At 34.6% G+C, this 489,173-nt stretch overlaps 30 protein-coding genes, 8 long non-coding RNA genes and 1 pseudogene across 104 annotated transcripts; 20 read left to right on the forward strand and 19 right to left on the reverse strand.

The window, feature by feature from the left end:
* Window positions 1-19,768: 19,768 nt before the first annotated feature.
* On the reverse strand, window positions 19,769-37,454 carry LOC117601451 (arylsulfatase B). Of its 3 annotated transcripts, none has more exons than XM_034318175.2 (8): window positions 37,020-37,454; window positions 33,459-33,618; window positions 29,478-29,704; window positions 26,766-27,006; window positions 26,044-26,201; window positions 22,933-23,224; window positions 21,222-21,526; window positions 19,769-20,440 (listed from the first exon to the last, which is right to left on the reverse strand). In XM_034318175.2, the coding sequence occupies exons 1-8, from the start codon at window positions 37,140-37,142 to the stop codon at window positions 20,204-20,206; spliced, it is 1,743 nt and encodes a 580-aa protein (XP_034174066.1). In that variant the 5' UTR covers window positions 37,143-37,454; the 3' UTR covers window positions 19,769-20,203. The 3 variants fall into 3 exon arrangements, with proteins under 3 accessions (XP_034174066.1, XP_034174068.1, XP_034174067.1); XM_034318177.2 differs by lacking the exon at window positions 37,020-37,454 and adding an exon at window positions 35,298-35,448; XM_034318176.2 differs by lacking the exon at window positions 37,020-37,454 and adding an exon at window positions 34,166-34,520.
* An 8,497-nt stretch (window positions 37,455-45,951) lies between these two features.
* LOC117601317 (uncharacterized) lies at window positions 45,952-47,993 on the forward strand. Its single transcript, XM_034317932.2, has 2 exons — window positions 45,952-46,069; window positions 46,134-47,993. Exon 2 carries the CDS (start codon window positions 46,810-46,812, stop codon window positions 47,476-47,478), a length of 669 nt encoding a protein of 222 aa, XP_034173823.1. The 5' UTR covers window positions 45,952-46,069; window positions 46,134-46,809; the 3' UTR covers window positions 47,479-47,993.
* Window positions 47,994-49,059: 1,066 nt separating this feature from the next.
* On the reverse strand, window positions 49,060-53,621 carry PpD3 (protein phosphatase D3). The gene is made up of 8 exons (XM_034318072.2): window positions 52,520-53,621; window positions 51,660-52,049; window positions 51,279-51,565; window positions 50,632-50,737; window positions 50,420-50,562; window positions 50,039-50,346; window positions 49,899-49,980; window positions 49,060-49,827 (listed from the first exon to the last, which is right to left on the reverse strand). Exons 1-8 carry the CDS (start codon window positions 52,611-52,613, stop codon window positions 49,768-49,770), a joined length of 1,470 nt encoding a protein of 489 aa, XP_034173963.1. The 5' UTR covers window positions 52,614-53,621; the 3' UTR covers window positions 49,060-49,767.
* Window positions 53,622-53,912: 291 nt separating this feature from the next.
* Idi (Isopentenyl-diphosphate delta isomerase) lies at window positions 53,913-56,266 on the forward strand. 3 transcript variants are annotated; one of them, XM_034318780.2, is made up of 5 exons: window positions 53,913-54,518; window positions 54,594-54,742; window positions 55,041-55,173; window positions 55,409-55,686; window positions 55,766-56,266. In XM_034318780.2, the coding sequence occupies exons 1-5, from the start codon at window positions 54,455-54,457 to the stop codon at window positions 56,222-56,224; spliced, it is 1,083 nt and encodes a 360-aa protein (XP_034174671.2). In that variant the 5' UTR covers window positions 53,913-54,454; the 3' UTR covers window positions 56,225-56,266. The 3 variants fall into 3 exon arrangements, with proteins under 3 accessions (XP_034174671.2, XP_034174672.2, XP_076544722.1); XM_034318781.2 differs by lacking the exon at window positions 55,041-55,173 and having other exon boundaries at window positions 53,921-54,518; window positions 55,482-55,686; XM_076688607.1 differs by lacking the exon at window positions 53,913-54,518 and having other exon boundaries at window positions 54,525-54,915.
* Window positions 56,267-60,545: 4,279 nt separating this feature from the next.
* Window positions 60,546-153,207, reverse strand: LOC117601670 (cytochrome P450 4V2). Of its 8 annotated transcripts, none has more exons than XM_076688893.1 (10): window positions 152,913-153,206; window positions 145,572-145,664; window positions 140,488-140,589; window positions 69,711-69,908; window positions 66,061-66,246; window positions 64,907-64,976; window positions 64,707-64,833; window positions 64,244-64,480; window positions 63,061-63,223; window positions 60,547-62,978 (listed from the first exon to the last, which is right to left on the reverse strand). In XM_076688893.1, the coding sequence occupies exons 2-10, from the start codon at window positions 145,585-145,587 to the stop codon at window positions 62,581-62,583; spliced, it is 1,497 nt and encodes a 498-aa protein (XP_076545008.1). In that variant the 5' UTR covers window positions 145,588-145,664; window positions 152,913-153,206; the 3' UTR covers window positions 60,547-62,580. The 8 variants fall into 8 exon arrangements, with proteins under 8 accessions (XP_076545011.1, XP_076545010.1, XP_076545009.1 ...); XM_076688892.1 differs by lacking the exon at window positions 152,913-153,206 and adding an exon at window positions 147,731-148,144 and having other exon boundaries at window positions 60,550-62,978; window positions 145,572-145,797; XM_076688891.1 differs by having other exon boundaries at window positions 60,551-62,978; window positions 145,572-145,797; window positions 152,913-153,205.
* Window positions 91,360-93,142, reverse strand: LOC143305407 (uncharacterized). The gene is made up of 3 exons (XR_013062315.1): window positions 92,079-93,142; window positions 91,598-91,886; window positions 91,360-91,497 (listed from the first exon to the last, which is right to left on the reverse strand). It is a non-coding gene; the product is annotated as an uncharacterized LOC143305407 (long non-coding RNA).
* On the forward strand, window positions 104,376-106,041 carry LOC143305406 (uncharacterized; annotated as a pseudogene). Its single transcript, XR_013062314.1, has 2 exons — window positions 104,376-104,493; window positions 104,823-106,041. The product of XR_013062314.1 is annotated as an uncharacterized LOC143305406 (transcript).
* Window positions 153,208-154,019: 812 nt separating the features above from the next.
* Window positions 154,020-157,074, forward strand: LOC117601691 (uncharacterized). The gene is made up of 3 exons (XR_013062257.1): window positions 154,020-155,872; window positions 155,975-156,158; window positions 156,567-157,074. It is a non-coding gene; the product is annotated as an uncharacterized LOC117601691 (long non-coding RNA).
* Window positions 157,075-158,143: 1,069 nt separating this feature from the next.
* Window positions 158,144-160,689, forward strand: LOC117601678 (uncharacterized). Of its 6 annotated transcripts, none has more exons than XM_034318791.2 (7): window positions 158,346-158,481; window positions 158,538-158,687; window positions 158,779-158,952; window positions 159,030-159,131; window positions 159,199-159,469; window positions 159,554-159,640; window positions 159,987-160,689. In XM_034318791.2, exons 2-6 carry the CDS (start codon window positions 158,581-158,583, stop codon window positions 159,560-159,562), a joined length of 663 nt encoding a protein of 220 aa, XP_034174682.1. In that variant the 5' UTR covers window positions 158,346-158,481; window positions 158,538-158,580; the 3' UTR covers window positions 159,563-159,640; window positions 159,987-160,689. The 6 variants fall into 6 exon arrangements, with proteins under 6 accessions (XP_034174683.1, XP_034174682.1, XP_034174681.1 ...); XM_034318790.2 differs by adding an exon at window positions 159,837-159,907 and having other exon boundaries at window positions 158,473-158,687; XM_034318789.2 differs by having other exon boundaries at window positions 158,473-158,687; window positions 159,987-160,197; window positions 160,282-160,689.
* Window positions 160,690-163,691: 3,002 nt separating this feature from the next.
* On the forward strand, window positions 163,692-166,760 carry LOC117601672 (uncharacterized). The gene is made up of 6 exons (XM_034318778.2): window positions 163,692-163,896; window positions 164,268-164,745; window positions 164,857-165,107; window positions 165,186-165,408; window positions 165,482-165,762; window positions 165,836-166,760. Exons 1-6 carry the CDS (start codon window positions 163,870-163,872, stop codon window positions 165,989-165,991), a joined length of 1,416 nt encoding a protein of 471 aa, XP_034174669.2. The 5' UTR covers window positions 163,692-163,869; the 3' UTR covers window positions 165,992-166,760.
* A 1,381-nt stretch (window positions 166,761-168,141) lies between these two features.
* On the reverse strand, window positions 168,142-189,275 carry LOC117601684 (uncharacterized). 8 transcript variants are annotated; one of them, XR_013062321.1, is made up of 6 exons: window positions 184,305-184,831; window positions 183,784-183,900; window positions 181,047-181,166; window positions 180,645-180,983; window positions 180,395-180,576; window positions 168,142-170,178 (listed from the first exon to the last, which is right to left on the reverse strand). It is a non-coding gene; the product is annotated as an uncharacterized LOC117601684 (long non-coding RNA). The 8 variants fall into 8 exon arrangements; XR_004580772.2 differs by having other exon boundaries at window positions 180,395-180,571; window positions 180,645-181,166; XR_004580770.2 differs by having other exon boundaries at window positions 180,645-181,166.
* Window positions 178,200-183,931, forward strand: LOC117601664 (aminopeptidase N-like). Of its 2 annotated transcripts, XM_076688911.1 has the most exons (13): window positions 178,200-178,340; window positions 178,576-179,058; window positions 179,235-179,690; window positions 180,404-180,587; window positions 180,689-180,845; window positions 180,913-180,994; window positions 181,059-181,462; window positions 181,604-181,878; window positions 181,949-182,139; window positions 182,316-182,615; window positions 182,686-182,755; window positions 182,827-182,970; window positions 183,795-183,931. In XM_076688911.1, coding segments are annotated over exons 1-12 (2,730 nt in total). In that variant the 5' UTR covers window positions 178,200-178,338; the 3' UTR covers window positions 182,953-182,970; window positions 183,795-183,931. The 2 variants fall into 2 exon arrangements, with proteins under 2 accessions (XP_076545026.1, XP_034174631.2); XM_034318740.2 differs by lacking the exon at window positions 183,795-183,931 and having other exon boundaries at window positions 182,827-183,477.
* A 2,235-nt stretch (window positions 189,276-191,510) lies between the features above and the next one.
* LOC117601666 (DDB1- and CUL4-associated factor 5) lies at window positions 191,511-195,845 on the reverse strand. Of its 3 annotated transcripts, none has more exons than XM_034318757.2 (7): window positions 195,296-195,845; window positions 194,858-195,038; window positions 194,513-194,782; window positions 194,209-194,435; window positions 193,921-194,135; window positions 193,152-193,422; window positions 191,511-193,072 (listed from the first exon to the last, which is right to left on the reverse strand). In XM_034318757.2, exons 1-7 carry the CDS (start codon window positions 195,489-195,491, stop codon window positions 192,111-192,113), a joined length of 2,322 nt encoding a protein of 773 aa, XP_034174648.2. In that variant the 5' UTR covers window positions 195,492-195,845; the 3' UTR covers window positions 191,511-192,110. The 3 variants fall into 3 exon arrangements, with proteins under 3 accessions (XP_034174648.2, XP_034174649.2, XP_034174647.2); XM_034318758.2 differs by having other exon boundaries at window positions 191,511-193,081; window positions 195,284-195,421; XM_034318756.2 differs by having other exon boundaries at window positions 191,512-193,081.
* Window positions 195,846-200,631: 4,786 nt separating this feature from the next.
* Window positions 200,632-203,762, forward strand: Efr (ER GDP-fucose transporter). The gene is made up of 5 exons (XM_034318786.2): window positions 200,632-201,209; window positions 201,350-201,566; window positions 201,635-201,949; window positions 202,020-202,171; window positions 202,250-203,762. Exons 1-5 carry the CDS (start codon window positions 201,133-201,135, stop codon window positions 202,506-202,508), a joined length of 1,020 nt encoding a protein of 339 aa, XP_034174677.1. The 5' UTR covers window positions 200,632-201,132; the 3' UTR covers window positions 202,509-203,762.
* Window positions 203,763-206,759: 2,997 nt separating this feature from the next.
* On the forward strand, window positions 206,760-207,295 carry LOC143305369 (uncharacterized). Its single transcript, XR_013062251.1, has 3 exons — window positions 206,760-206,872; window positions 207,006-207,062; window positions 207,194-207,295. It is a non-coding gene; the product is annotated as an uncharacterized LOC143305369 (long non-coding RNA).
* An 11,159-nt stretch (window positions 207,296-218,454) lies between these two features.
* Window positions 218,455-270,603, reverse strand: AMPdeam (AMP deaminase). Of its 16 annotated transcripts, none has more exons than XM_034318743.2 (14): window positions 270,462-270,602; window positions 267,191-267,289; window positions 266,861-266,994; window positions 249,888-250,062; window positions 233,918-234,071; window positions 225,978-226,164; window positions 222,112-222,461; window positions 221,478-221,675; window positions 221,106-221,401; window positions 220,891-221,017; window positions 220,534-220,697; window positions 219,659-219,953; window positions 219,469-219,579; window positions 218,456-218,791 (listed from the first exon to the last, which is right to left on the reverse strand). In XM_034318743.2, the coding sequence occupies exons 3-14, from the start codon at window positions 266,988-266,990 to the stop codon at window positions 218,621-218,623; spliced, it is 2,358 nt and encodes a 785-aa protein (XP_034174634.1). In that variant the 5' UTR covers window positions 266,991-266,994; window positions 267,191-267,289; window positions 270,462-270,602; the 3' UTR covers window positions 218,456-218,620. The 16 variants fall into 16 exon arrangements, with proteins under 16 accessions (XP_076544827.1, XP_076544828.1, XP_034174643.1 ...); XM_034318744.2 differs by having other exon boundaries at window positions 266,861-267,083; XM_034318741.2 differs by having other exon boundaries at window positions 270,432-270,570.
* Window positions 224,496-224,776, reverse strand: LOC117601690 (uncharacterized). The gene is made up of 2 exons (XR_004580778.2): window positions 224,658-224,776; window positions 224,496-224,569 (listed from the first exon to the last, which is right to left on the reverse strand). It is a non-coding gene; the product is annotated as an uncharacterized LOC117601690 (long non-coding RNA).
* LOC117601687 (uncharacterized) lies at window positions 224,753-225,039 on the forward strand. The gene is made up of 2 exons (XR_004580776.2): window positions 224,753-224,891; window positions 224,980-225,039. It is a non-coding gene; the product is annotated as an uncharacterized LOC117601687 (long non-coding RNA).
* Window positions 270,604-271,488: 885 nt separating the features above from the next.
* On the forward strand, window positions 271,489-285,044 carry LOC117601685 (uncharacterized). 6 transcript variants are annotated; one of them, XM_076688720.1, is made up of 5 exons: window positions 271,489-271,518; window positions 274,891-275,000; window positions 275,957-276,013; window positions 282,372-282,447; window positions 284,040-284,806. In XM_076688720.1, exons 3-5 carry the CDS (start codon window positions 275,961-275,963, stop codon window positions 284,250-284,252), a joined length of 342 nt encoding a protein of 113 aa, XP_076544835.1. In that variant the 5' UTR covers window positions 271,489-271,518; window positions 274,891-275,000; window positions 275,957-275,960; the 3' UTR covers window positions 284,253-284,806. The 6 variants fall into 6 exon arrangements, 4 of the variants coding, with proteins under 4 accessions (XP_076544835.1, XP_076544834.1, XP_076544833.1 ...); XM_076688719.1 differs by lacking the exons at window positions 271,489-271,518; window positions 274,891-275,000; window positions 275,957-276,013 and adding an exon at window positions 280,252-280,593 and having other exon boundaries at window positions 284,040-284,191; window positions 284,255-284,806; XM_076688721.1 differs by lacking the exons at window positions 271,489-271,518; window positions 274,891-275,000; window positions 275,957-276,013 and adding an exon at window positions 280,260-280,593 and having other exon boundaries at window positions 284,040-284,191; window positions 284,267-284,804.
* Window positions 272,524-294,113, reverse strand: LOC117601663 (uncharacterized). 5 transcript variants are annotated; one of them, XM_034318732.2, is made up of 5 exons: window positions 293,975-294,113; window positions 293,618-293,778; window positions 293,480-293,542; window positions 279,994-280,156; window positions 272,524-275,133 (listed from the first exon to the last, which is right to left on the reverse strand). In XM_034318732.2, exons 2-5 carry the CDS (start codon window positions 293,686-293,688, stop codon window positions 272,536-272,538), a joined length of 2,895 nt encoding a protein of 964 aa, XP_034174623.2. In that variant the 5' UTR covers window positions 293,689-293,778; window positions 293,975-294,113; the 3' UTR covers window positions 272,524-272,535. The 5 variants fall into 5 exon arrangements, with proteins under 5 accessions (XP_034174623.2, XP_034174626.2, XP_034174625.2 ...); XM_034318735.2 differs by lacking the exons at window positions 279,994-280,156; window positions 293,975-294,113 and having other exon boundaries at window positions 293,618-293,647; XM_034318734.2 differs by lacking the exons at window positions 279,994-280,156; window positions 293,480-293,542; window positions 293,618-293,778; window positions 293,975-294,113 and adding an exon at window positions 278,787-278,916.
* LOC117601680 (uncharacterized) lies at window positions 282,516-286,605 on the reverse strand. The gene is made up of 2 exons (XM_034318795.2): window positions 285,036-286,605; window positions 282,516-283,006 (listed from the first exon to the last, which is right to left on the reverse strand). The coding sequence occupies exons 1-2, from the start codon at window positions 285,381-285,383 to the stop codon at window positions 282,653-282,655; spliced, it is 702 nt and encodes a 233-aa protein (XP_034174686.2). The 5' UTR covers window positions 285,384-286,605; the 3' UTR covers window positions 282,516-282,652.
* Window positions 294,050-297,942, forward strand: Kat60 (katanin p60). Of its 4 annotated transcripts, none has more exons than XM_034318764.2 (11): window positions 294,050-294,191; window positions 295,116-295,384; window positions 295,456-295,591; window positions 295,672-295,816; window positions 295,899-295,989; window positions 296,298-296,419; window positions 296,496-296,675; window positions 296,771-296,913; window positions 296,988-297,100; window positions 297,174-297,300; window positions 297,370-297,942. In XM_034318764.2, exons 1-11 carry the CDS (start codon window positions 294,100-294,102, stop codon window positions 297,566-297,568), a joined length of 1,617 nt encoding a protein of 538 aa, XP_034174655.1. In that variant the 5' UTR covers window positions 294,050-294,099; the 3' UTR covers window positions 297,569-297,942. The 4 variants fall into 4 exon arrangements, with proteins under 4 accessions (XP_034174655.1, XP_034174656.1, XP_034174658.1 ...); XM_034318765.2 differs by having other exon boundaries at window positions 295,480-295,591; XM_034318767.2 differs by lacking the exon at window positions 294,050-294,191 and adding an exon at window positions 294,263-294,404.
* On the reverse strand, window positions 295,437-304,071 carry LOC117601683 (RNA-binding motif protein, X-linked 2). Of its 5 annotated transcripts, none has more exons than XM_034318802.2 (6): window positions 302,264-302,417; window positions 301,994-302,072; window positions 301,755-301,907; window positions 300,820-300,949; window positions 300,596-300,719; window positions 295,437-295,578 (listed from the first exon to the last, which is right to left on the reverse strand). In XM_034318802.2, exons 2-5 carry the CDS (start codon window positions 302,005-302,007, stop codon window positions 300,597-300,599), a joined length of 420 nt encoding a protein of 139 aa, XP_034174693.1. In that variant the 5' UTR covers window positions 302,008-302,072; window positions 302,264-302,417; the 3' UTR covers window positions 295,437-295,578; window position 300,596. The 5 variants fall into 5 exon arrangements, with proteins under 5 accessions (XP_034174693.1, XP_034174695.1, XP_034174696.1 ...); XM_034318804.2 differs by lacking the exon at window positions 295,437-295,578 and adding an exon at window positions 296,973-297,094 and having other exon boundaries at window positions 302,264-302,418; XM_034318805.2 differs by lacking the exon at window positions 295,437-295,578 and adding an exon at window positions 297,348-297,485 and having other exon boundaries at window positions 302,264-302,418.
* A 2,080-nt stretch (window positions 304,072-306,151) lies between these two features.
* Window positions 306,152-310,689, reverse strand: LOC117601671 (protein maelstrom homolog). Of its 2 annotated transcripts, none has more exons than XM_034318775.2 (3): window positions 310,412-310,689; window positions 307,471-307,672; window positions 306,152-307,396 (listed from the first exon to the last, which is right to left on the reverse strand). In XM_034318775.2, the coding sequence occupies exons 1-3, from the start codon at window positions 310,550-310,552 to the stop codon at window positions 306,297-306,299; spliced, it is 1,443 nt and encodes a 480-aa protein (XP_034174666.2). In that variant the 5' UTR covers window positions 310,553-310,689; the 3' UTR covers window positions 306,152-306,296. The 2 variants fall into 2 exon arrangements, with proteins under 2 accessions (XP_034174666.2, XP_034174668.2); XM_034318777.2 differs by lacking the exon at window positions 310,412-310,689 and adding an exon at window positions 310,297-310,377.
* Window positions 310,690-312,224: 1,535 nt separating this feature from the next.
* On the forward strand, window positions 312,225-315,939 carry sotv (exostosin glycosyltransferase sotv). 2 transcript variants are annotated; one of them, XM_076688715.1, is made up of 11 exons: window positions 312,225-312,333; window positions 312,928-313,246; window positions 313,321-313,527; window positions 313,589-313,772; window positions 313,840-313,979; window positions 314,041-314,264; window positions 314,339-314,521; window positions 314,604-314,770; window positions 314,848-314,991; window positions 315,414-315,542; window positions 315,612-315,936. In XM_076688715.1, the coding sequence occupies exons 2-11, from the start codon at window positions 313,086-313,088 to the stop codon at window positions 315,831-315,833; spliced, it is 1,761 nt and encodes a 586-aa protein (XP_076544830.1). In that variant the 5' UTR covers window positions 312,225-312,333; window positions 312,928-313,085; the 3' UTR covers window positions 315,834-315,936. The 2 variants fall into 2 exon arrangements, with proteins under 2 accessions (XP_076544830.1, XP_076544829.1); XM_076688714.1 differs by having other exon boundaries at window positions 312,225-313,246; window positions 315,612-315,939.
* A 1,803-nt stretch (window positions 315,940-317,742) lies between these two features.
* Window positions 317,743-320,582, reverse strand: Tasp1 (Taspase 1). 2 transcript variants are annotated; one of them, XM_034318785.2, is made up of 9 exons: window positions 320,444-320,582; window positions 320,092-320,159; window positions 319,746-320,017; window positions 318,859-318,938; window positions 318,691-318,758; window positions 318,505-318,621; window positions 318,223-318,403; window positions 317,963-318,114; window positions 317,743-317,883 (listed from the first exon to the last, which is right to left on the reverse strand). In XM_034318785.2, the coding sequence occupies exons 3-9, from the start codon at window positions 319,955-319,957 to the stop codon at window positions 317,806-317,808; spliced, it is 888 nt and encodes a 295-aa protein (XP_034174676.2). In that variant the 5' UTR covers window positions 319,958-320,017; window positions 320,092-320,159; window positions 320,444-320,582; the 3' UTR covers window positions 317,743-317,805. The 2 variants fall into 2 exon arrangements, with proteins under 2 accessions (XP_034174676.2, XP_034174675.2); XM_034318784.2 differs by lacking the exon at window positions 320,444-320,582 and adding an exon at window positions 320,260-320,400.
* On the forward strand, window positions 320,462-323,364 carry LOC117601668 (sentrin-specific protease 1). 2 transcript variants are annotated; one of them, XM_034318762.2, is made up of 4 exons: window positions 320,467-320,577; window positions 320,975-321,118; window positions 321,233-321,291; window positions 321,396-323,364. In XM_034318762.2, the coding sequence occupies exon 4, from the start codon at window positions 321,500-321,502 to the stop codon at window positions 323,171-323,173; it is 1,674 nt and encodes a 557-aa protein (XP_034174653.2). In that variant the 5' UTR covers window positions 320,467-320,577; window positions 320,975-321,118; window positions 321,233-321,291; window positions 321,396-321,499; the 3' UTR covers window positions 323,174-323,364. The 2 variants fall into 2 exon arrangements, with proteins under 2 accessions (XP_034174654.2, XP_034174653.2); XM_034318763.2 differs by lacking the exon at window positions 320,975-321,118 and having other exon boundaries at window positions 320,462-320,577.
* A 3,217-nt stretch (window positions 323,365-326,581) lies between these two features.
* TBCB (tubulin-binding cofactor B) lies at window positions 326,582-328,693 on the forward strand. The gene is made up of 6 exons (XM_034318794.2): window positions 326,582-327,227; window positions 327,309-327,452; window positions 327,528-327,615; window positions 327,761-327,952; window positions 328,024-328,096; window positions 328,360-328,693. Exons 1-6 carry the CDS (start codon window positions 327,108-327,110, stop codon window positions 328,475-328,477), a joined length of 735 nt encoding a protein of 244 aa, XP_034174685.1. The 5' UTR covers window positions 326,582-327,107; the 3' UTR covers window positions 328,478-328,693.
* Window positions 328,482-331,259, reverse strand: Tango4 (transport and golgi organization 4). The gene is made up of 10 exons (XM_034318779.2): window positions 330,646-331,259; window positions 330,384-330,490; window positions 330,194-330,318; window positions 329,845-330,122; window positions 329,612-329,761; window positions 329,343-329,537; window positions 329,150-329,268; window positions 328,906-329,085; window positions 328,688-328,841; window positions 328,482-328,624 (listed from the first exon to the last, which is right to left on the reverse strand). Exons 1-10 carry the CDS (start codon window positions 330,646-330,648, stop codon window positions 328,565-328,567), a joined length of 1,371 nt encoding a protein of 456 aa, XP_034174670.1. The 5' UTR covers window positions 330,649-331,259; the 3' UTR covers window positions 328,482-328,564.
* A 1,682-nt stretch (window positions 331,260-332,941) lies between these two features.
* LOC117601422 (histone H4) lies at window positions 332,942-333,563 on the forward strand. The gene has a single exon (XM_034318126.2). It carries the CDS (start codon window positions 333,019-333,021, stop codon window positions 333,328-333,330), a length of 312 nt encoding a protein of 103 aa, XP_034174017.1. The 5' UTR covers window positions 332,942-333,018; the 3' UTR covers window positions 333,331-333,563.
* A 40-nt stretch (window positions 333,564-333,603) lies between these two features.
* LOC117601421 (histone H3) lies at window positions 333,604-334,785 on the reverse strand. Its single transcript, XM_034318125.2, has one exon. The coding sequence runs from the start codon at window positions 334,730-334,732 to the stop codon at window positions 334,322-334,324; it is 411 nt and encodes a 136-aa protein (XP_034174016.1). The 5' UTR covers window positions 334,733-334,785; the 3' UTR covers window positions 333,604-334,321.
* A 1,819-nt stretch (window positions 334,786-336,604) lies between these two features.
* Window positions 336,605-337,361, reverse strand: LOC117601306 (histone H2A-like). The gene has a single exon (XM_034317917.2). It carries the CDS (start codon window positions 337,320-337,322, stop codon window positions 336,948-336,950), a length of 375 nt encoding a protein of 124 aa, XP_034173808.1. The 5' UTR covers window positions 337,323-337,361; the 3' UTR covers window positions 336,605-336,947.
* Window positions 337,362-337,537: 176 nt separating this feature from the next.
* On the forward strand, window positions 337,538-338,811 carry LOC117601373 (histone H2B). Its single transcript, XM_034318047.2, has one exon. The coding sequence runs from the start codon at window positions 337,584-337,586 to the stop codon at window positions 337,953-337,955; it is 372 nt and encodes a 123-aa protein (XP_034173938.1). The 5' UTR covers window positions 337,538-337,583; the 3' UTR covers window positions 337,956-338,811.
* A 2,370-nt stretch (window positions 338,812-341,181) lies between these two features.
* Window positions 341,182-348,312, reverse strand: LOC117601372 (ADP-ribosylarginine hydrolase CG3568-like). 3 transcript variants are annotated; one of them, XM_034318045.2, is made up of 10 exons: window positions 347,762-348,275; window positions 345,489-345,738; window positions 344,951-345,214; window positions 344,718-344,887; window positions 344,537-344,608; window positions 344,092-344,378; window positions 343,560-343,721; window positions 343,369-343,479; window positions 341,849-342,033; window positions 341,182-341,458 (listed from the first exon to the last, which is right to left on the reverse strand). In XM_034318045.2, the coding sequence occupies exons 2-10, from the start codon at window positions 345,735-345,737 to the stop codon at window positions 341,375-341,377; spliced, it is 1,584 nt and encodes a 527-aa protein (XP_034173936.2). In that variant the 5' UTR covers window position 345,738; window positions 347,762-348,275; the 3' UTR covers window positions 341,182-341,374. The 3 variants fall into 3 exon arrangements, with proteins under 3 accessions (XP_034173936.2, XP_034173937.2, XP_034173935.2); XM_034318046.2 differs by having other exon boundaries at window positions 345,489-345,761; window positions 348,161-348,266; XM_034318044.2 differs by having other exon boundaries at window positions 341,183-341,458; window positions 348,161-348,312.
* Window positions 348,313-363,705: 15,393 nt separating this feature from the next.
* On the reverse strand, window positions 363,706-472,235 carry LOC117601351 (uncharacterized). Of its 2 annotated transcripts, XM_034318002.2 has the most exons (5): window positions 472,094-472,235; window positions 411,874-411,977; window positions 411,545-411,661; window positions 404,787-404,983; window positions 363,706-373,751 (listed from the first exon to the last, which is right to left on the reverse strand). In XM_034318002.2, exons 2-5 carry the CDS (start codon window positions 411,908-411,910, stop codon window positions 372,825-372,827), a joined length of 1,278 nt encoding a protein of 425 aa, XP_034173893.1. In that variant the 5' UTR covers window positions 411,911-411,977; window positions 472,094-472,235; the 3' UTR covers window positions 363,706-372,824. The 2 variants fall into 2 exon arrangements, with proteins under 2 accessions (XP_034173893.1, XP_034173894.1); XM_034318003.2 differs by lacking the exon at window positions 411,545-411,661.
* Window positions 424,810-425,893, forward strand: LOC143305383 (uncharacterized). Its single transcript, XR_013062272.1, has 3 exons — window positions 424,810-425,293; window positions 425,366-425,525; window positions 425,737-425,893. It is a non-coding gene; the product is annotated as an uncharacterized LOC143305383 (long non-coding RNA).
* On the forward strand, window positions 470,744-472,582 carry LOC117601352 (uncharacterized). Of its 2 annotated transcripts, none has more exons than XR_013062246.1 (3): window positions 470,744-470,907; window positions 472,103-472,341; window positions 472,437-472,582. It is a non-coding gene; the product is annotated as an uncharacterized LOC117601352 (long non-coding RNA). The 2 variants fall into 2 exon arrangements; XR_013062247.1 differs by lacking the exon at window positions 470,744-470,907 and adding an exon at window positions 471,716-471,792.
* A 4,925-nt stretch (window positions 472,583-477,507) lies between these two features.
* LOC117601453 (Bardet-Biedl syndrome 1) lies at window positions 477,508-485,395 on the reverse strand. The gene is made up of 17 exons (XM_076688662.1): window positions 484,914-485,395; window positions 484,610-484,784; window positions 484,336-484,545; window positions 483,975-484,270; window positions 483,663-483,912; window positions 483,409-483,588; window positions 481,999-483,328; window positions 481,676-481,847; window positions 481,381-481,594; window positions 481,181-481,308; window positions 480,822-481,105; window positions 480,472-480,743; window positions 480,286-480,414; window positions 480,014-480,219; window positions 479,785-479,942; window positions 479,466-479,708; window positions 477,508-479,374 (listed from the first exon to the last, which is right to left on the reverse strand). The coding sequence occupies exons 1-7, from the start codon at window positions 484,946-484,948 to the stop codon at window positions 482,702-482,704; spliced, it is 1,773 nt and encodes a 590-aa protein (XP_076544777.1). The 5' UTR covers window positions 484,949-485,395; the 3' UTR covers window positions 477,508-479,374; window positions 479,466-479,708; window positions 479,785-479,942; window positions 480,014-480,219; window positions 480,286-480,414; window positions 480,472-480,743; window positions 480,822-481,105; window positions 481,181-481,308; window positions 481,381-481,594; window positions 481,676-481,847; window positions 481,999-482,701.
* A 6-nt stretch (window positions 485,396-485,401) lies between these two features.
* Window positions 485,402-487,763, forward strand: LOC117601454 (uncharacterized). The gene is made up of 7 exons (XM_034318183.2): window positions 485,402-485,926; window positions 486,058-486,148; window positions 486,231-486,354; window positions 486,776-486,910; window positions 486,974-487,165; window positions 487,268-487,426; window positions 487,497-487,763. Exons 1-7 carry the CDS (start codon window positions 485,692-485,694, stop codon window positions 487,701-487,703), a joined length of 1,143 nt encoding a protein of 380 aa, XP_034174074.2. The 5' UTR covers window positions 485,402-485,691; the 3' UTR covers window positions 487,704-487,763.
* The last annotated feature ends 1,410 nt before the right edge of the window (window positions 487,764-489,173 follow it).

Consider the following 489,173-nt stretch of genomic DNA (forward strand, 5'->3'; position numbering starts at 1 on the left):
AGAAGTCTGAAAAAATTCTAATAATAAATTTTTTCAGATTTTTTTATTGCGAACTCTAGGTATGAAAAATCAAAAACGCAAAAAAATCGAAAAATGAAGATTTTGCGTACAAGCTTCCGAGGCACTAGATTTTTACTTTTATGACTATTATCTGTAATTTTTTTATAGATTTTCGATACGGTACGTCGTATTTATAAAAAAATCAAAAACCAATATTTTCGACATATTTCATGGGATAACATGAGAAATACTTTCAATTTCTACATTTCCTTTCTACACTTAGTGTGTTATGTGATTTTTAATATTTGTCCACTGGACGGAGCAACATTGGAATAAGAAGAGTTAAGTTAATATAAATATTCAAAAATGTATATACACCTTTTCTTTTAAATTATTAAAAAACTTGACACTTGTAATAAGCATGAAATAGTTTAATAACAATGTTATATGCATATTATATAAAATATAAAATAGTACAAGTAATCCTAGAACAAAGTTATAGATCCAAAGTTATTTGCATGTATGCTTAATAAAAAGTTATTTTAGAAATATTTTTTAAACGTCATTAAATGATTATTGTTTATTCTTATGTAATTAATAATTTAAAAAAAATGATTTCATGAAACAAAAAAATTGGTCGTTAGTACGGCACCAACCTGCGACAAAAATTTCCCGCGCTTCCACAACCGGACACCTTAACCGTTACACTACCGTCAACGTCGATAAGTTTCTTACTACTTTGAAACAAAATATAAGTATCCATTTTCAATTACTTACATTAACCTAACTCTCTCCATTCAGATCTTACTCTATCTAGTGCCTAAGTGTGTAAAAGAGATGAAAAAAATTGAAAGTATTTCTCATGTTATCTCATAAAATATGCCAAAGGTATTGGTTTTTGATTTTTTTAAGTACGGCGCACCATATTGAAAATCTGAAAAAATTAAGGATAATATATATATATATATATAATTTATTATCTAACTATTGTAAAAGTAAAAATCTAGTGCCTCGAAAGCTTCTATCCAAAATCTCCATTTTTCGACTTTTTTGAGTTTTTGATTTTTCACGGCTAGGATTTGCAATCAAAAAATCTGAAAATATTCACAATTATAAATAAACATGTCTAGAATATTTTAGAATCTTTTCAGATTTTTTAAATACCGTTAAATATGAAAAATATGGCAAAAACCGTTTTTTCTATTTTACCATGTAACAACCCTCCTGGTTGAGATTTGGGGTTGAAATTTGGTGTACAACAGTTCCTTGTGGTAAGCTTTTAATTGGTGCATTGCCGAGTAAAATCGGCTCAGATGCATTTTCGATCATATTATCCTGTCATACCCTTTACATACTGAATGTAGAAAGGATATACCCGAATAAGGTGATCAAAAGTGCCTCTAAACCAAATTAGACTTGCGATGGCTCATTCGATAGTTGATCCCAAAAACAGTCTGTGCCAAATCCAGTCCTGTATCTCATGAAGGGGGTGGGGGGTGGTGGTAATAAACAAAAATGTCAAATTACGTTTTTGTTCAACTTTTTCTATGCTTGTGTACGAAAAGTTCTGAAAAAAAACTGAGACATTTTCATTTATAAGACACATATTATTGATGCTTTGCAGATTTTTAGATTGAAAACCCGGGCTGTAAAAAATCGAAAACTACCCAAAATGCTGAAAACTGGCGATTTTATTTCGAAGGAGTTGCGAATTTCAATTCATATCTTTTTTGTAAATATAAATTATTGATACTATCATTGTCAATTTTTTTTAGATTTTTTGGTCAAGTGTGCCATAGTTGAAAAATCGTGACAAACATCTGTTCTTCATCAAATACATGTGTTATACAATATTCAATGTTTTTATGTACAGTAAAACAGAATAGAACTTAAAGAAGCTAAACGAAACCGAACTAAAAGTGTGTTATGTGCGTTATACTATTCTCAACTAGAAGACTTTTTCGTAGATTCGAGTCCGCTCAAATTCAATTGATTTTTTTTTGTAAAATACATTTTTTTCGATTTTTGACTATATAACAATAATCAATAATATTCAATAATATTTTTAAAATATTTTAATCTGTAATATACATAAGTATTACTTTGGAATACTTTTCATGCTACCGTTCCTCTTGTCATGTATAATAGTTTGTCAATTACGATATTGCTTAATATTTTCTATATTGAATTAACAGATGAAGTTGATTTGCAACTATATTACTTTTAAAAATTTGTAGACAGGTTGTTTTAAAGATACTCATCTTTATCGGTTATGAATGAGCAGTAGCAGCAGCCAAGATAATCCGTAACATCCTCGATGTTTCTTATAGTTTCTTCACTTTTGATTTTCCATAATATAAATTGATCACATGTGTACCCTAAGAGCACATCAAGAACCTTATTATGATTCTTTAACTGCTTTTCTACATAAAAGAAAGAAGTATTGTTTAAGCAAAAACTACACATCAAAAATATTATTGAAACATTTATAAACACATATTGATCATATAACGCACTTTCGATTGGATTTTTTTTTAGTATTTATGAATCCTATTCTGTTTCACTGTACGTAGAAACATTGAATATTCCATAACACACTTATTTGATGAAGAACAGATGTTCTTCACAATTTTTCAACTATGGCCAAAAGCTGATTAAAAAATCTAAAAAAAATTGAGAATAATAGTATCAATAATTTATACTTACCAAAAAGATATGAATTCAGATTTGCGACACCTTCAAACCAAAATCGCCAGTTTTCAGCATTCTGAGTGATTTTCGATCTTTTATAGCCCGAATTTTCAATCTAAAAATCTGCAAAGCTTCACTAATGTGTCACATAAATGAAAATGTCTCAGAGTTTTTTCAGAATTTTTCATACACAAACATAGGAGAAGTTTAACAAAAACGTGATTTTACATTTTACATGGGGGACAGCAGCAATGAGCCACATAAATAACCTAGAGTCGCTGCAATAAAAAATACTGAGAACAATTGTTAAGGGGGTAGACACGGGTAATAGTAGCGCGTTGACATTACCGGCAAAAATGGGCATAAACATGGGTTTACGCGCTTCCGTTATTCGTCCTTGTATGACAACATTTAGGGCTGGGTGAGGGCTTATTCGAAAGAGGAAGGACCAATGCACATGTTTCAGGGGGATTGTCAGAAGCGAGGATTTACGTAAAGACCTGAAAGTACAAATGATCAAGGAAGAAATTAGCAGATATGCAAAAAGATACAAAGAAAGAATTGCAACACATCCAAACTAACTGGCGGCAGAAGCATACAAAATCCTTATAAAAATAAGCCTAAGAAAAAAACATCTCACCGATCTGGTCAAACAAATGTAATAAACAAATTGTAAGATGATATCCCAAGAGAGGTAGCCATCCACGTGCTATGTAGTAATGTGATAGAAAAATTTACCAAATGTCCAGTTGGACAAATTGTAAAACACAATATGCAATATGTATATGTTAAGAAAAAGAAACCATTACAAATATTACTGTAAGTATTTAGGAAGGCCTTATAATAAAAGTTAGTTCAAAATCAGTTAAAAGATTAATTAAAGACGATCAGTATTATTAATATTCATTGTCGAAGTGTATTTGCTCTATAGATTCAATATTTATTAACAATACATTTAGTCTCGAGTTGGCATTGAACGATACATAATTCAAAAAAATCTTGTGCATCTGTTATTTTAATATTATCGACGAAAAAAGCAAGGAAATAAAATTAAGAGCTAGAGAATGAATTTTAAGAAGTGAAATATTTTTCCACGTAAATTTCTTAATGCAAGTGGCATATTTACTCCAAAAGATTTTCAAAATTATTTTCCTACGTCTAATACGTGTTTCAAAGAACTATTGACTATTGTAGGACAAGGTAGCGAGAAGCAAGATACAGTTATGCGGAATGCTGATTCAGTTAAGAAGAGATTGTCATTAACTTCGCGATTATTGCAACATTTTTCTGAATTGTGTAAAACTAACGATAAGATGACGTATAACAAGTACTACATGAACAGTACCATCTGTTTCGTGTAAAAGGAAAGCCGTGTATAAAGGATATCACTTTATGGAAAGGATTAATAGAGTGCTAATAATAACTCTCAGTATTTATTGTCAATACTTTGTCATTGCTAAAAGTATTTCCGTTTTCATTAAACCGCCTCATTAATAATTTAAATATTCAGTACACATTCAGTAATATTGATAGTACACAAGGTTTCTGGTTCAGATTAAATATTTAAAGTATTTTCACTCCTGTTGAAAGTAAGAGAAAATGAGTACCGATGAAAGGTGTTTATATAGTTTCAAAGCGCGTCTTTGGCAATTATAAAAGAAATTCCCCAATGTCAGTTTAAATATCATTTTAAATCATCGTCATTTCTTTTGCATATTAATATCTACATTTTATTATATGAGATTGTGGTGATTTCAAAGTCATTAGTCATTTCAATGTTATGGGTCATTTTAGATTATCGGTCATTTTAGGGTCATAATATCATAGCTTGCTGAATTCAACCTGATGTTAATCACAATGTTGCATTATACCAAAAAATGATAACGGTTTTGAAATGATATTAAACAGGAGTTTTGAATAATTATTTTTAATCACCATCGTTCAGACGTGCTTTCTGAAACCATAGAAACTCATCTCACAAGGGAACATCGGGGACTGATACACTCCGATTTTGATGAAACTTTGCATAAATATTTATTAGACCTGTTTATGAAGATAACTGTAATTCGTTGGTGCCCGTTTTTCACTTTGAGGGAGATATCAACCCTTTTATCCGAATCGCCATTTCTATGTACGTGCTTATAAATCGTAAACAACAAAAGATATCAAAAAATAGTCTATAAAGCTGCGTGTAATTTTTTTTTTTTAAATCATCCTTTTTGCAAAATTGAATTCCCCCTCCCTCTCCGTTTTGAAAAACTTTACTTTTTTAGCGGTCTTACTGAGTTAGCAGTCAATACAGACAGATCAAAAAACTTAAATCAAAAATTCCATCGGAATAATTAAAACAACTATACACTATAATACATCGTTGAGTTCATAATAAATAGGCGCTTTTATTGATTGAAAAAAAGTAAAGTTTTTCAAAACGGAGGGGGAAGGGGAATTCAATTTTGCGAAAAGGATGATTTAAAAAAAAAACTTACACGCAGCTTTATAGACTATTTTTTGATATCTGTTGTTGTTTACGATTTATAAGCACGTATATAGAAATGGCGATTCGGATAAAAGGGTTGATATCTCCCTCAAAGTGAAAAATGGGCACCAACGAATTACAGTTATCTTCATAAACAGGTCTAATAAATATTTATGCAAAGTTTCATAAAAATCGGAGTGTATCAGTCCCTGATGTTCCCTTGTCAGTCCTTTTTACTTCTCTCAACAGCAAGGAAAATAATTTAGATGTTCAACTTAAATAATACATCCTATATATTGATTGTCTGGAGGCCACTTTAGACGCTTTGTGTTTCGTTTGGCATTTTAAATATACAAGGTATCCCAGAAACAGTGATAATCCATTGAAAAAGTTATTACTGAGGTGATTCTGAGCAATTTTTCCCATCTCCAAAATATTGGTTAACACTGTGTTGGAGAGACACTACCCAATTAGAGCGCGAGCTGAACCGCAAGAGTGTTGGCTACCGATCAAGTTCGAACCATGGCCATGAACAAGCGCAACGGCACCATGTCGACATATAAGCAACTGAAAATCGAAATATCAACTTCCAAAGCGCGTATTTCGTTTTCGAACAGCTGACAGCTGAAAAGATCCTGAGTCAGTGTCCGAACAAAGAGAGACGTGATAAGACAAGGATGCAGATCTGCTTAGTGTTAAGGACTACGACCCACTTATGATTATAAAGTACTAGACAAATATGCATCCTTGTCTTTTTACGTGTCTCTGTAGCCGGACACTGCGCCAGGATCTGCTCAGCTGTTCGAAAACGAAATACGCGCTTCGGAAGTTGATATTTCAATTTTCAACTGCTTATATTTCGAAAAGGAAGCCACAGATTGTTCCGATGTGGTATCGCAGCGCTTGTTCATGACCACCGTTCAAACTTAATCAATAGCCAACACTCTTGCGATTTAGCCCGCTCTCTACACACGCTCTAATTGGACAGTGTTTTTCGTTAATAATTCAAAAACGAAGCCTTAACCAACATTTTGGCGAAGGAAAATATTGCTCAAACTCACCTCAGCAATACACCCTTCAAAGGATTTTCATTCTTTTTGGGACACCCTGTTTCAAGATCTAGTATTTTAAATATGCCTAAAGGAATAATTTTTGCCTTGTGCGAATTGAACAAGCTGAGGTGAAAGTAGTAAAGGGATATCTTTCTTCTCATCTTGGTTCCTATTGCACTTCGGTGCTATTTTATCTACGATCAATAAACCTCTGTCAAACATCAATTACATCGTATCTACTCCTTTGATACGAAGTCGTACTTTACAAATTTTCGAGCATATTTGAACTTCAAATTACTTCAAACTTTATTCGTCCCTTAAAAATCTTTTAAGATTATTAAGATTTTCAGGACTTCTCAAGATCTATTGGAACTTTTGGGGCTCAGAACCTATCAAGGTTAAAGATTCATTTATCAAGAGTCTTAAGCGTTCAAGTTTTCCAACATCCTTAAAATATTAGTGTTTCTTATAAATAGAAAATAAGCAAAGTAAAGAATAAATATTTTTTTCTGGCAGTGATTGGACACAAACTATTGAGGAAGAGTGAGAAATATTTGCCTTTTCCCAAAGGATTTATTTTTGAATTTGTATGAGAAATCATAGTCATTCTGTTGGGAGTAACTCATAATTTCCTCTTAAATTAGAATCATAGCTGTTTATGAGATCGTACGTCTCATAGTAGATACTTTTTCAACAATTATTAAAATTATTTCTGCTCCACTTCGGCCCTTTTCTGTTTATTTATAATACTTTATTAATGATAATGTTTCATCTTTTTATGAACATTACGTTTTCATTATTTAACTGGTAATTTCACTGGTAACTTCAAAATATTTTTTAAAAATCGGATTCAACTCTGACACTTTGGATTTTCAATCAGATTTCGTTAGACTTAAAAATTGATGTGCTCAGTATGATGTCTTTTAATGCTAATAAATGAAGCAGTTAGAACAAAGGAGACGTAGATGACATTTTTTGATGTTTTTGAAGTAAGAATACAAATGGTGAGTTAAATTATTAAAAATGTTGTAAAAAAAAATGTCTCTTCCATCACTGGTTTTAAGTACCTCAAATGTAAAGTGCGGTTTAGACGTTACGTTAAAAGTGTGTTTCATTTTTAAACAACATTCTGTTTATTTTTCATAACTTTCTCCTGCATAAGGATTTTTCAAAGGAGTTTCAATCAAACAAATCATGTTATAAAATAATGAAATTTCATGGTAATCAAAAATGAGTATTAATATACAAAATTTACTTATTCCTCAGTTATTCTTTATTATAAAAAAAAAATACGTGCACAAGTAACAAAAATGTATAAAAGTATGATTTAGAGCTTATCGTTTATTGCAAGGCAATGGCTGCTTAGGCAAAATACGTTTATTATAACAACAACAAGAAAAAAAGAAATTATTATACATGTTTTATTTTAATGGATGATTTAGGATAAGTGAATCATGAAAGAATCATTCATATTTTCCTATTTGATGCTTAAAATGACAGTGAAATTGATGTAGTATAGTATATAAAATAAAGAAAGGACGTATTGAAAGTAGTTTATTCGAAAAGGATTGTAACGGACAATGACTTATTTTGTTCAAAAATTTTTAAATTTTTAAATTCCAAAATTTGAAAGTTCTAAAATTAAAAAATTCTAAGATCATCGTAAACATAAGAGAAATAAATATTTTGGTCCAAATGCAATATATAATAGAACTAAAAACAAAAGGTACGATAATGTTTATATCACGCGAAATTAGAAATAAACAATATTAATCTCATGACACTATTACTAAATTTATTACTAAAATTCGAGAAGAAAATTCGAGTTACTTCATTGATGAGAAATATAAACATATAAAATACTAATTACAATTGTTTTTAATTTTTATGTATGTACTATAAACATTTCTTACAATATTACATTATAATAAATATTTATATTATAGTGATAGATTTTATACATAAATCATGAAAAATAAAGTCATTTTAATTGAATTCATATTTCCATGGTTGATTTCCGTGATGCTTAAAATGACGGTTAAATTGGCGCCTCACCATATAAAATGAATAAAACGCGAGTTAAAAGCGGTTTATTCGAGAAGGATTGCAAAGGATGGCAGCTTCTTTCGTTCCAGATTATTTCTTGCCATTATTCGTCGAAGACATCTACCATAAAAAGGGGACAAACAGATATGGCGACAGCTGCTTGGCTATTAAAAGCGACTTAAACCTCAACCCCTCGGTGCGATCGCAAAAGTTACCCCTCATTTCACAGGCTTCCTCGATGTCTACCCCCTTCGTGATTACGTACAAAGTCAACGTGTGCACACAGATGACTTTTTCTTAATAGTTATTACATACAAACTGCTAAATGAACCGTGATGCCAATCCCCCTATTAGACAAGAAGAAAAGAAAAATTAAATCTTAAAACGAAGTTGGAATTTACTTCTCTTCCAGTATCACGATATTTCTATTACATTCTTATAAAATTTTATCATTCTTTAAATAAACTGCGAAAAAATGACTATTAGTATTGATTATGGTTATAGGGTTGAGTTTTGGTTCGTCTACGAATTTATAATTTCGCGAGCTATAACTTGCGCATGTATAAGATCGTAGATTGATTATTCCAATACCATAGAAAATTAATTTCAAATTAAATTGATATCAACGTATTCCATTTGCATAATCTCGATATAATAACGACACCGAAAAAGAAGAGGTTCGTCCTCCGTGAACAACTTTTTCCTAATGCTTTCACTAACGCTCACTTCTTTGATTCAAAACTTTATATTTTTACGATATTATGCGAAGACCTTTTTTATTTACGTATTCAAACGATGCTGATAAACAATTTTGAGATACCAATGAAAGATAAACAATGCTGATTTCATAAATGGTATTCTTTTTATTTGAAGATGAAGTTTTTTCCTTAAATTTTTTTGGTTTTTCCTCATTTTAACCAACTTTCGGTCAAGGCCGGAAGTCGAGTCATTCGTCATTTTGAAGCCTTTTTTATGTTGATTCTAAATATTACATTCATTTTGAGATCTGATATGGTTAGTATTTTCACTTACGATTTTGTCACTTCCAGTCAGAACCGCAAGACCAAAACCCTGAAGCGCACGGTTTCAGACCATGAGAAACATAATAGCGAAAACTGTTTTCATTTATCTCTTACCGTTTTTGCTCCACAGAAAGACAGACAGACCGACAAACGGACGGACGGACAGACAGACAGACAGACAGACAGACAGACAGATAGACGAATGAACACACTGGAAAACCTATAGGAGAGAAACTCCGTTCTGCGTTCTACAAGTGCGTCTTGTAGACTGATAAAGCGCTCTTTACCAGGGAGGGGTGCTTCAATGCCCACAATTTGCACGTGTGGCACGATGAGAATCCGTTTGCAATTCGGACACGAGCAGGACAAGTGCGCTGGTCGATCAACATATGGGCCGGAATTTACGGCGATTTTGTTGTTGGGCCGTACATTCCACCTGATAGATTGGACAGCCCATCGCACAAAGTGTTCTTAGAACATGTTCTTCCCAATCTCTTAGAGGAAATTCCTTTGGAAATTCGGAGTGACATGTTCTACCAATATCATGGTGCACCAGCACATTTCGCCATAAATGTTCGCACCCATTTGGATCAAGCCTTCCAGGACAGTTGGATTGGCCACGGCGATCCTCGTGTGGCCCCCACTATCTTCGAATATGAATCCCCTGGATTTTTTTTCTGAGGATACTTAAAGGTACGTATGCTGTTACAGCTTTTAACTTACTTTATAAATATTTCTTGATACTTACGTACACTTATTCATTATTAACTATTTCAGAACCACGGGTACAGGAACACCATCTCTTCCCCCGAGGAAGTGTAGACGTTTTAGTGGAAGGGAAAGACGGTGAGTCTCCCCGGACGCCCTTAGCTCAGGTCGACGACGGCCAGGTGGCGACGGAATTGGTCTGTTCTCGCTGGCGGTCCCTCGGCATGCGATTCGGATATATGTATATGAGTTCCGAAGAGCGGGGTTATAGGCGTCTGGTGCAGGAATCTTTGGTCGTCAGTCCCACTGGACGAATCTGCCAGACGAATTCCCCCAGACAAAACACGCGCCTTTTTCTGTCCACTACAGAAGTAGTGGCACAAATCCATGCTGCTGCAATAATACTCGCAATGCTGCAGAGTGGCAGCCGCAACATGGCATGTGTTGCAGCAGAAGGGAGGTCAGGTGGAGCCACTTTTAGAATAAGAGAGCGAGAGAGCTGTCTAAAATCGACCCCTTTCGGGGGCCATCATCAATTATTATTAAAACATAGAACGAACTCTACCACAAATGTCGCGGCGGTAACAAGTGAATAGGAATATTTATTATTTACGTGACACAATTGGCTCCTTTCGGGAACAAATAGTGAATAAGAATGTTTAAAAGTAAAAAAAAAATTCTGTAAAAAGTGATAGTGACCGGTGCGGTTGAGTATGTTCAATAAACCCGCCTGGAGAGATGGATGAGCTGTTCTCCGTAACGTGTTCTCTCCTGGTATGATATCAAGGTCGGCACAAATGACCCAGTTACAGCGCAAACCATTTTCATTGCAGCTAAATTATTTACAGACGTATGGGTAAGTTTCATTTACATTCAATCCTTTTTTTATTATTTGCAAACTTATTTTGATTTCCAAATCGTGTATTCCCTTTTTCACATTTTTCTCAAAAATGACTACAAAGTATTTTTTTTTTAATTCCTATCATACAAGGAATAAAAATGTTGGATCAATTCGATTTATTCATTCTACATGAACAACGATTCGCTGTTATTCGCTGTTCACGAGCAACCAATAATTCAATACTATTATTCTTTTCCTTTTTTTATTCATTATTCGATGCAATTGTCGTCCAACGAGTCCTTATTATACTGACGTGGTACCGATGCACTTGATCACGATCACGATTTGCACGCGGAGCATACCCAACACTCTCGCCGTTTAGCCCGCGTTATAGGCGCACTCTGATCCAAGCCTTTATCAACATTTTGGCAAAGGGAAAAGTTGTTTAGAATCACTTCAGCAATCACCCTTCCACGGGATTCGACCTAATTTTGGGACACCCTGTATATTATTTTTCTGTTTGTTGAGCGCCAGCCGCAGCAGTGGCAACTCAAAAACGGAAAGGGGAAGGGGAAGGGGAGTTAGGGGGTTTTACAAAAATGGGTGATACGCGGCTCAACCGCAGCCGAGTGTCACAGGCTTCGCGAGAGAGTACGCAAAGAGGAAGATATAAAGATTGAGAATCTTAGGGGTTGGAAGGCTCGAGGACGTTCAACGCGTTACACAATCGAGGGATTCAAAAGGGGACGTAGGAATTCTTAAGGGAAAACGGGGTTTGGTGTTTTTGGGACGCAATTTACAAAAGTTTTGAAACGCGGAAAGCAGAACGCAGCCGTTACTGCAACGCCAAATTATTATGCGGGAAGACTCACCCAGTTCGACGGTGGATACCTCAGTTCTCTTTCTCTTAATCGTTAGCACACGCTCTCTTGTTAGTCGATTTTTCTCACGTATCGCTCACTATCTAAGTCTCTCAATTAATGATCGCTTCTCGCGGTCTCATCGACGGTGGGCTTTGCGTACGGGGTTTTTGGGGAGGTGGAACGGCCAGGGATTAGGTCACGGTGTCAGATCAGAGGCTGATTGGTGGATGGGTCCGGGTGGACGGGTGATTGGCGAGAAGGATCAGGATCGATAACGAGTCGATAAGGCGGACGACGCGCGACGCACCTCTTCTGGCGAGGGTCCTCTAACCGGGCATAGAGAAGGCCCCACCGGAATGTCGGCTGACTTTTGAAGGCCTCGATCTTGTTGTCCGCGAGATATTCTCTCCGGGGTGCTCCTGGAGAGGGGGCTTCGGCTTGCCGTTCTTCTTGCGGGGAGGGGGTCTATCCCTCTTCCATTTGCGGGGATCTCTGGGTTGCTTCCTGCTGTCGGGTTCTGTTCTTTCGACTCTCTCGATCCCGAGGGTAGGGAATTTTGAGAGGCTAGGGCACCGACAAGATACTGTTAAAGACTGCCATCCCCTGTGTTAATGTTCGGCACGCCAAGTGGACCCAGTGGGCCTGGGGTACGATCGGTAAATAGGAATGATGGATAATGTAGAATAGTGATATTACCCATTGTACCGCCGAAAAAAACTGCTATACCACCAACGAGATGATTTAGCTTTGTCATAGTACAATAATTATCTCGTCGGTGCTGCTTGGAAAACAATTATATTTTATCTTATAATTGGATTACATTCTTATTGTAATAATCGATACTACATAAATATATGAAAAATAAGAATATTTGGTACGTAACATTCTGAAAAAAATAGAAGAATTTAATAAAAAATAATTCGAAAATTACTATTATATTTATAAAATAATGATTCTTAAACCAAAAATATCATTTAACTGTTAACAGAGACTCGTCTCTTAGCAGACTGTTAACAGGTGGGCATTTTTACCTTTTTCACAGGTAGCGGAAGTAGACATTTTTAACAGAGAATGACATACTAGTATTCCCTTATTCTGCCATGTGGTGAACAGAGTCGAACGTCCCAAACGTTTAAAAGCTTGCGTCCTTGCATACCCGCGCTGACACTGGCGCACTCAAGGGGGGCTAAGGGGCTCTAGCATCCCTCAAAGAAAAAGGAAGGAGAACAACAGAAAATTTTCCAAAATCTGTTCCTAATTAAAGTAGTGTTACTGTTTATGTAACATATTAATAACACTGTTTTTTGTATTAAAAATATTTTTATTCGTTCAACTTAGCTCCCTCCAAGAATAAATCCTGAGTGCGTCATTGTCCGCACATACCCCATCATGGCCCATCATTGACTGTCCTTTCTTTTTCAAAGTATTATGGCAAGACTTTATAACAGAAAACAGACCCCGAATATTCTGAAAGGTCGCAGACTGTGTCAAGCAGTGGACAAATTTGTATATACTATTGTGGTAATTTTAAATATTTATTTTTTTGTGGAATACAAATCTAACACTGAAAATACTGCGACTTACATTAGTTACTTTTACAATTTTTGCTATCAATCGCACCGTGTGTTGCTCGACTCACAATCAAACATGGAATAAAGTTAAAAATAAAAAAGTTTTATCGTTGAATTACTATTAGTCACACCGATATTAAGGTTCGGATCATATTACACGGCTTCCTGATCGAGCGTCTCGGTTCGCCTAGGTGGGTCCCCCCAAGTGGAGAGGATAGCGATGTTGCACTTTTCCAGCTTTTACTTACTATTAAATGAAAGATTTTATTGAAATACATTTCTCTTCTTTTCGACACCTGTTACTTATTATATTATTATGATTATTACATTATTATTATTATTGATTATATCCTACAGAACCTATGTAATATTTTTTATTCATTTTTATTTCTAAATGATTTCTAAATGAAATTAGAAGAAAATAATTTGTTTCCTAATTTTTTTTTCTATTCATTATTTTTTCTAAATGAATATTCTTTTACCTTAAACACACATACCTTAAACTTAGAACTAGAGTTCGTCATTTATTAAAAAAATAATTTCCAATGAACTAAAGAGGGTTATTAAGTTACCTCCTTTAAAATATTTTACGTCTTAAAAAGTATCTCCGAAAGGTCTGTAAAACGAACTTAACTCAAATCACCAAAGAAGTAATAATAGCATCGACCAGATAAAATATCATCTCATGTCTCATGATACAGTTCAGCACCGAATCTCGTCGTTAGTAAACTCACTGCTTCTGGTTTTGTTTCTTACTGCGGCCGCAATATATTCTAGAGGGCGTAAGAAAACGTCGAATTTTTTCGCCGCCGCGAACTCCCATAAGGATGGCAGTCTTTAACAGTACATATCTCGTCGGTGGCTATGGTAAGGTTGGGACGGTAAGGAAAGCAGGCCCTCCAAACTCCCGTATTTAATGCTGTAACTAAAATTAGTTCGGCGCAGAAAATCCAGACGGCGCTGATGTCGATACAAACACATAAATGATATCGGTGAGGTACACACACACAAGCACATGGTCCCTATATACGAGTGCATGGTCTTACTTATTCAAAACTTTCAAAAATAAAAATAATGAAAGGGGAAAAATGACAACAATATATGTATAATAAAGAGAATATATTAAATTTTTACAAAAATATAATATATATATATATATATATATATATATATCAATAATAATATACAATTAATCACAATCATACATACAATAAAACACACACTCTGCTCACAGATTATACTTAATATATTAATACCATATTAATGGTTTTATATATTGTATATGTAAACTGAATACTTACAATCTTCTTCTTCTTTTCATTTGCATCCAGATGTCTTGTTGCTCTATTTTAATAGAGGCAGCCTCTTACATACAATATTTATTACAGCCTCAGCAATAAATATTTTTATTAACAATTATTTACATATGCTATAAAAAGTATATAAGAGTTATTACCAAATAAGTTCAGTGTTGGAACTGCTGGTGTTGTTAATCTTTTCCTCATGAAGTATTTTTCTTTTAAGTAGCTGTTACAGATCACCCTGAATTTCAGTTTTCAGGTGAAAGCACCGACTTTGGGTTGTCACATACTTCCACCCACTATGCCATCCTCTTCTTATCCTTTCTCTCTTGGGGGAAGAAGAACATCCTGCTGTTTTCGTTAATACACCCTCTGATGCTACATATTTTCTTCCTCTTTCTTTTAAGACACATTTTAATAATTAAAATTAAATATATTACTAAAACAGCAATGTAAACAGTTAATGCTTTCAGTAACAAATTTAAAAAATTCTGTACTTACTTAATTTCTATCTTCTCCTCCTGTTGCTGCATCTCATCAGCAGAAGTTATTGAAAAACCTACAAACGTAGAAAAAATTTTAAAAAATATCTTTTTAAATAATAATAGTAGCAATAGTAATAATAATAATAGTAATAATTATAATAATGGAATTCACTAACCTGGAAATTCTGTCACCACTGTCACCCACTGTGCGCCATATTTCTTCAGTCTTGTTCAGTCTTTTTAAATTTTGAAACAATTGAAAAACGCGGCGACAAATTTCGCGGGAACATGACGTCACGATATCTTTAGTTGATATGTTAAAATCAGTGATACAAGGTATTGTTACGTCGCGAGCGAGAGAGAGAGACGGCGCGCGACGTGCAAAATAAAAAAAAAACGAAAAATGGAAAACGAGAACGAAAGTTCTACTATGTTTTATTATGTTGGCTGATACGCGGTTGAGAACGGTATTAGCGCTGCCACCAGTCCTAATCGCTCGAGACGATGTTAGATCCTTCGCGATTAGAACAATAAAAGAGTTGATAGATAGATTAATAGTTAATTAAGAATTTAATTGGGTTCGTCAATGCTCTAGTCCCATACGGGCCCCTCGTGCGAATTTGTACGAAGATGGTAGGCGTGTGTTCGGGTTTCGCATTTCTTTTCTTTAATTGGTCCGAGCTGTAGAATTCAAATTTGACGCCACGAGAGGGGGGGCATGAGTGTCAGCGCCACGCTGCAATACGCAGGCGCGGGCAGTGTGGGGGTGGAAAGGACCGTTCGGGACTGGGCCCGACATTGAGACGAGAATCCGTGACCTCTGCACTCGTATTTTTTGGCCTTCGTGCGTTTGATATACTTTTGTGTTCTTTTTGTGTTTTTATTTTGTATTGGGGGCGATCGGTTGACGTGCGCGAGTTTAATCGGGCGTGCGTCCTCTGCGTGTGAAGCACTGAGTGCATTTGGGGCCGTGTGATCACGGTCATTTTTTGTCCCCACTTGGCGGGACGCTTCCTGTGACCAGGAAATGCACTGGGTGCAATCGTAAGCTCGTGTGATCACGACTGTTTGGTTCTCAATTGGGGAACGTCTCCTGTGATCAGGATTGATTTTGTGCGAGGACCGCGACGATTGGCTGCGACGTCGGCGAGGTGCCCTAGGAGTACGGATGGTAAAGAGCTCTTGCGCGCGATAGACATAAGCTTGAATGATCATTCAAATAGTATTTTAATCTCTAGGTTATAGTTTTACTTTCTTATATATATATATTATCGTTTGTTGTTGTATTATTCTTTTATTTGTTGTAGTTTATTTTGCTTGTGGAACCAGGCTTTTTCCCCACTTGAGTCTGGGGTTTTTTACAGCCGGTTTCCTTTAAAGTCATTTTTTTTCTCTTCTATATAATAAAATCAGTTGTCTTCTTTCTTATTCGTTAAAATCTAATATTGCTTGTGTTTCATTTATCCTCGGTGACCACGATCACACCTTGTTTCCTCTTCCCTTAATATTGACATCTGATAATCGGAACAGCGTGAAAATGAAGGAAAAAGGAAGTGGTTTAAAACGTAAATGAATCGAAACAGTTTAGGCGTAACAAAAATATAATCTCAAAAAAAGTAAACGTGACAATAAATGGTTGGTTAACAGAAAATGCGAGCTGTTTGAAATACAAAGGAAAATAAATGCATTGTTAAGAAAGGTTTAGATTATATGAAAGTGAGACTATTGATTATGGAATAATTAATGTTTGATTAAACGATTCGACGATTCGAGCGACGATGTCGTATACAGAACTGAACGCGAACAAAAAGAAAGAACGGTCCCAGAGGGTAAACTACCAGAATCACGGTTTCGTGGGGCCGCCTTCTTTTGTGTGAGAAACGGAATTTTCAAAATATATTAGATATTCGATACCTTATGTCTCTATTGTGAACGGAACGATCTAGAGGGAAACTTTCCAGAATACGCGGTTTCGTAGATCGCCCGTTTTGCCTCGCTACGTCCAGTTTCGTCGTATTAGATAAAAGGAAATGGACAACTTACCAGGAAACAAGATAAAATGATATTTAATAATAACTTTGATAAACGCTTTCTTTGCTGGTATCGTTGAGAAATCTGGAAATCAAAGAAGACGATGAGGAAAACTGTCACTGCACTACGCGTTCGCGATCGGCCTTTATTACGGTGTTACGGAACGATTAATTACGAAACGAGCACAAAAGTATTATAAAGACGACGCGACGCGAAAGGAAAAAAAAGAAAATAATAATTAATTTAGCGGACGGTTTAAAAACAAAAGAGAAAAAATAGATCATTGAAAAGTGTGAAAAGAATTTAACGTATTCGTATGAGTCCTTTACGCGGAAAACGCGAACCGCAATCTCCCGGCACTCTGCCTTTTTCAAGGACTTTACCGGTCAGCTAATTACGACAATTTCACGCGAAAACTATTGCTCGACGCGAACACGGGCTCCCCGTCACGTACCTCACGATTTTTCGACGAAGAGTCATTTGCCTCAGTCTAGCGATCGTGTCTCAGGGTTCGACCCGCGATCAAGGGCCCAAAGTGGGGACATCATTTGGCAAATCGGGGTACGTGACGGAGGGGAAATCCCGCGCGTATTGGGCTAGTTGGCCGCTCTTCCTAGTTCCCTCATCCCTTCCTGGTTTTTCCTTCTACCTTCGTCTAAGGTTGTCCATTTCTTTCTACCCCTCTAACGCTACAACGGATTTCATGCGTCGCAATTCTAAAGTTCTGGAATATTCGAAATCTGTTGCGACTTAATTTATTTGAATTTACTAGTTAAAGAGGCTTTTATCATGATATTTCCGGTATCGAAAGAGGTCTTCATTTTATTAAAAATATTTGGTTTACTAGTTTGAATGACCATTAGTTGAATGTCGTTAGTTATTATTCATACGTTAATTGTACTGTTAATTCTGTTGTTTAGCGGTTTACGCGAGATGCAGCCGGTGTTTTATAATCGTCGACAATTGTGGATACATGCGTGTCGCATTTAGTTAATATTCATTTCGCTCTTATTAGTTATTAACATTCTTATTCGTATCTCGACGATTTATGTATATTCGAACGTTCTACGTTTAACGTTTAACGACGATGTTTATAGACTCGGTCGACCTTTGTCTCGAACATTCGTGAACGATTTCGAACTACAGCGGTTGTCACGCAAACCCTCGCATTCTAATATCATCCAAATAGTTTCATTCCGTTAGATTTCAATTGTTCTGTTCCAAATCACATGCACTCCTCGTGGAAGGACCGGCTGACGCATGCTTTGGAGGTAGGAGAGGTACTTCGTTGCGAAGTAAAACAAAAATCGTATTTCCCTTATTCCGCGCGGTTAAGCTGGGAAACTTCCAAGTGCGTCGCACTGCTTAACCGCGTGGCGAAAGATGTTGATAGTACCTCTCCTTAACCTTAGCGGTTTCGAATTTCTATGTGTTTATTGCTACGCGGTTTCGACAAGGCAATCGTCCCAAGGAAGGTTAACTTCTTATTGTTTGAAAAGAACTAATTATAGCCTCCTTTGTGTGCCTCGCCTGGGATTATCTCCAAGTGCTGCGCACCGACGAGGTACACAAATTCAGTATATTATACGATTAAACTATTCAACACTATCAAAAAGAAAATGAAAATAAATGTTAACCACGGTCGGATTATTGAAAATAATCCGGACGTAACAGTATGCATGTAGAGAAGCGACATCAGCGCCGCCTGGATTTTCTGCGCCGAGTTAAAATTTGCATCAAATTCACAAGAGTGGAGCTTGGAGGGCCTGAAGGAAAGGGAGCGCTTATAACAAGAGGCGACACTCTCAGAAAGAAACTATTGTAGAAAGAGACAAAAAGTGACACAACCCATTCGGTAATCTTCGTTCTCGGTTGTGAACACTCGACCAGTTTGTATGTAGGTTTACGTACATAGCCTATATTGTGGAATATACATAATAATGATATAAAAACGTGTGTAAAAAGAGATAGAAAACTTGACGTTGTATTAAATTTGCAAATATTGTAATGTCCTTTAAATATATTATCCAAAACCTTCCCTGATCTTATTGCATAATTATGTAATTTATGTTTAAATATATTTTCTAATACTAATTTGCGAAGCAACGCGACGATCAGTGTGCTATCTTAAGGACCGTTTAAACTAAATAACTAACTAGCAAGGGAGAGAGATCAGTACTAATAGCTTACCAGAAGGGTTATTTTCCTCTTTTTTATTCCTGAGTACTAGCTTATTCCTTTTGTTAGTTACTTACCTAATCTGAACAGTTTTTTACTCTGGAACAATCGCTAGCCTGCCTTCAACTGCCCTATCCGATCTAGTAAAGAGCACTTCGTTACGCGGTGGTTTCAGTTGATAATCCTCAATTGATGGATAATTCTCCTCCCTTTTCCCGGATTATTTACGGCCGAATTTGGAGACGAACTGGTCTGACAGCCCGTTAACAACCCCAGTAAGTATTTTTGTCCGGCTTCTCAGGCGACGATTACGCCGAACGATATGGCACAGTCCAAATGCTAGCAATTGATGGAGCCGTTGCCAGTGTTATTTATTTATTTTACTAAGGTATTACGTTTATTAATGTTAGTTTTATTAAACCAGGATGTAAGTTTAGCGTTCAAATATCCCATTAAAATATTTTGAAGAATAACATAATCATCAATTACGATATAAGTATAAATTCATTTATTTTTATTAATGTTTCGTTAATTTCATTGTGTGCTCATCAGTTAAATCAAAGTATGACCAGCAATACTTTTGCATTTACTGAGGCAAACAAAACTGGAACTAATTTGTGTTATCTAATAAAGTATCCTTACTGTAAACGGGAACTAAAGCTTAAATTAAGAGATAATATTACCCTACCCTACATTAGATACGAAAATATAAAAAGTAATTAAATGAAATAAAAACAACAATGTAGAATGTTTTGCATAGCATTTCAAATTTCCATAGTAGAAGTTTGCTTTAAATTACTAAAATATTTAATAATGCTTCTCCTATAAATATTATCTAAAATTTTCGAAATACTTGAAATATTTGTTATATAAAGAAATTTTGTCAAATTAGTCAATTAACAATTATATTTGCAATAACTCTAATAAGCATTATACGGTCAAGTGTAGATGCTCAGTAAGGTTGAAATAAAAACTATTAAAATGTGAACACAGTACACTAAATTGCCAACTACGGCTGCGGTGTTAGGAACATATATTGTAGCTCCTGAATTAATCCAAGGTTCCCACGTATTATTTCTCCTCCTTGGATCAGCTAACCAATCAACGGGAAGTTTAATTTGTCGTATCAAAATGTGACCATAATGTTCCAGGTAAAGGTCTAAGTCTCTCGCAATCTGTAAACAGTAATTTCATAAGTTGTACACGATTTATTTCTTACCGCCTTAAAACCAAAATTCATTATTAATAACCACTGCGCGTTGCTGAAAAGAAGTCGCACAAAGTCACACCGAGAAAAAGGGAGAAAGTTCGATCGCTCTATCCGGCTTGGTCAATTTACGATAGAAGTGTGCCAGTTTATTAGTAGATGTGACCGTTTCAACAAATAACAAAAATGCACGAGTCATATTTTTGATTTATACGAAAAGTTTGTGAAAAATGCCCGATGCGAATGTGTTAAGAACACGGTCGTTGATTACGGCGGCCGCGGACAGACATAATGTTCGAAGTTGAAATTTTATAACCTTGACTTTATCGATCCTTATCTACTGTGCAGAGATGAGAAGATGACGGCAGAGGGACAAAGGGAACACTTCGCACGCTCCGCCCTCTCCCCACCTTTGATCCTCGCATTTAAAGTTCATCGCAACGCTGACTTCGTATCATTCCACTTTGTCACGAAGTCTCATTATCCTTTTCTGTCAGGTAGGTGATGCGATTAGTATATGACCGCATCAGCTAATAACGCGCTACCATCTAGGACACATGTGCGTCAGGTGTGACTTACCGACTACCACCAATCCTACCCGCATTCCTTTCGCTTGTCATCTTCTCATCTCTGCACAGTATGTATTCTTACCTAATCCTAATAAACCTTATTTATTCAATGGAATCCTTGCGAATTTTTTCAGTGGCTACAAATATGTTTATTAATATAAAAATTTGCATGTAACTTACTCTAGGATATGCATCGGCAACGTTTTTCATTTCACATGGGTCGTTTACAATATCGAATAAACATTCCGTGACATTACAAGTAGTAAATATATGTCTATGATAATATGTCATATTCGGACGACACTGAACTGTTGCTTCTCGTCGTAATTGCATCATTGTACTTGGTTGTGTCACTGGCCCACCCAAATGGTAAGTAATACTTTGAGAGACAGAACTTTTCAATACAATATCTGTATATGGCGGTGTCCCTATCGTTATTCCAGAGTCTCCATAATACCCATCGTAGTAGCCATTGTCGACAGATCCTTTAAAAAAGCACATTAGATTGACTTCAGAGACATATTCCTCTTTTGGAGAAATAAATAAATTTCTATAATGAAATAATTACCATAATAATGATAGTAATAACAATACTGAATAGTAATTATCAATAATAATAATAATTCAACTCGAGGCTAATTCAGACATAAAACTATTTTTGCGAATATCCCAAAAACGAAGACCGAGCGGCGGTGACATGCATAGAGAAAAATTGTTCAGAAAAGTGACCTTGACAATATATGTATTTCAAGGTCATCGAAATCGGTGAGGAATCGCTAAAGTAAATAATTACCGAATTAAAGAATATATTAATCTTGAAGTAATAATATGTAAGACGTTGGACATTATATTGAAAGCTACAATTAAACAAAGTATGCATTTGATACAGGCGTAACAAATTATTTGTCGTGGAAATTTTTAAGTGGAAATCTATTTATAAAACAATCCTCAAAATTAGCCTTCATCGCGAAGATAAAATTTGTTCTTTCATTGGATCGTGCAATACTCGTTGCAAGAATGAAATGTCTTAAAGAAATCATAGATCGTTACTCGACCATTTCATTAAAACAATGCCATAAAAGTTTCGCCACAGTTAACGTATTTGACACTTTAATGTTCAAATACGATTTCATATTTCTGAAGAATTCAGTAGGTGTACCATCGTGCATAAACCACATTTGTTACCTACATTGGAGGGATAAGAGATCCAATATTTCAGGCAATGTGTTTGAGGAAGCGAAGATATGTAGCCCTTGTCAATCGATTAAAAGAAAAAACAAATGATTCGATCAGTTGATACTAGAGATATATGAGAAAACGGAAATGTCGAAAATTCAATGGTCCAGAGAGCAGGAAAAGAAATCGGATGGGGTCGAATCGAATCTTGAACTATCTCGGGTATCGAGAATATCGAAATTCCTAAGAATGTCGAGCTATTGGCTATTCAGACTCAGCACATGTGCCTCCACGGCTGTGTGGGTGTATACATATGAAATAACGAAATGAAAGCTAAATGGGTCGAAGATCCTCGGCGGCACTTTCTTTGTGTCACGCAGCTGGAGAATCATCCCGTAGGTAATTATTTATTTTAGCGATTCCGATTTACCGATTTCGATGACCTTGAAATATGTTGTCAAGGTCACTGTTCTAAACATTTTTTCTCTATACATGTTACCGCTGTTCAGCCTTCGTTTTTTTCACGTTCTTCACATACAGAAGTCTTAGACATTTGCTAAGAAAATGTCCTATTTTTTAGCAATTAATAACTTTTAAGAAATAACCATCAACGGCTAAAACCTTTTAAAGTTTACTCGAAAGAGCGTCTTTGACAACGCGTGTCAAGGTCAAGCGTTATCTGAACTGTCTCCCCTAATGTAAATAATTACCTTACCTCGTAATAATTTAAATCGGCTATATATCGCTCCTTCAGTCTTTCGAACTTCGTCAATATTTAGCAAAAGTTTATCCCTGCCTCGTCCATGTCCTTCGCTAAGTAGACGCCATTGATCAATACCATCAATTTCGTCCAAATCCTTTAAATCCCCTCCAGCTGCCGAGTAAAGAGTTGGCAACCAATCTGTTACGTGTATTAACTGGTTAGAAATGCGAGCTGCTTTTTGTATTCTCGGTGACCACAACGCAGCAACACTCCTCACACCTCCTTCGTATAAAGTATATTTTGTCTGTAATAAAAAACAACATATATATATGTGTGTGTGTATGTGCGCGTGTGTACACTAACAATGAGTTTCATCGAACTTGTCGCGGCGTGTGACACTAACACATATTCACGCCGGCAGTCAATTGGCTGCAGTCCCTCCTTCGTGTGCCCCTTGCCCATCGGCTCCCCGGCGTGAATATGTGTTACACGCTGCGACAAATTCGATGCAACTCATTGTCAGTGTACAGATGGCACCTGGTATGGTCCCAGCTGCTAACTACAGGGTGCTTCTCTTGCTAGTGTACTCAAAGGAAATGCCGCCACACCAGTTTGAATGGGCCCAAACCCTTTTCTGTCATCGATATCTCGACGGGGGTGCATACTGCAGCTATGTGCGTGAAAATGTGTGTAACAAGAAGGAAAGTCCCATTTGAACGTTTCCTTCTTGTTACACACATTTTCACACATATGTAGGCGTTTAGTGGAGGAGGAGAGAGTTTCGTCTCCCCGGACGCCTTTGCTTTGCGCCGGGAACCGTTAGGTGGCGGCGAGATGACAGTGTTCTCGCTGGCGGTCGCCCGGCATGCAGTTCGAATATATAAAAGTGCCGAATTGCGGTAGATAGGTGTTTAGGGCAGGGATCGTCTGTTGTCAGCCCCGTTGACGAGTCTGACAGACGATCCCGAGACGAGAAACACCTTTTTCCTCCCCTCTTCTACACATACAGCTGCAGTATGCACCACCGTCGAGATACCGATGATAGAAAAGGGCGTGGATCCCATTCATACTGGTGTGACGGCATTGAGTACACTAGCGAGAGAATAATCACCCTGTATAATTCAAGGTATTGTGGATTCTTAGGACCCACCATGGAACGGGCGTTTCAGCGCGTGGCGGGGGAGGCACATGGTTGTGTAATGCAACAAAAGTCTCAGAGCCACTCTCAAACGTCAGAAGGTGGCCGTCGTGGAGTTTTAACGAGTAGAAATCATGCTGCCCCTCCAGCAGGGAGTACTGGTACAGTATTACCTCGAAATAAACTCGCTATCCCCTCTTCTTTGTTTAAAGTCGCCTGCAGAGCGAATCGCTTAATGCCAGAATGAGAAACGAAGTCATCTTCTGTCCTTTTTAAAAAAACAAACTCGCATGTTCGGCCAAATACTTTATAATGTACCGCTCTCGTCCCGGTTCGAGAACAAAGTCAAGCAGAATCGTTCGGGACCGAACAGTTGCTTATTTCGAGGCAATACTTTGATTTCTAAAGATATTATTATTCTTTTTTATTATTACTATTATTGTTTGCTCAATATTAACGTAAATACTGGCAACGTGCTTCAAGTTTGCATCTCTCCAACATGCTTTTGTTTATTAAGAAATAGGGAGGGTTAACGCGAGACACCTGGCGACGTTTAACTATTTCTAAACATGAGTCCGAGTGGATCCTGACGATGAGTCCGCTCGGCGAGGATAAATTTATATTTAAAATGACCGCCTGTTATTCGTGGGGGCAACTTCCGAAAGCCCCCCTCCCGCCCAAAGGGCAGCCAAATTTCGGATTTATAGTAATGGTGGGACGAGAAAAACTAAAATCAAAATTAAAGAATAAAAGCTTTAAAACTTGAAAGTTGAGCGCTGAAGAGCTGGTGGAAGAGTGATGAGTGGGCATTCTAGTTTTGCTGAGGGAGCACGTGAGGAAGCAAAGGACTCTCCGAGGGAGCAGGAGAGCCATTGCGCAGCCTCACTCTCTCCTGTGCATGCGTAGTCTGATTTTCAAGCCGAATGTAAGTATATTTTATATGTATATCTCGAGAACGGTTTATTTGCCGGACTTGAAAATGGTCTCATTCGATTTCTCGTCCCTCAATTACTATAAATCCGAAGTTTGGCTTTCGGAAGTACACCCTCGATCCGTGCAAACAGCCGATTCCAAAACGGAGATTCTAAATTAGCAGACTGATTTCACGCCGACTCTTAACAGTCTACTTTAAAGGAATCCGTGGCAATCTTTATAATGGAAACGTGCCAGGTGACTCTTAAGTTTGATTTGTTTAGACATGTTGTAAAGTAGGTGTAATACTAGTCAGATGCACTCTCCTTTGTGCAATCAGTGAGGATATGTCCATGGTTTTACCGAAAGACTTTGCTAATCGACAGAGCGAGAATGCGTCTTTAGATAGAGTCAAGACATAAGTTCGCGCACCAGAAGAAGGCACAGCTCGGACAAGCTAAACAGTCACAGGGGTAAGAGGAATCGTGTATTTGCACCGTCCCATTTTTTTCTAATAGGTCCACTGCGTAAAGAAATACACGAACGAAACAAAATACGACAGAATGAGACACAGCCATATTCGATATCCCTGTCTTACTTTATCGCATTTAGTTTCGTTCGCGTATTTCGTCATGCAGTGGACCTATTAGAAAAGAACTGGGTGGTGCGAATGCACGATTCCACTTACCCCTGTGACTTTTTCGTTTGCAGGAACTGTGCCTTCTTCTGGGGCGCGGACAGTACGGAGGCATACAGTAGAATGCGTTGGAGCGCGATTCGAATGCTTTGAATATTTTCCTCAATCATCCGTAACTCAAAAACAAAGGAATATAAGACATGTATGTACATCCGTATATTCATTAGGCGTTTTTTAAAAAGTATTTCAGTATATAGATTTATGTGTATGGACATGTATTTATGATTCATCCTGTATATTAATAAGTTTGATTTGTTTAGATTAGATTTAAAATTAAACAGACAAATAAGCATTTTATATAATTGTTTTTAATTTATTTTCAATTAAATGAGGATAGATTTATAACATAATCTAATTAAATATAATATGATCTTACCCCTCTCAAGGGATAGTTTGAGCCCCAATTTCTATATCTACCGACAGATGCAGCTCCATTATCAGTGAGAAATAAAATCAGAGAATCTCTCAACATTCCTTTGTCGCCCAACGCATGAACAATACGTCCAACCGAATCGTCCAATCTAGACACCATTCCTAATACAATAAAAAACAAATTTCACTTTTACTTTTAACGTTACAAAAATAATTTTTTGTATTTACAAACTTCTTGTAATGATAATTACATTAATATTGATATATTTTGAAATATCATTTGATACAATGTGTATAACTGAGGCGAAATTCACAATAATTTTTTGAAAATTAAGAAAAAGTTATATCATTTTTATGCATGAAAATGTTACGTTAAAAAGTCTATTTAATATTAATTAAATCTGTAAATAAAAGAGTGTAAGAAAGTGTCACAATTGCAACGTATTACTCTTACAATTAGTTAAAAAACATTTAAATTTAATTAAATAAACAGTAATAAGAAAGTGTTCAAACTTTTATTCACAAAAAATTGTAAACTCAGGCAATCAAATTATGTAAGTATACACAACACACTCTATCTAACGTGGGTAAATCTAACCGTAACGAATAGGTGGCGAGATTTAAAAATGAAATAGAAACTATAAAGTAAGGGAGATAGATAATATGCAAAATGTAAACTTGGCATGAAAACCTCTAAATGCTTTTATAATTCATTTATTTACATACTGGCATATTTGCGACGATTTGGCTCACGAATGTGTGTAAATTCTCTGTCGTTGTTTTCATTAACAGGTTGTTCCAAAGGAGCGTGGACTGCTAGATGCGATATTTGAAGGTACAATGGTCTAGGCAATTCGTGATTTTCAATAATTTTTATCGCTTCTTCGGTAAACAAATCTGTTGCATATTCGCGATTAATCCCATGAGCTGGATCATCACCGCGATGCAAATCATATCCACTCATATTCTGCAAATATAAATTGATATAAATTATCATGTAAATATATAAGAGATTTTACAAAATTCTACACGTATAGTTATATTAACTTTCGGCCGACCTAGCGCTAAACAGTCACACTCTAGTGAACTTCAGATCTACTTGAATCTTTAGATTATAGAATCATTGTGCGCATGGGCACAAAACCAGCTCAAAGAGCTTCACTCTACAGTAAAAGCTGGATATATGCAACAAAAGTTTGGCTGGATATATGCAACATCGCTATCCCCTCCACTTGGGGGGATCCCCCTAAGCCGAACCGAGCCGCTCGGCGAGGAAACCGTGTACAGTAAAACCTGGATAAATTCAACCAAGATTGGGACCCAGTGGTTGCGTTTACCTAAGCACGGTATCGAATCTCGGATGACACGCGACGACCAGCCAAGCGTGAACGTAGAAAGGGACAGACAGTGGTGGAAAAAGAGAGGTCCGATAATCAAAGGAAAGAGCCGAAACGTATCGGTGTGACTAATACTAATTGAATCAAAAAACTTTTTTATTTTTCACTTTTTTTTAGTGAAACTTTTACTAGCGCATTGGTGAGATTTTTGCGATTAAAGTGGTACCAAACACGAGATAGTTTCAATTATAATTACTTACTAAAATTGATGTTAAAAGTTGGCGAAAAGCAAGAGAGATCGAAATCAAAACCAGTCGCGGTGTTGGCTTTGGTTTCAAAGGTTTCATTTATTCTAGCGAGGTGTCGATTCTGGGCATTTAATGTTTCATTTATTCAAGCGAGGAGTCGATTCCGGGCATTTAATGTTTTATTTATTCAAGCAAGGAGTCGATTCCGGGCATTTAATGTTTCATTTATCCAAGCGAGGTGTCGATTCTGAATCCGTACACATGTTTTCTATTCAGCCGACATGTCGATTCTGTGTCCGTACACGTCTTTTGTATTCAGCCGACATCATTTATATTCAGTCGTGGTGTCAATTCCATGTCGTTTATTCTATTACTATTGTTTATAAATATAATTCAACCTATATCGAGTTTGGTATCATTTTAATCAGAAAAATCTCACAAATGCGTTAGTAAAAGTTTCATTGGGAAAGGTTAAAAATAAAAAGGTTTTATCGTTGAATTAGTATTAGTCACACCAATATTACGGTAGGATCATATTACACGGTTTCCTGGTCGAACGGCTCGGTTCGCCTAGGGGGATCCCCCCAAGTGGAGGGGATAGCAATGTTTCACTTATCCAAGCATTCTTTCGTTGAATTTATCCAGGTTTTACTGTAATATGATCCGACCGTAATATCGGTGTGACACCAAAGATACATCAAACACGCAACATGCAGCATACAACACGTCGCATGTTGTGTACGAACGTAGAATAGGTATCGCGGCACGGTACAAACGATTTGTACGGACGTAGAATCGACACCAGGACTGGATATATGCAACGTTTAAATGCCCAGAATCGACACCTCGGCTGGATATATGCAACGTTTGAAACCCGAGTCGACACCGCAACCGGTTTTCATTTCCAATCCTCCTTTGCTTTTCGCCAACTTTTAACATCAATTTTAGCAAGTAATTATAATTCAAACTATATCATGTTTGGTATCATTTTAATCCGAAAAATTTCACCAATAAAAAAAAGTAAAAGTTTCAGTAAAAAAAATTCAAAAATAAAAAAGTTTTATAGTTGAATTAGTATTAGTCACACCGATACGTTTCGGCTCTTTCCTTTGATCATCGGACCTCTCTCTTTCCACCACTGTCTGTCCTTTTCTACGTTCACGCTTGGCTGCTCGTCGCGTGTAACCCGAGATTAGAACCTCGGCTGGATATATGCAACGTCTGGGTCCCAATGTTTGTTGCATATATCCAGCTTTTACTGTACTCCTTAGCTCTTTCGATGTAGCGGGAAGGCGTTGCAAGGGAAATCGTGCTGCGGTGGCCGAGGTGATAGGAATACGAACGTGTGGCGTTCGACAGAGAACAAGTCCAAAAGTGAAATTTTTTGAAGAATCCAAAGTTCTGATGACAGTTCTATTTGCACCCCGGAGAGTTCTATCGGAAGTTATTATGGCCCAAAGATATAAAATCAAAAACAAACATGTTCTGGCCATTTTTATGGAAATTTGAGGTGCCAGTTTCGAGATTAGACATTGTTTTTTTAATATTTCACGGTCGGAAATATTGCTGAAACCTATCAGGAACTGCAGAACTATTTGAAAACTATAAAATACGATGATTTAAGTAACATTTTTCGCATGATGCGGTGCCACGCGAAGTTGGCACCTCATATTTTCAAAATGCTATTTTTTTAGGTATTTCGCCGGAACTATTTCTGAAACCTATCAGGAACTGTAGAACTATTGCGGATGCAAATAGAACTGTTGCTAAAAGTTTTGTTTGTTGAAAATGAGGTGCTAACTTCACAGACGCGAGTTGAATTAAAATTAAATCGAATGAAAGTTATGTCTTACCTGATCTGAATAGTTGTAATCATAATAAGATATATGACTGTTATAAAAACCTAGAAAAGAATCGAAACCTCTATGTAATGGTGTATACTGAGGTGTATGATACCCCATATGCCATTTTCCAATTAATTTTGTCGTATATCCTAAGCCTCGTAAATGTTCTGGTAAAATTTTTATGTCCAATGGAAGACCACGCGGCTCACCACCGCGAATTCCATCTCCTTGCATTCCTAAATAAATCGATAGTCATCTTTAACATTACATTTTCTATAACTTATGTTCTGTGGGAGTTATCAAATGAAGGCTCTATATCAGCGTTTTTCAAACTTTTCATTTTTAGACCAGTGTTCCTTATCATTTTTTTTCGCAACCATAGGTTGCTAATACATAGCTATGATAAATTCAGAAAGTATTGACGTACCAAATTTTATTGTCATAACTATAATTAAGAATTAAAATATTATTATAATATGTCTTAAAACTGATGTAAATTATATTGAACATTTCTCTCAAAATGGAAATTTTGGTTAGAAATAAGAAAATATATATGTCCTATTTTAGTTCCTCACAAACTATCGTATTTTTATTTACCTTTCGAGGCCATCTGAAACCCATCGTACACGTTTAGAATCTGCTTACAACTATGATAATATATCGCTACTGTGTTCTTGAGAACGAGAAGAAACTGATTTTGAGAGAATAAAACTTATGAACATGTAGAGCGCTAAAACGCTTAATGGCAATGAGTAAATAATGTAAATAATATGAAATAATGCAAATACTACACGACGTATGAACTCTGCGCTCGCTGCATACCGAGCACACCACAGGTTGTTAGAGTTTTGGGACGTGACGTGGGTGCGCAATGATCGTGACACTCGGTAACAAATAATAACATTTATTACTAAGATTATAATTATACGGAGTGTACGTAGTGCTCGTGGCGACTGCTCGGTACCTTCTGCCGTTTTTCGTCAAAGTTGAAAAGGTTGTCCCAGGGAAAATGCGGAAGGGGGCAAAATAACCCTCCAACTTCAAGAAATAGCTTCAAGAAAACGTCCCTTCATTACCCTTGGCAGTTAGCTGTCCTACCAACCGAACCGAGGTTCTTGCAATCGTTACTTTTATTGCCTATCCTCGAGTTCTATAATTCGTTATATAACCTCGAGTTATATAATTTCTAAAAATAATATAAAGCCCCAGAAAATCTTTTCCTAAAACGACACGACAGTCCGCCACAGAGTCATAAAACCCTTGCTTCCGGTCATACGCATTCGTGATTAGACGGACGTAGCTCCTAAATACAAATTGTATAAATACCGGCAAAAATATTCGAGAAAGTATTCCATCAATTCAGCTAAAACTTGCATAGAGCAGCCGAACCTTCGCGGATCAGGCTCTCTCTTCCTCACATGTTCTACCAAACTTTTTTCGGGACGCAGCCAGAGCTTCGCAGATCAAACTCTCCGATCCGCCTTATACATATTTACAACTCGACACGACGCAACGTCTTGAAAAACTCCTAAAGCCGGGTATCCACTTGTATGAAACGCCCGTATCGTATCACCATTTCGTATCGTTTTGAAAAGACACGCGATGCTTCGTTGGTTACCACAGCTTGCTACGAAACGGTCAATTTTTCTTCGTTTCTTGAAAGACATGTTACGGCAATAGGACTGGGCCACTAATAGGGTGGCCAAGAATGAGTTAAGCCGGATATCCACTTGTATCAAATGCTCGTATCGTATCACCGTTGCGTATCCTTTTGAAAAGACACTCATTGCATCGCTGCCTATCACAGCGTGCTACGGCGCTTTAGACGATAAAATTTGTCTAAATTAAATTAGATTAAATTCATAAATAATTTCATCGATTTTGAAATGAATCCAATAATACCGCAAGATTTCAAATAAATTGAAATGCTAATGTATTGAACTTGAAACCCAATTGACGGCACGAAACGCTATGTCAAGTGCAAACGCATGAACCTTTCCTTCGATGCAACGGCAGAGAACCGACAAATTTTTCGGATGGGCCCGTTGCGTATCTCCGTATCAAAGAAACAGCACACAGCACAGCTGTAGTGGCCCAGTCCTATTGCCCAACCGTTTCTTCCAAGAAACGAAGAAATATTAACGGAGCCGTAGCACGCTGTGTCATGCAACGATACAGCGCCTGCCTCTTTAAATGAATACGCAACGGTGATAGGATAAGGGCGTTTAATACAAGTGGATACCTGGCTTTAGAATCCCCTGCAGGGATGATTACTGAACTGATTCTGAACAAGTTCTTCTCTATGGCTCGGCAAAAATGAGGAATTTCTCTAAGATCTAACGTGGTTGATATTTTCACTTGCGGTCAAAAATGGTAAGTCCGGAAGTCCAAAAATAGATTTTCAGAACGGTCTTTCAATGATGATTTCATAAGTGGTATTCTTTTTATTCTAAGACGGAGTATTTTCCTTAAATTTTTTTGGTTTTTCCCCATTTTAACCAACTTTCGGTCCAGGCCGGAAGTCGAATCATCCGTCATTTTGAAGCCTTTTTAATGTTTATTCTGAATATCACATTCATTTTGAGGTCTGATATAGTTAGTATTTTCACTTACAGTTTTGTGTCACTTCCGGTCAGAACCGGCAGTCCAAAACCCTTAAACGCACGGTTTCAGATCATGAGAAACATAATAGCGAAAACCATTTCCGTTTGTATCTTACCGTTTTTGCTCCACAGGGAGACAGACATACGAACACACTAAAAAACCTATAAAAGAGAAACTCCAGTAACTTTTTCTTTTGCCAAATTGTTGATTAAGGTTTCGTTTTTGAATTACTAACAGAAAATACTGTGAAATTAGAGCACGGGCTGAATCGTGAGAGCGTTGGCTGTTGATATCGTTCAAACGGTGATCATGAACAAGCGCGACGATTCTAAATCGGCACAATTTGCTGCTTCGTTTTACAGAACTGAAAATTGAAATATCGATTTCCGAAGCGTGTGTTTCGCTTTCAACAGCTGACAGCTGTGCAGATTCTGGACAAAGAGAGATGCAAAAAGACAAGGATGTGTATCTATCTAGTCCTTTGAAAGCATAAATGTATCGTTGACCTCGAGATTAGGCAGATCCTTGTCTTTTTACGTATCTTTTTGGCCGGACACTGACCTAGTATCGACTCAGCTGACAGCTATTTTGAAAGCAAAACACACGCTTCGGAGGTTGATATTCTAATTTTCAGTTGCTTATATCTCGATAACGAAGCCGCAAATTGTGCGTTTTAAACAAATTCGAAACCGCCAAAATAATGACTTGATTAAATACCTATAATATTTTAGTAATTGATAAAATCGACTATTAAAGTTCGTTTATATCTTTTAGTTCGACTTAATAGACAGAAAACATTGAAAATACTACTATAAATGGTTCTAATTCGATGGCAAAAGTGTGTAATTGGTCATCGGTCGCCTCACGACAGCCGAATTAAACTGTTTGGCCTAACCTAACACAAACGCGATCTAAACCTATGCTAAACCTAGCCCAAACCTACAACTGTGGCATTGACAACATTTGTACGTATACCGAAGTTCACCAGAGTCCATAACTGCGACGCGCAGGTTGGAAGATGGTGGGGGAACGCAGCGAGCTCTCTGCTAATCGCTTTCCACTTCGTTTTGAAGTATCGCCAATCAGGATGAAGATGCGCGCTGGAGAAACGCGAAGAACGAAAACTGGTCTTTTCGCAGTTATGGACTCTGGTGAACTGCGGTATACATATATCGACTTTGAAAAAGTCAAACGAGGTTATATGTCGAGGAACGAATGATTAAAAACGATTACCTTGACAACATATTTCAAGGTCTATCCTCTACTTTTAACCTTAAATTTGTAATAGTTATTTTTAATTATCTTGAGTTTTATAGCGATTCTTCAGTTCTTTTAGCTGATATTTTTGCCTTAAGGAACGAAATAGTTATTTATTGACATACATACCAATTCGTATTGGATAAAGTCCAGTTAAGAAAGCTGATCTAGAAGATGTACTAGACGGTAGAACATAGTGTCTATTTAATATAATCCCATTATAGGCAAGAGCATCGATGTTAGGAGTTGGAATCTGATTTGATCCATGAAAACCAACGTCGTTCCATCCCTACGGAACATCATAATTTGTTTTTATTTATCGTTGTAAACAGTTCATATTTAATATTTAGAAAAAACATTTGTACATACACATAACAAGTATACATACAGGAAATTAAAAATAATTATTTAGTAAAATGCAATATAATAAAAAAAAAGACAAATATCTATATATAATAGTGGGTGATAAAACTATGTATTATCAAAACTTCGAAATTACCACTCATTCAAAGTTTGAACAAAAATGGAAATGAAACTACGCTTATAACGATACATTTCTTATTTCAAAGTATATTGTTATGTTTTTAATAACACATGACCACAACTTGAAATTCTCTGCAAATTAAAATTTAAAAGAAAAATGTAAGTACATATTAATATTTCGTCACGTCACCTTACGTAGCCGTAAGTTTTCTTGTACTCGTATTTCAATAAAAAGTACATTACCGTTCAAAAATTTGAATGTAGTTAAACAGAATCTTAAAAGGATTCTTTTAATATACATAATTAAAATACTATTTACATACTATACTACTATACCATACTACGCTACTTACAATATGTAATAAATTGTTTTTTTTTTACAGATGATAATTTCCTATAAATTAACACAGGATTGTTTGTCTAAAATTTAAAATTTTTAAACGATAACGTAAATACTTAATAGTTAACAAACACCTGATAATAAATCAATATTAGTATAAGTAAACAACAAATACAAGGGATCAGCAGTAGCAAGTCACGCCTACGAATGATTAACCGAAGCACAAATTCATAGTTTGTTATAAATATTATGCGGTTTAATGCTGATTAACCCGTGTACCGAATGCATGTATGTATGTATGTACAGACAACATGGTTAAAATAAAATAAAGCCGATATAACGCCCGTATCACAAGGTCAAGGCAGGCGTCGTACATTAATGACGCTCAACTCGACCAAATCACAGGCGACCATATTGAACCGGCACACGTCGATTTTTCACGATAGGCAGCGTTTAGAGAAATATAAACTTTCCTTTTCTTAAACTGCATGTTTTTGAATAAAACATTTAGATAATGATCATTTGTTTAAATTATAATATATTAAAAATTTGAACTTTTTAATTAAGTTTTGTTACTGAATGGTAATTTACTTTATATACAGGGTGTTTTATAAGTTCTGTCGAAATAGTCGAAAATGGGGGGTTGCTGTGGTGATTCTGAACAATGTTTTCCTTTACCAAAATTTTGATTAAAGCTTCCTTTTTGAATTATTAACGAAAAACACTGGCCAATGATAGTGCTGGCTCTCAACCGCGCTCGGTCCTGGTCGTGAACAAACGCCTTGACACAGCGTGGGTATCAAGGGAAGCGTGCTACTAATTCCACATTGTTCTTAATTTAAGACGATGTAACATTTATCACACGCTTCCTTCGATACCCACGCTGTGCCAATGCGTTTGATCACGACCACGACCGAGCGCGGTTGAGAACCAACGCTTTCGCCTAGAGCGCGCGTTCTCATTGGCCAGTGTTTTTCGTTAATAATTCAAAAACGAAGCTTCAACCAATACTTTGGTAAAGGAAAAAGTTGTTCAGAATCACCCCAGCAACCCCCGATTTTCGGGTGTTCTGTGACATCTTGTATACATACGCTCTTCCTGTTAACAAGTATCAACTTTAATAAGAATTAAGAAGTAAGAACTACCTTGGAATAAGCTTCATCAATTCCTTTACAGTAAATATTTGTAATAAAAGTTAATAATTTTATAGCGACAAATTAATAAATCTGACAAAAAAACCGCACGAACTTTTTCCGTACGCAATACATACATAATTTGTGTTACGACTATCCGATCAGAAAGAAGTTTCGCAGGACGGCACAGGGAAAGAGGGGGTACTACGCGCATATCGACTGACTCCCTAGTTTTACATAAACCTAATTAGTAGATATTACTTCGACTAATCATACATCACAACCGAAAGTAAGGATGTGTGAACTGAGGTGGGGCGCAATTAATCAGATCGCGTTATTCTCACTTCTTGTACTTACGTGCACCCAGTTTGATCACTCATATTATGTGTAGAAAATTTAACACTATGTTATAGTAATTAACATTATAGTTTGAAAGAAGATAAATGTGACATAATTATAGCAAAGAAAATGGCAAGTATAATTTTGTAGTTGCGATGAGTCAGAAGCGCCGTGCATGCTTTCCGTTGATTGTGTGAGTGAACGCATACAGGTCATGGCACAAGGAGTCTGTGCCCTTAGTGCAGAAATGTAGATGATTTTCAAACTACGATAATTATCTTAAATAAGGACAATTTTAATTTGTAACACTTTCGTACAGTAGACTAATCATAACAAATTATGCGAAGCAAACTAGCATAAGTGACGATAAAGAAATATATTGTTTCATTTTATATTCGTCATTTACCACTTTTTTTTCAAATCAAACATTATCTCTTAGAAATAATTGTTTCATTATAAAATTTAGATGTTACATGTACAAAAAGGAATAAACTGATTTAAAAAAATATAAATTAACACTAAAATACTATGTACCTATTATTTATAAAATAATTTATTCTCTAAGAGATCCGATCATACGAAATCGCGTGCTTGGTCGTCAACTTTTTAATACAATGAAATCCTATTGATCCGGATCTCGTTAATATAAATTATGAAACATGCATGTAATGTGCATTTACCACCTTGCATAGGAACAAAATTTTCATATCGCTAATTAATTAATCTTTTACTAATTAGTTAATATGCGGAGTCTACGCCTACTCCAATGCGTACAAGTCGTCGTTCTCTTCATCCTGTTTCTTTGTCACCGTCGTGCCTGACCAGTTTGATACAAAACTGTAACTACATATTATGTACATTCATATCAGCAACAACCAGAAAAACAATCTTAAATAATGTAAATTCATTATAGGTCAGCGAGTACGAATGTGTTAAAATATTAAATTTTAAATATTTTCTGAAATAAATGAATATATAGTTTTTATTTCTAATTTCATAGTAATCCTTTGCTCTACTGATAATTTAAGCAAAAATGAAATAACGATGAAATTTATTACTTTATACATTAGAGAGTAAAGCTGTCCCTAGAAATTACATAATCGCACATTTAACATTGACGAACACGCGATATCGCGTGAGGGGACATTTTACGTTGACAATCAAACACTCGATGTCGCGTGAAAGTTAGCGAACATGTTAATACCTAATTTGTGTAATTTTTGTCAAATGCGAAAGTATTTAAAAACCGTGCCTAGGGCAAATGCCCCGTTTACTCGATTCCAGGAATATCAATGTTAGAAATAATTCGAATATTATGTTTGTTGTAAGCACAGACACATATTACGTATTATCATTAATGATCATTTTTTATTCAAAATTTTATTATAATCTTACCAAATCGTCAGCCATGATTACAATAATATGGGGTGCCGTTTCGTATAGACCAATTGTTCGACCTACACATAACATTAACAGTAACAATAATGTACTGATCCAAATTATAGAACGTTGGCACATCTTTTTTTTTTAAAGAAAAGAAAATTTGATAAAAGAAAGAAAAGTATAACAACACTGAAAAACACTTCCTATTATATTTTCACACTTTTAGGCACAATTCAAAAATGACAACAATTACACATTATGTTTGATGCTTATGACAGAACTCTTGCAGGATGCAGAAGAATGAAGAACAGAAATAAATACGCTTATATAGTCCACCCACGAAGGAACTGTATCATGAATGGAGCATAGGGCAGGGAAGGGAAGGGAAGGGAAGAGAACATACACCAATAATTACGGCAATAAAGAAGGTACATGTTTCAACTCGGTTGCTTCTCAAGTTACTTATTATTCTCTGTACTTATGTAATCATGTAAACTGTTTTTTATTTTGAAAGAATTTTTTGTTCAATTTTAATCTCTTAATAAGCTTTTTAACGCTATCGGTTGTTGACAGAATACCAATTAATAATTTTTGTAGTGTTACAAAATAACTTATAATTGAATTGAAATAATAAAAATTAGTTGTACATCATTTAAGAGAAAATTGAAAGTAAGGGTTGAACCTTTCAATCTTTAGGTACTGTTAAGTTATGAGGTGATAATTCTTATTTGTTTTGTCTGTTGATAGTAGGTTATATCTTGAATAATAATATATGTATAATTAGAAAAAATGAGTTTTGTAAAAGATAAAAAGACCTTATACATATATTTTTAATAAGTTAAAATAGATTAATCCTCGCCCAACGATTGCAGGACCACTTTGACCTAGTTATAAAAAACAAAAGCTTATTTATATAACTTATGGGAAAAGAATATAAATTTCAATTTTAAATATAAATTTTAATTTTCTACTCAATTCAGCTTTCGGACCTGCATTTAATGACCGTTTTCTGAGGGTTAATTGCGTTTCCTGAACATGTGATTGAATAATGTGATTGAATCATAATCTTTATTGTAATTAAAAGAACTTTTCGAAAGCAGAAAGGAAGTAATAGAGAGAGGCGGGGCGTCATGGCTACTGTCAATGTTATTTATTTTGTAAAATAATCTAACAGTCAAAAATGAAAATAACAAACGACGTACAATCCTTAATTTATTTCATTTCAATTTGTTGTTTGTAAATAATCTAAATAATTTTTAGATGATTTTAATGACGATGTAGAAAATATCATTTTTAGCCATTACGCTCCATAAGCGGGATAACATGGCCACTACTACGGGGCGTTATGGTCAGAATAATTTTTTATTATAATTGTTAGTATTTCATAATAATTGAATAATGATCTAACAAGTAGATTTAGTGATATAAATAATAAAAAGTTTTGATAAAGTTTTTTAGTTGTAGAACCTTTCAATACCAGAGCGTTCTTTTAGAGGTTAAGCTTTCACTAGAATCAATGGCCAAACCGCCCCAATTGCAGTGTTCATCACGCCACAAATGCATTTCTTTTTGATACAATTTGGAAAATTGATTAAGTACATACATAATGACAGACGCAAAGTAAAATAGTTCAACATTCTTTTTAACCGATTTCGAAAAGGAGGAGGTTACTTAATTCGATCAGTATTTTTTTTTTTTCAATATGTGTTCACCGATTACTCCAAGATAGATGGACCAATCGGAATGAAACGTTTTGCATCTTGTAGAGTATGTTTCTCGATTGGTCCCGTAAAATACATTTTGCATTTTTTCATTGCTAACGATTTTTATTGCAAAAAACGTACCGTTTCATTTATATGTTCGGCATTTACTCTACTCGGAATGTATCGATCGCAATGAAACCTTTCGCATTTAATAGGAAATATTTCCGCGATGATTCCACTTCCAAAAACTTATGGAATTTGTTATTGTTAATAATTATTGTTATTACAAAATTGTTTGATGTTTGCAGTGTATAGCCATTACTTTGCAAGTAATGAACCGATCGCGATTTTTCAAAATTGTCCCTGGAAGTAGACCTCGTCAGTTTCTTTACCAATTAATTGCTAAACAATTTTTCTTTCCAGTAATTTTCTTTTTTTAAACATAAAATAATATGGTGAACTTGTAGATGAGCTACCCCGCCTCCGATTTTGATGATTTTTAAATATGTTGTAAAATTCGATATTTTAAGCAACTTTTTTCCTCTGAGCTATATGTCGGACTCGATCAGTTTGCGAAATATTCGCGAAAAACTATGAGTACAATTACATTAAATTTCACCTGCGCGTATACGTCTGCGGCTGGGCGTGCGTCGGCAAGCGACACGCGCTTCTCTAGTATTTCTGTCAATAACACCACATGGCCCGACTACCATTCATATGACGGGTGAGCTTAAAATTAAATTTAAATAATTTCAATAATTTGAAATTACTTACCTAAAGGCGGCCGGAATATTAATATAGCATAACCTAACTTAATGGACATGTAAGTAACAGTATTTTATTTTTCTTTTACTTATACTTGGAGGTATACCTAATTGAACATGTAACTAACAGTATTTTATACGTGTAGGTTAGGGTAGGTTAGGTTAGATAATAGTAATATTCCGGCCGCCATCGGGCGGCCGGCCACGCGAGTCGAATATTATAATTTGATTTGTCAGCTCTCCCGTTGTATGATTAGGAGCCGGACCACACGCTGTTGCTTACAGAAACGGTAGGCAAGAGAGCCGGCGCACACATGGCCACGGGCCCATACGTATAGGCAGAATTCGCTGTATTAGTAACAATATTCTTTCGCGAATATCTCAGACCCTAAAAAGGGGTCCGGGATTTTTCGTTTTTCGTGCTTATATAAGAATATTTGAGGCTGGGTGAAGGCTCATTCGAAAGAGGAAGGTTCAATGTAGCGCGCATTGGTCATGATTCAACGAGATTTTGTTAATATCTAATAATATGAGTGTCCAAAGTAGAGCAAAAATACGATAAAATACACCTGCAGAATCCAAGTACTTTTAGGTACACTTTCGAATGAACCCTCACCCAGCCTCAAATAGTCTCATATACTTACGAAAAACGAAAAATCGTGATTGCATTCCCACAGACCAGTTCCGCCATTTTGTGGGTAATACAGAGCAAGTCGCGTAACAAATTTAGTTCAGCTAGTAGTTATAAGGTGGCGTCAAACTAAAAAGGCTGCCGATTTGGAACCGTAGCCAAGATCAGGCGTTAGCTTGGTTACGTCGCTCGAACTGTCTCTGCGAGGGCAAGCGAAAAAGGCAACAGCACTCGAACACTGACAATGAGTGAGACGCATTACAGACGCATTACTTCTCTCATTCTGAATGTTGAGATTGTCCCTTTTCGCTAAGTTTTGACCGACGCCCGCCTGAATTTTCCACAGTGCCCCATAACAAACCTCGCTCAAAGAGGAGGTATAACAAGAGAAGAATATACATACATCCTCTTTGTAATAATTCTGCAAATGTTTACATAAGTTGTTTGTGAGATATTTATTTATTTTAATTATTTGCACTCACTCAGAATATTAACTAATACTTCTTTGTATTTTTTATTAGTTTCGAAAAGCAAAGTTACTGTAGGTTTCTGAAAATACAGGGTGCGTGACGCAATTGGGACGAGTTATATCTTAAATTTGGTAAGAGATGGGAAAAAGCTATTGATGTAAAAGTTGAACTTATGAAAAATATGAGATATCTTACAAAATATTAGTTTTTTAAACATTGTACTGTTAGACATAGGTGTGTTAGCGAAATAGAAGAGAGGGAATAGTAGAGAGGGGAGTGAAGGAGATATAGACAAGCACGGCGGAACGAAGCAATTTTAGTTATGTTAATTATGTTATGATCGCGAGCGAATTACGATTCTATATTTTTGTGTTTTTTGAGAGAAATAAAAGGTCTTGTGTTAAAGAACTTAAATTCTGATCTCGGGAGCCGAGGCACCTCGGTTTATTAGTTCTAATAGTACCATAGTACTTTTTTATACAGAATGTTCCAAGGAGTTGATACGAGTAAAAAAAATATGTAATTCTATTTAAATAAAAAGTGCATCTGCATTGTTTTAGTACATCGTTGCATTCACGAAGAAAATGAAGTCATAGAAAAATAAACATTATCATACCAATCAACTTTTTCATGAACAGCTTTTTCCTATCTCTTACCTATCTCTTTTATGAATTAAAAAACATTTATTTAGAGAAGTTAATAACTTTTTCTAAAAAAATTCTCAGTGCGGAATATTACATGTTTTTCATCTGTGCAACGTGACAGTGAATAAAAATGTTTATTTACATGAACGAAAATTCTGTGAAAGGTGATAGTGACCGTGTGGTTAAGTGGGTTTAATAATCTTGTCTGAAGATCAGCTGTTCTTCGAAAGTTTAGAATCGACACAGTGACCCAGTGAGAATTATCTGCTTTTAGCATAGCAGGTTAATTTAGGAACGAATGGGTAAGTTTCATTTAAATTATTTTTAAATTTTTATTAATTATTCCATTTCAAACATTTTTATTTGTTGTTTAGAATGTTTAGAATTTCCTTTTTTACATAATGACAGGCGACAAGAGATTAGATTCCGTATTTATTTTAAACAACAACTAAAAATGTTCAACCAGTTCAATTTTTTTATTGTGCTGTGCCAATGGGGTGCCGAGCCGTTCGTTCTACGTCAAGCCCCGCTTTCGTAGCCGACGCTGCCGTCCCTGAGCCCGCGCGCTGTACGCGCTCGGATTGGTCAGTGTTTTTGCTTAATAATTCAAAAAAGAAGCTACAAACAACTTATTTGCAAAGGAAGAAGTTGTTCAGAATCACCCCACCTACCCCTTCAGAGGGTGAAAATGCGTTACGGGACACCCTGTATAAGGACGAAAAGTGTAGTCCCGTAAACCCCTGTTTAGGCCCATTTTTGCCGGTAATGTCAACACGCTACTATTACCCGTCTCTACCCCCTTAAGACGCATGCATTCAGTAAAAAAAAATCGAATAAGCACATCCGCTGAACGCAGACGTATGCGATCAACGCACATAGGAAATCCCGTCTTAACCAATAAGAACGGGAAACCACCTTACACTCTTACAAATATTGCTCGTTTCACTAAAGAGTGTGAAATGAAATAATTAAAAGAAAAATACAACCGACTTTGAGGTGCGCTAAAAAGCGTAAAATAATTTGTTTCATTTATATAACTACGTGCCCCCCTAACGGATTCCCACCTTGCCGAAGGTCGGCGTTAACGCCACCTGATTGGGTTAACCCCAAAAGGGATGGCGGAAGCGTCCGAACGGGTGGATGGGGCTTAAGGCCGCAGGTGAGCCCATCCGGTAGGGTGGAACCGCGTGCGGCCGACTAAGAGGAATCCTCCAAGCTAAGATGTGAGAGACCGTGCCGAGAGCTGCATGGCACAAGGGGTGTTGCGTCCCAAACGGTTCCTCCTGGATACCGGACGACCTCCAGGAGTGAACAGTCAAGTCCCGGGCAATCGCGGCTCTGCTCGGGTGATATCGCTTGACCGCGGTACTCATAGGACTCATATGGACACCGATACAAAAAAACTTACACCTGGCGCCGACATGACGCCGGCAAAACTTCTCCAGGGCGTGGCTTCCTTAAGGAGCGAACGACCGGAGGAAAACACCAGCGCCAACACGGGGGTGAGTTGCTCAAAGGAATAGCCCAAAACCCGGGCTCGATATAGCGGCGCAGCGAGACACCGCTATAAGAAACTGAAATTGAGGGAGGAAGGCAAGGAGAAACCAACCCCTACCACAACCTCCTCAGAAAACACTCTCTCCCCCTCCCCCCAGGTAGCAAAACCTACCACCTCAGGAGCCGAGGATAAGGTCAAATCGACTGGGGCACCAAAACGCACTAGGACGGAAAATACCACCTCCAGCCCCTCGGATCACCAAGGCAAGAAGCCCAAGGTCTCTGACCTTGGGTCTTATACACAAGCGACCCGAGGCATAGGCAAGCTAGCGGTGGTACCAAACGCATATCCGAAATTGGGAGCAGAGGTGGCGATCCTGATCAGGAAGCAGATCAGGAAGGAAATTCCCAAGCTACCAGACGACACAAGAGCCTCTTTACGGGCTCATGGGAACGCGACAGGGCGATTATCTTCTGGCGTGCGGATGAACCCACCATTGGCTTAAAAGCCTCGCCTCCGAGCTTAAGATCGAGGGAAACAACCTACGTGTGCTGCCAGCTGAGGCGCTGCTTAAACGCCATCGAGGAGGGTGGTAGTACACGTAGAAGAATCGGGCCTGTCTGCTGAGGAGGCCGTCAAACTCCTCAACATACAAAACAAGGGCCTGAGGATTAAAGAGTGGATTAGTCGCCAGGGGGAGCGAGAGTTGTGGTGCCTCGAGCACGCACTTCGCCTGCCTGGTTGACGATGCCTCGTTCGAAGCCCTCAGGTCCTGCAACCTCTGGCCCTTCTGCAGCTGTAAAGCTGCTCGAAAAGGAACCAAAGGAAGGACCTGAAGGAAACCAAGCAAACAAGGACACCGGACCTGCCAAATAATGGCTTGTTCCGGAGTTCAGATAATGCAGATTAACTTGCATCACAACAAATGTGCCTCGGCGATCCTAGCCAGGAGCATGGCTGTGATGCACACAGGCATAGCACTAATACAAGAGCCATGACTCGCGTACAATGCTATCAGAGGGCTGGGAGGGTGCGGTAATAACTACTACGCACGCTCAGAGGACAAACCTAGGACTTGCATCGTAGTCAAAGGACTAAATGTGACCCTACTACTACAAGTAAGCAACGGAGACATTACAGTCATCTGTCTCAGACTGAACCTAGACAATAGAGGGAACCGAGAGATCTTAGTGGGATCAATTTACATATCCTACGACTCCCCAGACCCACCACCGTAACCTGAAGTTAGAAAACTGACAGAACTGGTAAGAAAAGAAGGACTAGAACTCCTATTGGGTTGCGATACCAATTTCCACCATACCGGTTGAGGCAGTACCAATATCAACCCAAGGGGAGAAAGCCTTCATGAATTCCTCATCAGCACAGAATTGATTGTTTTGAACAGAGAAACTGAGGAACAGAGGAACTGAATGTCTTCATAGACTCTAGAAGACAGGAGGTAATAGACGTCACCCTTAGTTCAGAGGAACTGGTGCACCTGGTGAGAGACCTGAGGGTCTCAAAAGAACCTTCAGGATCCGATCACTGACTCATCCGCCTCTCCCTACAACTAAATATTGCCACTACTTGGGTTCGCAACCCAAAACGCACTGACTGGGATGGATACAGAGCAAATCTTTCTGCTACCATCAAGAACATCCCAACCAGGTTCCACACCAGGGAAGACCTGGAAATATCAGCGCTCTGTTTAGGCAACGCCATCACAGACGTTTATGAATTAAATTGCTCGATAAAACCCAGGACGGGATCGTCTCGAGTACCATGGTGGATCTCTGAGTTAGCCATACTTAAGACTGAGACCGGAAAACGTTTTAATAAGACAAGGAAAACTGGACTTGCTGTACACTGGGACTCTTATAGAAGCTCCCAGAAGGAATATAGCAAAACCATAGTAAAAGCCAAACGAAAAAGCTGGAGAGATTTCTGCGGAAGCATAGAGGAAACCCCAGAGGCCTCCAGGCTATGCAGAATTCTATCCTTAGACCGCCGAGCCCGGCTCAATTGCCTACAACTCCCGAATGGGAAGTTTACCAATAGCGAATCAGACACGCTAAAACACCTCTTGGAAACACACTTTCCGAACTTCCAAGAATCAACCGCTATAACTAACTCCTTCAGCACAAGACCCAGGGACCCCTACAAGCACCGAGACTGGCCCCTAGGAGCCAAAATTGTACAACCCAGGGACATCGAATGGACGATTAAAACTTTTCGCCCATAGAAAGCACCTGGACCAGATGGAATCTTTCCAGCCCTACTACAAGAGAGACTAAACATTTTTATTGGCCCTCTGATGAAAATCCTCCAGGGCCAGCATAGCCCTTAGACACGTCCCTCAAATCTGGAGGAACACCAAACTGGTATTCATACCCAAACCGGGGAGAAACGGACACATCCTGGCAAAGGATTTTAGACCCATCAGCCTCACCTCTTTCATCCTCAAAACGTTGAAAAGGTTGGTTGATCGCTATCTCAGGACAGGCCCGCTAACTCTTCAGCCTCTGGCTTCCTCACAATATACCTATAGGGAGGGAAGATCGACAGACACGGCACCACACCACCTTGTGTGCAAAGTTGAGTCACAGCTTTTGACAACACCTCATATCAAACAATACAAGAAGCCCTAATGCACCATAATACCGCCGAAACTTTGCTGGACTGGATCCAAAGCATGTTAAACGGCAGGAGAGTGACAGTCAGCCACAATGACATCACAGTCCACGGTAGACCTACTCGGGGCTGTCCACAGGGTGGAGTACTATCTCTACTCCTGTGGTGTCTAATAATAGACGAACTCCTAGTAAGCCTACAAAAAGCAGGCCTTCTCATCTTCGGCTACGCTGACGTCGTAGTCGTTTTGATTAGAGGGAGCTTTCTATCCATTCTTAAGAAACGCATGACTGAGACACTTAAGATCATCGTTCAAAGATCGGCTACAATTTTCACCAGAAAATATAAACCAGAACCCATTAATTGTCTAAATCTATGGGGCAAGGATCATCTTCCATATGCTCCTTCGGTAAAATACCTAGGAGTATATCTCGACTCCAAATTCAGTTGGAAGATGCACCTCGACATAAAGAGGAAAAATTTCTACACATCCCTATGGGGTGTGGAGCCCAGAAGGGCTCTAGGAAAACCTGGGGCCTCGAGCCCAGTGTTACGTCCCTGGATGTATATTCAGTTTCGTCTTCCGCTATTCCGCAAAGGTTTCGCTCAAGAAACCGCGATCGTTAGCGTTCCCACCGAGCTCTCGGAACTCGATAGCGAAAACCCTTCGCTAACATTTTTGTTCGCTAGCAACAGGCTCGTCCAACGCCCATCTCCGGAGGTATAAAAGATCAGTGCAACGCGGCCTGCGAGTTCAGTTTGAATTCAGTTTTGCGCCTTTTTAGAATCACGTACGTAACGCTCGATATCAGCGCGTTCATCAGCTCTTCGCCACCCCGGAAGAACATTAGAAGAAGACGTGCTCGGCCGACAGGAACCACGAGTATATAGCCGAGGTCTGATCAGCCAGACCCATAATTAGACCAGCTCTAGGAGTGCATCCTTGTCCCGTGCAGAACCACTACGACGCATCTGCTTCCAAGGTCGAGTCGAAGCCACGCGCCGCGTATTTAGCGTTATACCAATTGGCGACAGTCAACAAACTCGAGACCGTGTGTATGTGTTTTAAATGTAGTAGTCAAGAGCAAGCGAGAAATCATCGAACCACTGAAGACAGCGTCCGATATATAAGAAAAATAAAGTAAAATGTATTATTATACGCACATATACATATATATATAGTTTCTTAAGCTCATATCCTATCCCGTATCCTACCCGTAAGGTTAGGTCAAGGTGTGCTTCAGCGCTTTAACCGGCAGCACCCACAACGCAAATTAGATAAAGAAAACGCTTCGTAAGCGGAGACGTAACATCAGCATCGCCCTATGGATTTACAAAACCATCCTGCTACCGCGGCTAACTTATGCCGCGATAATATGGTGGCCTAACATTAAAAAAGCAAAAACAAGAAGCCTACTCAAAAGCCTCCAGAGAAGTTACCTGAGAGCTATTGTAGGGTCCATGAAAACCACACCAATAGCCGCATTGCAAGTGACTCTAGGGTATGCTCTCCTTGAGCACGTTATAATTAGCGTTGCCAAACTCACAGCGTATAGACTGCACTGCCTGGGGAAATGGAAGAGCTTCAGAACGGGACACACGGCACTGGAACTCTTACACAACCCCCCATTCAGGCTTGTGCAGGATAAAATCCCCAGGACGTACCAACTACAAAGGACCTTCAAGGTCCACATACCAACTAGGGACGACTGGAAGAAACCAGGATTCCCTAGTAACCTGAGCACTAACATCTGGTATACGGATGGCTCAGGAAACAACAACCGCTTTGGGGCAGGTTTCTGTGGCCTGAAGATGGAACACAGAACCAGTCTCTCTATGGGGGCGTTGGTCATGGTCTTCCAGGCCGAGGTCCTAGCGACCTCAGAATGCGCGAAACTACAGACCTCTTTAGGAGTTAAGTATAAAAAGATCTGCATCTGTTCAGATAGCACAGCAGCAATAAATGCCCTTGCAAAGACCAGTACGGAATCTGTCTGGGAAGGCATGCAGGCACTAGCACAACTGAGTAGGTTGAACAAAATCACCTTCATATGGACCCTTGGACACCAAGGTGTACAGGGCAATGAGATAGCTGACGGTCTGGCAAAACTGGGCACCCTTTTATCCTAGGGAAAAAACTCATCAAAGAAGACCTGGAGAGGCAGCACCTGACCTCCTGGAGGGAAGTAACGGGCTGCCGCCAGGCAAAACTCCTGATACAACAACCATCAGCCAGCAGAACAAAGGAACTCCTAGCTATGAATAAAACAAAGATAAAGGCCTGCATAGGGCTCCTTACAGGCCACATGACCCTACGGGCTCATTTACACAATCTCGATCTGACCGAGCAAATAAATTAATAAATAAATCTCCGGCTATGCGGAGAGGAAAAGCAGGACAGCATACAAATGCCGATGTCCTGCTCTAGCTCAGAAAAGATACAAATCCATGAGCAAAATGTTCTTATGTCCCAGTGATTAAGAGAAGGTTAAGATGAGCAGCCTCTACGGCCTGGTGGCTGACGCCGGGCTAGGTCTCATCCAATAACTAACCCAATAAACCAGCGGAATGTCACAAAAAAACTTTTAGATCTAGGTGACTCTAGGGGTTTTATTTCCCCACCCGAATTCTACTACTACTACTACTACTACTACTACTACTACTACTACGTGACAATTTTTAAGAAAACCTCTTGCTGCATTAACAAAATACGCTAAAAAGTATGAAATAATTTCTACTTCATTTATACCAATACCCAACAGCTATTAATAAAACCTATTTAATCGTTAAATAGTATACTAAATACATTTCAACCTTTTCAGAGACGACGCAAAATTAAAAATACCTGAATAAACATGCTGCCAATAACGATTTGATTGGAGTATGGCGAACTTGGTATAATTCGAACTATATTGCGTTCAGTCTCATTTTAATCAGAAAAATCTCACAAATACGTTAGTAAAAGTTTCATTAAGAAAAAGTTAAAAATAAAAAAATTTCATCGTTGAATTAGCATTAGTCACACCAATATTCCAGTTCGGATTATATTACACCGATTCCTCGTCGAGCGTCTTGGTTCGCCAAGGGTGATCCCCCCATGTAAAGAAGTTAGTCACCTTGCATTTATCCAGCCTTTACTATATTTAACACTTCAACTGCCACCCCACTCATATGTAACGCTTCAATTCTCATAGGAGGCCATTACCCATATTTTACTAATCTAATTAAAAATACTTGTATAAGGTATTTTAAATTATAAATAATAGTAACAACTAAATGTGGAAATAGGAAATAAGATTTTTAAAAAATAAAAATACCTACTACCTAACAAATCTTCTAAGTTTATCTTAATTAAATATTATTATTTCTAAGTAAAAGAACTAGTATATAAGTCATAATACTTTAAACATAGTAACTTTAAGATCTGCTTTTGATTTAAATATACTAAACGGAAACTTCTTTATGTCATACTAATTATAAATAAAATTGGTAAAATAGAATTATTTGGGGAGAAATTTTACAGTACACTTATGAAATTATTTTTTAAAGCTGTCAGGTATCTTTTATAATTTCGACGATTTGTTAAAATACATAAGATGTAATTATAAATGTAAGTCGTAAAAATCGGTTTAATTTATTAGAAAAAATGTTCTATCTCATTTAATACAACCTAATTTTTCATTATTTCAAAAAAACAATATACATCTTAAATACATTATAAACATAATTTATTACCAAAAAAAAGAGAGAGAGAAAAGAAACAAAACGTTAGATGAAAGAAATCCTTCCAATCACATTAGATTTGTATAAAAGTAGTCATCACAAATAACGTGACAGACAGTGACTGGCTGGAAAATTGTACTACATAGTGAGGCTAAATCGCATATGTATTAGATATTTTTCATTGTAATCATTGTATTAAATGAACCACCATTATTCATTAAAGAATCAAATGAAAGAATATTCATTGCGTACACCAATATTTGTAACATTTTTACACAAATATAATATAAGTTAATCAATTTGAGATCATTCGAAATTCCGAATCTTTAATGAACAAGGTGGTTTAATCGAGGGTACAAAATAAAAATATGCTCTTCATAGCATTTCATTATAATGAAACACAAATTGCTAATGAGGCATTGTTCTTATCATAGTCAAGAAAATTGTTCACCAGTTGTCGAAACAAGCAAACTTTTTTCATTTTTGTACCCATGAATATTATACCTTCGTTTGATTTATTATGATACAGGGTTTTCTTGTTTCTAAAAAGAATACAGTATTTATTGTTTCGGAGAAGTCTAATGGTTTCTCACCTCCTCCGTTTCAGTATCAAATATATTACGCACACTTTGATTGGGCTACTCGTAATCAATTATTGTTATTTATTTACTTATCAACAGTACCTAAGGTATTCCACTAGCACATGAATTTTAGTAAAGAATTAGCATATGCCATTGGCCTTAGATTTGGATGAGGCTGAAAAAAATTGGTTTTATGATACAATTGTTAAAATACAAACCATTACTTATTATAATTGTATAACATACCACTCCTTCATACGATGTGAAATGGGGTTCCATGTCTTTACCATTAAGTGTGATGAAGGCACCCCGGTTACCCATGGTATCACTAAAAACAACATCCATTAAAAATCACTGAATTCATAAAAGGTATTATGCTTACGTACCAATAATTTGGAGCAGAGAACACAGTAATGCATTTCCCATCATGTCCGATTTCATATCCCTCATTTTTCACTTCGTGGCTTCTTACAATATAATCAAGATTGTTTATAGCAAGGAAATTTTGTGTAACATCAGGTCCAAATTGAACACCAACTCCTCTTTTACTGGGTGCTCTTCCTGGTTGAGGCTGCGGATCCGACCACAATAGTTCACACATTAATCCTTCTTCTGGTGGTTGCCTATTTCTATCAATTTCTCGAATTTCTTTTAATGTGACATCATCTCTTGAAAATAGACCTCCATGCATTACCTATAAAGTGCATTATTATGAAAGTATTTGAATTTAACAGAAGTTTTTATTTCATACAATAATATATACTTACGAGTACTCTGTTGTTAAGACAATGGGCAAGTGGAAGCCAATTGTAAACTTCTGTAAATAATTCTGCCATTTGAGCAGAATATTTTGTTTTTACTTCGCCATCAAATCCATACATCTGATTCATTGTGGCAGATTCATGATTACCTAAACATCACATTTTAGTATAAATATGTATCTCATTTTAATGGTATAGATAAATCAACAGGTACACACCTCTAGACATAAAAAAATGATTTGGATACAACAATTTAAATCCAAACAAGGTGAATATACATTCTACAGAAAATGAACCTCTATCTACAAAATCCCCATTGAATAACTATAATACTGTTAAGATGTATATATTATATCAACTGAAGTGCGTGTATTAGTAATATGCTGAATGAGCCGTTTAAAATAGGCCACTTAAATAACTTGCTTGATTTTAATGATAGTGTTAGTAAAAGTACATAAGTCTGATATTAATAATTATTTTATGACTTCTTCCAAATCTAGCAATAAGGTAGAGGTCCCCCCTCACCCTTCAACAAAAGGTGGATGCCTTCCTTCATTATTCTAAAATTCTAAAATTATAAGATTCTAAAATTCTAAAGTTATAAAATCCTTTCATAAGATCTTATCTTAACAGAGATAAATATTTTGGCCAAAATGCAACATATATATAACTAAAACCAAAACAATAATGTTTAAGGGATCTGACCCACCCCTAAAAAAAAAGACTAGTTACACCAATATGTATTATCAACAAAAACAAGCAATTTATTCGGGCAGCCTGTTTTTGATGGTCTGTCCTGTATTTAGTATTAACACATTAAAAATGCAATGATAAATATATAATATACCCATATTGCAAAGGATACATAAGGATTAGTTTGTGAAGGTAATCCATTTAATTCAAAAATATTAAGTAAATCATAGAACTGCCCATGTATGTCTCCACAAATAGTAAATTTACTGTCATCAGGAATTGTAATATCAATTAAGCTTGGTTGTGCCATAAACCATGCTTTTACATCTAAAAGAATTTTATAAGCATATTTACGATGTAATTTATTTTGTTTTTTGTACCAATTTAATAAGTCTTGCATAAATTGTAAAGTAACTTTTCCATCTTCAAGTTTAGGTCCTACATATTCATCTTCAATTGCTGTAAAATACGTAAAAATAGATTTAATATTTTTTGATAAATAACTCTAATGTATTAGATAATTATTGATCAATTATTAGATATAATGATCTACCCATTTCTTCTAAATTAATCATATCAGCTATATTCTTTTTGTTTTCTTCCACAGAAATTGCTTTCTCGAAAGCTAACATTTTTAATATCTTACAACATTCTGTATATTTAACCATTGCATCTTTATCGTTTGGTCTTGCCTTAGTAACGGTTTTATAATCCTTAAGAGCTAGCTTGAATTTGCCAAGTGACATGTGTGCTGCAGCTCTACGATAATATCCTTTAACATAATTTTTATCTAAATCGATAGCTTTAGAGGCATCTGTAAGTGCATATCCAAAACATTCTGTTTTTAAATACGCAAAACTTCTATTGCCGTAATATACTGCCACTGTAGGATTACACTCTATAGCTTTAGTGTATAATTCTATAGCTTTGGTATAATCTTGATCTAAAACACAATAAAATATATCAGTTATATTTAAATGACATATTATTGAATAAAAACTTTAAAAGACTAATTGTTATTTATTCAATATTTATATTTATTTAATATATTACTTAATATTTATTTGTATTTAACATATAATATAACGATAAAACGTTGATATACAACGTATATTACATATAAATAAATATCATATTCATAAGAAATGGAAATGACTGTTTATAGTATGTATATATCTTCAGAGAAAATAGGACAAATGAAATAATTGCTTTAAATTTTTAATTGATTACTTTACATATCAACGTTTTATTTGATAATTAAATGATCATTTACGTTGTGGAAGTTGGGTTAGTTTTGAATATACACGTGACTAAATGACACTGATCTAATGATGATTATGAATTTTTAGAAATTTTGGAAAGAAATATGAATCACAGGGAAAGAAAGTTAGTGAAAAAATATTGTAAACGCACTTTTGAAATATTCGTTCGCTTCTTCTTTAAATTTTTCCGCTTTTGCCGCATCTTCAGGCGATATTACTCCTGTAATTTCTGCGTTTTCACTCATTTCGCCGTTTTACCAGAAAATTAACGAGTTGACATAAATTGATTTAAAATATATTCGAACGTAGGTAATAAATAACACATTAAGGCAACAATAACTTTTTTATATAATGGTCTTTACTACACTGCACTGAATATCGTGAAACCTATTAAACTACTCCATGATACGATTCGATCGATCGAAGTCGAAAACCAGCGAGAATTATCGATCATTACGATTTTAAGTAATGCGTATTGCTACGTTGTCGCATGAATTTGGCTTTTGACACATTTATATCTAAATAGGGAGGCAATTGATGCGTACATACTTTTAAGTTGTTACATTTCGTAATAATATTTAATGTCATTATATTGCATTATTCAATTTCCAGTGTTATTCTAATACTTTAAGAATACTTTGGATTTTACGAGAGGAACTACCCAAGTGTTACGCTCACTTATTAACGAAACTTTGCCACATTGTAGAGCTCATCGTCCTGAACACGCCCATACCTCATTTTGGGGGCAGACGGCTAATTATTTAAAAGATATTAACGATTAAAACTAGTAAGTATGACAAACTAACAGGGTTGGGAAGTAACTCGTTATTTTTAACGAAGTTACAGTTACAGTTACTTATTTTCGGTAACTCTAACTTGACTTTGTTCTTTTTATTTTTGGTAACTAGTAACTATTTTAATAGTTAGTTTAAAAGTTACTTTATATATATTTCGACACTAGCCGTGCTGAAGTAAAAATGGCAACACCGCGGGAGTCCGGTCTGAATATATCAACACCTACCCTACTCTATCTGCCTCCCGGACTCCCAGACTCTCAGCCAATCAACGTCGTCAGACTCCCGACACTCTCTGGACTTCACATAACCTCTTTGGTTTCGTTCCAATAATTTCGCTTGTTTCAAAGTTTTTATTAACTTATATACACGTTCATCAATTCTTAAATGTTTCAATTTGACCCAAAGATGGTTTCATTTTGCTTCATACCTAAATTTTCTTGAAACCACTGTAAATATTTCAAATATCATGCATCACAACACCAAACTACTGTGAGAGTACACAAAATATATATCACATTTATAACAATTTTATACTACCACATCACTTCTATTTGCCATAGTTGCAACGTTTATATATTGTTTATACATAATTAACACAAAATAGTGTATATTACTACAGCTTTTAATTAAAAAAGACGTTAATTACAATTCCGAGCACAGGACTCTGTTTTTGAAAATAGGACTCCCGATTGTCACGTGAGCGGTGTTGCCACGTTGTTCAGCATGGCTAGTACTAGAGTCGGCTGTGAAATGGTTAGCTCCGCGGTAAAACGCTTGACTCGCAATCTAACTGTCCAAGGTTCCCATAGTTCCTAATTTTTGTTCTTTTTTCTTTTTAATGATAATTTGTTTTTTTTTGAATAACTATTACAACTGAGCTATAATCATTGCATTTATTAATAATTAATTACATGTGCTGCAGTTTTTATAGAATTTAAGTTATTTTTTCTATCCAATACGTACATTAACATCCTTACACACACACGCGCGGGCGTGTAAATATGAATTATAAATTTGCATGTAGTATAAATGAATGTAACTAAATAAATATAATTAAATAAATTGAACTTGTAAAAACAAATAATAACAAATAAACGCGTGTAAATTTCGAATGCGGTAAGGATGTTAATATACGTATTGGATAGAAAAGATAACTTAATTCTATCAAAATTGCAGCACATGTATTAGTTAATTATTAATAAATGCAATGATTATAGCACAGTTGTAATAGTTATTCAAAAAAAGACAAATTATCATTAAAAAGAAAAAAGGAAAAAAAATTGGGAACTATGGACTTGAATCGTGGACAGTTAGAATTGCGAATCAAGCGTTTTACCGTGGAGCTAACCATTTGTATGTATTAGTTTGTCATACTTCTCAATATATGCAGTTACTAGCTTCAATTGTTAATATCTTTTAAACAATTAGCCCTCTGCCCCCAAAATGTGGTGTGGGCGTGTTCAGGACGACTAGCTCTACAAGGTGGCAAAGTTTCATTAATAAGTGAGCGTAACACTTGGGTAGTTCCCCTCGTCAGTTTCGATACGTCATATGGGACATGTTGCCATCGGTGCACAGTATGTACATACTAATTTTCGTTACGGCATAAAATACGGGTGTTTGTTGGGCCTGATATAGAGGGATATGATACATGTACAAATATATATACATATATGTAATTTAACTTGGTACATAATGTTAAATAATAATAACTTGGAATCAAAAACATGTTTTTAGTTTTCATTTATAGGTATAAACTTATTTTTAAATTATCTAATTCTAATTATCGTTCTTTTTTTTTCTATAAACATTCCTTTCGTTTTATGTCAATTATCGATTATACAATATTAATATTTAATGGAAATTTTATTACAGTTTTTAGATTTTACAATGTATAAAGTTCAAAGTATAAAGGCGCTCGATGGCTTTGTAGATATCATTCATATTATATCAAAACATTATTCAAATTGTAAATTTGAAAAAAGACGTCGTGACGTCAAGTTTAAAGGTTAGTGCTGTGAATACCTTTAAAGTATACGATCGTATAAAACTTTCTACAAGAAAAGTTTCTTTACAGTAGAGCGTTTAACATATGTTCAGTTAAATTTGAAATTGCTTTATGATCATTATCTTAGTTAACCTATTATTTGTGTATATACATCATATATTTTAGAAAAAAAATTTGATGTGTAAAGTATTGTATGTGTCAATTTTGAAAAATATTTCTAAACAATTCACTGTAGTGATGGCTGAAATGTTAAAAAAACTATCTTCTGCTGCATGTCACTTAAAATCTACGGTAAAATATGTTGGTAGTACACAAGCAGCTCCGTTGCAGCAAGCTGCTTTAGAAGAACGTTGCATCTTGGTTGATGCATTAGATAAACCTCTTGGTAAAGCAACAAAACGAGACTGTCATACAGTTAATTCTGATGGCCAAGTTCTTCTTCATAGAGCGTTTAGTGTTTTCTTGTTTAATGGAAAAGGAGAATTGTTACTTCAAAAGCGATCTGCCAATAAGGTAAGCATTCTTGATATATACAAAACATATTGTATTTGTGTTAGATTATTAATACCATTATAAATGCTATTGTTCATAGATAACATTTCCAAACCATTACACAAACACGTGTTGTAGTCATCCATTGGCTGAAATTCCTGAAGAAACAGAAGAGCATGAAGCAATTGGAATACGTAGAGCAGCACAAAGAAGACTTAATTATGAATTAGGAATCCCCTTGTCTCAAATTCTTTTATCAGATTTTCTGTATCTAACAAGAATTCATTATCATGCAGTGAATGGATACTGGGGTGAACATGAAATAGATTATGTGCTATTTATGCAGAAGGATAATATTATATTAAATCCAAATTCAGATGAAATTAGTGAACTTCGTTGGGTGTCACAATCTGAAATTAATGACTTTGTGAAAAATCTTAATTCTCCGTTGAGTCCTTGGTTTGAATTAATTCTTAAACATAAATTGCCACTTTGGTGGAATAATTTACACGCACTGGAAAAAATGCAAGATCATAATACGATTCAAAGATTTGTATAACATTTTTATAAACTGAAAATAGATATAATAAAGTTAAATCAAGGTTTTATGTTTAAGTAATATCATTTTTTCAGTATACTAATATTTGTATTACCTAATTGTATACTTCAAAGAAGACTTATGCTGGATTATTATGGAATTAAATATAAAGTTCTTCAGTTAAAATAATAAATTAGATAAGTTGTAAAAGTATAATTTATTTATTAACATAACGAGGTGTAAATACAAAATAAAAAAATTTGTTATCTGAAAAACAATTTTGTAAGTATAAGGTAAAAGGTGAATTAAATATTTTCAACTAATATTGTTTAATAAAATAGCTTTGATGTATAGGTACCAAAGTTACTTTAGAAAATGATCATTATATTTCATTATTCCTTTACATACCTGTTTACATAATTTTATTTGAAATTTATTTATTTGCCATTTTGAGACTTTTTTTTCATTCATTGAACGTATTTATGTTTATATTGTATACAGAAACTATCAACAGCAAATTATAGTAATATGTGTTCACTTTATTGCCATAAGTTCAAAATTAGATTGCAACAATTAGCTAAAATAATAGGTGCTATTTGACTTCAACTCACAAGGAAATATATCGACGTCTTGACATCCTAACTTTTGTTTTAAAATATATATTTCCTGACCGACGGAATCCGGGGTATCATCATTGGATTTCACATCATATATTATTGGTTCCGCACTCGCTTTTAATCTACCACTTGGACAAATTGCAGTTTCCGGAAAATGTCGGCTACATATTCGCAATTTCTTTAATTCTGCATCTGATTCCTCTGCCAGATGATCGTAACCACTATTTACTAACCACATTATTAATTGATTTCTCTTAGTGACAGGTAAACGATAAAATTTGACATTTAATATATTGTCCCTACTTCTCATATCACAATTTTTATAAATACAAGTCTAGCTATGAGTCAATTTCATCGTCATTTTCCTGTCAATTTTAAATAATGAAATAAAATTATTTTCTACTCCACTGTCACTACGCTCTACACTTCTACTGCATACTCGAAAAAAAGTTAATGCAATAAACTTATTTCCTTATTTGTTAAGGATTCGTACTGCTCTACTATCAGTACACTCTATACTTCCCACTTCGTTTTCAAAAAGACGTTCTTGTTTCCACGATGTCGCGAAATACATATGCCATTCTCTATTAAAAATACCTACTTTTACTACCTGTGAAAAAGGTAAAAATGCCCCCACCTGTTAACAGTACGCTAAAGGACGAATCTCTGTTAACAGTTAAATGATATTTTTGGTTTAAGAATCATTATTTTATAAATATAACAGTAATTTTCGAATTATTTTTTATTCAATTCTTCTATTTTTTTCACAATGTCACGTACCAAATATTCTTATTTTTCATATATTTATGTAGTATCGATTATGAAATAACGATTAGAGTGGTTTTATAAATATAACAGTAATTTTCGAATTATTTTTTATTCAGTTGTATTTTTTCAGAATGTTACATATGAAATATTCTTATTTTTCATATATTTATTTAATATCCATTATTACAATAATTGTATTATTATATTATAATAAGAATGTAATCCAATTATAAGGTAAAATATAATTATTGTACTGTGGCAAAGTTAAATCATCTCGTTGGTGGTATAACAGTTTTTTTCGGCGGTACAATGGGTAATATCACTATTCTACATTATTCATCATTCCTATTTACCGATTGTACCCCAGGCCCACTGTGCCCACTTGACGTGCCGAACTTTAACACAGGGGATGGCAGTCTTTAACAGTACCTCGTCGGTGCGGTTGATCGAGAGACGAGGGTGCCACATATGTAAGTACTTACATATTTACATGTATCCAGGGCCGGGCGCGAGGCAGGTTCAGCGCGTTCGCCAGAAACCGGCCTTGTGTTTTGAAAGGCCCCGCGATCTACAAAAACTCGCGGTTGAAACTAATAAAAAATTATCTTGGTAATTATTAAGATTAGGTTACACCTCACCGATTTTAATGAAATTTAAATATATTGTAAAACTCAACATTTTGAACAACTTTTTCTTATACATATAACCGCCGCTCGGCTTTGGTTTTCGAGATATTTTCGAAACACCTGTCGAAACTAACACATTGAATGCTGGCCATCCGTGTGTGTCCGTGACAACGTACGCATTAGTATGGGATCGCCGCTTTTCTACTGTTTCTGCAGGCAACAGCACGGTGACCGATGACCAATATACAGGGTGTTCGATAACAGGTGGGCAAAATTTTAAGGGGTGATTCTAGGAATCAAAATAAGACGAAAATCAAGAATAACGAAATAGTGTTTACGGCTTTGTTTTCCAATAATTAACGTTAAAAAATTCGAATAAAAAGCGCCTGAAATCTGCAATCCGCCCAGCACCGACGACTGAACGTCAGGTCAGCAGGGGAAGGTACAGTCGTAACCAAGAATCGTTGAATAGTAGAAACTTACCTCGTGCTATTCTGTTTCTCGGTACTGCGGCATTCGGCTTCGATTCTTGGTTATGACTGTACCGACCCCTGCTGACCTGACGTTCAGTCGTCGGTGCTGGGCAGGTTGCAGGTTTCAGGCGCTTTTTCAGGCGTTGTCGAACACCCTGTATACCTTGTGTACTTCTGCATGCATGATTTCAATGTATCGTAGCTATAATGGCAGCTGAGAATTTAATATAGCCTAACGGTTAGGCCCTAACCTAACCCACTCCACTCTACCTAATCAGTGAATTAAGTTCGGTTAGGGTAAAGTAATATTCTGATCGCCTAACGGCGACCAGACACACATACTGAGATTCAAAATTATGAAAGTTAGTTAAATTTAATTTTTAAGCCCACCCGTAATACAGTAAAAGCTGGATATATGCAACAAACATTGGGACCCAGACGTTGCATATATCCAGCCGAGGTGTCGAATCTCGGGTTACACGTGACGACCAGCCAAGCGTGAACGTAGAAAGGGACAGACAGTGGTGGAAAAAGAGAGGTCCGATAATCAAAGGAAAGAGCCGAAACGTATCGGTGTGACTAATACTAATTGAATCAAAAAACTTTTTTATTTTTCACTTTTTTTTAGTGAAACTTTTACTAGCGCATTGGTGAGATTTTTGCGATTAAAGTGGTACCAAACACGAGATAATTTCAATTATAATTACTTACTAAAATTGATGTTAAAAGTTGGCGAAAAGCAAGAGAGATCGAAATCAAAACCAGTCGCGGTGTCGGCTTTGGTTTCAAAGGTTTCATTTATTCTAGCGAGGTGTCGATTCTGGGCATTTAATGTTTCATTTATTCAAGCGAGGAGTCGATTCCGGGCATTTAATGTTTTATTTATTCAAGCAAGGAGTCGATTCCGGGCATTTAATGTTTCATATATCCAAGCGAGGTGTCGATTCTGAATCCGTACACATGTTTTCTATTCAGCCAACATGCCGATTCTGTGTCCGTACACGTCTTTTGTATTCAGCCGCCATCATTTATATTCAGTCGTGGTGTCAATTCCATGTCGTTTATTCTATTACTATTGTTTATAAATATAATTCAACCTATATCGAGTTTGGTATCATTTTAATCAGAAAAATCTCACAAATGCGTTAGTAAAAGTTTCATTGAGAAAAGGTTAAAAATAAAAAGGTTTTATCGTTGAATTAGTATTAGTCACACCAATATTACGGTAGGATCATATTACACGGTTTCCTGGTCGAACGGCTCGGTTCGCCTAGGGGGATCCCCCCAAGTGGAGGGGATAGCAATGTTTCACTTATCCAAGCATTCTTTCGTTGAATTTATCCAGGTTTTACTGTAATATGATCCGACCGTAATATCGGTGTGACACCAAAGATACATCAAACACGCAACATGCAACATACAACACGTCGCATGTTGTGTACGAACGTAGAATAGGTATCGCGGCACGGTACAAACGATTTGTACGGACGTAGAATCGACACCAGGACTGGATATATGCAACGTTTAAATGCCCAGAATCGACACCTCGGCTGGATATATGCAACGTTTGAAACCCGAGTCGACACCGCAACCGGTTTTCATTTCCAATCCTCCTTTGCTTTTCGCCAACTTTTAACATCAATTTTAGCAAGTAATTATAATTCAAACTATATCATGTTTGGTATCATTTTAATCCGAAAAATTTCACCAATAAAAAAAAGTAAAAGTTTCAGTAAAAAAAATTCAAAAATAAAAAAGTTTTATAGTTGAATTAGTATTAGTCACACCGATACGTTTCGGCTCTTTCCTTTGATCATCGGACCTCTCTCTTTCCACCAATGTCTGTCCTTTTCTACGTTCACGCTTGGCTGCTCGTCGCGTGTAACCCGAGATTAGACACCTCGGCTGAATATATGCAACGTCTGGATCCCAATGTTTGTTGCATATATCCAGCTTTTACTGTACCATTTTTCTGCTGAAACTTCGAGGGGTGATTTCACCCCCTAAACTTGCGATTGGGCACCTATAAAAAATACGTGTCCCTTATTTTCACCTGCTTAATATATCCACCAAGTTTCATTAAAATCGGGGACTAAAATCTAGAATCTATGTTTCCTTGTTAGTTTATTTCTAACATACATACCTATGAATCATAGGCTATGATTAATGAAAATGAGGAACACTGAAAGTAAATGAAATATAATAAAATATTATTTACTTTTGTTTGATATTCTCTTTATTGTAGTTTCCAATGATTTAGTTAAAATTACCTTAATAGGATGATGTAAAAGATATAAAAATTTAATTTTCCATATTTGGGTAATTTATTCATTCGTTGGTGAATTTGTAGGAAAGCTACTCCCCCTCCGATTTCGATGATTTTTAAATTGTAAAATTCGTCATTTTAAGCAACTTTTTTCCTCTCTGTATTGGACCTTCCTCTTTTTAATGAGCCCTCACCCAGCCCCAATTCTTCTCATATAAGGACGAAAAGTGTATTCCCGTAAACTCCTTTCTAGGACCATTTTTGCCGGTAATGAAAAAAATTTTCGCTGCATTAACCGTGTCTACTTTATGCCTGCTATTTATTTTGAGAGAGAGGAGAAGGTAAGACCATCAGCCGCTTTTGGTCAGCAGGTTAGGTTAGGTTCGTCAAGAGAGTACGGCGATCATACCTAGACGCTTGCAGATAGAAAAGAAAGAAAGACTTCGGTAGGAGAGTTCGGCGATAATACAGGGTGATTCTCTCGCTACGCAAGACAAAAACCGTGCCGCACAATCGAACCCTGCTATTTTTGCAGGTAAAGAGACCCAGGGGCCATTTCGCCGGACCCAAAACTGTTTTGTGTGTGTTTAAGGCTGAGACGAAGACAAGAAACGGAACAGCAAGGGTTCCATTGTGCGGCACGGCTTTTGTCTTGCGTAGCGAGAGAATCACCCTGTATCTGGACGTCTGTCGGCCGAGAGAGTACAGAGCATCTACTGGACGCCTTATATTAATTGTAAAGCGAACTACTCAATTAGTTAGAGAAAAAAATGAATTTTGAAACCTTGTCAATTCTTATCCTTGTGCTCCTTTCTAGTCTTAATAAATTATGTTTGTTCAACAGATTCCTTCACCCTTTAACAAGCTATAGATATAATATAAATTAAATTTCAAGGTTTTGAAATTCAAATAGTAAAACTTCAAAAATTCAGAATTCTGATTTCAAATTCGGTCCAATTTTGAAATTTTAATTTTACAGTTTTCAAAACTCTAAAATCTAAATTGTCAGGTTTCAAAATATATTAAATAAATGCTTACTAGGGATACATTCACACGTGTATTGAGAGCGCTCCTTCTCTTACATCCATGGGCGTCCGCAAGGAGGGGCAATCGGGGCACTGCGCCCCCTTGGATTGAGAGAGAGTCGGATGTCGAATACAGTATTTATTGTCTCCTTCCTTTGAAACTCCGTCTCTTTTTCGCTCGAACTATCTTGTATCTCGAATTGTTCTTGACTCTCCTTTTCTTTCACACGGCTATAGCATACATTCGTTAATCTAGAAGTGATATTTTATATCATGCCCCCCTAAAAAAAATCCTACGAATGCCAATGCTTGCATCGCCATTTTCGCTAGGAAAGTTTGCCATGTTTGGTTCTGTCCTACTATAGGGAACTGGGAAGACTGCATGTGTAAAGAATGCGGGTCTGATGCAGACTTTTGGCTGAAGCGTATTATTGGTCGTAATAGTCGCATCTTTCTACTAATTATTAGGCTCGTGTTAAAATAGTGCCCTTCTGCACAGGATATCAGTGTTTCTCTTGAAATCCCTTATAAAACTTACCTAAGGCGTTTAATTATTCATCTAACTCGAATTGATAAATAAAAGATATTAGGTTCTTTTCATTTTAATATTTCTCTTTAACTTTATTTGAATGCATACTGTGCAATATAATTACATCAAGTTCTTGTTTTCGTGGCGTAATTTTTAATCGAAGTCCATTAGCATTATGTAATACTAATTCACTACTAAAGCGAAGTTGATCTTCGGTATCTAAAGATATCACGTGAAAATTTTTTAATATAAAAAGACTAAGAATTTTGACTATCATTATGGCGTATTTTGAACCTATACAATTACGGGAACCTGCACTAAAAGGAATAAAAGCATAAGGAGGGTATTTTGGTCCATTGGGTAGAAAGCGCTCTGGCCTATAAGTATCTGGTTCGGGAAAATACCGAGGGTCACGGTGAAGCAAAAACGAATTGACAAGTACTGTAGATCCTATTGGAATATCGTGTCCCACTAAAATAAATTTATTATTTTAGAAACATCATGCCTTGAAAATTTTTTAAATTAAAATGAATATATATGCATTTATACTTACAAATAGTAATAGGATGATAGATTTGTCTTGCAATAAGTGGAGCTACCGGGTACACCCTCCAGGTTTCTTTTATACATGCTTCTAACCATGTTAATTTACTTAATACATCTAAGGTTAATTGTTTTGTCTTTGTTACTTCGTAATACTCGTTAAGAACTTTTTCCTGAAACGAAAAATAAATTTATAGTACCGCAAATATCAATTATTTCGTAACTTTAATTTTACATTCAACTTTTTTCATTTTTAGCAGTGATACGTTTTGTGTTAGCTTTTTTTATGATGAATGTTTTATACTGTTACGTTTCGAGCGGAACGTTTTGTAATTTTAGTCAGTTTGTTCATCGGATAAAAATATTGCATATTTTTATTAATTTAGTGTCCCATTGACACGTTCACTGGGACCTGTGAGCTACATACAGGGTGTTTCAGAATTCGCGTTGGTCCAGTGAAGGGGTGGTAGCTGGGGTGATTCTGAACAACATTTTCCTTTGTGAAACTTCGTTTTTGATTTATTAAGGAAAAACACTAGCGAATCAGAGCGCGTATAGCGCGCGGGCTCAGGGAGGGCAGCGTCGGCTATGAAAGCGAGGCTTGACGTAGGTCGCGAACGAACGGTTCGGCACCCCGTTGGTATAGCACAATAAAAAAAAAGAACTGGTTGAACATTTTTAGTCGTTGTTTAGAATGAATATGGAACCTATTCTTATTTGAACCTACGAAAGACATATTTTAAATTTTCATTATAGACTCACATAAAAAAGTTGAAAAATTACCATTTACTATTTTTTTTCACGATTTCAACAAATCGTAATTTTTTAAAACGATGAAAATACATATTTTAGTGAATTAATTTTTATAGCTTCTCAAAAAACCTCAAGTTATTTAGTCCAAATTTAACCGAGGTATTCTATTTTGAACAGTGTCTACTTACTTTAAAATTTAATGTAACAGCAATAATAGTTTTTCGCAAATATTTCGGAAACTAATGCTTTCCGTTGATTATGCGCAGGGAAAAGGTTGTTCAAAATCATGCCTCCGACAACATATTAAAGAATCATTGAAATCATCGTATGTTGATATATTAGGTATGCTCCTTATTTTCTACTCTCATTGTTACGAAAATATTGCGAAATGTCAGACCTTTTATTTTATGAAATTATAATGTAAAGAAAAATTCTAATACCTGGTATTCGGGATGTCGACCGAGTGCATATAATATCCAAGATACGCTGGTCGCTGTAGTATCATGGCCCGCGAACATAAATGTGTTCACTTCATCGCGAATGTCATCATCAGTGAGCACTTTACCATCTTGTGATAATTCTAATAACAAGTCTAGCAGAGCTTGATGTTTATTAGATTGTTCACTACAGTTTCTATATTTTTTAGCTTTCCACTCGGCTTTTCTCTCTGCTATAATCTATCGCATACAATTTAAAAAGTATATAATAGTAATGTGACAGACATTAAATTATTTATTAATTATTATTTAAATTTTTTCTTAACCGTTCGTTTCTCATCAAAGTACAGAAAGCGGCGCTGCATAATAGGAGAGAAATTCTCTTCATCAGCATTCAGATGGTTAAATTATTATTTATACGTACTTTTATATTTAAATAGAATGTAATAAACAAAGTAATACTTACCCTATTAACAAATTCGTGTGTGACACGAAGTGCATGGTTGTATTTTTGACCCCATCTACTTAGCTTAAAAATCGGATCAAAAGACATCCAAACGTTCAAAAATCTTCTTTGCGAGATAGATGCTAGGCTGAAAAAATATGTTGCTCTGATGAAAATTGAAACTATATTAATAAAATTTTAATACATAATAATATAATTACGTATTAATAGCTTGTACATATTCATTTTTGAAATTTGTTTGTGCGTTGACATTGCATCCCATGGAACTATCTGAAACAAATGATTAAAAACCTTTTTTATTTAATCAACGTAAAACAAACAGAATTCATACTTAAATCAAGCATACGTATATTTTTTTATAGTTGCTTATTTGTATAATATATCATAAATGGAACAGGAAAGAATGCAGGAGATGTGCAAGGAAATGATAAGTAGGCTGAGGTTGGGAGAAAAATTATAACAGTGCTTTGAATGCATTGCTGCTCTTTTATGTATTATACAGGATGTCTCATAACTCCTGTAACACCGTGAATGGGAGGATCCTGAGGAGATTCTGAACAACTTTTTCCTTTACCAAAATGTTGGTTGAAGCTTCGCTTTTGAATTATTAACGAAAAACATTGACCAATAAGAGCGCGCGTTCAACCACGAGAGCGTTGACTCTAAACAAATGCATTGGCACAAACGCAGGCCCCATTGTACCGTGCAATTTCCATATAAACAATTTTTCCTATCATCAATAGTTACGAAATAAAACGTCTGTCACACTTTAGCGCGGACACCCTGTATATTATACATATAATAAAGTGCTTTACAGGGTTCAGTTGTAGATCCGATCTAGCGGTGTCAACATAGCGCGCTACGCTAAAGATACACTCTGGCTGCCGCCGCGCCGAAGGGTTGGCAACCTCGTCGAGATGACGCATGCCGGTAGGGAGTACAGGCGTAAAGCGCCTGGTGGATGTAGTCTCTAACCCACCAGTTTGTTCGGCCCAAGAATAAAATTCCTTACGTCAACGAAAAGTCAAATGTTGGGTCTTCCATACTCGATACAATGATTGGCCAAGCATATTTATTCATGAGTATTTAATTTATCTATACCCGGCGCCGCTTGGAGGGTAGTGGCTGCTGGGGAGTGGATATTTATTTAGCGCCGTTGCGTCCTTTAACACCGCCAGTATAAGCAGAAGCTTCGGTACGGCAGAGCGGGTTTTCAACCCCCCAAGGCTCCAAATTGACAATATACTAACTCGGAAGTTGAACTGAAGGGTTCGTAGTAGGGCACAATAGAGATGTATAATAAAGGGTGTTTTCCAAAAAAAGACATACATTATGAAACTGAAAAAAAGCTTACCGCATATTACATCCAATGTCGCTCTTTTAGCGTATGGTACAATGTCAAATGCTGGTTTACCAATTTCTTTCCTGAGACAAGATATTAATACCTCCGCTTCTCTGATAGCTGTCTTTAAATATATTTCCAAAAGACCGCTATGGAAAGTTGGCGTAAGCAATTTTCTTCGAAAGTACCATTTTTCGCCTATAATAAAATACAAACTTCATTTTACCCCACATACATATACGAGTAATATATTTATATAATGTTCATTTTATACATTTCATAGGGAAGAATAGTTTTTATATGGGCATGTTCAATACTGAAGGCGGGTAAGAAGTAGCTCCCTCTGAGCATTACAGTAAAAGCTGAATATATGCAACAAACATTGGGACCCAGACGTTACATATATCCAGTCGAGGTGTCTTATCTCGGGTTACACGCGACGAGCAGCCAAGCGTGAACGTAGAAAAGGACAGACAGTGGTGGAAAAAGAGAGGTCCGATGATCAAAGGAAAGAGCCGAAACGTATCGGTGTGACTAATACTAATTCAACTATAAAACTTTTTTATTTTTGACTTTTCTTTACTGAAACTTTTACTAACGCATTGGTGAAAATTTTTCGGATTAAAATGATACCAAACACGATATAGTTTGAATTATAATTACTTGCTAAAATTGATGTTAAAAGTTGGCGAAAAGCAAAGGAGGATTGGAAATGAAAACCGGTTGCGGTGTCGGCTCGGGTTTCAAACGTTGCATATATCCAGCCGAGGTGTCGATTCCGGGCATTTAAACGTTGCATATATCCAGCCGAGGGGTTGATTCTGGGCATTTAATGTTGCATATATCCAGCCGAGGTGTCGATTCTGGGCATTTAAACGTTGCATATGTCCAGTCTTGGTGTCGATTCTGCGTCCGTACAAATCGTTTGCACCGTGCCGCGATACCTATTCTACGTTCGTACACAACATGCGACGTGTTGCATGTTGCATGTTGCGTGTTTGATGTATCTTTGGTGTACGGCCTGTCTTATACATATGTACAGTTTTATTATTATTTTAATAAATAAATATAATTTAAATCATATCGTGTTTGGTACCATTTTAATCAGAATAATCTCACAAATGCGTTAGTAAAAGTTTCATTAAGAAAAAGTTAAAAATAAAAAAGTTTTATCGTTTAATTAGTATTAGTCACTCCGATATTACGGTCGGATCATATTACACGGTTTCCTCCCCGAGCGGCTCGGTTCGGCTTAGGGGGATCCCCCCAAGTGGAGGGGATAGCGATGTTGCATATATCCAGCCAAACTTTTGTTGCATATATCCAGCTTTTACTGTATAGGTTTCTCTATAATTACAGCAAAGCCAGGATGCTTGTTACGGATAAATAGAAATAATTATGGTATGATCTATTTCGTGTCGAATTCTCTACAACACAATGCAAGCAGCAGAACAAGGATAACATCTGATAAGCATCGAGTCAGAGCAAAACAGAGCGAAAGAAGGTCCTTGCGCGAAGTTAGAGTAGTAAGGGCTTCCTTGGAATTGTAGTAGCACAGACGGAACCACCTTCCACTTGCTTTCGCTTAGCATTTTAGCTGATTCAGACACGGCCAATAATTTAGTCGAGTGGCGAGTAGCTACATACTTACTACTAAACTGTTTAGCGCATAGAAAAGTGTCCGGACTAGTACAGTTGAGCTTTGGAAATCGAGAGTGTAACATATATCAGTGAGAGAGATGAAAAGGCAACGCCATCTTGTGGCACAGTGGCATCAAAAAGTTAATGATGGGGAAAGCCTACTCGACCAGAAAAGTCCAATAAAATTAGCCGGATATATGCAACAAAAGTTTGGCTGGATGCAACATCGCTATCCCCTCCACTTGGGGGGATCCCCCTAAGCCGAACCGAGCCGCTCGGCGAGGAAACCGTGTAATATGATCCGACCGTAATATCGGTGTGACTAATACTAATTGAACGATAAAACTTTTTTATTTTCAACTTTCTCTTAATGAAACTTTTGCTAACGCATTTGTGAGATTTTTCTGATTAAAATGGTACGAAACACGATATGATTTGAATTATATTTATTTATTAAAATAATAATAAAACTGTAATAATAGCAAAGTACTAAACTGGTCGATGACTTCATAAACTTATTGTTGCCACGGTTCAGTTCAGAATATTTCTAAGTAGCGGAACTCTTGACTGCAAATTAGGTGCTTTATGATGTTAGGAACAGCCCGTGATTTCCATGAAACCGGACAGTTTCTTCCTATTGAAAATTAAAGTAATTTACAAGCTAACAGTAATAACAGAATGATAATAGAATAAATAAACAATAATAATAAAATAAACAATATAGAATTGACACCTCGGCTACATATGTATAAGGCAGGCCATACACCAAAGATACATCAAACATGCAGTATGCAACATGCAACACGTCGCATGTTGTGTACGAATGTAGAATAGGTATCGCGGCAGGGTACAAACGATTTGTACGGGCGCAGAATCGACACCAAGACTGGATATATGCAACGTTTAAATGCCCAGAATCGACACCTCGCCTGGATATATGCAACATTAAATGCCCAGAATCGACACCTCGGCTGGATATATGCAACATCTGGGTCCCAATGTTTTACTGTAGTTCCTTTTAGCGGATGTCGTAAAACTATAAATAGATATATCATTTCGACGTAGTTTTTCATTCTATTTACGAATATCATAATCATTTTACCGGAAATGAATATAATAATTTCTTTTAAATTATACTAAGCGACTAATGAGTTTTTTTCAGTTAGAGTCATTAATTTACTAGACGACCGATTTTCATAATTTTGAAAATAATGCAATTGGTTCAAATCGCGAAAAAAATAGTGACCTATTGTGGAACCTACAATGATCACTTTTTGCAACATTTTTATCTGAACTTATAATGAAAATTGAAAAAACGCTGTTAATGGATTTATACCAGCTGTATATGTACATGCTAAAAATTTCATCGAAATCTATAAACGGCATGTTTTTAATTTTTAGTAGAGGCACAGGTAAAAAAATTGTGAAAAAAAACTTTTGTTTTTTACAAAATTCTGACCCATTGTTGGTTTTTCAAAATGATAAAAATACCCCATTATTAGCTCTTTGAGAAAACTCAAATCGTTTAGTCCAATTTAAAAAAAAAACCGGTTCTGTTTTAAATGGTGTGTTAATACTTTTCGGATTCACTGTCACGCGACCTCAATTAGTATGTGTCACCGATTTAGCCAATAGCTCGCTAGAACCGAAAATGCGTGTAAAAATGAGGCGTGTTCCTTCCATTCTGACCAATCAGGTTCGCAGCCTTTTCATGGGACTTCTTGTCATCGGTGGACAGCACAAATGTATTAAATTAAGTTGTACATAGAGGTATGTATTAATGAATAATGAGTTATTAATAAATTGTAAATTTGTAATAATATATAAATTGATAAAGCAATAAATTAAGTCCGTATATGGTCGTAATGAAAAAAAAAAAAAAAAAATAATACGCTATGCTCTCAGACATAAGAAACTTTTGCAAAATTCTGCTTTCATTTAGATGTTTAGAAATGTTTATATTATCTATTAAATGTTGTACATATTTAATTTGTATATTTGAAAGTATGTCATATACTTACCAGTGCTAGTTACTAAACCACTACCAAGCCAGGGTTGTAAATATTTGTACTCCAAACTTTTGTCTATGTGAATACTGCTGCTTAACAATGGTTGTATTGCTTCTGCTTTGTAAAGAAAAATAAAGGGGCGCATGCCTACCCAAACAAGATATATATCTCCCAGTTCTTGACCCCATTTGATCATTTTCTTGAATGCTTCTATAACAGACAAATACATTTTTATAATTTAGTGTATTATTTAAAATGAAAAAAACTTAAAAATTCACTATTATACTTCTGATAAAATTTGAAAGCGTATAAATTGCACTATTTAATCCTTCTGTAACTGGATTATTAAGGAATAAATTGACTCAGGGAGGTAAGTACCATATAATATGAAAGATGCGATATTCTAATATTAAAAATACCAATAAAAAAAAAAGAGTGACACGCAACTAATACGAATATCTCATTAAATGTAATGTTTGCGACTGGAACAATTTTAAATGGGGAGCAATTTTTTAAGACAAATTGTTAAGAAATATTAATATTCCGCGCCAACTTTACTTCGGTCTGCTAACCCCTGTGTTAAAGTGCGGCACGCCAAGTGGGCCCAGTCACCCACCGACAGCAGTGATGCCAGAACCGTGGGACGTGGGACAAATTTTTACCCTCTCCACGACGTCCCACGACGTCCCAGTGACTCCCCTGCCGTTGTTTCATCTAACACAAGCGCGTTGTCTCACGTGTCCGTGTGAGCTCTGCGGGTTTGGCAGAGTCCAGCTGCTCTCGTCATTTCTACGTTATCGGCTCGATGCTCAAGCCGCTAAAGCACGTGGCAGCAGCATCGACGAATCGACAAAATAATATAATTTCGTCCATGGCAATATGGTAGAAATGAGAAACCAGGAGATTCAGTTCGAATCCCGATTCTACGGTTTCAGTTCTGATTCTTAATGCATTAACGTTTTTTTAATACATAAAAATACATTTTTAATACATTAATACTATGAAATACATTAACTTGGGAAGCAGTTAAAAAAAGGAGTTGAACTGCATCTTTCTTTGATATTTTTTTTAATATTTAAGTTTTATATATATACGTATGTATGTACGTACACATGATAAAAGTACGTGATACAGAAGTAATTTCTTCAATTAGATATTACTGTTATTCTAACTATTACAATACGTAAATCCGAAGACATACGAAGAAAATTGGTTAGGTTAAATTGTAAGGATATAAAGAAATTTCAATCTTTAACGATTTGTTAGTTTTATTTCTTATTCCTTACAACTATTATAATTTTATTCTCTGAATGGTCATTACAATGAAAGATGGATTAGATACAATTTGATTCCTCATTTAATTTGTTATATATACCGCAGTTCACCAGAGTCCATAACTGCGACGTGCAGGTAAGAAGATGGTGGGGGAACGCAGCGAGCTCTCTGCTAATCGCTTTCCACTTCGTTTGGGAGTATCGGCAATCAGGGCGAAGATGCGCACTGGAGAAGCGCGAAGAACGAAAACTGGTCTTTTCGCAGTTATGGACTCTGGTGAACTGCGGTATACATATCAGGTTTCTTGCAACTATTGCAACTGGTCCACGCTTATACGATATTGCATATTTTACTTTCCTATAATACAACAAGGAAACAAAACTATAATATAGTGATTACCATAATACAATAGAAAATGTTAAGCTTGCTATAAACCTTATGTTTTTTTTGTGTACTTATGCTGCACTTTCGCTTCGTTGCTTTATAATGACTAATGACTGATTTTTCTTTTGAATGAAACTTCCACTAGCGTATTGAATTATACTTACTTTATATATTTGCATTAGGTTTTAAATAAATAAGTAGATATAATGCAAATTATGTCGTGTTTGGTCTTATTTTAATCAGAAGAACCTTATAATTACATTGGTAAAAGTTTCATTTAGCAAAAATGAAAAATAAAAAATATGTTCTCAAATGTTTTTTTTCGGGCCCTTTAATTCTCGGACTTCTTTCTCTTTCGCTATTTGTCCTTTTCTACGCTCGCCAGCATTCAAGAACTCGCTCGAACTATGTCGTTCTGCTAGCGTCACATTTTCGTTACCCATTCATCGAATATTTGGGTGTAACGCAAAATCAAGAGAGTCCAGTAAAATAACACATTCTATGCTGAAAGAATATACTAAGTTATCTGTCTAAAAAAATTTTAATAAATCTGACAACAGATTTATTTTCGGGCTGCTTTTCTTAAGTAATCAGCATTTTACCAGTCTCCTGTACGGATCATGTGTAGCAGTTTGTAGCAAACTCAACATGTTTTCGATATTACGTCGAATACACAACCGATCGAAAAATATTAAAAATCCAGGATATTTTGTGCCGTTTTTTATATGCTAAAGGCGATTGAAATGAAATAAATGACTAACAATGAATAGTACAGCGGAGTTCACCAGAGTCCATAACTGCGAAAAGACCAATTTTCCTTCTTTCGTGCGCATCTTCGCCCTGATTGGCGGTACTCCCAAACGAAGTAGAAATCGATTAGCGGAGAGCTCGCTGCGTTCCCCCACCAACTTTCAACCTGCGCGTCGCAGTTATGGACTCTGGTGAACTCCGCTATATAATAAAGGTGATCGCTGTTCATTTACTTCCTTTCTACGATGTATTTCTTCCACAAGAGACGGTTTCCTAACAATTTACAGTACAGTAAAACCTGGGTACAGTAAAACCTGGATAAATGCAACCAAGATTGGGACCCAGTGGTTGCATTTATTCAAGCGAGGTGTCGAATCTCGGGTTACACGCGACGACCAGCCAAGCGTGAACGTAGAAAGGGACAGACAGTGGCGGAAAGAGAGAGGTCCGATGATGAAAGGAAAGAGCCGAAACGTATCGGTGTGACTAATACTAATTCAACTATAAAACTTTTTTATTTTTGACTTTTTTTTATTGAAACTTTTACTAACGCATTGGTGAAATTTTTCTCATTAAAATGGTATCAAACACGATATAGTTTCAATTATAATTACTTGCTAAAATTGATGTTAAAGGTCGGCGAAAAGCAACAGAGATCGAAATCAAAACCAGTCGCGGTGTCGGCTCTGGTTTCAAAGGTTTTATTTATCCAGGCAAGGTGGCGATTCTGGGCATTTAATCTTGCATTTATCCAAGCGAGATGTCGATTCTGGGCATTTAATGTTGCATTTATCCAAGCGAGGTGTCAATTCTGGGTATTTAATGTTGCATTTATCCAAGCGAGGTGTCGATTCTGCGTCCGTACACATGTTTTGTATTCAGCCGACATGCCGATTCTCTGTCCGTACACATCTTTTGTATTTAGCCGACATTATTTATATTCAGTCGTGGTGTCAATTCTATGTTGTTTATTCTATTCCTATTGTTTATAAATATAATTCAAACTATATCGTGTTTGGTGTCATTTTAATCAGAAACATCTCACAAATGCGTTAGTAAAAGTTTCATTAGGAAAAAGTTAAAAATAAAAAAGTTTTATCGTTCAATTAGTATTAGTCACGTCGATATTACGGTCGGATCATATTACACGGTTTCCTTGTCGAGCGGCTCGGTTCGCCTAGGGGGATCCCCCCAAGTGGAGGGGATAGCGATGTTGCACTTATCCAAGCATTCTTTCGTTGCATTTATCCAGGTTTTACTGTATATGCGAGACGTCCGATCAAACTTCGACACCACGCTTGGATTGCATATGCAATGTTTTGATTCGATCTCTCTGACTTTTCGTCTACTTTTAACATCAATTTTAGCAAGTAATTATAATTCAAACTATATCGTGTTTGGTATCATTTTAATAAGATAAATCTGGCCAATAGGCTAGTAAAAATTTCATTTAAAAAAAGTCAAAAATAAAAATATTTTATAACTGAATTAGTATTAGTCACACCGATATGTTTCGGCTCTTTCCTTTGATCATTGGACCTCTCTCTCTCCTCCACTGCCTGTCCTTTTCTGCGTTCACGCTTGGCTGGTCGTCGCATCTACATAATTTGAGATTCAACATCTCGGCTGGATATATGCAACGTCTGGTTCCCAATCTCTGTTGCATATATTCCGCTTTTACTGTATATATAAACGTGAGGTCCCTCCATTTATTAGTTCTAATAGTACCATAGTACTTTTTTATGCAGAATGTTTCAAGGAGTTAACACAAATGAAAAAAAATGCAATTCCATTTAACTAAAAGTGGATTTGCATTTTTTGAGTGCATCGGTGCATTCACGGAGAAAATGAAATCACAGAAAAATAAACATTATCATTCCATTGAACTTTTACATAAACAGCTTTTTCCTATCTCTTACCAAATTCAAGATATAACCCGTCCCAATTACATTAATTAAAGAACATTTATTTAAAGAAGTTAATAACTTTCTCTAAAAAAATTCTCAGATTGCACGTTCCTTCGGTTCTTCAGAGTAGGCATATATTTTTCAGCAGCGAGGTGTGCTACGGTGCGCTGTATAAAATCCACGCGTTCGGTCAGTCAGAATTTATCGGATCGGGACAATTCTATCATTTGGGTTGAAAGAAGGATAACACGATCACCGTACATCTCACTCTAAACACGCGCCAATGTTTCGCTTTCGTTCTTCAGGCGTATCGTCGCGATGCCTCTGGCGAGATGAGCGTTTGAATGTGTTTGTAAAAATATGTAAGTACTTGAGGCGCTGTTGCCTTCCTAGATCGTGTTGCGCGCACGCTAGCTGAGAATTAAATCTTTCAAGTTCGTACCAGACCACGCAAGTGGCTCCACCAGGCCCAACGAAAAAACTGCTGTTCCGAATCGGAGAGGTCACGTGCCGTGTCTACCCCCTTAAACGCCACCTTATAACTATTAGCTGAACTAAATTTGTCACGTGACTTGCTCTGTAGTATCCAGATAATGGCGGAACTCGTCTGTGAGAATGCAATCGCGATTTTTCGCTTTTCGTCCTTATATGAGAATATTTGAGGCTGGGTGAGGGCTCATTCGAAAGAGAAAGGTTCAGCGCAGCGCGCTCTGGTCATCGTTTGAGTCACAAAACTCTTTTAGTGACCTAAATATACCTTGGATTCTGCGGATGTATTTTCTCGATTTTTCCTCTACTTTGGACACTCATATTATTAGATATTAACAAAATCACGTTCAATCATGACAGAGCGCGCTGCACTGAACCTTTCTCTTTCGAATGAGCCCTCACCCAGTCTCAAATATTCTCATATAAGGACGAAAAGCGAAAAATCCCGGACTCCTTTTTATGTCCATTTTTGCCGGTAATGTCACCTTGCTGCATTACCCGTGTCTACCCCCTTAACTGATATCAATGATTTTGGCATGCGTGGCCGGCCCCCTTTTGGCAGCCGGAATATTCGTCTGCTCTAACCTAACCTAATTCACTGAAGTTAAAGCTTGAATTAGGTTTGTATAAAAGTTTTATTGATATGTAGAATATACTGGGCTACTGGTCAGTGAAGTAATAACTTTGTTTCGAGGCGCGTCTCAAGATGCTGTCGTTGTGATAGAGATTGGGTATCTTCCAAAACAATCCTTGTGATTATCATTACTATCACATCTTCAGATTCATTTCGTTCTTGTTATGTAGAAAATAAAAGAGACAAAATGATAAATAGAAAAAAAAGGAACTCTAGCCATTGATGTAACTAGAGGGATCAGGGACAATAGTTTCACATAATAAGAATATTAATATACGTTTTGTATTTTATATTTGAATAATTTCTTTACCTGAATAAAGTTTTGTAAACTGAGCAATGTTCTCTTTTTTTTTTACTTATTTCAATAAATTCTGGTAAGAAGAGAGAGGAAATACACCTTAGTCCTTACCTAGTTGCGCCAATGATTATGGGTGCAGAGGTGTGGTTATTATTCTTTAATTCGTCTGTTGACCGGTATAAATGACCTTGTCTGTTCACCACGAGATTGCGGGGTAACAAGTATATAATGAAAAAGAAGGCTTGGTTTTACCGCCATGAAATGCAACCAGACAGTTGGTAACCTTCACATGTTGGGTAAATCGACTTGTCATCGACTTATTTTCACATTGATACAGGAGTATAAAACTTCCCACTTTCTACTTACTTTTGGGCGTAGGGAGTATTCATGCAAATAATGACAGTCCCCGTTAATTCTTTAAGTATGAAAGATACAAAAGATTGTTTGTTATGCAAAACATACTTATTGTAACTTATTGAAAAAAAGGACTTATTTAAAATTTTCCGAAAAATTGCGGTCATTTTACTGATTTTCAGTGCAACAAAATCCTCACAAGCTCGTTAGAATAAGAAATATCTTATATGTTCATAAAAGAAATTTTAAAGGATCATCGTTCAGAATAGCAGGCCCAAAGGTTAAACGCCATCGATACAGTATTGAGTTCATTGTCAGTAGGTTTCCCTAGCAATATAGGGGAAAGAGGCTTTATTGCTTCTTATAATATTCGAAAATTATCACGCATTATGAATAAATACCTATGCACATAAAAATATAAAAAATTTAAATACTGCGAGAATAATTAAATGTGAAAATGATAATGTTTTAAATCCTAATTTTCATGATACATAATATTATTAAGATTAATTTAGAAGAAATTAATATAATTGTCAGTTATTGAATATTGTTAGAATTTAATATTTAAATTAAATTTTAATGTTTCAAAATTCAAATTTCGAAATTCTAAAATTCAAATTTTTAAGCTTCGAATACAGAGCTTAAAAATATTAATAATACAATAAATATAATAATAGCATTAATGCCATTTTTTGTAAAAGAGCTTACAGTTTTCGGTACAAGAACAGCTCAAGAATTACAATATTTTAACTCTAAATATTATTGAAGAGAATACTTGTGTGCTGAGTTTCTAAAGAGAAAAAAAAATAATATTTGATGATTCAAGAATTAAAATTAGTTATTGTTAGAATATGAAAGAAAATTGGTAAAAATTTAATTGAAAACCAAAGTTTTCCAGTTAATTAATCGTTATGGAGTAGGAATAATTTGTAATGTAAATAGTTAATAAATAAATAATTTTTCATAAGTGAACCATTTGATTTTTGTCTAATTCACAAATAGCATTTCTTTTGAAAGGAACAAACTTCAATGCTTATATAAAAATCGCGAATGTTTTTCCAGTGTTGTTTTTCAATAACTTCAAAAGGAAAAAGCAATAGTCCTATCAGTAATAAATCGGCTAAAAATGAAATAAAATAATTTGTCCAGTAATGTTTTTTCAAATAAACTGCATCCAGTAACGTGGTATATAGAAAATATTTTATTTCATTGTAGACAGATATGCCTTGGAGGATTTCTTAAAACTTTCAATTCTACTGGTGATTCTCATAAAAAAAAAAAAAGAAAATCGCTTGTAATTGCATGCACTTACACGTTACCATAATGTTATTTCGAGCCGCGAACGGCCTCGACCTGCTTTTCTTTTTCCGTTTCGTTACGCGTGAGATAATAATAATTATCTTTAGTATTTGATAGGGCCAAGATGGTTGAATCATTTTCTTCTTTCATCGTTTACCCACATTCTCTGGTACACATATGTACGTGCGTGCAGTTCAACCAAGGTAAACTGCTTCCGAAATCCCAAAATTTATCTCTTGTAATTATTTTCTGTTTTCTTAACGAAATGCAAATAAACTGGAAAAATTATTATTTATCTATTAAAAATTTCAATTTTCAATTTCAAGTCTTTGTCTTTTTTGTTTTGTTTTGTTTTTTGTGACAGATTCTTTTCACTGCCGTACAATTCGATGTCGCATGCTGGATACAAAATTTTTTAACATATTCGCGTCAGTAGTACTTAACCACAAAGAGAATTATAAATCACGTGAATTCACGTCGGCCGCTACGAACGAAACAAATGTAATTGATGAAAATCAGGATATAAATGAAAAATAAATTTATACAACTTGATGACAGTTTGTAACATAATCTAAAATAGCTTTAACATGAGTTGACAACCAACGAGCACTCACAGATCAACAATTAAGAGTCTTATTTTTCAAAACTAAATTACTTATTGAAAATTTACTATTACATTTATTAACAGTAATAATATCAATCAGAAACGAAAATTAAAAAAAAAAAATGGCAAATTTGCAAGAATTTGAAACATGATTCTATATTAAAGGAAAATGAAATTATTAATCGTTGGTCTGCGATTACTCGTTGGTTGCTAATTTATGGTAAATTAATCCAGAGGTATAACCCAAACTGTCCAATGGGGGAAAAGGGGGTCAACAATTTTTTTCCTCGTTCTTTATTAGCATTATGATAATGTTAAGTTTAATCTTCTACACTTCTATTTATTCTCGACTGAAATATTTGAAAAATCCTCCGGTATTTATTGAAAAAAAAAAAAATGATTTTCAATTGCTTAATATGGTTTCGGCTGACTCTTGACCCCCCCCCCCCCCCCCTCAACCACCTAATTTGCGTTATTGATTATATCCAATTAATATTAATTTACTGGGAAAGTGAAGATTTCTGCACTTATAATTTTAATAATGTAATTTATCAACATGAAAGTATGCATAGAAATATTGTATTAAAATATTTAGCGTTCATTGGTATAGTTTATCGTTTACCTATCTGTACGTATATCTGGAATTTAACATCAATTTCCAGTGTCATTATTGGTGCACCATTTTGTACGATTATTTGTACAAATTTCTGTAATGTTGAGGTTATCGCCATTTAATGCGAATATAAAAATAAACGTACATTTCGTCAAGTCTGACGGATGCGTTAGCAATATCTCGTACATTTATCTTTTTGGCGAAGTTTGAAGAGAGTGATTAAAAATAAACATAGTATTAAAATAATATAAATATGTGGTAATAAAAGCAATTCTAAAAATATTGATGAAATCTAAGCAGGTGAATTACTTATCTCTGATTCCAAAATATATATTCAATATTCAGTAGAAAAATGTGAAAAGTTTGATGTGTTTGTATTTCTGGATGATTCTCTCTAAAATTAAAATTAAGTAAATGAAAGCGAGATTTACAAAAAACTTTTTCATTTTGTAACACAATATGCTAATAACATATGTTTATAAGATAATTGAATTGGAAATTAATAGTTATAAGTTCGCTTTTTTCTCCTAATAATTCAAATAAGAGAAATGCAAAATGAAAATCAAACAGAATATAGATAATTAGTAGGACTCTTGAATTCTGATCAAAATAGATTGAATAAAAATATTAATATGTTTGATTGCATGCTTGTTTGCCACAAATTGAATAATACAATTGAATTTCTTCTTATACTTGTATTTATCGTTAGTTATACACTTTTACAAGCTCTGTGATATGTTTCTGTAAATTCTGAGTGGTATTAACAAGTGTGTGTGTATTATATACGTAAAAATATCACAGTATTAAATGGAGCAAACTCATTAATTCAAAAGTTTGCAGATGTCGAAAATGTATTACTTTCAAAATATTACTTTCTATTATAAACAAACATACGTGCAAATAGATAGTTAACACAGTCAACGCTAAATATCCGATCACGCAACATCGCGTGCTGGATCATTAACATTTAAACGTTGTGGCACACAGCGACGACTTGCTATACGGAATCAGTAGCAAATATGTTAGATAAATATTTATTTGGGGAAAATTCCGAAATGCCGAAACGGAAAATGACTAACCTAACCTAGGTTAGGGTTAGGGTTAGGGTTAGGTTGGTCATTTTGCGTGGAAATGCGTTCTTATCAAGATAATAGGGGATTTCCGCACTTTTAGAATACCCTGTATATATCGGTTTATTTGCCAGTTCTGAAAATGGTCTCATTCGATTTCTCGTCCCTCAATTACTATAAATCCGAAGTTTGGTTGTCCTGGGGTGATGGGGTCTTTCGGAAGTATACCCATTTATTTATATTATTTTTAATATTAAAGTAACAGTAATAAGAAAAGAAATAAATAATTTGTAATCATAGCAATTTTGAGTATTAATGAATTAGATATCATTTAACTCGTTGCAATGCAATTTAAAAAAAGATCCAAATATTTATTTTAAAAAAACCGGTTTATGAATTGATAAATTAGTCGCCAAGTCTAACAATGAGAAGCAAGTGGATCGCTGTGTACCGTAACGTTTAAGCATTAGCGACTGAGCACACGGTATTGCGTGATCGGCCATTTAGCGTTACCCATCGATTACACGATACATAGTACGTCAACGGCAGCGAATGTGATAATATTATTTGATTAGATAATGGATTATAACACTGGATTTTTCGGATGTGTACATATATATTTTACACAGAACTGAATTTTTTATCTGAATCAGTTTTGATTTGTCAAAAGACATCTTTACACTAGCAATTTTCAACCCTCTGTAACTTGTCAAATAAATAACGAAAAGATAAAATTTAAACTAGAAAATATGAGTGATCTTCACGTAATAATATTTATGTTACTTTACAAGCATTATTATTAATTATAATGACGAAGAGTGATTACGAAATAATAATAACAATTAATTTTTAAATTGATATGAAAGAAAGGAGCGATTAATTAGAGAAGTCTAGAATGAATGTAACAGAAAAAAAAATAGTACACAAAAATATTTATAAAATATTATATAAAAATAGGTATACAAATAAAGAAAGAAATGCATATATATATATACCTAGATGAGAGGCCCATAGAAAGAAAGAGGAATACGAAATTTTAGTATTTTTCCAAAAATTAAAAAACAAACAAAAGAACGTAATATATGTAATATGTTATAACCTTATAGTTTCTCGTATATCGAAATAAAACATTATTTTATTCTGTATTATTTTCAATTTGTGCTTATAATTTTAGATAATATGTACACTATTGTAACACATTTTTCCGAATTTTTTCATTGCACACCACAATTTTGTATAATTATTGTAGAACTTATAGTTAGAAAAGAATTCGAAATTTCTTAAAATTGATATTTTTCTTTTTCCTGCTCTCTCGTCAAATGTGACACGTGTTATTTATCCCATTTTTATATTTAATTGTTATTTTGTCTAGAAGTTTGATATATTAATCGTATATTGCTTACCTTCCGGACTGCAGCATAATTGATACGCATTGCCAATGATAGGAAGCGCAGGAGGATACGGCACTTTCCTCAGAGTATACAAAAACTTTCCTCGTCGCACTAGTAACAGCAAGATGATCGTCATCAAACACATTGACAGAATTAACGTGAGCCAAGATCCTTCCATAACGAATGATATATCTTTTATTCAATATTTTTGCATTCTCTGCATACTTATCAAATTGTGTAATAAATTTCTTGAATTAAAACGATTCACTTCTGTCAGAAAATTGTCTTTTCACTGTAATATAATGTTCTGTTTACAGTAAGAACAGATTTAACTTGGTGAAAAAAAAAAAGAAAAGTTGAAATCTTTTCACGAGAAGTTACAAATTTCCACACAAAGGGTCTGGTTCATTTTGCCAAATAAAGTAGAGATTGCCGCGATGCTGAAATGATCAGAGAGTGAATGGAAAAAGAGTGTGCCCTGTTGAATGACTCCCCCGGTAATGCGGCCCCGTACCAAACAGTCGCCCTTATATACTACTGAATGTTCTCTGGTACTATACCAATGGCTAACTTCTCCACCAATAGACGTAAACACGTGGAATGCGAATACGTTTGCATCGTTTTGCTTCATGATCTTGATATAGCAAATCGATTATTCATTAATTTCATTTCACTTCTCGCATCAGTTTCTTACTAATCTACTTGTCGAAAATATTTTACAAAACATTTGGTAATTAATCTTCTTGCGTGAAAGAGTTTTTGACAGAAATTAAAAAAAAAGCGGAAAAGAAAAGAAAAAGAAAGCAACAGTGTTGTTCGTACAAAAGAACTCGATATCGGAATGGCTCCGTAACCAACGTCAAAACACCGTGTGCGGATCTGTCAAGATAAGAAACAGTAGAAAATGGTCCATTTATTTTCTTCTTTATTATCACTGACGAAACTTTCGTGTTGTATTCTAGAAGTATTATACGACAGAAGGCACGTATATCGACGTTCATGGTAACATTTCTTGGCTTATTCATTTTTATAGACGGATAGCTATCATTTTTTTTCTCTAATAACACGTTTACTACTATTTCTACACATGCAACATATTGGATTGATATAGAGGGAATCACAATAATCGTATTTTACATAAAAAATAAAAATGCTTAAAGAGATTATTTCACGAATTGTGTTACATTCGTTAATTTGAAATGATTATTTATCTTCATATTAGTTAAAATACTACTTGATTTTACAAGTGAGTTCAATACCTAGGTATTTTTCAGAAGGGACTTGAAATATTCATTTCAAATAAATATTTCTCTTATTATTTTCATCAAATTTTACGTAGATATGTATGGACATTTATTTTTTTCTGCAAACTTTTTAAATCTTTTTCTTTCTAAAATAGTAATTATGAAAAATAATATTCGAATATTCAAATAATTATTCCTTAAAAAATGATTATTTCAATTAATAATTGATCTTTAAAAAATGATTATTTCAATTAATAATTCCAATTCGTATGTTTCAAATAAATACTTTCAATATACTTGTATGTATAACTGTCAAATAGAATTGTTGAATCACTTCGGCACGATTCAACAAAACTAAATTATACGACATAAACCGACTCGTAGCGGGAATAAGTTTATGAAGCCATTGACCATTTTTCCTTTCAAAAATATTTTCGCGACGACGACCCAAGTCTACTGCCTTGAGACCAGCATGTTAATCTTCGATTCCGTTATTTTCAACCATCAGTTCTCAGGTCAGAGTGCTTCCTCAGTTTATGGTCTGCTATGGGTTTTTCCGGGGCACGCGAAAATTCCCGCGCGTCACCGTTTACCTAGCAAATTTCGGGGATGACCATCGTTGGCGTGAGGGCGGTCACTATGTAAAACCCTCAACCAATCGCATGGCTCACCCCCTTCCAAATCTTGACTTCATAGGTGAATTCGATGGAAGTTTTCAAACCGAACACCAGAACACGATCAGATTTCAATAAGTAAACACGAACTCTCCAAACACAAACAACTAATAAAGACTTTTCATCATAGCTCGACTCAAGATTCATTTGCAAACGAGCACATTCATCTATTATCAACCAGGTTCAGAACCATTAAATTGGGGCTGAATCAGAGTGGCGTTGGGTGCCCGAATCCACGCAACTCACGCAACAAGAGTAAATCTTCAAATACTTTTTGCTTGAAGTGTACTCAGCTTTGGTTATAAACTGAAAATGCGGCAGAATACCGTAAAAACAAATTAAAGTTAATCAAATATTTCAACTTTAAAAGCGTTTCCATTAAATTTGTAACTTCGATGAAATTCAGGAAAATAATATTATTACGAACAGTATTTGTATATTATTATAAACAGTGTGACAATATTATTCTGGAAAAATAGAAGTATTTTAGAAAGCACACTTTTCGTTTTAATCAAATTGTCTTCTTTCTTTATTCCTTTTCCAGAAATGTGTGAATGTATGAACAGAAAAAAGTCCCTTTCCTTTCTGAAACGTATTTTTAGTACATTACTTATTCATGTGTAAGAAGAAAAGGTATTAAACTCCTACAGTGTTTAATTAAAGGAATTAATAGAAAAACTGCAAGCTATTAAAAACACAAATAATAATTATCAACATTTGATTTTGAAACAGTTTACTGTGTAATCGTAGTTACAACACCATTCAAAAGTTTCGAAGCAATTAGACGAAAGAATAAGTGAGACATTGTTTATTACAGTTAGAATTGTAACTATAACATTATTTGTTAGGTAATATAAATTGTTAGATAAATATTTAAAAAAAGGCATACAAAAAAGCTAATAACAAGTAATGTACGATGGTATATTACCATCGAAAGTATTGAAAATAAATGATGCAGTAGGATGAATTTTTCTTTTATTATCTGAAAATTTATCTTTGATTGTCAATCACTATTATGATCAATAACGATTGATTATAGTCCGTTTATACTTACTACATCTTTTTGTTGAACTAGTAATCTCTTACATATTGCGAGTAGTTAAAACACTTTTTCTAAAATCATATTTTTTTGAGAGAGAAAGAGAGCGAAAAATCGCTCATTAATTAGTGTTAAAAAGTTACATGGGATATCCCCCCCCCCCCAATATATGACTTCGTTTAAAATAAAGATTATGGCTTTGAAACGATCGCAATAGCTTCACGTGTAAAAAAATTAAAGTCGAAAAGTGTTTTGTTTTTTTAAAATACTTCACATTTTTTTATAGTATCGCTATTTTTGATATATCATTGTTATGTTTCATGTTCCTCATTCCGCTGTTGTGCTGACTGATTTACGCTATAATTTAATTATATACTAATTCAAGCTTTACAATTAATTCAATTGCTTATGACTATAATCACGAATGTGATGGAATTGTAATGTAATTGAAGTACAATGTAACTAAATTACAGCTCAGAAAAATATAACAGTGACACTTATTCTGTTCCGATATAAATTTACGAGTAATACCATCATTTCTTTCTGTTTAAAACCTTACGTGAATTTCGAATTACAATGTAATTTAATTACCTTGTAATTATAATTAAAGCAGTAAATCAAATAGAGTCATAGAGTCACTTTGTAATTATGATTCATAAGGTAACTGAATTGTAATTCTGCATAACTCTGCCCCACCATGTAGCAAAGTCTAAAAATAAACATGCTGTATATTTTCATACGTAGCGATTGAATCATTACCGATCATGGGAGTGTATCCATTCGCCAGCGTTGAGACTGTTTTTAGCATATGAATGAACCATGTCCTTGTACTATGTGGTCAGTACAGATCATCTCATCGTCAGTACGTAAGTAGCTCATTTTCCTTTCTTTTTTAAAAATCGCATGTGACTGACAAGATCAGCTACACTGATAAAACTTGTTAGAAAGCATCTGCTGTAAACGTTTCTTTTTCTTTCTTTGTTAAATATTAGAAACGTTCAAAGTTCAACAAACTGAAGAATTCGTTAAATGTAGCTAATTTTATAATTAAAACATAAGAAAAAGTTATTTCATAATTCTGAAAAACGATATTGAAATATTAAAATATTGAAATTTGTAAATATACTTAATTAACAAATAACAAAAAGATGCAATAATAGATAATAAATATTCATATAATTCCAAAAATTTTGTTGTAAACATGAGGATGGAAAATAAAATTATTATTATGGAATATTATTAACCATTCAAAAGATTAATCAAAGTAAAAGATTTCTTAAATACTACCAACATCAAACTTAAAACCACACAAGACTTTTTTTCATATTTTTTGTTTCTCATAAAAGGTACATGATTTATATTTATTATTGACAGAATCGTATAATACACATATTGCACCAATGATAAGATCTGTATCTGTCAAAATAATTAAGTATATTTAGTACGCCTATTTACTTACTTAAGAAAAATAAGAAACAATTTTTCTAAGGGTTTAAATTATGCAATTATAAAAATAATTGAACAACAGTTGAATTATCTTTTTTTCTAGAAACAGTGTTTGTTATTCGTTTCATTGAATTATATTTGATATATTACGTTTGATGTAATAACTTGCCTTCAGATAAATTTTACGTTTTTATTTTTCCACTTAACTTCAACATTTAAAAAAGCAAAAATTGTTAATTTTGCTTAAGAAATTATGAATCAAACAAATTCCTAATGAAAAAATGATTAACTTATTAAGAATCAATGTTGTAATATGTAATTACATTTTATATGTAATTTATTTTTCAGTTATTTTTCATTATTACGTTATATAATAATATAATAATGTGATAAAAACGAATTTCAAGGATTTTGTCACTATTTCTTTTTTCTTTTAGGTAAATGAAATAGTAAACTATTTTTTTTTATTATCAAAGAAATTTTGTTGTATCTACCTTTAATATGTATAGTGAGTTTCTCTAAAGTATCTGTTACTATAATACATTTTCTTATTAATTTAATATTACGTTCGCAACAATTTGTTATATATAAATTATGCTTAGTTCTAACTTCTTCAAAGTGTGATAGTAGGTATTTATCTGCATGAATAGGTACATCGCAGAACTATAGTATACATATGCATGTCTTTAAGTGTGCACACTTATGTACCATCCATCCATCCATCTATCTATCCATCTATCCATCCATCCACCCATCCATCCATCCATCCATCCATCCATCCATCCATTCATCCATCCATCCATCCATACATACCTACATACGTACACATGTAATACGTCTGGTTTCACAAAACCAGCGTGTTCCACGTGCCTGACCTCAGCTTCTGATCTTTAGCAAGTTAACAAACAAGTAACCTTCTGTTACATAATACGTGTTTCCACGTGTAATGTGATCTAGTCGAATCAGGAAAACTGTGATTACTCATACCTGGAAAAGAATTCCTTTATGAAATATCGTTGGAAATCGTCACAGACTACGATTTACATTTTTCTTGCCATTGGCGCCTTCCATTAGGTTGTGCAATACATTGCTTTGGAACGCAGTTTCACATTTCGAGAGAACTGTTCATTCACTTACCATTTATCTAACCATAAACTGTTTTTACGATTTTTTTTTATCATAAATATAACAAGTTATTTGATATTTAGAAGTTCAAATGAAAAATACTAATAATTATTATTTGTCATTTGAACAAATCTAGATGAATAACGGTTGTTTAGCAACCTTTTTTTAATTAATGATATTAGTATTATTAATAAATCATTTGCTGTGCTTCTGTTACGAATCTTTGAATTGTTTGTATCAAAAGAAACAGTGTTTACCAATTTTTATTGTATTCCGGTTTAAAATGGTCTGGCGTATAAAGGTTAATTAACTTTTATTGACTTAACGTATGATTGACGATGAGTTTAATTTACATTTTAATGTTCGCACATCGAACGCAGGATGATTTTGACCTAGTACATATTTTACATATATTCGTATGTGTACTCCCTCAGACGTTTATATACTTTGTTATAAGTAAATATTAGTTTAAATTTTGTGTACAATTACAATGTTATTGTTATGAGTCAAAGTGGTTCTGTATTCGTCATAGAGCATTCGATTTTCAAATAAAACTACAATAGAGATATTTGTTTATCCACTTTATGCAATATTTCCACAAGTAATAAGAACGCAATTTCTTGGTCTGCACTGTGATATATATAGAGTGATATATGTAGAGTTTTAAATCTTTTGTCTTAGGTTCGCTTCCACTTCAAAATATCTTCTTTTCAGACTTATTAATGTTAAATGCCATGATTATGGAAGTAATAAAAATTATTTGCGTATTTCGTTATAAATGTATCATTTTTTATTCATTATTAATTCCTGTATCAATACATATCTAACAGTATGCTGTTAAATTTTAATCCAAAAATTAAATTTTAAATCCATTCTTTTCATAATTGGTTGTCAATTTATGCTTAAAATTACAGATGTGTTCATTTCATGCATAGAAATATAATCATACGAAATTTCATTGAACTTTGCGAAAACTACGTCAATAGATTCCTAGGAGACTTAGGAGACTAGAGGCATGCCTCGAGGCATAGCTGAACACGATGAGATTTTATCTCAAAGATTAGCGATCTTTGTTTCATGTGTATTTAAATGTACACACGTGTACCTAAATAAGTATTCTAATTAAATGTGCATGTGTACTTATAATTTGCGTATACGTGTATTAAGATCACGAACGTTTGATTTTTTAAGTAGGAGCCACTTCACAAAACGATAAATTGCAAACAGTTTCTCAAGATGTATAAGAGAATGTTTAGTTTTTGTTTAATTTTTATTATTTAAAACCTCTTAATTTACTTATATAATAATACATCTTGAAAAGAAAGTTCGGATCACTGCTGATTTTATATATTCTAATTTGTAATTTTCCTAATGTGCTTAACAACTTATAAACATTACACGTGTCCCGTGGGCACGTGTATTTCAATACACCTTCAAAACCACGAACTCCACGTGTCAGAAACCTGAGTTTCGAGGAATGCCCGAAGGCAAGTCTTCTTATAATACGCGACAGCTGCGTACTCGTCTACACGTGCCGGCAAGGTATGATCAATACTATTTTTGCACATTTCGATTGTTTTGTTTCCCAAATGCTGTAGTTTCTTCTTTAAAGCGGTAGACTCCTTGTACCATAAATTGTATATCTGTGCAGTCACACAACAACGAAAACCATGCATGTACACTGACGAGGGGAACTACCCAAGTGTTACACTCACTTATTAATGAAACTTTGCCAGCTTGTAGAGCTCGTCGAGCTGAACACGCCTATACCCCCTTTTGGGGGCAGACGACTAATTGTTTAAAAGATATTAACAATTACAGTTAGTTACTCCTTACATTCTGAAGTATGACAAACTTACACATACAATTCGCAATCTAGAGATCCACGGTTCAAATCCTTGGTTCCCAACATTTTTTTTTTATGATAATTTTTATGTAATAGTTATTCAAAAAGAGACAAATACTTCTCAATGTAAGTAGTAACTAACTTTAATTATTAATATCTTTTAAACAATTAGTCGTCTGCCCACAAAACGGGGTATAGGCGTGCTCAGCTCGACGAGCTCTACAAGCTGGCAAAGTTTCATTAATAAGTGAGTGTAACACTTGGGTAGTTCCCCTTGTCAGTGTACATACATATGTATATATATGCGTGATGCGAGAGAGACACTCGATTTGATAATTTTTGTTTTTCGTCCTAATAATTACATTAAATGAAGTTTTCGCGAGTACAACACAGATCGGTAAACTTCACCACAGGCTGGTCTGGTTCCTTTGAACTTCAATAAACCGTCACCATACGTTAAAAAAAAAAATGGTATTTTTGAAACTGTAAACTTCAGACAAATGCCGATGTAAGCAAACAAGATGGCTAGCGCAGTCACATTTTAGCAAATATTAGACGATTTAATGATTTTCACTGATATCACACCAAACCACTCTTCCCGAAACTATCATAATATGGAAATTCGATTTTTCACAATTTTTCACAACTATGATTTGCATGCAATTTGAAACACAGAATTTGATGGAACAGAACAGTACCATAAAACTTTTATTTAAACAATTTTTTGTATCATCAATAGTTATGGAATAAAGGAATTGTAACACTTTAGCATCTGTGTGTGTGTGTGTGTGCGCGCGCGCGTGCGTGCGTGCGTGCGTGTGTGTGTGCGTGTAAATTTTACAATTCATTTCTCCGACATACCATTTCAAATATTCTATATGTAATTTCGTTATTAAAAAAAATATTGTAAATATGAACAAAAGACTCACACTTGCACACTTCAGTATACATATTGTTTTATTCTCGTAAAAAAACTCGGCTCTAGGGATAAAATTATAATAGATGTGGCAATAGCATGACAGATTTGGTAACTAGGCCTTCTCACTTTTTATTTGTTACTCTGCATAATGACGTTAGGTGTCAAATCGTCAAATGTCCAATTTACCAATTATTTGTTTTTCTAATGCCTGTTTATTTACAACGGCGCTTATTGTTAGATCGATTCGGAGTCTGTGCTCTTAACACGTTCATCTCGGAATAAAAATCGAAAGTTTCCTTGGCGTCCCAGAGAAAATCAAGTGACAAAATGTTGCAGTTTGTAAGCGTTTAGCGAGAAGGGAGGGCGGTGAGTCTTCCTGGACGCTCTTAGCTCGGGTCGGAGACCGACAGATGACGGGATTGTAGTCTGTTCTCGCTGGCGGTCGCCCAACATGCGATTCGGATATATGTATAGGAGTTCTGAAAAGGGGTGTTATAAGAGTTTGAGGCAAGGATCGTCTATCGTCAGCCCCCCCTGACGAGTCTGGCTGGTAGGCCATCCCCGAGATGAGGAAGAGAACGCCTTTTCTCCCCCTAGAAAATTGAACCATAGAACCCTTTTTTAGAATCTTCCAGGTTCTTTCTTAATTTCCCGTATAGCCTCTAAATATTGTTCTTCTAGTCTAGAATTTCATGTTTGAAAAGTGTATTATAATGGTTGGTCAATATTTTGATCGAAACTGCGTGTTGAGCGAGGCAGCTCAAATAATGTCACTAGGACGTCGTCCGGTTTGACTAGTTTGGTATAACTGGTGTGACGTCAACCCAGACTGGATGTGTTACAAAATGTTTCTCATTATGTTGCATAGAAGAAATTTTTCTAAAAATACTTGAAGTAATATTGAAAAGACATCAATTATGAATTGAAAATTTGTAAGATAACTATACAGGGTGTCTCGTTTTAATCTTTACACGCGATTTTCTCGAAAAAAGTGTTTAAACGAAACATACTCTATTCAAAGGGATACATGCAATGGTGGACACTGTTTGTTTTTACATGGAGGCGCCTCCGAGATTTGAAGGTGACCTTTGGTTTTTTAAATGGAAATGTGTTTTTTTTTTACGTTAGACACATAGCTGAGTTCAAGATGAATCCATTGATCTACAATATGTTGACCTTGAAATGTCATTCAAGGTCATTTCAATGGCTTGAAGTTTTCTTACACTCCGCGTACAGAAAATGTTTCTTATCTTCTAAATTCAAAAGGATGACCTTGAACATTAATGCAACACTGGATTCTATCTCTAAATGACAGTTCCACTTGTTCTAAAGTTTGTCTGGTAATTTGTCTGCAAGCATTTACTATTCAAGTGTAAAGATTAAAATGAAACACCCTGTATAATTTATATTCAGAGTTGTTTAAAAGTCTTATAACTTTAATGCCTCTTACATTTTGTTGAAATGGAACAATGGCTAATAAAAAATATGTATTGATCATCTTTCTCTCTCTAAAATTTCATTAAAGTCAGGTGTGTTCGTAACATTCCTCATAAATATTATTAAAATACAACACACTAGATTTATTTAAAATAAACTCATAAGGTTCAGCAATTATTATGTGGTTATCAGGATTTTAGAAATGTGCAAAATTAAAAAAAGAGGCAAATGTGAATAATAGTTTTATTTACGTTTGACAGTAAAGAGAATAAATAATTTCAAATATCATGAAATTATAAGTATATTATGTAGGTATGTAATTAACAGATCTACTCTTCTCAATAGGATCATTATTTTGTATCGAATTTTCCTATAGATTTTCAAATTTAATTATGGTATATAACACAGTGATACAAGAGAGAAGAAGAAGACAATATCATTGCATATTTATGTAGTTATTAAAACGTTATTTTATCAACCAGTATCAAGACTAATTACAGTAGATAATTGGACAGCATATTTATTGCAACGTTAATGACCTATTTTGTAACAGAAAATGGTATAATTATAATTATCATTAACTCGTTATTTACTCATAACCGTGTCCCGCATTTGGTTGACGTTAAAGGCGTTACACAATTATCAATCTTATTTCCAACTGCGTTTAATTTTCATCTACACGTGCAGTAGAATTCCTGATATTAACATACAACCGATAGTATATAATTATCGCGTCGACTTGTTTTACAGTATTCCTTTACGTCAATTATAATTTTAAACGCTTTGATAAATTTTTTAATAATGTTCGATAGTCGTCATTGCAGCAACAAATAGCAATCAATCGATGTTCTTTACAGCTATTTGCGTGCAGAAATCGGCAATCCGCCAATTTACATTGATGAGGTAAATCATGAATATAGGAATCCGTACAGCAACATGCATCGTGCAATAATTTTTCTCCGCAATATGGATAGACCGAGCTATCGCACAAAGGACATCTTCTGAAAGCAAAAATCTCCTTAATGAAACATGCAACGTTATGGTTGGCACTTATGAAATAAGCTAATAAAATATTGACGCTCGTGGTGGAAATGAACACACAATTACTCAGCGTATGAATAAGTTCCCACGGTGAAGTTTAGATTATATTAACAACAGTACGTCAACACTTCTAGATAAAATCTCATTACAATCGCAACACAAGCTTGTTAAATACCGAAAAAGGATTTGAATCACTGCTTTCAATTGGTTGTATACGATAATAAAAATGTAAAAAGAAAGAAAGTGGATGCTGCGTTAGTTGACCATCAGGGGTCGGAAACTCCCCTCTACAAAAAGTCTAGCATTGACTGTAGCGCCATCTACTAACCATCCGTCATGAGTGTACATACTAAAAGTAGACATATACATATATAAGTATACTATATATGCCTCTGATATATATAGTACTTCTCAGATATATATATACATATATAGAATACGAAATTTTGGATAGTCATAAAGTGACTGCTAAAAATCAGAGATTTATGATTTAGCTGATTTCTTATCTTTAAATCATAAATCTGTGATTTAAAGCAGCCACCTGTAGGGATACGATAATAAATTAATAATTACTAATTATTTGGACTCCACCAAAACGGACGCTATGACGCTATGACGCCAAACCACGCCAAATGACGCTAATCAACGCCAATGTAGGCGGCGCTGATTGTCGACGTAGTAGCGCTATCTACGTACTGTCCGTCATCAGGGAACTAAAACTGAAAAGCCAAAAAAATCAGTGGGAGTTTCCGACCCCTGTTGACCATGGATCATGGTGGACAGTACGAGTATTTGAACAACTCTATCGCGTTCTTAAATTTAGTGTTCCGAAATCAGAGTAAACGTTACAAAAAGAAATTAAATGATTTGAAAAAACGATTTTTAGAAAACCTTTTGCTCTATAATAAGATAAGCTCTTGTATTGATTCTTCAATCAAACAAACACTTTATCTTGAATAGAAAGTACTGTGGGAATTTATTTAAGCGCAAGATAACAATAATGCTATCCAACAATTTCTTCAACTTTTCCTTTTTTTAAACATTAGGTTCACGGGACCGGTTGTTTTGACGCATTTCGAATTTCACAAAGAAAATGACAAAAACTTATTACAGTTTCCTCCGACCACTTATGCTAACTTTTATTCAATTAACGAGACAAATACATATCCAAACTCATTTTCTTCTAGGCCTTCTAATTTTGAAAATCTCTATGTGCTATGCCGATCTCTACGGATACACATCAATTTGTCGCAATCGTAAATTGATCTTATATTCTACAGAAGGTTCGACAACAGGTAAGAGATATTTTAAGGGGTGATTCTAGAGATCAAAATAAGACGAAAATCAAGAATGACGGAATAACCTTTCGGGCTTTGTTTTCCAGTAATTAACGTTTAAAAATTCGAGTAAAAAGCGCTTAAAACCTACAATCTGCCCAGCACCGACGACTGAACGTCAGATCAGCAGGGGTGGGTACAGTCTTCACAATATGGGGATATATCATAATATTTTGTTATAATTTTATTATTGTGTTACTTTCCCATTTTCATGGATCGAAAGAAAAGGATGTTAAATATTATACCATTTTTAGGTACAAAATTATGTACTTACCTATTTAAAGGCGATCTATAAGTATTATTAATTGGGAACGTATATTGTTCTATAACATCTTGATTCGTTTCTTCTGTCTTCAGCAATGAAGTAAATAATAGTTCTTGTTCAATCCGACTCACTTCACTATTGGTGACATTACTTTGCTCATCTTGTTTATACACATCAAAAAATACAATGTAAGTTATAAATCATTTCTTATCATATAAAATATACTAATAACACAGGCCTGCGAAATTGAAGTTTTTGAAAAATACAAGAGAAGTTTTCGCTGATTTTTATGTTATTTGGTGTGCTGATTTCGAAAATGACCTCCATTTTTTTCTATCACGTCAGGATTTATTGTAAAATGGATATCGATATTTTTGCTAAAATCCTATTTGAAAAGGAATTCTCGCAAACAATTTTGCATGTACTATCTGGCAACAGTGGTTTTTATCCATTTAAATCTATGTAAAATAAATAAATCGATTCTTGGTGAGGCAAATTGATTTTCCAGCAATCGATTCAGCAATCGAACCAAGATAATGATGAGATAAGGATTCGAGCGACGCTATTAGTAGAGAGGGATTGCGACAGGGAGGTGTCACAGAGGGGTATTCGATAGGTTTTACCACGGTAGAATGATGGTCAGGCAGGGAGGGAAGAAATTTAACGCCGAATAAAATTTTGTATGGTAGTAAATGTTCATAAAAATCCAAGTAAAATTGAATTTTTCAAGAAAACGTGACGTGATAGAAATTTTTCATTATTTTTTTGAAATCAGCACCAAAAAATACATCAAGTTCAGCTATCAATTCCCTTGGATTTTTTTCATCGCAGGCCTGTGTAATTAAAACAATCGAATAAAGTAAATAAGGAACATAGTTACAAAGGTACATACTGAAGTGTAAATCTCCGATTTTTATGAAACTTCGCTATAAATAGTTTTCATAAATTATGTACAGGGTGATTCTCTCGCTAGTGTACTTAAAGGAAACGCCGCCACACCAGTATGAATGGGCCCAAACCTTTTTCTGTCATCGATACCTTGACGGGGGTGCATGCTGCAGCCGTGGGTGTGAAAATGTGTGTAACAAGAAGGAAAGTCTCACGAGAAGGAAACGTTTAAATGGGACTTCTTGTTACTTTGCTAATTAATCAGCTTATACGTGCCACATATTTTTAACCGACTTCGAAAAAGGAGGAGGTTACTCAATTCGATTAGTATATTTTTTATGAAAACTACATTATAGCGAAGTTTCATAAAAATCGGAGATATACACTTTGGTATGTTCCCTTGTGAGGGGGCAGAGCTGTATCACTTCTTACGTACGAGCAATGTGTATTCTCCGCCCAAGTTACCTCCACTATATGATTCATAATGTCCGATGCATCAGAACAGTGTTCTTTTTTATTTTGTGTTTTAGTTTCTTGTTAGTACTCAAACAAACAAAAAACTATCGTGTCTTCGAATCGGAACTTCATAGCGGGGTAACTCATTGTTTGTGAGGAAAAATTTATATGTATAGCTTTGCTATAGGATTACCTAAATGGAACACTACATCTTCAAATTGAAATAAAACACCAGTTACGTATTTAAAATTTGACAGGTTTCATTATCTTCCAGTGAATCCTCGACTTTTTTCACAAGCTAGACTCGTTTCACTTAATTTTCCATTATATAAATAGAGCTGCGTTTCATCATGACTGTTGTGATATTACTTTTAGTTCACTAATCATGTTTGAATTAATAACGTAAATTTTATTAACCAAAAAAGGTCATAAAAAAGTCTAACGGTGACGTTCCGAAAGCTGCAGAAGTGGAGCAGTATACCATTGTGGCGGGAGCCTAGAAACGTAACGGTCACTTAAGGGGGTAGACACGGGTAATAGTAGCGCATTGACTTTACCGGCAAAAATGGGCCTAAACATGGGTTTACGGGATTCGACTTTTCGTCCTTATATGAGAGAATTTCAGGCTGGGTGAGGGCTTATCTGAAAGAGGAAGGTGCAGTACAGTCTTATGAAAAATATGAGATATCTCACGAAATATTAGTTTTTTAAACATTGTACTGTTAGATATAGGTGATAGGTAATAGTGAAGGGGAATAGTAGCGAGGGGAGAGAAGGAGAGAAGGAGCCGAGGTCCCTACATTTATGAGTTCTAGTACTACTTTTTTATACAGAATTTTCCAAGGTGTTGATACGAGTAAAGAAAGAAATGCAATTCTATTTAAACAAAACGTGCATCTGCATTTTTTTAGTGCATCGTTGCATTCACGAAGAAAATGAAGTCATAGAAAAATAAACATTATCATACCATTGAACTTTTACATGAACAGCTTTTTCCTATCTCTTACCAAATTCAAGATATAACCTGTCTCAATGGTGTGACGTATCCTGTATACTTTTATTAATTAAAAAACATTTATTTAAAGAAGCTAATAACTTTTTCTAAAAAAATTCTCAGATTGCACGTTCCTTCAGTTCTTCAGAGTAGGCATATATTTTTCAGCAGCGAGGGGTGCTACGGTGCGCTATATAAAATTCACGCGTTCAGTCAGTCAGAATTTACCAGAGCGGGACAATTCTATCATTTAGGTTGAAAGAAGGATAGCATGATCACCCTACATCTCACTCTAACCACGCGCCAATGTTTCGCTTCCGTTCTTCAGGCGAATCGTCGCGATGCCTCTGGCGAGATGAGCGTTTGAATGTGTTTGTAAAAATACTTGAGGCGCTGTCGCCTTCCTAGATCGTGCACGCTAGCTGAGAATTAAACCTTTCAAGTTCGTAACAGACCACGCAAGTAGCTCCACCAGGCCCAACGAAAAAACTGCTGTAATACCGACCTCTCCGATTTGGTCGGTCGGTATTACAGCAGATTTTTCTGCACAAAAATGGTAATACCAGTAGACATACGGGTGGCCGATGAAAACGAGAGGGCGCTTTTTACTAATTCTGTATTCTATTCTGAATGTAAAAAAAATAGTCAACTGTCGCATTGTACTTGAAAAAATTTAAACACAAAGTTTGTTTGATAGTGCAAATTTATTATACTTTAAATTAATTAAAATATGCTTATGCTACAATATGTTACGTTGTAGTGAGGAACTATAATTGAGAATGAAAAATAAATGATGGGAAATCCCAGAAAAATAAAGTTTCTTAGGTTACATATTTTTTTATATAAAAATACTAAACGGTTAGGTTATGGTTAGATTAGTAAATAAATAGCGAATGAATATTTAAACAAAAAGGGATTAAAATACTACCCAGTAAAGTACAAGCCTTTTTTATTAATAAAATAATACAGTAGAACATGAACTCTATACACTTATAAGATAATTGAAAGCAATTATTGAACAAACATTATGTATACAATTTGGTTGAGACGATTCCGGATCGCTTGTATTATCATGCTGTACACAATTATATTTGTGCATATTAACTAAGTTTGTTCATCTTTTGGCGAAACCGTGCCCACTTAGCTTGACTTCGGTGATCTTACGGGTACCGGTATAGCCTAAGTGGCTAAGGCTACAATAGTATTGTAGCAGCATTAGGGTATTTCTCTTAGTCGGAGTTGGCAGCGCGACTAGCGCGCTACCTAACGACGCCTATACATATATGTATATGGCGTGATCTAGAGAGACGCTCTCTTGTACTTGGCGTCCTTTGAGGGATACAGTTCGACATTAAAAGTTATTGTTACTAAACCGTTGGTGATTATTCTAACTCAGCACCCACATATTGGTGACCTCGACGGGAATTAAGTGCAGAATAAGTAAGACTGTTGTGGGAAGAAATGGCAGAAGAACAAGTTAGTACGATTTTTGTTAAAATTCCACACTTCTGGGCAGAGCAGCCCGCGCTATGGTTCGCGTAAGTGGCAGGGCAGTTTCACGTGGCTGGCATCACGCAGGATGCAACGAAGTTCGGACATGAAGAGACATTTCTTGGATACCAGGTTAGCAAGGACGGAGCGAAGCCACCAGCAGACAGGGTAGCCGCCATTGCGGATTTTGAGAAGCCTACCTTGGTGAAGCAGCTACGAAGGTTCCTGAGAATGGTTAATTTTTACAGGTTTATTCCTGGTGCGGCTGAAGTTTTGGTACTCTTAGAGTTATTGTTAAGTGGTGTTAAAATGGCAATTCTATAATTAAGTAGACTGACTCTGCGGTTAAAGCGTTTGTAGATGTTATAAAAGATCAAGAAGACTGCACATTGACCGAGTTATCAATGTTTGTAAACGAAGCGAATATTTCGGACCTATTGAAATTGGATGTTATAGGTATAAGAGATCCGATCGAGAAGGCTGATCAAATCACAAACGCGCAGAGGGTAAAAGAAAATTTTTCGCGTACAGTCTCTTTAAACAAAAACGGACGTTATACGGTTGATTTGCCCCGGATCGAAGACCACGCACCGCTTGTGTGTAACTTTGAACTAGCAAAAATTAGATTCAGTAGTACAGTCAAAAAGCTAAACAAAGATGGTCTCTTTAATGAATATAATAAAATATTTTTGGAGTGGCTTGATCAGGGCATAATTGAACGTGTGCTAGACGGCGACGCGACGTGAAGAATCCAGCCCGCTATCTACCTCGCCGTCATGTTGTGAAGCCTGAAAGCACTACATACTCCGGTACGGCCAGTGTTTGATGCCTCCGCGAGCGAAAAAGGTTTCCCCTCTCTAAATCAGTGCCTTGAGAAGGGATCAAACCTAATCGAACTAATTCCTGCGACATTATTAAGATTTCGAGAAAATGAGAGCTATGATTGCAGATATTCGTAAGGCTTTTCTTCAAATTGAAGTTAACCCGAGGGATCGCGACTATTTACGGTTCTTATGGTTTTCAGAGGGAAAGCTTATAGTTTTACGACATAAGCACGTGGTATTTGGCCTTACGAGCAGTCCTTTCTTATTAGGGGCAGTTCTAGAATACCATTTTACAGAAACTGCAAAAATGCAAAAACAAGATTTAGCGCCCAAAGATATTATAGATAAATTGGCAAAATCCTTTTACGTGGACAACTGCGTTACAAGTGTCAAATCACAAGTGGAATTAAATTCTTTTATTGAACAGGCAAATCTAATAATGGCCGAGGGTAGTTTCGAATTGCGAGGGTGGGAGTATAGTCACGATTCTTCAGAAAAAGAGACGACACGGGTACTCGGGATTTTATTTAATAAGACTCGCGATACAATATCGATTAACTCTACGACGATTAATGACGATATTAAGGAGATAACAAAACGCACGATTCTCTCAGTCGCACATAAAGTATTCGATCCAATCGGGTTCACAGCACCGCACCGGTCATGATAATTCCCAGGCTGATATTGAAAAAACTGTGGAAATCGGGATACGATTGGGATACACCAGTAAACGAAGAGACGCGTAAAGAATTTTTGAGTTGGCACAAGCAGTTGTCTTACTTAAGCCAAATTGAGATACCGAGAAGTTTCGGTTCAGACGTACTTTCCTTGCACACCTTCTGTGATGCAAGTCAGATGGCATATGCAACGGTAACATTTTTGCGGGTAGAGAACGAGAACCACGTGGCATTGCATTTACTTGCTGCGAAAACGCAAATCGCACCAGACAAAGCGAGCATTCCGCGTCTCGAACTTTTAGCTGCTTGCATAGGTAACCGTCAAACTGAGGACATTTTGCAGGCTCTCAGCTGTAAAGATATACCCGTTTTCTGTTGGTCGGACTCGACTACTGTTTTGATCTGGATAAATCGAGATAGTCAGTGGGGTGTATTTGTCTGGAACCGCGTACGCAAAATCTGTCGTACGTCGGAATCGTGGACATGGAAGTATGTACTGTTCGTTGCTGGTAAGTTGCCTTCCAATCAAATTCGTTGACCTACCTCCTTTTGTACAAAATAATGTTGACGATATATCTGACGAATTGCCAAAGAAAAAGGTTGTAGAATTTAGGTTGTATACCGCAGTTCACCAGAGTCCATAACTGCGAAAAGACCAGTTTTCGTTCTTCGCGCTTCTCCAGTGCGCATCTTCGCCCTGATTGGCGATACTCCCAAACGAAGTGGAAAGCGATTAGCAGAGAGCTCGCTGCGTTCCCCCACCATCTTCCAACCTGCGCGTCGCAGTTATGGACTCTGGTGAACTGCGATATAGATATAATACGTTCCTACATGTATTAAGGCTGATGTAAGATAGTTAACACGCGATATATTTTGTATGCAACTATTTTTGTGGGCAGTATTTGTTTTCAAAAAATCTTTTGTTTCGTGCCATGCCACTGGTAGGCCGGGGGGGGAGGGCGGTATAGCGGCGCTAGGGTATTTTCTCTAGTGGCACATCTTTTTTTATACGTGTAATATTAAAAAAATGAAAAGAAATGCACAATATAATACATATATACATTAATATATACAAAAGAGATAATATTTACTGATAAACATACTTATATACATCAATTATTCTAAGTTACTTTCCTGTTCATCATCTTCTACTTCTTCTTCTTCCTCTTATTCTTTTTCTGCTTCTTCTTCATCTCGTAGAGGTGAACTTATTGACTTCTTAAGAAGCTGTTCTTCGAAGAACTTCAAAGAAAAGTGCAACTATTTATTCGATAAAGTAAAAGAAAGGATTGGTTGTGATGAGCTATCGAAAAAAGCCGCGCAAAATTTGAGACATTTTACGTCACAGTTTAAAACAAAGTGGAATGCTTGTGCCAGAAACTACACGAATTTCTGTGACAAAAATCAATTGTGGTTGGAAAGCAACATCAAATTTCGAACAGACAAAAGTTACAGAAGCGGAAGACCATCGACCGATTTTATTGAAGCAGGTGAAAGATCTAAAAGAAGAAGGACGGAAGAGCTTCGATTAAATTTCAGTTCTGAAGAATTGACATATGCTGCCCAAATGGACCTTAGGAAAGACCATAAGTTAGATGCTGCTAATATCATAAAAGACATTGTGTTTGTATCACCAGAACGCGCAACAGCATACAAAGATGTATGCAGACAATCCACACAGGCAGTAATACTATACACTCATGATAAAGCTTTATCAATTGTAGCAGCAGCAAAACTTACAAAATATCAGTACAGCATTATTAGAGACACAGCTAAACAACATAACAGCCACATTTACCCGAACTATGAATCAATAACTGCAGCTAAGAAAAGGTGTTATCCAGAAAACAGTAATTACCGAGTCACATGCACACGCACCATTACAAAATTTAATGGACCACACTTAGCATCAAACTTAGTGATTTGAATAACATTCATTTCATAGCAAAATGGGGTTGTGACGGGACATCCGGAATTACTGAATATAAGTAAAGATTTGAAGACAGTAGTGTTTTCGACTGCGATATATTTGCATCGTCATTTATACCACTCCAATTAGTTTCCCGTGATATAAATTCGAAGAACAAAATTACATTGTGGCAAAATTATCAACCGTCCTCCCTAATTTTTGCAGGCCGATTCGTCTTTCTTACGTGCATGAAACCACAAGTGTTATAGTGGAAGAAGTAAGAAGTATTGAAAGTGAGATACAAACATTACATCCCACAATAGTTAAAGTGAAAAACATTGACGTGTCAGTGCAATGTAAACTGTTATTTACTATGATATACGGAAAAGTGTGTAATGCAGTGTGTGATAATTCTGCCACACAGAGATGTTTTCTGTGTGGATTAACCAGCAAAGATTGTAATAATATAGACTTAGTAATGCATCAAATTATTAGGAATGAATCAGCATTTCAATTTGGCATATCTCCATTACATGCGTGGATTCGATTTTTTGAATGTTTATTACATTTATCGCATAAGTTAAGTATTTGTCAATGGCAAGCTCATGGAGATGACAATAAGAAAAAGGTGTTAGAAAACAAGAAGAGAATACAGAAATGTTCAGAACTGAAATGGGTTTGATTGTAGACAAATCAAAACCGGGATTTGGTACCACTAACAATGGTAACAGCGTTCGCCGATTTTTTACAAATTCTGCATCTTCTGCAAACATCACAGGATTGGATGAAGAAATAATACAACGTTTTCATGTTATTTTAGCCACTATTTCTAGTACATATCCAATAAAAATAAAAACTTTTAAAATGTATTGATACTCCACAGAAATAGTGACTTTCTATTCTGTATCATCCAAAAGAGGAGTTATTATTGCATATACAATTTTTCCATTGTTGATCCAAAGTTTTAAATAACTAATATCAAGTAGAGTTTGAAAATTTTCGAGAGTCGGTTGAATATGATTATAAATAAGGTGGGTTTTAATGATTTTATCAAATGTTTCCAAAAACTGTTGTGGCTTTACAACCTGTGGATTGATTATTCCTTGTTTACCTAGTATAATCGTGTTGATTAGTTCATCGAGATTTACATGTAATTCGGAAAGGACAAATTCCGTGTGTATAATTAAAGAGCTGATTATTTCTTCGTTTTGTACATTGTCTTGGAGTTCATCAAGTTTTATTTGGATTTGATGGATAGATTGAATATGAGAATCGTCTAATACTTGTTTAATAAGGGCTGATTGATCAGAAACGATGATTTTTAATTTGTTATTCGAGTCAAATAATTTGTCCATGTTTTCGTTAATTAACGTTAAATCGTTTTCATCTACGGTACCGAAAAGAGATTTGGATACTGAACCAACTATATTTAATAAACCTCGTCTATGAATAATTCTTAACGTTAATTTCAATTGAGCAATCATTTTTTATATTGTTACTAGTTCATTTACTAAGTTTTGAATTTCTGTTTTGTACGCGCATTTGCTACAATGGTTTGATAAATTTTTTAATGATTTTGCAATAACTTCAGGTTGTTTTAGTAGGTAGTGTGGATTGATAATAATAGATGTAGATATTTGATTAGTATATAAGTAACAATTGTCGATGTGTTCTAAAAATACAGTCGAATTATTTAAAGGTTTGATATGTAATTTACAGTAGATCGTTCCAATGAAGTAGAACAAGAGTTTTAATCGATTACCGTGTACAGTAAAAGCTGGATATATGCAACAGAAGTTTGGCTGGATATATGCAACATCGCTATCCCCTCCACTTGGGGGGATCCCCCTAAGCCGAACCGAACCGCTCGGCGAGGAAACCGTGTAATATGATCCGACCGTAATATCGGTGTGACTAATACTAATTGAACGATAAAACTTTTTTATTTTTAACTTTTTCTTAATGAAACTTTTACTAACGCATTTGTGAGATTTTTCTGATTAAAATGGTACCAAACACGATATGATTTGAATTATATTTATTTATTAAGATAATAATAAAACTGTACATATATATAAGGAAGGCCGTACACCAAAGATACATCAAACACGCAACATGCGGACACAGAATCGATACCAAGACTGGATATATGCAACGTTTAAATGCCCAGAATCGATACCTCGGCTGGATATATGCAACATTAAATGCCCAGAATCGACACCTCGGCTGGATATATGCAACGTTTAAATGCCCAGTATCGACACCTCGGCTGGATATATGCAACGTTTGAAACCCGAGCCGACACCGCAACCGGTTTTCATTTCCAATCCTCCTTTGCTTTTCGCCAACTTTTAACATCAATTTTAGCAATTAATTATAATTGAAACTATATCGTGTTTGGTACCACTTTAATCACAAAAATCTCACCAATGCGCTAGTACAAGTTTCATTAAAAAAAAGTCAAAAATAACAAAGTTTTTTGATTCAATTAGTATTAGTCACACCGATACGTTTCGGCTCTTTCCTTTGATCATCGGACCTCTCTCTTTCTGCCACTGTCTGTCCTTTTCTACGTTCACGCTTGGCTGGTCGTCGCGTGTAACCCGAGATTCGACACCTCGACTGGATATATGCAACGCCTGGGTCCCAATGTTTGTTGCATATATCCAGCTTTTACTGTATCTTTAATTGTCGATTCTCCGACGGAAAATGAATAGTGTACGTTGGAGGAGAGGCCTGTATTATTTCTGCATGTCCTAACCATTCATGATCGAGTTTATTTCGTTTGTGATCGTTATGTAGAAGAACTCGATCACCTATTTTGAATATAGTCTGTAATTTTATAATTTTTCTGTCCTGATCTCGTTTATAGCGAGCTTTCTTTTTGTTAAGTGTTTTTATTGCCTCAGAAATGTACGTGTCGTGTCGTCTTTTCCAAAGTTTAAATAACTACTCTTTTGTCATCGACAATTGTTGAGGGTAGATTAGCTTTGTGTCAGAATTTTAGTTTGAAGGGTGTATAACCTATCAATTCGTGGACTAAGGTATTGTAACCCATACAAATAAGTTTAAGATTTTCGACCCAATCGTTTTGTTTCTCGGCTGTACATGTACGAATTAAGTCTTTTATCATTCCGTGTGCCTGTTCAAACGTTTCCATAAGCTTACAAACAAAATTCGTTCCTTGATCAGTTAAAATTTGTCTGGGTGCAGAAAATATGTATACATAATGATCCAATAACTCTGAGATAATTGTAGTGGCTTGCTGATCTTTGAGGGGAACTAGGACAAGGTATTTTGTTAATTGATCTTGAATTGATAGGATAAATTGGTTTCCTCTCTTTGTTTTTGTTAATGGGTCAAAAATGTCCATGGCGATTTTAGTATTAGATTCTATAGGTGTATCAGTTATGATAGCTTCTTCCTTTTGCCTAATTCTAACTAGTTTTTCATGTTGACAGGTTTCGCAATTTTTTATAAATTCTGTAACATCTACTTCTAAGTTGGGCCAGTGAAATTATTCTTGAATTCGTTTTATAGTACGATTAATACCTAAGTATCCTACTATTTCATTGTGATTTTCCTTCAGGATTGTTTCTTTTTCTTCCAGGGTGTAATCCCGTGGGGGTTCTGAACCGAATATAATTTTTACGTTTCTAAATTTTGTACTAAGAAATCGTATCATCATTTGAACATAAACCTTTTCTAGTGGTGTTATCTTTTCGTCCCCTATTCCTATCGGGAAAGTAGTTTTATGTCTATTGTCGTTAATTAGTTCAGCTAATTCATTTATCCACGTTTGTTCGTCGTAATCACCTAGTAATTCTTTTGTTGGTTGCAGGGCCGGCGCGAGGCGGGTTCAGCGCGTTCACCGGAACCCGGCCCCGCGGTTTGAAAGGCCCCGCGGTCTACGAAAACTCATCAGACATTTTGCAGGAGCCCTTGTATAGTAGATTGAATATTCGGATGTGTGTGGAAAATGCAATCGCATAATCTTGCACTGACATGAATCTTGAATCGCGTTTCATCTGTTTTAAACAAAGACGCATCAGGCTATCCCATTGTTACCGTCTTCGACGTTAGGTGTTGTACATTTTCAAAACGTTTGATTTCTGGTAAGTATTTGTTTTCAATTACTTTCTCTCTTTTAACTTAAAATCAACCCTAACTGAAATTGCGTCGCAGAAAAAACGTATGGCGCTGATACAAATGAAATCCAATACATATAACTAGTTGAGAATTTGAATTCGTTATTATTAAATTAATTTCGCCCCAAATGTTAAAATTTCGATAAAGTTAGCAATAACATAGAAATGTTTTAACTACATACTAAAAATATATAGTTTATCCTATTTTGCAGTAATTGTTTTTTTTTTTGGCATGCAGTTTTATTCATTTTTGTAACAGACATAAACTTTTATGTACAGAAATATGTTTTTTTAAGAAGCGTTATGGCTAGCAGAGATAGAGATCGTGGAAGGAAATACATAAGTGGGGCTGAAAAACTGAAAAGGAAGAAGCAGCGAGATAGTTATATTAAGCAGCAAACAAACAATATTATGAAATACGTAATTGAAACTACTGGTCATTCAAGACAGCCAAACGAAGATGAAGAACATTTGGCAATGTATCAGATCCCTTTGGAATAAGGAAAGCAACAATTGAATACATCCGTGAAGGAAGAACAAGAAGAAACCAACGAAACTGAAATGGACGAAAATGAAAACAATAGGACAACGAGCGATTGTGAAACTCATCGAGAAGAAGACATTGAAGATATGGAAATTGAAGAACAAAAAGAAGAAAACAGGAATTTCGACACTGAAGATCCTAGCACGTGGCCAATTGAAAGAATACAACAAACAGTAAATTTAATAGTGCAGCATGGTCCTGTAGAAGTTAATCAATTTAACTTCCCTAAGAACAAAAATAAACGGAGTTTTTCTGTAAATATGTTACATTCTTGTTAACATATTTTACAAGAATACTGGCGAATGGGCAAAGGAAAGCACGAAGATGGCTAATTTATTCAAAATCTAAAGATAAGGTGTACTGTTTCGCCTGTAAATTATTTTCAATAACTGATGTTTCATTGGGGACAGATGGATTTTGCGATTAGTCTCATTTATCACAGCGAATCAAAATGCACGAACAATCTGCGGTACATTTACAAGCTATAAACAAGTGGCTTCAGACTGAACAAAATTTTTGCACTGGCAATCTAATTGATAAAGAGTTTGAAAAACTTTTAAAACTTGAAACGGCACGATGCGAACAAGTTTTCCAAAGAATAACTACAATTATTTTATATTTGGCGCAACATAATTTAGCTTTCCGAGGAAGTTCCGATACTTTGGACACACCGCACAATGGTAATTTTTTGGGTTTAATACAGTTAGTTGCAAAATTTGATTCTGTTCTAAATGACCATTTAAACAGAACAGCCAAAAAAGGACATCATTATTTATCTCATTCAATTCAAAATGAATTAATAAGTGCAATGGCAAATAAAGTACAAAGAGTAATTATCGATGCAATAAAAAGAGCAAAATATTATTCCATTTTATTGGATTGTACACCAGATGTAAGCCATCAAGAACAACTATCGCTTGTCCTTCGTTATGTTAACATAACAGATGATGACGTTGATATCGAAGAACATTTTATCAAAGGGTATAGCAGGATAAGATAGTCAAAAGTGCCCTTGAGCCGAATTTGCTTCGCAATGCACCATTCGATAGCATATCCCAAAAAACCATGGTACACCAAGTTTCAACCCTGTACCTCAACCGGGAGGGTAGTTACAGGGTAAGAAAGAAAAAGTAGTTTTTGCCATATTTTCCCTATTAAATGGCATTCAAAAAATCTGAAAAAATTCTAGAATATTCTAGCCATGTTTCTTTATGATTGTGAATTTTCTCAGATTTTTCGGTTGCAAATCCTAGGCGTGAAAAATCAAAAACGCAAAAAAAAGTCGAAAAATAGAGATTTCGGGTAGAAGCTTTCGAGACACTAGATTTTTACTTTTACAGTAGTTAGATATTAGCATGACTGGTGTCCTCAATTTTTTTCAGATTTTTCATTCTGGTGCGTCAAACCGAAAAAAATCAAAAACCGATATTTTCGATATATTTCGTGCGATAACATGAGAAATACTTTCAATTTCTACATTTCCTTTACACACTTAGTGCATTATGTGATTTCGAACATTTTTGCACTGGATGCAGTAAAATCTGAATGGAGAGAGTGAAGTTATTATAAATAATTGAAAATTACGCACCTTATCCTCTAAAATATTAGAAACTTTTTCAACGTCGCCGATGGATAAGTCGGTAAGGTGTCCGACTATGGAACCGCTGGAAACTTTTTGTCACGAGTTCGCGCCCCATGAATGTACAATTCTATTTTTTGTCATGAAACAATTTTTTTTTAAATTATTAATCACATAAGAATACACAATAATCATTTAATAACGTATGAAAATAATTTTGAAATATTTTATTATTAAGTATACATAAAAATCAGTGGTACACAACCGACTCTTTGGCTATATGTACAATTAAGGTAAAATATACATATCTGTATTGATTTCAATATCCATCATAAACCAACAACCACACAACTTTTCAATTAACAAAATATTGGGAGCTATCCGTAATTAGAACAGTACGAAATCAGAAAATCGGTAGTGCACCACTTATTTTTATGTATACTTAATAATAAAATATTTCAAAATTATTTTCATACGTTATTAAATGATTATTGTGTATTCTTATGTGATTAATAATTTAAAAAAAAATTGTTTTATGACAAAAAATAGAATTGTACATTCATGGGGCGCGAACTCGTGACAAAAAAGTTTCCAGCGGTTCCATAGTCGGACACCTTACCGACTTATCCATCGGCGACGTTGAAAAAGTTTCTAATATTTTAGAGGATAAGGTGCGTAATTTTCAATTATTTATAATAACTTCACTCTCTCCATTCAGATTTTACTGCATCCAGTGCAAAAATGTTCGAAATCACATAATGCACTAAGTGTGTAAAGGAAATGTAGAAATTGAAAGTATTTCTCATGTTATCGCACGAAATATGTCGAAAATATCGGTGTTTGATTTTTTTCGGTTTGACGCACCAGAATGAAAAATCTGAAAAAAATTGAGGACACCAGTCATGCTAATATCTAACTACTGTAAAAGTAAAAATCTAGTGTCTCGAAAGCTTCTACCCGAAATCTCTATTTTTCGACTTTTTTTTGCGTTTCTGATTTTTCACGCCTAGGATTTGCAACCGAAAAATCTGAGAAAATTCACAATCATAAAGAAACATGGCTAGAATATTCTAGAATTTTTTTAGATTTTTTGAATGCCATTAAATAGGGAAAATATGGCAAAAACTACTTTTTCTTTCTTACCCTGTAACTACCCTCCCGGTTGAGGTACAGGGTTGAAACTTGGTGTACCATGGTTTTTTGGGATATGCTATCGAATGGTGCATTGCGAAGCAAATTCGGCTCAAGGGCACTTTTGACCATCTTATCCTGCTATACCCTTTGAAATAGTTCACGATACAACAGGAAAAGGACTATCCGAAACAATCATACTTATTCTGGATCAGTTGGGAATAAAAATATCTGACTGTCGCGGACAAGGATATGATAACGGTGCCAATATGAGGGGAATATATCAGGGAGTGCAAGCAAATATATTACGTGAAAATCATAAAGCGTTTTATGTACCATGCGGTAGTCACAACTTGAATTTGTTACTGGGAGATATAGCAAAATCATCAACCCAAGCACTAAATTTTTTTGGTGTTTTACATAAGATTTATACGATATTTGCAGCATCAACATCGCGTTGGGATGTTTTAAAAAAACATGTTGAAAAAGTTACACCTAAACCATTATCAGAAACTAGGTGGGAATGCCGTTTTGATAGTGTAAGGGCTGTTCGCTTTCAAGTTCGCCAATTTCGAAATGCCTTGAACGAAATTGCCAACAACGCATCTGACAATAAATTAAAAATTGAGATTTTGTCTACAGTGCGAAAAATAAATGAGTTTGAATTTATTGCCAGTCTCATCATTTGGTACGAAATATCAAAAATTAATATCGTCAGCAAAGTATTGCAAAATCAAAAGATGCAAATAGATTTGGCCACGAAGCATCTAAAAGGTCTGAACGTACTCCTTGCGGAATACAGAAATGCAGGATTCAGTAAAGCCATGATCGCAGCAAATAAAGTTGCAAAGGAACTAGACATAGCACCAGATTTCAAGTCATCATACAGGGGCAAAAAACGGAAATTATTTGATTACGAAGGACAGGATGAATCATCGACGATCAGCGACGAAGAATACTTCCGTATACATTATTTTTTTTAAATAATAGATACTGCATTAGTATCACTTAAAAGTAGATTTGAATTATATGCAAATCACCAGAATATTTTTGGTTTTCTATATATGAATGAGATTGCGAATTTAGATGACAAATATTTATTAAAATGTTGTCAAGATCTTCACTTACATTTGGAAGGAGATTTCGATGGAATTGAAATGTTTGAAGAGATTAAGATGTTTCGATCGATAACGCAAGCCAATTATTCGGCTCTAGATGTGATGAAATACATTATAAAAAACAATCTTTCGGAAGCATACCCAAATTTATTAATTGTGTTACAAATAATGTTAACTACGCCAGTAACCGTGGCTTCAGCTGAACGTAGTTTCTCGCGGTTAAAACTAATTAAGAATTATCTTCGATCATCGATAAGCCAAGAGCGATTTACCGCTCTGGCTATTCTTTCAATAGAAAACGAAGTAACCAATTCAATCAATTTTGATGACGTAATAAAAGATTTTGCGGCGACAAAGGCGAGGAAAATTATGTAATATTCTTTGTAACATCCTTTGCAGTTATAATAAATAATTACTTATTGTGAAGTTTAAGTATAGGATTTGAATGTGTATTCTGGCCCTGCAAAATTTTGGAACCGGGCCCTGCAAAAGGTCACGCCGGCCCTGGTTGGTTGGCAGAAATGTGGTCGATTAATTTTTTTGTTAGTGGTGCAAGTGTTATGTCTATTTTCCAATTTTCATACTCGTTAAAATAGTCAGGATTTGGGGAAAATTCAGTTGGGATTTCTTCCGTTTCTTTTGGAGATGGTATAGGAAGGTTAGATTCTTGTGAGGTGATGGGGTACAGTCGTGAAAGAGGCGTCTGCGGCGGTATTTTTTTTACCTTTTTTGTCCTCTATGTTGTAATCATACCCTTCAAGTCTCAATCGCCATCTCATGAGTCTAGAAGTGGGATCTTTAACATTTTTTAACCATTTTAGCACTTGGTGATCAGTCTGAATTATGAATTTTCTTCCTAATAGGTATTGTCTAAATCCCTTGGTTGCCCAGACTATTGCGAGTAGCTCTTTCTCGCTTGTATTGTAATTCTTTTCAAGAGGATTTAGTGTTCTGGAGATGTAATAACAAGGATAACCATCTTGGGAGAGAATTGCTCCTAATCCTTCATTTGACACGTCTGTTGTTAGGGTGAATGTTTTATTAAAATCGGGGTATTGTAGTACTTGGGCTTCGCAAAGTCTTTGTTTGAGTGTGTCAAAAGCGAGTTGTTTGTCTATCCAATGCAATGGGACATATTTTTTTATAAAGTCTGTTAGTGATTTTGCGAGTTTTGAAACGTTACGGATAAACTTTCTATAGTATCCGGTTAGTCCAAGAAAAGATTTTATATTTGTCGAATCTTAATTCCCTCTGCCGTTACTACATGACCTAAGTATTCTAGTTCGGGTTTGAGGAATTCACATTTGTTAGGTTGGATTTTGAGTTTAAGATCTTTGAGCCTTTGTAATACGATTGCTAAATTTTGATTATATTCTTGAATTGCCGACCCGAAGATGATAATATCGTCTAAATAAACAAAACAATGTCTCCCTATTAAATCGCGAAGCACCGTGTCCATAATTCTCTGGAATGTTGCTGAAGCATTTTTGAGACCGAATGGCATTCTATTGTAATGGAAATGTGTAAAAAAGGCTGTATACTTTTTAGAGTTTTTGTTCATAGGGATCTGATGGAATCCTGAAAAACGATCTAACGCGCTAAAAAATTTCGCTTTGCCTAGGTGGTCCAGAATTTCATCTATATTAGGTAATGGGTACGCGTCTTGGTCTGTCAATTCATTGAGTTTACGGAAGTCGATTACTATTCTCCATTTACATTTACCCGAGGCATTCAATTTCTTCGAAACTACCCTAACCGGCGCGTTATAGGGAGAGTCTGATGGTCAATGATATTTTTAACTAACATGTCAAAATAAGCAAGACAAGATGGCGGACCAAAAGGAAGCGGTAAACGCACCCGCACCGGTGGCATCCATTAACGCAGCTACTCTACAACGGCTACCGCCGCGCCGTTTTGGAAGGAAGATCCGGCGGCATGGTTCATCACGGTGGAGATGACTTTTGATCTGGCGCGGATAACTAGCGACGATACAAAGTACCTTTATGTGCTGACGAATTTGGATCACACTGTACTACCCTTTGTCATGGACGTACTGGCCTCTCCGCTGGCGCGCGGTAAATATGAGGAAATCAAAAAACGGATCATCGAAGCATTTGATGAATCCCACGAGACCAAATTGAGGAAACTGTTGCGAGGAAGTATGAAATAATTTCTATTTCATTTATACCAATACTCCGCAGCTATTAATAAAACCTATTTAGTCTACTAGTATACTAAATACATTTCAACCTTTTCGGAGGCGGCAGCAGCGCAAAATTAAAAATACCCAAATATACGATGATGCCAATATCGGTTTGATTACGGTATGACAAACTTGGTAATTAATAAGTCGTAAGAAAAAATGCGGAACATTATAGGAACGGCTGGAAACATTTGTAATTGTAACGATTGTATTAGAAGTTGGCAGCCCTTCTGATGTACATGTAGTTAATCCGCAATGGGTATGTTGATTCCCGTTGAATATTGTTAACTTGAAATAATCAAATGGATCATTCGTTAACCGGCGAGTCATAGATTGCCAACCCCTGAACTAAGATCTTCCGAGTAGAACAGAAGTTTTTAATTTTGCACAGTTAGTAATTTTACGCGTGCTCTCATTGGACAGTGTTTTTTGTTAATAATTCAAAAACGACTGACAAAGGAAGAAGTTGTTTAGAATCATCTCCGCAATCATCCCTCCACTGGATTCGACCTAATTCTGGGACACCTTGTATAAATACTATTTGCTGATAGCTACATGTCATTAAACCGACTTATTATCTAATTTTATAGATTTTGAAATTGATCATTGCTATAATTGGTCACTAGTTATTTTTTATTCAGACATGAATGAAACGTTTACGCATTCATTTTTATTAAACCATTTCAATCAAAGAATATTAGAGATTAGATAAGCGTAAGATTTATGTTAAATGATATAAGAATGCATATATATAGCAATTAGTGATTTTCCTCTGTCCAGAAGAACAATCATTTTAATATAAAATTAAAAATTAAGAGATATCAAAATAAAATGTGTGATTGGGATGAAAAGGCAGTATAGTAATAGAAAGAAAACAGTGCATATTGGCTCCTTGTGTTCTTATCTGATCAGGCACGTGTAATAACACAATGAATGTAACGTGCATCATGATACCTACAAACTGCATAGTTCACATTAATATAAATATAAATATAAATACTCACTATATGATTATATACAATTTAATTTTAAATTCTTTAACTATATATGTGTCAGATATATTCGATTGATGTATGACTATAGTTGTTGGGTATTTGTATAAATGAAGTAGAAATTATTTCATACCTTTTAGTGCATTTCGAAGTCGGTTGTATTTTTTGTTAAAAATTATTTTATTTCACACTTTTTAGTGGAACGAGCAGTATTTGTAGGATGCCGTAAGGTGGTTTACTGTTTTTATTGGTTAATTGCAATAACGATAGTTTTCGACGCTAACAAGTTCCATACATTTTTGCAAGTGGGATCATCGCGGAAATATCTCTTATTAAATGCGAAAGATTTCATCGCGATCGGTAAGTACATGCCTTGCAGAGTATACATATGTATATAGAAACAGTAGAGAATCGGCGACTGCATGCTGACTCATACACCGGTAGAGACACGTAGGCATACGTAGAATTCAATGTAGTAGTAACAATAGTTTTTCACAAATATCTCGGAAACTAAAGCTTTCCGTTAATTAAGTATACAGAAAAAGTTGTTCAGAATCATGCCCCCGACAACATATTAAAAGATCATTGAAATCGTCCAACCTTGAGATTAAAAACTTCATGTATTTTGCAATAACAATGAAAAAATGAAAAATTTTTTTTTAATGGGACCAATCGGAAGACATACCCTACAAGATGCAAAAGGTATCGTTCCGATTGGTCCATCCATCTCGGAGTAATCGGTGAACACAAAAAAAAACAAAAAAAAAAATACATACTGATTGAATTGAGTAACCTCCTCCTTTTCGAAGTCGGTTAAAAATATCGCGCGCAACACCGGTCAGTAAGCGAGTGCGCATGAGTGATTAGACAAAGACACAAAGAGCCTTATGTAGCGTTCTCTTTCTATTCCTACAACTGTATATCGCATTCGCTTACACTCTGGCATATATGTAGCTTACACACGCACTCTATACTTTTTTGCTGTGAAATATCATGCCATGTAAAATATCCATATCGATTTTACAAAAAATCCTGACGTGATAGAAAAAATGGGGGTTATTTTCAAAATCAGCACACCAAATAACATAAAAATCAACGAAAACTTCTCTTGTATTTTTCAAAAACTTCAATTTTGCAGGCCTGTGTAATTGAAATGACGAGTAATGAAGGTATCATGTAACATTTTTTCAGAAACTGATTTTTTGATGTAACAATATTCACAATGTAGTGCAATATGTATGTATTTTTTTCATATCTTTATTTTTTTCTATCCTTATGATAACTTTGAATTTTCGAAAGATGATAGCTTTATCTTTTGAAAATTCAAAGAATATTGACTTGATTTTTTTTGTATTTTCAAAGAAAGAAAGCACCTTTCTACTGTCAGTGGAAAGAGATAAGATAAGAATACATATTAAAGTTCCAATTAAAAATATTTAGGTTAACATTATTCCAAATAATTGATTAATTTGTAACATGACACCTTTATCCACTAGTGTCTTTAATTAAATTTTTCGAAAATCATTGATGACAATGGAAAGCAATTTCTAGTTAGGTATTCAACACAATTAAATTTGTTTCAAAATGAAATTAATTGTAAGAAATAGTCCGTACATAAATTGAAGGTTAACTGTACTCACTTAATTCAGCAATAACATAAGGATATAAAATTCCAATGGTACCGAATATTATTGAAGAAACATACATTTTTCGATTGAAATAAAAGTACACTTTTACTAACACTTTCAAATGTCAACAGACTTTCAGAAGAAATTAACTTCTATAAATCCACACACGTGTCTGCTTTCTTGCGAGAGAATTTCAAGCAGCCGATGTAAACCGTTATAAACTGGTCTGAACCATCTCTTTGTAGGCGCTAATCATTCGAAAAAAAAAATAAGTTAGCGTGCAGAAAGTTGAAATTAGCTTTAATTTTATTTTTAATCGTTTGTTAAATTAAATATAATTTAAATATATACGGTAAAAAAATCCTTTCGTACAAAACCCGACAGTGAATAATACATTTTCAAAAATGTAACAAAAATAATAGCTTTCATTTAAAAAAAAATGTATGTATATAGTGTACAGAATTTAAGGACTTCTACATAAAAAGCCCCAAAAGGGTATTTGCTAGTCCTCTAAAGGTTAATGAGAGAAATTTAGAAAGTATCAGATACAATGAATGTTACAAAGAAAAAATATACAAGCATATATAGACCAAAAACTGGTTTGTTATCTCGTGTTTCTTCCAAAAAACCATATGAATGAATTATGTAGCATAGGAAAGGGTATCTAGATTTTTATACATCTTATATTTTCTGAAATTTTAATTTCACCTCAATACTAATATCCATCTTGAAATTTCAGAAAAAAAATAAGATATAAAAATAGTCTGAGTGTATTCATTTGATGCACCCCTTCTAATGCTACATAATTCCCTTAAATCGTTAATTTTTATTGGTTCACCTTGAATACATATATTACATTTATTTGTATATATAGAAAAATAGCAGTTTACAACGAATTATGTATAGCAGACAAAACTGACGATGAGTTTTGAAGATAGCGAAAGAGCTATTAGAAAAGTTAACAGTTACAAAAAGAATTACTAGAGAAAAGTACCAAAGTTGGTCGCCATCACCTATATTAGACTACTTTTTTTTAATGAAGTGCTGCAGACTAGCAATGAGTGAAATCGGATTGTTGGTATGTATTGAGCAGTAGTGAATAGTGCGTTAGTTTTACAAATACTTTTTACTGCAATTTTTTACATGAATTCAGACAAAACTAACTTTTAGGTAACTAATAAAAGAATTTTTTGTATACTGAGTAATCGACTTTAACGGTTACATTAAGAGAGTTATATAACAAAAAATAAATTAGAGGTCTGTCTTTACATTTCTTCCTGCCTTTCTTCTACATTTAAACACATATGGTTAACACAATTATATTTTCCAAAGAGCAGGGACAAAATTTCAGGGGAAAATGAACATAAAAATTGAAGCTATACAAAATTTTATACAAAATTATAGAATAAATTGATTCACAGTAAATTAGATACGAATGTTAATATAATAGTAAATTAAAATTTATAGATTCCATTCAATAATGCAGTCACAATCTCAGTAATGTCAGTATTCATTTATACTGCGTAGGTTATAAGACGAAATTATTTATATACACATAATTCTTACTCTAATTAACTTTTCCTATGACGGTGTCCGATTTTTTGTGGCTTGTAAGCTATCAAGGGTTGAGTTGGCATATAAAACTGCATGAGGATCAGTAGACTGGTATACTAGAATTTTTCACGAGAGAGTACTAGTATGGATGAACGAACTTTGGTCTCGTCTGCGCATGTTGGCTCTGATTGGTTCTGCCACGCTCCGCTACCAAGGTAACGCGCAAGCGCCGTACGGCTGTATGCGTGAGCCACGTTAGACAGGCTGTATATCGGGTGATCAGAAATTTGTGAATTATTCACTACCTCTGTTCTACATATAATAAGCCGTTCCTATATTAGTACATTTTGTCCACCGTGTATATGGCGGATCGCATTGGAAGTAAATCATGGTGGGGTAGCGCTAGTGGTGGGGGAACTTTCTGAGCTCAGTCGAGCTGCGCGGAACACTCGTACTCTCTCGTGAAAAATACTATAGGTGAGGTTAGGACTAGATTAGATTATGTTAGGATCAGATTAATAAAATGTCATTTATGGAAATAAAGTACATATAACTTTGAAGTGAACGTCATTTGCCCACACACTTTGTGTTCAGATTACACATAAAGACCGGTTTTTTGTAGATACATTTAACTCTTCACAATAACAATGAAACTAAAAATAGATAATAATATACCGTGAGTAGGAATAACTTTGGCTCAAAACATATTATTTCTTCAATTTGTTGTTAATTTAATTTAATATTTCACTAGCTATATAATATTTCTTTTTGTATTTAGGATGAATGAAGGATATACGATATTTCAATGGGTCGTGCGCGTTTTTTGTAAATTTGCCAAGATCACAAAACAGTTATCGAAAGTTTAGAACAAAGTTCCCATGATTTAAAAGAATTTTAGTCCTAATGTGATATTTTACTGATATGAATGAATCCTTAGATTAATATTACTGTAAAATCAATAGTCTATTAATTTAAATACATTTTGTTTAAAATTAATAAAATTTATACAATTCACTATATGTATGTACAAGTATACAGCGTGTCCCAGAAAGAGTGATAATCCCTTAGACGGCTGGTTGCTGAGGTGATTCTAAACACCTTTTTCCTTTGTCAAAATGTTGGTTAAGGCTTCATTTTTAAGTTATTGGCAAAAAGCACTGTCCAATTAGAACGCTGTCTGAATCGAGAGAGTTTTGGGTACTGATTACTTTCGAATCGTGCTCATGAACAAACGCGACAACAGCATGTGTCGACATAGCTTGCAGCTTCGTTTTTGAGATATAAGCAATTGAAAATTGGAATATCAACTACCGAAGCGCGTGTTTCACTTTCGAACAGCTGATAGCTGTGCAGGTTCTGGACGGAGACGCGAAAACTGAAAGATGCTGATCTGTTTAGTACTTTAAAACTATAAATTCTTGTCGTTACATGTGTCTCTTAGGCCGGACGCTAACTTGGATATTAGAAAATGGTACCTATTGAAAACGAAGCTACAGATTTTACCGATATAGTATCGCCGTACTTGTTCATGACCACCGTTCGAACGTAATCAGTAGTCAACACTCTCGCAGTTTAGCCCACGCTGTATGCGCGGTCTAGTTAGACAGTGGTTTTCGTTAATAATTTAAAAATGAAGCCTTAACCAACATTTTGGCAAAGAAAAGAAGTTGTTCACAATCACCATACCAATCATCTCTCCACGGGATTCTCACTCTTTCTGGGACACCTTGTATAACTAGAGAACAGTAAATTATATAGTAAAGAATTATACTTAAACTAATGTTACCCAATATCTTGAGGCTATGTTACTTCAAGACATTAAAAGGTTAACAGCAGTTAGTATAAAATAAAAATAACTTTAATTTTCAAAGATAATTATCTCTTGTTTACACATACGAGTATGAACAGATGGACTTATAAAAAGTTACAAACTTCGAGGTTCAGTCGTATATCATAAAACTTGAAACTGGTGTTTGTTTATTAATTAAAAAGTTATTTTAATCATAGATGGAAGCATGAGCTATAAATAGCTGATCGGTATGGACAATTGGTATTATTACTTACCTTTTCGCTTAAAAATCAATCTAATTTCGACTATGAACTAAAGTTACCATCATATAGATAAAATAATCCCAAATTACACTGACAATAATAATATTTAAATAACATCCTACCACATACTAGTTTGTAATGTGTTTATACTGTGTACTAACGAAGGAAAATTTTGGAAAAGTATATTCTGCATAATTTATATTCGCTTTGGTACATTTATCTGTTGCAGTACAAAATGTGGTTTTCGGTATTCCTTATTTTTCGATATAATTGTCATTTTTCTTTTGTAGGTAGATATAAAATTGCAAAGACTAATTCATTAAGTTATTTCACAATTTGATTTCGTTGTCACTGAAGATTGTATAAATATTCATTAATTTTGTATATTCTTTATAAGTCCATGGAAAAATAATTTATGTTTTATGTAAAAACACCCGCTATCAAATGCTAATGATAACATCTGCTATAGGAACAACCTGAGTACTGTTAATATCATCAGGAACTTCGTACTTATGTTTCGTCCTGCGTCATTTGCTAAAGATTTCCCTGCAAAAGAAAATTTAATTATTAATTGGAGAATTACCATAGAATTTTATTTAAAATAGAAATATATAAAATTGTCAATTTAATCATAATAAGTCGTATGGCTCCAATGTGTCTCATAACTCCTGTAACAGCCGGAAAGGGGGGGTTGCTTCTCATCTTTGCACAGTATGTATACTTGATGTCACAAGAGTCCATAACTGCGAAAAGACCAGTTTTCGTTCTTTTCTGCGCATCGTCGCTCTGATTGGCGATATTCCCAGACGAAGTGGACAGCGATTGGCGGAGAGCTCGCGGCGTTCCCCCACCATCTTCCAACCTGCGCGTCTTAGTTATGGACTCTTGTGACATCAAGTATAAGTAAGTAAGTACTGTCCGCGCACCAGAAAAAGGCACAGCTCCTACAAGCTAAAAAGTCACAGGGGTAAGGGGAATCGTGCATTAGCACCGCCCAATTCTTTTCTAATAGGTCCGCTACGTGATGAAATACGCGAACGAAACTAAATGCGACAAAGTAAGACAGGGATATCGAATATCACTGTGTCTCATTTTGTTGTATTTTGTTTCGTAGGGCGCGTAGATCGCGCACTCAAAGCGCTTGGTTGTGATCGTGAACAAACGCATTGGCACAGCGTGGATTATTCATGAATAACGTGCCTGGGCCAATGCGTTTGTTCACGACCACGACCGAGCGCGGTTGAGAGCCAACGCTCTTGTAGTTAAGCGCGCGCTCTCATTGGTCAGTGTTTTTCGTTAATAATTCAAAAACAAAGCTTCAATCAACATTTTGGTAAAGAATCACTCCAGCAACCCTCCATTTCCAAGTGTTACAAAAGTTATGAGACACCCTGTATTTAATTTATAGTATGGTATGGTCATATGTATAGGGTGTCTAAAAAGATTAGGACCAAACTTATACTACGTATTATTGAGGTCAAATCGATGAAAAAAGTTCACGTATACTTATGTCCGAAAATGCTTTATTGGGAAGATATAAGCATTCATAGATTTACGGGCCAAAGTGTTACAATTCGTTGTACAAAATCGTACACGTATTATAATTGTCAATGACAATTATGGTTTACATGTCCCGACCTACTGCCTCTAGATCTCTATCAGTCGTTCTCTCGTCTAAAAAACATTTAGTTGTACACTGAGTTGAATTGAACTTGTCGCAGTGAAGTTGGCTACAAATTCACTAACGCATTCACGCCGCGTCGGTGAGTGAATGCGTGGCCAACTTCACTGCGACAAGTTCAATGCAACTCAGCGTATGTCAGTGTACAAAACATATTCCCTTTACGATTTTACCACTCATCGTCAGTTGGCCTCCTAGGTTATCTGACCTAACACCTCTGGATTTATATTTATGGGGTCACGCAAAAGAGTTGATCTATAAAAATACGATAAAAAATGCATTTACTATTATTTCCAATACATTTTGAATATTTGAAAGAGTTCGGCAATCACTTATTTGACGAATAGAAGCGTGCATTCTTGCAGAGGGAGGAATTTTCAAACATCTCTTATAACTGCCACAATAAACCATAAATATCTTTAAAAGCATGTATCTTTTCAATAAAGCATTTTCGGACATAAGCTTATATGAACTTTTTTCATCTATTTGACCTGAGTAATATGTAATTTAAGTTTGGTCCCAATTGTTTTGGACACCCTGTATGTTATCGGTACTATACCACGTTATCGTCGTATATCATGGTCATTTATGATACATGCAGCGGTAATTATATGACTGTAGCATGGTGTAGGATCTGCAAAAATACTGCATGCTATGGAGTATGTGTAGTCATATACCATGGTATAGTTACCGTGAAGAGAAAAGAGCATTGCTCCGTTCATTTAACTCACTCTTACATTGGCTTTAGTTAGTGGTAGGAGTTTCTCCCTCTACACTTTCTCTTAACGGAAGGAAACCTACGTTGCATGCAAATGTACAACTGCATTTATCTACACATTTGTAGCAGATACGTGTACTTGCTAAGCTCAGCCAAATGAATACAAAATATAAATTAAAATGATCTCAAGTTATTTTAATACGAGGTGATTAATGCTTGGTCCCTATATTCCTAGATCCATGTTGCTAGTTAAATCAATACAGACAACTGAAATTTTTATCAAACGTTGCCAGCTAATTTGCCTTTGCAAATTCTTTGTTTATCATTAGGCAGCGCACACGCAAGGAAGTAGTCATATCAAAACTTGGACAGACGGTATATACAGGGTGTCTTGTTTAAGTTGAATATTTAAATTATTTTCACTGCTATCGAAAATAAGAAAAAAACTGGGAGAAGTTTATATAATTTGAAGGGATGCATTTGGCGAGGATTAAAAAAATGGTTTTGAGATTATTTTGAATGTGATTTTAAGGTCACTGGGTTCGTTTTTATAATGCGACATTGTAGTGGTCATTTTAAGATCATAAGTCATTGCGACGTCATTGGGGTTTATTTTTATTACTGCCAGATATGCATACACCCTAAAACCATATAAACTCCTGTTAGTTTGTTTTTGTTTTTTCAACAGCAGAGAAAATAATTTAAGTGGTGCAGTAAAACCAGACACTTTGTATATAAAGACATATGTGTACAAAATTACGTTGCGTTTTACATTAAATAACTAATTATGAACCCTGTGTCACTGTGAATTTTCATTGTTTTATTTAAATAACTTTTTTTAGACTGTTCGGAAATGGTAGAAAAAGCAACATGAATTAATCAAAAACACAAGTATTATGTTACCAACTAATTATAAGTAATTCTTTTTAATTGGAATTATCTATTGATACCCTTTCAATGCAATGATATTTCAAAATTTGCAGTTTGGTAATTTATATCATTACGGACAATTTTTTCAGAATTTCACAAGAAAAATAATAAATATTTTGCAATCTCATAGGCTTTACATTTATTCCAATTATAGTATATAGGGTTAATTTTGTTTATATCCCATTCAAAGCAGTGTCGATAAAAAAAATAGGAAAATACTACTTACAAGTAGAAGCTAAATAGGAATGACAGCAACATTCCCGTAGCCTTGTGTACTCAGCACAGTCTTTGGCCCGTACTTTACATTCTTCTGGTCCGACGTGACAAGCGTGTTCAACGAAGGGAAACACCTCTAAAACAATAGTTTGATAAATATAAGGTGTTCCAAAAATAATGTACAACCCGAAAACTGTAGATTCTCTACGCGAAAACAAATACAAAATTCCTTTACAATTTTGAAATTTGTAACTTCGTTTTTGACATAAATATAAGCAATTGAAATTGGTAATTATGCAATATACAGGACCCAGCTCCGACGACCTTGATATATGTTGTCAACAACATGACCCTGAGTAATTTTTCTTTATAAATTAATCGGGGGTCATTGTTTATGAAAAAGTTATCAACAAATGAAGTTTAAGCATTATTTTTATTATTAAGCATTATTAAGCATATAAACAAATGAAGCATTATTTACATGGATTTGTAATTTCACGCAATAAGCGAGGACCCTGATTTGAATGTGAAACGAGATCTTTACAATTATAATGTGGTATTATAGAAAAAGTTAATAGATACAAGAAACAAAAATTGTATTTATTCTCCAGTTGCAGACGTACTGTTTTCATCTAGTAGAGGGCTCCACTCAAAAATCTAACCTAACCTAACCCAAAGCCACTGTCTGCATGTACAATGCTTTGCGATCACATTGCAACTACGAATTTAAAGCAAATTGGGTTTGGGTTAGATTAGGTTAGATTTTTTTGAGTTATCAACTCTCTATTCATTCCCTTCCATTAATTACACTACTTGTTAATGGGTATAATTTGAACACAATTTTGCAAATTGCAATTATATGTATATCATGCATATATGTCGAGGGTAAACTTTTTTTCTTATAACAAATAACTTTTTAACAAACAATGAACGACGATTAAGTTATAAAGAAAAGTTACTCAGGGCGACTTCATTGAGCCTGGATCTCAAATTTTTGTTTTGAATCAACTTTAACTTTAAATATTTCAGAATTTATAAAAGATTCCGATTAAATTGTAAGGAAAAGTTACTCAGACTCATGTTCTTGACAACATATGTCAATGTCAAGGTCGTCGGAGCTGGGTCCCCTACACTGCATAATTACCTTGAGATTTAAATGTCCTAATTTAATATTCACAGGGAAGTGCATGTAGAGACGAACATGCATACATAGGTTCTCACTGTCAGCTCAAAAAGGCCGTTGACACTGGTCTTATCGATATTTAACACATTTAGCCCGGGTAACATCATAAGATGCCAAAATACTTAAACCCGAATCCGGGTGACATCATACATATCACGCCTCGCTCAATGCTCAAAGTTTCGGTGAAATGCATCGACTAACCGTTACTTACAGCGGTTGGGTGTAAAATCTTACATTAATCGTACGATAATAGTTTAAGAATTATACGGAGAGTTAAGGATCTATAGCTCAACCATTACAGCTTCCTCCAGGAACGTCTTAAGAGCTGGACAAAGTGCTAGTATCAGTGAATACGTGATAGCTTAATTTTTAACTTCAAATTTATATTCGAAAAACGAAATCGCAAATTGCAAAATGGTAAAGTCTATCCGTTTCTTCATGCACAGTCTGAAATGTTTTGGCTGTACATAACTTTTGAGACATTTTGTATAGGGTAGCAGTTTAACATTAGAACTACCAAACCAGTCAAAATGACTGGTTTCTAGTTTCTTATTTTAATTTATAAATTTTATCGAGGTATTTTTGTTAAAATGAATATTGGCTATCATCGAGATAAAAAATGGATGTATACATATATTAAATTCTGTTTCATGCTTTATTTATTTATGTAAGACTCGGATAAAAAATACAATTTATTGATGAATGTTAGGCTTACAATGGTCGCCACAATACTGCCTTTCCGGCATTCCGGAAGCCACGCCACATTCGGTACGCAATTAAACAAATGACTGTCGAAGGCACTACCGTGCCTATAAAATAATACATAGGGCGACAGAACCCGATTACATTTACTTTTCTACATTATTTTTAACTGAAACATAAGTGTGTATTAAACGTCGGTGGTTCTAGTGTTAAACAAATGAACAAAAGATAATAATAAAGTACTATTGAAAAACATTAAACTTGAATAGATTAAGGTACATAAAATTTAATAAATAAATACCTTTAAGGGGAAACTTACGAAAGGCCTCATCACCCCCGGACAACCAAACTTCGGATTTATAGTAATTGAGGGGTGAGAAATCGAATGAGACCATTTTCAGAACTGGCAAATAAACCGTTCTCGAGATATACAGGGTATTCTAAAAGTGCGGAAACCCCCTATTATCTTGATAAGAACGCATTTCCACGCAAAATGACTAACCTAACCCTAACCCTAACCCTAACCTTAACCTAGGTTAGGTTAGTCATTTTCCGTGAAAATGCGTTCTTATCGAGGTAATAGGGGGTTTCCGAACTTTTAGAATACCCTGTATATCTCGAGAACGGTTTATTTGCCAGTTCTGAAAATGGTCTCATTCGATTTCTCGTCCCTCAATTACTATAAATCCGAAGTTTGGTTGTCCTGGGGTGATGGGGCCTTTCGGAAGTATATCCCAAAATGCTTACGTCACGGATCATCATGTTTCTTTGTACGTTCATCTTAGTTCAAATTTACGAGCTTATGCGTTTTTGTAGACGAAATCTACTTTTTTACAATTTCAAAAAAACAACTCTATACGTCGGTTGCTATAGTCTTCCTAAATATGAATCACAGTTTCACTGCTATTTCGCTAGAGACGCTACTATCACTTCTGATGATCTTCAACGTAAGGTAATGCGTTACGAATGTTCTTCTGCGTTGACTCCAACAGTGTGAATGTAGTGCTAAGTTTAGTGTTTAAGTACATTAAGAAAGAAGGGGTGGCTGATTCATAGTGAAACGCGCATTATGGCAAGAAAAATCGTACTGAAGTGTGAGGAGGAAGCAGCGAAAAGAGAACTTTTGCATGCTATCGACAAGCCACAAATCCATGTCTGTCAATCTAAATGATCGGCAGAATTACGAACGAAAGTTTCTTTGAAAATGAAACTTTGCCATCGCCAGGAAAAAAACAGAAAAAGGCCACTGAAAACAATTGCGACAACAGCTTGTCATACAATGAAAAGTGATTTAAAATACGATTCCCAATTAGTTGTATACAGAGATTAGTAAACGGAGAATGACGGTAAACAGCGTTTCAACTATTAATGTTTCTTACGGTGAATCGAAACAGAAAACCAAAACTGGACCTGGCGCGATAATTCAAAACGCAAGAAATTGTCTACATCTACAATAAAGCACAGCATCCATGGACTTCAATTACACGTCTGTGTCTGCTAAGATGAGAAGGTGGTACTTTGTTACGAGCTCTTTCACAATGGAACAGTAAAAAACAGCACTTTAATTATCTAATCAAGACCTTTCGAAAGAAGACTTCAATTCGTGCAATGAAACGACGTAAAAGCATTTTTATCCGTAACAATACGATGCCCTATGTTACCTCTCCAGTCAACAGAATACTGCTTGAACTTGAATAGGGAATTCCTGTCCTACCCAGCTTACTCTTTTTACAACTGGCCATCGAATTACCATCAGTTTTGGCCGATGTATTACGGCTTTTCTCATGTACAATTTCGAAATGAAAATGAAATTCGTAAATAAAGCCGTAGTTTTGTCGCCTCCGTAACGAGAAACTTTTTCGCGTAGTGAAATTGCTGGCATTTTATGCTAATAAATTTATCTTTTAAAAGTAATGAAAGATTTTGTTTACATAGCTGATAATTTCGCTTGACTATAGTCTGGCCCAATTAACAAAATCACCCTGTATAGTAATTCGGCTAATAGCATTCCACTAACTGTCCCTTCTACTAATGTTTAATTGCTTATGTGATAGCAGCTGATTACCGCCACGGACGTGTAGGTATACGTAGAATTCACTGTAATAGTAGCAACTTTATTTTGCAAATATCTCGAAAACAAAAGCCGAATTGCTTAAAGTTGCTTAGAATCATCGTCCCAACAAAATATTAAAAAATGGGCGAAATCGGTGGGGTAGATGAGATAATTACCAAAATTTAATATAAACATGTCTCCTACTTGACCTTGTTTCAAAGTTATAGCTACTTTTGTGTTTCAATAATCTATGCAAGTGTTCATCTTTATAGAGGGTGTGGCATTTAACAAACATCGCCTCAATAATTCGATTGCTATTAGTGATAGAAAAAAATGTGCCAGACAAAACTTGCTTGGTTTCGAGAGTGGCATAATCTTATGGTAATAGACACGGTAGTTTTTTTATAAGTGGACGCGTAGAGCGCGCGCTCTCATTTTCTCAAAGGAAAATGTTGTTCAGCATCACCTCAGCTACCATCCCTTCTCGGGACCAACGCGAGTTCTGAAACATCCTGCATTCAGTGATTATCTAGCTAAGAGGGCAGTGGTGCTCGCATATCTGCGAATGAAGGGTGCGAGCACAGGGCGTTCCTGATGGAAAATTATACAGAACGGTCCACACAATTGTTACAAGGCATAGCCTTGTTTCTCAGTGCAATTAGAAAAAGATGCCAGAGGAACAGGGTGAATAGTTCAAAAAGTACTACGTTTATAGAATTATATACTACTTTCAGATGCAACGATGCGTACTCAATTAACAAGTACATTACCCGACTAGTCACGCGATATCGCGTGTACGACGGCGAATGTGTTAGTGAACATATGAAAAAACTCCAGAAAATAAAATTACTTTGTTTCAAGAGGCACGTGCAATGGCAGACAAAACTTTTTTTCTGAAGATCACTTTTCCTAATATTTCAGTCGTTGTAAATCTATTTTTCAGAACATTCATTTAAAAATTAGATCAAATAGAAAACGCTGACTGAAAATGGAAAATGTCACTTGATACTTTTTAATTTCAAGGTTGCTTATTGTGTTATAAATTCTGCTTAACTTTCTGAGGCACGGAATTTGAGAACAAATATAATTTTATTCTTATTTCAATTATTAGAGATGTACAATTATATAGAATAAATAAAAAAAAAATATTTTGAAACTGAACTAAATAAGTGAGACCTTATTAACTGAATAACCTCTGTGCTTCAAGTAATTTTAAGTTTTTGAGCTGGTGTAAAAAATTAAGTACTTTTAAACTCATCATCTTTCAAAAATTGATGAATTTAATTAATTTGAAAAATTTAAAAATCTTATGGTTCAGCAAACTAATCGACACGAATTTATGTATTCGACACATGCGGGTGAAGCGTGCAACAATGCAACTCTATTGCTACAATCATTATTATTCAGATAGATAAGCGGTTCTCAACCAGTAGTATATGTATACATGCGTATCCTTGGTGATAGACGGAAAGCATCTGTGTAGTAACTGTATAATTGCAAGCAAAAAGTATTGAAAATACAGTAATTCAAACTGTTATTTAGAGGAGATAATTAATATTTGAAGAATTGTTTTATTTTATGGTTATACATACAAGAATATTGAAAATATTTATTTGAAATGTACAAACTGGTATTATTAATTGAAATAATAATTTTCTTAAGATGTATTAGAAATAATTATTCGAAATAACTTTTCATACTTTTATATTTACATTTTAAATATTATACAAGTAAGTAATTTAAAAAGTGTACAGAAAACTGATAAATGTCAAGAAATATCCACAGTAATCTGACAAAGACAATTTTATTCATATACAAAAATAAACAATGCATTAGGTATAATATTATGAGAGTAATACTTGGTTAAATATTTTATTCCACGTATAATCAAAGAAATATTTATTTGAAACAACCATTTCAAATTCCTCTTGAAAAATATATATTGCATATAGATATTTGTAAAATCAAATAAATGTTATATCTATTTGAAATATTTCTTCCCTGCGTTTATTCGTCTGGCGATAAAATATCTACATATGTATAGTATCAAGAGATTATAGGTACTAATTAAAAATTTAATCAAGTGGATTTATTTTTAGATTTTTACGATTGATAGTTGTAAACAGAATTCTGATAAAAAGCATGCGTCGTATACGGAGAGTGTTTTCCTTGACAGATGTATTGATCCTCTTGTGTGAGTCAGCTAATATATCCACCCCATCTGAACCTTAATATGTATAGGAATAAGAAGAATGGATCGTTACATCATTCGATAATTTTTGAACATGTGGTTATCCTCCCTTTCAACTACATAGCTTTTTACATTTTTATATTTGTTAATAAACTAGGTACATATACGTATAACTGCTCGTGCAGTGAGTAGAGTACATTCTATTGAAATGGTAAAAAATACCACGACAAATTTTGAATAGCGCAAAGAAATATAATAAAATAATTTTTAACAAAAAATACAACCGACTTCGAAATGCACTTAAAAATATGAAATAATTTCTACTTCATTTATACAAATACCCAATAGCTATTAATAAAACCTATTTACTCGTTAAATAGTATACTAAATACATTTCAACCTTTTCGGAGGCGGCGCAAAATTAAAAATACCCGAATATACGATGCTGCCAATAACAATTTGATAGGTTGCCGACGCCTGAACTAGGATCTTCCGAGTAGAAGAAAAGTTTTTAATTTTATGCCGCCTCCGAAAAGGTTGAAATGTATTTAGTATACTATTTAACGAGTAAATAGGTTTTATTAATAGCTGTTGGGTATTTGTATAAATGAAGTAGAAGTATACATATGTACAGTAAAAGTTGGATATGTATATGCAACAGAGATTGGGACCCAGACCAAAGAATAGGTATAATAAGAGGCGACACTCTGAGAGAGAAACTACTTGTAGAGAGCGACAAAGTGGTACAACCCATTTAAAGGTCCATTCGGCAATATTCGTTTTCGGCTGTGAACAGTCGCGAACGCGCGACCAGTTTGTACTGTGGATTTTACGTACATACCCTATTTTGTGGAAACTTCTTTGTCAGAATGCTCCAAAAAGCAAGAGTTTATGGCATTTCAGACCGTCATAAACCAGGAATTCTATTTTATTTCGCACCCATGTAGGTAAAAATATGTATCATTCATGTAGAAATGTGACTGGTTTTATTCATCATTGTAACAATTTTCCTCTAGAATATTTATTAAAGTTATTTATTAGATTAAAAATTTATTATACACTTAAATATAGTAATAGGGATTTTAAAACTTGCATTAAAAAAGATAAGAGACTTCATATTGTATTAAACTTGTAAATATTTTAATGTCTTCAAATATATTATCCGAAATCTTCCCTCATCCTATTGTATAATTGTGTAATTTATGTTCAAATATATTTTCTAATATTATCATTTTATTATATTTCTTACTTTCCCACTTTTCAATTATGTAAAATTAATGTAAATACTTCGATTAATAATATACAGAAAAATGACGATGCAAAAAGATTTCTAGTTATAAAAGATTGTTATGAAAAGAAAGTATTACATCCAATTCATTCAAACTTCCCGCTCGTTGATACAACCCATTTAAAGGGACAGCGAATCATCGACATCAAAGGTACCGTCGGGAGTGTCGCCTCTTGTTATACCTTCTCTTTGTCCAGACGTTGCATATATCCAGCCGAGGTGTCGAATCTTGGGTTACACGCGACAACCAGCCAAGCGTGGACGTAGAAAGAGACAAACAGTGGAGGAAAGAGAGAGGTCCAATGATCAAAGGAAAGAGCCGAAATTTATCGGTGTGACTAAACTAATTCAATCATAAAACTTTTTTATTTTTGACTTTTTTGCTTGGCGAAAAGCAAAAGAGGGTTGGAAATGAAAACCAGCCGCGGTGTCAGTTCTGCTTTCAAACGTTGCATATATCCAGCCGAGGTGTCGATTCTGAGCATTTAAACGTTGCATATATCCAGCCGAGGTGTCGATTATGGGCATTTAATGTTGCATATATCCAGCCGAGGTGTCGATTCTACGTTCGTACACATCATTTAGGCAGACCGTACACCAAAGATGCATCAAACACGCAACATGCAACATGCGACATGTCGTTTTACAGTAAAAGCTGGATATATGCAACAAAAGTTTGGCTGGATATATGCAACATCGCTATCCCCTCCACTTGTGGGGATCCCCCTAAGCCGAACAGACCCGCTCGGCGAGGAAACCGTGTAATATGATCCGACCGTAATATCGGTGTGGCTAATACTAATTGAACGATAAAACTTTTTTATTTTTAACTTTTTCTTAATGAAACTTTTACTAACACATTTGTGAGATTTTTCTGATTAAAATGGTACCAAACACGATATGATTTGAATTACATTTATTTATTAAAATAATAATGAAACTGTACATATGTATAAGGCATGCCGTACACCAAAGATACATCAAACACGCAACATACAACATGCAACACGTCGCATATTGTGTATGAACGGAGAATAGGTATCGCGGCACGGTACAAACGATTTGTACGAACGTAGAATAGGTATCGCGGCACGGTACAAACGATTTGTACGGACGCAGAATCGACACCAAGACTGGATATATGCAACGTTTAAATGCCCAGAATCGACACCTCGGCTGGATATATGGAACATTAAATACCCAGAATCGACACCTCGACTGGATATATGCAACGTCTGGGTCCCAATGTTTGTTGCATATACAGTAAAACTTGGATAAATGCAACGAAAGAATGCTTGGATAAGTGCAACATCGCTATCCCCTCCACTTACGGGGATCCCCCTAGACGAACCGAGCCGCTCGACGAGAAAACCGTGTAATATGATCCGAATGTAATATCGGTGTGACTAATACTAATTGAACGATAAACTTGTTTTATTTTTAACTTTTTCTTAATGAAACTTTTACTAACGCATTTGTGAGATTTTTCTGATTAAAATGACACCAAACATGATATAGTTTGAATTATATTTATAAACAATAGTAATAGAATAAACAACATAGAATTGACATCACGACTGAATATAAATGATGTCGGCTGAATACAAAAGATGTGTACGGACACAGAATCGGCATGTCAGCTGAATACAAAACATGTGTACGGACACAGAATCGGCATGTCGACTGAATACAAAACATGTGTACGGACGCAGAATCGACACCACGCTTGGATAAATACAACATTAAATGCCCAGAATCGACACCTCGCTTGGATAAATGCAACATTAAATGCCCAGAATCGACACCTCGCTTCGATAAATGCAACATTAAATGCCCTGAATCGCCACCTTGCCTGGATAAATGAAACCTTTGAAACCAGAGCCAACACCGCGACTGGTTTTGATTTCGATCTCTGTTGCTTTTCGCCAACATTTAACATCAATTTTAGCAAGTAATTATAATTCAAACTATATCGTGTTTGGTATCATTTTAATAAGAAAAATGTCACCAATCCGCTGGTAAAAGTTTCATTAAAAACAAGTCAAAAATAAAAAAGTTTTATAGTTGAATTAGTATTAGTCACACCGATACGTTTCGGCTCTTTCCTTTCATCATCGGACCTCTCTCTTTCTGCCACTGTCTGTCCCTTTCTACGTTCACGCTTGGCTAGTCGTCGCGTGTAACCCGAGATTCGACACCTCGCTTGGATAAATGCAACCACTGGGTCCCAATCTTGGTTGCATTTATCCAGGTTTTACTGTATCCAGCTTTTACTGTATTTCTTTTTGTGTGGAACTGCGTATTGGTATGCTTTCGTAATTGGTGCTGTCATTTGTTGTTGTTGTTCTAGCTGTAGTCCTTGTTCTTGCTGTCACTGTTACACCTATTGTTGTGGGGTTTGGTTGGAAAGTTTAATGTAGGTATTCTGCAAATGTTGAGGCCTGTTCCGCGAAGTTTCTTGCCCAAGAGCCGTCCGGTTTTCGTATTGCTGGTGTCGGTACTACTGGTCTTTTTAGTCGTTTTGTCACCTTCCATAATGAGTATTTCGAATCTTTGTTTGGTGACAAGTTTGCGAGATATTGGCTGAACTTTCTGTTACGGTATTCCTGTAGCATTTTCTTGACTTCCCTGGCCAGTGCGTTCAGTTGCCTTTTATTTTGTCTTGTTTTGCATTGTTGCCATTGCGATTTAGCTTTTCTTTTTTGTTTTATCTTTTGTAGTATATAATTCGGATACGATAGGCCGGTTTTGCTATTGTCGGTGACAGGAGTGGATGACCAAGCAGCTTCTTGGATTGTTTGCGTTAAGTAGTCTACTGCGTTTTCGATGTGGTCTGGGGTTTTTAGAGGTATACTACAGTTTAATTTCTCGTTGATTATTGCTCTAAAACTCTCCTTGTTTGTGGTATTGTTGTATAGTGTGGGCGTATCTTCTATTTGGAATGGTTATTGTAAATACTTGTTAGAATTTTATTCAGTGATTAATCCCCTTCGACGGTTCTGGGGTAAGTGCCATGCCGTTCCTCATGGTCCTCCTACCAGAAGATGCAAGATCTTCCCCACTCCGTGGCCAGATCCTTCTAGATCAACCTTATCTTTTTACACGTGTCATGCAGCACCGTGACTTCGGGTCTTCGGCCACACGCGCATTCCTTCGAGAATCGGCGATCGAACTCTCTATCGCCGTTCCATAAACAAAACATCCGCGACTCTTAGAATTCGTCGCACCTCAAGTATCAACCACCGCCGGCCCAAGTCCGATGACAGACATATGGCTCGGGGTATCGATAATCTAAAGAATCCTAAGAAATCCTTGAAACTCAGGTCAAAGCCCAAAATGCATTGACCCTGACACGTGTCAACCCTTGAACACGTGCTGACGCTAACACGGCCAAACTGACCTGCTTCACGCTCTCGGGAAGCCAAAACTCAATGAAGAGTTCATAAAACTGTCCAAAAACACAAATCACAGACTAGCTGAAATTCAAACTCGAGGCAGTAACACAACTCCGTGCATTCCACTTACGCCCTGTTGTCTCCGTTACCCCCGATTCCAACGCAAGGCACAACTACCTTACCACACACTTCAATAAAATCATAACGTCCTTTATTCCGTGCAACTCGTGTACCTTTCAAACGCCGTCCTTCGCACTATATCAAGTCCGTGGCCTTACGTCACCCATGATACAGATTTTGTCGAACTCATAGCGTTACTATATTCCGTACACGACATTGACACCTTTCATCCGTTATTTCCACGATGACTACACCCACAAGTGCGTCACCTCCAAATGACACCCGCAAGTGCCACCCGGCAGCATCGGTATTCACTAAAACCGTGCAAAACAGGCGGTACCACCCGCAGGTGTGTACCCCAACACAGACCATACCCACAGGTATACTGCAACAGTGATAAATACTCAAAAGTATTACCACAAATCACTAACGTGCATCAGCTAACCATCGAAGCATCAACCATATACAGACGCCAGAAGGGAAGGCAACATGAGTTATGTAACGAAAGAAAGAAACGGAGTAATACTTTTCATAAATCTATTTTAAAACCACACAAAAAAAAAACGTTAAACAGTTCACATGGAATCATATAATGAAATAATAAACAAAAATAATCAAATTACTATTAACGAACAACATAACGTTTGCATAAAATATAAACCGCTAACATGGCTCATCCGCGCTTTCTTCCTCACTAACTTCTATCTCATTATCTCCCGACCATTCACCTTTCCAAAGACGCAATCGATCCTTGGGTACAGTTTGTAGTTTCCCACTTTCACCCACTATCAAATACCGATCATTTGCCAACGTCTCTGAAATTGTATAAGGTCCAAGAAATTTTATGTCTGTTTTCGCCCTTCTAGAATCCGCTGGCTTCACACATACCGAATCGCCAACTTTAAACACAGCATTTGTCCTGCGTTTCCTATCGAAGCGCACATTCTGTTTTTCGGCATTTTTATTTAATCTTTCCAAGGCTACTGTCCTGTCTTCATTTAAATTAATTTGTTCATTAGTGTCTGGCAGCGACATTTCAGCAGTAGCTGCAACGCCAGCACTCCTCTCTACTCCGAACAGTAACCGACACGGTGAAAAACCCGTAGATTTTTGAACCGTCGTATTTAATGTAAGCATTATTTTCGACAACTTGCTCGGCCAATCCTTACTTTTCCTCAATTCTACCGTGAGCAGGTTTGTAACAGTGGCAACATATCGCTCTGCTTGCCCATTTGCCCTCGGGGCTCCTGTGGCAATATAATGCAATTCTACTCCCTGATTTTTAATGTACTGTTCCAAAGATTTAAAAGTAAAATTCGTACCACGATCTAAAACTACCGTACGAGGTGTACCAAACAATACCAATCGCTCTTTAAACACCTGCAACGTTTCCGACCCGGACAAGGATTTTAGCGGAACAAGCTGTACATACTTTGTAAACGCATCCACTATAACCAAAATATGTTCGTAACCATCTTTCGTTTTTGGAAACGGGCCGACACAATCACAATGGATCGTATCAAAAGGAACGGGCCTCTTTGGTATTGAATATAACTTGCCTTGTTTCGGCCCGGATTGTCGTTTACACATTATACAAACAATACAATGCTCTATATATTTACGAACAAACCTGCGCATTTTCGGGAACCAGTACCTCTGCGCAATACGTTCAAATGTTTTTTCAAAACCTGTGACAATTCTCGTCGTGGTATAGCCGTAACAATCCTAACCGGCTTCCTTTCGGAACAAAACTTCTGTAGACTATCCGACCAGTGTCTCTGAGTATTTTACGACACAATATCCCGTCTCTCAATTCAAAATCCGAAATGACCGTTTCGTTCGCCTCTATTCTCCGAATAAAATTCTGCGTTTCTTCATCGTTTTTCTGCGCGACCGCTAACCAGGGACCCTCACAAATAACGTTCACCCGGTAATCTTTAGGCGGGTTCCTACTTAAATAATCAGCATGTTCGACAAGTTTTCCTTTTCTATATTCTAAATCAAAAGTAAAATCTTGAAGAAACACCCACCAACGGGCTATCCGTGGCAATAAATCCCTTTTGTTTTGCGTGGCCTTAATAGCATTACAATCAGTAATTATTTTAAATTTAATCCCCAGCAGGTACACGCGGAAACTCTTTAAAGCGTTGACAATTGCAAGTGTTTCTAATTCGTACGAATGGTAACGTGATTCCTCCGGAGTGGTACGTCGGCTGAAATATGCCACCACTCGCAACATCCCGTCTACTTTTTGCAAAAGAACAGCACCGTAACCGATTGAACTAGCATCGGTATGTAGTTCTGTCTCCCTATTATGATCAAAAACAACCAACAATGGTTTAGAACTAAGTTTGTGGATCACATAATTTCGAGCCTCATCCTGCTCTTTACCCCAATTCCACGGTACTCCTGATTTTGTTAATCTTGTAATACAAGCCATCCGCGTTGCAAATTCAGGTATGAACTTGCGAAAATAACTTGCTAGGCCCATAAATTGCCTCACTTGTCGTACGTTCGTGGGGGCGGGCGACTCGGTCAAAGCTCTAACCTTCTCTCTACCTGGTCGGATACCTTCAGCAGACACTTCTCTTCCTAAATATTCTAAACTCTCTTGCAAAAATTTACATTTCTTTAGATTTAACGAGAAACCGGCATTGAACAAAGCTTTTAACACCTGATCGAAGGCATTCAAGCCTTCCTCGATAGTCTCCGACGGAATTAGAACGTCGTCTATGTAAACCAAAGCAACATTGTTTCGCAGGTTTCCCAGAGCCTTGTTAATAGCTCGCTGAAAGATTGAGGGAGCATTACACAGACCAAAAGGCATCCTCAGGTATTCAAAATGACCATCAGGTGTCACAAAAGCGGTTTTTTCAATAGAGTTCTCGGAAATCGGAATTTGATGAAACCCCGCGGTCATATCTAAAGTTGTAAAGTAACGACCTTTACCTAGTCGATCTAGCTGATCCTCTATCAGCGGCAGAGGATAGCGATCCTTAACAGTGATACGATTCAGAGCCCGATAATCTACGCAAAGTCTGTCCGCGCCACACTTCTTCTTAACTAATATAATCGGACTAGCGTAAGGTGACACTGATTCGCGTATAATATTGTCCTTTAATAAATCAGCAATAATATCTCTTACCCTTTGTCGTTCAGCAAAAGATAAGCGGTATGGACGATAATTTACCACTTTGTCGTCCTTAACTACAATCTTCATTTCTCCTGTAGTCACCACACGGCTCCCTGGACTCGTAGAGATCATCCCCTCATAACGCTGCAGGATTTCCTTCACAGGCCCTTGCATCTCATCAGGAACTATAGCGATGATACAGCTTTGTCTTCCTGGGTTGACGTCATCCGACGTTCCAGGCATTCGTAGTAACCTGGTACCTCGTTCACTGGTCACCATCCGTAAATCAGGATGCGAGAGTACATTTCTCCCGATAATAACGTCGTGCGGAGAATCACTGTCACGAACAACATATAAGTCTATTTCCAACGACACATCTTCTGTCTGCATCACTACCACTGAGCGTCCTATTGTCGTTGGACTTATTTTGCCGATACCAGACACTGACATAGTGTAAGGCATAATATTGCACCCCACTTTATCAGCAACTGATTGCTTGATTAAGGAACAATCCGCTCCACTGTCCATTAGACAATACACCAATGTATTCTTCAGCAAAACGGGCGTCAAATTATGATCCGTCACCTGACAGACGTTCACCTCAGCGTTTTTATTGCTCTGTGTCCGCTGTTTTGCCCAACACTTGGACTCGTCATGGCCCCTTTTTGAACAAAAGTTACAGGTAGTAACCTTCTTCGGTGCCTCCCTCGGTGCGTTGTTCCCCATCGTCTTTTGTTTTTTCTTTGGACACTCGTACCGCAGATGCCCAACTTCATTACAATCATAACACCGTTTCGCTGGAAGATTACGATGAACCACATCTCTCCGACTAGGTGTTGTATTGTCCTTTTCCTTCTCTCTCTCTTTGCCTTTATCTTTCCTCGTCGGCTTTACAAACTGCGCTACACCACTTAATAAGTCCGCGGTAGTTTCGTAACGCGAGTTTGTTAGCGATTGCCGCACTACAGGGTCCATAATATGCCCGATAATCAAACTTATTAATTCACACGGTTTAAACTCAATACCCGTTTGCACATAATATTTTAGTTTATTGCGCGCGTATTCCGGATAACTGTCAACAGAATCACTGGTGTACGCTACCGCACGAGCTAGTCTTTCGCACAGGCGATCTTCCACCACGAAGACTGCACAAAGGTCTTCCCGGAACTTTACCCACGTGCGAGGATTACCGACCCACTTCTTGTACCATTTCTTGGCAGGTCCCGTTAAAGCGTGGGTCGCAAGACTCAACCGTTGAGTCAAGGGAAGTTTTCCCGTGATTTCCTCCACCATATTACACCATCTGTTCGCATCCTCTCCCAGATCAGTGCCACTAAATTCCGGAATTGCATCTACAGCATCCTTTGGCACCACGACCGAGGTGGACGGTGTCGGTCCCTGCACAATTTTATCCATAAACTGCCGGAAAAGTGTTTCGAATGGGACTGCGACGGAACCATCCGTCATTGTCTTTTCCGCGTTCGTTTCACCAGCGATCACATCGTCTGTTGCACTTTCGCGAGTCATCTTAACCACTAAACTATAACTATAAAAGTATATAAATTGAAAATATATATATAGATCGCGAATCACCGTTCTCTATTCCATATATCCCAGCGGAACTTGCTTTTACGCGAGCACAAGGAAGTACGTTATCCCACTTCTGATGTTAGAATTTTATTCAGTGATTAATCCCCTTCGACGGTTCTGGGGTAAGTGCCATGCCGTTCCTCATGGTCCTCCTACCAGAAGATGCAAGATCTTCCCCACTCCGTGGCCAGATCCTTCTAGATCAACCTTATCTTTTTACACGTGTCATGCAGCACCGTGACTTCGGGTCATCGGCCACACGCGCGTTCCTTCGAGAATCGGCGATCGAACTCTCTATCGCCGTTCCATAAACAAAACATCCGCGACTCTTAGAATTCGTCGCACCTCAAGTATCAACCACCGCCGGCCCAAGTCCGATGACAGACATATGGCTCGGGGTATCGATAATCTAAAGAATCCTAAGAAATCCTTGAAACTCAGGTCAAAGCCCAAAATGCATTGACCCTGACACGTGTCAACCCTTGAACACGTGCTGACGCTAACATACTCTAGTAGTATGGGGGTATGATCGGAGCTCAGTTCCGAGTTTGGCGATATTTTAAAGTACATCCTGCTGATGTTTTTGGTTATAGCAAAGTCTATGAGGTCAGGTGTCTTTTCGAGGGCTGTTGGCTAGTAAGTGGGCTCGCCAGTCGATATTGGTGTTAATGACAGCTTTTCTATGGTGCACAACAGGGTTCTACTCCTGGGTGATGATCTTTTGGATCCCCATTGCCTAGGTTCTCATACTGTTTCATAGTGAGCTTGTGCTTTGGGGGTGAATAGATAGCTGATATATATTTGTATTTCTCCGTTTGTGGTTTCTATTGTTATCGTTGTTGCTTGCAGGTAGTCGTGTTTGGTGTTGCTATGGAGATGGTGTTTAATACTATTTCTTATAATGATAGCGGTACCTCCGTATGCTTTCCCTGATGAATGTTTGGTATCATATATTGTACTATGTGGGATTTTAACGTAGTTTCTTGTTGTAAAGTGAGTTTCTTGTTGTGAACTATCATGAATGTTATTTGCTGGGTTTGTTGCTGCAACAGTGTAGTTTGTGTTGCTAGCATATTGGTTATGAGTTCTGTGTTTTTAATTGATTGGATTAGAAGGTGTTTTATCTCTGAGTATTCTGTTTTATTGAGGTAGTTTGGGTGAGTGGAGGAAATTTGGTTGTGATTTTGTCGGTCTACGTTATGTTCCGCGGTTACTTGCGCATATGTTCTATTGCTTGTGCCCAAGAGTTGGGCATGATTAGATGTGGGAGTTGGTGACGATTTGTATGCTTCGCTGTTTGGCAAAGAATTGTTATTTGTTTTTGTTGGGGTTTGTTCAGTTCTTTTCCTTCACGTGGGGTATAGTTTTAACCGCAGCTGTTTCCGCACTATGCAGCCTTTGTAGTTTGCAGGATGTTTATCTTGGCAATTGCTACACTTTACGTTTTCGATTTTACCTTGCTTTGAACACAATGTCGTTAGTTGATTACCTGCACACTTGACACAGACTGGGGGTCTGTTACAGTAGTTTTTCGTGTAACCGTAAATTTGACAGCGGTGGCATTGCGGTATGTCACGTTTCGATCTTGGCGGTTCGAATCTAATCATAGTGTTTAATAGTTTTTCTATGTTGTATATATCTTTGTTGTTATTGTTTGGTTCGAGTTCTATTATAAAGAGTGGCAGTAATTGCTTGGTATCGTATTTAACTATATTTTGTATTGTTCTGACAGAGTGGTTGTATTGTTTTAATTCTTCTATGATTTTACTCATATTTGATTTTGGGTGAATTCCACCGAGTATTACTTTATAACTACGATCTGTTTTTGTTTGGTAAGCGTAAAAGTTTGCATTTTTGCTTTTTAAAGCGTCCACTATTTTTCTATAAAGTTCTGACGACTTTAACTGAATTTTTATTTGATTGTCTTTTAATTGTTTTAAGATGTAGTTGTTGTTGCCTGCTTGTTGCTCTAGCAACTCCGTTAACATCTCTATAATTTGTGCTTGTATGTATATTGGAGGAGGTTTAGCTGTTTCAGTTCTATTGATGGTGTTGGTTGTGCCGATTGGTGTATTGTCTACTGTCAATACGCTGTACGTATTATCAGTAGGAATTTCTTCTAGCCACGAGTTAGTTTGTGAGTGTGAGCAGAGGTCTATTGCAGGATCTAAAGTACCGATGTATGAGTGGATTTTTCTTTTTTTGCTATTATGAGGATGCTATGGTGCGGATTTAGCCGACTTACTTGTGGTCATTTCATCGTTGTTGGTTGTAGAATTTGATAGGTTTTGCAAGGTGTAACTGTCCCCCAGTTTTGAAATTTTTAACTGTATTGGTGCCATTTCTGGTTCGGTTTCTGTGCTGGTGTGGGTACAATGAGTTGCGTTGATTCTGTCGCGGCGTGTATTCACGCCGGAGAGCCGATGGGCGAGGGGCACGCGAAGGAAGGACTGCAGCCAATCGGCTGCCGGCGTGTGTATGTGTTAGTACCACACGCCGTGACAGAATCAACGCAACTCAATGTACACAGACACGGAATCGCACCAAGACAGCCTAAGCAGCTGCTTTGTGTACACTTAGGTTTGAACTATATTGATATCTAACTATGTTTACAACTCGCGAGCAGTACGAACAAACGTCTTGCCTGTTCAAAAGCATAGCGAAGACTGAATTTATTAACTAAATTTATTTTATGAAACATTTTGACATTGGCACATTTATAGAAATGTCGTTATAGTAATTTCTAAAAAGAATACACAATTGTTTATAAAGTTAATAATGAGTTCAACTTATTTTTATTAAAATATGATATTGACACTTCTTGAACCAAGCCATAGATTTACAAAAGTACGATATTTTCTACAGTTTTTGAAATTCCATGTAGAATGTTATTTTTACATATACTGTACATAAAGATCATTGCAATATTTCGCTAAAAAGAAGAAGAAGAAAAATATTACAATGTTTTATGTTTATATTATAGATAAATCTGGTAGATAGAATTATAGATTTTGTTTTACATAATCTTAAAAACTTTCAACATTATATCATTTTTCTTTGAATAAATTTCTAAAATAAAAGAATATCCTTTATTGTATAAAACTACATTTTTTCAAGATTAAAGAAAATCATGCAACGAAGGATCGCTGTTGCAGTGTTAGAATTTTAAGATAAATCTATTCAGAAGTGTAGAAAATATTAAGTTTTTACACTTAAAGTAGCCAACTGAGAAATGTTATTTTTGAAATTATCCGTTTTTAATTGTAATGCATATGTAGAAATACGACATGTAGCACGCACCAGATTTAAGTGATTTCGATTACATTTTCCGATTCACATTACACGAATTATTATTATTCTGTCGGACGATTCTGCGACTTCCATGACAGTATTGTAGTATTATCGTAGTTTAAACGTTCAATAATGTGTTATACAATTGTATCGCAGCAATATTTTGCGCAGGCAATTCGCCACGCACGAATTCACTACCTTCACGCGATCATCGTTTTTCAGTAGATTTCTATCGCAAATAAACAAAGAACATGTCTAATATAAGTGGAAACAGAATTCAAGGAGATTAGTGAAAAAACAAGGTGATTGTTCTATTTTCTGTTCGTATCCGTTTGAATAAGTTTCTACAAAATTATTTTTCTTAACATTTTTGTTTACAAAGAGATTTTAATAAAAGTTTGGACGTGAAAATATTAATAGGTTGACCGTCATATTAAAGATGGACTTATGTTAGTGTTGGACCTCTAATCATTAGGAATACGAATAATTCATTTTTTAAAGATTATTAATACAAAATAAAATTTCAATTCTTTACTTTATATTATTAGTACAGTTGTAATGCTACTGAATATTTTCATTTTAATTATTCAATTATATTATATTTGAAACGTACTGACGCGTCAATCAACGTGTTAAAGGATTTTATATCTTAATTATAATTACACTTACTGTTAAAACTGCCATCACAGCAACAATGATCACTTATGACGCTTCCATCTTTACAGTAAATCATCTCCGAATCCGTACAAGGTTTGCATCCTGGAATTGGTGCTGTAGAATTTATAAGAATGTTATATTTCAATTTGCTGAATACTTAATACATATGTATATATTCTGGTGTTACCACAATTATTAGTCATTATTTTATTCAAGAAATTAAACTTTTCTTTTTGCATTTTCTGCTAGTGTATTATCTCAAAAACATCATGTCAAGGTATTTTGGATCTAAAAAAGTAATTATCTGACAGTAAGTAATTTTATTTTTCTACATATAACATAAGACGGCAAAGCATATTTTAAACGTCATTTTTTTTTTTGAAAATACATCTTTTAAAATTAGCTGACATGATATATTAAAAACTAATCACACAATTAATTTCCCTTTTCCTTTATGGGCTTACCTAGAACTAACTAATATTTTGGAAATTTTTGTTACTCAAAAAGCAAATACTTATGTTTCCAAAAAAATGAAATTTTTTCCCTTTTTTCCCCAAGAAAACATGAACAATATAAACATCACAAAATATTCCACTAGCTTGAAGCTATATTATACGTGTTGTATATTCCCTATAAACATACCAGTACACCATAGGAGATTAAGAATATCTTTAGTTGTTTTCTTTCAAACTGTAACATCTCAGATCGTGAAATAAACCGTGGAGAACAATTTTTTTTTTAGACACTTCTATACAAATGATGTAACTAGAGATAAAATCTATATTTTTACTTAACAAAAATTTGAAATATTCTTGATACGAATAAGAATAAAGCTATAAAGTTAGATAATTAATAAAAAGCTGAATAATTTGCTTTTAAAAAATTTAAAAAAATGCCTTCTTTAAGGACTGTCACACTGCAGAGACCTCTTAATTACTTTATTTATTGTAGTATATAAACGCAAATAAAGTAGGTATTGTTTTTCCATCGTTCGTAAATTTCCATTGCATACCTCCAATTTTAAAAACTTCCTTTAAAAAATAAAGGGTATCTTAGAAGGAATGATAATCCCTTAGGAGGGGTGGTTGCCGAGATGATTCTAAACAACTTTTTCTTTTACCAAAATGTTGGTTAACGCTTCATTTTTGAGTTACTAACGAAAAACATTGTCCAATTAGAGCGCGCGTAGAGCATGGACTGAATCGCGAGAGTGTTGGCTACTGATTACGTTCGAACCGTGGTCATGAACAAACGTGGCGACATTACGGCGGCACAATTTGTGGCTTCGTTTTCGAGATATATGCAATTGGAAATTAGAATATCAACTTACGAAGTACGTGTTCCATTTTCAAATAGCTAACAGTTGAACAAATAGTCCATTCTCTAGTGCCCTGAGTTTGAACGTAATCAATACCCAACACTCTCGCGGTTCAGCTCGCGCTCTAATTTCACACGCTCTGTTTTTCGTTAATGATTTAAAAATGAAGCCTTAATCAACATTTTGGCAAAGGACAAGGTTGTTCAGAATCACCTTGGCAATCACCCCTCCAATGGATTATCACCCTTTCTGGAACACCCTGTATAAATGTTTCATGTAGGACGTCTATAGGCGTTTATAGTACATATATGTAAATTCGGTAGTCATCTCACGATAAGTAAAACTATAGTCGTTCTTATTGTTAGTAGCGAAAGGGTTAAGTGATTGAAATTTATTAGTTTGAGGTTAATCGCTAAGGGATTACTGTATTTGAAAATACTGCAACGAATAATACGTACGTTCAATCAGAACCTATAATTCTAGAAAATTAGCGTCCTTTTGTTAAATTACTCTGCAACTCCCAGTTATTTCTAGATACTTATTTCAGTTAATGAGTACACTGCATTACCTTCGACTCGAGGTATATACTGTTATTGAGAACATACCGCATTGAATCGAGCCAGTATAAGTATAATTCATGTTAATTAATGTTCTTACGGCTTACGCAAGTGTTTTAAAATTGTGTCGTGAACGTACACGGGATTACTATTGTTCTTAACTTTACTTTAAATAAGTACCATATCGAGCACGGTAAAATGGCCTCTGTAGACAAAATGACGATGTAGGGGTAAAAGGCCCTTGTTATTCGCTATAATACATGAGAAATAATTTTAAAGATATTAATACTAATCTTAAAGTTCATTTAAAAGAACTTAATATAGGTAATCTAGGAAGAATATAATCTACCAATTCACGGAAGGAGAGTGTTGCTATACCTGGTATCTGTTTAAACAGATCAAAGCCAAGTTATTTTTAGCGATAAGTTAAACAGATCTCTGTACTACGTAAAAATGTTTAATAGATGTGGAATTAAGTTTCACGGGAAGCCTATAATAGGGGTGATGCTTTTTAAAACTTTTCTGTATTTTTTCACAGGGCACCTTGTCGATGTGTTTACCATGAGTATTCTTAATACATCTTTTCAGACCATTTTTAGTGATTAACTACTAATTATCAAATGTTGTGTTTTTAAAAAATAAAAATGCAATTTTCTTTACAATATGTTATGATATTTAAATACATTTATTTAATATTAGAATTTTATTACAAAACAAATTTGTAAACTAACATCTTTTAAGAATAACCAAGTCACGCTTGTAAAAATCTATTTCACAAATAATACTATTAGATTATTAAATCGATTTTTTATAAAATAATTGTTAACAAAAAATACAACCGACTTCAAAAGGCGCTAAAAAGTATAAAATAATTTATATTTCGTTTATACAACTACGTAACAATTATTAATAAAACTTGCTGCATTAACAAAATGTGCTAAAAAGTATTAAATAATTTCTATTTCATTTATACCAATACTCCACAGCTATTCTAAATACATTTCAACCTTTTCAGAGGCGGCGCAAAATTAAAAATACTCGAATATACGATGCTGCCAATAACGATTTGATTGCGGTATGGCAAATATGGTAATTAATAAGTCGTAAGAAAACAAATTCGAAACGTTATAGGTACGGCTGAAAACATTTGTAATTGTAACGATTGTATTAGAAGTTGCCAGCACTTCTGATTGTACACTGACTGACGATGAGTTCCATCGAAGTGTCGCAGTGAAGTTGGCGTACTAACACATTCACGCCGCGTCGGTGAGCCGATTGGCGAGGTGCCGTCGCCGCGGCGTGAATGTGTAGCCAACTTCACTGCGACAACTTCGATGGGACTCAGTGTATGTATCTACATGTAGTTAATCCGCAATGGGTATGTTGATTCCTGTTGAATATTGTTAATTTGAAATTATCAAATGTATCATTCGGTAACAGGTGTGTCATAAGTTGCCAACTCCTGAACTAGGATCTTCCGAGTAGAAGAAAAGTTTTTAATTTTGCGCCGCCTCCGAAAAGGTTGAAATATATTTAGTATCCTATTTAACGATTAAGTAGATTTTATTAATAGCTGTGGAATACTGATATAAATGAAATAGGAATTATTTCACACTTTTTAGCACATTTTGAAGTCGGCTGTATTTTTTTTTTTTTTGTTAAAAATTATTTTATTTCACACCTTTTAGTGGAACGAGCAGTACTTGTAGGATGCCGTAAGGAGGCTTGCCGTTCTTATTGGTTAATTGCAATAACGATAGTTATTAACAATAAGAAAAATTAACAATAAGAAAATTCTAATATTACATAAATTTTTGCAAATGGGATAATCGTGGAAAGATCTACGAGATGTGAAAAGTTTCATCGCGATCGGTGCATTCCTTGCAGAGTACTGCTAAAGAATAGGATTTTGCAATAACAATAGTTATTATATATTTATACTGATTTTCGATCAACGCGATAAATGCTTTAATTAATGGCAAGAAATACTGTTTTTGTTTTTCAGTAATAGTGAGTTACTGAGACGCAAGGTATGCGGATAAGTTATTACATTTCATTTTTATGGAAAAATTCCTGATTTATCCAAACCTACCCTAATCCTATCCCTACCGTAACCTAACCTAACTCAGTACACAAGTATACAGATACACATGCATAATTTTCTATCCAAATATTCGATTGCGCTGCTTCGTGTCTCATTAACCAACCCACTATTTCGTTTGTGGTTTGTACTTGGGTGATTAGTTGTATTCCCTCACGAATCCAAAATATAAAATATAAAGAGAAGTGACCACCCAATAAAGAGAAGTGTGAATCGATCTTGGGGGCCTTATGTGGCGAAGCCGAGAAACCATGTATGATCTTTGTCTTTCCGTGCAGGAGAGACAAGGATAGCATGATAATCAAATAACCATACTGACATATCTACAGGGTGATTCTCTCGTTAGTGTACTCAAAGGAAATGCCGCCATACCAGTATGAATGGACCCAAGCTCTTTTTTGTTATCGATACCTTGACAGGTGGTGCATACTGCAGCTGTATGGATGAAAATGTATGTAACAAGAAGGAAAGTCCCATTTAAACGTTTCCTTCTCGTGAGACTTTCCTTCTTGTTACACACATTTCCACGCACACGGCTGCAGTATGCACCTCCGTCGAGATACCAATAACAGAACGAAGGGGTTGGGTCCATTCATACTGGTGTGGTGGCATTCCGTTTGAGTATACTAGCGAGAGAATCACCCTGTAGAACACTTTAAATCTAGCGATTTCGTAGTTTAAAGATTTTCATGAAAAGTATCAATATTTTTTCGTAATTTTTTTTTTAATATTCTTCGTACAATTATACAATGCCATGCAGAGCTCAATTTTGCAATTTGACTTTTGAAATCTTATAAAAAATGTATTTTTATAAAAAGAAAATGTTTGTTTTTTAATTTGTCCCCAAAAAACGTAAACTACTTTTCCGTGCTTCGCTGCTGTTTCGCCAAAAGTGCTACTATCACTCCTGTTGGCCCTTAATGAGCTATCAAATTAACAACTTAGAACATGTACTAATAAGCGAATAGAAAATATTATGAAATGTCATAACTTTAACCAAGCTCGCTTTTTAACATAGTGAACAAAATATTAAGATGTCCAGACAATGTTATAAAAATTAAATTTTAAAAATCATTCTATCTTTTAATATGTATTGGTGAAAATCGAAAATTGTATATACCTGGATAAATTTCCATCTTCTTTGCTTCAGCAATTGCTTCCTCGTAGAGTACTTCATGTTCCAAAAAATACTCTTCGTCCGGATGGTGGTTTACTATTGTGACCGATTGGAGATTACCGAGGGTCAAAATAAATACCAAAGCTCCGAATATACCAATATATTTCATGCTATGGCCTCTTGTCCAACATCTTTGAGAGTGATCGACACCACGTAACTTTTACACATTCTAATTCGTCCGCCAAGTCAAACATAAGTTTTAAATGAAAAAGTAATACTTATTCGAATTGATGGAAAAGATTTATCTTTTTGTATTCATTATGTGAAATGGTGTGGTATGAAAAAGTTTTTGGAATAAAAAAATAAAAAATATTTAATTGTAGTCGATTTCAAAACAACAAGAAATACCAGTATAAAGCTCAGAACGTACTCATTTCTAATCAATCTGTTTGTCAAATTGTTGAAGTATTAACTTCCTTAATTTTTTATGGTAATGAAGTAAATGTAATCCCATAATTTTCTTCCACTTCTTTTAATCAAATTTTTCACTAGTTAAATTTATTTTTTGGGTGGATGGGGGTGGCTGGGGGAGGGGGGGACATAACGCAGTTTATATGCCATGAAACGATTTTTATATTTCTTATACATATATATCACGAACCCTAAATTGTTTCAATGATGATATTTTTGCGAAAAACTGTAAACTTTGATTTGTTTTCACTACCAGATGACTGAAGAACGAATGTTGAGATCTACATATATTTATCTCATTTTCGGTATTTTAAATATATTTCATGTTTTATCACAAAAATGATTTACTTTTTACTACAAACAATATTAATACAATTTAGAAAATCAACTTGCATAACAAGTTGAACAGAACTGAATTTTCCATAAGCATCATATCATTTTTATTAGGTACGTCAAATCATTACCAAAAACTTTTTCACAACTTCTCCATAGAGGTATATGTATAAGTACATCCATATGTATAAGAATACAGTGTAAGTGGACGCGGTATAGGAATAGAAATAGAACACTGCATAAGGCCCCCCCTTCTGTCCTTATTTACATGCAAGGATACCTGCGACCAGGGCCTTCAATTGGCGGTATCTTTGTTTACGTATGTGCACTCTCTCATTGATTGGCATTGCGCGCAATATTTCGAAAATTTTTACAGAGAGAAATATAAAAGCTTTACAATTCCCGAGAATTGCGTTTTTCAGTAAAATATTTTATATAATTAAAGAATTTAACATTAAATTGTATATAAAAAGGACACAAAAAGCTCATATAAAGCATTCTCGTTCTAATGCTATCGTTTTTGTTTTTTGCACTTCATTAACTGTATTTTATTCAAATCTTTCTCTCGAAGTTTTTGAAAAACACACAGACTACTTTTCATTGTAAATATTTACAGTACTTGATAATTATCAGCAAAATTATTTATGAATAAATAATTATATTTCAAAATGTTCTTTATTCCTTTACATTTTGTAATATAAAGAAGAATTTGGAAAACTTTTTGACATTACTATACTTCTACTATTATTTGATTATTAATTGTCAATTATTTTATTACATATGTTAAATTTGTTTTAAAAAGTTATCCGTAATCAATAGAAATCAATATCAATATAAGCCATTTATTTTGAAATTGGTATGAGTTACTTTTTGCAAAAAATAAATTAAAGCTGATTTTGAAGTATTTGAAAAATATATAGTCTTTTTATCGTTAACTATAAGCTTACGAAACTAAAGAGCTAATAAAAAAAAAACGTGTTTTTAAATTGTCAACGTAAAAGGCACAACCAAATATTGCATATTTGCAACTTTTTATATTAGTTGGTTAAAATCTGTTGGAAATTGTTTGGATATGTATATGTGCTGACAATGAGAAAAATATAAGTAACCGAGGTAATAAATATAAGTATACACATTAAAATTCAAAACATTTTTAATAGGTTTAAAATAGCATAAAAGCGACTGATGCCTACTTCAAAATAAACGGCTGATATAATTTCTTAATTACATACGGCTTTATATTAATTAATAAGGTTAATATTATTACATTAATTTTTTGTTTATACGATATGTTTTCAGTTTCCCGTATTTTTCAACGTAATCAAGTAATCACACTTCATTGTTAAAAATTTGTATACCTTTGTTTTCTATAATCCAGACATTTCATATCTATCTATGTATTATGTATGATTGTCGTAACCGGAAGTATGCACAAAACTGCACGATAAGAACACTGAGGGAACAGTACTATTACAAACGATAACAAACGATAACAAACGTCGTACCATCGTCATCCAAGGTGAACTTTGAAAAGAACCCTTTGTACTCAATACAACTGTTACCTACGAAGCTGTTATTCCAAACGGTTTTTATTAATACATGGTTACAACGACGATTTAATTTTTACACTTACATACATGTATGTATGTATTATCATTTATTGATCACATAATGCTATGAACATTATTTACCTGATTACTATATTTGCAATGCATTAATTACTAGTATATGTATGCGTGTATGTACAGTGTTGAGCATTATCTAAATAAGTAAATCTTGATTTTAATCAGCAGCATTTCACACCCATAGAAACATGGGAAAATATTCAAATTGAAAATAATAATTAGAAACGCGTCATTTCAAAAGGCATTTTATTTAAATTAAATATTTAGTATTTATTATTTAGAGGTTCAAATAAGAAGCATGAATAATTATTTGTTATTTGAATAGTTCTAAATAAATTATTTGAAATAATAAAATTAATTGTTATTTACAAATAGATACAACTTAAAATAATTGTTATATTTGTTAATTATTACTTTTTATTTATTTTTATTTACATTGCAGAAATAGGTGCCTACTAAATAAATTATTTTTGACATTATTTAAATAACTTCTATTTAAATAAAAAATTTATTTGTTATTTATAATCAAAATTATACTTTTATTTACAGTTTAAATTAAAGATTTCCCCAATTACGATATTATTAGATTATAAACGCCATATTTATGTTTGACCTTAAAATTTAGTATGCCAGTATTCCGCTGATTGAATGCGTTGCATTATTAATACAGTATTAGTATCAATATCTACAATATGTATGTGTTATATAATATTTAAGGACTTTGCACAAAAATATTTTAAATATAGGTACTATATAATAATAGATAATTAATCATTATTTAGAATTGAATTTTAAAGCGAAGGTACAAAAGAATTTTTATTAAATTTCAATGCACACGTTTGAGTTGTAGTGAAATAAAATTACAGCTTAAGTTCAAGGTAAATCAAACAATTATATCAACTTATCTTTACATCTGTTATTCAAGCTAAATCGGTGCGCCTAATATCGCGTGTCTGTATGTACATAAAACATATGGTTGACTTTAATATCAAAGGTTTTGATATCATTCATTGCATACCTTCAATCCAGTCGAATTTGTATTTATCCGAGCAAAAATTTTACATTTTTTAATGATATAGTAATTTCTTCTGCAAAATAGTATTTACAAAGAAAATAAAAACATATTTGGATATTGCTTCTTTTAAAGAACAACCAATTGAAAAGAGGTAGGTACAAAGGTATATGGAATTGAAATTGAAATTGAAATTTTCTAAAATAAATTCTAAAGAATCGTAAAGTGGTGGATCCTTTAATTTCATATTGTGTACAAGAGTACATAAATAGGTACATATATAAAGTGTTAGAATTAGCAATTTCAACAATATGAATTTTTATCTTAAAACATATTCCTTATAATTAGAATAAGTTACTATTTACTAAAAATATTACACATACGCTTAAAAGTATAAATAATTTACTTAATATTACAGTTGATTATTATAAGCAATATAAGCTTTTTCTTCATTAAAAGAGAATTCCTTCTTCATCGTTATATTTAGATTTAGCATAACAATGATAATCGATAACAAAATATTGCAATTAGTTATCAAATGTTATTATTATTATTATTATTATTATCATCCTCATCATCATTAGTATTATTATTATAAACTGTTTAATGAATAATTATTCAATTACGATTTATCAGAGTTCAAAAAAAAAAAAATCAATAATAATCAATCTCAATATTTCAAATAATTTATTTAGACTTGTTTAATTAACAAATAATTGTTACTGCTTTTCATTTGACCTTCCAAGTAACAATTTTTTATTTAAGTAATTATTTGAATTAAAGTTTATTTAGATAATACCGCACTCTATTGACTTATTATGACCACCTTTGATACTATGTAACTTCTATGAATAAACAGTTTCATATCTTTACAAATAATGGAGATAAGTAAAATGATTGAGTTAGCTGACTCTCCCTATATAGTATAATACATATGTGGGTATATACTGATGTTCTAGGAATGAATATATATAAAATTATTTATTTTACTTATTTTTCATTTTATAGGTATAATCAATTTTGCTGCTGATAATATGAGCAGCATACATAATACATAATAGTGACAGCATCCTTGCTAAAATACATACAAACAATAAAAATAGTGAAAAGAATTGAAACATTACAATACAGAGTGAAGCACATAAGGTGTGAAAATATCAGTAAAATGAAAAAAATTATTTTATTTACTTAATTTACTTAATTTACACTCGGTGCTTAAGTTATCGACACCATAGTTAAAGATGCCAAGGATATTTTAAGATTTTTCTTTTTATTTTATTTGAATGGAATCACACATCTTTGAAACAATACATATAGTGGTATAGTGACAAAGAGAAAGAAATAAGAAAAGAAAGAAAAAAATCAATAATTCACAATGTGTAAGACATTCTAAATTCTAAAATGACGAATATTATACAAATTTAATATATCTCCACTGACGTAACTAACGATAAAATTTCAATATGAAGTGTCTAATATTGGTTAATTTTGGCTTAATTTTTTCTTTTCATAATTTTACGTAATAAGAACATTATTGTATATTTTGTTTACAGTTACGTTACATGTTACATTCCGACCGAAATATTTATTTCGGTTAAAGCAAACTTTTGCGAGGACAAGGACAGTCCTCATTTGGAGGGGGCCCGACCAACCCTAGACCCCTACCTATTACTCACGAATTATCGATTTTCTTACTATTGTATCCTAACACTTTATTATGCGGAATGTTCCGCTTAAACATAAGACGATGGCCTCAAAACGTCTTTAACATCTTCGCGTATAACAAAAAATTAACCCCTTGCAGTTCTGTGCCCAATATAATCGAATGATTTTATTTGATTTTTATTAAAGTTTAGTTTTATTAAAAAGATAAACATTTTTATTTTCCTCATTTTAATTTTGTCAATTTAAGTGCGGACCTGCCGGAGTACACCGAATAACACTTTGAAAATAATTACCGCAAAGGGTTTAATGTTTAATTAAATCGAGAAGTGTACTTTTTGTTTACCTAAATACATCTTTTTTGTAATAACAATGCTATTGCCACTATTTTATTGTCACGCTTTATCTACCTCACACTGTATCAACATCTTTTTACATAAATATAGTAAATTATACATATACTGTTTAGCAACTTAAAATAACATTTTTTTTAAAGAGTCGTTTGTATTTTATATCAAGTAAGTATGAAAACTGATTTGTAGGAACAAAGGAATTGAATATAATAATTATGTTGATTAAAGATTTATAATTATAAATTATACTATGAAAACAAAGAAAACAAACAAAGAATGATGACAAAAATCAATCATTGGCATACTTAACACAGTGATTGGCACAATATTGACAACAAAAATTATTACTGTTTTTTATTTTAATTACATTAAACAGTATTGATACTCATAAATAGGCATAACGTATAGATATCCAGTTATTCAGCTTTTATGCTAACTTTTGTCAAAATATTAAGCAACTAGTAGACTTGAAATTATTTAAATAATCATTGAGCTATTATTTCATGTTATGAATATTATTAGAATCTTATTCTTCTCGATAAAAACTTAATTTATTATATTTTTAGCATATAAGAATATTTTATTTTTACATGTATCATATTTTTTGTTGTCACTATTGACAATTAAATAATATTAACTAGATGCTTGAACCTACTTCCTACTGTTACCGTGTTACAAAATCAACACACGTTTGAAAAAATCATTTTTAACATATTATTCTTATACATTCTTACTAATGATGAAAATACCAATAATTAATGCACTGCTAAAATTAGTATAGTTTACCTAATTGTTTCGAAGAATACGACGTTTTTCCATACGGATCGAAAATAATTAATTTAATGACAAAAAAACAACATAAAAATGGAAGTAACAAGAAAGAACGGAATAAATACAAGAAGTTACACTCGTTGCGAGACATGACCTAATGACAAGGACGAACGATCACTAATTACACTCAATTAAGGGCCTAGCACACAAAAAAATGTTACCATCACGTTTTCTTTCTATTGTCTTAATTTCTCGTTGTATCAGTAATGTTTTTTGTCTGTTCTTTGGAAAATTCAAGAAACCGACAACTACATAGTCATAAAATGCTCAAGATTGATAGTGAGCATGAAGTTAATTAAGGTATTAGATACGATGCGACAGAAAGCGGACACGGTTTATCTACTTGAAGAATTACGTCACGACAGTGCCTTTTCTAGAAACTTAAGAAAAAGAAAATATACGAAGTAAGAAACACAAAAATAATAAATATGTATCTACAAGAACGTATTTAACACAGTATCTATTTATGTAATTTCGTGGAATCATTGTCTTTAATAAGAAAACTGAATATTTGTGTAAAAATGAGTATTATATTAAAAAATTAGATATAATACCTACACTAACTTATCATTATAGTAGATACAAAATTGGTTAGCTGCTTAAATGAAGTATTGAAATTATATTAACATTTTCTTTGTATCCAATGTTTATAATTTTATATTGAAACAATGAACTGTGTTTAATTGTTTAACGATAAGTAGAACAATCGAGTGGGAAATTTTACTGGAATAGGGAAATTTTTCTTTCGCAAAATTCAAAATCTTTTTTCACTGTTATAATGAACAAAGATATTCTAAGGAATATTTTAATAGAACTATACAGCAAAATATCTTTATCTGTTCTGTTAACCTTTGATCTCTATTAAATTATCTCTGTTTCCTCCTTTCCACGAGAAGAAAAACCCGTTGTTATCTATATGTAATTCTGTTTTTAGGAAAATCTAACATCAAAAGCTATATATGTTTATAAAGCTTTCACTTTCGTTGGCGTAATTTTATCAAGTAATCTCTCACGTGTTTCTTTTCATTTATTTGTTAAATCCCTGATTTATTCTTACCATTATAATGCTCTGTTTATACCATAAGTAATTTTTGGTAAGGTATCCATTCGAAATATCATGTTAAAGGCTGCTATCACAATGCAATCAGAATCCTAAACTCAGATTATACTCGGAGATACACAAACTGAAGGTATAAAAACTTCCGGTTAAGAAACTGTAAGTTCGTACATTTTTCATTGAACGCGATGAGAAGAATGAAGTGTATAGAACACGTTATAAAAGTTCGACGGATTCGAATTGAACGAGCATCCGTTGAAGACTACGGACCGCGTTGAACTGTCGACCGAGGGCTGAAAAGAGTATTAGGCACCACCACCACACCACCACTACCTCCATACTGCTCTTACTAGTACTTACTTGTCACTCGTCACTACTATTCACTTACTATAGATCGTTCTGTTGTACTACTACCTTCTTTCAGTACTGGCCATCATCAAAATAAATTTTCATTCAAATGTTAAGTATACGAATTAATTCAGATCTTTTCTTTTTTTTTTTTATTAATTAAACATTTATTTTTAGAAAGTCGTGGTAACTTCGAACCGTTATTCCGTCATGGATAGTTTTGCTCCAGGGATTAGTATCATTTCAAACCGATTAGCAATGGAAATGTAAGTCGCGGGAAAATATTCAAATTTAGAATAGTAATTAATGGCAGCAAATTAATTCCTACATTTACTAACCATTTAAATAAAAAAAATCATTTGTTGTTTGGGAATTAAAATAAAAAGTAGAAATAAATATTTATTATTTGAACCAACCTTAAATAAACTATTTGAAATAATAAGATTATTTGTTATTTACAAATATAGCTTAAATTATTATTTTTAAACAATTTTAACAATTCGGCATTATCTAAATAAATTTTAATCTTAATACGAGCCGTACAGATTATCTCAGTGCATTTTCTATTTTCTGTCATAAATTTACTTTTAGAGAATTATGGTAATTTTAATTATTCAAATATTCATAGTTATTACCGGTAGTTTTATAGTGTTTCAAATTCGCAGAATGGCGACAAAATATATTAGTTTTTAAATTTAAATCTAATTTTTAAAGCATTTTGTGTAAATAGAAAGTTATTCGTTATTGTTATGGCAGCGCAGTGTATTATAGCAAATCTGCCATCGAAAAATATGTATCTATATAAAAAATATATAGTTCCATTTAAAAAATGAAACTTGACCATCATATCTTTTAAACTAATAATGTAAATAAATTTTCGTTCACGCCAAAACATAGGCCCCATTGTACCGTGTAATTTCCATATAAACAATTTTTCGTGTCATCAATAGTTACGAAATAAAACAGCTGTAACCACTTTAAGGCGGACACCCTGTATTTTAGGCATACGCGCCCAGAGTCATAAAACTCGGTACCCGATACCCTGGTCAATATGGATTAGCGCGATCTAATTACACAAAAATGTTATAAAAAAGGCTACAGTTAGCACGAAGAATCAGTCGAAAATCAGCAAGCCAAGCAAACAAAATCTGCATCCGAATCATTATGGGCTTTGAGGCTGTTTTCAACCTTTAACCAACTGATTCTCGCGTTCTGCCCCCTCGGCAGACGACTTCGTACAACCAGAATTGCTTCTGGAGCCAGATTTACGCACTAGAACATTCCTTGAACCTCGGCGGTCCTCCTATTTCTACGAACAAGAATATCAACGTAGAAAAAGTTCTATTGATACTGAAGTTAATTAATTACAGAAGATCACCGTATCAACTTATGCTAATACAAATCACATGTATTGGCTTAGAAATCATTTCCTTATATACCTGTGTTAACACAAATTATGAACACGAATAACAATAAAAATAGCAACAAAGAAGATCATTAGATAAAAGTAAAGAGAAAAGAATAAATTCTACATAGATTGTTATGAAATTGAAAAGAATTCGATGCATTGCTTTTGAACTTCTTACATGATCATAATAATTATTGTAACAAACCGAACGATGTCCGTTACTACTTCGCGATTGATCGCGCGGATTTTAGTTTTCCCCCTTCGAGGCTATAATTCTCGAATAACTATATTAGTCTGACGATTCGTTGAAGCGTGTTATTTTAATAATTAATTTAAAATAACTGTGGGATTTCAGTTTCACGAATTGATGACTGGTTGCATGTCTGTGAATCTCGATTGATCGACTATTAGAACGCACGAAGTCGGACGTTGAACTGCAAATATCGATCTGATGACTGTTTCAGATCTTATTCGTTCGAAAAAACTTAATAGTAAGTGAGAAGTGAGTGACGATTCCTCGATTTTCGCATGTTCGGAAGAAACATAATTGATTTTCGCACGAAAAATTAATTTTCCAATCAGCGTGTCCCTTAGTGTCGCGACCACCCTTTTGCACCCTTAGCACGATTTTAACTTAGCATGGGTCGGGCAATACTTGAGCATACGTGAGAACTTCGAAAGTTCCATCCAGGTTAACCCTCAAAGGCCAAGTACCGCTGTGTCGACCTTTCTCTAATTTACCCTTCGAAAGAAACAAGTTCATGGCATGATTTCAGCTACATATTGAGAACGAAGCGAAAATGATGAAAAATTCTAAATGCATTGTAAGAAAAAGGTAAATGACTATTGGTGAAATATTTAAACTCATATAGACTGCTTTTCGAAATCTCGTACATACATATACATATTGTTCTTTCGTACGGAACACTTATGAAAAGGAAAAGAAGCTAAAAAGACCATTAATCGGCACTTTTTTAAGAAACTGTGAGTAATTTTAAAAAGTCAGTATGATGGAGATAAAAGTTATGTAAAAGTCTACTGAATCGAGGTAATACAAAATAAAAAAAGGTCTACCTATTGTCAATAATAAAAAACATTTGACCGTTTTATTGAATTTTATATATTAGCAAATTGAATAAATTGAATTTAATAACTGAATTGAATAAATTGAAAATTTGTTGCATTGTTCGTTTAAATTACGAAGGTGCGTTACCTACAATGCTGTTTAATATTATATAAATGTATAAATTTAATATTGTATAAATACAATATCATACTCTAATGTAGATCATTTTCTTTTCCCCAGTAATGTTTTTACTTACATAGAAACCGTTGTGAACGGCCATGTATGAGCAAGCATTGAGTGGGTGCCTTGTAAAGGGTTGCTTTCCCTTACTTATTGATCTCGTCGGCGAATCATTCTATGATTTCAGCTCTATGTATATCTGTCAAAGCTTACTTGGAAGGATAGTTCTAAACGTCTCTATCTAGTAATTGCCTGATTATTATTAACAAACGTTTCATAACAATATACCTTAGTTTATTTACTTTGCAATAACTGAATTAAACTTATTAAATAAGTATAAATGCTGAGAAATTTATGTACAGTCTTTCTGTTTTTATTTTAAAGAAGAAATTACTGATTAAAAATAGTAAGACGCGATTGACCCTTTGAAATTTAGATATTTAAAGGGATCAAAACAATCAACATAACTTTTAATTATTAAGTATTTCAAAACTTAGTGTGTAAATTAAATTTGAAAATTTAAATTTCAAAATTCAAGTTCCGAACTTTGTAATTAACATTTCAATAAACAAAATTCAAATTTTGAAAGACCATATTAAAGATAGGTCTTGACTACTTTGACCTTGATGACCAAAGAATAATATTTTCACAGGGCGATTCTGTACTTTCCAAGAAACAAAAAAATATAAAATAAGTCAAGTTGTAAAAAGTACGGCCAGGGTACAAAAATATGACCGAAACTGTAACTTATTTAGTTGCAACTTTTCGGTCTCATTTGCTTCGAATAACGGTTTATAGAAAAAATAATCATTCAAAAAGTTATGAAAGACATCATTTACAATGATTATTACAAATTATAACTGTCTTGTAAAACTAAAGAACAGTACAAAGTAATGCAGTATTGATAAAAATTAATACATATATTATGAATGTATTATGAAAGCAAAAAAATGTTTTCAAAAACAAGAAAGTAATCATTCAGGAAGTTCACAGACAAAAGGATTGAAGATTTATATCGAACAATTCCAAAATCCGATAAACTCATCGCTATCAGCAATTAGCATTCTTTTTATTATTTATAATTTCATGTAATAAAAACGTTATCGTATGTTCTGTTTTTATTTGTATTACCCAAATAGTTTTTGCGAATAGACAGCTTGGTCCCACCTAGGTCTCTATTTAGTTAGAAAGAACAATAAATGATAATAAATGTTAACAATATTAATAATTACATTTACTAATATGTAACAACCATTAATTGTTGAATTACCGTAAAAGATTGTATGTAATTGAAATATTTTTTGTTTTTAATTAGGTATTTTGGAAAATTTTCAAAAACAAAACTACCTATAAAAATAAGTTATTCTGCATTTTCAACTGTTTTTTATACCGTCCGCATCTGCTAAGTTGATGGAATGCGGGTCTGATTAGTCGTGCCCCACCTTAGCTTACGCCTAATTTCGACCGTAATGTATTATTGGTTAAAGCGGTACTAATTAAACTTATGTAAAATTAGAGAGTCGGTCGATATATGCGAAGGACCCCCCTTGTCCTGTGCTATCCCGATTCTCACCTAAGCAGATGCAGAAGTGAAAACGTCCTACTTTCGATTGTATCATTAATATTGAGACACCCTATACATATATAGATACATATATTCACTTTGATAATTTGTTAATATATTTATCAAATATTATGTTTTGCTTGCCCGCATGTTTAATCTTCTACTTCAAACACCTGTTCTATTTTACCTATTCATTACTACAAATTTTATATTAATAATGCACCGAGTGTGGCACATACAGTGTGACAATTAAATACTATCGACAATATTAGTTATATGAAAAAATGTTAATCACGATAAACTGAAGTATTTTATGACACATTGGCGGATTTAGTTGAATTTTTTATACATGCGTAATAATATCAAATACATTTTTAAGTCATTGCCTATTTTTTAAATGAAATTATACATTTTTATATGATTCAAACAATTCATGAGATATTTTTAAAATCAAAAGTTAAATATATCCATAGACATAGTAAGTATAGACCAGGCATCCATTGCATAAGCGGTGATGCATACGATGAGAGAGAGAAAAGATATAAGAGGAGTTTCTCTCTCTTTTCAATGCCGAAGAAGTGGGAAGCACTTCTCCTCATCTCCTCGCTTCAGTTCCTCCTTTTCCCTATTGCGCTATGGCACACCAACTGCGCAGCGACTTCAACTGTTGTTGATGTTCCTTTGTTCGACGAGAACATTCCTTCTTTCCTCTCTTCGGCGTCCCTTGTTCTAATACGTAAAAATGGTTAATGCGTGTTGTGTCTGCGGAAAAGAAACAAATCCAAACGAAAATCGTACATTTCACAGGTAAGTAATATTTTAACGAATATACTTGTTTTCACGAGAGAGCATAACTGAGCCACGCAGGTTGAAGATGGTAGGGGAACTCAGCGAGCCTCGAAACTCCGACTCCGCTAATCGCTTCCCACTTCGTTAACCACGAGTTTAATATACGGGGTGAAACAATAGTACGGTTGTATAGGAAAAATACAGAATGATACACGTAAGTAAAATACCGTGCTACCTGTTATATACTCCAAATGATGCGCTTTCGCGTAGATGCACCGCGTGGAGGCGCCTCAGTAACGTTGTGCGCAAGCGTATGGGAATGGGAGTATCGCCAATCAGGGCGAAGATGCGCACGAATGAACGAAAACTGGTCTTTTCGCAGTTATACTCTCTCGTGAAAGCAAGTATATGTAAAAAATTGTATGCATATAAATTATTCAGAACATGTTTTCAAATTAAAATATTTCAAAAATATTTTATTCAAAATACTAACTAAAAATATATTATTTAGCTTCCCTAAAAATGTAGACCGTAAACAAAAATGGTTTGAAGCAATCGGTCATGTTGTTAATTATTCATCTGCTCGTATTTGTAGTGATCATTTTTCTAAAAATGATTTTAATCATGATAGTACAGAAAGGAAGCGTCTATTTTCAACTGCAATACCTATAAGTAAAGAGAATAGGTAAATCATTATCATTATTTAGAATTAATGTGGTTATTTATATATTTAATATTAATCTTATACTTTTTTAAAAACAGTTTAACACACAGGGAAATAAACGAGCAGACAAATGAAGACACAAACTGTTTAGATCAAAACACGAATGTTGCTGCTACTAGAAAGAGGAAAATTAGTAATGTGTACGTATTTGTAAGTAGTGATTACATATATCAATTTAATTTTATTCAATAAATTTTTTAATTATAGGCAAATCGGTACCTGTAATGAAAATGTGCAACATAAAAAAATTTATTTGAATCTTCCAAGTAATGCAGTTGCAACATTTACAAGAAGCAACTTTACATCTGATGAGGCATGGAATACATTTGTCAGGTCAACAATATATAGTAGGCAGAAAAGGAGATTTATTATGCAAACATGCAAACGTTTGAGGAAAAGAGTTTGCAATTTAAGAAGCTTATTGAAATTTTTGGGAAATAAGCGGTTATTAGCAAATAATAGTATAGATGCTATAAAAGTAAGTAATAATGCTAAAATATTTTATTCAGTAAAGATAAAAATAAGATGAACTATGATAAAAATAAACTTTTCTTTATAAAAGATTAAATAGGTCCAACTATGGAGTCAGCAAACTTCACTGCACAGTAAATTCTCAAAGAAATGTCAACCACCTTCAAGGTTGGAAAAGGTTTGATGTTTTAATAGTTTTTGCTTTTTCTATGATTTTATACTGATTATGAGGCATGATGCTCTATCTATTCCTGTTTTATATTTAAAAGAACAGTTTTAAACAACAATTTTTGACACTTCCTAAAGCTTATTTTAATTTGGAAATTAAGGTGTTTATTACTTTAACAGAGTTTTTGTTTTTTGTGTGAAATAAGATAGCTTGAATTAATTTCTATTACTTCAACAAAAGTACATGAATTTTAGAAACACCATTAATCCTAAGAGGGTCGGTATTAATTCACTACATTTATTCTTAAAAATTCTATATATATAAAATAAGTAACAAAATTTAACTTAAATTGTAGAATATAGTGCCACCGCATGTAGAGGAAATTATTAGAAAAATGATCACGAAGAAACGAAATGCAAGTTATACACAAGAATTAAAAACATTTGCGGTTACCCTGCACTTCTATTCTTCAGCTGCGTATAAATACGTTAGGTCATCATTTTTAAAATATCTACCTCACGAAACTAGTCTCCGGAGATGGATGAGAAATTTTAATAATGAACCAGGTATTTGTGAGCAGGCGATATAAGAAATTCGTAATCAAATCAACCAAACCAAAAATGGAAATAAAGAATTGATTTTTACTTTAGTGTTTGACGAAATGAGCATCAGAAAAAAAATAGAATTTGTGAATGGAGAAGCTGTTAGGCTTTGTCGATTTAGGCAACGGAGTCACTAGCCAAACTGAAGCTAGTCAAGCTCTTGTTTTCATGCTTGTCAATATAAATGGAAATTTTTAAATTCCTATTATATTATACAATATCTAATTTGTCAATGTTTTCGTTTTATGCCAACTAACATTTTTGAAGATGATTCGCATATGCTAGATCATCTCCGTTATTTCATCATCGCCGTCAAGTTATTAAGTTAATTTTAAAAAGTTTCTAGAAGTACGTTTGTATTATGAAAGTAAACAGTTTCAAAATAATGTTAATAGGGTAAGAATGCGTAATAATAAAATAACTCTGTAACAAAGACAATAAATAATGATTATTATTTCGGAAAATTATGGCTTTTTTTAGGTTCCTATATATTAATAATCAACGACAGCTAAGAAATAATTCTAAAAGAATAAAACTTCATGTTATTTTTAGAAGAAACATTTTATCAGCTTTCAGTATACGTTGTAATGTGTCCGCAATTAAATGCCAATTGTGAGTTTTTAATTGTTATACTACATTAGCGACGTCTGCGCATTTAAATAATATCGCGCAGGCTCTTGCGTAGGCCTTCCCCACTTCTCTGGTATTGAAAAGAGAAAGAAACTCCTCTTATATCTTTTCTCTCTCTCATCGTATGCATCACCGCTTATGCAATGGATGCTCGGTCTATACTTGCTATGTCTATGGATATATCATATCAAAAGTTTTGGTTAGGTTAGATTAGGCTTTCTTAATATTTAGGTTAAAAATTTCTTCTTTTAACCTAAATATTAATAACTCTAACCTAATTTAACCTAATCTGTTGGAATAAAGAATTTATTTTGGAAGTAAAATAACTCACAAGATTCAACATTTAAAATATCTACTGAATTATTGATTTTTCTACTATTATATTTAAAAATTCTTTATATAAAATGTTCCAGAAAAACAATTTACGTAAAAAACATACAGAGTGAGACACCTAAAATAGGTTATCTGAAAATCTCAGCTATTATTGGCGATAGAAAAAAATATATCAGACTAAACTCGTTTAGTGTCGAAGGGCACATAATCTTCATTTAAAAGAACGACATTGACCTTCATATTCATCATTAAGGACCTTGTATATTCACTGCGCGTTCACCTATCAAAAAACTATGTATTAACATCAAATTATGCATCTCTCAACATTAAGCTTTAGTCTGATTCATCTTTTTCTATCATCAATAACAGCAAAGATATTCAAGCGGTCAATTCTAAGTGCTTTAATTTCACAAAGCATTTAAATTGTTAACTGAAATTTTTAATATTCCACTTTAAAAACGCGGACGACTGAAATGTCCTTGATATCTTCACGTATAAAAAAATTTAATTAAGCGGAAGTATCCGTTCTAAAACATTTCAATTCCTAAATAGATTATGTGCCTCACCCTGGAGATGCAGACACACATGGAGATGTGCATGTAGAAAAACTAAATGTAATCCGGTTCGATCTTTTTGTTTACATTCTATTTGTTATGGGTGTGACAGTGCCTAGCCTTTACATGCTCTATGTACTTTCTATAATGACACATCCTCTATGTGGTTCTTGAAATAATCGTATAAAATATAGGTACTATCGTACATGTACTAAAGTAAGTTACTATTTGTAAATTAACAGTATATCTGCTTGCAATTATAAAATAACAATTACGTAGTCGAATAATAATAATAATAATAATTGTTTAAAATGCACACATTTATTTAATAGTAATATCTTTTACACCCTTTTAATTGATATCATATGTTATTAAATTAAAATATTTACTGCCGGGTCTGAAAAGCAGGTCAATCGTTCAGTGCCACAAGGTTTGAATGTTAACGATTTGGCCCGCGATATCACGTGATCATATACATATATGTTTAGCACTATTAATCAAGCACACAATATTGAGTGATCGACAGAGAATAAACTAAAATGAAAACTTGTAAATTGAATTTAAGAAACGGTGTATCAAATATTATTATTATGTTAAAAGGTGTTTATTTTAAATTACTAACTGTATGCGATAAAAAAGGCAAAACGAAAATACGATCAAAAATGAACAACAAAAGATATGCTGTCTCTAAGAAAAATGAAAAATTAATAATTGAAAATTATTAAAAATAATGAATTTTTGATAACAGCAACGAATTAACTCATCTGAACGGGTTAATTCTTTACCTTATCAAACAAAATATTCTTCCTTATGTTATACTGTTATATTTCAGCGAACAATTTATTTAATCTCCTATAATGTTGTGAATCAAAATGAATGTAGGCGATAAACGTCCATGCTATTATGGGCCATAACTGATTCATAACTGTTCTATCAATTAATTGGGCAACCTTTAAACGATAATTTCAATTAAGCTATTTTACAGATACACATATATGTATGTATATTCAAATAAATATACGTATAGTTATTTAATTATCAAATATTTTTACTCTGATTTGAAAATTGATTCATTCGGATTTCCTTGGATCATCATAAAGTAAGTTTTAAAATTCGCGTCGAATGAAATCAGAGTTAATAAGTATTTTTTATTTGAATAAGAAATGCATTAAATAAAAATTATTTTGTTTAAAGAGTTAAATAATTTGTATTCTGAATTGATAATTTTTTATTCCAAATAAGGTTGTAATTAACAAAATAAAATAATGTTCTTTTAACACTAAACCCATCGACGTTTGATGTACACTAATTTTTAAGTTGAAAATAATACAAAAAATTAAATAAATACGGGATAAAACATAATTTAATATTATACATAATCCATTTTTTAATCTCGACAATAGCCAACATATACATATATTCCAGCAAAAATATCTTGAAAAAAATCTGAACTGATAACTTTGAAAGTTGCACGAATTTCAGATAATTCAGTGTAAATCTATCATTGAAGCTAATGAAAATAACCTTCTTTGAGGTTTCGACGACGATAAAGATGTATTATGCTTCAAAAACACCTAATATAATTATTGATATTCAAATAAAACGCGTCCAAGTCTGAATTTAAGAATCGTAAATAGTTATAAAATTCAAGTTAAATAAAAAATAATTTAATATTCGAATAACATTGAAAATTATTTGTACTTCAAATACAATAAAACAATATTTGATTTCTGTGATTTTTAAAAAATTAAAAATATATTTTTCAAAGGGTATGTTTTATAACAAGTGAATAAAAAAATAATTTTTATTGTTGGTTAAATAATAGACAAATAGACAATAATTCAATAACGCCCAAGATTGCTTGAAACTATACATGATTGCAGCAGTAAGGAATTTGAGAATTCATGCGCAAAAGAAACTGTCATTTGTTTCAAACTCATCGCATATAGTTTGTGCCGCATTGCACAGTTTAAGCTAGAAACGTCAGCACTTTAAATAGAAATGTTTTAAGAGAAGTAGGAAAGACAGTGGATATTGAAGTTTACGTAGAATTTGTTACTGTTGAAACATTATATTAAAATTAAAGATTGTTGCGTATATTTGTAACAAAACGTGAAAAATGTCATCTGAACCTATTTTAAATCCCGTAAGTAATAACTCTTTTATTTAAAACTTTTCTTAATTGATTAAAACTCTTAACTTCTCTAATTAAATTTAACCCAAAATAAGTCAAATTTCTGCAATACGATTTTAATTACTACAAAATCCAATTTATTAATATAATAATTTGAATTTTTTGAATTAATATTTATATTATGAATTTCTTTTAAGTGTAGATAATTTAAAATTACAAAAACATTTACTTGTTTGTAGACATTTATGCCTAGTAAGAAAAATAATATTCAATATCTGTATTTTTACTTTTATTAGTTATAATCTAATTATATTTTAACTAGTGTTTTTTTAATAATTACAAGGACAGTAATATTATGTTGTTAAATTTCTGTGTTTTAATAGCCAATTCCTTATGTGGGAGCTGTAGAAAATGGCCTGATACCTGGTAAAATGGTAAAAATTCAAGGAAAAGTTCCTTCGGATGCTATAAGGTTTGCTGTTAACTATCAGTTAGGGCCTACATTAAATCCGAGAGATGATATAGCTATTCATGTTTCACCACGATTCCAAGATGGATTTATTACTAGAAATCATATAATGTCAATGAGTTGGGGTCCGGAAGAAAATGAAGGACCCCTGTGTATTCAACCTGGACAAGAATTTGAGATATTTATTTTATGCGATCATGCATGTTATAAAATAGCTATAAATGGCAGACATTTTGCAGAATTTGTTCATCGATTACCATATCAAAAAGTTACGCATTTGGTTATTGACGGTGATGTAGAAGTGAATTCTATCACATATGAGAATGTTTCTACTGGTCCTCCACCTTCTACACCTACACCAGATGTACCTAATGTTAATGTTGGACCACCACGTAATTAAATTCTTCATATTTCTTTTTTAATAAATACATAGAATTATATTTTATAATTCCGCATCGCAAATATTATTAGTTAGTAGTTTCATAACAAATATGTAATTTCAGCACCAGGTGGTTTATATCCAACAATAGGTTCACAAGCACAACCTCAAGTTGGCTATGGACCTAACGCATATTTTCCACCTAATCCATATGCAGGGCCTAATTATAATCTTCCTCACGCATATGGATATCAGCCTGGATATGAAAAACCTGAAGAAGAAGATGCATTTAAGGGATGTTTGGATAAAGTTGGTTTAGCAATAGGGGGACTAGTTGCTGCAGGAGGCATAGCTGCTGCTGCACATGCTATGAATGTATATAATTTCAATATTTAAGCATTTTAAAAAATCTAGTAATATTATAGTATATGTAACATCTACTATCATTTTTAGAAAAAAAAAGATGAAGGTGAAAAAAATCAAGAAAAATCAGATGCTTCTAATTTAAAAACAGAAAGCGAAGGAGGTGGTTTAGGAAATCTTGGCTCTCTTGGAGCTGCTTTAGCCAGTAGTTTAGTGAATTTTAATACTTCACAGAGCAATTTGTCTGCACAACAAGGATATCCTCCACAACAGTCAAATAGTGGTGTATTAGGCTCTCTCCTTGGAGCTCTAGGTATTATATATATTTATATTTTTAATACTATTTATGTACATATTATAAATTGAATTTGTGTGCATTAAACAAGGTGGTAGCGGAAATAATGTACCAGCACAGCCACCGAGTCAACCAACCGATCCACTGAAGGGAGCAATAGGATCCTTCCTTGGTGGTGTTCTAGGAGGTGGTGGAAATCAGCAACCAAATTATCAGTCTTCAGGAGGTTATGGAGGAAATTATCAACCTTCTGGTGGTTATTCTAACCCGCAAACGAATTCAAATTCAGATTTTTTATCTGGAATAGGTTCAACAATTGGATCGTCATTGCTTAGTTCTGCTTTTGACAGTTTTGGTAAACATGGCAAAGAGGTAAATACAAAATTCCAAATTTGTAAATATACAATTTGTAAGTACATATTTGTAAATATTTTTATTTACACAGAAAAGTCATGGTGATAGTCATTCAGTTTCTCCGCAGCCCCATGTACTAGATCCCTCACCATCGGTACAGACTCCTACACATTCTGACAGCTCTTCTACTTCAGGACAAAAGTTATCTGCTGATGAAATTTCAAAAGGTCTGGGTTTGGATAACTAACGTAAATTAGAATAAAAATATGTGTAAAAGTATACACAATAATATTATGCTCTCTGATGATATATACTGTAAATTTAACTATACTAATACAAATATTACATTGCACATATTTGACTCTGTTAAAGACATACATAGAAGGCAACTGATTGTGCTTTTAGCATGAAATATTTCAATGAACAGCGTCAGAAATTTGACACAAATAATTCAGATTGCATACTAAATAATTTATACATCAATATGTTCAGTTTGTGTATGCAGGTTATTATTTTTCTAACTTTTGAAAGTACGAAAGCATGTTTCATATGAATGCTGCTCGATTCAATATTATTTATGGTAATTATGATCATTAGGGTATTACAGTTTATACCAATAACATGGCACTAATAATATTACACATGATGTAATAAAACGGCACTAAAAAAATGTAATTTCGTTAAAAAAAATTATCTCTGTAAATTATACTTGAAAAGCAAATTAAATAAATTTGTTTCCACCAACAAATCAAACAACTTTCATATGAAACATTTTTTATTTTCAATATATTCAAATCGGAAATATTGTAGATATATATGTTACCGGCAAAGTATAAACTTCAGGCAATATATATGTATGTACACTGTCCAGAGATTTCCAGCAATATACATATAAATTAAAATCATTATTTCAATTTCCTAGGTAATATACGGAGTAAACTGTGCTTTACCGGACCTTTTTTTTTTAATCTATAATTTTTGATGTGTAGAATCCAAAAATGTAAGTCTTAACTTTAGGAATCCAATGGTTAAAAAGTTATGAGCGTGTAAAGTTTGACACCGTTCATTGGTCAAGAAGCCAATATGGTGTTACAGTAACGTAGCAAATGCGCTAAAAATATTAAACTTTACACGCTTATAACTTTTTAACCTAAAGTGGATTCCTAAAGTTAAGACTTACATTTTTAGATTCTACACATCAAAAACTATAGATTAAAAAAAAAAGGTCCAAAATTTTAGGTCCGGTAAAGTTCAGCCAATATACGCATTACCTAAGTAAATTATTTTACAATTAGACAAAGTACTGTTGAGAGATAGAAAGTACATTAGAGACACGGCCCAGGAGCAAAGGGAGCACTTCGCACACTCCGCCCTATCTCCACGTTTGATTCTCGCGTTCAAAGTTCGCCGCAATGCTGACTTCGTACCATCTCGCTTTGTCGCGAAGTCTCATTTATTTTTCTTCTTTGTTCGGTGTCGCGATTAGTGTGTGATCACATCGGCCAATAGCGCGCGATACTCTAGAATGCATGTGCGTGAGGCGTGACGTACCGACTACGACTAATCGTACTCGTATTCCTTTCTGTATACTAGAATGTAGATTCTATCTCTCAACAGTATACATTGTTGTACTACAGTAAAAGCGGGTTATATGCAACGAAAGATTGGCTGGATATATGCAACATCGCTATCCCCTCCACTTGGCGAGATCCCCCTAAGTGAACCGAGACGCTCGACGAGGAAGCCGTATAATACGATCCGAACCGCTATATCGGTGTGACTAATCCTAATTCAACGATAAAACTCTTTTATTTTTAACTTTTTCTTAATGAAACTTTTACTAACGCATTTGTGTGATTTTTCTGATTTAAATGATACCAAACACGATATAGTTTGAATTATATTTATTCTGAATATGCTGCTGAACTAATGACTGCAAATTAGGTGCTTTATGATGTTAGGAACAGCCCGTGATTTCCATGAAATCGGACAGTTTCTTCCTATTGAAAATTAAAGTAATTTACAAGCTAACAGTAATAACAGAATGATAATAGAATAAATAACATAGAATTGACACCTCGGCTACATACGTATAAGGCAGACCGTACACCAAAGATGCATCAAACACGCAACATGCAACATTAAATGCCCAGAATCGACACCTCGGCTGGATATATGCAACGTTGAAATGCCCAAAATCGACACCTCGGCTGGATATGTATATGCAACGTTTGAAAGCAGAACCGACACCGCGGCTGGTTTTCATTTCCAACCCTCCTTTGCTTTTCGCCAACTTTTAACATCAATTTTAGCAAGTAATTATAATTGAAACTATATCGTGTTTGGTACCACTTTAATCATAAAAATCTCACCAATGCGCTAGTAAAAGTTTCATTAAAAAAAAAGTCGAAAATAAAAAAGTTTTTTGATTCAATTAGTATTAGTCACACCGATACGTTTCAGCTCTTTCATTTGATCATCGGACCTCTTTCTTTCTACCACTGTCTATCCCGTAACCCGAGATTCGACACCTTGGCTAGATATATGCAACATCTGGGTCCCAATGTTTGTTGCACATATCCAGCTTTTACTGTATACACTTTGCCGGTAACACATAATATGTACTTACATTGATTGTCTCATCGAATCTGTCGCGGCGTGCAACTCTAACACATGCTCACGCCGCGACAATACATACATCATATTGCCTTGGTAGTTGACCATACTTACAATTACAATTGGTTCCATAAAGTGATCTTCCGTATTTAAAATAAAATATCACTCAATGTCGTTCCCTGAGAGTTATGTTTTGCTCACACTAGTAGAACAGCTGGTAAGTGAGCATCTGAAAGAAATGTAGGTTTGATGGGTTGTAGTCGAATAAGCCCACCTCTTTCGACCGTGTTGAAAGTTGTCTTTCAAAGTTATCGGATTTATTTAATTAGCCTAGTGTAAAACTAGAGGGCCGAACCTCCCCCCTGTGCCATTCTGCAGTCCAATTTATTAGCAACGTACAGTAAATCAGAAACGGTCAAAGGCCTCTGGGGTTCGAGCTTTATTTCTTAGAGCTATGTCGTACAAGATACTTAAAATGATAAAACGCTAACTCAAATGGTAAATAAATATAAAATGGGTTGAGTAGAGAGAATGTTTCGAGAAAGAAAAAAGTGTGAAGGTTACGCTGTTTTCTCCACTCGTGTTATTATTTCTGCCTTTACTTGGCCCTGAGCTAAGATTGGAACTTGCTGTGACTTCTTAAGATAAGCCTGTCCAAATGGTGCTCTGAAATTTCGAGGCGCCACAACATGCCAGGAGATAAGCCTCGGGGCAACGATGACAGTACCCTATCCGCTTTATCTATTTTGAATTTTTCTTCTTCCAATACTTTCCTTATTTAATTGAACACGAGAGCTTCCTGTGAAGGCATAAGACTTGTATTCTGTCTATATTAACGCCTGCTTAGAGCCCACGCAATCCGTATGCCGCCATACGCAGTATGAACAAGACTTTTCTAAGTTCGAGTTACTGGAACTCTTGCTTCAAGTATCTTGTAGTACGATAGGGGGCAAATCTTTGGACAGCACTGTTCTAAGATGTAGGAGGCAGCCAAATTAGTCGCCAGGTCAGTAGACATTGTTAGTATCTGAGAGCAAAGAAAAGTAAAGGAATATCCAGAGAGACTATTCTTCGAATCTCCAGGTACTGGCAAGGTCTACTGGCCCCTCTACTAGCCCAGCTACTAGTCTAATGTAAACTCTGCCTAAGACTTTGAAGCACGAATTGAATGCTTCTGTACCAGATTTTCTAAAACTTACTATCTCACTTGGCAATTGATTAGTTTCGATACCAAACCACGGTCAAGTAACAAGGCAATTTTATATATATATCTATATACATATTTATATAAATATCTAATGTTGCTTTTATTAAATGACATATATTGACTACATGTTATAGAGAGAATATTTGTAGCTTAATTTTTAGATTCGTAAGTGTTGTACCTGAAAATGTTGACAGCTTTAAATTATAGTGTATGAAGAACGTTGTATAACACGAAAAGTGCAGATTCTTCGTACTAAAACAAATCAAAAAGTCTTTTACTATTTTGTATTATGTAGCTTTTGAGATGTAAGTGCCTTATAATAATTTGCAATTGGCTATCCATTCATAAATTATTTTGCTATTTGATTCATAAGCACACAGTATGGCATATGTAAAAATGCACACGCACAGGCAACGAATATCTATTTTAAATCTGATTTTATTTAGTATAAAGTAGCATTTTTCAACTAGTAATACATAAGATACGCATGATACAGTATAACAGTTTTATTGTCCAAAATTTTATTTGCAATGGTGACGTGTGTAATTGCTTCAATTCTGATTGTGAGTAACCATGCTTGAGGCAAGTTGAATGTTCAATGCTGATCTTTGCTGAAATCAAAATAAACAGATTATCACATGAAGATCTTTTTTTTGTAAAATTATTCTGTTAGAAATAAAACAAAAATACATGTGTATATGTGTGCAACATTCATGTAATTAATTATTTTATTGTGTTAGATCCAGATTATTAGTATTAGCAATTATACTGTTATCAAATGTTTCATAAAATAAATAGGTTTTGTCTGTTCTTTTTTTCTTTTCGTAATATGTAACAAATATATATGTATACACACAATAGAATACAAAGTTTGTTTCTTAATCCTTGGGAAGCAAGCCACTAAACGCAAACAGCTATGTATGAATAACTTCGAATTAAAGAATTTGAGTAAAATTCTGTCACAGTTACAATAATAGTTTACTGTACAACGTAAAGCGACTCAAATTACTGTTTCCAATCGGTTTTGTACGATAATAAAACTACAGAAGTAAAGAAAGTCGTTGGCGCATCAGTTAATCAAGGATCATGGTGGACAGCGTTTGGACCATAGTTTCGTATTCTTAAAGAGTTTTTTGTGGCGAATCGAAACAGAAAACGAAAAATTAATTTATTGGAATATAGGCGCGAGAAATCTTTTACAGCGGCAATGAAGCGGAGCATCCATGGATTTAAGTTACTCTTCTGTATCTGCTAGGATATGGTGGTACTTACTTCGTTCCGGGTTCCTTTCATTCGATCAGATGATCACAGTGAAGCGTTATAAACAGCAATTAAATTATCTGAATAAGACACTTCGAGAGAATACTTCAATTTGTGCAATGAAACAATGTAACAATATTTTGCTCCTTAATAACATGAGGCTCTATGTTATTTTTGTGACTAAGGAGGTATTTTAGAATGAACCTTTAAAAATATCAATTTTTTCCTCATATTTTCTTTAAAAACGTAGTTTCAAATATATATATGCAAACCCTTATGTCTAAACTCTTAAAATTAACGAAGTTGTGACTGTTTAAAAGACCTAACGATCTGATATTGTTACCGTAACTAAATTTCCCTAACACAGTTTTTTCAGCTCTGTTTTCTAAAATAGTATTTTTGATATTTTAAACTTTATTTGACCGATCTACTGTTATCGTCCTACTATAGGTATGGCCTGGCTACTACCTATACAGATAGGATAAGTTTAAACATCAAACTTCACTGATTACAATAGTTCTAAATTTTAACTTACATGGTCGGCCGTTTGTCGATGGCCATAACATATTTTGCATAGGACCCCACTGTCCCCTAGGCGGCGGGCATGTGTCAGATTCTTACTGGCTTTTTAACCCCACAACGAACGCTACTGGCGCTAAAGGAGGACTCCTTTATTTGATATGGGTTTAGTTAATAAAATATTGTCTATAACATATATATAATAAAGTTTTATTTAATATTTTGCAACGCAAGGAAGGCACGTCTTTCAAATACTAAAGATGCAACTCGACTGACTCTTTGAGAAAGAACGATGGGGTGCCGGATGCTCTTATTTAGTTCCATAAACAAAGTTCAAAAGCTGAGAACGTGATAGAATGTCTGGAAAAAGTATTGGTTGTGCATACCAAGTAAAATTTTGCGCAAAATCTCCGCATGTTCCTACCGATGCGTCTTTCGGCAACTCCCCCCCCCCGTCAAAGGTGAATCTATATAAATATTGTAAAACAGCGGTAGCAGTCAATACACGTACGCGTGCCGATGGGCGAGATCGACTCACCGACGCGGCGTGAATGTGTTAGTGAATTTGTAGCCAACTTCACTAACGCATTCACGCCGCGTCGGTGAGTGAATGCGTGACCAACTTCACTGCGATAAGTTCAATGCAACTCAGTGTACCCGTGTTTAGTCACCCCAGACGCCTCTATCTTCCTAAACTCTCCACAGAAATCAGAAGTGGGATTCGCTCGCGTGACCGCGTTCGGTATATGACACTGATTGTAAGTGATTGTGAGATCAAACTTTATGTCGCGACTGTTTAAGTTTATTCGTGATTGTTTCATTTTATCGCGTTGTCCGTGGACAAAGTGTCGCGGATAACTTGTGTTGTGGCAAACGTTGAAGCCGTGTTTTATTGTTGGACCGATTGGTCAAATTGAATTCATATCGGCTGTTATTAATTGCCACAATGACGGACAGTTACATAGTTCAGGATCTCAAGGACAAGTTGAAAACATTTAATCTCCCGACTTTAGGCACGAAGTGTGAGTTATTGAAAAGGATTTTGGATGCGAAGCCGAATGCATTTTCCAATGTGGAGACGGTGGATTCACCATCGGGTTATGCTGCAGAGGTACAGCAGGTGATATTCCTGACCATGCATCTGTAACAAACGAGGCGGTATCCGATGCAGTACGCCGCGAGTTGGAACTATTGAGAAGAGAGAAGGCTGCCACTGGAAAGAGAGTTGCAGTTGTTAAATCGTGAAAATGATTCTCGATCGAACTCGATAGCAGCCGTTGACATCGGCCGAAATTCAAACTCAACCGTCCCGATTAGGACTATTAGCGACCTCCTTGGCGAGTTCGACGGGAATGGCAACTTCTAAACATAGGAAAAACAAGTCGCCTTGCTTCGTCGAACATACAGTTTGGACGATGATACGACAAAAATTTTAATTTGTTCGACATTGAAGGGAAAAGCGCTGCGATGGTTCCACTACAACCCCGATTATTTGGAAATCCCCATCGAAATGTTTGATCACCGACCAAATAGGTTCGCATTGCGTCGTGAATTTGAGCAACGTAAGTGGCAAAGCAACGAACCGTTCTCTGATTACTTCCGCGACAAGGTTATTTTGGCTAACCGCGTCTCTGTTGACAAAGAACAGATAATTGACTGCATTATTGACGGCATCCCCGCAAAGAGAATGCAAAACTTTAGGACGAAAACTGCTTTATTAGTGTCCTTCGAGAAAATTAGCTTTCGCGGAGACCATCGAGAGCGAGTGCACCAATAGGATAATATCCGTAAAAGGGACCGGACGGAGTTAAAAGAGTGGGGTCCTCCGAAACCTCCCGAAAATACGTCAAGGCGATGTTTTAACTATTTCCAACCCGAACACAGACCATCGGACTGCCCTCGACCACAACGGCAGAAAGGAACTTGTTTTGGCTGCGGCAGTACTGGCCACCACATCAAGGATTGTCCAAGGAAGGAAGCGCCTTCGAGGAACACAGCACACTTGATTCAGCCGCCCGCAGTGAAAGAATTGTATCAACTTCCTGTAGCATATGACGTACTTGTCATAGTCCTGACAGAACTTCCTTGGTCATCTGATACATAGATTGTAATGTGATAAAAACAAAAGAAGGAAATAAATAAAATGTAGCTGATCATATATGTTGTTTGCGAAAGAAAATCGTTGCAAGAAAGATATTGACCGTATGTCAATATGACAGTGTGCTAGCCTTTATTGAAGAGAATCTCTGACGTTTCTCAACATATCAACGGTTATTAAACCCATTCCGTCAGTTATTTTCTGCTTTAATGCTTCGACGTTCGCAGGTTTTGTTTTATAAACATGATCTTTTAAGAAACCCCATAAAAAAAATCAAGTGGTATCAGATCAGGAGATCTTGGGGGCCACTCTATTGTTCTTCGTCTCCTAATCTATCTATTCGGGAAAGTTTCATCTAATAACTTTCGTACACTTAATCCAAAATGCATTGGTGCTCCATCTTGTTAAAACCACACACGATAGAAATCATTAGGAGATTTCTAATAGTAGGAATAATTTGCTTAATTAATATTGCCCCGTATCTTACAGAATTAAGATTTCCATTGATGAAAAATGGACCTATTAAATGAGTCCCAATCATTCCTGCCCAGACGTTGACTTTTTCGGGATATTGAGATTTGTTATCTTTCATGCAATGTGGATTTTCGGAGCTCCAGTATCGGAAATTCTGACAATTAACGTTCCCATGAAGTTCAAAAATAGCTTCATCAGAAAATACAATTGTAAGAAACACGAGAGGCGCTTAAATATTCGCGCCTACCTATTAGCAGCCCCATGCGGCAACACTAATTGTAAGTGCGCGGAGCAAGGACAGGTAGGCAGTTCGAGTACAGATGCGAAACCGCATGGTTGTTAGAAATTCTTTTGTCGAGTGTCTTTTTGGGAGTTGGGTGTATGTTACGAGGCGAAATAAAGTAGATTGCATTCGTGCAGACGTTTATGCATACTAGTTCTTTTTCGTGGATTATCTTACACAATGTTATTTATGAAATTATTTTTGCGTATCTCAATAAGTTCACAAAATTCCATTCTCCGGTCAAAATCATCATGAACTCTTGCACATAATGCATTTTATAGGGATGAAAGTGTTTTTTTTTTAATATTTCGCACTGATTTTGGTCGATTTCGTTTTCTGCAGAAACCTTTCTAGTGGACTTATTAGGCGTTTCGATAAAGCTTTGCAAAACATCCACACTCTTTTCATCATTGGAGGCAGTCCACTGCGCGGGCGATCTTCCATGTTACTAGTTTCAATGAAACACTGAATCGTTTTTATAACTGGATTTTGAAACCGAATCCCCCTCGTTAAAAGTTGTATTAAAGAGATCACATGTCTCTTGATATGATCTTTCTTTATCTCCGTACCCTCTCATTATCAACAGATAAATGCGTTCACTTTCCGACAACTTAGCCATTATTTTATTTTTAAGAAAATTCTACAAAAGCTTCAAAGAGGAAAATCCCTAAGCGTAGAGTTCAGCTGCTTATCGCCAGAGATACCGATGCGTATTCCTATCAACAGCGTGTTGTCGGCGCATGCTAACATGAGTTTATGGTGCAAGGGGGTAGACGTGGGTAATAGTAGCGCGTTGACATTACCGGCAAAAATGGGCCTAAAAAGAGGTTTACGGGACTACACTTTTCGTCCTTATATGAGAACATTTGGGGCTGGGTGAGGGCTTATTCGAAAGAGGAAGGTCCAATGCACACCGCTAAACTCATGTTTCAGTGGGATTATGTTGATGTTTAGTAATATAAGCGTGCAAAGTAGACGAAAAAATCGACAAAATGGAGCCGCGGAATCGAAGCATTTTTAGGCCACTAAAAGGGTGTTGTGATTGAAATCATGAGTTTAGCGGTCTAGCCACAACCCTTACCTGCAAATTAAGATTTATTTTGTCTTCATTTGTTGCGAAATAAATACGAAACGTGTATTCCCGTGAAAGCATTCCCACAGACGAGTGCCGCCATTTTGTAGATAATACAGAGCAAGTCACGTGATAAATTTAATTCAGCTAGTAGTTATAAGATGGCGTCTAAGTAAAAAGGCTACCGATTTGGAATCGTAGCCAAAATCATGATTCGCAGCTCGGCTCTTGATGAGTGAGGTTCTCCATTGAATAACACTAAACAGGTTCATAACCTCATACGCAGGAAGGTACAGGGGTGCATTAGCCACTCGTACTTTACTAGGTGAAACAAAGGGAGGTGAGCTTTATTTGTGCGTACATGTTACGCACCTATCAAGCAACCTAGCTGCTCCAGGACCTTCAGGGGCCGGAGACAGCAATATACACAGCACGAAGACCGACGAGCAGCAAGGATGGATTGATGTGAGACAAGCAAGCAAGAAGGAACCAAAAGTTCCAAGAAGGAGGAGACGCTTATACCTAAAAGGAAACCGGCCGCCATTAGCCCGTAGACAGTGCCACCCAACCGCATGGGGAAATACCCGCAAGGGCATAGAGGTCCCGCCTCGGTGATCCTAACCTTGTCGGCTGATAAATGCAAAAAGAATAAGACCCATAATATGATGTATAACGCCAAAACAGTCAATTCAAGGAGAGTCGGCGCGAACAAGATGCAACCTAGAGGTTTTAGTAAAGCAGAGGTATTCCTAAATAATGGATTGGACGCAAACATGCTTTTGGAGTCGACGGTTCTAGCAAAAGCTGGAATAACGGCCTTTGTACCATTTCATAAGGTGGAAAAACAGGGTCTCATCAGAGGGATAAGTCTAGAGACCGACATGGAAGAGATTACTGGTCACTCGGTCTCCCCATGTCAAATTATATATGCTACCAGACTGAACAGGAGACAGGTAAACCCAGAAACTAACGAAATATCGTGGGTGCTATCGGAAACAGTGCCACTCACATTTGAGGGTTCAACTGTGCCAGAAAAAATAAAACTATATGGTCTTCTTAGCAAAGACGTCACACCCTTTATAGATAGGGTAAAGACGTGTCATAATTGTGGAAGATATGGTCATACCACAACTAACAAGGGACATTACCCAATCGACACACGCCGATTTTGATGCCCTTTGAGTATGATATAGAACTCAAAAAAATATTTGACACGTATTTTTTTTTATCGGTAATCGTCCATGCTGAAGGGGTTATCGGTAATCATGCGTTAGCTTGGTTACGTCACTCGAACTGTGTCTGCTAGAGCAAGGGAAAAAGGCAGCAACGCTCGAATGCTGAGTAAGACGCACTAGAGTCGTGAATGTTGAGATTGTCCCTTTTCACTAACAAGGAGAACTACCCAAGTGTTACACTCACTTATTAATGAAACTTTGCCAGCTTGCAGAGCTCGTCGAGCTGAACACGCCTATACCCCCTTTTGGGGGCAGACGGCTAATTGTTTAAAAAATATTAACAATTACAGTTAGTTACTCCTTACATTCTGAAGTATGACAAACTTACACATACAATTCGCAATCTAGAGATCCACGGTTCAAATCCTTGGTTCCCAACATTTTTTTTTTTTTTAATGATAATTTATCTCTTTTTGAATAACTATTACATAAAAATTATCATTATAAAAAAAAAAAAGAAAACTGGAACCCAGGATTTGAACCGAGGATCTTTAGATTACGAGTCATGTGTTTAACCACGGAGCAGATCCGTGACTTGCAAGTTGAAGGTCCTCGGTTCCCAAAAAAAATTTTTTTTTTTATGATAATTTTTATGTAATAGTTATTCAAAAAGAGACAAATTATCATTAACAAAAAAAAAAAATGTTGGGAATCAAGGATTTGAACCGTGGATCTCTAAATTGCGAGTTGTATGTGTGAGTCTGTCATACTTCTCAATGTAGGTAGTAACTAACTTTAATTATTAATATCTTTTAAACAATTAGTCGTCTGCCCACAAAACGGGGTATAAGCGTGTTCAGCTCGACGAGCTCTACAAGCTGGCAAAGTTTCATTAATAAGTGAGGCCCGCCTGGATTTTACACAGCGCCCCATAACAAACTTCGATCAAAGAGTAGGTATAACAAGAGAAGAATATACCTCCTCTTTGCAATAATTCTGCAAATGTTTACATAAGTTATATATGAGATATTTATTTATTTAAATTATTTGCATTCACTCAGAATATTCACTAGTACTCCTGTGTATTTTTTATTAGTTTCGAAAAACAAAGTTACTATAGGTCTCTAAAAATATAAAATGCGTCACGCAATTGTGACGAGTTATATCTTTGGTAAGAGATAGGAACAAACTATTGATGTAAAAGTTGAATGGTATGACTTATGAAAAATATGAGATATCTCACGAAATATTAATTTTTTAAACATTAAACTGTTAGACATAAGCGCGTTAGCGAAATAGAAGAGAAGGAATAGTAGAGAGGGGAGAGAAGGAGATATAGACGCGAGCGCGGCGGAACGAAGCGATTTTACAATTAGCTATGGTTAATTATGTTAATTATGTTATGGTCGCGAGCGAGTTACGATTCTATATTTTTGTGTTTTTTGGGAGAAATAAAAGATCTTGTGTTAAAGAACTTAGATTTTGATCTCGAAAGTCGAAGCCCCTCCGTTTATTAGTTCTAATAGTACCATAATACTGTTTTATGCAGACTATTCCAAGGAGTTGACACAAGTAAAAAAACAATGCAATTCCATTTAAATAAAAAGTGCATTTTCATGCTTTCCATTGTTTATGTGAGTGCACGCATACAGGTCATGGCACAAGGTGTCTGTCCCCTGAATTATTCACTCAATCATTCGCTACTTTATAAAGCTGAACATTCACATTCGTTATCTATTCTATTCAAGAAAATGGATAGTTTCATTTTTGTAGAATGAAACAATGTTAAGAATGTTATAATTATTTTTACCATTAATCAGGTGAAAAATAAAATTAGTGAATTTAAGAAGCAGTAACAAGTGGTAAATTTAATAAATAATAAAATTGTACATGTAAGTACTAGTTTTAAATTTAACAGATAAATAAATAAATCTTTATGTAATTAAAGTCTGAAATTCCAAAATAGCACAAGTTCACTAGAAAAGTTCCATGACTATGTTTCTTATCCTGACTATACATACGATTAAATACACGTATAGTCAGTGACAACAATATAGCGTAAAAAATAAGGATCTTGCATGTAGGATACTCCAAATGTATGAATAAAATAACAAAATTATTTGACAGGATGACATATGCAAAAATTATTGCAATTTCTGTCCTCATATGTGCCATATCAACACTTCCTGTTCAAAATGACGACCCAGGAGCTAATTGTAATAACGAAACCAAAATTAACTATCGTTTGCCAAACTCTACAGCGCCCATACACTATGACCTGAAAATAATACCAGACATTAATGGTGACTCTGGATTCAAAGGCGAAAGTATCATACATTTCAAGGTTCTAGAACCAACCTCAGATATTGTACTGCATTCGGTACGTTTAAATTTGGATGAAAATGCAACGCGGGTAATCTACTCAGATGGGATTGTGCTTAGGCCAGAAGCTCACACTTATATTAACACGACAGACCAATTGATAATAAGCGCTGGTAGGATTCTTGAGGAGGGAGAATATTGGATAACCATGAGATTCTCAGGACATTACAAAGAGGAGTTGCATGGATTTTTTAAAAGCTACTACGTGAATAAGGAAGGAAATAATGTGTAAGTTGGGAAACGATGAAGATATAGTGGTAATATAGAATAACCATTGTTTTTTTTTTTTTAATTTCCCGCCACTATAGTCACGTTGGCGGCAATATAACGAGAGTCCACTGTGGCTGATTAAAAGACTCGATATTTGAAATATTTAATTTAAAATAATAAATAATAATTTCTAGATGGTTTGTTGCCACAGACTTCGAACCAACGAATGCTCGTTACGCCTTTCCCTGTTGGGATGAGCCTGCCCTGAAGGCAACGTTTAATATCTCCATCAAACATTACGACAATTATACAGCATTATCGAATATGCCGGTACGAGAGATAACCAATGTCGATGAAGCTGATGACAAAAGGTGGACGCACTTTGAGAAGACACCTGTTATGTCCACTTATCTAGTAGCCTACGTGGTTGCTGATTTCGAGAAGATATCGAATGCCGATGGTTCTATTAACATCTGGAGCAGAAAGGATCTTGTTCCTCATTTGAAATATGCTCTTGAAATTGCACAGAAAGCAACTAGGGTGTTAGAACAATATACAAATAGTACAGTCCGAGTGCCAAAGATGGATCATGTTGCTCTTCCTCAACACGGTTCGGAAGCTATGGAGAACTGGGGACTTATTACATATTCGTACGTTGGTTTGTACACTTCAATGCAATGAGGGCTTTCCTTGTGTAAGAGTAGGGGTAAAGGGAGGGGCTTAAAGTCACTTGCCTTGGAAGAACTTAGGACAGGCCTGTCCAAGTAGGAGAAACCACTCCTGGAACACATGTTTTGGGTCCCCTTCCAACGCTGCTCCTTCAAGTAAGATGGGACGGTTCCGACTACCAAAGACGGTAGGAAAGACGGAGAGACAGTAGTCGGAACCGTCCCACCTTACTTGAAGGAGCAGCGTTGGAAGGGGACCAAAAACATGTGTTCCAGGAGTAATTTCCCCTACTTGGAGAGGCCTGACTTAGGACATACAGGGCAGATGATGCGACATTTCTTCATTCACATTTTCTTTTAACTAAGAAAGGCCTAAGTTGCACATGATTTTACACTTCGGTGCAAGGCAGGCTTCTTTTAGTTAAGGATGAGGCTAAAGAGAAGAGCCTCCTACTATTTGCATTTCATTTTGGGAGAATCTAAGGAAAACCTAACGTAGGCTTTAATTCCTACAATTTTTAATATAATAAAACATCTTATAAAAGTTTCGAATATATGTATACAGTGGCCGATAGATAGCAGCTCCAGGATTCCTAGGGATGGTATACCGAGTGGTATACCAACGGATTGTGGGCACTTTATCTACTGGTCACTGTAATATGTTTTCAATTTAAATCCAATTATACCTTTTCCAGAGAAATATATCTTGTTTTTGACGAGAGTAAGGATCCTCTGGAACGAAAGCAGGACATTGCAAAGGCAGTGGCACACGAGTTAGCCCATCAGTGGTTTGGTAATAAGGTCAGTCCAATTTGGTGGTCGCACATTTGGTTGAACGAAGGATTTGCCTCGTACTTCCAACACTACACTTTAAACAAGGTTATTATTATTCGAATTTTTAACAATAGTAAAACAGCAATTGGATCCTGTAGGTACCTGTTTTCTTCAATTGCCTATTCTCATTCAAACATAATTTCCAGATATACAAGAACTGGAGAGAGATGGATTATTTTGTAATCAATTCTCTTCAAGATACTCTTGTTACAGATCCTGAATGGCATACAAATCCAATCGATGTTGAATTAGAAACGCCCGAGGAAATTATATCTGCCTTTTCAATCGCCATTTATAAAAAAGGTGTCATATTGTACAAACTATAACATTCTATATTGTAGAACATAAATAACATTTTCTTTGAATTTAGCTCCCTCGATTCTGCACATGCTGTCCAATATCATCTCTCCAGAGGTCTTCCAGAAGGGCATCGTAGACTATCTGGACAGACAGTTAGTATAGTTTCTTCCTTATTTATCCTATATGCCATAAAAAATTGAATACATTGTTGTTTAGCGAATACGACTCTGCAGATCCTGACTGCCTATGGAGCGCCCTGCAGAGTGCCCTGGACAAGTCAAACGTTCCCCACAGCGACTTCAATGTAAAGGAGGTTATGGACACCTGGATCAAACAAAAGAGATACCCATTAGTAACTGTCGAACGTAATTATTCAACTGGAGAGGTGAAATTGAGGCAGGAAGATTTTGCATTGGTCGATGTACATATACATGCTAATAGCACAGAATATAAAGATGAAAAGGAAAAGTATCAATGGTGGGTACCCATCACTTATGCAACAGAGTCTAACCCAGATTTTTCAGACATTGGGTCCATCAAATGGTTGAAGCCTCAGGAGGTTCTAACTATTGATGGAATTGACCCAGACGACTGGATTATAGTAAATAAACAACAAAGTGGTAATTATGATTATTTGGAAATGTATAGTTTCAAAGAACGACCCTGTTTTGCTGGGGTTCTATGAACCAAACTGTACAGTTGGGGTTCTATGAAATCCCTTGGCTTGGATTACTGTAATGGAATGATATTTCTTTCATTAGGCTACTACCGTGTGAATTATGATGAAGCTAACTGGAGGAAGATCGCCGAGTACCTTCGTTCCGAGAACTATACAAACATCCACATGTTGAGTCGTGCCCAATTCGTGAGCGACATCACACGATTGGTATTTTACGAACGTGTGAAACCATCGGTGTTCTTGGACCTGATTGTTTATTTGAAACAAGAGCAAGACTATACACAATGGATTCATGTATTCGACCTACTGGAGAATATTAAGCAGGTCTTGGATATCCTATCGGCTCAGCCAATTAGGGTAAGGTCCTTTATATGGATGATTAATGAAGCTGTCCATGATGGAAAAGTACCATTTTCTTAATTTCCAGGATTTTATATTAAGCATAATGGAGAATTTAATAAAGACCGTGGGTTATGATGACAACGACAATGAAGATCCTCTTACGCAATTCAAAAGACATAAGGCGCTGTATTGGGCCTGCTATCTTGGGCACACCGAGTGCAAAGAAATGGCGACTATTAGGCTAGCACAGTACATGAATAATCCAGATATTTACAAGTATTTACAGTTTATTATTTTTATTAAAATTAAGTATGCTTAAGGTAGAGGTTCTGAATGCGCTATATTTCTCTGGCGACTATACCTCGTTTGATCCCAAGCTTCGTTAGACTAATAATATTATTCTGAATACTAATTATTGTAATCATTTAAATAATTGGATTGTTAAAACGTAGAAAGTCACCAGAACTTAAAGAATGGGCGATCAATAATGGCCTACAACTGGCGAACGAATCGGTTTGGTACCAGATGTGGGAATTGTGTTTGGAAGAAAGACCAACTTTTATGATATATGGTTTGGGTGTAACGGAGAATCCAACACTCTTTCAAGCATATCTAAATATAACAATATCAAATGATACAGGTCTGACATCGTGGCAAAGAGGATTGCTAGTTGAATTCGCAATGGAACACCGCCTTTTTTCAAATGTAGCTATGGATTTCTGTATAGAACATTGGAATCAACTCGGTGGAAGGTAATGTAATGATACTATTACAATAAAATAGATTATATTACTAATGTAAATATCTGTCATTGTTTGGCAGTTCGGGATATGATTACCATCAGATTTATGAGATGCAGATTATCATTATGGATGAAGAACGAATCGAGAAGGTAAAATTACTTCACTCATTTGTCTAACAAGTATTTAATTTTTCATCAACAAAACTTATTTGTTGTTTTAGATAAGAAAGATATGCGAAAATATCTCCGATTGCAATTGGGAGAAATTTTGGGCAAAATACGAGAAATATATAAAACAAACCAAAAGTGAAATTGAAAAATGGATTGCTGCAATAAATGATATGTAGATAGTTTTAATAACAATTGTAATTATTTCAAATTGTACCTTTTTTAATGAAAATGATTATAAAATTAGGGCATAAAATAGACAATACCAGTTAACAAAAGTTTTAGAAATCTTAAATTAACAAATCAAATATTTAGTTGATTATGCTAAAAAGGATATACATATAGGATACAAAATTTACATATTCAGCTTGTAAACAATATTGTTACTATTGTAAACTTTTGTTAAACAATATTGTTACTATTATGTAACATATCGATGTATCTTTATCTAAAGCACTGTTATTGTACCTTAAATGAATTTGCAATTTTTTCTACAAAAACTTGTTTACTTCATTAAATTGATTGAATCACAGATTTTTAAAATTCTTCGATGTATCAATATACATAGCTGTATAATATAGGACATTGGTTAATGGTATAAATTATACGTGTTATGTTCATGCACATTAACATACATTTGCTGCATAACAGCACAATTCAATGTACTTATTGAACTTCTTCAATTATTCACGTATTTACAATAAAAAAAAATATATAAAAAATATTTAACTTTCCTGTTATAAACATAATTCTAACGATTTAGTTATAATAAATCCGGAAAATTAACAAATTGGAATTGTTTTTAGCTGAAAATAACGTTGGATAATTAAAAGTTGCCTAATCAGAGTAAGTCATTGTAATGCCAGAAATTAACTTATTATCAACGTATATGGAATTAAACCATATCAATGTGATCCTCTTTGCTAATCTACTTGATAAGATTCATTAGAATAACTTCTATTTAATTCACTCTGCGCAGAATAATCGAGAAAATAAAAAATTTTCCGTACCAATGTTTCAGCTACTACGCCTCGGAATTACGTAGAGGTCGTCTTCACCACACTTTTTACTCCAATTTTTGGATATAAAAAAGATGACGACGAAGGCATCTCGGATCTAGTTAAAATCTAGAAAGGATTCAGTACACGTCAGTACGTTTCTCTTACGGATAATCTCTGCGATGAGGAAACTCTGCGAAATCGGGTATTCAAGTCCCCTTCAAGCTACTAGTAACCATACAGTACGTTGTTTGTTGTTAGGCATTATTATTATCGTTGCAGTCCTTGCTTTGTGGAATCGAAACTAAACTCTTAATTCAATTCACTTTAAAATTGTAAATTGGAATGAAACTCGTTAAATACCGCGACAGTTACACTCAACAGTTGTAAAGTCCCGTTACAAGGAAAATAAATTTAGATCATTTGTAGCTTACATATTGTTATTCAATTATATTAACCAGTCCAGACAACCCACTAAGGTGTACTTTTACCGCTCGTAGTGCACTAATCAAGTTACGAAGCCTAGTACTAACATTTCCTGCGCTTTCCTACATCAGCCATGCGTCTGCTTCCACCATTTTGATTTTCATGGTACAGTCCATTTTTTGTAATCTGACTGTGCAGATGGCCCACAGATTCTCACTAGGATTGAAGTCTGGTGAATTTCCAGGCTAGTCCAAAATAGTAATCTTCTTGTCCTTGAAGTATTTCACCATAGTCTTGGAAACATGGCGGAGAACTGAGACTTCCTGCGGTCTTATGGCTTTTCTCCCACCTTTCAAGAGTCTTCTACACACCGTAGAGTTGTGAATTGTCACCCAAGCCTTTTCTAAATTTTGCTGACGGTCGTGGCTGGTTTTTCTGGGATGCAGTTTGCTGTCCCGCAAAAGAAAATCTTCATTTCGAGGAGTAGTTTTCCGTTTTCTTCCACATTTTGTTTTATTATTTTATTTACAGCGCCCAAAACTCACACAACATTCCTTTGCAATGTCTCTCTGTGTCATTGGTGAATGCTCACTAACGATTATACATATAGTGCTAGGAGATGTGATGGTCCCCGTCGCGTTGTACAGTAAAAGCTGGATAAGTGCAACAAAAGATTGGCTGGATAAGTGCAACATTGCTCTCCCCTTCACTTGCAGGGATCCCCCTAGGCGAACCGAGACGCTCGACGAACCGTGATATCTATGTAACTAATACTAATTCAACGATAAAACTTTTTTATTTTTAACTTTTTCTTAATGAAACCTTTACTAACACATTTGTGAGATTTTTCTGATTAAAATGACACCAAACACGATATAGTTTGAATTATATTTATTTATTAAAATAATAATAAAAGGATAATAAAAAATAGGTTGTTGTTCCAAGGCTGCACCGATATCCATGTTTAACACATCTGTTTTAAGGTGCAATGGCGCCGTTGGAGAAAGAAAGACGGTTTTAGCGGCCTTGAAAATGCCGGCCTTGCACCGTTGGAAGGCGATGTCCGCCTCGGAATTCCAAGTAAGATGTTTTCCTTTCTTCAGGTTGCCCTTGAGGAGGTCATGGAGAGGGGCCTGAAGAGCTACGGCGTGAGGTATGTATCGTCGATAATAATTCAGCATCCCCAGGAAGCAGCGAAGGTCCGCTGGTTATTCCGGCCTGGGGAAGTCCTCGATGGCCTGTACCTTGCGAAGAGGAGGTTGGAAACCATCGCCGGAGACCAGATAGCCAAGGTAGTTGATCTGAGGTTTGCCGAAAACACATTTGTCCAGGTTGATTCGGAGCCTGGCCGATCGGAGTGTTTCAAATAACAGCTTAAGGTGTTGTAGATGTTCCTCGTGTGATCTAGAAATTACAATCAGTTCATCCACGTAGCATTTCACGAATGGAAGTGCTCGTAGGAGGTTGCCCACAGTCCGCCGCAGTGTCTGGGCGGAGTTTCTAAGGTCGAACGACATGCCCAGAAATTCGAAGAGGCCGAAAGGCGTAGTAACGGCCGTCTTCGGTATATCCTCCTCTGCCATAGGAATCCGATAAAAAGCCCATTGGAGTGCTGTAGACCTGTCCCTGGCTTTCTTGGAGTAGATCCTCTACGACCGGCAGAGGGTACCGATCTGGCGTCGTGCAAGCGTTAAGGCGACGGTAGTCACCGGTTGCATGCCAGCTACCGTTACTCTTCGGGACCAGATGGAGAGGGCTGGCCCATTGGCTCGAAGATGGTTGTATGATACCTGTGTCAAGGAAGACGACGAATTCCTCCCTCGCTGCGACTAGGCGTTCTCCAGCCAATCGTCGAGGGCGCTCAAAGACCGGAGGCCCGGTGGTGACGATCGTATGGTAAACGGGGAGGTCCGGTAGAGTTGCCTCCGTGCTGCAAGGTGAGGCTAAGTCGGCGAATTCGTTCAGAAGACGGACGTAGAAATAGAGTGGACCTGCGGTGCCACAAGGGTTCCCGGTGCTGAAAGGGTTGTCAGCGGATCCAGGATGCGACGAGCCCTGAGGTCGACAAGGAGGCCGTGATAGGCCAGGAAGTCAGCCCCGATAATCGCCGTCTGTACATCGGCGACGATGAAACTCCAGACGAAATTTCGCCGGAGTGCCAGGTCCAGGACCATAGTATGGCGTTCATACGTTGCGATAGGTGAGACATTTGCCGCGTGCAGCACAAGAGTTTGACGCTGTAATTCTTTTAGGATCGCCGACCTTGGCAGCAGAGGAACCACCGAATCGGAATCCACAAGGAAGCGAATGGAGGTACGCCGGTCCGTAACGAGTAGGCGGTTTTCTACAGGGGGGGAGCCGGCGTCCGCCGCCTGGATTGACGTCGGCTCTAAGCGTTTCCCGGAGAACGAGACTGGACGGCTGCCGTTGCAAGGAAGGTGCACGGTTGAGTACACCGAAGCGCCCGAACCCCGTGGCGACGGTGGTACCAACACACACCTGGAATGATGGCCGGCGGAGGGCCCGGCGAATTTGACCTGCTTCGCTGGCGATTCGGCGATCTGCTGGGCTGCCGGCTGAAACGCGGTTGCGCCGCAGCAGGATTAGGCCCGATACACACTAGCGGTTCGGTCCCGGTCCGGTCTCGGTCTGGTAAAATCTTACTGCACGACTAGATCCACACTATGGCGGTTCGGTCCCGGTCCGGTCTCGGTCCGGTAAAATCTTACCGTACAACTAGATCCACACTATTCGGTTCGGTCCCGGTCCGGTCTCCGTTCGGTAAAATCTTACCGTACCCATACTGCTATGCCACTTTCGAGCCGCTCTCGATCTGATAGTCAATTATAAAAAGTCTTTTTCGATTGTACTTTTGGCATTAGTAGATGCAAATTATAAATTTACTGCTGTAGATATAGGTTCATATGGAAAAAAAATATATATATATATACTGATCGAATTGAGTAACCTCCTCCTTTTTCAAAGTCAGTTAAAAAATAATGATATTAAACAATTTCCATTAAAGAAATATTTAATGCGGCCTTATCTAGGATCAAAAAGTATAGAAGATATTAAAAAAAAAATATTTAATTATCGATTATGTAAAGGAAGAAGATTAGTCGAGTATGCATTTGGGATTTTATCACAAACCTTCAAAGTTTATTGTAGAAAACTCATAGCTAATCCTGAAAATGCCACTACAAGATGGAAATGTACAAGCTGAAGCGTTTCAAACGAGGGAGCGCAGTCCCGTCCCAGGAAAATATTCTTCGTGAGAAATCGAGACCGGACCGGGACTGGAGCGTGATCGAACCGGAGCTGGAGCGGACGCATAGTGTGTATGCTCTCATAAGATTTACATTGGAGTATATTTTACCGGACCGGGACCGGACCGGGAGCGAACCGAACAAGTGGCTCAAGTGGCTACTGTTCGAGAGCGATTGGGACCGGGCTGGGATCGAAGCGAGATCGTCGTGAGATTGGAGCGTGACCGGACCGGAGCTGGCAAGTGTGTATGCTCTCATAAGATTTACATTGGAGTATATTTTACCGGACCGAGAACGGACCGGGACCGAACTGCTAGTGTGTATCGGGCCTTAGGGTGCGCCAAACCCTCTCTTGTGAGCGCGATCAACTGCGCAACCGACTGGCGCAGAGCCGAAAGCTCAACGGCGATCGGGTCCGATGGTGGCGCTGGCAAGCAATGGCCGGACGAAGATGGCGTCGGCGGACGTGACGCCGGAAATGACACGGCCCTTACTGTTGGACAATTCTCTACGAGTTCGTCCGCATCAACTGCAAGCTCCTCGAGATTTGACGCCTTAAAAATTTTAAGGAAACACCGTGCGCTGCTAGGGAGGAGATCCAGCCATTCCTAGGGAGGAGACCCGCAAAACCTCGTCCGACACCCTATTGCCGGCAAGGGAACGCATTTGGCGAAGGAGCTGCAACGGTTTCCGATCCCCCAATTCTAGTTGGGTAAGCAGCTTATGAAGCTGACGATCGGTCGACCGATCAAGTATGGCCGCTTTGAGCGCGTCGTATTTTCCGGACACAGGAGGCGCCCTCAACACATCAGCGACTTCCTGTATCGTGTCGGCGTCCAGCATCGAAATTACCAAATTATAACGGTTGTCGTCTCCACGAACCCGTTGCACCTGAAAAGTCGCCTCTGCCTGGAAAAACCAGAGGTCCGGATTTGCGTACCAGAATGGTGGTAGTCGGCATCCACCGACAGTCGTGGTCAAGGAGGTCCGCTGGGCGTCCTGAGCGGCTTCAAATGGCGTCTCAGCGACGCTGGGAGCCCCAACACCCTGTTCCCGAGGAACCTCCGTCTCGAGGACGGGAGGCGGTGAACGGATCATCACTGTTATACTCTCTCACGACAAAGTATTCAAGCGTTCGTAATTCGACGCACACACTACGCAACTCACAAATAAAACAACACAAAAGAAATAAAAAAGGATTTTTAAGCGTTCTTAGTCACTGAAGATGTTGCCTAAACGCTGGCGTGGATTTCCTCAGCTCCTGGAAAACGTGGCCGATGAAGAGTTTATCACGTCAGGGTCACAAGTATTTAGGGACCGCATGAATACGATTGCGCGGGCACTACGACTACGTCACGGATTTGGTAATATGTAGGATTGCAATGATTAATCACGATTTGCAGAGATTGAGACTTTTATTAGAACAAAGCTTTGTAGAGAATAAAATGGCGATAAAGTTGAAAGACGCGTGCCTTTAACCTTCCGGACGCGTAGAACAGAACAGAATCGGGGTGTATCGAGGCGCGGGCGTCAGGCCCAGAGCACCCTAGAAAAGAGGGCGCGGTTGTAGAGCTTGCTTCCTCTTGGTACCGACAGATGGCCCAAGAATCGAGGGCGTGTGGGGACTTCAATTCGTCGATAAGGAAGAGAGGAGCGATAATTAAACTATTCCCACTGATTGCACAAGAACTTGACTCTTTATTGCACAATATTTAAACGAGTGTATCACGTCTCACTTCTTTGGCGTTTCTTTGGGAATGGGAAATCACCCTCGCCATTTAACGCGTCTTCTACCAACTAGGCTTACCAACTAAAAATCTATGTATGTACAATATCAATCATAGTGTCCGTTCGTCTAGTGAAAAAGCACTGACTTTGGAGTCCAAGTTTAACCGTAGCAAATATCGTAAATCTAATTATTTAATAAAAGCGTTAAATTAATTAACATAATCATCTGATAAAAGCTTTAAAATATTCAATAATTTAGAATTTCAATCATTTATTTGAAATTACAAAATACACTAGATGAACGGACACTATGATTGATATTGTACAATATCAATCATAGTGTCCGTTCGTCTAGTGAAAAAGCACTGACTTTGGAGTCCAAGTTTAACCGTAGCAAATATCGTAAATCTAATTATTTAATAAAAGCGTTAAATTAATTAACATAATCATCTGATAAAAGCTTTAAAATATTCAATAATTTAGAATTTCAATCATTTATTTGAAATTACAAAATACACTAGATGAACGGACACTATGATTGATATTGTACATACATACAACTTAATCTAGCAACTAAAACTAACTAGCCTAACTTAACCTAGTTACTCCCAAAAAGCGCTTCGGGAGCGCGCATAGGTGAACGCTACAGGCGCCACACGTATACGTGCAGGCAAAACAGGACCCCTACTGATATTTCCCACTGAAGTGAATTTTTCCCGTGAAAAATCTCCAAATTTGTTAGCGTAATATCTCGAAAACATATGAAAATCAAGTGTATACATGCAAGCTTAATGAATTTGACTTCAAAAACACTATCAAATGTTCGAAAGAAAAATATATAGTTCCATTTAAAAAACCAAACATTGCCATTATATTTTTGAAAATAACAATGCAAAAAAAAATTCGTCTACGTCAAAATATTGCCCCCTCTTACCATACAATGACCACCGAAGCAATTTCTTGTATCTTTAATAGTTTAAGAAATAATGGAGTGTTTCCAGTTACGCGGGACACACTGCATGTGTAGATATAGTTTCAAGATGATCGAAATCGGAGGTGGCTCCCTTATTCTAAATATTTACCCAATAATAACAGCTATAAGGAAAATCAAACTTGAAAAGTCCTAAGAACCTCTACGTCAATTGCAAGAACTTTGTTTAAGAATCCAAAAATGTCAGGAATTCGATGATTAAAACTCAACTCGACTCAACCCAACCCAATCTCTTCTCGTCCCAAAAACTTTTCAGATCTCCGAAACATTAGGATTTCCAAGAATTTTGACAACCCGAACGGCATTTTGAGATAAACTTTAATAAACACGACCATGGTTTAGAATTTTGCAGCTCAATCCCAAAACGTTCGGCTTCTCGAAATTCTCAGAAATTTTATATATTTTAATATTTTCGAGCTTCGAAACATGTTTGAGATCCAACCTGATTCCAAAACAAAAAATTTTCGATCCGACCCGACATTTACAAGTTTTCGAACATCTTTACATGTCCACAACCAAAATAGCACAGAGACATCGTTAAAACATCATAATGATATCTGTTCCAGATGTTGAGGATGTCTTACAGACATCTGATAAATCTTGCGAATGCCTGAAATACGTCTTGTTAACATCCTATGTTACAAAACGTTCGTTTCGTACGTTCTTAAGACGTCTTAAAAACGTGAATTTCAGACGTCTTTACAACGTCCGGGATGAGACGATTCAGATCTAAAATAGTCGTAAAATGTGTACTATCTGGGAAAAGAGTAGGCTTATTGATCGTGATGAAAATTTTCAACAATATACAATACTTTGTTACATGTGCAATAGTATACAAACTAAAAATAAATTAACTGACTTTATGATTCCCTACTTGTGTTCTGAATTTACTTTCATTGCTCATAAATGTTTCAATTAAAACCAAATAATATTTTAAATAGAAAGGAAATTTCGGTAAATAAAATAATTTGATCTTAATAACCTGAAGCATAAAAAAAATTATTACACTTACTAAAATGCAGCTTCCTCTCTTCCCACCTTCCTTCTTTCCACCCTCCTGGAGGGAAAGAGTGACAAAAACCCATTTTCCCATTTTGAGAAACGGAGAAAACTTTCCCTTCTTGGGCTCTTGCAGGCACGCCTATACGAACATAAAACAGCATCATTTGTACTCCGTCGTATGTCCCCACCTGAGCACAAAAATCCATCAAAATCTAAATACGTGTTGATCAATATTCTTGGATAATAATAAAATAATACATAGATATGAATACTTTTTTCTTTTATTTGTTATAAATTAATAAAGACGTATAAATGCAGGATTGAATAATGTAATATTCCTTAATTTGTTTTCAAAGTTAAACATATAAGAAAAAAATGTATATTAATTTATTGTTTTATTTGTTCATCACACTTACAAACCACGTCAACGGTATACATTAGCTAAGTCGCTTATTAAAGCTAATGTAGCATTAATTTATCTATAATTCTCGACGGTATTATAATTTCGATTATATATACGATTTAATGATCATTTTCGAACATGTTTATATTGTAATAAGAAATTGAATCCTAAATAATTACGGTGTGGGTTTCCTTAATAATTTTACATATTTGAGTATAATAAATTTCACATTCTTTTTGTACCAATTGTAAAATATGTATGTTGTTAAAATCATTTTTTAAATACGGTGAAAAAAGATTTGTTTCACTGCCACAGTCTTATACTGTATAAGAGATTCTAATATCGTATGGGACATCTTATAAAGATAACATAAAAATGATAAAATTTAAAAGAAAATAGAAAAAGATTAACCATAATATTTAATATGCGAACAAACTTAGTCATTATAAAAATATATTTCAAGGAATCACAGATTCAGTATGTACAAAAGGAAAAAGATTAAAGAGCTGAAGGTAACATGAGTTTAATCGGAAGAATCAGTTGTAGTTGAAATGGTGTGTGACAAAGGCTTCGATCGATTACAATAACTCCTTCTTGCTACGTCCACCTTTTTTCTAAAGTATTCTAAATTTTTTAATTTCTGCTCATGGTCCGAGCTCTCTGCATCGTTTTGCTCTTTCTGTGCCTGTTCGTAATGTTTTTCTGTTGTTGAAACCCCTGACGTAATACCACTGTCAGGAGTCGAAGGAACTTTGCATGTTTTATTCACAGGTGTTGACGGGCCATCTTCTTGAACCTTTGTTGTACTAACACCGTTCAAATAACTTTTCCAGTCGGGTTTCTCCTTCTTTGTGTCGTACTCAAATTTCTGGCGTTTGCTTTTATTTTTGGTGGCATCGTTTTTTGAATTATTTTTACACTTTTTGTGTTTTCTTCTGTGTACTTTCGAGGAAGTGTCGGAATCAATTTTTGCATATTTCCGCTTACCAGAACTGTCATTATCTTCTGAACTGCTACTGCTGTAATTCGAATGTTTTACGTCACTTTCAATAGGATTCACAACATACTGCGATCTCCTAGAAACTACACCAGAACTGGTACTAGGCTGAGTCGTGTCAACAAGTTGTTCGTCACTATCAGAATCACTATTAATTTGTAACATTGCACATTTTCTTCTGGCCCTACTTCTTCTTTCGGAAACTTTACCATGTTTTCTCTTCACACCTTTTAATTTTGATTTTAATTTAGATTTACACTTTATTTGTGCATTGTCCCCCTCACTAGCTGAACCTGACACGGATGGTTCTGATATGGCAGCGGAAGCATTATTTGCCGGTGTTCCGCAATCCACAGTTGCAAGTCTCATGAGCTTTTCTCTGCGATACGCTATAAGTCGGGTTATACGGTTTGGAGACTCCAACGGTCCTCCAGAAGGAGCGCGTGACGATACGATTCCAAGCATATTTAACATCAACTCATCAGATGCTGTAGATGCTATGAAAAAGCAAAATAATATATAATCACGTTTTATTAGTTTAGAATAATTATGTATAAAGAAGCGTACCATCGGAATCGGTGGCACTGTAAAAACGTCCAGCTGTAGGATTGCTTTCAGAATCACTGGGTGTTCTTGGTGCTGTCGACATGTCTTCCGAACTCCATCCTTCAACTTCACGCTGTACCAAAGAATCAAAGAATGCCATCATTCTTGAATCTTCCCTGGTCGACTGATGGCTATAATCATGCGTCATAAATTGACCACTACTTAACACTAATCTAATATATTCATCATGCGTAAATACTCTACGTTGTCTCTCTTGTTTTCCATCTTCTCTCTAAAAGCATAGATGCAGAACAAATAATGTAAATTATTAGCAGAATAAAATATAGTGAATTTATGACAATGTACAATACCGAGCATGGTAAGCTTCCTTAAGGAAAATAACGATATACGAGAAGGGGATTCGCTCCTTGAAATAATATTAAAGACTTAAGTAATGCATGAATAATTAAATGAAAAAATGATCATTCTCAAAACCCTAACTTTGAAACTATTAAGATCAATTTGGGACAGATTAATATTTTTAATCCTTAAAATTTAGTACATAAATTAAATTACAAAATCTTAAGATTTCAAAATTTAAATTTTGAAGTTCTAAAATCCAAACTTCTAAACTGCAGAATACAAAGTTTTATAAAATATCATAATAAAACAAACATTAAATCATATTTTTGCGAATAAACGTTTACCCGAGACGAGTAATGCGACTTTTTTTCCCCAAAGCAATCATTTTCCCTAGGAATGTCTACCGTGCTCGAGACCTGTGTGTTACCTTTAAACCACCTAAACATTTACTTCCAAGAGGAAATGGACTCCAGATTTTAATCAATTTCTCAACTCCAGATGAAGCAATAATACAACTAGTTGGATTATACCGCACTTGATTAACAATAGATCTATGACCACGTAACACCATATGTGCAGAATTTACCCATTTCACATCTTCAGAGGGAATTTTCCACATGTATAAATTAAAATCATCCGATCCTAAATATAATTAATTACTTAATTAGTCATGTATACAAATATTAATGGAATATTAAACAGTGCTATCACATACCAGAAAGAACATATTCATCATTATCTCCAGCAAAACAACACGATTTCATTGTGCAGCTGTTATAATACCCAGGATGATCAAATTGACATAAATGAGTAGAAGAATCAACAGCATAAAGTACAGGAGGTAATCTTCTTCTCAAAGCTAATAATCTGTTACCTGCTGCATTGAATCTAACGTTCATGCAACTCTGTGCTGAGCTTTCATTTCCATAACGTAATATAGGTCTAAAAATATAAAAGACAAAATTAATTTATTTCATTTAAAGATTTTCATATAATTGTTTAATCCATTGATTGCTTACTCCAAAGGTTTTCGTACATCCCACATACTAACACCTTCTTTGGCATTAGCAGTAGCAAGCATTCTAGGTTCTACAGGATTAAACATTACAGAATGAAAAGCAGTTTTGTATTGTGCCAAACAAAAAGTTTCTATAGCACTGGATCCCCGTATGTCATAAATAAGAACTCTCCCATCATCACAGGCGCTTGCAAACACATTATCATTGTGTGGATGAACCGACAATCCATAGACTGGTTTCTCATGTAAAAAGGAATCTACAACATCCCCTCTATAATAGAAGAGAAACTGCTGTTTAAATTGTATGTAATTACATGTAAATCTCTCAAATCAAAAATATTCGTACGTTCGTAGATCATGAACAATAACTTGATCATCATTTCCAGCAGAAAATATCTTTGTTTTACTACTGTCGTAACCAAGGCAAAAGATATTACTAATGTGTTGTGCTTTCATTACAACAGGTTTACCCACATCTTGTATCGCTTGTTCTACTTTCCATAATAAAACCCGTCTATCATCACCACCTGTCAAATTAATAAGAAGATAATTTCATATTTATTTCTCTTTAAGTAATCAATCCACAATATATATTTCAACAGAATACTTTAGCTTTACATTAAACAGTAATCACACAGATTTAGAAAATATAATTGCAACATGTAAAGCTATATAATTATTCATGACATCATACGGTTTTAATTTTCCGTCAAAATTTCAATACTCAAAATCGACGGGCATAGTACCGTATTAAATAGAATAAATTAGATACATTATTGGTTACCGGAAACAAGAAGATCTCCCTGATTTGAAAATTCAATCGCGTTAACGCATCCATAATGAGAAAGTAGATCCTTTTTGAAGAGATTTTCGGAATTTTTGAATCTAGCGTTAACGAGGCGTTTACAGTGATTTACTTTGTCATCAATTTGTCTTGCGATAAGATACGAAAGCGGATTGCAATCAAACGGATGGGCCATTTTTTGGACAAATACTGATATGTATAGAGAAACGGATAAAACCGCCGTCTTTCACCCTTCGTCTCTTTTTTCCATGTATCCAACTACGCCTGTATTTTCTTCTTTCTTTAAATTCCTCGTTAAACTAGAAATCTGAAGGCTAGCTCAGTTGTCAGTAGAACCGGACGAATCTAGAGAACAGGGAAATTTATAACCGCGTGAAAATTCACGGAATTATTATAGGTTACTACTATTAGAAGTTTTGCCGTGGTCAATCTTATATTTATTATGTGACAGACGTGTCGCGAGTATACGCCTCGTAACTCACGCAAACACAGTCCACACAAGGCGAGTATCACGTATGTAGTGTCTAGCGCCATCCTTGTTCTGTTTCTTGCGCTGCAGTGTGAGGAATTTGGCGCGAAATAGATCAAAATACAAATATCATGCTTATTTTGTCTTTACGGTTTAATGCAAGATATCACAAAAACCTTCTTTAACAGTTTTTGTAATAGTTCTTCACCTCCTAATTAATATTATTACGTATTAATTACTTTTGAAGAAAAGGAAAAGGAATATTAAAATAGAAAAGAAGAATTTAAATTTTTACTTGTTCCTATTTACGTAAGAGCTAATTAACTCTGAAAAGAACATTTTGCAAGGTCCTTTAATCTTAAGTATTGCTTTATTTAATGAAAGTAAATTAAATTTAACCTAACCTAACACGTCAGGGAAATCTAGCAAAACAGTATTCTATTCACGCTTAAAATTCTGTCCTAAAACTCTTTAGTTCTATCCTTACTTAATTACACGCTTGTTTGGTATCATTCTTATCCTAATCTATAGACACTGGTTATGATGTGGAGAATTTGGCGCCAAGTAGATAAACATTTGAATATCATACTTTTACTTTTGGTACTGAATTGGTATAATAAAAACCTGATAATGTTTTTAATAACTAAAGCTTTAAAATTCAAGAAATCCTTTAGACATTTTAAAATAATAATAATGATATTTATTCAAATATGCTGAATGATATCCTTTGATATAAAAAATGATTAAAAATCTGGACGGACACTCCCCCCCACTCCCCGCAATGTAGACCTTCGCCATTCTAAAATTTTAAGATTTAAAAATTTCATATTTCCTACATTTCAAAATTTCAAAACTCAAATTCCTAAAAATTTCAAAATTTCTTAGGGACCTGGCTTACCCCAGAAAAACATCCAAGTTACGCCAATGAATGTTACAAAGAAAAGATACACAAGAATATACAAAAATAATTTGTTGGATGAGTAAAATTATTTTTTAAAGAATATACAAAAATTTCTTTCATTTGTCTACTAAATAAAATAAAATATACTTTACTTTCGATGTTAAAAGCTTTGAGTAATCTCAATTTCTTAATTTTGGTGATATGTATACTAGTCTAATAAATGAAGTGGACGAATTACCTGTGTAATGTGAAGCTAGGTTTAGAGTGTACTAATATTTTGGAAAACATTCCTCTTCGAAATATATGTACAGTCTACAACACACTTTTGACCTTTAAACAATTTTATTACACAGTACAATTTATTGCAAAAAAAATGAAAAAGGAAGGTAGTCTAATAAGTTAAGAAATTGTTGTAAGTAAATATAGTACATATGAAGTATATGGATACTTATTTTTAATTAATGCATACATTATTTATTCTGTAAAACTTCCAATATGTTTCGATAATAATTTATATAATTGTTTTGTATACTTATAAAGTATTTAATCCCATTTTACACTTTCGAGTAATTTTTATTAAAAAATTTTCTGCCACGTGTATATTACTTTTTTATCAATTTTTGGACCATTTGGCGAAAAAAAAACTTGTCGTTTGTGACGATATATTTTTATTTATATAGCTAAAACAACGATTCAGCGTTTTAACTGGTGAAGCGTACCCATTACATATCTAGTTCTACTCTAATTATACTACTCACAACCGTCCGAATGATTCAGAATTGGTGCGCTTAACATCTTAAAGTTTCATGTCATTGTCCAGGGTATAAATATCCTTAACTAACATAAAATCACACAATTTGATACAATTTTTGAAAAATTATCATATTATAATTCAAAGGATGTGAATTTTCCATATTTCAATTTCTTTATGTTTTTCCTTTACAGTGCTGCCCTATAAAAGATTAACGAAAAAATACAACAAGTTATTCTTGAACTATTTGTATGTGAAAAACGTTATTCGCAAAACAGTTAAATGTTCACAATGTGAATATATTGTAGTTTTGAGGAGTTTGCAATTATTAATTTCTCATTATTTACATTATTATTATTATAAGCGAGCGTAATACCATAATGTGTTAATTTACAATCTTTACATCAATGCATTCCACGATATTTAAATATTAACATAGCTTGTTGATTTATCTGTTACGTCATGAGGACATTCAACAAAGATTTCTACAAGAGACCTTAATACTTCATTGCGTACAGCAATTAACTGGGTCAAAAATTGTCGGGAGTGGGGGGGGGGAGGGGGCGAATAATTAATTAAAATAATTTTGTTAATTTTGTATTAAAGACTCATTTTATTACTGATTTTTTAGCTTATGTATGAATGATGGAAACAAAATTCGAACATCGAAAGTGTCAATTGTGAACGACTCCTCACAGGGCAATGAATTTTTATACATGTATACAACTATGAAGCTTTAGTTGAAAAATAGATTTGACCTTGAAATGCCCCCTGAAGGTCAAGGTCAAGGTCAAGGTCAAGGTCAAGGTCAAGGTCAAGATCGACGTTATCTTCAAGTGTCTGTTCGAAATCTATAATTTTTATACCTAAAATTTTTTCTAAATTCTAACCCCTTCATGATATTCACAAATCCCGAATTTTGTCGTACTCCTTATAGAATCAGTGACTATATAAGGTATTTTGCAACAAAGAAATAATACAAGTGACATCTTTTTCTTTATTTACAACTTGATAACGACTTAACTAACCATTTCTGTTATTAATTTTAGAATTTCAAAAAATGTTACTTGCATCCCTTTGATTCTAAGTTCCTCGTATCTAATATATTTCTTTTATACACTTTTATGGGTTTTAAATTAGAAGGTTTGTAGCGGAAGATTGATACATAAAAATAAAAATACTTCCTCGTCGTTACATCAGTTACGTCATTTTATGTTAGAGGATATTAAGGTAATAATTATCTATTAGACACAATTCGAGGATTACGGTACGCTTTACATAGTTGTGAATAACGGTGACGATACTATGATTTGACAGAATATTGTTCTTCGTACAACACAGTAGTATTATTCGCTCCTTAACTGGTAAATTTTTCTTTGATTGTTTCTTCGTTTCGGCATCGTGTTTCGCTTCCAATATTGATAGTTTCACAATTCGTTCCGAAAAGAATCACGACTATTTTAAGGATGCTAGTTTTTATAATATTTGGTTTCATTTAAGATAATAATCGGAGAGTTACAGGCAGCAGTTCATAAAACTTAATGTCACTTAAACATATTAGGAGGGCTGAAAATTTGTGTATGAATAACTTAATTGAATGTAGAAATAAAGTGATGGAGAAGCACAGCGTCTGAACATGTCGCATTACTGCTTTGATACGTCATGCTAATGGTTTAAACTTTAAACCATGAGGTTTCATTTTAATAATAATGAAAATTTAACTTTTGAACTTGCCTTGGTATTTTTTAAACTAATTTTTAATGTTTCAAATTAACTTTACAATTACATCTAATTTTGATAATAAAACTGTAAAAATATCAATCCAACTATTTTGTAGATTCTTCTAATTGATAAGTATTATGCTAAAGGAGATACAGCTTTCTAAAACTTCGATATTAAACATTTTTTAAACTACTTACCATCTACGTCAAAAGTTATAAGAACACAAGAGATACTCGTAACAACGATTTATCATCATGCAAAAACTCATTAAAATCTAAAAAGTACACTTGAGTGGCTTCCTTGTTAGTATCTCTTTGTATTCATTACTTTTAGTTATTATCAGTAAAAAGCAGTGGCGTAACTACGTAGGGACTAGGATGGGCTCTTCTCTCCTGAAACTGTGAATTGTCACCCTTACCATTTTAAAATTCCTTAGATTCTAAGAGTTTAAGGTTCAAAAATTTCAAAATTCTCAAATTTCAGAATTCCAGTTTTCCAATGTTCAAAAATTTCAAAATTCTAAAACTTAAAGCTTCTCAAATTCCAGAATTCCAAGCTTCTAAAATTCTACAATTCTTTCGTAAAATCTTAGTAATAACTAAAAACAAACCACACAATAATGTTCTTATTACATGAAACTATGAATAAAAGAAATTAAACAGTATTAGAATTAAGTTAAAATTAAACAATATTAAACACTTGATTAACCATTAAAAATCAAAATTTAAAAGACCTGACCTACCTCAGAAAAAATCCTAGCTACGTCAATGATAAAGAGGTAAAATTTAAAATAAAGATACCGTCGCGCCGCCCTTATCTATGTATGTATTTTTGCATTTTTTTTAAATTATATGTATACACTATATTATTATAATAAAAGATCGTACATAATGTATACATAACTAATAGTTTGAATTTACGATAAAAAAAGAAAGAAATAGAAAAATATTTTGTAAATATAAAAAATTAAAATTTGCCAGCACAAATCAAATTTTTGGTTAAACTTTACTTTAGGGGATACCAAATTTTTGGGGGTATGGGTTCCATCACTAGCTGTATTTAAATTACTCATAAAATTGATACAGTAGAAAAGATAAGTATAAACCTAATTAACTCACAATCATACAATATCAAATTTACGGTTTGACTAAACCCGCAAAAGTGGTCGGCACCTGCTACCTGCAGCTAGCGACACCGTTCATTGGACAAGAAGCCAATATGGCGTCACAGTAACGTAGCAAATGCACTAAAAGTGTCAAACTTTATACGCTCATAACTTTTTAACCACTAGATTCCTTGCATTTTTGGATTCTACACATTTTGTCCAAAATTTTGGGTCCGCTAAAATAAAGTTCAGCCAAATTTTTTAATTTCTTTTCAATTTTAAGTATCAAAAGATTTTTTCTTTCAAATAAGTTTACCTGCTATTACAAAAATACACATTGTATGTAATATAAGTTTAAAAATTCACGGAACACTTATAGAAAAAGTTGGTGGGACATTATAATCACTAAGGACATAAATCCAACGAGAAAAATAAATATGTACACTTCCTTTATTAAAAATTATATAGGCATTACAAGTTATATAACAGCGAAAAAAGGAAGTAATAATTTAAAAAATATTATTATTCGCAGAACTGTAATAAACTTGCAGAACACCGGTTAAGAACCACTGCTCTATATAACAGATAACACACATATAGTATATATTTAGTTAGTATAATCCAGTATAATCGCATGAATAGTTTCACGTGTTCTCAGTTGTATCTCTATTTTTATATATCTGTACAAAGAAAAAATTATATGATACTTAAATGATACGTCATGCTATTACGTATCACAATTTCTTAATAGTTTCTTTCAGTATTCGTAACGTGTTCTTCGTAAGTTGGAAGCAGAATAGCGGAACGAATACTCGGGTTGCTGTTTAAATTTTAGGTTAAATTTTGTATCAATTCAAAATAATAGAACATGCGTGCAATTATTGCAATAGTATGCGTCTTCCTTGGTTGTTGCAGCAACGTCGTTTTTTTAGAGCTTCTTGTTAAGTAAATATTATTTGTTTATTTTCTATTTTATTATAAATATTACTTTTGTACAACAATTTTAATAATTCTCTCATTTTTAAAAACAGTAAGTGTAATATTGAATTATGTAATGACAAAATAATAATGGTGATTTATTTTAGAGAAGATCCAGGTAGTGGAAATCTCATTACATTTCTACAGTTCCTTTTTATATCGTTAGAAGGATTTTTATTTACTTCAAAATGCGGGACTGTAAAGCCCAATATAGGAATAAAGGATTATTTTATACTAGTAACAATGTTTTTTATTGCTAACGTTTGCAATAATTGTGCATTTGATTTTAACATACCCATGCCGCTACATATGATATTCAGAGCTGTAAGTATGTGAATATAATTTTGTAAATACAAAATTATTACACATTAATATTATTGTTTATTTTCTAGGGTTCTCTGATAGCTAATATGATTATGGGTATTATTATTTTAAAGAAAAAGTATGCTTTTAGCAAGTATTTATCAGTATTTATGATAACCCTTGGTATTGCCATCTGTACAATTGTTAGTGGTAAAGAAATTAAATCGTTGCAAGCTAAAAATGTTGAACAAATACCTACCACTCCATGGGATGATTTTTTTTGGTGGGCATTAGGTATATTATTGTTGACTGTTGCATTATTTGTTTCGGCAAGGATGGGCATTTATCAAGAAGTATTACATAAAAAATATGGAAAAAATGCAAGAGAAGCGTTGTATTATACGGTATCCTTTTATCTTTACTGTATTATTAATATTTGTAAAATGGTATATAACACCAAATACCTCTTTCCAGCATCTGTTACCCTTACCGTTCTTCTTAACATTGGCTCCTAATATCTGGGAACATTTTAAGTATGCTCTTGCATCGGAACCAATGAATATATCAATAATTAACTTAGATGTACCAAAGTTAATTGCATATCTTATAGGAAATATTCTAACACAGTATCCTTCTCTTAATATCAAGATAATGTACATTTAAATTATAATTTGTTTGAAAATTATCCTTAATAATATTTTCAGATATATGTGCATCAGTTCTGTTTTTGTATTAACAACAGAGTGCACATCTCTCACCGTAACTTTAGTAATAACATTAAGAAAATTCTTGTCTTTAATTTTTTCTATAATATATTTTAAGAATCCGTTTACAATCTATCACTGGATTGGTACTCTTTTAGTATTTACAGGAACTGTGATATTTACAGAATTAATACCAAAGATTATAGAAAACTTGCCGTCAAAAGAGAAGACAATAGTACAAGATAAGAAAGTGCAATAATAAATATGATTTAATAAATAAAATATTATATGCTGTTTAATATAACATAAATAAATTGAAAATGTAAGTACTATCTTCTAGTTTGAAAGAATCGCCAAAAGTATCTAAGGTTTTTTATACATCTTTTTGTATAATATTTTTATAAAATAGATGTTTAATAGATACTTTATGTCATATCACAAATAAAATTTTCTTTAATTTAAAAAAGACATTGTGAATACGATTCACAGTCTGTACAGTACATATGTCGGGTATCCCAGTAACTGTGTTATAAGGTCATATCGTTATTATTAATGGTAATTAAAAGTAATCAAAAACGTCAAAGGAATACAATATGTATTTATATTAGGATGATTCTTCACAATTATATATGAAATTCAATATCGTGCAAATGGTCAGTCGAACTTTTGATACATGATAGTTTATTGTGAATCCGGCCGTCCGAAGACAAGCGCGGATATGCCACCTCACCCGATCGGGTATATGCAACTTAACCATCCACTCCCCAGCAACCACCACCACCCAGGTCACAGCGATTGGAAGAACTGTCAAACTCATATTTTTCAAATCATCGTTATCGGGTACGGAAGATCCAACACTTGACTCTTTGTCGGCGTAAGGAATTTTGCTATAGGACGCGTCTACTTTGTCAAGCTTACCTGACTGGTAATAATTCACCAACCAGGCGCTTAACGCTTTTGATACATGATATTACTCTTTTCTCACAACACTGACTTATTCTTTAATATAGTCCCAAATAAAAAATCTAAGAGCTTTAAATCACACGACCTTAGTGGCCAATTGACATTACCGTTGTTTGAAAGAACCCTGTCGCTAAACTTTGACCGTAATAAAGTTACTCTGTTTCGGTGGATGTAAGGAGCTATGTCAAAGAACAAATCTACAGGAATAACAAAGGAACTCAAGGAAATTATTCGACGGGCTGTTGATCAGATTAAACAATGTTATGTGCGAGTGTAATAAAAAATGTTAAGAAAAGAGTAATATCGTGTAAAAAAAGTTTGGGTGACCATTTACATGATATTGTATTTCACATATGATTGTAAAGAATCATTCTATGATATACAATTAAAATTTTACAAATTTTTTTAATTTAAACATGTTTTATTCACAAGAAACTTCTAGAAGCTCTTGTTGAGACACCCTTTATTTGTCTCTCCGAACTAAATTATTTAAATAAAGAAGATATCGACTTGTAACAGACTTATTGGGACAGCCTGTATATATAGAAACTAAGTACATATATTCTTTCAATTTAGGAAGAGATGTTACTTTAGAAACATAAATAAAGTAATAGAAATTATAACCATGCCTTTAAATATTTACTATTTTATATATAGTAGTAAATAAGTTTAACTAATATTCTATCTATCGATTACAAGAAATCTCACGGGATGGCACACGGGCAAGAGAGGATACAGTATTGTCTGGAAATAAGCAACTCGCTCGGGACCGAACAGTTAATTTATCCAACCCAACTTATTAGCTAGAATAGCTAGCCTGTGAATTAGCTTAGCTTAGTTTTCCTCAGCTAGAAAAGTGATTTTTTAAAATGGCCATAACTTTGTAATGCCACGTGATATCGACCTCGGGACACTTCCTATCGTCTTCTCTGACCTTGATTTATCCGATAAAATAGTCGAGATCAATTACCCGGAAAAATGTAATCTAACCGGCCTCCAAGAGGCAGCCGGAATATTAATATAACCTAACCTACACTGACCTAGATGTATAAATAACTGAAAAAATAATCTTGTGGTGCACAATGATTAATACCAATGTTGAAGGAATATACAGTCAGCCGCAAAAGTATTCGTCCATGTACCGTATTCGATGTATATGGAAGAAATAGAAGGCAAATAAATGTACAATTTTTCATTTAAAGGTATAGAAGTAAACTTTATTTACGTAAAACAAGATACCATTCGCGAAAGTTGATAAATGTCATACAGAAAGAAAAAATTAAGGAATATGTTGCGGTATGTCAGAAAATGGGACCGCAAAAGTATTCGTCCATCGATGATTTTGTAAAACTATAGATATTTTAAACTTAAAATTAGTTGTTTAATGTTATTAACTTAATATTTTGTAGGATATCCGTTAGATCTGATTATAGCCTCAAGTCTTCTAGGCATTGATTTTATTAATTTTTCTGTAAAATTGACAGATATTGTTTGCCATTCTTCTTTAAATCGCTCCTTTAGTTCTTCTTTATTTTTAGGTGGTCTTTTTTGAATCTTTCTTTTAATTTCGCTCCATATATTTTCTATGGGGTTGATGTCCGGCGACTGGGGTGCTGTTCGAAGGTAATGCGGGGTATTATAGAGGATCCATTCTTGGACAATGCGAGCGGTATGCTTTGGGTCATTGTCTTGTTGAAATATAAAATTATTTCTTATATCCAATTTTTCGGCACTTAACAATAAATGTTACTTTAGAATATTTAAATACATCCACTGACCCATTATACCCTCTATAAAATGATACTCTCCAACTCCAGTCGCCGACATGCTTCCCCACACCATTAATGATGCACCTCCGTGCTTGACTGTAGGTGTCAAGTTTTCTTTTTGATATGCAGTATTCGGTCTTCGCCATACATCCCTACGAGGGGCATCAAAAACACAAATTTTTGTTTCATCTGTAAAAATAACGCGTTTCCAAAATTCTTCTGGCTTTGAAACATACTTTTTGGCGAATTGCAATCTCTTCTTTCTGTTTGTTGCATTGATCCACGGTTTTCTCCGACTCTTTCGACTCTTAAAACCTGCTCCATGCAGCACACGTTCAACTGTATCGACACTGACAACTTTTCCTGACGTTGATTGCACGTTTTCTCACAATTCAGGTCCGGAAATTTGCGGATTCTTTTTAACAGTCCTTACAATACTTGTCCCTTCACGGGAAGTCAATTTCCTGGGTCTGCCTGATCGCGCTTTATTTATAATCATATTTTCTTCTTTAAATTTTTTTAGAATATACTGTATTGTACTTCTAGATCTTCCTATTATGGTTCCTATTTTGCGCTCGGATTTACCCTCTTTAAATAACTTAACAATAATTTCACGTTCGGATAGAGATGTTTCACATTTTTTGCGATTCATGGTGGATATTAATTGCATGCTTATTGAAGACGGACTGTGCGGAATTGTTGCTAGTTGACAAAACATAATCACTACTGAGAATGCTGTTTTTCGCTTGTTTTAAACGAATTCAAGTATTTTATTTAACATAATAGTTCGTGGACGAATACTTTTGCGGTCCCATTTTCTGACATACCGCAACATATTCCTTAATTTTTTCTTTCTGTATGACATTTATCAACTTTCGCGAATGGTATCTTGTTTTACGTAAATAAAGGTTTACTTCTATACCTTTAAATGAAAAATTGTACATTTATTTGCCTTCTATTTCTTCCATATACATCGAATACGGTACATGGACGAATACTTTTGCGGCTGACTGTAATTTCCATCGTTACTTGTATATCGTTAGGCCAAAAACTTTTAAATAAAAAGTATTAAATCTTATAGTTTTTGACCTGAAAAATTCGAAAATGCAGGTTAAATGTCCAGGAAACCAATGGTTTAAAAAATATAATTGTGTTAAAAAAGTGTATTTAGCGTACTTTGACAGGTTAGTACAACGCCATATTGCCTCTACCCATCTTCTGATTGGTTCGCACATAAATTCGAAATCTGTTCATACCACTGATATACATACATATATCAGTAAAGGTAGGTTTTGTAAAATTAACCAAATACATCTTAAGAATTCCTTGATCGTAGTAATCAAGGAGCAGTACGTTTTTTAAATAGGGTAAGCGTAAGTTACAGTCATTTTAACGAACCAATCACAGAAGGCGTAGAAACAATATAGCGTCGTACTAACCTGTCAAACATCACTAAATACGTACATTTTTAAACAATTGTATTGTTTAAACCATTGGTTTCCTGGACGTTTAACTTGCATTTTCGAATGTTTCAGATCAAAAACTGCAAGAACACATATTTTGGACCCGTTAATTTTTGGTCCCCTAAGGCGAAGTTAGACCCAAATTAATATTCCGGCCGCCTTTAGGCCAGGCCCTCCAAGCTCCACTCTTGTGATTCACAAGTTGTGAATTTGATGCAAATTTTAACTCGGCGCAGAAAATCCAGGTGGCGCTGATGTCGCTTCTCTACATGCATACCTTGTACCACTGATTTTAACATACACAACTAAAGATATCGTGACGTCATGTTCCCGCGAAATTTGTCGCCGCGTTTTTCAATTGTTTCAAAATTTAAAGAGACTGAAGAAATATGGCGCATAGTGGGTGACAGTGGTGACAGAATTTCCAGGTTCGTGAATTCCATTATTATAATTATTACTATTATTATTATTACTACTATTATTATTACTATTGCTATTATTATTATGACTATTATTATTACTTAAAAAGATATTTTTTTTAATTTTTTCTACGTTTTTAAGTTTTTCAGTAACTTCTGCTGATGAGATGCAACAACAGGAAGAGAAGATAGAAATTAAGTAAGTATTAACTGTTTACATTGCTGTTTTAGTAATATATTTAATTTTAATTATTAAAATGTATCTTTAAAAAAAGAGTAGCATCAGAGGGTGTATTAACGAAAATAACAGGATGTTCTTCTTCCCCCAAGAGAGAAAGGATAAGAAAAGGATGGCACAGTGGGTGGAAGTATGTGACAACCCAAATTCGGTGCTTCCACCTAAAAACTGAAATTCTGGGTGATCTGTAGCAGCTACTTTAAAGAAAAGTACTTCATGAGGAAAAGATTTACAACATCAGCAGTTCCAACATTGAACTTATTTGGTAATAACTCTTATATACTTTTTATAGCATATGTAAATAATTGTTAATGAAAATAATTATTGCAGAGGCTGTAATAAATATTGCATGTCAGAGGCTGCCTCTATTAAAATAGAGCAACAAGATACCTGGATGCAAATGAAAAGAAGAAGAAGATTGTAAGCATTCAGTTTACATATACAATATATAAAACCATTAACATGGTATTAATATATTAAGTATAATCTGTGAGCAGAGTGTGTGTTTTATTGTATGTATGATTGTGATTAATTGTATATTATTATTGATATATATATATATATATATTTATTATATTTTTGTAAAAATTTAATATATTTTCTTTATTATACATATATTGTTGTCATTTTTCCCCTTTCATTATTTTTATTTTTGAAATTTCAAACTTAAGTTTTGAATAAGTAAGACCATGCACACGTATATAGGGATCATGTGCTTGTGTGTGTGTACCTCACCGATATCATTTATATGTGTTCGTATCGACACCAGCGCCGCCTGGATTTTCTGCGGCCAAACTAATTTTAGTTACAGCATTAAATATGGGAGTTTGGAGGGCCTGCTCTAGGCGGCCAGCCACGCAAGTCTAATGTCAAGATAATTGAAATTAGTAGTTTACTTTGATTTTAAGCTGACTCGTAACATGGACGGTAGCCGGGCCATGTGGTGCTGTTGACAGAAACAGTCATAGCGTTTTGCGAATATCTCGCAATCTAATCAAGTCCGACATTTAGCTTAGAGGAAAAAAATTGCTTAAAATGACGAATTTTACAACATATTTAAAAATCATCGAAATCGGAGAAGAAATAGCTTTTCTACAAGTTCACCGACATTTTTATTACTTCTTATTGTAATTAGGAGTTTTTATAGTAAATGTTAATTTTTATTTTACACGACGAGTATAGACGTCAACCGTACCGAAATAAAGTTTTAGATTGATGTTAACTGCGGTTGGACTTTACCAAAAGGTGGGACACAAATCCGGATGGGTCATATATCATTGGAAAGCCCTTGACGAGAGGAACACAATGGCGTGGGTGGGAGGTCTTAAATATGTGACCTTGACCCGCTAGAGGTCAAAAACTAAGATGATTTCAAATATATATATTGAGTTTACTCAAAAGCTGGGCGGCAAATCCAGATGGGTCATATGTCATTGGAAAGCCCCTGTGTGGGTGGTAGGTCATAAATATCAGACCCTGACCCGCTAGAGGTTAAAAAATAAAATTACGTTAATTTTGTTGTGCGAGAGGTTTTCGTCCAGATAGACCCGCTCCTGACGCTGAATTATGATAAAAACGCGAATGTTGCTGTGTAACGTGCAAACCACCGCAGATACAGCGCCGTCACCGCCATATTTAGGTTAGGTTAGGTTAGGTTAAGTTAGGGTGACGAGGCGTCCACGGACCTGGCCAAGTGTACTGGCTGGGCGGGGAGGTGATACCCCGACGTGGCGCGTCCCCAGGTGGCGGATAGGGGAATGCTCGCCATGCACTTTTCGGAGTGCATGGAGGGTAGGAGTGAAATAATATAGCTCCCGCGGACCAAACACCAAGGGAAGGAAAAACCCATCAAAAACCTCCCCTGTGACTGGGGGATAGAATACAGGCACGGTAACCCCTGCCTGTCGTAGGAGGCGACTAAAAGGGGGGCGCTTGCTGCTGTCGGAGTAGCCTTGCAGATGACCCGGGGCGATGCCGGTGGGATCTTCGGATCCTGGCAGGGCCTCCCTTGCCGGCAAGGCCTGGGTCGGAGAGGCGAAAAGGTGGCGGCGGCGTCGTTGAGTTCTCCAGGGGCCAGGCTGCGTGGCGGTCTGGTGCGGGTAGCGAACCCGGAGTGCCCTAGCAATTATACCGTAAACCAGTGGTCACGTTTCGCTGGAACGGGGGGCTCGTCTTCATTGACCGGCCCGTGAGGATGACAACCTCTATAAAAAATCCCTAGCCCCAAGCTGCGGTGCGCGGTGAGGAGGGTGCCCCTGGAGTTAGCGCCAGGGGTGGCTGATGGGTGCATCAGTCGGTAGCGGCCAACCCCGGGGTACTTGGCGACCCCCCGGGTGTATTAGCCTTACCCGGGTAAGGCGGCTCTGCCCGGGTGGACCCACGGACCGACCCACTCGTGGGACCAAATATGGATGACATTGAACAACAAAAACAAAACGTATACGGACGGGATGAACTGGCGACGGTAACGGCAAGTGCAAGGACTCTGACTATGGACACGGACACAGCGATGGACGTGTACACGAGCACGGAGGGTAACAACAATCTTTTTGTTGCCCCCCGCCCCCAGAGGGCGAGAAGGGGAGGATCCACCTCCCGTGGGAGTAGGTGTTCCTCGGTATCGGGGAGGGGAACTCCTGCCTGCGAAAGCGGGGATGACTCTGATGAGTCTATCGCATCCGTATCCGTCGTCTCGCTCGACAGGCCCACAACCAGGAGGGGAAGACCGCCTACCACCGGCGAGTACGTCGGCATGGCTAAGGCCAAGGAGCGGCTAGTGGAGGCGAAGCGCAAGGAGTTGGAGCTGCGCGCTGAGGAGCGATCCAGAGACCGCTCCCTTCCGCCCCGCCCGCCAAGCAAGAGCAGCATCCCCCTGCCAGACCAGGAGGAGCTGGAGAGGGAGCTCCGCTACGAGCCGATGGCCGTGCTGGCGGCCCAGTCCCTGGAACTCACAGAGGACGTGGAGAGGGTCGCCTCCATCTCGAAGGGCCTGAAGGGCACATGCCAAAGGTCCCTTCGAGTAGCCGCCCGGCGCATCAGGGCCATCAACGTCGAGATGGCCAAGAGGGGAGCGCTGGACAACGCAGCGGACGAGGTGGCTGAGCTGAGGCGTCAGCTACGCCTCCGCGACGAGCAGCTGGCGAAGCAGGTTGAGCAGATGCTCAACCTTAGCAGAGAGCTCGCGGAGGTGAAAGCTCGCTTGGGAGCCGTCGAGGCCCCAATCTTTATGGCCCCAGCTCGTGCGGAGAGGCCCATCAGATCGGCCTCCCGTTCTTGGAATGAGTGGGGGCAAACAAGAGGAGCCGGCCCGACGAGGGGGCGACCCAGTCAGAACCAGTGGCAGGGCCCTCGTGGATGGAGATGGAACCACCCGCCCCAATCAAGAGCGTGCCCAAGATTAGACGGGTGGAGAAGGTAAACCCTGAGGGAGGGGACATAAGGGTGTGCATAGCCGCCCTGATGCAACAGGTCTCCTCTCTCAGGGAGGAATTCACGGGGGTCCTCTCGGCCAAAGGTAGGGAGAACCCGCCCCCAAAGAAGGAGGAGAAGGCTGGAGGGGCTAAGACCGCTCCGAAGCCCAAGCCCAAGGGTGAGCAGCAGGTGAAGGCCACACCCCAGGCGGGAAAAAAGGAGTCGCCTCTGGAGGCGAGGATGCGGGGCATCCAGGAAGAGACCCGCCTCGCCGTCCAGGGGGAAACGCCCTCAAGAAAGGGCCTGCCCCCGCCGTAAAAAAGGCGAAGGCTGCCAGGCCGCCAAAGACAGCGGCCGTCACCCTGACCCTGGCACCAGATGCCAAGGTCACGTATGCAGAGGTGATGGCCACCGCCCGCGAAAAGGTCGATCTGAATAACATCGGTATAACCGAGATTCGACCACGGCGGGCGGTAACAGGCGGCCTGGTCCTGGAGATTCCAGGAGAGGGGCGGACAGATAAGGCGACCGCGTTGGAGGGTTGCCTCCAGGGGGTGTTCCGGGGCACCGAGGTCCGGGTATCTCGCCCAGTCAAAATGGGCGAGGTACGAGTATCCGGTTTGGATGACTCGGTGTCCCCTGCGGAGGTTACAACCGCCCTTGCGGCGGTTGGAGGCTGTACCCCAGCAGAAGTGAAGGTCGGGGAAATTAGGATCTCCCCGGCCAGGCTGGGTACAGTCTGGGCGAGGTGCCCCCTGACGGCGCTCAGCAAGATCGTCGCCTCTGGGAGGATCCTGGTTGGCTGGTCGTCAGCCAGGGTCGAGGCGCTGCCGGCACGGCCTTTCCAGTGCTTCCGCTGCCTCGAGAAAGGCCACGTGAGGCAGTGGTGCACCTGCGAGGTGGACAGGTCCGACCGCTGCTACGTTTGCGGCGAGTCGGGCCATAAGGCCAGCTCGTGCAGCGCCACCACGCTGTGCCCCCTATGCACAGATTTGGGGCGACCCGCGGGGCACCGGTTGGGGGCAAAGTCGTGTGCCCCCAAATCCCAGAGGCAAAAGAAGAAGGGCGCCAATCAGGGGGGAGTAGCACCCCCCCCCCCCCCTCAGCTGGCTGTTGCTGCGCCAAAGAAGAGGAGGGGTGGCAGATCCGCCACCCCAAGGAGAGGTAAAGCCGCGGAGGCGGCAGCCTCTAAAAAGTAATGGGGCCCGAAGGGCCCATACTTCAGAGTAATCTGAACCACTCGGCCAGGGCGCAAGACCTATTATTGCACCACCTGGCCGAGTGGAAAGTAGGATTGGCGGTGGCCGCGGAGCCGTACAGGGTCCCCGACGGACACGGCTGGTTCGGGGACGAGGTCGGCTCCGTGGCCGTGATTGGCACCGCGTTTTCCCCGCCCCCAACACTAATGGAACGGGGGCGGGGCTACGTAGCGGTGCAGTGGGGAGAAATAGCGGTGGTGGGCATGTATTGTCCGCCCAGCCTATCCCTCGCGTCATTCGAAGAGTGCCTAGGCCGGGTGGGAGATGTGATCTCCCGTTGCTACCCCCGGCCGGCACTCGTTCTCAGGGATTTTAACTCCCACGCACAATCGTGGGGGTCCCCGAGGACAGACGCGAGGGGTGAGGCGGTGCTCGACTGGGCGGCGCAAAACGAGCTCCGGTTGCTGAACCAGGGCTCTGTTAGCACCTGCGTACGTGCACAGGGGGAGTCGATAGTCGATCTCTCTTTCGCGACTCCCTCGGCTGTGCGTATGGTGCAGAGTTGGAGGGTGGTGGAGGAGGCGGAGTCGCTCAGCGACCACAGATACATCCGCCTCGAATTTCACTCCACCACCAACCGCCGCCCGGCGAGTGGCCCGCCACCGCTGAGATGGGCGCTGAAGAGGCTCGATAGGGACGCGCTGATGGCCGCAGCCCTCGCTGTGACCTGGCCGGAACAATCGGCCGGGCCGGTCGCGAATATCGGGGAGGAAGTGGAGTGGTTCCGGGGCACGATGAAAGCAATATGCGATGTTGCTATGCCCCGGGCCAAATGCCTCCCCAGACGGGCCGCCTATTGGTGGTCGGGCGAAATCGCCGACATCTGGCGTAACTGTAACGTCGCCCGACGCCAGTGGCAAAGAGCCCGTCGGAGAAGGAACCGCGACCCAGCGAGGGAGGAAACGCTGTACGGGTGCTACAGGGTGCTAGTGGTAACCCTGCAGCAGGCCATCAGAGAGGCCAAATCCCGGGCGTGGCAAGAGCTCCTCGGCTCTCTGGAGAAGGATCCGTGGGGGCGCCCTTACAGATGGGCCATGAGTAAACTAAGGCCCAGGGCGCCGCCCGTGACGGAGAGCCTCGATCCCCAGTTCCTGGGGCAGGTGGTGGACACGTTATTCCCTCGTGATGAGGGCGACCACCCCTGCCCCCCGCCGGTCCAAGTCGAATGGACCGACGAAATGGGGGTCACGGAGGAGGAGCTGGCCAGGGCAATCAAACATATGGCGGCCCGGAACACCGCTCCGGGCCCGGACGGCATCCCCGGCCGAGCCTGGGTATTGGCCCTGCGCGTCCTTGGACCGCGATTGAGGCGCCTCTTCAGCGCCTGTCTGAAGGAGGGTATTTTCCCTGAGCAATGGAAGGTGGGACGACTGGTCCAGCTTAGAAAGGAAGGACGGCCCGCGGAGAGTCCCCCCGCGTACCGGCCCATAGTTTTGCTCGACGAGGTCGGGAAGCTTTTAGAAAGTGTGATTTCTGACCGCCTCGCCGGGCACCTATCCCGGGTAGGCCCTGATCTGGCCGAGTCGCAGTACGGCTTTAGTATCCTGCCCCACGGGGATACTGGGGGCGCTGGAAGATCACGAAGTGCCCCCAGGACCGAGACGGATGATCGGAGCTTACCTACGGGATAGGTCCATCATGTATGTGGGCCGGCCGGACGAATCTATCGGAGGGATGTCGATGAGGGTGTACCCCAGGGGTCCCGCTTGGGGCCCCCATTATGGAACGTGGGGTACAACCCAGTTTTGCGGGTCATGGTCCCGGACGGTGTCAGCATCACGTGCTTTGCGGACGACACGTACGTGTTTGCCACCGACCGGGACTGGAGCAGGACCAGTCGTCTTGTGGAGATTGGTGTGGCTACCGTCGCAGCTGCGGTCCGGAAACTGGGGCTGCAGATAGCGCCCCACAAGACCGAGGCGATGTGGTTTTACTCGCCTCGGCGTGGGGTTGCACCACCGCCCCAATCTTGGATCCGGGTAGGTGACACCAGGGTCCAGGTGGGTAAAGGGTTCAAGTATCTCGGCCTCCACCTGGACGGCCACTGGCACTTCGAAAGACATTTCGACCGTCTTGCCCCCCGATTAGACGGGGTAGCAAACGCCCTTGGGCGGGTGCTGCCCAATATCGGGGGGCCGAGCGAGAAGGTTCACCGCCTTTATACGGGGATCGTGCGGAGCGTGGCCCTGTATGGGTCGCCCATATGGGCCGAGGCCCTGATGGCGTCTCGCCGCAGCCAAGCTGTGCTGCGGCGAGTGGAAAGCAGGATGGCCATCAGGGTCGTGAGGGGATACCGCACGGTCTCCCACGCGGCGGCGATGACTCTGGCGGGTCTCGTACCTTTCAAGTACGAAGCGGAGGCCTGCGCCACGATTTTCTGGCGCCCGCGCGGCCTCCGCCAGGCTGGAGAAGACCCGCCAGAGCAGGAGGTCGAACGGGAATTGAGGTGCCAGGCCCGACAGGATGCCCTGGACCGGTGGCGTCGCAAGATAATTGCGAGTGGCACCGCCGGCCAGCGAGCGGCCGGGTTCGTAGCGAGGCGACGGCTATAAGCCACCACTGCGGGGCGGGACTCCGCGCAATACACACTGGAGCACTGTCCAGTGTTTGCGCGGGCCCGTCACGCCCTGCGGTGCGAGTTGGGGGTGGATCTCTCGCCGGCGAGGATCAGTGGAGGGCGATGACCTCCTTCGGCACAGTAAGCTGAGGAGGACGGGGCGGTGGGCCTTGATAATCCTGTCCACCGCCCCTAACAAGATAAGGGGGGGGAGCTTCGCCCTCCCCCCCAAAGTAGATGTAGTGGGGGAAGGCTCCGGCCTCCCCCAGGGGAATAGGAGGGGGGAGGGGGTGCACCTCTCGCGGCTTCTTGCGGTGTCGCTGGGCCGCAGGTGGTCGGAGCTGGGGCCCCGTCACCATTGCACGCGGCCCGAGGAGTAGCCGGCGCCGGGTGTGGCCCCCGTCGTCGGCGGAGTTGGCACTAAGGGGGGGGGGGGGGGGGGGAGGGTCAAAGGTTAGACCCTCCCCCGTGATGGGGCGCTATGCGGCAAGGGTGGTTGGATCCCGGTGTTGTTCGTTAGAGGTCCCGGGGCCCTTCCTTACGCCCAGTGCGGGTCACCGTGGGGGTTTTAGCCGGTAAAGATCCGGCACTACCCTCGGCCCCTCCCCAGAGGGGCTGGGGGCGTGTTTGGAAGATTTTCCCCACGAAAAAGAAAGAAAAAAAGTTAAGGTGTCTTTTTCGAAGATTTCTCCTCGTTAAATAAGAAAAAAAAAAGTTAATGAATTTATGTTTTGGAGCATTTTAGTTTTTGACCTCGAGCGGGTCAAGGTCTCATATTTAAGACTTCCCACCCACACTGTTGGGTTCCTCTCGTTAAGGGCTTTCCAATGATATATGACACATCCGGATTTGCGTCCCACCTTTTGGTAAAGGTCAATCCTCCCACTCCGATTTTCATGATTTTTAAATATGTTGTAAAATTCGATATTTTAAGCAACTTTTTTCCTCTATGCTATATGTCGGACTCGATTAGTTTGCGAGATATTCGCAAAAAACTGTGACTGTTTCTGTCAACAGCACCACATGGCCCGGCTACCATTCATCAGATCATGGCCCGACTGCATTATTACCTCACTGAAACGATTCTCTCGCTACTTTCCTCAAAGGAAATGTCACCATAATAGACCCAAGCCCTTTTCTGTCATCGATATCTCAACGGGGGTACATACTGCAGCCGTGTGCGTGAAAATGTGTGTTAAGCCTCGTACTGACTGGAGCATTTTGCCCGAACGAATGCTCTCGGCGAACGAACGTTCGATCGGGTGAGATTTCTTCGTTCTCTCGAGCATCGCATTCGTGCGTACAAAGTCGTACTCCGGCTATTCGCGCAAACCTTTCTACCTGGGGTACCGTAAACCTTTCTATCTGGGTTCTATGTAGAAAGGTTCTTTCTACCATAAACCAGTCGAAATCAGAATGTCGACAGGAACAGATGTCACGATTGCCAGGGCAGCGTATATTGTTATGAACACAATAATTAAAAGAAAAAGAAGATTAAAAAATCAAGATAAACGATGGTGGATTAGTCAGATATATAAAAATAGAGCAACCTCTAGTGGTGAAAAACTAGACTGAGATTTACAGATAAAAGCTACTGGACATTTAAAAAATTTTGTGCGGATGTCATCGGAAGATTTTGAATGTTTAATAAACGCTATCGGCCCCAAAATTCAAAAAACGACACCAGATTCAGAAAAGCTGTGACGGTGAAATAACGCTTAGCTATAACGCTACGTTTTTTAGCAACGGGAGACTCATATACGAGTCTTCAGTTTCTGTTTAAAGTATCTAATCAATTAATATCAAAAATTGTTCCGGATTTCGAAAATCAGTTTATGACGATTCATCAGGCCATATCATAAACTGAGTTTTTCCGAAGGGTAAATTCGACAACGGTCAGAAATGGGATGTCGACTTCTACATTCTATTGTGGCGGCACTTCCTTTGGGTAGCGTAGCGAGAGGATCACCCTGTATGTTGTTTTTACGCTCCAAGCGGTCTCCGAATCTTCCCTTTGAACGGCAAGAAACCAACAATTTTCGGATCGGCTCGTTGCTTACCTCCGTATCACAGACCAACAGGCTAACTTTCGATACTCAGCAACGGAAAAATCTCTGGAAAATTAACATTGTCCTTTTTTAATAATCACAGAGGTGATTATTAACATTGCTCGTTTATCTACAGCGTAGCACCGAAGATAATTGATATGTTTAAATATATTTTGACGATAAAATTTGTCTAAATTAAATCAGATTAAATTTCATCGATTTTGAAATGAGTCCAATAATACCGCAAGATTTAGAATAAATTGAAATGTTAATTTATGGTACTTGAAACCCAAGTGACGGCACGAAACACTATGTCAAGTGCAAACGCATGAACCTTTCCTTCGATGCAACGGCAAAGAACCGACAAATTTTTCGGATCCGTTGCTTCCGTAACAAAGGAACAGCACGCAGCAAACCGAAACTCCTCGCTTGTAGTGGCCCAGTCCTATTGCCGAACTGTTTCTTTCAAGAAACGAAGAAATATTGACCGAGCCGTAGCACGCTGTAACATGCAACGATGCAGCGCCTGCCTCTTCAAGTGGATACGCAACGTTTGATATGTACTGTTCGTTACTGGTAAGTTGCGATCCAATCAAATTCGTTGATCTGCCTCCAGTCACACGTATTATGTTTATTGGCCGAGGCCCTTACATCATAAATCTACGCGTGACGAACGTCGCTAAGGACAGACATTGAAACAGAATGATATGAAGCGATAGCGAGCGATGACTCGGACGCATTGACGTAGACGTAGATTCGGGATTTACATTATTAAGAAAACAGGAGAGTTTTTACACTTTCCATAATGTAATTACCATAAATTTTGCGTAATAACAACTGTTGTCAAGAACAAGTATTGTAAAAAATCCATTAATATCCCGAAAAAATCGCATGTTTATACAGGGTGATCCTCTCGCTAGGGGACACAAAGGAACTGCCGACAATGAATTCCTTGACCGCATCATGAAGACACACAGAGTCGTCTCGGCCCGGGTAGGTCCCCGATAGTACGTGACAATACGGACCTCTTTATGGTGCGGTCAAGGGGTCCATTGTCGCCAATGTTCCTTTGTGTCCCCTAGCGAGAGGATCACCCTGTATAGTTAAATGTATCTTCCGCAAATATGGAAATTTTACGCCTATGCAATGTGACCGCTGACTTCTCAAGTTACGGGTTCCTGGAGGGGATTAGGTGGAGCGAACGCACAGTCCCCTTGCCCGTCTGTCGGTTCAATTTGTTGATGCTCGGCAACTTACCAGCAATGAACAGTACATACATACAAGTGGATACCCGGCTTTATATCATCAACAGATTTCTGCCGTACCAACCCTGTTGGTACTGCCCTATCCCCTATTCCCTCCTAGTTACTTACCTAGTCTGAACGGTCCATTACTCTATCGCATTCTGGCGTGTGTTTATCCATATTATTCGCACTATTCGCATCTCCAACGCCTCCTCATCAGTTACAGAAAGCTTCTGCCTAACATAGAAACCACTTAACGAGCGTATTTATGTCCATGCCTGTATCACATGCACACCCAATATCCCTAATATCGTTTATATTTCAAGAACGAAATCCTATATAAACGGTATAATCTAAAGGATTTTTAGATTTCTTTTGCTATTAAGAACTTGCAGTTTTTATAATATACTTACATACATATTTTTTCGAACACACTGTATAAATGTAAAAAACTTAATAAAATGAAAGTTAAAAAAAATAAAAGTAACACCCTTACAATAAAATATTAGCTTGCAATACTTTACATTTTATTATATAAAATAATACTTAACCTCATACAAATACTAAAAATAGTAATGCTTAAAATTACAATCTTATCTGGTATCTATTTACCTAATTAACTTTTCTTCAAAACGTCAAAATTAAATTTTAAACAAATTTCAATTATAACTTGTAATAATTTACATTAATACATAATACCTAATTTTTCACTTGAAAGGCATGTGAATTTTAAAGTATTATGTATATATATATGCAAAACTAATATTAAAAAAACAATTATAATAACATAAATTTAGCTAAAAATGAAAGAATAATCTTTCTTAGAAAAGTCATTGGAAGTTGACAGTGATTTCTAACATAATAAATTTTTTAATTATTTAGGTTATAGAATTTGAATGACAAATAGTTTTCGTCGAAATTTCATAAAATGTTATGAATATTATTAGCAATAATAGAATGATTATTATATTTTAAGAGTTTTTTGTACTATCACTAACAATTAAAATGGAACAGCTTCGGGTTTTTCAACAACTTTAAAAATATTTGATAATTCGTCAACTAGGGTTTCATATCTATAAGCTACTCGAATATCTGGTACATTTGTTCGAGTAATATCATTACCAGCTACCCCTTCCTTAGTATAATTTGGCCCTAGCCAGTACTGCTTACTCTGTAAAATAAAAGAAAGATATTTACATGACGTTACTTTATTAATTGAACAGGCATGAAAATATGTAGGTAAATACATATTTAATATTAATAAAGTATAGATAGATTTTACTAGGAAAAATGGTGATATAAGGGAAGGAGATCCCATGTCTCTCTACAATAGAATAAAAAATGTAAGTTTGTAGCAAGCACAAAGAAAAGAGAAAGAGAATGAATCTACATACATATGAGCGTCTTGAAAATACGCAAAAACGATTGTAGGATGGCTAACAGGCAGAGTCGCGAAGCGCGGACGCCACAACCGGTAAATTCATACTTGACAACGCGGTCGCTGATCACGGCAGCTTCGAATAGCAACGAACGTATATAAATTAAAGGGTCGCGAAAGACGAAATCGAAATCACTTCCGTTGCTGCCCAGCTCTTCTGAGAGAGGATGAGATAGAACTATCAGCTGCTCTTAGTCAGCAAAATAAGGACCTAGCAGAAGTGTACGGTGATAAATTGCAGAATATTATGTAAAGTTTCAACAAGTGTTAAGACTAAAATAAGTATAAGGTGAAATAAAATAAAATAAAATAAAATGAAATAAAATGAAATTTTTCTTCCTTCTCTGGAACACCATTTTCCTTAGAAAAACCTATTAGGCTCGATACCATATGTACTATACAATTCATACCTTATGTGGAAAACCGCTCATCAGTACTGAATTACGTGCTAATTCACACATATCGCATGAACTGAGTTTCCACACCTGTGCAGCAATGCTATATTCTTCCATTAAAGGTTCCTATATAAAATTTTAGTACGGATGAGCATACAATAAATATATTTATAAATATAAAATAGAATAATTATGTGAGACTAACTTTAGTAAAGTGAAATTGAAGAGGGTCATCTGTAGAGAGACTTATACACAATCCTCTTGCTAAATATTCTGGAAGTGGATTACGATGATAATTTAAAAATAGAGAATTATTACTGAGGGGTGACATTGCAATCCCAATTTGTGCTAAATAATATAAATATTGTAGTACTGGAACTTTTCGAAGTAAAAGACCATGAGAAATGTTTTCTGCCATCATATAACCACACACAAGGTGCTGAATGGGACCAGCTTCACCACAATGAGGTCTAAGAACAAACGTGTTTAAACCTTGTTCTCTGTACAAAAAAACATATTTAATATTAGAATTTTTATAGCTGGATAGTCGTATTTAATATTAAAAATGAGGCTTTCGGTTATAAGCTGTTTTTGAAAGGAAAAGATTTCACGAGTATTACATTAGGTGCTACTAAAAATTTGAATTTTGAAAATTGACAATTCTGAAAACTTTAAAATTTAATTCATATATTAACTTTTATGATACTTTATTATTAAAAATTATATTAGCTTTGTTTATGAGTATAATAGAAAGTGGTGGAATCTTTTTTCCTTGTATCGTCATTTTCCCTAGCCAAATTTAGCGTGTTTATTAATGTATGTAAGTACATAATATGTACATACATCAGTATCAATACATCTTTAGATCCTTGATGAAATTAACTACAATACTGACGAAGCATTTAAAAAATCTCTTTTTTTTGGACACAGTTTACACCCAAAAATCAAAAGCCAAAAGCCTACAAACAATATTAAAGCAATACCAGTGCTTAAAGTGTAGCAATATGGTATTTCAGATTAATTTAAAGCATTTTTTACAAATACATGCAGAAAATATATAACTTTGGAAAACAAACTTACGCTCTGAAATGGTTCAAAACAGTCATATTAGCATAAGTATAGTATTGATAATATCCGTATGGAGGATTTTCAATATCGAACCATTCTGCAGGGGGACAAACATCTTTGTCAAATAAGGGATTTTCAGGTTTACTTTCATCGTCAACCGAATCAAATCCTATTACCTGTATTGATCAATAAATTAATTACATTACCTTCTGAAATTATGCAGTAGAAGGAATATAAAATGTAGTTAGATTTAACATATAAAATATTATTTACAGTGCAATATTCAACAATACTTTTAATCGCATAATAAATTTCTGTCCAATTAATTGTAAGTATAAAATTGTTAAGTTACTTATCAAAATTACTTACATATTGAAGAAATTTATGTAATTCTGGATGAGAATTGGGGTCATTTGTCACTTCAAACAGAGGTAAAAAGATATTATTCAATATTTCTTGGAAGTTTGTCATCAGCTTGTTCAATTTGAAAATATCACTATAATTAAAGGATGATTAGTTAATAAATGGTAATTATATTATAGATGTTTATATGTATACATATAAAGTCTAATGAAAATACTTACTAAAGTCGAGGTATCTGAATGAGCCAACGCACGTTGTCTGAATAAACATTACTTTCAATAGCCCATTTTGCTAATTTATCCCATTCTTCTGGATTTTTACCGTAAATTGAGAGACGTAGTTCCGCATTTTGGTACTTTGATTCCTCCAGGTCACTGGCAACTTCTTTAATTATTCTTGCAAAAAATTTACCATTCAAATAATTGTCAGTTTTCAAAAATACTTCACGAAGTCTGCTCTCACCAATTGGATTGTACTTGGCATTAAATTTATCAAATCTATGGAACGTATTTCTATCCTAAAATAAAAATTATATGTAAACTATACAATATTTATCATAGATTTGCTTCTTTAAAAATTTAATTCGCACTTACTGCGTGTACATCTAACATATCCACACTGAGATCGTAAGTCGTTAAATTCATAGACTGAAACACTTCTTGAAGAGTCATCGTTTCTCCACTTTTTGAGCACGTAACAACTTCGTCTGCATGATTTTTTAAAGTTTTCTTGATAAACCTTAGTAAATGTTTTTGATTCATACAAGATGCTGCATGAATGTGAGTATCAACCTGAAATGAATAAAAGTTACGTTTCGTCGAACTTTATATAAGGACCTGTATATCTAAATGTTTAAGAGGGTTGAACTTCGCAGCAGGAAAAACATGTATATTATGTTTTCTTAACTGCTTAAATATGACAATTTTTAATTTCTGTATAATACCGAGTACGGTAGGTAAACTTCTGCACGAGAAATGGTGATGTAGGAAAAGGTTTCCACTATTCGCTATAACGTATCAAAATTCAAAATCTCAAATTTTCAAAATGACAAAAATTGGATTTAAAAGTTTGGAAATCCAAATTTTCAATATCTCAAAATTTTAGAACTTTAAACTTTAAAAATAAAAGTTTTCAAAATATAGGAATTTTAAAAATAAAAAATTCGTCAATCTCCTTAAACTATTCAAGAAATATTGTTCTTTAATAAAACTGTTTTTCTATACTAACCTTTCTGATATTATAGAAGTCTCTGTGGGGAACTGCTTTTTGACTGGCAAGTTCTCTAAGTTCGTTTAACAGTACGTGTAATTGAAATTTAGATGAGAGATAACTCAACCTTCTGTAGCAAAACGATTTTAACGGGCCGTCAGCGATCATTGTACAGAGAATATTCATATCTCTAACAAAAGTTGCTAAATCAGGATACGAGTAAGGAATAGGCTTTCCATTAGCTAAGTCTTCTTCGTTAGCGTATACATTAAAAACACCATTAACGGGTGAAATTTTGTAATTTTTTGTCACAGGAAATACGCATTCCCAGGGATCTCCTCGTGATGCTGGCGCGTGCACAGGATGATCTAATAATAACATTATTTATACGGAACAAACATTATCGTTATGTTTACAAAATTACATATTATTAATAACATCGTATATTTTATATCTATTTCTTCAATAGGAGCTTTTCAGAGTCCATAACTGCGAAAAGACCAGTTTTCGTTCTTCGCGCTTCCCCAGTGCGCATCTTCGCCCTGATTGGCGATATTCCCAAACGAAGTGGAAAGCGATTAGCAGAGAGCTCGCTGCGTTCCCCCACCATCTTCCAACCTGCGCGTCGCAGTTATGGACTCTGGTGAACTGCGGTATACATACAGAGTGGGCCAAAAGTCATTACGCACTGACTGATGCACAAATACAGGGTGTTTCACAACTCCCGTAACAGCCGGAGATGGGGGGTTGCTGGAGTGATACTGAACAACTTTTTCCTTTACCAAAATGTTGGTTGAAGCTTCGTTTTTAAATTATTAACGAAAAACACTGGCCAATGAGAGCGCGTGTAGAGCGCGCGCTCAACCACGCTCGGTCGTGGTCGCGGACAAACGTATTAGTAGAGTGTGGGTATCGAGAGAAGTGTGCGACAAATGTTACATCGTCTTAAATAGCCGCACGTTTCCCTAGATACCTGAGTTCCATCGAAGTTGTCGCAGTGAAGTTGGCGCACTAACACATTCACGCCACGTCGGTGAGCCGATGGGCGAGGTGCCGACGACGCGGTGTGAATGTGTTAGTGAATGTGTAGCCAACTTCACTGCGACAACTTCGATGGGACTCATATCAATGCGTTTGTTCACGACCACGACCAAGCGCGGTTGAGAGGCAATGCTCCCAAGGTTGAGCGTGCGCTCTCATTGGCCAGTGTTTTTCGTCAATAATTCAAAAACAAAGCTTCAACCAACATTTTGGTAAAGGAAAAAATTGTTCAGAATCACCTTAGCAACCCCCCATTTCCAGCTGTTACGGGAGTTATGAGACACCCTGTATATTACTGACATTATTAAGTAACTTCTACAATTATTGAATATTTCAAAGAATTAAAGTATTAAAAAAAAAAGTCTTCACTCTACGTTCAACTTCCTCATTAAAATACATATGTATGTATAATAACTTCCTTTAGAAACGTTCGTGTTTGTATTTTCGCAAGTACTGTATAATAATCAAGCACGTGGAAACGAAGTTGATACATGGTACACCCCTTTTTTAACAACATAATGTGACATTAAATGCCTTCTTCACGATAAAACTTATATTTGTACCTTGAGGTATGTCTTGATATACAAGGTGTTCGACAACAGGTGAGAGATTTTTTAAGGGTTGATTCCAGGGATAAAAATAAGACGAAAATCAAGAATGACGAAATAGCGTTTATGGCTTTGTTTTCCAGTAATTAACGTTTAAAAATTCGAGTAAAAAGCGCCTAAAACTTGCAATCTGCCCAGCAACGACGACTGAACGTCAGGTCAGCAGGGGTGGGTACAGTCATAACCAAGAAGAGAAAGCCGAATACAAGAAACAGAATAGCACGAGGTATTCAATGATTCTTGGTTATGACTGTACCCACCCCTGCTGACCTGACGTTCAGTCGTCGGTGCTGGGCAGATCGCAGGTTTTAGGCGCTTTTTACTCGAATTTTTAAACGTTAATTACTGGAAAACAAAGCCATAAACGCTATTTCGTCATTCTTGATTTTCATCTTATTTTGATCCCTAGAATCACCCCTTAAAAGATCTCCCACCTGTTGTCGAACACCCTGTATAGGTCTGTATATGTAAGATTAAATCTCATTGTTGTATTTGCAGGTTATGTAGGTCTGTCTTCAATAGGGCTATAGGTTTGTACCGAGTATATAAAATAGCCAGGTATCTGGATATCCGTGAGATATAAAAGTAATCAAAATCATTTGGCTAGCCGGTTGCCAGCGAAATAATCGAACACAGGAGAATCGTCTTTTCTTTTATTTTATTTTCGTCTCTTGGGTAGCCGAGTAATTTTATATCTAATAAACTGATACTTGAAATTTGTTCTCCAAGTATGTCGTGAGGCAAGTCTCATCGTTTGTAGGGCTGAACTTCGTCTTGGGGGACCAAAAATTTCTGGATGAAAAGTATCAAATCTTATAGTTTTTGACCTGAAACATTCGAAAATGCAAGTTAAAAGTCCAGGAAACCAATAGTTTAAAAGATACGAGTACATGAAAATGTGTGTACTTGGCGTACTTTGACAGGTCAGTACGACGCCATTTTGTCCAATGAGTGGAGTCGCCGTCGGTAAAACAGAATTATATAAGTGGTGGCCTAAACCCGGTATACCTAAGGTTAAGTTTTTTTTTTTATAAACAATATCCCCTCGGGTTTGATAGGAATTGAAGGTACTCACACCCAACAAATAGAGTCCAAACAAAGGATTGGATGCGGGGAAGAGTCAATATGACATCGTACTGTCCTGTCAAAGTACGCCAAGTACACACATTTTTATATACTCGTATCTTTTAAACTATTGGTTTCCTGGAATTTTAACTTGCATTTTCGGACTTTTCAGGTCAAAAACTACAAGAACACATATTTTGGACCCGTTAATTTTTGGTCCCCTAAGACGAAGTTTAACCGTTTTTAAAACTAATTTTCTTGAAAAGGAAAGTTTCACGTGAAAAAATGTTATTCCATATCCATTACGTATTTTCTCATCTATATTTACCATTTATCCGCTTCTACACAGCCGACTCTAGTACTAGCCGTGCTGAAGTAAAAATGGCAACACCGCGGGAGTCCGGTCTGAATATATCAACATCTACCCTACTCTATCTGCCTCCCGGACTCCCAGACTCTCAGCCAATCAACGTCGTCAGACTCCCGACTACTCTCTGGACTTCACATAACCTCTTTGGTTTCGTTCCAATAATTTCGCTTGTTTCAAGGTTTTTATTAACTTATATACACGTTTATCAATTCTTAAATGTTTCAATTTGATCCAAAGATGGTTTCATTTTGCTTCATACCTAAATTTTCTTGAAACCACTGTAAATATTTTAAATATCATGCTTCACAACACCAAACTACTTCGAGAGTACACAAAATATATATCACATTTATAACAATTTTATACTACCACATCACTTCTACTTGCCATAGTTGCAACGTTTATGTATTGTTTATACATAATTAACACAAAATAGTGTATATTACTACAGCTTTTAATTAAAAGAGACGTTAATTACAATTCCGAGCACAGGACTCTGTTTTTGAAAATAGGACTCCCGATTGTCACGGGGGCGGTGTTGCCACGTTGTTCAGCATGGCTAGTACTAGAGTCGGCTGTGGCTTCTACCATCAGTTAAAAAACACTCTATATGTATGTATGTAGAGTTGCATTGAACTTGTCGCAGTGAAGTTGGCCACGCATTCACTCACCGACGCGGCGTGAATGCGTAGTGAATTTGTAGCCAACTTCACTGCGACAAGTTCAATGCAACTCAGTGTACGTATAAGAAAGATTAATACGATGAAATCAATATAAATTTATGAATTTTAAATCAATACCTGCAATAGCTTTACGATCGTCATGTTGAACTTCATCATCGCTATTCACTGGCCTTTTGTCAACACTACGTAGGAATCGTGATGTTATAGAAGGAAAAATTTGCTTAGAATTGTTCATGTATTTTTCCCGTATTGCCAATGCTTGAACCAACATCCGAGATGCTCGCTGGAGGTCCTCCAAGGGAACCTAAGAACATGTAGTATTATGAATTTTATAATACATTTTATGAAGGATATCAATTTTATTATAACACGAACTGTAGCAGTGATGGGCAGATAAAGTGCCCCTTAATAGCTCACCAGGCACCGGTATACAGATGCGTGTAGCGATCAGATGTGAGCGATATCAAATTTTTATATTTTCAAATTTACAGGTTTACAAATTTAGAAACTTAAAAATTTAGGAATTTAGAAATTCAGAAGTTATAAGCATACAATTTTCAATTTTTGTTCCGAGCCATCTCCCAAATTTAATGATTTTTACTTCATTTATAGTATTTGATATGAAACCCTTATATGTCATTGCTTAAGCCTCTATATGTATTGTAGAGTCTACGAGAACTTCTGTAGGAGAAAAAAGGCAAAATGACATTTTCGTATTTTCTCGTCCATATTAGTATTTTCTTTTCAAACTTCGCGTTATTACTTTTGTCTAAGACCTTTATAAAATTAGTTATAGAAACGTTCGCCCACCCATTTTGTTTTTCAGTAATGGCAATTTATAAAGTCGAATTTTGTTACGATCCCGTGGATTCCCCCGTCATTAACGTCCAGCCCAAACCCCTGAACCTAGAAACATGAAATTCGGGTAGTGTATTTTCCTCTTATGGCGTAAGCACCCACTAAGAATGGATTTTTAGAAATTCGACCCTTAAAAGTGTAATAAGGGTTAAAATCTATTTACACGGATTCGTCAATATCTCTTAGGCCCGATGAGATATCGACTTGGTTTTTGCTTACGAAGGTCCATCCATACAAATGATTAAAAATATATTTCAGGATTTTGTTCTAATCAACTTCTAAAGGCGCAAATCTAGATTCAGGGATGAATTATAGAACCCTTCGTATCTCCTGTCTACATGCAAATGAATATAGACCTGAATCTAATTAAGAGTGAGATATATTCAGTATCTATCATCTATTATAATGTACATATAGGTGTCTGTAACTCACAATGTAATTATAGTAGAACATTTCAATTATAATTTTTACTAATTGTAAGTTAATTTTAGCAAAATTACAAAATGCGAAAACAGTGCAAGCTCGTGTTAACATGTATATTGATCTGCACATTCTTATTTTGATTTATACATCGCTTAATACACAACCATGACTTTTAATAATTACAGAGATTTTGCCTGACATTGGGTAGTTGTGCTAAATTTAAATTGTTTATTGCAATTAAAGGAAAGATTATTGGAGTCATGTCGAGGCCCCGAACTCCGAATTCCGCGTCGGTAAAACAGTCAACGTTTCATCGAAAATTAGGCCGAACTCCGAATTCCGCGTCGGTAAAACAGTCAACGTTTCATCGAAAATTAGGCCGAACAGACTATACAAGTGGAATAGGCCTACTGGAGAAACCACTAAATAAAAAAAAACGCATTCACAATAGAACCTCAAGGGTGATGCGGAAATCTATTGGTGTAAATGTAAATATACGCAATCATCTATTTGCGTGTTTTATTACATATGTCCTCCGGGGGCGAAACCCGGGTAACCAGCTAGTATGAGATAGGTTTAAATCAAATCGGAGTTGCACATACATACTTTTACAGTCATACAGACGTAAGAAATTTAAAAAAATTGTAAAAATCAGAATATTTATTAATTCATATGAGTGAATGAATTCATTCTTCATCTCGTTAGTCCTCATTTATTACAACATGTCCAATTTCAAATAAAGAATTCAATTCCTTGATCGGTTGGAAAGCTAATCATTTATTCTACATCTTCCTTTGAAAAATTACAATTGAAGCAACACGTAGATACGCAGAATCCACAGATTCTTAACCCGTTTAGACATTTACAAAACCAACCAGATTCAATCTATTCCATTTCATTCAATTCCATCTTTATCAGAATCGTTTCTCAGAAATACATAATATTTTTTGTTGTTTCTTTGTCTCGAGATTATATTTTAGCCTTCAAAAGTTCTCTTCAGATAACCCTATCTTTATATTAAACGTTCCATTCTAAAAATATTCCGCTAAATATGAAACTGATGTAACAAATTGATAGGGATTCGAGCAGAATTTGATCATATCGCTTTCATACAATGCAGGAAAATCATCTATTTCGATTTTATTTAATCTATAAGATTGGATTTGCTATTTTAACAGTTACTTTTTCTCGGCATATATGTTCAAAGTATGTTTATTTGTATTGTTTATTAATCTTTAATGAATTCGTTCTTAATGTATTCATCTGTAGAGTCGCTTATTAATACAATAATAATGGCTTATTGAACATATACATATATCTATTATGGAATGCTCCGAAAACATGATGATATACTATGATGCATATACTAACGATTCATTACGTATTTCTTGATCTAATTATTTCCACTTTTTTTTTAATACCATGGACAGCTTCTAATATAATCTATCGAACCTATATTATTTTTCTAGAATAATTGGCATCGTTACAACTTAATTGTTTTTTGTCTTTTGGAAGGAATATCGGTATAAAAACGTTGACATCTTTTAGTTCTATACAGTCGATAGCATCTCGAAAACCTCTGTCAACTATAAAAATATCGTGTGATCTAAGTAACTTCTAAAAATCTTTACCGTTTCCTAAAACCGCGATATTTACATTAGAATTATAGGATCTCTAAAAAGCAGTTATATACCCATCTGTAGTACATATACTAAAAGGTTTACACAAATGTAAATCTCTCTAAATCTTCCTTTCAAACAAATTCTTAGTACTTTTTTGATGACGTACGTACGTAAGTATTATCTGTTATCAGAAGTAATCCGTTTCGCCACTTCTTGCGATTGGATTCGGTCGCTGTAGCAAAAAGTTTATATTTAACTTCTTCGTGCCTATACATTTAGGTAGAATGTCAGTTCCTGAAGATTTTCTAACCAGGTCACAATAAGACCTTATGCAAAAGGACATGATATTCCAGTTTTTAGTCTGATCAAAAAAAGTGTGAAATCTTTTTTTTTTTTACTTATTTTTTTTCAGCCGAAGAGAAAGTATATTGCATAACAAGATCAAGATCAGTTAATTGTAATCTTAATTTTTCACTGACGGTGTCATCTCGAAATTGATTGAAGATATTAGATTTGGCTTTATTCTCCATTCGTATAAAAAGAATTTAAAAATCATTAATTGGTATATCAAGAATCAGGGATACTACTTTAATATTCGAAAATTCATCTTCAAATATGATATTATTTTTATAATGATTTTTCAACAATGTAAATATCTTTGGAGGTGTGTACAAATTTTATTTAAAAGATACGTATTAACTCTTACGACTAATCGTAATCTATTCCTTACATTGCAATTACAAATAATACATTCTTTTTGAGAAAAATTACAACGTGAAATTTCGACTGAAATAACTTCTCTTCCAGCTTCCTCCAACATATCGAATGTCAAACTTTTATTTCCAAGATTATAATCACAGTCGTCTTTGCTACAACTACTGCTGCATGAAATCAATTTTTTGAAACGTTGCTTTTCAGATAAATCGCTTTCTTACAACAAAGATAATAATAAATATAATTACACACTTTTAATTATAGAAAAGGTGTACAATAATTCACTCGGTACAAAGTTACAAAAGCGCGACTCTTATAACGAAATGAAAACTTCACGTTGTAAATATTTTTAGACTTTTACTGCAATCGATGCACAGGTTGTTTTTCAACAATTATTTAAAAAATGTCAGTTACAAAAAATAATTGAGAACAATTATTAATTAATAATTAGGGGAAACTTCCGAAAGGCGCCATCACCCCAGGACAACCAAACTTCGGATTTATAGTAATTGAGGGACGAGAAATCGAATGAGGCCATTTTCAGACCTGGCAAATAAACCGTTCTCGAGATATACAGGGTATACTAAAAGTGCGGAAACCCCCTATTATCTTGATAAGAACGCATTTCCACGCAAAATGACTAACCTAACCCTAACCCTAACCCTAACCCTAACCTCAACCCTAACCTCAACCCTAACCTAGGTTAGGTTAGTCATTTTGCGCGGAAATGCGTTCTTATCAAGATAATAAGGGGTTTCCGCACTTTTAGAATACCCTGTATATCTCGAGAACGGTTTATTTGCCAGTTCTGAAAATGGTCTCATTCGATTTCTCGTCCCTCAATTACTATAAGTCCGAAGTTTGGTTGTCCTGGGGTGATGGGGCCTTTCGGAAGTATACCCAATAATTAATGATTATAATTATTAAGCGACACAATTTTCTTTTATGGATAATGTTACATTGAATACGTATTCAAGCAAACTGACGTTCTAATAAATGAAATATTTGAATGCTATAAATGTATACTCATAAGAATCTATAGGCATGTTTTGACGTACTGAGCTCATCCGAATGCCAGTTTGTCCGAATACAAAACCACTGTAACCTTAGTCTAAGAAACAAAATGCGACCACAATACATACTCGATGAAATGAAAAACGCAATTGTATCAGCTTATTATTAAAACAATAAAAAGAACGTAGTTTATAGGTCTGTAACAATGAGCTGCTTAGGTCCTTATTAAGTAGTTAAATCCGTATATACTCCGTATATATCTTAATTTTCATTTTAAATGTATGTATGTATTTGCAGTTTCTAATTTGTTTCAAACCTATCTCATTCTGCAGAGTCATTTATAGAGTATTATACATAAAAAAAACTTCGCAGTGAATCTACGGGAACATAACAAAATTCGACCTTGAAAAATATAAACTGCCATTGCTGAAAAACAAATGGAGCGGGGGAATGATTTTATATCTCATTTTATAACATCTTAGATAAGACGAAGTGTGAAAAGAAAATACCAACATGGACGAAAGTTATGAGCAAACATCGAGAATGGCATTTTGTCTTTTTTCTCCGGTAAAACTCCCATTTAGGAGAGCCCACTCCAATGACCGTGACCTTGACATATATTATAGAGGATAACTTCCTGTGTAATTTTTACTTGTAATTTAATCGTCGGTCATTGCTTATTAAAAAGTTATTAACAATGGAAGATTGAAAAATGTACCGTTATTTTTCCAAAAATCTGATAAATATTCTTCGCCCCTCCCCTGCACCCCTGTCTCTAAAAAATATTAACCTAACTTAACACTTAAACGACCACTCACGAGATTTATCGTGTTTTAATGCTGAGATGCCGATCATTTAAGTGCTAATCTAACTTAACCTAACTTAACTTGATATTCATTTTGCAATCATAATCGTGACAAAAAAAAGGGGTTGTGATTAGGTTTGATTAAGTCAGTATGTTTTTAGGGGTGGGAGTGCAGGGATCAGGGCTTTGCTCCTCTCCCCCACTTCCCCGGCCCTTTAACCCCTTTTTTATTTTTCATGATTATGATTATAAAGTAGATATCAAGTTAAGGTAGGTTAGGTTAGTTTTTTAGAGGTGGGGGTGCGAAGCGTATTTATCGGTTTCAATACTAGAATATTTAACTAACATGGCAGCACTTCATGCGGAGAAAATTCAGATTTTTAGAATACTAACGGTACATTTTTCAATCTTTTATTGTTAATAACTTTTTAATAAGCAATGTGTTAGAGTAAAACGTTTAAATTTCCCTCGACTATATCTAGTTTATTTAGTCCCTAAGTAGTTGGTAAGTCATGCTCTTGCTCTGTTGTGTTATTAGAGCTGGCTATGCAGAATGCACTGCATAATTCATTATAATGCGTCTCCGTGCTTTTGTTGAATTTTTCATTTCGTGCGACTTTCTATAATAAAAGTTTATTAAAAGATTATTTATCAGCATTCTGTTACTTTTCAGAGCAAACACTTTGAAAAGCTCTTAAATTAAATTTTTTAGCGGTAAATTAAATTATTTTTAAATAAAATCTTGATATCTTTTAGTGTTCCTTTTTTGTTTCGAATCAAAGTTGTCAAGCACTTTTTTATCATCTTATATACTGAACTTTAGAAATAAAAGAAATTATGCTATTTGTAAGTGATAATATAAATTTTCTTATAAAAGTATGCCATAATAATCACGAACTTTAGATAACTTGGTGGGGATGATGATAGCTAACAAAGGTTTCTTGCGTAAGAAGACATTCTTAAGGTTTCTTTTCCTAGAAATTTAAAATAGGATATACATATGTATACTGTTACACAGAATAAACGTAATTAATTTATTGTATTTATTGTGACGTAATAATATAAGAAGACAAAATGAACATATCCACACCCGATATGAACAACATTGTAACTAGTTTATGCTAAGTTTAGAGGAGAGCGACTTACAATTTCTTCACTTTATTTTTTACGTCAGCTATTTGTCTCCGTTAGTGTAATGCCGGCTCTACTATACACTCAGAATCCCGATATAACGATTTACCGAATGTCCCCTTAGGACAAATTGTAAAGATCATTGGAGATAAAAAAAAATATTGTAAAAGCATGAAGCATTTTCAAAGTTGAATATTTGCAATTTGTGTTTAAGATTGATTATCTCGAAAACTATAAAAGTTAGATAAAAATTGTTTAGAGATTCGGATTCAGCACACAAAAATCTATAAGAATCACTCATTAAAAATGACAAGATCAAATAACTTGTATTCCACTCGCGATATTTATTTATTTCGATTACAACATGAAATACAAGCGAAGTTTAGGTACAAAATTCGTCGTTACAAATGTAGACTCTAGTTCCTAAGATGGTTTGGAAAAATCTGACCCGGAAGAAAAAGTGTTGGGTATTTTATAGAATCGGAAAAATAGGAAGGTTGGAGTTATTGTAAGACCAATGGTCGGTAAGGGATGAGATCATCAGGTGAAGGTTCGGAGATGACTAGTTCGGATGAATCATTAGGAATAGAAGGATGAACTTTGGGTGTTTGTTATTGAAGGTTACTTAGGTGTAGTACATACAATGAGTTGCATTGAACTTGTCGCAGTGAAGTTGGCCACGCATTCACTCACCGACGCGGCGTGAATGCGTTAGTGAATATGTAGCCAACTTCACTGCAATAAGTTCAATGCAACTCATCGTCAGTGTACATACAGTGGGTGATAAAATTATTATAAACAGATGGAAAACTTATATATTTTATTTTTCCAATGCTATTATGTATTCCTTAAAAGTGAAATATACTCTTTCCAGCAAAAACCATAACAGCCTACCTAACTAATAAAAAAATTCAAGCTTTACCGTGGCCTGGAAACTCACCAGATATGAAGCCAATAGAAAATCTATGGGAATTATTAAAGCGTCGCATTGCATCAGAGACAATAACTAACAAACAACAGTTAATTGGCAAAATTATATTCGTATGGTATCACGACCCAGAAATGGTAGAAAATTGCCGAAAAAATATGGAAAGCAAATATAAAAAATATAGATGCCAAGGGTGGCGTGATCAAATATTAGCATTATATGCGTTTTAAATTACAAAAGTTGTAAAATATAGCAATATAACAATAATAAAAATATAAGAAAGAAAGTGCTCCGGTTGTATAATGCTAGGAGCAGCCTTAATTACTAATGAAGATAAAGAAAAACATTGTATTTTTCTTTCTATGCTTTATCAAGTTATCAGTAATACTCAGAATTCAAGGTCAATCGATCGACTTTTCGTCGTCTAATCAGCTGCTAGTCGGTACATTTTGAATATTTATTAATTCGTATATTGGCTGAAAACTATTATTCAAACATCGAATGAAAAATTTTATAAATTAAGAAATTAGTACATATATTGTAATGTTATGCTTTGACATACCCCAGAAGTATCTTCTCCCGATATGGAGACCCTCTGAAAATGTGGTACCAAATCATTGTCATCGAAGTTAAGAAGATGATCAATTTCATCTGGTACACCGGGTCCAAGCGAAGGTTCATAATGGCTACGACGTTCCTCTAAATCTTTGGCAGCTCTGAAAGAATATTTCAAATACAGTTCTTTACTCCTAACAAAGTAAAAATTTATATGTAAATAAAATGGCTAACATTAAGATAATATATTCAGAAATTCGTTTAAGAAAAACTCGTTAAGAAAAAGAGTTCAAGGTTTTAAGGGTAGAGATAATATGTACATACTCGTAAATTAAAGAGAAAAAATTCCAATAAACATAAGTTGCATAGTTACTGTTATTAGAGTTATAAACAGTTCTTCAAAGGTTTCACAATGATCTTTGTTCAAACTTGAAAATAACTTGCATCTTAATATTTTTTTACTCAGAATATTGCAAAGAATCAACTTATTTGAAAACAAAATATGCAGCTCTATTTATAGAAATAAAAGTCACTGTAAAAATCTTGAAATGTATTGTATATATGACCTTTACTTTCATAGGTTGACTCCTATAAAACCTATACAGGGTGTCTCATAACTCCTGTAATACCCAGAAATGGGGGGTTGCTAGGATGATTCTGAACAACTTTTTCCTTTATCAAAATGTTGGTTGAAGCTTCGTTTTTTAATTATTAACGAAAAACACTGACCTAAAAAAGTACGGGAGTGATTTTTAAGTAACGATTTTTCCCCGTAAATTTAATGTTAGATGTAATTGGTATATTCATTTCAAAATATTTGTAAAATTATTTTCGTATGAATAACACGTATTTCGAAAAACTATTGAATTTAGCAAGATCAGCTACTGCGAACTCAGATACCAACAGTTACGCAAACGGCTATTTCAGTTGAGGAGAGACTGTACCGTCTTAACATATGTATGTTTCTTGTAAAAACTGTGTAAAATTGGCAATGTCTGAAAAATACCGCATCAACGAAGAAGAACGGAACTATTTTTTTTCGTGCAAAAGGAAATTCGCGGACAAAGAGTACCCCGTAAAACGAGGGACTACTGTATTCTCTAATGATAATTGTCAGATGATCAATATTTATAGTCAGTACTTTGTCAATACTAAAAATGTTTTGATTTTCAACAAATCACCTTGTGAATATTAGAAATATTAGCAATACATCGATTTTTTCCCTCACCCTTTCCATAAGGTTGACAGTACTGAAATACTGACAATACGTATTGATCGTCTAAAGGTCTTCTAGCGTCGTATTATGCACTGTAACTATCAAACGATTGAAATGTACGTTCATAGCAGTAGAAATACTTTTATGCACACTTGAAGGAACTTTATCAACGCTTTCATAAAACAGAGTCAATTGAAGAACAATGTTACGACTGACAATTATTTGACAATTCTGTTGACGGGATTACGAACTATGGTTACACTCATTGTCAGTATTCAACAATGGTTAAATAGAATTTTTGGTGATGTCTATTCAATTTCTTACGAGGGGAACTATCCAAGTGTTACACTCACTTATTAACTACCATTAAAAAAAAAGTTAAAAACCAAGGATTTGAACGATGGACCTTTAGATTGTGAGTCACGTGTTTAACCGCAGAGCTAATCGTTTCTATGTGTGAGTTTGTTATACTTCAGAATGTAAGAGTAACTAACTTTAATTGTTAATATCTTTTAAACCACTAGCTGTCTGCACCCAAAATGGAGTATAGGCGTGATCAGCTCGACGAGCTCAACAAGGTGGCAGAGTTTCATTAACACTAGAACTACCGATGTTTAATGCTCACTAATTTTTGTTGAAAATAATGTAGAAAATTAAATAGATAAGGGATGAAATATAATTTAATATATACATCCATTCTTTATCTCGACAATAGCCAACGTACATTTCAGCAAAAATACCTAGTTAAAATTTATAAATTAAAATAAGAAACTTGAATCCAGTCATTTTGATTGATTTGATAGTTTTAGTGTTAATAAGTGAGCGTAACACTTGGGTAGTTCCCCTCGTTAGTCTGAATTTTTTTTTCAATAGAGACTTGTTAAGAATACAGTGCATTTTTAACCAATAATGATATAAATCAACAGTTCTCGGCTATTAGTGCACATAGGTACTTAAGTACTAAGTACCACTAATGGTACGTGAGAGCCAGCTAGGTAGTAGCTCGGTATACGACCTTAATCCGTTCCTGATGTTTGGACTTATACCGTATAGGACCTTTCCCATAAGAAGTAATGTAAAAATGATTAATCCGTCCTCATGTAAAAAAAAAACTATTGATATTATACCTACATTAATGGGGTTGTAAAATAATTTAAACACTGTTTATGTCATGAACAGCACTTAAACGATTTCCTAGAAGTTTATAAAAAATATTCACTAGTTTATTTAACATAATTAATTTGTAAAATATAAATGTAATCTAATGATAGATTCTAAATTAACAAACCAAATGGAATAAATTTTATTGCCTCCTGTTTTGCGGTTATAGTTTGTTATATGATATCCTTGCTTGTATGATCTGTCAGTTAATAATACATCAATTCCAAATATAATTGATTATTAATTTAATTGTTCCTCTGAAATAATCATTTAAAAATGACGCAAGATTCACACAAAAAATGTATGCTGTATACCGAACAAAATTTGTCACATCCAAACAGTACGTATTCCGAATTTGACATATTCCAAAGCAGACGTATACCGAGGTACCACTGTACATGGATAATTTCGACAATATAGGGTACGACGTTAATTTATATTTAATTCAGAAACAAAGAGAAAACATTGTCAGCAATGTAATTAAGTGTATAATATCTTTTCAATTTTTATGTGCAGAACATACTTTTCTACGATGCTATCGAAATTCTTGAATTTTAATTTCGGGCATATGCGTTTATGGAAAGGTTGAGAATCCTTGGTGCAGATGAATTATATCAAAGAATACAAAATAACTGTTCAATAGTCAGAATAATGTCGCGAATTTTTTAAAAAGGGTGATAAGAAGCGTAGAGGTAAGTTATGTAAAATTTGAAATTAACACGAGACGCAAGAGCACTAAAATCGAATAAGCCGCTTGTCTTGACACCTTTAGCAAGGATATTATAAGATGATAAATCTGACGAATGCAGCAAACGGGTGTCATCATAAGACGACACGCCGGATATGGCAAAGTCGCGGAATTTTGATTCTTCGATCCACACGTACCTATCAGAACTTCTTTTCGTGTCTTTCGGAAAATTCACTGAAAGCAGTTTATCGAAAAATAAGTAATCAAAAACGAATATTCGAATGGTAATTTATTGAAAATAATTCATCAAAAATTTTAAATACATACATATAATATTTTTGATTAAAATTTTAAAACTTTCTTTTCTCAAAATTCGTCGGTAATTATAAAAGCATCACTTTATTTCTAGGTTTTTCGATTAGGTTAGAAGAGATTAGTTATTTGGAAAGAATTTTCGACGAATTGATATTCGAATGAATTTCTCGTAAACTCTTCTTTTCTCTATGTTCCGAGTGTTAGTTATTTTTAAAGCCCTGAACCTTTTTTCTTAACACGTTTGTTTATTTAATGTTTCATTAGAATCATAACATGAATTATAGAAACGTCTGTATTGATAAGACGAAAAAAAATGCGTAATCTATAAAAATTTATTAAGCCAACAATAAAATCAAATTATCAGTGAACCGGAATATTATTTATAATACTGCATTTTTAATTTAGGTTATCGTAGTTCTTTGTACAAAATGATTTTTTAACAAAATTTACATTGAAATTGTTTTTCTCCTGGATCAAATTATGTTTTCTTTCTAATAAGTAATATATTTCAATAATTGTAATATTGTATAACACTTTAACATGAAAAACAGATTCATACGTACCTACAATCATATTAAAGATACTTATTATAAGGAATGAACTAAAATGTTATGTTTAAATACTTAAATAATACATTTTGGGTTTCAATAATCATTCTGTCAAATGAACTGTGAAATGAAATGCTCTAATAACGTATAATACATTAAAATGACTTCATTATTCATCATTTTAACCATTAGTAGATCATTGTAAAAATATTATAAATTAATTTTTTACCAAAAATTTGATAATTTACATTTATTCTTTTTTTTTTGTTTCGCATTTTCCTTTAAGTATAAGTATTAAGTAAACTATTGATCATCAATCAATTAAAAGGGCAGTACACAAGCAAAGAACAACATTAAAATAAAAGTTCCCAGTAAGTATGTACTACGATATGTAAATCCACAAATTTACTTTCAATAAGGCATTAATGTAATTATAGAAAAACAAACTACAGTAAAGCCTCTCACATTGTCCGTAAGCTGGGAAGCGAAAATAGATAACATAGGTAGAATAGATGCTATAATATTTCTTGAGCCTCGCAGCGGCTTTTGATCTCCGGCGACAAGTCGTAAAAAAGAAGGATGGCATAAGAACCGTAGAAGCCGAGAAAAAGTGCCAGCCTATCGGTGTACTAACACAAATATGTACCCAACGTTACAACTACCCAAAAACTACAAATTTAACTTTCTTATTTTTAGATTTTTTTGCATGCAAATTATTCTAACATATTGGTACAATTTTTTTCATTAAAATGAAACCAAACATGATATAGTTTGGGCTATATGGACGAATAAAAAAAACTTAGCATTGGGGATGTTCCCTTGTACATAAAAAAATTTTAACCAAAAACATCTTAACAATATGTTAAAAAAATTTGTGGGCAAAAGAAAATACAATTAATAAAGTTATAGTTTTATTATAAACTGAACTCTCATTAAGGAAGCTGTTACTTGACTGACTTCAATGAAGAGAACATAGGCGCCAGATGAAACACATATACGTAAGAAGAAACCGGTGGACAATATGGGTAGAACAACAGGGACAATGTGACAGGATTTACTGTAAATACTAAAAAAGTATTATCGTTCTCGTAGGCTGTCAAAGTATCTTAACTGTTACCCGTAAACAATATTTTCTATTTAATCCCGTTCTAAGAGAAGTGATGATACTATTGCAGTAAATTAAACAAAACTGATGATTGTTGCATAATCTATAGTGCGCGTATACGTCTATTAATACACATTAAAAATGACTGCTATCACACTTTAATATAGTACACTAGCAAATTTTGATACAAACAGAAGTGTAGAAGAGATTCTTTTTTCGAATTACCATTTATTTTTATTCTGATATTGTAATACACAATTAACAACAACACTAGGTTATTGTATATGAAATGTCCGATTTTTAAGCATCAAAACTTCGATACAATTTGATGACATAAAAGTACTTCGTAAAATAGCACTTATACTCTAATATTATTTAGTGGCATAAATTAGTTCCCGCGGTCAAGCTTAAATTGCGTTAACAATGGTGTACACTGACAAGGAGAACTACCCAAGTGTTACACTCACTTATTAATGAAACTTTGCCAGCTTGTAGAGCTCGTCGAGCTGAACACGCCTATATCCCGTTTTGTGGGCAGACGACTAATTGTTTAAAAGATAATAATTAAAGTTAGTTACTACTTACATTGAGAAGTATGACAGACTCACACATACAACTCGCAATCTAGAGATCCACGGTTCAAATCCTTGATTCCCAACATTTTCTTTCTTTTTTTAATGATAATTTGTCTCTTTTTGAATAACTATTACATAAAAATTATCATAAAAAAAAAAAAATTTTTTTGGGAACCAAAGATTTGAACCGAGGACCTTCAAATTGCAAGTCACGGATCTGCTCCGTGGTTAAACACATGACTCGTAATCTAAAGGGCCTCGGTTCAAATCATGGGTTCCCGTTTTTTTTTTCTTTTTTTTTTCTTTTTTTTTAATGATAATTTTTATGTAATAGTTATTCAAAAGGACACAAATTATCATTAAAAAAAAATGTTGGGAACCAAGGATTTGAACCGTGGATCTCTAGATTGCGAGTTGTATGTGTGAGTCTATCATACTTCTCAATGTAAGTATTAATTACATTATTAATATCTTTTAAACAATTAGCCGTCTGTCCACAAAACGGGGTATAGGCGTGTTCAGCTCAACGAGCTCTACTAGCTGGCAAAGTTTCATTAATAAGTGAGTGTAACACTTGAGTAGTTCCCCTTGTGAGTTGCATTGAACTTGTCGCAGTGAAGTTGGCTACAAATAACGCGTTCACACCGCGTCGGTGAGTGAATACGTGGCCAACTTCACTGCGACAAGTTCAATGCAACTCATCGTCAGTGTAACATACATAACTCCAATCGGTTATAAACGATGAAAAAAATGTGGAGGAAAGGGAAGTGGACGTAGTATCCATTGACAGAATTATGACGGGCAGTGTTCAGATCAGATATACACAGCAAATAATAAAACAGGCACAGATAACGAAAGTAGCAAGGGGAGATATGTAAGTATTTAGTTTGGAGCTTAAATTGAAACCAGTCGTTTAAGGGTGGAGAGTCCTGCAGTGAAGTATAGGCTGGTTTAAGGTCTTTTGTAGCAAATCGAAACTCAGGACGGAAAATAGATTTGTTGCAATGATTCCAAGGGACTCCTTCGATGGAAATCGGATCAAATGATCACAATAGAACGCTACAAACAGCAATTTAATTACGTATACGAACAAGACACTTTGAACGAAATTTTCAATGCATACCTACAATGAAACGAATAAAAATGTTTTTCTCCACAATAACGTGATGTTGCTTTTTCAGTCAAGCAAACTTCTTGATCTTGAATAGGAAATCCCGCTCTATCCAGCGTAGTGTTCTCACATCAAGGCACTTACGATTAATTACGATCAGTTTTGGACAATGTACGATGACTTTTTTAATATACATTTTCGGAATGAAGATGAAGGTTGTAAATGAATTTAAAATAGATAGCTTTGGAAAGTAAATGCATACTTTGGTGGAATGATGTTATTACTTTTTGATTTTATACTAACAGATGTCAGTATTTCACGAGAACTTATTTATACATATATACCTACTTAATATACGAATTTGAAGCTTGAAATGCGAAAAAATGATAATTTTAACATAAACTAGCTTGTTGTCGGAGAACCGTGTTATTGTGTATTTCAAAATCTCTTCTACCCTTTCGCCTGTGTTCAATGCCGAGCACAGTAGGATTCGTTATGAAATCCCATCAGTTTCGTGAAAACGTTTACTCATTATCAGAAAAATTTTATTTTAGTGTTTACTTTATTATCAATCTTTCGAAATATTTTACACTTGAAAATTGACAAATTTGGATCTTAGAATTTTGAAACCTGAAAATTTGATTTTTGAAATCTTAAAACTTGAATTTTTTAAATTCTCGAAATCCTAATTTCACAATAATTAAAATTAATATTAAAGAGAAATGAATATTAATTTTAAATTATTAAATATTCGAAAATTAATATATGTATAAATGAAATTTAGAGGTTTCACAACTCAAATTTCATAATTGAAATTCTAAATTTTCTGAGTATAAAATCTCAAAATTATTGTTCAAATAAATATTAAATAAAGCATTCCAGAGTAAATATTTGCACTTGAGCAGTGGGAACTTTTTCCCCCTTCATTGTTATTTTTCCTACAGTAGTCGGTATTGTACTTCCTTTCGTCCATATAGTTTTCATAAGCAATGTTGTTTTATATTATTTTAAATAATAAAAATATATTCATTAATAGAATAAAATTGATCAATCTACCTAAGTACATACAGCATGTGTATTGAGTATGTACATACGTATATAGATATGCATTAGTGCGTATAGATATTCAGATTCTAATGATAATGCGAAATATTTTCCTCTAGGGGATGTAAACAAGCGTTAGAGCATTTTGATTTACCTTAAGAGTATTCTATTATCCCTGAGCCATCGTTTTGATTCGCTCGCACCAGCGAACATCTTATATACGATCCTTGTACTTTTACGCCTGTTACTTGTACGCTGATAACGTATAAGAAATTGGCTATCTTATATCAATAGTTTCTCTGTTATTTTCATTTACTCTTTGTCTTTTTATACATGAAAAGCTCAGAAGTCAATCAGTGTAAGTCACGAGATATGTTAACAAAGTTAATTAATTATTTAGTAAATGGACTGTAAAGAAAATAATACCTGTTATTAATAAATACATTATTTACATAATACATATACATATATAAAATTGGGTACATACAAAATTATAACTATAATTTTAAGATTTAAAAAAAAAGTGTCCAATTTTTCTCAAAAATATTAAGTTATATAAAATATTCACCAAAAATTTGAACAAGTCAATTTTCTAAATATATTTTCACTCGACTGAATCATCATTTTGATTTAAAGATGTTAATTGACGTGTTGTAGCCAAACTGTAGTAGCATAAACGGTAATATGGAGGTATAAGTATCATAAGATCCAACATATGCTTTCTTTTGATTCAGGCATGCACAGTGAGTAGTGAAACGGGTACGGACGCCCGAGGCTGCCCGCGGACACAGTTACGCCCACTGACTTGGATCAATCATTTCGTAAGAGTAGAGATGCTGCCGAATGATAGCCCGCAACAAGTCCGACGTGTATAGGCGCTCCGCGGACAAATTCATGTGCATGCCTGTTTTAACTTCCCTTACAGCTCTACTTTCCATATGTATATGAAAGGTCCTATACAATATCCGACAAATTTAAAAGCCTTGTTTTTCATACCTTTGCAACATTTATTTTACAAAATGCAAAATTATTTTCTAAAATTCCTTTATAAACGATAAACTTTGGTCTGTTTTCTAATACCTTAGCTACCCTATATTCTACCATTTTATATTACGCCCCCGTGTATCTGTTTTTCTATACAAATGCGATTTTTTAGATTTCTAGTCGTTAAAAATTGTCATTTTAGTGATAGTAAATGGTTCCGAATATTCCGCATTTCTAACGAAACCAATCTAATCATTTGGATTATGAATAATCTTCTTTTTTGGCTTTTAATTCGGTGTCATTTGAAAGGTAATTCTGTTCAGATACAAGAAATTTCTGATTGATGTAATTAGAACTCACGTTTTGATTTTGAAAAAAAAAATCAATAGCATGTGATTTACACTGATTGTTCGTTGAAGAGTTTAGCAAGCAGGAAGTATTATATAATACCTTTTTACCCAGCGTTGTCTAGCAGTTGAAATTTTAATACTATGACTAAAATGTTTCGTTAACCGATCGATGATTTTGACAACGAGAAGGTATATGCATGGCATAAATATTTTTTGAATGAAAGATAACTTACACTGATTGCCTCCTGAGTCCTCTATACATCGAACTAATAAACGACGAATCACAAAAACAGTGGAAAAAAATATTAAAATAATGTTATTGGTATTATCCTTGTTTTTTTACTGTGTGATATTCTTTACTTAACTATTTAGAACTTTAATCGTATTAGTAATTGATTTGATTTCCCCAAAAGTTAATCATATTATTAATATTATAATAAACACAAGCCTCCTGTTACGATTTAGGATCGTAAAACAGAATTAAAATACGTCGACTTTTAATATAATATAAATACGTAAGGTATTTACATATGTAGAATATGGTACACCTCATCGATTTCATTGATCTTAAACTGTGTCCTATGTTATAAACATTAATGTTTTGAGTACTTCCATGCATACAGTACCAACCACGATAAGCTCCCTAGAGAAAATGACGATGTAAGGGTAACGAGCCCCATCACTCACCATAGTACTTACTTAAGAGTTACTAGCTATGCATTATCAGTAAATACTTCCTACACATTAAAGTTACCAACCGCACTATAATACACAATAGTATTATACTACTGTATATATATTTTAAGCTGACGTGCTATAATATTTTTAAGTTGGTACGTTCTGATAATACAATCATCTTAAATTGATAAAAGGTAAGGAGAAATTAACAATCACACACACTAAAAAAACAAAGCAAATAACGTATTATTATATAATTACTTTTTTTTTTAATACCTACTACTTTTTTCTTAAAAATACTATATTTTTTCTCACATTTGACTGAAAAGTACAATACTGCCCGAAAAGAAGTTGATAAGAATATTAAAGACTTAAATAGTAAATACCTATATAAATATTTAAATGAGAAAATGATGATGAACCATTTTGAAGATATTCATACTAACGACAAGATTAATTTAGAAAAAGGTTAATATAACTTTTATAAAATCCAGTACCTACATAAATTAGTACATTTTAAATAAATATTGAATAAAAGTTTGTCAAGTAAACGTTTGCAAGTGAGTGTGAGTGCGAGTGTGAGTGGTTGAGTGTCCTTCCCTTACAATGCCATTTTCCCTAGGGAAGCCTATCGTGCTCAGTACTGTAAATGCCAAGATCATTGAAACCGGTAAGGTGCACTCTATTCTACGTAATTACCGTACTTAAAAGATATCAAACAAGTTATTGACCAATACCTACACAAACTGCAATTAATATTTTAGAAACGAATTAAGTATAATATTCGAGTTTAATTAGAAAACTTTCTTAATCTCACCGTAATAAAATGTGTATAGTAACTGTTAAAAAAAAAAAAAAAAAGGAGAACAAAATTGTTCATGTGTTATCACAATGAAATTACATGTGTACATACTTGCATAATAAAAACTAAACATAAATTATCATGATTTATTTGCATATTATCAAAAAATTGTTTGTTTTCTTAACGGATTACATTGAAAAATACCCGAATAAAAGTTAATGCACGAAACTAATTTTTTATACACAACCTGAAATCAATAGTATTACATATTACTAACGACAAATGTTATATTGAATAATATTTTTTACGGAATAAAATTTATACAATGCAATAAAAATTAATTTAATGGCTTATTCTGTTTAAAACGAAAAATAAATGCTTAACTATCAAGGAATAAAAATCTGTCCCATTCTCTTTCAAATTTATTAGGTGCTCTGTTCGTGTAGCGAAAGAGAATATTACAGCACAATCGACACAATTCGTTTGAGTAGAGTAAAATTGTTGTCATTTGATATAACCAACTCACATAACTTGACCTCAAAGATTACTACTCGTAATGTCACTAAAGGCTATGGTACAGCTTATTTGACGATCATAATATAATCGCACGCGAACATGTATCGTTCAGGATAGAAAATAATTGACGTCTCGTACGATGCATACCAAGTTGCTCTGGCCACCACGATGGTTACCCAACTACTAAACGAACCATTGTGCGAGGGATAGTCGCAAACAACCCCTTCTCCTTACTGTATACTGTATACATATGTACATCGTCAGATTACGCATAAATACACTTATACAATACTATTTCCCTATCGACGTAATTTTCTACTAAAATACATTTTAATATTATCATCGCTTCTAAAGACCTCTAACAGTGCAATCTTTACCATATCTCCTACATAAATGGTTCTTACCAAATTATATTAATGTTTAAATAATTTATAAAATTAAATGACTGCTATTATTTATTTTGCAATATTTCCGCCTGTTTTTGGATCCTATTCAGACTTTTGGAGCATAGTAAGTTTGCCAAAAAACACTCATGTGTAAACGTTTACTTAATTCTTAACTGGTGAGGAAATGTCTGACTTATCCCGATTATTTCATTTATTCAAAGTTGAAAATATCCTGTAAGAGAAAATCAAATATACATTCGATTGTCGTTTATTTAAAAATTTCGTTGCTCTTCAGACTTCAGACACCACCTCACCATTAAGGATTAAAAGTCAATTACAGCGCCACTAGCATCACTAGTGAAATTAATAGTAGTAATACACGAAAGAATAATCCACGTTTTCTGGATACAATTTTGAAAATAAAACGTATAATAATTATGATATTCATATTTAGGAGAAGTACATCCATGGACGTGCGAAGCGTATTTTGGAAAATAATTGTTAAAATTAAAAAATTTTGAAATTAAATTAAATTAAACTAAATTAAAAATTTTTTTAATTTGAGTTTTGCAACTTCGCAATTTAAAAACCTGTATATGTTAAATTTTGTAATATTTAATAATTAAGCATTGTACAAATTTATCCTAAATGGAACTTATTATTAATATCTTCAAAATGTGGATTTTGATTGGATCTTCTACTCCTACATTGTGACGCGTGTCTACGAGCTACGGAAGCCTACCATGTTTGGTACTATAAGTACACACTCTGACAAAACTATAAGACAGATGGTTATTTTAATATAAATATGTAATTTTGTAAGGCGGTCGGATTTAAATATATAACCTATCACATCTATGTATGGTTTTAATCTCTCGCGCCATAGTGTCCAACGAAAAACTATCCTTCTGACTAGTAACTACTCAAAAAACTGCGCTGTATTCTACTGGCTCAATCAGTCAAGATATTTATCACACTGACCGTTACGAGTTGGGAATTATATAAACTCGCCGGTTAATTTGATAAATATTCAATAATATATCACATTTACCAAATTTAGTGGTGATTATATGTATATAATAACCAGCAATTATACATAATTACCAGTTTATTACATTTACTGTAACATGTATATACATATATGGTTCACACACTCGATTCTTATGTTTGTGTGATAGTGATATTTACGTGCTAGGCATTTGCTATAATTAGCAAATGCTAAGCTACAATCTTTGAGAAATTATAGATAGTACATACACATGTAATTAATTTAGGATACTGATTTCTAATTAATGCTTTCTTCATTAATGTTAACATTAAATATGGCGTCCCATACACAGTTATTTTTAAATTGAAAACAACAAGAACTAGAAAAGTACAATAAGTAAATAAATAAGTATAATTATTCTTTATCTCGCGAATAATTCATATGTGTATATTTCGATCAAAGCGCCAAAATATTTTCTGCGATTTAAAACAAGAAATCTAACTAATAGCCAGTTAATATGGTCAAAAATACCTCCCAAACTAAATTCGACTTGCGATGGCTCATTCGATGGCTTATCAAGAAAAAAATAGTCTGTGCCAAGTTTCAGCCCTGTATCTCATCTGGATAGGTGGTAATGGGCAAAAATGTAAAACACACATTCTTGGTCGATTTCTCCTATATTTGTGCAGGAAAGATTCTGAGAAAAATCAGAAATATTTCTATTCATGAGACAGATATTACAATACCTTTGCAGATTTTTCGATTGAAAACCCGAGCTGTAAAAAATCAAAAACCCTCAAAATTCTGAAAAATGGCGATTTTGTATGGAAGGAGTCACGAATATGAATTTATAAATAATTTTTTGTGTCATTAATAGTTATGAAATAATGCGACTGTCACACTTAAACGCGGACACCCTGTATACATAACCTTGGTTCAAAACTGACCCGTTGTAAGTTGGGCAAGGGATCTTGTATGTAGAGCCATGTATTCTCGTTCAGCGAGAAGCTTAGTCTATTCTCAGACGAATTTACTACTTATAGGAAGCTGAAAAAAGTTCGTACAACAGGCGTGCAGGTCTGATTGGTCATGTCCCACATCAGCCCACGCGAAGTTTTGGCTGAAACGTATTATTGGTCGCAACAGTCGCATCTACAAACTAATTAAACTCGTGTAAAACTAGAAAACGAGTAATATATACATACACTGACAATGAGTTCCATCGAAGTTGTCGCACTAACACATTCACGCCACGCGGTGTGAAGTGTTAGTGAATGTGTAGCCAACTTCACTGCGACAACTTCGATGGGACTCAGTGTACGTGTGGGGGGGGGGGGGGGGGGGGGGGGGGGGATACCTCTTGACCTCACGCCGTCCTGTGCGCAATCTTTCCAACTCTCTATAATATATACATATGTTGGTCTTTCAAGGTCATTTATCACCGTTTAACAGGTTCAAGCCCAGGATAACAGGTGCAGCTCGGCCACGAAACGCCATTAAAAAATACAGTATTGCCTGGAAATAAGCAAATGATCTCTGCTTCAAAATAAGCAATTCACTATCCCGTCTTCTTTGTTTGAAGTGGCCCACAAAGTGAGGTCCGTTTACCGCTACCTCGGATCTCTCATTCGTTTCTACGAGTGACGTATCTTGACGATCTCTCATTCGTAGCATCCCTGCGATCGACGATGTAGCATACCTGCTTCGTAATAAGCCACTGTTCGGTCCCGAGCGAGTTGCTTATTTCGAGGCAATACTGTAATACGACTGACGGTGTTTCTAAAGGCAATGATATCAATCGGTACTGACGCTATTCGACAATCGAATAAGAACGAATTGACAGTGGGCAAATAGCCGGCTTTGGCACCGGCTTTTCTTAAGGGCAAAAAAAGCCTCGTCTCTGGATAGTTTTCTTCTTTTTCCCGCTCTTAAATACTAACAAAATCTATCGGGCCCAGTTACTCATTCAATGTAAACGCGGCCTAGTGGTGAAAGTCGAAAAAGAAATCTCCTCCCAATTGCTTTCAGTTTTGCCTACAACGAATGCAACCTACACAGTCCGTTCCCTACATTTTCTCTTAACTAGAAGAAGCTTCAGTTGCTCGCCATTGTACACTTGGGTGCAACGTAAGCTTCCTTTGACTAACAAGGGGAGCTACCCAAGTGTTACACTCACTTATTAATGAAACTTTGCCAGCTTGTACAGCTCGTCGAGCTGAACACGCCTATACCCAGTTTTGTGGGCAGACGACTAATTATTTAAAAGATATTAACAATTACAGTTAGTTACTCCTTACATTCTGAAGTATGAGAAACTTACACATACAATTCGCAATCTTGAGATCCACGGTTCAAATCCTTGGTTCCCAACAGGTTTTTTTTTAAATGATAATTTGTCTCTTTTTGAATAACTATTACATAAAAATTATCATTAAAAAAAAAACAAAAAAAAAAAAAAGAAAAAAACGGGAACCCAGGATTTGAACCGAGGCCCTTTAGATTACGAGTTATGTGTTTAACCACGGAGCAGATCCGTGACTTGCAATTTCAAAGTCCTCGGTTCAAATCCTTGGTTCCCAAAAAAAATTTTTTTTTTTTATGATAATTTTTATGTAATAGTTATTCAAAAAGAGACAAATTATCATTAAAAAAAAATGTTGGGAACCAAGGATTTGAACCGTGGATCTCTAGATTGCGAGTTGTATGTGTGAGTCTGTCATACTTCTCAATGTAAGTATTAATTACATTATTAATATCTTTTAAACAATTAGCCGTCTGCCCACAAAACGGGGTATAGGCGTGTTCAGCTCGACGAGCTCTACAAGCTGGCAAAGTTTCATTAATAAGTGAGTGTAACACTTGGGTAGTTCTCCTTGTAAGAGCAAAGGTAGGGAAAGAAGATTTTTACTATTTGTTTTTAATTTCGAGAGAACCTAAAGAGAACCTAGGGATAGCCACAGAAGAATCCAAAGAGAGCGTAATTTAAATACTCCATCCCCTACCTTTCCTCTTAATTAAGAAAAAAGCCTAAATTGCATGTGACTATACATATACATCCACATGCAATGTAAGCTGCCTTTGGCTAACAGTAAGGATAAAGGTGAAGAGAGGAGTCTACTTTTGTTTTCAATTTTAGAAAAACCTAAGAGGAGCCTAAAGAGAATCTATCTTATTGTTAGTTACAACCGCCCACTCTCCTATCTTCGTACGTAAAGAACAAGGATGAATAAGGACAGTGGTTAGGTTCTTCTTTTACACTTCTCTTCAAATGGAAGAAAGCCTATATTATATACGACTATACGAATATCTCAATGCTCGAAGAATTTTATGATTTCTTAAAAATAGACACCTTTCTAATAAAGGTAGATTTACTCAAGTAGGCTCGAACGTGTCAAGTACCGTTGTGTCGTCTACAATTGAATTTACGATCTATCTGATTTGTTCCGAACCACGCTCTTTCGATACAGAGCCCATATAATTATTGTATGCATAAAAAATAACATTACTTACTTGACGGTCAACTGTCTTTGGATTAAGAGCTTCTTTTCAATTTGTTCAATTGGAAATTGTGGAACTTCGTAAGGAGCTGAAATCTCATTAGGTAATTCGTGAGATGTTAGTCTGAGGGAGGTTCCACCTGTAGCTACTCCACTACCTTCTAATCCAAAAACTGGGCTTTCACTTCCTGTAACAAAAATTTAATTTTTTTTTTAATCTGAAAAGTAGTATACGTGTATTTAGGCTAAATTATCTTTTAATTTATGTAAATATGGACAAAGTGTATTTTCTAATATAAATAAAATATTACTTTATTAGCTGACCTTGGATCAAAACCGAAGCTGATCCACTATCAATAGAGGAATACGTATAATAGTTTTAAGAAATTTTCAATGCTACAGTACCGAACATGGTAGGCTTCCATAAGAGAACAGAGGCCCTGTCACTGATTATAATGTTCGAGAGTTACCAGGCTTTATAAATAAATTGAATTCAAAAGTTTTAAAATCCCAAAATATAAATTTAAAAATTTTAACATCCAAATTCTTAAATTTTAGAATATAAAGTTTCATTTAATTTATGTATTAAATTGTATAATATTTAATGATAAAAATATTGTTTCCAAATTCATCTTGATATTAATATTTTTGTCTTTCCTGCATGAAAGATTGTCCTTTTAGAATTTTTGGACACGAATTTGACATGTCATTATTCCTGTCTTCAATTACTCTAACTATAAACTGACAAATTGTTATTCAAATCGTGCATAAGTATTTGCAGTATTTTCTTTTCTCTGGTAGCTCTATCCAATTAGGCTCGGCCGTGTTAATATGTATGTTTCTAGCATAGATTTTAAATTTCAATAATCATAAATTACAATATTCAATTAAATTTGATGTATTGTAAATAACGATTCACAATTAACTTATTGTCATGAACTATAACACTTTTTCATCGTAATGTAATAGTATTCCTACAATAAATGGAGGAAGTATGCATTCATCCGGAAAATTACCATTATTTTTTGTTTGTCCTGTTTTCTGTAACCATTCGGTGACGGAATTTTGCTTATATCCACTTAAGTAGTCATTTTCATTACCCAACACCATTGTGAACAGTATATGATATATCTAGAGAAACGTTTAAAATTCGAACAGAAAATTGTACAACACTTTTGTATGATATTTATTCGAACTTATCGATCGTCTATTATAATCATAACCATAATCATAATCGTAAATATTTTAATCAAACTATTATAATTAACTATCCCCTCTGGTTATTGTAAATAAATATTTCTAATTTAAAACAATAAAAAGATTATGTACTTTAACACTTAACGGACAGGTTGATTTTTTCTTTATCTTTCTCCATTTCCGGGCATTTTTTGGGAATAGAAAGTATCCCATCCGTAAAGCGTTACAATTACCATTTATGAAAACAGATCAACAAATGAAAATTAACAATTAATGATCAATATTTAAAACAAAAGAATAAACGTTTAGGATTAGTCCGTCTTTGTTTTTTGCAATTTTCGGCCGGTATATTCACTTATTCGTATGTATACATATAAACACATACATACATTTATTTTCAACCGGTCAACGAGAACCGGGCAATGTGAAAAGACTCTTACAATTTATTGTACTTGCTGACAGTACCTATATTATAATTCCTTATATTTGAAAATAATAGTGAAAAAATATAGACTTTCCGAACATCTATTATAATCTAAAAGATATGTGTAAAAGCGTCCCCGCCGTAAAGATAAGAGAGTGGGGTTTATATGTATAAATGTTTATATGTTTATATGTATGTATGTATGTATGTAGAGATATTCAGTTCACGATCATATAACCACAATACATAATTTGATACGTTGAATAATCCAAGGAATCGATTTATGAAGGAAGAATTATATAGGTCAGTACATAAACGTAATGACATAATACTACTTACGTAATTTTCTCCAGTAACATTGTATTCTATCTCTAATCGTTTTAAAGATACAGCTTTACTAACAATACATCCTATATAGGGTGGTCTACGTAACTGCTAAATGGTACAAATCACAGCTCTTTTCTCAGCGAAAAGGGTGTGCTACTTACATAATACATATGTATATCAGTTCACTGAAGATCATAATGAACAGCGTTTAATTTGTTCTCTAGTATCCTATTTAATATGTATTTACATAGTTCTACACGCAACAAATTGTCTCCATCGGCAACAAAACACAACCACAATATCCATGGACTTAAGTTACTCTTCTGGGTCTAGTGAGATGAAAAGGTGGTACTTTGTTATAAGCTCCTTTCATTGGATAAAATAATCACAGTGGAACGTTACGAATAACAAATGAATCATTTTAACGAGACACTTTGAGAAAAATCAAGATAATTATTTAGATTACGGATGGCACCTCCAATTTCGCTGATTTTTAAATATGTTGTAGAAATCAATAATTTGAACAACGTTTTCCTATACATATAACCGCCGCTCGGCCTTAGTTTTCGAAATATTTTCGAAAAATTGTTGAAACTATTGCATCGAATTCTGCCTATCCATGTGCGACCGTGACAACGTACGCATTAGTATGGGTTTTTTCTATTGTTGACGCTTTTCTACTGTTTCTACATGCAGCAGCACGGGGACCGGCCGAAAATACAATAAAAGATTGCCTGGATAAGTGCAAAGTGGCTATCCCCTCCACACGAAATGCTTGACGAGGAAGCCCTCAATACCGAGTACATATCCGCTTGTATGTAGATAGTTTAGTTTGAATGCAATCGTGTAGCCCAGGCCTGTCCAAGTAGGGGAATCCACTCCTGGAACACATGTTTCGAGTCCTCTTCCAACGCTGCTCCTTCAAGTAAGATGGGACGGTTCGGACTACCATCTCTCCGAGGAGACAGTACCGCCGCTAGGAAAGACGGAGAGACGGTAGTCAGAACTGTCCCATCTTACTTGAAGGAGCAGCGTTGGAAGGGGGCCCGAAACATGTGTTCCAGGAGTGGATTCCCCTACTTGGACAGGCCTGGTGTAGCCCATCAAACTTATTTATCGACCGATACCGAATCGTTGTAATATGTACACTTGCATACATCTTCATACTGATTAAGAACCCGATCAAACCATCGGCCGATAGAAAGTCTGCAGTCTGTGGGGGCTCTTATTCAACGATAAAATTTTTTTATTTATGACCTTTTTTTAATGAAACTTTTCCTAACGCGTTTGTAAGAATTTTTTTATTAAAATGATACTAAACACGATATATGTAGTTTGAATTATATCTATTTATTTATTCAGAATATGCTGCGGAACTATTGACTGCAAATTAGGTGCTTTATGATGTTAGGAAAAACCCGTGATTTCCATCAAACCAGATAGTTTTTTCTTATTGAAAATTAAAGTAATTTACATGCTAACGATAAAGATGAGGTTGTGCCGCAACACAGTAAATAAACAATAATAATAGAATAAACAACATAGAATCGACACCTCGGCTGGATATAAACGATGTGTACGGACGCAAAATCGACTCCTCGCCTTAGCTGGATATACGCCTCTCTTGTACATACATATGCAATGTTTGGGTCCCAATCTCTCTTGCACGTGCCTAGCTTTTACTGTATACATATAACGGGTGGGCTTAAAAATCAAATTTAACTAATTTCAATGATTTTGAATCTCAGCTCCTGTGTCTGATCGCCGTCAGCCAACTATTCTAACCCAACCTAACCCAACCTAATTCACTGATTAGATAGATTAGGTCAGATTAGGTTAGGTTAGGCTAAATTAAATCCCCGACTCCCACATTTTGTATTATATATATACGATACGTTGAATTCAGCAAAACAGAAGTACATGAGGTATATACAGTGGTTCCTCGGTATACGACCTTAATCCGTTCCTGATGTTTGGACTCATACCGAATAGGACGTATGCCAAACCAACCTTTGCGATAAGAAGTAATATAAAAAAGATTAATCCGTTCTCATATAAAAAAAAGCTCCTATTGATACTATACCTACATTAATGAGGTTGTAAAATAATTTAAACACTGTTTATATCATGAACAGCATTTAAACGACTTCCTAGAAGTTTACAAAAAATATTCACTAGTTTATTTAACATAATTAATTTGTAAAATATAAATGTAACCTAATGATAGATTCTTTATTAACAAACCAAATAGAATAAATTTTATTGCCTCCTGTTTTACGGTTATATGTACTCTGTTATATGATATCCTTACTTATATGATCAGTCAGTTAATAAAACATCAACTCCGAATATAATTGATTATTCATTTAATTTTCCCTCTGAGATATTTATTTAAAAATGACGTAAAATTCACACAAAAAATGTATGCCGTATACCGAACAGAAATCGTATCCCGAGCAAAATTTGTCACGTCCAAACAGGACGTATTCCGAATTGGACGTATGTATTCCAAAGCAGACGTATACCGAGGTATGTACTATGTATCTCTGCATACCACTGTATTGGTCATCGGTCGCAGTTCGCCGTGCTGTTGCCTATAGAAACAGTAGAAAAGCAGCGATCGCATACTAACGCATAAGTTGGGATGAAGTTACGAATACGACTGGTCGCCGATCAAGATGAAATTTTGAGGGGGAAGGGGGGGGGGGGAGGGGACCCCAAATATAAAGTGGTATCTTCGGCTTCCTATTAGTTTCCGAGATATTAATTAAAAACTTTCGTACAATACATAGAATTTTTCCTATACAGACGTAACTAACACAACCGTCTTCGCTGTAGTAAGCTGACATCGTCAAGTGTCGAACAGCCGTTGACACAGCGGGGATTCCAACCTGACTATCTATAGGGTGTCCTATTCAGAACTTTGAAGATACGACGACGGTCGCAGCATAGCCGGCCGCCGGTAGGCGGCCAGAAATTTATTTAGCCTAATCTAACCTAATGATTTTTGTTGTGTTGGTTGGTCAGTTAGCTCGGTCATCATACGACAAGGAAAGGAAAAATGTTACAAAAAGTTTAAAAAAAAATAGATTTTACATGGGACACCATATAGAAACGGAAGCCGACATCGCTATGGTGTCAACGGCTAGGCTGTTCGACACTTGACAATGATGGTTGCTACAGCAAAGATAGCTGTGTTAGTTACGTCTGTATAGGCAAAAGTCTATGTATTGTACCGAAAGTTTTTAATTAATATCTCGGAAACTAATAGGAAGCCAAAGATACCACTTCATATTTGGGGTCGTCTACCTGGTCCCAACCAACCCTCCAAATTTCATGTCGATCCGCGACCGGGGACATTCGGAACTACAGCCCAATTAAATTTGTTAATTATATAATTTATATTTTATTAAGAAAACGCAACTCTTGGGAATTGTTGGGCTTTTATATTTTCCTCTATGTAAAGGTATATGTAAGTAAGTACTTACTTACTTGCAAGGTATTCAAAATATGATACGCAACAGTGGCCAATGAGCGTGTGCGCACGCGTAATTAGACAAAGACACAAGGGACCTTCACGTACCGTTTTCTTTCTGCTCTTATACCGCATCGACTTATGCGCACTTATGCGCTAGCAGCTAGCACATGGTATACGCGCTTTATTCACGACTAATACTTACATATACCTAAGTAGAATTTTGAACTAGGAAAACTAACAATACTGTAAAATTTAACAATTTTTGCTGCCGCAAATATTTCTTAATTAAAAAATTGTTAGATATATCTTAAAATATATACTACTACATTATAATAGTGTAATTCCAATTAATAACTATGAAAAACGAATATATTACACTATTTCGCGTTAACCAACATACTAACTGTATAAGTAATTTCATAGTTTTTGTTTGAAAATAATTTTGCCTTAAAATACACTTCAAATATCAATTCCTTGCAAAGTGATAGTTGTTTAAATATAGATATGTACATATATACATTTTTTCTAAAAAAAAAACATTTTTCTTTCTTTCTTTCTTTAAACAACCGTCTTTACGTGCATTCGTTCCCTACTCTCACCAATAACGATATATTTTCAATAAAAAGTATGCAATCTTTCAATTACATTGAAAGAAAGAACAAATTTATACTTTATGTACATAACAGATTTTCTAGGCAATAACTGTATGTAGTCAAAGTGAGAATTAAAATATTCCATTATGAAGTAAATAGTTTGTATGTATATGTATATTTAAAACGTTTCATTAACGGAGCTGATAAATCAATAAGCCTATCGTAACTTATAAACGATAAGAATATAAAACTTGACAACAACATTAACGGTAGTCATATTTATTTATTTAGTCGAAATCCTTCGAAAATTTGGTTTTATAAATTTGACTAATTTATATAAAAAATGATCAAACATGTTTTTTGACTGTATAGTAAAACGTGAAAAATAATAATACATACAAGATAAAAGGTTGAGTGCAAGAAATTCTTTTGTCTCTTCCTTAACAGTTGCTACACACCAGCACTGCTAATTCCTGATAATGAAAAAGTCTGGCGATCGACAAAATAAATATTTAATTTCTTTTACGCAGTACATATTCTTTGATTAATAAGAGATGTTTGTCTCTAAATAGAGTTTTTAATTATTAATATTAACTTTTTTCATATTAACTGATTTAAATTATCAACAGTATTGTATCTTAAAATGATAACCTAAAAATATTTAGTTCTTGAAGATTACTAATGACTAATAACTAATCTCTTCTAGTTATTTACATGCATTTCTTATTAGTTTGAAACTGAAGGTGAGTTACGATGTAATTTTTAATGAAACTATTTAATACCATAAATTAAAATTTGAATATATAACGTTTTCAACGATAATACACATGTACTATTACCGATTAAAAGGAAGCCTTTGATTACATAGACGATCGATACATATTTCGAAAATTTTTGTAATTTTACAAATATATACCAACACTTTCACTAATTTTTCGAATGATAATATTATACAAGGCAGAGATACGAATAACTTTTTTCGGATAAAACGAACACCTTTTTCCGAGATAATATTTATATATTTATATATGTATGTAAATACATACAAAGTATTTAAAAGAAAATAAACACGACACGTCCAGTCCGTAATTCAGAGGGCACTGACCACTGCTGTTAACTGGTCCCAAGTATCACATACACTGACTGTAATATTGAGTTGGCACTTGTAGACTTAAGATACGTGCGCACGCTCGTATGCGTATGTATATACGTATACGTATAGTAAACCGGCTCGAAATATATCAAAGTTAATGTGGCGTTTGACCCTAGTACAGTAAAGTTGCATCTTCGGGTCAATAAGAATTGCGCAAAATTTATAATCTCTGAATTGATATCTTCCGTTTCGGCAAGAATATTGAAATTTCAAGAATTTTGTAAAAATAGGTACAATAACCTAACAGCGGCCATTACTATTATTGCAGCTGTTAATAACGACAGGATCAAGATAAATATGTGTACTTATAAATTCGAATTAGATTCAATAGTCAAAGTTCATGAATATCACTGATAACAGACGATGATTTGCATATTCCATATATTACGTGTACTTGTGATCTTTAAACGCTCATTTTGAACTTTACAATGAGTACTGGCAAATGTTTACAAGTACTTTAAGGATAATATGAGAAAAGTCTAAAAGGTCCTATACAGGGTGTTCATGTTATTATTAGTCAGCGTTTTCTTCGTAAATGGTAACTATAAGGGAAAAATGAAAGAGACATAAAGCCTAGTGGTGTTTTTTATATCAAACATAATAAATTTTTTATGTTTGCAATATTTGTGGAACAATTTCCGAGACAAAAGAGGATATTTGTTTAATTTTAAAATAATAAAAATCTCGTTTGCGATGTTTGCGAAGTTAAATAATTTCTTATTTCAATCGCAACAGCAGATGAAGTACACATATTTATATTTATAACTGTACGAAAAATAATATTGTTTTATTAGATAAATGGAGTTAATTATTAGTATGCAATTAGAATATCTAGTAAAGTTACTCTTCTATCTCTGGTGCGATGAAATATTGGTAATTGAATGGAAAATTTGTAAATTTTCTGCTTCTTTTTTCTCAGAATTCGTTTGAACCTACTTGTGATGTACTTGAATCCATTACTAGCTATCATTGCTAAAAATATGCAAAACAAAGTGCTGACATGACTCAGAGTAGTATAAAATTTATTTTAGGACGTTGAACGATATTGAACTCGCGTAGAAACTGGTAAAGTAGCCAAAATCCAATATCAAGTCAGAATTTAACGTGAATGACTACCCGGTGCTTTTTCAATCGAAAATTCAAAATGGTGGACTTAATATATCAACAAAATTAGCAAAATTTTGATAGAATTTCACAAAAATTCTTATTTAAAAATTTTCAGAACCGTTCGTTTTTTATTTTGTTTCGAAAAATGAAAATTCAATATGATGGACCCAACATGACTATTACCAAAGTTTTGACAGATGAGATTTTCAACCTTATTTTGGGAGGTTATTGAGTTCGCTGATACTGCTTTTTTTCTGATTAATGGTACAGTAACCACTCTTCTACTATTTAAATTGAAATTCAATATGTAGGTACTCACAAATCTAACTCAAATCTCAGTTTAGAAGATTCGAATGCTATTTAGGTATACAAATTATTAATACCTTTTATTAATACCTTGAGAAGTATTTATGAAGTACTCAATAGAAACAAATTGATTTTGAACTTAAAATAAATTTTTGCACCATGTCAAAGTCGTCAGCGTAACTAGGAGTTTTTTTCTGTGATGGACCAGATCTTTTAAAAATTTTGAAATTTTAGAAGCCTAAAATCTTAAAATCTCGGAATAGTGAGAGTATGTCACCTAGTTATGGCAATGGTAAAGATGCAAGTACAATAAAAGCTGGATAAATGCAAGAAAAGATTGGCTGGATAAATGCAATGATCGGACCCCAATCTCTCTTATATTTATCCAGCTGTTACTGTATTAATTTGATGACTTACTCGAACTTAAAGAGCAACGCCAGATTAAAGAGAGATCTAAAGGGAGCTACAGTTCCGGGCCCACTTGCCAGGTGGCCCCCTACTAAGCCCTCTATTTGTTATGTCAACAAATATTGAATATAAATTTTTTACTGTTACCCTTGTTCTTTACGATTAAATATTTATTTATATAGAATAAATTTCAATTGTTGATTGCTTAAGATTCATAATGGAAATGATGAATTCATTTTGTTCACTTACGAGAAGTTCTACATACATAGTGAAACTAAATATAATAAATCTATATAGTGAAATGCAAAATTACCGGGATACTCAGAAGTCGAAGAAGGAAGAACTGAGTAAGCGTCAACAAATTTAAAAGCTACGCAGAAATGCTCGAGAGTCTGGATATAGAACCCGGAACGGATCAGTCAGTAGAACACCTACACACGCTAATAATATCTAGAATCAATGATACCGCCAATGCCCTGGGTATGTCATCAACTAGGAAATTATCCTGTATAAGAAAACCAAGAAATACGCCACAGACAATGAAAAATACTATAAAGCAAAAATAGCATTGAAAGAAGCAATAAAAATATTTAGAAAAAGAGGGCAGTTACAAGATAGGGAAATCTATGTAAAAGCAATAAAACAATATTAATTTACCATAAACCAAACAAAGAAAGCATACCATAGAAATTTACAAATAGAAATAACCAAAGTGAAAGATACAACTAACTTCTGGAAGTTTATAAGGAAACTAACGAATAACAGCCGTCCTGATAACAAAATAGATATAAAAAATTGGCAATGTTACTATAAAGATATTTATAAACCAAGATTGACCCAACAGTACTACCTATTAAATGTGAGACACCCATACCTGGATCAAGACTTCCAGCTAAAAGATTTAGAAGCAGTGCTAAGAAAATTAAAACCCAATAAGGCCTCTGGGCTAGATGGTGTGTCTAATGTGTTTTTCACCAAGCCCTGCTCCAAAACATGAAGCTTCTATTACTAAAATTCATGAACACAGCAATGCAACAAAGGGGAACACCACCAAGTTGGTCAAAGTCCAAAACATTAATGCTCTACAAAAAAGGGGACAAACTAGATCCGAGCAATTACAGGGATAGCTTTAACCAACAACATCGCTAAAATATTCACGGCGCTGCTTGCTAAAAGAATGAGCATATGGTGTGAAAGCAATGGGATTCTTTTGGAGGGATAAGTCGGTTTTAGAGAGAGCAGATCGTGTGATGGACAACACATTCATCCTACACGCAAAAATCGCAGAGACATTGCTACGCCCAGAAGGGAAATTATTTATCGTGTTTGTGGATTTCAAAAAGACTTTTGATTCGACCCAACACCACATTCTCTGAGAAAAGCTTCGCAGAGCGGGCTTAAGTTCTCAACTGATAAAACTGTTAATAAGCCTTTATCAAAATGCTAGTACTCAAATACAGAGAAGTAGAAATGAACTTTCAAACAGAGCTATAAATAAAGGTGTATGTACACTGACAATGAGTTGCATTGAACTTGTCGCAGTGAAGTTGGCCACGCATTCACTCACCGACGCGGCGTAAATGCGTTACTGAATTTATAGCCAACTTCACTGCGACAAGTTCAATGCAACTCAGTGTACTTCAGGGGGGACAACCTAAGCCCGCTGCTCTTCTCCTTAATGATTCACGACATCGAAGATTACTTCATACAAATTGAACGCAAGAAATTAGTAAAGAAAATGGAACTGCTGCTTTTTGCAAACGATGTAACAAGTAAATCTACAGGAAAGATTGAACACATTGCATAGTAATAACATAGAAAATCAACTCGAAGCTAACAGAGACAAAGCAAAGCTTTTAATATGTAAGAAATACAACAAAAAAGGGGCAAAAAAACAGAATAGTATATATGTATGTACATATAACGAATCACCAGTAAGGCTGGTTCAGACACTCTTTATCGGCTCTTTACTGTTAGCTTGTAAATTAGTTTAATTTTCAATAGGAAAAAACTCCGGTTTGATGGAAATCACGGGCTTTTCCTAAAATCATAAAGCACCTAATTTGCAGTCAATAGTCCCGTAGCCCAGAAATGTTCTGAAATGAACCGTGGCAACAATAAGTTTATGAAACCATCGACCAGTTTAGTACTCTGCTAGAAATATTTGATAAATAAGTGTAATTCAAACTATATTGTGTTTGGTGTCATTTTAATCAGAAAAATTTCACAAATTTGTTAGTAAAAGTTTCATTAAGAAAAAGTCAAAAATAAAAAAGTTTTATCGTTGAATTGGTATTTGGTCACACCGATACGTTTTGGCTCCTCGCTTTGAATCCTTGGACCTCTCTCTCCACTATCTGTCCGTTTCTCCGTTCACGCTTGGATGGAGCCGGGTGTAAACACAGAATTGACACCTCGACGGGATATACAGGGTGATCCTCTCGCAGCCGGACACAAAGGAACTGGCGACAATGAACCCCTCGACCGCACCATGAGGAGGTCCCCATTGTCGCGTGCCAGCGGGGACCTACCCGGGCCGAGACGACTCTGTGTGTCTTCGTAGTGCGGTCAAGGGGTTCATTGTCGCCAGTTCCTTTGTGTCCAGCAGCGAGAGAAACACCCTGTATGTATGCAATGTTTAGGTCCCAGCCTCTCTTGCATTTAACCAGTTTTTACTGTACATTGGAATTTGATATTTCCTTACAGCCCTAACCACGAAACAGTATATTTACTGTGTTAATGCGCGTGCGTCATCAAGCAAGGACATTAGGAGCCTATATGCAGCGCTCCCTTTCTATTGCTATACAGGGTGCCCAACGACTACGTCAACAACCGAAAAGGGATGATTGACAAGGTGATTCTAAACAACTTTTTCCTTTGCCAAAATGTTGATTTAAGCTTCGTTTTCGAGTTATTAACAAAAAACACTAGCCAATCAGAGCGCGCCTTTAGCGCGGGCCGAACCACGAGAGTGTTGGGGTTGTTCTGCGTTCAAGCCGTGGTCGTGATCAAGTGCATCAGCATGCTTGTTCATGAGCAACCAATAATTCGATACTATTATTCTTTTCTTTTTTTCATTCATTATTCCATACAACTTTTGCCCAACGAGTCCTACTATACCAATGTGGTGCTGATGCACTTGATCACGACCACGGCTTGAATGCAGAACAAACCCAACACTCCCGTGGTTCAGCCCGTGCTAAAGGTGCGCTCTGATTGGCCAATGTTTTTTGTTAATAACTCGAAAACGAAACCTTAATCAACATTTTGGCAAAGGAAAAAGTTGTTTAGAATCACCTTGTCAATCATCCCTCTTCGGTTGTTGACGTAGTCGTTGGACACCCTGTATACATAATATGTACAATACATATTTGTATGTACGTATTGCGTTCTCAATTCGTTAACGCACTCTATTCTTATACTTCTATGGTCTTTACATAGAAATCTGTCTTTGTTTATAAACCGTGTTATACACAGCTACTCTGACGCAAAAGTGAACAAAGCAAATCTTTTTCTACGTGTTAAAATAACATGTATGTACAAATAATATTTCGTGTACAATTTTTCGCTATGTAAAAGAATGAAAATCAACATAACTTTAGTTGTTCATTTGTACTTTGCTGTTATACGTATGTAAATATATTACCTGGTGCGTGGTATTTTATGCATGTCAAATAATGAACTGTTAGAACAAAAACTCATTATTTTACCGTAATGTGAGTCATGGATGAATGTTATTACATAACTGATAGTCTGATACATTATTGCACTTAAAATTTTAAATTATTATTGTACAAAGAGGCTATTAATATTACGGTGCTTAAATTGTTTGTCTGATTTATGATTTATTGAATTCTAGTCATTTGTTATGTGTAACATTTCTAGTATTAGTCCTTTATATATGTAGATTTATTTGCTTTTTATTCGTTAAAATAACATCTATCTAAAAAAACACGTAACCTTCAGGTTACGAAAAAAGAATCGTCCCTTTTCGTGTTCAGAAAATTATTCCAGTCCACTGACGTAAGCAGATAGAGGCCAGTATGGATCTGGTCCTCCCAAAAATATAAACTGCCCTCCTCGAAAATTTTTTAAATTTTCTAAAATTGTTCTACAATTATCAGATTTCCAACATTTCTAAGAGATCTGTTCCAAACAAGACAAAAAATTCTAGTTAGGTAAATATTTCGCACAATGACCTTCATAACTGTATGTATGTCAAGATCACTGAAATCAATGAGAATAATCCTATTTTACATAATTGCTTCTCCTTTTCATATATTATATTATTGCAGTGCTATTTTCTAAAATTAAAATCACGATTGAATTAGAGATGCTGGTATCGATATCGGTATCGGTATCGATATCTTACAATTATTGATTCTTAACGATGTTATCGACATATCGTTAAGATATCGTTAATTGTAAGCCTAATAAGAACGATTGAAGTAGAATTATGATTCAAATTTATTTCCTCTTATTCGAATTTTCCACTTCACACTCAATATGTTGTAATCAAAGGCCGTAGATCTACGCTTTGTAAAACAACAACCTCGATCTACCCCCATTAATATTCTAACCCACGGTAGACTTAAAAAATGTCCTGGACCCAATGTATTAAAATTATCATTGAACTTATGTTAGCCTAACATTAAATTTTTATCATTCAAATCACAAAATTTTTTCATTTAAATGTATCTATGCGTGTTTGAATTTCAAACTTAACCTTCTTCAAACAAGAATTAGATTCTTATGATAAAATTATGCGTTACATTATACTTAGATCTTCCTTATTCTTTTTAATGAAATCGTAATGATAATATCGAATCATGTATCGGTAACATGCCACTACTATCGATAGTAGAATTTTATTGATAATAACACCTTTAATTTAAATAACATTATTTTAAAAACAAAACAAACACGAGATTGAAGTATCGTATTTATAATTCGATATTTAAAATGTTGATCATTTGTGTTATTTGAATGTATATACATATATATATAAATATTATGTATATATTGTACATATACATACACTATATTAGTATCAAATATTAAAGTTCAATGATTACCTTCATCTTCAGGATCTATAAGAAAATTTGGTAGTCTTAAACAAAGAAAATAGTCATTTTCTGTGGAAGTAACGCCTCTACTTGACATTTCGAATCACTCACAAATCACTCACAGTTAACTTTAAATTAACAAATTAACAATTAAAGTAACAAGTAATTATAAACACTTTATAATATCTACTTATTGGAAAAACATTTCATAATTAATATTTAACAACTAAATTTTGTGTTTTAACGTTGAATTAGCTGCTAGTTTAATTAATAATGTAATGTTACAACGCATATGTCTGAATAAATGTTATTTATGTCTATAACTTGTACAGAATAAGTCACAGGATCAGTCGAATCGAAAAACTTGACAGTACATACGTCGTTACGTATACACACTGGTTTCACAGTAAAACTATTTTATGTAATACGTTGAAAATGAATTGTAATAACTGTGGCTGAATACACAAATATATTTATCTAAAACTACTTGGCGCGCACGTTGAATTCGTGTATTGACCGTACACGTGAAAATAAAACACTGAAGATGTACGATTATTCTTTGTATCGTTGAACAGGGTATACTGTCGCAAAAAGAACGAGTAACCTTGTTTTTGCCTGCGTACTAACACTTGACCACTCTAGCAATATGCCTAAATAGACGGAGAACCTTCGTACTGTGGCAAAAATACTATTGGAGGAGGATCGAACAAGAACAACGGTGAAAACAAGGAAGATGTTAGGCTCTATGCCAAAATTTGAATTCTAGGTGCTATTATATACATAACATCTCCACGTATGTAGATACATATAGTTACTGTTATATTTAAAAACAATTATATATGGTGCTTTTTACAGACAAATAAAACAAGACACACAAATACACCCCACGACAAAGCTATAAGACGTTTATCATTCTAATAAAGATACACGAGTTTCTAGAATTGCTGAAATAAAACTGAACTAATAAACTGAAAAATATCAAATTCAATGTTAAACTCATTAATTATACAATTTATATCTGATAAAGAAAATGCAATTTTCGGGAATTTTAAAGTTTTTATATTTCCTTTCGTAGAAGTTTTTCAAAATTACGCGCGCAGTAGCGGCCAATGAACGAGTGCGCATGTGCGATTGGACAAGAACACAAGAGCATTTATGCAGCGTTTTCTTTTTATTCCTATATTGCATGCACTTATATACTTACTTACAAACATAACTTTACAACCGTACAGTCGCGTTAGCACATGGTTTACTCACTTTATTCTTCTATCTGTATGGTCGTGACATATGTATATGTATTATTTACTACAAATAGGTACAATTATGTATGTACAATTTGAGAACTTGTAAATATTATTATACAAACACATAGTTTTGTAGAGTGCCTAAAGTAAAATTGAACTACAGTGTGATTCTCTCGCTACGCAAGACAAAAGCCGTGCCGCACAATCGAACTCTGCTGTTTTTGCGGATAAAGAGACCCAGGGGCCATATCGCAGGACCCAAAACTGCTCTGTGTGTGTTTATGGCTGAGACGAAGACAAAAACGGAACAGCAGGGGTTCCATTGTGCAGCACGGCTTTTGTCTTGCGTAGCGAGAGAATCACCCTGTATTTTAATAAACATAATTTTTTTTTATAATTTCATTCATTCTCTTTGATAATTTTTTTATAACATTGTAATCCAAGGATTTCTATTCATTTAAAATACAATTTTTTAACTCTTTTATAGTGTTAATTATTTGTTATTTGTATATACTTGTCACGGAATCATTCCTTAACAGCCTTTAATAGTGTACAGAACTATGATAATATGGAATGTACCGTCTGCGTTTGCTAAGATGATACACTCACAATCAGTAGAAATTGTCTGATTGGTCGTGCTCCACCTCAGCTCACACGTATTTTCGGCAGTAATACAGTTATTAAAAATGTATTTGGACAGAGCATCAACTTTGATATTTATTCTTATAACTAAATATTACAATGAATTAAACGAATCTTAATTATAACAAAGTGAAAGCTTAAACATTACATTAACAATTTTATACTGATACGACTGCGTGATCAAACAGAGACACAAGGGATCCATATGCACTGTTCTCTTTCTACTCCTATATCGTTTTTCATCTTGTTCATACACTCTATTTTTTGTAGATCTATATTAAATACTTACAATTAATAAGGAAAATCAAGCACATAAAGAGGACAAATGAATAAAGAAAACAGAAAAAACATAGCGTAAGCAAAGGAAAAAGTTAATGTTATCAGCCATCGTATTTTTTTAAAGGATGTTCCTAGTGTGGCAATCCTTATAAAGGATAAAAGAATTTTTTAAATAAAATTATTCAGCTTTTCAATTATTTAATTTGATAGATTTATTTTTATACATTTTAAAAATATTCAATATTTTTCTTAAGTAAAATGTTGATAATCGACAGTTATCGGAGTTTTTCAGGTGCGGTTAAGGAAGAAATATTATCACCAATCGTATCGCTGACATAGTAGCTGTTATTTCAATTGTTCAAAACAACAAAAAACTTAAGAAAAGTTTAATTTTTTGCAAATAAAGATATGTACTTTCTGAATAGCAAAATTCTAAATATAGCCGATAAAGAGACATCTGCAGAGTTTCAAGTTTATCATATAATTAGTTTTGCGGTATGTATCATGTTTAAAAAATGTAATTTTGAGAAAAACGCATTTAAAGTTTCATGCTATATGCATATGTGTATAAAAAGAAATTGTATACTTACTTTCTCAACTAGGTCCAATACACTTTAAAATCATGCTTTTGAGATAATAAACTGCCACATAATACAAAAGAAGAAAATTCGATTTTTTGAATGTGCCACACTAGATAGACTCCTGAAGTTACATAACAGTTTTTATTTAAGATACTAGATAAAAGATTAATATGAAACTTACGATCGCGCTGGTGTTCGACATCGTGCGTTGTTGTTGAACTGTCAGCATCACCTTCTCCTAATTCGTAGCAAATTCTATCGGTTCCACCATTTATTTCGTTCACACCATTTACCCCTACCAGATCTTCCATGTTTCTACAAATACGTATAGTTTAATTTTTTTTTCTACAGTAATCTTCCACTTCGCCTTTATTTCGACATAGGATTGTCAGTGTATTCGATTGCTACATTAAAATTATACATTGTGATAAATCAGAATTAATTTTGAATTTGACCTTTTAATAACAAAATGATTGTTTAGAAGTATAAACAAGTTACTATTGATTCTTACATGTAAAAGACCCGCACACGTTATACTTGTAAAACTGGTCTCGGTCAAATTCGGTAAAGTTTATAATATGTTGCAGTCTAGATGGGGCTGATGAAAAACCTATTACACATAAAAAATCAACAATTAAAAATATAAAATATACAATGGCTTAAATGAATGCTGTTTCTGAATACATAATTTATGGTATATGCATATTGTATATGTTTGAAAAAAAAAAATGTGCATATAACGTATGTAAGTACATGAGTGTGTATGCGAAACAATTGATCAACTATCTCCCTCAGGTCTTTTTCCACTACATGGAACATAATGAAATTCTGTAGAAATAGTTGTCAAAAAATCGAAAACTGTGTGAAGTTGACCACTAATCGAAGGGAGTTGGTCACAATCGTCTGAGCTCGGTGTATACAATACATTCACTCGCGATCAAATCAGGTTTTCCTAGAAAAATAGCGATATAGAGGAAACAGGAATTCAAAAAATTTCAATTTTGACAACATTAATATTAAAAGCAATTTATAGTTATTAAATATTATAAAATTTAGTGTATAACTGAAAAATACGAGTAATAAAGTAAATATCAATTCAAATTTTTCCGCGTAAACGTTTACATACAAGAAATGAGAGTCAAAGGTCTATACATATGGAGCCTTCTCCCCTACAACGTTATTCTCTTTAGGAATGCTTAAGCCTTAGGCTAGATCCACACTATCGGTTTGGTCACGGTCCGCTCTCAGTCCGGTAAAATCTTCGCTTACCCATACTGCTATGCCACTTTCGAGCCGCTCTCGGTCTGATAGTCAATTATAAAAAGTCTTTTTCGATTGTACTTTTGGCATTAGTGGCATTTTCGATAACTCTGCTTTTGGAAAAAGTTTACAAAGTGGCAAATTGAATGTTCCCGAGGATTCTCCGCTGTCAGGAACAAATACAATAGCACTTTATGTAATATTAGGTGATGAAGCATTTCCATTAAAGAAATATTTAATGCGGCCTTATCTAGGATCAAAAAGTCTAGAAGATATTGAAAAAAGAATATTTAATTATCGATTATGTAAAGGAAGAAAATTAGTCGAGTGTGCATTTGGGATTTTATCGCAAACCTTCAGAGTTTATTGTAGAAGACTCATAGCTCATCCTGAAAATGGCACTACAATTATTTTAACGACATTCATCCTGTATAATATTATTAGAAATAGTCTACCTATAAATTGCGAAAAGAATTTAGAATACATTGAGACCAATCATGTAAACAATCTACGAAGACAAGGTGGAAATTCACAAGCTGAAGCGTTTCAAACGAGGAAGCGCAGACACGCTTCAGGAAAATATTCTTCGCGATTGCTCGGGACCGATGCGGGATTGGATCGGAGCTGGAGCGCATGAATACCCTCATAGATTTACATTGTACTATATTTTAACCGATCAAGAGTGGTACAAGAGCGGACCATGACCGAACCGACAGTGTGGATCGGGCCTTAAGGGTAAGGCAGAATCAGGGGAAGGGGAGGCCTACGAAGAAAGCAAGGAACACCGGAACTCTGGAACCGCGAACCCAAAGAAAATTGGGGGAAATAGGGACACCGCTATTTTCCGGAGGAAGTGTGATTTAATCGCGAATATACATTGTAAATTCTTTTATCTTTCGTTATACTCATCTTTTGTTAAACATTACGCGTATATTTCGTTTCATTATATAAAACACAGAATAATCTTATATTTTATTAATTATCATATATCGAATCTCTTTTATTTTACTTTAACTTAATTAATGTAATCTAACCTAAAACCAATCTGTTGCGTTATATGCATGTACTTATACATATATATATGCGATACAATACACATTCGTTGCGCAACTCAAGAAACGGAGCAGTTACTGCGCCCAACGTTTAAACATCGATGAAAGAAATACGCGATACCGCGTGATCGGAGATCTAGAGTTACCGATCAAACACACGATATCATGTGATCGAGCAATTAATGTTGACGATTGAGCACCGGATATCGTGTGATCAGGTACTTAAAATCGACTATGGAACACGCGATAGTGCGTGATCGACAGCAACCATGTTAACTTACCGACGCTTCAGGCATTCTGATTTAATTAAAAGCTAGGTAAGTATTACTTCCAGACACTTTATGGAACGAATGACAGTCTATTTTTCAAAGCGATAGTACATGTCAACCGACCATAATTACCTACCTACATTATAGTAATTAAATGCCGATTCTGAATCGATTTAAAACTTTAATTGGAATAGATAATTAACAAATAAATAGTATAGGAGGGCCTGTATCTTTCGAACGCGCGAATTCTCGAACCTAAAATTTTATGTTGGATGCATTGGGTAAATTCTACTTGTTTCCTTCAAGCTCATGGCACCTACCAAGTTCGGAAGAAAATCCCAAATAAGTGGCTAAACTTCGCTAACATATTCTAGTGCTCGTAACGATGAAGAAAAAGTTAAACATACATCGGCCCGTGAACAATTCTTTTCCAAGAATAAACACTTTTTGTTTACATCGAAATTTGAATATTTCATGATTTGAATAGCTGACGCGCGTAAAATTACTAGCATTGTCGTCATTTTTTTCTCTTAGTTATTAAGAGAATCTATTAATGAGCTTTTCCATTTGATATTCATTCTATACATATTTCATCAGAGTAATTGATTGTTAAAAGATAAATTACACTTATTAAAAGCTGGGGTCAGATGGACCTACATTAACCTGTATAGATCTAAATCATTGTACGTATTTAAAAACTTGATGTATGTACAATAGTATTTGACATTTTTCATGATGCACCATAAATAATTTATATTAATTAATAATTCATAATATATAGCCATTACAATGTAAAAAAATGATTTTTAACGAATACGAAAATATTATTAAAAGAGAGATAATGAACTTTAACAGCATTGTGCTAAAGTAATTCGAAACTCAAAATACCAAATTTATATATAGGGTACATAGTCATATTCTGGATACATGGTATATCATTCATAACAAAAGACAAAAATTGAATATCAAGTTTTACAAATCAATTTAACCCTCACTAAATATGTTTAAATTGATATTGAAAAGTAGTATGATCGTTGCATAAAAATAAATTTATTCTGTAAAATAAAACAACTCTAGGTCGATTCAAAATTAATTGACTGTTTATCCAAAAGAGTGTGTAATTACACCGACGCATCATAATCAAAAGAAAAATTTTACTTAATTTCCTTACACTATTACGAGTTGGAAAAAAAATTCTCACTTTCAGTAAAACATTTGGGAATATCGCTAAAATGTAAACACTGAACGAAACGATCACTGATAAAGATCACTGTTTTTCACTATTTAAGGTTCAAATGAAGGTATGTATAGATTTCCAAGAGCATTCAATATGCCTTTTAATCACTTTTCCTACAGATCCAATACAATCACTACGTCGTACTTCAATAGTAAATTATATACACGATTGTCATAAAATTATTAAAGAAATAAGAAGGAAAATGTAATCGTTCACAAAACACTGTTAAATGATGGATACTGCATACAAAATCTCTAAAATGCTGAAACGTGCTGTTAGCCACCGACTGTCATCACTGTACATTTCAGCCACGGTGCGTCGGATAGGAACGTACCTGTTCTCGCAGCGCCCCTTGGACAAAATGGAATAAATCGATTGAAATAATGAAAAAGATTTTTCTATTTTTTTTTTTTTATTCTATTTACCTAACGAAACTAATTTGAATCTACGATAAATGATCGTTGATTAAAAATTTTTTAATGCAATACACCATTAAACTGTTATTAATATCTCTGATTTTGTCTTCTAAACGTATTATAAAAACTGGAGAGCTATTATAACGAAGTGAACTGCCCTTGAAAGAAGTTGAAGCGAAAAAAGATAAATATTAAATGATACATCTATTCTTTTTTAATTGAAAATTTATAGTAAATTTATATACTGAAAATTAAATATTAAAAATCGTATCAGTCTTTATATCAAAACACAAAATACAATAATCCATATTTGAGCTTTAAATGACATTAATAGCAATAAAACATGTAATAGGAATTTCGAAATATAGTAGTCATGCATAATTTTAAAATGTTTAATATTTTTTTATAATTTATTTTCCGACCGTATTCATTGATTTTTAGATATACCATAACCTATTTATACGAAACTTGTACATACATTGATACAAATGTGTATTATAGCACAATCCCATGAAAGAATAAAACTACATTACTACTTGTTATCTATTTTTCTCTCATTTTATGCTCCAGGTGAAAATAACAATAACATAACTTCACTCGTAAACGTAAGCTTTGACTTATTTATTGTTTACAATATACAGGAGTAGTTAATAATTTTTACATTAAAACATACATTAATATTTTGTAATTCTTAATTGCGACATGTTTACATTCTACAATTAACTATTTTTATGCTTTTTACATTGTTAAAAAAATATACATTTTGAAATGAAGGAAACACCTACAGCTTATAAGGCATTCAGGACGGAATCTAATTAAATCTGCATTGTACATGCACATAATAAATTGCAAATATTAAGAATAAAATCCAATTGTGTTTCATATATGTACTTACATACTAAGCTGTTTTGTAGTATGTTCAATTTACTTTTGAAATTGATTCAATACTTATAAACAATAAAAAAAGTTTATATAAACATATGCAATGTTTGATTTTGTTTATGAAACAGTAAGTTTTGTGTTGCAATAGTTTTATTAAGAAGAACTAGTCTTTCCATTTTATTTACAAATAACTTTGATGTCTTTTATACAATCATTTGAGTATTTTTTAAACTATCATAATACTTTATGAATTACTTCCTTCTGTGAATAATAACTATACAAAGTTTCCAATCAATTTGATAAATATCAAGAAGTACTAAGAAAGACGAGATCAATGACACCTTAAAATGCAATAGACATTTTGACTCCTGTGTAATAATCAGATATCAAATGGTACAACATAAAACTTGTTATATTTCATAAACAAGGTCCGATAGAATATATATTTATGTAAATTTTTTTTTATTGTATCCCAGTGCTGAATGAATTGCTGAAGTAGGTTCCATGTAACATGTGGCACCTTATGTATTAAAATTGCAGCATCAACTGTAAGAGTTAAAAACAGGTTAAATACTATTACAAAATCAATTTGCTTCGCAATATAAAACAAATATAAAAACACATTGTAACAAAATTTGTTTTTTAATTTACTTATAAATGTATTTGATTTAGCATTAAAAACAAAATACAGAAGCAAATTTACTATTTGTGTAAAGCTAAACTACTATATTTCTAGCATTTTAATTAAAATCAAAATCGCTTTCTGTATTTGAAACATTTCTTTCAATTGTACTATCTGTATCAGAATCTAATAAAGATTTGATTACATCCTTTTTCGGATTTGATTCATTTTCAGTTAGTGCTTTTGTACTTTTATTTTGAGACTCGTTAAACTTTTCTGATACTTCTTCTATTTCTTGTTGTGATTGCTCATATTTACTCGGTTTATCTTCATCTCTTTGCATGATTTCTGATCGATTAAAATCCATATATTCATGAGACTGATCCATATTAGTTTCAGATGCTTGATTTGGGTCAGGTTGTTGATAACACGCATCCTGCTGATCTAAATTTTCCTGAGACTGTATGTTATAAACATGTTCATACTGATTTTCAGAGTTATGTTCGTTTGACTCTTGTACATATTCTTGATATTCTTGCTGTTGACTATCATGAGAGGGAACATTTTGATCATAATTTATGTCTTGATTAACTTCATATGACATATTTTGGTTGCAGCTATATTCTTCGTTTAAATTAAACTGCTCTGTTTTAAAATTGTCCATATAATTTTGTGCTTGATTAGATTCTTCAATGTAATTTTGATCATTATATTCTTGTACATTACTTTCATTTGTTTCATAGCACTCATCTGTTTGTACATTGTCAATTTCTTTCTGTTCAGTAAATGTGTAATGTTCCGGTTCCGAATTTTCTGTAATGTTCTCATTATTCATATAATATTGTACATCTTCTAACCTCTTATTAGGTAAATCAGAAACCTCGCTTGTTTCTGTTTTGCAGTTGTCTATAGGGTCCTCTTTTAACTCAAGATAATCATTACTTTGTACGTTTAATTGATCATTTATGTTATCTAAATTTGTTTCCTTTTTAAAATCTTGATTTCCCACCTGACTTTTTGCAATCGTTACTTCATTTATTTCTTCAACTTTTTTTGTGTTATCTTCATTTAGTTCAGGAATATTGTTAATTATTTCATCTTCACTAAATTCATTTTCAGTTTCTACAGTTAACATTGCTTCCTTTATTTGTTTTTGTATAGAATCTAAATCCCATGGTTTTAATTCTTCAACAGCCTCAAAGGAACAATGATCGAGTTGTGATTCCTTTGAGACAAAAACACCATGTTCTTTAAAAGGTTTCTCATGATGCAAGTTTTCTTTTAAAATTACATTTGCATCATCATTCTGTTCTGTGAACTTATCATTTGACAAAACAACAGAATCAATATTTTGGTCTACGTGTAATGTAGATAGTTGTTGCTCAGGCTTTTCAACATTTTCGCATAAATTTAATTTTGGATCATACAATGTAGTATCGGCACTGATTTTATCTTTTTCTACCACTACGGATGTTTCGAATCCTTCATGTACAGCACGGTTTTTCTCTGAAATTGGAATATCAATGGCATCATTTAAATCTGCTGTTTTAGATGCAAGATCACCTGCCAACGCTAAAACCTCCTCAATATCTTTAGATAAATTTTCATTTGACTGGTTTTCTGCGTAATACTGTCGATCGTTATCCGATGAAGTATTTTTATTTTCTTCATAATTTAAACTTTGCATGTTATGGTCCTGATGGAGTTTATAAATATTAGCAATGTATTTATCTAATTCATTCTCTATAATCGTTGCTGTTCTACTTTCACTTTCCTGCATTGAAGATTTTTTACTTTCTTGAGAAATTTTTACATCGTTTAAATTTTTGGAAGGAAAGTATTCATTATTGGAAAGCATCAGTGAGCGCATAGGAGTATCAGCAACCGATTTTTGCAAACGGTTAACATTTCTTAAAGGATAATTCGAATAACTTTGGAAAGTACACTTTGGTGAATTTGATGTTGCCCTTGATAGAGATGTACTAGGCCTAATTCTTTCTACAGTTACTGGTGTAGATCTATAATTTACATTTTTCATCCGCAAAGGTGTATTGCTTAGTGATATTTTCCTACTTTCTGGTCGAAAAGAATGTAAACCTACTGTTGAATTAATATGACCTTTGGATTGACTTTGAGGTACATTCAACGATTTATGATATGATATATTGCTATTAGTATATCTAGATTTTACTTGAATTGGTTCCATTTGTTTTGGAGATTTGGATAAATATGTAACATCTTGTTCACTTAATGAATTCAGTGGTAAATTCGAGAATGTTTTTGAAACGTACAAATCTGAATCAATTTGACGATACGGAAGTTTATATTGAAAATGTTGCAACGACAAATTCTCAAGTGGTACATTCTGAATACTATTTTGTTGAGGTAGTTGAGGTAGTTGATGTATGTGAAACATATTCTGAGTATTACTGATTTGTTGATTTAAGGGTTTTAATTGTGTTGTGTGCTGCAGACCGCCTTTTGCCTCGTTAATTAAATTTGATGAAGAAAGAGAAATCGATGGATTCGTTTGATAATCCAACCAAACCATTTGCGATGATGGTTTACGTTTTACTTCAGAAGGTAAATATTTTACAGTTACATTCCTCTTTGGATTCCTGTCCTCGACTTTTTTTATTTTATCGATGCCATTATTAGTATTTTCTGGTAACATATAAATTGCATCAATTTTGCGATGATAATCTTCGTACTGTTCCTAGAAAAAGAAATATATACTATATAGATTACAAATTTTGGTGAAGTTGTAGAGAAGGCGCTTTCCCTCCGATTTCAATGATTTTTAAATATGTTGTAAAATTCGACATTTTAAGCAACTGTTTTCATCTAATAAACCAGTTGGACTCGCTTGGTTTTGAAGATATTCGCGAAAAAATATCGCTACCATGCAGTGAATTCTGCCTACACGTATGCATCCGTAACAGTATATGTCACTGTCACTTAAAAATCTGTGACGGTAAACTTAAAAATCAAACTTCAATAATTTTGAATTGCATGGCCGACCGCCTTATGACTGCTGGTATATTAATTTAACCTAATCTAACCTAATCTAGACGGATAAGAGGTAAAGGTAAACATTTGATAAAAATGTGGATTTCTATAATATATTTAACCTAACCAGTGGATTAAGTTAGGATAGCTTAAGTTAAATTAATATTTCGGCTACCGTACGGCGCGCCGGAGATACGTTACTGTGTTGCCGATGCGCACACGTCCACGGATGCATACGTATAGGCGGTATTCACTGTAGTAGTAACAATATTCTTTCGCGAATATCTTGCAAACTAATCAAGTTCGACATATAGTTTATAGGAAAAAAGTTGTTTAAAATGTCGAATTTTACAACATATTTAAAAATGATCAGAATTGGGGGGGGGAACGACTTTTCTACAAGTTTACCCAAAATAGAAATATATAATTAAAATATTAGATGTTACGCAGTCAATTAAAACAATATTTTAAACAAAAAGCGAAATATTAACGAATACAATTATTTCATTTCATTTTATTTCATACTGTAGATCGATGATGGGTAGATCAAGTGCCAGTTGGAGAGCTCACGGATACTGGGATGTTTGGTAAATGTAACAATTAGGCATTATCAATTAAGGAATAAGAAATATAGAAATTTCAAATTTTCAAATTGAGAAATTCTTTGTCACTTGCACATCCATGCACCGCGTTCTCGCGGGCATAGTTGTCTACTTTAGATTATTATTAAAATAAAATTAATTTATTTGTCGAAACTTCGTTTCCTATTGTTACGAGCCGGAGGGGGCGGCTGCATAGCCGAGGCTTAATTTCGGTTATGGTATTATTAATGGCTTAACCAGTGCTGTTATTAATACTGGGAGCCTAAGGAAGTAGACGCGGAGATGAACCTACATATGGCTAACGTAGGGAGCCACAGGAAAGGTGATGAGGTGAGGACGAACCTACTTATGGCTAACGTAGGAAGCGGTAGGAAATGTTAGTATTAGGTCTCGTAACTTGATTAGTGTATCTCGAGCGGTAAAGGTACACCTTAGTGAGTTTTCTGGACTAGTCAATATAATTGAACAGAAATAAATAAGTTAAATAATACGAATTTATTCTCTTTGCTGGGAGCTTACAATTGTTGAGTGTAACTGTCACGGTGTTCTACGAGTTAAATTCTAATTTATAAGTTTAAATGAACTGAATAAGAGTTTTAGTTTCGATTCCGCGAAGCAAGAATCTAATCCTTCTCGGTTTTTGTGAACGCGAGCAAACGGGGGCGGACTACAACGATCAGAATAATGCTTAACAGTAGACAATGTACTGTATAGTTATTGAGTGCTTGAAAGGGACTTGAATACCCGATCTTGCTGAGTTTCCTTGTTGGAGAGATTATCCGTAAGAGAAACGTACTGACGTGTATCGAACCGTTTCTAGACTTCAACTAGACCCAAAGTGCCTTCGCCGCCACTCTTTTTATACCAAAAAATTAAGGTAAAAAAGGGTGGTGGGGACGGACTCTATGTGACTCCGAGGGACCGCGCCTTTGCTTTGCGTTGGTCTCAAATTTTCTAGAAGACTGTTTATGCCGGGTGTGCACATCCGACTCCATATAAGGAAATTTCCGAGAAGGGTTCATGACACCAAATAAGGAAATTTCCGAGACGGAAACGTAACACTATTTAAAATATTTTATTTTCTAAATTTTACTGAGTTTTGCTTCTAAATGACTGGTTTGAGTTTGTGTCCGTAACAGCAGCCCGTAAATGTACAATGAGTTGCATTAAACTTGTCGCAGTGAAGTTGGCCACGCATTCACTCACCGACGCTGCGTGAATGCGTAGTGAATTTGTAGCCAACTTCACTGCGACAAGTTCAATGCAACTCACAAGGGAACATCGGGGACTGATACACTCCGATTTTTATGAAACTTTGCATAAATATTTATTAGACCTGTTTATGAAGATAACTGTAATTCGTTGGTGCCCGTTTTTCACTTTGAGGAAGATATCAACCCTTTTATCCGAACCGCCCTTTCTGTATACGTGCTTATAAATCGTAAACAACAAAAGATATAAAAAAATAGTTGAAATAAAAGTTATACCGTTTCTTGAGGTCTATAAAACTGCGTGAAGTTTTTCAAAACGGCGGGGGAGGGGGAATTCAATTTTGCAAAAAGGATGATTTTAAAAAAAAACTTACACGCAGCTTTATAGACCTCAAGAAACGATATAACTTTTATTTCAATTATTCTTTGATATCTTTTGTTGTTTACGATTTATAAGCACGTATATAGAAAGGGCGGTTCGGATAAAAGGGTTGATATCTCCCTCAAAGTGAAAAACGGGCACCAACGAATTACAGTTATCTTCATAAACAGGTCTAATAAATATTTATGCAAAGTTTCATAAAAATCGGAGTGTATTAGTCCCCGATGTTCCCTTGTCAGGGTACATACACGCATGCTCTCGTGGGGTCCATGCCCATTTCATAAGGTGTATCGTTTATCTTGTCCACCTTAATACTTTCAGCACGGATATAGTTCTTAGGTGTATATTGTCGAAGTCAACATTTTGAATTACTCTTTCGGTAATTATCTATGATAGAGGAAGCACTTTCAATCACCTTGATCTTGATATATGTATGTTATCTTAAGGACACTTTCCTGAGAAAATTTCGTAAGGTATTAACCATCGCTCAGTATTAATTAAAAAGTTATTAACAAATAAAGTTGACAGTAAAAAGATACATTTAATAACATAAATTAAATTTGTAATTATTCAGAAAAGAGTACACCTCACCGATTTCGATGATCTTGAAATATGTTGTCTGGAAATATTACATGCTCCAAAAATACTCGACTCAAAACGCGACATTTATGACGTGAAGTGACCATGAAGAGATATACGTAGTATATATACATTTGATTTCAAATAGTTTCGAACATACTGCGCTTACAAATTTATTAATTTTTGTGCAAGAAATTTCGCTTATTTTGGAAGTGGCAGTGATTATTACTTTATTAGCGCCTAAAGTGCCACGTGATTCTTGAAACAGATCCGATGGGTCTATGCTTGGAATAGCAGGTGCAATGGTTGACCACCACTAATACTTTTTTAAGCGGAGTATCTTGCATAAAAAAACTTTTGGTGTAAGAAACGGTGAATTTGTAGATGAGATACTCCCCCTCCGATTTTGATGATTTTTAGGTATGTTGTAAAATTCGACAATTTAAACAACTTTTTTCCTGTAAGCTATGTCGGACTCGATTAGTTTGCGAGATATTCGCGAAAGGATATTGTTACTACTATGTACTGTGAATTTTGCCTATACGTATGCGCTCGTGGTCGTATGTGTACCGGCTCGCTTGCATACCGTTTCTGTAAATAGCACCATGTAGTTCGGCTCCTATTCGTGCAACGGCTGAACTAAAAATTCAAATTATAACATTTGACTCTCGTGGCCGGCTGCTAAAGGCAGCCGGAATATTAATATAACCTAACCTAACCAAAAATAAAGTTATTAAATTACAAAATTACTAAATATAGAATACGTAAGGACATTCATTTTACAGTAAAGTTGATACATGTGATAATATTTAGTTATTATTGAATGAAAGATTTGTTTAGAATTTCAACACGTGAACTCTGCCCTTTCTCCTGCACTCTCAACCCAAAGTAATTTAACCCAAGCTAACCTGATTCATTTTTGAATTAACCCATTTCTTCCCAGTATTGCGTACACGCAACACGAAGTTTAGCTTCACAATATTTTCTGGAAGAAATGAGTTAAATTCAGGATACGACTGTTTGAATTACCCCAAGGATAAATTAGGTTATGTTACGTTCAATTACTTCAGAGTGAGAGCGCAGAGAGAGCACATGTGTTGAACTTTTAAGCAAACCTTTCATTCAATAATAATCAAATATTATTGCAAAATGAATCTCCTTTTTTATGCAGACACCGATAGGATTTTTAGCAGTTCGAGATACTGGCGGTTCCAGACTTGATATGTACACTGTAAGTTGCATTGAACTTGTCGCAGTGAAGTTGGCTACACAGTCACTAACCACATTCACACCGCGTCGTCGACACCTCGCCCATCGGCTCACCGACGCGGCGTGAATGTGTTAGTGCGCCAACTTCACTGCGACAATTTCGATGGAACTAATACCGCAGACTAATAACGCACATGTAGTAAACAGCAAAATATAATAGGTATACATATCGAATATGTTTGTGCAAGCGACGGTAATATTTATAGGGAAAATTTGTTCAGAATACTGATCTTGGCATCATATTTCAAGGCCATTCAGCTCGACAAGGTCGTTTGCTTTGCAAATAATCATAAAAAATTTTCCTAAATAAATATTTGTCGTTTTGAACCAAACAATTTTGTATCTTGGCACATTTTTTGTACCATTAATAATAATGAAGATATTAAGGTAGACAAGGTAAACGAAACACCCTGTTTATGTAGATTTAAAATGTACAAAAATAAACCATATTTAAATTGCAATCAAGCATTCCGATGGTGCTATATGCTTTCAACATTTATATTATTGAAAATAAATAAACTCACTTTAAGAACGTTAAGCCTATTTATTTTTGCAGTCATCAACTCAAGATTATCGTCTACGTTATTTAATGTTTCAAGAAGTTTGTGATTTTTGTCATTCTTCGTACGTTGTTCCTCTAGAAACTCTATATATCTTAAACGTAATCGACTTATACACGTATAATGCCTGCAACAATAAAAATGTTGTTATTTCTTCCTACTTCAAACTCATTGCCAGTAAAATTTTCATTATCGGAATATTATATCTTATATTATCCAACAGCATATTCCTAAATTCTAGAACATTAATATGTAATGTATTTATATAAAGTGTTTGACAACTGTCATGACCGAGACTACGATATACGTCAAGGCGGGTCCTTATTACCGTGGACGTGTGAACCCCTCTTGACACCGGATGTGAGAATGGAATAAGGAAAGAGATGATGAGTGAGATGTACAAAAAGAGATATTGTAACGTATTTAGCGAGGTGGAAGAATCTGCCAAGAATAAAGTATTTTCTTTTTCATCTAAAGAAAGCACATGTGTTTATTGGCTTCGACCGACTTACACGCGAACACAACAACAACAGAAGAGAAAAAATTGAAGAGGTCATTATTAAGGTCAGAATAGGATGAAAATGCGTTCATAGTTCTTTCTTCTTTTTTATTTTTTTTTTTTTATTTACAAAAGCGCCTGAAACCAACAATTCGTACAGCATTGATACTTGAATATGGATCAGCAAGCGCGTGTATAATAATAGTCAAAATCAGTAACTAAGTAACTAGACAATTCCGCAATTACTAAATTTCAAATTCCTAAATTAAAACATTTGGTATTTTCCACATTCCATGCTGTATGCACCGTGGCCGTGAATTCTTCGGCGAGAACACTCATTGGAGTAGTACTGGGTCCACCATTGAGGATCCCTTAGGATACTCAATGCTTGTCAGCAAGCTTGTAGGCACCAGGCTTACTGATGCAACGTTCAACTGGTGCTTTGTGCAGACTGCCGGTTTCAAGTGCTTTCCACTGAATTTTTTCTATGTTAATACCTAAAACACAAAACCGCTCACGCTGTCATTCTTAATTTTTCTCTTATTTGAATTTTTAAAGTTACTCCTTGAATTTTCTTCCACTTATTGTCGAAAACTCTCTATATACCAATTAGATTGACCATTATGGCCGATGTTACACTCATTGTCAGTGTACATACACGCCTCAGCGTCGATGAACCGATCTCGCCATCGGCTCACCGACGCGGCGTGAATGTGTTAGTGAATTTGTAGCCAACTTCACTGCGACAAGTTCAATGCAACTCACAAGGAGAACTACCCAAGTATTACACTCACTTATTAATGAAATTTTGCCAGCTTGTAGAGCCCGTCGAGCTGAACACGCCTATACCCCGTTTTGTGGGCAGACGGCTAATTGTTTAAAAAATATTAACAATTACAGTTAGTTACTCCTTACATCCTGAAGTACGACAAACTCACACATACAATTCGCAATGTAGAGATCCACGGTTCAAATCCTCGGTTCACAAAAAAATGTTTTTTTTTTTATGATAATTTTTATGTAATAGTTATTCAAAAAGAGACAAATTATCATTAAAAAAAAAAAAAAAAAATGTTGGGAATCAAGGATTCGAACCGTGGATCTCTAGATTGCGAGTTGTATGTGTGAGTCTGTCATACTTCTCAGTGTAAGTAGTAACTAACTTTAATTATTAATATCTTTTAAACAATTAGTCGTCTGCCCACAGAACGGGGTATAGGCGTGTTCAGCTCGACGAGCTCTACAAGCTGGCAAAGTTTCATTAATAAGTGAGTGTAACACTTGGGTAGTTCCCCTTGTCAGTGTATGTACACGGTGCGAGAAATCTCGTTTGTGAAGAGCATCCGTGGCTCGCATCTCGAAACTTGCATGCGTGAAGGTGTTGACACGGTTCGAGATATAAATCGGATGTACCAACGCGTTTCATTCGACCTCAATGCTTAAAATGAAGTCTGTTAATGAAGGTGTTGCTATAGTTAGCGTCATGTTAAGTGCTTATACATATGTATAATTAAAAAGTTAATACAAATAAAAAAGAAAAAAAACAGAAGAGTGTGGGTAAAAAACTGGATCGATAGACGTAGATACTTTGGAGCTTCTGATCAATTAGTAAAAGAATTGCGAAACGAAGATGTGGCTGCATTCCGAAACATATTTAGATTTACTTACAATTATTAATCCAGACCACTTTAATGTTTTATTACAAAATGTGCACCCACTCATTTAAAAAAAGTGGAGAAATATGCGAGAGCTTCTGTTATCAAAACTCAAATTATAAATTACTTTACGTTGTTTATGTTCAGGTGACTCATTTAATACAATAGTTTGACGTATCTTTTTCTAGTGCCAAGTACAAAATATCCCGTTTTATACCTGAAGTTTGTGATGCTTTGACAACAGTTTTGAAAGAATATTTACAGGTAAGTGTAAAAAATACAGGATAGTAATATTTATGTATTGTTTTATTTTATGAATATTGTGATATAAATAGCATTAATATTTTAATATTTTTTAATATTTTGATAAATATATATACAATTAAAATAATTGAAAATAGGTGATCATAGAATAATCTGTAGAAAGGGAAAAATCAGAAGTGGTTGCTCAAGGACTTTGAAATATGTATTAAGAAGGGCTATTGTTATTGTTTCGTTGTAGTTGTCTGTTTAATAGCTGCATACGATGGTTTATACGCTTTCTGGTAATTAACTGTTGGATTTCCAACTGCAATTGAAGCGCATCTTCCAACGTCATATTGTTTAATTGCGCAGCAACGCTTTGTCCGAATATATCAAATTCGGTTTTTTTAGACGTTGCGATTGCATTAGCTGAAATAGTTTCTAATCTATGTAGTGCCGATGATAGAAATTTTTCACCGGTTTCGTCACCGTCTCTTTTTCTTTTCGTGTTTCTTGAACTCGAGTGTCCAGTAAATGTTGGTTGTGCGTAAACAGTTGATTCATGGCTCGTTGATTGTTGCTGAAACATAGTTCGAGCTTGGGTTACTGGTTCCTCCAAATCATTATCCTGTTTCATTTGATGCTGTTTGATCAAAAATTATACAGTGGTACCTCGGTATACGACCTTAATCCGTTCCTGATGTTTGGACTTACAGCGGAGTTCACCAGAGTCCATAACTAAGAAAAGACCAGTTTTCGTTCTTTCGTGCGCATCTTCGCCCTGATTGGCGGTACTCCCAAACGAAGTAGAAAGCGATTAGCGGAGAGCTCGCTGCGTTCCCCCACCATCTTTCAACCTGCGCGTCGCAGTTATGGACTCTGGGGAACTCCGCTATATACTGAATAGGACCTACACCCCCGTTCATAAGTATCCGGACACCTTCTAAAATAGAATACTCTTAGTAAAATTGGACCAAATGACTTGAGATTTATTGAGGAGTTATAAAAATTAATATACTAGATGATGTGCTTTTGTCGTTTTAATAAAATTAAAGTTTGTCGCAATCGCGACAAAAATAGTAAAAGGCAATTTTTTAACTTTTTTATCCGAGCCTATAATGAAAATTTAAAATATGTCTTCCGTAGATTCAAATAAGTTACAAGTAATTAAAATTTTACAAAGAGTATTCTGTTTTAAAAGGTGTCCGGTACTTATGAACGGGGGTGTATACCAAACCAACCTTTCCCATATTTTGTTATATGATATCCTTACTTGTATGATCAGTCAGTTAATGGTACATCAACTCCGAATATAATTGATTATTAATTTAATTTTTCCTCTGACAATGAGATAATTATTAAAAATGACGCAAAATTCACACAAAAAGTTTATGTCGTATACCGAGCAAAATTTGTCACGTCCAAACAGGACGCATTCCAAATTGGACGTATCCCAAAGCAGACGTATACCGAGGTACCACTGTACTACGATCTGAAACGTTTTTTCATTTGGTTTCGTTCGTCGCGTCGTCTTCAGTAACATTTATGTGATCAACAATCTAAAAATGAAAAATATATATTCTTATCATGTTTAATATGTTACTTTATTACAGGTACTCTCTACGCTTGAGAAATGGCAGCGTATTCAACGCAGATTCGAACATCGTTGGAATTTTCCAAATGTAATTGGCGCTTTAGATGGAAAACATGTGAATATAATTTTGCCCATGAACAGTAGATCGGATTATTATAATTATAAAGAAAAGTACAGTATAGTATTAATGACGCTTGTGGACGCTGACTATCGATTTACATATTGGAGCTAAAGGTCCCTTTTCAGATGGTGGAATTTTTCGGAATTCTAACTTTTACACAGCACTCACCGAAAACAGTCTCAATATTCCGGAAAATGAAATAATAGTTACGGATGATGCATTCCCGTTGACAACCCGAATAATGAAGCCTTACGAAAAAAAGACATTTAAGTACCGCGGAAAAAGTTTACAAATATCGACTTAGCAGAGCCAGACGTGTTGTTGAAAATGCGTTTGGCATTTTGATAACGTGGTTTAGAATATTCGATAACGACATTAAACCAGAATAGACCAGAAAAGGTTGAAAAAATGATACTTGCTGCATGTTCCTTACACAATTGGCTTCAAACATGCAAAGATGAAAATTATTGGCCTCGAGAAATTGTGGACAGAGAAGACACAGAGTTTGGACAAATTGTCTCGGGTCATTGGAGACAAATCACACGAGGATTAACAAATCGATTTGCATATAATCCAGCGAGACACGCAATAAATATACGAAATGAGTATTGTGAATATTTTAGAATGATTAATTAACGATATCTTAAGACCTAACAATATAACGTTTTTGTCTTTCTTCTCTTTAATGATTGTAATAAATTAGTATTTGAAGTTAATTCATTTATTGTTATTTTCTTTTATTCTTTCAACATTTTTTGTATCAATTTTCAATTAATCGCGAACATGTATAGATACATTCATACACACATAAATACATACATACAAACAAATGAAACAGAAAACCTCTTTTTTTAAGTCAGTTAATAAATTTTTGTTAAATAATAAATTACTTACCTCCAAATTTGATACCGTTTTTTGTGTTACAAGTGGTTGTAGAAAACTATCCAAAGCGGCGAACCATGGTAAAGAAGGTTTATATACTTCTTCGCTTCCAGCACCACTTTTCATTGAATTTTTAATCTTTTTGAGTTCTTGACAATAATGTGAACGCAGGTTTTTAATTTTATTTTTACATTCAACTAATGTAAAATTAGGTATGTTCATTTCTGCTACAATATTTTCTAATGCACTTTGTCGTTTGTCACGATTTTTATAATCTGATAAATCAGATTTCCACAAACACGGATGTGATTCATAAAGATGAATAAAAGTCATCATTTGATGATTATTCCACTTTGACATCGTTTTAGAAATGGTATTTCAGCGTTCACGGCGACAGACAAAATAATGGCCGATGTACACGGTGCGAGAAGCCCTCGAATACTACTCGCATGCGAGCTCGAATCGTGTATGTATATGTTTCATGTGCGTGCACGCATGCAGCATGCACGAGCTCGAATCGGTTTCCAACTTGTTGGAAATTTGACGAGTTTCTCGTGCGTGACTCGCACGAAAATGAATCCGGAAAGAACGACAGGCCAAGCAGGCCATGTGCGTTCTGCCATTTTAACCCTTTATTTACTGCTTTTTTTATCTGTTTCATCCTTCTTTCCTTGATACATTATCTGTTCATCCCTCTTTCCTTATAGTCTCTTTTTATTGGCTGAAGTGGACTTCAAAGTCCCAATGGGTCCCAAAGCGTTTAAATTAATACAGTACCATGAGATAACTGACGGAACTGATAAGTCCCGTCAGTAAATATAGAGTTAAGCCCTAAGCTCGAATGAAACGCGTTGGTACATCCGATTTATATTTCGAACCGTGTCAACACCTTCACGCATGCAAGTTTTGAGATGCGGTCCTCGAACGCTCTTCACGAACGAGATTTCTTGCACCGTGTACATCGGCCATTACTCCTGTGGCGTCCCACAAGACTTCGCGTCTGTGAAGTTAGCACCTCATTTTAAAAAAACAAAACTTTTAGCAACAGTTGTATTTGCACTCGCAATAGTTCTACAGTTCCTGATAGGTTTTACAAATAGTTCCGGCGAAATACCTGAAAAAATAGCATTTTGAAAATATGAGCTGCCAACTTCGCATGGCACCGCATCATGCGAAAAATGTTATTTAACCCCTTGCACTATTTTGACGAGTCTGACTCATGATAAAAATTTTAGGCCAAACTTGAATATCACGAGTTTGACTTGTGATCGAGATTTCGAACTCAGAGATTGCGAATTCTCTCGCACTCTCAGTCGCAAAATATCATGTTTCAAAGTTCCGACACTCTGTCTGCACCGCTCGGCTCCTATCCCCACCATTCGGGCGCCCCGTGTTTGGCATGGCTTTTTCCGAGTTTCCGCATAGTGCAAGGGGTTAAATCATCATATTTTACAGTTTTCAAATAGTTCTACAGTTCCTGATAGATTTTAGAGTAGTTCCGACCGCGAAATATTAAAAAAACAATGTTTAATCTCGAAGCTGGCACCTCAAATTTCCATTATGGTGGCCAGAACTTTTTTGTTTTTGATTTTACGTTATTAGGTCCTAAAAACTTCCGATAGAATTCTCCGGGTTACAAATGGAACTGTCATCAGAACTTTGGATTTTTCAAAAAATTTCACTTTGGGACTAGGGAACTTTCTGGGAACCTGAAACTTAAAGTGGCTAAAACTTTTATTCGCCTGTCTGGTGGAGTATGAGAACATGAGAAATTATGATAATCGATTTTTGCCCTATTTTCCCCAGCCCTTTTATGTTTCAGGTTCCCAGACAGTTTCCAAGTCCCAAAGTGAAATTTTTTGAAAAATCTAAATTTCTAATGACAGTTCCATTTGCAACCCGGAGAATTCTATCGGAAGTTATCAGGGCCCGTATGACGTAAAATCAAAAACAAAAAAGTTCTTGCCACTTTGAGATAAGACATTGTTTTTTTAATATCTCGCGGTCGGAACTATTGCTAAAATCTATCAGGAACTGTAGAACTATTTGAAAACTGTAAAATATGATGATTTAAATAACATTTTTCGCATAATGCGGTGCCACGCGAAGTTGGCACCTCATATTTTCAAGATGCTATTTTTTAGGTATTTCGCCGGAACTATTTCTGAAACCTATTAGGAACTGTAGAACTATTGCGAGTGTAAATAGAACTGTTGCTAAAAGTTTTGTCTTTTTAAAATGACGTGCTAACTTCACAGACGCCAAGAATTCTTGCAAGCGGAAAACAATACTTCTTGTGCATATTAACTGAATTATTAAATTAACTGAACGATGATCACAAACAAATAAACTTTTCATCTTTTAAACAACATCAAAGTATAAACGTTGATAATAATTATTTGAACTAAAATACATATGTTTCTATCCAAATATTTAACATCGATTTTGTTATCTTTAAAATGTATTACACATTCATATGCTACAAATATTAAGTTTTACTTTAATAATCTTTAAGCATTAATCAAGTTATTATTTGATTACACCGTTCAAGTCATGTTTTATGCTTGAATAGTAAAAGTCATTCATAACAGTCATTAGTATCTAACAAAATTATTCTATGAACTGTTGCGAATAAAATAATATCGGTTATTAAAAATGTTTAAATATGTTTAAACAACAACCAAACTGAAAATTATACACACGAAACATTAATTTTTGCAGATATTTTTCAATTTATTTTAGAAACTACAACTCTATGAGAGAATTTAATTACATCACGCGGTAGAGCAAACAATTTTCCTGCGATAAAATAATGTTTAACAAAAAATACAACCGATTTTGAGATGCGTTAAAAAGTGTAAAATACATAATTATATTTCATTTATACAACTACGTGACAATTATTAATAAAACCTCTTGGTGTATTAATAAAATGCGCTAAAAGGTATAAAATAATTTCTAGTTCATTTATATCAAGACTCCACAGCTATTAATAAAACCTATTTAATCATTAAATAGTATACTAAATTTTAAAAAATTACGGAAAGATAATTGAAGCTTTGAAATTCACTTCAAAGTTTGAAGTGTAATGATCAGAAAATGCGCGAGAATCGTCTATATGGTTTTATTAGCCTCAATACGCATGCGCCTAACGTTCCCCGAATGCGCAGTAGTGAATCGCGCATGGTCAGTATCGAATAGCGCATACTTAGTCCCAGAATTTTACAAAACTTCTTACCACGATATCTCAAAAACGGTAAGACATCCAGCTCTGAAACCAATTTTAATCGGTTTCTGGTAGTCAATTTAGGTTATATACCGAACCCGAGTTCTCAATTCTAACGGGGCTATTCGGAAACACACCCCTAAATACATTTCAACCTTTTCGAAGCTGGCGCAAAATTAAAAGCTTTTCTTCTACTAGGAAGATCCTAGTTCAGGCGTATGATAAATAACCCATTTGATAATTTCAAGTAAACAATATTCAACAGGAATCAACATACCTATTGTGGATTAACTGCATATACATCAGAAGTGCTGCCAATTTCTGATACAATCGTTACAATTACAAATATTCTCAGCCGTACCTATAATGTTCGACTGATTATGTAATCACCAAGTTCGCCATACCGCAATCAGATCGTTATTAGCAGCATCTTTTATTCGGGTACTTTTAATTTTGCGCCGCCTCCAAAAGCGTTGAAATGTATTTAGTATACTATTTAATGATTAAATAGGTTTTATTAATAGCTGTGGAGTATTGGTATAAATGAAATAGAAATTATTTCATACTCTTTAGCGCATTTTATTAATGCACCAAGAGGTTTTATTAATAACTGAAACATAGTTGTATAAATAAAATATAAATTATTTTACACATTTTAGCACATCTCGAAGTCGGTTGTATTTTTTGTTAAAAATTATTATATTTCACACTTTTTAGTGGAACGAGCAGTATTTGTAGGATACCGTAAGGTGGTTATGTGTTTTCATTGGTTAGCTAATAACCAAAAACCAACAAAAATATATTGATCGAATTTAGATGGTTAATACAATATTTTTGCAAGTGGGATCATTGTGGAAATATCTCCTATTAGATGTGAAAGGTTTCATCGCAATCGATACTTTCTTTGCAAAATAAGACTAAGGAACAGGGTTTTTGCTATAACAATAGTTATTAACAATAACAAATTCCATAAATTTTTGTAAGTGACGTCATCGTGAAAATATTACCTATTAGATGTGAAAGGTTTCACCGTGACTGATGCATTCCTTACAAAGTAACACCAAGGAATAGGGTTTTTGCTATGACAATATGTATTAACAATAACAAATTGCATAAATGTTTGCAAACGGGATCATCGCGGATATATCTGCTACTAAATGTGAAAGGTTTCATAGCGATCGGTACATTCCTTGCAGATTAAACGCCGAAAAATTTTAATACAGCATTACGTTTTTTGCAATAAAAGTCGTTAAGAATGAAAAAATGCAAAATATTTTTTTTATGGAACCAATCGGGAGACATACTCTATATCAGGCCTGTCCAAGTAGGGGAATCCACTCCTGGAACACATGTTTTGGGTCCCCTTCCAACGCTGCTCCTTCAAGTAAGATGGGACGGTTCCGACTACCAAAGACGGTAGGAAAGACGGAGAGACGGTAGTCGGAACCGTCCCACCTTACTTGAAGGAGCAGCGTTGGAAGGGGACCAAAAACATGTGTTCCAGGAGTAATTTCCCCTACTTGGACAGGCCTGCTCTATATGATCCAAAAGGTTCCGTTCCGATTGGTCGATCCGTCTCGGAGTAATCGGGGAACATACATAAAAACAAAATATACTGATTGAATTGAGTAACCTCCTCCTTCTTTTCAAAGTCGGTTAAAAGGTATGAAAGAAAATTGTTGGTCTGCGTTTACTTTTAATACAGAACCGAAATACACATATGTAATTTGGTAAGATACGCGGAACCGGCAATAATACTCATCAGTGTCGGCTCATTCATAAGGACTGCAAGGCTGTAGCCTCCCTAAACGAAAGTTCGTATTTTTAAAACATATTTAAAAATTATCAACATCAGTGATACCGTTTCCTTTTTAAATAATTATTTTTAATTTTATAAATAATATAATTTTTTTAATACGTATTGATTTCTTTATTTTTATTGCTACAGCCTCATTACTACTCATTTTGGCTGTATGTAGTTCCGAATACGACCGGTCGCCGATCAAGATGAAATTTTGAGGAGGAGGGGGAGGGGGAGGGGACCCCAAATATACAGTGGTATCTTCGGCTTCCTATTAGTTTCCGAGATATTAATTAAAAACTTTCATACAATACATAGAATTTTTCCTATACAAACGTAACTAACACTACCGTCTTCGCTATAGCAACCGTCATCGTCAAGTGTCGAACAGCCGTTCACACCATAGCAATATCGGCTTCCATTTCTATAGGGTGTTCCATGTAAAATCCATTTTTTTAATTACATTACGTTATGTTTTATATTTTATTACTAATTCTCAAGGAATTAAACACAATTGATTTATACGTAGGTTAGGTTAGGGCAGATAAATTTCCGGCCGCCGGAAGGCGGCCGGTAACACTGCAACAGTCGTTGTATTTCCAAAGTTTTGAATAGGACACCCTTTGATAGTCAGGTTGGAATCCCAGCTGTATCACGGCTGTTCGACACTTGACGATGTCAGCTTACTATGTACAGCGAAGACGATTGTGTTAGTTACGTCTGTATAGGAAACATTCTATGTATTGTACGAAAGTTTTTAATTAATATCTCGGAAACTAATAGGAAGCCGAAGATACCATTTTATATTTGGGGTCCCCTCCTCCCTCCCCCCTCCCCCTCAAAATTTCATCTTGATCGTTCATTTTTACGAACTGCCGGTCAAACTGTGACTCACGAGTCACAATTCTCTACCACCCGTACTTTCTAACTCCTCTGAACCGGAAGAGAAGGTCCTCCGCTATATGAACAGTCGAGAGATGGAAAGAACGTTAATGGGACGGTACATAGGCAAAGGGAGTATGTACTTCGCACGCTCCGCCGTGTCCCCACGTTTGATCCTTGCGTTCAAAGTTCGCCGCAACTTGACTTCGTACCATCTCGCTTTGTCGCGAAGTTTCATTTTTCTTCTTTGTCAGGCGACCCGATTAGTGTGTGATCGCATCGGCCAATAGCGCGCGATAATCTAGAATGCATGTGCGTGAGGCGTGACGTACCAACTTCGACCAATCGTACCCGCATTCCTTTTCCTAATGTTCTTTCCATCTCTCAACAGTACTTAAGTATTACCTATTACTCGCATACGCTGTCTTTATCTCAACATCGAATGTATCTCCGAGTTACTGCACGTTACACGTTTATAGGGGTTCGGGCTGATTGATGGTGGGAAGACAGGGTATCTAATAGTGGGAAACGTTCAGCCGCTGGTAGAGAGGATTTTGACCATGCCTGCATTAAAGTGTGCAGTATGCAACTTGATGAAATCAATAAATAATTCTGTCACGTTGCAAGTTGCGAGAGCGATAGTCGTGGCGAACGTAGGCGTGTTTTACTAGATTAATTAAAAAGTAAATGAAAAGGAAGGAGTGTTACATTATTCACTTTATTTATCCATGTTCTATAAGTACGAAAACAAGAAATTCTAGGTTAAACTCTTCTTCCCTTGATTAGCCCAAGACTAAAAGAATAATACTGGATAGCTCCTCCCCCTCCATTTATTCGTTGCAGTCGATTGTACAGTACCGAACATGGTAGTCTTCCGTAGAGAAAATGGTATGTACAGTCAACCCTCCTATAACGCGGTGAGTGCGTACCGCGTTATATGGAAACCGCGCTATAAGAAACTCGGATTTAACCGTACAAACCAGGCTAATTCGTAGCGCGTTCTATGGAAACCGTCTACCGCGTTGTATGGAAACCGCGCTATAAGAAACGCAGAATTAGTACAAATCACATTATTCGTACCGCGTTATATGGAGACCAATAAGGACAAGATAAATTATAAATTATTTTTATTGAATTGAAGAGTTTATATAAAGAAATGATACCAAAACTAAACTGAAAAACTGTTTTCCAACAAAAACAAGAAAGACTTTTGTAAAATTTAATCTTTCAACACTCATCCTCGCTGTCAGATAATATGAGTCGCCTAACTCGTCTTCTTTTAATAGGCAAAATGTCTTCCTCACTTGGCGCATCTTCATATTGGTTTTCGATTGTAGCTTTTTTTTCTAACTCCACTAAAACCTCTCTATAGGGAGCTAAGCAATCCAAAATTAGAAGAATGCAAATGTAATTAGTGTAATTTTTCTAATCACAATGAACAATGCATATAAGTAAACTTCAAAAGTTCATAAACACAGTTTATAACACTGAACTGTGATGCTGTTGACGGAAACCGCGCTGTAAGAGTATCGTGTTATAGGAGGGCTGTCGCATTTTCAGCTTCGCGTTATATGGAAACTGCGTTCTGAGAGTACCGCGTTATAGGAGGGCTGTCGCATTTTCAGCTCCGCGTTATATGGAAACCGCGTTCTGAGAGTACCGCGTTATAGGAGGGTTGACTGTATTCTAGGAGAATAACACCCCACTACTCGTATATATACAAATGTTTACCTGAGGAAATTTTATGTACATATGTATTTATTTTGTTATTAATATTTTTTCAAGGTTTGTATTCTGGATCATGAAAATTTGAAATTTAGAAATTTGAATCTCAAAAATTCTTAATTATAATTTTAAAGTTTCAAAAAATTATTGATAATAAAATAAATATTAAATTAAATTGGCCCGAGTGAATGTTTACATATAAATAATGGAATCTTTCTTTCCTTAGGAAGATCTCCATGCTCGGTACTATATGTACCTACATACATACATATATCCACAAAACTAACTTCGCCACTTTCACTACTTTCGATTATTTCCTTCTCTCTGCCCTTTTTTCAACTATATGCGAAACTGTTACACACTAGTAGTAATCACTAGTTTTCCTTTTAATCTGCACCTCTGCTATGTACCTATATACATATGTAGTTATATACTTCATCTGGTAGATATGTGAAACTTATGATGGGAACAATCTTCGATTTTTAATCATTTTCACCCTTATTTGAAATTAAATAAAAATAAAAGACACATTCTTTAAATTTTAATGTATAATAACGTGTTTGAAGGAAGATGAAATATTAATGTCTTTTGCAAATAAAAATACAGATATGAAATTTATGTCCGAAACTAGCTTCAAGGCGAAGGTTATGTTTACACATATTGATTAGAATATCCGTAAAAAGTAGGTCACTTACTAATCAATACACAATGTCTAAGATTTTTACGAATTATTACGCAAAACCCAAATAAAGTTAATAATCTCTGCTAAAGTGCGGTTTATAATTTGCATAAATTAAACAAAAATTATAGTTAGAAACATACCTATTACGAGATTCTTGCATCAGTGTTTTAAATCTCTCCTCTAATCTTATCCTTTCTTCTTCACTACATCCGTTGTATAATAAACACATATTTTTATATAGTTTTATTTATTTTTCAAAACAAACATATTACACTCACCTTTTCCGTAATCTCTCTTGCAATTGCAACATTTTTTTATAGTAATCATAACTATCATAAAACGATGTCATAGCATTAAATTGAATTTTGAACTGCTTTAAAAAATTTCAGTACACGTATAATCGATCATTGAATTATCGATCTTCGATATTTAGTGCTGGCTACGAAAGATATTATCCAAAATTAACATTTATAAAAGCACAATAGTATTAAAAAAATATATAAAGAATATTACACAAATATCATGCAATATCTTATAAATACATGCTATTTCCACGAATAATACTGTTTCAAGTTACTAATAAGATAAATGATCGTGAAATCGACAAAAGAATATTTTTTAAGAAAATATCTTACGTGTTACAATATGGCAGAAATTTGTATTACTTTGAACAATAATCAAGTACTAGCAAATGCAACGACCATTACGTGTGCTCAACGAATAACTGTCGTACGATTTCACGTCATAGTGGCGTTAGGGGATGTTTCAGCAGATAATCACGCAGGTGTGTTGCTCCTTCTTCTGTACGGCATCACGCAATAATACAGTAATATATACATACAATATATACGTGTATGTATATAAAATAACATTAAAATATACTACTTACGTAATTATAAAGAAAGGGAAAACCTTTATAAATAAATAATAGTTTTTAAATCTGGTAAATTAAATTAATATATTAAACGTATTAATCACTTTTTATAACCTCCGCTGTCATCGTTTGCCTTTGGTATTGTATATATTGCCGTACTTTACACTTTGTAACATGTACTATATACAGTTGTATGTATGAAGACCTTTTTACATTTTTTATAAATTAGTTTTTCTCTACATGTATTAATATTGATTTTTATAAATCTCTTGACTTATAAACAATAATATGGCGACCATGATTTACAAATTCAAGTAAATTAGATTACAAATGTCCGTTTATCATTAAGTAGGTTTTTATTAACAATTAAATTTACAGTACTATAATTATAGGTTACATTTGTCTTATTTAAATAGTTTCTACATAATTTCAGATTTTATTCATTCTAATATACACCCAGTATTTGTATAGAATAATTAAAGCATTTTTTCACAAAAAGTAATTTGATGAGTATGTTTACTTTATAGTTGTGTTATTGTTTGTATGAAATAATCAGTACTATGACAGTAATCACTTATATACATACATACATATACACATATATAGTGTTTGAGATATTTAATTAAAATATTTTTAATTTATCTAAATATATATATAAATTGTTATTTTTATATATTAAAAATTATTACTAACACGATAATTAAAAATTAACATTAAAAAATGAAAAATTACAATACTACTAGCTACATTTTGTTTAATTATATTTAACTTTATGTGTATTCAATAATTACTTTATTTCATTTATTACTTGCATGTTTGTGTTTGTATAAGTATTTACTATAATGAAAAGTATGTGTATAAATTATACAATATAAGTAAACAATATATATATTTCTTAATAGAATAATGGCAATTTCAATAAATGAAATTTGTGAAAATACTAAATTGGCTCGTGAAATGGCATTAACTGGAAATTATGATACGTCTGGAGTATATTATCAAAGTGTTGTTCAACAAATTCATCGATTACTTACAAGTATTGCAGACACAACACGGAAAGCTAAGTGGCAACTTATTCAGCATCAAATTGTTCAAGAATTTGAAAAAGTGAAAGCAACATCAAATACTTTACAGCTTTTCAAAGTAGACACACATGGAGAAAGATTATTAGGTATTTTTATATTATTCATAACATTAGTAATATTTATAAAAATAAGATGATAACATTTTAAAAATGTATAGGTAATTCATGTTTATCGTTTGAAGAACCTACAAGAGATCCAACTTTATGGACTTATAATAATTCAGACCGCTCATGGAATCAGACGGTATCAAAGGATCCAGATGTGTGGCCACCGCTGACACCTGCAGAACAAAAGTAATCAACTGTGAAGAGTAGAATATTAACCTCAATTTTTATGATGCCATTAAATATACTATATTACGTTATATTTACAGAAACATTAGACCACTGAAAAGTCAAGCAAAACAGCAAAATCGTACAAATGCACGAAAATCTGTTACAGCAGGGAAAAAAACAGATAGTAAAACAGCTGCTAAGAAAGATGAAAGGAAAGCAATAAAAAAAGATGACACAAATAAAGTTAGTTCTAATATTTATTATGATTTATAATCTTTACTGCATTTGTACATGTCTTATAATAATATGTAAATATTTCTTACAGGATAAATGTGAAACTGATAAAGTAGACATAGAAGTAGAAGAACGTAAATTTGAACCATCTGGTAGTGATAGAGATTTAGTAGATTTATTAGGTAAATTATATACTTGTATGTTAATAATCGTGGGTGTAACAAAGTAGAAGCAAATGTGTGCTCAATTTCCTCAAAAAATGTGGACTGGCTCCTTTTACTATTCTAAAATTTTGAGATTCTAAGGTTTCAAAATTTCAAAATTCTAAGATTCTAAAATTTTCTGTTCTAAGCAATATTAAAATTAAGTTGGAATTAAATAATACTAATTGTAAGTACTTGACACTGTTAGTGAAGTTAAGAGATTTTGCCCATCCCGGAAAAAATATAAATATTAAAAAAAAAGTAAGTTGTTTATATTAATATTACAGAAAGGGATATTGTTCAAAAGAATCCAAATATTCATTGGGACGATATAGCTGACTTGTATGAAGCAAAGCGATTATTAGAAGAAGCTGTTGTCCTTCCGATGTGGATGCCGGATTTTTTTAAAGTATATATATACACACGCGCACACAAGTATTCTATGTAATTTATATTTGATTCTAGAAAATGTGTTGTTATTTTAGGGAATTCGTCGTCCATGGAAAGGAGTACTTATGGTTGGACCACCAGGTACTGGAAAAACAATGCTCGCTAAAGCTGTAGCTACTGAATGTGGAACAACTTTTTTTAATGTATCATCTTCTACACTAACTTCAAAATACAGAGGAGAATCAGAAAAACTTGTTCGTCTTCTTTTTGAAATGGTAATTATAGTTGATAGTGAAATTTTACATTGTTAATTTTTAAAATGAATTTATTTAATTAGGAATTATTCTTTAATTTTACAAAATATATATAGGCAAGATTTTATGCACCTAGTACGATTTTTATTGATGAAATCGACTCTCTATGCTCTAGAAGAGGATCTGAATCTGAACATGAAGCTTCACGAAGAGTGAAATCTGAACTTCTTGTTCAAATGGATGGTATAAGTTCAAACAGGTAATCCAATCATATATGTTAATAAAATAATATTTAGTTGAATTGATTATAAAGTTTAATGTGGTACACTTTAGCGAAGATCCCAGTAAAGTTGTAATGGTACTAGCAGCAACAAATTTTCCATGGGATATTGATGAAGCTCTTCGAAGGAGATTGGAGAAACGTATTTACATTCCATTACCTAATCGTAAGTAACTGCATAATTCAATAAAGTTATTTTCTACGATTAAATTTTTATTTAATCTATAAATGTCACACAGATGAAGGTAGAGAAGCATTATTAAAAATTAATTTACGAGAAGTAAAGGTAGATTCATCCGTAAATTTGGCGGATATTGCCAAAAAGTTGGAAGGTTATTCTGGCGCAGACATTACAAATGTTTGCAGGTAAATAAAATTATTAAAAATTCATGAACATTTGTTACATACAAAATTAAATTGTAAATATATGCATAGGGATGCATCTATGATGTCTATGAGGAAGAAAATTGCAGGCTTAAAGCCTGACCAAATTAGACAGCTGCCAAAGGAAGAATTAGACTTGCCTGTGTCTGCAGCAGATTTTGATGAAGCTGTTGAAAGATGCAATAAGAGTGTCTCACAAGAAGATTTAGAAAAGTATGAAAAATGGATGAGTGAATTTGGTTCATCTTGATATCATTCCGTTCAAAGAATATAAGTATACGATAATACGTTTATTTAAAACAAAATCTTTCTGATTTTTGCGACGCAAAATATAAATCGCTACTTCTTAAAATACAAGGTGTTCCAAAAATACCGTACAATTCGAAAATCACAGATTCTCCTCGCGAAAATAAATGGAAAGTTCCTGTACCATTTTGCAATCTGCGTCTTTGCTTTCGAGATATAAGCAATTGAAAATTGGAATATCGATTTCCGAGACTCACGTTTCGAGCAACTAATATCTGAACAGATACCCCGTTTCTTATTTCTTCGGACCTGTATTCAAACAGAGAAACGCGTGAAAAGACAACGATGTACGTAAATTTATTATAATTTTAGCCTCAACGGTCATAGAATAAGACTTGGTTTACATCTTTTCCTTAACCATTCATCCCACACTTTCACCTTTGGGGGTCTATTCACATACTTCCTCACTTTTACCTAAATTCACATATAATAAAGTAACCACAAACTTAAGCTATAAACTTTACACTATAAACTATGGACTAAACTTATATAACCTATCCTAAATTACCGCAACAAATATAATTATTTAGTATCACATTTTTTTTCTATTTTTTTATCTAATGTCCTCATCCACTCTATCACATGCTCTTCCCCTTTACCTTCTAACACTTTCGTCTAACGAGGGGAACTACCCAAGTGTTACACTCACTTATTAATGAAACTTTACCACCTTGTAGAGCTTGTCACCCTGAACACGCCTATACCCCCTTTTGGGGGCAGACAGCTAATTGTTTAAAAGATATTAACAATTAAAGTTAGTTACTCCTTACATTGAGAAGCATGACAAACTAACACATATAAATGCTTAGCTCCGCGGTAAAACGCTAGACTCGCAATCTAACTGTCCACGGTTCAAGTCCATGGTTCCCCCAACTTTTTTTTTCTTTTTTCTTCTTTCTTTTTAATGATAATCTGTCTCTTTTTGAATAACTATTACAACTGTGCTATAATCATTGCATTTATTAATAGGTCATTAATTACATGTGCTGAAATTTTTATAGAATTTAAGTTATCTTTTCTATCCAATACGTACATTAACACCCTTACCGCATTCAGAATTTACACGCGTTTATTTGTTATTATTTGTTTTTACGAGTTCAATTTATTTAATTATATTTATTTAGTTACATTCATTTATACTACTGTGCAAATTTATAATTTATATTTACAACATTAGAAGAAGACGCAGAAGACATTAGTGAAGAATCCAAAACAATAGGACAGAAATTATATTCGTATTTTATGGAAATTAATTGTGTGTGTATAATAACAAATAAACGCTAGTAAATTTTGAATGCGGTAAGGGTGTTAATGTACGTATTGGATAGAAAAGATAACTTAAATTCTATAAAAATTTCAGCACATGTAATTAATTACCTATTAATAAATACAATGATTATAGCACAGTTGTAATAGTTATTCAAAAAGAGACAAATTATCATTAAAAAGAAAGAAGAAAAAAAAGTTCGGAACCATGGACTTGAACCGTGGACAGTTAGATTGTGAGTCAAGCGTTTTACCGCGGAGCTAAGCATTTATATGTGTTAGTTTGTCATGCTTCTCAATGTAAGTAGTAACTAACTTTAATTGTTAATATCTTTTAAACAATTAGCCGTCTGCCCCCAAAAGGGGGTATAGGCGTGTTCAGGGCGACGAGCTCTACAAGGTGGCAAAGTTTCATTAATAAGTGAGCGTAACACTTGGGTAGTTCCCCTTGTAAGAACATACCCCCTTCTCTATTTCGTCACATTCTTTCAACCAATGTTACAATGTTCTCAACCCTGCAACTGTTCACATATCCTGCAAATTCTTTTCTTGCTACTTTTTCCCAATACTTATTATAAGACTCCATGTTACCACACCTGACTCTTGCCAACAATTTTTGGCTATTGCCTCTTCCCCTTTTTATCAGGTACTTCGGTAGTATATAATAAACAATATGCTGATACCTTTCATTATATTTCGCTTCCTTAATCTTGTTTAGCCTTTTTTGTCCCTTGTATTTCTCTACCTCTCTCCGTTAGCACCTCTTCTGCCATCCGAATATCTCCACTCCATGTAACAAAATTTCCTTTATAAGGTAATCAAACATAAACATTCTACTCCTAAAACTATCTTCAAAGATCCTTTCGCCTATACCCCATACCTGTCCCATGGACCTCTCTGTCTGACTAACGTTGTTCCAATTTTCAATTACTTATATCTTCAAAACAAAGGCATAAATTGCAAAATGGTAAGAAATTTTCGATTTGTTTTCACGAGGAGAATTTGCGATTTTCGGGTTGTTCGGTATTTTTGAGACACTGTATATTTATCACTATTGTAATTAACGATCTTTTGAAATGTTTTTAACCCTTTTATTACTTACTTTTCAAGAAATATAAATTAAAAGCATCATAATATTATTTTAATTACAAAATATTAAATACTTTTAAAACACTCATATTATTTGATCATTTCTTGTATATACGATTGGATATAGTTCGAAAATTTAATTCATATTTATAATTTTAGTAATAATTTTTTACAAATAAATATTTTATAAAAAATTTGAAAAATGTTTTATTTGTAATTATGAAATACGCACTTCTCTTAACAAATATGTTTAAATAATCAGATAAACATAAAATACATATTTATATTCTTACGAGCGAGAAACTGTAAACAACCACACGAACCAACCAGGAAAATAAGCGATACTATAAAAGGCCAGACACCGCCTAATTATTGTTCATTGTTCATTCGAAATTCATCAACTCATTCATTTTCTTGTTGGGCTAACTCTAACTTGTCTTTGTAATATTTTAAAATACCAAAAATATAATAATTGTAAAACGTTTAGTTTAGAGCGGAAAATAAAATTATTAAAGATAAAAAAAAAAGATTATCAGCGTTTCGCTAGCAACAATAGGTGCGTGAATGTAGTTTTCATATGAAAAAATGATGTACGATGATTAATTATAATTATTACCCTATGTGTTTTTTGGAGCACAACCTTCTTTTCTTAATCGTTTAGTCTCTTCATCAATATTCTTTGAATCTTTTGGAGCTTTGTAATTTGCTACATGATCAACTCTTATCGTTCTACCTAAAATCTAAAAATATAGTAATTGATTATAATTTGCATAATTTTTATCTTCACAAAGTTACTAAAATAATTATAATCTAATAAATAAATCTTAAAAGTATTTATACCTTAATACCATTGAAGTTATCAACAGCTAATATGGTACTTCTTTGATCTTCATAACACAAGAAACCATATCCTTTTTGTTTTCCTGTATCTTTATCCCGTATTAAGTTTATATTTACTACTTCTCCATACCTGTAATGATATATATCTAGTTTCTTTTTCAATAGAAACATTTAATAAGTATGGGGACTTCGTATTTAAACCTTTCTGTAGTATTTTCTTAATTTAATGTGACGAAGTGTTATGAATAAATTCTTAAAATTGTGGTCTAATATTATAGTTTGGCAGTTCAAAATTGATAAAAAGAACTTTAACAAATAAAAAAAGGTTTTGTAATGAATTTCTAAATGTATTCCAGGCATGCACACAAAATTGCCCGTAGAATAGCTGAGTACCTATGTACTAGTCATGGATGTCCATGCCAGTTTTACTGCTTGCTGTGCATGTCTGATGTATTCAACAATCGTTAATATTCATAATTCAAGGCCAGAAGGATATTTTCAACAAATTGAGTAAAGTTTTGAAGTTCTTGATGTACAAAAATTACTCATAAATGAATAATAACGTAGATAAAAAATTATTTCTTTTTCTTAACATGAATGAACACTGACGTCACATTTCTCCCCACAAATTTTTCAATCTCTAAGAACATATTCTGAATCACTGTACAGGGGAGGAAACAGTTATTTAACTATATTATTGTTATTTTTTTAACTGTTTTAGTGGTTTTTAGGTACTTGGATAGAATTATTATCATTCTTTAACAAATCAATATTTTAATAGGAAAAGAATATCAGATATTCATAAAATATACTTTAATTTTTAAATTATTTCATCTTACATATTTCTTTAAAAAAAGTCAGAAAGTCACATTTTTTAACCTTCACTAGAGAAATCCCTTAAATCATTGAGAACATTTCTAGTATTTTAAACTTACTGTGAAAATATAGTTATAATATCACCTTCTGTTAAATCATATGGTAAACCTCCAATAAAAATCCAAGCACTGTCTTTGTATTGATCATGCCAAGATGTTTTTCTATCATATAATAATTCCTGTTCTCCAAGCTTCTTTATATTTTTTACATTCCTAAAAATATTATGTACATATACAATTAAAACTTTAAGATGTAAATAATACATATACGTATCTTGTAATAGAATAATGGTACTCACGTTAAAGGATTCATTTTACATGTCACATGAAAATTATATTATACCTTATAAAGAAATATGTTAATCGTTGCTTTCAAACCTGTAATGAATTTGATTTAAGGAAATACCTGTTAATTTACTGAATTCGTATTTGAGTTTTTAATTATTTGATAAATCACAGTAGTAAAAATTAATAATATACGTTAATAAATATATAGTATATACGCAATCAATGCGGATAAACTCATTAACAAGTAGCAAAACATTAATCACAACATTTAAAATCATAACCTTAAAAGGCCCGTCATAAGAATATGTACTGTTGCGTGTTGCGTGTCCGTCGCGGAAAATAGGGATATTCGGGGATTTTAGGTGCAGGTGCGACACTCCGTGGAGCGCAGAGGCGCTCCGCTCTCAAGGCGCGTGTAACGTGAAATGTTATCACGTGAATATATTTAGAGTGGTGTGGCGACACTGCCATGGGAATATTTATCGATAGTCTATTGTATCGATGGTCATAAATTAAGAGCGAAATTCGAACATCGTCTGTGCGTACGTTTATATAAATAGACAAAAAGAAAATTGTAAACCCCTCGACGTGGGTGATCGAGCTGAAAGAAGGCCGGAAATCCAGAGAATGGAATAGTTTCACTTCGAAAGTTCTTAAAAGACTAATTTATGATAGACCATAGCCAATTCGTTGTTTTCGACCAAGTCACGAACGGTCCTTAAAAACTACGAAGTCTTTTTTGATATCCTGTCATCCTATTCATGCACTCTGAGAGGGTCGTAAATTTCCTCAAGAGTTGCTTTGGCAAGTACAAGGTCTTGTCGTTTCCTAATTTCTCTGGGTCCCACGCTTTCTCGTAGCACATGTGCGCTGCAACGTTCTAGCGTCTTGGCGGAGCGCCTTCACTTCCACGCGCCTGAGGATGGACCACAGCCAGGAGAAGGGGCCCACACGAAACGGGGTGGACTCCTCCACCATTGGACGAGGGATGATCCTGAGGGAGGATCCAGGATCTACCAAGGAAGGGGCATTGACCGACAACGCGCGAAGAGCTCCTCCGCCAAGCGTAGAGCGTTCAGAATGATTTTGTCGCTTGACCGTTCTCGCACAGCAAATTCTTAAAGCTCATAAGATCTGTTTAAAGTTGAACTTTGAAATATTAAAGACCAGATAAACTGAATTATTAATAGTTTTATTAATTTGCACATCCACGCTTTGAGAGCGAAGCGCTTCCGCGCTCCACGGGTTGTTACACCTGCTCCTAATCCTAAAATATCCCTATCTACCGCGGCGTTCACGCAACACGCGGATATGAAAATAATAAACTATTATTTCGTTTCCTGTACTTTAATATTTCAAGTTCAATTTAAAGGATGATCTTTAAACTTTGTATTGACAATGCTTTGGATTTAGCGCGTGAGAAGGATTCGTCTAATTCGAGCGACAAAATCATTCTAACGATTCTGCGCTTGGCGGAGAAGATCTTCGCGCGTTGTCGGTCGGTGCCCCTTCCTTGGTGGATCCTGGATCCTCTCTCAGGATCATCCCTCGTCCAATGGTGGAGGAGTCCACCCCGTCTCGTGTGGGCCCCTTCTCCTGGCTATGGTCCACCCCACAGCCGACTCTAGTAAATACTAGCCATGCTGAATAACGTGGCAACACCGCTCACGTGACAATCGGGAGTCCTATTTTCAAAAATAGAGTCCTGTGCTCGGAATTGTAATTAACGTCTTTTTTAATTAAAAGCTGTAGTAATATACACTATTTTGTGTTAATTATGTATAAACAATATATAAACGTTGCAACTATGGCAAATAGAAGTGATGTGGTAGTATAAAATTGTTATAAATGTGATATACATTTTGTGTACTCTCGAAGTAGTTTGGTGTTGTGAAGCATGATATTTAAAATATTTACAGTGGTTTCAAGAAAATTTAGGTATGAAGCAAAATGAAACCATCTTTGGATCAAATTGAAACATTTAAGAATTGATAAACGTGTATATAAGTTAATAAAAACCTTGAAACAAGCGAAATTATTGGAACGAAACCAAAGAGGTTATGTGAAGTCCAAAGAGTAGTCGGGAGTCTGACGACGTTGATTGGCTAAGAGTCTGGGAGTCCGGGAGGCAGATAGAGTAGGGTAGGTGTTGATGTATTCAGACCGGACTCCCGCGGTGTTGCCATTTTTACTTCAGCACGGCTAGTATCTACTAGAGTCGGCTGTGTCCACCCTCAGGCGCGTGGAAATGGAGGCGCTCCGCCAAGACGCTAGAACGTTGCAGCGCACATGTGCTACGAGAAAGCGTGGGACCCAGAGAAATTAGGAAACGACAAGACCTTGTACTTGCCAAAGCAACTCTTGAGGAAATTTACGACCCTCTCAGAGTACATGAATAGGATGACAGGATATCGAAAAAGACTTCGTAGTTTTTAAGGACCGTTCGTGACTTGGTCGAAAACAACGAATTGGCTATGGTCTATCATAAATTAGTCTTTTAAGAACTTTCGAAGTGAAACTATTCCATTCTCTGGATTTCCGGCCTTCTTTCAGCTCGATCACCCACGTCGAGGGGTTTACAATTTATTCTTTGTCTATTTATATAAACGTACGCACAGACGATGTTCGAATTTCGTTCTTAATTTATGACCATTGATACAAAGGTCCTCGAAAAACATTCAAGACATATCGATACAATAGACTATCGATAAATATTCCCTAGGCAGTGTCGCCACACCACTCTAAACATATTCACGTGATAACATTTCACGTTACAATACAGAACTATACCGCAGTTCACCAGAGTCCATCTCACGATCAGAGCACGCGTTCAATCACGAGAGCGTTGGCTCTCAACCGCGCTCGATCGTGATCGTGAACAAACGCATTGGCAGAGCGTGGGTATCGTGGGAAGCATGCGACAAATGTTTCATCATCTTATGTGGAATTATTCGTTCTTCATGAATAATGATAACGAATGCGTTTGTTCACGACTACGACCGAGCGCGGTTGAGAGCCAACACTCGTAGTTGAGCGCTCTCATTGTCCAGTGTTTTTCGTTAATAATTCAAAAACGAAGCTTCAACTAACATTTTGATAAAGGAAAAAGTTGTTCCGAATCCCTCCAGTCTCCAGCAACTCCCCATTTCCGGATGTTACGAGAGTTATGGGACACTGTATACAGAACCAATAAAGAATTAAAAATGTTTATCTCTTCACACGTTTCTCTATTTGAATACTGACTCAGGACCAGGACAATAGGAGATGGGCTACTTGCTGAGCTGTTAGCTATTCAAAACGCAAGCTTCGGAAGTTGATATACCAATTTTTTTAAATGGTAAAGGAACTTTTGATTTGTTTTCGTGTGGAGAATCTGTGGTTCTTGACTTGTACGGTATCACAGCCGACTGTACTAGAGTCGGCTGTGACGGTATCATACGGTATTTTTGAGACACGTTGGGATACAGTACCTAAGTGACGATGACCAATACATACTTCTGTATTGATGATTTCAACATATCGTAGCTATGACGGCAGCCGGGAATTTAATATAGCCTAACCTAACGTCTTCTCATGATTATCAAATCGCTCTGACAACCTTCGTCAATCAAGACACTGAATATCTGCCACTCATTATTCCAATAAGCGTACAACTTGACGTATGGTGGACGCCTAATCCATTACTCCTTGTTCAACGCTTACACCAGTAAGTATATCCTCTGACATGTGGCGGGCACCTGATCTACCACTCCTTATTCAGCATTTACCCCAGTAAATTCATATCCTAAACAACCCTCATCACTGATCCAAATTAATCTTCCCACTACTTTAACGAGTCGTGGGAATGCTTGAGTTCATGGTGACAAGCAGGACTCTTGGACGAAGCCATACAACCTTCGTTGACCCAACCGACCATCAGGAGGATTCCATTGTGAACGAGAGCTCATAACACAATACTCAAACGGTTAATGAAATATAAGTTATATAACTATAAGGAATTTAACATTGAATTATAAATAAATATATACTGAATAAATTAGTGGTTGCTAATATATTAAAATCGATAATTTAAAAACTTATAATACTCTAAGTAATTTTCTTCTTTTATTTATAAAAATAATACATCATGTTTTATTAAAATCTTACATTAAAGTAATATAATTAACAGATATACGTTTCAGATCTTTTTTCATAAAAAATTTAAAATATTTTATAATCGATGTATTATATTCTACATAAATATGTAGGTTTAAAGTAAAATAATCAATTGTTATAAAAATCGTAAAAGATACGAAAGTAAAACAATTACTAGGTTTAGGTGCTTCCACGTCCTCTTCCCAGTGGAAGCTTAATGTTCTTTGCGTCTTTCTTTGGTTTACTCTTTCCTCCTAATGGCGGAAAATCAGCAGAATTAAAACAATTTATACTTTCTCTTACTTCATTAGCAGCAGCTTGTGACATTGTTTTAGGAGGACGTAGTGGTCGACCAATTAAAACTGCACTGTTTGATGATGTATTAAATTCACTGGGAGGGGTAACATGTACACGGTTTACTTCGCCACGACGTCGTTGTTCTTCAGCATAACTTCGTTCCGATACTTTTCTTCTATGTTCCTCAGTTACTCCATTCATTTCAACTACCATTCTCGGATTACCGAGGTTTAAGGAATTCAGATGAGTATCAATAATATTCAGGTCCACAGAATCTTGATAAATAGTATCGATTGTCTGAGAGACAGGGCAATGTACTCCTTCGATCATTGGTACACTGAGAAATTCACAACAATAATCGCATATTGTGAAACCCCATCTTTTTACAACAGACATACTGCAGTACTGAGACGAACCATCTATAGCTTTATGAAAATCACATTCGAGATTAGAGACAGACGAGAAAATATCTTTTTTAAATTCATTCTCAGCAACTACCAGATGTATACTGCAATTATCTACATTTTGCACAGCAGTATTCCTCAGTTCTCCAAAAAGTGCTTCCAATGAATAGATTGGAAAGTCATTTATAGACGCACCTCCTGCGTCAGTCATTTTTGTTAGCAATGACTGCACTGCAGGAACCATATCTTTCACAGTAAACAATGGGGGCAATTTGTTTCCAGTCTTATTGCTTTCTAGTAGTCCAACCAATTTTTCATACATAAATAAAAAGTCATTCTGTCCTCCTGGAAGTTCTACAGGTATTCTATGGGTTTGCTGACTTGTTTCAATTGCATCTCTTTTCCATCCTAATGGTATTTTTACATTAAGAATTTCGTGATATATATTTTCAATGCCATTTTCCAAGCTAAATTCTGCGACTGCAAATTCTGCAGGACAAAATTCATATTTGTTGATTCCTATTTCTCTTCTAAAAAACCAATTTACATGTATGAGTATGAACTTTAATTTCTTCAAACCTGTAATAAATTATAATACACTGCTCATATTGTTTTTCATAAATATATATGAATGTAATATATTGGACACTTACTGTTATGTTTAACCCCCATAGACACTATAGATTCTATGTACTGAAGCATGTTTTGATTAAATTCTTGGTCTCTCTTGTCAGCTTCCAAAACCTCCTCGATACATTCTCCAATTGTTGTTTTCTTCTTCATACATCCTTGAGCCTCAACTTTACTTTCGGCTGCTTTCTTTTTATAGTATCCTTTTTCTTGTGAGGAAAGGTTCTGCAATAAATTTAAAGACATACTTAAATAGTTTAAGATGTATTAAAAATCACAAACTATACATTATCATATTCATTATTATTTCTTCTCAAAGGCAGGTCATAACCAAGTATTCTATTGTCAAAGCCAGAAGAACAATAGGGTCAACATGAAATCCACTAATCAGCATTATCAGCACTAATATTCTTTAAAAGGATCCTGGTTATACTAAGCCAAATCTGGTGATATGTACATGCATAGGTTAGAAGAAGGATATGACCAAGACTTAAACTAGAAGTAATTACAAGACTATTACGATTTTTAAAAAGATTTCTAGGAATGAGAGAACAAATGTTTCCTAAAAGATGCTATGGGAAATTAGCTAATATGTATGCTAGTAGTCCAGGAATGAAAAAGAACTGGTATGGTTTGATACGAAAAAAAAAAAGTGAAAGGTATAGATGTAAGGACATAACAAAGACAGGATATTAGAGAAGGTAACGGAATACCTTATTCAAGAGGACAGAATAAGGACAGAGCAATCATCCTATAGTCAAAAGTACAGAGATATATGATGGGGAGAAATATGAACACACTGAAAGGATACTTATAAACGAACCAGCCATTAAAATTCAAAAGAACTTTAGCACAACTAAACCTAGCAGGGAGGATTCATTGGAGGGAAAGGAATCTATAATTTGGAAAAACTATAGAGCAGCTTCTGAAAAGATATCTAATGTATGTACAATTTAAACCCAAAGACTATAAAAATTGCACTGTGATTCAGGTATTATCCATAAATAAAGAACAGGACACTAGAAGACTGAACTATTTTATGATAAATGCAATATGAATTAAAGTTATATATTTGGAAAATTAAACTGACGGAAGCAAACCAAAGATTAATTATAATAAATCCTTATTTTTGTAAATATAAAAGCATATATTATATTTATATAAAAATGTTATTAGTAAAGAACGGTAGGAAAGCAACAAATACCTGCAATAATTATATGTGATTGATTACAAACAATTTAACACAAATTGCAAGCAACCAAAATTGTAATTACCACCATATATTTATCTTACGATTAGATTTAAGATTCTAATAGATGAAAATCTTATATTAAAAAAAACAATACATTATACAGGGTGAATCACTTAACGTTTGTACTTCAAATATCTTTGTTATTTTTAAAGATATATCAAATATCTTAAAGTCAAGTTGAATGATTCAATGGAGCTCACATGATACCAACAAAATTTTTGTTTTTACACCTTTATTTTAAAGATATCAAGTTCACCTTCATTTTTTTAAATGAAACCATCCTTTCTTAAACACCTACAATAATAGTACGTTTCATTGGGAATTCAGTGACTACAAAATTATTTAAGGTCATTCAAGGTCATATTTGTGAAAGTATATAAATTAAAGATTAACATTGAAATTAATCTATATGTATAAATTATCATGCAATATTTATTTATATGATAATGAAATTATTTTGAAATAAAGAAAGGACTGACTCTGTAAAATTTGTTTTACATAAGAGTTATTTAAAGCGATAAAACATTTTAAAAAGTTTCACCAAAAAATTATAAATGCTTTTAATTTTATAATCAAACTAACTATATAAATGCAAATTAAATGAATAAAAATAAACATTGAACAGTTAAGGAAGAAATTTAATTTAATATTTATTAATAATAAATTCAAATAACACAAATACTTACAATACTTATAATTGTTTGCAACACTTTCTTTTCTAAAAAATTTCTAAGTAAAAATGGCAAAATTTAATTAAATTCAAACACAAATGAAAATGTTTACTATTACCAGTTTAGGCATTAGTTGACAATATATAAATATTTCTTATTTGCTTCAACAATGACATAATTGAAATATCTTGATTTTAGGGATCACAAGTTTAAATATTCTGAAGCATTACAACTTTATAAGATCATTATATAATACAACTGTTGGTTTTTCTGTACTAATAATTCAAAAGCTGTCAATTTTGAGTTAAGTCACTGTTGTAGCAATGAGTGATATACATACAGTGAAGAACAAAAGTTAAAACAGAATACCTCATTTAAAATTGGACCAAATGACTTGAGGTTTTTTGAGAAGCTATAAAAATTAATTTACTAAGATACAGAGACATAACTAGTCAAGTTCTTAGATGAAAAGTCACGATTCTTGGAAATTTTAATTACTTGTAACTTCTAAGTGCATTGACCGATCTCGATGAAATTTTCAGCATACACATAACTTATCTGAATCTATGAAAGACATATTTTAAATTTTCATTGTAGGCTCACATAAAGAAGTTGAAAAATTACCCTTCATTATTTTTTCTCACGGTTTCAACAAATTGTAATTTTTTAAAACAACAAAAGCACATATCTTAGTAAATTAATTTTTATAGCTTCTCAAAAAACCTCGTCTAATTTTAAATAAGGTATTCTATTTTAAACGGTGTGCCAATACTTTTGTTCCTCACTGTATATAAGAATATAATTTTTCACAATACAGTAATTATCTTAAATTTTAATTTAACAGACACTTGGCTTAAACAACTTTCATTATTTCACATGAAAATCTTCAAACAAAAGCTACTTTTATAATAAACTTGTCAATATACCGTTTACTGTGTTTAAATTGAGAATATGCTTCCAGTTACAGATAACGTTGCCTTGATAACTTAAAGTTTCGAAATTTTGTTAACATTGTTCAAAAATTTGAAATTGTAATCGCACCTGCCATTCTTCACTACATCTTGGATCTCGTTGCACATCTCGTAAGCCCTCCGGAAACGTTTTTCCTTTTGCTTCTGCCCGCTTTTGCCAGTCAAGCATAAAAAAATAGAATGCATTCTTTCCTTTATTTTTCTTCGACATAGTATTCCAGGATGTCAAATAATTAACTACTGGTATTATGTTGTTCGTTATATACCATAGGCATATAAGAATCAATAAGAATACACTGCACTAGTATCGAAACAGGCCCATCCAGGCCCTTCAGACTCTACTTTGCTCTACTCTTGCGAATTTGATGCAAATTTTAGGTCAGCGCCTCAGTACCAGGAGGCGCTGATATCGCTTTTCTCATGCATACCTTGTATGTATGTATCACTGATTTTTACATACACAACTAAAGATATCGTAACATCATGTTCCCGCGAAATTTGTCGCCGCGTTATTCAATTGTTTCAAAATGAAAAGAATTAAAGAAATATGGCGCACATGGTGGCAGCGTGGATGACTGAATTTCCAGGTTCGTAAATTCCATTATTATATTATTACTGTTATTATTATTATTATTGCTATTATTAGGTTTTCAGGTTTTTCAATAACTTCTGCTGATAAGATGCAGCAACAGGAGGCAAAGATTAAGTACAGAATTTTTTAAAACTGTTATTGAAAACATTAACTGTTTACATTACTGTTTTAGTAATATATTTAATTTTAATTATTAAAATGTATCTTTAAAAATAGAGGAAGAAAATATGAAGCATCAGAGGGTATATGTACTAACGAAAACAGCAGGATGTTTTTCTCCCAAGAAAGAAAGGATGAATAGATAGTACAGCGGTGGAAGTTGTGACAATCCAAAGTCAGTGCTTCCACCTGAAAACTGAAATTCCAGGTGATCTGCAGCAGCTACTTTGAAGAAAAATACTTCATGAGGAAAACATCAGCAGTTCCAACATCAAACTTACTTGGTAATAACTCTTATATCATTTTGATAGCATATATAAATAATTGTTAATGAAAATATTTATTACATTGTCAGAGGCAGCCTCTATTAAAATAGAGCAATAAGACACCTGGATGAAAATAAAAAGAAGAAAAAGAAGATTGTAAGTATTCTGTTTACATATACAATATATAAAACCATTCACATGGTATTAATACATTTAGTATACATAATAATACTTCTAGCATGAGGTGTATGTATAATGTTATATAGTTTTGTTCTTATAGTTAAACGTGACTGCACCAGGGGAGTGGTGAACGTGATTTTCGAGACATTCTGTATGTGTGTGATGCACATACACCCCATTTGTAAGTATGTGGACACCCTCTAAAACAGAATGCTCTTTTTAAAATTGAACCAAATAACTTACGATTCTTTGAAGAGCTATAAAAATTAATATACTAGATGATGTGCTTTTGTCGTTTTACATATTATAAAAATGCTGAAAGGCATTTTTTATAATTGTTTCTTTTGGGCCTGTAATGAAAATTAAAAACATACATTTTGTAGATGTAAATAAGCTATATATAAATAAATGAAAATGTCAACGCGTCTAAAAGTTATAAACAATTAAAATTGGCAAAAATCGTAACTAGTCGCGAATAATCGTGAGTAATCGCAATTTTCACTAATTAAAATTTTTTTTTTAAGTACTTCTCAAGTTAATATATTTCAAAGTTCTATTTCATTGAGGAATTATAAATAGAAATTACATAATTATTAAAAATAAGAACTGAAACTGTAGAATCGCCATATTGTCCTGGATGAAATTATATTATTTTGTCCACTCCAGGCCCTCCAAACTCCCGTATTTCATGCTGTAACGAAAATTAGTACTACGCGCAAATTCCAGAATCGCTAGTGTCGCTACGAACACATAAATGATCGGAATTTACTCGACGCTTGCATCGCCTTAACTTAAGTAATATTTTTTCGTGAATCCAAAAATATTCACATATATGTATAATATGCAAAGACAAAAGTATCAGTAATATTTAAATAGAGGAATAATAAAGTAAATTGAAAATTGTTTAATTGAATATACAAATTTGGAATATCTACATTTGTGCACACCTTTGAATTTTTTAATATTGTTCCAAAGGATAAACCTTAACAAATTGTAAAACAAATACGTATTATATAAATTAAGAAAGATGGATCAATAAAATTTTAAATGTATAGTGAATCAAGTGGTTTTAATGAAATTTATATAAACTTTACATTTGACAATTACGTATATATTTATATACAGATTATAATGAATTTTGAATAAATATAAATTATTTTGATATTTCCATTAGTATTATCAACATGGTATTTCCAACAAAATTAGCGCATAAAGCAAATAGAATTTCTTATCACTATTATAATGTGTTCGTGATATATTTATTAATGTTTACATTATTTATTATTTTAATAGCAACATATATCTTCAAATTTGAAAGTACTCAAAAGCATTCGATATATAATGCTATTGTTTTTAATGATTTAACTTCTTTACCTATACATGCAATAGATGCAGATTCCCCTACGGCAGATGCAACGAATTCTTCTTGCACATATTTTAGTTGTTTTAACGTTTATCGTTGTGGTAGTCAAGGAAATAAGCTTTTAGTATATGTTTATCCACCAAAAACATACATAGATGCTTCAGAAAAGCCCATTACGAGTCAAATGTCAAAAGAGTTTTATCAGATTCTATTTACTATAATTTCAAGTAAATTTTATACACCAAATCCATATGAAGCATGTATTTTTATCCCTTCGCTTGATACATTAAATCAAAACAGATTAAAGTTACAAGAAGTTTCGCAAGCTCTAAAATCATTACCATTGTAAGTGTTTATCACACAATTTGCTATGCTTTAAAATAACATATAACATTAGTATTTTATTGTCTATACTTTAGCTGGAATAATGGGGAGAATCATCTTATATTTAATATGGTACCTGGAAGTGTGCCTGATTATAATACAATCATTGATGTACCAATTGGAAAAGCAATGATTGCAGGAGCTGGAATGTCATCATTAACATATAGATCTGGTTTTGATATCAGTTTACCAGTATACAGTCCTTTAATAAACAATTTCAAACCAAATGTTAACAATACAAGGTAATACAATTTATATATTTGATTGTGCTTATTTATAGTATCAATAATTTACACATTTTAGGCAGTGGTTAACAATTTCATCTCAGATTAACATTAACTCTGCTTTCGAACAAGATTTAATAGAAGTTAAATCTCTGTCGCCAAAAGAAATATTAATATTAAGTCCGTGTTTACAGTATAGTTCTATGAATAGTACAATTCGATGTGCAGAAACAGATGTTTATAAGTATCCTGATGTACTTCAGGTATATATACTAATAGAAAATTTTTCTAACAGAAAAGACATTCTTACGTTTAAACTATTTTTGTTAGACAGCAGTATTTTGCTTAGTGATTCGAAGTGCAAGACTTGGGCAGAGTACACTTCTAGAAAGTATGGCAATGGGTTGTATACCTGTAATTATAGCTGATTCTCTTGCAATGCCCTTCCATGATGTAATCGATTGGACCAGGTAAAAATTAAAGATAATAGTCCTTATATATAAAAAAATAATGGATATATTCTTTACATAGAGCTACTATATTTGTACGTGAAGTAGATATTTTGTCAGTGATATCAGTCTTAAAAAAGGTGTCACAGCAACGAATTACAGAACTTCAACAACAAGGTGCATGGCTTTACGAAAAATATTTTAAATCCATGGAAAAAATAACGGAAACTACGTTAGAAATACTTGCAGATCGTGTGTTTCCACATTTGGCTAGAGATTACATTTTTTGGAACATATCACCTCGCAAGGAAAGTATAAATATTTTAATTTAAAAGTTATCAATAAGTTCAAAAAAACATAATCTGTTATATTATGTATACAGGATATTACATCTCCTCTTTTGTTACCTATTACTGCGCCAAAAACTCGAGGATTTACTGCAGTAATTTTAACATACGATAGATTGGAATTACTATTTCTCTTGATTAATAAGCTCGTTAAAGTGCCAAGTCTGAGTAAAGTGCTAGTAATTTGGAACAATCAACATAAAGATCCACCGCACTGTAAGTTAATATTATATTAACCGCACATAATATTAATTATATTATTAAATATCATATTTTACATTGCTTATTTATATTGTAGCGTCAAGGTGGCCGAAATTAAACAAACCATTAAAAGTTATACAAACAAAAGAAAATAAATTATCTAACAGATTTTATCCTTATGATGAAATTGAAACTGAAGCAGTTTTGTCAATAGATGATGACATTATTATGCTGACTGCAGATGAAGTAGAATTCGCCTATGAGGTTTGTTCGCTAGAAATTTTTGTCTACATTGTCTGTATATGAAAATAGGATAAATAAAAACAAAAAATAATTATTAGGTTTGGAGAGAATTTCCCGATCGAATAGTTGGCTTTCCATCCCGAATTCACATATGGGATAATGGTACAAATTGTTGGAAATATGAAAGCGAATGGACTAACAGTATTTCTATGGTTTTAACTGGAGCTGCATTTCATCATAAAGTAATAAGTTACATACTTTATTATTTAAGAAATTAAAAATATTCCAACATATTTTCATCTCGCAATTAGATTAGACATACACGGCAAGTAGTAAAACGGGTACGAACGCCCAAGATTACCTGCCAGTATAATTAGAGGCACAGGCTCGAGCAAGTTGTTTAAAAGCGAGGAAGCCTACAGTAGAATAGTAGACGCAAGTTCGTGACAAGCACGTGAGAATTCAGACGTGCAATTGCACGTACATACCTGTCTTAAATATTACCAAGTATAAGATCTTCGTCTAAAAAATATATCTAGTATCGAAAAATATGTCCAGTTCAAGTTTTCCAACATGTCCCAACTTTTCTAAATATAAGATTATGCATAATTGAATTATTGTTTTATAATAACCTTATATGTTAATATAATTATAATTATTTCAGTATTGGAATTATATGTATACTACTGCTATGCCAGGAGATATCAAAGAATGGGTTGACGATCACATGAACTGCGAAGATATAGCTATGAATTTTTTAGTAGCAAATATTACGAGAAAAGCACCGATAAAAGTAAGTTTATCCAAATTTTCAAAAGTTTGAAATACTCTACATGCTGACTATAACTGTATGTTATTGTAGGTAACACCAAAAAAGAAATTCCGATGTCCAGAATGTACAAATACTGAAATGCTTTCAGCAGATCTAGCACATATGGTGGAACGCACACAATGCATAAATAAATTTTCTTCAATCTATGGGTCAATGCCATTACAGTCAGTTGAATTTCGTGCAGATCCAGTTTTATTCAAAGATATATTTCCTGAAAAGCTTAAAAGATTTAATGATATTGGAAGTTTATAAAGTTTTATTATATACTTTAAAAGAGATTTCCTTTACTAATATTAAATCACTTTTGTAAAATATTTATTGTACATTATCTTACTTGTTATTACATTATGTAGCTATTTATAAAAAGAAATTATTTATATATATTCGTGCATTTAATTTTATTATATACCATTTTTTATTTGTTGTTCTTCACCAGAAATGTCTAATTGCTGCTCGCGATAAAAAGTTATTCCCCTCCCGAGATATTTCTACCAGGCCCTCCAAACTCGTAGACGTTCAAGCCAGCAGTCCCATTTGAAGTTGGAATGGAAGACCAATAACGTCATGAAAACATTACAAAGTAGTGCGGAATATTACGTTTTTCATTTGTGCCCAGTGCAATAGCAACGTGACAGTGAATAAAAATATGTACTTGAAAGAATTGGTCCCTTTCTGACTACGTAGTGAAATTCTGTGAAAAGTGATAGTGATCGTGCGGTTGAGTGAGTTCAATGATCCCGTCTAGAGATCAGCTGTTCTTCGTAACGTGTTCCCTCTAATGTTTAGGATCGGTACAATGACCCAGTGACAGCAAACCATTTTCATTGCAGCTGAGTCATTCACAGACGGATGGGGAAGTTTCATTTACATTCAATCCTTTTTTTATTATTTGCAAACTTCTTTTGATTTCCAAAACGTCTATGCGGTTTTCTCACATTTGTTTCAAAACTGACTACAAAGTATTTTTTTAAATTCCTATCGTACAACAAATAAAAGTGTTAGATTAATTGGATTTATTCATTCTACATAAACAACGATTCATTATTTGGTGAACTTGTAGAAAAGCTACTCCCCCTCCAATTTTAATGATTTCTAAATATGTATGTTGTAAAATTCGACAATTTTTTTTGGTAATTATTGAGATTAGGTTACACCTCACTGATTTTGATGAAATTTAAATATGTTGTAAAACTCTACATTTTGAACAACTTTTTCCTATACATATAACTGCCGCTCGGCCTTAGTTTTCGAGATATTTTCGAAAAACTGCTGCTACTACTACTACAATGAATTCAGGGCCTCAAGTCGATGTTACAGTAAAACCTCATTTATGCGGCCTTCGATCAACCGAGCCTCCGCGTTATCCGAGACAACGGACTGATCCGAGCACTCTGCATTAATTGAGGTGTATGCTCGGATAATACGGAAAAACTCGGATAAAACGGATGAAATCGCTGTGCCTATGCTGTACGCACGTAGTTAGATTTTCATTTTTATATACTTTTGTGATTAAATTTCATTCTATCATTTCAAATACATAAAAAACAATTAAAATTTTCGAATTTTTTATTTCTTCCGTGTTGTCCGAGGGACTTTATCCCCACATTACCTCGGATAAACGAGATTTTACGGTACTGCCGAACCATGCCGAACGCGTCAAGGAGAGCTTCGCTCTAAAAAGTTGTTTAGAATCACCTCAGCAATCATCCCTCTACGGGATTCGACCGAATTTTGAGACACTCTGTTCATATACAGATTGACTGCGCCTTCCCGTTAGAGAGTCATGATAATACAAGAGTGAGAGAGCAATATTCAGGGAATCCTTTTCTATCTCTAATACGTAACGTTCCAGCTCCGGTCCGACCACGCTTTGATCCCGACTAAAATCTGAAGTAGTTATGATCCCGTTACGTAACACGCGGGCACTCCGGTACCCTATGAATAATTTTATGTGCATGCTATCCTAAACTATTTTACCATTATCCTTATTACCTATTTTGTATTATTTTATTCTTACATGTTTTGAAAATACAATCGTTAAATGAAAATAAATTAGAGTTGTTTGTTTAACTTAATCTAACTTAATCTAAATATGTCTAATATTATTTTCATGATAAAAATCTTAATAGATAATTTTATAATAATCAAGTAAATAAATTAATTTGTTAATCATAGATATCAATGTGTAGATGAGATCCATTTAAACAATTCCAAGTAGAATGTGTTATCTGATTTTAAAACAAATTCCTTCCACGACTGCTTTCTTACCAACTTCATCAGATGATAGAACAGCCATGTGACTCTAAATAAAAAAAATATATATATATAAATATCGTATGTTGATTTATATATTGTTATATTTAAATATAAACAAAATATACTGTTGCTGTTTGTTCGCAGGAATTCATGTAACCTATTATCATAGAATTAGTCGAATAACTCCAGAGAAAGTCTCCTAATCCTTCTTCTACTGTATATCGTACAGCAATAACACCACCAAGTTTCTGATCAAGTCCGCATAAAAACTTTGAACCTAAAAGAAGTTTTTACTTATCTATAGTCAAATGTATTCACCATTTTTTTGTAACAGGAAGATTTTTCACATTCGAAGGCAAATAATAAAAGAGTCACAGGTTTTCACCAATAAAATCAGCTTTCATAGCCTGATGCAAGCCAAGAATTGGGCAAGAATTGTCAGATATAGCTTCTGCAGCTGTCCTTGCTAATGAAGTACGAATAAGGTGTTCTCCACAACCTGATGTACTTGTTCCTATAGAATATTTGTCTTTGTATGCCCATATACCACCTCCCCACATTCCAGCCTTAAAATTAAAATACAACAATATTATATTTTCCAAGTGACTAATATTAATAAAAAGGACTAAAAACAAAATTATATAATTTAAAAAAACAGATACTGTACTTGTCCTACTCTTCCTGGATATTTTAAAATTATACCACCACTGGAACAAGCTGCAGCAATATTTCCCTCCTTATCAACACATATTGCACCAACTGTATCCATTCTTTTGTTAGCATACTTTAAAATCAGGATGTTGATATATTTAGAAATAAAAAATTATTAAAATATAAATAACAGATTATTTACCTTACAAATTTCTACATTAGAATTTTCTATTTTTCTCTTGTAGTATTTATACATTTTTTGTGCCTTTGCTAAAAATTATAACAGAATATTATAAAAAATAATAAATTATAGTACTTCGTCTGACATAAATATAATTATTGTTGTTAAATTAAACATTATTTTACATACTTGAGATTAACTGTTCAGGAGGTACAGTTTGTATTCCCATTTCTTGTGCCCACATATATGCTCCATTTCCAACTAGAAAACTTATATTGTGATAAAGTAATAAAAATTCATTCTATTATTTCAAACTAAGTTGTTGAACAAAAAGAGAGCATGCTAGTGAAATTTGCTAGTTTTTGAAGAAAGGGTAAAATGCTAGCACAGTTAAGGAATGTACAAATGAGTACATAATATTTATTAAATATAAAATACAAAATAGATAAATGATTTTATTGTTAGTAATGTATTGAACCCTTCTCTTTTTTCTCTATTAATTTCAATATTCAATTTGACAATGAATTATATAATTTACAATATTAATTTTCAAATATTAATTTAACATGCTACATAAGATCATCTTAACAATTTTCAATTATGTTTAAATCCAAAAAAAGATCAAGATTTCTTTTCCTGAAAACTATTCTTTAACTATTTTGAAACATGTAATGCAGTATTATCCTGCTGATAAATAAATTCTTTCTAAATAGTTGTTCTTTTCAAACACTGGGATAAAAATAACTTCTATAAATACTCTGAATGTATTATTATTACCCCCCCCCCCTCTTTCTACTGAACATTTTGGTTTGATTTATAAAAAGGAAATCAACTATATTGAATGTGGCTTTTATTTTTCAAAATGCACTGTTACCATACAATCTACATTATTCAAAATATTTCAAATTTGAATTATGAAACACTGGAATTAAAATTTCAAAACCACAAGATTTTTAATCTACTTAAATTTACATTATTTAAAATATTCCAAGTGTATTATTGAACATCAAATAATTTGATTAATGTTTTATCTTTCTGTCTAACAGTATATACACAATTTAATTCTTGACATTTACCTTGGTGGAATTCTGCCATATGCAATTTTGATTGATTGATATTCACATAGTCGTTTTGCCAACAAAACAGGATTTTTTATTCCACTAACTGCACCAACAGCTCCAAATTGCAATGTAGTACCATCCATGACACTGGCATCGCATTCCACTGATCCTTCTAATGTTAAATTGGAACCAAATCCAGCATTCGTTAAAGGAGAATTTTCTAACATGATTACTGTTTCTACTACTGCATCCAGTGAGCTACCAGTACTTTTTAAATTCTCTATACCCTGTATAAAAATAAGTATTTTTTATTATCATTTAACAATTTAAGATAGTATGAATAAAAAAAAACATAACTTACAGCTTTACATGCTTGACGGCATAACTTCTGATATTGTTCTTTAAGAGTTTCCGAATGTCGTCCTGCACCTAATAAAATATATGACACATGTTAATTTTTATTATTTATTTCAGATTAATTTTATTCCATGTTTATTACAATATATATTTATGAAAATTAATAACGTACCAACGTGAACGGCAATAAACCCTTGATTAACATTACTCATCAAATCTAATTATTTTTTACTTTTACTAAACGTTTATATATATAGTTCTTATAATTGTAGATTACATATGATTTATACAGTACATAAGTGACATAAGTATATTGTTTTGAAGCGTACTGTTGATTACAAATGTAAACTACTTACATCAGTACATCGTACATTATTCACATACATCGTCGCCATACTTCAATCATCCCACTTCAAGCGATAGCGTTGGATATTCAAATCATGAGATTACAGGTTTACAACTAAATTCACACGACACTGCATCAGGCGAGGTTCGCAACATATCACTAAAATAAAATAAAATAAATCTATTTTTATAATTTTATATTATAACACATATGAATATAACTAGTTTTTTTTCACTAACGTATTTTAGGCAAAAAGAAAATTATTAATTAAACGAATCCAAAAATAATGTATTGTATTATAAAGTTATACTTAGATACGTATTTGTGTATAATTGTGTATAATATCCCGTAAATAAATATAAGCATGAAGTTATATTTATACATTATAAAATATAAATTTTAAAAATATGATTATTACTTTTAATCATGTAACTAAGTTAGATGAAATTATAGTTTTTAAATTAAAATTCAAAAGTATAAAATTATATAAAGGTGTATTTCATGAAATTGACACTGAGGGGCGTTAATTTTTCCATTACAGACGCGGAAGTTGACAATCCGTCTCTGAATTAATATTAATGGAATTGAGCAGTACAGTTTATTATTTGCTACGTTTAACTATCACTCAGTATTTACTTATGTGAAATTACAATTTTTACGAAATTATATCAAATTAATGCTTCCAGTAGGTATATTTACACTTTTAATTTAAATTCCCAATTTTATGTTATCAGTGTACGTTTATATTTATTTGTATTATTTGTATTATCAGATTGTATGAGGTTATTTGTTGTTTTAGGTTATTTCAATTAATAATTCAGATTCAACAATTATCCAACAAAGTTCAGTGTATATACTGTAAGTATTAATTGAAAATAAATTTGCTTTTTATAAAAAAGTGAAAAGTTGATTTATGTTGTAACATTTTTTTGTAACTAATAAAACCTTAACATAATTTTCAGGATTATATGAAAAATAATACGAAATATTATATTATATTGAATGGCCTTATTAATAAAAAACATTTGGACTTTGTGTTGCAAGCAATTGTTTCTTTATAATAATCATGTTGATATTTGACTTGTTAAAAAAATTTTTTGGATGGGCAGACGAAGCACCTAGAAAGCGTAGAGCTGTTTCGTTTAGTTTAGAAAAAGAATTTGTAACACCAAAAAAGCATCGTTGTGATTACAAAACTATCAATGTGGAGGATGAACCTACTGAGATTAAAGATGATAGTGATAACGATGATGACGATGTTCAAATTATAATCAAACATAAACATTCTCCCACTAAAACGTTCAATAGGGTAAATGGCAAATATAATAATAAAGAAAAATCATTTACTTGCTGCACACCATCATCATCAAAACGTCAAACGTGTTATGATAAAGTGAACATGGGGTATTTTGGTAATGCAAGTGAAAGAGTACATAATGTTAGAACACACCGACAATGTGTCACATTAAATAAAACTCGCCGCCTGAAAGAAAAAAATCAGTATGAAGAATTATTACAAAATTTTCTCCCGCACAGAATACATGTTATATGTGATAAACATGAAGAGAACGGACAGATGCAAGAACCAGCAGAAGTAATAGATTTAGAAAAATTTAATATCCCATCCAGTTCTAAAACGCATCCAATTAGAAAACATGAAACTTCACAATCATGTTGGAAAAAAGAGAAGAAGAAAGAAATAGTTATTACTTTAGATAACGATAAAATAGATAAAATTTCCGATAAAATTCCATCTCATAGTAAACATATTAATAGAGAAAAATGCACACAAGTTAGAAATATAGAACGTGTAGCAAAAAACACATTAAGAGATCACTTAGCAGCGAAAGCTGTGATGAAAGAGGATTTTGTTCCACAAATAACAAAACGATACAATGAACGTATAGAACAACGCTATAAGGAAGCCGAAGAACTTAAAAAAATGACATGTATGTTGTCTAAACATAATCGTTTAGCAAGGGAAGCTGCATTAGAAGAGCATTTAGCCAGATCGATGAGATTATGTGAGGCTGTTTTGGATGAAACAGAGAAACTAGAAGAATCAGAATTACCTACTTTAACAGAGGAAATGTTACAGGAAGTAAAGCATGCTCTTATTCCTCGACCACCTGATGAAGTTCTTGTAGAAGGTTTTGGTTTACGAATCACAAGGAAAGATATTTATACATTAGCTGACTTAAATTGGTTGAATGATGAAGTAATCAATTTTTATATGAATCTATTAATAGCTAGAAGTAGCAACGATAAATACCCAAAGGTACATGCTATGAATACCTTCTTCTATCCAAAACTAATCTCAGGTGGACACGCATCTTTGAAGAGATGGACTAGAAAAATTGATATTTTCGCACAAGATCTTGTAGTTGTTCCTATACATTTAGGTATTCATTGGTGTATGTCAATAATTAACTTTAGAGACAAAACTATTCGGTATTATGACAGTATGGGTAGCAGTAATCCGAAATGTTTATCTGCATTACGACAATATTTGGAAAATGAAAGCTTGGATAAAAAGAAACAAACATATGATACTAGTGATTGGAAATTAGAATCTGTCAAAAATATTCCTCAACAAATGAATGGGAGTGATTGTGGTGTTTTTTCTTGTATGTTTGCTGAATATATTTGTTCAAATAAAAGAATCACATTTACACAGCAAGATATGCCATATTTTCGGAATAAAATGGTTTATGAAATATTAAAATCCAAGCTTTTATAGAAAGACAAACAGATATTCATTTAAGCATTGATGATAAACAAACAAAGTAACTTCCATAAATTTCATATATACCTTGGAACAAAAGAGTTTATTATTGTGTAAAGTATTTTAGAATATAATTTATCAGTGATGTTGAATAAACAGTGTTCTTTTTATTATTATTATTGTAAATTCAGTATGATTTCTTTTGTGCTATTAAAAATATATTTTTGTTTAAAAATGTAATAATGATTCTTTTGTAATCTAGAAAACAATAGTTACTTGTGATCTTAATATAATAAACAATTTTTTTTCTTAATAAAGTAACACTTTTTATTTTAATACTAATTATAATAACAGTTATATGTATCCTTTACTAGAAGTAAATAATGTACTATGTTCTGTTTCAAATAAATGTATTGTTTAAGAAAGTACGGATATTTTTCCGAAAGACACTTCCGATCACTATGAAATTTTTGTTGGGAGAGGGGCTGAAATCTAAGTTTAAAATTTTAGCTACAGGTATTTATTAGTTTTCGAGATGATAATACAGGCGTAACTAACCCATTGAATGCTGCTTGAATGTGTAGACGTTACTAATAACCCCCTGTGTCTCGGGGGGATTAAAATACGGCCACGGTAACCTCTGCCTGTCGTAAGAGGCGACTAAAAGAGGGATGTAAAGGAACGAGTAAGGCAGTATGATGTAAAAGTAATGCAAAAGTGTGAGAAAGAAAATGTAACTGGCAAGGCGAAAAATGTAATGCGAGAAAAGGAATAATGTAATGTGAAAAAGGCGCGTGGACGCTAATTTTCAGTAGGCAGAAAAGGGCCTTTGTCCCTAGATCATGCAGCCCATTTTAAGAGGGAAGCTATAAAAGATAGAAAGAAAGATGTTACATTAGTAACCTCCTTCACATTCAGGGGTCCTCATTACATCGTCAAGTGTGTTACGGGGAAAACGTAACGTTGGTTGATAACACGCGAACAGTATCCGTAGAATACTTGCTCGTGGCGAAATAAATGACACGATGAACTTCGTTTGAGAGTGAGAAATAATCTGATTCTTTATTTTTGTGGCCTGCTTATATACATACGTACAGTTTCTAGTGGAGAGGTACAGGGTTTCAAGGTCCAAAGGGTCTAATGCAGGCATGGGCAGCTATGTAGTAAACGGAGCCGGAACGCTCCCAAGAGCTCCGAACTCCGAAGCTTGTCGGCGAGCTCAAAGTGGAGCGCGAACCGAACCGAACGGCGGAGAAATATCCCCACTCCGTAGTATCTCGAGGTTACGCAGTCAAATCATGCATGTGTGACGTTCTCTGTCGAACGCCACACATTCGTATCACCTCGACCGCCGCAGCTCGATTCCCCTACAATGCTGCCCCATCACTTCGAAAGAGCGAATCAGTAGAATGACGTGCGCTCCCAAACAGTGTCGATGTCAGACGCGCTCTTTGAGCCGGTTTCGTGCCCATGCCTAGTCTAATGTGTCATGGAAGGTGATTTGCAAACTGTTTGATGTTCTTGATGTTTCGGTACAAAGGCTATTTCCTTTTGGGTGACTCGCTGTCAGATATTTATCCTTATCTCCGAGGAGGCGTCTATCTGACCGTTACAAGGATCCAGGAACCGATGACATATACAGTAAAGAATCGATAAGTGTTCAGAATTTCGGACCGGCGACGAACATTTAGCGGACAGATTTGATTGTCCAACTGTTTCTAGTTTGCCGACATCAACGTAGAAAGAGACAGAAGATAAAAGAAGATGGATTCGAGCTGACATAAGAGTTAAAAATTAAATCCCTACATTTTCGTGAAACAACACTAATGTAACAGCGACATTGTTTTATTTATATATTATGTTTTTTGAATGAATGAATGAAGGAGAGGTATGAGAGAGAGGAGTCGGAAGCTAAGGGAGGAGAGAACACGGTAGGGAAGAGAAATAGAAAGACAGAAAGAGGCGAAAAAAGAAAGAAACTGTTATTGTAATAGATCGTGGATGATACATATGTACATAATACTCGTCCCAATTGCGTGACGCTTGTATGTATTTCCAGCACCTTATAGCAACTTTGTTTTTCGAAACTAATAAAATATACAAAGGAGTGTTAGTCAATATTCTGAGTGAATGCAAATAATTTAAATAAATAAATATCATATCGTCGGGTAACATTGAAAAAATCCTTTCCGATTCCGCATTAGAATGCGGAAGACACCTAACGACATTCAATAATGAAGTGAGCTGTGGAAATATAGCTTTTTTCGCTATATCAATCCACATCTCGTCGAAAGATGAACTAAACCACTTTTCCCTATCCACGCAAGACGGAAAAAAATACAACGAATCTCATTCCCTTTCTAAAGCTTTAATATCTAAATGTCCTAATCTACGCGTGACCGCGACTACATTGAACAAAGTTTTCTTCATATCACTACTCAAAACGTTCGCATATTTGAAAGCTGTTAGGTCCCCTAAAAATAAATCGTCATGAGGACGACGATTACGTATTTCATTACTTATGGTAACGTACTTAGAACTGTAAGCAATTTTCGCGGAACTTAATAATTTTCACTTTCTACTATAACACCCTTAATGCAATGCCTTTCCTCTCTCTTCCAAGTGCAGTTCACACTCCAGTTCCACCAAGTGTTTCACTTCATTTAGTGGAACTTGGTTAGATTGGCAGGAACGAACCCATCGTCCACGCGCCTATGGGGGGGGGATGTGGGGTTGTTGGGCAGCGCTGCCAACCCCAAACCCCGCGCATTTTTTGAACTTTTTTTTTCTTTGGCTTACACATTTTCCGTACTTTTAAATTCCGTGAAGTTTATCCACTCCAATACTTTTACTTACTTTTATATACTCCATATACTTTTTTTAGTCTCTATATGTGTCCGTGTATGTGTGCGTGCGTGTGTGTATCGTTGCCAACAGCACACGGTAACCCATCTATTGGCGAAACCGTGCCCACTTAGCTTGACTTCGGTGATCTTACGGGTACCGGTATGGCCTAAGTGGCTAAGGCCGTTATGTGCCTAACTAACGATAAATCGTAATGTTTTATTAGAGCAGGTTTCAAAAACCTGCACAAGAAAAATTGAAGCAGCCTCGCTAAAGCAGGCTGCAATTCCTGAACCATGGTTTGTCTACCCTGGAAAGAGACATTAAAGCTATTTAAAACATTTAAGGTGTACTCGAGGAAATAAAAGTAGCCTTTAATGTTAGACCTATTCAACAATAATAAGAAATTTTGAGCTTATCGACCAAATTTCAATCACATTTCGCCACCATACTTCAATCTTCCTCGAAGATTATTTACATTAAATTAATTCACTTAATAATTATTATAATTAAGAGATTAATTTATTTTTTCCTCTCCTTTTGTAAAGGAGGCCTGCCTTTACAAAAAGGCCATTACAAAAGTCAATATGGCGTCGAAGTAACATATCAAATACGCTAAAAACGCTCACTTTTACACACGCATAACTTCTGAACCGATGAATACCGCACCTTAAAACTTGGATTTTTAGATTCTACTCGTTAAATACTTCAAGAAGATAAAAAAACAAGGCTATAATTTTTGGGCCCCCGAAGTAAAGTTCAACCCTATCCTGCACATTATTAATTCCGTGACGCGGCCGTGGTGCTCGCGCAATCATATCTCGCGCAGCCCCTAAAAGTCGATACTTATATGAATTCAAAAACGAGTACGTGATATAAAGATGTTATTATGTTTATTTACCATGTAATATTTGTAACATAAAAATAGTATTATATTTGTGATTAAAGATTGTAATTATTATCTTTCAATAAATCTTTCGATAAAACTACATATATACATATTTTATGTATATACTGTCTAATTGAAGTATCATAACCTAAATAACCTATTGTATGTCAAAGCATATATACGTCATTTAAAGGGTGATTGGAAATTGCAGTGAAAATGAATACTTATAACGTAATAACACCGGACTTTATAAATTTATGTATTACTAGCTCTAGTCAGCAATCATGCTGTGTAGAACGAAGATTTCAAAAAGGAATAACAATTGATGAATTTAAGGTAAAATATTTAGTAAAAATTACACATCATTTACAGTTTATTGTAAATTTTATTTTATGTCATTATTTTGTTATATTAAAGGGAAAATTAGAACTATTAACGGGCGGTAATCCTGCAACAATGAAGATTGAAGTATATGATAAGAACGATAAATTAATTTGTAAACTAGATGATGGTCAGCGTCTTTTAGGATCATACCCTATTGATAATGGAATGAAAATACTTGTAAATGAATACTTTATAAAGTAATAGAAACATTTTCCGTAATTGTAATAATCGTAAATATATGTAACATTTTAGGTAATAGACAATTTTTCTCGTACTGAAGAAAATTTGAATAATGTAGAAAAATTTGAAATATCTGAAGAAGAATATGCAAAACGATCAGGTAAAGTAATAAAATAGCTACAGATTAAGTATGTATACTTTCTAGTTAGATTTAATATACATAAAGAGTATCAATTCAATTTACACAATTTCAGAAGCCATTGTGATAACTTATTATATTAAACACTCCCAATTTTCTGTTTTAGATACTGTGAAAGCATTTCTAGAGAAAAATAAGTTAGGAAAATATAATGAAGAAGAAATGAAAAGAAAAGCGGAAGAAAAAAAAAAAGAAGAAGAAGCAGAAGCTTTAGCTGCTCAATCATGCAAAGTTGCTGATCGATGTGAAGTTTGTGTTCCAAATCAACCAAAACGAAAAGCTACTATTATGTATATTGGCAAGTATAATGCAAATGTACTTGTTAATAATATCATTTTCAATTATCACATGTGATTATTTTATTTGTAGGTAAAACTGAATTTAAAGAAGGTTGGTGGATTGGAGTGAAATATGATGAACCGCTTGGTAAAAATGACGGAACGTAAGATCATTGTTATCCATTGGCGTAACTAGGTGAGTGCCAGGGTGGGCCTGGCTCGTTTTGAAAATGTAAACTGGCTTCCTCATTATTTTAAGATTCTAGAATTCTAAAATTCCGTAATTTTTTAATTCTGAGATTCCAGGATTCCGAAATTTGTACAAGACCTAGCCCTGCAAACGAATCCTAGTTACGTCAATGTTGTTCTCCTATATTTTTATTGTTACATAATGCACTAATGACTTTTTATATTTTTTTTAACGCAGTGTTAATGGAAAGAAATATTTCGAGTGTTTACCAAAATATGGCGGTTTTGTAAAACCAGCTCATGTAAAAGTAGGAGATTTTCCAGAAGACGAATTTGATTTGGACGAAGAACTGTAAACTATTAATATTATTATTCATTTTTTTAATCAAAAATTAGAATTTACAAAAAAATCTATAATTAATATTTGTTATATGTAAAAATGCTTAATATTTCCTTCGCTTTATTATATCCGGCCTCCAATTCACAGGATGTGTTTCTTCCGTCTGAAATTATATAAATAAAAAGATAACTGTATTAAGTCTATCTAAAAAATAAATTATTCTTACAGCAGTTTCATCTTCTCTGTAAACTTTGATTGTTTTATCCGCTTCTGTTGTGATCATTCGTGTACCAGACATGTCAAACGTAATACTAAATACTCCAGCTTCACTGTCCATTGAACCAGGTTGAACTGGCGCTTGTAACCGTTGGAAATTATACCTTAAAATTTACATAATATTCATAAACAATGTTATAAATGAATATAATATAATGTTTATGTTACCCTGTCCTCCAATCCCAAAGATGCATTGTGCCATTATCTGCTCCAGAAACTAAAACACCATCAGCATTAACAGCCAAACAATTAACTATGGCGTTGTGACCCGACAAATTTTGAATAAATTTGCCTTCTGGACACTTCCACTGCTTAATGTTATCTGGAGATGCTGATGCGAACATGTATCTAATAATTGGTATAAATTAGCACAAAAATAAAAGGCAAAAAGAATTTAAAGAAACATACTTACAGCGATGGATGAAAAGTTACAGCTCTCACACTTTTCTTATGATTTGTTAAAGTTGCTCTAGATTTTCCTGTAGCTAGATCCCATAATCTTATAGTACAGTCATGACTTCCTGTGACAATCTGATACAAAGAGTATCATTTTAAAATATCAAATATTTTCTATTGAAGAATGTAAAAGCAAGAAACCACTGTACCTGTGGTTCAGCTGTTTGACAAATTACACTAGCGATTGTATTAGTATGACCAACAAGTGTGTGTACATTTGCTTTAGTACGCATATCCCATACTCTTGCAGTAGAATCTCTACCTGCAGTTACTAATACATCTATAGTAGGATGAAGTGCCATCGAATACACAGCTGATAAATGACCGTGATAGTGCCTTATAACCTTTAAAAATGAAATAAAAGTAAATTATAATTACAATCACAGTATTACAAGTAAATTAAATTATATATAATAACCTTGTTGTATTCAAGATCCCAGCACTTTACTTGTCGGTCTTCTCCGCAAGAAAATAGATATGGATGACGTTGAGAAAATGCAAGTCCACGAACACTACTTATGTGACCAGTCAAAGAAACTTTCAATTTACCACTGGCAAGATCCCATATCTATAATTTTTGAAATTAATTTAATATATGTTAAAAGGAAGTGTATTCATAATTTTTATGTAATTCAATGAAATACATCTCACTTTAATAACTCTATCTGCTGAACCTGTGGCAAACCATTCATTGCCTGGTTCAACGGCACAACACCTGACCCAACCAAGATGGCCACTAATAACTCTGTATAATTTCCATGGTGGATGCCATTTTGGTTTTGCCATAGAAGTTGTTTTCTTCTGCGTTATAAGCATAGTATTATTTACATTTCCACCTGAACTTGCTTGTGTTGTTGCTATTATACTACTACTTTGTGTACTGCTATAAGGTACTGTTGCTGTAATACTATTTCCTCCAAAAGATTCATCTATAAATTAAGTTTTTATTAAAACAATAATAAACTTACATTTTATGCATGTATATACAATGTATACATACCACCTGGTGGAGGAGGATCTACATTTTCATTTTCTTTTTGTGGTTTCATCATATTGTTATTTCTAACCCGTTCCAACACAGGACCATAAGAATCTTTTGCTTTTATAGACTTTTTCATTTTTTGCCTATAAAATGTTATTGTTGTACTTGATTAAATTTATTTATATTAATGTGAATATAGTATACTTACAAATTTAGATCTAGAGGTGGTAAAGTGCCTTGATTTAATAAAAACATGTCATGTGTCCTTTTTAAAGATCGAAATACTAGAGTATGTACAGAATGTTTTTGTACATCCTATAAAAAAATTTATATTTTTTACTATATGTTAGAATTTTGTAATTTATTAATAATATTTACTTAATAAATAATAATAAATACTTCTTAATAATATTACAGCAATAATTTAGTTAATATAAACGTTAATTAAAACAAATTAAATGTTTTCTTACCATTTTTGTAAAAATTAAGGTTATATTTATTCATTACACTATCACACGAACTGAGGGATGAATCAATACACCGAACTCAAACGATTGTAGCCGAACTCTCTTCGATTAGTGACCAATTTCACACGGTTCTCGATTTTTTGACGAATATTTATGATTCTGTCAGTGACTACAAATACCTAAAGGGTCATTCCATGCCAAATGAATCACTTTTTGACGTCACCATCGGCGATTTTGTTTTAAATGAAATATGGGTGAACTTGTAGAAAAGCTACTCCTTCTCCGATTTCGCTGATTTTTAAATATGTTGCGAAATTCGTCATTTCAAGCAACTTTCTTCCTCTAATATGTCGGACTCAACTACAGTAATGCTTCGAAATAAGCAAGTGGCTCGGGACCGAACAGTTGCTTATTTCGAAGCAGGTAGCTATTCGGCTTGACTTTGTTCTCGAAACGGGACGATAGAGAACGCGAGAAATGAGTGAGAGATCCGAGGTAGCGGCAAATCATAAAGTGATCGGCCGAGCAGCGATGTTATTTTTTGGACAAGGATAGAATATAACATGCCCTCTCATTCTCGCACTATGCTTTATTTCGAAGCAAATATACCAGACTGAGAAAGCATTCTTCTTCTACTAACCGATGTCACTGCTCAGTCAAGCGTGAAATTTATTACCCTAAACATCGGCTTCGCGCTTTCATGGACCTCTCACTCGTTTCTCGTACCTCTCACTTTGCGGGCGACTTCAAACAAAAAAGAGGGGATAGCGACTTGCTTATTTCGAAGCATTACTGTAGTTTGCGAGATATTTGCGAAAGAATATTGTTACTACTACAGCGAATTCTATCTATACGTATGCGCCGGTTTGCTTGCCTATCGTCTGTAAGCAGTACACATTTATTCGGCTTACAAATTTACACTTTTCCTCTATTCATTATGTTAATTTATGTATATACATACCATGTGGTTCAGCTTCTATTCATACAACGGGTGAACTGAAAAATGAAACTATAACATTTGACTCGCGTGGCCGATCGCTTAAAAGTGGCCAGAATAATCTAACCTAACCTAGACGTATAAATAATAAAAACAATAAAATACCGTCAACATTAGTACAGACGGCAAACAATTTTGTAGTGCACAATGATTAATATCAATGTTGACGGAATATAATTTTTTTCGTTATTTATATATCTAGATTAAGTTAGGTTAGGTTATTTTAATATTTCGGTCGCTTTTAGACGGCCGGCCACTTAAGTCCAATGTCAAAATTATTGAAATTAGTAGTTAACTTTGATTTTAAGCTGACCCGTTATATGGACAGTAGCCGGGACATGTGGTGCTGTTGATAAAAACAATACATATGTACATACATATGTATACGTACAGGCGAAATTTAATGCAGTAGTATTCATAGTTTTTCGTGAATATCACGCAAATCAATCGAGTTCAATATAAAACTTAGAGGAAAAAAGTTGCTTAAAATGACAAATTTTACAACATATTTAAGGGGGTAGACACGGGTAATAGTAGCGCGTTGACATTACCGGCAAAAATGGGCATAAAGATGGGTTTACGCGCTTCCGTTATTCAATCGGAGGGAGAGTAGCATTTTTACAAGTTCACCTAAGGAATTAGGGTGGACCATAGGATTTACGTAGTGTGAGGACGCCAACGTCACCATGGCCCTTAGCAACCATTTTATGGCATCTTGGCCTTGAAGAGTTTCCCTCGTGAGAGGAGAAACGCCTTGACAAAATACATATGGCCCACTTCAGCCGTTACATCTACTTCGAATTTTCTGCTTGCTCTCGCCCTCTCTCTACTAGGTTTCGCCGTCAAGGTGGCAACCTTGACCACGACTATGTTCTCAGTTTTCATTCTCTTTTTTCAATCTCAACTACTTTTATGGAATGCATAGTCTACATACATACATATATCTATCTATAAAGAAATTGGCCCGAACTTCCGGATTTCTCTAAAGTGCGGCCCGCTGTAACGTTATGGATCATTAAAGTGGCCCGGTAAAACCATTTGAGTTGGCCAGGCCTAGTCTAAACGATCTACGCAGTGCATTGAAACCGAACATGAAACAAAACGCGATATGCGTGTATGGATGAGTCAGTATATACTGTGATATTAACGGACATTGCTTCTTGGAAATTCAAGTTATGATCCCACTGTAACGTGATCAGACAATTACGCAGTTCCCATAGCTCGTACGTATGCGCAGCGAACTTCTGATTGGGTAGAAATAAGGTGGAGGGGGAAGCAGAGTTGCCGCTCAATAAAAGAGCCAGGTTCTTGTTTCCACAACGTAGTTCCAAACATTTCATCGTTCAGTTGTAATCGTTCGTGAGAAAAGTACTTGCATCATGACTGGTCGTGGAAAGGGAGGAAAAGGATTGGGAAAGGGAGGAGCAAAGCGTCATAGAAAAGTTCTTCGTGATAATATTCAGGGTATCACGAAGCCGGCCATTCGTCGTCTCGCCCGTCGTGGTGGAGTCAAACGTATTTCTGGCTTGATCTACGAAGAAACGCGAGGTGTTCTCAAAGTATTCTTGGAAAACGTTATCCGAGATGCTGTGACTTACACTGAGCACGCTAAAAGGAAAACTGTTACGGCTATGGACGTCGTCTATGCTTTGAAACGCCAAGGAAGAACCCTCTACGGTTTTGGTGGTTAAAGTGTCATTCTTCATTTTTGTTCAGTAAAAAAAAAAAACGGCCCTTTTCAGGGCCACCATATATTTCTTGCGTATGAATTCTCAGTTTCAATCACATTATAATGTTAACATTTTTATACTCCCATATAGTAATAATACCGTACATTACCTTTTATGTAAGTTCAAAGAAAAAAGTATTCTGTGCAGAAGATTTGAATTGCACAATATTGCCCCCCCCCCAAATGTACAGGTTCATAACTAACAAGTTCATGTATAACTTAATTTAACAGTTCTTTTTATTCCTAAAAAAACTCGACAGTACAGGTTTAAGGACATGTATATCGCAAAATGTGTAAAATCGTTAAATTGTAATTAGTGTATGTACGAATGCAATAAATAAATAATGTAAAAGGATAATCTGTAGTTATGCATTAGTGTATATCGTTGTCATATAAATTTAAGATAACTTCTTATTTTTTAATACTGAATATATTACGAAATAGATTAGTACTCTGGAGATGTTGCCGTTGATCCGTCAATTCTTTATGATCAATACGGCATTTTAGAACGGCTGGACAAGTTATTATTGACATGTTCGGAATTTTACTCAAATACAAACTGTACAGCTACAAAGAACAGCACCAACGTACATAGCGGCACACATTCGTTTCAGGCATTCTGTCGAATACTTGGGATCTATCTTGCATTAGAAAATCTCAATCCCTTGTATCTATGACACGTTTATAAAATTAGTTTTTATTTAAGACGTAACTACTTTTGAACTAAATTCCAAATTGAGTGTATTACAATATATGCTCGAGATTTGACTTTTATGGGTAAAATATTTTTTTGAACCTGATTTAATGATTCTTTTTAAAAGGTGGAAATTACATTTCATAATGGGTACAGTGCATTTGAAATTTTAATAAAATGATCACGAAAGTGTTCTTCGTTTGAAAAAAAAATTGGGCCCTGAAAAGGGCCGATTGTTATAAAAGGTGGAGCCTAAAATTTAAGCTCTTTCTCCACGAATACGGCGAGCGAGTTGGATATCCTTCGGCATGATTGTAACTCGTTTGGCATGAATAGCGCACAAGTTAGTGTCTTCGAAAAGTCCAACAAGGTAAGCTTCGCTGGCTTCTTGCAAAGCCATCACAGCAGAACTTTGGAAACGAAGATCCGTTTTGAAGTCTTGTGCTATTTCACGAACGAGACGTTGGAAAGGTAATTTACGGATCAAGAGTTCCGTACTCTTCTGATATCTTCGAATTTCTCTGAGAGCTACAGTTCCAGGCCTATAACGATGAGGTTTTTTCACTCCTCCCGTTGCAGGCGCACTCTTACGAGCAGCTTTGGTAGCTAACTGTTTCCGTGGAGCCTTCCCACCCGTAGATTTACGAGCAGTCTGCTTAGTACGAGCCATGTCACTGAGAATAAAGTATGCTTCGTTCGAACTCCGAAACTACAATGACGCAACGACGATTTTGCTTCTCTTATATGCTTGTAAAGCAGAGTTCCATCTCTACTCTGATTGGTTAGAGTACGTGTGGTGGGGAGAGTTCAGTAGCGCTTGACGAGAGGATTACGTGCTGGACATGGCGCGATGGAGGGGAAAGGACAGCTGGTACTGCTATGCTCGTCTGCTAGCAGGAGTGAATCCTGCTCGCCCTCCAGTCTAGACGCTTTCTCCCCTTCTCCGTGATATAGGAGTGAGAAATCATTCCAAACGAGATTATTTTTGTCCTTCGCTTTCAGCTCCATTTCTCCTGTAACAGCAAGCAGACTATGGGGGTTCTTTTCCTGGTAGAAATAAAACATCTGCATCAACCATTTGGGTCAGATGGTGGGAATTTATGACCTTCTAAATAGTGCATAGTAGGGATGTTCGATTCCGATTCGATTCTTTCGGTAAAAAAATCGATCTTTTGAATCGATTTTCCCCAGAATCGATTCTTTCATGTAAGAATCGAAGATCGATTTTTTGCCCTCTAGTGTTAGAAAATTCGGTGACGGTGTCCGAAGGCTATCAACCCGAAGCCTAATTGCACGGCTAACCAGATGTTAGCCGATTTTACAAGACGGACCCCCAAGAGGCCTGGAAGGACTTTAAGGGCTCGTGAGAACGAGCAAACTTTCCCGGGCTTGAAAAGTCAGTCCTGTTTGACCTGCTCTACGAGAAACATCGTAGACGAAATATACAAACTAAAACATTTTTGCTCGAGTCATTCAAATCCTGTCACTCCAAAAGTTCTACTATTTTTCTTACACTAGGGAATTAATTCTCATTTTTTATGTCGACTTTTTGGTTTCGAATTTTTAGAAGAATCGATTTTTCTGATTCATAAAAACATATTCACTCCTAAAAACAGTATAAGAATAGTGATTAAAATATAAACAATGTAGAGCGTCTGCTTTTGGTGTAAGAGCTCCCACAGATTGCAGACTTTGTATCGGCCGATAGTTTGGTCGGGTTCTTAATCAGTATGAAGATGTATGCAAGTGCGCATATTTCAACGATTCGGTATCGGCCGATAAATAAATTTGAAGGGCTACACGATTGCATTCAAAATAAACTATCCATTTCTTTCCACCCTGTTTCTTCTTTCATCAACCCGAGTATTCAGTTGGCCCAGTGTGCGCGTTAACCGGCCAACCCGACCAAACTATCGGCCAATAGAAAGTCGGCAGTCTGCGGGGACTCTAAGAGCATGAAATATAAAAAAAAAAAACATCGATTCTTTACAATAATCGATGCCGCACAGAAGAATCGTATGGGATAGTCTGTTTACAAAAATGAAAATAAAAAAGTCAATTCTTTTCAAACCGATTCTTGCAGAATCGATTTTTTAAAGATATCGATTCTCTCATTCCAATTCAGGAATAAAGGAATCGATTCTCGAATCGATTCTTTCCGGTGAATTGAACAGGTATAAATTATGTTTTTAACTTTCAGCTTTCTCAAAGCGTTTGAGCATGTGTAATAATTTTATTAATATTGCCTCGAAATAAACAACTCGCTCGGGATCGAACAGTTGCTTATTACGGATCAGGTATGCTATTCGGCTTGACTTTGTTCTCGAAACGGGACGATAGAAAACACGACAAACGAATGAGAGATCCGAGGTAGTGGTAAATCATAAAGTGATCGGCCGAGCAGCAATGTTATTTTTTGGACAAGAATAGAATATAGCATGCCCTCTCATTCTCGTACTATTTCGCTTATTTCCAGGCAAATATACCAGAATGAGAAAGCATTATATAGAATACACATAGTCCATCCTTTTACTAACCGATGTCACTGCTACAATCAGTCGAGCTTTCACGGACCTCTCACTTTGCGGGCCACTTCAAACAAAGGAGGATAGCGAGTTGCTTATTTCCAGGCAGAGACCACTTGCTTATTTCAAGGCAATACTATAGGAGTAAAAACTTATTTTAAATAGCAGAGTATTATCATAAAAATATATTACAATTTGTTGTTACTTTTTTCTTGACGTAATTCTCATACTTTTCTTTCTCTGTAAGTTTACTATATTGTAAAATAAAATATAAACTAGATGAACGAGTAGAAATTTCTTTGTGTTAAAATATTTTGTGGCCCTGAAAAGGGCCATTTGTATGCTTTAATCTTTGCAGATTTAAGTCTTCTTGTCGGTTTTCTTTGGTAATAATACTGCTTGAATGTTTGGTAATACACCGCCTTGAGCGATAGTGACACCAGAAAGTAATTTATTTAATTCTTCGTCGTTACGAATGGCCAGTTGAAGATGACGAGGGATGATTCTGGTCTTCTTGTTGTCACGAGCAGCGTTGCCAGCCAATTCCAATACTTCAGCTGCTAGATATTCCATAACTGCAGCCAGATATACTGGTGCCCCTGCACCGACACGTTCAGCGTAATTTCCTTTTCGCAGAAGTCTATGAATACGACCAACAGGAAATTGGAGTCCAGCTCGATTGGAACGGGACTTCGCCTTTCCCTTAGCTTTTCCACCTTTCCCACGGCCAGACATTTTCTCGATAACTTTGAAAACAATAAGCGAATTGAACTTAAGCAGATGCAGAAGTGATGTGTGATTTGTAGCGGGAACTCCGCTTATATAGCTGTCCGTTGAGGTTCGGAGCGACCAATAAGGCGACAGCTCGTAGCTGATTGGCGCGTCCACGGCTGTTCTTTCCCACTATATATACGGCGCCTCCGCTGCGTTCCGGCATTCAGTCGTGAATTCTCACTGCTACGTATTGTGTCTCGAGTTTACGAAATCGTTACGAAAATGCCTCCTAAAGCAAGTGGTAAGGCTGTGAAGAAGGCTGGCAAAGCTCAGAAGAACATCAGCAAAACCGATAAGAAGAAGAAGAGGAAGAGGAAGGAAAGCTACGCAATCTACATCTACAAAGTGTTGAAGCAAGTCCATCCTGACACTGGAATTTCCAGCAAGGCGATGAGCATTATGAACAGTTTTGTGAATGATGTATTTGAGCGGATTGCTGCTGAAGCCTCACGCCTAGCTCATTACAACAAGAGATCGACCATCACATCTCGGGAGATCCAAACTGCTGTCAGACTATTGTTGCCTGGTGAATTAGCGAAGCACGCTGTTTCTGAAGGCACCAAAGCAGTTACGAAATACACCAGTTCGAAGTAATTGCTGCGACATATTCCAATCGGCCCTTTTAAGGGCCAACAATTTTTATTACGTGAACCAACCTCTTTTCTAACATGTTCTTATTTTTATCCCATGATTGTAATATGAATGGAACTTCTTTTACATGACTTCACATAATTATATTTAACTTTACAATTAATAAAAGCAGTCGTAGCAGTTGTCATAACATTAAAAAAATTATCAGTATGTGGTAATATGAATTACCAAGTAAAGAAAATGCAGACCATTGAAGTAAAGGAATAAGTTTGAAACAAAACAGTCTTAATCTAACAAAATGTAAATTATGTACATAATTAGGGATGTTCGATTCACCGGAAAGAATCGATTCTAAATCTGAATGAGAGAATCGATTCCTTTAAAAAATCGAAACCAAAAAATCGGTTTGAAAAAAATCGACTTTTTTTGTTTCATTTTTGTATTATGTATTTTGTATTTTGTATTATTGATTATTATTGTAAAGAATCGATTTTTTATTTTTTTATATTTCGTGCTCTTACACCAAAAGCAGGCGCTCCGCATTGTTTATATTTTAATCACTATTCTTATACTCTTTTAGGAGTGAATGTGTTTTTATGGATCAGAAAAATCGATTGTTCTAAAAATTCGAAACCAAAAAGTCGATATAAAAAGTGAGAGTTATTTCCATAGAGGGCAAAAAATCGATCTTAGATTCTTACATGAAAGGATCGATTCTGAGGAAAATCGAATATCAAAGAATCGATTCAAAAGATCAATTATTTTACCAAAAGAATCGATTTTCTAAAGAATTGAATGAGAATCGAACATCTCTAGTACATGTTCCCATACATACTAGTATGTATTCTATGCACTCCAACTTATAGGTACTTACGTGTGTACAGTCGTTCATGTAATTTGATGACTGAAAAACAAGTTGAATTTGATTCGAGCACGTGCGCGCTAAAATGTGTGCACATGCATGAAAAATATACACGATTCGAACTTGCATGCGAATAGTATTTGGGAGTTTTACGAACCAGATTTCTCGTACCGTGTATCGGCCATAATATCTCCAAATCGGACGTGTCTCAACTTAAACGTTCATTGCCGTTTGATCTCCAAATAAATAGAAAATTTGGCAGTCTCTCGGTCCGCTGCGTTTGGTCATTTCTCGATTATCGCGGTCTTCCTGTTTTGTGCTGTACATATGTGCCATTCACTGTGTCAACTAGAATGTTTTCCTTTTCCGAAAAATACCGGATTTTGATCTAATAATCTCTACGGATATGTAAGTAGAATCTACTGCATGAGACACTGATTTACACTGGCTACTCACAAAAAGGTGCACTTGTATCATCAGTTAATTTATTATAAATTTAACCCTTTCAGTTATTAGAACGTGAGCAACACGCCGAAAAGTGTGCACATTGCACGTCGGTAGTGTTCGCACTTACGTTTTTCAACGCCACCTTGGCATACTGTTGTATGTATACCTGATGTCACGAGAGTCCATAACTGCGAAAAGACCAGTTTTCGTTCTTTTCTGCGCATTGTCGCTCTGATTGGCGATACTTCCAGCGGAAGTGGAAAGCGATTGGCGGATCGCTTTCCCCCACCATCGCTGCGTTCCCCCGCCATCTTCCAACCTGCGCGTTTAGTTATGGACTCTCGTGACATCAAGTATAGGTACACTTTATTACGTGCGTTCGTAATATACTTTTGGGTAGATACTCTAGAGATACTCTACAAGTGCAGTAGTATCTTTTTGCCGACTATAGTCGACGCTCGTAACGAAAGGGTTAAAAATAAAAATTCCAAATTATTTGTTATTATACAGAGTGTTCAACAACAGATGGGACAAGTTTTAAGAAATGTTTCTGGGCTTCAAAATAAGACGCAAATCAAGCATGATAAAATAACGGTCGAAGCTTTGTTTCTTATTGTTAGCTATTAACGTAAAAAGATTCGTGTGAAAAGCGCCTAAAACCGGCAATTCGCATAGCACCGACGATTGAACGTCGTGCCAGTAGGGGCCTGTACAGTCACAGCCAACCGTAATTGAATACTAGAAGTTTACCACGTGCTATTCTGTTTCTCGGTGCTGCAGGATTTAGCTAAACTTCCGAAAACCTGGGAAATCGTATTTGGTTGAAACTTTGTAAATAGCTTCATTTTACATGAAAATAATATTTGCGAGAAAGTTTTTTTGGCGACTAGAAAAATAAGATCCAAGAAGCTTGCCGCCCCTTACGGCGCACGGTGGGGTATTTTAGTCCCCCGCGGTAAAAAACATTTTCTAACTGAAATTATATATTTATCCCAATTTTTTTTATTTATTACGTTAAACTACAGTTTATTTTCTATCGATGTATGTAAATAGTTTTTCAATTTTCGAATTCACGAAAATCTACTTTTGATCGCCGAAAGCCGTTTTGTCCCACTGTGCGCTGTACACATTGCTGACGTGAGGCGATTTTCTCTCGAATCTTTTAATGTTAATAATTGAAAAACAAAGCCGTGAACACTATTTCGTCATTTTTGATTTTCATCTTATTTTGATCTCCAGAATCATCTCCGAAAATTTGTCCAACCAGTTGTCGAACACCTTGTATACATAACGACGGATTATTTAACATTATTTAACACATTTCTCCGAAGATTAACTCTACATTCTTTATCATTACTGCTTTTAGATTGTAGAGGTGACGTCTTAATTGAATAATATTTTACGAATTTCCGAAAATGATTGGTTAACCCCAGGAAACCTCGTAATTTTGTAAGACAAGTTGGCTAAAAATATTCTAATATCGCCTGTAAATAACTCTTACATACAGGGATACCTTAGCTCATTATTAAAAATCCCAGATATTCGATTTCTTTTTGCAAAATTAAGCTAAATTCAATTCTATACCGTGACATTTTAAATGTGTTTCTACCTCTTTTAATGTACCTAAACTTTTTTGAACGGTAACCGAAGGGATTAAAATGCGATCTATAGTAAACATCTAAAAGAAATGTCTATTAATACGTGTTAAACAATGCTATCATTTTCAGTGTGAGTGATTATTTTCTTCCAGTCTCAAAGTATGGCGTTGAAGGAGAATATTTCTAAATCTACAAATAATACATATCAATGTATGTACATATTTATACTCGTAACCTCATTAGATTGTTACTGTAGTCATAAACTTTATGCTTCATTGATTTATTTTTTATTCAACAGCACACAATAAAATAAATAATAAAATAAATTACAACAAAGTTTATTACAATAATGAATAAAATTTTAATGTACGAAAATATACATGTATATGGTAAAAGTACTTGTCATAAGAAGGCGTAATCTTTAAATAGTTGTTGGCGTGTTTTACAAATACCATAATCTCGCATCTTACATAGTAACGCGCTCCATCTAGAAGAATCTAGTTTATTGGTGTGCACTAATTGTGAGTACTTCCGTGTGCCTCTTCTCCTTTATGTCTCTTTCGTTGACTGGTGTATGTCGAACAGGCCTTCGTCTTCGTCTGGAATCAAATGGCACGTGGTTATTGTTGAATATTATGCGCAATTTGGGCTTTATTAATTAAGAGAAAGTATGGAAGAGAAAAACGTTTTACCACTTGCTCATTGGTATAATTAGGACTTCTTTTTGTGGAGTGAATCGAGTAACGTAGAAATTAACTTTTAATATTTTGAAATTTTTTAATTTCATAAATTTGAAATTTTAGAATTATAAGACATTTAAATTGTGTTCATTCCACGTTATGAAGGTAGGCATACTTTTTTTAAGTACAAGTTGAAGATCGTAGATTCTAGGTTCCCCCAGGACCAAAGGCAAATGGCGGAATGCTACTCCTCCTACACTAACCTATGGACATTTATGGATATCTGAGTAGTACGTGAAAATGTCTCACCTGATCAAGATGCAACTTCGCATAATCAGATATGTGCAAGATACCATGCTCAGCCGACGCGACATGCAAACTGGCGCCGCAAGCTTGGGGATTTATTCTGACAGTGTGCAATTCTGTGATCTGAGTACTACAAGCTGCCGCAGGATCACCGCTCGATGCTAAATATCCTTTCCAGAATTCATTTCCTATGAGAAGAATAATAATGAGAATTTTAGAATTAGTGCATTTCCAATAGACATAGCGTTAACACATTGATTGCCATACAAATTTTACAATATTTTATTATTTCTATTGTTAATCATTTTGGATGAAGTTCCGAATACGACCGGTCGCCGATTAAGATGAAATTTTCAGGAGGAGGGGGGAGGGAGGAGGGGACCCCAAATATAAAGTAGTATCTTCGGCTTCCAATTAGTTTCCAAGATATTAATTAAAAACTTTCGTACAATACAAAGAATTTTTCCTATACAGACGTAACTAACAATCGTCTTCGTTGTAGTAAGCTGACATCGTCAAGTGTCGAACAGTCGTTGACACAGCGGTGGTTCCAACCTGACTATCTATTGGGTGTTCTATTAAAAACTTTGGAGATACGACGCGTGTTGCAGCGTTGTCGGCCGCCTTCCGACGGCCGGAAATTTGTCTGACCTAACCTAACCTACGTATAAATCAAATGTGTTTAATTCCTTGAGAATTAGTAATAAAATATAAAACATACGTAATGTAACTAAAAGAATGGATTTTACATGGAACCCCCTATAGAAACAGAAGCCGATATCACTATGGTGTGAACGGCTGTTCGACCCTTGACGATGACGGTTGCTACAGCGAAGACGGTAGTGTTAGTTGCGTCTGTATAGGAAAAATTCTATGTATTGTACGAAAGTTGTATCGTAGCTATGATGGCAGCTGGGCATTTAATACAGGGTGATCCTCTCGCTACCCTACCCAAAGGAAGTGCCGCCACAATATAATGTAGAAGTCGACATCCCATTTCTGTCATCGCTTACTTGACCAAGGTGGCCCCTGTAGCGAAGACGACTGTGTGCGTGAAAATGTGTTAAGAAAATATTCTGTTATCCACAGTGCTTAAATGGGACTTTTCTGCTCATTACACACATTTTCACGCACACAGCCGTCTTCGCTGCAGGGGTCAAGTAAGTGATGACAGAAATGGGATGTCGACTTCTACATTCTATTGTGGCGGCACTTCCTTTGGGTAGCGTAGCGAGAGGATCACCCTGTATAGCCTGACCTAACCTAATATACTCTACCTAATCAGTGAATTAAGTTAGGTTAGGGCAAAGTGATATTCTGGTCGCCGTTAGGCGATACACATACTGAAATTCAAAATCATGAAAATTAGTTACATTTAATTACACGGATGGCCAGAATTCAATGTGTTAGTTTCAACAGTTTTTCGAAAATATCTCGAAAACTAAGGCCGAGCGGGGGTTATATGTATAGGAAAAAGTTATTCATAATCGAAATGGTAATTAATGAAGATATTAATTGACAACCTGGTAGCGTATTTCCATCCCAAGCATATGTTACTACGAGAAGCTTCTTAGCATCCGTTGCTTTTGACAATTTGCTGTGAGGTTCCCTCTTAGCAAAGTGAATCCTTATATCTGGAAAGATCGATGTTAGATTGTTTGTGGTATGCGTTTACGTTGATAGGACGCAAATACAACGGTATTTGCTACCATACTTCCGAGGTAGTCGCCGTTTCCTGCATCACCACATTTCGTTTCATGGAAATACGAGAACATTATGTCGGATATATATCTGAGTTTCTTGTTCATCTTTTTTATGGCGATTTCGAACGTCTTTAGAAAGTATTTTTCTTGATCTGGGTGTATTTTCCACACACCTGAAAATTTATTTATGAATTTTTTAACACGCGACACGAAATGAACTATTAGATCGTTGCGTGCGAAATGGTTGACTTTGAAACGTAGAAAATCGGTCATGTTTACATGACATAAAAGTATCGCAAAATAGTACTTATGATAGATCAGTGGAAAATGATTGCATAAGTCCATCCAATCAATTTAGAGTATTACCAATATGTTTTACCAGTATGTAAAATTAATAGATTCATTGTTGGTGTTAATTAAAAATTAATCATTTTGTGTTAAGATTATTTATCAATTTCATATGCAACAACTTAATTTTTCAATTTAGTACATGTATTTACCGTTTATTACTTAAAATATGATTAAATAAATGCACTTACTAACCAAGACCAAAGCCTACAACGTGCAAAAATGCTTTCATGTTCTGTTTTTCAGCTCGATTATTTGTTTCGAAAAGTATAATCTCCACCGTTACTAGAGTCCTTTTCATGTAATTCTCGATGTCAAAAATACTCAGATTGGCCACAGAAAGGTATCTTTTATTGTCTTTCGATATAACCCGCTTGAAAGTTTCCTCATAGAGTGGATGATACTTTTCACCGTAAAAATTTGCCCATGTAACCCTCAAATCATGCACCTTTTCCGAATTTATCGTTGCTGAGGGTCCATACCTATTGTATAAACACATTAAAATATTTTTAATACTTTCAAATTAAAATAAAATTTCATAATACCTATTACATGTACGAGACCTTATTACAAAGATAAAAAGAAAGAAACTTAGAACTAAATTAAAGAATTTGTTATGAAGATGATGAAAGTAATTTACCCATTATCCACAGTGTTTTGTGAAGGAGTAATAAGTATGTCTTGGCATTCCATTACGTCTGGTCGTACAAGCCTACAAACAATATTGATAACGATAAAATAAAAGTTTTCTCGTTGTGAAAATAAAAACGTGTTTTGTATTCGATTGCTTTTCTAATAAGTGTTAAATGAACATAGAAAACCTTGATCCCACGACACCTATAATCACTCCTCTCGGCTCTATAGAGTCAGGATCGGTGGTCAAGACGCCTTTATTCTTTCGAGAGCCGTTATTTATGAATTCAGTGTGAGAAGACATCGTCATCATTGCGGATAGTTTAATTTCATCGTAGGACAAACATTTCGATAGCACCTGTTTTCAATATTATTAACATTACGATATATTCTAATTTATACAGTTTTAAGAAATACTAACCAAAGGGTCTTTTTCATGGTCCGTGCCAACGTTCTCCCACTTCCCTACGCCTGTCTTACCATCGATCAATTTCCATCGATCCTTCGCTCCGAAGAAATACACGGCTCGTTTATCTAATAGCCTCTGAATGAACTCTACTAATCCCATATCCTGATACATCGCTCTCTCTATAATACTTCCATACTTTCGTTTGTGTTTTAACCATCGAGCAAGTAATGGTAACATCGCTTCATGTATTAAGGGATAAACGGAATTCGCGTTCATCTATAAATTATAAATTAAGAAATGGACCTCTACATTTTTATTATTATTTACTATATTATACATTGATTCAATTATGTAGGGACTAGAGTGAATTAACCCCCTCGCCTTTTTTAAGTTCTAAAATTTCAAAATACAAACATCTGAAAATTAGAAAATTCTATTATGCAGCTGTAATTTTCCATTAGTGTTAGTATACTCAATCACCTTATCTACCGATGTAATCTAAGCTTAAATCTAGTGTAAATTAGATAATAAAGATAATAAAGACACTAACCTCAAGGATATCCGTGCTAACTCCTCTATTTCTCAAAGCGGAACATCTCATCGTGTCAATTGGAAATTTGAGAGGAAAAGCTTCGCTTTGTTTGATGATTTGTGGCAGGCTCGTGGGTGTCGGTATCGACACGTCGATGCATTTCCGCAGCATTTCTTTAGTATCGTCATCAAAAGGTACACCGTTTGGAGCTCCCAACGATATTTCCGATGGTTCTCTGAATAGTGCCTCCTGACGTGTTTCTTCCATTCTGTTCGGAAATCACTCACTTATCTTATGCAATATCGAAAATAACAAAAAAATGTTATTTGTTAAATTTTTGCTCTAGTCAGGATTAATTAGATAAATATTTTGGTAAATGTTTATAAAAGCGGAACTAGACCTAATGACCTTGATCATTAAAATATGTTGCCAAGATCAATATGTATTCCGAACAACTTTTCTTGATAGATGTACCACTCCCTCGACTTTAGCTTACCAAATATTTGTAAAAGACTTCAGTTGAATTAACATTACGATTGCACTTTAATAATCATGACGAATAATGACTAATAATCACGACTAGCTACATCCTTAGACAAAAAATAAAATGCCATTTTCGCTAATTTTTGTTACATCCCCGGTCATCGACCGTATTTTCGCCTTTCGCCACTCCAAAAAGGCCTCGCTCAGGAATCCGCAGAGCATCAGCGTTTTCGCGCCCGGCAACGCCCGCGACACGAAGACAAGGAACTCGCGGAACGCGATGACGAAAACCCTATGCTGGCAGGTTTTCGCAAGCCACGGGTGTGACCCCTTTTGGGGAATATAAATTAGCGACACGAAGCAGACCACACGCGCTTAGTTCCCTGACTACGTGAAGTAGAGACGAAGTGCTGTCCGCAGTAAACCCGCATCTTAAAGCCGAGTATCCACCTGTATCAAACGCCCGTATCGTATCACCGTTCCGAACCCTTTTGAATAGGCAGACGTTGCCTCGTTGCATGCCACGGCGTGCTACGGCTCGGACAATATTTCTTCGTTTCTTGATAGAAACGGTTCGGCAATAGGACTGGGCCACTACAGGCGAGGAGTTTCGTTTTGCTGCGTGCCGTTCCAAAGGAACGGAGGCAACGGACCCATCCGAAAAATTTGTCGATTCTTTGCCGTTGCATCGAAGGAAAGGTTTATGCGTTTGCACTTGACATAGCGTTTCATGCCGTCACTTGAGTTTCAATTTATTTGAAATCTTGCAGTATTATTGGATTCATTTCAAAATCGATGAAATTATTTATGAACTTAATCTAATTTAATTTAGACAAATTTTATCGTCTAAATATATTTAAACAGATCAATTATCTTCGGTGATACGCTGTACATAAAAGAGCAATGTTAATAAGAACCTCTGTGATTATTAAAAAAGGACAATGTTAATTATCCAGAGATTTTTCCGTTGCCGAATATCGAAAGTTCTATTGGGCTGTGATACGGAGGTGAAGGAACGGGCCGATCCGAAAATTGTCGGTTTCTTGCTGTTCAAAGGATAGGTTCGGAGACCACTTGAAACGTAAAAACAACATACCCAGGCGAAGGCCCGAAATGCTATGTCAAGTGGAAACATGACACTTGAGGCTCGAGATAATATGATCTGGAATCGGATATATCAGTGAGATAATACTAATGCAATGACTGAACTTTGTTATTTTTCATTTTTTTCTTATAAAACTTTTACCAAGATATTTGTGACGTTTTTCTGATTAAAATGATACCAAACACGATATGGTTAGGACAATTACAATAAAGAAATAGCATGCAGGAAATCGAAACTTCTCGTCTATAGGAGTTTCTTTCAAGAAACGAAGAAATATTGTCCGAGCCGTAGCACGCCGTGGCATGCAACGAGGCAACGTCTGCCTATTCAAAAGGTTCGGAACGGTGATACGATACGGGCGTTTGATACAGGTGGATACTCGGCTTAAATTGTCGGTTTCTTGCCGTTCAAAGGATAGGTTCGGAGACCACTTGAAACGTAAAAACAACATACCCAGGCGAAGGCCCGAAATGCTATCTCCAGTGGAAACATGACACTTGAGGCACGAGATAATATAATCTGAGATCGGATATATCAGTGAGATAAAACTAATGCAACGACTTATTTTATTTTATTTTTTTTATTTTTTTGTTACTTATACGTGTAGGTTAGGTTAGGTTAGGTTAGATTAGATTATATTAATACTCCGGCCAGCGCGGCCGACCACGCGAGTCAAATGTTATAATTTGATTTTTCAGCTCACCCGTTGTATGATTACGAGTCGGACCACACGCTGTTGCTTACAGAAACGATAGGCAAGAGAGCCGGCACACACATGGCCACGGGCGCATACATATAGGCAGAATTCGCTGTAGTAGTAACAATATTCTTTCGCGAATATCTTGCAAACTAATCGAGTCCAACATATAGCTTAGAGGAAGAAAGTTGCTTAAAATGACGAATTTCACAACATATTTAAAAATCATCAAAATCGGAGAGGGAGTAGCTCATCTACAAATTCACCCGTTCTTTTTATGGAATTGTAATCGTTCAAGTTTGTTTAAAAAAAAGGTGGAAAGATTTTTATCCATCTAGGCAGGCATTATTATGCCTACGAAGAATGTAAAGTTAATGTATTTTAAAAATTCGCAGTAACACCTACACTTATCTATTCTAGTAACTATTCCAGTACAATCCTTAACAGAAACACTGACTTATAAAGAAAAATACGCCACTTCTGTCACAGGTTCGATTACAACTGCTGATGCGTCAGCCTTACAAAAACATGTCATGTAGTGGCACGTGGGATAAACTTTTACCCCTACTATGGCTTACTATTGGGATTTTCCATCTTTATCGTGTTCAGATAACATATCTCTGTTTTTGTCCGTATGCGCAGCCGCGTTGGTACCTACTTTCCGGCAACTATTCACTGTGGCGCATTCTATGCAAAATCGGACGTTTCGGAGCACCATGTCGGATTTTGCTCAAATTGAGATATAGGTATAAACGTATCTCGAAGGATTTTAAACAATTTTTCAAATTGTTGATTTTACAGCTGTTTGCAAATATATGTAGTACTTGCATTTTTTCAATAAATTATAACTGCAGGACTAACAAACTGATAGAAATGAGCGTTTAGGTATTTAAAGTGGAAACATGTAAGTACCTAATAAAAATTATTTCAGTTAAAAAAAAGTTATTTTTACCGCTTACTTTACAATTGTTTTAAACAAATGCAATTTTGTAATAGTAGGGGAATATTGAAAAATCTGATAAAAAAAAGGGACAATGTAGTCCTATTTATCCCCTTTACGGATCAATTAATTTTAAAAATCCTTCGAGATACGATTATATATGACTAAAAGAACTGCAATACATATATCTAAAGAGCAAAATCTGACATGGTGCTCCGAAAGGTGTCCGATTTCGCATGGAATGCCCTCTGTACTTATTGATTCGAATCTCGAGCAATCTCTGAACGCAGGAGCACAATCAAGTTCGTATCCCGAGGCACCGACGAGATACTGTTAAAGACTGCCAACCCCTGTGTTAAAGTTCGGCACGCCAAGTGGGCCCAGTGGGGTACGATCGGTAAATAGGAATGATGGATAATGTAGAATAGTGATATTACCCATTGTACCGCCGAAAAAAACTGTTATACCACCAACGAGATGATTTAGCTTTGCCACAGTACAATAATCATCTCGTCGGTGCTGCTTGGAAAACAATTATATTTTACCTTATAATTGGATTACATTCTTATTGTAATAATCGATACTACATAAATATATGAAAAATAAGACTATTTGGTACGTAACATTCTGAAAAAAATAGAAGAATTGAATAAAAAATAATTCGAAAATTACTGTTATATTTATAAAATGATTCTTAAACCAAAAATATCATTTAACTGTTAACAGATACTCGTCTCTTAGCAGACTGTTAACAGGTGGGCATTCTTACCTTTTTCACAGGTAGCGGAAGTAGACATTTTTAACAGAGAATGACATACTAGTATTCCCTTATTCTGCCATGTGGTGAACAGAGTCGAACGTCCCAAACGTTTAAAAGCTTGCGTCCTTGCATACCTGCGCTGACACTGGCGCACTCAAGGGGGGCTAAGGGGCTCTAGCATCCCTCAAAGAAAAAGGAGGGAGAGCAACAGAAAATTTTCCAAAATCTGTTCCTAATTAAAGTAGTGTTACTGTTTATGTAACATATTAATAACACTGTTTTTTGTATTAAAAATATTTTTATTCGTTCAACTTAACTCCCTCCAAGAATAAATCGTGAGTGCGTCATTGTCCGCACATACCCCATCATGGCCCATCATTGACTGTCCTTTCTTTTTCAAAGTTTTATGGCAAGACTTTATAACAGAAAACAGACCCCGAATATTCTGAAAGGTCGCAGACTGTGTCAAGCAATGGACAAATTTGTATATACTATTGTGGTAATTTTAGATATTTATTTCTTCGTGGAATACAAATCTAACACTGAAAATACCGCGACTTAGTTACTTTTACAATTTTTGCTATCAATCGCACCGTGTGTTGCTCGACTCACAATCAAATATGGAATAAAGTTAAAAATAAAAAAGTTTTATCGTGGAATTACTATTAGTCACACCGATATTACGGTTCGGATCATACATATTATGTATGTACACGGCTTCCTGGTCAAGCGTCTCGGTTCGCCTAGGAGGGTCCCCCCAAGTGGAGAGGATAGCGATGCTGCACTTATACAGCCAATCTTTTGTTGCACTTTTCCAGCTTTTACTTACTATTAAATAAAAGATTTTATTGAAATACATTTTTCTTCTTTTCGACACCTGTTACTTATTATATTATTATGATTATTATGATTATTACATTATTATTATTATTGATTATATCCTACAGAACCTATGTAATATTTTTTATTCATTTTTATTTCTAAATGATTTCTAAATGAAATTAGAAGAAAATAATTGTTTTTCTAATTTTTTTTTCTATTCATTATTTTTTCTAAATGAATATTCTTTTACCTTAAACACACATACCCTAAACTTAGAACTAGGGTTCGTCATTTATTAAAAAAATAATTTCCAATGAACTAAAGAGGGTTATTAAGTTACCTCCTTTAAAATATTTTACGTCTTAAAAAGTATCTCCGAAAGGTTTGTAAAACGAACTTAACTCGAATCACCGAAGAAATAATAATAGCATCGACCAGATAAAATATCATCTCATGTCTCATGATACAGTTCAGCACCGAACCTCGTCGTTGGTAAACTCACTGATTCTGGTTCTGTTTCTTACTGCGGCCGCAATATATTATAGAGGGCGTAAGAAAACGTCGAATTTTTTCGCCGCCGCGAACTCCCATAAGGATAGCAGTCTTTAACAGTATCTCGTCGGTGCCCGAGGGAACAATTTGGCCAATTTCTAATGTACCAACACAGGATAAGTTCAATGATTCTTTAAGGGGGTAGACACGGCACCACCGACGAGTACAGTATCTCGTCGGTGTCATATGTTATTCCTCATTTTTCTCTCTTAGTTATCAACGGTTGGAAACAGTTGAGCACCAACTTTATCATGGTGACTTGCGCAGCGTCGCATACGGTGCGATTCAAATCCCGGATTTTTAGAGAATTTTAATTTTTATAATTACAATTTTAGTCATAATTTGATCATAGTGTTGTTGACAAACCAGTTATAATGGAAGCGTTAACAAGTGAATCACTATCACAGAAAAATTAACCGGGAAAGGTAAGAAACTGAAATAAATTTTGATTTCATATTTTTAATCATTTCCTTACTGTCATATTTTAATAAGATTTTAATGAAAAAATTTGATTTTCAGATTGCTGAATCTGTTTCAAAGGAAATCATAATCAACTTCTATATAAAGAAAAAGAATTCCAATATTCGAATGCAGCATATAAAGAGTTACGAACGATGGTTTTAAAAACCAGCGTAATTTGTTCGTTGACCATTTTGGCTACCCTGTCAGAGCTGGTTTCATGGATAAGTTCACCGACAAACAAAAATTAAAAGTTGGGGGCACGTCCATGAGTTTTGGCGCATATTAAACGTTACGTCAAAAGTAATAATACATTGCATATTGGACATGGAGAATTTATCGCGGAAAGTTGTGGACAATATCAGCCCGGCTATGTGGAGTAATTTTATCCGGCATAAAGTGATGGAAACAATAAAGACTGTTAGACATGGATATCATTATAGAAAAGAAACGGAAAATACCACTACTGATCTTTCAACTTATAATATTTCCTACTTATTCCTTATGTTTTAGGTATATATTTACAGAAGGGGAATCGCACTCAATGGTCCATTACCATAAACATAAATCAAACATCAACCTTATAATATTACACACTGTTTTTATATCTAATAGTTATAAATAACAATGTTAATAAACGATGTTTTCCAGTTTGGTCAGCAAGTTCTTCGGAGGGCGTTGTCCTCAAATCCTATTCGTCCTAAGAATAAACTTGCTATGTTTGGACATGACTGCTCTGTGCACCATGCATTTGTATAATTCGTATCATCATGAAATGCGTCCGTAATGAAATGTTCTGTTATAGTACTTACGATTAATGAATATAAGGAGGCATAGCGTAAACTCTGATATGCCTGTGATATTTTCAGAACTTTTCTGTTAATTATTAATATTTACGTGATTTGTACGCAAGTCACGGAGGTAATAATAGATCAGGCATTACACAAATAAATAATAATAAATAAATAAATATTAATATTTTGTTTCAAAGATACAATACTAAATTTTAACGAAATACTCTTCTGGCTTGATGATAGTTCTTGTTAGTTCGTGGTTTGGTCTCTAGTTACTTGTTTAATATTGTTTATATTTATATCAAGTTATTATTTCATATTGTATTTATACGAGGATAATACACAATGATATAAATATATTACTGACGATTCAATACTAATAAACGATGTAAGAAAACGTGTTGATACCCAAAAATAAAAACTTGGTTCGACAATAGTTATTAGTTTTATTATAGTTACGTACACTGAGTCCCATCGAAGTTGTCGCAGTGAAGTTGGCTACACATTCACTAACACATTCACACCGCGTCGTCGGCACCTCGCCCATTGGCTCATCGACGCGGCGTGAATGTGTTAGTGCGCCAACTTCACTGCGACTGCTTCGATGGAACTCATTGTCAGTTGTAGGTACCTACATAGCTGGGACAAAGAAAAATTGTATTTTTCCTATTTACGTATCTTTCCACATCTTTTGTTTTTTCTTAAGTAGTGTACCAAGAGATGCAGACTTCAGCACAGAAACTATAAGAATTTAATGATTTTTTATAAGAATAGCATTAGGGTTTGTAAGAAAATTACGAGAATGCGAGGGATAGGATCGTATTGCAAAATGTGGGCGTATTAAATCAACACTGGAACTCGGATTTTATTCTAATACTTGTACTTTAATATTAATCAGCGATATGGACACGTCCACGATCAAGATAAGAGTGTCCTGTAGACAAAACGTTAGCCGTGAGGACGCCTACGTCACCATGGCTCTTTTCCTACCGAGTTTATGACGCTTTGTCCTTGTGTGGAAAACCCGTGACGTAGTAACCGTGAAATACCGTTGCCGAGGTGCGCACGGTCCGCTCTAACAGTTGTATTTTTAAAATTTCTAACAGGTCTTTATATAAAATAACGTAAAAAGTAAGTCTTGTTAAAGTGTCATTTTTCTAGCCTGTGCCCTTAATGTTGTATTTATCTTCTGGGAAATATGTAGTACATAAAGAAGGAATACGAAGAAGAATGCAGATAATTTTCATATATAAAACAAAATTACACTAATTTTAACTGGCTAATCGTTTTATTGCTTTTTACTCCAATATACAGTATATATGTGTTTTTTGTAACTAAATTGGATCTGACAACTTCCTGCTAGAAATAAATGAAAAAATATTACGGAATAAATAGAGTTTACGCTATAATGAATAGTAATTATAATTAGATGTACATTCGCGATCAAATCAAGTTTCTCTAGAGAAAATGGCGACATAGAGAAGCATGAATTTTCAAAACCTTGGTTTTGATAATATTAATATAACCCTCCGACTACTGCGATTTCTCTCTGTGCCGGAGTCACTTTTGACTCACACCGATATTTCACTAGTCATGTTAGTGGTCGCTCGAGAATGCTCGAGAACCCCACCGACCTATTCCAAACAAACGATCGCCCGAGGTCGAAGATTTCATCAATATAATATTACAAAATGATTAATTTTATATCACGTTAGGATTTTCGTTGTGGATCACGGGAAAATGAAAATCTTCTGAATTGTGAGAAAAATTATTGTGATTCTATTTGGTTATGGTACTGAGAAGTTTGCGTCGTTTGCTTCTGTATTGTATGTTTTACGAGGGGAACTACGTAATAGTTATTTAAAAGGAGACAAATTGTCATTAAAAAGAAAAAAGAAAAAAAAAGTTGGAAACCATGGACTTAAACTGTGGACAGTTAGATTGCGATTCAAGCGTTTTGCCGCAAAGCTAACCGTTTATATGTATTAGTTTGTCATGCTTCTCAATGTAAGTAGTAACTAACCTTAATTGTTAACATCTTTTAAACAATTAGCCGTCTGGGGTAAACTTTACCTCAGGGGCCCAAAAATTATGGCCTTTTTTTCTATCTTCTTGAAGTATTTAACGAGTAGAATCTAAAAATCCTAGTTTTAAGGCGCGAAATCCATCGGTTCAGAAGTTATACTTGTCGACCACCAGTTGGACTCTATTCGTTGGGTGTGAGTACTATCAGTTCCTATAAAATCCGAGGGGATATTGTTTATAAAAAAACAACTAACCTTAGGTACACCGGGTTTAGGCCGCCACTTATGTACATAATTCTGTTTTACCGACGGCGACTCCACTCATTGGACGACACCAGGCTACAAGTCAATATGGCGTCGAAGTAACATGTAAAATACGCGAAAAACGTTCAGTTTTACACACGCATTACTTCTGAAACTAGGATTTTTAGATTCTACTCGTTAAATACTTCAAGAAGATAAAAAAAAGGAGGCCATAATTTTTGGGCCCCTGAAGAAAAGTTCAGCCGCTGTCTGCCCCCAAAAGGGGGTACAGGCGTGTTCAGGGTGACGAACTCTACAAGGTGGCAAAGTTTCATTAATAAGTGAGCATAACACTTGGGTAGTTCCCCTCGTTATGAATGCTGGGGACACGTGATTAGTATTGGTGAAAGTACATCTGGAAGAAATAGGCCGATGCAGAAAGTCAGCGAAAAATTATTATCAATAGTCTACTGTACTCATTTCCGTGAAGAGTGACCACTACTTTCGATTTTAGCGCCACAAACAACCCTCGAAATCTCATTATTTAGTGAAAAATTTTGTACTTGGGATACTATAGTTTGTCTCGCGTTCCATTCAAAACCATGAAAATTTACAAACAAATACTTTATTCGAAGCATAATACAAATATTTTACGATTCTAATTGTATGTAAATGCATTAACGTAAGTGTGAAGTATGGAAAGGTATTTTTTATTTATTTTGTCATACAATGCTTCTGATCCTTAAATTATAAAAATTATGCTAAATACACCAAAGAATTTGTTTTGTTACATAATATTCATTAAGAGATCGACTTAAAACTATGTATTTATAAGTAGGTACAAAAACCGAATATATACATGTTATGAATAATAATAATAATAGTACATAAGTTCAGAAAAGGATAAGAAGAAATTGATTATTGTTTAAATTAAATCATATCTAATATCCACTCAAACAGATGTTTCATTTAATAAATAATAAACGTATTATTTGCAAGCAGGTCTAACTATGCCTTTACATTAATTTGTTTGCATTGTTAAAAATATTGCTTATTTTCAATCTTTTTTAGTTTTCGTTTACCTTTGTACAATTATTGCGACGTACAACCTTCGGAGAAAGGATGGTACCAATGATCTCAATCGAAGAAAATATTAGATCAAATTAATGTGATCATATTGTAAAATTTATTTGTATATATTTGCAAATAAATTTTTATCTTATTGAATATTTTAATTTTTAATAATCCAGAGTAAAATTTATATTTATTACAGGATTTAATGACTATACTTCTTCTTCTATACAATAATGCGTACATTTTGTTTCTTGAATTATTACATAATTATTACAGTGTTGTACAAGGCTCACGATTAACCCGAGAACGACATATCATAGAGAGAACCACAATTTTAAGGTAATTTTGTATTTTACATTATTTTCATTTGTATAAATTTACTGTTCTTTTAAGAATTGTTCTAATATATGAAATTCTTTCGTTTAAAAATTATACATTTAACTTTAAGTTGATATCCTTGTATATATTTTGTAAGTATGAGACATAATTGACCCAGACTTCTTGGATTTCGTATAACACAAGATCCACCAATCGAAGCTTAATAAATTAATAATATTGCAGTAGGAGAAGGAAGGGTAATGATGATTAGTGGATAAATTTTAACAATATAAAAAAATATTGAAAAGTTTTCATTAGTTTTATAATCATTACAGTGTTTGCTGAAATGTGAGGTAACGTCACCTTTTGCTTTTGTTCAAATTTTGATATGGTTTCGATTCATCATCCAATCGAAGGTAAATTCAAAATGTATAAAGTACGAAGTTTTATTTTCTACAATACAGGGTGGGTCAAAAGGTCGCATAGTTCGTTTCTAGAAATTATTGCGTTCTTTTATTTTTCATAAATAAAGTTAAACTTAAAAGTTTAACCAAACCATATCACTGTGCGAAAATTATGGAAATTTACGTGATAATGAATAATGAAACTCATTTTCACCTAAAAGGTTTTATTAAAATATAAAATTCAAGATTAAAGTAATTTTGTTGCCAGGCATTAATCAAACTATTTTTCAACCTTTTGAACTAGGTAAAACATAATCTCACTGAAGAAAGAACAAGCTTTCATTTAACGTCTTAAGAAAATGAACTGTCGAATTGAAGTCATTGAATTGATACAATTTCTTTTTTTATCTAATTAGAAAAACGTATTTGAAATAATTTCTTTGTTTTTCTATTTATTTTTTGAAAGAAATCAGAGAGTAACTTTTGATCTACCCTGTACAATGTAAGTACATATATCTTATACGCTTGATAAGATAATCTCTAAATGGAATCATTCACAACAAGGTAGTAGCCATCACCAAAAGAAGTGATCGATATTACGCCAATTTTTTCTTGTATTTAATTTATTCAGTAAATATTATTTACGAAATAATAATAAAAAGAGAAATACAGAGTATATACAGATTTGATCTTTGTACAAATAACGTCTACAAATTTCTGGAACATATTCGTAAATTAGTTTTTCTTATCTTTTATAATTCTTTGAATAATATCGTCATTTTCCTACCTTCCCCTCTATACATAATGTGTATCGTTTGTTTCACATCAGTACATGTTTCAAAATGTTCCCTATTTTGAATTGGTACCTAACAGAATGGATGTCTTGTTGAATATAAAACACATTTGTCATGCACATTGCAATAGCTTTTGTGTTGTATATCTATTGCATTCTTGCAGTAAATGACCATGATAAGAGAATATATATACCGTAGCCAAATAACGGATAATTTACGTACAAGAATAAAATACCCGTACTATTCAAGTCTGATTTCCTTACAATTTAAGGCTTACATGATCTTGAAATAGGTAATTTTTTTTATTCATTCATTTTAACGTAATTTTTAATAGAACATTTTCTTTTGATAGAACAGCTAAGAAATCTATGATACTGATATACATATGTACATGTTACTGAATATACAGTAAGTATCTTACCACTCCATTATAGGCATCTAATATTTTGTATAAATTTTATTTATATTTTAGATATACAGGGTGTCTCAGAACTCGCGTAACACCCGGAAATGGGGGATTGCTGAGGTGATTCTGAACAACATTTTCCTTTACCAAAATGTTGGTTGAATTTTCGTTTTTCAGTTATTAACAGAAAACACTGGCCAATCAGTGTTTGGCGCTTAACACTAGCGCTCAACCACGAGAGCGTCGGCTCTTAACTGCGTTGGATCGTGGCGGTGAACAAACGCATTGGCACAGTGTGAGTTGTTCATGAATAACGAATAATTCCACATTGTTCATAATTTAAGACGATGTAATATTTGTCGCACGCTTCATTTGATACGCACGCTGTACCAATGCGTTTGTTCACGTCCACGACCGAACACGGTTGAGAGCTCTCGTAGTTGAGCGCGCGCTCTACACACGCTCTGATTGGCCAGTGTTTTCCATTAAAATAATAACTCAAAAACGAAGTTTCAACCAACATTTTGGTAAAGGGAAGAGTTGTTCGGAATCATCCCAGCAACCCCCCATTTCCGGGTGTTATGCAAGTTCTGGGACACCCTGTATAAGTATCAAGGTAAAGCTTCAACTCTATTTTCTATTCTTTTTAAAGCAATAGAATAATTTTTAATGTAACCAACCTTATCTCCATAACTTATCGTCCCCATAAATTTCTTAGGGCGCATATTTGAGACGCAGTGAGCTGTGTACTCCTTTATTTTCGGTTTACCATCCTACGCTCTCTGAATATTTTGAATAAGAACATTTTCAATACAGTTTCTTATTACGAGAGAATGTAGGTACTTATTTTGCAAGAGAAGATTCCGAGGTATGATACTGACTTTTTTATGAACTTTTGCACATCGATAAGATTACAAAACTGATATTAGCGATACGTACTTACATACATTGCGTCCCACTTTATAAATAACGAAAAACCATCCGAAATGTGGAAGTTTTAAATGCCATGTACAGTACCGAGCACGGTAGGCTTTCCTAGGGAAAATGGCGATGCTCCGAGCTCTGACCCAGGCCGTAAGCTTCCCCTTCTCCGCGTTCTCGGTCCTCTCTAGCTTTCCGTTCCCTAGGCTCCCGTCCGTCCACACAGGCAATTCCGAAGAAAGTGACGATGTATGGAAGAGGTCCCATATAGAGGATGATTCTCTTACTAATGGACTCAAAGGCAATGCTGCCATTACAGCACGAAGAGGTCCAAATTCCTTTTCTATCATCAATATCTCGACGGTGATGTCTCTTACAGATGAGATGGTTGTGCGCGTGAAAATGTGTGTAACGAAAAAGATAGTTTTATTTTGTTTTCCCCAGCATTTAAAGGGGACTTTTTTTTCATAACACACAGTTTCGCTCACACAATCGTTTCAGTTGCAGGAGACATCACCGCCTAAATAACGATGACACATAAGCGACTTGAGTCTCTTCATGCTATTGCGACGATATGCTTTTGAGTCGTCTGGTGTAGGGATGTGCGGGTACCCGATATTACGGGCTCGGGCAGGCATCTGAATCAGCCCGACTGTACCCGACCGAATTCGAAATAGTCGTGCTATCCGACTGCACGCATGTATCGGACCCCCGCTCGAGCCCGCCCGAGCCCGCCCGATGTTTTTCGAACAGACCCAACTACATAGTCGGGCCACACAATCCTAGTCTGGTGAGATCAGCCTATACAAGTCTGTAGTTATCTACTTGTATATACACGTTTACACGGGAAAATTTAAAATAATATTTACTTTGTTATTCATATGTTTCAGTTACATACATTTAATCATTAAAAAAATATGTTATTTATAGTGGTACCTCGGTATATGACCTTAATTCGTTCCTGATGTTTGGACTTATACCAAACCAACCTTTCCCGTAAGAAGTAATGTAAAAATGATTAATCCGTTCTCATGTAACAAAAAACTCCTATTGATATTATACCTATATTAATAGGGTTGTAAAATAATTTAAACACTATTTAAACAAGTGACGTAAAATTCACACAAAAAATTTATGTCGTATACGGAACAGGAGTCGTATATCGAACAAAAATCACATCCAAACAGGACGTATTCCAAAGCAGACGTTTTGGAGGTTTTAAGGTTTTGAGAATTTCTGCTTCTCCTATAACGTTACTTTTCTTTAGGAAGCCTACTGTGTTCGGTACTGTACATTGAAGGTTATATGTATATGTATTTAAAAAAAAGAGGTGGTACATAAACCTCATAATTAAAGACTATTAACAGTCAAAACTGGATATCATTAGTTGCAGTTTTTATTACAGTAGAACCTCGATTATCCGAACATGGATCAGCCAGGTAAATACTGCGGGTTATGTATGATAGTCCTGAGATGATATGAAGCACAGAAAGAAAGTACCCAGTGGAATTATTAACTTTAAAAAAAATATGCAACTTGCGAGCTTAAAAAGATTGGAAGGACAAAGATGAGTAAATGCATATATTATGTAATAAATTATAATTTTTCGTACGTAATCTGTTTCTAATATAAATCGTTCGATTACCTGAACATTCTAAACAGAATTAGTTCTGATAACTGAGGTTCTACTGTATTATTATCTTTTTTCTACAGGAAAACTTAACGAACTTTCCATAACTTTAATATTTTGTTGAGAAAATAGCAAACGTTTAAAATTGGAGGTGCTTATAATGGAGCAATATAATGTATACGCATACTTTTTTATAACCATCTATAAATTGTAATTCCTAAGAAAATAGTTCATATCTTTGTTTATAAATTTTATCTATCATCTCTACAAGTTACAAGTTGTCTTAAACACTTCTGATACTTGTAATTATAAACGTCTACTTTCAGCCTAAAATGGACGTGAAGTTTCAACTTTAGAATTTTTATAACTTTAAAACTTATGTATATTGTATCAATTACATGCAATTTTTATGTATTTAATACTGTTTCAACGTTTTATATAAAGATTTTATATAATTTGAAATGAAATCATTAAAACCGCTAACGTTCGTTTTTATTGAACTTACTGTTAGTTAAATTTCACTCTTAACACCTGAATGTTCACTTATTTTGTGTTTAGCAAAATATCTTTTTTACTTTCCCTTGTTGAATCTGTCACTTTTGAATTAGAATATTAGATAATGCTTCATTTTATGACATTTGAAACATATAATATTACATTTTTTCAAATTTTGAAATAATTTTGTTTCCAGTAAATGTATAATAATAAAAAAGTGAATACAAAATTAAAAAATGGCGGATATTCAAAAATTCGGGTACTCGAGCCTCGGGTTGTGTCAAGTTATAATTAGATCGGGGCGAGTAGGACCCTGAAAGTTGTCCGGCCCCTAAATTCGTTTGGGTACTTGTAATTTGGGGACCCGAACTCAACTTAAAACTCGAAACTCAATTTGGAAGCCAACACTGTATTCGAAGCATGATTTTTCAGACTTACCTTAAATTTTTAATCGAGCTTCGGTTTTCAAGTCGGATTTGGGTAACGAAATGACGGGTACCTGAATAAATTTATGTGCTGGACTAATTCTCGAGGTCCCGTTCGAACCTGTAAAAGATTCCCGACCAGAGTTTTCGGGTACTCGCATAGTTTTGATAGATAACTTATTAGTCACTGATTAGGATAGAGAAGTTGATCACTTCAAATATCTGCCGCCATAGTTAAATGGCAATTATTGTAGTTAAAAGAAAATAAATATGAAACCTCAAGTGTACCGGATTCAACTACGAATAATTTATAGAACCATATTATATTTCTATCTTCATATGTACATCTACATTCATTAATAAATGTTTTATTTTGAAACTATTTCCTCTAATTCTTATATAATCAGTTTTAGATATTTATTTGATCCTTTTATCAATTTAAGGTATCTTAAAAAGATTGTACATTCCAAAAGCTGCAGATTCTTCACCCCAGAACAAATCGAAAAGTTTAAAGTACACTTCTGCTGAATGAAAATCTTTCCCAGAATTTTTTATTATGAGCCAAATAGCTATCTTATTTTATCAACAAAAATTCGATAACTTCTAGTTCTATTTAATATCTTGAAAATACGTATATTTAAGGATCTACAGGAGTAACAGCAGCACCTTTAGTGGATTAGCAGTAAAACACCAAAAAGTAATTTACGTTTTCCAAACACAATTCTGAGCGAAACGTATAATGATTACGATATTCATATTCAGGAAAAGTATACCGAAATCGTAAAATTTCTTTTTTACAAAAATGTATCTTTTGTAAGGTTTCAGAAGGCCAAAATACAAAATCGAGCTCTGTATGCCCTTGTATAATTGTATAAAGGATATTTATAAAAAATGATTATGAGAAAATATTGATTTTTTGCCTCAAAATCTTTGAACTGCGAAATCGCTAAAGGAGATAGTTATCCAATACGTTAGGTTAAATTTTTATCCCATGGAATCCATAGAATAGGCCGCCTATACCGTAGTTCACCAGAGTCCATAACTGCGCAAAGACCAGTTTTCGTTCTTCGCGCATCTTCGCCCTGATTGGCGATACTTACAAACGAAGGGGAAAGCGATTGGCGGAGAGCTCGCTGCGTTCCCCCACCATCTTCCAACCTGCGCGTCGCAGTTATGGACTCTGGTGAACTGCGGTATAGATGATCTGTACCAAGTTTTATCCAAATCGATTAATGTGAACATGGTCAAAATGGCGGCCAAAGTTGACCCTTTTAACATAGGGCTCTATGGGGAGTGGTCGAAATCGTGCTTTCGGCATCCTAGTTTCCGGATATGTTAAACTAGACGATAATAATTTTCAAATGAGCCCAAGAGCATCAAAATCGTCAAATGGGAACTTGGTCAAAATCCGTTATGAAAAAATGAAGAAAATCTTCAAAGTCGATTTCTGACCAAACTACTCAGCGAATTTTTACGCCGATCGCATATTCGTAATCAGCATCATCAAATCTACAAGAATCGACATCAATATCAACCAAAAGTCATGATTTCAAGAATTCAATTTCGGCAAAAATTCGTTTTCCGTAAAGTAGCTGTTATTTGCAGATGTGAAATGAAATACATATTCACACCTCTTGATATTCTCAAACATCGTCAGAATAACATGTATCGACTTTTATGCGATCGGCGTAAAAATCCGCTGAGTAGTTTGATCAGAAATCGAAAATTTGCCGGGACCATGGGGCTCGGCTAACGTATTGGATAGCTATCTCCTTTAAATCTTTTTAAGTTAAAATGGCTGTTTGACTATCGCGGTATCTTTGTTTCTTTTTTCTGTTGATCCTTAATTGTTTATGTTTCTGAAATTATCGAGTGTCTACGCCTAATGTTTCATACGTATCATTAGAAACTTATGTGCTATCATTTCATAACAGTCTATTAAAATCGAACTAGGATAATTAAGATCATTTGCTTGTAAGTAAGTATAAGATATATTCGATTTGATTATGAGTTGGGAATGTGCAGCTAGTTAGTGCCAGTTAGATATAAAAAATATTAAAATTTAATAGAATTAAAATATTAAAAAGAGCAATTTTATTTTATACTATAAATCAATTCGTTTAAGATTAATTTCATCATTATTGAAGGGACAAGTTAGGGAAACGCCCGCTTGGATTCGTCCCTGATTTCAGATAACACGTCGTTTGATGCCCGCATTTATATATGAAAGCAATTTCACACGATTTTCAAATGCTTGTGGGTGATATCTTGGAAACAAATCCGTAAATTACAAGATGATATAGGATATTTCGATCGATTTTGTTATGAAGGATCTGTCGTTTTTTAGATTGTATAACCATTTTTAGATATCTTATATAAGAAAGATTTATTTATGCTTTCTTCACGAAGGATTCGTTTTTACGTTCAACAAAATTTATTAAACTATTTTTATAAATCTTGATTTTATTCAAACTTTAATTTATAAATTGTTAAATAATGAAGTGTACAAGTACTTATGGTGGTGTCAAATAACTGAATAAACTGTTTGCGTCTTTCTAAAGAGAAACTATCATTTTTGAAATTATGAAAAATTAAAATATAAAGCATTACTTTATAAAACAATAGTATTTCTTAAACTACGCTTATTTTAGTTAGATCTAATTTCGATTAAATACATAAGACTGCTGTATGAAAATAGTGTGTTATTTAACTTTTTACATGAATTACTAAAAGTCATTAAATAAATCTTTAAAATTGTTATTTATGTTTGAAATGTTATAAACAACAATTTGAAATGTTACATACAATTCTTTTGATATTTTAATTATTTGACTCTTTAGAAATGTTTAAAGTTAACTTTCTTGTTTAGGTAAAAAGAACTTTTTTTCTTGAAATTACTACCATTTCCATAAGTATTAAAATTGACGAAAAATTATACTCTACTATAAAAAGGGGTCCGGGATTTTTCGTTTTTCGTCCTTATATGAGAATATTTGAGGCTGGGTGAGGGCTCATTCGAAAGAGGAAGGTTCAATGCAGCGCGCTCTGGTCATGATTCAACGAGATTTTGTTAATATCTAATAATATGAGTGTTCAAAGTAGAGGAAAAATCGAAAAAATACATCCGCAGAATCCAAGGTATTTTTAGGTCACTAAAAGAATTTTGTGACTCAAACGATGACCCGAGCGCGCTGCACTGAACCTTCCTTTTTCAAATGAGCCCTCACCCAGCCTCAAATATTTTCATATAAGGATGAAAAACGAAAAATCGCGATTGCATTCCACAAACGAGTTCCACCATTATCTGGATAATACAGAGCAAGTCACGTGACAAATTTAGTTCAGCTAGTAGTTAGAAGGTGGCGACTAAGTAGAAAGGCTGCTGATTTGGAATCGTAGTTAGAATCAAGCGTTAGCTTGATACGTCACTCGTACTGTGCTGCGAAGGCAAGCGAAAAAGGCAACAACGCCCGAACGCTGAGTGAGACGCACTACAGTCATGCTGTCCTTCTTTCATTCTGAATGTTGAGATTGTCCCTTTTCGCTAAGTTTTGACTGCTGCCCGCCTGGATTTTTTACAGCGCCCCATAACAAACCTTGCCCCATTTAAACTATATCGTGTTTGGTATCATTTTAATCAGAAAAATTTCACCAATGCGCTAGTAAAAGTTTCAGTACAAAAAAGTCAAAAATAAAAGTTTTATAATTGAATTAGTATTAGTCACACCGATATGTTTCGGCTCTTTCCATTGATCATTGGACCTCTCTCTCTCTCCTCCACTGTCAGTCCCTCTCTAAGTTCACGCTTGCCTGGTCGTCGCGTGTAATCCGAGATTCGATACCCTGGCTGGATATATGCAACGTCTGGGTCCCAATCTCTGTTCCATCTATTCAGCATTTACTGTATAGACGTGAGGTCCCTCCATTTACATATTAGCTCAAATAGTACCATAGTACTTTTTTATGCAGAATGTTTCAAGGAGTTGACACAAGTAAAAAAGAAATGCAATTCCATTTAAATAAAAAGTGGATTTACATTTTTTGAGTGCATCGTTGCATCACGAAGAAAATGAAATCACAGAAAAATAGACATTATATACCATTGAACTTTTACATAAACAGCTTTCTCCTATCTCTTACCAAATTTAAGATATAACTCGTCCCAATTGCATGACGTATCCTGTATACTTTTATTAATTAAAAAACATTTATTTAAAGAAGTTAATAACTTTTTCTAAAAATAATTCTCAGATTGCACGTTCCTTCGGTTCTTTAGAGTAGGTATATATTTTTCAGCAGCGATAGGTGCTATGGTGCGCTATATAAAATTTGGGTTGAAAGAAGGATAGCATGATCACCGTACATCTCACTCTAAACACGCGTCAATGTTTCGCTTTCGTTCTTCAGGCGTCGCGATGCTTCTGGCGAGATGAGCGTTTGAATGTGTTTGTAAAAATACTTGAGGCGCTGTTGCCTTCCTAGATCGTGTTGCGCGCACGTTAGTTGAGAATTAAACCTTTCAAGTTCGTACAAAACACGCAAGTGGCTCCACCAGGCCCAACGAAAAAACTGCTGTAATACCGACGTCCCGAATCGGAGAGATCACGTGCAGGACTGGTGGCAAAAGTAAAAGTATTCGAAAATATTTAATTCGAAACAGGTAACATTAAAATCTATTCTGATAAAATTGCAACATAACGCACATGTTGTATATTTATCATTTATTGTGAAATTTGATGATTATAGTATTTTGCAATTATGCCCATTCAGCTTGTACTGTAAATAAAATATCCGATTTAATTAATTTTTGTCAAATGTGAAGGTATTTAAAGATAGGGCTCGGGGCAAATGCCCTGTTCACCTGGTGTTGGAGCGGTCCCAATCAGATTTTCGAGGTTCTGAAGAGGTATCTGAATTAGCGAATAATTTTGTCATTTTGCAATACATTTACTTTTCTAAAAATTAGAATATAAAGCTGAAAGGTGCATTTATATTCTTTGAACATTTCTAAGCTATTTAGTGATTGAAAAAACGAAAAAATGAAAAAGGTTAAGAAATTTTAAAATTTTTTAGGCGTCTTAGAATAGTGTATTTGCCTTCTTAAGTAGTATAATAAAATAATTAAATTGAGTCATTTATAATTTCTGATCTATAGTTTAAACTCATATCACGAGTTTTTTGTCACATTCTATATATTACTAGTTTTACGAATCAATGAATTTATGATACGTTTTGAAGGAACATTACCTATTATTTTACTGTTACATTAACTGCACTGTATATTTTTGGTAAATTGTGATCTTATATTTGCTTAAACACTTGCGATTAAATCAGGTTTCCCCAGTAAAAATTGTGATTTCCCAGGCCTCTTCCTTCTGTAGGCTTTCTCTGATTTCTGGACCCTTCTCCTTGTATGCTTTCACTAGTCTTGCCTCTTTCCTTTCTGACCAGGCATGGGCAGACTTTGCTCGGGCGGACGGGCATGCGAGCGCTCACGAGTAAGCGTCTACTAAGTTGAGACTCGAGGTATGAAACGCTCCGCCTAATCCTCACCTCGAACCCTCGTCTAGTAGTAGTAGTAGTAGTTTCTACTAGTAGTTGTAACCTAGAGAGCGAATAGCGAGAATGCGTGTGGGTCAACTGTATAAGTGTGCGTGTCTAAGTCTGGCCCATCTAGCTCCGACCAATCAGACCCAATTCCTTAGGAGTCTCAACTTAGCAGACGCGTCGCCTTCTTCTCCTGTAGCTCATTCTTGGTCGTTAGTGCCCGTTCACGAGCAGTGATGCTCTTTTGTGGAAATTTTTCTCACTATAGATCTGTGCCCTCTCACTACTTGCATATAAGCGTCTACGCGTGAAAAGAATTAATATTTATTTTGTTATTCGTAATTTTCAGTTGTATATTAAATTTTATAATATTTAATAATGAAAAATTATATTTAATTTTTTTCAATAACTCTTAATATTAATATTGTCAAAATTAAGATTTTAAGAATTCCTATTTCTTCTGTATCGCTATTTTCCCTAGTCAAGCCTGATTTGATCGCAAGTAAACGTTGAACACAGCACAGTTATTCGTTATTTTCTTAAAACCAAGTGAAATGTTTTTCCACTTTCTTTCCTGTACAATACATATTTTTGTTTTAGTAAATGCATCAGTGAGTAACGTTTACGACAGAAAATAATTTTCAGATTATTAAGAATTGATTCTATTCGTACATACGAATTATGTATTATTTACATAATATTTTTGTATCAAGTTAAAAGTGATAACAAACTGCTCTTATGCTAATTTTCGAGATCTCGCGTGAAAAATATGCAATGTAAAGTTAAAAGTATCAAATTAACAAATTTCCACTTATTGATTTTTAATGATATAATTAAATGAGATTTTAATTGCGTAAACTGAGTGTCGCTCAAAAATCATAACACACTAGCTTGTTTTAATAATTTTTAATTAGTATATAACGTAAATTATTTAAATTATACAGGGTGAATCACCAGAATATCTCTATTATTTGTAGCAATATTAAAAAATAATGTTTCAAAGTATATCATATAATATCGAAGAAATTATAACTTATTGTTAGCAATAATGATTTTTTTCAAAATCAGCACTCTTTTTTTTATGGAATGGCATGCAATTTTTATTGAGGCACCGTAAGTTTTGTCGTTGTTCTATTTTTTGAACAACTGTACAAAAACTATTTGGGTAATTATTCAGAATAGGACTTTTTCCAAATTGTAAAAAGCTTTTTTTTATGACTCGACAGTGATAGTCAATTGGGAAAGCTTTAAAAAACCTAACCTAACTTAGATCAAAGCAATTGTTACGTGGGCGTGGACGCAGTGAATTTCGCCCTATACAATTCTTTTGAATTAAGTTAGATTAAATTTTTTCAGGCTACTCTGAATGATTATTGTTGGATGTAATCACCACGACTATTTAAATCAAAATAACCGCGTCTTTTGTTTTATGATACACGTTACATTCTTCTTTTGTTCTAATTTCACAATACGTTTACTAAGTTTTATATCATATCATTTTTGTTCAAAAATATAATAGTTAATGGCTATCAATCTACAAAGTTTATTGTGCTGCGCTTATTCACGCATATTCCCAAAAACCTTAACAATTATCACCGCTGGAGTCACAAGAAAGCTTTCTGTTAAAAGAGCTGCAAAAAGATATTAAAACATGGAAAAGGCCCTACTCTGGGTAAGTTCAGGCAGATTGCCTGTACGAGCACCTCAGTACAGTCGGACTTGCCAGAGGCATAGCTATACTAGGACTATCGATCAGTGTTGGGGGTCATCATCGCAACGATGGGCCAGCAAATAACGAGCCGGACACGGGTGTCCGCTGACGTACGTTTTTTACTGCTACGGGCTGGAGATACATTTTTGCTTCGGGCGAGTTGTTGGAAGCGGTAGGGATGCCCCACTTTAAACTTTCTTGAAGTCACGCAGCGAAATGTCATTTGCTTTTGCAAGCAAAGCTTAATTTGTTTTACAATTATCGTGCCTCCAAATCAAAGCATCGCGTACAGGACAAGGAACGCACATGATTTCCGTGTAAACTTTACTTTACGATGCCACCTGGTACCGTCTGTCCTTCAATAATATGCGCTCGCAGTTCCATAACAGCGATGGTGAGAGGTATCATTGATAACAACGGCGCGGTTACCGTGACAGGCCCGACTGCACTTGCTGCCCGGACGATCTCGCTGAACATGCCTGGTCTACGAGCACGTGTATAAAGGGCAAACAATATCACGTAACACCGTAAAATACAGTGTAGTACGGAAATCCTATGAGTTCCTTATCCTAAACGCGATGCTTTGATGTGGATGCATGGGAGTTGTAAATCAGATTAACAAGTGAAAGGAATTCAGCTGCGTGACGGCGAGAAACTTTGTAAGTGAGAAGTACCTCGCCATTCACAATGGTTCGTCCGAGATGGTGTATGTACACTGAGTTCCATCGAAGTTGTCGCAGTGAAGTTGGCGCACTAACACATTCACACCGCGTCGGTGAGCCGATGCACCGCGCCGATCGGCTCACCGACGCGGCGTGAATGTGTTAGTGCGCCAACTTCACTGCGACAACTTCGATGGGACTCAGTGTATGTATCTCGAGCCCAAAAAAGTGCACACGCGCAAATTCGGGCGTCGGCGTACGCTCGTGCCCGGCTTACCTACTACTCGCTAAGCGTCCTGGCCGTATTATGAATAATTACATAAAATATAAAAACAAGCCTTAGTAAAATTTTAGTAAGTGCCCAACGATTTTTGAGCGATACTGTATAGTACATTTGATGAACTTGTAGAAAAGGCGCTTCCTCTCCGATTTCGAATGACTTTTGAACGTGCTGTAAAAATTTGACATTTTAAGCACCTTTTTTTTTCTAACGAAGAGAAGCTGTTACCACTGCAGTGAATTCTACCTATACGTATGCGCGTCTGTAACAGTGTACGCAGCCATCACTTCCTTGTTCCTGTAAACAGCGGCACTGGGGCCGGCAACCTCCTATACATGTAACGGGTGAACTTAAAAATCAAACTTTATTCATTGCAATAATTTTGGGCTGAAGTTCCGAATACGACTGGTCGCCGATCAAGATGAAATTTGGAGTATAGTATCGGTAGTCGGTAAACGATATACATATTAATTAGTACATACATCAAGGGTCGTGTATCGAGAAGGCGCGAGACCTCCCGACGTGCCGAAACACGATCGTAAAAATCGGCACTTACGATAGAATAAAGACTTCCCGACGTAAAACGTCAACACGCGTGATTCTTTAGAACTTTAGAACCCTTAGTGAAGTTACTACAGGAGAATTGGTTGGGAGCAGGTAGACGATCCCAAATATAAAGTGGTATCATCGGCTTACTATTAGTTTCCGAGATATTAATTAAAAACTTTTGGCACAATGCATACATAGAATTCTGCCTATACAAACGTAACTAACACAACCATTAGCGCCGTAGTAACCACCGAGCATGACAGAGTAGGGGACCTCGATCTGACGATGAGTATATATAGGGTCTGTCACTCAGAATTTCGCCAATGCAATGAGCGTTGCATTTAGTATTATCTACCGAACTTAATCCGAAATTTTGTATATAGCTCAAATGTTTATAACTCCTTATTTTGCATTTTTGCTAAGCGAGTTAAAATAATTTCAATTTTTTAATATAATTATCCTCCCGTTTTAGGGCGGGGGAGGAGCGAAGTTCTTCCCTCTGTATCCCTTCCCCAGGAAATATAACCTAACCTAACCATACTCGTAGACGAACTCAAGTGTTACCTTCTGTTCATACACGTATAAGCGAGAAATTCGCCATTTATATGTATACAAACAGAAGATAGCTATGCTTGTGACTATGCTGCAGGTTCACACTCTTGGGTAAAATTCTGTGTATCGGTAAGAAAGTTGTTTGCGAATATTTCAACAGCTTGTTATTTCATCCAAAAACGAAAACCATATTCGTATTCAGCACGTCAAAACGAGTAAAACGACGAGGCTAAAGTAAACGTGAGTCACAATTTACAAAATAATGCATATGAGACACCTTGTAAATACTCAGGTCGAGGCCCCCTACTGTGTCATCGGTTACTTGTCACTTAATGATAGTGGTTACTACGGCGGAGATGGTTGTGTTAATTACGTCTGTATAGGCAGAATTCTATGTATTATGCCGGAAGTTTTTAATTAATGTCTCCGAAACTAATAGGCTGCTGCGGATACCGTTTTATATTTGGAGTCTCCCCGCCAAAGCTCGTGTCGATGGACCACCTAGGCACTTTGGTACTACACCCTATAGTTCATCTAATCAGTGGATTAAGGTTAGACTAAATTAATATTCAGACGAAATTATTGAAATCAATTTAGTATGAGTTTTAAGCTTACCCGTTATATGGATAGCAGTCGGGTCACGCGGTGCTGTTGACAAAAACAGTAGATTAGCGAGGATTGCTTGCTGACGCACACACATCCGCAGACGTATACGTATTCCATGTAGTAGTACTCATAGTTTTTTGTGAATATCTCCGAAACTAAGCGACTTCGACATATTCATTAAGGGCACAGGCTCCTTCGAGGCCTCCGCCGAATCGATGTAAGCGCCATTGGAAAGAATCGGCCAATCATGAAAACACATAATTGAGAAATTTGACGGTGTGACATCTAACGTCATTGTGCAGAATAATAAACAAAACTGAGGTGGCATAATTGCCAAATCACATCATTTGAGAGTCCTATTGCAGTGTTGCCGCATCTGTGACCATCTAGCAAAATGAATTTGTTCGAGCCGAGCAAGATTTTGATTTCTGGCGGATATAGAAAAGGATAGCACGAGAGAAAGAGAAGGAGTATCATGAATGAAACAACGTAGGGCCAATCGGCGGAAATATAGTCACACGCTACGACAGAGTCGATGAGACTCTGTAATACACATAACGTACGCGACTATAAAACTAATAGGAATAAAAACTACATAGCATTAATAATTTCAGGAAAAGAATGAAAAATAAAGACATGTAAATTGATCTGTAATATACAATATTTATTGATTGAAATATAATCAATAAATATAAACAATGCCTCTTCTTTCTCCGCGACGTTTACATCGTCGGTTACCATGACAACCATTTCTTTATTTCTTATTCCCTTCTTGAAATTATTATGTCATGTAGTTTTCATTCCTATAAGTTTTATGGTAGCGTACTTACGTTAGTATGGTCACATTGACACGGGACATTTAAATGAAGGGAATAAATTCCGGTTTCAGTCCCTTTTTCGTCTTTAGCTACTGACCCTTTTTAGTCAGTGTTTACTGACTAGACAATCAAATTCGAAAAATGATTCTCCTATTCCATAACAGTTGCGGAGTGGATCAGTAATATGTAGTTACATTTATCGAGTTTTCACTGTATATGGTGCAAGTTTTATAATTCATGTTTCTGGCATACCATTTCAAGTATGCTATCTGTAATTTCATTGATAAAAAAATATGATTATAAATATGAATAAAACAGTTTTATGGTTGCACACATTATTAAGTATATGTATTGTTTCATTCTCGGACCTCTTTCTCTCTCGAGCGCACTATTCTTTTCTATGTCTGGCAGAAATCAAAATCGGCTCGAGCCGATTCATTATGCTGATGATTACAATTGTAACAGATGTGGCAACAACGTGACAGTAGTCTTAATACGTGGCGGCAACTATGCCTTACTTGTGGCTATATTCGCATAGCCGTTGGTGGTGTCAAATTAGAATTTACATTTATCGACTGATTTCTGTTTTTATCGACCCCGATGATAACGTGGTCAAATATACCATCAATGCCTCTGACGGAAAATCAGTGAACTATTCTTCCGTCTATTTGACGTCTGATGCGTGCAAATCGTAAATTTCGTTTTACGTCTTCCAGAAGTGGTAAATTCTGAAAAATTGAATTTCAGTGATATTGTGCTAGTTCAAGGAAGGTCGGTCTGGTGTGCTATCGGTGAAAAAACCATTAAATCGTCCAATATTTGCTAAAATGCAGCCGAACGCAGCATTCGGCAGCCACGTTGTTTGCTTACAACAGCGTCTGTCTCAATCTTACAATTTCGAAAATACGATTTTTCTCAACGTAAAGTGTTTATTAGCGTTCAAGCGGATCAGACCGACCTGTACTGAAGTCTAGCCGTGCGTGCTGTACTCGCGAAAATTTTATTTATGCAATTATCGAGACGAAAAATCGATTCTACGAAATTGACTGTATACGTGCACTCACACAAACAACGGATAGAAGTTGCTTAAAATGTCGAATTTTACAACATATTCAAAAATCATCGAAATCGCAGAAGGAACGCTTTTTCTACAAGTTTACTGTACATTTAAAATAATGTTTATCTTATTATGTGTAAATTAAACATCCATGAAAATGTTAATTTGTAGATTGATCTTGTCATTATTATTGTTCCCTCAAGATAAATTACGTAATTTTCTGATGCTACACGCATGTAGCTTTGTATCCGTACACGAGGTCAGCTGTCTTACTACAAGATGGCTGGTCGTGTTGATAAATGTTACTTTTCTTTTCTCTAAGTGTGCACTTAGCAAATATCTCTTGCTGTTCCGTATCATTTCCTATTTCCTCGATTGACGGATTATCCTTTGGAATTCTTTCAACATTCATACTCGAACGTCTTTCTTTTTGCATAGCTTTCGCAGCTTCCTCGTCTTTTTCTAAAAAGTTGCACATGCTAACGCGTCTCTCTCTCGGTAATGATTTTCCAAAAGAAAAGTTGGGCTTGGCCAAAACTTCCGTTCTATCAAAGTGATACGCACTACCCACTCGATCTCTTTGCAACGGTCTGGCCAAGACATCCATTCTGTCGAATTGACAAATACTACCGCCACGGTCTCTTTGTAATGGCCGGGCGAGAACGTCCATTCTGTCGAATTGACAGATACTCATCCCGCGGTCTCGCTGCCATAATTTCGAGGATGTGTCGAACTGACAAATACTCATCCCGCGATCTCGTTGCCATAATTTCGGGGCAGCATCGAATTGACAAATGCTCATTCCTCTGTCTCGAAAAGATGGTTTCATCGCCTCGTTTCTGTCGAACTGGCAGATACTAGTCTTTCGTTCGCGTTGCAAAAGTTTCGTGGATTCACTGGCTGGTTTGAAGCTTCTCGGTGCATCCTGCTCGCCAGAGCCTTCCGCATTAGTCTCCGAAAAAACCAGAAACTGAAGGTCGAGCGCACTTTTTGTACGACGTGGTGTACCTTGGCTGCCGGGAAGCAAACACGAGCTGGTACCAATGAAGACGCTGTTTTGCCTTGGTCGCATTTCACCCGAATTAGAGTTCAATTCCAGTCGCACAGGATATTCTCCGCAGAGAACATTACATTTTGAGTACGTGCGCCGGTTCTGTGAACAAAAGAACCAATCATTTATGAACCAATTTTGTTCGCAGAATTGAACTAGGAAAATTAAATGAATCTATACTTATATGACACTTTAAAATAAAAATAGATTTCCCTTTCTCTAAAAATTAATTGGTATTTTATTGGATTTTTTAAAAATAAGGTTGACCTTTACTTTGGGGCACACAAAATTGTTGATTTATTTTAAATTTTAATCGTTGAATGACGGACCCTGAAGAGAGATCCAATTTTAATTTAAGTTTGTATTTTATACTATCTTGATTTTTTAATTTTAGAAGTTCAGTTTAGAAGTACAATATAATAAAAAGAAAGAATGATGATATTGTGCAAGAGACGTTTCAGTATATGAAGTCTCCATTGACGCAACTCGGTAAGGGTCAGAGTGGGCCTAGCCTTCTTATAGGTCTAGACTGGCCACTCTCTACAAATGTGGACCATCACTATTCTAAAGTTTAAAAATTCTAAAATTCCCAAATTTCAGAATTCGCGATCTACGTCAAGCCCCGCTTTCGTGGCTGACGCTGCCGTCCCTGAGCTCGCACGCTATGCGTGCTCGGATTGGTCAGTGTTTTTCCTTAATAATTCAAAAACGAAGCTTCAAACAACTTTTTCGCAAAGGAAAAAGTTGTTCAGAATCACCCCTTCACTGGGTGAAAATGAGTTCTAGGACACTCTGTATGTTACTGTGAAACACCGAAATTAGTGAATGTCAACATTTTCCGGCGAATGTCGACAGATACCAAACACGACGGCGAAAGACCGAATATTTCTCAGTATTATTATACATTCGGACCTTCGCCGGCAGATGTCGATAAATACAGATGAGCTCTGGTGAATGTCGGACGATACGTCTGAACAGGATTATCCAGTCGTCTAGCGCAACACGAGGTGTATTGTGTTGTTGATGTTCGTCAGTTTTACTAACCTAACCTAAACTTCTCTTATGTTTTTTCTTTTATAATAAATTATAGTAAATATTTAGAATAAGGGAACCACCTCCGATTTTGTTACCGCGCGCGTAATGGTTGCCAACTGTCTAGTGGATTTCCCACCGATTTGTAGCTAAGATCGCTCGATTGTAATAGCTCTACTTCCGGAACGCATGGCGGAATTTCATTTTTATATAATAAATACTTTTGCACTTCTAACCGTGTCGTGTTCCACTGCCGCTCCCACTCCTGCCATCAGATTTCCGTTCTGTAATCCCAGCATGTGTTTTCGAAGATGACAACATATTTCAAGGTGATCGAAATTGGAGGTGGCTCCCTTATTCTAAATATTTACCCATTCACCGGTGTAAGTAAGAAATAATGATATTTGGCAAATATTTCGGATATACATAAATCGACTTGGTGAATATTGACATTTACTGGAGGATGTCAACATTTTCCAGATTTCGGTCTTACACGGTGTACAGTAACGATAGACTCTAATAATATTTGACGCGTACAAATACCAAAGATGACTCTTTATTTTTAATTCCCGTATCGAATACAGTTTCCTGTTAAAGAAAAAATTCATACAGATTTCTTCACGTGACGTGTAACATGCATGCATTCACGCTTTTTGGGGGGGGGGCTCCTGGTTTTTTAGCGCGGACCTCTAAGAGTGCCGATCGGAAAATATGCACGCACCAATCAAAGCAACTCTCGCGCCTAGTTTTGCGCTCCGTACCGATCTCTAGTGCCGGACCGTCGAGACATTTTTTTTTCTTCTTACGGAACCCCAACGCGCTGAGTATTTCCAAATCCTGTGGCATGTCCACGAATCTCTTTCGATCGCCACTGATCTCGCAAACAGCCTTCCGGCCACAGTACGAGCTAGTTCATCTGTGTCCGGTTCTTACCTCTCCCGAGCAGCTTGGGCTATCGGTGCTATGGTAAGGGTCAGCACTCCCGGGCAGTTTTGTACTTCCGGTATTACGGTGACATTTGCCACTCTCGGTGCTACGGCAAACGCACGGCCACAGGTTTCCCTGTGCGTATAAAGGCTTCTAGGCATAGGCGAACCCATGCACTACTGCAGGCCTGTCCAAGTAGGGGAATCAACTCCTGGAACACATGTTTTGGGTCCCCTTCCAACGTTGCTCCTTCAAGTAAGATGGGACGGTTCCGACTACCGTCTCTCCGTCTTTCCTAGCGGCGGTATTGTCTCCTCGGTCCCATCTTACTTGAAGGAGCAGCGTTGGAAGGGGACCCAAAACATGTGTTCTAGGAGTGAATTCCCCTACTTGGACAGGCCTGCACTACTGCATTGGATCCAGTGCTCTCGAAGGGCCGTGTACCACCCTGAAATTGTTTACTAGGTTCGGATAATTAAATATTCCTCTTTGTGGTTTTTTATAGATAAACATTTATTCGGACAGATTCTATCCGTAACATACGGTAACATATATACAGAGTGAAGATCGGTGAAAGCTTACACATTGAATATTTTTCAACTTATAGAAACTGAAGAATAAATTGTCAAATAAAAGTTGCACGATAAGAACAGGGAATTATATAGTGTTAACAGAGATCTACAAATCTGTATGGATATTTTTTGTATGAAAGGAAAATAATTTACAAATGTTGTGGTGTTCCATATTGGATGCATCTACCCTACAGCGTAAGACTAGAGATATATATATAGGTACTTGAAAATGATTTACCGTTATAGAAGTTCTTTCTGATAAGAAGAAGCTGGTTACAAATGTCGAAGATCGACTACATTTTCGCGTGAACTCGTTACTCAGCTGAAACGAGAATGTATGCTACATAACTCTGCGGATGACACTTTCCTGTACGCGCACTGTCCCGTATGAATATCCGAGAACATGAATAGGGCGTGTGAGCCGGAAATTTCCTTCTTCTTGTCGAGCGGAAATCCTACTCGAATTAGGTCATCGTAATTTACATTTCATTACATCTAACAAGAAATAAGATAAATCTTTATGCGAGTTGAATTAGAAGAAAATTAAATTTCAGGTAAAACAAATTACGATTTAGATCGTCAATGAGCACGTGGAAATTGGGTTTCTCTTGTACATCCTTTTTCTTAACTGACGTTCCAAATATTTTATTTCTGTTTAGAAAGCATTTAATAAAAATATTTATTTGGAATTTCTTGATACTGTCTTAGCATCGCTTCCAAGTTTGTATTAGAAAGTTCCAAGAAATTATAATGTCGGACGTAGAGTTTGTGGACGTGCATTCGACAATACAAGAATCGGTGTGCCCTGAAGAAAATGTGCGCAATGATATTGCGAGATTGCAGTTGAAAGATGCCGTGGTGTGTTATGAAGAGCTCCTTGCTCAAGATGACATGATTGCATCACAACCTTCAGCAGTCATTAATGACAGGGCCATTCTCATGGGAGAAGAAATTTACTATCATACGATAGAAATGTTGAGCAAGAAGAAACTCATCGAATGCGAACAACTTTTTATGAAGGATGAACTCGACGAGGAGAACGCGTACGAAGAAGTTGGAGGATACAGTTCGTCCGAAGATTATGAGCCAGAGAAGAAGACGATGAAAACAGAATATGTTCCACTGGAATACAAAATTAAAGTGGTGAATATTGCAACAGCACATCCAAGTTGGACACTGAAGAACCTACTGAAGAAAGGGTGCTCCCGCTTGAAACGTATGGATGATCTGGCAAAGTGGAAAGCACACATTAAAAGTGGTGGGACCGTATTTGATAAATATGCTATCATCGATTCCTGAACAAATGACCGTTTCTAGGAAGCTCGGAACAATTGTCAGTAAGTGACTATACGAAACCTGCAGCAGTGGGTGCTAGCTGATGCATGCCAGTTTCGTGCCTTTGCATTTAAAGCGTCTGATACTTGGGTGAAGCAATTCAAACGGAAGCATGGCATCCGGCAACGGAAAATCACAATGGAGGAAACGTGGGCTTCAGCAGAAAATTTTCGTACACAAGCTTGTGCTCTGATACCGAATCTCAATTCGGATTTCGTTATCAACACGAACCAAACAGGCTATCAATATCAATCCATCTTCGATAGAATGCTCACCCACCGAGGGTCAAAAGTAGTCACCGTCCAAAGGTAGAGCATGCAGGGCCGGTTTTAGCAATATTGGCGCCCCGGGCAAGATTATCGTGGCGCCCATTCAGGGGTTAAAAAACGCGTCAGGGAAGATGTAGACATAAATGTCGCAGTATATATAGCATATATGTAATATTACATATGAGATGTAGATAGAAAGAAGAGACAATCAGAAAATATCGGTATATTCGCATACTAGGGACACCGGGCTGCGGCGCCCTCTACAGATCTAGCGCCCTGGACGATTGCCCGACCGCGCGCCCCCCTAGCGCGGGCCCTGAGAGCATGAATAAGCTGACTCATTTTTATACAGCCCAATACGCTCTCACTTTGTTGGGAAAATTATTACTTGCTGTTTTCGTGTGCCTGCAAGAGGCACATTTGGACCGAGTGTTGAAAAGTTAGTAGACGAGTATTCGGCCAAATACCAGAACGACGTTGTGACTTGTTCAAAATCGGGAAAACTCCCAACTGCATTGTATAAAGTTTTTTTAAGTACTTGCTTAAAGCCATGTATACAGAAAGTACAGTTCCTTTTACTGATAGATTCTTGGGGAGGACAGACTAATCCAGTGATATATGACGAAATATTCCAGGATGACGAGGGTATACCAATGTGCAGTGTGAAAGTAATACATATTAGTAGTGATTTTGTTTTGACACCAAATTTCAAACTGATCCGTCTGGTGGTTTGGAAGGATTAATGCTTCAAAGTGAAAATCCTGACCGTAGAACCACTCACGAAATAGAGATAAAGAGCTGCAATGCCAGTTCAGTCACACAACGAAACGTAGTGTTATTGTGCACTATCCAATAATATCAAAATGGAACCCTAGGACAAATTGCAGTATGCGCTTCTGGACGTCGCGTCGCGACATGAATCGTGCTGCTTCCTGATAGTTTAATTTACGACTTCGTCTTATCGCAGCTGAGCTACACCTGTTACCACGGGATCAAACGTGTTAAGTTGTTCTGCAGAGAACGGTCTGCATTTACAACCAGCCGTAAATCTTGGTTGGGGCTTTATATCGGTATGGGATATATTTGGAGACGCCGGGCACATATAAACCGCTTTTGTGCAAACTTCAAGAAACAACCGCCTATTCTTTCTTCAAGGTAAAGGAAAATAATTAACAAAAAAATCATGTTTATAACTATAAAAACATTGATCTTTATCAATACAAGCCGTTGTATTGTTACATTGTACAAACATTGTAGAGTGGATGGTAATGTGGGTGGTAATATTGGAATAACTAGGCAAGGGCTGGGTGAACCTGCTCCTCCCACTAAAAATCTGGGCTAATCGCTTCTAAAAAATGTGGAAAACATTCTAAAATATCAAGATTTCAAAATTCCAGAATTTCAAAACTTCGAAATTCCAAAATTTCAGATTTTCTAAATTCCAGAATCCCAGATCATAAAAGTTTAATAATGGCAGATTTCTAAAATTTTAATAATTCTAAGGAACTTAGTCTACCGTAAAAGAAGGTCCATAAGTAACATAACGTGACAAATAAGTTTTTCATTCTCTCTTAAAAGAAATATTTCTTGCAAATTAAGTTAAAGTGTTTTGTGTTGTAATATATTCGATAGAAGCTATGTAGAATCGATATTTACAAGTAAAATTATTCAGTCACTGATATTTTCAAAGATAAGGATACACCAAAATCGAGAATAGTATGGTCCTCTTAGGGCAATGTGGCCACATTATCAACAGGACCACATTGTCCTCCAATAATATAGATAATACAATATAATGTATAATATATTAACTATAATACATACACATTCGACCGACGTGGAAAAATATGGATTCAGTGTTTCATATGTAAATGATGAGCATGTAGTAAATGCACATCATGTAACAAAGAAGAATAAGGGAGCTATGTTATCCTTATTCTTTTAAATGTTCTAAAAATGACTTATTTTTGTAATACATATTAAATACAATGAAATTATTTTTCTTTTAATTTTATCTTTCATCAATTATAAATTATAAATTATAAATTATAAATTATAAATTATAAATTAGATTTTAGGAAGAAATAAAACTGGAGGACCAGATTATCACTCCTTCCTCTGTATATAATTTTGAAATTCTGTAATTTTATTAAAACGAATTTATTACGCAGAAAATGAATTAAAACGCCGTTCCTATAATTAGTCGCTCTTGGCGATATGCAAATCTATACGCGGTGAGCTTGAGTGTATTTCTACCCACAGGGTAGGGAAATTAGTATTTCTTGATGATATTCTACGTAAAAGTAAGTATTCAATTATCTCAAAAAATAGTTTGGGAAAAAGTCTTTTTCGTAAGAACAACCATTTGTAGTACAAAATAAAAATGTCACTTATAAATATTTTTGTGTCCTCAGAAACAGCTGTCATGTCGTTTCTCTCTTATTATACAAATTGCTATGAATAATAAATAAATAGTTTTTGTACTGTTATTAATTATGAATTATAAGGCAACAGTTTACATTTATTTTACATTTTCTTAAAATATAAAACATAATATGGGTTTAACATAACATTGGAAACTCTACTGGTGGTCGAATATTTCTGTGCTCAACTGTATGTAATTTACAGAAAGATTTATGACATAAATATGTTTGAATCACTTCTTAAGAATGATTAATCGTAGCAGCGTGCTTGAAAATTATTACTTACAAATGGGAGGAAAATGTGCGGAAACTACATATAACAGAAGAGAGAAATTATTATCAATCTGCATAATTGGTGTAAAAGTTTATCGGAACTTTGCGGATTATAATCAAACTCCGATTTCTAATCAAGAAAAAATGATAATTAAAAGGAATTTTTGATTATCAAATATTTCAAATTTTATTAGTAATATTATAAAAATCGTTATGTATATAATGAAGCATACATACAAATAAACAATTATTATGGAAAATGGTGGGTTCTACGTTCTAGGAACTTTTCTAGGGACTGTCGGTAAAGTTTTCGACGCCTGCATCACCTTAAAAGGGTTTTTTGATGTTAGGAAATAAATTCTAGTAAGTTTGCATCTAGATACGACTGCGAAGGTAACTTCAGAGTCTATAAATCGAGCGTTAAAAAAGCACGTACGTACATACTACGACAAAAAATCAAAGATAATATTCAAATGAATTTTAAAGTAAAATCTAAAAGACACAAGCTAGAACATAACCATTAGAAATAGCTCTGACAATGAGCTATCATTAGTTTTCTTTTATTATAAATTTTCTTTTATTATAATAAACTGAAAGTTAAAAACTAATATTTAATTTAACAAATTAACAAAAGTATGTTAAGTATTTTTTCAGAATCCGCTTATGCAACAAAATTTAGTATTTAAAAAGATGTAAATAATTTGCAGTTTGAACTTTTTCTTTACAACTAATAGTTTTATTAACAGTATTTTATTAAAAGTATTTATTAACATTTGTTTTTCAATCTTTTCAATCTTTGAGGGCTGTTTTCACCAATTCAAACAAAAAAAGTATATGTCAAATGTTTTTTCATAATTCTGTATATTAAAATTGCATGAAAATCGACGTGTGTCAATTGGGTAATGTCCCCCAGCAGCCTTTGTAAAACAAATCAATGGAGCGTATATTACGCATCGCTGCTTCAGGCATTTACGTTGGCGAACTGAATAGCCATGTCGCATCATCTGATATGAACATCGGCCCTATGCGGGAGCACACGTTAATGTGTAGGTCATTTCGAATGCAATACACGTGATGCTATCAGGGAATAGAACGATTCTGGTTCGTTACCAGGTATCTATTCAATTTACAGAGGTTGAATTGTTGATACCCTACGCAAACCTTGTATAAGTAAAGATATAGTTAACCCTTAATTATCATTTTTCTGGGACGTAACTGATATCATAAGTCTAGGAGACACCTGATGTTGTTTATTAAATAAATAATATAATATTTCCTTGTTTAATGGCCTAATATGTTATATTATACTCCGAAATGGATGGACCAATCGAAATGAAACATTTTGCATCTTGTGAAGTATTTCTTCCAATTGGTCCCGTAAAAAATATGTTACATTTTTTCATTCCTAATGACTTTTATTGCAAAAAATGTAATGCTTCATTTATACATATGTATTTTTCGGCGTTTACGAAGCAGCGATGCAAGGAATGTACTGATCGTGATGAAACCTTTCACATCTAATAGGAGATATTTCTGCGATGATTCCACTTGCAAAAATGTATGGAACTTGTTATCGTTAATAATTATCGTTATTGCAATTAACCAATAAGACGGGAAACCACCTTATAAATACTGCTCGTTTCACTAAAAAGTGTGAAATAAAATAATTTTTAACAAAAAATACAACCGACTTCAAAATGCGCTGAAAAGTGTAAAATAATTTATATTTCGTTTATACAACTACGTAACAATTATGTATTAATGAAATGTGTAAAAAGGTATAAAATAATTTCTATACTCCACAGCTATTAATAAAACCTGTTTGATTGTTAAATGAATTTTGAGGCAAAATATGCACGTCTGTTTTAATTCTCCTTCGAGATCTCCGAGATAGCTGCTACAGTTATGAGTCCCATTTAGGAAAAACCGCTTCAAAGAAGACATTTTGTCTTTCTGATGGGTAATTGTCTACTATTTGATCGCTACCTTCGATTTTTGTCAATCTTCTATACATTTAAAAGGATTATTTAACATTACACGTACCGAGATTTAATATATAGGTACCTATTTGTACCGCAACCTGTCAAATGACCTGTCGTGGTAAATGACGCTAGGTTACGCGTGTTTATCGAATTTAACAAATAAAAATATAAATAAATGATGTAAAATTAATTGTATATATTTAATAGAAAAAGTCATGAAGTCAAATGTGAAAAAACGATAACATTTTATGCGAATTTTCTAATCAAAAGTTTACAACCGGAATATCATAAAAAAAGTGTCGCAGACAAATCTAACAAGGAGAACTACCCAAGTGTTACACTCACTTATTAATGAAACTTTGCCAGCTTGTAGAGCTCGTCGAACTGAACACGCCTATACCCCGTTTTGTGGGCAGATGACTAATTGTTTAAAAGATATTAATAATTAAAGTTAGTTACTACTTACATTGAGAAGTATGACAGACTCACACATACAACTCGCAATCTAGAGATCCACGGTTCAAATCCTTGATTTCCAACATTTTTTTTTTTTTATATGATAATTTGTCTCTTTTTGAATAACTATTACATAAAAATTATCATAAGAAAAAAAAAATTTTTTTGGGAACCAAGGATTTGAACCGTGGATCTCTAGATTGCGAGTTGTATGTGTGAATCTGTCATACTTCTCAATGTAAGTAGTAACTAACTTTAATTATTAATATCTTTTAAACAATTAGCCGTCTGCCCACAAAACGGGGTATAGGCGTGTTCAGCTCGACGAGCTCTACAAGCTGGCAAAGTTTCATTAATAAGTGAGTGTAACACTTGGGTAGTTCCCCTTGTAAGTTCTTTTAATATTGCATTAACGATCAGGTAGTGGGCAATTATGTACCCCCATTACGAATTAGGTAATTAATTTCATTTGGACGAAACAAAATAAAAATATATAGCTGTGTTTAAACGTTGATAAAAATATATTCTGTCTTTCGAAGTATGATTTGAAATATCAGATGTTTTGTCCAGGGAATATTAGCAGCAAGAAACAGCTAAGTATTATTTATAAGAATTCAGATATTTACTATATAAACCTATCTTTGTAAAGTGGTAATAATTAGTTAATAGTTTTCCATTGTCGAGATAAAACTTATTCCATATTGTTTCATGACTGTCTTATTTTAGAAGTTCGAATTTCATAATAAGTGAGGAAAAGTTTCGATTATATGTATACTTTATGTACTTACTACGTAGAACTTTCAAGATTGTTCAGAATATCGACGATGGTTTACGAAGTGTTATCGTCGTTATAACACATTCAAAATACAAGTTGTTTTAATTTTCTTTTATTACTTTCTTCATCAATCGAAATGTATTTCAATAATGTTCCCAGAGAGTTCCAAAGATAATATAACAAGACAAACTTTTATTAACCCTCGGACGACGGATCATGGAGTCTCAATTTTAACTTAATTTTATATTATTTTCATTATTTCAATTTTACACTGTTTCTTTAAAAATTATTCTTCCAATATACGAAATTTTTTCGTTTAAAAATTATACATCTAACTTTAGGTTTATATGTTTGTACATGTTTTGTAAGTTTGAGCCACGATTGACCCAGATTTCGCTGTTCAAGGGTTAAATAATACCGTTGATCACCTTTCTTCTAAAATACTGTGAAATGACACTGTAAAACACTCTCCTGTGGTGTGATAATGCCGAGTATTCTGAAACGTTCCTCGTCGGGCTTGTAAAGATAATATAGAATTATAACCAACCTCATTGTAAAAGTTGTACTGAAACCATTGTATACTCTAACTTATCTTCCATGCCAGTCAGTCCTACAGAGTAATCCGAATGTTGATCTCGAAATCAGTATTATTATTTGAAACCTTGAATAGCTACAGAATTCATAGTTAAAGCGAGGTTAGTTAAAAATGCAAAAAGTATGTTAATGCTTAATTAGTAATAAATAAATATTTACACAATAACATGTTGTCTTTTTTTTACATGTTTTTAATTTATTATTTCAATAAGTATTCGACTGTAAATCCTAATTTTGGAGTTTCATTAAAAAATTTAACTGATTTTTTAAGAAAAAGAGTTCTAACAGAAATTGCGAGAAGTAAAAATTCAGTTTGTTCAGTAAATCTTTAACAAACTAGATAACAAGTTTACTTTTCGTCCCTGACACTTCCTAATTTCTTTAGAAGATAACAAGATGTAAATCAACATTTTTTTTCTTAAGTAGGTAGCTACGTTTTTTTAAAGTTTTTTTTCAGCTTTGCTGATGTAGTTATTTACTAAATTATTAGTTAAAGTACACATTTATCTTAGAGGTGCTTAGTTTGACATTCGTTGCAGCTTTGAACGAGCTATCACAGAACAAATCCCTTCTGAAAGACGTTTAACTAATGACGTGCAAAGAGGAAAGATCCTAGCAGGGGGTTGGGGTTGAATATCTTTTGGGTGAGAGCTTTTGATGTGAAGCATGAGTGCTGATCGCTCAATGACCGATGTCGAACGGTAATAGATCTAACTCAGAGGAAGTTTGGTTTAAGTTTAACAGGTTCAGAATCTTGTAACTCGTAGATATCGCATATGGGTCACTGTCAATTATACTCCGCCCTTACACATCTCCATAGGTGGGTCATGAGAATTCGGAACTAAAAGTCGTAAGTAGTGTTTCAATAAATAAGACAGTTTTTGTTTAAAATTTTATATAGATAATTAAATCTTTGTTACTTACCTACTTACATGTAAAAAATGACATAGTTGCATCTCATAATTCATTTAATAAAATATGATTCAAAAACAACAAGAAATACATCAATATTTCAATGGCATTATAAGAAACACAATATGTATGTGATAGTGACGCATCTTGTGTTTTAAAACAATTTATAGTTTTGCAGAATCCAACACATAAGATACATCAACCAATTGATACACCTTTTTTTATATAGTTTTAGTATAATTTAAAAAATATTTGATAATATACAATAGTTCTAAAATTTAGGATTGAAAAAGATATTTTACATAATATTGTGAAAATTATTAACGATACCTAAAAACAAAAAATGTTAAGTTCAAATTGTATCTTTATTGTGTACTTAGATAATAATCAGAAAGTTTATTTGTTTAAAAAGTATATTAAAAGTTGACTTATGTAGTCGCTATAATTAACTTACACTTAAATAAAATAATTTTTAACAAAAAATACAACCGACTTCGAAATGCACTAAAAAGTATGAAATAATTTTTACTTCATTTATAAATACCCAACAACTATTAATAAAACCTATTTACTCGTTAAATAGTATGCTAAATACATTTCAACCTTTTCGGAGGCGACGCAAAATTAAAAACTTTCTTCTACTAGGAAGATCCTAGTTCAGTCGTCGGCAACCTATCAAATCGTTATTGGCAGCGTCGTATATTCGGGTATTTTTAATTTTGCGCCGCCTGCGAAAAGGTTGAAATGTATTTAGTATACTATTTAACGAGTAAATAGGTTTTATTAATAGTTGTTGGGTATTTGTACAAATGAAGTAAAAATTATTTCATACTTTTTAGTGCATTTCGAAGTCGGTTGTATTTTTTGTTAAAAATTATTTTATTTCACACTTTTTAGTGGAACGAGCAGTATTTGTAGGTGGTTTACCGTTCTTATTGGTTAATTGCAATAACGATAGTTTTTAACGATAACAAGTTCCATACAAGTTATAACAATAGTTATTAACAATAACAAATTGCATAAATTTTTGCAAGTGAGATATCGCAGAAATATCTCCTATTAGATGTGAAAGGTTTCATCGCAATCGGTACAGTATTGCCTCGAAATAGGCAAGTGGTCTCTGCCTCGAAATAAGCAACTCGCTATCCCCTCTTCTTTGTTTCAAGTGGCCCACAAAGTGAAAGGTCCGAGAAATGAGTGAGAGGTCCGTTTGCCGCTACCTCGGATCTCTCACTCGTTTCTACGAGTGACGTATCTTGACGATCTCTCATTCGTCGAGCCGAATAGCATCCCTGCTTCGTAATAAGCAACTGTTCGGTCCCAAGCGAGTTGCTTATATTGAGGCAATACTGTACATGCCTTGGAGAGTATCCATGCATACAAGAAGCAGTAGAGAATCGGCGACTGCATGCTGACTCATACACCGGTAGAGACACGTAGGCATACGTAGAATTCAATGTAGTAGTAACAATAGTTTTTCACGAATATCTCGGAAACTAAAGCTTTCCGTTAATTATGCATAATGAAAAAGTTGTTCAGAATCATGTCCCCGATAACATGTTAAAAGGTCATTGAAATCGCCCAATGTTGACATTAAAAACTTCCTGTATTTTGCAATAACAATGAAAAAATGAAAAATTTTTTTTCAATGGGACCAAGCGGAAGACGTACCCTACAAGATGCAAAAGGTTTCGTTCCGATTGGTCCATCCATCTCGGAGTAATCGGTGAACACACAAAAAAAAACAAAAAAACAAAAAAAAAACATACTGATCGAATTGAGTAACCTCCTCCTTTTCGAAGTCGGTTAAAAACAGATAAATTGGAACTATTACGCATATGATGTACTCATTTTACACTTAATTGCTATCACCAGATCCACATGTCTTTTAATTCGGTAATGGATACGTGAATTTTTGATAAATTATGCACTAATGATGATAAATGCTTATTATCCTTAAATACGAAATAAGTAAAAAATAAAATTTCTAACCATTTAACATAAAAAACTTTTGAATAAAAATATTAACAGTGTATACTAAAGCTATACTGATCGCCTGAAGGATATATTGATGCTTTTTACGATTAGAGGTTAGAAACTTTATGAGGTTAGGAGTAGTGCATGACCGAGCAAACTTTGTACGAGGCCTAAAAGTTATTAATTTGGTATGTAGTAGTGCGCAATTCTTCAAAATAAGGGAATCATTTGGCTGTAGTTCCAAATGTCTTTGCTGGCTGATCGACACCAAAGTGGGGCGGGGACTGTATAGCGCGCCAAATATGAAGCGATATCTTCATCAGCTTATTAGTTTCCAAGATGTTAATTAAAAACTTTAGACACAATACATAGAATTCTGTCTATACAAACGTAACTAATACAATCGTTTTTGCTGTAGTAGCTATCATTGTCGAGTGTTGAATAGCCAAAGACTCAATGGAGATTTCGTCCTAAGTATGTATAAGGTGTCGCATTTAGAATATCGGCGATGTGACGACCGTTGTAGCGTTGTCGGCTACCTCCCAGTGACTGGAAATTTATGTAACCTAACCTAACCCAATCTAACCCGAAATTTTGGATGCAAATTAAATGTGTTTAATTGAAAAACTTAAACAAAATGTTTAAAAAATGGTTTTTACATGGGACACCTTATAGATGCAGAAACCGATATTGCTACTGTGTCAACAGCTGCTCGATACTTGACGACGGCTACTACGGCGAAGATGATTGTATTAGTTATGTCTGTATAGACAGGATTCTATGTATTATGCCGAAAGTTTTTAATTAATATCTTGAAAACTAATAAGCTGATGAAGATATCGCTTTATATTTTGAGTCCTGTAACCTTCTGCCTTTCTTTTCGTGTTGATCGGCCACCGTGGATATTCGGAACTACAGGCCTTTATTTTCCTATTTTCCAGAATAATATTAAATATAACTAAAGTAAAGTGCGACTATTTAGAATTGTTCGAAACTGAAATAAAATCGCTAAGAACTGCGAAGTAGCGACGCGAATTACCGGCGTGAATTGGATTAAAGGTATAAAGCTTTCTCTTCGCTTACTAACAGCTGAATTTGCAGTGCTCAACCGTTCTTATACAGCAATCGCAAGCCATTACCTAGTAGCAGTGTTGCTGTATACAACAATACCCTTGCGTTCGATAGGAGAGAAGGTGGGATATGGTCCGGATCCTTATCTGTTAGATAAGTATTGGGATCTTTCGGAAACTAAAATAGAAACAATTAGTGTTCTTTATCGCTACCAGGCAGAGCTAATATGATTTTATGTTTACTTTAATTAAAAAGTAAAAGTATCTGTTTCTGTTTATTTGAAAAGTTTTTTAAGATAAAATTAGTCAATATTGTTCTCATATTAATTGAAAAATATATTATATTAGTTATAAGGGTATAATTAGATAAAAGGTTGAACTTCAAAATGCTTTGATCAATTATTTGGAAACATCTTCTCCACTTAAAAATTTTAAGATTATTTTAGAAGGCGGGAGGTGATAATATAGGCCAAGGTGCTGTTGTGATACCGCCACTAAAAGTCAAAATCTTAAATTTCATAAATTAATTATTTTGTTTGTTGTTTCAATATTTTGTTGTTTAATATTTCTGATTTTCCAAGTTTTTAAAATTTTTAATCTCCAGTGTTTAAATAATTTTAAATTTCATATATAATTACTACAGATGTGAGAAAAAGCTTGTTTCAATTTTAAAATACAAATTCTGTAAAAAGAAATAACCTATTTGTTACATGTTTCTTATCTTTTCAGCTTTAGTCTATATTATCATTCCACTTTCTCAAACCACATTTCTGACAAAATTTCGTAAAAATGGTATAGCTTCAAATAAACTGAATCTTTACTCTAAACAACTACTGATACATCATCTCTATTTAAATATGGAACAAGATTAATACGGACAGGATTAATAATAGGGACAAGCATCCTAATTTAGTAATACAATATGATAAAATTCCAGTACAATTCGGCAAATGAAATTAATCAATTCTCTATCCGTAGAGATTTTGATAGTGGTATGCTATCATAAATTGACCGTGAACATAAATCAATAGCGTCTCGACAATCAGTTGATCAGTTGTTATTTCCAACCTGTATTAATCATGATGCCAGTTGTGATAACAGCTACTGATAAGGAAAGGGGTTGAAGGAGGAAGAAGATAAAAATGCGTGGGACTAAACATCATCGACCTCATTTAATCAAATAATAAGTAGGCACGTCAAATAATTTAATTATAACCGGATAGGTTATAATTTCTTAACAAGTTAAGTATATAAGATAAAACTTTTTATTACAATTTTTTGTTATGTAACTGAGGTTTTATACCATATTTTTATTTCAGTGCAGTGAAAGACATCAACAGTTATAAGTAATAGAATATAAAATATCAATGTTGTAACGTGGTGTCACGTGTGCCCCCCTCCGTTACAATCGCTGCGCTTCTCTCACCTCCCACTCCAACACTAAGATGACCCCTAACCCTTCCCTTACCTTACCCCTTTCTCCCTGCCCACCGGTGTCGGGCCGATGGAGGCGACGGAAAGGACCCAGACGAGGACAACCCCAGAAGGAGCTTCGAGGCCGGCGACAGACCCCCAACCCCTCCCAAGAAAAGGGAACACCGTTGGACTTCCAAACCACCAGAAGCAGCCCAGACGACTGCGGAAAAGCCCACCCGGAGCCATCTGTCGCCGAGCCCGAAGACCTCAGCCCACACCCGTGGCCACAGAGGATCCATCAGTCCCACCGACCTCGATCAGCGGTAAATCAAAGATCGATAATCGGACTATCCCGGTGCCGGAAGAGGCCCCCATTCTAGTCCCATCCCCTCCCCACAAATATCCCGCGACGGTCTCGTCGTCGCCGCTGCGACGATTAGCATTTAGCGATCAGATAGCAACCATAGAGTAAAGAGAAATTTAGAAAAGAGATTTATAGAAGTGATAGCGAGAAACGTATTGTGTGTTGGCGCGAGTGTGTGGGGCGTTTTGGTGAGTCCCTTCCATTATTCAAAAATTGTGTAGTCTGAGTTCCGGCAATGGCAACCTTCTCCGCCCGCGCATTATATTTAGTGACTTCGTCGAACCTCCCTTTTTCCAGTCCCCTTTTTAAGATCCCCCTTTTGACAACCCCCTTCGACGCGCAACGTATACGAACTTTCCTGTGGACTTTTCCCACCCTGAGATTTTCCCTACCCTAAACTCCATTGCGTACTCCCCCGCGAAATACGAGGAACGCCATGAAAACACGGACGCTAAAAGTTAAGATCAGAAAATTTAATGAAAAAATTTAAATTGTTAATATATTATTTAAATAAATAACTGTTAACTAACACACAGTTTAGGGAAAGAAGAGTTCATACTTTTCTGAGAGCTGTTTCTGGTATGAGAAACGTGGCGGGTCGGCGCAACGTATTCCCCTATAGGTCGGTTAGGTTGAGCGCCTCTAACGTTCAGCCTGGCTTTGCCTTATGAAAGGGTGTTGCATTGGTTTTATTTTTTTGTAACTATGATGTACCAATCCGACGTTCTTGAAACTTTTACAGATAATAGTTAAATAGTAAAGGATTATTCTTAATTTTTTCGGTGGGTGTCACTCAAGGGATTGTTTATAAAAATTACTTTCAAAAATTTATTTATTAATTTTCAACCTTTAATCATCGGATAAAAATTTTGAAAAAAAAGTATGAAATACAGTTAATGAATACCTACTATTTGCACTTTAATGTGTTCAAATATCTTAAATAGTTTCTGAGAAAAAAATAGTAATGTTTTGGGGTTTTACCCTCATATCTCCCTTATCAGAGGGGATAGGGGGTTGAAATTGTACACAATTGTTGTTTAGGCAAAAAGCATTATGTGGTATAAATATCAACCGAAATTATTGCTGGGGCCGATTCACTGTGCTTATACGGCTAGACCCTTTGTACTCCATGGAATTCATAGAATTGGCCGTCTAGATGATCTGTACCAAGTTTTATCCAAATCGATTAATGGGAACATGGTCAAAATGGCGGCCAAAGTTGACCCTTTTAACATGGGGCTCTATGGGGAGTGGTCGAAATCGTGCTTTCGGCATCCTAGTTTCCGGATATGTTAAACTAGACGATAATACCTTTCAAATGAGCCCATGAGGATCAAAATCGTAAACGGGAACTTGGTCAAAACCCGTTGTGAAGAAATGAAGAAAATCTTCAGTCGATTCCTGACCAAACTACCCAGCGGACTTTTACGCCGATCGGATCGCACAAAAATCGATACTTGTTATTTTGACGATGTTCGAGAATATCAAGAGATATGAATATGTATTTCATTTCGCATCTGCAAATAACAGCTACTTTACGGAAAACGAATTTTTGCCGAAATTGAATTCTTGAAATCATGACTTTTGGTTTGATATTGATGTCGATTTTTGTAGATTTGATGATGCTGATTACGAATATACGATCGGCGTAAAAATCCGCTGAGAAGTTTGGTCAGAAATCGACTTTGAAGATTTTCTTTATTTTTTCACAACGGGTTTTGACCAAGTTTTCGATTACGATCTTGATGCTCATGGGCTCATTTGAAACGTATTATCGTCTAGTTTAACATATTCAGTCCGAATCGGAACTGGACCCATGCATCAAGACTGTGATTAGTGCGCTGTACAGATTAGACGTTTTTTTTTCCTTTTGTGATTGGCTTGGCCAACGATCGATTGTGTTGATCGATACTTGGACGGGTGGCGGTTTGCTGACGGGCGTTGCGGCAATCGGGCGTGTGCTCTGAGTTGTGTGAAGCACTAGGTGCTGTATATTTGTGACTACATGGCCCGGCGATCTTTTGGGAGGTTGTCAGATGGCTAGCTGTGTGTGGGTGTGGAACAGTTCGGCGATCGGCTGAGCCTGTCCATCTGGCTAGCTGTGCAGTGAGTGACGCGCGAATGCGGTTACCTTGTTCCCGGTCATCGGGGTAGGTTTTCTGTGATCAGGAAAGGTTTGTTGAGAAGACCACGACGATCTGCTACAACGTCGGCGACGCGCCATCTTGCTCCAGCTTAGGGTAAGAGAGCTCTCTAGTGCGCGATAGGTTTAAGTATTGAATGATCATTCAATTGCGCTGTAATCTCTAGTTGTTTGTAAGACCTATATTTATCTTTTTATATAGTTTAATTTTAACTGTTGTTTTGATATAGTTTTATTTGATTAGGGACAAGCCTTTCCTCCCATTTTCGACTGGGGTTTTTTACAGCCGGTACCCGTAGAGTAGAGTCATCCATATTAGCAATAAAATAAATCTGTTTTGCCTTCCAATCATAATTACCATGTTTAATTTATTTATACCGGTAATGCCAATTCCACCTCACCTCCTATCTCATTCTGTTGATATTCCGAATAGTCGGAACAGAAGTCATCCGTTTAAACATTATACGTAGGCGTATGCGTTCATTTTATTGGAATACCTCAATTGTCTATCTAAGCGTCCTTTACACGTCTTAGGTTTGGTTAGGTTAGGTTAATGTATTTAACATTATTTTAATCGTTGTCTATGCGAACCAAACAGATTATAAATAGGAGTCAATGTGGAGTCAAAGTAACCTCGAGAGTACACTAAAAACGCTCAGTTTTACATACATATGTAAATATAACTTTTCAACGGATTGATTCCTAGAGTTAAAACACGTACTTTTCGTCGAATATTTTTAATGTATTAAAAATGATTTTTTTAAACATTTGTGTGTACTACAGATAGTTGACGAGATATTTGAAGTCGTAATGTTAAGATATAGACCCTATATGTGAACATTATGGACGACCAACAAAGAAAAGGAGCTGCACTTAATAGTTGCCATTTCACTCTTATGCTATTCACCATCTAACCCCATGTCGTTTTAACAATATTATAGGTCCTGCACAAAGCAGTAACTAGGACTTTTGCCCACCCACGGGAACAAAAACGTAATGGAAGATTAATCACCACAAATTAAATAATGTAACATAAGAACGACTTAAATATTTTAACATATAAATTCTAATTAATTGTTACATTATATACGCGGAGATGATCCAATATGAATTATTTATTATATTTCAACACAAACATTTAAAACTTTTTCTTACAGACAATTGGAAGTCTCTAGCGACTACCTAGTGTACCATACCTTAAGAAGGCACTCATCTAACCCACCGAAATAGGGGTCAGATGGTAAATACAAAAGGAATGTTAAACATTTTTTTTATTTTATTTTCATCCTAAATATTAAAGACATTTTATATTTCATTTGATTGCTTTACGTGCGATGTTTGGTATCTTATTCTAATATTTGTCGTAACTTAAACCTGTATATTCCTTTCCTACATTTCAGAAAGCATACTCTTTTCTTCAAAAATTCATCATACGCTCTTTAAAAAATATATTTGTCGAATTGAAGCACGGCAACGCGAAAAAGTAAAAAATTTTCGAATCTACCACTCGCGAAGAATTTATGCGTACGGAGATTGAAAGGTGAGAGGAACTATTCCAAGGTTTCGAGAAGAAGTTTGAAGGTTTTGGTTAACCGTGGAATTGCCGAGAGCCGCGTAGAGAACGTCTGCTTCAATGGGGGAATGAAAAGCAGCAGTAAAGATGCCGTATGTAAGTACGTCTTCGCTCTACTAAAGGAACTGAAGTACCCGATATTATCCACAGAGTCTCGGTTTTATCCCAGAATCTTGGGAAAGGGGTACTGCAGTACTGCCATCTACGTGTGGTTTAACTACGTCTGATTTTAACGAGCATCAAACACTATAAGGCAGTGATCTTCTCTGCTGGTTACCAGTTTGCGAATTAAACTCTGATTCATCTTTTTAGAGTAACATCGTTTTTTATGCTTAATCTGCTCCGACAGTGAAGATTGAGCGCCAAATGTGGAAGTTTTATGATTTGATTCAAGGTGCTCATTCAATAGCAAGGACATTTTTCTACATTTCACAGTACATATATTTTATCCTTACACCATATCTAGTTGTGTACGGTATTCAAGATTTCGAGATCGAGTCGGGTTAGGAAAAATCAGTTTATGTAAAAAAGTCGTAATGTTCACGTAAAAAAAAAGAAACGCAATTACGTAAGCGTAGAAACCGCGACATGGAATCTTCTCGAAGATTCGGGGATATCCCCACCACCGAAATAGGCAATAGGCATACAGTAAAAGCTGGATATATGCAACAAAAGTTTGGCTGGATATATGCAACATCGCTATCCCCTCCACTTGGGGGAATCTCCCTAAGCCGAACCGAACCGCTCGGCGAGGAAACCGTGTAATATGATCCGACCGTAATATCGGTGTGACTAATACTAATTGAACGATAAAACTTTTTTATTTTTAACTTTTTCTTAATGAAACTTTTACTAACGCATTTGTGAGATTTTTTTGATTAAAATGGTACCAAACACGATATGATTTGAATTATATTTATTTATTAAGATAATAATAAAACTGTACATATATATAAGGCAGGCCGTACACCAAAGATACATCAAACACGCAACATGCAACATGCAACACGTCGCATGTTGTGTACGAACGTAGAATAGGTATCGCGGCACGGTACAAACGATTTGTACGGACGCAGAATCGATACCAAGACTGGATATATGCAACGTTTAAATGCCCAGAATCGACACCTCGGCTGGATATATGCAACGTCTGGGTCCCAATGTTTGTTGCATATATCCAGCTTTTACTGTATATAGGTAACGGTCCGCGGACTAGGGACAGAGATTAGACGCAGATTAAGACGAGGTTAGACCGAGACATCCGATTTAGATAAACGGCGTGGTTCCGCGACTGTGATACGACAAAGTTAATTATATTATTAAAATGCTCAGTTAACCAACATTACGGAAAGAGCATTTTATTTATTTAATTTTTTCCTCTCTTACAATTACATTTTGCAAGTGCATTGATGCACTTGTAAAATAAATTATATGAGTGAATTATTGACAGCACCGGATTAAAAGAGGATCTAAGGGGGACTACAAATAAGAGCCCCACTTTCTGGGGGCTTGTTCCCTTGGCTACGTGAAAAATATTTAATTAAATTTTTCATATTGTTGCCCTTTCTCTTTATAAATACATGTTATTTAATTTTATTTAGAATAAATTTCAATTTTTGAACCAAGTTTATTAATTAAGGAGACCTTTGAAAATTTGATAGCCCTGGAGCCCCAAAAATTCTAGTTCCTCCCTGATTGTAAAGCTTGTTACACACTGCAAAATTTTTCTCAACGATTTTTTTCTAATTGCATTTGAAACAGAAGTATAGTCTGCCCCAGTTGTCAAAACCACTTTGCATAAAAAACGCATAATTGATTTCTGAACATATAAACATAAAGTAAAAATATGTTGGGCAATATGGTTGGATAAAAAAAAGAAAAGATACGATTGAGTCGTTACAGTGTTTTCCAGACTCAGATACGGTAAAGAAAAATTAAATTCGTAGGATATAAAATCCTAGTATACGATCACACTTTTTCGTTTCTTTGACATCGGCTATGGTATAGGAAACTGAAGTATCTGGTTTCTGGGAACCAGCAATTCCAGAAACAGAGAAAAGCCACTTTATTGGGGATCCTATTTGAAAAGGTTCCCCGTCTACCTCTGCACCCTTGATTGAACATTCTAGAGGTTACTAGCAAGTGACCCCTGCTATAGCTTTTCATTAGTGGGTTACCAATTGAACCGCTAGCTCTTACGTCTTAACACTTTCGACATTACGTTGGGTCGATACACTATGTCAATATACAAATTTTCTTACACCATATGAGGTTGGACTTATAAACTTGTCTTGAAGTTTATTGTGCGAAATTTAAGCATCTACAAAAGTGACGATAGTAACTTCAGCGGAGTAGTAGTGAAACATAAAACTAATTTACGTTTTTCAAATACAATTCGAAGAGAAACTTACTATAATTATAATATTCATACTCAGGAGAAATATACCGAACACAATACAGAACACTTTTTGGGAAAAATTGGGAAAAGAATACTCTTCTACAAAAATGTATTTTTTTATAAGGTTTCAAAAGCTAAATTGCAAAATCGGATAAGAAAGGATACGATGAATTACAAATTAATTCAATTTAAATTGAGTTAGGTTAGATTACATTTTTTACGTTTAAAAGAAATATTTATAATAAATAAAGGCCATAAAATTGTTGACTTTTTTGTTTGCCATTTATCCATCAGACGACGGACCATGGAGAGAGGTCCTCGAAAATTAATTTAGTTTAGTATTTCATGTTATTTTCATTTTCTAAATTTTACACTGTTCCTTTAAAAATTGTTTTTCCAATGTATGAAACCTTTTCGTTTAAAAATTATACATTTAACTTTAAGTTAACATCTTTGTATGTGTTGTGTAAATTTAGATCTCGATTGGCCCAGATTCCACTGTTCAAGAGTTAATAGTTTTTGACGCGTATGTAAATTTGAGCGATTTTAACATATTTTCAAGGTTAGTTAGATGGCATATTGGCTTCTCTCCATGCTTTGTACAATAAATGAAGTTGCTAGCTACAGACTTAGCGGGTGGTGGCCATTTTGGCAGAATAAATCAAATGTCTATCTAAGTGTACTGTAGGAGCTATAAAGATTTCTTCACTCGGTGAGAACGCGAGTCTGATTTGTAAGGATAGTTGAACGGATAAATGACGTAGTAAGGTTTACTGATAAATAAGGCGCGTTATACAAATGATACTGACCCTTTATTCGTAATAAGCAATCGTACACGACGACAGTCAGAATAAGAATACTCTGTCGTTCCAAAAATTCTCGAAGAGGAGACACAGGGTCTGCTTCAACCGTTTGTCTATTTCGAATTTTCTAACAGATTAGTCATGCTCCATCTCAGCTCACAAGTAAATTTCGGCCGTAATGTATTATTAGCTGAAGTGATCATATGTACTAATTAGGCTCATGTAAAACTAGAAGGTCGGCCGCTGTGTGAGGAGAACCCCTTTGCCTTTGTGCCGACAAGGGTGAAAGCTTTCCAGCTCCCTACAGTATTTTGCATGTCTTAGGTTAGGTTAGGTTAATTTTTTGACACCATTCGGCTGTTCGTCTCCGCCGACCAATCAGATTATAGATAGAAGTAATATGGCGCCATATTAACCTGTAAAATACGATAAAAACGCTCAATTTTAAATATGTATAACTTTTGAATCGCTGGATTCCTAAAGTTAGGAATTACATTTTTCGATTCTACGCATCGAAAACTAATAAATGGCAAACGAAATGGTCAATAATTTTGTGTCCCTTAAAGTTTAACCATCTAACTTGAAAATAGAGAGATTGATGAAATAAAAAATGTTAAGCAGCAATCAAATGATTCTCTATTAAGATTTTCAAATATTCATAAAATGTAGTTAATCACTTTGGCCTAGGAATGGTTCATATTTCCGTACTTTATACGTTGCTTGTGACATATAGTATATGAACCGCAAACGTGGATCTTTTGAGTACTTTGTAGACCTCGACTGCTGTTGTGTAAGTAACTACCAGTGAAAATCAACCGTGTACAATTAAGTTGAACTACCTGACAACTTATTTTCAGAATAGTGAACGAAAGTCTGTTACTTGTTACTTTCCTAGAAATCAATAGGTTTAGAACTAGTCTGAACATAATTGGTATTCGGTGAAATGGGATATTTGGACACTATTTTGCAATAGAGTGATTTTTGCAATACCTATAAAAATTCGAAAATTAATATTTTATTATAATCTTTTCTTTCAAATCAACAAAGAACATTTTTATATATGTTTTCATTCAAGTTGATTGCATTTTGATTGAAAAAAGCTAAAGAAGTAATTGAGAAAGAAAGTGTATCTAATATTGCATCTTACATTCCGTGACATCTTTTTGTGCGCTATATTCCGCCATCTGTTGTTGATAATGTAAAATACGTGATTGTAAAATATCCCATAGATGAGTAATTTTGCAATAAGATGTCAAGTGTCACAACATGTTTTTTTTGTTAAATAGATATATGCAATTTTTGTAAAAATGAAAATACATTAAGGCAATATAATGTATTGTTAATTAAAAAATTTCTTCATAATAATTATTAAATAATTTGTTAACATCTAAATTAAATATTGTAATAAAGATAAAAAAATCATTTTAAACTTTAAAAACGTTTTACGTAAAATAGTGATTGTAAGGGTTAACGCTATATTGCAAAATAGCGTCTGTTAGCTTTGTCAATAACGAGTGAGTGGCAGCGAAAGGATTAATCTTTATCCGGATTATAGGAGCTGTGGGAGCCCATCAGATATTTAGACCAAACATATATAATTGGGCGTTGATATAATTGTGTAAAAATTTGTGTAACTTTCAATTGTTACATTAAATTTTTAAGTATTGGAAAGAAAATTTATTTGCATTAGCCAGTTTAAGAAAATGGGGTTCAAATCAGATATTTGCTCTAGCAAACTGTCTTAACAATTGGAAACCTATTGGTATCGACATTGATCTCTCAAAGACTGATATTTTTTTTCAAGACTGACAATACAAATATCTACCACAACCCTTTTTTCATTTCCAACTTACTTTTGTGTTATTAAGGAGTTTTAGGATATTAGGCTTTTAGAGTTCTAGAATTATCTAATTTTCTAATTTTCTAATTTCCTGTCTTTCTAATTTTCCAATGTTTCAGTTTCCTAATTTTCTAATTTCCTGATTTTCTAGTTTTCAAATTTTGGACAGTTAGAATTTTAGAAAAACTTAATTACATTTTCGATTATACTTAAATTAATCATAAATATGTATAAAAGTTGCGAGTAATATGAGTATTAAAAACTCGTCTTCAAAGAGATAATTTGAAAATTCCAGAAAGCGTTAATTTTAATTATTAATCAACGTGTGATCTTTTTTCAACCTTGTAATACAAAACTAAGATAGATATCCACCCGACCGTTCCTATTAGTAGCAAAGGGACTCGTTAGAATATGAACCTCTTCATTTTTCAATAAAGAAGAAAATCGTACGTGACATACCTAATTTTATTGAAATACAGTTAATGGAAAACTTATTTAAAAAGCGAAAAACAATGAACATCAACAGAAAACACATTTGTGAAACAATGATTTATAGTTAACCAATATTCAAATTTTACACGAAGTTTTGAAAGAAATATATGGGATTAATTTTTAGAAAGTTATTTATATTGATTTAAATATATAAAATTTAAAAATAAAATTCAATAAAAATTCAATAAAAATTAAAAAAAATTACAATATACCATTCGATATATTCGTCTTATAATATCTTTCAACAATATTACAAACTCACTAGTGAAAATAATAAGCACCAATATTCTACTCATTGTCAGTAGAATCTATCGTATACTCGAGATCACTTGCGGTGAACGTTTATGCAGAAAAATTTAAATGGATATTTATTTATCGTTCATATTTCTTAATTATATACTAAATTTTAGAATATCTAGTAATTAAAAATTATATTATTTTATTTCTAAATTACTTTTATATTAATAACGTAATAATTCTGCTGCCCTTTATTTCCCCTAGAGAAGCCTGATTTGATCGCGAGTATACATACCACAATTGCAGTAGTGGATCATTTCACAACCATATTTCGGTCTAGATAAATTTACATTATTAGTGTTTCATGTCTTCTGCAGACCTGACAAACACTGGCTCCAGCAAATATGAAAATGATAGCTTATAGCTGATGCTAAAATTACGTAATGAGATACATGAAATGTATTGATTTTAATGAAAAATTTAATATACGCTTACCGTCGTAAAATACTAACTAGTCATTGTATACGAAATCGATCACTTTTTAACATTGATGTCAAAGATTTTGTTCCAGATGAAGTATGACGTGCACGTAAAATTAGGGAAAGGGAAGTTCAAGTCATTATTTTAAGTAATTATTATCTATTATCAATATTTTCATGAAAACGGTTTGTACTTATGAATTTTTATCTTGGAAATTGTTTATCAAATAAATCTAATTTTTTTCATTTTGATTTCGGGATATTTATTTACTGTAATAATATATTTTCAATTTAAAACATTGATTATGTAATATTAAAAATAATAAAGAAATTTTTGTTTTGTAAATTTCTTCTCGAAATAAAATTTTCAGCTTTAAAAATCTTTTGCGCCTTAACTGTAAAAATCATAGCAATTTTTCTTACAGAAAGATATGTCTATTCTTATATTATAAACGTGTTTACTCAATCTTTAAAGCGAACTTTTTTCTCGGATATTGTTTAGTTTAATTTGAAAATTAAGAATCTAAGGCAATATTTAACTACACCATACAAAAACTATTAAAGACAATTATAAAACAGATTTTGTTTTTGATGTAGAAAATAGTTTTTTCATTTATATCATGAATATTAAAAAATTGGTATTGAAATGAGCCAACAAGTTAAATATTATAGAATATTTGAAACGAATACTACTACTACAAGTACAACTTCTTTAGCAATACATATAATGTTGGAAGCGGTACTAATTATGGGAATTAAAAGTAATAAATCAAAAATATTGGAATATCGAAATAAGTTAAGTAACGAAAGCAATATCCATATCGATTGGAGTTTCAACTTAGCAAGTAATTACAAATTAGATCGAGCAATGTACAAATGGATATTACAGGAAAGAGGTAGTGGTATACCAATATCAGTTCCATTAATTCAAGATATAGCTGTTGAATTGAACTTCAAGTTAGGTGATAGTAAAAATTTTAAAACATCTGGGGGCGAAACATTTTAAGTCCAGATATGGATTACAGTGAACTCTCATTATATTGCCACGTAAGCGATTTGTCCTTCATATATATAGATTTTCAAGCACAGTAGTGCTATTTCATCAGCATCACAGTTTACGAAAATAATACACTTTTATTTTTATTTTCCTCTCTAATTCAAAATTTGGAAGCTTGGAAAATTTTCCGCTTCTATCACCCCGTTCGCGGCAATATAATGAAAGTCTACTGTAGTGACCAAAATTCAAGGCTCCGTTGGACTGATCAGAAAAAAGCCTTAAACACGCCGATATAAAATTTTTGGATTGATTGATTTCGAATCTGTCAGAAATTATAAGTCATAAAAAATACAAAATATTCCTGATGTTAAACGTGTTAAAGTTAATAAAAATGAAATTAGACTCACAAAATGACAATTGTTTAGAAGTAATTCAGAATACAATATTTCGAATGATGATGATAAATAATTACAGAGTGTTTGGTAATATGCGAGACCTGCTTCAGGACTGCGCAAGTGGCACAAAAAATAATGAAAAATTTGTATATAAACATTTGTTCACTTTGATCTTGTTTCAAAGCTATAGCCAGCTTTGTATTGCAATAATTTATGGCAATTTAATTTCATAGGAGGTGCTACAATAGTAGCGCAAACCGGGAAAGGGGGACCCCTATTTCGTAATTAAAAACTTCTTTTTTTTAACAGATACCGAAGTATTTTCAAAACTTTCAGTAAACATCGTAGGGAATAAATAAAAATGTAAAAATTAGATTTATCATTATCACAATACTAATAAAGTATGAAGAATAAAAAGCCAAGAATAAAAAGGATCAGATGCTGTATGTATTTTGTGTAAGTGAAAGTTATGTCGATTTTTAATACCTACTTTTGTATGCACTGTGGGTTGTAGGTAGGTGATCGGACCTCAGTAAAAACAGGTAAGGGGACAGGTAGAACCCTCTCAGACTATTTAAGGAACGTTTTGTGTTTGTCATTCAGTTTCCATCAAACCTTTGTATCATTTGTGACGGGTTACCGCCGGGGGTTTGCCGGCTCAGCCGGTAAGTCCGGGGTTCAGGTGATCGAATGAATAATTCAGTTGGATATGGGTGAAAAGAATAGATATATCTCGCTCTAAATCTACAAGTTATGTACTTACTCTACGGACATAGGCGTCCTATCAGTCTAATGTGTCCATAAAACTAACGATCTTAAAGCTAGCGGTATCGAGCGGTCGCGGTCACGGCGCGGTTCGCTCGCGGTGTCGAGCGGTCATGCCACGGTCCGGTTCGATCACGGTGCGGACCGGCGGAGGTGGGGGGATTCCCGGGATCGGGTGCTAGATCGGGACGGTAGACACAACCCGTCCTCACCCAGGCAGTAAGACGACCTTAAACGGGTCAACGTTCGTAGACACGTGTACGTCCGGTCCGGCGGTCGGGAGACCGCCGCACAGTGGTCTGTCTATTAGTAATCTAACGGGACAAAAGTAAAAAAACATGACCCCTCCGAAATGAATAAATGTTTGTTATATCAGAAACGATTGTGACAAAAATATTATAATAACATGGTATGTAACTTTATATGTATTTTATGAATGTAACAATGGTCAAAACAAATGCAAGCCGGTCGCTCAGTTACGGATTGTTAGAACTTATTTGTATCCGTTAAACGTTAAAGGAGCGCGATTGAATCACAGTTTCGGTTGTTAGTATTTTAAATAATGGATTATAGACGTACAGGTAAGTAGTAAATCAATCCTCAGCCATGAGTATCTTAATTTGCAACTGTCAGAAATAAAATATTGGCAAAAAAATCATGGAAGTTTTCAATAGTTTTTTTTGGAAAAGCTCTGTACATCCAGGAACCTGGTGGAACCTGAAACTATTTGTGCTGTTTTATTCTATTTGCTTTATAGAACAAATTTTGACCAGTTATAGCTGCAAATATTTGCAACTCTGCATATCAATTTCTCACCTTTTAAAAAACCCCAAAATATGAATTTGGTTTTAAAACACCCTAAATGAGAAAGATGTGAAAGTTTTAAGTCTAATAAAATAATGTCGATGGTGATTTTAAAACAAATAATAAATATTTCGGCTTAATTAATGGTTTACGTACAACCTGTGACTTTTGTCCCGCTAGATTGTCGAAACAGACCACTGTGCGCCGAGAGAACTCTCGGCAGTGGCCAGGGACACAGCGGTCGGTATCGCCGGACGGCCATCAACACAACCCGTCCTGACAAACGCTGCTGGAGGAAAAATCGTAGCTGATCGTGTTTCGTATTGCTCATCCGAGTACCGATCTGGCTTCTATTGCCTCGCGGCCCGGTATATCTTCGCTCGCGACGCCGTTCGCCTCGCGAGTTCGCGGCGCGCGTGGTCGCCCCCTGTCGGCGGCGTGGGTACTAGCGGCGCGCGTGCCGGCGTGGCCCGCGGTTTCGCGGCCTCGTGCTCCTCACACATTAACATGGCTCAAGATAAAGTGCATTTGTATCATTGCATGCTCTACGACAGGCCTGTCCAAGTAGGGGAATCCACTCCTAGAACACATGTTTTGGGTCCCCTTCCAACGCTGCTCCTTCAAGTAAGATGGGACGGTTCCGACTACCGTCTCTCCGTCTTTCCTAGCGGCGGTACTGTCTTCTCGGAGAGATGGTAGTCGGAACCGTCCCATCTTACTTGAAGGAGCAGCGTTGGAAGGGGACCCAAAACATGTGTTCCAAGAGTAAATTCCCCTACTTGGACAGGCCTGCTCTACGAGTTCCAAAAAGGCAGTAACGCAATGCAGGTAGAAAGAAACTTATGTGGAGTGTTTGGACAGGCTGTTGTAACAGCTCGAACCTGCTAAAGATGGTTCGCAAAATTTCGATCAGGTGAATTCTCCTTACAAGATGAGGCAAGGATGAAAACATCTTTGCGTCAAAAAGCGGGGACCCTTTCTCTAGGGGAGTGGATAAACAACAAGAACGATGGCAAACAGTCATAACTAACGAGGGAAATCATATTTTAAAATAAAATTTAACTAATAAGTAAGAATAAATATTTATGTTTTCTTAAAAACGACAGAACTTTCGCTTACACCTAATACATATACTTATTTTGTAAGTAATTTGGTGATACCTAAAAACAATTAATTCACCTTCTATCTTTCTCTTATTATGCATTTTTTCACGAAATAAACATCTATATTTGCAAATTGTTTTTTCAATTGTTTTATGAGATGTTTAGGAGTTTGGTTCTGTCAAAACAATTATCCGAACGACGGATTACCGGCACAATTTTTTCTCCTTATTAGTTCGGGGGTCCTTAAGACCAACACTAAAATCTTACTGGAATCTTAGGCACTAATTCCAGGGACATAAAGTAAACCCTTCTCTCATGAAGCTCATCCTCTTCGATTCTAATGGATTGCCTTGCCATTTTATCCTCCGGGGATGAGCTCGAATACCGTCTCTTTGCAAAGTTCAAATACCGCTTATCATGTTGCCATGCAAATTTTCTTGCTCCGATGTCAATTTCTATTTTCAATGCTACGAAATTCTTCAAAACTAATCAAAAGTTCTTAATGAAGGTGATTGCTACAGTGGGTGGGCGACCATTTCAATTGTTTTAATACCATATTATAAATGTAAATGTTTTGCTATTAGATTGTTGGGAAAGGCCTTATATCATTCGAAGCTTATAATTTAACGAAAATAGCTATATAAACTATTTAATATAGCTATATTAAACAGCAACATATCCTCAAATTTATCAGTAAATCAACCATAATATTGAGTGCAAAATATTCTTACCTGAAGTTGATTCTGCTCGATTGTAGTACAGCTTGGTCTGTGTTGTTGTTGAAATTTTGGTTGATATGGTTCCAACATCCTGATCTTACCCCATCGATTGAAGAACAAAGCAATTGCTGCGGCCCATAGGAAAAGTACTAGAATAACTATCAAAGCTTCTTCAGCTCTGACTACAACTGCATCTGGCCCTAGAACACCTATTATAACAATTTATACTTTTATTTACAATCAATTATTTCGATGGAATACTATTATGTATATGTATATATGAATATAATTATTATGTGTTGACACGTAGGTTTAATGGCGACAAACAATGACACAAGAAAACATTAGCATGATTAAAAAGGATTCCGAGAATAACTGATATATAATACAATATCAGAACTATTATAATATAAAAGGTCTGACTGAAATATTATAGTTATGTAGAACCATTATTCTAAATACAGTGGGCTACAAAAGCATTCGGACACCGTTTAAAACAGAATATCTCTTTTAAAAATCAACCAAATGACTCGATGTTTTCTGAAAAACTATAAAAATTAATTTACTAAAATGTGAACTTTTGTCGCTTTAAAAAATTACAATTTGTCAAAATTGCGAAAAAAGTGGTGAAGGGCAATTTAAAAATTTTTTTATCTGTCTGTAATTGAAATTTAAAATATGCATTTTGTAGATCTAGGTAAGTTATATGTATACTGAAAATTTCGTCGGGATCGATCATCACAATTAGAAGTTACAAGCAATTAAAATTAGCGGAATTCGCAATTTTTCATGTAAGATCATAAGTAGTCATGTTCTTAGGTAAAAAGTCGTAATATAATATTTAATGACTTCAATTACTGTAAAATCGGTACAAATATTCATGCTAGAACCATTTTGGAACTAATATATGTAAAGGTTTTAAAATCATAATTGAAAACGATAAGTAACTTTTGGGTAATTAACAATTACATTACGTAACAAATAATTCTGTATTATTCTGGCCTATCATTAATAATGTGCAAAATAAAAATGAATTCAAGTAATGCTGATGTAGTTTCATAAATGAGGGGATCACAGAGCACTTACCCCAAAAATGTTTCTTTTTCTTTTCATTTGGGTTAGTTAAACCAGTATTGAGTTAAATGCCTCAATTAAGGATATAATTATTGTGGTACTTCCCACAGTCATCATTAGAAAGATCATTTATAGGTAACTTTCTTGCAAGTCCTTATCTAACTATCCGAGTATAATTATCCTCCGACCTAACTTGAATCTCTCGAATCTGAGGAATCCTTTAGGGATTTAAGGAGTTAAAATCATCCCAGAGAATATTGTATACACTCCGGTCTGCTGGTAGTCTTAAAGCTTGTTCAAACTTAGATCGCGTTCAGTCACGCGACGTGACAGATAAAGCAACTCAAACCACAATTACCACCTCTTCTTATTATTAGTCATTTTCACGTAAAAAACTTCAAATTTTGCGAAAATACATTATTGTAAAAGAAAATGTTTTTACAATTCTTCTCAAAAAGTACTCTATACCGCGTATCTTATACTTTTTCAGAATATGAATATCATAGTTATAACGAATTTTTGTGAGAATTATGTCCAAAAAACGTGTATTACTTTTCTGTATTTCACTGCTACTCCTTTAGAAATGCTACTACTATGCTTTTACTAATATCATAAACGCTTATGAACATATGTATCTATGTAACATATTTTTGTTCGTTATCAATTATTTTATAGTAGTACCTGTTTACGATAATAGCACCTATAACATTTAATGGTGGTGGTATTCATATTTTATGATAGTGGAATCAAATCACGTACACTCGCGATCAAATCAGGCTTTCCTAGGAGAAATCTTGATATCCTGGTCTCCCCCTCCTCCCCCTCGCCGTAGTCTTCGCAGATTTCCAAGTTCCCGATCTCCCTTGTAGTCGCAAACCCACTCAGATTAATTTTCCGTCTTAAGAATAAAATTCCTTTCTCCGACGACAGTTAAGTATGGGGTCTTCCGTACGTGGTACAATGATTGACAAAAGCCGTGAAGAAGTAGTTTGTCCATGCCCGGTGCTATTTGGCTGCCAGACGGTGGATAGTAGATTATTTCTTTTTAACACCGCCAGTATAAGTAAAAAGCTTGGGTACGGTAGAGCGGGTTTCTAACTCTCCGAATGACAATAACCTTCCTTGTAAGCTTCTTCGGATTTCGAAGTTTTAAGGTTTTGGGGTTTCTGGCCCTCGCCGTAAGCCATTTCTTCCCCGGACTCCTGCCTTTCCACTTAGGCCCTAAGTGGAATGTTTAAGTCGTATAACGACGATGTAGGGGTGGAGGACCCATACATAGAGGTTTGATGTCTCCCACCACTTCTATATTAACATCTAGGTGAGAATATTTTAATTGATATTTAAGTTATTGTTGATATTTTTCAGTTATATGTGGGCGTTGAGTCGAGAGAGGGTTTCGTCTCCTCGGACGACTTGAGTTCGGGCCGGGGACCGCGAGGTGGCGGCGAGGTGATGGTGTGTTCTCGTAAGCGCTCGCTCGGCATGCCGTTCGAATATACAGGGCGTCCCAGAACTGGGGTAGGACCCGTGGAAGGATGATTACTGAGGTCATTCTAAACAACTTTTTCCTTTGCCAAAATGTTGCTTAAGGCTTCGTTTTCGAGTTATTAACGAAAAACACTGGCAAATCAGAGCGCGCTTTTAACGCGGGCCGAACCGCAAGAGTGTTGGGTATGCTCTGCGTTCAAATCGTGATCGTGATCAGGTGCATCGGCACCACGACGGTGTAATAGGATTCGTTGTTCATGAGCAACCAATAGGGGAAGTTGCCGATATCGTACTAGTCTCCTAAATCGTGCCACATTCAAATTTTGCTTAATGTTGAATGGCGGTACCAGCTAGCAACATCTTTTATAAGCTAAGACATTCCTATAAAACCTTAAATAGTGTATCAAAATCAATTACAGTAGCTGTTCTAACAAATTTGAAAAAGCAGATCAGCCTAATGTAAAATTTTAATCATGTTGCGCTTGCGCTGTCTCTTTTAAAAATAATTTAATGATATTTATTTTTACACAAATATAAGCCTACGTTTTTATGTGCATGCGCCAATTTTCAAGTCATGTTAAAACTTACTTATAAATTAAATAAAATAAAATTATGAAAGAGCCGGCGAGTAGCCTAAATCGTACTACGGCGTAGTTTCCCAAATCGTACCAGTACGAGTTAAACAATTGATCAATATTGTTTTTAGGTTATAGTTATGTCAAAAAGAAAGTACGGACAGTGAAGTGCAAATAACATGAATAAGGCTATAATAAAACACACGTCTTCAACTAGTGCATCTGCAAATATTTCTGTATCGCTTAATGAAGAGGAGTGGTTCTGCAGTTTGTATGAAGAAGTTCAACTTGAAAATATAATACAATGTTTAAGGGTACATGAGGCCTGTGCAGGCGTGTCAAAAGCACAAAATGTTATTATTGTCCTCAATGTTAAATAAAATCAGTTTATTATTTATAACTCAGAGATAGGATGTTGGAAACCAACCAGTACGATTTAGGATACCGGTTGCCAAAATCGTACCTTTGTATCATTTTTTTACTAATGCATGTAAGACGTAACAACTGCTTTCAAAATGCAGTTAACGTTGTCCACAGGTTATTTAAATGATATTTTATAAAATTGCTCAGCTAAATTCTCAAACAGACATACCAGAGCTTCATTTTCGGCAACTTCCCCCTAATTCGATACTATTATTCCTTTCTTTTTTAATTCATTATTCGATACAACTTTTGTCTAACAAATCCTATTATACCGACGCGGTGCCGATGCACTTGATCACGACCACGGCTTGAACGCAGAGCATACCCAACACTCTCGTGTTTCGCCCCACGCTAAAAGCGCGCTCTGATTGGCCAGTGTTTTTCATTAATAACTCGAAAACGAAGCCTTAACCAACATTTTGGCAAAGGAAAAAGTTGTTTACAATGACCTCAGCAATCATCCCTCCACGGGTCCTACCCCAGTTCTGGGAAACTGTATGTATAAGTTCCGAATAACGGTACAATAGGTGGCTGGGGCAGGGATCGTCTGTTGTCAGCCCCACTGACGAGTCTGATAAACGATCCCGAGACGAAACGTTTTTCTCCGCCGGCATCCTACATATACTATAATAAATTTTATAATATTTAGTAACGAAAAATTACATTGTTCTTAAATTACCTTTGATATTAATATCGTCAAAATTAAGATTTCACGAATTCCTACTTCTCCTATGTTGTCATTTTCCCTACGGAAACTTGGTTTGTTCGTAAGTGTACTTGCTTTTAATATACATAGGAGAGAAGGTCATGAAAGTCTCAACATACGTAAATACCCTTACATTATCAAGGTTTTTTAATAGTTCATTTCTCGCGTACTAAATATTGATAAAGGTAATGAGAGTAGATATACGAACTGATGTCTAAAATATGCATGTGTTTACAAAGCTCGAAAACCGTAAGAATCTACCTTCACGAAAATTCTATTTGCTATAAACAATCATTTAAATATAACAGTTTCATTTCACAATGTAATTATAAGCAAGTGTCTCACAAAATACATTATAATTATTTATTAATTCTTTTTCTATAAATTAGCAACTTTAGTTTCCAAATATGAACTAACAATTAAATGTACAATTTCAGATATTTCATAATCAAACGAAAGAATCAAGTAATTATGCAAAATATTAATTTCATGTACATGTTACCGTTACCGGCAATGTATGAAAAGCAGGCATTGTATAGGATGTCTAACCAATATATGTATGTATAGAATGCCTGACGTTTTTGGGCAAAGTATGAAACATCCGAATTTTTTTAATATTATAAAAACTTTTGCTAGGTATTGTAAGGTTTTTGTAAAATAATTATTCTAAAAATTAATAAGATAAGAAAAAATTCCGAAAGGTGTTTAATTAAAAATTTTAATTTAGAGGAAAAGTAATATTGTTTATATCAGGATTTAGATCGATATTGCCTAGGCATTCTATACAGTGCCTGCGTTTCATACACTGCCGGTAATATATACATAAATAGTGTGTAACAAATAAAGATTTATATTCTACGGAATAACGTCATATTTATTTAAGCCAGCTGTTTACATTTCGACATAACGGAAGAACAATTTCTCAGGAAAATTGGAATCTGTAACTCTGTAATTTTAAATTTGTTTTTACATCTAGCAAAGGGTCATTAACAGAATGATACTTGAAGGATTCAGTTTGCGTATATTGCAAAGTTATTAAATTTTGAATTTTAATAGAGTCTAGGTGTAAAAATAAACCAAGGAATAATGGTGTAAAAAGTTGAACATTGAAATTAGAAATATGTAACACTAACTTGAAAAGTTATATAATAGAGTCTAAGGTTCCTTTAATTTTTTTAATTGCCTAAGAAAACTTCACTAATATGTTCAATGAAATTTAGAAATTTTCTAAACTTCAGACAGATGGATCAGACACATATTGCATAAGTAGGAAAAGATATGAATGAAAAAGTAATTTTGAGCAGTGGTAAGTTACTTTTCCTTGCAATTAATATGTGAGAATTTCATATTTCAGGATAGAGGCACATTTTGATGCGACAGTTTTTTTGCAACAATTATTTAATGACACGAAATGTCATACCTCTGTCAGCATGAGAATCAGAAATCGTATTGTTGTGATATTGGATTTCATGTCGCGACTTTAATGGGTATATTTTCACGTGACAGCAAATCGCAATTTTTACTGGCATCGTGATACGAAACCTCATATCTATGGTCGTCGTGAAAATTCATAATACTGCTATCATATGATTAGATTACATTTTGTAACTTTAATCTCACGAAATTAAATTATTGTCTACGATTCTAAGGTTCTGAACCTCTAAAATTCCAGAATTTCAAAATAAATAAGTTCTAAAATTCCAACATTCCGATGCTCTAGAATCCTAACATTCTGGAATTCTCTAGTTTAAAGATTCTAAAACTCTAAAACTCTAAAATTCTAAAACTCTAAAACTCTAATACTCTAAAACTCTAAAACTCTAAAACTCTAATACTCTAAAACTCTAAAACTCTAAAACTCTAAAACTCTAAAACTCTAAAACTCTAAAACTCTAAAACTCTAAAACTCTAAAACTCTAAAACTCTAAAACTCTAAAACTCTAAAACTCTAAAACTCTGAAACTCTAAAACTAGGGGAGATTCGAGGATTCTAAAATTCTTTCGTGAAATCATGCAAAATGCAAGATATCAAATACTTGACACTGTTAATAAAACTATGACAGTTGGTTTATACCAGGAAAAAATTCTGGTTACACCAATAAAAATTAGGTTATTAAAGCCATTTAAATACTGAGAAGTTGAACATTAATTATTATTAAGAAATTTAGTAAAAGTGGAGTTAATTAGTTCCCTAAATATCGTACTGCTTTGTTGAAGCTACGTTTTAATTTATAATTGAGGGATCTTTGAAACTGCATACGATATAGTACATACTTTACACGGAAACGCAAATTGAGAGTTGTTCGCTTAATTAAACGTTGGATCAATAGAGTACGATGAACTGAAAGCGAAATAGACTTTGAAAGAACAGTCGGCTCTTGAATTTTTTGACGTTTCTCCATTTGAAATACCGAAGCGGATAAAATTGAAGGCCTATGTGAAAGTTTCTGAACAAAAGCAGGGAGAGGTATAGTCTCTAGGGTTTTGTCAGATTTTCAACTCACCATCCGGATAGGTGGAATTGATTTCAGCAGTGACATCCAATTCCGGTGGCATTGATCCAACTGGAATCGAATCGTCCGGAGCTTCTTCCAGCTCCAGTTCGATCTTGGTCACGTGTCCTATACAAATTAAATCGTTGCAAAATATAATTGCACACAAAACAAATAGAAATTTTTCAACTACACTTTTGCTTTCAACACGGTCAGCTTGGCTGACATCATAAAATGTTGCACTGGTCCAACCTAACCCGATTTCGGTTAATCGTTCGAAACTTGATTAACTAAGATAAACATCTTTACTAAAGTTATTTGTACATTGTTAAAATACGTACCACTGTCAATGATATCCTGCTGTTTGTTCTGTGGCATTGTGACATCGTGTTTTTTAGATTGATTTTTTCCCTCCACACTGGCAGTAGAAAACTTTCGCGTTGTTCTGAAATAACAAAGATGAGAAAACTTTTAGAAGAAGTTTTCATCAGTATGTAGGTGGGAAAAATATAATCTGAAGTAGTGTAGGTATACATTTTTTATACAATTAATATAGGAGTTGAAACAATTTATATGTACAATTTATTTTCGTGATAAAGTTCATAAGTTACATTGTTTTTAAATTTTCTGCTTCGTACATATTTATAAAAATGTCGTATCGTTTATCTTATGAAAATATTTACTATTAATTATACTTTTTGAGTATTTAAACAATCTGAATTATTAACAAATATTTATTTAAGTAATAAGCTTTAACACTTTAATTATATGTAGAAATGGAATAGGTAATACATTTGTTACACGCATATAAATCACTCGAATGAAATTTCAGATCGGTACTTTGAGGTTTAAAACACGAAGTGAGCTCTGTAATATGTAGTATACGCATATATTTCAGCCGTTGACGTTGATGTATCCATCATCCATCCATGATATTTTAGATAAGAACAAATATTTGGACATTTTAAAAGCAAATTTGTTGAAAGACGCTCATAAGATAAGGATACAAAACACTTTTAAGCGAAGAACTTCAATCGAGCGCAAATTTACATGGAAGTTTGTGTACTTTTCGGAAATTATGTAGTAGATTTACTTGAAACCGCAAATTATTGTTTATAACAAAATTATTTAAAGAGTTATTTAACACTATTTCTGAACAATGTCTTTCGGACAAGCGCCTCGAATTCTAAATAATTGAATAAGTAATAAAAAAGAGAACAATGCAAATTTTCAGAAGGTTTGTATTAATATGTAGGATGTCCTATGTAAATGGGCTAACTTGTATTTCTGAAATGGTGGAAAATAGATGAAAATTCCATTGGACAAAATTATGGTGTCAAATGGAACATTATCTGTTCTGAAGGCGTTCCAAAGATTTCAAGGTCGATTTCATCTTTTTATTCTCTACAAAAGAGATAAAAAGAGATCACTAATCTCTCCTTAAGATATCTTTTGAATTAACTAATTTTCGACCCAAGTGCTTTAATACATTTTTATAAAGAATTAAGAAACGTTTGACGTTATAATAAAATACACAGGACCATTTAAAAAAATAAACTTAATTTTGAATTTTTTTTATACGCCTCCACTTTTGGAAGTGACGCATGTATTACGTGATGTTCCAGTCGTCGTCATTTAATTTTGACTAATGATATTTTTTCTGTTTTCTACTATTTTGGAGATATAAGTCCAGTTACACGAGACACCTTATATAATAATGGAAGGTACCTATCTAGGAAATTAGATTTAAAAATTAACTCACCATATCCTTAATAATTAATTTGAATACGTCTGACTACATACATATGTCCATTCTTATTGTTAAGATGCAATTTTTGGGTGCCATTGGCGACGGGTTCAAAAGGTATGGGACTTTGAAATTTTCATATTTTTAAGTGCAAATGATTAGATAACATGAGAAATCGAAATATAAAGTGAAAATTAAGTATAAAGATAAAGGCATGAATTTGAGATGATTAGATGATGTTTACTAACAATTAAGATGAGTTTCAGGGAAAATTGCATGTGTGATGCAATTTACACTTGTGTGATCATTTGCACTTAAAAATATGAAAATTTCAAAGTTCCATAACTTTTGACCATTCCCTTGTGAGACCATTTGGAATAATATCCAAAATGGCTTATAGAGTCATTATTTAGAAGTCATATTGTCCATACAATTATTCCAACTCATGTAAATAAATTTATTTATTTAATAATTATTTAAATTTGTGCAGTTGAGTACTCATTCTACAGTCGAGTAATGAAATTAAGAAAATCAGAAATGCAGTTAATATGTTTGAATTCGATCTGACAACTAGCAGCTCAAATACCTGCGTTTTTTTAAAGTACGTTAGGTTTCTAGGATTAACAAATGACATTCGTCGTTTGTCGAATAGTAGAGCTCTGTCGGAATACTTGAGTTCAAAGAGACCTAGGCACTCGCACGGTTTCAGGAGTTGTTAAGTGGCATGCAGCGTAACCGCTGTTCTATTTATCGAACAATAAAACGAAAGAGTGAAAAACATTTTTTTCTCTTAGAAAATTACGCAAGAATCGTGATTCGAAGAAAAAACTGCGAAATTTAACAAATAGTGGTAGTTAGAACAGAAAATTTCGCCAATTAATTTTACGCAATTAAATCAATTGCAAATTTCTTTAAAATGGATTTGCATTTCGTTTTCATATTGATTGTTTCATCGGAACATGTTGACTAAAAGTGAGTTAAAGTACACTATTTAAAAAATTAACCATTCTGTTGTTTTATATAATATTGTACTTTAATATATTTTTAGACAGAAAGTTACGACAAATGCATTTATGTAAAAAAGAAGTTTACAGTTTCATTGCAAAAATACGAATAACTTTCAAGTTTTGTGACTTTAAAACAAAATCTTTTTTACCATTATAGATGGCCGTTAAAACAGTATACCTTTATTCTCCGAAGTTTTTTCATAGAAAACAATTTTCTATTAATAACAATAATTTTATTTTAGATGTTCCCATTTAAATGTTCCGTTCTGTATTAAAACATTTCTTTACATTTTTGTAAATAATAATAAATACATATCAAATTATGCAAAAGTTATTTTTCTTTTTATTTGAAGTTCACTTTGAGGGGATAAAATCATTTTTGAAATTTTACCAAACTGTTCATTTTTGTCTCTGTAATTCATCAACTGTAAAGATAGAAAAGAAACTTTTGATGGGAGATTACATTACATATACTTAAAAAAACACGTAAAACTGTGAAAATATACATATTGTACAGCACCGCGGATGGTAGTCTTTCCCAAGGAAAATGGCGATATTCTGGACTCCCTCTCTTCGCAGGTTTTCCAATTGCCCGGGTTCTCGGCTCTTTTTGAAGGTTTTCCAGCTTGCCCCGGAGTTCCTAATTCCCTACTTTCCCCGTAGGCTTTCCCTTTTTCGGCCTCCCACCCTTTCCCATCCGTAGCTCCGGGAGAAATGACGATGTAGGGGAAAGGGTCCCATACATAGATCAGGCCTGTCTAACTGCTAGAAGAGAAAAAGCCACTGCTCCCACTCTTACCGCTTCAGACTTCCCCCACCACCCAGTAGCGTCAGTAGTGGGGCAGCGGTTTCTAGCAGTTAGGACTAGGAATACGCGTCAAATATTGGACGAATCGGGAAACTAACTGGAAGAGTGGGAGAGCAGAGCGCGAGCTGCGTGGTAGGGGAAGGAGCCATGAGCGGCCCGCGGGCCGCAAGTTAGACAGGCCTGATATAGATCTACGGCGCACCACCACTTGCTTCTAAACGTTTACGCAGGAGAATTTGAATTGATATTTAAATTGTTCATGTTTTTTAATTATATATTAAATTTTATAATGTTTAATACATAATTAGAAATTACATTAATTTTGTCTAAATCACTTTTAATATTACTATCATCAAAATTAAAATTTTGAGAATTCCTGTTTCCTCTATAACACTATTTTCGTTAGGAAAGCTTACTTTGGCGGATACTGTACAAATATATTTGTATATAGTTGGAACTTTTTGTTGGATCGTGGGGAGAAATGAATCTTACACTGTCTCAGATCTTTGTGCTTAGCAAAGAATATATATATTTGATCATGAATTTTTCTTCACGTGCTTGCACTCTCTCGTTCGCGATCACACACTTCTCTCTGGCAACGTCTTCTCCCAACACGCACCTCCTTCCACGCATCTTTCGCTCTTCCTTTCTCTCTCTCTATCTCACTCTCACACTCTTTCTCTCCTCGTTCAATCATTCTTTCTAGTTCATTCTCGATTCTTTCACACACACACACACACACACACACTTTTGGGTTGGAAATCTTTTTTTATCAGTTGAATGTACGACACGCAAATAAACTCTACATTAATCAGCATAATATGATTCGACATGCAAAATAAGGAAGATTAAGAGAGAGAAAAATTATATTTCGTACGAACCATCTAAGAACGCTGTTGCCAAAAGAATCAGCTATTAAGTTGGCACAAGAGAAAATTCTCTCTGGACTAAATTGCGACCGGACACGAGAAATAGCTTTGCTACGACAGTTCTAATCGTAAAAAATTGTAGCTGAGTTCTGGTGACAGCATTGCAGAGTATGGTGAAATTTAGAGAAAAAATATTTCAAATAGTTAAATACAATTCAAATAAAATAATGTTTTAAATAAGAACCAGAATTTCAGTGAATAAAATAATCTGAAATATAAAATAAAATATTTTAGTCGCGAATTTTTAATGTGTTTCAGATTTACCTTGAAATTCCAAATTGAGTGAAATATGATATTATAACATGTAAGAAACCTTAATAGTTAGCAAGGTAAATTTATATTATTTTTCTTAAAATTTAAATGCACGATTAAAGTAAATGAATTTCACTTATATAAATATTTAACGACAGTTAAAGAAACTTATTTATTTACTGAATAGCATATCAAATATATGTATTGCGCCCCTTTTGAAGTTATCGCAAAATAAAAATTTTTTTTATGATATTACTAGAATATTTAACAGAATATTCCACTAATAGAATAATGCCTAATTTTACATATTTCTGACAAGAGTTTAGATGTACTAATAAGTATATATTTTGCTGTTAAAGTGGATACACAACATAAATAACAATGGCAAATGCACCACGAAAAGTCAAATCTTGATTTGTGCCACATTTGTCATAAATCATTTAGTAACCACTGTTAGTCGCGCTTAATGTGTAAACTCTGTGACGTTTCTAGTTTCGTTCACGGAACGAAGCCATACCGTGCTCATAATTCCTTTTCATTCCTCTTATCGAATATTCCATTTCAGTATCGTTGCATCTATACCTTTGCAATACAAATGGGATTTGCAGACACACGTCAAAGCTGCAATTTTTCTCTTCGACCGAATATACATAGTCGACGAATGATCAAATATTAAATGAGAAAAACAAGTTTTTTTTTCTTTTTTGTGTGTTTCTTTTATTCAAAATAAACAATTTTACAGCCAATGCTTTTTTACTAAGCTTCCACCACGATCCTGATTAGGTAGACAATTGAAAATGTTTGAATGGTAGAAATACTGTTCAAGCGAATGTCTTTTAATTACAACTTTAGTTTGAGAGATAAAAAATAATCAATCGAGATCAAATTACATGAATATTGTCGATGATGAAGTATCTATTACAAGAGCAGAAGGAACGGTGGTAAAAAATGCTAAAATCTCATTGCATAGTTCAGAGATATTGAATCGAAGAAGCAATATTTTCTCATGATTCTTTCTTTAAAATATTCTTCGTACAATTATACAGGGACGTTTAAAGTCCAATTTTGTAATTTTGATTTTAAAAGCTTATAAAAAAGTATGCTTTTCTAGAAAAACATTTGTTTACAACTTTTTTTAAAAAGCACTTTATACGTCGGTGGATATTTATATTTATGTGGAATATGAACATCATAATTATGATGCGTTTCTATCAGAATTGTGTCCGAAAAACGTGAAATACTTTTCTCTGCTTCTTCTGTAGACCCTTCATAACTATCAAAAGCGTCAAGATGTATCTAGATTGCATCAATATCAACCCGTCCTTGATCAGTAACAAAAAAGTAAATAGGACTTTTTCCTACTAAGGACCTTTTTTCTAGGGTCGACGCTAGTCTACGGACGAAAACGAGTTCGTACCCTGCTTAACTTTTTTAGCTGCCAAATCCGTAATTTTGTAGATTTCGACATAGACCAAGCGGGATTTTGTTCAGGGCAGATCAATAAATTTGTCTAAATATTTTTGAACTCCGTAAATAAATGATATGAAATGTGTTGTGGTGATTTAAACAAATGATAATACGATGAGATTACGTTTGGCAAATGAACCGTTTAAAAGAGAATTTCTTAGGTTGCGAAGAAAATTTAAGGTGGTTGTGTCATGAATGAAAAACAAAATTCAAATGTTAGGACATTTACATATACAGGGTGTCCTAGAAAGAGTGTAAGCCCTTTAAGGGGGTGGCGGCTGGGGACATTCCAAACAACATTTTCATTTGCGAAAATGTTGTTTGAAACTTCGTTTTTGAATTGTTAAGGAAAATAAATAATAAATAATGTATAATAAATAAACTAATCTCACAATCAGACAGACGGTTTGATTGTAGGATACATAACTTTTCATGTAACATTGACTCAAAGTAAATAAAACTCAGTGTAAAATATGCATAAAATAAATATTTCACCGGCTGAACTATACTTTAGGGGACACAAAATTATCCACTTTTTTCTTCTCAATCTAATAGTTTTCGATGCGTAGAATTCAAAAATGCAGGTTTTAACTGTCGAAATGCAGCGGTTTAAAAGTTATGAGCGTGTAAAGTTTGACACTTTTAGTGCATTTGCTACGTTACTGCGACGCCATATTGGCTTCTTGTCCAATGAACGGTGTCGCCAGCAGCAGACAGAACCACGTGGGTGACGACCATTTTAGCGGGCAAAGTCAAATGTTTTAGTACAATCAATAATTGGATACAAGCTATTTACGAGGAGAAGAATTACGGTTTTCCTAAAACTGTACGGTAAATCATCTCCACTTTCTTAGAGTAAGTTACGCTATATTCTTCTATAATTCTATAGTTTTTTAAAGCAACTTAAAAATGTAGGATTATAATTAAAAGTATATTTTCAACCAATGCTTTTCCTATACTGTAAACATTACCTACATGTTGTGATTTCAAATGTCATCACCTCGGTTTTGGTACAGCTAACCTTTTTAAATTATCATCAGTGTTTAGATATCATTATTATTTACGTCTAGCTAAATTTTGAAGCAATTTTATAAAATAGGCGTAACCACAATATAACCATTTCGAAGGTTTACAAACGTGATAAGTGATAGTAGCACCTCTAGTAGAGTAGCAGTGAACACACAGAAAAGTAATTCAAGGTTTTTGAACACTCTTTTGAAATCACAGTTATGATATTCATATTCGGGAAAGGCATACCAACGCAATATAGAGCGCTTTTGTGAAAAAATTATAAACAAAATTTTCTCCTAAAACAACGTACTTGTTACAACATTTTAAAAGCTAAAATTGCAAAATCGGACTTTGTACACTGAAATTGCATTGAACTTGTCGCAGTGAAGTTGGCCACGCATTCACTCACCGACGCGGCGTGAATGCGTTAGTGAATTTGTAGCCAACTTCACTGCGACAAGTTCAATGCAACTCAGGGTACGTGCTTGTAACTTGTTTCTCAATTTCCTCGTACGAGGTCCTCAAAATCAATTCTTATAGGCAATGCAAATCAGTCGGATAATTTTGTGTATCCTATTAATTTGTAAAATTGTATAAAGTCAGAAAGAATTCATTTTTTCACCTAACCTAACATACAGGATGTTACAGCCCAAGTGTTACAGAGCTGATATTCCGTAACTAGTAATGACACAAAAAATTGTTGATATGGAAATTGCACGGTAAAATAGCAATTATATTTTGGCAGAAGTAAAAAACTTTTTGCATTATTAGTTTAAGAGATATGATGGTCAAGTTTTGTTTCTTAAATGGAACTATATATTTTTTTTCAGATCATGTGATAGTGCTTTTCGAGACGAATTTATTATACTTAATGTATACACCCGATTTTAATTAGTTTTCAAGATATAACGTTTACAAATTTCCCGATTTTCAGTGGATACGTCTCGGTTTGACGTGAGTGGCAAATCGTAAAAGCGGCCCTATTGTTGCGGTAAGTGCTATAGCGGGGATCTACGCTAGGAACGGCAGACCCAAAGAATAACGGCTGTGGCACTTACCGCAACAATAGGGCCACTTTTACGACTTGCTACTCAAATCGAGACGTATCTACTGGAAATCGGAAAATTTGTAAACGTCATATTTTGAAAACTAATTAAAATCGGGTGTATACATTACAGCTTAATAAATTTGTTTTGAAAAGCACTACCACATGATCTGAAAAAAAATATATACTTCCATTTAAAAAACAAAACTTGACCATCATATCTCTTAAACTAATAATGCAAAAAATTTGTCACTTCTGCCAAAACATAGTTCCCATTTTACCGTGCAATTTCCATGTCAACAATTTTTTGTATCATTACTAGTTACGGAATAACACTTGGGCTGGACGTCACATAATATGGCGCCTCCCATACATACGTTACAAGATTCTCCAGCGGTACAATTAAAAAGAACAAAAGCAGAAATAAACTAGTAGAACAATAAACAATGATAATTGTTAAATAAAATCTGATACATAAAATCACAATAGTAATTGATTAGCAAGAAAATAATGACTATGTGGTATAAATGATTGTATTTCTTTAGATGTAAAAGAAAAACGTATCTCAGCGTTCTTTTGGAGATTGCATTTCTTTGTTGGAATAGGGGTTTAGACACGCCACTTAACCGTGAGAAAGAAAAGCTTTAGCAAATCTCAAAGTTTCGTATTTCCAGGGTGGAGGAGGCCCGCTTACCACTAAAAGCTTGGTAGACAGTGGATAAAGAGCAGGAAATTTTGTACGGAAGAAGGATGAACTGAGGATAATTACATCAAGACGTCATCAGCCTCCACAGTCTTCTTAACATCCTTTCTCCCCTTCTTAAAAAACGAGGTCACTTTCGTATACATCACAGTCATTCTTTTCCTAATCAAGTGTAAATGACGACAATTAAGAAATTACATTGCATTCTTTTATGCTAAACTCTGTATTTTAAATACACAGAGATGAGAATTATTAAATATTTCAATAAAACTTAATTTCTGGGTTCCACCTTATAGATTTTCTAACGAGTCATTATTCTCAATTTTTGATATTTTGGAGGTGTTTTGATTTTGACATTTTCGCTACAAGTGTCTTAAAATATTTGTTATTTCTTAATCCAATCTAAAGGGAACCATCCATTTTAGCCTGGAAACATCCATGTAACCTATTAACATTTTACCTTTAATAAATTGGAAAAATAATTTTAAAAAAAAACGGTGTAAAATTTAGAAAATGAAAATAATATGTAATACAAAATTAGATTGAAATTGTGGCTCTCTCCATAATCCGCCATCTGTGGGTTAACCGATAGGCTAAAAATCCCACAATAATGCGGGACTGTTAAACGCAATATGTTAGACTATTGTATAAAGTGATAGTACTGATCCATTTCATCTTTGACCGGTAAATAATGTATTAATTTTCTTTTGTTTTGCCTTGGAAGATGTTGGAGATTACTTACATCATTTATGTACACTTGTTCTGAATCGCTTACATTTGATCATTCACAACCACTCAATCAGTCATTCAGGGTTAATGTGTTAAATGAAAACCAACTTTTCTAATTTCTCAACAAACCCTCTGCACTTAAATTTTGGCCAATGTTATCTTTTCTTTTGGCACGTGTTTCTAGAGCAATGTCGTAGAGGTTTATTTTGACGAATACTTTTGTACATACATATTGTATGATACATTGAGTACACTATTCTTTTCATACGCGAGAAATAAATATAAACGAAAAATTTGGCAAATTTCATGTATCAATTCCAAAGAATTGGCAATTTTTTTATTCTGATGACATAAAAAGTAATGGAGCGTATCCAACATTAGTTACACATGAGTTGTTCTTATATCCTTGCTTTTCCACTAATTTCGTTCACGACTATCACAATTTTCCTTTGACGCAAATACGCCAAATTTTCGTCTTTAAGCCAACGACGGACGGCTTATACGACTCCGTCTTAAATTGAATATATAATCGGGACGAAACTTTGCATAATAGATTATACCTACTATTTGTTTCACTTATCGTGATAGATTAGATATTAACGAGACAATCACTCGGCAACACGTATAAAACGAATCTGAGCAAGCTCATTCATTTCCGCAAATGGTCGCAATAACGCACGTTTGCATGTTTCGTAGCTATAAAACAATTTTCAATCTACTTATCCTATTAGTAACATACAGGGTGATCCTTTCGCTAGGGGACACAAAGGAACTGGCAACAATGAATCCTTTGACCGCACCATGAAGACACACAGAGTCGTCTCGGTCCGCGTAGGTCCCCGCTGGCACGTGACAATACGGACCTCTTTAAGGTGCGGTCAAGGGGTCCATTGTCGCCAGTGTTCCTTTGTGTCCCCTAGTGAGAGGATCACCCTGTATATTCTGCATTCCACTGAAAAGAAGCATATAAATAAAAATTTCTACCTCTTGTAATTTTTGGGTGTTTTTATAAGAAATAGATACACACAATTTCGCAGCACTAATCTTTAGAATGTTGTACACTTATTTTTTTTTAATATGTTAAAAAAAAAATATATCTTTTAATAAGGTTGCTATCGTATCAATAACGTAAGATAGCAAATAGAAAATTAAAAATTTGAAAATTAACTGTTTCTATTCTTAATAATTAAAGTTTCAGCATGTCTTACAAATGTCCATTTTCACTGTGGCAGTTAATGTGTTAAATATAGATTTATACCTAGTATTTAAAATAAGTTAATATCTATGAAAGTAGTTTTTAATTGATCTAAAACAAAAATAACGAAAAATTACAATTAGTAAAATCGCTGTTACACGAAGTACACTGAGTTGCATTGAACTTGTCGCAGTGAAGTTGGCCACGCATTCACTCATCGACGCGGCGTGAATGCGTAGTGAATTTGTAGCCAACTTCACTGCGACAAGTTCAATGCAACTCATCGTACATAGATATGGTAATGTGGGGGTCTATGGTCGCACGTACGATATTGAGAAGAGCGACGATGCGATGGTCGGGTAGAACGAATGTGTCCGTTCCAAAGGAAACATCGTTATATGTAGACGCAAATAAGCATTAACATATTACAATATAAATAATATAATAATGTGTTCGAATGTGTATTAATCCCTGCCATTTTTTTTTCTTCATTTTTAACAAGATTTGTATTGCATTTTCATAATAAAATATATATTTATAAATTAATTGAGATTTATTTGTAATACAATAAGAGAATAATTATGGAACAAATCGAAAAGGACACGACAAGTTTTCCAGCAGTATTATCTTCCAAACGTTTCTACACGAATACCATTTTACTTTTATCTAATTTTACTCTGTTTCCCTTATCACGCTTACAATTAGCGTTAGTAGAGGAACGTAGGAATGCAAACTGCAAGTGGTGAATAGAGTAACATTTCGATGAAATTAACTGGAAGGCAAGTTTCAAGATGTTTCAAGGACAAAAACTAATAAAACGACCCATTAGAAAAAATAATATAACTTTACTGTTGGACTTAACATTTAATAATTAACTCGTTTATTAGATTTATTTGTCATTTCACAAATCAGATGAACTAAAATTTACATTATAGATAACATAATTATGTAAATAATTATATGTTGTAAGTTTCGATGTAAAAATAGTGAATTGATGTAAATGAAACTAAAACGTTTTAAATTGTCCTCAAACGAGTAAGTTGGAATAATACAATGTGTGCAAAAAGTTTTTCATCACCAATGCATTATAACCTCAATTCAATGTAGGATACAGTTAAAGCTAGGTCTTGAAAGAGCCAGCATTCACCGTCCAAAAATTAGGACTCTATAAATTAGAAAGCCAGGAAGTTTCGACCAAATCGTTGAATAAGGGCTGGCAGTGGTCTCTTGTGAGAAGAAAGATAATATATGTATATATGTATAAAGCGGCAATTTTTCGTACCCCTGTCACTTGCAAAGAAAAGTTTGTACAGAATGTTCCATGCTAAGCTCTGTAGCAACTCTTATTTCTCGAGACTGGTGATGGTGCAGGAAAAACCTTTACATAAAGATTGAACAATTTTAAGGATAACATAACCTGACTTAATTTCTTTTACACTTGAACATGTAAAAAACATGTTAAGATCAAGTTTCTTCTCTGATATAAAATTGTGTATTTCTTAATTCATTAAACGATTTACGTTAGTTTAAGAAATATTTCAATGATAAAAAATAATAATATCACTTTAATGATCTCATTGTATCATAATTTTATTGGATAATTTAGATTAACCTTAAGTAATGATTTGTTTGAGTTAAAAGCAATTGAATTTATTACATTGCGAATTTCTGGTTGTACATCACAAATTCTTTACATTTTTGCTATAATTTGTTGAATAAAGCGAGATACGTAAATACATCTTACATTTAATTGACTCTCCTATTTTATTTTATATTTCAGTCTTAATGTTAATTTTCCATTTTGTTTTACAATATGCGGAAATTATTTATACAAACTAGCTGAAATCTTTTAAAACATTTTGTATATAGATGAATTAGCTTGTACGTATGAAATTTTATTTGCTCCCTTTATTTTCTGTAGAACATTTAATCTTCTTGACGCGGGACAACAATTTTTACATTGATTGCAAACCTTCCTTGTCTTTGAAAGAGTGCTTGATGTAAAAAGTATCTACAAAATGTCAACGAGCCTGCTTTATCGATAGATCTTTTCTACTGTCAGCAGTTAGAGCCAGCTATTAGTCGGCTGGAACCAAATCGATAGTGTGCAATTTTATGAACGAATTATAGCTTATACAATCAGGCATACGAAAATTCAAATAACTCATCAGAAATGTTACGTAATATAACAATAAATCTTTACTAATTCAAACATAATTCTTTAATACACCTATATCTCGCTATACGGCCGCTCTTTATACGGCATTTCGCTATAACGGCCTTTCTTAATTATGGCACTTTTTCGATTTACGGCCCACAAGGTTTCGTAATACGGCCAAAAAAAATGCTGTACTTTTATTTTTATGTAAGCATTTTTATAGGAAATAAAAAGAATAAAATGCTTTATGAACTAAAAACTATATTATTTTATAAAAAATTGGAACAGATCCAATTGAATTTGTATGGGTTTGTATAAAAATAATTGATTTGTTATACGGCTTTTCGCTTTACGACCAACTTTTCCGGAATGTACCTAGGCCGTAAAGCGAGGTATGGGTGTAATATATTTCTTTTCCGTTCCAACTAATAAATTAACTCTACAGTGGCATACTGTTTGTTTGGACTAATAAATTGTGACACTAACAATAAGGTCATTAAGATTCGGAGTAATTTTTACGTGTATGTACAACATTCTGTAAAAGTTTATTAAAATACTTTCAAGTGCGTAGTTTGAGGTTATAAATTCGAAATGCTCAAAAAAAGTGAAATAATTTTTATTTTCGCCATTATTTTACAACTTAGTAACGAAAATCAGATCCACATTATTATATTCAACGATATCAACATGAAGATAATTACAGAGATGCAGTAATTACATAAAATATATTGACTATAACAATATAGTTCACACTTGATTCTAAAAACATATTTAATTTGCAGGTGAACGAATTAGCTTTTGTAGGAGGTGGCAGTAATTATGATTTTGTTAAACGAGTATTAACAACATTACTCACTAATAATTTAGCGATGACGTATAGTTGGTTGGGAAAGAAAAGGAAGAAGAAATTTTATACCACGAAAGTGGCTAAAGTAATAATAGGTAATTATGCCTTCTTTGAAACGACAACACATATGTTATTCGTATACGATGCATACCGATTTTTTATTCTTCTTTATGAAATGGTTGTGCGTACAATTCTATGTATATATATATGTATGAAAAACGTATAGTCGGTATCCATCATATGTTATTTTTTATATTTATTTGTATCGAATTGAATATATTATTCAACTGAATTTCTGTTGTTTAGACGCAGCAGAAATATCAAGAGTGTGCACAAATAAAAAAGAAACGGAGGTATCTATACAATCTTGGCTAAGGAGAGCTGGGGAACGCAACAAAATCATCGTAAAAGATTTACAGTACAAATAATAAAATGAAAATGTAATAAAAATAAAAATTATAAAAAAAAGTATAGAAAACGTTTTGTAATTTTAAATGCTCGAAAAACATTCCTTATATGGCTTGCAAAACGTTAGCATAGAGTTCTGCAAAGTTTTGTAAACGTTCACACAACGTACAGAGAATGTTACTTTCGGACGTTCCGAATACGTTCTGAGAATGTGTGCACAGGACGTCCCCTGGACGTTCCACTTTTTAATAGGCACCTTTCTAGGATCTTTAAAGGACATAACCAGGATATATAGGGGACATATGGATGTTAACGGGATATTCTCCGTATGTACGAAACGTCCAGCATGGACGTTCGATGGACATACATGAAATGTTTCTGTGCTATCTAGGTAAGGTATTAGCTGAACTTCCGAATAGCGCCCACACCCGATTTTCTTGACCTTGACATGTGTTATCAAGGACATCCTCCTGAGTAAAATTCAATAGATTTAAGCCGCCGATTATTGTTTATTCAGAAGTTATTAACAAAGAAAGATCGATATATGCGCTGCAATTTTCCCGGAAATCTGAACATTTTTATGGATATAACGTTTGTGTCAATTATTTGTTTCGTAAAGGCGGAGGAAGGGCCATGCACCCCCACCCCCAAAATACCCTAACCTAACCTAACTTTCAATCATTTCAATTATGAAATAGAAAACCGGATTGAAAGTTAGGTTAGGGTATTTCTGGAGTGGGGGTGCACCCTTTCACGAAACAATAACTTTGTTAATAACTTGTGAATAATCAATAATCGGCGGCTTAAACCTATTGAATGTTACTCAGGAGGGTGTCCTTGATAATACATATATATCAAGGTCAAGAAAATCGGGTGTGGGAGCTATTCGAAAGTTTATCCAAGGTATTTCCTATCCGGAGATACAAACGGAAAAGGGGTAAGTTTAGGTGAAAAAATGAGTCAAAAATGTGGAATCACATTCTTACGTACGAGATTTAATTCCCGAAATCATAAATACTAATACTAAAGAATATTTCTGTTAACGTGAATACAAATTATTAGAAACGCCTCGCGTCTTTTACCAACATCTGTATTTGGATAAAAACGAATTCATACTTGACGAATCTTCAACTTATTTTATCGAAAAATAAAGGTTAGCGTGAAAAACGATACTCTATAGTTTCTATTTATTTTTCCGTAGATGTAGATTTACCCTACGTCTATTTACAGAGGGAACTACCTTCTGTAAATTAAACACGCATAGCTGCGGCAATTTTGGTCGGATCAACCTGAAACATTCACAGTATGTACATATTAGCAGAATGATGTTGTTACGCGTCGTAATATACCGATCGCCGAACTATAATAGCAGTTTTATATGTTCAACAATCTTAGGATTTTAACTATCGAGAGCAATAAACTCACCGTAAGACATCGTCTGTTTTGCCTTCTATGTACCTTGTATTACAGATGGTAACAACGATAAATTCATGAACCGATGAATTTATCGCACCAATTTAGAAGCACGGTCAGTCATGTTCAATAGCACATTTTCTAATTGCTAGAAATTTTCCTAAGCTGGTCGGAGTAGTATTTTGTCACGTACCGAAGCAATCACCATGAAGCTTCAAAAGGTCCAATATTAAACAGACCTTCTACAGGACAAGGCCCGTAAAGTCAGAACGTTTATTTGGCATTCGCATTGTCCACAAATGCTCGCGACGAGCAGTTTACAATCTTTTACGAGGTCTTGCTATTCACTTTACTTAAATTCTAACTTTCTCTTCCGTGTCTTGAACGGACCCCCCTGTGATGCATGAGTCAATCAAGTCAGAACAAAATCCTAAGGGGTCCCGAACCATCGAAACTGCATACTCAGGCACCATCGGTCACATGACCATATACCTCAACGGTACAACCCGCACGCAAGGGTCTTGAGCCGCCTGTCGCTCGCGCCTGGGTCATTGCCGGTTCGGGTTGTAAAACTCTGGCGACTTCCACGTGCATCACAGCTGCTGGGTTTTCGGCTAGCTTACGTGGGAAATGTCCAGCGAGATGATTTGCTAAACCGTTCAGCCTATGGCCATTAGTTAAACTCCAAACGTTTGCTAATTGGCCACTTTTCGTCAATACCTCTCTCGTTGGACTACCTCTCTGCGACTCCTTGCTGACCGTTCGTAAGGCCCAGGAGAGGGAGAATAAAAACTTGAAACGAGACATCGAGACTCGAAATCACTTCGTGTTTAGCCTCAGACAGAACTTGAATAGAAACAGTCAGTTGTCACGATTCTATCGATACGCTCCGACACAGCTTCTTAATATCTGTTTGAGATACCTCTGAGGTCTTAACATACATACACGAACATTTGTATATTACACATCGAATTAAACGCATTAATAGTATAGCATCATCTAAAGTTAATATCCTTATCACTGTAAAAGGTTATAAGGAAATGCGACACTTCGTGGTGGTGGTAACCCGCGTTACACCAGAACGATCGGTAACTCCATCGCGAATTCGTGCTGAAACAGATGTACTTAAAAATACAGGGTGATTCTCTCGGCGCGCAACACAATATGTAGTCGTCCCGCACAATGGAACCCTGCGGTTGTTGCGGGTAAAGAGACCTAGGGGCCATATCGCCGGACCCAAGACTGTTCTGTGTGTGTTTATGGCTGAGACGAAGACAAAAAACGGAACAGCAGGGGTTCCATTGTGCGGCACGGCTATTGTGTTGCGCGCCGAGAGAATCACACTGTATAATTCGATACCTAAAAATCGTCTTTGTCAATAATGTAGAAGTAGATCTAATCTCATAAGTAAATAACTGACTACCCTGAAGTTGAGCACTCGGAAGTCATTTCAATATAATTGAAGCTTTGTTTACATGTGTAATTTTAGTTCATTGACTCAGCTGGTTGGTTAACAGTTGCTTAATATAAACGTCGCTTTATAAATATCAATTAGACTGCTCTGCAGTTTATTTGTAGTTACAATATTATTGATTACTGTAATTGCCAATTACCCATTTAGAATAAAAAGATTAATGAATTGTTTAGTATTATTTGCCACGTGGAGAAGCATAACACATATAATTAAACTTACTCATACTATATTTATTATTAATTAATACTGATATAAATTGAAAAAGTCTAAATATAATATATACATATGATAATAAGAAATAAACATTTTGTATTTGAATTTAACAAAAGAAATTAACTTGTAACGAACTCGCACGTGAAACCAAAGAACGCAGATCACAGCCGACTCTAGTACTAGCCATGCTGAACAACGTGGCAACACCGCTCACGTGACAATCGGGAGTCCTATTTTCAAAAACAGAGTCCTGTGCTCGGAATTGTAATTAACGTCTTTTTTAATTAAAAGCTGTAGTAATATACACTATTTGGTGTTAATTATGTATAAACAATATATAAACGTTGCAACTATGGCAAATAGAAGTGATGTGGTAGTATAAAATTGTTATAAATGTGATATATATTTTGTGTACTCTCAAAGTAGTTTGGTGTTGTGAAGCATGATATTTGAAATATTTACAGTGGTTTCAAGAAAATTTAGGTATGAAGCAAAATGAAACCATCTTTGGGTCTAATTGAAACATTTAAGAATTGATGAACGTGTATATAAGTTAATAAAAACCTTGAAACAAGCGAAATTATTGGAACGAAACCAAAGAGGTTATGTGAAGTCCAGAGAGTAGTCGGGAGTCTGACGACGTTGATTGGCTGAGAGTCCGGGAGTCCGGGAGGCAGATAGAGTAGGCTAGGTGTTGATATATTCAGACCAGACTCCCGCGGTGTTGCCATTTTGACTTCAGCACGGCTAGTAAATACTAGAGTCGGCTGTGCGCAGATCTATCTATAGTAAAAACGGAAACGGAAAACAAGACATATTTGAACGCGTATAGGGAGTAAAGCATTACCACAACATTTAGATAGTCATTCTCATGAAATTATAAGCTTCAAATTGATAAAAAGTAAGTGTCAAGGGTTTATATAGATGACACTAGTTTAGCGGAGTAGCAGCAAAACACAGGTGAAATTAACTCACTTTTTCCGGACACAATTCCGAAAGAAACGCATTATAATTATGATATTTATATTCAGCAAAAGTATACTGCATGCGGTACAAAACGTTTTTTCGGAAAAATTATAAACATTTTTCTTATGCAAAAATATATCTTGTATAAGATTTCAAAAGTCAAATTGCAGAATTAAGCTCTATACGCCCTTGCATAATTGTACAAAGAATATTTTAAAGAATAAATCAAGAGAAAATATTGCTTTTTTGCCTTAAAACCTTTGAACAAAAATATCGCTTTCTATGAGGCCTCCAAAATTAATTTAGATTTGGGTCAACATTCCAGTAATTCTGATGTTTTGAAGTTGGCCATTTAATATGCAATAACCTAATAGCTCTGTGAGAGATGGTGTTCCAGTCAACGCAATTATGTCAACCCGTTTGGTTGGAGCGTCACTGATGGCACCGTATCTCTCTCGAGGCTAATTTGTTTGCTGAATTGAAAACAAACTTTGTCTTATACAATTTGCATGTCGTGCATACCGTGCATACTGTGCTTCCATTATTCTCAGTGATTTCTCTTATGAAATAATTTGAGTATATCATTACGTATTAGCATTATAGTTTGCCGATATTTAGTCATTTAGAAGATATTAAAGTATGCGGTAGACACACGACCACTTCATTACATACAAGAAATTAATATGATATAATTAGAATACAAAGTGTGTAAAATGTAGAAAATATAAGCATATGTTGGTAAACTTGAAACTTTACCAAACTGAGGATATTTATGTAGATACATGATTTTGTAAGATATTTTCTTTCTGTCGATTGAAAGCATAACTTGTATATTTTACAGATTTAGAACAATTTAGTTTGTTTTTTCCTGCCTGCTGCATAGTGTGCATATTTTTTGCGCGCTTTGATATGTTATCAATACATAAATTTCCGCAGTCTATTTAGCACTTTCATAGCTGCTGACGTGGAAGTTAAAGTAAATAATAACTGAAAGGAAAAATCTATAATATTTTGTACCTCATGCTCGAGATTTGTTATAATAGAAAAGAATTTTATATGAATTTATATTTGAAGGGTTCACGAGAAAAGGGAGGGGGAGTCAAGTGTTAGCATTTCTTAGAAAAAGACAATTTATTTTTTACTATTATAATATATATATATATATATATATAGTATCACATATATATAATATCACAGTTTCACATTTCTCAATTTCTTATGATTACTGTGAAACTCAAAAAAATTTAATTCGCAATACGGCAAACTTTATCACAAAGAGTACATGAAAGAGTATTCAAAAAAATGATACACTCGTGATCAAATTCGCCTTCCCTAGGGAAAATGGTGATATAGAAGAAATAGGAATTCTCAAAATCTTAATTTTGACGATATTAATATTAAAAGTAATTTAAAAGAAGAATAATTAATTTTTAGTTATTAAATATTATGAAATTTAGTATACGAATATTTGAACGTAAATGATAGGGCCAGATTCCTATACATATACATGTCTATGGACCCCTACCATACATTGTCATTTTCCCAACGTAGCGAACACCGTAGGAAACGCCAATATTCTTGGAAAATCCTGATTTGATCGCAAGTGTAATGCCCTTCTTGGTCGCAATTGAAGCAGGTAAACGGTGATGGCATAATGGTGAACGCGTAGGCGGTGATAATATTCGTTGTTGTGAGCTGAAATATCGCAGTTGTTGACGCGACGCGCCGCGCCGTTGTTGAAATTACGATGGGTCTGTCGGGGTTTTTCGTACGCCTGTCTGCCTATGTCTGCTTGGAACTACCATTCTGTTTGTTATGATAGTTCTTCTCTACATACTTCATATGCGAGATTTTGTGCCTGTTTTTAACATTGACGGTCGCGATTGCCGTACTATTGATCTGAGCGGTTGATTTAAATTCCTAATGAACGCTGCTAACGAGTTATCTTTTTCTACGCGGTAGATTACCTTTTGTTCTGTGGCGTTGAATTGTTTATCATTGCTTACAGCTGTAATTATATCCTGATGTAATAGATTGAATTTCTTGATGTACGTTCTAATATCGTCGCGAATTTGTTTAAGATTTGTTCTTTCGTGTGTTAGTAGGTCTTTACTTTTAGAAAGTCTGAACTCTTCTTCTACGGTATCTTCTAATTCCTTTATTTCAGTGATAAATTTATTTTTCAGTATGCGTTGCTATTGACTACTGTATGTAGTAGACTAATGTAATCCTAATTTGATTTGGAATACCCATTTCTCGGTACTAATGTTGTACCCGTCAAAAGTGCTTACAAAATCCAGTGCGGCTTTACATTGTTTTAAAATCCTTTCTTTATTATCAATATTTTGTGGTGTTCCGACTTCCCTAATTGGTGATATTGCAAGACTCGGAATATCAGGTTTATATATTCGGAATATCAAAATTTGGTTTATTGATTCGTTGTGGTCCCTTGTGATAGTGCTTAGATCTTGATTTGGGTTTACACCGGTATTTACTTATGTTAGATCAATGTTGCTTGAACGATTTCGAGCTTTTGGTTTTAGATCTAGTTAATTTAGACATTTACTCTCAATAATAAGATGATGATCAGCATTCCTTGTCCTTTTCTGATCTTGGCTTTAATTGACAAGTTGACGCTAGTATTCCGCAGAATACTATAATCTACACGTTCCTCTTTAATAAACTTGCGTGTATCCTGGCAGGCTCGCCAATTAATGATTCGAACTGTTATACCGCAGAGCACAGGGAGAGATCGTTTGTTAAAGAATTAGGCTTTTCACGATAAAGTAACTTTTATTCTTATGCATAAAGTTCGGAAACGGCACTGAGGTTCACTAATTGCGAGTATACCCATAAAGGTTCGGGCGACAAGTGTGTTGATCGAAAAAGGCGCTTTGTGTGCGGTTGAAGTGGTTTATATACTGCATTAATGTAATTGCTGTCATAACAGAATTGGTGATAGAATTTGGCGCTTACTGGAAGGCTGACTGAATATATTAAAGTAGGCTTCTTAACAATATATTCAAAATTCGTTAAAATTTACATTCCCCATTTTTCCCCTCCACCCTTCATTTAATCATACAATTTACTAATTTTGCACCTTATCAAGTTCCTGACTGCAAGTGTCAATATCTATTACCTGATTTTCATTAAAAAATTAAAAATAAATGATAGGTAATTTATTTACTCACAGGAGCGGATTAAGATTTCGAAGGCCTGCTTGGTTAAAAAATTGAAATTTATTTGAAATGAAGTTAAATATTGATTTACAAATAAATAATATCCAGAGAAAAACATCGAAAGATAATAATTTAACATTACAACTACCAGCGTTCGATGAGCACTTACTTTTAAATTGAAAATAAAGTAAAAAAACAATTAAATAAAAGATGATACATATAGAATTATTCTTTATCATGACAAAAATTAACATACATTTCAACACAACCGTGTTAATAATTTTTATAATAAATAATAAAAAATCGAAAATGCGTCATTTTGACGGGTTTAATAGATCTACCCCCTGATCTGTACCCCCACCTCCTTGATCTAATACTGTGTACTTGTTTACTAAATTCACAATAAGTGGCGACTTATAGTATCACCCAATATAATAAACAATATAGTGTTTTTATAGATTTCACTAACTTATGACAATACTCATTAAACTGAAAAAATATTTCAAAAAATATTTGTTTGTATACATTCCAATGATTACATAAAATTTTTGTCAATTTTCTTCTTGGCAAAGTATTCCCCAACTCCAAGTTTTTTTTATGCTATGCAACCTACGTAGTGTACTTTACTTAACGATTTTATCGATAGAGATTCTTTTTTCTAGTAACTGACATCAAGAATTAAAAGCTTCCTGTTTTTTTTTTGCTCATCGCAGCAGAAAGTAATAAAACTTCATTTGTGCAGGTTGAATTACTTAAAATAGAACACTTCAGTATCTTTTTGTTTATTCACAAAAGTTTTAACCGCAATAATTTATTCATAGATAGAGGACATTCAGAGATTTCTAATTTCATTTTCTTAAATGGAACTGCATTTTCTTTTTATGTAAATTGATTTTACGAAATATCCTGTATGAAACAAAATATCCATAAAATAACCATAATTCGTATGATATTTTAAGTTAGAAAATGAAATACTTTATATAAAAATTTGAAACTATGTATCTCACGCATCGTGGATTTTTTTTTACATTGTACCCTAATACTTATTCACATAAAATATTCCAGAAAATCTAGAACTGTACGCATATACGTGGATTAAATTACTTTAAAAATTAACATTTATTTCGGTATAACAGCTTTAAATTTGCATACTAACTGCTTCCATGCAAGTATAGATAATCGTATTCCGGAACTCAAGATATTCTATTAAAGCTGTATCGTCACTAAAGTGTTTCATATTTACGCTCACACTGCTTTTACTATTACGATAAATAAACTCTATTGTTGAAATTTAATGACCTCTTTTAGAATCATTTGATTTACTACCTAGTGTAAAACACTTAAGACTGATTAAAACAGACTTTAATTAAAACTTTTTAATCTACAGTTCAGAAAACAAAATTGAATTAAACGTGTTCTATACTTCTGCTGGTTGTAGCATATTTAATTAAATTTCATTTATTCAACAAAAGATCTTCTTTTTAATTTTTCAAAGCTTGGAATCTCTTTTATACTTAGAAATTATAGGACATGTCATTTGTATTCAGAGTTCAGTATAAAAAAAATAATAAAGTATGCTGTGTAATTTTTCTTTTAAATGGGAACAAACGTTGTAATTTTACAAAGAAAAATACAATGTGAATTTTGTATATATTGTAACGTGGTGATACGATTGCTCCTACCCCCCTGTTACATCGCCAGGTCTCACCTGGCTTTGTCGTAAGCCAGGCCTGTCCAAGTAGGGGAAATCCATTCCTGGAACACATGTTCCGGTTCCCCTTCCAACACTGCTCCTTCAAGTAAGATGGGACGGTTTCGACTACCAAAGACGGTAGGAAAGACGGAGAGACGGTAGTCGGAACCGTCCCACCTTACTTGAAGGAGCAGCGTTGGAAGGGGACCCAAAACATGTGTTCTAGGAGTGGATTCCCCTACTTGGACAGGCCAGCCCTAGCCAATCCCTTATCCAATACAGACCCACCAACCAATTAGCCCCTGACCCGATCTTACGACCCAATCCCTGACCCGTGCCCCCTCTCCAAACCCCCCCGTATGCGAGGCTCGCCATCGCGCCAACGGCGACGAATAATCATTCAGATTTTGGTAGCGATAGTAAGAGCGAGCTAGCAAAAGCGAAATAAGATTTTGTATTAGAAAGCGATTAGAAGTGACATTATTAAGAGTGCGTATGTGTAGGAAAGTGTCACCGACAAGATTGGTGAGTCCTCTAATATTAGTCCCCTTTTTGTAAAAATCTGGATATAGTAACGGGTACTGTACGCATCTGCTAAGTTGAGACTCCTAAGGAATTGGGTCTGATTGGTCGGAGCTAGATGGGTCAGAGTTAGACACGCACACTTATACAGTTAACCCACACGCATTCTCGCTATTCGCTTTCTAGGTTACAACTACTAGTAGAAACTACTACTACTACTACTAGACGAGGGTTCGAGGTGAGGATTAGGCGGAGCGTTTCACACCTCGAGTCTCAACTTAGTAGACGCTTACAATACGTTCCGCGTATGGTTTATTGTACACTGCAAACATGCCATTTACTGCCCTACCCCCGACGATCCCCTGTTCCATCGCTTAGTCCTCCCCCGATCGCGTAAAGCGAAGAGCGTCCTGGAACCCTCCACCACTGAGATTCCCCATCTCAAGTATCTCCACAATCAAATATCTACCACAAAATTCTCTTACCCTCCCCTTTTCGAATTGCCACTATTGTAGTTGGCGCCCAACAAAATTCTAGAGTGTATAGAGTGCACCCTCGCGAAAGGGTCACAACATATGTAAAAACGACAATATATTTGTATTAAAGCTATAAATATGTATTAAGTAATATAGAGAATTCTACAAGCATGTAAGGGTCAACAGAAGAAACGGCCTTTTGAAGAGATCTTTGAATTGATTTTGAAGGCCTCATGCGGGAAAACTGGGAAACGCTGAATAATCCTTGTCTCTCCTGCATAGAAAAACAAGGGTAGCGCAATAGTCACACTGTCATGTTGACATAAAAAAATTCTTTAGCGATTTCATAATTCAAAGATTTTGAAACGAAGAATTAATATTTTTAGATGATTCTTTCTTTGAAACATTATTTTGTACAGAACCTGATTTTGCAATTTAGCTTTTTAAGCCTTATAAAAAATATATTTCTAATTTTTCGAAAAAATGTTCCGTACGTCGGTATACTGTATTCGGAAACCTCGAATTATTTTTCTGTGTTTCTCTAACACATAATACAATTTATAAAACAATACGAAAAATCCCTTTCTCTTAATTTTACGACACAAACATATTACCAAAACTCTTAATATAATGCGACTGAACTTTACTTTAACCTCCTTCGCAACCCATCTTAAAGCTTTTGGCATGTATTGGTGTGCTGCATACGAATATGATTGTCGTTTTTGGAGAAAATTACAACTTTTCGAGATATTCACAAAAAACTTTCTTACAAGCAAGTACATTCGTGATCAAATCAGGCTTCCCCAAGAGAAAATGGTAACGTTCCAGGTTCTCACCCTTCCCCCTAGTCATCCCCGGGGTGAATAACGATGTAGGGAAAAAGATCTCGTATACACAGGTACGTGGCCTCACTCCACTTGCGTGTGAACGCTTTTACCGGAGAATTTGAATTGTTATTTAATTATTATTCATATATCTTAGTTATATAATAAATTTTACAATATTTAAACAATAACTGTTAGGTATATTATTTTTCTCTACATTATTTTCAACATAAATTAACCCTTAGTTGGCACTGTAGGGTATGAGACGGGCCTGGCTAATTCAGCTTCAATTTAAGCCACTTTTGGCTAAAATTCGTCCCTTCAACTCTCCAAATAAATACCTATTTTGAAACCACGACTTTTCTTTCCCTTAAAATGTTTAATCTCAAGAGTGTCCAGCTAAAATTTTAGCTCTTTATATGAAAATTTAAATTTTTGGGTGAAAATTCATTTCTTCAATTTTTGTACATTACTCAATTTTTTTTCTTCATATTCAGGTTTTAATTTTACTAAAATTAGCTATGAAATATGTTAAAATAACTTTCAAAGATTATCTAGAAATTTTTCCAAGTGAAACTAATGAATAATTTCTTAATGATAGCTTAATCGTTCCAGTATGTCAGCAATGTTATTCTGGTGAAGCGTGCCAGCTAAGGGTTAATATCGTATTGAGAATTCCTGCTTCTCCTATATCGAGATTTTCCCTAAAGAAATCTGATTTGATTACGAGTGTAATATGGGATACATTCATAAACATAGCCGGAAGTAGCAGCTTCGCCACTTATATACAAACAGAATTTAACACTTAGGTTTGTTTAATATTGTATTCGACCACACTGCACCGTAAGAAAGTGGATAAACAATATATTGTAAACTCCAAACAAATTCTGATCAAGTTAAGGGAAGATTCTTGGATCGAGGGTAGAGCCCATCCCCCGCTTTAAAGTACAAGTTCGATTATGCTTGCGACTGTTATACATAGATGCACACGACGAATGGGTAAAATTCTATAAACTAGTAAGAACGTTTTTTTCTGAATATCTCAGAAACTTGGAATTTCCGCGAAAGAAGACCACCATATTCATATTCAGCTCGTCAATAACAATAAAATGACGTATGGCAAGTGCAAAAAGAAGTAAGGGTAATTATTTAGATTACGGACGGTAACTCCGATTTCGATGATTTTCGAATATATTGTAGAAATCAACATTTTGAACAACTTTTTCCTATACATATAACCGCCGCTCGGCTTTAGTTTTCGAGATATTTTCGAAAAACTGTCGAAACTAATACATTGAATTCTGCCTGTTCGTGTGCGTCCGTGTACTTCTTACGCGTCAGTGTGCGATCGCCGCTTTTCTATTGTTTTTGCAGGCAGCAGCACGGTGACCGACACCAATATATATGTATATTCATATATAACAGGTGGGCTTAAAAATTAAATTTAACTAATTTTCATGATTTTGAATCTCAGTATGTGTGTCTGGTCGCCTAACGGCGACCAGAATATCACTTTACCCTAACCTAACTTAATTCACTGATTAGGTAGAGTAGATTGGGTTAGGTTAGGCTATATTAAATTCCCAGCTGCCATCATAGCTACGATACATTGAAATCATGAATGCAGAAGTACACAAGGTATACTGTATATTGGTCATCGGTCGCCGTGCTGTTGCCTGCAGAAACAGTAGAAAAGCGGCAATCCCATACTAATGCGTACGTTGTCACGGACGCACATGAATGGCCAGAATTCAATGTGTTAGTTTCGACAGTTTTTCGAAAATATCTCGAAAACTAAGGCCGAGCGGCGGTTATATGTATAGGAAAAAGTTGTTTAAAATGTTGATTTCTACAACATATTCAAAAATCATCGAAATCGGAGTTACTGTCCGTAATCTAAATAATTACCGAAGTAAGGGGTGAAGGGGTGGTTAAAGTTATTCATACTGCTTTCATTAGTCTTTTTTGCTACAAAACGAAATCTAACATTACAAAATTCATTGATTCCATAAAATATGTGTTTGAAAGGCATAAATAAATATTTATCGTTATCTTTTGAATACACAGCACATCAATGGCAAATGTGACTTAACAAATATTATTCATTGGTGATTCGATTAACGGTAAAAGTCCCTGTGAAAAGCAGGATCAATTACTTGTATAAGCCATCATAAAGGTCGAAGTCATGTCCAATCGTATGAAATTACATTGAATCACGTCATGTAAACAATCGCACGCCATATTTATTATTTTAGAAGAGCTGGCGGTTCATCGATTGGGATTCGGCGCCGTTATGTACACAAGTGCCGACAGAAGTGCTTTCGCAGACAAACTATATGTAGTGAGTTTTAAAAGCATACTGAAAATAAATCGAACAATATTTTCCTCATCTTTTTTAACCGACTTCGAAAAGGAGGAGGTTACTCAATTCGATCAGTATGTATGTTCTTTTTGTTTTAGTTTTTTTTCCTTTTCCCATTCTGAAGCTGCAAAACACTCTGTTTTATTATCTTGTTGTACAATATATGTTTACAACTTTTAAAAATTTCAAACTTTAAACTAAACTAGATTTTTGTATATTTTATATTATACAAATATTCGAGATTTGGAAGTTGAAAGCATCAGTAAAAAGAAAAAAATATAAAATATAAAAATATCCTAGTTACGTCGATTTGATGCATCCCTTCTAGTGCTAAATAATTCATTTAAAGCTTTTTTTTACGACTAACAATAAGAGATAATGAGTTATTTTAAATGTTAGTTCTTTTTTAGTTCAACCTATATAACAAAGTTATAAAACTTGTTAAAAAAAAGAAAGAAAGGAAAATGTTAAATAATATTTGTAGTGTTATACAGCCAGTTTTACGTTACCCATCAAGTATTGGTAATAAATCTGCGTTTACATTATATAAGAAAACAAATTGTTTTGTAACTTTGCTGTATCACATGTTTTTGTAACTTGTTACAAATATATACATTTTGGTATTCCAATAACAAATTTATAACATGATTATATAATATTATCCATCACATCTATAGCGCAACTTAAAAATGTTATTACTCATTTCAAACCAGTGCGATGTGGTCATAAAACATTTATTGTCTACCGTATTTGATTACTTCACACGACTGTTAACCCTTGCACGGTGTATAGAAAATCATTTTGGGCTATTGTTTCGAAACGCTTTGGTGATCGATTGACACGGAGGAGTGGTAGGATCCACAAGACAGATTCTAAAATTTTAGCCTCGGGTATTTTCTGATTTCTGATTGTGAGATATTAACAAAAAACTTTCGTTGCTATGTATACATTGAAAGCTGCGTATACTGATTGTGAGTTGCATTGAACTTGTCGCAGTGAAGTTGGCTACAAACTCACCAACGCTATCACAGTGAATGTGTACTGAAGTTGGCTATGCATTCACTCACCGACGCGGCGTGAATACGTTAGTGAATCTGTAGCCAACTTCACTGCGACAAGTTCAATGCAACTCGATGTATGTACACAGACGTTACTAATACATTGAACGCTGACTATGCAGATGGTTTTTTTAATACAACAGTCTTCGCTTCGTAGAGTGTCAAGTAGTCAAGGACATAATAGCTACATCAACCGTAATATCCATAGGGTGTCCCATTGATAATAATCGGTTAGAATTGGTTGGCTTGGGTTAGAGTTCAAAAGTGACTCTTGTAAAGGGGCTGCCAGTATTTACGAGTTTTTATAGAAGCAACTGATGGTTTTATATGGCGCATATTATAAATATTGAGACTGCTGTCGCTGGTTTATTAACAACTATTAAGCCCTTGACGACAACGACATCCTACAGCGAAGATGGTTATGTATGTCTGTATACGCAGAATGAAATGTACATTACTGACTGAGAGTTTTTTATTAATATCTCGGAAAGTAAAATTTTATATTTTGGGTCCTCCGACCATCCTGTCCAACCCCTGCAAATTTCACGCCTTTCAGAACAATATCCACATTTTAACCTAACTACAAAAACAAAATCTGCAAAATATAGATGGCACAAGAAGAATTCATATTCAACGAATGTTCAACATTTGACATTGATTTATTCGGGAATGTAGTTATTCTACATTTATAATTTACTTTTTTATATAGACTCACAGTTTTTGTGATTTTACATACCTACCACTAGATCAGTAGCACCCTGTATATTGCAGAGGCAGGGAAATCGTGCCCCGAAGGCTTGAGACGCCACAGCAAGCACCAATCTTATCGCGGGGGTAGGCGATGATAGAAACAAACATGAGCAGTGGAAGTTGCGAGAATTTTTTTTCCAACGTATTTCTTCAAACGCTCTTTCGATTCGACCCATTTCACATTACATTTAGTGTACGATGGAGAGATAAAATCCAAGCTGCAAAAGCTAAATTTTCGCCATCTCTAATATGAACTGTCACGTAATATAGCCGTAATAAGCCGGAGACAGGTCTTGCGCCGAGTGGAATCTTTTCTCTCCTTGTGATAAAACAATTTACAACTTAGAATTTCGGGATAGCCAATCATCACATTTAGTAAAGACTATTTAAGAATTGACCTCGTTCATTTATTTTCAGGAATCCTAGAATTATTTAAAACACAGGTAAAATTAAAATTCTACCCTCCAACATGTTGCAAACCACAAACATTTCTCTCCCCGTACATTCCACAGTGTATCCACGCCAAACAGTACAAAAATTGCAGAAATTATTTTTAAAGGTTTTTTCGCCGAAGCAGATAGATAAATCACAAGATTGTTTTCTCTGGACTAGAATAAAATCATGGGTTCAAATCAGGTTTTCTTTTATTGCTGTACAAGTTTCGGTACTTTACCTAAGTTCAGATTTCTGGGTAAAATTCTTTTAGTGGTTTCATCCAAAAGAAGAGACTATAAGTAGGGTCGTGGTACGTGAAGTCGCATGATTTTTCAACCCCAATTTCAATTTCGCATTGACCAATCGTCATATCTATTGACGTAACTTGGACTTTTTTATAGAGAGGGCCAGGTCTGTTAGAAATTTTAAAATTTTAGAATGCTTGAAATCTGCAATTTTTTAATTTTTAATGTTTTACAAATTTCTTAACGATGAAGATCCAGATTTTTGGGGAGAAGCCAATCCAGATTTTTAGAAGGGCTAGGTCCATCTCTTTATTTATAACTTGATAATAACAACGATCTCCAAGTAAAACTTTCATAACACTATTCAGGTTGATAACATTGATAATAATTGATATTGAAAAATCATTGAGATTGGAGAGTGGTATCTTTTTCTAAATATTTATTCTTTTGTTTTGGATTTTCAGTATGTACTTGAAGAAATAACGAGACTATTACAAGACAGCGCGAACAGTTTGTATACGAAGGAATATGTAGGCATGACATGTCTGTACGTGTGTGAACAAATTGAACGTACATCTATAGGTCTGGGTGGTATACTTTTGCAATGATGATTGATGGAAACGGGAACGACGTGAAGTGAGGGAAGAGAATAACTGCAAGTTCTACATAGTTTGGAATTGATCTGTGGGCGAGACGAACATGTGACCCTTGTCATTTGCAATTTAATTCGAAGTTCTCAACACCTCTCTTACTAATACGATCCCACACTCAGTAACATGACACTACACCTAACCAATATAACAATTTTATCGTACCGAAATATCGTATGTGAAATAATTATATTGTATTGTAATTATAATGATTTACAATAAAAAAATTAAAAGAAAAAGTAAAATCATGTAGGACATGAAGAAGCGAAAACAGCGCTAGAAAAGAGCTAGGCAAAATGGGAACGCTAAGAAAAAATTACTTTAAAACGTCATACATATTAATGATATGTTTGGACGCTATTCTTTAATACAGCATTAACCTCCATAATCATCATTTTGCGTAAAACGCTTTTGAATTCTGGAGTAATTTTTTAAATTTTTATAACAATATTTGATTTAATTAGCTATTAATTATTATGAAGAATTCTGTTTACAGGATTTTGCAATATTATGAATAAAAGTATATACATATAGGACGAATTTCTCCCACTATTTCACCTACAAAAAAATAATTTACGTCACATAACGTTCCCGTTTAAATCAAACAACTTTTGTAGAAATATTATTTTGGTAGCTTCAACCCTTTACGAAATATTCTACTATTGGGATTTAAACGTAACACTATTATATGTATATGTTTGTGTCTTCCCATTACTTTACTACTGTATAAGCATTTGCGTGGGAGAATTTGAATTGATATTAATTTTATTATCCATATTTTTTAATTATATATTAAATTTTACAATATTTAATAATTAAAAGTTACATTACCTTTTTTAAATTACTTTTAATTTTAATATTATAAAAATTAGGATTTTGAGAATTACTGCTTTCCACACATCGCCATTTTCCTTAGGATAGCCTACTTTGCTCGATACTGTGTAGAATCTATTTCCATTAGTTGTATTGGAATTCTTGAATTTTGATTTCGGCGATACGCATTTATAAAAAAAAGTAAATTAAAAAAAAATAAAAACCTCGATTGCGTAAAAAGCGAACTAAAAAGATGAAAATAAAATGACGTAGGAACATAGTAGAATGTTATACTGAAAATCCTCTTTTTCCTTAAATTAAAATAGTCATTGTTGTTACCTATCTTGGGCCTGCCAATTAAAAGGTGGTAGATAAATTCGTCGAATTTGTAAAAAATCATCCAATCAAAATCTGATAAATAATTGCAGTCGAAGGCATACATGTTTTACACTTGCTGCGACTCTTGCTACATGTATGCCTCTTACTGCAATTATTTATTCACGCTTAAGCTATCAAGTTGTTTTTGTATGGCATGGAAATATTCCTATCCTATTTCAAATGCAATATTGAGACTAACTAAATAATACTAGTTTCATTTGTTTATGCATAACTACTGCAAATACAAAAATAAATTCTTGAAGACACTATTTCATTGATAATGTTTATGAATTAACATTGTTGTGTCATAGTGCGTCAATATACGAATTTTATATTTAATTTAAACTGAAACATTAGATTTCAACGAAGAGAATGTTTGTATATATTTGCGGTATTTTTTTTATCTATTTGAACTCGCTTCAGTAATTTGAAGAACAATAAACAGTATAGACACTGTCGACTAAAGAATATGCCTATGTATTTTGGACCTGAGCCAAACGAAATTAAACAGAATAATACATGAAAAATGATATAAACTAAACTGAACATGTAAACAGAGTTAGCAATTCAGTTGATTCGTGAAAATTTGTGTTTAATGGTTTCAGTTCGCGCAATTTGCACGAGCGTGTAAACCCCGCGTAAGACCTCAAAAGCCTACAAGTACTCATAATGCAGCATAATTCTGCTAATCCGACGTGCTCAGGACTTCAACAATGCCGGATTATCAGATATACCAAATTATTGGACTATATCTCTCTGATGCGGTAAAAATGAAGAAAATAATTTACAAAATGCTCATGAGAATTAATAAAAATTAAAATATAGAATGAAATAAGTAGTTGCAATAGTTGGCCGTAAACGCTGAATTACAGAATTATATTGCAAAACAGAATTTTTTTTTTCTTTAAAAAGTCTTTTCTCCAAATTTTATTCTTTAACAGCTATTTCTAATAAAACTACTGCGTATGTACTAAAAAGCTTGGTTTGTCCAAAAAGTGAAGAAGGCTACAAATTTTTAACCAGTTATGTACAATCTAGCTATAAACAAAGTGATGAAATAGTTATTTATGTAAAAGTAATAGTTAGATACTCGGAATAAGAGTGGTAAAATCAAATTGTTCTCAAAAATGTTTTTTATTCTACACAATTAATCACATGTGTATCTAATAAATAAAAGAGTAAGTATGTAAGTTTTGATAATTTAATAAATTTTTTAATTCCCTCACTAATATCCTATAAATTCCTATTATCAAATAATAGTCAACGCAATGACCCCTTTAAATAATTAAATAAATATTTGACCATGTCTAATTTAGAGGTCTTCAAAAATTTGCACAAGCTTACTGTTTTACAAAAATTATTAAATGTTTAAAATTAATCAACGTACGAATATTTTCTGCCCTGACTGTATATGGGAGAGTATATTTGTTTGCTACTGTACATGCCTAACTATGGCTTCAATCTGATCATGTGCCGAAAATAAATGGGTATGTAATTGCTGGCCGATGCACACGTGCCTGCACGAATCAGATAAAATAAAGGGAAACGCCTCGACTAAAGTTTGGTAAATTGGAGATATGCAGAAGTTTAGATTGTTATAGGTTAATTTTTTCTACTAGTAGTTAATAAAACAATTATATAAACATTTTGTCATTATTGTTAATACAAAATGATTATAAACTGCTTGATTCCTTATTATACTAACAAAAAACTAGCCACTTTGTATTAATGAAACCTTTCTGTAATAATTACTTTCATTAAAGCTAAGCTTTACAGGATTTACAGGAGTGAGAGTAACACCTCTAGTAGAGTAGCAGTGAAACATGGTAAAATTATTCACAGTTTTCAGATATAATTTTTAAAAAAGCTTATTATAATTACGATATGTCTACTTACAAAAAGTATACCGAACGTGCTATAGAGCGCTTTTTGGGAAAAATTGTAAACAAAATTTTCTTCTACAAAAATGTACTTTTTATAAAATTTCAAAAGCCAAATTGCAAATTTGGGCTGTGTACGCTCCTGTATAATTGCACAAAGAATATTTCAAAGTAAAAATTATGAGGAAATATTGCTTCTTCGCCTCAAAATCTTTGAACTATGAAATCGTCAAAGGAAAATGTTAAAAAGTGGTTAAATTTAAAATATTGATAAAGAATTATTCTTTTGATAAATCCACCATTTATCGGCAAAACGATAGGAAAGTTATTAAAAAAGTAGATGAAGTAGAAAACGCATAGAGTGAAAAACTGAAAATCGTTAATTTCAAATAGTTATCGCTTCATAACAAACGCATAAAATCTAAAAATTTGAATTTTGATATTGCATTTCATTATTTGTTTTATCGTCCATATATATGTATAAATAACGTCGAAATATACTACTAATAGAATATCAATTACGTTTTATAATTTTATAGCTCATACATGTATACAAATATATTCTATAATGACGAAATATAATAATTTCTATTTATACATATATGGGCGATAAAACCCTAAAGCGTAATTATAACTTCGAGAGTTTAGAATCAGTTTAATCGGTAGGAATTGCTCTATATGTACTAGACCAAATTCTGAGTCATGTTCCAAAATTAAAGAATCGTATACAATCCCTGAGTCATACATTTACTTACCTTTAAACACCATGGTTTGAAAAATCCATGATTTAATGACTTCAGAAAATTGTTAGTAATAAGAAGGGTTAATTAACAAAATATTTATTATCTCACAATTTGGAGTCTAAGAGAAACTATTGTAGTATTAAACTGACAAGGGAACATCGGGGACTGATACACTCCGATTTTGATGAAACTTTGCATAAATATTTATTAGACCTGTTTATGAAGATAACTGTAATTCGTTGGTGCCCGTTTTTCACTTTGAGGGAGATATCAACCCTTTTATCCGAACCGCCCTTTCTATATACGTGCTTATAAATCGTAAACAACAAAAGATATAAAAAAATAGTTTAAATAAAAGTTATACCGTTTCTTGAGGTCTATAAAACTGCGTGAAGTTTTTCAAAACGGAGGGGGAGGGGGAATTCAATTTTGCGAAAAGGATGATTTAAAAAAAAAACTTACACGCAGCTTTATAGACCTCAAGAAACGGTATAACTTTTATTTCAACTATTTTTTTATATCTTTTGTTGTTTACGATTTATAAGCACGTATATAGAAAGGGCAGTTCAGATAAAAGGATTGATATCTCCCTCAAAGTGAAAAACGGGCACCAACGAATTACAGTTATCTTCATAAACAGGTCTAATAAATATTTATGCAACGTTTCATCAAAATCGGAGTGTACCAGTCCCCAAAGTTCCCTTGTGAGTAGATGGGTAAAAATTGTAAGTCTATCTTTAAAGGATTTCAGTACTAAATTTAAGTATCACTTATTAGACATTCTCTCTTCATTCTCCTCGTCTACAGTTGGAACGTTTGCTTCGTTGCTATATTTCTAGACTAGGTACGGATAGCAGGTAATAAATCGAGCTGAAACGGGTTCAAGAGTGAGCTTAGATAAATTTTAAAAGTAGGAAGGCTAGTTACCTTTCCTCAATTTCTCGAAGTCACACAGCCGAATTTTTGTAAGTATATATGTAACCTAACCGTTCAATAATTCCCTGCATTTACGGGGAGTTGTTAAAAGTAAATAGCACGCGTACATTCTACACAATTCATTTGTTTATACGCATATGTGAGTTATGGGTGTGAGCACAGGATATTCCTAACGAGAAATTATATGTATAGCACAGAATTATCAAACGGCTATTAACTAAATGTGCTCATTATACGATGGAATCCGCATATTATGATCACTTTGGGATTTGCAATTTTTAATAACAATAACCGGCTGATAACATTAAACGGAAGATAAAAAGTGTTCATTATTAAATTCAATTTATTATACACAATTGTGCATCTCATTCATTGTAACAATATGTTTTGAAAACATAAAGAATACCTAAGCTTTAGAAGAAAATCTATTACGTATTTTCTAAGAATTCTTGTAATGCACTCATGTAAAATATGATAGATATGCTTTGGTTAAAAGTAAGTTTTGAATGAAAGGTCCATTTAATGAGAATTTACTAAAAATTCTTATGATTTGTACCCCAATGTAATTATCACAATTGATAGCAATAGCTGAAGCTTGATTATAAGAGACGCATTGTTTTTAAGTAATTTTATATAACATGTTGAGTGTTTAATGTTTTGGAATCGATTGATTATAACAATAGCCTAGGCATGGATAACTTTTCCCGCCAAAAATACACGGCCACTATTGGTCAGTTTGTCCCTCCACCATCAGCCACACGGCTAGTAATTTAGTCGAGTGGGGAGTAGCTACTTACTACTAAACCGTTTAGTGCAGGCCTGTCCAAGTAGGGGAAATTACTCCTGGAACACATGTTTTTGGTCCCCTTCCAACGCTGCTCCTTCAAGTAAGGTGGGACGGTTCCGACTACCGTCTCTCCGTCTTTCCTACCGTCTTTGGTAGTCGGAACCGTCCCATCTTACTTGAAGGAGCAGCGTTGGAAGGGGACCCAAAACATGTGTTCCAGGAGTGGATTCCCCTACTTGGACAGGCCTGGTTTAGTGCATAGAAAAGTGTCCGGACTAGTACAGTTGAGCTTTGGAAATCGAGAGTACAAGATATATCACTTGACTAAAGAAATGGGTCCGGACAGGTCTGTTCGAAAAACCTAGTTAGTGGTGGGGGAAGCCTACTCGACCAAAAAAATCCAATGAAACGGATCGACTCGACTAAACTCTAGTGTCCATACACTAAACTACTCGCCACTCGACTAAACTACTAGCCATGTCTGAACCAGCCTTTAAAGCTGGATCGCTCAGCAAGTAGTAAGCCGGGCACGGGCGCCCGTTGATGCGACGCCTACATTTGCACGCATGCACTGTTATGTGCTCACGGATCGTTGGGAGCGGTAGGGTATTTCCCATTTCCAAAGTTTCTCAAGGTTACGCAGTTGAATGCCTTTCACGTTTTAATTTGATTTACAACTCCACTCGTCCACATCAAAGCATCGCATATAGGACAAAAAACGCGTCCGACTTCCGTGTAAACTTTATAGCGTCACGTGATATCGTCTGTTCTTCGTGATATGCAATGGACACGAAACCAATTTAAAGAGTGCATCTGACATCGACACTGTTTGGGAGCACGCTTCACTCTACTGTTACCTCTTTCGAGATGGTGGGGAGACGTTGTAGGGGAAATCGTGCTGAGGTGGGCGAGGTGACAGGGATACGAATGTGTGGCGTTCGACAGAGAACGTCACACATACTTACATGCTTCAACTATGTAACCTCGAGATGCTGCAGAGTGGGGATACACTCTCCGCCGCTCGGTTTGGCTCGCGCTTCGTTTTGAGCTCGCTTCAAAGCTCCGGAACATAGCGGAGCGCTCCGGCTCTATTTACTACTAGCTACCCATGCTTATTGTAGGATTGTAGGCCCATCGTCGCATCGCGATGATGCCCCGCAGTAGAATAGACAGCTACGCTCGTAACAAGTCTGACTACACTTTGTTAGATGGCTGTACGGGCGACCTCCTGAGCGTGCCTACCTTAGAGATTCATCGCAATATGAGAATGATTTAGCTGATATTTATTTTCCAATATGCACATATCTTATACATATTACAGATGTACATATATCTTTGAAATATGTTTTGAATATATAAACATGAATAAATAATCAAGGAAACGAAATGATTAAAATACGCAGTGCTAACGAGCGTCGCATTATGGTATCAAAATCGGCAACTTGATTATTGACCGATGGATTGATGTTTCAACAAACTGTATTATCCACAAAAAAGTATATATGGTAAGGGTTATTCCTCTATGGCTCAGTAGGATGGGAAAGTAGGGATATTGCTTGCAAGCCAGCAGTTGGTTATGCTTGCAATAACCGATTGATAACATAATCCGAGATTATAATAACCGGATTCCACTGTATTTAGCGCATTATACAGTGTGTTCTTCGTGTCAAATAGTTGTATTTCCACCATCCCATCCGCATTGTTCGTTCCTACAACGCAACGTCACCCTACCAAAAAGAGAGGCTAGTAGAATAGACCCAAAAAAGCCCGACATCCAAGCGAACAGTGAACGGTTTCGTCCACTCCTATTCTACTTAGGTAAGTGATTCTTTTTTATTTATTAATTTTTTCATAACCTCAATATTTTAATAAGAAAGCAACAAATGCTTGAACTTGACGATAGTTTTAATGCAGTAACATAGTACTGTATTTTAGCCTTGATCAACAGAGTCTGCGTTAATCATGACCCAAACTTACAAAACATACAATGCTAAACGTATCATTTTTAAACGAAAGAATTTCATATATTGGAAGAATAATTTTTAAAGTAACAGTGTAAAATTTAGAAAATGAAAATAATATGAAATACAAAATTCAATTAAATTAAAATTTTGGTTCTCTCCATGGTCCGCCGTTCGAGGATTAAGCAACAAAGGCATACGCCTGTTTTTAAAATGTACATTGTAGTCAATATTGTAATTCGATATATACGTACCTTTGTCCTTTTGATATTACATTATAAACTTCGATAGGAAAACCAATTTCAGAAATATAAAGATTGATTTGAAATAAGAATTGCTAAAATAGATATTAAATTTAAATTTAATGTAACGGTGGAGTCCTTTTTTGCTTCGGTCTATGTTGATGAAGCAAACTTCAAATTTCTTTGTCTGTCTTATACTTTGAATTATGTTTGGTGAAGACGTTGACTGATTATATTCTTGAGACAAGAGACGTCAAGGTGACGTCAGCTATTTTCTAAATCCAGTTACCACAGCCGTATCTATATAACATTCTTACGTAGTTCATTGTTAGTAAAGGGTGGTGCCCTTTATACTTTATCAAACGTATTCCCCATGACACTTTTCTTGCAGTACATAGTCGAAAATACATAGTACAGAACTACCTACAATAGCCACTCGATAATTCTCTGCGTTTGAAGCTCTAGAGCTGAAAGTGGGGAATTATTGGCCTCTAATGGTATGTGTGTATTCTTCGCAATCCCTTTGTTTATGCGAGCAAGCTACACATTCATTGGTTATTTAGGAGAGAAGGGAGGTACCCACGCGTGTGTGAGTAATGAGTGCAAACTCGGGGCATTTCTGATGGGGAATTGTGTCGCAGAAAATTAATGAGCGATTACTGTGTACAATTGTACTACCCGGATCAATATGACTTAATTTGTTATTTTATGGATTTGTAGAAATGTCAAAACGAAACAGATTAATACAAGGCTTTATTATTGAAAAGTCAAAGATGAATAACAAGAAATATATCCATGCAAAAGTTAAGCGGAAAACATAAACAGTTTTTGGTGTAATGTGGTATTACAATAATAACTCACACGTTTTATTACGATTGCCACACATAATATTCGTTTTATGTTATTGCTAAATATCCAAAATTTATAAGGAGTGTATTCAAAATTTCAATGAATCAATTAATATTTACTCTATTCGGAGGGACCGGAATACCTAATTACATATCTTATGAAAAGTCAAATTTTTCATTTAATTGACAATTCTACTGACTTTAATCTATGTAGAATTTCGTGTATAAAGTACACAGAATTCTACGAGTGAACATTTGAGACCTCTAAATTTTACCAATTTTCCAGGAAGCAGCCCGGCACAGGAAGTACGTACTATTGCCCTGACCTCCCTTATGTTTGATAGCTTCGTGAATTTATTGCTACTACGAAACTGTTTCAAAGTTTCCCGGAAATATGTTCTACAAATGTGCATTTAGACACCCGACACCGGTTTAAGGTGGTGACAAAAGTGTCACAGAAAGAATTTCGCACCTCAATGTTTTGTGACTATTAAAATGTGCAATGGCAAAAATACAATTAAATAGAATAACATATCCACCACTTTTAAAACTAATATTACTTTCTTTTTATCACGTCGATTGCTACAGTGAAAATAGCTATCAAGCTCCAATTATTTAAAAACAGACCCAGTTAATTTTCAAATTTTAATTTTCAACCTTTCTGTTTGTTATCTTAAATTACTAGCAATATAGCAAGGTGATTACCAATAGCAACGCTATTCAAAATAATGTCTAGTCAGTGATTGTTTACTATTTGGTTGTCATCTTCAATTTTTTTCAAACTTTAGTATGTTGAAAAGGACTATTTAAAAACGTAAAATATGATTAAAAAGATGTTGCGAACAATTCTAAGCATTTTTAATATTACATTAAAGGTGGACCCAAACTTAACCTAAAATTAAAGCCTCGTGAAGGAGGGGTTTTTTCTTTAGACACCAATCGCGTACGACATAAGAAAAGGAGGGGACATTTAAATTTTGTCATTTTTATTTAAAAACTCGTTTAATGTGAAAAACAGTGTTCGTTCCGATATTCAAAAAAGAAAAATATTAAAAACAGTATTGCAATCACCGTGCCTTACAAATCTAGAATTTTAGGTTAGATTTACGTTTACTTCTAATAGGGTATTAAAAGTACTTACAAAGTACTTACAAAAGTACTTGTTAGATTTTTTGCGAGTCCCTCTTTAGTGATATTCTACCTTTTTAAATAATTGTTCTCAATACATATGTACATATATTGAAGTTTGAAAAAAGTCGAAGATGGCGACCAAATAGTAAACAATTATTGTTTATTCTTTTCTTTTAATTATTCGAGTGTCGCAATCGTTTAGTGGAGGGGGTTTCGTCTCCCCGGACGCCTTGAGTTCGGCCCGGGAGCGCTTAGGTGGCGGCGAGAGGGAACCGTGCTTCTCGCAAGCGCTCGCCCCCCGGCATGCGGCTCGAATATATATACAAGTTTCAAACCGCGGTATGATGATAGGTGTCGTCTGGGGCAAGGGGGGGAGGGGGGTCGTCGTCTGTTGTCAGCCCCACTGGGATGAGTCTGACAGGTGATCCCGAGACGGGAAACACCGTTTGTTTTCTCGACTGCTACATGAGTATATTTAATTTACAGCGGCAGTCATCACTATCCACCGTGGCAATAAGCGCGTGATAATATTATTAACATAAAGTTTAAGTTTTCTATATTTTCTGTTATTATTATGATCAGTATTTTATGGATTAGCAGTGTGTTTCTAGTTAGTAAATTTAAATTGCACAAATTATTACATAATTGTTCTAAAAATCGAAACGCTTTTACTTTTTCATTACGTTTAAAAATGAAGAGCAATGTCTAATTATGTTGTTTACAGATAAATTCAGTATAAGCATAAGAAGATACATTTAATGTTATATAAGGTACACTTCATGTAACATTTCCCCCCCCCCCCCACACCATCACCGGATTATCTGATATAAACTGAACGCATACAAAATCTACCCCGCTACAATTTCCACGATACGCAGAAAGGCGATACAGGGTTGCAACGCAACAAAGGCTAAGTCGATACAATTTTACATGAAAGGTATCTCTATGACCTCGTTACACGATAGAAGAAGGTCGTCGAATATGTAATGGAGTCTATTTTCATGAGTAAAAGTTACATTTATATTCAAAGTTTTACATTTTCTTTCAGTAAAGAAAATGTTACCAACACAAGCTATGATAAAAACTTCCGCTGCATCTCATACGAATTATTATTTCCAAGAGCTGGACCCTATTTTGCAATAGAGTGTTAACGTAGAAAAACTCGAAAATTGATATTTTAATATAATTTCTTGCTTAAACCAACAGAGAACATTTTTCTATATGTTTTTATTCAAGTGGGCATTATTTATTCATTTCATTGAAAAAAAAAAACTAAAAATATAATTTAGAAAAAAAGGTATACGTAATATGTATTGTGTTTTGCAATAACGTATTAAATCCCATATTTTTGTGTGTATATTCCGCTATCTGTTGTTGACACGTATTAACACATTATCCACTGGCCATAAATAAAATAGATATGAACTACCACCTTATAATTAACAATAATTAAAGATTAAAAGGTCTAACCTTTCTTTTCAATTTCCTCTTAAGTGAAGAACATCTAACTTTCAATATTTCAACAGAATTATATGTAAATTTGTAATAATCAAAAGGTTATTAATTAATTTTTCTTCAGCAGCCGATACTATCAAAAAGCCTATTAATAAGCTTTCGGTAAATAAAGTGTTAACTTATGAGATCGCGATAACAATTGACGCATGTTGTAAAATAGCATCCAATAGATGAGCAATTTTGTAATAAGTTATTAAGTGCCTTAACATATTTTTTATAATAGATGTAAGATATTCAGTTTCTTGTAAAAATCAAAACACGATGAAGCAACGTAACTTACTGTTAATTTAAAGAAGTCTTTATACAAATTAATAAATAAATACATTAAAATAATAATTGAACAAAATTTCATTAACGTTCAAGTTAAATACTGTTATAAAAATAAAAAGAATCATTCCAAACTTCAAAAGTGTTTTCTGCAAAATGACGATTACTACTTTGCAAAATAACGTGCAATTCAAGACGGACAAAATAGAAAGGAGGAAACATTTAAAAAAAAAGTTGTTATCCGAAACTACTATGAGTGAATATGATATTTATTATTTTTTTGTTACATACTGTTATAAGTATGTATATACTTTTTTTACACACTTTAAAGTATTTTGATAATTTTTTAGAGAATTCTTTAGATTCCCAAATGTTCGAACATCCCATCGAACATGAAAAACCTCCATTAGCGTAACCAGGTAGGAGTTAAGGTGAATCTGGCCTTCTCAGAAATGTGGACTGGATCTCTTACTATTCTAGGATTCTAATATCACAACGGTTTAAAATTTATAGATTTCAAAGAGTTCTAAAATTCTAAAATTCTGAAAGAAACGTAATTACGCTAATGACGATTCCATAATGTCACATTAGTTACTTAAAAAAAAAACAGTATGCTATTGCGTGATTAAATTTCGACTTGAGTTCATTTACTATTTAAAAACTAGGTAATACATTACATTTCAATAAGAATGAAACGAAGAAATTTCTTGAGAAGGAAAAAGCTGCTTTAGTACATGTTCGTGATACCTAACTATTAGTCTTTTCTCTCGCCTGAGTTCTTCGAAAATTGCAGAATGTTTTACTATACTAAAGTGTGCTATATATTTTGAACATATGCCTAATAACAGTTCGTATATATAAAAAACAATAAAACTAAAACATAGAAGCGATATTAGTATAAATAATATTCTGCAGTATGTAGCTAGACCTTCTCCAAATACATCAAAATTAATGTGGCGTTTGACTCTAGTACAGGAAGGTTGTGGTACACTGATTGTGAGTTGCATTGAACTTGTCGCAGTGAAGTTGGCCACGCATTCAGTCACCGACGCGGCGTGAATACGTTAGTGAAGTTGGCCACGCATTCACTCATCGACGCGGCGTGAATGCGTAGTGAATTTGTAGCCAACTTCACTACGACAAGTTCAATGCAACTCGGTGTACATACCTTGGGGTCAATAAAAACTGCATTAAGTTTAAACCTGAGGCTGGGTATTTCAAGAACCTTAAAATTTCGATAATTTACAGATAAAATAACCTAAAAATGTTTTTGCTGTTAGTGCAACCGTTAGTGTTGAAAATATGCAAAAGAAAGTCATCTTTTGTCACGCTTTTGATGCTATTAAATCGATCATTTGATACGCAATAACCTAATTAAACAGAGTTGAACAATTTTTATTTTAATAAAACAGGAGGAACACTATATGAAATAAATCTTTTTCTGGAAGGAAGTATTATTGTCTCAGTCGCTCAAATCATCGATAATGATCGATTAAAGTGGAGTTTTGGAAGATGATCATAGTTTCTATTGCTAACGAAAGAACAGCAATAAATTACGGTACATCAACACGGCCGTAAATTGATTTCTCTCACACTGAAAGTAGAGTAATCACGCAAGAAGCTCTTGGTGTTGCATTCCGTGTATTTCAACTATAATTTTTTAAACTGACGGAACTTCATTTCATCGGTGAAATTTTTCCGGAACAATTGTAGGGTTGTTTTTAATTAAAACAAAGACTGATTAGATGGCAAAACTAGACTGAGCGATTTCACTTTCTGTACTACTAGTATATTGATCTGGTATTGATTTTCATTTATAAGCAGATAGGTAGTAAGTTTATGAACGTTGACAGAAAAAGGCAAACAGGAGTAATGTAATGAAAGTTAATTTTATTAATAAATATTAAGTATAATAGTGTTTAAAATATGTGTTTTTCAATTCCCATTTTTAGTCATCGTCTTAAAATCCACATATATTTCTAGTTAGCACATTTTATTAACATTTTACCTGCTGCGTTCAACACTGTTTTAAATTTTAAAAAATTAGAATTATGAAATTTAGAGAACATGTTTTTTGCACCAGGAGTTAATCGTGATGTTCATAATGGCAGAGGTAAAATTGTTTCCGGCTGCAAAAGCAACAAAATATCGAAAATTATTCTCCCAAATGGAACTGGGATTACAAAAAGCAAAAATATTGAAGTGATAGAAAATTGCTTCAGTTTATTTTTAATACTCTAGTTCCACTCTGAGTGTTGTAAAGGCATTTTATTGTCACATTTAGAAAGCCTGAATTCATAGTGATTTCATACAGACTTCTATGCAAACATTTTCTACTTTTTTTAAAAATAATAATTAAGGAGGGTCTAATGGAGACTACAGCTCCAGGCCCAACTTTCTGGGGGGCCTTCTTCTAAGCCTGCCATGTATTATGTTGTTACGTAGCCGAAGGTTAGGCAGCGCGTGTGGCTAGCAGAAGTTTTCGGGTGAAAGGCCGCGTAACGTATATTATAATCAAATACAATCCGAGCGGTTAGTCACTAGTTTTACTGGGTTTGAGGAAAAATGCTAATGTGGGTTTGACACAATAATGTATAGTATATTTTACATATCAGGGTATTACAGTTCTTGTCGCGTATATACACATCGTTGTATATTACCTATTTCCGCTGGGTGCTTGGTTTTGACGCACTGGCAATGCGGGGTGTCGTGTGTGGTTGTTAAGAATCCCAAATAGAAACACAAACTGTACTCGCGGATTCTATAAGGTTAACTTTGCTCAAAGGGGACTTCAACCCCATCTCACTAAATAGCAACCAGCTCACGATCGTACAGGATGTGCTCAACATTGGAAGAACTTCGGTACTGCCCCAGAGCGTTGGTACGAAGTGGTTTATATACTAATTAGAAAAGGGGTGATCTGGTTATTATTTAGATGATCGGGCTGGGCCCATCTATTTCGGTGACGGTTTGGGCAAAATTAAAAATACCAGAATAAACGATGCTGCCAGTAACCATTTAATTGCGGTATGGCGAACTTGGTAATTAATAAGTCGTAAGAAAAAATATGGAATGTTATAAATATGACTGAAAAGATTTGTAATTGTAACGATTGTATTAGAAGTTGGTAGCACTTCTGATGTACATGTAGTTAATTCGCCCTGCCCCCACCCCGATAGGTTTTCACGGATTCCCACGGTGTCAGTGTTATCCAAAGGCTTTCCCTTTCTGGAGATCCCGTCCATCTTCGAAGAAAATAACGATGTATGAGAGAAGGTCCCATATATATACAGGGTGTCACGCGACTACGTAGTCAACCGAAGAGGGATGATTGCCAAGGTGATTTTAAACAACTTTTTCCTTTGCCAAAATGTTGATTAAGGCTTCGTTTTCGAGTTATTAGCCAAAAAACATAGCCAAAAAACACTGGCCAATCAGAGCGCGCTTTTAGCGCGGGTCGAATCACGTGAGTGTTGGCTTTCAACCGCGCTCGGTCGTGGTCGTGAACAAACGCATTCATTATTCCTGAATAACAAATAATTTCACATTGTTCTTAATCTAAGACCATGTAACATTTATCGCATGCTTCCCTCGATACCCACGCTGTGCAAATGCGTCGGATCGGTTCGGAAAACAGTCGGGTGGCCTGACTATTTCAGGTTCGGTCGGGTACAGTCGGGCTAATTCGGACGAGCTCCCGCGGAGCGCGGCCCGCCTCTCCTGTACGTGTTACTGTACTGTTACTGTTTGCAATAAGCATGTTCAAAATCTATTTTGTATAAAATGAACATACAGGTGACATGGAATGAAATTCATTTCAAATAAATTCGTTACAAGTATTATTTTTCCACATAAAAATTATCTTATTCCAAAATTCCACATAAAACAGATTTTGCACTTGCTTATTGTAAGTATTAACAAGTACATGAGAGTTGGGTCACGGGCCGCGGCCCGCGGGAGCTTGTCCGAATCAGCCCGACTGTACCCAATTACATGCATATGCCGGACGCCCGCCCGAGCCCGCCTGATTTTTTCCGAGCCCGCCCGAGCCCGTAATATCGGGTACCCGCACATCCCTAATGTCACAGCCGACTCTAGTACTAGCCATGCTGAACAACGTGGCAACACCGCTCACGTGACAATCGGGAGTCCTATTTTCAAAAACAGAGTCCTGTGCTCGGAATTGTAATTAACGTCTCTTTTAATTAAAAGCTGTAGTAATATACACTGTTTTGTGTTAATTATGTATAAACAATATATAAACGTTGCAACTATGGCAAATAGAAGTGATGTGGTAGTATAAAATTGTTATAAATGTGATATATATTTTGTGTACTCTCAAAGTAGTTTGGTGTTGCGAAGCATGATATTTGAAATATTTACAGTGGTTTTAAGAAAATTTAGGTATGAAGCAAAATGAAACCATCTTTGGATCAAATTGAAACATTTAAGAATTGATAAACGTGTATATAAGTTAATAAAAACCTTGAAACAAGCGAAATTATTGGAACGAAACCAAAGAGGTTATGTGAAGTCCAGAGAGTAGCCGGGAGTCTGACGACGTTGATTGGCTGAGAGTCTGGGAGTCCGGGAGGCAGATAGAGTAGGGTAGGTGTTGATATATTCAGACCGGACTCCCGCGGTGTTGCCATTTTTTATTTCAGCACGGCTAGTACTAGAGTCGGCTGTGCTAATGTATACATATAGGTTTATGGCTCCTCGCCACTTGTGTATAAACGTTTACACGAGAAAATTTGAATTACTATTTGTTATTCGTGCTTTTCAGTTATATACTAAATTTTATACAGTTTAATAATTAAAAATTATTGTTTCTTTTCTTAATCTCTTTTAATATTAATATCGTTAAAATTAACATTTCAATAATTTTTGTTTTCCCTGTAACGCCATTTTCCCTAGGGAAGTCTATATGTTCCAAAACGCGTGCACCTGCATGATAATCATATTTTATGCACTTATATCATCTATGTGAGAATAAAATAAAAAATACAAATTTATATTTTACAAGTTCATTTTCTTTTTTTATGTACTAAACATTCCAAATGTCTAGTATTTTATAGATTAGTTTAAATGTCCATATAATAAAAGTTTCGTCATAGGTCAAAATTGACCCTGTATCGACCACGTCAATTGTTTTAGTATTAAGTAGAGTAGTTAATATAATATTTTCCTGATGAGATACCGAAACGTGGAAGAAACAACGAAAGGCTAATAAAAAAAGCCAAACTTTTATTTTATGAACATGGTAATTTCAGGCATTTTATGAGAATATTAACAAGCCGTTAAGAATTGTAACTCTCTTATTGCTCTATACATATGTATCTCGGTTATTATGTATGAAACATTACTAGACATAAAAGCATACGTGTTGCGTGACAAGATTACGTTATAGAATTCTGTGGGGACGGTAGGGTGTAGCATATTAAATCACGTACAATGTATTTCGATGATATTTAATTTTTGTAAGTGTTTAACTCTCGAAGGACCGACTGAAAACAACGTCGTCAAAAGCCAATATCAGGTAGCTTATGTCCCATAATTTGATTTTTCATTATACGTACCTATCTTATTAAATCTAGCTTCTCAATGGTTATAATTTTATTTAGGACTTGACTTTTACAATTAATGCTGACCTGGAACACTGACCGCAAAGAATAAAGGTACATATATACGTACATATTAAAAAATGGAGTTTTCTGTATTATAATTCAACTATTACGAAACAAAATATTTTACAGAATACATAAAGCTTATGTATTATTGTAAAATTTTATGAGTAACTTGTATGTACGAAACTGTGTTGTTTAAACCTTTTCATAACTTAATATTTTAAAACGCTGACTTGCATTTAGCAGTATTACTACCATTTGAAGTGATAAGAGTTAACAGACGTGTGTAGAATTGAAGCTCCACAATAGCAAGTGGTACTTCCCATTGTCCTATGTACGAAGCTTTAATCTGCGATTACTTGTGCTATTTTTCGTAACGTCAGCACTCGCAAGATGATACAATCTTCGCACATGAGTACACTGAATTTATATTAGTCTTATGATTGAACGAGTAAATATAAATTAAAATTATGTTAGCATCAAATTTCAAGATATGATAAATGTACCCACTTTGTTTTGAAAAATAATACTGCAACCAAATGATGAACATTCTACAAATATTCAAAAATATGAACAATTTATATTTAAACAAATATGAACAATAATTAGAAAGCTGACATACTTCTTTGACATACATAATGCCAAGTTTTTTTTTAACTTCAACTTTTCCATTTAACATTGAACTTATAAGAAAACAAGAATTAATGTGTACTCTCTTTGTTGCCAGTGAAATTACTAATTTAGAGTAGATAACTATTGTACATAACAATATTTCAAACATAAGAAATCAGAAACAGGAGTAATCTTAACATTATACCTTCTGAACATATTCATTATGTAAAAATAAAATCAACCACATTGTTTTTGAAAAAATAAATATTCAGATATTTATTTATTTCAAATTTGTTAATAATAAAATTGTGTATAACAAACAATTGAGTGCGTTTTCTATTATCTTTTTATCGAGCTAGTACTTTTGGGGTTTCAAGAAATATGCGTGCCTCGTAACAGAAGAGACATTGATTAATAGATCTAAAAGCTGGTTTTGACAAGTAAGATTGAGCGTACTGATGTCTCTCCTTCTTCTCTACCATCCACAGATACGTCTCTTTTACCAAAAATTTATCCTCGGTTTAGCCCTTTCATGTCTAGAATACTTTTTTTACAGAATTTTTTGTTTGTTCATGGTTCATGGTCTCTGTTGAGTTTTTTTCCAAATTTTTTCGAATTCTTACATTTAAACTCCAACGAAGATATAAATAAAAACTACAGAAATGTTTTTTTTTTGTTTTTAATAACTTCATATAATAACATTTCAACGTTGTAAGAGAGGTAAGTACTTAATTTCTAATATTTTTAATTTACGAAATCTTCAGAATGTTTTTTCTCTTTTTAATCGGTTTGAAATTTGTTTGGAACAGGATAAAATTATTAAATTAATTCAATTTTCATTTAAGAGAGTATTCTAGTCTAAACCTTTCAAAAAATCGATTTTTTTTTAATTTTCTGAAAGTAGACATCTCCAGAAGTATAACTGTAGAAGGACATTGTCGAATTCGTGAAATTGGCGAAGTTACAAATGGTTAAAGAAAACTTTAGAAAAATGGTTAGAGAAACTTTATACGCGTTTTTCTCGGAACAATGTCTTTCTACATGGCTGACATGATATCTCAAACTCTAGTCGACCGATTGGCTTAAAACGTTACGTACACCTTCAGTGGATGTGTCGTTATCGTCTGAACCAGAATTATAGAAAAACAACAATTTTTCGTATTTGTTTTAGCTCGCTAAACATGAAAAAAGTCAAGAAAATCGATATTCAAAATTCAAAGTGTCGCCATTTTGTAAATTTCATCTATTTCTTTTTCATCCTGGTTCACACCACAATTACAATCATACCATTCAAGAATCCTTTAGATTTTTTCATTTCAGATAAGCAAAACGAACGGAATCGTGTCAGCCATTGGGACACGTTTTTTTAAACGCACCTTCTTCAACGACATATAATTTCGTTAGTTTTGATTATTTTCACTTGAAAAAAATTGTGAACATTCCTACAACGTATGTAAATATGTATGCAAAACGACAATATTAAGAAACCTATACTTTTGTTGTAAAAAAATGCCTAAAAAGATCAGAAAAATGATAGTCTAGACTAGAATACCTCCTTAATTTTGTATCTCCTATTACCTTCATTTTCAAAATTTTACATTGTTCCTCTAAAAATTATTTTTCCAATTTATGAAACTTTTTCGTTCAAAAATTATTCATTTAACTTCGTAGTTGTCTTGTAAGTTGGGGTCTTGATTGATCCACACTTCGCTGTTCAAGGGTTAAAGAAATTTTTAAACTCTTATTATTTGTTTAACAACGTCGATTCTTTTCATAATTTAAACTTTCGATAATTTAAAAATATACCAAAAATCTGTTTAACATCTGTTAAAAATGAAAGAAAAATTTGCATTTGAAGTTTTAATAATGTATCTACATTATTTTGTTGCTCATCAAATAATCCCCACTTATCAGTTGCTTTAAAAAGTGGACTTGTTTCAGAGATAGCAACTTGTGACACATTATTTGGACCACCTTATGCACTTCGGCAGAATGTATTAAAAATAAACTACAATTCGAAAATGTTTCATGTTGAAATCTCTGCTCTGTCCTGCGTAACTTTGTGAAGAATAAAATCTTTTATGTGTTGAAATAACATTATTTTAACACTTCGTTCTAACACTTTAAATATACAGTTTTGTGTAGGTTTCCTCTACGAGGGTTGCAATATATTTTTGTTAAACAGTCACAACTACGTACAAATTTACCGTTTTATTTGTCAAGGAACCAGAATATTTTATTGTACTTCAGTTCTACCCATTTAATCGGAAGATTACTGTACGAGAAGCAGTATGTAGACTATAAATCGTGAATGTACTTTCGTGCTTGTCATGTGCTTTGGCCAGGTATCGGGTATTGATTTATGTTACGAAGATAAAGACAGAGTATTGTTTGGCGGTATTGGAAATTGAAAACAATAAAAGGGAAGTATGTATTTCACTGGAAGTCGACACCATTCATTTGTAGTTCGCTCTACAGGGTGTCCTTGCTAAAGTAATACATTTCTGTTATTTCATAACCGTTGATCGTAGAAAAAATTACATGGTAAAATAGGGAGGATGGATTTATTTCATTATTCTAAAAGACATGAAGGTCAAATTTTGTTTCTTAAATGAAACTATTTTTTTCATTATTTTTAAATCACTTGATAATGCTTCACTAAACGAACGCATTCATTTTTACTGTGTAATCATTTTAGGTAGTTTTGGAAATAGTTTACTTACAAGGTTACTAATTCTTGCCCAAGAAACTCCGCTTGAATAGAAGAAACATACAGTTATCATACATATATTCAATACAACTGACAATGAGACTAGTGTTCCTGCATGAAAGAATGAATTTTTCATTTTCCTGGTTATTACAATTTAATAACAAGGAAGTATGGCTTTTAGCTTTCTTTATATACGTTTGGAACATTTAAAAGAGCAAAATAAAATGAATAGGTGACAACAAATTTTAGTGCAAGCCAGAATATGAATACCTGGTTCTGTCTCATAAATGTCACTTTTAACCTTTTTACGCTCCTGCATGATTAACAAATGACCTAAACCTCGTCGAACATTTAACAGTTAAGTAATAAAACTTCGTTTTTATTACAATTAATTTATATGTAAATCCAACACCATAATAAATATTTTGCCACAAGATCAATTTTTGCTTAACTCACTTGAGTGCAAACTACAAGTATTGTTCCTTTATATGCATTAATAAGTAAACTGATTTAACCCTCGAATGTCTGAGCCTAGTCAATGGTGACCCAGACCTATAAACTATATCTAATAGCAGCGGTTCTCAACCTTATCCTAATTACGTATGTACCACCAAAACCAAAATTCAAGTATTGTTATATCACCGAGAAAAATATGTTCTGCGCATAAGAATTTAAGAAAGATTATATATTTAATTACATCGCTCTCATATATTTCTTTTTTGTTTCTAATAGAATAATTGTACAAAAAAAAGTAAATTAACACGTACACTATACATTGTACAGTATCGAGCAAAGTGAGCTTTTTTATTTTTATTTTGCCATAAATAAAAATTATAATAATTTTTAATTATTGAACATTGTAAAACTTAGTATATAACTGAAAAGTTCGAAAAACAGAGTAAATATTAATTCAAATTTTCTCATGTAAGCATTTACATGCAGGTGGTGGGGAACCACAGACCTATATGTACATATAAGTATGCATTCCCTCGTAAACACGAGGTGGCTTACGGCGAGGGTCAAGGTTCGGAAAGAAAAGGGCATCGCTATTGTTGGGAACGGGCCCTTGAGATATCGCGTACGCGGTTGGGCCTCCGTAATTTTATCGATAAAAATTTATTTCCGACAAGAAATCTTTCAGGTAGTAGTGCCACTTTGGAGAATGGGGTGGGGGTGTTGTCAGTTGATCCTTCTACTGAGAAATTAAACGATTTTTTTCTTTTTCTTCTATTAGGATATTAAACGGTTCTTTTCTTTTCAATATTAATGGACAAATTTTGAAAATTTCAGAAAATGTTCTTAAGAATAATAACAAATTAAGAAAATTGGACTTAATGTAATAAGGCACGAACAAAATATTTTGACTCCCTATAGCTCAACTACGGTTACGCCACTGCTTTCAATGTAGGTATTTTTATTTCTAATTGTAATACGCAAATTTCCACTACATACTGTCTATTTTGAAATGTAAACGTAGTACTCAGTCTGTATGTCGTACATAAGAAAAAAGAGTTAAGTAAGAACAATACCGTGTTGGATTAAAAAAAACCGACTTTCTTTTTATCTTATTTCAAAGTATAACTTTTCAAAAATATTTAGTCAAAATTCATGTAAATAACGAAATTACACCACTTTTTGCTCTACCATGCGCAAGACTCGGAAAGACAATAAAGGGGCGCAGAGCCAAATCGTGTGAATAGGTATAAATGCAAAATTTACTAGTACAAGAAGCAGATAATCAAAGCGCCGACACCAATTTATGCTGAACTAAGCAAAATAGAATTATCAGAACATTGTTTGGCTAGTTGCAGACAGAACAACAATGTGGGTTTAAACGCTTTAACGTTTTAACACTGTATATCATTATTATTCAAACAACAATTTATTCAGTTTGTTTATGTACCGATAATATCACATTCTATTGAAACATCGCACAGTGGGACAAAACGGCTTTCGGCGATCAAAAGTCGATTTTCGTGAATTCGAAAATTGAAAAACTACATATTTACATACATCGATAGAGAATAAACTGTAGTTTAACGTAGTGTAATCCGTTTTTTCATATTTGCTTCCGTTTTGCCGTGGTATGCCATAATAAATTTTCATAATTGTTGAAACTGTATTCACGAATGATTTGGTATAGATCATAATAAATATAAATAAATATATTATAATGACACGCATCTTGTCATTTTTTAATTATTTAATCCGTTTCTCTTATAGTTATTAACAGTTTTGAGTCAAATTTTTGTTAAATGACAAAATATGTCTAACAAGTGAAGGATATTGAACGCGTTACACTTTATACGTGAATATTTCGACACCCTGTAGTTCAGTATGATTTATATTGGTACAACTCAAGTACCATAATATAGGCAAAAACTTCCCAAAATTTCATTAAAATATTTCCAATAGAACTGAAGTTACAGATTTTTGATCGCCGAAAGCCGTTTTGTCCCACTGTGCATCGTAAATAAGTAAGTACATGGGCTGGAAATAAAGATTGGATCCACAATTGTACACTCATGATCAAAACAGGTTTTCTTAGAAAAAATATATAATAATTAAAAATTATATTATCCTTTTTCTAAATTACTTTTAAAATTAAGATTTTGAGAATTCCTGCTTTCTCTATATCGTCATTTTTCCTGGAAAAGCCTAATTTGATCTCGAATGCACTTACCTACTGTTGAATACAAAAAGGGCTTCAGTGACTAAAGTTACACTTTTGAAAAGAATATCTCTATACATTTAAAAATTAAATATTTCTTACATATAGTGAAGCTGTCGGAAAACTGTTTAAAATGTTAAAAAGTTTGATATTTCTTCGTTATATTTTTATCAACACCGTCCAAATTATGTAACATATTAATGAATAAAATGAACTTTAGTTATCACCCTCCAAGAACTATTATGTAAAATGATAATATACAGCACATAGTATTGTTTTCTAATATTATTTTGGATTATTTATTTAATAGCATTCAATGGAAATTATATATATATGGTATTGAAATAATAATAAAAGAAGAAAAGAAAAATGATGAAGAAGTTCTAGTCTTTGTCGTTGACTCATTTCGCATTTTTGATGATGTCTTCAATATTAGCTTTTAAAGCTTTTTTTAATCCTCGGACGGCGGACCATGGAGAGCCAGCATTTTAATTAAATATTATATTTCATACTGTTTTCATTTTTTAAATTTTACATTGTTCCTTTAAAAATCATTCTTCCAACATATGAAACTCTTCGGTTTAAAATAAAAATTATATATTTTGTAAGTTTGGGTCTCGATTGACCTAGGCTGTTTTAGGATTAAAGAAACTTTTGATGTTTCAAAAAGTAAAGGTCAATTGGTCAACATTGATTTACAAAATTTACTGTAATTACGACAATTTTGCAGATACAACAATGAAATTTATTGTTAAGGAGTATGTATAGAAAAAAAGAATGTAGAATTTAATTAAGCATTTTGCTGAAAAGAGGACCTGTGTATCCTGAGACCGTTCTTTTATCCAACATCCATTTACAACCGTGTTCTACTGAAGAGGACACAGGATGCATCGAATACTCCCAATGCACACAAACCTCACAGCGGAATTCCGTGATATATGAGATGTCTGAAAATGCATTTGTTTATAAATCGAAAACATAAAACGATGGAAGTCAGGCAACGTAACATCAGATAATTTAAATTTTAAATAACAAAAAAGGCAAAGGAGATGATTTCATCTTGTAAAATTTTATTTAATTATAATATTATTATTTAAAAAAATATTATTCATGTTTTCATTAATCATGTTAATTAAAATTTAGTTACAGTTTATTGAGTATCTACTATTTTTTCTTCTTTCGACAAAAAAAGAGGAAGCTCCAATATTCAAGTTATATTTATTAAAGATAAAAAAGAGATACAGATTTAATATTCAACAGAAAATTTAATTAATACCAGTATCGGCTGACTATGAATTTACAGCATATTTGCCAGAGGATTTGATTTTTAAATGTTTGTCCTCTTTCTTTTATTTCTTGAAATTGCTGAAAAATGAAGCTGCCTCTTTATTGCTCCAATTTCTTTCACCGCTTATTATGTATCTTGCTTTCTACAACACCAATAATATTTAATATATTGTCAGTGCATTGATGAATTTTTTAAAGTAAAAAAGAAAATGATTTAATTTTTTTTTCCAATACTGCATTTCGACAAATTTGGTATTTTTATTGTAAAAAGATTCTGTAGTGAACAGCTCGCCAACAGATTTTAATTTCTTTTCATTTAGAGTAATTTGAATTTAAATAAAGCTAATCGTACACTTATGTGTCAGCATCCCTAAAAAGGTTAATTTAAAATATTTGTATTAGCGATTTGAAATTGTGACTAACCGGAACAACAAAAGAATAATAAAATAGAATAAAATATAAAGCTAAATAATACTTATGAATATACATGTATATACTATACAGTATGAATACAAATAATTCTGGATGAATATAATTTTCTCGCTTCCTTTAATAAAAATTAGTAGATTTCACATGAATGGAATGGTTCATTAAAAAGTTAATAAATATTACATTTCCATTTCGAATTGATTTAACTCGAACAATGCATGGAAGTTAATCAACGCTTTGAAGATTGCAGATTTCGTGGAATATATGGCATCTGCAATACTATGATCCTTATTATACTTAACAGGAAATTGTGTTGGACAAATTAATAGAATTATGTTTAAAAGTTTTGTTTAACATAAGTCGTAAAATTACTCATTTTTTAATTGTGATTAGTATTTAATATGACAAAGTACATAAAAGTAAGCCACCATGATCAAGGGGGCTGTAAGGGGTGCTTCAATCCCTGTTAATTTAAGTGGGGCCCTGTTTGCCAGGGAGCCCCATTTTAAACCTTTCATGTACTATGTCAAAGATTCCAATGTTTAAAATCCATAATAATTTTGCAAATTTTCAACCTAATTGCTATTGCAAGAATAAATCCTCCCTTTTTAAACTTTTTGTAATGGAAAAGAAATTTGAAACAACGGAAAATTTCGTGTCAGAAATTATTTGAACATGAATTTTTAAACATATCTTCAAGTGTTAATATCTCATCTCTATAAATACCAACATTAGTACACTCGTGATCAAATTAGGCTTCCCCAGAGAAAATGATGATGTCCCTGACTCTCCTCCTTCCTGGGAAAAATGACAATGTACCGGAGAAGACCTCATGTAAAATATTAAATTACACAGTATGTAATAATGAGAAATTATATTATTTTGTTCCTAGATAACTTTTTATATTAATATCGTCAAAATTAAGGTTTTGAAAATTCCTGCTTCCCGTTTATTGCCATTTTCCCCGTGGAAGTCTGATTTGATTGCGAATTTACTTTTTGCATCTAGCCACCATTTTATGAGTATTAAAATGCATTTTATTGGATGTTTTTCCTAAATTAACACCTCTTCCTTATACAACTTTAATTTAACACGTATAAACAACTTAAACATAGATGCATAATATATTTAAATTTTTACGCAGCAAATATGACCAAAAACTTTGCATCGATTTCGGAATAAAATATATCATACTATATAATACACCAATTTCAATGAAATATGTTATCAAAGTTTGTTTCTTTAAAATCCGTGTTCCCATACTCTGCATCTGGAGGCTAGAGGGATAGATATGTCCAATATAAAATTTTTGGAAAATTATTAATACAAGAAATTCAGAAAAAAATAAAAGTTGATCTTGATTCAGTGTTTAATAGGAGTGTAGTAATTAAACGTTTTCAAAAATGCACAGAAAATTCCGTAAAAAATGTATTTCGATTGTGAAAGGATTAATTCATATTTGATTTGTAGCTTTCTATTTATTCTTGAATTTTTTTCGTTCTTTCAAATGCATTTTTCTGTTTTAACTACATATGCATGAATTTTGTTCAAACATTTTGTATTACAAGGTAAGAAATTGCATCAAAAAAGAACTTTAAAATGTTTAACATTTTTGGTATAATTTATGTAAGATATAAATTGAAGAAAGTACGATGTAATCTTAAATTTTGTCTTCTTTTTTTACAGGTGTGCGAGAACCTGAAATTAACAGCTCGAGTCGGGTGTGGTCGGATTTTCGAAAGTACAGGTCTACGAGATTTCGGAAATGCCGGGTACCCGATACTTATTAGATAGGATCGGGAATTGCTTTAGTCGAATTAAAGTGAATTAGCTACAGTTTTGTAAATTTTGGGAATGCCGGGTCGACCAAAATAATTTTCGACCTGATCCAAATTTCATTTTCAAGTTCTCGCACATCTTTACCTTTTTTCTGTTGAAATGGTTTCGTCTCACTTATCTCATATTTTGTTATACCTTCATTTATATTTCTTTCGAATATTTCTTCCGAATTTTCGTCGTTGACACTTTATATTTATGTTTCTTTACCCATACCCATTTGCATAATGTATAGAAATAAAATAATAGTGCATAATAAAAGATTCTCTGACTGAGCACAATATCTCAGGAAACTACGATCTATAAAACTATCCTGAATATAAAATTTTTCACGAAGAAGAATAAAGATACCTTCAGAAGCAGCGGAATATCGAAACGTTTTCATTTGTTATTTTTCTCTTTAACACTCAAGAAACTCCATAATATGTACAAACAGAGGCAAAAATAAGTGGACACTGTTAGAAATAGAATATCTCGGTTAAAATTGGACTATACAAATTAATTCACTAAAATATGTATTTTTATCGTTTTAAGAAATTATAACTTTTTGTAGGGCACAAAAACGTGACTAGTTATGTTCTTTTAGATGAAAAGTCGCGATTTTCGGAAATTTTAATTACTTTCAAATGCGTTGATCGATCTCGATGAAATTTTCAGCAAACACATAACTTATTTTAATCTACGAAAGACATATTTTAAATTTTCATCATAGGCTCACATAAAGAAGTTGAAAAATTACCATTCACTATTTTTTTTCACGATTTCAACAAATTGTAATTTTTTAAACCGATAAAAATACATATTTTAGTGAATTAATTTTTATAGCTTCTTAAAAAACCTCAAGGTATTTAGTCAAATTTTAACCGAAGTATTCTATTTTGAACAATGTCCACTTATTTTTGCCTCTGACTGTAGACTGTAGATGTTTATGTATACAGAATACTGAACTTGCAAAATATTTTCAACAATCAACTGAACAGTTTTCAAACTGTACAGAAAAGACTTTAAACTAACAATAAGTATGTTTTAATGTGTATTGATATAATTGTTTGAAATAATTGAAGGTTTTTAAATGTTACAAAGCAAATTATTTTGTACTTACTAATTCCGTAAAATGATACTTAATAGAAGACAATTTATGGAACTATGTAAATTTTGAAATCCAAAAAAGAATTAAACTTATAAATAAATAATTTAAGATTACTTTACTTTATTTATTTAATAGAATTATTTTCTTAAGCGTTCAAAATAGTGTTTGTAAGCACCTACATACTTACTAACAAAGGAAGTTATACGATTCAAAGATTCTAAAAAATTTGAGTTCAACAATAATTATCAAAAAGTTATTATAATTAATTAATTGTTTATTTATTATTATAATTATTTTAATTACTATTTAACTTCATGATAATTACTTCGCTACTGTTGTTTAACCCTTCAATTGAGATCCAAACTTACAAAGTGTATACAAGCATAATAACCTACAGTTAAATGTATCATTTTTAAACGAAAGAGTTTTATATATTGCAAGAATAATTTTTATAGGAAGTATTTTAAGTGTAAAATTTAGAAAATAAAAATAGTATGAAATACAAAATCAAATTAAATTAAATTAAATTAAATTAAATTAAATTAAAATTAGGACTCTCCTCAGGGTCCGCCGTCAAAGGGTTCATAATTAAAATATTTAATATAAGATCGTACGAGTATATACATATAGTTTCTATTAGGGAAGACTGTAATCAAGGGCTTACGGGTGTGTTTTTAACCTTAGAACAGCTCCATTGCCGAAATAAAAAATGATTCTGTTATTAACATCATTTGAACTAGATTTTTGCTATGTTTCAAATTTTCTTTTAATTTTCCAGCTGCATTATTTTATACGTTTGGTAACATTGATGGATAACCGACATACAGACAATACGCACTTTCATTTTTATACCTTCTTTTGTTATCGAGCAGTAACCATCGCTTTATGCTTTATGTAACCCCATAAAAAGAAATCTAACGGAGTTGAATCCGACGACTTATGTAGGTGGTCACAAAACAGAATCACGTAATTATGGGGTTACATAAAACATAAACCGATGGCTTTTATTCCACAACAAAGGAAGACATGGAAACAAGGATACGTAGGTAGGTACATACTGTTCACATAATCGGTCCTCTTATTCCATTTAATTGAAAGAAAGAAAATAGTAATTATAAAACATTAGGTTATCCATCTCGTATATTATTTGAAATATAACAATCATTTTTTACAATTAAAAGAATTTTATTTAAATAATTTGACAGTCGCAAATTATTACGGTCGTATAATATCAATGATTTTTGAAATTGCATATTTCCTTTAGCACTTTAAAATATAGTCAAATAATATCTGACCCATAAGTTTCCGTTATTTTAAATTTCTTTTCTAATACAAAAGCAAAGAATTAAAGCTTATGCTATTTGTGCTTTTACAAAAAAAAATATAACTTTATTAAATAATGTTATTTTATGAAGACTTTTAACATTTACATATACAAATGACATTATACATATTGTCAATTCTAGATAGAATGTGAAATTGTCGTTTTTATATAGAATATGCAATAGGGTTTAACTAATTTTTGCAAAATTATGATATTGGCACTTCTTGCACCAAATCACACAATTTATAAATATCAAGTCACACAGCAAATAAAAATTGGCGTAGAATGTTAAAATGTATAATAAATGTGTGAATGTTTAAATGTATTTTCCCAAATTCATTCTTGGAAAGCCTGGATCGTAATTCAAACTTATAAAACATTTATCGGGATATTAACCTAAAGTTAAATGTATTATTTTTAAACGAAAGGGTTTCATATATTGGGAGAATAATTTTAAAAGAACAGTGTAAAATTTAGAAAATGTGAAATAAAAAATTCAATTCAATTAAAATTTAACAGTTCTTTTCACAGTCTGTCGTCTAACTAAGGGTTAACACCTTAAATGCTGCCGTGAAAAGGGCCATGTGTACTACTGCGCGCTATAACTGTAATTATTCAAGTTACAATCATTTTGTTTTCCAATCTGAATTTTCCATTTGGTGTGTTACGAAATTAATATAATACTAATGCTACTCAGAATTTTCTTTAATTTCTTTTAATTCAACAATTATATTCAATTTGTTGTGGTGGTACCCGCGGCGTTCAACGTGTTAAAATTTAAATAAAAGATCTTTTTTAAACGATCATAGTAACCTTACACTGATCAGTAAGACATTAAAAATTACAATAAAAATGCATATAAAACTATTGTAATCAAAGCACATATAGATATTTGGATAATTTCTTACTTTTGTCAGAGTTACCAGTATTGCAAGTACCAGCAGTTATTTCAATGAATTGATATCACTCGACACCACCGAACAAAAAACAGAAGAACAGAAACCGAAGGAACCGAAAGAAAACGGAGAACGGCGGAAACGAACTGAAGCCGCGGACGTTCTCCACGTGACTGATGAAGCTAGCTGCACCTCGGCGAAAAGCAAGCCAAACAGAACGCCAACCAACGCGCAAGTCTCATCCTTTCCAATGAAATACAGTAGGTCGCAAAAGTATTCCTACCCCTTCAATTATGTTATTCCTATTAACATTTTCAGACTTTTATTAAATTTTAAAGTTCAACTTAACTTTCAGGCATGCAAAATTATTGATTTCTTTTATATACATATACACTGATAGTACTTGGCGAGAAAAATTTAACAATACAAGTTTTAACTTTAAGAATTCATCCATTCAAAAGTTACACATATGTAAACCTGAACGTTTTTCGCATGTTTTGAGGTTAGGATAATTGTCTATTATTTAGTCCTGATCTTTACTTTTTTTTTTTCAATTTTGAGTATATTGAAAAAGGCGACTCAAAACAGTAAAATATGATTTACAAAGGTGTCACAAACAATTAACTAAAAACAAACTTGTCAAGAAAGAGAGTCAAAACTTCATTACTCTCCTCTAAGATGACTGGGAATTCAATTAACTCACTTTCCATCTTATTGCAACAAACTTATTTGAATTTTCCACGAACGCATCAACTCTACATTAAACGTTTCGCGCCTGAGCTGCGGGTGGTGGGAATCTGGGGAATTCTGTGCGTTGCGTACAACATAAAAAACGGAGGGGAAATTTGAGACTGAAACACATTCTCTATTTGCTATTTTTTGTTATTTTAATTTGTTATTATTAAATGTTAAATTAAACCTCTTGTACCTATTTACTGTTTACTTTCTGACACTTCGTTTGTTTATATGGTTAGTTTTAGCTTAAGTTTGAGTCTAGCTGTAATATATAATCAAAAGTACATACTTAAAATTGTTTGCGACACTTTTTCCAATGATATTTCGCTTTCTTAAATAAGACTTTTTAATTAATTGTAGTTTGAAAAACATCAAATTGTACATAATTACCCGAGGTTAGTTTGACGCATATGAGGTTAACCTTATTTAATACGTGCAAAATATATCCAGATGAAAACATTTGAATCATTCCCCTGAAATGAGTGTCACCTATTTACATCCCTTTACACAGCCAACTCTAATACTAGCCATGCTGAACAACGTGGCAACACCGCCCACGTGACAATCGGGAGTCCTATTTTCAAAAACAGAGTCCTGTGCTCGAAATTGTAATTAACGTCTCTTTTAATTAAAAGCTGTAGTAATATACACTATTTTGTGTTAATTATGTATAAACAATACATAAACGTTGCAACTATGGCAAGTAGAAGTGATATGGTAGTATAAAATTGTTATAAATGTGATATATATTTTGTGTACTCTCGAAGTAGTTTGGTGTTGTGAAGCATGATATTTAAAATATTTACAGTGGTTTCAAGAAAATTTAGGTATGAAGCAAAATGAAAGCATCTTTGGATCAAATTGAAACATTTAAGAATTGATAAACGTGTATATAAGTTAATAAAAACCTTGAAACAAGCGAAATTATTGGAACGAAACCAAAGAGGTTATGTGAAGTCCAGAGAGTAGTCGGGAGTCTGACGACGTTGATTGGCTGAGAGTCCGGGAGGCAGATAGAGTAGGGTAGGTGTTGATATATTCAGACCGGACTCCCGCGGTGTTGCCATTTTTACTTCAGCACGGCTAGTACTAGAGTTGGCTGTGCTAGTACTAGAGTCGGCTGTGGGTCCTCTTAGAAGAATTTACCGAAGTCAGTCAAAATCAACACAAGACCGAACAATTATTAAAATAACTGTTTGGCAAACTTGCATTTTACAAAGACCGCGATCAATCAGGTATTTTTAAAATTCGATCCTTGTTCCATCTATACAAAAAGTGCTGAAACTACTCGACAACTTACCGATCGATTTTCCGAAACAAGGAAAGATGCGAGCGTTGAGGCTGAGCTTCGAATTCCGCGTCGGTAAAACAGTCAAAGTTTCATTGAAACTTAGGCCACCGACGAGATACTGTTAAAGACTGCCAACCCCTGTGTTAAAGTTCGGCACGCCAAGTGGGCCCAGTCACCGAGGAGATACTGTTAAAGACTGCCAACCCCTGTGTTAAAGTGCGGCACGCCAAGCGGGCCCAGTGGGCCTGGGGTACGATCGGTAAATAGGAATGATGGATAATGTAGAATAGTGATATTATCCATTGTACCGCCAAAAAAAACTATTATACCACCAACGAGATGATTTAGCTTTGTCACAGTACAATAATTATCTCGTCGGTGCTGCTTGGAAAACAATTATATTTTACCTTATAATTGGATTACATTTTTATTATAATACAATAATACAATTATTGTAATAATCGATATTAAATAAATATATGAAAAATAAGAATATTTGGTACGTAACATTGTGAAAAAAAATAGAAGAATTAAATAAAAAATAATTCGACAATTACTGTTATATTTATAAAATAATGATTCTTAAACTAAAAATATTATTTAACTGTTAACAGAGATTCGTCTCTTAGCATACTGTTAACAGGTGGGCATTTTTACCTTTTTTACAGGTAGCGGAAGTCGGCATTTTTAACAGAGAATGACATATTAAGCTCTTAGTATATTCCCTTATTCTGCCATGTGGTGAACAGAGTCGAACGTCCCAAACGTTTGAAAGTTCGCGTTCTTGCATACCCCGCGCTGACACTGGCGCACTCAAGGGGGAGCTAAGGGGCTCTAGCATCCCCCACAGAGAAAGGAAGGAGAACAACAGAAAATTTTCCAAAATCTGTTCCTAATTAAATTAGTGTTACTATTTGTCACATATTAATAACACTGTTTTTTGTATTAAAAATATTTTTATTCGTTCAACTTAGCTCCCTCCAAGAACAAATTCTGAGTGCGTCATTGCACGCACATACCCCATCATGGCCCATCATTGACTGTCCTTTCTTTTTCAAAGTTTTATGGCAAGACATTATAACAGAAAACAGACCTCGAATATTCTGAAAGGTCGCAGACTGTGTCAAGCAGTGGACAAAGGGTCTAGCCGTATAAGCATAGTGAATCGGCCCCAGTAACAATTTCGGTTGATATTGATATCACATATTGCTTTTTGCCTAAACAACAATTGTGTGCAATTTCAACCCCCTACCCCCTCTGATAAGGGAGATATGAGGGTAAAACCCAAAACCTTTACCATTTTTTTTCTCGGAAACTATTTAAGATATTTGATCACGTTAAAGTGCAAATAGTAGGTATTCATTAGTTGTATATCATATTTTTTTTTCAAAATTTTTATTCGATGATTAAGGGTTGAAAATTAATAAATAAATCTTTGAAAATGATTTTTATAAACAATCCCTTGGATGACACCCACCGAAAAAATTAAGAATAATCCTTTACTATTTAACTATTATCTGTAAAAATTTCAAGAGTGTCGGATTGGTACATCATAGTTAAAAATAAATAAAACCAATGCAACGCCCTTTCATAAGGCAAAGCCGGCCTGAACGTTAGAGGCGCTCAACCTAACCGACCTACAGGGGAATACGTAGCGCCGACCAGCCACGTTTCTCGTACCAGAAACAGCTCTCAGAAAAGTATGAGCTCTTCTTTCCCTAAACTGTGTGTTAATTAACAGTCATTTATTTAAATAATATATTAACAATTTAAATTTTTTAATTAAGTTTTCTGGTCTTAATTTTTAACGTCCGTGTTTTCACGGTGTTTCTCGTTTTAAGTATGTGGGAGCCCTAAAAAGAGCTGATTATGTTGTACGTTACAAATGGCACCCTTATATAAATGCAACTAAGGTGTTCCTCGTTTTAAGTATGTGGGGCCCTGAAAAGGGCTGATTATTAAGCCCTAAAAAGAGCTGATTGTGTTATGTATTGTCAGGTTGAAGTATATGATTTGAAACAGAAAACACAAAAACTTTTTTTAAAAAAACACGCTTGTAAATAAATTTTAATCTTCGTCGCTATTTTCATCAATAACTGGAATAATGTTAGTTTTGTCAAATAAGTGAGTTAAAATTTCGGACGGTTTAACTATTCTGGATTTATAACGCGCATGGGATAAATAATAAATGATCGCGACGACGTGGGAGCAACAACCTACCGTTCTGTTACCATTCGGACAATCGCATGCATATTGGTTTATACCCGCGTAACTATTTACGTTTGATTTGTATTCTATGTAACAATTGTAAGTTTTACCGTTTATATGTCGCGACCGAACTTTCATTTTTATAATGTTATTGTTTTGTTGTAAATATTGTACATTTAACGCGTCATGTTCGTCCAATAATTCCGCAAGATAACGTTTTTACCGCGAGATTTTAAAGTTTGCAAATTCTATCCAATTAACGACTCCTCTATATTCGGCAACAAGAGGGAACAAGACAGTGGACACTAAAATCATGGACTCAGGATCGTACGCTTTACCCTTTATGATGCGTCTATTTACACGCCAATTTAGGCTCCGTGATTGCGTAAAAAAGTATCAGGGCATATAAACCGCATTGGAAAATACACCATTTGTACCATAAAACGCGCTTAACTCTTTTCTGGACACCCATATACTTAAAACGAAGGTCACCTTAATTGCAGCCATTTCCAGGTAGTACTGGTACGCTATAATATAATTAACCCTTTTCAGGGCGACCATATACTTAAAACGAGGAAAATCTTAGTTACAACTATTCACAGGTACCAGCTACAATTTAATTAAAAGTAATACGTACGTGAAAAGGTAAAGACGGAAATAGTTATAGAAGTCTATGTTCTTTACAGCGTTGAATAGAATGATATTGCATTTATAACTGTGATACCTTCTTTGACTATTAAAAGGACAACTAATGGCATCTAACACAGTGCCATTGTTCAAGACATGATATAAATCTGTGATTTAGGGCTCCCACATACTTAAAACGAGAAAGACTGTGAAAACACGGACGTTAAAAGTTAGGACCAGAAAACTTAATTAAAAAATTTAAATTGTTAATATATTATTTAAATAAATGACTGTTAATTAACACACAGTTTAGGGAAAGAAGAGCTCATACTTTTCTGAGAACTGTTTCTGGTACGAGAAACGTGGCGGGTCGGCGCTACGTATTCCCCTGTAGGTCGGTTAGGTTGAGCGCCTCTAACGTTCAGGCCGGCTTTGCCTTATGAAAGGGCGTTGCATTGGTTTTATTTATTTTTAACTATGATGTACCAATCCGACACTCTTGAAATTTTTACAGATAATAGTTAAATAGTAACGGATTATTCTGAATTTTTTCGGTGGGTGTCATCCAAGGGATTGTTTATAAAAATCATTTTCAAAGATTTATTTATTAATTTTCAACCCTTAATCATCGAATAAAAATTTTGAAAAAAAAATATGATATACAGCTAATGAATACCTACTATTTGCACTTTAATGTGATCAAATATCTTAAATAGTTTCTGAGAAAAAAAATGGTAAAGGTTTTGGGTTTTACCCTCATATCTCCCTTATCAGAGAGGGTAGGGGGTTGAAATTGCACACAATTGTTGTTTAGGCAAAAAGCATTATGTAATATAAATATCAACCGAAATTGTTACTGGGGCCGATTCACTATGCTTATACGGCTAGACCCTTTGTATATACTATTGTGGTAATTTTAGATATTTATTTTTTCGTGGAATACAAATCTAACACTGAAAATACCGCGACTTAGTTACTTTTATAATTTTTGCTATCAATCGCACCGTGAGTTGCTCGACTCACAATCAAACATGGAATAACGGCTCTTGCTCATTACCGATCATTCGTGGCATTACCACAGCATATTCTGAATAAATAAATAAATATAATTCAAACTATATCGTGTTTGGTATCATTTTAATCAGGAAAATCTCACCAATGCGTTAGTAAAAATTTCATTAAGAAAAAGTTAAAAATAAAAAAGTTTTATCGTTGAATTAGTATTAGTCACACCGATATTACGGTTCGGATCATATTACACGGCTTCCTGGTCGAGCGTCTCGGTTCTCCTAGGGGGATCCCCCCAAGTGGACAGGATAGCGATGTTGCACTTATCCTACCAATCTTTTGTTGCACTTATCCAGCTTTTACTTACTATTAAATAACAGATTTTATTGAAATACATTTCTCTTCTTTTCGACACCTGTTACTTATTATATTATTATGATTATTATGATTATTACATTATTATTATTATTGATTATATCCTACAGAACCTATGTAATATTTTTCATTCATTTTTATTTCTAAATGATTTCTAAATGAAATTAGAAGAAAATAATTTTTTTTCTAACTTCTTTTCTATTCATCATTTTTTCTAAATGAATATTTATTTACCTTAAAAACACATACTTTACAGTTAGAACTAGAGTTCGTCATTTATTAAAAAAATAATTTCCAATGAACTAAAGAGGGTTATTAAGTTACCTCCTTTAAAATATTTGACGTCTTAAAAAGTATCTCCGAAAGGTTTGTAAAACGAACTTAACTCGAATCACCGAAGAAATAATAATAGCATCGACCAGATAAAATATCATCTCATGTCTCATGATACAGTTCAGCACCGAACCTCGTCGTTGGTAAACTCACTGATTCTGGTTCTGTTTCTTACTGCGGTCGCAATATATTCTAGAGGGCGTAAGAAAACGTCGAACTTTTTCGCCGCCGCGAACTCCCATAATGATGGCAGTCTTTAACAGTATCTCATCGGTGGCCCAGTGGGCCTGGGGTACGATCGGTAAATAGGAATGATGGATAATGTAGAATAGTGATATTATCCATTGTACCGCCGAAAAAAACTGTTATACCACCAACGAGATGATTTAGCTTTGTCACAGTACAATAATTATCTCGTCGGTGCTGCTTGGAAAACAATTATATTTTACCTTATAATTGGATTACATTTTTAACGCGCTGACAGAACGCACATGGCCTGCCTCAACCATTCGTTTATTTCAAATTTTCATAAAGCCCATTCCTAGAGGTACCAGTATACTCGTTAGACCTGTCTTGTTGGATTCCACTCCAAAAGCTATTATAAGAACTCCAAACATATGGCACAATGATACAAACCGAGTCGGTATTTAAGCCATTGCAACAAGTGTTACCCAAAATGCTAATATACTTGAAAAAAAGTCACTGTATTGTAGAACCTAGAAAGAAATCACGTAATACAGATATTTTGTTTGTAAATTGAAGAAAATTTACAAGACGACTATTGTTAAAATAAAGCCATTTACGTACTTCATATTTAGCAACACAATAAGTCATAACATGTTGATCACAAGCATGGTATAGAGACAAAAAAAGCATAGTGGCCAAATAGACTAATCCTTCGGTATATAATCCGCGCTTCATAGCTACATATATAGCGGGTATGAAAAAACCATTACTTAAAGTGAGCATCATTGTAGTTATAAGAAGAGAAGACTCTGAATTGGCACTGATTGGCACTAGTAGCGTCAGTGCAGCCCCATCCTCTATATCCTTTATTAATAAAACGTATTAGTATGTTTAAAGAAGTGTATAACTGATAACAATTATTTATAAATATTAATCGAACCTTCAAAACATTTGCACGTTGTATAATAAAGAATATCTCTATGGACTTCTTGACAAATGCCATGATGACTGCATGGATAATTTCCGGAAAACACGCATTGCCTAGTTCGTATATCCAATGATACGAAAATCTCTTCCATTTCACAGCTTACAGGTTTACTAGTTTGTCAATATAATTTCTTTATTAATATCTGATTATCATTTCAATATTGCTCAGTGTATCACCTTACCCATTAAAATGACATGATGCATGTAAAGCAATATACCAAGTATCTGGCTGTGGATACGGTATTAACAAACTTGCATCGTGTTTCTCAAATGAAGATAAATTCATTAACATCCTTGGATCTTCGCATATGATATTACCTATAAATCTATCTGGAACGCGTCCATCTCGGATGCAGAGTATAACTTTAACCAACTGCCTTGTTGCAATCTGAACGATATAAACATTAATTATAGTTCATTTAAATGTAAAGAAGGTTTATTCTTATTGTTTTACCTTATCCATTTCCAAATGTACACTTATCTCAAGTGTACCACTAATATCTACCAATGGTAAAATATTGAATTGTGTTACTACTGGATGTATATCAGTTAACATTACCCAAGAAGTTAACCATTCTCTACCCTGCAAAATGTATATATTTCAACAAAGTGTAAAAATATGTGCATTAAACATTAATACCTGTAATAAGTAGACACCAGAAAATGTTTGCGAGTGCTTAATTCTAGCAAGTTGATATCTTGGAACGCACGGATCATCTAAATCTTCATCTGATACACGAAATTCATTTCTCATAAGATCAACACCACTGTATGATTTATTATATCTGATTTCATCATGATGTAAATGTTTTGTTAAATCCTTCATATGCAATTGAGCTAATGCTTTAGAAAATGAAGGTGCATCTAAATACTGTCTTACAAAAGACTTTTCTGTTATTCTAATTGGACATTCTGAAAATAATAATATTTGATAGAAATGGTTCATGAAACCGAAGTTAATGTTGAGAGAATACCGTAGATAACATTTACCTGAAGTGACAACTTTTACATTTATTTTAATTATGCTGTCCGAAATAATCATCAAATAATAATAACTATCTTCATAAGGAGAAGATTCTGTAAAGGCATATGAATCTAACATAGTAAAATTTCCAATTTCATTTTGTTCAGAATGATTGAAAACAGGTAAAGAGCGTCCTTGCAACGCCATATTTTTAATGCAAGTTTCGTGGATGCCACGAGAAGTATGCACAGTAAAATTACAACCCCAAATATGTACACGAAAATTCCATGTCCCTGATGGAATATATATTCTAGAAAAAGATTTAGTATGTCAGGAATTGTTAACAGTATTAACATAAAGTAAATACAGTAATCATATTCTTTACTTGTAATAGGAAGTAGTTTCTTTTGTTTTTAATGTATATTAGTAACCAATAGGTATATTTTCAATACTGTTGGTCTGTGTTCATATAACTACAGAACCTATACTATAATGGCATTTATGACCAAGCCCCTAAAATGTAAAACATTAATTAATGCAGTGTTTTTATTAAAAAAAATAATAATTTTAGGAATAGGTATGTACCTGCTGTTAAACTTTTTCATCCCAATGAGACAAATATGTCCCAACAAACCAATCTCCAGCTTCTGGTCCATAAACTGGTACAATTGCAGTAGTTTTTGGTTCAAATGTTGTAACTGCAGAAACTACAACTGTATAATTACGCTTGGGATATATATTATTAGGAAATGTATCATTATTTACAGATATCACAGGGTAACTGCCCCATTGTAAATATCTGAAAATTATAATATTACAAATAAATCTTATGTTATAACATCTTGTATTTAAAAGGAAATAATAAAAATGAAATATTTACATATGCACTTTTCTTTGCGGGCAATCTTGCCTATCCATAAATGCTGCAAACTGCCAAGTAGCTCTAAGTACCTCTTTTGGAACCGTATAATGAAACATTGCAATATCCGAATAACTTTTGAATGAATGTAATAATCCTTCTTGGCTTGCTTCCGGCATAGTACATTCCCTGGCTACAAATATATATTTATTGATACAAAAATAATGTTTAAAGAATTCTCATTCAATCTTCATATAATATTAATATCAATATATTATATTCTAATACTTAACTAGTAAAATTACTGCTAAAATATTGATAAAAGGCAATACATAAAAAATTACCTGGAAAGAGAAGCAATATTAAAAAAACATGTAACTGGAGGATCATAAGATATCGCCTTGCGAAATAACATATTGGAAGCATGATAATTTTTTTTGACATCAAAAAAAAACGAAAACTCCTTTTGATCTGATGCCTCCATTCACTTCTCATTAATTGTCTATCATTTTCTACATGTTGTGTTAACTGTACATTTTGCACAGGCAAAAAATAACCGCGACTAGTCCGCAATGTTTGCGTTTTTAGCCGAACAGTTTACATATATGGGTTTCCTTCGATCAGCTGTAGTCATGTAGTAGACTGCACATAAATAGGAAAGGGTGGAGTGGATACAAGGGATGGTGATTTTACCGGCAGTTCAATGTAAGTAAGTGGTACCGCGATATTTTAAATAAATATCTCTCAATAGAATATTATTCAACATACACTGTGACATAAATATGTAACACGTTTTATCAACATTTAATATTTAACATTTAATATTCAATAAATGGTCATGATTACTGTACAGTTTGTAGTTATCATTTCAGAAGAAAGCTTTGTATAAAAAGAGGAAACTTATAAACAATCCTTCCTATACCTCTTATATTGTTACAGAAACATAAGAATTATTGGTCAAGTAATCAATTATATTATATTAAAAAATATTTGAAAAATTACATATAGAAGATACCACTGTACAACCCTGAATTCACAGCAAACATACTAAACTTCAATATCCTCTTCTGCAGCTGGCAAAACCATAGTCGTCACTGCTACAGGATTCGTCTTTGATTTCTTACAAAGTAGAATCTCAACTCTCCCTGATATTATATCCTTCAAAAGTGCACGAACGACTAAAGGAATAGGAGTACCACTGGGTAACAGAGGTACATCCATTACTCGTGGTCTCACGTCGGTATTTTCACTTCTGCAAACGATATACAAATCCGTATCAGACAATTCGTCGGATATATTCGTCAACAAGATGCGAATTTGATAATCCGGACCCAATCCTAAAACAGTCGCCTCCATAGTGATTGGACGAGGACCCATATCCTGACCCTCGTTTAAGGACTCAAACGCTTTGTTCGCTACTGTTAATCGCAATCGGAGAAGACCTTGTTGAAAAGTAGAATGAATTTTCTTGGCTTCTGATCTTTCACGAACCGTCTGCTCCATGAACAGTTTCGTCTTTTTTGGTATTAAAAATTTAGACCCATCGTTTAATACCGAGCTAGACATTGTATTATGAACACTGAAATCGGCGGTTCGTTTTAAAATCTTTACGCAAAGACCACCACCTACGGTGACCATCGCCATCGCCCGTTCTTCCTGACCCATACGACCGTACTGTATTAAAAAGCGGATGGGATTAATTAATTTCAGAGATGCTTCTGCAATCTGGTACTTGCAAAAGAGAATAGTCTCACCCTCATCGCAGACACCGGTTCCATAATCTTTAGAGTATCCACATGGTGTTTCCCATCGTACACACGAATACCATACCCAGCAGTACTAACAGCGAGCAAAGAGAGTCCGCTTTGGGGCACTGGTAAGCTCACCGAATCCAAAATAGCACCCGGAACACGGACGCGCCAGAGTTTAATTCCCTACAAAACAACAACAAATTCATCATTCCTTTTATAATAATTTATGTTTTAAAAATTAATCTATGATAGCATACCTTTCTGGAGAAGCCAACCAGAGTGCCATCCATAGCAGCAACCACAACCCCATCGTTACTGAGGGTTGAAATGGACACAGCAGGCGCTGATAATTTTTCCCAAAGATTTACAGGACTACCTCTTCTTATCGCACCTATTTTACCATCTCTTCCAACAATTAAAATCCTACCATCACCGGTCCATAAACCAGTACAAGCGAAGGTGACTGGTGGCCATTTTAACAAGTGTTTGTCCATCACGCAGAACGTTCTGAAATACGTAAATATGTAAGTATATGTCACAAAGAAATTAATTTAGGAAGAAATTTTTACCGAGGATCCAGGACAAGAACTTCTCCAAATTCAGTGCCCAGCACAAGGCACCCACTGGCTGGATTAGTCCACGAGTCCCGTCGTATCACAGAAATCGCGGTCAAAGCGTTATTCTTTATAAGAGGAATTCTTTTATATTGTTCCACGAAGCTCGGTCTTAAATTTGGATCCATGGATAGAAACTTTAAAGTTCGGGGGGAGATGAATCCTGCTCCAAGCTCTTTCAACAACAAGTCCAACTCGTTGGCTAACGTTAGTATGTTTAATTCCTCATCCAATCCTGCCTTGTGCCATATCTGTGAAGAAAAATTATTTCATATTAATAAATTGATCAATCGTCTGACAAGAAGATTATTCGTACTTCTCGTTCTTTTGGATGCACGTCGATGAAAGGTAAGGTGTACTTGAAGTATGGTCTCATATTTTTGAAGATGAATACACTGGAACCAACACCCACACCCAAAACAGATGATCGAGGTTCTCCGTTTTCTGTGTAAAAACCGACTAATCCGCAAGGTGCGTTCACCATGTTGTGCTCTGTTACTTGGTCCCCACCTTTGTAAACTCGTATCTGATGGAAATGACAAAGTTATAATAGATTTACCAATGGATTGACAATTATGAAAAGTTATTACTTTAGCAGAATTATCTGCAAGCGTCCCCAAATCGACGCAAACGAGCCTTGCATCCCCATTGCCGGTAACGTCCAGCATATCAATCCCATTTGGCAATGTATATAATTTGGCTCCTGGTTCCCAAAATGCCTCCAGCCATCGGCTCGTACCGAGACCACTAACGTTGTGTTCGGCTCTAAAAAGTATACGTTAAATTTTTCGCGATGAATATATTTTAAACAACCCCTGTATCTACATGCGGCGACCCTGCCGCCTTAACACATATAATACAATTAAAAAGTATTCATTTTTTTTTTTTACTTACCGTAGCCCATGCATTATTGAATTTTCTTTAAACATTCGATACAAAATATTACTTTTAATTGAAACACATAAGCACTCGTCTAAACGCTCTTCATATACGTTCTATGCACCGTGTTGTAATGCGGTGAAACATAACGTCATATTGTTACTATATTCAACTTTTTCGAGGTATTTTTTGTTGAGAAGTGAACAGCCACGCATTGACAGAATTTTAATCTCTGAATGAAACAACGATCGATCATATCGAAAGATCTGTTTTAAAAATTTGTTGAACGATTCAGTACCGCTGGTTGATTCTTTGTTGTGGACATCTGTATCCATAGTAATGTTCACGTGTACTAAATATCAATAATCGCGGATTGGATTCACTTATCAAGAACAATGTTAAATTACATTGAAATTGAAATATTTTCATAATACGATAATTCTTTTCTCTTTTTTAAACAGAAAGTAAAAATATACAACGTTGTTTTATTCTTCATTTTAATAAATAATAATACCGTTTCTTTTTATGACCAGTGCAAACGTTACTCGTAATTATTATTTGAATTATCGTTGTGTTTCGTTTAATTTGAAACTTGGCTTGACCTATTCGAATGTAAACACAGAAATTACCGTTGATAGTTATTCGTGTTAGGATTCAAGCAGAAGCGTTTCTCGATCATCAAACTCAGGCAAGTGATTTAAAAGAAAATCTTGACAATCGAAGATAGCATTTGATATTTAAAAAATTTACTTGGATAAACTGCGCTTTCTTGTTTTAATTTTCCTCGAGAATAATGCTAACGTCGACGAAACCGAAAACGAAATATGAACAATCAGTGACGCCGTTGACACATCCGAAGAATCATTTCAAACTACCAAGTCGAAAATTATGGGAAGAGGGAAGTAGTAACTCAGCATTGAAAGGCGATCATTGGAAGAAATATAGAGATTCGAATAAATGGGACTTGGTCGAGACTCCGCAGTTCATTGATTTTAGCTCTACAGCAAACATAGAAGATTCTTACTTCGGTGAGATTTTCTAATCATATTTTAACAGAATTAATTATATTCCGAAACTCCTACAGTGTATGCTATAAAATGGACTAATTTCAAAAGAAATAGATCATCGAGATTTTAAGTTCCCTTTATTATTTTATTAGATAAAGTAACTGTGATTGTCAGCACACCAAACGTAAATCTCCAATACGGAAATCTTCCTAACACGTTCGAAGGCGAAAATTCACTGATTGCGTAAGAATTATTATACTCATCAATGTCTTTCAGTAAGAAATTTTTTTTATCAATCACAGAAATATGTTTCATTTGGTTTCAGAAAACTCGATAACTTTCACTTATCCACTATAAAACACGACGTACCCACAGATGAGGTGGAAAACAATGAGAACGACAAGGAAAATAAGGAGGAATATGTGGTTCACAAATCCTCTCTTAAAACGGTATGTCGCATGAAGGAATTAGATTCAGAGCTCGGCAAGATTTGCACTTTTCAGCCGATTTTCAGCTGGCTCCGCCTACCGCAATTCCCCTTGCCGCGACGTTCAGCGCGCGGCCTACGAACCGTTTGAGGCTCAGGAGCGTATCACTCGTGAACATATGCTGGCAATAGCTTTCCACCCCACCCGCGAGATACTATGTATTGTCGATTGTCGATGCGTTTTTTTTTAGTGGTTGCCAGCATACGTTTACGAGTGATACGCTCCTGACCCTCAAACGGTTTGTCGACTGCGCGCTGAACGTCGCGGCAAGGGGAATAGCGGTAGGCGGAGCCAGCTGAAAATCGGCTGAAAAGTGCAAATCTTGCCGAGCTCTGAATTAGATCAATGAATTGATTTTTAATTATTGGCATGAACGTTTTAGAGAAAGGATAAAAATGAAATATGTAATAAAATAAATAAAACCCAAAAGATAAATGGTTTTACTGCTATAAAGCCATTTACTTTTGACATGCGATATAAATATAATCAACAACGTAAACAAGAACGCATTAATAAGGTATGAGAATTATAATTTGAAATAAAACTTTTAAATATTTATTAATCAATTATTTATCTGTAGATGTTAGAAGAAGAGAAAAAGGTGAAGGTATTTCGAGCAAACCCTCTTCCAAAATATTTAAAATCTCGACCTCAAAATAACAACAATAATAATAACAATAATGACATTAAACATGGTAAAGTAAATAGTAATACCGAAGAAAAAGATAAGAAAAAAAGTTCCGCTGTAATGAACATGAAGAAAAATACCGATGTAATATATAAAAGTTACTTGCCACTCTGCATGCCTGTTTTAAATTAAACTGCGTTTGAAAATAATTAATAAATAGATTCCTTTGTTTTTAATATAACTCAGGTCTGCAAGAAATTACTGGATGTACCGCACATCGCCAGAAAGAACTTGGAAAAGCCAAAAATACCACATTTACAAACCGCAATTCGGGCACAACTAAGGAAACGTTTCGATGATATCATAAGAGAGAAGGAAAGACAAAATGAACAGCTTAAACAAATGGTAACAGTTTGTTTTTTTAATATTATAATATTATTAGAATTTGCTACATATTTCTAAAATAAAAAAATAGGAAATTGCTGCTATAAAGAAGCAAGAGGAAGAAGAACGTTTATATCTAAGAAAACAAACTGTTCATAAACCACAACCGATTCGCAAATATAAATTGGGCTTGCCAAATGTTGCTAAACGACCATTAACCGACCCTGTGACCCCGATACTATTAAAACGACGTCGCACAGTGGATCGAGTAAAGCAAAATAATTTCAGAGTTGCTTAGAATTTTGTTTTATAGATTTGTAAACTTTTATTAATATCAAGCAAAATAACTAAAATAAAAAATGACGTAATTCTTCAAGGCTATATACATTCAACCCTTTCCCACACATGCTGTACTAAAATTATTAATACATATATTATAAAATTATAAGTAATTATAAAATTATTAGTACCGCCCGGCCCCCTCCCAATGCGTCACCTTGCTCTGACAATCAGAGCTTTCTGCGGGTTCCTAGGTTCATGGTCCTCTGCCCTTTATACGCATCGCCTTCGCTGATTGGACGAATTATGAATAACAGCCAATATGGCGTCAAAGTAACCTATCAAAATACGCTAAAAACCCTCAGCTTTACATACATATAATTTTTGAACAAAAGGATTTCTGAAATTAAAAATTGGATTCTCATCGAATGCTATTAGAATATGTGAAAAAGGTTAATAATTTTGTATGCCCCAAAGTAAAGTTGAGACAATTGCAGATATTTCATTTTAATGTCTATTCTATTTAATAGAATAACAGCCCTATTTCAGCTTTAAAGGAAACTTCTTTTAAAAACACTATAATTTATTCATCAATGAATTATTCTTCATACTGAATTCTTACATTTTCTTTTCATAACGCTAAAATTCTTGTTGTATATCTAATTACTTATTTTTTGAATTCTTTAATTTTTGTTTCTATTTTAGACAAATTAAATTAAAAAATCAAATTTGAACGATAAGTTATAAATTATAGTTATAGAATATCATATCCAGAAATCGGGAAGGACGTATTTATTCTGCAGTTTTACAAAAAAAAAATAATAACAACAAAAAATAATAATACAAATAATGATCACTTTTTCACGTCACTATCAGTGACGAGAAATGAAAATTGGCGTCACAATGAGATTGAAAAGGACGCGGTCTACCCTTGTTTCAGGTAGGCGAGTCGTGCGCTCCGCTAATATGGTCGGTTATCTATACCGCTAGTCTCAAAGCAATACCAGCAGACCTCGTAATGACCCCATTTATACCTGGAGAACTATATTAGTAACCATTTTTGGCCGTTCATATTTTTCAAAAAAAGAATAGAATATCATATCCGGAAATTGGGAAGGACGTATTTATTCTGCAGTTTTACCAAAACAAAAAATAATAGCAACAAAAAATAATGATAGAAATAATGATCTCATGACATATGGGTTGAAAATCGCTATCGTAATTGATAGAACGACGCGTGAAAAAGAAATTCACGCGTCAAGTCTATCGCCTCTTCCAGGCTCGAACGTCCCATTCTCCACCATACATTATATCGTCGTCGACGGTTCGGTCGACGCACACAGATTCAGATATACGAGCTGCAAATGAGCGCGCGGTCGAGTGTAGAAAACGAACGAACTGCGCCCTACAGAATAAACGAGGAACTAAATTTCTGGTCTGTTTTACCTTGTTGACGTCTTTCGCGAATGAACAGTCAACGAAATCGTAG

This window comes from Osmia lignaria, chromosome 6 (genome assembly GCF_051020975.1).
Source record: "Osmia lignaria lignaria isolate PbOS001 chromosome 6, iyOsmLign1, whole genome shotgun sequence".
Classification (NCBI taxonomy): domain Eukaryota; kingdom Metazoa; phylum Arthropoda; class Insecta; order Hymenoptera; family Megachilidae; genus Osmia; species Osmia lignaria.

Excerpts from the sequence above, each read along its gene's own strand:
- LOC117601664 (XM_076688911.1), top strand. Across the intron at positions 180,846-180,912 it reads AATCGCCATTTATAAAAAAG|CTCCCTCGATTCTGCACATG; the intron begins GTGTCATATTGT and ends CTTTGAATTTAG. Across the intron at positions 182,140-182,315 it reads AATAATCCAGATATTTACAA|AAAGTCACCAGAACTTAAAG; the intron begins GTATTTACAGTT and ends GTTAAAACGTAG.
- Tasp1 (XM_034318784.2), bottom strand. The coding sequence starts at position 320,299 with ATGAGTAATGTTAATCAAGGGTTTATTGCCGTTCACGTTG. Across the intron at positions 318,939-319,745 it reads TATGGCAGAATTCCACCAAG|TTTTCTAGTTGGAAATGGAG; the intron begins GTAAATGTCAAG and ends TCACAATATAAG. Across the intron at positions 318,622-318,690 it reads CTAATGTAGAAATTTGTAAG|TATGCTAACAAAAGAATGGA; the intron begins GTAAATAATCTG and ends CTGATTTTAAAG.
- LOC117601683 (XM_034318802.2), bottom strand. Across the intron at positions 300,950-301,754 it reads ATTATAACTATATTTTCACA|GTATGGAGAAGTAGTAAATA; the intron begins GTAAGTTTAAAA and ends ATATCATTACAG. Across the intron at positions 300,720-300,819 it reads ATAACTTCAATGGTATTAAG|ATTTTAGGTAGAACGATAAG; the intron begins GTATAAATACTT and ends CTATATTTTTAG.
- LOC117601685 (XM_076688718.1), top strand. The coding sequence starts at position 280,514 with ATGTGTTTATTGGCTTCGACCGACTTACACGCGAACACAACAACAACA. Across the intron at positions 280,594-282,371 it reads TTGAAGAGGTCATTATTAAG|TGCCAAGTACAAAATATCCC; the intron begins GTCAGAATAGGA and ends ATCTTTTTCTAG. Across the intron at positions 282,448-284,039 it reads TTTTGAAAGAATATTTACAG|GTACTCTCTACGCTTGAGAA; the intron begins GTAAGTGTAAAA and ends ACTTTATTACAG.
- Efr (XM_034318786.2), top strand. The coding sequence starts at position 201,133 with ATGCGTGCAATTATTGCAATAGTATGCGTCTTCCTTGGTTGTTGCAGC. Across the intron at positions 201,567-201,634 it reads TACATATGATATTCAGAGCT|GGTTCTCTGATAGCTAATAT; the intron begins GTAAGTATGTGA and ends TTTATTTTCTAG. Across the intron at positions 202,172-202,249 it reads ATAGGAAATATTCTAACACA|ATATATGTGCATCAGTTCTG; the intron begins GTATCCTTCTCT and ends TAATATTTTCAG.
- Tango4 (XM_034318779.2), bottom strand. Across the intron at positions 330,319-330,383 it reads CCACCTCTAGATCTAAATTT|GCAAAAAATGAAAAAGTCTA; the intron begins GTAAGTATACTA and ends AACATTTTATAG. Across the intron at positions 329,269-329,342 it reads GTCAAACAGCTGAACCACAG|ATTGTCACAGGAAGTCATGA; the intron begins GTACAGTGGTTT and ends TCTTTGTATCAG.
- LOC117601351 (XM_034318002.2), bottom strand. The coding sequence starts at position 411,910 with ATGCCACAGAACAAACAGCAGGATATCATTGACAGTG. Across the intron at positions 404,984-411,544 it reads CAATTCCACCTATCCGGATG|GTGTTCTAGGGCCAGATGCA; the intron begins GTGAGTTGAAAA and ends TTGTTATAATAG. Across the intron at positions 373,752-404,786 it reads TCGAGCAGAATCAACTTCAG|AACCGGCGCACGTACTCAAA; the intron begins GTAAGAATATTT and ends TTTTGTTCACAG.
- LOC117601680 (XM_034318795.2), bottom strand. The coding sequence starts at position 285,383 with ATGTCAAAGTGGAATAATCATCAAATGATGACTTTTATTCATCTTTAT. Across the intron at positions 283,007-285,035 it reads AAACGGTATCAAATTTGGAG|CAACAATCAACGAGCCATGA; the intron begins GTAAGTAATTTA and ends ACTATGTTTCAG.
- LOC117601663 (XM_034318732.2), bottom strand. The coding sequence starts at position 293,688 with ATGACATCGTTTTATGATAGTTATGATTACTATAAAAAAATGTTGCAA. Across the intron at positions 280,157-293,479 it reads ATGCAAGAATCTCGTAATAG|GCATTATACGTGTATAAGTC; the intron begins GTATGTTTCTAA and ends TTATTGTTGCAG. Across the intron at positions 275,134-279,993 it reads ATAGGCTTAACGTTCTTAAA|GAACAGTACGAAGATTATCA; the intron begins GTGAGTTTATTT and ends TTCTTTTTCTAG.
- TBCB (XM_034318794.2), top strand. The coding sequence starts at position 327,108 with ATGAATACTTATAACGTAATAACACCGGACTTTATAAATTTATGTATT. Across the intron at positions 327,228-327,308 it reads TAACAATTGATGAATTTAAG|GGAAAATTAGAACTATTAAC; the intron begins GTAAAATATTTA and ends GTTATATTAAAG. Across the intron at positions 327,953-328,023 it reads AGCTACTATTATGTATATTG|GTAAAACTGAATTTAAAGAA; the intron begins GCAAGTATAATG and ends TTTTATTTGTAG.
- sotv (XM_076688714.1), top strand. The coding sequence starts at position 312,723 with ATGGTATTTCCAACAAAATTAGCGCATAAAGCAAATAGAATTTCTTAT. Across the intron at positions 313,528-313,588 it reads CCAAATGTTAACAATACAAG|GCAGTGGTTAACAATTTCAT; the intron begins GTAATACAATTT and ends TACACATTTTAG. Across the intron at positions 313,773-313,839 it reads AGTATCCTGATGTACTTCAG|ACAGCAGTATTTTGCTTAGT; the intron begins GTATATATACTA and ends TATTTTTGTTAG.
- LOC117601672 (XM_034318778.2), top strand. The coding sequence starts at position 163,870 with ATGTCATCTGAACCTATTTTAAATCCC. Across the intron at positions 163,897-164,267 it reads CTGAACCTATTTTAAATCCC|CCAATTCCTTATGTGGGAGC; the intron begins GTAAGTAATAAC and ends GTGTTTTAATAG. Across the intron at positions 165,409-165,481 it reads CTCTCTCCTTGGAGCTCTAG|GTGGTAGCGGAAATAATGTA; the intron begins GTATTATATATA and ends GCATTAAACAAG.
- LOC117601317 (XM_034317932.2), top strand. The coding sequence starts at position 46,810 with ATGAAAACCACACCAATAGCCGCATTGCAAGTGACTCTAGGGTATGCT.
- LOC117601306 (XM_034317917.2), bottom strand. The coding sequence starts at position 337,322 with ATGTCTGGCCGTGGGAAAGGTGGAAAAGCTAAGGGAAAGGCGAAGTCC.
- Idi (XM_034318780.2), top strand. The coding sequence starts at position 54,455 with ATGGACTTGAATCGTGGACAGTTAGAATTGCGAATCAAGCGTTTTACC. Across the intron at positions 54,519-54,593 it reads TACCGTGGAGCTAACCATTT|CCCTCTGCCCCCAAAATGTG; the intron begins GTATGTATTAGT and ends TTAAACAATTAG. Across the intron at positions 55,174-55,408 it reads TCGTGACGTCAAGTTTAAAG|TGATGGCTGAAATGTTAAAA; the intron begins GTTAGTGCTGTG and ends AATTCACTGTAG.
- LOC117601422 (XM_034318126.2), top strand. The coding sequence starts at position 333,019 with ATGACTGGTCGTGGAAAGGGAGGAAAAGGATTGGGAAAGGGAGGAGCA.
- LOC117601668 (XM_034318763.2), top strand. The coding sequence starts at position 321,500 with ATGTTGATATTTGACTTGTTAAAAAAATTTTTTGGATGGGCAGACGAA.
- LOC117601421 (XM_034318125.2), bottom strand. The coding sequence starts at position 334,732 with ATGGCTCGTACTAAGCAGACTGCTCGTAAATCTACGGGTGGGAAGGCT.
- LOC117601670 (XM_076688892.1), bottom strand. The coding sequence starts at position 145,737 with ATGAAATATATTGGTATATTCGGAGCTTTGGTATTTATTTTGACCCTC. Across the intron at positions 69,909-140,487 it reads CTGTGATGGCAGTTTTAACA|AAGCATTCAAGAAAATGATC; the intron begins GTAAGTGTAATT and ends TGTCTGTTATAG. Across the intron at positions 64,834-64,906 it reads TATGTACAAGCTATTAATAC|CCTAGCATCTATCTCGCAAA; the intron begins GTAATTATATTA and ends ATATTTTTTCAG.
- LOC117601453 (XM_076688662.1), bottom strand. The coding sequence starts at position 484,948 with ATGTTTAAAGAAAATTCAATAATGCATGGGCTACG. Across the intron at positions 483,913-483,974 it reads GTTCTTGTCCTGGATCCTCG|AACGTTCTGCGTGATGGACA; the intron begins GTAAAAATTTCT and ends TACGTATTTCAG. Across the intron at positions 483,589-483,662 it reads TGGTTGGCTTCTCCAGAAAG|GGAATTAAACTCTGGCGCGT; the intron begins GTATGCTATCAT and ends GTTGTTTTGTAG.
- LOC117601678 (XM_034318790.2), top strand. The coding sequence starts at position 158,473 with ATGATACACGTAAGTAAAATACCGTGCTACCTGTTATATACTCCAAAT. Across the intron at positions 158,953-159,029 it reads CCTATAAGTAAAGAGAATAG|TTTAACACACAGGGAAATAA; the intron begins GTAAATCATTAT and ends TTTTAAAAACAG. Across the intron at positions 159,132-159,198 it reads AAGAGGAAAATTAGTAATGT|GCAAATCGGTACCTGTAATG; the intron begins GTACGTATTTGT and ends TTTTAATTATAG.
- AMPdeam (XM_076688713.1), bottom strand. The coding sequence starts at position 266,990 with ATGGAAGATCTGGTAGGGGTAAATGGTGTGAACGAAATAAATGGTGGA. Across the intron at positions 234,072-249,887 it reads CAAAGACAGTTGACCGTCAA|AGCTGCCAAAGATTTAGAGG; the intron begins GTAAGTAATGTT and ends ATATTCTTTCAG. Across the intron at positions 221,676-222,111 it reads ACTTCTATAATATCAGAAAG|GTTGATACTCACATTCATGC; the intron begins GTTAGTATAGAA and ends TATTCATTTCAG.
- LOC117601373 (XM_034318047.2), top strand. The coding sequence starts at position 337,584 with ATGCCTCCTAAAGCAAGTGGTAAGGCTGTGAAGAAGGCTGGCAAAGCT.
- LOC117601454 (XM_034318183.2), top strand. The coding sequence starts at position 485,692 with ATGCTAACGTCGACGAAACCGAAAACGAAATATGAACAATCAGTGACG. Across the intron at positions 485,927-486,057 it reads CATAGAAGATTCTTACTTCG|ATAAAGTAACTGTGATTGTC; the intron begins GTGAGATTTTCT and ends TTATTTTATTAG. Across the intron at positions 487,427-487,496 it reads ATGAACAGCTTAAACAAATG|GAAATTGCTGCTATAAAGAA; the intron begins GTAACAGTTTGT and ends ATAAAAAAATAG.
- PpD3 (XM_034318072.2), bottom strand. The coding sequence starts at position 52,613 with ATGAGTGAAAACGCAGAAATTACAGGAGTAATATCGCCTGAAGATGCG. Across the intron at positions 50,738-51,278 it reads CTTCACAAACTAATCCTTAT|TTATTCAATGGGGATTTTGT; the intron begins GTATCCTTTGCA and ends ACAGTATTATAG. Across the intron at positions 50,347-50,419 it reads GTCTTAACAACAGAGTACTC|GTAATGCATGGAGGTCTATT; the intron begins GTAAGTATATAT and ends TGCACTTTATAG.
- LOC117601671 (XM_034318775.2), bottom strand. The coding sequence starts at position 310,552 with ATGTCGAAGAAAAATAAAGGAAAGAATGCATTCTATTTTTTTATGCTT. Across the intron at positions 307,673-310,411 it reads GATGTAGTGAAGAATGGCAG|AACCTTTCCTCACAAGAAAA; the intron begins GTGCGATTACAA and ends AATTTATTGCAG. Across the intron at positions 307,397-307,470 it reads TATGGGGGTTAAACATAACA|GTTTGAAGAAATTAAAGTTC; the intron begins GTAAGTGTCCAA and ends AATTTATTACAG.
- LOC117601372 (XM_034318045.2), bottom strand. The coding sequence starts at position 345,737 with ATGGAAGAAACACGTCAGGAGGCACTATTCAGAGAACCATCGGAAATA. Across the intron at positions 344,888-344,950 it reads ACCATGAAAAAGACCCTTTG|GTGCTATCGAAATGTTTGTC; the intron begins GTTAGTATTTCT and ends TATTGAAAACAG. Across the intron at positions 341,459-341,848 it reads CGAAGTTGCATCTTGATCAG|ACGAAGACGAAGGCCTGTTC; the intron begins GTGAGACATTTT and ends ATTTGATTCCAG.
- LOC117601666 (XM_034318756.2), bottom strand. The coding sequence starts at position 195,491 with ATGGCCCATCCGTTTGATTGCAATCCGCTTTCGTATCTTATCGCAAGA. Across the intron at positions 194,783-194,857 it reads ATTGTTCATGATCTACGAAC|AGGGGATGTTGTAGATTCCT; the intron begins GTACGAATATTT and ends CTTCTATTATAG. Across the intron at positions 193,423-193,920 it reads AATGTTTAGGTGGTTTAAAG|AGAGAAGATGGAAAACAAGA; the intron begins GTAACACACAGG and ends CTATGCTTTTAG.
- LOC117601451 (XM_034318175.2), bottom strand. The coding sequence starts at position 37,142 with ATGTGCCAACGTTCTATAATTTGGATCAGTACATTATTGTTACTGTTA. Across the intron at positions 26,202-26,765 it reads AAATCGTCGCAAATATGCCA|GAATGGTGTCTAGATTGGAC; the intron begins GTATGTAAATAA and ends TTATTGTATTAG. Across the intron at positions 21,527-22,932 it reads CCGATTTAAATTATTACGAG|GATCTGTCGACAATGGCTAC; the intron begins GTAAGGTAATTA and ends GCTTTTTTAAAG.
- Kat60 (XM_034318764.2), top strand. The coding sequence starts at position 294,100 with ATGTTTCAGCAGATAATCACGCAGGTGTGTTGCTCCTTCTTCTGTACG. Across the intron at positions 295,385-295,455 it reads ACATGGAGAAAGATTATTAG|GTAATTCATGTTTATCGTTT; the intron begins GTATTTTTATAT and ends AAAAATGTATAG. Across the intron at positions 297,301-297,369 it reads GACATTACAAATGTTTGCAG|GGATGCATCTATGATGTCTA; the intron begins GTAAATAAAATT and ends ATATATGCATAG.